Consider the following 514,377-nt stretch of genomic DNA (forward strand, 5'->3'; position numbering starts at 1 on the left):
GGGTAAAGACAAGCTGGGTGCTCCCACCATTGAAGATCCCGGGCTCGGCCCATACGCCCACTCTGCTCAGGTCCAAGAGCATTCAAGTGTGACCATTCAGCCGCATCCCCAGGGTGCATCCAACTGACTACTCTTTCGATCACAAGTTCTGTTGTCTTTGGAAAGTTTTCACTGCAGAATTAACTTCTAGTGTGGATGCTGGACCGTGAGATGGTGAGAGATGCTTTTGTAAGAGATCCCTAATCTCCAGATCCCAAACGGAAACGCTTTGGTCCAGAAGTGAAGGACGTATCTTTCAAATAGATGCAACGCACCATATTAAGAAATGGGTCATCTTGGAAGTTTAACTATTTGCAACCCTGTCACTCCTAAAAACTGTGCTCATTTAGATGGGGGGACCATGTGAAGCTAACCAAAACATATTTCCACTTGCTTACAGGCGTAGCCCTGTTTCGGCATACGTTAGCTGGTTGAAAAGGAAGAACTGAGAGCCTCAAAAGCCATCCCTGACTCTCATTTCCTTGTTGTCCTTCTAGACTTCCAAAGCCTCTGGGGTTATGTGCATTGCCTGAGCACCCAGTGGAACTTGGATTCTTGGGCTGAATTTCTCCATAGCTAGAGCTAGTGGCCCCAGAATTTAAACCTTTGTCACAGATTCTAAGTGGTGGACCAAGCTTAGGCAACTGCCGCTGATCTGTGGGATGCTATACAGAAAAACCAGACAACCTCCTTGTTCTCAAAGACATGTGAATGATGTCTCTTCCGTGGGTCTATGTGGTCACCCCTCTGTTCCCACAGAAGAGTAAAGATAATTTCCAGAAGAGGTCGTGATTTCTGGTCAGCCTGAAAAATAGTTAGACACAAGCTGCTCTCAGGAGAGCTTTGGGATGGAAGATTCATTGGCCAATGTCTTTGCCATGGCCACAGGGCTCACCCACTCACTTGGCTGCTGGTCCTAAGACACACAATGGTGCATTTCACTGCACCGTCTCTGGTTTCCTGAACATGCTGGAATTCTCTGCTCAGCGACTTGTTCACATCAGACCAACACATCGCCCCCTCCAGCCTGACAGCCTCAAGCAAGACAGAAATACAGCAACCTCCACACCACTAGCCTGGCTGTTTCCATCGAATCCTCAGCTGGGTAGAACTGCAAATTCGTCTTAATTTAAACAGTATGAGCAGGAAAGATGCTGAAACATTTAACGTCTTATTTTAAATGGCTCTATGGGTCACCGCTCAGGTGAATAGAACTAGCAGCACATTTGGGGCTAATTCCATCTCCCCAAGATTTATAATCTGGTACAAGTCAGCAGGGCGTGAACAGTCCAAAGAGGGAAAAACCTGCTCTTAGAAAGTTAGCTTCCTTTCCAAACTTTCACCTCTGCCATTTCTTGTTTAATATCTGTCATCTCTGAAGAACAGTAAACTCCAGAAGGTCAGGAACCCTGTCAGTGTCTAATTCACTATTTTATCCCCACTAGTGTTTTGACATGATGTGCTTAGGATATGGTCCTTCGGGCACTTTAGGCTAACTCTGTTTTTTGTTGAGTTGAATTATTGAGCTCTTAGAAAGCCACAGATAGACGTTTTCTTTCCGGGAGTGTACGTGATAGACTGGCATTTGTCACTTGTGTTTGCATGTACCAGTACATCGCCATATGCAAATATTCACAGTGCCCTGTGATTCAGAGGCACCGTGCCCAGCACTGAGCAGCAGGGACACACAGATGAGAGCCCTGCCTTCCCTCATCAGAGAAAGCGACATCAGCTTTCCCCTTCCCGTTTTATTTCTTCCTACTGTTTTCCTCTGATTTCAGTCTGTGGCAAACTGGACGTGTTCTGGGGAGAGGCTGTTAGACCAGGGGATCTGCAAGTGTGGCCCCCATTCTGCAGCAACAGCAGCACTGCAGAACTTGCTAGAAATGCAACTTCTCTGGCCTCAACCCAGACCCACTGAGTCAGACTCTGAGGCTGGGCCCAGCAATCTGTGTTTCAACAAGCCCTTCAGAGGATTCTGATATGACATTAAGAACCACTCATGTAGATGTCTGTCAGAAAGACTAGAGGAGTGAGAATATCAGACTTCTGCCCGAGATGGTCCTTCCCGGGACTGCCATCACTGGGGCTTTAGGGAAATAGCAGGAAAGAATTTCCTTGTTGTCACTGTCTTTCTGAAAGCCCACAGGGGTTACACCTTGAGCATCCACAGCCTCACATCCCTTGTCACATCACCTGGCCTCCTGCTACCTTGGGTGACCTCACAGCTCAGCCTCAGGAATCGGGGCTGCCCGCACAGTGGGAATCGGGACCGTGCCCTTAATCAGAAGCGTGTCAGCCACCCCGGGCTCAGGGCTGCATTTAGGAATGAGGGACAGAACTAGCTGCTTGCCCACCCCACAGATACGAGGCTCTCCTGGGGACTGAGCTCCTGAGAGGTCCCGCCTGGAACCAGCACCCTCTGCTGAGGAAGTGGGAGGTCTCCTGGGCCTCTGTCAGCCCTCCCCAGAGCAGGTCTTCACCTCGAGGCTAGGAGAGCCCCCAGTGTAAGTGCAGGGACACTCCAGAGAGAATGCTCCCGGCCCCGCTGGGGACCTGGGACCTGTCCCCTCATCTCTCGAGTTCACAGCTCTGAAGACAAGAAGGTCTGAGCTCCAGGCTCCATGAAGTTTACTCAGTTGGCTGCAGGCTCTGACCCCCTTCCATACAGCACCAGGTTGTGGTTCCCAATCCTGGCTGCCTATTGGAATCACCTGGGGATCTTTAAAAACTACTGCTGCCCGACTGCCACCCCCAGGTGTTCTGATTTAATTGGTATAGGGTGTAGGAGTGTTAAAATTTCCCCAGGTGATTCTAATGTGCACAAAAGTTTGGGAACCAATGAACAATCTCTCTTGAGGCCAAGACCCAGCTCGTGTCTGATGTTTAGGGAGCAACATAGTTCTAAAGGTGGAAGGTAGAGCGGGGTTCCAAGGACAAGAATAATATGTGTTTGAATCATCAGACAGACTCCAGACTTAGCAAACAGCTGGTGAAGAAAGGAGAGGAGAGAGGTAGGGGTGTGGGCTGGTGAGCATTGGATCCACTGGTGGAGATGATGTCAGACATTCCTCTGTGATGTTAGGACTCGGGAAACACATGAAAATAACCATGGCTGTGAAAATGGAACTTTCTGTGAAATGGCATATTCTTGGAAGGAGAGGGAACAGGGAGGAGAGGGAAGGGGAGGGGGGAAAGGGAAAAAAGGAGAGAGGAGGGGAGAGGGGAGGCCCCAGGCCAGAGAGAACACGGGAGGTTGATTCGCTCCCAGGCTTCTGGAGAACTGGGGAAAGGACAAGAAGACGTGAAAAGATGCACGAAGGAGAGGAGAGGGTGTTTGGGATCGGCATGAGGAATGGCTAAAGAGGGCAACTGCTGACCCAGAAGCTGAAGCAACGAAAGAAAAGAGAAGCCAGGAGAGAGAGAAGGAATCTACTGCTAAGAAAAGAAAAACACAGTGTTTGACCCAAACGCACCCAGCTGCGGGCTGGGGCCAGATGGAGAGCTTCCCAGGAGAAGGCTGAGGGGCAGCTTCTCAGCACACAGCCCCTCAGGGGAAGGAACAAGACAGCCAACTGCCAGTGTGTCCCCTTTCCTTCTTCCTCTGCTCCTGGCTTTGCAGGCCTCCCAGAGGAAGGAGCTCTGGGCCTGACATCGGGAAGCCAGACCCTTCCTCTTGTTTCCCTGAGGGAGAGAGGGCAGTGCCCCTGAGGGACCCGAGCCTGTGGTTCCTGGAGGTCTTGGGGGCATCTCCCCTACCCTAAGCCTGGCACCAGGCCCTGATTCTTAGATCTCACCCTAACGGCTTCCCTCAGGGCGAGCCATCCAAATACTGAGTCACCAAGAGAAGAAAGCCTTGCAGACAAAACCAGGAAAAATGACACAGGCTCTTCAATTCCTGGATGAAAGATTTCACACCTACTTTGTAAAATCAGGAGACTTTCATGACCGGGTGTGACTGTAACCCACCCGCCTATGACGAGCCTCCCGCAAAGTAAATATACCAGCCTTGTCACGTGATGTGGCCCCTGTGGTGCTCAGCACACCCTGGGAGCTGGGCAGGCGGGTCCCATCTGGGCTCCTGAGATGGCGTGGGATGAAGCGGGCACGGAGACCCCCAGCACCCCCTCTCGGGATTAGCAGTCCCTCCCATCGGAGAGTGTCAGATACGTGCCATGGAGGCTCAAGGAGCCGTGTGGGGTTATTGGAAACTAATGCCAACATCAAGTGCTTCAAGATGCTGGCTGTTGTTCACCAGCCTGTGTTACTCCTCCCTGGGCACCGCGGGCCGCGCCGTGCCACGCTGTGCAGTGCCCTCGGTGCCACTGCTCAGGCAGACCCCCCCCCCCCGGAATGCCTCGCTAGCCAGTTTGGAGGGGCTGTGGGAGGGCACTCTGAGCCGTGCAGCTGGGAGCTGCCCTCGAGCACTTCAGCATTTCCAGCCAGCGGTTTCCTGTGGGAGAGCGGTACGGGGCCTCGGCTCTCCACTTCCTGGCAGGCCTCCCTCTCTCTGCTCGGCCTCCCGTCCATCCTGACCACTGGCCTGGCCTTGCAGAGGATCAAAAAGTGGACTGGCTTCCTCAGAGTTAGAAAGACAACAAGCGAGCCTGGGAGCTGAAGCCAGACACTGGCCCTTATTTTTCAGGGCAGAGGAGGGAGGTGGGGGGCACCCAGGGACCCCAGAGTCAGGAGCCTGTCTGTTGAGAGCTGCAGGGGGTAGGGCAGTCTGTCCTGTAAGAATGCAGCAGCCCCAGGGGGCCCCTGTCTGTTCTGAAGATGCGACACGGAGTGCAGTGTCCCCTCCGTAACAGAAGTGGCCACTGTGGGACGAGGAGTCAGAATGGGGCTAGGGTGTTTGTGGAAGGGCGGGTCCACTGCTGGCAGAGAAGGCTGGGAGTGTCAGGGCGACCCAGGGACCCCTGGAGCCTGGTGCATTCCAGGGGCTGTTGGAAGGGTCAGGAGTCCTTCTGTGTGACCGGAGCTGGGCTGCCGGGTGGCAGCACACACGTCAGCACACCAGTCCACCTACTCTGAGCCGGTCCCTGGCCATGCTCTCACAGGGACACAGAGACATCCTCCGGCAACAGTCAGGCTTGGGAGGAAAACACGTGCAGCCGAGAGCAACTCAGAGGCGCCAGATGTGGTGTGTGCTAAGACACAGGTGAAGAGGGGGTGAGGGGAGGGGAGGATAGGCGAGCCAGGGGGGCCCTTCTTGCAGGAGGCGGGCTTGGGGTAGGGCCTAAAGGGAAGGGAGAATTCAGTCAGGTGGTGACTGGGGAGGATCACCTCTCAGGGCATTTCAAGGGGAGGAACAGCCTGAGCAAAAGCAGGGACGGTGCATGTGGGCCAGTGTGGCCTCATGTGTTGAAGGCTTGTTGTGCCCAGGGAGGAGTGAAGCCAGCTTGTAGATAACTTTTGGCATCTCAAAGTACCTCTTTGATGCTGGGATTGGTTTTGAATAACCCCAATTTGTTCCTTGAACTTGGATAGCTCTATCTCAAGAGAGTCATACTCTGAGGAGTTCCCTAGCAGGAAAGAGTTCGGTGTCAACCTGCAAAAAGTGAGTCTGGGGACTTCCCTGGTGGTCCAGTGGTTGGGAGTCCGCCTTCCGATGCGGGGCACGTGGGTTCGATCCCTGGTCGGGGAGCTGGGATCCCACATGCCGTGGAGCAAGTAAGCCCACACACTCTGGAGCCTGCCCGCCACAACTAGAGAGAAGCCCGTGCACTGCAATGAAAGATCCTGCGTGCTGCAACTAAGTCCCGACGCAGCCAAAAATAAAAATGAATAAATAAATATTAAAGAAAACACCTAATATGATTTTTTTTTTAAAAAGTGAGTCTGCATTTCACTGGACGTCATGAGCATTTCTGTCCTTGGGCAACCAGAACACACCTCACGGTCCTCTGAGTCATTGGGCCCAGTAGCCCTGGGGTGCAGGAATTCCTTCCACATCACTCCTGACAAGAGGCCTCCGGACTCTGAAGGCCTGGAGGGTCCTCAGCAGCCCTTCAACTAGGGGAAAAGCCAGTATCAACACCCTCCGTGGAGCTAACAATTACTGAGACCTGTTCCTCCTAGCCATGGCCGGCTGGACAAGGGGTGGACATAGTCAAGCCACGGGCTCAGTATGAACGGATGAGCTGGACCAATCAGGAGGTTTGAAGAAGGAGACCCGGGGACAGCAAACTGTGGATACTCAAGCTTGGAGAGCTAGTTGACGCTGCCACCATGCTGGGCCACGTGCAGGTTGACTGAGCCCAGAGAAGCGGAAGTGAGGGAGCTCTCTGAGGGCCTCCAAGGGACGGAGAGGATTGACAGTTCCTGAATTTTCTGTCCCAGCCCCTGAGAGGGTCGTGATACCTCCCTGAATATCTGCAAGACCGCCCGTTGCATCCGTACAAACAGTTGTCTTCCATGTGAGCTAGCCGGAGTGGGCTTCTGCTCCCTACAACCAAGAGATCCTGAGATGAAAGAACATTACCCTCCTGCCTCTCCTGGCCTCTGGGCTCAGGCAGGAAAATCCAGCTTATCATGGAGGCTGGAGGGTGGAGCTGGGGTTCTTTTGAGGGCAGCAGGCAGACCTCCCATCTTGCCAACTCCAGCTCTGTCTCTCCAGACCCAAACTGAAGCTGCTATGTGACTGGGAATTTCACCAGAGTTTTCTGGCCCATTCCTGGCACCTGCTGCTGTTGGCTGCACTTTAACCCCCCCAGGCACTGCCAAATTTTCCTTGGTGCTCCCAGGCCAGACAATCTCCTCCAGAGAGCGAGCTCAGCTGAGGTCACATGGAAAATAACCCATGAGCAGAGCTCGGCCCCAAGCTGCTTCAGCCAACTTCCCTTTGTTCTCCCCTGCTCTTTCCCTCTCTCTCTTACATGAAACTGGCCTGTTTTACCAGGTCAAATTGCATTCTTCTAAATATAGGAGTGCTGTGCAGTGAAAGTTTGATACAACTTCTTTGCACCTAATCACTCTGGGAAAGCTTTCCAAGTAGAGAACTCCAAGGATACTGTGCCACGATGTCTTTCTAATTGCTGGCTTTTAGATTACAAGCCCTCCCAATGCGAAAAACTCATGATACAGATGAACCTTGCTTTACACCATAACAGATTCCTGAAGAGTCACAGATAAATCTACTCATTTATATTCTGCCTTATTCCAGAAAAAAAAAAAAACAACCCAGAGCATAATTAGAGAGAAAGAAAAAGGAACATCAAAAATGAAAACAAAGAACCAGGAGAGAGGCAAAGACAATATGGTCACCATCAGAATTCTATATGCTTTCTACGGGTAAAACACAATAGGGCTGTACACTTTCCAGCAGCTAATACGGAAAGAGAAATTTGATTAGTTACACAAAGAGTCATGTATAAACTGAATTTTGGCAAACTGAATCACAGTTCAAATACATTAGCAGAAGTCGCTATTGAAGAAACGCTTTTTAAGAGACATCTGGTTTTGGTTTTGGGGTTTTGTTTGTTTGTTTTTGTTTATTCAGCAGCACTTCAACTGCGGAACTGGCCTCTCCTGATGTGGTGTGACTATGGTGAGCTGTCAATCACAGAATCCCACCATGGTTATGGAGGTAGGCTTGGAACCCAAGCTCACTAATCATACCCTCTACTAGAAATTTGCATCTTGAGTGGAGACACCTGGAGACTGTAGATGGTTAAAGCAGAGGCTCCCATGAGGGTATCTTATTCACAACATCCTGCTACCCTGAGCCCCAGAGCTGGACTGGTTCTGTCCTTCCCATTCTGGGTTTTCCTTGAGTATGTGAACTTCCTAGTATCCTTCCAATAAATTCCTTTGAGCTGAAGCTAACAAAAATCTGTTCCTATTGCTTACAACCAAGGACTCCTAAAGATATGATGCTAATAAGTTCATATGGAATATGAGAATATTCTCAAAAAGCAAATGTTAGGGGGATCAAGATGGAAGAATAAGAGGATATGGAGCTCACCGCCTCCAACAAACACGTCAAAAATATATCAACATGTGGAACAATTCTCATGGAAAACTGTAAACCGGCAGAAGAACTATACAACCAAGGCTTCAAGAAATATTCCCATGTAAGCGGGTAGGATGGCATCAGGTCAGGACCTGTGGCCCTGAGAGGGACTAAGAGGAAAAGGGAGATCACACAGGCAGATGCTCACCCTGGGGAGTAAGGTGGTTGAGCCACAGACTGGACATCCCAGTCCTGGGGCCCTATGCATAGGACACAAGCCCCCTCGGCTGCCTGGAGAACCACTGGGAGAGACAGAAAGCCTGGAGAAGCCTATGCTCCACTTGTGAGGAAGGTATGGGTGCTGGCTTATCCCGAGACAGGGCAGAGAGAAGTCTGCCCATTGGCTGCCACCTTGCCATGCTCCCCGGTTCGAGCTGAGCAAACACTCTGGCCCCACTCACTCCACTCCACCGCTTGGCACCGGCTGTAGGGTGGTCAAGATGTAGGAAAAGACTCGATCTAGGGACTCAGAGGTGACCCAGGGGCCTGGAGTGTTTTCTAGGTGGGGCAACAGTGGCCACTGTTGGCACTTACTCAAACAGGACCACAGAAGCAGCCCAGACTTCTGATGGCAGTACAGCCACTTCAATTCCCACAACCACAATGCAGTGATCCCAAGTGTCAGCTAAGCCCAGTGCCAGCCGAGGAAATGCTCTGGCCCTGCTCATTCCATGCCACAAGCTTGCTCTAGATCTGGGACCACCACAACAGGGGGAAGGATGCAACCTTGGGCTGCGTCTGGGCAGAGCCACAGATGCCTACACAGGCAGAGCATCAGATCTCTGTAAGCAACACAAGCCCCACTTGCTTCAGCACTCCCCTCCTTTGGGGCAAAGGCCACAGTACAGGGAGAATGAAAAACACACACTTAAAGGGAACAGAGCCAGCTAGAGCCCAACCCTCAGGGCATTCACTCCAGACTTGAGATCAGATCCCACCCCTGACAGGGTGTCAACTGCCACTGAGCAGAGAGGAAGTCCCACCTCACACCCTGAACAGGTTCTAGCTCCTCCAAAACCAGCCACGTCCCCTACCAATGTAATAGTGGCCATTACACCCTGAGGAAAGACATTACTAGCATCCCTAACAAATCCAGCCTTCCTACCAAAGGCACTGGACACACACAGCCTATGTAAGGATGTTCCTACATAAAACCCCCTCAAGACCACAATAGATAACTATTTCACCTAAATACAGAGAGACAGAGAAAGTGAAGAAAAGTGAAAAGGCAGAGGAACTACTCTCAACTGAAAGAGCAAGAGGAAACCTCTGAAAAAATAAATAACGAAACAGAGACCATCAATCTACCAGACAATGAATTTTAAAAGTTGGTAATAAAAATGCTAACTGAATTAAGAAAGAGAATTAATCTAAGCACAGATTACTTTAACTAGGAACTATAATCTATAAGGAAGACCCAATCAAAAATAGATAATTCAACTGAGATAAAAAACAATCTAGAAGCAATGAATAGCAGACTAGATGACATGGAAAATGTGTAAGTGATCTGCAAGGTAGAATAATGGAAATCACCCAATCAGAGCAGCAGATAGAAAGACAAGTGAAAAACAAACAAACAAACAAAAACACACAAAAGCAACATAAGAGATCTATGAGATAATATAAAATGTGCCAAAATTTGCATTATAGGGGTTCCAGAAGAAGAGAGAGAGAAGGGTGTTAAAAATGTTTTTGAAGAAGTTATGACCGAAAACTTCCCAAACCTGAAGAAAGAATAGGTACCCAGATACAGGAAGCACAGAGGGTAGCAAACAAGATGAACCCAAACAGACCTACACCAAGACATATCAAAATTAAAATAGCAAAAGTTAAAGGGAGAATTTTAAAGGCAGCAAGAGGGACAAAAAGAGTCATTTCCAAGGGAATCTCCATAAAGTTATCAGCTGATTTCTCTGCAGAAATTTTGCAAGCCAGAAGGGATAGCATGATAGATACAAAATCCTGAAGGGGAGAAACCTGCAACCTAGGATACTCTACCCAGAAAGATTATCATTTAGAATAGAAGGAGAGATAAAGACTTTCTCAGATAAGCAAAAACTAAAAGAATTCAGCAATACTAAACCTACCCTAAAAGAAATATTAAAGGGTCTTCTCTGAATAGAAAGGAAGAATCCATTGGAAAGGGAAAATCACAGTAGGAAAGGTAAATATATAAAAGGATGGAAGAACACTTACATAAGCCAGAACAAAAAAATCAAAAAATTGTAAAAGTGATTATAATTACAGGAATGAAGATGTAAAATAAGACATCAAAATCACAAAATTGGGGGAGGGGAGTATAAAAATGTAGATCTTTTAGAATGTGTTTGAACTCGTATGACTATCAGTTTAAAGTAAGTAGATATAGTTATGGGTTAACATACTTGAACTCCATGGTAACCACAAATCAAAAATAAACAATAGATTCACAAAAGCTAAAACAAAAGGAACTTAAGCATACTACAAAACAAAATCATCAAACCGCAACAGGAGAAACGAACAAAGAAGAAACAAACAGAGAAGAACTACAAAACAACTGCAAAACAAGGAATAAAATGACAATAAGTATATCCTATCAATAATTACTTTAAATGTCAATGGACTAAATGCTCCAATCAAAAGATATTGGGTTAAAGAAAAAACAAAAACAAGACCCTTCAATATGCTGCCTACAAGGGACTCACTTCAGGGTGAAAGATACACATAGACTGAAAGTGAGGATATGGAAAATGATATTTCATGCAAATGGAAATGACAATAAAGAAGGGTAGCAATACTCATATCAGACAATGTAGACTTTAAAACAAAGGCTACAGTGAAAGATAAAGAAGGGCATTAAATAATGATAACGGGATAAATGCAAGAAGAGGGTATTACACTCATTAACATATGTGTACCCAATACAGGAGCAACTAAATATATAAAGCAAATACTAACAGACATAAAGGGAGAAACTGACAATAATACAATAATAGTAGGAGACTTAACACCCCACTGACATCAATGGACAGATCATCCAGACAGAAAATCAATAAGGCAACAGAGGTCCTAAATGACACAATAGACCATTTGGACTTAATCAATACCTACAGGACACTACAACCAAAAAAGCAGAGTACACATTCTTTTCAAGTGCACATGGAACATTCTCCAGGATAGATCACATACTAGGTCACAAAACAAGCCTCAAAAAATTTAAAAGGATAGAAATTATATCAAGCATCCTTTCTGACTATATCAGTATAGAACTAGAAATCAACTACAGAAAGAAAAAATGGGAAAAGAACAAACACATGGAGAATAAACAGCATGCTACTAAAAAACCCAATGGCTCAATGATGAAATCAAAGAGGAAATCAGAAAATACCTCGAGACAAATGAAAACAAAAACACAACTTTCTAAAATCTATGGGACTCAACAAAAGCAGTTCTAAGAGGGAAGTTCATAGCAAGACAGACCTCCCTCAAGAAATAAGAAAAATAACAAACAACCTAATCTACCACCAGAAAGAATTAGAAAAAAATGTACAAACAAAGCCCAAAGTCAACAGAAGGAAGGAAATAACAAAGATCAAAAATGAAATAAAACAAAGATTTAAAAAAAAAACAATAGAAAAGATCAATGAAACCAAGAGATTTTTTGAAAAGATAAACAAATTTGATAAACTGTTAGCCAGGCTCACCAAGAAGAAAAGAGAGGGGACCCAAATAAAATAAGAAATGAAAGAGGGGAAATAACAACTGATACCACAGAGATACAGAAAATCATAAGATAAAACTATGAACAGTTATATGCCAACAAATTGGACAACCTAGAATCAATGCACAAATTTCTAGAAACGTACAACCTGCCAAGAATGAGTCAAGAAGAAACAGACAATTTAAACAGACCAATCACTAGAAGTGAAACTGAATCCGTAATTTAAAAAAAAAAAAAAATCCCAGCCAAAAACGTCAAGGACTCGACAGCTTCACCAAACATATAAAGAAGAGCTTAGATTTTGTGAGGCTTCTGGGAAGATGGCGGAAGAGTAGGACTCAGAGATCACCTTCCTCCCCACAGATACACCAGAATTACATCTACACGTGGAACAACTCCTACAGGACACCTACTGAACGCTGGCAGAAGACCTCAGACCTCCCAAAAGACAAGAAACTCCCCACGTACCTGGGTAGGGCAAAAGAAAACAAAATAAACAGAGTCAAAAGAATAGGGACGGGACCTGCACTAGCGGGAAGGAGCTGTGAAGGAGAAAATGTTTCCACACATTAGGAGCCCCTTTGTGGGCGGAGACTGCGGGTGGCGGAGAGGGAAGGCTTCGGAGCCGTGGAGAAGAGCACAGCAACAGGGGTGTGGAGGGCAAAGCAGAGAGATTCCCGCACAGAGGATCAAGGTCGACCGGCACTCACCAGCCCAAGAGGCTTGTCTGCTCACCTGCCAGGGTGGGCGGGGCTGGGAGTTGAGGTTCGGGCTTCGGTCGGAGCGCAGGGAGAGGACTGGGGGTGGCGGCGTGAACACAGCCTGCAGGGGGTTAGTGCACCACGGCTAGCCGGAGGGAGTCCGGGCAAAAGTCTGGACCTGCTGAAGAGGCAAGAGACTTTTTCTTCCCTCTTTGTTTCCTGGTGCGCGAGGAGAGGGGATTAAGAGCGCTGCTTAAAGGAGCTCCAGAGCCGGGCGCGAGCCGCGGCTAACAGCGCAGACCCCAGAGACGGGCATGAGACGCTAAGGCTGCTGCTGCCGCCACCAACAAGCCTGTGTGTGAGCACAGGTCACTATCCACACCCCCCTTCCGGGGAGCCTGTGCAGCCCGCCACTGCCAGGGTCCCGGGATCCAGGGACAACCCCGTGAGAACGTATAGCGCACCTCAGGCTGGTGCAATGTCACGCCAGCCTCTGCCACCGCAGGCTCGCCCCACACTCCATACCCCTCCCTCCCCACCCCGGCCTGAGAGAGCCAGAGCCCCTGAATCAGCGGCTCCTTTAACCCCGTCCTGTCTGAGCAAAGAACAGACGCCCTCCGGTGACCTACGTGCAGAGGCGGGGCCAAATCCAAAGCGGAGCCCCTGGGAGCTGTGAGAACAAAGAAAAGAAAGGGAAATCTCTCCCAGCAGCCTCAGAAGCAGCGGATTAAAGCACCACAATCAACTTGATGTACCCTGCATCTGTGGAATACCTGAATAGACAACGAATCATCCCAAATTGAGGACGTGGATTTTGAGAGCAAGATTTATGATTTTTTCCCCTTTTCCTCTTTTTGTGAGTGTGTATGTGTATGCTTCTGTGTGAGATTTTGTCTGTATAGCTCTGCTTCCACCATTTGTCTGTATAGCTTTGCTTCCACCATTTGTCCTAGGCTTCTATCCGCCCATTTTATTTTTAAAATTTTTGTCTTAATAATTATTTTTTATTTTAATAACTCTATTTTATTTTACTTTATCTTCTTTCTTTCTTTCTTTCTTTCTTTCTTTCTTTCTTTCCTTCTTTCTTCCTTCCTTCCTTCCTTTCTTTCCTTCCTTCCTTCCCTCCTTTAGACAACGAATCAGCCCAAATTGAGGAGGTGGACTTTGAGAGCAAGATTTATGATTTTTTTCCCTTTTCCTCTTTTTGTGAGTGTGTATGTGTATGCTTCTGTGTCAGATTTTGTCTACATAGCTTTGCTTCCACCATTTGTCCTAGGCTTCTTTCCGTCCATTTTTTTTTAAATTTTTTATCCTTTTTTTCTCTTAATTATTTTTTATTTTAATAACTTTATTATATTTTATCTTACTTTATTTTACTTTATCTTCTTTCTTTCTTTTTATCCTTCCTTCCCTCCTTCCTTCCTTCCTCCCTCCCTCCTTTCTTTCTTCCTTTCTTTCTTTCTTTCTTTCTACTTCTACTAATTCTTTCTTTCTACTTTTTCTCCCTTTTATTCTGAGCTGTGTGGATGAAAGGCTCTTGATGCTGCAGCCAGGAGTCGGTGCTGTGCCTCTGAGTGGGAGAGCCAACTTCAGGAAACTGGTCCACAAGAGACCACCCAGCTCCACATAATATCAAACAGCGAAAATCTGCCAGAGATCTCCATCTCAACACCAGCACCCAGCTTCATTCAATGACCAGCAAGCTACAGTGCTGGACACCCTATGCCAAACAACTAGCAAGACAGGAACACAACCCCACCCATTAGCAGAGAGGCTGCCTAAAATCATAATAAGTCCACAGAAACCCCAAAACACACCACCAGACACAGACTTGCCCACCAGAAAGACAAGATCCAGCCTCATCCACCAGAACACAGGCACTAGTCCCCTCCACCAGGAAGCCTACACACCCCCCGAACCAACCTTAGCCACTGGGGACAGACACCAAAAACAACGAGAACTACGAACCTGCAGCCTGCAAAAAGGAGACCCCAAACACAGTAAGATAAGCAAAATGAGAAGACAGAAAAACACACAGCAGATGAAGGAGCAAGATAAAAACCCACCAGACCTAACAAATGAAGAGGAAATAGGCAGTCTACCTGAAAAAGAATTCAGAATAATGATAGTAAAGATGATCCAAAATCTTGGAAACAAAATAGAGAAATGCAAGAAACATTTAACAAGGACCTAAAAGAACTAAAGAAGAAACAAACAACGATGAACAACACAATAAATGAAATTAAAAATACTCTAGATGGGATCAATATAGGATAACTGAGGCAGAAGAACAGATAAGTGACCTGGAAGATAAAATACTGAAAATAACTACTGCAGAGCAGAATAAAGAAAAAAGAATGAAAAGCACTGAGGACAGTCTCAGAGACCTCTGGGACAACATTAAATGCACCAACATTCGAATTATAGGGCTTCTAGAAGAAGAAGAGAAAAAGAAAGGGACTGAGAAAATATTTGAAGAGATTATAGTTGAAAACTTCCCTAATTTGGGAAAGGAAATAGTTAATCAAGTCCAGGAAGCACAGAGAGTCCCATACAGGATAAAGCCAAGGAGAAATATGCCAAGACACATATTAATCAAACTATCAAATATTAAATACAAAGAAAACACATTAAAAGCAGCAAGGGAAAAACAACAAATAACACACAAGGGAATCCCCATAAGGTTAACAGCTGATCTCTCAGCAGAAACTCTACAAGCCAGAAGGGACTGGCAGGACATATTTAAAGTGATGAAGGTGAAAAACCTGCAACCAAGATTACTCTACCCAGCAAGGATCTCATTCAGATTTGATGGAGAAATTAAAACCTTTACAGACAAGCAAAAGCTGAGAGAGATCACCACCACCAAAGCAGCTTTACAACAACTGCTAAAGGAACTTCTCTAGGCAAGAAACACAAGAGAAGGAAAAGACCTACAATAACGAACTCAAAACAATTAAGAAAATGGGAATAGGAACATACATATCGATAATTACCTTAGATGTAAATGGACTAAATGCTCCCCTCAAAAGACACAGATTGGCTGAACGGATTCAAAAACAAAACCCATATATTTGCTGTCTACAAGAGACCCACTTCAGACCTAGAGACACATACAGACTGAAAGTTAAGGGGATGGAAAAAGATATTTCATGCAAATGGAAACCAATAGAAAGCTGGAGTAGCAATGCTCGTATCAGACAAAATAGACTTTAAAATAAAGACTATTAGAAGAGACAAAGAAGGACACTACATAACGATCAAGGGATCAATCCAAGAAGAAGGTATAACAATTGTAAATATTTATGCACCCAACATAGGAGCACCTCAATACATAAGGCAAATACTAACAGCCATAAAACGGGAAATCCACAGTAACACATTCATAGTAGGGGACTTTAACACCTCACTTTCACCCATGGACAGATCATCCAAAATGAAACTAAATAAGGAAACACAAGCTTTAAAAGATACATTAAACAGGATGGACTTAATTGATTTATAGGACATTCTATCCAAAAACAACAGAAAACACATTTTCTCAAGTGCTCATGGAACATTCTCCAGGATAGATCATATCTTGGATCACAAATCAAGCCTTGGTAAATTTAAGAAAATTGAAATTGTATCAAGTATCTTTTCTGACCACAATGCTATGAGACTAGATATCAATTACAGGAAAAGATCTGTAAAAAATACAAACACATGGAGGCTAACCAATACACTACTTAATAACGAAGTGATCACTGAAGAAATCAAAGAGGATATCAAAAAATACCTAGAAACAAATGACAATGGAGACACGATGACCCAAAATCTATGGGATGCAGCAAAAGCAGTTCTAAGAGGGAAGTTTATAGCAATACAATCCTACCTTAAGAAACAGGAAACATCTCGAATAAACAACCTAACCTTGCACCTAAAGCCATTAGAGAAAGAAGAACCAAAAAACCCCAAAGTTAGCAGAAGGAAAGAAATCATAAAAATCAGATCAGAGGGCTTCCCTTGTGGCGCTGTGGTTGAGAGTCCGCCTGCCAATGCAGGGGGCGCGGGTTCGTGCCCCGGTCCGGGAAGATCCCACATGCCACAGAGCGGCTGGGACTGTGAGCCATGGCCACTGAGCTTGTGCGTCCGGAGCCTGTGCTCCACAACGGGAGAGGCCAAGACAGTGAGAGGCCCACTTACCGCAAAAAAAAAAAAAAAAAAAAAAAAAAAATCAGATCAGAAATAAATGAAGGAAATGATAGCAAAGATCAATAAAACTAAAAGCTTGTTCATTGAGAAGATAAACAAAATTGATAAACCATTAGCCAGACTCATCAAGAAAAAAAGGGAGAAGACAAATCAATAGAATTAAAAATAAAAAAGGAGAAGTAACAACTGACACTGCAGAAATACAAAAGATCATGAGAAATTACTACAAGCAACTCTATGCCAATAAAATGGATAACTTGGAAGAAATACACAAATTCTTAGAAATCCACAACCTGCCAAGACTGAATCAGGAAGAAATAGAAAATATGAACACACCAATCACAAGCACTGAAACTGAAACTGTGATTAAAAATCTTCCAACAAACAAAAGCCCAGGACCAGATGGCTTCACAGGTGAATTCTATCAAACATTTAGAGGAGAGCTAACACCTATCCTTCTCAAACTCTTCCAAGATATAGCAGAGGGAGGAACACTCCCAAACTCATTCTACCAGGCCACCATCACCCTGATACCAAAACCAGACAAGGATGTGACAAAGAAAGAAAAATACAGGCCAATATCACTGATGAACATAGATGCAAAAATCCTCAACAAAATACTAGCAAACAGAATCCGACAGCACATTAAACAGATCATACACCATGATCAAGTGGGGTTTATTCCAGGAATGCAAGGATTCTTCAATACACGCAAATCAATCAACATGATACACCATCTTAACAAACTGAAGGAGAGAAACCATATGATCATCTCAATACATGCAGAGAAAGCTTTCGACAAAATTCAACACGAATTTATGATAAAAATCCTGCAGAAAGTAGGCATAGAGGGAACTTTCCTCAACATAATAAAGGCCATATATGACAAAGCCACAGCCAACATCGTCCTCAATGGTGAAAAAATGAAAGCATTTCCACTAAGATCAGGAACAAGACAAGGTTTCCCACTCTCACCAATCTTATTCAACATAGTTTTGGAAGTTTTAGCCACAGCAATCAGAGAAGAAAAGGAAATAAAAGGAATCCAAGTCGGAAAAGAGGAAGTAAAACTGTCACTGTTTGCAGATGACATGATACTATACATAGAGAATCCTAAAGATGCTACCAGAAAACTACTAGAGCTAATCAATGAATTTGGTAAAGTAGCACGAGACAAAATTAATGCAGAGAAATGTCTGGCATTCCTATACACTAATGATGAAAAATCTGAAAATGAAATTAAGAAAACACTCCCATTTACCATTGCAACAAAAAGAATAAAATATCTAGGAATAAACCTACCTAAGGAGACAAAAGACCTGTGTGCAGAAAATTATAAGACACTGATGAAAGAAATTAAAGATGATACAAACAGATCGAGAGATATACCATGTTCTTGGATTGGAAGAATCAACATTGTGAAAATGACTCTACTACCCAAAGCAATCTACAGATTCAATGCAATCCCTATCAAACTACCAATGGCATTTTTCACAGAACTAGAACAAAAACTTTCACAAGTTGTATGGAAACCAAAAGACCCCGAATAGCCAAAGCAATCTTGAGAACGAAAAACGGAGCTGGAGGAATCAGGCTCCCTGACTTCAGACTGCACTACAAAGCTACAGTAATGAAGACAGTATGGTACTGGCACAAAAACAGAAAGAGAGATCAATGAAACAGGATAGAAAGCCCAGAGATAAACCCACGCACATATGGGCACCTTATCTTTGATAAAGGAGGCAGGAATGTACAGTGGAGAAAGGACAGCCTCTTCAATAAGTGGTGCTGGGAAAACTGAACAGGTACATGTAAAAGTATGAGATTAGATCACTCCCTAACACCACACACAAAAATAAGCTCAAAATGGATTAAAGACCTTAATGCAAGGCCAGAAGCTATCAAACTCTTAGAGGAAAACACAGGCAGAACACTCTATGACATAAATCACAGTAAGATCCTTTTTGACCCGCCTCCTACAGAAATGGAAATAAAAAGAAAAATAAACAAATGGGACCTAATGAAACTTCAAAGCTTTTGCACAGCAAAGGAAACCATAAACAAGACCAAAAGACAACCCTCAGAATGGAAGAAAATATTTGCAAATGAAGCAACTGACAAAGGATTAATCTCCAAAATTTATAAGCAGCTCATGCAGCTCAATAACAAAATAACAAACAACCCAATCCAAAAATGGGCAAAAGAACTAAATAGACATTTCTCCAAAGAAGATATACAGACTGCCAACAAACACATGAAAGAATGCTCAACATCATTAATCATTAGAGAAATGCAAATCAAAACTACAATGAGATATCATCTTACACCAGTCAGAATGGACATCATCAAAAAATCTAGAAATAATAAATGCTGGAGAGGGTGTGGAGAAAAGGGACCCCTCTTGCACTGTTGGTGGGAATGTAAATTGATACAGCCACTGTGGAGAACAGTATGGAGGTTCCTTAAAAAACTACAAATAGAACTACCATATGACCCAGCAATCCCGTTACTGGGCATATACCCTGAGAAAACCATAATTCAAAAAGAGTAATGTACCAAAATGTTAATTGCAGCTCTATTTACAGTGGCCCAGAGATGGAAATAACCTAAGTGTCCATCATCAGATGAATGGATAAAGAAGATATGGCACATATATACAATGGAGTATTACTCAGCCATAAAAAGAAACGAAATTGAGCTATTTGTAATGAGGTGGATGGACCTAGAGTCTGTCATACAGAGTGAAGTAAGTTAGAAAGAGAAAGACAAATACCGTATGCTAACACGTATATATGGAATTTAAGGGGGAAAATGTCATGAAGAACCTAGGGGTAAGACAGGAATAAAGACACAGACCTACTAGAGAATGGACTTGAGGATATGGGGAGGGGGAAGGGTAAGCTGTGACAAAGTGAGAGAGAGGCATGGACATATATACACTACCAAACATAAGGTAGATAGTTAGTGGGAAACAGCCGCATAGCACAGGGAGATCAGCTCGGTGCTTTGTGACTGCCTGGAGGGGTGGGATAGGGAGAGTGGGAGGGAGGGAGACGCAAGAGGGAAGAGATATGGGAACATATGTATATGTATAACTGATCCACTTTGTTATAAAGCAGAAACTAACACACCATTGTAAAGCAATTTTCTCCAATAAAGATGTTTAAAAAAAAAAAAGAGCTTATACCTATCCTTCTCAAACTATTACAAAAAACTGAAAGAATGGAAGACTCCCATATTTATTCAGAGGCCACCATTACCCTGGTGGCCAGGGTAAAAACCAGACAAAGACACTACAAAAAAGAAAATTAGAGGCCAATATATTTGATGAATAAAGATCCAAAAATCCTCAACAAAATATTAGCAAACCAAATGCAACAATACATGAAAATGATCATACACCATGATCAAATTAGATTTATTTCAGGGTCACAAGGTTGGTTCAACATTCATAAATCAACCAATGTGATACACCAAATTAACAAAGGGAAAGACAAAAATCACATGATCATCTCAATAGACACAGAAAAAGCATTTGACAAAATTCACATCCATGATAAAGACTTTCATCAAAATGGGTTTAGAGGAGGCCTATCTCAATGTAATAAACGCCATTTACCACAAACCCACAGCAGCATAATACTCAACAGTTAAAAGCTGAAAGCCTTCCTGCTAAATTCAGGAACAAGACAAGGGTGCTCACTCTTGCTGCTTTAACACAGTATTGGAAATCCTAGCCACAGCAATCAGAAAAGAAAAAGAAAAAAGAGGTATTCATATTGGAAGAGAAGAAGTAAAACTGTCACTATTTGCAGATGACATGATACTTTATATAGAGAACCCTAAAGTCTCCACCCCAAAACTATTAGAATAAATGAATTCAGCAAGGTTACAGGATACAAGATTAATATACAGAAATCTGTTGCATATCTATACACTAATAATGAAATACCAGAAAGAGAAAGTAAAAAAGAAATAATTTCATTCAAAATCTCATTAAAAAATACAATACCTATGGGACTTCCCTGGTGGCACAGTGGTAAAGAATCCGCCTGCCAATGCAGAGGACATGGGTTTGATACCTGGTCTGGGAAGATCACACATGCTGTGGAGCAACTAAGCCTGTGGGCCACAACTACTAAGCCTGCGCTCTAGAGCCCACGAGCCACAACTACTGAGCCCACCTGCTGCAACTACTGCAGCCCACATGCCTAGAGCCTGTGTTCTGCAACAAGAGAAGCCACCTCAATGAGAAGAATGCAACGAAGAATAGCCCCTGCTCACTGCAACTAGAGAAAGCATGCACATAGCAATGAAGATGCAATATAGCAAAAAAAAAAAAAAAAAAAAAAAACCAACAAAAAACAATACCTAGGAATAAATTTAACCAAGGAAGTGGAAGTGCTATACTCTGAAAACTATAAAACATTGATGAAGGAAATTGAAAATGATTCAAAGAAATGGAAAGGTATCTCATGCTCTTTTTATTGGAAGAATTAATATTATTAATATGACCATAATACCCAAGTCAATCTGCAGATTTAATGCAATCTCTATCAAAATACACAGGACATTTATCACAGAACTAGAGAAAATAATACTAAAATTTATATGGACCCACATAAGTCCCAGTATGCCAAAGCAATCCTGAGGAAAAAGAACAAAGCTGGAGACATAACCCTCCCATACTTCAGACTATACTACAAAGCTACAGTAATCAAGACTGTGTGGTATTGGCACAAAAACAGACACATAGATCAATGGAACAGAATAGAGAGCCCAGAAATAAACCCACATGCCTTTGGTCAATTAATCTATTACAAAGGAGGCAAGGATATACAGTGGAGAAAAGACTGTCTCTTCAACAAGTGGTGCTGGGAAAACTGGACAGCTATATGTAAAGCAATGCAATTAGAACATTCTTTCACACCATATACAAAAATAAACTCTAAAAGGTTTAAAGACCTAAATGTAAGACTTGAAACCATAAAACTCCTAGAAGAGAACATAGGTGGAATACTCCTTGACATAAATTATAGCAATATTTTCTTGGATCAGTCTTCTAAGGCAAAAGAAATAAAAGCAAAAATAAACAAGTGGTGCCTAATTAAACTTAAAAGCTTTTGCACAGCAAAGGAAACCACTGACAAAATAAAAGACAACCTACAAAATGGGAGAAAATATTTGCAGATGATGTGACTGACAAAGGGTTAATATCTAAAATATACAAACAGCTCATACAACACAATATCAAGAAAACAATTCTATCAAAAAATAGGCAGAACGGGCTTCCCTGGTGGCGCAGTTGTTGAGAGAGTCCGCCTGCCAATGCAGGGGACACGGGTTCGTGACCCGGTCTGGGAGGATCCCACATGCCGCGGAGCAGCTGGGCCCGTGAGCCATGGTCGAGGGGCCTGCACATCTGGAGCCTGTGCTCCGCAATGGGAGAGGCCACAACAGTGAGAGGCCCGCGTACCGCAAAAAAAAAAAAAAAAAAAAAAAGTGGGCAGAAGATTGAATAGACACTTTTCCAAAGAAAACATACAGATGGCTAAGAGGCACATGAAAAGATGCTCAGCATCATTAATTATTAGAGAAATGCAAATCAAAACAACAATGAGATATCACCTCACACTTGTCAGAATGATTATCATCAAAAAGTCTTCAAATAACCAGTGTTGGAGAGGATATGGAGAAAAGGGAACACTTGTACACTGTTGGTGGTAATGTAAATTGGTGTAGCCACTATGGAAAACAGTATGGAGGTTCCTTCAAAAACTAAAAATAGAAGTACCATATATATGATCCAGCAGTTCCACTGCTGTGTATATATCTGGAAAAAATGAAAACACTAATTTGAAAGGTTACCTTCACCCCAATGTTCATAGCAACACTATTTATAATAGTCAATACATGAAAACATGGAAGCAACCCTAAGTGCCCATCAGCAGAAAACTGGATTAAGAAGATATGGTATGTATGTATGCATGTATGTATCTATGTGTATATGAGCACGCACGCACGTAACACACACACACACACACACACACACACACACACACACTGGAATATAACTTAGCCGTAAAAAGAATGAAATATTGTCATTTGCGGCAATGTTGATTGACTTAGAGAATATCATGCTTAGTGAAATAGGTCAGAGAAAGACAAATACTACATGATACCAATTATATGTGGATCAAAAAAGTAATACAAATGAATGTATGTGCAAAACAGAAACAGACTCACAGACACAGAAAACAAACTCATGGTTACCAAAGGGAAGAGAGAAGGGGAACAAATTAGGGTATGGGATTAACAAACTACTATGTATAAAATAGATAAGCAATAGGATATACTGTCTAGCACAGGGAATTTTATCCCTTATCTTGTAACAATCTATAATGGAATATAATCTGCAAAAATACTGAATCACTACGCTGTACACCTGCAATTAACACATTGTAAATCAACTATACTTCAGTTAAAAATAAAAAAGCAAATATATCAAGTTTCCTTCTCTGAAAAGCCAAGACTTTTACTGTTGCCCATTTGTGATTTCACAAGAGTGGGGCAGAGGGGAGACTGAGAAAGTCGGCAGTTAGTGGAGGAGGTGGGGAGGATGTTTCTGAGGCCCTGGGTGTGCGTGGGCAGCCAGGGGAAGCTCTGTGATCAGGAGGGCTGAGGTCCTCACCAACCTACTCGGGATCAAGCCTTCAGAGACTCACCTGTGCTCAGTAAAGACCCAGATCACCATATTTCCTGTTAATTGTATAACTGGTTGAGAAACTGGGCACAATTCTGTGTCTCCTGGTTAAAAGTAAGGAAAGCAACCCATTGTCCTCAATGAGGCCTTGACAATCTGGGATGAGCTGGACACGTCCTGAGCTCAGGGACGACCACTGGGTGAAGACTGGTGGCCGCAGCAGGGATCCTCTCCAAGGGTGTCCAGAAGTCTGCCCTCCTCGAGTCTTAACTTCCCTGAGCTTCAGCACAACCATATTCAGACCACCCGGTCTGCTGAGCATTGCACTAAGAGTCTGCAGGCAGGACAACCTTGAGAAAAATAACTCCCTGAATATATACCGCAGGGAAACCTGTGAATCTGGTCAGGTTCCTGTTTGTGAAGTCACTAATTTGACCTTGGATTTTGTGCAGTACAAATGAATGCCTCATTCATTTACTTACTCATTTGGCAGATCTCTGATGAACAGGCATTATGAGCCAGACTCAGTGCTAAGTGGAGAGTCCCAGATGAATAGGGAACAGCTTCTGCCCTCCAGCAGAGGGACGCCTCATTGAGCAGACAAGACCTGCTGACAGATGAATGCAATAAAAGACAAATGTAGTTGATGCCATGCACGGTATTCAGGGCTACGGTTGCTCTGCCTGGGGAGTTGGACAAGACTTCCCTTACACTGGACACTGAAGAGAGTCTAAGTGACAAGAAGAGAAGGAGGGTGGTGGCTGGGAAGGCATTCGAGGAGAAGGGAACCTGGGAAGTATTATAGGAATTGAAAGTGAGAGCTTTCAGCCGAAGCCCCAGGAGACACTAGATCTCTCATTGCAAAGGAGGGGCAAGACTGCATGACGTATTCACCAAGCAGGTGTCTGGAAACTGGGTAGAGACTTTTAAACTCTTCACCCCATTAAGATTATTCTTTTTTAAAAATTGAGTTGGATATTTTTAAAGAGAATGTTGGAGGAGGATTCCTTTGGAGAGAGCTTTCCAGAGGCCCATCCCTCTCCCCGGGCTTCCCCTCAAGGCTAAGGGAAGAGAGTTTGAAATGGACCAGTTGGGACACTTAATATTTTGTGGGGTCACAGTGGACAAGTGACTGGTTCCCATCTGGGAGACCTAGAGAGGGAAGATGCGCTGCTTAACTACTTTTCAGTAGAGCAAAGATTACTTAGTTGGAGGACAACCTGCACTCCCAGCCTTGGTCAGGATAAATAATGTGTGAAAATTTTCCATGGACCAGATGTTGTCATACGTGGGGTCATCTTCAGTTCGATCAAAGTGGCCATTTTAGAGGGACAGAGATTTTATCAGCATGCTGCTAGAGATATCACTAGAATCCCAGGGGCTGGGGAAGGGGTGGACGACTAGCCAGAATAGAGATGCTTTAGTCCTTGTGAAAATAATAAAGCATCCCTATCAAAAGAGGAAGATGCTCTTCAAAGGACCCACAAAGGTGCCCGAGTGTTTTAAATGCCTCCCAACAGAGCTGGACCACCATGACTTTATCGGTCAAATCATAATTTTCCTGTCCCGATTGTTCCCCTCTCTCCCTCCTATTCAACTCTGGACCAAAGTTAGCCACCTGGGAGAGTCGATGACCCCCCACCATCAGCAGGATTCCTGCCTCCAACAGGCCGAAGCAGGGATGTGGCTGAAGTCAAGTCCAAAATTTTGATTAGTTAAATTGACTGGACGTTTTAATTACTCAGCTGAATCTGTGTTGATTTATTTAAGGTGGCCCTAGGACTTTTTGTTATCTAAGAGTTCCCAGAAACGTCAAAGAGCCTGCCCAGGTTTTCATATGAGAGCAGGAAAAGACAAGGCTCACCAAAAAAAATGTACAGGGATATTGGTAGGAAAAATAAAGGTGCGTGATGATTACAGCCCTGGAGACACTCTTGTTCAATTTGACAGTTACAGGGACATGATCAAAGCAAGATTCATCTGTCAGCAATGGGCTTGACAGATCTGTGGGAGAGGACCCAGGAGGCAGTAGAACTGGTATGGGGTGTTTGCAGTACGCCATCCTGGGGTGGTGAGGCTGAAGAGGGGCCGTGGAAGAAGTAGGGAAAATATGGAAAACACTGAGCACCAAGTTCATAGCATCACCATGCAGTCTTCTTGCCAAAAAAGTTGAACCTGGACCTAATCAAGCCTTCAGATCTAACTGCCAGTTTAAAGGAAAAACAAGGGAGAGAGGAATAAATTAAATGATAGCTGAAGGAAGCAATCAGATAGAAAGTGATATTCTGCAGAAAACCCAACGTGATTTTTTCAGAAAATCAAAGCATGAAAGAAAGGGGGCAGAACAGGAAGAAACTATTCTAGACTAAAAGATCTAACCGGAATTTAGTTAGGAGTAACGTACCAATATTGTTTTCCTAGTTTTGACAAATAAAGGAAACTGGGTGAAGAGTATTTGGGAACTCTGTATAACTTTGCAACTTTTCTGTAAATCTTAAATTATTCCAACATTTAAAATTTATGAGGGGGGTTTCCCTGGTGGCGCAGTGGCTGAGAATCTGCCTGCCAATGCAGGGGACACGGGTTCGAGCCCTGGTCTGGGAAGATCCCACATGCCGCGGAGCAACTAGGCCCGTGAGCCACAACTACTGAGCCTGCCCATCTGGAGCCTGTGCTCTGCAACAAGAGAGGCCGCGATAGTGAGAGGCCCACGCATTGGGATGAAGAGTGGCCCCCGCTTGCCACAACCAGAGAAAGCCCTCGCACAGAAACGAAGACCCAACACAGCCCAAAATAAATAAATAAATTTAAAAATAAATAAATAAATAAACTTTATGAGGGAGAGAAAAGAGAATTAAGATGCAAAACCATAAATTCAATGTGTAGACATTGACTGATCTGATTCAAAGGTCCAAATGTACAAGACACTTTTGAGACAACGGGAAATTGAATGAGAGTTGGGTGTTATCGATTTTAAAGGATCACTGTTAATCTTGTTACATTGAGGTTATGTAGAAAAATGTCCTTCTTTAGAAATATGCCTACTGAAGGAAGTTTGGTTAAAATGTCATGATGTCTTTAAAATGCTTCAGCAAAAATTTTTAAAAAGCTGAAGCAAATGTAATGAAATATTGATAATTATTATATTATTGGTGTTGGCGTTATGGGGGCTCATTATACTTTCCTCTGTATTTCTCTGATTGATTGAAAGTTGTCACAATAAAAACTATTGTGTGCCTATTTTTTGCCTTGTGCTTTAGCTGTTATTTCATTAAGTCCCCAAAGAGCCATATATGACAGATCCATTACTGAGGGCTCAGAGAAGTTCAGTAGTTTTTCCAAGATCACACAGCCAGAACAGGGAAGAGCCAAGATTTGTCCACAAGTACCCACTGCCTCCCATAGTGCCTCGGGTGGAAGGACAGTATCTTGTGGGGTCAGGGGGGGTTAAGAAAGGAGCCTAAAGCTTATATCCCAGAGACCAGGAGACTATCAGGGAAGTCGAGAGGAGGCGCTTGCTTGAGAAATTTAAATAAGGACTTTGGCTAATATTCTTCACGTACTTTTACCTGCATTGCCTTGCTTGAATCTTCCGTGCACCCACCCTCCCTGTAGGCAGTGTGTGCTCCTTTTCTGAGGTCACACGAAGGCCAAGCTGGGGGAGTCAGGACCCAGACCCAGTTTCCTCCAGCAGACATCCCTCTTCACTGGGTGGGAGCAAGTGAGAAAAAGGCCTGCACGCCATCACCCAATTGTGTTCAGGTGAGTTAGCTTATCGAGCGGCTGCAGAATAAACTTGCTCACTGCGCAGGGTGCTGGGTAGGTGGTAGGTGCTTTGGCCAGCCTCACCTTGTGCCTGGAGGGACTCCGGGCTGATAAGGCTGAGTGGGACCGCTGCAGGACTTTTGCTTGGTCCTGTCCCCTGCTGTCAGCCTCCAGAGGTCTGCATGCTCAGCCCTGGCTATATTCTGCTTCTGTCTAAATGTCCCTATATCACACAGGCTTTCTCTCACCTGCCTACACAAAAAGCCACGCCCTCTCTTCCTCCTGTGTTTCTCTATATCCTTTCCCTGCTTTATTTTATTGCCACCTGTCATATCACATATAAATCTATTTCTTTTCTCTCTTCCACTCCAGAATATAAGCTCTCTGAGGTCAGGGACTTTGTCGTGGTCACTCAGGATCCCCAGTGGGGGACTCCATGAATATTTGTTGAATGAATACATGAATAAATGAAGGTAAAAAGAATGTAGGATAAATTGTTAGTCTTATTTCTCTCCACTTTCGAAAATGATACTGTTGGGAAACACTTTAATAGGAAAACAAAAGGAAATCTATTTTCCCATCAGTATCAAGGGATGAAAATGCCTCAGGTTCGGTGCGAGGTTACAAAGCTCGGAGAAGCCTCAGCAAATCTGAGAGCTGGAAAATCCCCCTTCATTTCACAGGTGAGGAGAAGGCCAGGGAGGGTGGGTACATACCTGACTGTTGCTCGGTCTCTTCAACTTTCTGAGAAACTCGTTCTCTAATTCTTCATGTTTCCAAAGTTCAAACCCACGATGAGAAAGCTGCTTGGAGAAGTCCTGGATGTGCTCGGGGAAACTGTTTCCAACCACCCGGCTTCAGGCCCGAGGTCACCCCTTCCACTGCTTCCTCCTTCCAGCGTGTGGGAGGTACCTGGGGAGAGGATCCTCACCTGGCCCGAGTGGGCGGTTCGGCCGTAGGGTAATTAGATCGCCCAGAGAGGCTGCAGCTGGCACCCCCAGAGGCTGTTCATCATGGCCCCCTGGCTCCCCCAGCAGGGGGAGTTTCCTGCCTACCTACAGAGGGAGCCAGGAGGAGGCTCTGAGGGGCTAGGGCAGGAAAACTGTCTCTTGGGTAAGCGGCCATGTGAGTTTCCATGTCGGAGCCTCATCGCAGAGTCCCCGAGGGGTGGAGGGCAGCCCTCCTTACCTGCTGACCACCTGTCCTGGGATCCACGGATCCAGGCCGTGGACGGTTAGGACAGTCACTCCTTTGGCTTAGGCAATACGGCTGCCTGACCCTTGCTCTGCCCCTCCTGCCTTGAGGCTCCTCAGCCTGGGTTCTGGCTTTTCAGGGCACGCGGTCATGGCCTGGGATCCTACTCCCGCACTTTTGAGGCAGGCCTCCCAGAACTAATTCTGCATGACAGCTGGGGCCCTGACCAAGCCCTGACCACTGCCTACTGACCCTGATGGCTTGTTCCTAAGGTCCATTATCGAAGGCCACTCGCCCTGGAAACGTGAAGTCTGAGAACTTCCTTTCTTGACGTGGCAGGGCAGCCCAACTTTTAGGAGGTTCATGCAGAAACCCGAGGAGTAGGCAGGTTGGGAGGCCTTGGTATCATATGGACAGCAGCAAAGAGAGTAAGCTGTGGGTCAGGCACACGTGGGAGAGAGGCACACATCCGGCCCTGGCCTCTGGGCCACCCAGCAGTGAGGTCCCTGGCAGGGTGAGCGTGCCCTGGTCTGGGAATCTGGCAACTGTAAATATATCACTTTACATAGGTGGATGGGTGGGTTGGTGGATGAATGACTGGGTAGATGATAGATGGATGGATAGACAGATAAACATTTCCGTAAGATGTGAGTTCCTCACCAGCAGCTCTCCTGCTGGCTTACCCCATTCCCTCGGAGCAGCCCTACCTTGGGCTCAGGCTGACTTTGCTGTGGTCTCCAACTGGGGCCTGACAGAAGGGCCAGGATCTAGGGAGAAAATGCTTTCTCTCTCCTCTGGTCGGGTAAGGCCTCTGGACATGGGCAGCTTTACCACCAACATCATCCACCAAAGACTTTTTTTTTAAATTTTTATTTTATTTATTTATTTTTTTGCGGTACGCGGGCCTCTCACTGCTGTGGCCTCTCCCGTTGCGGAGCACAGGCTCCGGACGCGCAGGCTCAGCGGCCATGGCTCACGGGCCCAGCCGCTCCGCGGCATGTGGGATCTTCCCGGACCGGGTCACGAACCCGCGTCCCCTGCATCGGCAGGCGGACCCCCCAACCACTGCGCCACCAGGGAAGCCCCACCAAAGCCTTTTTGAACCCTGGACATACCACCTCCCTGCCTCTAAACCCTGCTGCTGCCTTCAAGCCTGACAGTCACTTGCACTTGCTCAGGAGAATCTGACCCAAACAGCCTCAAGACAAAGTGAAGTCATTGGATATTTGTTATTTGAAATAGTCGAAGTGGAGGAAGCTGCTAGCAGGGTGGGCGTGGAAGCCACGCACCGTGTAAGCAGCATAGGGATTGACCGGGGAGCGTGGAGGGGCAGCGTGTCTGTGCAAAAGGACTCACCAGGCAGCAGCTGCTCCCTATACAGGGCTGGGAGCGGAGAGGGTGGGGACAGTGTGGTGACATGATGTGCTTGTCTTCTCATGTCATTCTTGGGTTCTGCCCTCCATCCCTAAACTCAGGAGACGCCCATTAAGGTTTTTTTCCACTTTTCTGTCTCCTGTTCTGTGTAATGTGGAGGAAAGGGCAAGTTGTGGGCAACAGGCACTGCACAGGGCCGGGCCGTGCATGGGGAGGGACAGCGGGTCTTCCCATCCTGCAAACACTTCCCTCAGGGGGCTCGTTTCAGAACCAGGCCCTTCTGGAGGGGAAGCTGGGAAGGAAGGCTGGCTGAAGGTGAACATTCGGGATGAGGCAGAGGAGAGGATTATGGGGAAGGGAGAGATTGATGGATGGATTGTAAGCTTCTTCAGAAGTATAGGGTCAAGGTCACACTCAGTTTCGTATTTTCAACAGGGCCAACCACCAGGCCACACAGAGGAGGACTAAGGAATGAACAGGTTCCCATATCTTGGTTAATGACTAGAAAAAAGCAGAACAGTGCAAGGAAGCTGGTGTGACAGTGGAAGAGACGGGAAGGGATCAATGCCCCCAAATTAAAGCGAGTGTAGGGGTCAGCTCATTACAAATCTCTAACACCCCCTTTCCTGCCGCCACAAGGAAGCCCCTCATTAGGAGGGGAGAGGAGCTGCCTGGGGCAGCTCAGCATGAGGTTATTTCTGTGGAACACAGATCTCATCTCCTTCTGGGGGAGGGATCTAATCCTGCCAGTCATATCAGGGCTAAACAAAAACGCACTGGGGGATGATTTTAAATTTCTCCTTTATTAAAAAAAAAGCATTTATTTCTGGGTTTTTAGAAAAACTTCTCTAACACATAAAACAGTTTTTCCATCCCCTTAGCACTTCTCTCTTGCCTCCTTCACTCCTGCTTCTGGTGCCAGCTGCCTGCAAGACCCAGATGAAGAAACCTTCTCAGATCGAGATGGGGAGCTGGAGGGGGTTGGGGGTTTGAAGGAAGGTGGTTACTGGTCAAAAGGAGAAGTTCATTCGCACAAAAATATAAACCATGGAGGATGAGACCAGCACATACACGTATGGATCGATCTACAATCCGTATAAAAAAAATAGACCCAAATTGTCATTTTACATTGGCAATATTATACAAAATAATATATATTTTTAAAACAACACACACCCACATACACACACACACACACACACACACACACACACACAAGGTGCCAGTAGCCCCTCTGCACTTCTGCTTCTGGGGACAGGAGTGTCAGTAGGCAAAGATGACGTGGTAGGTGACCTGGTGGCCATTGTCCCAGGCGTAGAGCAGGCGGTCCTTGGGGTTGTAGTCTATCTGGGTGGTGTAGGAATACTCATTCTCGAACAGCAGCCTGGGGATGATCTGCGTGTTGGTGTGGGTGTCAAAGGCGTAGGAGATGTTGGCATTGCGCTGGTTGTAGCTGTCCACGGCGTACAGCACCCCACAGATGACGAAGCAGTTGCCGTAGAAGTTCCGCCGGAGCCCCGTGCGCCACGTGGTCTCCTTGTGTGTGCTCAGGTCCACGGCGTTGAGCTTGCTCAGGACGATGACCTCCTGGCTGAAGCCCTCGTCGTCCAGGGCCGGGTAGATGAGCCACAGGCCATTCTCATCCACAGCAAAGTCCACGTCCGAGTGGCCCTGCCACCTCCAGGGCGTGGCCTCCTCATAGGCCACGTCATGGAGCATGGCCCAGGCGGCCACATAGCGCTGCTTCAGGTCATACTTGATGATGTTGCGGGTGAAGGCCCGGTTGTAGTAGAAGGCACCATTGTACACCACGTGGCCCGTGCCGATCCAGCTGTAGGGGAGCTTGTAGGAATTGCTCCAGCGACCTGTGGGCAGTGAGAAGGCAGAAGGCTTGAGGGCAACGGTGCAGAGACAACCTGTCAGGCAGGGAGGGGGCAGCCCAGAGAGATGGGACATGCCATTGGCTTGAGGTCTGGAGCCCACAGTTTGTGTCTTGGTTCTGCCACTTTCTAGTTCTGTAGAGCATCCTCGTCTGTCATTTAGAAATAACGATTTCCACTCCCCTCGCTGAGCTGTTTCAAGGATCCAGAGGGCTAATGTACGTGAGCGTGGTTTGTAAACTGTCAAGGGCCACGGGAAAGGGAGGATGTATCACTACTGTTTTCTGGACCAGACTCCGGGTTGTCCCACGTCCCAGGGACTGGGAAGGAGGGGCAGGGCTGAGAGATGAGAGAGCAGAGAAAGTGAGGGAGTGTGGAAGAGGGACATCCTGCTACCAGAGAAGGAAGGTGTTGCCCTTCTTGTCCACTGTCTCCACCCTAAGAGAGCTGGCCATGATTAAAACAGAGGACAGTGGGGAAGGAGGAGCCTCCCTAAGGTGGACCCATATCCCGTACCTTGTTTGAAGTTCTCCAGGTTCCGGAACTCTACCAGGGTGTTGCCATAGTAATAATTGGTTACATAAATCCGCTCATCTTTGGCCAGGGGGTCCTTCATCCAGGCCCCTTCGTTCCGCCCGTATGTGTTCTGCGTGGTTGGCCCCGTGATTGTGGAGAGGGTGTCCTTGCACCTTCCTGATGGAGGAGAGGTGGATGGAGAGGTTGGGATGATTGAAGAACGCCCCGCCCCTAAAACCCTTGCCGGCTCTGCCGCCTGGAGTCTGAACTCCTCGGCAGGCTCCTACGGCCCTGTATAGCCAACCTGACGCCAGACATTTTCTCAGCATCATCCCCTGCTATTCCTCTCATCTATCCTATATTCTACTCCTATGAAGCCATCTACTGTCACCATCCTGGGCCACTTTCATGCCACCATGCTTTGCTCTGGCTGTCCTCTTACTACAAACTCATCCCTCAAGGAGCTAAGCTCCAATGCCCTTTTCTGACACCACATCCTCCTCTGAAAAACCATCCTAGCCTTTTACTGGATTCCATCCTGCTCCCATAGTACTGTGAATGTACCTCTCTTACAGGACGTGTCATCTTATATCTCAACAGTGTTTGTGCATCTCTCTCCTGATTCAAAGCCACCCCCATCCAGAGCATAAGCCCCACGGAGCAGGGTCTGTGGCTTTCCTCTTTGTGTCCTCAGTCCTCAGAATACACAGTGTCTGGCAGGCCACAGGCACTGAGCAGATGTTCTGAAACTGGGATGAATACACGGCAGCATGAGAAGTGTGACCAGAGGAGAGGACTTTACGGGTATGACCAGGAACGCGGAGCTTCGCCAGCCACTGAGCTACCCCAAGGGGCTTGGCCCAGGCCACCAGCAGAGACCAGCCCTGACTGCGCAGTGCATGTCACGTCCCTGAGGCCCACCTGCTGGGTCCTAGAGAGCTGTCCTCAAGCCTCTGCCTCTGTGGGTAGGATGCCAGGGCCCCCTTCTGGGAAATTGGAGGGGCCGGGGACCAAGTTCCCACATAAGGAGTTTACTCTGGCTGTAGGAGACTCCTTCAAAGGTCAAGTCTGCTTTAAGGGGACAGGAACTCTGCAATGCCATCCTGAGTGACTCTTTGGAGAGACCTGGTGCCCATGAGAGGCCGTAAAAGACCACTAGAACCATGCTGGGTTCTAAATCAAGTTGAAAGCCTGCCTGCATGCTTACTATGCAGTATTATTATTGAACATGGCCCTGAATGATCCTGAAATAACATGTGACTACAGAGAGCACGTGCTCTTTTTGTCTCTGCAATAGTGGGTTATGAAGCAGATGAGAAGAGGACAATGGAGGGGGCAGTGGGAGAAGCAGATTAATCCAGGCTTTACAACTTCCTCCTACTCTTCCTGGCAGCTGGGACCCGCAGAATACCCCCCCCCCCCACTGCCATCAAGACTGGTGCACAGATGGGCGACGGTGATGAGAGTAACTTGTCCCTGACAGTCACGTGGAACCAAAGAGTAAGGGGCTACAATTCGGGTTCAGGGTTCTCTAAACTCCAGGCCACGCCCACTTCCAAATTGTTGCAGTCTGTTCTATCCGTTCTGCTCCCCCATAGCGGTCTGAGCTGGCAGGACAGGGCAGGCGCTGTGCCCTTGGCCCCGGGCCTGGGGCAGCCAGGCGTCTGAAAGTAGGATAAACATTGTTTCTCAGGCAGGGCCCACAGTTGGGTGCAATTGGCAGGGCTCAGGCATCTCCGTGTGGGGTTTATTAGGTCCTGGTCCAACAGAGAGGAGAGGGTTTTGGCCTCTGTAAGACAAACAACAGAGCCTACCAGCCAAAGCCTCATTCCCCCACATCTGAGTTCATCTGCTCGAGACAATAAAGTAGATGGCTCTGGCTGAGGCCAGGCAACAGAGGTCTGATGGAAAATATCTCATTCCCTGGCGCTGAGCAGGGCCCTGGCTTGCCAGTGGAGAAGCTGCGCTTCCTTAGAACTGAGGTGAGCCCTAGCGTGCCATCCCTAGGGAGGGGCATTTTTATGTGCCCCCTTCCCCTGGAAAAGCCCAGTGAGGACATCAACTCTCTGTCTGAGAGGCAGCCCCCCACCCATGCCCAGAGCCCCACAAAGGGTTATGAGAGGCCAGGGGTATCTGTCATGGCTATGCCACCTCCCTACCCAGATATGGAAACTGCAGATGAGCTCCTGGAAGCCAGGACTCATCTACGTTTCGATGTAACGCATTGCCCCAGGCAGCCCCCCCAGATCTCTGCAGGGTCCTGTCTCAGCACTAAGGCTCCGCAATGAGAGGGGCTTAACGTGAGGCTATAGAATGTGCCCCGGGTTTGCAGACAGAGGCCTGACGTTGGTCTTCGCCCTGCTACTGACTCCAAAGTCTGTGTTTCTTTGAAAAGGTCACAGAGCTTTAATTTCTTCCACAGTAAAGCAAGTATAATATATGCCCTACCTACTTGACAAGAGCGCTTGGAGAATGCACTCTGATGATGGTATGGTAGGCTGAATCATGGCTTCCAAAGGTAACCAGGTCCTAATCCCTGGAACCTGTGAAGGTGACCTTATATGGCAAAAGAGACTATACTGCGATAGGGGGACTATCTTGTATTATCCAGGTGGGTCCTAACTGCAATCACAAGTATCCTCATGACAGGGAGGCAGAGGGAGATTTGACTACAGAAGAGGAGGCAACCTGATGATGCAAGTGATGAGGCCACAAGCCAAGGAATGCTGGCAGCCACCTGAAGCTAGAAAAGACCAAGAAATGGACTATCTCTTGGAGCTTCAGGAAGGAACCAGCCTTCTGACACCTTGATTTTAGTCCTATAAGACTCACTTCAGCCTTCAGGCCTCCAGAACTATTAGAGAATAAATTCCTATTGTTTAAGCCATTAAGTTTGTGGTAATTGGTTACAGGAGGCGTAGGAAACTAATACAGATGGAGTCAGCTTCTGGCATCTTTATTTCTGTAGGAAGAGGGGAGTCCCAGCTTACAGCTTCAAAGTCCTGATAACCGGGACCTCAGGCTGTATCTCCACATGCCCTCAGAGCAAATGCCGGCAGCCCACAGGGTGGTCCAGCACAGGCAGGAACAGTGGGACAGACGAGTGTGGTTTGAGAGCATTTGAAGACAGGTTCAAGGGAGATCAGTAAACCATGAGGCCCAGACCCAGGTCTGAGAATCTGGGGCCATTCAGATGCTCCCACCCTTGGCAGCAAACTGTCAGCCTTGGAGAGAAGATGCAGCCTGTCTACTCCTCTTCAAGGGTAATGAGAGAAGGGAGGGAGATAGTTCGAAGGCACTGAAGAGAAAAGAGAGTGCTGCCTGCAACTCATCTTAGAAGCGTTCCCCCGAAGCATGGTGACGGGGAACACCTCCTAAGCCATCTCTACGTATTAACTCATTTAGTCATCGATAGTCCTGGGAGATAGTTGGCCCTGCATCGAAGGTCCCCGGGGTCTGAAAAGTAGGGACTCTTCCTCTCGGCATATAAACCAGCTCAAATCTTGCCATCTAACACAAAGAAATCAGCAAATAAGAGGCTCCCATGCCCTCTGGGGCTTTCCAGTGTTCACGCAGGGGAGCCCACACACTCCTCAACTCCTCCCCTGATGGCCGCCTTAAATGCTTACACCCTGTCCGTCAGGGATGCTCTCTGGTCTTTTTATTCTAGTCAAGCCTGTCTTTTGTCTGAAACCCCCGCCCACCTCCCCCCACCTCCCTCGCTCACTGGGCTTTCACACCCCACTCTCCTGGTCCCCGCTCACCCCCTGGTCATACTGCCTCTGGCTGGTTCTCTTTTCTGCCCACCTTTCAGATGTTATCCCTTAGAGTCCCACTTTTAGCCCCTTATCTTCTTGTTCTTCCTGTGTTCCCTGGGCCCACTCAGCTCTTATACAGCCTGGTATTTGTTTCTGAGCACCAGACATCCAACCCCTACTAGACATTTCTCTCCTGTGTGTCCTCCTGATTCCTCAGACTTAATGGATTAAAAATGGAATTCATCTGGGGGCTTCCCTGGTGGCGCAGTGGTTGAGAGTCCGCCTGCCGATGCAGGGGACACGGGTTCATGCCCCGGTCCGGGAAGATCCCACATGCCGTGCAGCAGCTGGGCCCGTGAGCCATGGCCGCTGAGCCTGCGCGTCCGGAGCCTGTGCTCCGCAACGGAAGAGGCCACAACAGTGAGAGGTCCACGTACCGCAAAAAAAAAAAAAAAAAAAAAAAAAAAAAATGTAATTCATCTGCTTCAATTCACAGCCTGTTCCTCCTGTACTTCCTGTCCTGGAGAAAGGCATGGCACACCGTTAACCAAGCCAGGAGCCTTGTGGTCCTCCCTGATGTCCCCCTCTCCTCCACCGCACACCCATTGATCGCTGTCTCCCACCTCTTCATCTCTCTGCCCTTTCCCTCCACCTCTGCAGCATTTGCTATGCCCAGTGAACACAGGTGGACCCACTGCGTGTGGGAGTCCAGCGAGACTCAAAGTGAAGACAAGGCAGGTGTGTTGTCCCCATGACTGAGCAAGTGGGACCCGACAGCCCCAGAGGCCACAATTTCCATTTGAAACAGAACTTGTTTTGAATGCAGAAAGAAGGCAGTTGTATTCTAAGAAGCATAAATAACCAAATAACCCTATCATATTCTTTCTTACTTGTGTTATTTCCTCATATTAGCCAACAACTCATGCTGAAAATGACATCGAAAAGGGAAAGATAGGGCAACTCATAGTTCCTTTTCTTTTTAGTCTTCCTTACTCAGTAAGGCAAAAGTAGGGAGTGTACAAAAGCTGGTAAAGTGTACTCATATTAAGAAGTGAAACAGAAACAGATGAGTTAAGTTTTGTGTAAGTGTTTCCACTGGTCTGCTAGGCACAAAATGCATACGAATGTAGGAGCCATGAAATACCAACTGTCATTTTGGTGGATTCCACATGAGTTAAATAATCTGACCTTTGCATTGAAAACTGGCAGTGCACAATATGATAAAATTCATGCTATTCAAGTTTTTTTTTTTTTCTTTTTTGTGGTACGTGGGACTCTCACTGCTGCGGCCGTGCAGGCCCAGCGGCCACGGCCCACGGGCCCAGCAGCCCCGCGGCACGTGGGATCCTCCCGGACCGGGGCACGAACCCGCGTCCCCCGCATCGGCAGGCGGACTCCCAGCCACTGCGCCACCAGGGAAGCCCTCAAGTTTTTAATATTCCTTTACTTACAATCGCATGAAATCCAAAGAAAAAAACCAAGTGAGAGAGAGAGAGGCCAGAGAAGAAAGGAAACAGCTTTATACTGACTGAAGCTTTATACCTTCAATGGCACTTTTCTCCTGCTCTTTGAACGACGGGCTCTACGTTTTCATTTTGCCCTGGGCTCTACAAAATGCATATTGGCCCTGACCAAACTGGTTCACTCCTGGGGCTCTTGCGGCTCTGGTCCTTCTCACTGCACTGCTACCTTCCTTCCTGGCTGTTTTTTCCTCATTCCTCAAGACAGCTAGGTCAGCTTCTTTTTTCAGAAGAGAGTGTCTCTGACCCCAAAGCACCCTATGCATTCACTCACCACCCTGAGTTGAAATGGTGTTTATGTGTCTCATACACAAGCTTGTGGCAACTCCAGGTCAGGGATGCTGCCTCATCTGCCTTTGCACGACCAACACCTACAGAACCTGCGCATCATCAGGACCCAGTACTTTCCTTAAATTGACAGATCTGAATGTAGTCCCCCCGCTTAGAACCTTCTGTACCACTTTTAGATATAAGTCCCAACGTCCCACTCCCTTCATCAGCAGCCTCCTCTCCCTTATGTTGCCCTGTGTATGCCAGGGCGATGGGCGTTCTTTAATCCCCCTGACCTCCCACCCCCCCATGCCCGCACAGGCTCAGGCGGTCAGCTCTGCCCTGGGGACCACTCTCGGAAATGGAGCTCCACCCTCAGAACCAAAGACAGTCTCCACTGGACTGCATGCCTTGCCACTTGCCAGCCCTGGCCACTTTAGTCGCCCATATCCCCCTCACGGTGACCCCTCTGCAGATGTAACCAGAGCTCACCCCCTTTCACAGCCAGCACGGCGTGGGGCCGAGTGAATTAGGAGTGGACGCTTCATCCTTGCAGAGAGGCACAGACCTTATTCCTTATCCATTTACAAGGAACGTCTCCACTTTCTCGCCTTGTTTCTAGGGCCAGCGGCCTCTGTGTTCTGACTGAAGGTCCTCGTGGTTTCAGGGGGCTGGTGAGGTGCCCCAGCAAAGAGACTGAGAGCAGACTGTGTCTGTGGAGTTGGGGGTTGGGAAAGCTGCCTGTCAGGTGACTCAGGGCAGCCAACTGGGACACTTCTTGGTCCCGAGGCTGGGTGCCGTGGAGGATCTGGCTAGCCCTGCCCCTGCCCGTGCCAGCACCAGGCTGCCTCGGACCAGGCCCGCTGACATGTGGCAGGCCGGCTGGCCGTCTCGTGCCCACAGCCAGTGGCTGGCCAGGCCTCGAGGATTGTTAAGGTGGTATACTTTGTGAAGGAGATAGTCTTTAGCCAATCATATGGCCTAGGTTTGACCATGAGGCAGGCTCTCTGGTAGTGCTGTCGTCCTGACTGTCCTCTTTGTCTGCTCCTTTCCACTCCCAACCCCCGCCCCAAAGCAGCCTCTTCTAAAACGTGCAGCAGGAGTTGCAGTCCTTAAAGTATGGGACTCTGCAAAGCCTTGGCAACGTGGCACGTGTCCTCTTCCTCTGCGGTAGGCTGAGCAGACCTCTCCCAGACACTGAGGATGGTGACCGCTCCTGTCCCGTCCCTTGCCTTCCCGAGCCCCGGCTCCCATCACTGACGGCATTTTTCCTCTCCTGTCCTAGAGCTACTATGCTTTGGCCAAAAGTTAATTCCAATTTGCTTGTTTTGGGAATTTCTGAGAGTTTGACAATTCCCCTGAGGAAAATGGTGGACCTTTTAGGGTATGACAAAACCAGGTTTAGAAACCATGGGATAGGATATTCCTTTTAAAAGCAGCCCCATTTAAAAGCACTCAGACAGCTCAAAGTCAAAATTGCCAGGCTCAGTAAACAGCAAGCAACCTTTCACAGGCAACAAATCAGTGGTCTGTGTTGGTTTCAGCCAAATGATTTTTATTTAAATGATGACTACATGTAGTCCTACTCGGCCAGGCACAGGCAGGCAGGAAGTCTGCAGAGAAGGTTCCAGAAAAGAACTCCCATCCACACTAACAGCAGCCTGAGAGAAGCACCTGACACTGATACATGATTAAAAGTGATTCCTGAAAAAACTTGCCAAGACTCCACATTGCCTAAACAGCCACCCTTCTCTCTGTGCCACCCCCTCTTTTCATCCCTTGGTATTTGAAGAAGCCCTTATATCTGTGTCCACGTCCCTGTGTTTTTTTTTCTGCAGTAGACATAAAAGGCAAGAACTTCAGCTCTTTTGAAAAATCCTACAGGCCAGTCTTTAAGCAGAAGCTTATGTCCTCTGTGTAAGACAGATGAATGGATAAAGAAGATGTGGTACGTATAGACAATGGAATATTACTCAGCCACTAAAAAGAATGAAATAATGCCATCTGCAGCAACACGGATGAACCTGGAGATTATCATGCTAAGTGAAATAAGTCAGACAGAGAAAGACAAATATCATATGATATCACTTATATGCAGAATCTAAAAAAAAAAGGATACAAATGAACTTATTTACAAAATAGAAACAGACTCACAGAGAATGAACATATGGTTATCAGGGCAGAAGGTTGGGGGGAGGGATAAATTGGGAGTTTGGCATTGACATGTACACACTGCTCTATTTAAAATAGATAACCATATATGACAAACGCACAGCCAACGTCATCCTCAATGGTGAAAAACTGAAAGCATTTCCACTAAGATCAGGAACAAGACAAGGTTTCCCACTCTCACCACTCTTATTCAACATAGTTTTGGAAGTTTTAGCCACAGCAATCAGAGAAGAAAAGGAAATAAAAGGAATCCAAATCGGAAAAGAAGAAGTAAAGCTGTCACTGTTTGCAGATGACATGATACTATACATAGAGAATCCTAAAGATGCTACCAGAAAACTACTAGAGCTAATCAATGAATTTGGTAAAGTAGCAGGATACAAAGTTAATGCACAGAAATCTCTGGCATTCCTATACACTAATGATGAAAAATCTGAAAGTGAAATCAAGAAAACACTCCCATTTACCATTGCAACATAAAGAATAAAATATCTAGGAATAAACCTACCTAAGGAGACAAAAGACCTGTATGCAGAAAATTATAAGACACTGATGAAAGAAATTAAAGATGATACAAATAGGTGGAGAGATATACCATGTTCTTGGATTGGAAGAATCAACATTGTGAAAAGGACTCTACTACCTAAAGCAATCTACAGATTCAATGCAATCCCTATCAAACTACCACTGGCATTTTTCACAGAACTAGAACAAAAAACTTCACAATTTGTATGGAAACACAAAAGACCCTGAATAGCCAAAGCAATCTTGAGAAAGAAAAACAGAGCTGGAGGAATCAGCCTCCTGGACTTCAGACTATACTACAAAGCTACAGTAATGAAGACAGTATGGTACTGGCACAAAAACAGAAATATAGATCAATGGAACAGGATAGAAAGCCCAGAGATAAACCCACGCACATATGGGCACCTTATCTCTGATAAAGGAGGCAGGAATGTACAGTGGAGAAAGGACAGCCTCTTCAATAAGTGGTGCTGGGAAAACTGGACAGGTACATGTAAAAGTATGAGATTAGATCACTCCCTAACACCATACACAATAATAAGCTCAAAATGGATTAAAGACCTAAATGTAAGGCCAGAAACTATCAAACTCTTAGAGGAAAACATAGGCAGAACACTCTATGACATAAATCACAGCAAGATTCTTTTGCACCCACCTCCTAGAGAAATGGAAATAAAAACATAAATAAACAAATGGGACCTAATGAAACTTCAAAGCTTTTGCACAGCAAAGGAAACCATAAACAAGACCAAAAGACAACCCTCAGAATGGGAGAAAATATTTGCAAATGAAGCAACTGACAAAGGATTAATCTCCAAAATTTGTAAGCAGGTCATGCAGCTCAATATCAAAAAAACAAACAACCCAATCCAAAAATGGGCAGAAGACCTAAATAGACATTTCTCCAAAGAAGATATATAGATTACCAACAAACACATGAAAGAATGCTCAACATCATTAATCATTAGAGAAATGCAAATCAAAACTACAATGAGGGCTTCCCTGGTGGCGCAGTGGTTGAGAGTCTGCCTGCTGATGCAGGGGACGTGGGTTCATGCCCCGATCCAGGAAGATCCCAGATGCCACGGAGTGGCTGGGCCCATGAGCCATGGCCACTGAGCCTGCGCGTCCAGAGCCTGTGCTCTGCAACGGGAGAGGCCACAACAGTGAGAGGCCCGTGTACCGCAAAAAAAAACTACAATGAGATATCATCTCACACCAGTCAGAATGGCCATCATCAAAAAATCTAGAAACAATAAATGCTGGAGAGGGTGTGGAGAAAAGGGAACACTCTTGCACTGTTGGTGGGAATGTGAATTGGTACAGCCACTATGGAGAACAGTATGGAGGTTCCTTAAAAAACTACAAATAGAACTACCATATGACCCAGCAATCCCACTACTGAGCATATATCCTGAGAAAACCAGAATTCAAAAAGAGTCATGTACCAAAATGTTCATTGTAGCTCTATTTACAACAGCCAGGAGATGGAAACAACCTAAGTGTCCATCATCAGATGAATGGATACAGAAGATGTGGGACATATATACAATGGAATATTACTCAGCCATAAAAAGAAACGAAATGGAGTTATTTGTAGTGAGGTGGATGGACCTAGAGTCTGTCATACAGAGTGAAGTAAGTTAGAAAGAGAAAGCCAAATACCGTATGCTAACACATATATATGGAATCTAAGAAAACAAAAATGTCATGAAGAACCTAGGGGTAAGACGGGAATAAAGACACAGACCTACTAGAGAATGGACTTGAGGATATGGGGAGGGGGAAGGGTAAGCTGTGACAAAGTGAGAGAGTGGCATGGACATATATACACTACCAAACGTAAAATAGATAGCTAGTGGGAAGCAGCTGCATAGCACAGGGAGATCAGCTCGGTGCTTTGTGACCACCTAGAGGGGTGGGATAGGGAGGGTGGGAGGGAGTGAGATGCCAGAGGGAAGAGATATGGGAACATACGTATATGTATAACTGATTCACTTTGTTATAAAGCAGAAACTAACACACCATTGTAAAGCCATTATACTCCAATAAAGATGTAAAAAATAAATAAATAAATAAAATAGATAACCAACAAGGACCTACAGTATAGCAGAGGGAACTCTGCTCAATATCCTGTAATAACCTAAATGGGAAAAGAATCTGAAAAAGAACAGATACATGTATATGTATAACGAAATCACTTTGCTGTACAGCCGAAACTAACACAACATTGTTAATCAACTATAGTCTAATATAAAATAAAATTTAAAAACAAAAAGAACCCCAGCTCTTCTGAAAAATCTTACAGGCCAGTCTTTAAGCAGAAGCTTACATCCTCTGTGACAATGTTATTCTGGTTGAATAGAATATTGAACAACAAGAGAAAATGTATCCCTGTCTCCCATTCCTACCACCAGGTAAATAGCGGCTAGGACACAGGGTTTCTCCCGTCTGGGCATCAGCATCTCAGTCAGGCTAAGGGAGGGGGTGGCGTCCTAAGAACCCCAGAAAGGTGCATGTCGGGAGTTACACCAGAAAAGCCCACTGGTGGCAACACCCAGGGTAGGCAGGTGGATTGTGGAGACAGTGGAGAATTCCACCCCTGGCTAGGAAGTCGCCAAGGGAAGAGGCTTCCAGGCTGGCAAACACCATCGCTGAGGACATACAAGGCATGCAGATGTACCCGTAGCCTGTCTTCACTGTTAGTATTCTATCCACCTGTGGAGGGATGGTGGCGGGCAGCTAAGTTTCTGGAGGAACCATCCCTCCTACCCAATTGGTGGTGCTATGGGGGCCCCCCGGGGAGCTCATTCCCATGGCAGAAGAGGAGATGGAGTACCTGGCCCATGAGCACGGTCAAGGCTGCCCAGAGCCAGTTTGGAACTGGGAACCTCTGCTCAGACCCTGGGGCATTCTACAGAAATTGAGCAGGACCCGCAGCTTCAGAATTGATTATCCATGCAGTGAGGAATGGACCTTTTCTACTCTATGGTCAGTTTGCTCCCGTCATGGAAGCAAAAGAAAGGAAAAGAAAAACATTCTCTCCTCCCACCCCAACCTCTGTGGCTCAAGAACTGTCTTCTTGCTTAGCTTCCTCCAGGCCAAGGTTCATGCGATTTTGCCCTGGGGTCCATTTGGTTATTTCCTTGCCATTATTCTGGGATTTTTCACCCAATAGGAATCCCTTGCTCTACCATGGCCTGGTAAACTTACTGCAGAAACACAGAATATAATGGAGAAAGCAGTCTTTAGCAAATTTCTAATTTCTGAGACCCAGACGGGCAGAGATGTGGCCAAGGTCACGCAGCTGTCAGCGGCAGAGACCAGGCTATAACAAGGCGTTTGGCTCCTGGCTGGTGCTCCTTCCGCCATCTGTCTGGCACAGCTGACACCTTATTCTGAGGAGGAATTAGGAAAGAGGCTGCCAAGGGAGCAGAAAATGGGAAGAAGGGCAAGACAGGTATAAGGCAAATCACGTCTTCCGTCAAATCAAGTATATTTTTAATGAAATTATTATTCAGTAGTGTTATTTCTCAATCACTATGGATGGTGACGTGATGAATGTGTGGTTTAGTTCTTGTTGGAAGAGACATATGTAGCCAGGTCTCATTTCCTTTTCTAGTTGTTCCTTGCCCCCCCTCCCCGCTGCCCCCCGACATCACACACACACACTCTCACAGTTTACTGTTCTCAGAGTCATCTTGTGGACATGGAGCTCCCAGGCACAGAACAGGGCTGTATTCTCTGTGCTTCTGGAACATACCCTGCTCCTTTAGACCTAATAGTCAGAAGACTTCTCTACTTAGAAAACTCCTGTTTGGGCTTCCCTGGTGGCGCAGTGGTTGAGAATCTGCCTGCCAATGCAGGGGACACGGGTTCGAGCCCTGGTCTGGGAGGATCCCACATGCCGTGGAGCAACTGGGCCCGTGAGCCACAGCTACCGAGCCTGCGCGTCTGGAGCCTGTGCTCCGCAACAAGAGAGGCCGCGACTGTGAGAGGCCCACGCACTGCAATGAAGAGTGGCCCCTGCTCACCACGACTAGAGAAAGCCCTCACACAGAAACGAAGACCCAACACAGCCATAAATAAATAAATAAATAAATAAAAAAGAAAACTCCTATTCATCCTTCCAAACCCAGTTCAAAGGATACTTCCTTAGAAAAGCTTCCCCAGCCTTCTTAGCAGCCAGGCCAAGCTGCTGCTCCCTCTTTCATGTCTCTGTTTCTCCATTCCTCTGTTACAGCATTTATCACATGATGCTACAGTGTTTCCATGCTTTCTAAGGCTGAGAGCTCATGAGATTTTCCCCTGGGGCCCACTGCACTGGTTATTCCCCTGTTCCCATTCTTATTATTCTGGGATCCCTCTGCCCACATAAGAATCTATTGTTAGTTCATGGCCTGGTAAACATACTGCAGAAAACTTAGCCATCATTAAATAACCAAATACCCAATACCCATCACAAAGCCTAGTACACCAGCACTTGACAAATGTTTATAAAATTTATTAATGAAGCTGAGATCTTGGCTCCATTAATTTACTTATATTTAATTTAATTAATTTTTTTTTTTTTTTTTTTGCGGTACGCGGGCCTCTCACTATTGTGGCCTCTCCCGCTGTGGACCACAGGCTCTGGACGCGCAGGCTCAGCGGCCACAGCTCATGGGCCCAGCTGCTCCGCGGCATGTGGGATCTTCCCGGACCGGGACACGAACCCGTGTCCCCTGCATCGGCAGGCGGACTCTCAACCACTGCGCCACCAGGGAAGCCCCAGTTTACTTATATTTTAGAAAGGAGTTTCCCACTCTTATCACCAGCACATTTTGAATACATAGACCCTACATGTTAAAATCGATCATCGGCCAAGGCCTAACTCCACTTGCCTTTCTTTATTAAGCAGCTGGACCATCTGAATCCTCCCTCTCCTTTCAAGCCATTTCCAGGCTCTGCCCTTCACTTGAGCAGGAGACCCAAGCCAGGTAGAATGAACTCACCTATGACATTCCGTATGTCATCTTCTTCCTCGGGGCTCAGGGTGGGGCTAAGGGGGGCTGTGCCCTGCCCAGCAGTGGCATCTTTCCCCAGTGAGTCTGTCCTGACGGGCGGGGGAGGCACCGGGGCTGTGTGCGTAGCCTCTACAAATGCATCCTCGGGAGCCACTGATGGAGGCGCTGAGGCTGGAGGTCGTTGGGTGGCTGTGTGGGCCACGGTCGTGGCTGGTACCTGAGTAAAAGGTTTAAGGAATGCCTCCCCTGTGGGTTCGGGAAACACTGAGGTGGTCTGGAGTGGTGTTGAGAATTTTTCAACTGAGGCAGAGAGAGTAGGGTCAGGGATGCTGGCAGCTGAGGTCGAGGCCTGCGGCTGTGCAGAAAGCAGGGCTGTGGTCTGAGCGCCAGCATCAGTTGTCACAGCAGCATTGTGACGGGTGGCTACTGGCCTCCGGGTGGCACCGGTCAGCAGGTGGTTGTGTCTCAGAAGCTGATCTTCAATCAGCAAATCCATTCCGTGTTCACCGCTGAAAAACTCGTCTTCTGGGAAACAAACACAGGTGCATTTGTGACCGGGGGAGAGGAACTGGGGGCATGTGGTATGTGGCAGATTAATGAGGGTTTCTTTCCTCAACATGATGCCCTGATTTAGAGATAGAGCCCAGGTGAGATTTAGACGAAGCAGGTGAAAAGGAGCACAGATGGAAGCATTTCCTCGAGGGTCTCTCTGAATAGTCTACCGCTATCCTCCACCTGCGACCCACGGGCCACCTAGAGGACGCACAGCCACGGGCTACGAAACCTGGGAGGAAGTTAGTCATTCATTCAGTAGGTATCTATGGAGCATGCCACAAGAACAATGAGCAAGAAAAAGATCCTGCCCTCGCAAAGCTTCTATCTAGTGGCGGAGACACCAAACAATACACAGATTGTACATTTGAAGGTGCTATGAAAAAAAGTCTAGTAGGGTGAGGAGAAGGGAAGGGAAGAGAAACTTGCAGTAATGGATAAAGCAGTCAAGATGGGACTCGGTGGGATGGAGAGATGAGCAGAGGCTTGAAGGAGCGAGGGAGTTAGCCAAGCAGCTATCAGGGGAAGAGTATACTAGGGGGGAATAGCAGCAGTGCAAAGGCCCTGGGGCCAGAACATGTCTGCCGAGGCTGAGGAGCAGTGAGGTGGACAGAGGTCAGAGAGAACACGGGAGCCAAGTCATGTGGCGTTTGGCTGTTGTGTTTGGACTTCAGTTTTTTGTTTGTTTGTTTGTTTGTTTTTGTGGTACGTGGGCCTCTCACTGCCGTGGCCTCTCCCGATGCGGAGCACAGGCTCCGGACGCGCAGGCCCAGCAGCCATGGCTCACGGGCCCAGCTGTTCTGCGGCATGTGGAATCTTCCCGGACCGGGGCACGAACCCGTGTCCCCTGCATCGGCAGGCGGACTCTCAACCTCTGCGCCACCAGGGAAGCCCCTGGACTTCAGTTTTTATTCCAAGTGAAATGGGGCAGTCTGCAGGGTTTGGAGCAGAGAAGGAATATGAGAGGCAGAGATTTCTTAGGAAGGACACAAAGAGGTCTAACCACAAAAGACATAATTGGTCAATTGGATTTTATCTGCTCATCAGAAACACCATTAAGGAACTGAAAATACAAGCCACGGGCAGGAAGAAAATATCTGCAGTATGTATGACTGACAGAGGACCTGTTCCAGAATATGAAAACCCCACAAACCAATTATTTATTTATTTATGTTGGCCATGCTGCACAGCTTGTGGGATCTCAGTTCCCGGACCAGGGACTGAACCCGGGCCATGGCAGTGAAAGCGCCGAATCCTAACCACTAGACCACCAGGGAACTCCCAGAAATTAATAATTTTAAAAGGCTACGAACAGTTAAAAATGGGAAAATGATTATGCCAGCGACTGGGTGAGCAGAAACTGTAAGGAGGGCGAGGCAGAGCAGGTACATGAGTCAGGAGGCCGCTGAGCAGGACCTGATGGGAGGAACTGGCATTCGCTCTGGCAGAGTGGAGACAGAGGAAGAGTGGGGCCTCCTGGGGTGCTGGGCAGGGAGAGACAGAAGAAAAAGGAGGGGCCGGTGGCAGGGAGGAGCACAGGAGAAGGAAGTATTAGGGAAACAAGATAAAGATGAGGTGAAAGGGAATATCTGTTTTCTGTGAAAAAATAAGAGGGACAGAGATAAAAGGGGTCCAGCATGTGCTGGAGTCTCGGTCAGGAAGCCCAGGGTCCCTGGAGAAGGAACAGGTGGGAGAAGCCCACTGTGTGGCTGTGAGTGAGTCATTCGCCTCTATGCCTCAGGGTCCTCATCTGCGAATGGGGAGGGCTGGACTCCAGGGCACTGAAGTCCCTTCTGGCTCAGCCATGTTCTGCCTTGTGGTCCTCTGCAAGCCCAGAGAAGGCAAGTGACTTGCCCCAGGGCGCTCAGCAAGTTGTGAGGAAAGGCCATAAGAATTCTGGATGGTTTGTAACTGCAGGGAATTCTCAGGTAACCGAGCTGGCTCTGCGGGGCCACAGTAGTAATCAAACTGCAAAAAGGGTGTGTGCCTCACGGGAAGTGCACCTCCACAGGGTCCAAGTGGTGACTCTGTCCCTTGCCCTGCCTCTGGGGGGGGGCGGCCCTGGCTGACCCCAACTCACGATGCTCTTCGATGTCATTCTCCTCCTCAGGGTCCTTCGCTTTGTAGTAGGTGATGCCCCGAATGACGGTGGGCTTGGAGGCCGGCCGGCCCCTCAGGTGGACCTGCCTCTGCAGGGGCCGCTGAGGCTTCACCACCTCTGGTGGAGCCAGTGGCCGCGTCTGCAGGAGCTTGATGGAGTTGATCTGCTGGGACACGGTTTCTTCCTGCAGAAACCTCTCTTCATACTGCTCCTCAGAGGGGACACAAAGGAAGGTCAGGTCACTGGTCAGAGGGGCAGTGGTCAGGCAGAGACAATGCTGGAGCCAAGGCCATACTAATAACAACAGCTAATCCTAAAAGCACTTCCTAAGACCCAGGCATTGTTCATCTCCTCATCAGCCCTCTGAGGTAGGAACCAGTTTTAATCATTTCCATTTACAGATTGGGAAATTGAGGCACAGAGAGGTTATGTAAATTGCCCAAGGGGCCACAGCAGGGAAGTGGTAGAGGCAGGATTTGAACCCAGGCAGTCTGGCTCCAGACTCTGTCTCTAACCTCCATGCTATACTTCTCAGAGAGTGCAGTTGTCCTCTCAGCTCTGGTCTGGGGATGCTGGGTGACTTAGATCTGGTATCAGTTGTTCCTAGTGAGGTCCATGTGGCTGGGACATGAAGGCTGAGGACCAAGCTGCATACCTCAGGATGAATCATGACTGCTTTTACTTATGCTGTTAGAACAAACTGCCCCAAGCCCTCCCTAACGAATCCAGAACAAAGTCCGAAGTCCTTGGCCTGGCACTGAGAACTCAAATCGACTTGACCCAGCTCAGCATTCTTCTCTCTTTTGCTCCACCCTCCAGCACCGACACCCCCGGTACTCCAGGCGCTTGGTTGACTCCTGAACTTCTTGGCTCTCCTGAGCTTCTGGGTCTTTGCTCAGACTGTTTTCTCTGTCTGGAAGGCCATTCTCTTCCCCCCACCCCCCACACCCATATAGCTATTTCTTGAAATCAACCCATTTTTCAAGGCCTGGCTAAAATCTCAGGACCCCAAGGAAATACTCCCAGACCTTTTCATTCAGAATTAATCTTTCTTTCCCAATCATCACTTTGCACTTTGTGGCACAGACTTCCAAGTGACTACCCAAATCCCCTGTCTCCTTGCTCCTGACTTAATGAGAAACTGGTTTTGTGGGAGTGGTCATGGGACTAAGTTCTGGTTGGTAGGGTATAAGTAGAAGTTGGTGGGAAGAGCTTTTGGAGAAGTTTCTTAAGACTCGGGGCTGACTCAGCTGGAAGGCATCTTTTGCACTCTTCCTCATTTCTCTGGCCAGGAGAATATGGACAGGATGGCTGGAGCTGAGCAGTCATCTTGTGATCATGAGGGGATTTTGAGCATGGACATCACTAATGACATCTTGCAGCTGACTATATCAGCCCTGGGCCACCTGCCTCCAGAGCTCTTCTACATGAAAGAACAACCAACTGCTCTATTGTTTAATGCACTGTATTTCGGTCTCTTACTCAAAGCCGAACACAACTCCTAATGGATACAAGTCTGTACTTCTATTGTATCACCTTTCTCAGCCTGCCTTCCACAGGCATTATTTAAGGATGTTGCCTCTGTTGACGGAGCAACTGGAAGAGCAGAGACCACCTCTTGTTCATCTTTAATTCCCCTGAGTAAATGCCTGTTAAATTGAATTTCTGAATCATAACAAATCCCAAGCAACCATCTACATTTGTGACTAGCACTGGGATTTTTGTCAAATCAAATGATGCTTTAAAGTAGGTAGCCAATGACCTGGGCATATTGATGGTGCCACAGAAGTCCTCTGTGACGGTTCTGGTCACATTGAAGGACCACCCTGTCCTCCACGGAGCTGCTGCCTGGGGACTGAGTTCTTGTGTCCACAGTGTGGCAGAGTCTCTGGGTCCTTCCTTGGTCCATCTAGTCATGTCCCGTCACCCAAAGGATCACAATCGCCCACCTTTGAAAGCAGAGGGCCTTGGGCACTGGGCCTGTGAGCTAGCTGTGCTGAAAGTCAGAGCCACTGGACAGGGGGTCCAGCTCCTGAGGGGCAGTAAAGCATTAGTAAATTAGTAAAGCACGCAGCGACCTAAGTGGGAGTGGCCCAGCACTGCTCTCAGGAGGTATCCAATGGCTGAATGATGAAGGGCTTGCTCCCTGTAGCCATCTAAGCCATGAAAGCTCCCCCTTTTCACCATGAGGAGGTGGGCGAGCTCCCTTAAATCCTTGGTGAAATCCACCCAGAGAGCAGAGTCCACTTGGAAACAAAACCTCTGTCCCTTGAGGCCCAGGGTCCTGAGGGGCAGAGCAGGACCTTCAGGTTCACTGAACATTAGCTGGCAGGGATCCAGCTATCACGGCCAACTTTCTCACTTTGCACAGGAAGAAGCAAATCAGGCTCTTGTTTTGACCTTTAAAATCTGGCCTGGAGAAAACCTGGAGTCCTCATTGCCAACCACACCCCAAGTCTGTACTGGTTTTCCCGTGACAAGAGAGTTTATCCAGATGGCACGGCAGACACGGAAGTTCCTGAATATGTGTTCCTTGCTCCCCTGAGCTGACCGACTCCTGGAAGACAGGGAACTCTTTCTGCCAGCCTCCCCTGACTGGGGCCAGAGCGCTGCCCAGAAGAAACAGGCAGATTTGTGCCCCGGGCAGCCCCTACTCCTGCTACCTGCCCCTCTCTCACTTCCTGTTCTTTGCTGGTGAGGTGACCTCCATCAGAAGTGCAGGGAATACTCAGCTGGTGCTGATGACGTTTTACAGAGCACCTATTAGGGCCAGACATGTCCCTTTATATTATTTTCAACCCTTAAAATAATGGGGCACGGTAGATATTATCATCCACATTTTACAGATGAGGAAGGAGAGGCTCAGAGTCATTTAGCAACTTGGTTGAAGGTCAGTCGATTAAGTGGCTGAGAGGGGCACTTATGAAGTCATTCGGCTATTAAATAGGCCCAGGGCTGCCTGCTTCAGAGCCTGTGCTCTACCTTACATTAAAGCCACATTGTCCTCAGCTGTGACCACAGGACTAACTCATTGGCCATCCAAAAACTTGTCCACATCCCCAAGTCCTGAGGGCCATGGTCTGGCTAGTGCCCAGCAGACTTGGGGATCCCTCATTTCCCATAGGAAAGAGCTGCCTGGGAGGCTGACGAGAGGCCCCAGCCCTTGACTCAGACGCCGCGGGCCATCTAATTGCTAGACTCTGGTTTCCCTCTGCATTGCAAAAGCAAGCTGTCATTTCTTCGTGGCAAACCCCAGGAACTGTCTTTAATCCAAGCTCTTAGGGACGAGCGGGAACTGCAGTTCCTTCTCCCAGCCAAGAAGATGGTGCAAGACCATGGACAGCCTCTGCCAGAGAACATATAATTTCCCTGGATTCGCTGGCTGCACTGGGAGGCAGTGGCCCCCGCAAGCTTTGCTTTCTTCTCTCTGTTAAACTGTTGTATGACTTCAACTGCTGGTGTCCCAGTTTTCCCAATCCCACCCTGCCCTCTCCACTCCCAACCCACCCCCCAGAGCCCCCTGCCAACCCTCCAGGCAAGGACCTTCCTGGAAAGAGGCCTCCAGCAAGGTGCCGTGCACCGTTCCAAGAAACCCTGACATCATCTGTAAGAACCCTGAAGAGAACAGCCAAACCCAGACACCCCACTCACCCCCTTTTTCAGCACGGGGTTCACTAAAGAGACAGACGGATGCAAAGGGAGAGGCTAGCCTTGCCTCCTTCACCACTTCTCCCTTTCCAGTGCCACCCTGGCCCTGGCTCTGCCCACACCCGCCCTGGTTTGGGTGGACTGTGCTAACTTCCGCAGTGTGTGAATGGGGATCTCGGGAGGCAGACAGTTTTGCTGAGCAAGGAGAAAAAGAGTTTGGTGTGGTTGATTTGCCTTCAGGAAAATCTGAGCTGGGTTCCTGAACATACCACATAACGTGTCATCGAGACAACAGATGGAATTCTCAAGCTCAGCCGCCTGGGAAATTGGAAGCCGGAGAGCACAGGAAGCGCCTAACTCTGCTGGGCTGCTGGGCCAGCAGAGGATGCCACACGGGCTGCGATGGGAGCCGCAGGGCCCCAGGTGTGATGCGAGGGTGCCTCCAATTTCCCTTCCAGCCCAAATGTCTTCTGGCTCTTTGGTTGACAAACTCAGACCTGCTCAGGGATGACCCACCAAGCAGACTAAACACACACTCAGTAGCTGGCACGTCGGGGACACCCAAAAATGAGAATAAAAATAATTTTTGAGGGAATACGATATTTCCCAAAAAACCCTGTCAAAGTAGTCATCATGGGCTAAGCCAGAAAACTGGCCTTCCTTGTACTTATTTTCTGGGTTGGAATTGGTTTTATTTTGAGTTACAAATGGGGCAGGGTGCAGGCACCATACTCTCTTCAGGGCTTCTTGCCTCCAAAGTCCTAATCTGCCTGCTCTCCTGCCTTCGGAACACATGAGCCCAAGGTTCCCCAAAACCAAAGCTGCTGTCTGCTTGGCATCACTTTGGGGAGTTTCTTTGCTCAAGAGTTCCAAGCCCACATGCCTGGTCAGTCTTACTTCCTTTCTTACCCCAATTCTTAATGACCCAGGCAACAGAATCCTTCACAGCAATGGTTCCCAGCCCCTTTCAATGTCACAGCACATACGACAGCTCAGGGGCTCTGACAGTCCGTGTCCCAGGCCCTGCTTCACCCACACCCTGCCCGCCTGCCCCAGGCTGAGGGGATCCCTCAATGGTTCACCTGGAATCCACGCTCTGCCGTCCACCACCAATCCTTGGCCCAGTAAAAGTGAGCAAAACCCCTCTTAACTGCTGCTATCCCGTGGTTGCCAGGGACCCCTCTTACGACGCTTCATCCAGACCTGCCTTGCTAATAGCACCCACACTCTTCAAGTCCTGAGGCCAGAATTTACCCGTTTCCTCTTCCACTTTGGGGGGTTAGCTCCTGTTTTTCAGTCATCAATTTACAAGATAGTCCAATACATTAAATAAAATAACACACGTAACTATTGAATATTAGCACGTACACATCACTTGGTAACTAGAGCCAAAAGAAATAGGTATCAAATGAGGAGGTATTTTTAAGCAAATAGGTCCCTTGGCATCACTCAAGTCACCTTAGATAGTGCTTCATTTCATGGCACAGGTGACTCTGTGTTCCGGACAATACTGAGGGGGAAGAGATAGAGGTGTGAGACCCCCGTCACCACTTCCCAGCTGAGCAGGGGAGACTGTGAGTATTCCTGGATCTGTTTTCTCATCTGCAAAGTGAGGACATGGATCTCTGCCCCAGCCTGCCTTCCAGAGCTGTGGTGAAGACCACATGGTATGATGATGAAAGACATAGTACTCCAAGAGGCAGGATGGAGTATAATAGAAATGGGGCCTGAAACTCGAAAGACCCAGATTTGAGTCCTGGCTTCAGTACTCACTGAACCTCTCTGGGCTTCAACGTTAATTAAGTACAATGGGGTCAACCCCTGCCGCATCAGACTTACAGAACTGTTGTGTAGATGAACCGAGAGCATGCCCGTGGAAGGACTGAAGCCTGCAAGCGCTATGCACGTGGGAGGTGCTGGGAGTATGCTTTCTGGGGGTCTGTGGTCAGAGCCCCTGGAGGCTGGGTTGTACCTCGGGGTGGGTGTAGGCTGCAGCCGTGTCCCTCTGCAGGGCCGAGCGGATGTCCGGCATGCTGTCTAGGACATTACTGGAGCTGTTCTCTTTGCCTCGCTTGTTCATCTCAGCTCGAATTTCTTTCACGTCCTTTTCGATTTGTTCATTTTCCTTGGTGAGGTTTTTAGAAACTTCCTAAGAAGAGAGAAAATTTTAAAAAGAGAGTCCTTTAAAGTGCTTTGAAGACAAACAGGAGGGAGCTGGCAGCCAGCTTCTGCTTAGAGCACAGAGACTCAACAGACAGGCTGAGAAATCAGCCAGAAACAACTGGGGCCCTCGAGTGTGTCCGGCCCTGTGCTGAGGACCGAGCTCAGTCCCAGGCGGCATTTCCAGGGCAGCTTGGCTCCGGTACATCCTCTGCTGGAAATGCTTCCCAATACCACCACAGCTTTCCTAATGATAACACTGCCATGTCCCTGGGCTACTGGGACACCTGTTATTTATCCACCCTTGGTTCACAGTACGCTCTTATCCAGTGACGAGTAACATTACAGAAAAATTCCATCCGCTTGCACCTCTACACACGTGAACCAGTGGCTCAGTTAATGAAAGATTTTCTGAGCAATTTTAAAAGAGGTGGCCAAAGAAATTTACATAGTATGCTCTTCTAATGAGCACAAACTATTCCCCATCACTTTTTTTTTTTTTTTTTTTTTTTTTTTTTTTTTTGCGGTACGTGGGCCTCTCGCTGCTGTGGCCTCTCCCATTGCAGAGCACAGGCTCCGGACGCACAGGCCCAGCGGCCATGGCTCACGAGCCCAGCCGCTCCAGGGCATGTGGGATCTTCCCAGACCGGGGCACAAGCCCACGTCCCCTGCATCGGCAGGCGAACTCTCAACCACTGCGCCACCAGGGAAGCCCTCCCCAGCACTTTTTAGAAGTCTTTTTTTCAATTGAGATATAGTTGATTTACAATATTGTGCTAGTTTCAGGTCTACAGCAAAGTGATTCAGTTATACATATATATATATACACACGTATACTATTGTTTTTGTTTGTTTGTTTGTTTTTGCGGTACGCGGGCCTCTCACTGTTGTGGCCTCTCCCATTGTGGAGCACAGCATCTGGACACGCAGGCCCAGCGGCCATGGCTCACGGGCCCAGCTGCTCTGCGGCATGTGGAATCTTCCCGGACCGGGGCACGAACCCGTGTCCCTGCATCGGCAGGCGGACTCTCAACCACTGCGCCACCAGGGAAGCCCACACGTATACATTTTTCAGATTCTTTTCCATTATAGGTTATTACAAGATATTGAATATAGTTCCCTGTGCTGTACAGTAAATCCTTATTGCTTATCTACCTCATGTATAGTAGTTTGCCTCTGTTAATCCTGTATTCCTAATTTATCCCCCTCCCTTGCCCCTTGGGTAAACGTAAGTTTGTTTACTATGTCTGTGAGTCTGTTTCTGTTTTCTATATAGATTCCTTTGTATTTTTTTTTAGATTATACAGATAAGTGATATGATATCATATGTATCTTTCCCTGTCTGATTTACTTCACTTAGTATGATATTCTCTAGGCCCATCCATGTTGCTGCAAATGGCAATGTTTCACTCTCTTTTTATGGCTCCCCAGCACCTTAAAAGTATCATCTATATAGGAATTTGATAGGCTGGCTTTAAACTTTCCTATTCACACATAAAAAGTTTCCCTAAATGGCTTGGCAAATTAGGCATGTTCCAGACGTAGTTCATACCAGAAAGGACTAAAGCTACATTTCAGTCAACCAACACTGGTGAGTACCTCCTGTGTGTCTAGGGTACAGTATGGCAGAAAGAAAGCCTCTAATTCCCCTGGGGTTCTTGTCCTGGGACGGAGGCAGGTGCGGTGGGAGGACAGCTGTGATGGGGGAGACAGGGTCCACACTGCAGGAAGAAGATGACCAACCATGTCAGGTTCTGTAAGTGCCCAACATGGGTTCAAAGGGACGGAGTGGACTACAGGCATGGGAAGCAGCACCCTGGAGAAGATGAAGCTGACTGGGATTTGAATCTTGGACAGCTGTCAACAGGCTTAGAGGTAGCCTTTCTCCTCTAGTTATTCTTAGAGACGTTTACCGCACTGAGATCTAACATTGTCCAGCGTTGGCCCCCATTCTAAGGGTCCCATGAGCATCTGAATTTTTAAATGTGATGTTCTCCTTTGAGCCCCGTTTATGAGGGTGACAGAGGAAGTAACCGTGGAAGAATAGAAGATGCATTTACTTTTCATCTTTCTTTGACAGACAGACATGAGAAGTGCAAAAGCTCAGACGTTGCCGGGCACGGTCTGCAGCCTGGTAAGATGCTACTCATGTCCCAGAGGGAAGCCACGGTGGCTCAGAGTTAGGGGGTGTGTAGGCAGATGGTGACACCCAGACACTGTGGCTCCAGTGGCCCTACGTGGGCTGCCCAAAGGAGCCCACGACGTGATTGTTATAACTAACCAGGCTCTAGACCACTGGCCATGCTATTCTTACAGCACTTCAGTGCACGCCAGATTTTGAGCACTGGAAAGGCTCAATGTGTCTGTGGGGCTAAGGCCAAGCCAACCTCTCTAAATTGCACAGAATCAACTATGAGAGCTGAAGCCCTTGAGAAGAGGTCTTGTTTCACGAATACCCGGAATAAGTGGTTTTACTGGGGTGCAGTCATTCCTGATAAGTGTTATCAGGGTCAGCCAAATACAGTGGTTAAGAGCGTGGATTCTGGAGGAAACTGTCTGGTTTACATCTCAATGGTGCTACCGCTAGATCTGTTATCTCGGGCAAATTACTTAAGCTCCCTGTGCTTCGTTTTGCCCATGTGTAAAATGGGGTTAATACTAGCACTTGCCCTATGGGTTGTTATGGGGATTAAATGAGTTAAACTATATGTGGAAGTGCATGGGACATACTGAGTGGTTGTTATTTTTCATAGACTGTTACAGCTGGAATGGACCCCAGAACTCAAGCCTAACCCTTCATTTCACAAACGAGGAAACTGAGGCCCGGAGTAAGGATGTGATTTTTCCCATGATCATTTTTAAAAGTGGCAGAACTGAAGCCAGCACCCAGCCTCTCGGCCCCTGCTTCTTCAGTTCACTTGCTGGATCACTAAGAACACCAGGAGAGGTTCCTGGCACTCCGTCAGCTCTCCAGCAGCACTGAGCACATCACAGGGGCCAGTGAACACTGTCAGTTTGGTTTCAGGATATACAATAGGATAGGCCTATACAGAGAAATATAAAAATGTTGGATTCCCATAAATCCTTGCTACTCAAAGAGACCACCAGCACAGGCATCACTCCGTCACTCAGGAGCTTGTTAAAATGCAGAAGCTCCGACCTGACCCAGACCCGCTGAATCAGAATCTGCATTTTAACAAGATGCCCAGGCAATCTGCATACACACTGAAGGTTGGGAAGCACGGTCTTAAATGTAGGAAGCTTGGGATAAAGCTAATGGAAAGGGGGCCCAAATGTGTGAGGAAGACTGTTTTACAGGAACCAGGTTCTTTCTGGGGCCGACAGGAAAAGTTCCTGGTGCCCGAGTGGGATTCAAGCGTTTCTGTACATCTTTAAGCACCTGCTAAGAGGTGCACCTGTGCATCTTCTCCTGTAACTCTCACATCCTGGGACAGGTAATGAAGCCCCAGAAGGTTCAGGGGTTCGATATAGTATTTCTTCATTAATGCACTCATGCGTTCAGCCCTGGGCACTGAGGGTAAGCCAGGCCAGCGAGGATCCTGTTCTGATGAAGACCACCCTCCATGAGGGGAAGTAAACAATAAATAAACAAGAAAACATCAACTAGTGAAAAGTGCAATGAAGGAAAGCAAGTCAGAGGGATGGGACAGATGCAGATGCTAGCTCATCGGCAAGATCGACGACACTTGTCTAAGGTGGAGACTGAGGCATGTCCACAACTACTGCCCAGCCGTGGCCCTAGGACCCCTCTCTGGGTGGACCCAATGGTTTGGCCTAAGTAGCCTAAAACAAGATCCCACCCAATTCCTGAACACCTCAAAAGAGTCAGCACTGGTCCTTGCACTCGCTGTGAGGCAAAGGGGCAACCCCACAGGTTTAGCCCCTGCCCTCCAGAGTTTGGTTTTCCTAGGTCCCTGGAAGGCTCCCCTCTCATCGATTTAGAAATGCCAGTACCCTTTCTGGTTTTAGTGAGGAGCTATTATTCTGAGTTTCCACAGAGGAGGGTTTGAGACAGGCCTGGCCCTGAGACCCCGGAGAAGCAATATTCTTTATTCCCCTCATGGGAACAGCAAAGCCCGCCAGCCACCTGAATAAACACCAGGCTGGTGGTGGCATCACCCCATCGGCCTGCTGGGCCAAGCCAGCCGATGTCCCCCAGGGCGGCAGAGCAGCAACCACCTCTTCCCCAGGCGTGCTGGCCTTGCAGGGCTCCCCACTCCTCCCTGGGGCTCTGCATTCCTCACACCAAGGGCCTTTTATGGGGTACATCTCAGGAGGCACCGGGGATGGTGCCCACACAAGACACTCTCGATCCTGTCCTGGGAGAAGGGTGAACTCCATGACCTCATGCCTCTGGCTCTTCCCCTCTGGGACAGCTGCAACTGTGACATTTACAGTGTGTGCAACTTGGCTTGTGCATGGCACTGGCAACGTGCTGGAGGAAGTGGGAGGGGTGCCTGTCGGCCAGGGGTGAGCACACCACGTGGTCCCTGCCCAGGATCCTGGTGCTATGAGGAGGGAAAGCAGGAGGGAAGAAGCACAGGTAGATAGAGGGCTGGCACAGTTGGCAGGATACGGCCAGTCAGGGCCATTAAAGATCTGGGAACTGTGTCACGGTCCTTGGGGTGGACAGAGCTCAGGAACTGAGAGGTATTCACAGAACAAGTGCCACGTGCTGGGGGCATGTAGTAGGGCATTGGAGGGTACCTACTGAGAGCAAGCCCGCATTGCCAGTTGGGCACAGGTGTCCTGTGCTGACCACAGTCAGATGCACAGGGGCCAGAGGGGAGGCAGTGTGCAAACTCGGCAAGTCCCTGGGAGAAGGGGAACTGGATGTAGGTGGAACTGAGGGTACAGCTGGCAGTCAGCACTGGGCAGCACAGTTGGTCAGAGGACAGCTTCAACGAGCCATATGGAGGGACAACACAAGCAGATGTGCAGACTGGTGCAATGGGCATGTGCAGAAAGGCTGTTCCACGGGCACAGACTGTGTCCTGACCTTGTCCAGCTATTGGACAAGTGTGCGCATGCCTGGGTGAGACCACGGCACAGCTTAAGCCAAAACTGTTGGGACCCGAGGGAAAGACAACCAGAGCGCAAAGCTCTATCAGCTCTCTGTGGTCTTGTCTTCCCAACCAGAACCAGGAACGAGGTGTGGTGGCCAAAGTGCTGGCTCTGGAGACCAGGTATGAAACCTACACCACAGTCACTACCTGGTTTTACGTAACTACGTAAGGCAAGTGATGGGAACACTCCAGGCCCCATCAGTTCGAGGAGGAAGGAATAATGATACCTACCTCACCAGGCTTGGTTTGGAGAACGAATGAAGAGATGTATGTGGCACAGCACACAAAACAGGGCTTGACACGTGTCGCCGAAGGTGGAGTGGGACGGACTCGTGGGATCTCAGTAGCAGATACACAGGTGGAAAAGGGGAGGGGAGCTAAGGTTTGGCGTGGCTGGGACAGGGAAGAAGGCAAGGACCCAGAGCTGGTGTGTGGTAAAGAGACTCCTGTAGAAGGAGACTAAGCAAGATTGCAGCTGAGCCAAACCATGGCCCCAAGTCATGCAGCAGGCATGCGCTCCCACTAGTAGATGGCTGGATGAGCACAAGGCTCAGAGGCAGACGGCAAGCCTGAGGACAGAGGGAGCACGGTTCCTTGTGGGAGTGAAGTGAGATAGTGTGTGAGTAATCGGACCTGGTGGGAGGGCTCGGAGTTCCCATAGTTCGCCCTGCCCTTCCCCCCTCAGAACCCTCCATGACACAACTAGGACCAGGTGGCCTGGGACAGACACCCTAGGCGACAGCTGTCTCCAGCCCCTATAAGACAGCTGGATGGGGAGAGCAGCTAGAAACAGCTGGCGCCGCAGCTGACAGGACAGGCAGGACACAGCACAAACCCTGACCACAGGGCAGGCCCGCCTGGCTGCAGGGGGCGGCCAGCTGACGTGTTCAGTCACTCCCCCAACCTAACAGCTGTTGAGCATCTAGTCCACATCCACGTTGGGCTAAACTTTGGCAAACAAAGATGACTTAGACCCAGGCTGTCCTCAGGAAGTCCAGAGCCTGGAAGATAGTCAAAAAAGTAAAGAGCAAGAAGCCCCCAGGCCTCTGATGATGAACCCCACAGTACAACCACACGCTCCCTCACATCCCGGCAGCTGCAAGCTATTCCCAGGCCAGCGGACGGAGGGCTGAGGCTCACACCTTACATCCCTTTAGCCAAGAAGAAAAGCTTTCACGCCACAGTGACAGATTAGATTTGAAGTACATGTAAAACCCAGGAGAGGTTATATATTGACCTGAACCCATACTAAGATGTAAACCGAATTAAATAACGTTAGAGCTGAAATGTATCTTAGAAATATTATCTCCAACCCTTTCCCTTTTCACAGATGAGGACATTATGGTCAGACAGGGGGAGCGACACTCCTCTCCAAGGCTGCACTTGAGTAAGGAGGAGAGTGAAACGATTGACAGCAAACCCTTCTGTGAGTGCAGATTTGATCAGGAGAGAGAGTAAGCACTTGGGGTGTCTTGATGTGAGTGGAGGGAGGGCAGAGAGGAGAGGCGTGGAAAGAGACAGGTCCCCTAACCCATGGCCAGGCCTGCACAGACAAAAATTACATTTTCCTGTTAGCTGGTAAAAAGATATATCCCCCAGAGTCAGGAATGATCCTTTGATCTTGCCTTCCAGACCAGAAACACAAAGGCCACCAAATCCTTACGTCTGGGGCAGAAGCCCTCAGTAGTGCTTGTGCCAGCACATTCTGGGGAGAGGGCCAGTTCTGGGTCTGGTAAATCCATTGTAGACTTTAAATCCCACTTGGACACAACAGTATCAGAAGAAAAAGCTTCAGATGACACACAAGGTTCCACGATGCCATCTGTACTCATGGATGGGGTTTGCAAACTCCGGCGGGTAGGTGTGAGAGAAAAGGAGTCACACACACACTTGGGCAACAGAAATCACACTTTGGGAAGCTTGTAGGCATGCATCTATTTTAAGAGCCTGGGATATGCACCCACGTGTATACAAAGGCACATGTGTATACAGTCACATCCAAGTAATTATAAATGTTGCCAGTTGTACTGCAGCTAAGTGGAGGTAGGGCATTTCTTCACAAAGATTTGCAATTTTTATGGGCATGACTTAATTCAACTAAAGCCTTGATGCTAGAATAAATTATTTTAACGACCTGGCCCTCTGTCTGTCTTTTTCTTTACTTGGATAATAAATCTACTCCTGGAAGCAGTACGTGGTACTAGGCCTGTACCTCTGCCTCTTGTCCTGCTGTCATCAGAATCCAGTTTTTGGCCTGGGCAGCCTACAAGTCTTTGTGTCTCTGGGTGCATTCAGCGCTCAGAGCAAAAGTCTTCTGAGCTGAATCTGTGCCAACGACAGGTCTACATGTAATGAATAGGGTCTGCCTTTGCCTTTGGAAGCTACAGATTTTCCTTCTAGACTTCTAGTTCCTATCTCTCCTGGCACCTATATTCTGTGCCTACACCCACCCCAGCTCCAATACATACCAGTCCTTCCTGCATCCCTTTTCCTTTCCCAGCCACTTTCAGAAGAGTGTCAGCCTGGATCTACCACATAGAAGGTTCTTGGACCACTGACTACCTTGGATGTTACTTCTACTTGGACAAGTTCTACAGGAATGCCCGTGCAGTTTCAGGACTCCACTAGGGGAACAGGAAAGCGGTTTGGGGGGTTAAGTTTGTGGCACACAGTGAAAGGGTCCCGCTAAGATACGTGCTCCAAATTGATAAAAATTAGAAAGTCTGCCAATACCAAGTTTCGGTAAGAATGTGTGCGGCGCGTTCACACCCTGCTGGAGGCAACATGAACTCGTACTACCACGTGGGAGAACAGCCTGGCAATACAGTCGCCCCTTGGTCTCTGCAGGCGATGAGTTCCAGGACTCCCCACAGATACCAGAACCCACTCAAGTCCTCTATATAGAATGGTGTAGGATTTGCATAAAACCTGAAGACACCCTCCTGTATACTTTAAATCATCTCTAGATGACCTATGATACCTAATACAATGGAAATGTTATGGAAATAGTTGCTGGTGTATAGCAAATTCAAGTTGTGCTTTTTGGTGCTTTCTGGAACTTGGGGGGGAATATTTTCGATCCCCCCAAAATTTCTGTGGTTGAACCAAATTGTAGGCATGCATCTATTTCAAGAGCCTGGGACATACACCCACACATATACAAAGGCACACGTGTACACAGTCACATCCAAGTAATTATAAACGTTGAATTCCATGTGAACTCAAATTGGTTGAATCCACAGATGAGAAAACATGTGGCTGTGCAAGGTCGGCTGTATCCCCTAAAGTTGCCGATAAGCATAACTAACAGCCCAGTAGTTCCATTCCTACTTACACATCACAGAGAAATGTATGCACGTACAGGATGTGCCTATAGAGGGATGCCCCTGGGGCTACTATGAATTACAAAACTAAAAATAACCCCCATATCCGCCATCAGTGGAACAGATCAATAAATTGTGGTATAATCTCACACTAGAATACTACACAGGAATAAAAATGAATGAACTACAAGCCAAAAAATGACATAGGTGAGTATTAAAAACATTAAGTTGAGTGGAAGAAGCCCAACGTGCACACACAGACACACACTTCTGTAGGAGTCTACATATTTAAAGTTCAAAACCAGACAAAACTGTTGTATCTAGGGATGCATCCTTAGGTGATGAAACTGCAAAGAAAAGCAAGAAGATGATTAACATAAAGCCAGGATAGAGGTTCCCTTCAGGGGGGGATGTGAGTGGGAGAAGACATGTGGGGGGCTTTTGGGGTGTTTCTTGAGCTGGGTGCTGGTTACATGGGTATTTGCTTTATGATAACTTGCTAAGCTGTACAGTCATTGTTTATGCACTTTTCTATACATGTGTTATTTTTCACAATTTAAAACAGAAGCTCAACCAAAATCACTCCACCAACAAGAGCTTCCAGAGCTGATTTTACCAAGGGGTGAGATTCTCAACAGTTCAGATTCCATTTCTCTCTCCTTTCTTCCTCTTTCATCTACAAATGGAGTTTCCATTCTTACATCCTCCTACATAGCTGAGGTGAATGTATACACATGTGCGTGCCTACTTCTTCTGCCAAGTACTGATCTTACTCTGGGCAAGATGTCCCTCCAATTTGACCCTTTTGTCTGGTCTGACCTCCAAAGAGCTCTCTTTGGGATTCAAGAATATTCAAAGACCAGGAGCAGAGTTTCACTCCCATTCCTCCTGCAGAGCCAGGCTGGAGAAGGAGTGTTTTTTCCATTTACCCAACATTCTGCCTTTTCACTGCATGCAGACTGCAGACAGAGTCAGCCAGCGAGAGCCAGGAGACGAGTGGCTGGACTGGAAGCTGAGAGACATTGCTCTGGTCTGTGGGCCCAGGGCCCAGACCCATCTGTATCTGTTGTCACACCAAAGCACCCTGTCATCTTGGGGTGCCTGTGTGGGGAAGCTTTCACTGGATGGGACCTTCTCTAAATTAACTTTAATCCTATTAACAGGATTTATGGGGTATGGCCATGGTTCTGCCTAGAAATTCCCTTGGAAGAGCTATTGCTGTAAGTTCTGGTTAGGAAAAACTGATGCTCCCAGGGCGGCCAGCAATGATTTGAAGAAACTTATGAGGTTGATTAGAAAGGGCTCTGAGGAACCAGGAACCAGAAGGCCTGAGCTCCAGCCTATACTTCACTAGCACTCGGACTGAAGGAAAGTCATCTCATTTCCTTGGGTCTCAAATCCTGTCCAGCTCACAGGAAGTAATAAGCGAAATGTATATGGGATGCTTTAAAACCACAAATGCTATACAAATATAAGGGATGATGGTGATGATTATTATAAAGGTCCAGTTTTTGCTACTAATCATTCCACAGTTTTGAAAAAGAGGTAGCTCTCATCGATATAACTAAGGTTGGTTTGGGCAAAAACCCAGTGACTGTATGACTGCACAGAAGATACATCATGCTGGGTAGTGGCACTGCACCAAATTCATCCACACTCCTTCCCTTTGCCAGCAGGGAGGGCTCAGCTGCTAGACGAGGCTGGAAACATTATAGGCCTTGAACAAAGCTCAGCCCACTGGCCTTCTCAGAGGCTGAGTGCCTGACCTTGGCCTCGTGAACACTGTGTTCTACCCCCAGAGCTATGCTTCCCAGGCTGTGTTCTCCAGACAGAATGAAAAACATGTGGCTGCCAAGGTCAGGTAAAGGCAGAAGGGGTGGCTGTCACCCCTGTTCCTGTAGAAAATCAATCTTTTTTTTTTTAAAGGGGCATTGCACATTTGGATGGTTCTAGGGGCCAAGAGAAAGACAGGCACTTTCCAACTTTGAAGGTCCAATGGGATCTTGGTTTAATTCCTTTTGAACCCATCTGAAAGGATCAGAAGGTGGTTTTAAATAGCAGAAAGAATCCCAAGCCCACGTGAAGTCCATTGGTAGTAGGATGGTGTTGACCATTCCAAATCCCATCATTCCAGCTGTCAACGTCAGGAAAGGAGAGACCCGAGATGCCAAGTGGCCTGATTCTCTTAGGGAGCCCCTCCAGGAAGACTGGGGTGATAAGAGTGGACTGCCATGATCCCGTTGGCCACCTTGATCTGCCTACAAGCTTGGGCTCCAATGTCCTGACCCCGCTCATTAGACCTCGTAACTGACATGACTGTGGACCTACCAACCCTCCCAGAGCAAATGGCCATGTTCAGAAAACACTTCATCCCAGCACCGGGGGAGCTAAGGCTAAGGGTGGGTTGAGAAGGATCTGGTGTTCACTTTCTGGGAACATTTTTAGGAGTGTAGGGAGTGTGCTGAAATCAATCCTTGAAACCACAGCGTTTCATCAGCCTTGTCCCAGTTCTCTTGGCATAGCAACAGAGGGACAGTTGCCCGCACTCACTCCTTGGTCATAACCTGAGTGCTTTGTTTTATTTAGCATTTCAAAGTGTTTCCAAAATGAGTAGCTCAACTTTTATCTCCTCAGCAATCGTACAAAGTAGGTAGGGGACCTTTCCCACTTCACAGATGGAGAAAGTGAGATATGGCTGCTTGCAAACAAAGAGTAATTCACTCTGTCTTGACTCCTAGTACAGCGAGTTCCCTTTCTGCCACACTAAAGATCCTTACTTTTTTCTCATCCTACCTACGAATCACCCATCAGGGAACCTCAGCTCCTCCATGAGAGACCCACAAAAGCCCACTTTTTCAGGAGGAATATATTAATATGTTTATTAAATTTACCTCTTTTTTTTTTTTTTTTTTGGCGGTACGCAGGCCTCTCACTGTTGTGGCCTCTCCCCTTGCGGAGCACAGGCTCCAGATGCGCAGGCTCAGTGGCCATGGCTCAGGGGCCCAGCCGCTCCGCGGCATGTGGGATCTTCCCGGACCGGGGCACAAACCCGTGTCCCCTGCATCGGCAGGCAGACTCTCAACCACTGCGCCACCAGGGAAGTCCTAAATTTACCTCTTATATTAACATTCTAACATAGAGAACAAACGTATGGACACCAAGGGGGAAGGGGAGCGGGTGGGATGAATTGGGAGATGGGGATTGACATATATACACTTTTGATACTATGTATAATGTAGGTAACTAATGAGAACCTACTGTATGGCACAGGGAACTCTACTCAGTGCTCTGTGGTGACCTAAATGGGAAGGAAGTCCAAAAAAGAGGGGATGTATGTATACGTATAGCTGATTCACTTTGCTGTACAGTAGGAACTAACACAACATTGTAAGGCAACTATACTCCAATAAAAAATGTTTAAAAAAATTCTAAAAATTAAATAGTTTTCTACTTGAAGCAGCAGCTCTTTGAGTCACTGTTTCAAGTATCCATTCCAGAGCTGGATGCCAGTTGAAGAAACATCCATAAGCTTCTTACCAATCAGGCTGAATGATGATCATTCTTTTTCTGATAACTAAATGGCTTCTTATTTCTATGTGAAAGCATTACAGCAACAGAACAATGTCAACATGATTGTTTATAATGACTTTTATCTCCCATCATCGTATCACACACCAGCTGAAAACCATAGCTCCAGCTATGCATCTCTCTAGAACTCAGTCATACAAATGAGGTACCTCTGTCTATGAAAATTAAATGACTAGTCTATTCTTCCTGTGGCTGAATGTTTTGCAAGAAGGAATATTATTTATTAGTAATCATTTTTATGTCTTCTTTCTCTAGAATGGATTTGAGATGGAGTACCCCCCCAACACACACACACAGAGGCATGTACCAAAACAATTTTTTAAAAGAGAAATTAACAAACATATACCCAGAAGAGACATGACTCCATCTTAAAACTGGAAGTAAGATGCTTACGGCACCTTTACATTTTATTTAACTCTGAGTTCCCTGGAAGTCAAGGGGAAAATAGATATACATTGGTTATATGGGTCTTATCTATGAAAAAGGAAGGTATTTACATTTCACTATTTCTCTTTGTCACCCACAATTTGGCATGATTTTGCATGAGTGTTTTATGTTTTGTGTATATTTTTTTCTTTCCAAAGAATAATGGGTTAAACACAGCCAGGGTACATGCTTTCTGAAGAAAAGTGTATGGTAAGTTTGATGCACTTTGGGGCCTGATCAAGAGAAAGATATGGAAACCCAGACTCTTCCTTACCTCCTCTAGTTTGTCCACTCTCCCCACCAGTTTGGTGGTAACCGAATGCAGTTTCAGGAGATCCAGGCCGTAGAAAGCTCCTTCCAGCATGTCTATGATGGTGGAGAGCTATGAAACAAAGGCAGGCGTTAGTCCAAGGCTGGGGCAGACAGGTCCAGAGGGAGACGTTTCCTTTTAGATCTCCATGTTGGAGGCTGGACAGGGAAGCCACTAGCCAGAAGTTGAGAGGTGGCCCTCAGAAACCAGCACTTGTGTGGGTGGGCACATAAGCAGACCCAATGGTGTAGGTGTACTCTGTCTATTGGAATACGTGGGTAAGAAAATGGGAGAATCCTACAAGAACAAGTCAACTGAGGTCTGGACAGCTTCACCAAACTGTTTATACTTCTTTTACTAAGTCCATCAGTTGCATGCATGTCTGTCTTTCATACTAGACTGTGAGCTCCTTGGAAGTAGTGCGACGTCATCTTCATCTTTGATTACCCATGATACCTAGTACAGTACTTGGCCCACAACAAGTGATCTGAAACACTCACATGCATTGTCTGCTGAAGTCCCTGGAAGACACCAACAAGCTTTTCCTTAGCACTAAAAGCAAAACTGCCCCTGGGGTAAAAGAGACCCAGTGGCCCATCTTTGAGGCGGCAAGTTGTCATAGGGTACCCAGCTCTCTCAGTTTTTTCAACACTGTCCTTCCGGCCAGTACAGAGCCACTGGGAGGAAGGTGGCTGAGGCGCTGGTGACATCCAGGGCATGCAGAGTGCAGGTTAAGGAAGCAGATGAGAGATGCTTAAACTGAGCCTCCCTGCCAAGGACCATCCCTGAAGAGTTTGTTGGACACTATTGTGCAACCTCTGCTCCTCCAATAACAGCTTTTCTATGAGATGAAGAATTCAGCGTATGAAATGCTCATGTTTAGAAGATCTCCTTCCTCCCCCTCAGAGGAAGACAGCTGAATCCTGGGTAAAGGCCAAGGGAGGGTAGCTGATTAATATGTACTGTGATGATTTTCTGATTCCTAAAATTTTGCGTACTGTTGTTTCAGAATCCCCCAAGAATCCAGTCCTATAACTGGGTAACTGTGCCTTTGGTTCAGAGATTGTTTCACGGCAGAGCTGTAGTTCTGAGTGATGTGGCTGAATCCTGGGACACTCATCTTATTGGTAAACCCTACTCTGCTTAAAGGAATATCAATGATGACCAGTTACCGAGTGTGTACCAGCTGCCGGCACAGCAGTAGCACTTTACATGGTCATTCATTAATGGAAATAGTGTCTACTGAGCCTCAACTATATGTCAGGTATTGTGCCAAGTACTCAATAGCTGTCATCTCACCGATTCTCAAAACAACCCCCAAAGGTAGATGTTATTCTTCCTACTTTTTAACTCAAGGAGACTGAGGTCAGATCAGGTGAGTAACTTGAGTAGCATCACAGAGCAAGCAGTAGCAGAGCACTGATTTGAACCCAAGTCTGACTCCAAGCCAAGCTCGTCCCACGACCCCACGCTGCAGATGAAGAGGGGAGGACAGGATGAGATGAAGCCCTCAGCTGACCCACTGGGCCGCCCCAGGTAGGGCCTGAGCTTCCCCATCCTGCGGACCAGAATTACAGGACTGAAGTTTGATGACTGGACCTAGAGCAGGCCCCAGGCCTCTTCTTCTCTGGGTCACCCAGCCCTTGCAATGAGGACTAAAGGCTCACTTCTCTCTGTGTGTCTGGTGTGTCTTTGGGGTGCCTCCTGTGCTGACAGCAAATCGTGGCAGTAACTCTCCTGGAGAAGAATGCTGAGTTCTTTTGGCCGGCTGGGTCTGGCAGCTGCTCCCAGGCCCAGCCTCCTTGGCTCCGTAAGAGAGGCGGGCACGCTTTGCTCTAGGCATCTCCCTCAGACGTTAGAATTGCAAATGACCAGTCTGTCAGATCATCAGCTTTGGGTCCACATGCAACACTCTCAGGCCAGGGTCTGACCTCCTTTAAAGGCTAAAACAGGGCCCACTTACTCAGAGGCCTACAATCCCCAGCAACAGCCTTGCCAGACGCATGGATCCCTAAAGCACCCTCTCACCCAGGCATCAACCCACACCAGGTCCTACCTTCAAGTCCCGGCTGTCTGCCTCCCGAAGCTTCTGGAGCCTGAAGTCTCCCTCACAGGGATTGAGGGCGGATGGCGGTGCAACACAGGCACACTTGCAGGATGAGCCTGAGGTGATGGTTTCCACAGTGTAGAAGTCTTCCTTCCTGGAGGTCCCCTCGTTGACCCTTCGGCAGGCGTCTCGGCCCAGGGGTCGCACTACACACTTGCACTGACAGTCCGAGCCCTCAGACACGGCCTTAACTTTGTCATAGTCTCCGAGCAACTAGACAAAGAGAGAGAGAACAGGTTGAGGGTGTGCAAACACAGGCATCACTTAGGGTCCTGAAGAAGGCTCTCCGTTCACTTTGTCAGGTGTCCTGCTAGCCAGAGACCTCAGACAGCTCTGATGTGGAGTTGAAAAGGTCATCGCAACACAATTTGCTGACTCTAGCATTTCCTGGGAGGCACTCAGAGTTCAGCTCTCTTTGTTTACCTTGGAAAGCTGTGCATTTCTCAGGGGGCCTTAGCCTTTCATCATTTAAAGGAAAAAAACAAATGAGCCCTGTCATCCTTCCGGTAGTCCTTGCCTCAGCTAGAATCCAGATTTAGATTGAAAAAGGAAAGGAGAAGGGATTGATGGAGGGATTGGAAAACTGACATTCCAATTTCAAGACTACTGGCTTCTGTCCTCCTTCATTCATTCACCATTTATTGAGTGCCACCTTGGGACTGAGCTAGGTGCTGTGAGAGGTAAAGCAATGGGCCAGACAGAGAGACTGCTCTCAAGGAGCTTACAGTGCAGGAGATATAGAAATAACAGTCACACCAATTAGGGAGTGTTAAGGCCCCCTGAATTGGGAGTGCAACGGGAGCTCAAACAGAGGGCCACAGAGAGTGTCTCTAGCCGGGCACCAGGGAAGACTTCTTGGAGGAAATGGCATCTGATCTGGTCTCAAAGGATGGGTTAGATTTGGAGAAAAGAAACTGGGAGGAGAGAGACAGATCCAAACGTCAGTAAGGTTTACTCAGCCCAAGGGTTCATACGGATTCTAGAATAGCTTCTGCACCCAAACCCCAAGACAAAGCCAGGAGAGCGAACTGGCAGCACTTGCGGCTTCTACAGCGCTAAACATTTCCTTCTGAGTGCTTGCCCCCGCCGGCCTCCCCAGGCAGGAAAACACATAACAGCAGGCTTTCTGGAACCACGATCCTAGGCACTTGCTGGGGAAAAGGCTCCTCCCCAGCTCCTCTCCAAGACATCCTACATCCCTGAAGTTAGGGCTCCCTTTGTGGGCACAGAGAAGGGTTCCCTTCATTTGACTAATGACCCTGTCAGGCAAGCTTTGAGCTTGTTGGAGTGGATATGTTCCTGGGATGCTGTCGGAGGGGGGAAGAAGTCTCGTTATGTTTTTTTTACAAGGGTTGGGTTTCTGCTAACACTAATATTTGTTTTAGGACTGTTGTCAAATGCAGAATGGACCAGTGGAAGAAGGAGCTGTGTAGTTCAGGGTGACTTAATTGGCCAGTCTTTATGTGCTGAGAGTAAATCGTAGCTGTCTGCTCCCTGAGACTCTGCCTAGATTCCTACATATCCCTGCTCTGAGAGCTTGGGTGGATTCCTTCCTATCAGGAGGCTCCGGTTTCAGGAAGGCTTTTGTTGATGGTCCTCCAGAGCCCCAATGTGAAGGATTTATATGTCTTTTCGCTTTGGGGGTCAGTGTGAGGTTATGGGTGAGTACAGGGCACGTATTAGCATAATTATTAAAGGAAGGGTGAGGAGACTAGTGCTTGATAAATGCCAAGTGTTTCTACAGAAAGGAGCCAAGGATCCCAGTCCCAAGGCTTAGTGGAGGTACGGCAGCACTATAGGAACCCTTTCTCAGCCATGCCTCATCCTTAGGATTATGACGACACCCACCACACAATCATCATGCAGGCTCTGGAAAGCATGAAATAAACACTCTAGAGAGAACTGTCTTTTACAGTCACGAGATCTGGGTTGGGACAACCGTGAGATTGTCAGAAGACCTGGCTCTACCCATCTCTAGGGCCCTTTACTCTTCTAAGCCTTATGGTCCTTAACTATAGAATGGGAATAAGGATTGTGCGGGGATCGAGTCAAATAAACCAAGTGAAAGTACTTCATAAAAGGATACGTTACAGATCCTGTCCCTATCAGCTGTCACTCCCTCCCCTCCCCACTAGCGTCTGCCGGACCTGACTGGATCTGCATTTCCATTTCACCTTCTCAATATGGGGGGGACTTACCATCAGTCCCTCTGTTTGGGGGTCATCTCATATTCCTCACACTTGTTGCTGTTCTGTTCTCTCCCTGGGTGTCTCACTCCGAGCAATGAACTATCTCCCCATGGGTTACGCCATCTGCCTCCTGTCCAGCATGCCTGCCTGTTTTCACATTCCAATTCTGACAACCAGCCACACAGACAAGAGATGGCCACACTTTCTACACCCCTTCAACCAAAAGGTTTTGATTTTTTTTTTTTCTTCTTCTCAGGGAGTTGTGTGGTGTCTTCCCTTCCTTCTCCTCTCCTTTCTCCTGATTCTGTAACTTTGAAAGACCCTATGATTTTGAGAGGAGGACCCATGTCCATTTGCTTAAGAAAATATTCTGATAAAGGAAAAGTGCCCTCCCCTTTGGTAATGGAGGGAGAAAGGCTGCTTCCGAACGCTTCAGCAAGGACCATCTTAAGGCTCTTGCCACTACCCAGGGCAAGAGGGGGGAGCATGGGACTCGCAGCCTACCTGAGATAAAACGTTCTCCTGGTTGTCCGCTTCGTTTTGCAGAGTCTCGTCCTCCGTGGGCGCCACCGTCTGCACATCTGGGGGCTCGGTCGTCCCAGTCGGGGGAGTGCTGTACCCCCAGCCCAGAGCCATAACCAGAGCGAAGCAGAGAGCTAGCCGCAAAGACTTGGCCATGAGGGACGCGACAAGAGGGAGCTCGGCCCCTTCGGAGAATGGCTGGGGTCCGGTGGGGTGGAGGGGGGGGTGTCTCGGCAAGGACTAAGGCGAGAGGGTGTCTGGCTGGAGCCCGAGAGTGGCTGCTCACAGCGCCTTCCAAAGCTGGGTGCGGCTGAGCGGGGCGGGAAGATGCTCCCTAGAGACCCTGGTCATCTCCTTTCCAACGCGATCAGCCCCGACCGTGCGCCCCGCTAGAGAGTGGGGCGCAGGATAGGAGGAGGTGACGGGGAAGGTGGAGGTGGTAAGGCTCGCCGAGCGCGCCGTCCTCTGGAGAGGGCTCAGGTGGAAGGAAGGGGTCCTGGCAGAGGCGGGCGGGGCGGGGCGCGCGGGGGCGGGTGGCTGGGAGCCTGGGGGCGCAAGGGGACCCGGTGGGGGTGTGGGGCGGGCAGCTGCGAGGGCTGCTGGGCGACTGAGCCGCGAAGCGCTGGCGCGGAGGGAGGGCGGAGCCTCTATTGTGCCGGGCAGCGGGGATGCAGCAAGTTACGGCGCGGAGGAGGAGGACCGGGTAGCGCCCGGGGCTCCGGCGGAGGGGTTCCTGGCCGACCCCGCCCCCCCCTCGACCTCAGCTGCTGCGCACGCCCTCCGCGGGGGGGTGATGTCGCCCCTTTCCTTCATCTGACCGAAAATGATAAAGGGAGAGCAATCACCCCGAGCGGGATCCCTGAAATTTGGAGATCTCTTGTGCCCATTCTCGCGGAGAGGAGCGAGTTTCCTCTGGGATGGAAGGTAGGCAGCGAGAACTCTCTCCAAGCACGAGCAAGTATGGATGGATCCTCAGCATCCTCCTTTTATTGCATCTGGAGGAGAGATGGAACATTTACTGTTGGACGTTTCTTTTCCCTGACTTGACTTTGGGAAAGATATTTGGCAGCTTTGAACTTAGCGCCATCGGTAGTTTGCTTGCCTGCGGCAGCTTTAGAACCTGGCAATACCTCCAACCAGAGGATAGCTTTTTTTAACATCTTTATTGGATTATAATTGCTTTACAATGGTGTGTTAGTTTCTGCTTTGTAACAAAGTGAATCAGCTATACATATACATATATACCCATTACTCCTCTCTCTTGCGTCTCCCTCCCACCCTCCCTATCCCACCCCTCTAGGTGGTCACAAAGCTCCAAGCTGATCTTCCTGTGCTATGCAGCTGCGTCCCACTAGCTACCTATTTTACATTTGGTAGTGTATGTAAGTCCATGCCACTCTCTCACTTCGTCCCAGCTTACCCATCCTCCTCCCTGTGTCCACAAGTGCATTCTCTACGTCTGTGTCTTTATTCCTGTCCTGCTCCTAGGTTCTTCAGAACCTTTTTTTCCCCCTAAAGATTCCATATATATGTGTTAGCATACAGTATTTGTTTTTTTCTTTCTGACTTACTTCACTGTGTATGACAGACTCTAGGTCCATCCACCTCACTACAAATAGCTCAATTTCGTTTCTTTTCATGGCTGAGTAACATTCCATTGTATGTATATGCCACATCTTCTTTATCCATTCATCTGTCAGTGGACAGTTAGGTTGCTTCCATGTCCTGGCATTGTAAATAGAGCTGCAATGAACATTGTGGTACATGACTCTTTTTGAATTATGGTTTTCTCAGGGTATATGCCCAGTAGTGGGATTGCTGGGTCGTTTGGTAGTTCTATTTTTAGTTTTTAAAGGAACCTGCAGGGCTTCCTTGGTGGCGCAGTGGTTGAGAGTCCATCTGCCAATGCAGGGGACACGGGTTCATGCCCCGGTCCGGGAAGATCCCACGTGCCGCGGAGCGGCTGGGCCTGTGAGCCATGGCCGCTGAGCCTGCGCGTCTGGAGCCTGTGCTCCGCAACGGGAGAGGCCACAACAGTGAGAGGCCCGCGTACCACAAAAAAAAAAAAAAAAAGGAACCTCCATATTGTTCTCCATAGTGGCTGTATCAATTTACATTCCCACCAACAGTGCAAGAGGGTTCCCTTTTCTTCACACCCTCTCCAGCATTTATTGTTTGTAGATTTTTTGATGATGGCCATTCTGACTGGTGTGAGATGATATCTCATTGTAGTTTTGATTTGCATTTCTCTAATGATTAATGATGTTGAGCATCCTTTCATGTGTTTGTTGGCAAACTGTATATCTTCTTTGGAAAATGTCTATTTAGGTCTTCTGCCCATTTTTGGATTGGGTTGTTTGTTTTTTTGTTATTGAGCTGCATAAGCTGCTTGTAAATTTTGAGGATTAATCCTTTGTCAGTTGCTTCATTTGCAAATATTTTCTCCCATTCTGAGGGTTGTCTTTTGGTCTTGTTTATGGTTTCCTCTGCTGTGCAAAAGCTTTGAAGTTTCATTAGGTCCCACTTGTTTATTTTTGTTTTTATTTCCATTTTTCTAGGAGGTGGGTCAAAAAGGATCTTGCTGTGATTTATGTCATAGAGTGTTCTGCCTATGTTTTCCTCTAAGAGTTTGATAGTGTCTGGCCTTACAGTTAGGTCTTTAATCCATTTTGAGTTTATTTTTGTGTATGGTGTTAGGGAGTGTTCTAATCTCATTCTTTCATATGTAACTGTCCAGTTTTCCCAGTACCACTTATTGAAGAGTCTGTCTTTTCTCCATTGTATATTCTTGCCTCCTTTATCAAAAATAAGGTGACCATATGTGCGTGGGTTTATCTCTGGGCTTTCTATCCTGTTCCATTGATCTATATTTCTGTTTTTGTGCCAGTACCATACTGTCTTGATTACTGTAGCTTTGTAGTATAGTCTGAAGTCAGGGAGCCTGATTCCTCCAGCTCCGTTTTTCTTTCTCAAGGTTGCTTTTGTTACTCGGGGTCTTTTGTGTTTCCATACAAATTGTGAAATTTTTTCTAGTTCTGTGAAAAATGCCATTGGTAGTTTGATAGGGATTGCATTGAATCTGTAGATTGCTTTGGATAGTAGAGTCATTTTCACAATGTTGATTCTTCCAATCCAAGAACATGGTATATCTCTCCATCTGTTTGTGTCATCTTTAATTTCTTTCATCAGTGTCTTATAGTTTTCTGCATACAGGTCTTTTAACGCCTTATGTAGGTTTATTCCTAGGTATTTTTTCTTTTTGTTGCAGTGGTAAATGGGAGTGTTTCCTTAATTTCACTTTCAGATTTTTCATCATTACTGAATAGGAATGCAAGAGATTTCTGTGCATTTATTTTGTCTCCTGCTACTTTACCAAATTCATTGATTAGCTCTAGTAGTTTTCTGGTAGCATCTTTAGGATTCTCTATGTATAGTATCATGTCATCTGCAAACAGTGACAGCTTTACGTCTTCATTTCCGATTTGGATTCCTTTTATTTCTTTTTCTTCCCTGATTGCTGTGGCTAAAACTTCCAAAACTATGTTGAATAAGAGTGGTGAGAGTGGACAACTTTGTGTTGTTCCTGATCTTACAGGAAATGGTTTCAGTTTTTCACCATTGAGAATGATGTTGGCTGTGGGTTTGTCATATATGGCCTTTATTATGTGGAGGTAAGTTCCCTCTATGCCTACTTTTTGGATGGTTTTTTATCATAAATGGGTGTTGAATTTTTTCAAAAGCTTTTTCTGCATCTATTGAAATGATCATATGGTTTTTCTCCTTCAATTTGTTAATATGGTTTATCACATTGATTGATTTGTGTATATTGAAGAATCCTTGCATTCCTGGGATAAACCCCACTTGATCATGGTGTGTGATCCGTTTAATGTGCTGTTGGATTCTGTTTACTAGTATTTTGTTGAGGATTTTTACATCTATGTTCACCAGTGATATTGGCCTGTCGTTTTCTTCCTTTGTGACATCGTTGTCTGATTTTGGTGTCATGGTGATGGTGGCCTCGTAGAATGAGTTTGGAAGTGTTTGAGAAGTATTGGTGTTAGCTCTTCTCTAAATGTTTGAAAGAATTCTCCTGTGAAGCCATCTGGTCCTGGGCTTTTGTTTGTTGGAAGATTTTTAATCACAGTCTCAATTTCAGTGCTTGTGATTGGTCTCTTTATATTTTCTATTTCTTCCTGGTTCAGTCTTGAAATGTTGTGCTTTTCTAAGAATTTTTCCATTCTTCCAGGTTGTCCATTTTATTGGCATATAGTGGCAGGTGGATTCTTAACCACTGTACCACCAGGGAAGTCCCCCACTTTCTTCACCTTTTTTTTTTTAAATTATTTTATTTATTTATTTTGGCTGCATTGGGTCTTCATTGCTGTGTGCGGGCTTTCTCTAGTTGCAGCGAGCGTTGGCTACTCTTCGTTGCGGTGCACAGGCTTCTCATTGTGGTGGCCTCCCTTTGTTGCGGAGCATGGGCTCTAGGCACGTGGGCTTCAGTAGTTGTGGCATGCAGGCTCAGTAGTTGTGGCGCACAGGCTTAGCTGCTCTGTGGCATGTGGGATCCTCCTAGACCAGGGCTCGAACCCATGTCCCCTGCATTGGCAGGCGGATTCTTAACCACTGTGCCACCAGGGAAGTCCCTTCTTCACCTTTTATTTCCTTTTTATTCACCTGTTTCTCAGACCACGTGACCTTCTAGACCTTCTATTATTCTGCTTATTTTTTCTCTAGAAAGGCTCCAGTTTGAGTAGCTGTTAGAGCATATTGAAACTATTTCTTCCCTTTTTCTGGGCACTGTTGTTTTATTAATACAGCCAAAGATTGCCTTTGTTTTTCTTGCAGTTACATCACACCAATGATTCACATTGATTTATTTTTTAAATGTAGTTTTTTCCTCTTCTTTTTTCTTTTACATGAATTTTATACTTGTTTTCTCCATCTTGTGCTCTCCAGCGATGTTGTTGTTTTTGTTTTAACCTAAATTCCAGGCTTTACATTTTTTTCCCATTGAATATTATGATGGTTTTGGCCCATCTTTTCATTCTGTTGAAATCTTGCTGTTTTTGCTTTTGTCCCAGTTTGGGATCATTTCCAAATTCAATAAGCCTAGTTTCTGTCTTAATGCAAATCAGTAATTTTAAAAAGTCATATTCATTCATATTCTAGAGCCCTACCCATAATACGAAAAATCTTTCTTTATTGATATTAACTTTTTTGCTGATTGCTCCGGCAGTCAGAGGCATCGGTGCTTAGGCCACGTGTTTTCATCATGTCTAAAAGCATTTTCCGACAGACTTCTGTCACCTACCTTTTAGAAATCTGGATATACTGTGGCATTCCTCCCACCTGCCAGTCTGATAACTTGATCTGAAGATCCTGAGATGAGCTCGGTTTGGCTTTAGAGCATCCAAGTTGACGTAAGCTCCGTGCAGTCTTTGCTGAGTGCCTACAGATCTCACTTCACCTGATCCTCAGCGTATTCATGCAAAGTAAGTACTGCTCTCCCTGTTTGCAGAGGAAGTCATTGAGGCACCAAGACAATGAGCTGTATGATGACCACTCTGTACTGAGTGCTCACTGTGTGCACGCGTCATTTGATGTTCAAAAAAAAAAAAACCCCTGAGCTAGGTCGTATCATCCCCTTTTACAAATGAGGAAGCAGCCTCAAAGAGGGGCATACTTACTGTGGAAATGTTCAAAGAACAGGGTCCCAGAAAGCCCTGAGCATGCCACTTCAGCAACCTGAGACCTAGGACCTTTATAGGTTTTGGCCAGCTGGCAGGTTGCCGGGCTCTGGGGATTCCTCAGCTGCTGTATCCACCAGGCCTCCCCAGCCAAGTTTCCTTCTGGCAAGAGCATCTGTTTTCCAGTTTACCTGGGAGCCTCCGGACTTTGCTCTGAAATGCCCGTCTGTTGAAAACCAAGGCTTCATTTGCCAGGTGGGGCTGGGGTGGCTAGAAATGACCTGCCACCTTAGTGTGTAATTTAGAAAAGGCACCTGTCCCACAGCCTCAGAATCAAAGAGCAGGGCAGAATCCCACGAGCACCATCATTCTGCCGTCTCCCTTCCCCAGCTCACTGCAGGGTGGGAGCCCTGCCAGGGAACTGTCATAAAATGCTGGAAAGGGATGATGGAAAGCCTGGCCGAGAATGAAGTCTTTTTTCCCCTGTTCACTCTGCTTTGCTGCTTTCTCAGCTTCTTATTTTGCCTTTGATCTTCTAGGTTTTCTCCCTTTTTAAAATTCAGTGTAACTCATTCATTGAATGTATATTATGGGCCGGGTGCTCTATGGCCTGCTGAGCACAAAAGATGAAGAAGACAAAACCTCTGCCTTTATGAGCTCATGTTATAAAGATTACATGTAATCCTGGGGAGGCATACAAAAGGCTTTTTTTCCCTCTGAAGGTATTTTAGTAAAAACAAAGTTGTTCGTAACTGCAAAGAGGTAGGCGGTGAGAAGCCATTAAAAGATTTGGGCTAGGAGAATGGCCATAGTCAGATCTTCAGATTACATGAATCACTCATGTGGTGAAGAGTAGAAAGCAGAGAGAAAGGCAATACAACAACTATACTTCTCTTGTTTGCAGACCACCTGGCCTCCTGGGTTGTCTCTGCCCAAGCCAGAGTCCTGTGCTGGATGGGTCATTGCTCTGACTCAGAGGGAAGCTCCCCTGTCCTCTATGACTTGTGCTGGTCCAAGGAGGGATAGATAGGCAGAGGCCCTTTGCCTTCGCAAGGAATTTTCCATGGCTCCTACATGGCAGAACTCCGAGAGATACAATTCCCATCATAGCTTACGTGAGTGGAGCCCCCTAAAATTCTGCAGGCACAACCGGCAACCACCCAACACTGTCCTGGGGCAGGCCAGGAACACTGCATACAGCCTGTGGCTTCTACACACCATGATCTCTCTCTCTCTCTTCCCTACCCCTCTCTCTTCCTTCACTGCCTCTCCGTCTCTCCTGGTTCCAGGAGACCTCCATGCTTAAAAGCAGAGAGCAGCACACTGGCACAGATTACGTGCTATCCTGTGGTGTGCTTTTTCAGGGCATTCACATGCCTTCCCTGCCTTTTCATAGATGTCTGATGTCCCTTTAATAAGTTCTGCCTTCAGTGATGAGTCTTTACACATGAATACTTCTGGTAGAGGCAATGCATTGCCTTAAATCTATACCAGGGAATAAATAACTGATAACAGATTTTGCTAGGGAAGAAGCCGTGGGAAAACACTGCAAAGTCAAAAGGACGCATTATGGGACAATGCCAGAGAGGAGAATGTGGAGAAAGGAAAGGCCTGGTCCTTGCTTTACCACCTAGCCTAGAAATGAGGTGTAAGGACTCATTCTTGATTATTAAAGATGCACAGAAGCTGGTTCAGTAAAGACTGGGAGACAGCACTCCAGGCAGAAGCCTAGAGATGGTAAAGCTGTGGTGAGTTACTGGGAAATGCAAGCAAAGCTGGAGCACGGGGGTTACAACAGACAGAAGAGAAGGGGACGTAGCATGGAGGTCCAGAGGTGAGAATGGTGGGCAGATCACCCCAGGCCTGTGTACTGTGCTGGGAGTTTGGATTTTGAGCCAAAGGCTGTGGGAGGGAAATCCCAAAATTGCTGTAAGCAAGGGAGTGAAATAATAAAACTGGAGTTCTGGTAGATGGTCCTGGCAGTAGAATGGGTTGGAGGGTCAGACTAAAGTAGGGAGACCTGTTTGGAGGCTGTTGTTGAAATCCAGGTATGAGATGGGAAGGCTCTGATGAAGGTAGTGGCATAGAGAGAAAGGGGTGGCTAGGAGATTCAGAAAGAGGTAGAAATAAGAGGACTCGGTGACTCTCTAGATATGGGGGACAGAGTAGGGTGAAAGTATTAAGAACTCTTGGGTGTAAGTAATAAAGCAATTTTATACAGATTAATCAAAGAAAAAGGGTGAGGAAGGGGACTTTATTATAAGGATATAGGATTGTCTCACAGAACCCAAGGGCTCCAGTGTCACTGGGGTCATTAAGGACCTCTCCACACAAAAGACATAAGGTGTCCAGGTCATAGTTACATGAAGAGAGTGTGAGGCTTTCTCCTTCTCAGGCCCAATTCCAAATGCCCTGGGAAGGGACTCTGGTGCAACATGCATCAGGTGCCCCGTCCTGAACTGATCACCTAAGGTGTGTGTGCAGGGGGTCAGGTCACTGTGTAGAAGTGGGAAGAAGGGCAGGTCCCAGGGAGGGACTAATAGACCAGGCAAATAGACAGGTACCCACTGTATTCTAGCCCATGGCTGGCTGGCTCTCTGTCTCCCCTCTGCTTCCAAGATGCACTTACTTAACATAAATTAATCATCTTAGAGAAAAGAAAAATGTATCCCCAGAAGAGACAAGCCAAAGTAGTATCTAGGAATGACAACTCTTCTATGTGCCCACATCTCCAGGTGATACCTTTTCCAGCATGGCTTGAATCTAGTCCAGATGTGACTTCTCACCATCCTACAGCCCCCAGATTCAATGATAAATTTAAGCTGGTATATGTGTGCACAGTAGCTCTCGGCTCAGTGTAGACATTTCATTTGGTAGATTAGCCACTGAAAATGGTAATCCGTACAGTTGCTTTTGAGGATACTCCCTTCTGTTCACTGGGGTGCATGAACATCATTTAATTTTTTTTTTTTTTTTTTTTTTTGTGGTACGCGGGCCTCTCACTGCTGCGGCCTCTTCCGTTGCGGAGCACAGGCTCTGGACGCGCAGGCCCAGCGGCCATGGCTCACGGACCCAGCCGCTCCGCGGCATGTGGGATCCTCCCGGACCGGGGCACGAACCCGTGTCCCCTGCATCGGCAGGACTCTCAACCACTGCACCACCAGGGAAGCCCGAACGTCATTTAATTTTAGCCATGTCAGGCAGCCTGGAGCCGTGCAGGAGCCTGGGCTTCAGGTCAGACAGACGGTCTGTGGAATCCAGGATTTACCACACTTACTGTGGACTTTGGGAAAGTCACTTCACCTCTGTGAGCCTCGGTCTCCTCATTCTAACCTGGGAGTCACGTAAGCATCCTCTACTGCTTACTATGCACTCACCACGTGTTCCTTGTTTGACCCGGGCAGGAATGAACTCCAGCCCCAATTCTAAGGCTAAAAATCATGGGGACTATCAAGGTCACAGAAGGTTTACTGAAAGGGTAAGTCTTAGATCTGGCATCGAGAGGAAAGCCAGACACTGACACAAAGGTGAAGGTTTGCTTGTAAGCAGGAAAGATGATTCTAGTCTGAGATTTGTCGGGGCTTTAGAACCACAGACCTGGGCTCAAATCTTTTTTTTTTTTTTTGTACAGAATGTTCACAGCAGCTTTATTTACAATAGCTGAAGACTGAAAATGACTCATATTTCATCAACAAGAAACTTCCTGGTGGCGCAGTGGTTAAGAATCTGCCTGCCAATGCAGGGGACAGGGGTTTGAGCCCTGGTCCGGGAAGATCCCACATGCCCCGGAGCAACTAAGCCCGTGCACCACAACTACTGAGCCTGTGCTCTAGAGCCCAAGAGCCGCAACTACTGAACCTGCGTGCCACAACTACTGAAGCCTGCGCACCTAGAGCCTGTGCTCTGCACCAAGAAGCCTGCGCACCACAACAAAGAGTAGCCCTTACTCGCCACAGCTAGAGAAAGCCCACGTGCGGCAATGAAGACTCAGTGCAGCCAAAAATAAATAAATTAATTAAAAAAAATAAAGGATATGGGTTTAAAAAAAGAAAAGAAAAGAAAAGAAAATGGATAGACACACTGTGGTACATCCATACAGCGTAATACCACTCTGCTGAGTAGTATACAAATTCTATGAAACATGCCACCCATCCAGGTACCAACATGGATAAACCTCAAAAACTTTATGCTGAGCTAAAGAAACCAAACACAGCAAACAGTACATGCTGTTGGGTTCCACTCATATAAAGTTCTAAAACGGACCAAAGTAACGTGGTAGAAATCAGAACAGTGGTTGCCCCTGAGGGTGGAAGGTATTGACTAGGAAGGGGCATGAGGGAACTTTCTGAGATGTTGGAAATATTCTGCTGGGCTCAAATCTTAATCCTGCCACCTATCTGGCGGGTGATCTCGGGCAAGTTTTTGTCTTCTGAGCCTTAGTTTTCTAACACTGCTAGATCGTTGTGGAGATTACAGATGTAAAAATAGGTCTGACTCATAGCTTGCCACATTCACAAAGATTTGTTGAATGTCGAATGAATGATAAAATAATAACCATTTATTAAAAGGGGATATTATTACTCCTGTCTCTGACCCACTATGTGAACTTAGAACTCTCTCTGTGCCTCAGTTTACTTCTCTGAAAAAGTAAACTATCGTTTTGGATTCTTTGTTCCTTCCATTTGGTGATTATGACTTACGTAAACAAATTTTTCCCTTTTCTGGGTTTGCTTCATTCCAGGGACTAAACTTTAACAAGGTAACTTTCTGAAGTCTGAGCAATTCCTGAGGTGTTTGGAGCCAGCTGCCAGCCCCTTGCTTTTGTTGGCAGGGCAGCCCAGGCATATTGGCAGCTGTAGCTGCCCAGGGAGATGCTACCTCCAACGGGGAAATAGGGATGGGGGTAGAGGTGGGTAGGGCAGGGGGCTTGTCTGGGGGGACATACAGCATCACCCAGAGCAAGGTGGTGAGCAAAGCAAGACTGTCACAAGCATCCCTGGCCTGACACTGAGTTCTGAGTGAAAACCAAGGGACACCTCACTCCGACCGGAGGAAACCCAGCTATGCACTCTGAAAGCCAACACTCCCACGTAAGGAGAGAGGCACCTAAGATAGCAGCATCACGACTGAGTCAGGGTGGTACCACCCCAGAGCTCCAACTCCTGCCGACATTCTTTCTCCCCCTGCCTCTAAAACACTGCTCTCTTTTGAAAACCCAATCCAAGTTCGTTCCAGTTAATCTTGGGATCTTCCCTCCTGCCCGCCTCATTCTCAACCTTCCTTCATCTCGTTCATACCACTCTGTTTTCCTCTTACTCCTCCTTCCTCCCTTCTTGCAAGGAAAAACCCATTCAGAGCTCTGTTATCGGAAAGTGATAAGAGTGGTTCCTGAACAACCACTGAAGTTTTCCATTCCTTCACAGAAGATTTTCAGTGTCTGAGCTTCACTGCTTTTAGACCTAGAATTATATGTCCAGTAACACACTACCTTTGTGTAACTCCAGGGGAACCATAAAGTGTAAATGGTGTCCTCTGGGGTGAAAGACAGTTTGAGCACCTAATATGGCCAGGTGCAAGCATCTCATCTCATTACCACAATATCCTGCAGTGGAGGTGTTATTACCCGCAGGCTGCAGGTGAGGAAATTGAAGCAGAGAGATTGATTAAACGTGCCAGAGGACAAAAATACACAGCTTATAAGTGGTAAGCTAGCTTTGATCTCAGGTCTGTCTGATTCCAGGCTCATGCTGTTCATCACAGCCCATCCTACAACATTTAACATTTTTTTTTTTTTTTTTGCGGTACGCGGGCCTCTCACTGTTGTGGCCTCTCCCGTTGCGGAGCACAGGCTCGGGACGCGCAGGCTCAGCGGCCATGGCCCACGGGCGCAGCCGCTCCGTGGCATGTGGGATCCTCCTGGACCGGGGCATGAACCCGCGTCCCCTGCATCGGCAGGTGGACTCTCAACCACTGCGCCACCGGGGAAGCCCAACATTTAACTTTTAAAACCCAAATTCATCTCCTCACCCACGTGTCATCTCCCCTTCTAGAATTCCATACTTAAGGTTCTCCAACCTCTTAGGGGCAAAGTGGCGCATCTGTGTAAGAACAACTGACTGCAGAAGCAGTGGGCAGTGAGATGTCCCATCTGGGAGACCTGGCTTCTAGTCCCAATGCTGCCACTCCAGCTGTGTGTGTGAACTTGGGAAGTCATGGGCTTTAGTTTGGTCTATTTTCCAAGAGAATTGGTTGGACGGAGCAATTTCCAAGGTGGTCCCGTTCAGCCCTAACATTCTGAATTCTTTGGTCCAAGCAGCTTGATTTATGGTACTTCTTTACTGTATTCTGAACGGTTGGCTTGAATGTAGCTACCCACAGAAAAATAGTTGTTTTGTATGTTTCTGTAAGGCCATCAGTCACGCTAGAAAGTGTTGAATATTTGAGTTGTGAGAAGGGTAGACATCCCATGTTTTTCATGACACATTCCACAACGTGTGTGCATTCTGGGTTTCCTCAAATTGTAGCACGGTGATTGCATAGTCATGGTGTGCAGTCTGTATCTGAAGACAGGTGGGAGAGGAGGGAGGAACATCAGGGCTGCCCCAGGGTGTGCTGCTGGGAATTTGGCTGGTCTGGTCAGAAGTGGTGGGTCACTCCCTGTGGAGCATGTGTCCTGGCCTGGGCAGCAGGAGAAACAGTCTGGTTCCAGATCGGCTCACTCTGGGATGGGGACAAGCTAAGCGGTGATAGTGATAGCAATCGTGGGCAAAGCCCATTAACAATTCCCAGGAAATAAAAGTAGAATCCGAGTAATAAGATAAAGTCTACCTTTTTTTATCCTTTTCCTTTTCCTTTGTGCTTAGTCTAGTTTCACTTGCTCATAGGGTACCACGTGCAGAGGCCTTGCACCCGGCACTTCAGACCAGAGTTCCTAGTGGGAAATGGCTGCACCCTGCACTTCAGCTCGGGGACCCTGTGCACAACACCTCAGTTCAAGATGGTGATGGCAGGCTGTGTGCAGAGATGCTGTGCCTGACGCCGCGATCTGGAGCTACGAGCAGCGCGGCTGTGCCTGACTGGCGAGAACTCCACCCCTCTCCCCTCCCTACTGATGAGAACCCTACAAAGCAGCCCCGCCAAAGGCCTTCTGGGGAGAGTATGTACTCTAGAGCATGAGCTTGCCCCTCTCCATTCTTTGACCAAAGACTAAAGCTTTCCTTTCCTCCTGAACTGAACTCAATCTCATTCTATTGGCTTGAACGACACAAGGTAGGTACTTGACTGGTGACTTGACCTCTTCCGGTTGGCACTAGTTTCTCTGGGGGGTGCTAGTGGGCTGAGGGGCCCTGTGAGCCGCTGGTGAGAACAGGAAACACCCACTGCCTCTCCAGGAGGACCTCTCCTCCCCCTCTGCTTGTGAGGCGAAACTTGGGTGATTCTTTGCTGACCAAGGTTCCACGGGCTCTCCTCCTGGTATCAGCACAGAATACTAGCTGCCCCAGCGGTCTAGTGAGTACCCTGTGGGAATTCCTATTGCTTTTAGCTCTCACCCAGTGGGAAGGCTAAAAACTCCTTTTCGGCTGAAAGGGAGAAAGAGAAGACCCCTGCCTCAGGCAGCTGTGCTACTCCCTAAGGGACCAAGGTGGTCAGGAACTAACGTGGCTAAACTGCTCTGGCCCAGAGACAGTTCTGTGGGATATTCTGACAGGAGGGACTAACTCTCTCAAGCACACACCCTTATAAATTCAAGGGGGACCCCCAGTTATATCAGAGTCCACACCATTTGGACACTGCCTATTTAGGTCCCTTGAGGAGTCTATTTTTTTTTTTTTTTTTTTTTTTTTTTTTTTTTTTTGCAGTACGAGGGCCTCTCATTGTTGTGGCCTCTCCATTGCGGAGCACAGGCTCTGGACGCGCAGGCTCAGCGGCCATGGCTCACGGGCCCAGCCGCTCCGCGGCATGTGGGATCTTCCCGGACCGGGGCACGAACCTGTGTCCCCTGCATCGGCAGGCGGACTCTCAACCACTGCGCCACCAGGGAAGCCCCGAGGAGTCTATTAACAGTCCAAATTTCCCAAACCAGAAATGCAGATCACTCCAACTGCCTCCTCGGTAGCTGGGAAAAGTCATAGTAAGGGGTTGAGGGAAAATCCAGAGGGGTTCCTGAATCTGATTAGGGAAGCTTTCAGACCCATGACCCCACATGGGCTGACATCCAGCCTCAATGTACTCCTAACCGGGGAAGAAAAGGCCATGGTCTTTTCAAAAGCCCCAAAGGAAGCAGACAAAGAGAACAAAAACAATGCAGGTCATGCAGGGAACCAAAGGGTTCCAGGTAACAAACCTAACTGGGACCACCAATATAATGGAGATGGGGTGGAGGACAGAGGCTGGCTCATTATAAAAATACGGTCCTAAAGGGAACCCAGGCTAAGTGGGCTGGGGAGCCCCATGAGCCGCTCACAAGACTAGGAACCCCATTACTGGGAAGCCCTTGAGCTGCTGGCAAGAAAAGGAAACACCCACTACCCTCACCTACCTGTCAGTTAGATAAAATGAAGGAAATCAATTGGTAGCCATCAGAAAACCCTCCAGCATTCCTAGAGTGCCTCTGAATCTATATCACCACTGACCCTGAGTCACTGGAAGGGAATGCAGTCCAGAGGTCATATTTCATTTCCCAAAGTTCCCCCCAACATTAGGCGTGAACTTTGGAAACTGGAAACAGAGTCAGATACCCCTACCTCTGGCCTGGTCGAGGTTGCCTACTGGGTGCTTAATAACCGAGGTATAGAGGAGGAAAAGCCAGAGGATAAAATGGCCCAGAGGTAAGCCTACCTACTGACTGTTGCCCTCCAATGTCAACGGGTCACGGGAATCTGGACTAAGTGCCCACGGAGACTCTTGATTCTGGTGAGTGACCCCCAGCCTCCAAGGAGGAATAGCAAGCCAAGGAGACTAGGACCCAATCAGTGCACCACATGTAAACAAGAGGGTCACTGCGAGGGAGAATGCCCTCACTGCCCCTGAAAGGGGATGGAAATGGCAGATCCTGGCCTCTCCCCTGGAAGGCAGATGGTCCAAATATATGAAGAATGATGGGCCCAGGGGCCCCTAAGCTGGCACTCCAGTTGTCCCCGAGAAGCCCTGGCTGACATTGGACAAAGGGGGAAAGCCAGTCTAATGCTTGGTCAACACCGGTGCCACTTTCTTGTTTCTGAATGCCAGATCAGGCAAACTTGGTCACAAGCATTATAAAATTATGGGGGTATCAAGGGAAGGTCCAAGAACGGGCATGAAAAGAACCCAACGGTTACCACAAAACCTGTCACACACTAAATCCTGCCCTCTTTCTACCTCAAGAAACACGGCCCTTGAAACATGATTGTACAGAAACAATAGACACAATCTATTCCAGTTGCCCCGACCTAGGAGGTGAGCCTCTCCTGAACGCCGAAGAGGACTGGTTTACAGACAGGAGCTGTTTTATGAGAGAGGGAAAAAACCTGGTGGGGTATGCAGTAACTTCCCAGACCTAAGTGACAGAGGCACAAAGCCTACCTCCAGGGACTTCTGCCCAAAAGGCCGAGCTGATAGCTCTCACCGGAGCCTTAGAGCTCAGAATGGGGACGATCTTAAATGTTTACACAGATTCCCGATACGTGTATGCCATTCTACATGCACACAGCTACTTGAAAGGTAAGAGGTATGCTCACTGCGGAGAAGAAACAGGTAAAACGTGGCTTAAGCATACTGAAGCTCTTAGAAGTGTAAGCAGCTCTTTGCAAGAAACCACCCTCAGCAGGAAGCCCTTTTTCTTGTCGCTTTAGCAAAGCTATATTGTAACCAGCTTTTATACCAGGCACCCCCATGCTCTCTCTACTCATCTCCCACCCAAGCACACCTTTCAAATCTTTCAATCGCACAACACCTTGCCTAACTTGGTTCTTTCTGCAGATCAAAGAAGTAAAAATGAAGAATCAGTAATTAACATATGACCAGAACTCTTCCCTAGTTTCCCCTTCAGTAATCTCCCGAACAAACTGTGTGACCAAACTGTGTGAACAAGATAGCGTCTAGTGGAAGATCACGGGGGGGTCAACGAGCCTGCACGTGGTGGGGGCTGGCATCGACTCTGACCTCCTATCTCCGTGATTAACTCAGATTACTTCCCTCCTTTTCTTTAAAACTTTCATGGCTGAGCAGAATCTTCGGAGGTGTTTTTTTGGGGAACACTGAGTCTACCATCTCCCCAGATTGCCAGCATTCAGATTAAAGGCACCTTTCCCTTCTACCATTTGTGAGTATGTAATTGATTTTGTAAGCAGTGAGCAGCGAGACCTGATTCATTCGGTAACAGAAGCAGTACAGCTTCCAAAAAAGGTGGCAATGATTCATTGCAGGGGGTCACTGAAAGGGGGATGTGGAGGTAATAAAAGGAAACAGGGTGGATGCAACTGCCCTAGAACCAGTAACTAGACAACTACCCCTCACGCCTCAAAGGCCAGATTTATACAATTATTCTGCAATCTACACAAAGGAAGAATTAGACAAAGCCTGAAAATGAGGCTTTAGTAGAGATCTAGGAGGCCACGTGTGGCTAGTTAATAAACATGGGCAGTACTTCTTTCCCCAAACTGTACCTTGGTCAAGCCATCAGGGAGGCTCATCAAAGAACTCAGTATGGGAGGGAAGTCGTATATAACTTGTTAGTTGAGGTGATGGTAACTCCTGGCATGAAAAGTATAATCAGTCAGATAGTTGAGAGCTCCCCCATCTGCACAATGAACAACCCCAGCACCAGACCCCCAAGAGGCCCCCAGGTAAGGTCCATTCAGACCAGAGGGACACATCCTGGGGAAGACTGGCAGATTGATGTCACTGTTCTGGGCGATTTCAGGTATCTCTTGGTGCTAGTAGACACATCTTCTGGTGGATAGAAGCATTACTAAAAGAAGTAACCCCCAGGTTCGGGCTCCTGGGATCCCTACAAAGCAATAGTGGTCCAGCATTTGTGTCTCAAGTAACAAAGGGGATGACGAGTGCCCTGGATATAAAATGGACCTTTCAGTCAGCCTGGAGACCCCAATCGTCAGGGGAAGTAGAGAGATCCAAACAGACCTAGAAATGGGCCTTAGCCAAGCTACGTTAGGAAACTCAAGGAAACTGGATTAAATTGCTTCCAATTGCCCTGCTCCACATGCAGTTAGCCCCAAGGGTTAAGTTCATATATGTAGACCCATTCCCCAAGCCCAAAGAAGGGAACCCTTAACCCTCCTGAAATGGACCAACTCACGTATGCCCTCCAGGTAGGAGAAACCATGAAAGCCCTTACAGAATACGGTGCCAGGTGCTGCCTGCATCCACTGACTTGACCCTCCACTGCTTCCAGTCAGGAGACTGGGTGTATCTGAAAACCTGGAAAACCAGCAGCCTGCAAGATCAGCTCAGTCCTAAGGGGAAGAGACCCCACTTGGTGATCCTAACCACCTACTCTGCCCTGAAGTTACAGGGGTCACTCATGGGGACATCACACTCAAGTGAAGTGGCCCTGGAGCCTCAACCTCGGGAGAGACAACCTGGGGCAATGCACCCTCTTGACTACTCGTGTGAACCTCTCTGACCTGAAGCTTCTCTTCCGAAAAACAACGAAGTGTGACCAGGGATATTCAGGCCACGCAGACCCTCAACATCAGAGCACACTTGTGCCTACAGGTAAAAGACCTAGATACCTGCATTTTTAGGAAAAAATTGACATGTAACCATTATTCTCTTGCTAACATTTGCTCCATGCATCCTAAATTGTCTGGTGTCCTGTGTCTAACAAATGGTTAGACAGATGGTGGTCGCTCAAGGAGATGAACAGTTAGGGCTGAGGCCTGGTGACAGCCAGACACATCTAAAGGCAGCTGGGGAGAAGCTCTGCTCCTCCACCCAGGCACCCAGGGTTATGACCACACACAGATTCAGCAGGAAGCAGTTACAGAAGACAGACCCGTGCCCTTCAAGAATGAGGAGCAGGACAAAAGACAGAGGAGGGATTTGTCACCAGCAAAGCTTATTAACAATTCCTGGAAAATAAAAACAATCTGGGTAATGAAATAAAGTCTAACCTTTTTTTTTTCTTTCCTTTTGTGCTTAGTCTAGTTTCACTTGATCATATGGGTCCAAGTGCAGAGGCCTTGCTCCCGGCACTTCAGACCAGGGTTCTTAGCACCTAATGGCTGTGCCTGGCACCTCAGCTCAGGGACCATGTGCAGAAGCAATGCCCACGACACTGCAATTCGAGATGGCGGTGGTGGTCTGTGTGCAGAGACGCTGCACTCGGCACTGCCATCTAGAGGGTGAGCAGCACGCCTGCACACGCCTGTGCGCCCCGTGAGGACTCCGCCCCTTCCCTCCCGGCAATCCCTATAAAGCAGCCCTGCCCATGGTCTGTCAGCCTGTTGGGTGGACTCTATAGCACGAGCTCACACCACTCCATTCTCTGATCAAAGAGTAAAGCTTTTCTTTGCTTCTCAGCCGAACTCAGTCTCATTCTACTGGCTCAAATGACACCGGCACAAGGACCATTGTTGGGGTCCCAACTTGAGAGAGTCGATAACAATGGCAGCATTCATGATAGTACCAATTCTTCATGGTTTTATGCATACTGTCACTAATTCTCAAAGCATTGCTGGGAGACAGCTGTAGTTTTCTCCACTTTATGGATGAGAAAACAGAAACTCAGAAAGTACAAGTAATACAACCAAAATTACAGACCGTGGATTGGAATTTGGGCTTATTTATTCAGAACCAGTGCTACAATCCTCATCTGTGGACTGAAGGGCTTGAACCACTGCTTCCCGGCATGTGACATGCATACCGCTAGGGGTACTTGAGGTTATTTTAGATGGTACCCAGTTATTCATTAATTCTAACTGTTATTTTTTTAAATTTTCAAGTGTGTTAGAAAAAAAATCACACACATAAAACTTGCTATTTATTAAATATTGCTTAGGAAGAGTCCAAATTAAAAAGTGAGTTGATTTAAGAAAAGGGTTAAGTCAGTCCAGGTGATGTGGCAAAAATTGTGAAGATGGGAACTTCACAAACGCCTGAGGCTTGAGGACTGCTGAATCAGATAATACGCTTCAATGTTCACTGGTTCCATGAGGACAGAGCAAGGCCATGGCCACCCTGAGCCTCTGGCACTGTGTCTCCAACGCTTGGGCATGTGGACCCCTCTGAATGGAGAGAAACAAATTGTGTATACAGAAGACTTAATAGGCCAAAGCTCAACTTATCCCACTTCTAATAGCTAACCTACTCCCACCATCCTGTCTCCTATGCATCTAAAGCTTTGCTGTCGGGGTATCTTGAGTGAGAAGCCTAAGGCATAGGTTGCAAAGGGATTGGCGGCAGATGTATTTAGTTAGGCCAGCACAGAGATTGTTTTTAATATCTGAATTTGAATGTCTTCAGGGAGGACACACTCTAGTTTTCTCAGACTTCACTTCTCCACATAACATCATCCTTCTTAACTCCAGGCCCCTGAAGGCATAAGAGGCTGTGACCCCTGGTTTGAGGTTTTATCTTCCCCAAGGTCAAAATCCTTAAAGGCCCAACGGACTGGTTCTTCAATGGTGGGATTTCAGAGCGTCGTGTTCCCAAGGAGCCGTTGGCGGTGTGATGTTTGTAACACACCGTGAGTCTCTAATGCATGTGGAGTTTCTGTACCGGGCCTGCAGGAGGGGAAGTCAGGACAGGAGCCTGAGCCAGGAGGTGGCAATCGTTACAGCTTTTTAAGGCCCTTTCTTAGCTCCGTGGCCGTTTTGCGATTTTCAGGCTAGGAGTAGAGTGACACCTGGTGTCTGGTGTCATTCTTCAAACCCAGCAAATCCCAGTCTGAGTTCTTCATCTCCACCCCCAAACCATTCCTCCTCCTTCCCTTCAATCCCCTGTTTGGGTGCAGACAGCCTTGGTATCAGGTTGAAAACTTCACAGTCATCACAAGTAATTTCTTCCCTCTCTCCTCCCACATCCTATCCATTGCCAAGGTCTCTCAGTTTGACTTGTGTTGATTTTATGTGTCTTGCCCCTTCTTGTCACTGCCTCTTTTGGGCTCATAAATTCATCTCTCCCAGTGCAATAACTTTCTTAAGAGTTCTCACCTACGCATCACTGCCTGATTAATATTCTTTTAGTTCCATCGGATCACTCCTCTGCCAACCTGCAGGATAAAGCCCAACACCTCAGCCTGTTCATGACTTGGCCCCAGGCTACCCTCTGGCATTTCCCACTATTCCTGTGTTCTTCAGACATGCTCCAGGCTTTCTGCAGCTCAAGTCACTGCTTCCACCTATATGAACCACTCTTTCAAGAGGGCTGGTTATAAAGAGTAGAGAGATAGAGCAAATGGTAAAAGAGATGATCAGAGAGGGAGTTTTATTCTGATGAGCAGCAATGACTTGAACATGATTTAAGGCAGAGATTAAAGAGCTCACTGAGGGGGAGGTTAAAGATAGATATATATTGGCACCCTCTGAACACCTCCTAGGGCCTGAACACCTCTGTTTAATAAAGAATAATTAATTCAGTCTTCTCAGCAACCTTACAAAGTACGTACTATAGCTGTGTGAACTTTCCCACATTACTTTGACTCTTTCGTATGGTCCTTATATTAATACACCTTATATTATAGTTAGATTTGTATATTTCTGTCTTCCTAGAGTGACAGCTCTCTGATGGCAAGGATGATGTCATACCTGTTTTCTTCCCCTCAACAGGTCCAAGTACATTCTATTGCACGATGGTTGCTCATTAAATGCTTGTTCACGTATTGCTTGACTGTTCCTCTCCAGATGGCGCTACCACTTTCCTTTATTTTTCCTCCTTTATTATTTTTCATCTCTTTCTAGCTGTACCCCAGAGCTTTCTTTTAACTGTTTCTTTTTTTTTTCCTCTCCATTTAAACTCTTGGGTGACTAATGGTGGCCGTGAGCACTGCCTGGCTGATCTAGGTTCTCTTGAGGCTAACGGTGTAGAACAATTCTAGAATAAATGAAGATCATGTAACAAGAGGAGATAGTAGTGTCATCTGAACACTCTCTGGGCTATGTCACTGTACTTCTTATAGATGTAGGGGGACCCTGACTAGAGTTGGCCCAAAATGGGTAAAAAGAAAAATCTTTTGTTACTGCGGACAGAAATTTTTTTTTTTTTTTAATTTTTGGCTGCTTTGGGTCTTTGCTGCTGCACGCGGGCTTTCTCTACTTGTGGCGAGCAGGGGCTACTCTTCGTGGTGGTGTGCGGGCTTGTCATTGTGGTGGCTTCTCATTGCAGAGCACGGGCTCTGGGCGCCACAGGCTCAGTAGTTGTGGCACACGGGCTTAGTTGCACCACGGCATGTGGGATCTTCCTGGACCAGGGCTCGAACCTGTGTCCCCTGCATTGGCAGGCGGATTCTTAACCACTGCGCCACCAGGGAAGCCCTCGAAAGGGTATTTAACTTAATGGTGTTACACAGGGACCCCAGAGCAACCCTATTTCTACTCAGTTCATTTTTTCCAGTTTTTTCTTTCTTTAGATGTTGTTCCCAAATTACCACAGCATGGCCAGAAGACTTGTCTCACAGAATTCAACAGCAACTGAGGTAATACACTTAGCCATGAAGCAGAACTCCCCACACGGTAGGCTGAAAACTCCACCCCCACCCACTGCACAAAAAAAGATATCCACATCTTAATCTTTGGAAACTGTAAATGTTTCCTTATTTGAAAAGAGCATCTTTGCAGATGTTATTAAGGATCTTGAGATGGGGAGATTATCCTGGATTATCTGGGTAGGCCCTAAATATCATCCCAAATGTCCTTAAAGGAGAGGGGCAGAGGGAGAGTTGATACATACAGAAGAGAAAGCAATGTGACGAAGTAGCAGAGAGAGATTTGAAGACGCTGGCCTTCAAAATTGGAGTAATGTGGCCCCTAGGCAACGGATACCGGCATCCACTAAAAGTTGAAAGAGAAAAGGAACAGACTCTCTCTTACAGCCTCTGGAAGGAGTACAGCCCTATCAACACCTTGATGTTGATCCAGTGAAACTGATTTCAGGCCTCTGGCCTCCAGAACTATGAGAGAATAAATCTCTATTATTTTAAGCCACTGAGTTTGTGGTAATTTGTTATGGCAGCTACAGGAAAGTAATACACCACACCGCTAAAAAGACAAGCCATTCTCCGATGACAAAAGCCAATGGGGACATTTTGCAGATCACATTGGAAGAAAGAAAAGTCTTCATTATGGTTTTGGTTTTCAAGACCTTGACAATTTTAGGTAGAGACTGAAAAATAGTTGTGCATCTGGCAAGAAAGGCACAGATAAAAAGAACCCTCCTTCCAGCACAGACTCAAATGGAGTAAGAACAGTGTGGGACACTCAGAAGAGGATCAGCTGAGCCTGGGCAATGCTAGAAAGGAGAAATCCAGATTACACCAGGACAGACACAAACCTCTTAGGCATACCTGGCTAAAGATTTTTTCCTACTTTCCTCATAGGAGAAATTTGCAGTTAATATAAAAAAAAATACATCAAAGGTTAAGTGATTATTTTATCCTGAACTAACTGTAACAAATTGTACTTGATTCTCTTTTGTTGATGTGAGTTCAGTGACTTTCAATTAGTCCTCATGCCATTTTCATAATCTCCTAAGGTAAAGAACTCTTCCAATATTGTTATGGATAATTCTGGACCCAAGGGTCCCCACCTGAGTACAGCAGTCAGTCTGTCGCTCAGAGAGTAATAAGCTGGATGAGTGGTGCCTCTTTCAGAATGCTGCCTTCCCAAGGCTTATTCCAAGGTGCATGGACAACCCATTCACTAAAGCAAGGTAGTGTAAAGGAGTATCAAGCTGAAAGTTTCTGTGAAAACAGAAATAAGATAAGCTCCCTTTTTTCATAAAAGGAAAATATGAAATCAGAAATGTAATATCTCCCTATAAGGAATCCGCTTCACTGAAATAGAAGCAGAATGACTCCCTCTTCTGGCTGCAATGGAGTAACTGATAACAGACTTGTATTTCCGCTGTGAACAACTAGAAAATTGGACAAAACGTGTGAAACAACTGCTACAGACATTGTACAACAGGCAGCACAGAACTGTGATCCCTGAGAGAAAGGAAACAAATAAGGGGAAACCTACAATAACAGTTTCCTGCCTAGAGGCACTTTCTGGAATGTGATGCAGAAGTGGGAAACCCAAGAAGATCACAGCAGCCTGCGTTGAGGAGACAGAGTTCAGAGAGGCCAAGGCAGCTTGAATATGCAAGGCAGAGTACCAGAAAGAAGGGAGCTATGTAGAGAAAGAGGTTCAGAAATCTGCATAAGGGCTCCTCTTGAATTCCTGGCTGAACATTAAGATCTACATACACAGAATAAAACTTCATAAAGAGGACTTCCCTGGTGGCGCAGTGGTTATGAATCCGCCTGCCAATGCAGGGGACACAGGTTCGAGCCCTGGTCCGGGAAGATCCCACATGCCACGGAGCAACTAAGCCCATGCGCCACAACTACTGAGCCTGTGCTCTAGAGCCCGTGAGCCACAACTACTGAAGTCTGCTAGCCACAACTACTGAAGCCCTCACGCCTAGAGCTCATGCTCCGCAACCAGAGAAGCCACCGCAATGAGAAGACTGCGCACCACAACAAAGAGTAGGCCCCTGCTCGCCACAACTAGAGAAAGCCCGCGTGCAGCAATGAAGACCCAATGCAGCCAAAAATTAATTAATTAATTAAAAAAAAAAAAAAAAACTTCATGAAGCCTCTCCAGATAAAATTGTGAGAGAAGGAACAATTACTGGAGAGATAAGACGAGTGATTTCCTAGAGCTCACACAGGTTGGGCAGATGTTTAATTTCTGACCATTCAGAGTAGTCCTCTTCCAACACCTATGCATTCAGTAGAGACCCCAAGATAGTTATCCTTTAGTATTAGAGCTAAACTGGACTAAGGCAGTGGTGTGTTGGAGCTGGCTCAAACTAGTTTGTGGAGCCAATTGTTCACATCTCCTCCCAACTCCACCTTCATGACATCATGCTGGTAGGTGGTCATGAGCCATTGTGGAATATTTACATCAGGGAAATCAGCATACACTACAAATCTGGATTGTTATTTTATTTTCCCCTGGAAAACTGGTTGTTAAACATTTACCAGCATATCTGTGGTGCCATAGAAAGACATTTGGTTTTTGTCTCTGGTTCCTAGCCCAGAGCTCCTAAAATCCTTGGAATTTTCTAAGTGTTAAGAATACTAGGAGTGTCTTTTGTTCTAATGAGGCAACTCTTGACAGGCTCCTAGATAGCTTCAGGATGGGAGCTGGTTGCCAGAAAGACCAAGCTTTGATTAGAAGCTTGAAACTTTTAGCTCCCCTACCCAACATCTGGGGAAGTAAGAGGGGCTTGAGATTGAGTTAATCATCAATGGTCAGTGATTTAATCAGTCATGTCTACATAAAAGCCCCAGAAAATGGGGTTTGAAGCACTTTCTGGGTTGGTGAACATATTAATGTGCTAGGGGGTGGTGTGCCCCACACTGGGCCCCACTATCTTTCTCCCATTTGATTGTTCCTCAGTTGTATCATTTATAATAAGCTAGTAATAGTAAGTAAAGTGCTTTCCTACGTTTTGTGAGATGTTCTAGCAAATTATTGAACCAAAGGGAGAGAAGTCATGGGAACCCTCAACTTTGTAGCCAAAATGAACATAAGTGTAGGTAACCTGGGGACCCAATACTTGCAACTGGTGTCTGAAGTGAGAGCAATCTTGTGGGACTAAGCAATGAAACCTGTAGAGTCTGACACAAACTGCAGGTAGTTAGTGTCAGAATTGAATTGCATTGTAGGACACCCAGTTGAAGTCAGAATTGGCTGGTGTCAGGAGAAAAAATGCCTCTCAATACCACTGAGTAAAGTCTATTCAAAGTCTACCCTATGAGTTTTTTTTAAGTCTCAAAGTGGTCTGCAATTAATTTAACTGCCTCTAAAAACAAAATTAAATTTTCTTTAAAGAAAGGCATCAAAATACAATCAACAATGTAATATTTTAAATATCCAGCATCTAATAAAAATGACTAAACACACAAAGATGCAAGAAGGTGTGGTCCATCACCAAGAGAAAAATCAGTCAATAGAAGGAGACCCAGAAGAAATTAGTAGACAAAATTTTAAAACAGGTATTATAAATATGTTCAAGATGTAATGGAAAAAAATATATAGATTTTACCATACAACAAACAAATAAATAAAGCAAGCCTTAAAAAAGATTTACTGTAAAATATGAATATGAGAAGTGAAAGATATGAAAAAAGAAATGGACTCTCAGGCATGGACATATATACACTACCAAACGTAAGGTAGATAGCTAGTGGGAAGCAGCCGCATAGCACAGGGAGATCAGCTCGGTGCTTTGTGACCGCCTGGAGGGGTGGGATAGGGAGGGTGGGAGGGAAGGAGCCGCAAGAGGGAAGAGATATGGGAACATATGTATATGTATAACTGATTCACTTTGTTATGAAGCAGAAACTAACACACCATTGTAAAGCAATTATACCCCAATAAAGATGTTAAAAAAAAAAAAGAAATGGACTCTCTGAAGCTGAAAAATGCAATATCTAAAGTGAAAAATTCACTGGATGAACTTAATAGCATATTAGAAACTATAGAAAAAAAGATTAGTAAACTTGAAGACAGCAGTAGAAACTATCTGAATTGAACCTCAGAGGGGGAAAAAGCTGGAAACAAAACCCCACAACAAGCAGCCACAGTGACCTGTGGGACAATATCAAGCGGCATAATAAATGTGTAATTGGAGTTATAGGGTGGGGAAGAAAAATATTTTAAAATGCAATAACTGAAAAATTTCCATTTTGATGAAAACTAGAAACCTAATTATCTAAGGAGCTAAATGAAACTCAAGCAGAATAAACACACACACCCACAAGCAAAACCCACAAAAGAACATAATAGAAAAATTGTTGGAAACCAGTAGTAAAGAGAAAAATCCTAGAAGCGACCAGAAAAAAAAGACACTATATGCAGGAATACAAAAATAAGAATTTAATGACTTCTTCCCATAAATAATGCAAGCCAGGAGACAATGGAATGACCTATTTTAAGTGTTGAAATTTTTAAAAATAGCCCATCAACCTAGAATTTTATATCTAGCAAAAATATCCTTCAAAGATGAAGGCAAAATCAAGACATCTTTAGAGAGGCAGAAGGTGAGAAAATTTGTCACCAGCAGACCTGTGTTAAAATAAATGCTAAAGAAAGCTCTTCAGAGTGAAGAAAAACAATACCAGATGGAAAGCCAGATATACAAAAAGGAATTAAGAGATATGTGTATATATAGAAGAGACTTTTCCTAATTAAAATATCTTTAAATGTAATTGTTTAAAGCAGATCTTTAAAAAACACAATGTATTCTGAAGTTTATAACGTAAATAGAAATGAAATACAAGAATGGCACAAAGGATGGGAAGGGGAAATTTTAAGTATACTGTTGTTCTTAAATTATAGCTGAGATTGTATAATATTTTGAAAGTAGACTATGATGAATTAACAATATTGGAAACTCTAAAGCAACACCTAAAAAATAAGATCAAGAGGTACATAGCTAACGTATTGGTTTTCTAGGGCTGCCATAGCAAAGTACTACAAGCTGAGTGGCTTAAAATAGCCAAAGTTTATTTTCTCATAGTTCTAAAGGCTAGAAGTCTGAAATCAAGGTGTCAGCAGGGTCAAGGTGACTAAAGACAGTGGGGAAGAATCCTTTTTTGCCTCTTTCTAGCTTCTGGTGGCTGCTGGTAATCTTTGGCATTCCTTGGTTTATAGATGCCATCATTCCAATCTCTGTCTCCATCAGTGGGCATTCTCCTGTGTGTCTCTGTTTTCTTTTTCTTTTCTTATAAGGACACCAGTCATGGTGTGAAGGTCCATCCTAATCTAGTATGACCTAATCATAACTATAATTATATTTGCAAATACTATTTCCAAATAGGGTTTCATTCTGATGTTTCAGGGAACATGAATTCTGGGGAACACTCTTCAACCCAGTACAGCTAAAAAACCAAAAGTGGAGATTGAACAGAAAATAGACCACCTCCCCAGGTGTGAAAAACAGTATAGTTAAATCTCTATACAGATAAACTGGCCAACTACTCTTTTCATGTCCAGTTCAAGCACTTTGGTGAATGGAAGATATGGTTTGTTTGTTAATATATTTGTGCCCCTTTAGTACCAATTTCCTTCCTTTTTCTTGCTCACGGTGATCCATCTTTTACCCAAGTGACTCATCAGAAAGTAATCCCACCCCCTGCTCAGGGTTAAGTCCTGATTAGTTTAAGTCACTCACATTAGTCCCATTTCCCTTGCAAATCTCTTATTTAAGGGTGAGCATGTGACACATTTCTGCCCTTGAAATGTGGTGGGTGCTACTAAGACTTTTCTGGGAAACGTTATTCTCACTCCTAAGGAGGACACACTAGGAGAGACAATCCCTTTTCTATCTCTGAATGTTGTGTTTAACTACCATGTTTAGAACTGTTGCAGCCATCTTGCTACCAGGAGAACCACAAAGAAAAAGAGTTGGAGCCTGCTGAATCATACACAGAATTTCCCAACCACTGAACAGCTTACTATAGGGAAAAGTACAAGTCCTCTTTGTTAAAGTCAAAATGAATGAGGATTTCTATTCCTGCCGCTATAAGCATTCTAACTAATAGAATGGGTCTGCACAAGGCTTAGGTGAATAAGCCCAGATTTTCAGTCGTCACAGCTGTAGAAATGGGACATACTTCCCTTTCTTGGGCTATATTCATGTACCTTTTGAGGGTCAAGAATGAATCAGCAAACTCCTACCAAAATAAAGATTGCCTATTTTAACTGATACTATCTTAAAGATCTGATACCTCACTGTAATTTTCTATATTAATTCATTTTCTTGGTCACATAATTAGCCTGGTGACTGTATCTGTACTGGTGATTGTATCAATCCATATGCTCATATATAAATGTTTTATCAAAACACCCTGTGCATAGATGCTTGTATAAATGTAAGAGTAAGACGAGAGTAAAGCTGACATGATGATGGTCTGATGTCATGATGAGGGAAAACCTGGTGGTACTTAAATCTTCCCATCACAATTTTTTTTTTTTTTCGCATGGCCTGTGGGATCTTAGTTCCCCGACCAGGGATTGAACCCGTGCCCTCAGCAGTGAGAGCACGGAGTCCTAACCACTGGACCGCCAGGGAATTCCCTCCCCATCACAATTTTTAATCTTATATTTTCATTTTGAAAATATTTTAAAAGTCAGATATAAGGATATTCTAGAACAGGGCTCACAATTACACTGGTGTTTATGGTCGTGTTGTCAACTGGTGATCCCCTAAGTGACAGTGCTTGATTTTTAATGTGTTGTAATAAAGTCTGATATGTTCTGATGTCAAAATGATCATTGAGCCATTGTTATTACCATGTTGAATTCTTTTAACAGTTTAAGGACAAAATTTTTCTTCTGCAATGGTAATTCATGCTACAACATCAACTAGCCTACCCTTGCCACGAATGCATTTCATATTTCTAAAGAAGTAAAGCACTTGAGTGTAGTGTTGATGCCTAAAGTGCAGATTATTTTGAGTTCAGCATGCCTGTGCTCTGTGACTCAGTCCTCCCCCCACTTTTCTCTGTTTGAACTATTAGCAAGGTTTTATTCACTGTGACTGCATTGCAGTCCACTTTGTGCAAATGCAAATGCAAACGCAGGCCTTGAAATATGTGGTAGTATTTGGTTATACGATCACATTCCAGATGATCCCCCAGTATACTTTTTATTGCATTTCTTCCTTTTAAAATGACTGAAGCTCAGAAATGTTAAGTGACTCTTAAGTGTTGCAGAACTACTAAGCAAAGGAACCATAATTTGAATGTAAGTATTTTGCCTCTAATTATAGGGCTTTTCTCACTATACCGGTGTTTCCCAAGTTGGTATGCAAACCACTGGTGATATGTCTGGTTATCTTAGGTGATAAATGAGAAAACATTTTTAACAGTTGTATTAGTTAAATGTGTACTTAAAAATATAATTAATTATACATCAAGACTTTGATTTCTCAGGCTTTTGCATAGGACAGGGTTATGGTAGTTAGAACCATGAAATTCTATTTTAGTCAGAACGCATAAAACATAGGATATGCTCAAGCAAGTATATGGATGTTTCCAAATGCCAGTAACCGAATCTTCTGTTACGTAAAATTATTGATGTTAGCAATGATATAGATTACTTATATGGCTTCTCATATATTGAGCTCTTGCATGCTTTGCAGGAAAATAGTGAAGTCTTTCTTCCATAAACTCGCAGTTATTTGCAAAGTCAATAAGAAGACTTGTTTCTCATATATGATCTGTTGCGGCAACAGGAAAATTTTCTTACTGATGTAAACACAGGGAAGTCTTTCCCACCAGAGAACTGCATGAAGATTTAACACAGCTGTTTAAATTGTCAGTCACATTAAGAGCAAGGCATTCTTGACTTTTTTTCTCAGATAGGTGGTGACCATAAGCAACATTTGTTTCATACTGAAGTTCAGTGGCTTTCACGAGAAAAAAAGCCCTCTCTTGTCTATTCAAGTTGCAAGAAGACCTTCAGGACTTCCAGAAGGAACCCATCACTCTGTAAAATTGTGGACATTATTGAGACTGACTTTGCAAACTAGCTTATCTCACAGAAAGATTTGCTCATTCAAAAAGCTTAAATTTTTCCTTTCAAGGCAAGCTTATGAAAATATACCAAGTGTACACAGTTCTCATGAAACTGGGGTGTGGGAAACATGCCATGATTGGGTGGGCCTAGCTTCTTTTTATTGTCTAAACTACCCACCTATTGTTTGTATTTCTGTTTCCCAATAACACTCTCTCCTCCTACATGTTCTCTATGTGACTTGCTTTACCCACTTATTAGTTCCAGTTCATTTTTTTTAACATCTTTATTGGAGTATAATTGCTTTACAATGTTGTGTTAGTCTCTACTGTATAAAAATGAAAAGGGGTCTTTTGAATCAGCTATATGTATACATATACCCCATATCCCCTCCAGCGTGCATCTCCCTCCCACCCTCCTTACCCCACCCTTCTAGGTGGACACAAAGCACCGAGCTGATCTCCCTGTGCTATGCAGCTGCTTCCCACTAGCTATCTATTTTACATTTGGTAGTGTATATATGTCCATGCCACTCTCTCACTTCGTCCCAGCTTACCCTTCCCCCTCCCCGTGTCCTCAACTCCATTCTCTACGTCTGCGTCTTTATTCCTGTCCTGTCCCTAGGTTCCTCAGAACCTTTATTTTTTTAGTTTCCATATATATGTGTTAGCATACAGTATTTGTTCTTCTCTTTCTGACTTACTTCACTCTGTGTGACAGACTCTAGGTCCATCCACTTCACTACAAATAACTCAATTTCGTTTCTTTTTATGGCTGAGTAATATTCCAATGTATATATGTGCCACATCTTCTCTATCCACTCATCTGTCAGTGGACACTTGGTTGCTTCCACGTCCTGGCTATTGTAAATAGAGCTGCAACGAACATTGTGGTACATGATTCTTTTTGAATTATGGTTTTCTCAGGGTATATGCACAGTAGTGGGATTGCTGGGTCGTATGGTAGTTCTATTTTTAGTTTTTTAAGGAACCTCCATACTGTTCTCCAGAGTGGCTGTATCAATTTACATTCCCACCAACGGTGCAGGAGGGTTCCCTTTTCTCCACACCGTCTCCAGTATTTATTGTTTGTAGATTTTTTGATGATAGCCATTCTGACCTGTGTGAGATGATACCTCATTGTAGTTTTGATTTGCATTTCTCTAAAGATTAGTGATGTTGAGCATCCTTTCATGTGTTTGTCGGCAATCTGTATATCTTCTTTGGAGGAATGCCTATTTAGGTCCTCTGCCCATTTTTGGATTGGGTTGTTTTTTGTTTTTTCTTTTTTTTTCAGTACGCGGGCCTCTCGCTGTTGTGGCCTCTCCCACTGCGGAGCACAGGCTCCGGACGCGCAGGCTCAGCGGCCATGGCTCACAGGCCCAGCCGCTCCGTGGCATGTGGGATCTTCCCGGACCGGGGCACGAACCCGTGTCCCCTGCATCGGCAGGCAGACTCTCAACCACTGCGCCACCAGAGAAGCCCAAGCGTTGTTTGTTTTTTTGATATTGAGCTGCACGAGCTACTTGTAAATTTTGGAGATTAATCCTTTGTCAGTTGCTTCATTTGCAAATATTTTCTCCCAATCTGAGGGTTGTCTTTTCGTCTTGTTTATGGTTTCCTTTGCTGTGCAAAAGCTTTTAAGTTTCATTGGGTCCCATTTGTTTATTTTTGTTTTTATTTCCATTTCTCTACGAGGTGGGTGCAAAAGAATCTTGCTGTGATTTATGTCATAGAGTGTTCTGCCCATGTTTTCCTCTAAGAGTTTGATAGTGTCTGGCCTTACATTTAGGTGTTTAATCCATTTTGAGTTTATTTTTGTGTGTGGTGTTAGGGAGTGTTCTAATTTCATTCTTCTACATGTAGCTGTCCAGTTTTCCCAGTGCCAGTTATTGAAGAGTCTTTTTGTTTGTTTGTTTGGTTTTTTGCTGTACGCGGGCCTCTCACTGTTGTGGCCTCTCCCCTCTCCCACTGCAGAGCACAGGCTCCGGACGCGCAGGCCCAGCGGCCATGGCTCACGGGCCCAGCCGCTCCAGGGCATGTGGGATCTTCCCGGACCGGGGCACGAACCCGCATCCCCTGCATCGGCAGGCGGACCCCCGACCACTGTGCCACCAGGGAAGTCCGAAGAGTCTGTCTTTTCTCCATTGTATATTCTTGCCTCCTTTATCAAAAATAAGGTGACCATATGTGCGTGGGTTTACCTCTGGGCTCTCTATCCTGTTCCATTGATCTATATTTCTGTTTTTGTGCTAGTCTTGATTACTGTCAATACTGTCTTGATTACTGTAGCTTTGTAGTATAGTCTGAAGTCAGGGAGCCTGATTCCTCCAGCTCCATTTTTCTTTCTCAAGATTGCTTTGGCTATTCGGGGTCTTTTGTGTTTCCATACAAATTGTAGTTCATTTTTTAAAATAGATTCTTCAGGACTTTCTATGTAGATGATCATATTTCTGAGAATTAAGACAGTATCTCTTCCTTTCCAATCTGTATACCTTTTATTTCTTTCTCTTGCCTTATTTCTAGGACTTCCAGTATGGTGCTGAATAGACGTGAGAGAAGACTTGTTCCCAGTCTTAGGAGGTGTGATAATGCGATTTATCATAAGAAAGATATATTTGGTCTTCATCTCCATTTCTGGCCCCAAACTCCTAAAACCCTTGGAATTTCCTAAGTGATGAACGCATTAAAGGGGTCTTTTGTTATATTAATGAGGTGACTTTTGGACCCTACCTAAGGATGGGGCTGGTTGTCAGTGGAGCCAACCATGAGATTAGAGACTTTGAACTTTTACTCCTACTCTCCTGACCTCTGGGGATGGGGGTAGGGGGGATTGGAGGTTGAATCAATCACCAATGGCCAATTATTTAATTAGTCATGCGTATGTAATGAAGCCTCCATTAAACCCAAAAGCACAGGGTTTGTAGAGCCTCTGGGTTGGTGAATATGTGGAGATTTGAGAGGAGTGGTCCTCTCCGAGAGAGCATGGAAGCTCTATGTTCTGTTCCCATACCTTGTCCTATGCATCTCTTCCAATTAGCTGTTCCTGAGTGATGTCCTTCTATAATGAACTGGTAATCTAGTAAGTAAAGTGTTTCTCTGAGTTCTGTGAGCTGCTCTAGCAAATTAATCAAACCCAAGGAGGGGGTATGGGAACCTCTGATTTACAGCCAGCTGGTCAGAAGCACAAGTGATAACCTGGACTTGTGATCGGTGTCTGAAGTGGGGTAGGGGTTGGGGAGCAGTCCTGTGGGACTTAACCCTTAACCTGTGGAATCTACTGTTATCTCCAGGCAGATTAGTGTCAGAATTGAGTTGACTTTTGGACACTCAGCTAGAGGCCAAGAATTGCTTGGTGTGAGGGGAGAAAATCCCACACATTAGAATTGATGATTATAAAGCTTTAGGAGAAAAAAAAAATCAGACATTCACCATAAGAATAATGTGAGCTGGGCTTCCCTGGTGGCGCAGTGGTTGTGAGTCCGCCTGCCAATGCAGGGGACACGGGTTCATGCCCCGGTCCGGGAGGATCCCACATGCCACGGAGCGGCTGGGCCCGTGAGCCATGGGCGCTGAGCCTGCACGATCGCAAAAAAAAAAAAAGAAGAATGTGAGCTGAAGTTTTTCATAGATTCCCTTTTTTGGTATTATCTATTTTAATTCTCCCATTAAGCTTAGCGTTTGGGAAGAGAATTCTCATCTCATTTACGGATGAGAATATTGAGGCTCAAAGAAGTTGTGTAAATTGCCTACAATTATGCAGCTAGCAAGAGGTGGTCAAGACTCCAATGCCAGTGCTATTTCAACTGTACCAATGATCCAGTTTGTCAAGTGCCTAGTGCTTTATTCAATTTAAATTATTCATGTAGTAAACAATTATTGAGTTCATACTCTGTGCTGTGTTTTGAAAGTGCAAAGCACTGAACTAAAATTATTTATTTGTATTAATAATAGTTTTAAAATTAAGATGATACCCATGTTATCTTTTAAGAAAGGTTTGCAAAAGAATCTTGTGCAGATCACTTAGAAAGGTAAGAGGAAGCCCCTTTACTGATGGGAAATAATGTTCAATCAGGACGGCACATCCCATTACGCATCAAAAAGATGCTGAGTTTTGGTTCTTAAAGCATGGGTTTGTGTCTCCAGAGATAATTTGCGATAACAACGGTGCCACTTGATGGCTCTATCTGTGTTGAAGAATTCCACTTCAAATATAGGCTGTACCTAGGGAGCAGCATCACTGGTTTGGTAATTGCCGCCGTCTACTTTAAGCATCATATTGGAGAATGTTCTTTCTGATTTTACTGGGAGTTAATTTATTCATACTTTAATTGAGGAAATTTTAATTTTAGGTCTAGTTTCTTAGAAAATCTTTGTACATGTTCTAATTCATTCTAAATTGAAGGATAATTTGCAAAGTGAAAAACAGCTCATATTTCTTCTTCAGATTGTGAATAAACATGAAGAGGAAGGTGAAATTGTAGAAGAGAATCACAGAATATTAGGACTGAAAGAGACCGTGGTGGTCAACATGCCATTTTACAGATGGGGAAATTGAGGCCTAGAAAACTTAAGCTACATGTTTAAGATTATACAGCTACTGTCCAAGTGGCAAAGATGATTTCAAACTCAGGTCTCATGTTCCCAAGGCCTGTATTATTTCCATTCCCACAGGCTGATAAGCATCAGACGAGTGGCTGGAACAGTTTACTTTCAAGGTCTTTTACAACTCAGAGAGTCTTTTGTTATTTTATTCTATTATATGTAGAACTTTATTATTCCTACAAAAACTAACATTTGAAGTATTTCATGCTATTCTCCCTGCATAAAGAAACATTTCAAATTAAAAACGAGAGATTTAAAAAAGTTGACTGTAGGCCAATTTAATTAGAATCACTACCACCTTTGAATTTATACACGTTTTAGTTAATCAGAACAATTTTGTATAACTGCGTTTTATAGGATCAGTGGTTGACCTTCTATCACCTGTTTCAAAAAAGGCTCACGATTCCCCTGCCATGTTGGAAACATCCACCTGCAGTGACTCCTGCACCTAAATGAACAACTTGACATTCAGCTTTCTCAAGACACAAAATCAGCCTGAAAAAGTAAAAAATAGATCACTGCTTTAAAATGTAAAGCGTTCACTGTCAATAAATGAAATATGTGTATTCAATTTTTGAAAGCTCTATGATAAGATTGTATCAAGTAACAAGAATGTTTTTCTTCTTCTTCTTCTTTTTTTTTTTTTTTTTTTTGTGGTACGCGGGCCTCTCACTGTTGCGGAGCACAGGCTCCAGATGCACAGGCTCAGTGGCCATGGCTCACGGGCCTAGCCACTCCGCGGCATGTGGGATCTTCCCGGACTGGGGCACGAACCCGTGTCCCCTGCAACGGCAGGCGGACTCTCAACCACTGCGCCACCAGGGAAGCCCAAGAATGTTTTTCTTTTAGAAAAAACAATATTTTAATTTTTCTTGGATGGTGATAGAAATCTTTTCTTTCTGTCAAATCCACTGTAGCCTCTTAGCCAGCAGCTGTTTTCAGCTGTGTCTCAGCACCTGTTTGAGAATCACCTGGTCGTGCTGATTTAAAAATGAGGACTTCTGGTCCCCTCCCAAACCTCTTTTCTAGTTTGCTCCCTGGGACTCTGCATTTTAATACACTCTCCTCCCCACTCCCAGGATGACTCTTTGTGCTCTAAGTTTGCATCACTGTCCTAGAAGACAGTTTAGTAACCTTAGTTTAAACATCACTAACCACACAGGGTTCTTGACACTGCATTCTCTGATGATGATAATGTAATGCTTACTAAGTTCCTGCTCTATACCCTTTATAGCTACAGATTCCCAACTCCTACTTACAGGTCGATCCCCAGGTTCTCGGATCAGTCTTGTACTTGCTCAGTGAGAATTTCAGGATCTACAGGTCAGTGGTCCAGGGTTCAGCACTGAGGGTGATGATGCTGTGGCATCAGTATCTATTTTGGCCCCTCCCTCTTTCTCTCTGTTTGTGGTAGTTCCAGGGAAGGTAGAGGGTGCATACTGTAGGATCCCCCTCACCTCTAGGGTGCTCACTTCTCACTAGTTAGTTGGTTCATCCCACAAAACTTATCATACAGTCTTCAAACTGACCCTTCCCCTGCCCCCTCTCCCCTAGGTCCACACAAAGGGGCTGGTTGGGCAGGATTTGAGACTTGGGGAATATTTATATCTATGTTTTGAGAGGACAGTGAAATAATATTCATGTTTATCCAAAACAGACAGTTTCAGGTCTTCACACAGGTCTTAGGACTATCTCTAAGTTTTAATTACACTCTTCCCTGTAGCCTAAATGCCATTTAATTTAACATGTATCATTGACAAGTCATCACCTCTAAGTTATGCCAAACCTACATCTCAGACCAGAAACCCTTTGATGTTTAGGTCTCACGTTTTAAAGAAAGAGATGTAGACACCAGAGGCCTCAAATCCAGTTCTTCCTGGGCTAGTGAAAGAACCCAGAGAAGGCCAGGCCTTCCTTTTCATCTCTAGCTGATTCTTCAAACTGTTTCTTCCTTTAGTGCCAAAGGTTTCATACAGTCATCTGTCTTTCTCAGCTCAGGATTTCTGGTACAGGGAGCACACTTTTATCTGTGACCTGTCTTTATGCCCTGTTATGCCTAGAAGTGTATAAAGAAACAGAACCATTACCAGAAAGAAGATAATCTTCCCAGAGGATAACACAAAAAAGTTTCTTTGTCTTTTCATCAAGTTCTCTTACAGCCTTGAAAGGCACCTGGGTCTTTCCCCCTCTTCTCTATTTGTACCCTCTGGTTCCAGCTCCAATGGTGGTGATCCAGACGAGTAACTGTGGAGATCTTGGGAGGGCTACAGAGGATCCTTGGGTTTAAAATTGCTCTTTTTTTTTTTTTTTTAACAAATCTTCCCAGGAACAGGTTGTCTTCTAGATTTTTCAGAATAAAGTACTTATAAGTCAAACAATCCTTCTTTTTATTTCTCTGTCTCTCAGAGGATAACTTTAATGCCTAATTATCCTAAAGTGCTGTTTTGGCAGGGATGACTAGCCCAAAAATTCATGCTCACTTCCAAGATGAAGAGTAACTGTTGGCAAGAAGCTGTCCAGCAGAGCCCCCAGGTCTCTGCTTCTAGTGCATGTGGCAGGAACCACGTGACTCTTCTTCTCCAAAAGATCTTGAGCAGAAGTGATGTGTGTCATCTCTGGCAGAGCTGGTTAAGTTCCAGGTACATGGCCTTTCATCTCTCTCTTCCTCATCTGGCTGCATGTAGAGAATCCGATGGAGATGACAAGGTGGACTTAAGACAGAAGGAGCCTGGATCTCAAGTCACCACCTTAAACGACAGCTGCCCAGAAGAGCTGCTTGACTAGGAACATCCACTTCACGTTAGTGTGAGTGAGTGAGGAATAAACTTTTATTGTGTGCTACATTACTGAGATTTGGGATGACTTGTTATAGCAGCTAGCGTCAATTACCCTGACTCATACAACCATCAACCACAAAAGGGGGTGAAGAAGGGGACAAGCCCCCACTGGTCACATTTGTAAGAACAACACACATAGCTAGAAAGCCAGGTACCAAGAATTCCATACTTGACATGGGGAATCCGTCTCTCCAATCATCCTGCCTAAAAAACAGTACGCAAATCTAACACTTACCAAGCTGCACTGCGCTGGCCATGTACGAGGTTCAGAGACGAATCAGAGCTCCTTAAGCCTCTTGTGGCAGCACAGCGCCTGCCAAATAGAAGCACTTGATTAATGTTTGTTGAATTGGATAGTTTGAGAGTCAGAGATGAAACAAGATACAACACAAGATAACGCGCCCAAACAGGGCTATGGGAACAGATGATAGAACAACTAATTTTGCTGACATATAGTCTATGTCAGTGGTTAGTAGAGAAAAGGCCACAGTCTCTGGATGTCTCTCACAGAACAAGCACACACAGAGACAGCACTGGGGTCCCTACAGCTCTTAGAAATGAAGCCCACAGCTTGGGTCTTACCCCCCGTCACTGCTGCTCTGGGAACTCCCAGGACTCCCGACTCTTCCTTTAGTGGTCTTTCCCATCCAGGTCACCGCTTTGCTGGTCCCCTTTCCTCCTTTCTCCTCTCCGTCCACATCCCTGCAGTATCCTCACACTTGCCCTCCCAGCATCTCTGCTCGAGGAGGTCAGGGTTTCTGGCCTCCACCGGGGAGATGTTGTTGCCTGTTTCCCTGCTTGAGGATCAGCGCCCCCTGCTCACCAAGCACTCTGTGCCCCGAACATTCATCTCCTCCTGTCCTTAATGAGAGGGCAGCACTGTGGCTCGGACGACCAAGAGGGAGGAAATGAGCACCTCTTTCTCCAGCTGAGAGTCATCTCATCACTCTTCCCTTATGCTCACACATTTCAAGTTCAGATTCTTTGGGGAGCAGCCATTTGGTATGGCCCTGTGGGCTCCCCAGTTCTCACATGGGGTCAGGGCTGGGTCTGGTCTATGCTTTTGAGAGCACTGGGGGCAGTTTGTGTTTCAAACATATTTTGATATTCTTAAAAGTGTTCCATGGTCTTTAAAATAAAAAGGTGAATCCAGAGTATTCTGTAAAATTGGGGTGGAGGTGAATCAGAGGGTTCATTTCTCAGGCTGCTTGCTGGCTTTGTCCCGTCAGTGGAGAGGTTCGCCACTGCTCAGTTCCGCCCCTTGAGGGCACCAGAGACCGCTTTGCTGTAGAGAACGGGGCCTGGATGGAAACCAGACAGGTTCTTCCAGCTTATTAAAATTGCTCTAAATAATAAGGAACACGGGAAATGATAGAACAGCATAGATTCTTATTTCCTGGAACCTTTAAAGGTGTCCCTGTCCTGGGCATAGACCTTAGCATGGCCAGGAGCAAGTATGGCAAGATGGCTGGGATGGGGGTGATGTCAGAGCTGTGAATGACCAACAGAGGAGAACGAAGCTCAGGAGATTCATTGGAGGTGGAAATCTCACGAGCTCTCCTTAACCCATGATCCTAGACAGCAGTAGGAGCAGTATCTGGAGAAAGATTGGATAACCTTTTTTTGTAACCATCCCAAGCAGTCAAGCTGTGTGTGAAATAACAGCACAGTATAATCCAGACCTACTCAGGAATGTTGAGTACCACTCACGAGCCCCATTGAAACGTGGGCGGTCGTCTCAATAGTGTTCTCAGGCACAGATGCGCTTTCCCTGACAATGCATTTCCACACCCAAGCTGTGCGTGATATTTTGGTTCACAAAAAGTCGCTGGGGTAGGGAGAAGAAATGCGTGCATGTAGCATCGCTCCTGAAGAAATGAATGAACGAGTCAATGACTGAAAGAGAGTGAGCCCTGAGGGGAAGAGTCTTGGCTGTGAGGATAGTGAAGGCAATTCTGATTCAGGCACAATTGTTCAGAGTGTTAGTCTCTGGCTCCCGAGCAGGCAGAGCGTGGCGGCCGGTCAACGGGATCTAGTCCATTGTCCCAATGGTGCTTGTGTGTAGGTTAAACCCAGAGACCAGGGTATCACAAGGACTGTAAAGAGACTGTGTGGTGGATGGGGAAAAGTGGTCTCCTATGTTGTAAACGCCAGAGGTAGAGGTCGAGGCAGCCTGAGATGTTCTGAACGCTGGGAAAACACTATCACTCGGGGGCAGTATCAGACATTTCACTTCTCGGCTTGCAGGGATGTCACGTGGGACTGGGTCAGTAAAGCAAGATAGAAGTGTGGGGAAGGAGACTGCGATTGCTTCGAGAGGGGCATTAGGGCAGGGGGATCCCTGGAAACCTTTCAGGGAGGGCATTGCCCTCCCAGTTTACAGAGTTCCTCAGTCCCCCTGAGGAGCCATAATGAAGGCATAGAACCAAGTCTTCGGTCTTGGCTTTGCAGGAGTGCCTCTTTCCAGAAGCCCCTCCCATCAAAGGAGCCACAGGCAGACAGGTTTACAGTGGAGTGGGGTATGGGAGTCAAGGACTAAAGAGAAGGAATGCACAGAAGGTGTGGAGGAGTGGAGGGCTTGCCTTCTAGACCTGGCTTCTGCCTACCTGCTGTTAGAAAAACCCCATAACCTCCCTGACTGATCCTTGGTTTTCTCATCTGCACAATGGGAACTATACTCACACTTCTCTCAGAAGGTTCTCATGAGGATTCGGTGAGAGAATAAAAACAAGAGGGCTTTGCAAGCTAGACAGACCCAGGTAATACAGACATGCACACGTTTGGACACAGGGTCTGGGAAGAGAAATCCTGTGGGCCAGACAATGCAACATAGTCCCAAAACATGTCTCTAAGAGACTGGATGTGCGTCTGATAATACTAACTAATACTGAGAGTTTACGATGTACCCAAAACTCTAAGTACTTTACAAGCATGATCTCATTGTTTTTTTTTTTTATTGTGGCAAAATATACATAAAACTTACTATCTTAATCATGTTAAGTGTACAATTCAGCGGTATTAAGTACATTCACAATGTTGTGTAACCATCACCATTACCCATCACCAGAAATTTTTCATCATCCCAAACAAAAACTCTGTACCCAGTAACTGTAACTCCCCATTACCTCCCTCTTCCCAGGCTCTGGCAATCTCTATTCTACTTTCTGTCTCTATGAAAATGTCTATCCTAGGTATCTTATATAAGTGGCATCGTACAATATTTGTCCTTTTGTGACTGGCTTATTTCACTTAGCATAATTCTTATAAGTTCACGCACATTGTAGCATGTGTCAGAATTTCATTCTTTTTTTTTTTTTTTTTTTTTTTTTTGACAGGAAAGTAGGATTTATTGGTGAGTGTGAGTAAGGAAGGGACAGTGCCAAGTCTTTCATGAGTGCAGGGCCCGCCATTGGTCCGGGGGCTGTGATGAGGGATGTATTTGACCCCATAGCCGCTTTTCTGCCATCATGTTTTCAAATTCGTCTGCATTAAACTTAGTAAATTCCCACTCCTTGGAGATGTGGATCTTTTGGCGGCTAGGGAACTTGCACTTGGCCCTACGTAGGGCCTCAATCACATGATCCTTGTTCTGCAGCTTGGTGCGGAGGGACATTGTGACTTGGCCAGTGTGAACCCTGGCCACTGTGCCCTGGAGCTTTCCAAAGGCACTGCGCATACCTGTCTGGAGTCTAGATTGGGGACACCATGCCAGTCATGAAGGTCCACTGGAAAGGGCTGTCTCCAAGGTCCCTGAGGGCAACCCGTACAGGCAACAGGCTGCGCACACTACTGAGGAGGCTGCTATTTTCAGCCGTTGCACACTGGGCCCCCAAGGGGAAGAAAGCAGAATTTCATTCTTCGATTTGGCTGCACTGGGTCTTAGTTGTGGCACGCAGGATCATTTTTTAGTTGCGGCCCGCAGGCTCTTAGTTGCAGCACGCGGGATCTAGGGATCGAACCTGGGCCCCCTGCATTGGGAGCACGGAGTCTTAACCACTGGACAACCAGGGAAGTCCCTCATTCCTTTTCAAAGCCAAATGATATTCCATTGTATGTATTATACATATTACAATTTGTTTATCCATTCAACTGTTGATGGACATCTGAGTTGTTTCCACCTTTGGGCTCTTGTGAGTAATACTGCTTAAAACTTTTTTAATGGAAAATTCCAAACATATACAAAAGTAGACCAAAAGAATGTGATAAACCCCCATGTACAATAATTATTAACTCATAGCCAATCTTTTTTTTTTAAGTTTTTAATTTTTTGGTCATGCCACAGGGCATGTGGGATCTTGGCTCCCCGACCAGGGATCAAACCCGTGCCCCCTGCATTGGAAGCGCAGAGCCTTAACCACTGGACCGCTAAGGAACTCCCTTCACAGGCATTCTTGTTTTATCTATATCCATACCTAATTCTCTGTCCCATACTATTTTGAAGAATATCTCAAATATCGTAAATGCCACTCTTGTTCCCATTTTACAGATGGAAAGGCACAGAGAGGTTATCTTACCAAGATTACAGAGTTCCTAAGTGATGGAGTGGGATTTAAACTCAGGCAGCATGATGGCTGAGCCCATACTTGTGTCTTTGCTACACCTGTGTGTGTGTTTGCGTACACACAAACACACACACATCAGGTCAAATTTGGGCAAGCTGGAAAAGTGCATTTGGAAAAGTTTGCCTCTTCCTACATTTTTTCCCACTCTTGGATGCTGCCTGGAATTTAAAACAGATAGGCATGACTTTGAAGCCTTAGTTCTTAGTTGCAGCTGGAGTCAGCGATCCCCAACCTCCAGAGTTGTGAGGATTAAATGAGATAAAGTCAGTGAAAGTGCCAGGCGCCTCCTAGCATGTGGCAGGAGAGCATTATATGTGCTTTCCCCTCCCCTCCTTGGGGGGCCAGGCCCTCCTTCTCTCCACAGAAGCAAATGTCAAGAAAACATGCTCTATCAGAGTATGACTCTCAGAGGTCAATGTGTAATCCCTCTGGGGGATTTGCGTTGTGAAATAAAGGATTTTATCCTTTGGCTTTGTGGTGTGGGCTGTGGGTGAGTGCAGAACAGAGGTGTTGCAATTCCTTCTTGCCCCTGAAATCATGTATGTGTGTGTATGCACGTGCATGTACATGCACAAGTGTGTAAGACTGGCCTGTAGATAAGTTCAGGCTTCATTCTCTGCCCAGAGCATTACATTACTTTCTTTTCTATAAAGAATTGTGTCCTGAAACAAGCAACTACTTGTTCTATCTCCTTTTTCTATCTCCCTTCCCTCTTGGCTAAAACAGGAGGAAAAGCCCTTTGTTGGGACCCTTGTCATTTTCTGGTCCAAGGACACAAAGCCACAGGATGGAGGTCTGAGCTCAGATAGGTCTTGGCAAGTCCTGTTCATCCCCTTTGGAATTTCTGTGGCCGGTCCCCTGGAGTTAATTTGGGAAGGGACTGCAGAGCTCAGTGGACAGTTGAGCAGGACTCACTGGCTGACCACAGAGAAGTCTCAGGTAACCTCAAGATGCATCTGCCGGGGAGACTTGGGAGGTGGGGCGCTGCAGCCTCAGGTATATTAAGCGATGGTTAGCAAGTGTGACTGGCTGTTTCCTCTGCCTGGAATGCCCTTTGCTGATGGTGCCCATGGAAGTAATATAAGCCTTCAATGCCAAGCTCACATCCTGCCGCCTCCACGAAGTTTTCCCTGCGTCACACCCTACCACCCACTACCACCCATCCCTGCCATACAGAGTGATTTCTCGCACTCTGAACCCTTATGACATCACCTGTGTACCTACTTTTGCTGCTTTGTGTCTGTACTATCTGAATACCCATCTTAGCTCTTTGATAGATCAGAGTGAGTTCCTAGAGAATAGGAATCGTTCCATCTATTCTTTTCACTGTTCAGAGCTCTTCACAGGGCACACAACTACCAATAAATATTTGTTGAATAAATGATGTATTTCATGACAATGGCATATAGTAGGCACTCAGCAAATGCATACTGAATGCAATAACATCATCTCCCACGGCTGGGAAATGCAAGAGACTTTTTACACTACCCTTGATGTTTAGGTGGAAACCAGTTACACACAACCCTTTCAGTTCTAAAATCTGTCCAAACTTCCACGGAAATAACCGTAAAGACTACCTTGAGGTAGGGTATGAGATGGTCTCAAGGTCTTTCAAGTATTCTAATATTTCAAAATGTGTCATTTTTTTTGTCTGTTTAATATCCCAACTAGTCTCCAGAAGAACTTGAAGTGTCACAAAGTAGAGTGCATGTGTGAGGATTTAAGATCATCTGAATCAGAACACCTGGTTAATCAGAACTTTTCTGCCCATCAGCAGAATGGTCACTGATACTTGCAGCAGTGACCCTGTAGTCAAGAAACCCAAATACCTCGTTTAAAGATACAATATCTTCAGAAACATGCTTTTAAAAAACCACTTAAACCATTTAAAAATATACAATTCAGCGGCATTAAGTACATTTATATTGTTGTACAACCATCATCACTCTCCATCTCCAGAACCTTTTCATCATTCCAAACAGAAACTCAATACCCACTAAACTATAACTCCCCATTCTCCCCTCCCCTCAGTCCCTGGTAATCTCTATTGTACTTTCTGTCTCCATGAATTTGCCTATTCTAGGCACCCCCTATAATGGAATTATACACTACTTGTCCTTTCGTGACTGGCTCACTTAGTGTTTTGTGCTCAGGTTCACCCATGTTGTAGCATGTCTCAGAATCTCATTCTTTTTAAGGCTGAATAATATTCCATTGTATGTATACACCACATTTTGTTTATCCCTTCATCTTTGATGGACATTTGAGCTGTTTTCACCATTTGGCTATTGTCAATAACGCTGCTATGAACACAGGTGTACAAATATCTGTTCAGAAATATGTCTTTTTTTAAATCATAGACTTATTCTCACTGGTAAACCCTAGATCCATGGTAACTTCCCACTAACCAGAAAATTTGAGTAATCAGAATACCCCATTCCACCATTAGGTTTGCTAAGGACCTTTCTTGGAATATTGGGTGGATGGACACTAGACAGTGATAGGGACGGAGGCCTCTGTCTCAGGAATGGACACGGGGCCACCAGGAGGCAGGTGACTGGGCACAGTACACATTAGTAATGTGCCCAGCACATCCATCCCACCCCAGCCCCACCTCAACCCTGTCACTGCTCTAGATCTTAGAATGGGCTGCTCTTCCAAAAAGGTATGGACTTGAGGCACATTTGTTCTGAGTTAAGCTTGGCTGCAGTTAAAGTGTTATCATGTCTGTGGAGCTCAAATTACAGAGGCTGCCTTTGGCCAGTAAATGGCACAGCCCAGCTGCTCAGAGAGGTGGAAAATTCTGAGGCCCCTCCAGCACTGTTTCAGGAAAAATGCTCTGAGTGGTGTGGAGAGGGGCCAGCTGGTGATGTCAAGGGATTTATAAAAGAGATTACAAGACCTTTTAAGGGAATGAGGCAGTTGCTAATGATGGAAAACTGCTAAAGCTGGATCTGGATAAGGCCTGAACATTTAATTTGCTAGTTATCCTGAAACGCTTGTAATTTGTAAAAAACATATTGTGCCACTCCCTTTGTGTGTACTTTAAAAGACAACATCAGAGTGTGGAGGGAAGAACCTGTTATGCTAATCAAAGTCTAGGGTAACTGAAACTGAGATCTCACACATAAAGCCCCAAGTGGGCGATCCAGGACCTGGGAAGAAGAATTAAATGCCCAAACGCACCTGGGTGCACTGCACATCTGTATTTTTCTTTCTTTCTTTCTTCCTTATTTTTTTTTAAGCACACTAGTGGGGGTCTGGAGGAAGCTTTATTTTTTAAGCAGCTACTAAGCTGCTTACAAGCTTTACACCTCCAAAGAGAGATCTGAAAATAAAATATTTACTTATATTGCATTTCCAACTGTTTCCATAGTCTTTTTACAACCCTTGTGTCATCTTATCTTAAGAATGTGGCTTTTATAAAGAGGAACCAAGATCATTTACAATGACAGGGTAGATTTAGTCGAGCAGACAATCTCTAACTTTAACAGCTGAGCTTACTTGGTGTTTTAAATAGATAACTAACGAAAAGTCGGCCCAGATTTAGGAATAGAGATCTAAGTTTGGAAGGGTGAAAGTGAAGGTCCTAAAATCAATTTCCAGTGGAGCAGCTAAACTAAATTCTCTTTGCCGCTAAAACAAACCAATGAACAAACAAACAAATAATCCAAACAAAACTAATGGCCCACATAAATAATACTCAAATTGTCAGCCAATGAGAAGGCCTAAAGCTAAAGTGGAAGAGAAGCAAGAATTAGAAACTAGCATCTGGAAGTGAGCAGGGTGGAGGTACTTTGGAACCCACGATCCTGAGGCATAATTGGTTGCAGCTTTATCTGTGTCCCTCATCCTTTATTTGTGGGTATAGGAGAATGGCACAAGGACTGTCTGGTCAACTCTCCACATGCTCTTATAATATGGAAAATCCAATCATTTGCTTTAAGTGCCATTTTTCAATTGTAGCTTAAATAAAAGGGTCAGGAAACATATGTTGTTTTCTTTTCTTTTCTTCTTTTTGGTTGGGGGGAGGAGGGTAATCTTGCTGAATTAGCACCCCGGGTCATATCCCAGTTCAAACATTTCCCACAGAGTGCGGTCATCTCAGCCACGTGTCAAGGCCTCCTCTGCTGCCTCCAGATTTGCTGGCTGTCTTATCACCCCTGTGCTCCAGTAGGGACTCCATCCTGCAAGCTTATCTCCTCACTGTTCCCTGAAGACACTTTGCAGACTAATGTCTCTTCACACCCTGCTTCCATGTCTTCTGCTCTCCTCCTGCTCTGCTCTTTATTAACTACTTTCCCTTTTTCAAGCCGGACTCAAGCCTCTCCTCCTCTTCCTCTTCCTCCTCCTTCTTCTTTTCCAATCGGGATGCCTTTCCTTCCTTCCTTCCTTCCTTCCTCCCTCCCTCCCTCTCTCCCTCCTTCTCTCTCTCTTTCATTCTTTCTCTCTTGCTTTCTTTCCTTCCTTCCTTCATTGAAATAGAGTTGGGGCAGCTTCAAGATGGCGGAAGAGTAAGACGCGGAGATCACCTTCCTCCCCACAGATACACCAGAAATACATCCACACGTGGAACAACTCCTACAGAACACCTACTGAACGCTGGCAGAAGACCTCAGACCTCTCAAAAGGTGCGCGAGGAGAGGGGATTCAGAGTGCCGCTTAAAGGAGCTCCAGAGATGGGCGCGAGCCGCGGCTAACAGCACTGACGGCAGAGACGGGCATGAGACACTAAGGCTGCTGCTGCCGCCACCAGGAAGCTCGTGTGCGAGCACAGGTCACTACCCACACCTCCATTCCTGGGAGCCTGTGCAGCCCGCCACTGCCAGGATCCCGGGATCTAGGGACAACTTACCCGGGAGAACGCAGGTCGCGCCTAAGAACAGTGCAACGTCACGCCGGCCTCTGCCGCGGCAGGCCCGCCCCGCACTCCGTACGCCTCCCTCCCCCCGGCCTGAGTGAGCCAGAGCCCGCGAATCAGCGGCTCCTTTAACCCCGTCCTGTCTGAGCGAAGAACAGACGCCCTCTGGCGACCTACACGCAGAGGCGGGGCCAAATCCAAAGCTGAGCCCCTGGGAGCTGTGCGAACAAAGAAGAGAAAGGGAAATGTCTCCCAGCAGCCTCAGGAGCAGTGGATTAAAGCTCCACAGTCAACTTGATGTACCCTGCATCTGTGGAATACATGAATAGACAACAAATCATCCCAAATTGAGGAGGTGGACTTTGGGAGCAAAGATATATTATTTTTTCCCCTTTTTCTCTTTTTGTGAGTGTGTATGTGTATGCTTCTGTGTGTGATTTTGTCTGTATAGCTTTGCTTTCACCATTTGTCCTAGGGGTCTGTCCCTACATATTTTCTTTGTTTTTTTTTTTTACTTTTTAAAATTTGTTTCGTAATAATTATTTTTTATTTTAATAACTTTTTAATTTTACTTTATTTTATTTTATCCTCTTTCTTTCTTTCCATTTTTTCTCCCTTTTATTCTGAGCCGTGGGGATGAAAGGCTCTTGGTGCAGCAGCCAGGAGTCAGTGCTGTGCCTCTGAGGTGGGAGAGCCGAGTTCAGGACACTGGTCCACAAGAGACCTCCCAGCTCCACGTAAAATGAAACGGCAAAAATCTCCTAGAGATCTCCATCTCAACGCCAAGACCCAGCTTCACTCAACGATCAGCAAGCTACAGTGCTGGACACCCTAAGCCACACAACTAGCAAGACAGGAACACAGCCCCATCCATTAGCAGAGAGGCTGCCTAAAATCATAATAAGGCCACAGACACCCCAAAACACACCACCAGATGTGGACCTGCCCACCAGAAAGACAAGATCCAGCCTCATCCACCAGAACACAGGCACTACTCCCCTCCACCAGGAAGCCTACACAACCCTCTGAACCAACCTTAGCCACTGGGGAGAGAAACGAAAAACAACGGGAACTACGAACCTGCAGCCAGTGAAAAGGAGACCCCAAACACAGTAAGATAAGCAAAATGAGAAGACAGAAAAACACACAACACATGAAGGAGCAAGATAAAAACCCACCAGACCTAACAAATGAAGAGGAAATAGGCAGTCTACCTGAAAATGAATTCAGAATAATGATAGTAAAGATGATCCAAAATCTTGGAAATAGAATAGAGAAAATGCAAGAAACATTTAACAAGGACCTAGAAGAACTAAAGATGAAAGAAGCAATGATGAACAACACAATAAATGAAATTAAAATTTCTCTACAAGGGATCAATAGCAGAATAACTGAGACAGAAGAACGGATAAGTGACCTGGAAGATAAAATAGTGGAAATAACTACTGAAGAGTAGAATAAAGAAAAAAGAATGAAAAGAACTGAGGACAGTCTCAGATACCTCTGGGACAACATTAAATGCACCAACATTCGAATTATAGGGGTTCCAGAAGAAGAAGAGCAAAAGAAAGGGACTGAGAAAATATTTGAAGAGATTATAGGTGAAAACTTCCCTAATATGGGAAAGGAAATAGTTAATCAAGTCCAGGAAGTACAGACAGTCCCATACAGGATAAATCCAAGGAGAAACACGCCAAGACACATATTAATCAAACTATCAAAAATTAAATACAAAGAAAACACATTAAAAGCAGCAAGGGGAAGACAACAAATAACACACAAGGGAATCCCCATAAGGTTAACAGCTGATCTTTCAGCAGAAACTCTGCAAGCCAGAAGGGAGTGGCAGGACATATTTAAAGTGATGAAGGAGAAAAACCTACAACCAAGATTACTCTACCCAGCAAGGATCTCATTCAGATTTGATGGAGAAATTAAAACCTTTACAGACAAGCAAAAGCTGAGAGAGTTCAGCACCATCAAACCAGCTTTACAATAAATGCTAAAGGAACTTCTCTAGGCAGGAAACACAAGAGAAGGAAATGATCTACAATAAAAAACCCAAAACAATTAAGAAAATGGGAATAGGAACATTCATATCGATAATTACCTTACATGTAAATGGATTAAATGCTCCCACCAAAAGACACAGACTTGCTGAATGGATACAAAAACAAGACCCATATACATGCTGTCTACAAGAGACCCACTTCAGACCTAGGGACACAAACAGACTGAAAGTGAGGGGATGGAAAAAATATTCCATGCAAATGGAAACCAAAAGAAAGCTGGAGTAGCAATCCTCATATCAGACAAAATAGACTTTAAAATAAAGACTATTACAAAGGAAAAAGAAGGACACTACGTAATGATCAAGGGATCGATTCAAGAAGAAGATATAACAATTGTAAATATTTATGCACCCAACATAGGAGCACCTCAATACATAAGGCAAATACTAACAGCCATAAAAGGGGAAATCGACAGTAACACAATCATAGTAGGGGACTTTAACACCCCACTTTCACCAATGGACAGATCATCCAAAGTGACAATAAATAAGGAAACACAGCTTTAAATGATACATTAAACAAGATGGACTTAATTGATATTTATAGGACATTCCATCCAAAAACAACAGAATAAACATTCTTCTCAGGTGCTCATGGAACACTCTCCAGTATAGGTCATATCTTGGGTCACCAATCAAGCCTTGGTAAATTTAAGAAAATTGAAGTCATGTCAAGTATCTTTTCCGACCACAATGCTATGAGACTACATATCAATTACAGGAAAAGATCTGTAAAAAATACAAACATATGGAGGCTAAACAATACACTACTTAATAACCAAGTGACCATTGAGGAAATCAAAAATTTCCTAAAAACAAATGACAATGGAGCCACGACAACTCAAAACCTATGGGATGCAACAAAAGTAGTTCCAAGAGGGAAGTTTATAGCAATACAACCCTACCTTAAGAAACAGGAAACATCTCAAATAAACAACGTAAACTTGCATCTAAAGCAATTAGAGAAAGAACAAAACCCCCCAAAGTTAGCAGAAGGAAAGAAATCATAAAGATCAGATCAGAAATAAATGAAAAAGAAATGAAGGAAATGATAGCAAAGATCAATAAAACTAAAACCTGGTTCTTTGAGAAGATAAACAAAATTGTTAAACCATTAGCCAGAATCATCAAGAAAAAACGGAAGACTCAAATCAACAGAATTAGAAATGATAAAGGAGAAGTAAAAACTGACACTGCAGAAATGCAAAGGATCATGAGAGATTACCACAAGCAACTCTATGCCAATAACATGGACAACCTGGAAGAAATAGACAAATTCTTAGAAATGCACAACCTACCGAAACTGAACCAGGAAGAAATAGAAAATATGAACAAACCAATCACAGGCACTGAAATTGAAACTGCGATTAAAAATCGTCCAACAAGCAAAAGCCCAGGACCAGATGGCTTCACAGGAGAATTCTGTCAAACATTTAGAGAAGAGCTAACACCAATACTTCTCAAACTCTTCCAAAATATAGCAGAGGGAGGAACACTCCCAAACTCATTCTATGAGGCCACCATCACCCTGATACCAAAACCAGACAAAGATGTCACAAAGAAAGAAAACTACAGGCCAATTTCACTGATGAACATAGTTGCAAAAATCCTCAACAAAATACTAGCAAACAGAATCCGACAGCACATTAAAAGGATCATACACCATGATCAAGTGGGGTTATTCCAGGAATGCAAGGATTCTTCAATATACGCAAATCAATCAACGTGATACACCATCTTAACAAATTGAAGGAGAAACACTATATGATCATCTCAATCAACACAGAGAAACTTTCGACAAAATTCAACACCCATTTATGATAAAAACCCTGCAGAAAGTAGGCATAGAGGGAACTTTCCTCAACATAATAAAGGCCATATATGACAAACCCACAGCCAACATGGTCCTCAATGGCGAAAAACTGAAACCATTTCCATTAAGATCAGGAACAAGACAAGGTTGCCCACTATCACCATTATTTTCAACAAGTTTTGGAAGTTTTAGCCACAGCAATCAGAGAAGAAAAAGAAATAAAAAGAATCCAAATCAGAAAAGAAGAAGTAAAGCTGTCACTGTCTGCAGATGACATGATACTATACATAGAGAATCCTAAAGGTTCTACCAGAAAACTACTAGAGCTAATCAATGAATTTGGTAAAGTAGCAGGATAAAAAAAAAATGCACAGAAATGTCTTGCATTCCTATACACTACTGATGAAAAATCTGAAAGTGAAATTAAGAAAACACTGCCATTTACCATTGCAACAAAAAGAATAAAATATCAAGGTATAAACCTCTCTAAGGAGACAAAAGACCTGTATGCAGGAAATTATAAGACACTGATGAAAGAAATTAAAGATGATACCAATAGATGGAGAGATATACCATGTTCTTGGATTGGAAGAATCAACATTGTGAAAATGACTCTACTACCCAAAGCAATCTACAGATTTAATGCAATCCCTATCAAACTACCACTGGCATTTTTCACAGAACTAGAACAAAAACTTTCACAATTTGTATGGAAACACAAAAGACCCCGAATAGCCAAAGCAATCTTGAGAACGAAAAATGGAGGTGGAGGAATCAGGCTCCCTGACTTCAGAGTATACTACAAAGCTACATAATCAAGACAGTATGCTACTGGCACAAAAACAGAAATATAGATCAATAGAACAGAATAGAAAGCCCGGAGATAAACCCACGCACATATGGTCACCTTATCTTTGATAAAGGAGGCAAGAATATACAGTGGAGAAAAGATAGCCTCTTCAATAAGTGGTGCTGGGAAAACTGGACAGGTACATGTAAAAGTATGAGATTAAAGCACTCCCTAACACCATACACAAAAATAAACTCAAAATGGATTAAAGACCTAAATGTAAGGCCAGACACTATAAAACTCTTAGAGGAAAACATAGGCAGAACACTCCATGAGGTAAATCACAGCAAGATACTTTTTGACACACCTCCTAGAGAAATGGAAATAAAAACAAAAAGGAACAAATGGTACCTAATGAAACTTAAAAGGTTTTGCACATGGGAGAAAATATTTGCAAGTGAAGCAACTGACAAAGGATTAATCTCCAAAATTTACAAGCAGCACATGCAGCTTAATATCAAAAAACCCAATCCAAAAATGGACAGAAGACCTAAATAGACATTCCGCCAAAGAAGATATACAGATTGCCAACAAAGACATGAAAGAATGCTGAACATCATTAATCATTAGAGAAATGCAAATCAAAACTACAATGAGATATCATCTCACACCAGTCAGAATGGCCATCATGAAAAAATCTAGAAATAATAAATGCTGGAGAGGGTGTGGAGAAAAGGGAACACTCTTGCACTGTTGGTGGGAATGTAAATTGATACAGCCAGTATGGAGAACAGTATGGAGGTTCCTTAAAAAACTAAAAACAGAACTACCATACGACCCAGCAATCCCACTACTGGGCATATACCCTGAGAAAACCAGAATTTAAAAAGAGTCATGTACCAAAATGTTCATTGCAGCTCTATTTACAATAGCCAGGACATGGAAGCAACCTAGGTTTCAACAGACGAATGGATAAAGAAGATGTTGCACATATATACAATGGAATATTACTCAGCCATAAAAAGAAACGAAATTGAGTTTTTTGTACTGAGGTGGATGGACCTAGAGTCTGTCATACAGAGTGAAGTAAGTCAGAAAGAGAAAAAGAAATATTGTATGCTAACACGTATATAGGAAATCTAAGAAAAAGAATAAAAAAGGTCATGAAGAACCTAGGGGCAAGATGGGAATAAAGACACAGACCTACTAGAGAATGGACTTGAGGATATGGGGAGTGGGAAGGGTAAGCTGTGACAAAGTGAGAGAGTGGCATGGACATATATACACTACCAAAAGTAAAATAGATAGCTAGTGGGAAGCAGCCACAGAGCACAGGGAGATCAGCTCGGTGCTTTGTGACCACCTAGAGGGGTAGGATAGGGAGGGTGGGTGGGAGGGAGACGCAAGAGGGAAGAGATATGGGAACATATGTATATGTATAACAGATTCACTTTGTTATAAAGCAGAAACTAACACACCAGTGTAAAGCAATTATACTCCAATGAAGATGTAGAAAAAAATAGAGTTGATTTACAATGTTCTGCGAATCTCTGCTGTGTAGCAAAGTGACTCAGTTTTATACATAGAGACATTCTTTTTAAAATATTCTTTTCCATTATGGTTTATCCCAGGAGACTGGATATAATTCTCTGTGCTATACAGTAGGACCTTGTTGTTTATTCATCCTAAATGTAATAGTTTGCATCTACCTGTCCATTCCTCTCCCTCCCCCCTTCCCCTTGGCAACCACAAGTGTGATTTTTGTGTCTGTGAGTCTGTTTCTGTTTTGTAGATAGGTTCATTGGTGTCATATTTTAGATTCCATATATAAGTGATATCATATGGTATTTGTCTTTCTCCTTCTGACTTACTTCACTTAGTATGATAATCTCTAGTTCCATCCATATTGTTTCAAATGGCATTATTTGTTCCTTTTTTATGACTTAGTAGTATTCCATTGTATATGTTTACCACATCTTTATCTGTTCATCTGTTGATGGACACTTAGGTTGTTTCCATGTGTTGGCTATTGTGAACAGTGCTGCTATGAATATAGGGGTGCATGTATCCTTTTGAATTATAGTATTGTCCAGGTATATGCTCAGGATTGGGATTGCTGGACCATATGGTAATTCTATATTTAGTTTTCTGAGGAACCTTCATGCTGTTTTCCATTGTGGTTGCACCAATTTACACTCCCACCAATAGTGTAGGACGTTCTCTTTTCTCCATACCCTCTCCAGCATTTGTTATTTGTAGATATTTTATTATTTTATTTATTTTTTGGCTGTGTGGCTTGTGAGATCTTAGTTCCCTGATCAGGGATTGAACCTGTGCCCTTGGCAGTGAAACTGCGGAGTCCTAACCACCGGACCGCCAAAGAATTCCCGGTAGACTTTTTTTCTTTAGCATCTTTATTGGAGTATAGTTGCTTTAAAGTGTTGTGTTAGTTTCTTCTGTATAACAAAGTGAATCAGCGATATGCATACATATATCCCCATATCCCCTCCCTCTTGAGTCTGCCTCCCACCCTCCTTATCCCACCCATCTAGGTGGTCACAAAGAACCGAGCTAATCTCCCTGTGCTATGCAGCTGCTTCCCACTAGCTATCTATTTTAAATTTGGTAGTGTATATATGTCAGTGCTACTCTCTCACTTCATCCCAGCTTACCCTTCCCCCTCCCCGTGTCTTCAAGTCCATTCTCTACGTCTGTGTCATTATTCCTGTCTGGCCCTTAGGTTCATCAGAACCTTTTTTTTTTTTTAAGATTCCATATATATATGTGATATTTGTTTTTCTCTTTCTGACTTACTTCACTCTGTATGACAGACTCTAGGTCCATCCACCTCACTACAAATAACTCAGTTTCATTTCTTTTTATGGCTGAGTAATATTCTATTGTATATATGTGCCACATCTTCTTTATCCATTCATCTGTTGATGGACACTTAGGTTGCTTCCATGTACTGGCTATTGTACATAGGGCTGCAGTGAACATTGTGGTACATGACTCTTTTTGTTATATTTTTTAAATTTAGTTTTGTCTGTGTTGCTGCACGGGCTTTCTCTAGTTGTGCGGAGTGGGGGCTACTCCTTCTGGCAGTGCACGGGATTCTCACTGAGGTGGCTTCTTTTGTTGCAGAGCATGGGCTCTAGGTGCGTGGGCTTCAGTAGTTGTGGCATGCAGGCTCAGTCATTGTGGCACACGTGCTCTAGAGTGCAGGCTCTGTAGTTGTGGCACAAGGGCTTATTTGCTCCATGGTATGTGGGATCCTTCCAGACCAGGGCTTGAACCTGTGTCCCCGGAATTGGCAGGTGTATTATTAACCACTGTGCCACCGGGGAAGCCCCATGACTCTTTTTGAATTATGGTTTTCTCAGGGTATATGCCCAGTAGTGGGATTGCTAGGTCGTATGGTAGTTCTATTTGCCGTTTTTTAAGGAAACTCCATACTGTTATCCACAGTGGATGTATCAATTTACATTCCCCCCAACAGTGCAAGAGGGTTCCCTTTTCTCCACACCCTCTCCAGCATTTATTGTTTCTAGATTTTTTCATGATGGCCATTCTGACCGGTGTGAGATGATATCTCATTGTAGTTTTGATTTGCATTTCTCTAATGATTAATGATGTTGAGCATTCTTTCATGTGTTTGTTGGCAGTCTCTGTGTATCTTCTTTGCAGAAATGTCTGTTTAGGTCTTCTGCCCATTTTTGGATTTGTTTGTTTGTTTGTTTGATACTGAGCTGCATGAGCTGCTTGTATATTTTGGAGATTAATCTTTTGTCAGTTGCTTTGTTGGCAAATATTTCCTTCCATTCTGAGGGTTATCTTTTCATCTTGTTTGTGTTTCCTTTGCTGTGCAAAAGCTTTTAAGTTTCATTAGGTACCATTTGTTTATTTTTGTTTTTATTTCCATTTCTCTAAGAGGTGGGTCAAAAAGGATCTTGCTGTGATTTATCTCACAGAGTGTTCTGCCTATGTTTTCCTCTAAGAGTTTTATAGTGTCTGGCCTTATATTTAGGTCTTTAATCTATTTTGAGTTTATTTTTGTGTATGGTGTTAGGGAGTGTTCTAATTTCATTCTTTTACATGTAGGTGTCCAGTTTTCCCAGCACCACTTATTGAAGAGTCTGTCTATTCTCCATTGTATATTCTTGCCTCCTTTATCAAAAATAAGGTGACCATATGTGTGTGGGTTTATCTCTGGGCTTTCTATCCTGTTCCATTGATCTATATTTCTGTTTTTCTGCCAGTACCATACTGTCTTGATTACTGTAGCTTTGTAGTATAGTCTGAAGTCAGGGAGCCTGAATCCTCCAGCTCCATTTTTCGTTCTCAAGATTGCTTTGGCTATTTGGGGTCTTTTGTGTTTCCATACAAATTGTGAAATTTTTTGTTCTAGTTCTGTCAAAAAGGCCATTGGTAGTTTGATAGGGATTGCATTGAATCTGTAGATTGCTTTGGGTAGTATAGTCATTTTCACAATGTTGAATCTTCCAAAATAAGAACATGGTGTATCTGTCCATCTCTTTGTATCATCATTAATTTCTTTCATAAGTGTCTTATAATTTTCTGCACACAGGTCTTTTGTCTCCTTGGGTAGGTTTATTCCTAGATATTTTATTCTTTTTGTTGCAGTGGTAAATGGAATTGTTTCCTTAATTTCTCTTTCAGATTTTTCATCAGTAGTGTATAGGAATGCAAGAGATTTCTGTGCATTAATTTTGTATCCTGCTACTCTACCAAATTTGTTGAATAGTTCTAGTAGTTTCCTGGTAGCATCTTTAGGATTCTCTATGTATAGTATCATGTCATCTGTAAACAGTGACAGCTTTACTTCTTCTTTTCCAATTTGGATTCCTTGTATTTCTTTTTCTTCTCTGATTGCTGTGGCTAAAACTTCCAAAACTATGTTGAATAATAGTGGTGAGAGTGGGCAACCTTGTCTTGTTCCTGATCTTAGTGAAAATTGTTTCAGTTTTTCACCATTGAGAACAATGTTGGCTGTGGATTTGTCATATATGGCCTTTATTATATTGTGGTTGGTTCCCTCTATGCCTACTTTCTGGAGGGATTTTATCATAAACAGGTGTTGAATTTTGTCGAAAGCTTTTTCTGCATCTATTGAGATGATCATATGGTTTTTCTCCTTCAATTTGTTAATATGGTTTATCACATTGATTGATTTGCGTATATTGAAGAATCCTTTCATTCCTGGGATAAACCCCACTTGATCATGGTGTATGATCCTTTTAATGTGCTGTTGGATTCTGTTTGTTAGTATTTTGCTGAGGATTTTTTTTTTTTTTTTTTTTTTTTTTTTTTTTGCGGTACGTGGGCCTCTCATTCTTGTGGCCTCTCCCGTTGCGGAGCACAGGCTCCGGACATGCAGGCTCAGCGGCCATGGCTCACGGTCCTAGCCTCTCCGCGGCATGTGCGATCTTCCCGGACTGGGGCACGAACCCGTGTTCCCTGCATTGGCAGGCGGACTCTCAACCACTGCGCCACCAGGGAAGCCCTCAGAACTGTTTTTGATGCATCCCATAGGTTTTGGGTCGTCCTGTTTTCTTTCTTTTTTTTTTTCTTAAATTTATTTATTTTATTTATTTATTTTTGGCTGTATTCGATCTTCGCTGCTGTGCACAGGCTTTCTCTAGTTGTGAGTGGGGGCTACTCTTTGTTGCAGTGCACGGGCTTCTTATTGTGGTGGCTTCTCTTCTTGCGGAACATGGACTTAGGCACATGGGCTTCAGTAGTTGTGGCTCGTGGGCCCTAGATATCATGGTCAGTAGTTGTGGTGCACAGGCTTAGTTGCTCCACAGCCTGTGAGATCATCCTGGACCAGGGCTCGAACCCGTGTCCCCTGCATTGGCAGGCGGATTCTTAACCACTGCGTCACCAGGGAAGCCTCCTGTTGTGTTTTCACTGTCATTTGTTTCTAGACTTTTAAAATTTCCTCTTTGATTTCTGCAGTGATCTCTTGGTTATTTAGTAGTGTACTGTTTAGCCTCCATGTGTTTGTATTTTTTACAGCTTTTTCTCCTGTAATAGATATCTAGTCTCATAGTGTTTTGGTCGGAAAAGACACTTGATACGATTTCAATTTTCTTAAATTTACCAAGGCTTGATTTGTGACCCAAGATATGGTCTATCCTGGAGAATGTTCCATGAGCACCTGAGAAGAATGTGTATACTGTTGTTTTGGATGGAATGTCTGACAAATATCAATTAAGTCCGTCTTGTTTCGTGTGTCATTTAAAACTTGTGTTTCTGCATTTATTTTCATTTTGGATGATCTGTCCAGTGGTGAAAATAGGGTGTTAAGGTTCCCTATTATTTTTGTGTTACTGTCAATTTCCCCTTTTATGGCTGCTAGCATTTGGCTTATGTATTGACGTGCTCTTATATTGGGTGTGTAAATATTTACAATTTTTATACCTTTTTCTTGGATTTATCCTTTGATCATTATGTAGTGTCCTTCTTTTTCTCTTGTAATAGTCTTTATTTTAAAGTCTATTTTGTCTGATATGAGAATTGCTACTCCAGCTTTCATTTGATTTCCATTTGCATGGAATATCTTTTTCCATCCTCTCACTTTCAGTCTGTATGTGTCTCTAGGTCTGAAGTGGGTCTCTTGTAGACAGCAAGAGATGGGTCTTGTTTTGTATCTTATTTTGTACTGGTCTTATTTGGTACGGGTCTTACTTTGTATGGGTCTTGTTTTTGTATCCATTCAGCCAGTCTATAATGTTTGTTTGGAACATTTAATCCATTTATATTTAAGGGAATTATCAATATGTGTGTTTGTATTACCATTTTCTTAATTCTTTTGTGTTTGTTTTTGTAGGTCTTTTCCTTCTCTTGTGTTTCCTGCCTAGAGAAGTTCCTTTAGCGTTTGTTGTAAAGCTGGTTTGGTGGTGCTGAATTCTCTTAACTTTTGCTTATCTGTGAAGGTCTTATTTACTCCATCAAATCTGAATGAGATCCTTGCTCAGTAGAGTAATCTTGTTTGTAGGGTTTTCCCTTTCATCACTTTAAATATGTCCTGCCAGACCCTTCTGGCTTGCAGAGTTTCTGCTGAAAGATCAGCTCTTAACCTTATGGGGATTCCCTTGTGTGTTATTTGTTGCTTTTCCCTTGCTGCTTTTAATATGTTTTCTTTGCATTTAATTTTTGATAGTTTGATTAATATGTGTCTCAGCATGTTTCTCTTTGGCTTTATCCTGTATGGGACTCTCTGTGCTTCCTGGACTTGATTGACTATTTCCTTTCCCATGTTACTGAACTTTTTGACTATAATCTCTTCAAATATTTTCTCAGACACTTTGTTTTTCTCCTCTTCTTCTGGGACCGCTATAATTTGAATGTTGGTGCATTTAATGTTGCCCCAGAGGTCTCTGAGACTGTCCTGAATTCTTCTCATTCTTTTTTCTTTATTCTGCTCCCTGGCAGTTATTTCCACTATTTTATCTTCCAGCTCACTTTTCCATTCTTCTGCCTCAGTTATTCTGTCATTGATTCCTTGTAGAGTAGTTTTCATTTCAGTTATTGTGTTGTTCATCACTGTCTGCTCTTTATTTCTTCTAGACCCTTGTTAAATGTTTCTTGTATTTTCTCCATTCTGTTTTGGAGATTTTGGATCATCTTTACTGTCATTACTCTGAATTCTTTTTCAGGTAGGTTGCGTATTTTGTCTTCATTTATTTGGTCTTGTAGGTTTTTTACCTTGCTCCTTCGTCTGTAACATATTATTCTGTCATTTAATTTTTTGTTTGGATGGGTGGTGTTTTACTGGCTGTTTGGCCCGAGACGTCCAGCAATGGAGTTTGCAGGCAGTTGGATAGAGCTGGGTCTTGGTGCTGAGATGACCTCCGGGAGGCCTCAGTCTGATTGATATTCCGTGGGGTCTGAGGTTCTCTGTTAGTCCAGTGGTTTGGACTTGGAGCTCCCACCACAGGAGCTTGAGACCAACCTCTGGCCTGGGAACCAAGATCCCACAAGCATGTGGCAGGCGAAGTAATGGTCCCCCAAAGACATGGACATCGAAATCCCTCAAACCGCCCAGCTGGTGTGCAGCAATGGGAACCCGGAGCTGCTGGAGGGGCAGGGCGGTGTCCTGAGATGCACAGGGTGGCCTGGTGTCCTCCAGGTCAGAGCCAGGCCATCTGTGCCACCTGCGCCACCCAGTGCACCAGGGACTCTGCCTGGGCTTGACAGGCGTCTACCCTGGTAGACTTTTTAATGATGGCCGTTCTGACCGGTGTGAGGTGGTACCTCATTGATTTGCATTTTTTGCATTTTTCTAAAAATTAGTCTCACCTCTTTCTTTCTTTATTTTTATTTATATATATATTTTTTGTGGTACGCGGGCCTCTCACTGTTGTGGCCTCTCCCGTTGCGGAGCACAGGCTCTGGACGTGCAGGCTCAGCGGCCATGGCTCACAGGCCCAGCCACTGCGCGGCATGTGGGATCTTCCTGGACCGGGTCACGAACCCGTGTCCCCTGCATCGTCAGGCGGACTCTCAACCACTGTGCCAGGGAAGCCCTTCACCTCTTTCTTGAAGTCTTTCCTGACCATGCTGGCCCCAGTGAGTTTTCTCCTTCCCTTTCCTCCCATGACACTTAGAATTGGTGGCTCTCACTTTTTACTTTGATCATACTTAGATTATCTTCTGCACTTAAAAGTGTCTGTTGCATTAAAGGTGTATATACCTCTCTTATAACCCCTGCTACCCCTGGGAAACTATTATAGCAGGAATATTTGTTAAATATTATTTTATTACCTTTGATGGAAAGGCTTTTTGACCAAAAGCCGTCGAATCAATAAATATTTCTTACCTGAAATATTAAGCAGGGCTAAGAAGCCCAGCTATTAACTTTAACTTGAAAAAGAATCTTTTGAATTAGAAGCAGGGAATGGCTACACCATCCAAGAGAGATTCTTAGAAGAATGTATAAGAAAAAGGGAAACCCAGCCTTCTTTCTTCAACTCAAAATTCTTCAGATCTTATTCCTTTCTCTAGATCTCTTAATTCTCCACAAGTGTTCCAAGAGGAAGAAGGCTGTTAAGCAGTCTGCAGGCCCTCTGAAAATAGCCATACCCTTCGATCTGTTTGTTTCATGCCTTTCTGGTCCTGGGGTGTGTGAGGAAAGTGCTACAGAGGGAGGGATCTCCTGCCACTTCCTCCCACTCAACATGCATTCCCTCCTCCTCTAATTTTGCCCGTACTACTGAGCTGTTGAGGAAAGCTTGGAACCCAAAAGTTATACCTGTCTGGGAGTTGATTAGAAAAAGTATTCCATTTATAAAAATATAACTTGCATAATTTTGTAGAAAGATTTACCTTTAAAACAGAAATAAATGACTCAATAGGAAATGTGGCTTGCCCTTATAAAGGGGGTTAAGTGAGGGAGTCAGTTTCAATTAAGGGGAAAAAGATGTAGGCCAGCATCAGAATATGGGATACCTTTAAGAATAATCTTTTTTATGGGGCAAACATCCTAAATTTTTGCTTACATAAGAAAAGATCATAATAAGCCAAACTTGGATCAGAGACTATTAGTGATAGAGGATGTTTGGGGGGTGGCAGAGAAATCATTTAACATCTTTACTGCCACCTGTTAAAATGGGCTAATGATTTCTAAATCTATATGCCTGGGGAAACAGTGTCAGGTAAAAATGGTGCCATGAAAAAATAATTGGAGCTTTTTGGAGTTAACTGTTAGCTAATGGAAAGAAATCATTACATGTTGTTAATATTTAATACTATTATTTATATAAAGATTTTGTGAGTTCTGTGTGTGTATCCGAGCAGTACTGAGCAAGCTGACATACTCTTCATTCTTTGTTGGTTATAGTCATGAAAGGAGTCTTAGGACTTACCGCTCTATGACCTACACAAGCTATTCCCCTTGCCAGCCTCAGTTTCTTCATCTGTAAAATGTGGATACTCATAGTACCTGCTTCTTACGGTCAAGTGAGACAATGCACAGGAAGCGCTCAGCATAGAAAAGCAGGTATTTTATGATCAAAAGCCAATTAATTTTCTCAGTTCCAACTGTGTGCTACAAATAAAGTTTGCTGGTAATTTATTTTTAACCCATATTCGTGTGATGAAACGATTACTGAGTTAGGAGATCTAGTCTATAGTGATGATTAGGCAAATCACTTAACCTCTCTGGGTTTCTATTCCTTTGGCTTTATGAAGGAGCTGGATTAGAGGATCTCTGAGTAGTTTCCAGTTCTAAAGTTCTGTGTTAGGATTTTTTCCAATTCATTTTTAAACAAAGTTTTAATAAAATTTAACATAGGAAGTATTGTATGCTTTAGCAATTTATATTTTAATTAAATGTACTTCAGATTAAAATTGTATTGTGCAAGGTTTAAAATACAGACGGATGTGGAAAGTGATACACGTACCTATCATTCACTTTAAGAAATAAAACTTAAAAAAAATTTGGAAATGCTGTGGGTGAAATTCACTTGTATTTAAAGGTGCAAAAACAAGATTGAAATCACTGCTTAAAAAAAAGGAAATTACTTTGGATGCCCATTGTTTCTGGAAGAAGGGTGTTTTTGTGCCTGTTTGGCTCTGACGTTATAGTAGGTGTAGGCCAAAGCAGAGGACAGTCCTCTTCTTCTGGGAACATTTCACCTAACTGAAGTGGAATAAATATAGTTTAGCAACAAAATACACCTAAATAAAACATGGACCCTGCATTTGATATGCGTGTCGTTTGCAATAAGAAAGAAGATTTTCATGACAATCCAGGCCGATGGAAACACTTCTTGACAAAGAATTGGATTCAAATTCTGGCTTCTTTCTAATTTAAGTGTGTGACCTTGGGTAAGTTATGTAGCCCTCTCTGCCTCAGTTTCTTCATAAAATGGGGCTTACCTAAGGGTTGTTGTGAATAATACATGAGATAATACAGGCAAGGCTCCAAGAACAATGCCTGACACATAGAGAAAGCTCAATGAATATTAGCTATTATTATTATTCAATTCCATAAATAATTATTGGATGTCTACCATGTAGTAGTCTCTATACTAGATCCTGAAATATCTTTGGGGATTTAGCTTTTTGTGTCTGGTCTACAAAGAATGTGTTACAGAGCTAGATATGAAATTCTGATAAATGTAGCAGTCCAGTGGGACCCAAGTTAATCTAGAAAAAAAGGCCATTTGGAGTTCAGAAGACTTTTTAAATTCAGGAGGGAATATGAGATGTAAATGAAGTACTTAAGGTCTTGCCTTTTAGTTGTTGAGTTCCTGTGCCAGGTTTTAGAGAGTGCATTATGATGCATATTAAAACCAGGGTGACATTCAAAGAGTCAAACATGCCTGATTAGACTTTCATGTCCTGTATTTATGAAAAGGTTAGTGGTGCATTTCCTCAGTGCAAATTATTTTTGGTTCTTACTAATATTTATGAATAAAGTCTATACACCATAATATATGTGATTAATTTTAGTCATCAGCTTGATTTTATATAAGGAGATATCCCAGAAGATGCTACATCTTGAGCAGTAATTTCAGCAGATAGGGAGTAGGCAATATATAGGAAAGGGCAATTGTATGTTAGCACTATGGGACAAAACCAGAAATATAATTATGGCAATAATGCATTCTCTTACATAAATTTATCATTGAAGTAGTATAGGAAGACATGCCTTTTGCAAGTAATTTCATTGTGATGCTTTATGGTGACGCCAAACCTTGACTATACAACAAGCAGTCAATGACGTTTAGGTTTCAGGTTGCCCTGGGTGGATGTGTCCATAAGGTATTAAAAGCGGGTTTAAGTTGATGAATTCAACAGAGGAGCTGACCATCTGGTCTCAGTGATCTCAGGTTGGGCTGGCCTTGGCACCGGCCTGTTTGGTTGCTTTTGGTGACTCTGGGGTAACATTAAGCCATGTAAATCATAGTTATCATGTACCTCTACCCATGGGGTTTGATAGATACTAAATAATTGGTCAGTAACTGCCCCTTTGACCTCCTCCTTTGCACATTTTTGCCTGGCAAAAAACTCTTGATGTAAAGGAGAAAAGTGAATGGGCCTCCTTTTAACAATAGGCAAACTGAACTCAAGCACTTACTAAGATAGGAAGAATAATATAAGACAGAAATAACTTGGAAGCTCATTTTGTCCATACCCGGTTATAGGTTGTTCAAGAAAATAAAAAGGTGATGGATTCTTTTGTCCTTAGTACTCTTTTTTGGCCTACTCCATTTCCACAAGGCTGATGGCTTTTAAATACTAACACCATCCCCAAAGGCATCTCCACAACCCCCCAATACACAAGTCACAAATCACGGCTCAAAGGGACGAACACAAAGCACTTGCGATACTCTCCCATTTGGGTGCAGTCTTGATTCTCCAGAGAAAAGGGGACTCTCAGTGCAGATCTGCATATATATATATGGGCCAGGACTTGGGCCTTCCTGGTAAAACATAAAAACAAAACAATCAACACCGCCCCTCCCCCTCCCAAAACAAAAAACAAAAACAGAAAATCCAAGGCGCCGCTGCTGCTATCAGTAGCTTGGCTCAGACTCTGACTGCCAAAAACAAAAACAGGACTGAGCCCGGGTTCCTGAGACCCCGGCTGCCTAGGGCCAGGGCGAAGTTCCCGGGGTCTGGCCGCTGGACGCGGGCAGGGCCGGGCGCGGCGCTCTCGGGGACTTTCACCTGCTCGGCGGGCAGCGCGGGGGCGGACCCTGCGGCGGGCGGGGCCTGGACGCCCCGCGGGAGGAGCCGGCCCGGGCCCACCCCGCAGGAGGAGCCGCTCGCCCGCGGCTGATCCGGCGTCTCCGTGACAGGCACCCCGCTCCGCTGCCGCTGCCGCCTTTTCTTCCTCGTCCCGGGCTGTCCGCGCCACTGCTCCCGGGCCAGTGCCGCGCCCAGTCCCGCCGCGGGCCGCGCGCCCACTGCTCCCCTCCCCCAGCCCGGTCGTCGCGCCGCCAGCTCCCGCCGCCGCCCCCGCCACCCTCCTCGCCGGTAGGAATTGCGCGGCCACAGCGCCGCTCGCGTCGCCCGCATCCGCGCCGCCCGCTGCAGCCCGGCCCTCGGCGTCGCTCCGAGTCCCGGCTTCCACGGCCGCCGCGCCGCCAGGGCGCCCCTCCGCTTGCGCCCCCTCCGCGCGCCGTCGCCCCCAGCTCTCGCCTCCCCTCTCCTGGGTCTCGCCAACCCCTTCCTGCCACCGCCGCCGCCGCCTCTGGAGGAGCCGGTCCACCGCGGGTCACCATGCCCAGCAAAACCAAGTACAACCTTGTGGACGATGGGCACGACCTGCGGATCCCCTTGCACAACGAGGACGCCTTCCAGCACGGCATCTGCTTCGAGGCCAAGGTGAGGGGGCTTCAGGGAGGGGACTGCCCCGGAGGGGCATGTGTGAGTGGACGGGATGCGCAGCCATCCCGGACGCAGAGCTGGTGGGTTAGGCTGATTTGGGGGCCTTTCTGTTAGGGAGGGTGACTCCCCTTCTCTGTATAGTATTCCGCGGGCTCCTGCCCAGAACTGCTAAAGAGCAACTGCAAAGTTTGAGCGGTATTGCTTCACCCCCCTCCTCCCACCTGCAGACTCCCCCATCCTTACCCATCCAGGACTGATTGAGTTACTTCCCGGATCCCTTCTTCTGAGGAGGAGAAGCCAGTGGGTGAGCGCAGCCTGGACGTGGTTCTTTAGAATCGGTTTAGGGAAGCTTTGGTGTTATTTAACCTGTTGGGATCCCTTGGGAGAGGTGCTTTCAGGAAGGTCTTTTAAAGGGGGAATACCCGCTTCCCGATTGAAGAAAATAATACAGGGGTGGTTTTTGTTTTTAGATTCCAGGTAACCCCGGCCAGGTGTCAGAGTCACTTCCTAAACGCCTTATTTGCCACGACTCCTTTGCAAGTGCCAGTCATTGAAGGGGGGAGGTGTGGTGAAAGCTGTCCGGTTACTAGTTCTGTGGCTTAATGTTAAGTTTCAACAGCTAGTAGGGGACCGCTGCTGAAGAATTTATCGGGGGTGACTGGAATTTTCAGCTCAAAGCCCCAGGTCCATCCTTGGGAGAGGGGGCGGGGCGGAAGCCTCTGTACTGCACCATGAGGTGTGAAGAAGGCTGCCCCCCCCCTCCCACCGTGATGCACTTCCCAGAATGAGGAGTTCTGGTTTCTGAGATTACAGCTGGGGTTCCTGCTGCTTATCACAGGGGAAGAGTGTTTCTCCTCTTCCTTCATGCAGCTTGACGCCCTCCCCCCAAGACTCAGGGATGCTCAGCACCTACTGTGTGCCTGTCACTGGTGAGTGACAGAAAATACTACCCCTCCAAGTAGGTTGTGTCTTCTGGTTTTGAAAAGGTAGTACTTTCGATGTGGAGAGAGCCTTCATTCCCTTTTTCTCCTTAATGGCTTTGTAGATGGCAGGCTGTTAGCATCTCAGGCAAGGGTTACTCCATCAGGTAGCTCTTTGCTTCAGTTCTTGAGACATCTTTTTGAGTGTCTGATATGAGTCCAATGTGGTCAGTTACTTTCGATTGTTCTTCCTTCTCATGGAGATGTGTGAGTTGTTAAATCTTACCTTTTCTTTTCTCCCTGAATAACCTTCCCCCAGCCATATTTGCTAGAGCTAGGAGGGCACCCCCTGTTTCCCCAGACATCAAACCCTGCAGTGGAATGCAGAGCTGAATTACTGGGTATGGCTGGGACCAGAGTGGGGCTGTAGCCAAGATCTTATCTTGCTTCTCTCAGAATAGAGCTGGTTGGTCTAATATAGGATGTTTGGGTTAATTTTTGTCCGGGCCTGTTGCTTTGGTGAGCAGGTTTTTAAATTTTAAAGTATGAGTTTTCATCACGTCATGATTTAATTTTCTTGGACACACGTAAACTGGGAAATTGGCTTTTGTCTTGTTTGGTTCATCAGGGCTCTGTTTTGCAAGAATGATCAGAAGAAGAAAGATCAGAATTAAAGTGTTTTTAACCTTTTAATTCTTTTCTCACAGTCTCTGCATTTGATCCTCGCTAGGACTCATAACCTAGGTTGTTAGAGTCGGATTCTTGCCACCTCCAATTCTAGTCTGACACCTCTGGGGAGAGCCCAGGACTGTGCACCTCTAAGGAGCATTCCAGGTGATTTAATGCAGGTGTTTGGGACCAGACTTTGAGAAACAGTGGCTTCAGGCTTGCCTCCAGCTTGCTGGATCTCACCCTCTCTTTCCCAACATGTAGTTTCTTTTCTAAGCAAATGTCTGGGGGTTGTGTGGTGTAGTTCCTATAGTAACTTGCCTGGATTCACACACAGTGGTGCTCCATAAGAGGAAGGGGAACCAGAGTTGGTCCCAGCTGTGTTCCCGATGCAGATGTGGGACATGGTGAACCATGGGTTCTGCTTTGAGAATGGTGAGGTAGGGAAGAAAGGACAGGGCTGACCTTGAGAACTGGGTCCTAACTCCCAGCTCTTGGTAACCGAGGCTGGACACCAGTACATTCAAATCATGTCAGCCAATACCTGAGTAGAGGTGGAAGCAGAAGCTTTTCTGTCTCATGAGCACCTGGGCAAGCACCTCATCTGGCTGGTTTTCCCATCCCTCCCGAGCAGTGTCCGTGGAACTGCACGATCACTGGGTTTTCAGGGTTAAATCCACACCACACTCATTCCTTGTTTTGGAAAAGCACGGGCTGTGAAATGTAAATGTATTAGCGCTGCCTTGTCAGAAACTCCTGGAAAATGAGCCCAGGTCCTTCCCTCCCAAGGGTTGGCAGTTTTTCAGAATCAACACTGGATGGAATGACTTTTTGGATGCATGCCGCTCATTTTCAGGGTGCCGCGGAGATTGAAAAGGTTATGGCCAGGGTTGAAGGGCATCTGGGTGTCAGAGGTTCTGTGCACTTAAAAAACACACGGTGCATTGAACTATCAAGTAGGATCCTAGAGGTTTTTCACCTGGCGGGACTTCACGTAATTCTCACCGCTTCCCCGGAGGTGGGTCTCCTTATACCTTATAAATGAGGATATGTTGCCTGCTTTATTGCACATGGCTGGGTATGGCGGAGACAGGATTTAAACCTGGGAGCTTTGACTTCAGACTCTCAAATGCAATGCTTATTCATTTAATATTTTTTATGGAATGTTGACTCTGTGCTGGGCGGTTGGTCTGATTCACGGTTCACTGGTGGGGCACCCTTAGGTTGTTGGCCTCTCTGACTCTGATGTAGAAAATTATTCAAACTTTTAGTGCTAGGCTCTTTCAAGATTAAAACCTTGGTCTGGGAGCTGCTCTTAGGGGATAGTGCCCTCCGTGTCAGAAAGGGCACCTGGCTCACTGACGGTTGCTGGTGGGTGGGCGGTAAAATCCTTCTCGGCTTGAAAGCTGTGTGGCTCCTTTGTATTTGTCTCTCCCTCTCCCTCTCCCAGTATGCCTTCCTGGTGGCTGGTGCCGTCAACTGGCTGTCTCTGCTTGCTGGGTGAGAAGAAGACTTCTCATGACAGTGGTGCAAAGAATAAGGGTATTAATAACATAGTTATGCCTGACGTTTGTAGGTGATTTTTGATTTGCCTGCGACGTTCACACACACAAAATTTTCCTCATGTGGAAATTGGGACATTAGTGTTATCTCTGTTTTTCAGACGAAAACATTGGGGATCAGAGAGATTAACTTGTCCAGAGTCACAGAACTGATAAGATGAAAGAATAATGATTATAGCCGATACTTAGTGAGCACTTACTATGGACCATGTATTGTCCTAGGTGCTGCCTCATTTAAGCCTCACACTCCAGTCCTTTGGATTCCTCGTCCATGGTTCCTTAGCTTCATCCTGAAGTAGTAGCTCCCTCTGTATTCGTAGCTCTCGTTGCGTAGCCCATTCACTGATCTGGGCATGTGTGGCACAGCCTGTCAGAACTGGGAAGCACCTGAGCTCACCTCGTACAGCCTCCTCATTTTACAGATGAGGAAGTTGAGGTCCAGAGGGGAAGTCGTCGACCCAGGGTCCCATAGCTAGGTGAGAACAGAACCAGAACTCATCCCTAGTTTCCTGGCTTCAAGTTGGTTTCAGTTATCTGTTGCTGCTTAAGAGCCTACCCCAAAACTCAGTGGCATAAAACAATGTCTGTTTAATCTGCTTATGATTCGTGGGTCAGGAGTTCAGGCAGGGCTTGGCTGGGCTGTTCTTCTGTTGCATGTGGTGTGGACTGGATCACTCACTTGGCTTCATTCTGCTGTGGCTGGGCTGGAAGGTCCTAGAAGGCTTCACTCCCATGGCTGTGCTTTGGTAGTCCTCCGTGTGCAGGTTCTCTGCACTGGGTAGCTTGCATTTCCTTACAGCATGGTGGCCCTTTGATCTGGCAGCTGGCTTTCAAGAGGGAGTGTTCCAAGCAGCGAAGGTGGAAGCTCTTAAGGCCTGGCCACCAAAGTTACACAGAGTCACTTCTGCTGCATTCTCTTGGTCAAATCGGGCCATAGGCTGGCTCAGATTCAAGGGGAGGAGAAGTATTCTTCATTTCTTGGTGGGGAGTGTCAAGGTCACAGTGCAGGAGTGCACGTGGGATGAGAGATATTGCCAAAGCCATCCTTGGGTCATGGTCAACCATAAAATTTGGTGTTCTTTCTCCTCTGCATATAGCTTCTCCAGCGATGTCGAGTGTTCTTTGAGTACCTTGTCTCGTGCTTCTGTGTATAGCCCCCTCCCCCAACATCAGGTACATGTATATATAGCCAGCAACATCAAATTATTTATCAAGCGGAAGAAATTTCCAATTGTAGAAAGTCTGAAAGCAGTAAATATATTGTCTTATTGCTGAGTGATTTGGGGGATTTGGGAGTCCTCGGTCAAATCTGAACTGAATTCTCTGGCCATTATTCCCTCCTTGCTAAATGGCTTCACTGGCTGATGGTTTCCATGATGTAGATTTTCGAGGTTACAATAACCCCACACAGCAGGCTACCTGCGGATGCCTCTCGAACACGCTGTCTTGAGGGCTTCCAGGTTAGGACATTACATATGTTGGTTCACCATAAACGGGGTACTCTAACTCAAACCTAACCTGTGGTGTGTGGTAAAAAGCTCTCAGAACCAACTCTGCTATATTCTGGGTGTGCACTCTCCCCTCCCCCGCCCACCCCCCAAAGGGTCCTTTCTTCCAGGATTGTGGACAAGTAGGGATTCAGATAGAGGCCCTGGTGTATTCGCTGATGTCATCATTGAAGTGCAGATTATTTCACCTTATTAGATACTTGTCTGGATGCTTTAATATCCATTGTTATCTTCTGCCTGGACCAGATGAATCTTTGGGGGATGATAAGTCTCAAAGGTACAGCACTTCTCAGAAATAATACCTGTTTTTATTCACCCTTATTTTGCTCTCAGGTGCCCCAGGGTGTTCCTCTGGAGCTGGTGTTTTGGAATTCGATGGGCAAATGTATTTCTACCTTATCTGTACATTTCATGATTTTGCCATGTCTCCTTTGCTCCAAAATGTCCCAGTCCATTTAGTGGTCAGAATCTCACACTCACTCGTCATGCTGACCTTTGCCAATCGTCCGTGTTCAAGACCCTAATCAGACTCATTGTTTATTATCGCTTACTCGTAATGCTGCTATTTCCGGAACTCAAACCTTCAGAATGCTTTCTTTGACCATCATTATCTGCTTCCTCTCACCTCATTGCCTTGAGGCTGCCCTTAGCTCCTCAGTGACCTCCTGCTGCCCTTATCCTGCTCCCCCAGCAGCCTGGAGCCATGCCCACCCCCCTTTCCGTCTTTCCCACTTTCCTGCCCTACACTGCAGACTTGGTCTCTGCTACTTTCTTCCTTCCTCCCTGTTTTTGGAAAAAGAACTTCCTTCTTTCCTCCACTCCCTCTTCCCTAATAGCTTTATTGAGCTGTAACTCACATACCATAGAATTTGCTAATTTAAAATGTACCATTAAGTAGTTTTTAATATATTCATAGTGTTGTGCAATCATCACCACAGTCAATTTTAGAACATTTTCATCACTGTACCCTTTAACTATCATCTCCCCCACCCGCATCCACCCCAGCCCTAAGCAACTACTAATCTACTTTCTGTCTCTAGATTTGCCTATTCTGGACATTTCATATAAATGGAACCATGGTGTATGTGGGTTTTTGTGATTGGCTTCTTTCACTTTGCATGATGTTTTCAGGGTTCTTCCATATTGTAGCATGTATCAGGACTCCATTCCTTTTTATGGCTGAATAATATTCCATTGTATGGGTATACCACATTTTGTTTGTCCATTTATCAGTCGATGGACATTAAGGTTGTTTGTTTTTTGGCTATTATGAATAATGCTGCTGTAAACATTTTGTGCACAAATTTTTGTGTGATATATGCGTAAATTTCTCAGGGGTAGGCAGGTAAGAGTGAAATTGCTGGATCACATGGTAACTATGTTTAACCACTGTGGGACTGCCAGATTGTTTTCCGATGTGGCTGCACCATTTTACTTTTCCACCAGCAGTGTGTTAGGATTCTGATTTCTCTGCATCCTCACCGACACTTTTTATAATCTGGCTTTTTGATTCTAGCCAGCCTAGTGGGTATGGAGTGGTATCTCATTGTGGTTTTGATTTGCATTTCCCTGATGAATAATGATATAGAACATCTTTTCATGTGTTTATTGGCCATTTTCACATCTTTGGAGAAATGTCTATTCAGATCTTTTGCCCATTTTTAAATTGGATTGTCTTTTTTTAAAAAAATTACTGAATTGTAAGAGCTCTTTATATATTCTGTATTCAAATCCATTATATAGCTCTGCAAGTGTTTTCACCTATCCTGTGGGTGGTCTTTTGACTTTCTTGGTATCGTCTTCTGAAACACAAAAGTTTTAAATTATGAAGTCCGATTAGTTTTTTTCTTTTTCCCTCTTTCTCTTTGAGATTCATCTGCCGTCCCTCTGCTGCTAGCCCACCTCTCCTGAGTCTTTGTTCATTACCTCGTCACTCCCTACCCCCACCTTTGCATTGTTCCATCTTTCCCCTTACTGGCTCACTCCTCTGCCCAGGAGTGTGCTGTGACCTTCTCTATGTGAAAACTCTCTTCTCTCCACCTTTTTCTTCATTAACATGTTGTCCTCTTCCTTTTACAGCTAAGCCTCACGACAGAGTGGTCTACTCTCTGCAGTTTCTCAACATTCATCCAGTCCCTGGCCGTGTCCTTCCCACCTCTGTCCTGGCTGCCATGTAGAAATTGTTGTACTGTCACCCTTCTCTGTCCTCATTCTTTTTGAGTTGTCTCCCTGAACAGCCTATCCTTGTCTTTCTTGGGATGCCTCACTCAGCTCTCTGCAGGCTCTCGATTGGCCATGCATAGCCCCCTGTCTGTACCTTCTCTTCTTTGCTGCACATTGACCTCTAAGGTAAGTGCTCAGTTTCATCCTTCCCCCTCCCCCCTCATTATGCATGTTGGCTCCTAGATCTCTAACTCTAGTCCAGACTCCAGATCTTTATTTCTAGCTTCCTGCTGGCTATCTCTACCCCAATGAACGTGTTGCTAACCCTGTTGCTCAACAAGGTTGAATTCAAATCTCTCTGATGACTTCACACTTCTTTAAATGACCCAACCATCTTCTCAGACACCAAGCTTGACACTTCGGAGCAGTGGACTCATTGGCTGTTGATTGAGTACCCATTGTGGCCAGGCTTTCCCCAGATACCCCCCACCCCGTCCCCCCACTTCAAATGAGGTGTGTCCTTGAATTTTCACAGTGATATCCATCCATGCATCCTGTCTGTTCCTCCTTGTCTCACCTCTGGCTGGTTCAGATGCTTATCACCTCTCACCATACTGTTTCAGTTACCTTCTGGAGGCCTCCACTTTACCCTATAAACTTTTGCTCTGTTAATTATCCTGAAATATAATTATGATAGCCTTCTCCTCAAAGACACTAAAAGTCTATAAGCCTACTATATTAGGTCCAAAAATTCTTAGCCTGGCAATTCAGGGCTCTCTGGTTTTGAACAGTTCCCTTTAATCACCCTGTGCTTCAACCCAACTGGGGTACCTACCCTTCCCTCAACCCTCCCTGTGATTCCCCATCCATCTCTTAGGCCCATTCCACTGTCACTCAGTGAAGTGGATGTTACCAGACCCTCCTCTGTGTGGAAGGGACTGAGCAGACCCTGCTATGGATTACAGCTGCTTGCCCTTGTCCGGTTTTCATCCCCCCATTGTCATCATTAGGGTCCCTGTCCCTCTGCCCACTTGTGTCTTCTGCAGTGCTGACTGCAGTGTTTTGCATATAGAAAATGTATTTTGATCAATGAATATAATTTCTAAGATGCTCCCCACAAGGACTGCCAGGACCCTCCTGTATCACCCAAGAGTGGGAGATGCCTCAGCTGGCTCTAGTCTCCTCCCAGCTTTTTCTCTTGCTTCAGGCCTGTACCTCTCAGTCCCTAGTGAGACTAGTCTCTGATCCCAGGAGGTATCCCCATCACCCTTCACCTCACAGAGTGCCACTGCCTTCCAAAGGAAATGCCAGGTAAGCATTTTTCCTGAATTAAATGGAATTCCAGTGACAGATATGCAGTGGAATTAGAATCTTTGATTATAGAACACATGGCCAATTTTAGGAGTAGATAATTGTCATTAGTAAAAAAAAATATTTTCAACCTGTTGTGTTCTTGTTAATGAACTAATACCCTTTACCCCCAATTCTTTATTTCCTCTAATTTTCTATTTTATAGTTTTTATGACATGAATTAGGTTGACAGCATAGCATAAATGGGTTCAGGAGCCAAATTGCGTTTGGGTTCAAATCTTGGCTCCATCCCTCACTTGCTGTGTGAACTTGTGCGAGTTACTTAACATCTCTCCTTTAGTATCCTCATCTGTAAAAAGAGGATACAGGTATCTCATACCTCATAGGGTTAGTGCAAACGAGTTACGCACGCAAACTCCTAGCACAGTGCCTGGAACAGAGTGGGTCGTTATTTTTATTACTGTTGTTGTTTAGTCCTGCAGATTGCGATTTAAATTTCATCTGTGCATGATTTTAATCTAGGAATGATCATACACTCTTTTTAAAAAATTTTTATATATTTAGTTTTTGGCTGCGTTGGGTCTTCGTTGCTGTGCGCGGGCTTTCTCTAATCGCGGTGAGCGGCGGCTACTCTTCGTTGCGGTGCGCGGGCTTCTCATTGCGGTGGCTTCTCTTGTGGAGCACGGGCTCTAGGTGTGTGGGCTTCAGTAGTTGCAGCATGCGGGCTCAGTAGTTGCGGCACGCAGATACTAGAGCGTGCAGACTGCAGTAGTTGTGGCACGTGGGCTCAGTAGTTGTGGCTTGTGGGCTCTAGAGCGCAGGCTCAGTAGCTGTGGTGCATGGGCTTAGTTGCTCTGCGGTATGTGGGATCTTCCTGGACCAGGGATCGAATCCGTGTCTCCTATATTGACAGGTGGATTCTTAACCGCCAGGGAAGTCCCCACTCTGTTTTTTTAATAAGTCAGAGGCCTAGTAGTGTATTATCTTCATTTTACATGCCTGCTTAAAGCACCTAGCCGCCATATTATTCTTAATTCCCAAAGTTGCAAATCAGACAGCGTGACTACTTTGTGGACTTAAAATAGCTGTCAGCCTCCTTGGGAAGGAATAAGGAGGGGTTAATTAGCTTCTGGTACATGCCCTCATCACATTTGTTCCAGTCTTTTAATCCTTGTTCGGATTAAAAATCACAGAATCTTGTTAAGTACTGTATGTTGCCTGTATTCACTACCTTTCTCTGAATTTCTTGGATAAATATGTCTTTAAGCAGAGGTAATCTAAGCAGAAGGAATCTTGCATGATGGGATTAATTAATACCTTGTGATGCTTACAATTCCTTTTTCAATTTTTATATTAAGCATCATGTTTCAAACACTGGAGCAGCTATAGCTTTAAAAGTTACTGAAAATGGCACTTCCAGCAAGTTCTGTGCCCAGAGTGTTGGGACACTTTAGAACCCCTGGTCCCCTACCCACCGCATGTAACACAGTTGGTTTTCTGCAGCACTTCAACGAGACTTGTGTGTCTTACACTTTTATGGCTCCATCCATGAGAACTGAGGACAGTGGTTACTACCCCCATTTATTCTTGAAGCTGCAGTGCTTTCCGGGAGAACTGTTGAAATGATCAGCCTTGAGAGGTGAATGAGACCTGGGAATCCCTACCAAGGGGTAGCCAAGAAGAGGGCATTTGCTCAATGCACCCTGTATTCAGAATGTTCTGAACTCCATTAACCTGTGTGGAAGTGTGTTAGAAACACTGTTTGCATGCTTGCAGAATCATCGCGTGTCCCCTATTGTGTGCTGCTCCTCCTTGCTGGTTCTGTTTGTGCATTTCTTATCTGTTGATCTAGGCTACAAGCTCCTCAAGGATGAAGAGGACTCCCCACATACCTGCCTCATGCTGTTCACATCGTAGAAAGCTAACATAATAATCACTATCATTTACAAAGCACTTACTATGTTCTAGGCACTGTGCCAAGCTCTTTCTAGGAAATGATTAATCTTCCCCAACAGCCCTACGAGTTAAGGTACTCTCATCGTTTGAGTTTTACTGATGGGGAAGCCGAGGCATAGAGAGGCAGAGTAACTTGCTCACAGCCCACATTTAGTAATGGATAGACCCCTGAGTCCAACCCTGGCAGTCTGGCACTATTAACTTCTGTGCTGAATATGCTTCAAGATACCAAGAACTAATGTTTATCCAGTACTCACCACTTTCAACGCATGGTTCTCAGAATTTTACATATGCAAACTAATTTAATCTTTACAGTGGCCCCCTGAGGGTAGGGGTTTTTGCTTCCAGTGAGGAAACTGAGACCATCTTTCTAAGTTGGATTGAATGGGCAAATGGACTATTAAAGGTGGTGGTCTCAGCTCCTCCCATTGGGGTTAAACCTGTGACCAAGGGACTGGTCAGCTGCTGTGTGCCAGTGGGCAACAGGCCACCTTTGGTGGGCCTCTCTGGTGGGTCCTGTTGATGGTCTCCAGATATGAAACTGAGGCATCAATGAGTAAGTGGAAAAGCCGAGACAGGCAGGAGAGGGGCTTTGGGAGGCCCTTCCTTCCTGGGGAGAGTTACTCTTTGCTGGGCTCCTGCCCGTGCACTTCCTGTCTAACGGTGGTGATCCATCCACCCTTACCACACCTCTTCCTCCTGTCAACTTCCATGCCCTCTTCCTTGCATTTCTCAGCTCCGTTTCTGAGGACTGGTTCTCTCCACTCCACTTGGAGCCTCCAGGGTCCCTCTAGGAAAGTATAAATGCCAAAAAACTTCCAGCCCAGGAGATGTTGCCTTTTGGTTGGAAATCTTAGCCCACAGTGCACAATGGAAAAGCTCCTTGGTTGTGTCCTTTTTTTCTATCTTGATTATAAACTCTTCCCTTTTTGTTTTGGTCTCTTTGGATGGGAAGAGGCACTCATGTGGAAGCGTTTTATTTTTCTGCCAAGAAGAAGATTAATGTCTCCCATGGGCCAAGTGACAGCTAACATATTATTTCGCTCCCATGCTATTTCCCATAAACGGATTTAACCTGTACTGTAACTACATTTTCAAACTGGTCCTCAATAAGTGTGGATTGCTTTCTCTTAAATTTGGCGGCCCAGGTTAAACACACTGTATCCTGGGCACGCATATCCAAAGTATGATTGAAACTTTTTTTTTTTTTTTTTGCGGTACACGGGCCTCTCACTGCTGTGGCCTCTCCCGTTGCGGAGCACAGGCTCCGGACGCGCAGGCTCAGCGGCCATGGCTCACGGGCCCAGCCGCTCTGCGGCATGCGGGATCCTCCCGGACCGGGGCACGAACCCGTGTCCCCTGCATCGGCAGGTGGACTCTCAACCACTGCGCCACCAGGGAAGCCCTGAAACTTTTTTTTTTTTTTTCTTTTTTAAGTATGATTGAAACTTTACCTCTTGCTTCAAGGTCACTTAAATGCTGCTCTTTCCTCCTTCAGGTCAAGAATTTTGCAGCCTCAAGTGAGAGGAATCACCTGCAAATTTCTTTGATTAGTTAAGGCATCTGTTCGCAAACTTTGGTGTCTATTAGAATCACGTGGAAACTGATGAAAATATAGAGGCCCAGGCTTGAAGTAGCATAGGGCTTGGATCTCTGTGCCTTGATCATGTTTTCCAGGTGATTCTGATAGATACCTTTGTTTGAGAACCATGAGTTGGAGCACTAGTTCTCAAACTTGGCTGCTCTTTGGAATCTTGGGGGAGTTAAAAAAAAATTGCTGCTGGCTGTGAACGCTCAGCAAATTTAATTCAATTAATATGGGTGTAGCCTGGGTGTTGCAATTAAATCTTTTATTTCTTTGCTGAGACTTTGTTTTTTCATTTGTTTCAAGCATATTCATAATTGTTTGTTGAAGCATTTTTATGAAGACCACTTTAAAGTCCTTGTCAGATAATTCTGTCATCTTTTTTTTTTTAACATTTTTATTGGAGTATAATTGTTTTACAATGTTGTGTTAGTTTCTGCTGTATAATAAAATGAATCAGCTATATGTATACATATACCCCATATCCCCTCCGGCTTGCATCTCCCTCCCCTGCCCCATCCCACCCCTCTAGGTGGTCACAAAGCACCGAGCTGATCTCCCTGTGCTATGCAGCTGCTTCCCACTAGCTATCTATTTTACATTTGGTAGTGTGTATATGTCAGTGCCACTCTCTCACTTCGTCCCAGCTTACCCTTCCTCCTCCCCGTGTCCTCAGGTCCATTCTCTACGTCTGTGTCTTTATTCCTGTCCTGCCCCTAGGTTCATCAGAACCATTTTTTTTTTTTTAGGTTCCATATATATGTGTTAGCATATGGTATTTGTTTTTCTCTTTCTGACTTACTTCACTGTGTATGACAGACTCTAGGTCCATCCACCTCACTACAAATAACTCAGTTTCGTTTCTTTTTATGGCTAATATTAAAGTGTATATATGTGCCACATCTTCTCTATCCATTCATCTGCCGATGGACGCTTAGGTTGCTTCCATGTCCTGGCTATTGTAAATAGAGCTGCACTGGACATTGTGGTACATGACTCTTTGAATTATGGTTTTCTCAGGGTATATGCCCAGTAGTGGGATTGCTGGGTCGTATGGTAGTTCTATTTTTAGTTTTCTAAGGAACCTCCATACTGTTCTCCATAGTGGCTGTATCAATTTACATTCCCACCAACAGTGCAAGAGGGTACCCTTTTCTCCACACCCTCTCCAGCATTTATTGTTTGTAGAATTTTTGATGATGGCCATTCTGACTGGTGTGAGGTGATACCTCATTGTAGTTTTGATTTGCATTTCTCTAATGATTAATGATGTTGAGCATCTTTTCATGTGTTTGTTGGCAATCTGTATATCTTCTTTGGAGAAATGTCTATTTAGATCTTCTGCCCATTTTCAGATTGGGTTGTTTTTTTGATATTGAGCTACATGAACTGCTTCTATATTTTGGAAATTAATCCTTTGTCAGTTGCTTTGTTTGCAAATATTTTCTCCCATTCTGAGGGTTGCCTTTTCGTCTTGTTTATGGTTTCCTTTGCTGTGCAAAAGTTTTTAAGTTTCATTAGGTCCCATTTGTTTATTTTTGTTTTTATTTCCATTTCTCTAGGAGGTGGGTCAAAAAGGATCTTGCTGTGATTTATGCCATAGAGTGTTCTGCCTATGTTTTTCTCTAAGAGTTTTATAGTGTCTGGCCTTACATTTAGGTCTTTAATCCATTTTGAGTTTATTTTTGTGTATGGTGTTAGCAAGTGTTCTAATTTCATTCTTCTACATGTAGCTGTCCAGTTTTCCCAGCACCACTTATTGAAGAGGCTGTCTTTTCTCCATTGTACATTCCTGCCTCCTTTATCAAAGATAAGGTGACCATATGTGCGTGGGTTTGTCTCTGGGCTTTCTATCCTGTTCCATTGATCTATATTTCTGTTTTTGTGCCAGTACTGGCATCTTTTCATTGTCTTTTCTCATTCTTGTTGAGATTTTCTTGGTTCCTGGAATGATAAGTGATTTTTGATTGAAACCTGGATGGTTTGGGTATTACGTTATGACTTTCTGGATCTTAATTACGTCTGTTTTGGCAAGATTTCTCTTCTCTGCTGATGTGCTGGTGGGGGGAGGGGAGCGCTGCCTCCTTACCATTAGGTGTGGGTGGAAGGCTAGATCATTTACTGGCTTCAGCTGATACCACTCTGGTGGGGCAGGAGTGCCTCATTACTGTTGGTCACGTGATCTCCCATGATGCTCTGCCTCCTGACCCTGGGTGGTGGTAAAAGTTATAACTCAGCACTGGGACTCTTCTGAAACCCCAGCGAGGAGAGCAGGAGGCCTTGTTATCACCCATAGGTGGACTTCCTGGCGTCCCAGCTTCCCGTTCAGGCGTCTCTGATACTGACAGGAAGAAGGTAAGGGTGGAGCATCTCCTTACAGCGTGGTGAGGGCAGAAATCTAGTTTCTGACACTGCTGGTGGGATGAGTATGAGGGTGATAGGTTTTTTCTGTGATGTTTGGCTGGAGTAGAGCTGTTATTGTCTGAAAGTTTTCTGTCATGTGCAGCTGCCCATTTCCTGGTCCTCTGGCTAGAGAAAGCGGGCTTCTCTTGGGAGTTTTTTTTTTTTTTGGTCTGTGTTCATCGGCATTTCTGGGTCCCTGGCTTCTCCAGCAACAGGTCTGGGAGATGTGAGGCAACAAGAACCCAGGGAACTCAACTGTTGCGTTCCTTGGGTGCTGAGATCCCTGCCTGGTCTGCCTTCTCTCCATCTTTTGGAGTTATCTTGTACTAGTTTTATATATAATGCCTGGAGTTTTGGAGGTTGTTAGCAGGAGGAATGGGGATAAGTATGTCTACTTCATCTTTCTGGAAATGGGAGTTCTGCACGTTGGGAGACGAAAAAGCCCCCCCCCGCCAGGTGATTCTAATCAAATCCAATCAAGGAGCACAATTGGAGAATCTCAGCATCAGAGTGCTGGAGCAGCCCAGGGTAGTTTCAGTGGAAAGACCAAAAGGACCTGGGGTCTTTCCCAAGTGGAGGTCCTTATGAATCATTGTGTACTGCCTGGTAAATTCTTCTCACTTATCTTCGCTTTCCTTCCATAGATTTATTGAGATTTTTTGCGCCATATAGCTTTTTCTGAATCTGACTCGTGTTCCCTGAATATACATTTCCAAATGCGGGTGTAGGAATAAAACCAATCATACAGGAAGTATTTATTGTGCTTGTACTGTGTTTAGGGCACAGTACTTGGTGTTGAAGGTCAGAGATACATGAGACAAGGTGGTGACTTGAAGGAAATCAGCCCAGCTGGGGAGATATGGAAAGACAGGCACGGTGATAGTATTATGTATTGAGCACATACTATGTGCTGGGCATTCTGCCAGGTTGTTTCATAAACTTTTTAATCCTTCCAACTATGGTGCATGATGTCATTCTCTCCCTTTCATCGTTGTAGTTTCAAAGGCTAAGTATTAAGTGACTTTTTCAAGGTCTTTCCATATCCAATCCTGGGACAAAATTGGACTAAGGCTTTGCTGAAATGAGGCCTTGCTTTTTCCACACAGAGATGTTCTACTGCGCTTTCTTCATGAGCCTGTTCCTGGGGGTCCTGCTGTGATGGGGTAGAGCTCATCCATTTATGTTCTTCCCCGAAACCTAGGACGGTTTTTGGAGGCAGCTGTTGTTAGTGGCTTAGTCTGTGCCTTCGGAAGGGGTCTTGCAGGGGCATGAGATGATGAGTCTTGAGGTTTAACAATATCACTGAAGCAGTTTTGTGGAGAGTGGGCTGGAGGGGGCAATACTAGGCTCAGAGAGACTGTTCCGGAAGCTCATCCAGTATTTCAGGTTAGAGATGGCAGCGGCGGGAACGAGGGACCATGTTCTACTCTGGAGGTTGCCGAGAGGTATAAGGCATCTTTTGGTTTGGAATGACCACATGTATAAGTAAAGAAGTGAATGGGCAGCTTTTAGGTGAGTGAAAAGGAGAGGAAGGGTGGCTCTGTGGTATGACTGGGGGAGAGAATGGTTTATATGTGGAGTTTTAGTACCTTCTTTTTGAGGGGGGAGGAGAGAATAAGAAAACCGTACGTAATGAAGAAATGATAGAGGCAGGAAGACCCATACATCTCCCAGGAGGCTTTAAATACCAGGCTTGAGAGATGTGGCTTCATCTTGTAAGTGATGGGGAACAAAAATGTGTGCCTGTAGGGGATGATACGTATATGTGTGTGTATATATAAAATACATATGTACGCACATATATAAAAAATATATATACATGTATGTGCACATATATGTAGATGTGTGCATGCACGCACAGAGTCATGTATTAGGAAGAGGAAATGGATAAGAGCTGTAAAGACAGAAAAGAGCACTTCTCCACGTGTGAGGACCTGAACCAGGGCGACAGTGGCAGGCATGGAAATGAAGGGGTGGGTGTAAGAGAAATTGCAAAGAACGGTTTGGTACAGCAACACGTATTGTGTTCTTAGGGCCAGGCTGTATTTGGGAAGGAGAGTCAGAAGCAGAAAAGACACAGAATTAAATAGTCTTCACTTCAAAGGGACTTACTCTAAATGAGTCATTACAATTCACATGACAAACCTTTAAACGCTGTCCACTGGGAGGACAGTCTAATATCTGAACTGCAAGAGCTTGAAAGGTGGTTGAACTTGTCTCATTTCTGTATTTGGTCTTCAGCTGTTCTTCGTGGGTTGGGCCCTTAGCTACACTCCGTCCTAATATCCTGTATGGAGTTCTCTTTTTAGCGTAGTCCTGATATCTTATACTATCTCAGAGTTTAGGAAACCTGTTAGGCTGCTGAGATGTGGCAGTTTAAGCCAAAATGATGAGAAGGAGACTGTGTCTGTATGAGCTCCTCTGAGAAATGAGAAAAGGGTTGAGTGGGATGCTAATGAAGGCTGTAAAAACACAGTCCCTAGTTAGTTGACAATCTCAGCAAGTTAGGATTAGGAAGTTTCTTTCTCCCTCCCAGCCTCTTGTTGGAAGTGGAACTTGCTGAACTATAAAAACTTCAGGCAGGGATTCTGTAAGTCACTGGTGACAAATCCATGATGGGTTTCTGAGGCTAATTAAATTGTCTGGGATATTAGATAGCAACTCCCTTCGTGTCCCTAGGCTTTCTGTTAATCCTTACTGCCTATATTGCAATTATTTCTGTCTTCTGCCATCTCCCTCCACTCCCAACTCCCCTCCAGGTGGTACTCCCTGGCCTGTGGATGCTGAAACAAGCACCATGTCTGATTCATTTTGGAATTTCTGGGGTTTGGCACAGCGCCTGACACATGATAGGTGCACCATTGATCCTGAATGAACAAATGAATGAATGAAGTTGGTGTCATTGATCCTCACCACATTTACCTGGGTGCCTTTGCCAGGAGTGGGCTCCCAAACGTGGCTCTTACCCAGTACAGTAATTCTGCTTTTCCTGCCCAGCCCAGTTGTTATCCCAGTCATGTTGGTTGTATTTTTCAAAATATTTTTTTGTGGCAAGAATGCAGTGTTTGGTGACTGTGCCCTCCCAGCCATTCCCTTGGCAAAATGGTAAAGATTTTTATGGTATGGCTCTCACTTTTCTTCTCCAGGAGGTGACCTAGCCTGTGGCCTGAAGCTGGCTTTGTTGTTGTAGATCTGGGGTGAATACATCAACTCCATTCTCATCTTGGGAAGCTTAGCTCATCAGATACTGGTTTCTCCCCACCTCCCAACTCTATGTGCATTCTTCTTCCTTAAATTACTATAGCACCATTTGGTTTATAATCTGTCACTTGTGTACTTGTCTCAGCATAGGCTCCATAAAAGGTGGTTAAACTTCTGTATTTTCTGCAGTACTGTCAGAGGGCCTGGCACATAGTAGCCGTTCAGTGAGCCTATGTGGGGTGCGTGGAATTCGGCAAGGGTTTGTTTTGTCGGAGAGTGAGGCCGACATCCTTTGGGTTTTGTGGATCTCAAGTGCCTGATGACAGTGCTACCCTTTAGTGATTCTTTATTTCCTCTTTCCAGCAGTAGCTTGAAGTTGTTTTTCATTAAAAAGTATGTCTAAAGCACACACTTGAGGCTGCTGACTCACCTCTTCTAAGGGAGAAGCCTTGACGCCTCGGCTATGTCATGTGGGAGGGACGCAGTTCCTCCTCTCACCTCTCCATTCCAACGTACTCTTTTCTCATAATAGTCTATTTATTCAGCAGGCAGGCCAGGATCTGTGAGACTAGAATGAGGCATGGAAGAATTCTGCACTGGTTGCAATGCCAGTCCTACCCTTTGCTGGATCAAACAAGCTTTGAACAAGTCACTTTCATCTCTGTACTCCGGTCCCCTGGTTTGTAAATAACAGAGCTACTTAGAACCTAAATCTTAGATGATCTCTGAGATCCCTTCTAAACTGAACACTCCGTGATTTTCTGTTTTATTCTTCCCATATCTTCTGCAATCCCACCCCACATGACTTAATGCCCACATACTGGTTGACAGATCAATTAGAGCAAACAGCCGGAAGCCAGCAAGACTGCACGTGGGGCTCAACATGCTCCCGGCTGTGGAAGCACCCTCTCTCTCTTTGAGGTGTGCGAGGCAGGAACCTGTGCTCTTTCTTCCCCCAGCTGTTCATCAATACGTTGCTCCAGTGTAACTACACGTAAGCAGAATTTGTTCATCACTCGTCTTCTGTCCTCAAATATTTATACCTTTTGCTGCTCTGCGAAAAGAAATCTTTCAAGTCTTAGTCACCAATTTTTCCCTATTGCAGCCAGAAGAGAAGAATTGTGAAAAACTGCAGAACCCTATGGGGTCACATCCTGCAGAAAGGCAAAGGAGAAAAAAGACTGAGCTGCAATCTTGGATTTTGTAGAAATTCAAGCAGGAAGAGGCCTCTGTGTGCGTCACATGGGCCAGTCTTAGCCTTAAAGAGCAGCCCAATTTTCCAGGGTGAACCCTCAGCCTTGCTGCCTCAGAAACCTAATTTTGTATTTCAGTAGCGCTTTGCAACCCAGCTGCACCTCGGGATCACCTGGAGAACTTACATACAGATGCCCACTACCCTTAGGGCTTCTTATTTCATATATCTGGACTGGGGTCCCACCATCACTGTAACTTCCAAAGCTCCCAGGTGACTGCAGCGTGCAGCCAGGAGAACTGTTGATGTATTCACAGAACAGGGGCATTTATGAGCAGACCTGGATTATGCCGGTCGACAAGCCTGATTTATTAGGCCAGGATATGCCTTTTGATGGATTTACGATGAGATGCGTGATTGAATGAGTGACTGGATATTCTTGTGGGTGCAGAACCAGCACTTATCTCCCTGCAGGTAAGAGGATGGGGGTTGGAGGGGCATAGGTCTCCATCAGAGGGTTGGCTGGGGATGTTTAATGTCAGCAGGCCAGGAGGGTTTGAGGTGTTCTCCCACATGATGGTGATGGTTTCCCTGGTGAAGTTGGAACATTCAAAGTCTGTAGGTCAAAGCTCTCCCCCAGCTACAAAATGTTTGGCTGGATACTGCCAGCAGTTGCCTTTCCGTGTTGTGCTGTCGTGCGTGACCGTGTCCAGGGCCGATCAGTGCCTCCCTCCCCTCCCTGTGATACCGTCTTTCTTTACCTTTGTGAGTACACAGTCTGGTAACTGACACCTCTTTTGGGCTTGGGAGATTCATTCTCTCTGTGTCCTCCTTGCCCTCCTTCTCCTCCACTCCTCATATATTTTCTGCCGCAGTCTCGAATTAGCATTTCTCCAGGAAGACCTGGTATCTTTTCATGCAAAATCTTTTCTCACGACCACCATATGGGCCCTCGGCATGCTGATTTCTTTGTTTTTTTATGGAGTTGGCCATTGTTTCTAGATCTTTTTCAGTGGACACAGTTGGGGAACTATAAAGAGAGAGCATGAGAATGAATGTAATAGATATGAACATAATATCAATACTTGAGAGTTCATACTGATATTTCCGATTAGGATTCAAGACTACAAGGTTTTTACCTTGTCTTTCCTGTATTTCATCTGTCTTTCTTCCACACTGTGAATTCTGATTTTCAAGTACATAGGGAATGACAGAATTGAATACCCCATAATTACTCATTTGCTTTATCCCACAGTATACAATCAGCAGTCTTGGAATAACAATACTAATGCCAGCATCAATTATGATACTGAAAATATCCAAAAACTTTTTTTGCGTATGCCATCCTTATCCTCCATCATTTAAAAAAAAATGTTTGTAGTAGATCATTGTGGTGGACTGAGTAACGGCCCTTCAAAAAATGTCCAGCTCCTAATCTCTAATACCTGTGAGGTTACTTTATACTGCAAAGGCATTGCATATGGGATTAAGGGTCTTAAAATGGGGAGGTTACTGGATTATCTGGGTGGGCCCTAAATACCATCACAAAGAAGGAAGCAGAGAGAGATTATACACAGAAGAGGAGATGGCAGTGTGATCCTCCTGGAGGCAGAGATTGGAGTAATGCAGCCACAAGCCAAGGAAGGCTGGCAACCACCAGAAGCTGGAAGAGCAGGCAACCGATTCTCACCTAGAACCTCTGGAGGGAAGGCAGCCTGCTGGTACCTTGATTTTGGTCCAGTGAAACTGATTTTGGACTTCTGGCCTCCAGAACTGTGAGAGAATAAATTTCTGTTATTTTAAGCCACATTTGTGATAATTTGTAATAGCAGCCATAGGAAACTAATACAGTCATATAGCCATTACACATTGTGTATCTTTTTTTAAGCCTCTCTTAGTATTAGTTCCTTAATAACTACATATTTAATACTTACTACCAGTACTTATTTGCACGCGTCTAGTCATTTTGGTCCTTTGAAATTCATTCTCTAGTATCCTTAGAAAGGACTCATGGGAACAATATTTCCTGATTTTTTTCTTTTTAATGTTGGTAAAATTTTGTCAAAACTGCAGGATACAAAATTCTTGATTCACATTGTCTTTATCTTAAATATTACTCCATTTTCTTCTTCCATAAATCTTGTAAGTCTGACAGTCTTAATTTTCTCTCCCTTATAATTCATGTACTTTTTCTCCTTAGATGCCCAAATGATCTTTAAAGTCCTGTAATTTTACTAGAGTGTAGCTTGATATCAGTTGTTCTGAGTCAGTATTCTCAGGTACATAATCTCTTTAAATATAAGGTTTCAAATATTTTTTGGGAACGTTTTCGTGAATAACTTTTTCAAGAATCTGTTCCCTTGCTTTGGTTTTGTTTTTCAAGAACCCCTCTTAACCATATGTTGGCTCTTCTTTGCCCATCTTCAGTATGTCACTTTCAGACCCCTTTTATCTCTTTGTATGTTTTTTTAAAACACTAAAAACAGTTTTATTGAGCTATAAATCACATACCATAAAACCCACCTGTGTGATGTATACAATTCAGTGGTCTTTAATGTATTCAGGGTTGTACAACTATCACTGTAATCAAATCAATTTTAGAACTTTATTACTTCAAAAATCTCCCATTCATTAGCTGTCACATGGTTACCCCTCATTTCCTCCAAACCAGCCCCCTCCTCCATCCCTGTCTCAGCACCATGCAATCACTAATCTACTTCCTATCTCTGTAAACTTGCCTACTCTGGACCTTTTGTATAAATAGAATTTTACAATATGTGGTCTTTTGTGACTGACTTCTTTCACTTAATGTAATGTTTTCAAGATTCATTCAGTTGTAGTATGTATTAGTACTTAATTCATTTTCATTGCTGAATAATATTCCTTTGTATAGATACACTACATTTTATTTATCTTTTCATCATCTAGTGGATATTTGGGGTGTTTTCCTTTTGTGGTTATTATGAATAATGCTGCTCTGAAACTTTCGTGTACAAATTTTTGTAGATAGATGTGTTTTATTTCTCTCTTAGGTATATTCCTAGAAGTGGAATTGCTAGATCAAATAGAAACTTAATGTTTAACCTTATGAGGACATGCCAGACTATTCCAAGAGCTGCACTATTTTACATTCCCATTAACAATGCATCAGAGTTCCAGTTTCTCCATATTCTTAACATTTCTTCTAATGACTTTTTGATTATAGCCACCCTAAAGTGTGTGAAGTGGTCTCTCATTGTGATTTTGATATCCATTTCCTTAATGACATTCAGTGTCTTTTCATGTGGTTATTATCCATTTGTATATCTTTTGAGGAATGTCTATTAAGATCCCTTGTCCATTTTTAAAATTGAGTTGTCTTTTTGTTATTGAGCTATACATGTTCTTTATTTATGCTGGATAAAGTCGCTTATTGGATATGATTAGTAAATATTTCCTCTTGTTCTGTGGGTTGCTTTTTCACTTTCTTGATGGTGTCTTTGAAGTACAAACGTGCTTTTGATGAAGTACAACTTTTTATTGCTGTTTTTTTTCTTTTTTGGCAATAAAGTTTTGAGAAACAGAAGTATGGAGAAACATAGTGGGCCTTAAGTATGTTAAAAGTTTTCTAAAGTGTTTTTGGATATAAGTGTCCAGATTACACTAAATATCTGGGACTAAAGTGGGAGTCAAACCAGTCAACTCCTATTTCTTCATTTTAAAACTTTCCCAACTTTTCAGGTATTTTAAGGTTATTCTTTCTTAGATTCCTTCTAGTTTAGTTTTCATTTCTAAAATGATTTTCTTTTTTAAATTTCTGATTCTTTCTTGAATTCAGTCACTTCATTTTCTGGATTTTCATAATTCAAATTTATGATGTTCTTTCATGTGTTGCATAATTTAAAATATTTTAAAGCTTATTTTGAAATGTGATATTTTTATCTTTATTTGAATATGTCATTTTGGCATGCTTTTATTGTCACACATCTCCAGAGATAACATTTTGCTGCTTAATCCCTTTTTCTTATAGAAATGTCTATGGAATTGACCTTGGTACTTCTCTGTTAATTATTCTTTGAACTTGTTCTCCTCAATTTCTAGAAGGATGATAAGTTCAGTAGCGTTTCTAACTTCACAATTCCTCTTCCGTTGTTTTCATGTAGATTAGGAAACTCTGGCGGCCCTGTTTCCTCTCCCACTTTTATCTGAACCTTCGCTTTTGCCTTTGTTGCCTGTCCTCCTCAATTTTGACTCTACTCCCAGTGGTTTCTCCTCGGTGTGGGATCCTGCCTGGAGAGTCAGTTTTGAGAGCGCATAGGGGCTGCGTTGCTCCAGCCCTTCAGACCTCACTGTGGGCCCCCTGAGCCCCTTGTTTCAGCTGCAATTCTCCAGTTTTCCCACTGTGCTCTTCAAGAACACCTGTTGGCCCTTTTGGGGTCCTTGTCATTCAGGTTCTTCATGTGCCCCATTGCTTCCCTTTGTTTTCTCCCACATGGACACCAGTATCATGCTGGCTCTTAGTGATTTGTGCCCCACTGCGTGCATTTTGGGGCTTGTGGGGTACCTTGTCACCAAATTTTGTTGGATGTTGTCCATGAGTTTTAAATTTTGCTATTTAATTGCTCTATTTTTGTAAGGAATGCAGAAGAGCCAATAATTGTTCCGCCACCGTTGCTGCCATTTCACTGGAATTGGGATATCAACTTTTTATTTTCACAGCAGTTGGGCAAATTGCTGACTGAGATTTTAAAAGTTTTTCCCCCACCGTGGAGCAGCAGAAGGTGTAAATATTTGAGGATAGAAGACGAGTAATGAATAAATTCTGCTTACGTGTAGTTACACTGGAGCAACGTATTGATGAACAGCTGGGGGGAAGAAAGAGCACAAGTTCCCGCCTCCCACGCCTCAGACAGAGAGAGGGGGCTTCCACAGCCGGGAGCATGTTGGGCCCCACATGCAGTCTTGCTGGCTTCCGGCTGTTTGCTCTAATTGATCTGTCAACCAGTATGTGGGCATTAAGTCATGTGGGGTGGGATTGCAGAAGATATGGGAAGAATAAAACAGAAAATCACGGAGTGTTCAGCTTAGAAGGGATCTCAGAGATCATCTAAGATTTAGGTTCTAAGTAGCTCTGTTATTTTACAAACCAGGGAACTGGAGTACCGAGAGATGCAGGTGACTTGTTCAAAGCTTGTTTGATCCAACCAAGGGTAGGACTGGCATTGCAGCCAGTGCAGAACTCTTCCATGCCTCATTCTAGTCTCGCAGACCCTGGCCTCCCTGTTGAGTAATGAGTAAACAGACTATTATGAAGCGAAGAGGCCTTTTGTAAATTGAAGGGTATTCACCCTTTTGTTTTAAGAAGTTCAGTGTTTCAGTTAGTGGGTTTTCTTAAAATAGAGGCACACATAATTGGTTGTTTGTGTGGAATAAATGAAGGGCGGAGCTGAGGATTTCAACAGTATCACAGCTCTCCCATGGTAGAATCAAGACAGAACCTGAAGGCCTGACTGCCTCAGTCCCACTGAACTTTTCACTCCACGAGGTGATAAATCTGGCCTTGACACTTCCAAGAAAAGGCAGTGTCTGTCTGAAAACTGTATGCTATTCACTGAATGATAGTTTATGACTGATGATTTAATGAGTTGATATTTATTCATCTCAACATATATTTTCCTAATGGTCTTCTTGTTTCTTTGGCCAAGGAGATAGTAATTCATAATCGTGTACCCATCGTCTGGCACATGATTTGTGTTCCATATAATGTGCATTGAATGTTATCTGTTTGGAGAAGTGAGGCTAACGCATGACAAGATGAACACACTCAAATTCCCTTGCATGGCTGAGTACTAAATAATACGCCACAGATCCTGAGAAGAAGGTGTGCCGGATTGGAAGCCTTCCTGGATGAAATGGTAAGGAGGATTTGAGTACTTCCTGTTACTCCTGCAGCGCCATGATAATGACATCAAATGAGGGAAAAGTATATTTGCCATCAGAGAAAAATGGTTTTTTGAAGAGAGAGGTAGGTGTTCAGCTGCTACTTTCTCACCCTTACCCCAGCCTGTTACCTTTTGCAGCTTTTCAAGCATTTTAATTCCTGTGTTTGGTCTTTAGATCTTTCATTTGAGATAGTTATTATAGTTGTCCCCTGATATCCACTGGGGATTGGTTCCAGGACCCCTGCAGATACCAGAATTTGAGGATGCTCAGGTCTCTTATGTGAAATGGCGTAGTATTTGCGTCTAACCTACTCACATCCTACAGTGTACTTTTCATCATCTCTAGATTACTTATAATACCTAATACAATGTAAATGCTTTGTAAATAGTTGTAAATACTGTGAAGGTAGTTGATGGCACGTGGCAAATTCAAGTTTTGCTTTCTGGAACTTTCTGGATTTTTTTCCTGAATATTTTCGTTCCACTGTTGGTTCAGTTCGCACATGAGGAGGGCTGACTGTATTTTCACTTACAGTTTAGGTCCTAGTCTCTGAGTGTCGTAACATCTCTTGGCTAGTGAAAGGCAGTTCCCAGTGGAACTAGGACTGCAGAGCCCTTGCCGTATTGTATGCCACCTCTCAGAACTCCGCTGAGCAGAAGGTCAGTGGGAATGTGCTAAGATAAGAGGATCATGGAAGACAATTTCACGATTAAAGTCAGCAAACATTTCCTGAGTACCATGGCAAGCCAGGTACAGTGCTAGGTTATGGGGTTATGCCCTTGAACAAGAAGACACTGTTGGCTGCAAGGGTCATGTGATGTAGATCACGTGGACTCTTCAGAAACATACAGGCAACAGAACAGAGTGCTTTATCATGCATTTTTTTTTTTTTTTTGATGGTGAGGGCATTAGGTGTGTGGTAGGCATTTTGTCTCTCCCCCAGGTTGCATATAGATTAGTGGAGGAGGTACTGGGGACATCCTTGAAAAACTGCAGCTGTACAAAGCAGTTAGGCCATATGAACAGGGACCACAGTATAATTTTTTGTCCTCTAGGACTTGTGCTTGTGCTGATCGTGGCCAGGAAGGTGGGCTCTAAGATTCCTCTGGCAGCCCGGTTACCTGTGCCTGATTAAGACCTTAGCAGGTGTAAAGTGCTCCTCTATAACCTTTCTAGCCTTCCTCAAAGCCAGTTGTGTGCATAGGTAAGAGAGACCTGTGCTAATGGCAGAGTACATAGCTCTCAGCTGATGGGTGAGACTGAGTTGTTACCCCCTCAGGAGGGGGAGGAGGCCTTGGCCTACTCTTGCCTCACCTGGAAAGTGGACTTAGCCTTCTGATAGAGTGGCCCCGATAGCATCTTACACATAGGTTGGTACCCTGATCCCTCTTCTCTATGCTCATGACTTCATTGACTCTAATCTTCCATTGGGACAGCAGATGGGTTGGTGGGGAGGGTAATCTTAGCTTCTTTGGCAGATTTTGGGATCTCATTGAAATGTTGGTGGCGTGTTCCAGGTCAGACCTGGAACTCCTGCTTGATTTATTCGTCCCCTGGAGCCCACGAAACCTGTAAAACAGAATTAGAGAACCAGTGCCTAATCATGCCGGTTAGGGCTAACCATAAACACAGTCTTGCTGACGGATGGACGGTTTAGTAAACATCTGAGCTGAGTCTGCAGGTATGCCCTGGGCCTGTCCTGGACCTGGCCGGGAGGTGGATGTGGACATGTGTCATTGGACATTTCGAGGTCATCTCTTCCTGTCTTTTGATCTGATACTAGTTGAAGCTCAGGCTGGTATAAATTTGGTGATTTATCCAAGATCACACAGCTAGTTTAGGATTGAGCCTTGACTTCTGTCCTGTCACGGTCCTTCCAGAGTGGTCCAGTTGTCAAGGTGTGGGTGGGCCAGGTGTCACTGGCGGTTCCAGCTCTAAGTTCAGCACCGGTCAGCCACGTGTCATCTTCCACTCCTTATAGTGCTTCTAGGAATGTGGCCTATTTGCCGTAAAGTAGGACCTGTGGTGGTGGTGGTGATGATGACGGTGGTTGTGTGAAGCAGCTCTCCTCGAGTCCATTGGAGGCTCCACTGTGGGATTCTGCAGGGATTTTTATGTCATGAATGTGAGAAACCTAAATTTCTTTTTTTCATAGCTCAGTGTGGATAATCGGTAACAATTCTAGGAACTCTGGAATCATAACTTACTCAAGTTTCTTAGTGGGGATTGATTATTGATTGGCATAGAGACAGGATATGTGGGTACTATATGGCATTAGAAGATAAAGTTGGGAGTCAGGGAGAGAATGTTAAATTGTCTTTTATACTGTCTGTACCTCAAGTTCCATAGGGACCCTTTTAGACCATGAATCCGTCTGTAAATGGAGTTCTCTTATCCTGCGAGCATGGTTACTTGTGCCACTGAAAGGTAGAGGAGCTTAGTGTCTGGAGACCTGTGTTGTAGGACCAGTCTTGACACTAACTGGTCATAAGATTTGGGGCTAGTCCCTTAACCTTTCTCATCTTCAATTTCTTAATTGATAGAATTGAGTTAAACTATCCTCACAGGATTATTGTGAGTATTAAATAACACAAGTAAGCTGTAAAACACTCTTCAAAGGCTAATTATGTAGAATTTATTAGAATCGTTTTCAAATCCACTATAGAGTGTCTCTCTAACTACTATACCTCACATTGCTTTCTCTCTTCTCCAGTCTCCTATCTTATTCATTCTGTTTAATCCTCATTGGTGAATGCAAGTTAATATTCTTAATTGCTACTAGTTTTTAGACTTGTCTTTTGTTCTTTTCCATTTTCATCCCTAGCATTTAAGGAAACTTTCAGGAAATGCTTTTAAAATTTCTTTATTCAACAAATGTTAATCAAGTGTCTTCCAAGCATAGGCTCTGCATGGAGATAGAATGGTAAATAAGATATTCATGGTCCTTTCCTCTGTGCCGTCTTCCACAGGAGGGTATCTGCTTCTGTTTCAGTAGCTCTGGTGATGGGAAATTCACTTTCCAGGTTAGCATATTTTATGTAGAGATGGCTCAGATTTTTAGAAGACTTCCCCTTGTATTGGTATTGAACCAGTGTCTTTCAGTGTAACTTTTCAATTGAACCATAATCAGGCCTCTTCATGTAATTTTTAAAAATTACAAAGTACCTTAGGCATACAAAAATATAGATAATATAAAGATCATAGAGGTATCCACCACCCAGATTTTTTTCCTCCCTTGCCTTTTAAAAAAGTTTAGGTATAATTGACACATAACAGTATTAGTTTCAGGTATACAACATAATGATCCAATATTTGTGTATATTGCAAAGCGATCACCACAATAAGTCTGATTAACGTTTGTCAAGATTTTTTTCATGTGATGAGATCTTTTAAGATTTATTCTCTTAGCAACTTTCAAATATGCAATACAGTATTATTAACTGTAGTCACCATGCTGTATCTTATACCCCCATGACTTATTTATAATTGGAAGTTTGTACCTTTTGACCCTCTTAACCCATCCCCTCCCCCCATCCCTGGCAACCATCAGTCTGTTCTCTGTACTTGTGAGTTTGTTTTTTGTTTGTGTTTTTGTTTTTTAAGTTCCACATATAAGTGAGATCATAAGGTATTTGTCTTTCTCTGCTTACTTCACTTAGTGTAATGCCCTCAGGTTTCATCCATATTGTCAAAAATGGCAAGATTTCATTCTTTTTTACAGCTAACATTCTTGTGTGTGTGTGTGTGTTTGTGTATACACCCCCCCATATTTTCTTTATCCATTCATTTATTGATGGACACTTAGGTTGTAAATAATGATGCAGTGAACATGGGGGTGCGTATATCTTTTCAAATTAGTGTTTTCATTTCTTTAGGATAAATAGCCAGAAGTGAAATTGCTGAATCATATGGTAGTTTTAGTTTTAATTTTTTGGAAGAACCTCCATACTGTTTTCTATAGTGGCTGTACCAATTTACATTCCTGCCAACAGCACAAGGGTTCCCTTTTCCCCACATCCTGGCGAACACTTATTTCTTGTCTTTTTGATAATAGCCATTTTAACAAGTGTGAAGTGATCTCACTATGGTTTTGATTTGCATTTCCCTGATGATTAGAGATATTGAGTATCTGTTGGCCATCTGTATATCTTCTTTGGAAAAATGTCTATTCAGATCTTCTGCCCATTTTTCAATTGGATTAATTTTTTTGCTGTTGAATTGTATGAGTTCTTGTATATATTTTAGATACTAACCCCTTATCAGATATATGATTTGCAAATATTTTCTCCCATTCAGTAGGTTGCCTTTTTAGTTTGTTGGTTTCTTTGCTGTGCAGAAGCTTTTTAGTTTGATGTAGTTGCACTTATTTTTTGCCTTTGTTGCCTTTGCTTTTGGTGTCAGATCCAAAAAATCATAGCCAAGACTGATGTCAAGCAGCTTACTGTCTGTGTCTTCTTCTAGAAGTTTTAGGTCTTATGCTCAAGGCTTTAATCCATTTTGAGTTACTTTTTGTGTATGTTGTAAGATAGTGGTCCAGATTCATTCTTTTGTATGTGGCTGTCCAATTTTTCCAACACCATTTATTGAATAGACTGTCCTTTCCCCATTGTATATTTTTGGCTTTTTTATTGTGAGCTAATTGAACATATATCTATGGTTATACTCCTGGCCTCTCTATTCTATTCTATTGATCTGTGTCTGTTTTATGCCAGTACCATACTGTTGTGATTGCTGTAGCTTTCTAATATAGTTTGAAATCAGGAAGTGTGATGTCTCCAGCTTTGTTCTTTCTCAATATTGCTTTGGCTATTCAGGATCTTTTGTGGTTCCATACAAATTTTAGGATTGTTTGTTCTATTACTGTGAAAAATGCCATTGGAATTTTTTCTTTTTTTTTTTTGCGGTACGCGGGCCTCTCACTGCTGTGGCCTCTCCCGTTGCGGAGCACAGGCTCCGGACGCGCAGGCTCAGCGGCCATGGCTCACGGGCCCAGCTGCTCTGCGGCATGTGGGATCTTGCCGCACCGGGGCACGAACCCACGTCCCCTGCATCAGCAGGCAGACTCTCAACCGCTGCACCACGAGGGAAGCCCGCCATTGGAATTTTGATAGGGATTGCATTGAATCTATGGATTGCTTTGAGTAGTAAGGACATTTTAACAATATTCTTCTGATCTAGGAGCATGGAATATCTTTCCACTTACTTGTGTCATCTTTAATTTCTTTCATCAACATCTTATAGTTTTCAATGTATAGGGCTTTTACCTCTTTGGTTAAATTTATTCCTAGGGTTTTCTTTCTTTCTTTCTTTTTTTGATGCAGTTGTAAATGGGATTTTCTTAATTTCTCTTTCTGATAGTTCATTGTTAGTGTATAGAAATGAAGTACATTTTTGTATATTGGTTTTATATCCTGCAACTTTACTGAATTCATTTATTAGTTCTGACAGGTTTTTGGTGGTGTCTTTAGGGTTTTCTATATACGATATCTTGTCATCTGCAAATAGTGACAGTTTACGTCTTCCTTTTCAAGTGGATGCCTTTATTTCTTTTGCCTGATTGCTCTGGCTAGGACTTCCAATGCTATGCTGAATTAAAGTAGCGAGAGAGGGCATCCTTGCTTATTCTTCTACACTTTGCTTTTTTCCCCCCTCCACTTAACATTATGCTTCTGAGATATAGCCATGTAGCTTTAGTTTATTAAATTTTCACTGCTAAGTAGTAGTATTCCATTTTATGGATATAGCACAATCTATCCATTCTTCTGTTAATTGGTATTTAGGTTAATTCCACGTTTTTGAAATTATAGACAATGTTGTAGTGAACTTTCTTGTACAAATCTCCAAGTCTCCTTGAGCACAGTTGTAAATTTGTTAAGGGTAGACTTGAAGGGCTGAGCATATCCTCCACCTTTTAGATACTGTAAGGTTGCTGGAGGGATGTCAATCGATAAGCAGTGCTTACGTGTTCCTTTGCTCCATACCCAGGCTAATACTTAGTTTCGTTAGCTTTAACTTTTTTTTTTGCCAATATGATGGATGTGAAATATCTTTTTTTTTTTAGAATTTGCATTTCCCTCATTACTACTGAGTTAGAGCATCAGTTCTTTATTTCTTATTAGTTTTTTTTCCTCATATGGGAATTGTTTGTATTTCTTCTCCATTTTTCAATTGAGTCTTTTGTCTTTTCCTTGTTGACTTATAGAAGCTTTATCTGAACGCTGAGTTTGATTATGTGTATTACAACTGTCTTTTTCCACTCTGGGGCCTGTTTTATCACTATCTTTATGGTTTATCTTCTGATATATAAAAGTTTTAGATTTTAACATAAGATGTATCACTCTTTTCCTTTTCCTTGGTGTTCTTGTCTCTTAAAAGTTTTCTGTAATCTGAGAGCACAAAGGGGCTTTTTAAAAAATCTTCTAAAAGTTTTTAAGATTTGCTTTTCACATTTAGCTCTGGAATTTATATTTATGTATGGTCTGAAATAGAAGTCTAGTTTTATTTTTTCCTCTGTGTAGATAAGCAGTTGTCCTGGCACCGTTTTCATCTGTCCATTCACTACTTGCTATGCCACTTAGTCATATATCAAGTTGTCTGTATATGTGGAGGTTTGTTTCAAGGCTTTCTGTTCCATTGGTCTGTTGTCTCTCATTCCTTCAGAGCCTCTATCTTAATTATTATAGTTTGATTGTAAGTCTTGTGATTTAGTAGGACAATTCCCAACCTTATGGTCTTGATTATTCTTGGGCCTTTGATTTTTCATAAATGTTTTAGAAGCAGTTTAGTAAGTTCTTTAAAATAGAGTCCTTTGTGTTTATCAGTTTCTTTACTGATTTGTCTTCTTGGGTTGAAATTTTTAATCAGAATTGCATTGAATTTATAGAATAATTTTGTAGATAATTGACACCTTTATGATATTTAATCTTCCAATCGATGAATATGGTTTGGATCTTTTATTTAGACATTACTAATATCTTTCAATAAAATTTTATAATTTCTGGGCTTCCCTGGTGGTGCAGTGGTTGAGCGTCCGCCTGCCGATGCAGGGGACACGGGTTTGTGCCCTGGTCCGGGAAGATCCCACATGCCGTGGAGTGGCTGGGCCCGTGAGCCATGGCCGCTGGGCCTGCGCGTCCGGAGCCTGTGCTCCGCAACGGGAGAGGCCCGTGTACCGCAAAAAAAAAATAGATATATATATAATTTCTTAAATTTTTATCCACCTTTTATTGGTTTGCAGGTGTCTTATAGTTTTGGTTGCTGCAATAAGTGGTATCTGTTGCAGAGAGACATTTTCTAATGGTTGGGGGCTTGTATTCTTTGCTTGCGTTTCATGGCTCTTTTCCCACTAGGCCATCTTAAGTGTTTCTCATCTTCTCTGTTCCACATGTCTATGGTTTCTCTTGCTTAGGCTGTTCAGCAATAGACCTTTGAACTTATCAGAAATATGAAGAATTATTAATCCAAATGGCTCATAATCATATGAGAGAATGCTCAACTTGACTCATAAGAGTAACGCAGACTATACTGAGATAGCATTTCTCACTGAAAAGATCGGCAAAATTTCAAAAGTTTGACTACAAACTCTGTTGGTAAGGCCATGGAGGAAATATATATTCCCACCTGCTGGCGGAGGAATGCAAAATAATATAATACCCATCTTTGTAAGGGGAATTGGCAGTAGCTAGTACAATTACATAGGCATTTACTCTTTGATCTAGCAATCCCACTTCTATAATTCTATTCCAAAGCCTTACTGGCAAAAATATTTTCTGAAAGTATGCATTTTGCTATTCACTGAAGCATGATCTGGAATAACAAAAAGCTGAACATGACCCACATGTTCTTCACTTGAGCACTGATTGGATAAACTCTGGTGCCTTCACTTGATGGAGAACTATGAGGCTGAAAAAAGGAATGGAGAATATATCTGTAATGGAGATAGCTTGGATATACTAAGTGAAAGGGCAATATAATATTTAAGAAAGGAAAGAATATGTTTTTACATAAAAAAGAATAAGCCATAAAATAATAATTTAGAAAATGGTTATCTTCAGGAGAAGAGAGGTAGTAGGCTGGAGGGAAAAGGAATAAAACTTTATCTTCTCTGAAGATACCTTGTTTTGTTAGTGTGAAGAGGCTTCTGTTGGCCAAAGAGTTGACAATTTGAGCATCATTAAGGATATTACGACAGTGGTTTGAAACATTACACAGGTTTAAATACTTGAGTTCACAATGATATTCAAAAAAAGAAAATCAGTCCCTTTTGTAGGATGAAATTAACTCATTATTTTGAAAACTGGTAAGTAAAGGAAAAGAAACATTTTACAAATGGTACTTTAGGATGATCAAAGAGCCGATAAAGGGAAAAGGGAAGCTTCTCTTTAGAAGTAGTGCAGCCGAGAAATAAAGAGGGAATGATAAAATCGTTACCATTTTGTAATACTTAATAAACTCACGGATCTAGGCAATGAACAAGGACTGCTGACAGCATAAAAGACAACCAGACATGATGTGCCTTCTGATGTAGGCTTGCCCAAAAAATTGAACCCTAATACGATCAAGCCTCTAGATTTAACAAATGTTTTTTAACGATACACAAGGAGCAGAGGGATATATTAAACAGTACCATGGGAATGCAATCAGCAAAATCCAAACTATTGGAAATGCCATAGGAAAATAACCTGGGTTTTAAAATAATTACCAATATTAAGTTATGAAAAAAAAGGTAGGTAAACCTGTCGATTAGAATAGACATATTAACCAGTTGTAGTGTTTAGAACTTGCTTGGATTTTAATTAGAACAAACTTTTCAAACAATTTTTGAGGTAGCCAAGGAAGACTTGAATACTGGCTATTTGATGAAAGAAATGGTTAATTCTTTTCAGGTGAGATAATGTTGCAGTTATGTTTGAAGAAACGTCTTTATCTTTTAAAAATTCATACTGAGTCCACATTAGTGTCTTATGATCAATCCTTTTGTATTTCTGTGGTGTCAGTTGTAACCTTTTTTTTTTCAAAGAAGATGTTGGGGGTAGGAGTTTATTAATTTATTTATATTTATTTTTGCTCTGTTGGGTCTTCGTTTCTGTGCGAGGGCTTTCTCTAGTTGTGGCAAGCGGGGGCCACTCTTTATCGTGGTGCGCGGGCCTCTCACTATCGCGGCCTCTCTTGTTGCGGAGCACAGGCTCCAGATGCGCAGGCTCAGTAGTTGTGGCTCACGGGCCTAGTTGCTCCGCGGCATGTGGGATCCTCCCAGACCAGGGCTTGAACCTGTGTCCCCTGCATTAGCAGGCAGATTCTCAACCACTGCGCCACCAGGGAAGCCCTGTAACTTCTTTTTTATTTCTGATTTTATTGATTTGGGCTCTCTCCCTTTTTTTCTTGAAGAGTCTGGCTAAAGGTTTATCACTTGCTTATCTTTTCCAAGCTTTTAGTTTCATTGATCTTTTCTATTGTATTTTTAGTCTCTATTTCATTTATTTCTGCTCTGATCTTTAGAATTTCTTTCCTTCTACTAACTTTGGATTTTGTTTCTTCTTCTTCCTCAGGTTCCTTTAGGTGTAAGGTTAGGTTGTTTATTTGAGATCTTTCTCGTTTCCTGAGGTAAGCTTGTATCACTATAAACTTCCCCTTTAGAACAGGTTTTGCTGCATCATTTGCTTTCGAAATAATATGGCTGGGATTTGCTTTAAAATAAAAGGCTGACAAGGAAGTGGGTGGGTATGGATGAAACCAGGATGGCCCTGAGTTGGTGGTGATTGAAACTGGGATTCATAGGGGTTCCTTATTGTACTGTTCTGTCTCCTTTTCTGTATGTTTAAGGTTTTCTGTGGTAAAGCCTTACATGAATAGAATTCTTAACATAAATGTGGCTCAGAAGGGGTGAATTTCTGAAAAGTTATGTAAAATGGGACTCTGTGTTAAAGCTCATTTTCATTTTGTCTTTGTACATTAGAAATTCCTCGAGGGAAGCAGAGCACACACTGGGTATCTGGAATTAGTTCTGGTTTTAATTCAGTGATGCTCCTGCTCACCAAGCCCTCTAAGCCCATGATTGCTAAGGGAGACAGCCCACGTTTGCTCCCTTGGAAGACCGTTCGTAAGAAGACTTCTTAGTGTGGATTATGATTCTCCTTTAATCTGGCTCTGTCTTCTCTCATCATCACCTCCAGCCACCTGCAGACTGTACTGTCTCTGTGAATGGAAAAGAATGTTTCCCTAGTCCCAAGTGTTCAAGGGCCCTTTGAAAACGCAGCAACCTAGAGATGGTCTGTGACCTCCCAATGTCACTTGGCCAAATTAGTAGGATAGCTGGGATTCGAACCTGTCTGCGGACTCCCACTGCCCTGTACTCTATTCTTTGCTCTTATTTGGTAGGTTAAATTCTGCATGTTTCCTCGTGTGATGAAGGGTGCCTGTACTCTTCTTTGCTGAACCTCCAATGTGCTGTTTGAGAGCAGTTTTGCCCTGAGTAATTTATAGACCACTGTGCCTTTCTGGGTAACATTCAGTAGCCAAGTAACTTTTAACATGCCCAAGGAAATGAACACAGTCTCCAGGGTCTGAGGAATATTAAACTGGGGACAAGAACATTTTTAATATTGATAGTACTCATAAATATAGTGCTTTAGAGTTTGGAAAGTGTTTCACATAAATACACCATCTCATTTGTTCCTCTTCACCACACCTGCTCTTATCAGTGATGGAAAGGCTTGTCAAGTCAGAGACTGCAGTCAGGGTCTGCTGACTCCAGACTCCATGCTGTCTCTTCTTTGTCACACTGCCCTTTTCATTTGGCAAAAGTTGAAAATAGTAATGTATGATATCGTCAGATGATGCCATTGGCCTGTCATTATTATGGCATAGGTGTTCCTGTCACTGTCACCACCACCACCACCATCATTATTAAATGAGTAATAATTACTGCTACAGTCAATTTGGGACTTACTGTGTGTCAGGCATGGTTGGCAACAGGAGTCCTCATGTTTAAAAACAATAAAATTTAATTCTAATACAAACCCTGTGGCATACATAATAAAATTTTACTAGCTTTGGGATCTTGGATAAGATTAAATACTTTCTGAAGGTCACAGCACTGTTAAAGAGCTGAGCCAGGATTTGAACCCAGGTGTGTCTGATGCCAGGGCCTGCTCTAACTATTGACTCATTCACTGATTTTCATTAACTCATTCAATTAACAGATATTTATTGAGCACCTACTCCATGCCAGGTACTTTTCAGACACCAGGGATACAGTTGTGAACAAGACAGACACACTCTTTTGTTCTTAAACAGCTTAAAGCTAGTGGAGTGAGACAGACCTTAAACAAGATATTTCTAGGCAATGATGAGGAAATAAAACTGGGCAATGTGACACAGAACGTCTTAAGAGTGTGACCTGGGTGCTGTTTTAGGCTGGTCAGGGGGCTTCTCTGAGTTTAGTTAGGACTTGAGTAGACAGAGGGAACAAGTGAAAATTAAGTCCTGTAGTGGGAGCTGGCTTGGTATGTTTGGGGAACAGAAAGAGAATACAGGAGAGGATGTGGAAGCCAACGGAAAGGGCAGGGTTGCCTAGCCAGTGGTGGGCACAGTTTTGCAGTGAGCTCCTCTGTGGTGACCCGGGCGTCGCTAGGGTAAGGAGTTAATGCCTTTGACCGTGGAGTAGAGCTCATTGACCTGTAGGTGGTCTCATTTCTGAGGAACTCCATTCCAGAGAAATGACATATTTCTTCAAGACTGTTGGCTCTTCCAGCTGAAAACTAGTAGGACAAGTAAAAGGGGAGACCTGGCTTGATGGCAAGTGTGAAAACAGTTTTAGGGTCTTTAGTGACATCAAGTGGAAACAATGTCAAAGTATGATGCGGTTGCCAAAAAAGTTGCTGTGGTCAGAGGCTTTACGGATGGATGAAGTATGGAGAGGTGGTGCCTGGCAAGTACAGGGAGGATGTTCCTGCCCAGAAATGGAATTGGCTTCTTTGGCTACTGATACATTCCCTCACAGTTGACGAGAAACTGCACTGCCCCTTGTCAGGAGTGTTGCAGGATAATTTAAGCCTGGACTGGAAGTGGCGGAGGCGTTGGACCGGGTGATCTCTGGGCCTTTTAGCCTGCAGTCCTGAGAGCCTCATTGCTAGGGTGGCCGTCAGTGGTAATGGTGGTTAGTAGCAGTTTATGGGAGACAAAGGATCCCAAACCTGAATTTTGTTCCCGTCTGCCTCACGATTGGGGCTAGTGGTCCCTCACGCCTTGACTTCTTGTTGCACTGCTGCATATGGTCACTGATTTACTCTGGGATCCTGGTTATTTTCAGTGGTGTCTTATTTGATGCAGTTCTAGATTTTCCAGCTTACTGGTGCCATCTGTCTGTAATCACACTTTGCAGAGCTGCCTCCTTGTCATCAGTCTGCCTGCCTCTCTGGTGGCTTGGGAGCTAGATGTGTTCTCAGTGGACTTGCTGTACTTAAAAGTTTTTACTTGGCATGGTCAACAAAGGTACCATGTTAGCATCTGTGGAAGCTAGCCAAAGCCTCGGAACATAGGCTTGAGTTGTCATCTCACGGGAAGAGCATCGTGGCCGCCAGTGTAAGGTGCACGAGAGTTGCCTCTGGGTTCTGATTCCTTTGTCACTGGGCTTTGTTTTCGTAGCCTTGGTCACCTCTTTCAGCATCTTTGGGCCCCAATTCTTTTATGTCTAAACCAGTTGATGGGATTAGACTAGTGGCTCTCTGGAGGGCCCACCCAGCTCTGGGATCATTCAGAAGTGTTCTTTGCCGGTGCTCTGCGCCATCAGGGACATAATTGGCCTTTTAGACGGGCTCCGACTTCTCCGAGTTGCAATCAAAGACTTCCTGACGTGGATGCACGTTTAAAAGACAGACACCCAAGAGATTATTGAACAGTTCTATCCGTAGTGTGACGAAGCTGTCACGTCTGAAAAAGGGATACGTTTTTTCCTTCCACTTTCACTACTTAGGTTAAGTCGTTTGCCCTAAGAACTCCCTCAAGTAGAGGCATGCATATACCACAGACTGAATATATTAGCAATTTAAGCGTGTCAGGGACATAATACAGTTGTCCTTGGTATCCAGAGGTGATTGGCTCCAGGATCCCCCCTCTCCCTCCCCCGTATCAAATCCAAGAATTCTCAAGTCCGCTGTATAAAATGGCATAGCGCTGTGGTTGGCGGAGCCCACAGCTGGCATAGGGCTGACTGTAACAGCGGTACTTTTTACATATATTATTTATATTCTCTGTAACAACTCTATAGGGTGAGTTGCTGTAATTTCCAGTGAAGAGACCTGCGTATCCAGAGAGGTGAAATAGCCTCCCGAAGGTTCTGTGGCTCCTCCGTTTTGTCTGACGTCAGTGTCTCTGCCTTTCTGATATCTGGGCTGCTTCTCAGAATAGGCCTGTCAGTCGGTGGGTGTATAGGGTAGTGGGGTGTGGGGATGGGGTCACTGAGGTAGGCAAGTTGACAGGCTCTGAACTGAGGAATCTTGGTGTCTGGAGATGGGGTGAGGGGAAGCCGGCTCTCCTCCCCACGGCCTTGCCGGGAGGTGGACCTTGAGGCTGGCAGTAAATAGGTGTGGGTGGCCTTGGTTCGTATAGTGACCACAGTTGTTGGAGCAGGACCGGAGGCAGTCCAGGCATGACTTTGTTGGTAGGACATTTACGCATCAAGCCTACAGAGTGTGGGCTTAGGTTGCTGAGGAGAGAGCCTCCGCGCTCCTGTCCATCCTTCACCTCTTAGGAGGGTGCGCAGCCGCAGTAAAGCAACTGCCTCTGGTTGCTCCTGTCTGAGGTGGGAGAATGAATATACGTAATTTTAAAAAATTATTCACAGGATAATGTCATGATAGAGAGTTTGAAAACTCAGAGCTTACAGAAAGAATATTTCAAGTAGTGAGGGGGTATGTGGGGTTACCTTTACTCACAGTCTTAGTTTAAGGTGGCACCGTGTTTCGCACATAAACCGTTACTTAATTTGAATGGAAAGAACTGTGGTGTCATTCATTATAAACACCAGTGTTGGAAGAGGCCACATTGCTCTCTAGCAGGACAAGATCACCCTGCTTAGCTGGAGTGTCAGCCAGCGTTCAACCAGAGAAACAGACCAGTTGGAAAGAGGTAGATGTATGAAGAGATTGATTGCAAGGAACTGGCTTAGGTGATTGGGGACGCTGTTAGGCAAGTCCAGCAGTTTTAGGGCAAGCTCTCAGACTGGAACTCTTGGGCATGGACTGAAACTGAAGCTGCTGTCCACAGGCAGAATTTCTTCTTCAGGGAATTCTCAGCTGTGCTCTTAAGGCCTTTCAACTGATTGAATCAGCCCTATCCAGGTTATCTAGGATAATCGCCTTTACTTAAGGTCAACTGATTTATCGATCTTAATCATATCTACAAAATACGTTTACAGCAACACCTAGATTAGCGTGTGATTGGATGACTGGGTACTGTAGTCTAGCTAGATTGACATATTAAAAAAGCCTATCACATTTGGTAAACTATCCTGTTTGAAAGTTAATCTGAAGAACTGGGTACATCATCTGCCTCGGTAGTCCAACCCCTTCTTCTACAACCCTCCCTGCTAGGATATAATTATCAGGTCTCAAGTAAATCCCACTGGTCTCACCAGGACCTGTCCACCCAGAGCATCATGTTCTTGACCTTTGTTATATTCATTTGTACTTCTGCTTCCGAAGCAGAAGTACAAAGGCTTAAGTGCTTAAGTACAAATGCTATAGTCTTCTTTTGTGTATCCATGACCTTTCCCCATGACTAACTTGAAAGTTCTTGCAGGGGTGGGGTGGTACCTTCTGTTGCATTATCTGTTTCTGGTCTGAATCCATGCTGCAGTGCTCTAAGTGGCTTCTCAGTGAACAGGGACTGCAACCAGTGACTTACCTCTAGGTCCCAGAATGGCCAAGATTCTTGGCATCTCTCCTCATGGAAGAAAAAGCAATTTGTTTTGTTTGTACAGCAGATATTTTCAAGTGCCCAGTATGAGCTGGGGATTTTTCTATGTACTGAAGATGTAGTAGTGAACAAGACGAAACACTATCCCTGCTCCTTTGGAGCTTTACTGACTAACGTGGGTGTTGGGGACGTGGAAAGAGGGAAGGAGAATAACAGTGAGTAACTATACAGATGAAATGAACAAGCTTATTTCAGATAGTGCTAAGTGTGTTGCGGAAAATAAAGCAGGATACTGTGACTCTAAATTTGTCGGTTACACTGAGTTCAAGTAATGACTTCTGAGTTGTGTGATGTTGGGCAAATTCACCTCTTTGAACCTCAGTTGTTCCACCTAGGATAAGAATCTCTGAGATGTTTGGAGTTTGAGCCGCCTGTGCTGAGAGCCATTGTAAGTTTTTGGGAAGGAGGTTCTAGGAAGGTGAGTTGTCTAGAAATGTGTTTTGGGATAGTTAAAGCTTTGCTCCTCAGGGTGTGGTTTGTAGTCCAGCAGCATCAGTATCATTGGAGATCTTGTTAGAAATGCAGACTCTCAAGCCGCCCTGTCTTAGACCCACTGAATCAAATCTGCATTTTACCACGACCCCTAAGTGACTTGTCTGTATACTAAAGTTTGAGAAACACTGCAGTAAAAGAGGCTAAGGGCAATTCAGAAGGCTACTAGAGCAATTTAGGTATAAAGCTTTGGATTCAGAAAAGAAATGGAAGGGAAAGAAGGGAGAGAATGAATTCAGAAGGTCATTTTGACTGGTTTTATCCTGGGTGAAGTCTGTGAAGAAGTGACCTTCAAGAAATGGACTCATTACCAAAATTTCCAGTTTATTAGATTATGATGGGAGGTATGCAGTTTTAAAATACTGAACACTTGAACTGGTCTCTGCATAGGACACTTCCTCCTCGGTCCCAAGTCTCCTCCAGATGTCAAATACACAAGGTAGCAGGTTGTTTGGGGAGTCGAGGATCAAGAAGTCGGAATTGGTCTTTATCATAAAGGATATTGAGCGTTGCTGGGTGTATCAATCTGTTGCTTCAGGAGTGTTGCCTTTAAAGATCTAGGCTCAGCCTTTGGGCAGTTGAGCCCTGGCCTCTGAAGTGTGTGCTCTGCTGTCACAGCCACTATCACCTTCTCCAGAAGCTGGGTGATGGCTCACCTTTGGGTGCAGGTCACTGTCTTCCTTTTTAGTGGTGACTCCTAGGACTGTTGTGTGCTAAGGCCATTGTAGGAATGGAATTAGCTTCTTGACGCCCTGTGGGAGACTCTTTGATCCTATCTCTCCGGTGTTTCCAGAACAGGTTGCTTCCCAGTAAAATTGCACGGACAGCTATCCCATCCATGGGATTGACATTCTGTGTGTTTTATCCCCCAGAGGACTAACCTTTCCTCCTCAGGTTTCTTTTTTGGTCTTTCCCGGAGTCCATCATACTGAGGGTGTTTACTTCATTCAACTCTTACTTTGTGTTGGGTGTCGTGCACGTCCTGTATTCACTCCAGCTACAGCTCAGAAAGATCTTGGCTGATCTGGTAGCTTAATGTGATAGATGTGTAACATGTCACCTGGGAATCAGTCCTAGTTAGGGACAGTGGTGAATGCTGTAAGTTTTCTTTCAAAAATATTGTGAGACACATGGGGAAAAGACAACTGGGCAGGCAGAGGACAGGTATGGTTTCTGATTGAACTTCTTAGCATTCTAATTTATTGACTTTGGTGCTGATTCAGGATGAGCGGTGTCTTAGAAGTGACCATGGGCAATGTAAAGACAGCTCCACTTGCCCCTTTCCTCCGACATCCTCTTTAACAAGTACAGTTTCCTCAGAGACGTTTCCCCCTATATGTTCTGATGCTCCTACGTAGATCTGTGGGCTCTTTTTGGGAGTAAGAATGTATTTCATCAGCTTTGGAGCAAGAGGCAGCCTTTGTTCCGCCTGAATCAAAGTTAAGCCCATTTCATTGTTTAAGTTACTTGAGCTCTCATGAAGCTCCTTGCAGACACATATACCACAGCATCAGGGAGTAAGAACAGAGTTAAAAGTGCCTCTGTGGACAGCATTAATCCATTTTCTAGGGCATAATCTAATTATCAGAAAATGCGGGCTTCAGTTTCCTGGGGACAGGAGCTTATTTTATGCATTTTCTTCTGTTTGCATTGGCTGCCTCTCCAGATACTGCAGGTTTCCGTACATCAGTCCTGCCTTTACCGGATTAATGCCGGGCAGTAGTGACGAGATGCATGTGGATTCATTTGCTGCTGCTTAATGGATTGCAGCCTGTGTCTGACACTTGACTGCTGACTTCTTGGTAGCCTTTTTTTTTTTTTAAACTGAATTCTTACCGGGTAATTTACCATGAATTTTTCTTTCTGTAGACAGGGAGGCATGAACTCATGCACCCTAGTGTTTGTCCTTTTTGTCTGAGAGGAAGGGAGGGAGACATAGGGAAGCCCAGGGACACATCAAGGCCCTGGCTGCTCAGAGCCATGAACCTTGTGGAACCCCAGCTGCCTCTCAGCTAAGACTGCCGACCTCCCTCCTTCTGGCCTTTCGGGCATATTGTTGAGCCCATTGGTGAGCAAATGTGCCATTGTGCTCCTGGAATAAAGAGGGGCCGGTGCCCTGAATGCACCTTGTCTGGCTGCAGCTTGGAGACCTTTTAGTTTTCTTTCTACTTAGGGTCCCACTGCGAGCATTTGTTAGGGCTGTATACTTTGAGCCCCTCCAAGAAGGTCTGTGCAGGAGAAGCTGCCTGGTACAAGTGCACGTGTGTGCGCACAAACACAGAGGGCCTTCCATTCTCTCCTGGGGACCTTAGAGACCCATCACAGCTTCTGGCCATCTGATGATAGACAAGCCCATATATATATATATATATATATATATATTTTTTTTTTTTTTTTTTTTGTCTTCGTAACGCATCAGTCAGTGAATATTTGTTTTAGCTTCTGGGCACCAGGTGCATCTCATTGTTCTTCACAAAGCTGTTGGAGAGATTTAGATAAAAAGATTGTGAGATGTTTCGTCAATACCAGTTGCTTAGCAGGTGCGGTGTGTTTTGTGTGTTGTGATTATACGACTGACTCTTCATTTTTTTTTTTTTTTAAGAAAAACCACTATAGCCTCTACAGTTTTTCTTGCATGATTAATTCGTATTTGGAGAGCCCTTATGTATAACCATCGTTTTTTGAATAGATATGTTAGTTTATAGTTTTCAATTTGCTCCATAGGTCCTGAGCACCCACTGTGTGTCCTGGGCCGTGCGAGAGATTGGGGTCAAAGTGGGGGTGAGTGTGTGTTCACTGGGGATGAGTCAAAACTTTGTTCTGGGCAGACCCTTGTTTCTTTTGAGTCATGGATCCTGTGAAAATCAAATGAGAGTTTTGGCCTCTCTCAGAAAACTGCTCATAAACAGAAACTTTAGCATAGCCCTTCAGGGAACCCATGGAGTCCATGAGCAAGTTCATGAGATTCCTAGGACCCCAACATAAGAGTCACTTGTCTTGATGATATGACAGATCACGTAAGAGATTTGCCATCATCTGCATTTTGGGAGGCAGGAATACTAATTCCTGGACCTTCCTAGTTTGTTTTCCTTTTTAAAGAAACTAGACCATTTCACTGTCATAATAAGCAGAAGAGAGTCTGCTTGGGGGACCATGGATGGAAACTATTCCAGTATCCTGTGAGGGAGAGCAGTGAGAGGTTGAGAGCAGGTCGTCCAGGCATTCCAGAGAGGTCTTTACCTTCCTGCAGTCTGGAAATGGGGTCTGGGAGCTCAGTGTCTGGCACAGGCAATAACAAGCCTGGTTAGTAGGGAAGGATTTACTATGCAGACATAACTATGCAGGCAGTGAGCCTGTGTGTCTGCGTGTCCCTGAGAACTGTATAGGGATGCCCCCGCTTTCGCCTGTTTCACTAAAGCTGAGATCTCTACTGGGTTTACTTCACATTATGCAAAAGCCAAAAAACCAAGATGAGGGCCTCCCTGGTGGCGCAGTGGTTGAGAGTCCGCCTGCCGATGCAGGGGACACGGGTTCGTGCCCGGGTCCGGGAAGATCCCACATGCCTCGAAGCGGCTAGGTCCGTGAGCCATGGCCGCTGAGCCTGCGCGTCCGGAGCCTGTGCTCCGCAATGGGAGAGGCCACAAGAGTGAGAGGCCCGTGTACTGCAGAAAAAGAAAAAAAAATAAAACCAAGATGAAACAGAAAACAGCAAATGACAGAAAGTCAGCAAAGGGGTACTACTGCTGTGCATTTTTCATTTAAAAAGTGCCAACATGGGACGTCCTGGTGGCGCAGTGGTTAAGAATCCACCTGCTAATGCGAGGTCCACGGGTTTGAGCCCTGGTCCAGGAAGATCCCACATATAGCACAGCAACTAAGCTCATGCGCCACAGCTACTGAGCCGGCGTGCTACAACTACTGAAGCCCGTGTGCCTAGAGCCCGTGCTCCTCAACAAAAGAAGCCAGTGCAATGAGAAGCCCGTGCACCTCAACGAAGAGTAGCCCCCGCTCATTGCAACTAGAAAAAGCCCGCGTGCAGCAACAAAGGCCCAATGCAGCCAGCTATAAACAAACAAACAAACAAAGTGCCAACATGATGAGGGTTCAGTCAGTTTAAGAGAAGTAGTAGGAACCTACTTGCGTGACCTTTTTTTCTGCCTTTATTAAAAATTATATGAGAGTCTTCCTATTTCTTTGTGCAGCTGTAGCTTTGTCTTGGGTCCTGGAGCACTTAACAGAGCTAAGGAATCTGTCTGTCGTGAAATACTGAAGGGTAGCAAAAGGTATTCATGTCAGATGAGGGGATTTATAGAGGCACTTGGAATTGCCTAGAGTTGCCCTCTGAGGACTTGAAGAGTGAAACATATTAGGGGTCCTCGGCTTGTTGGAAGGGAAATGGATGGCGTGGGGGAGGCAGAGGGATGGTAATACTGGGTATATGGCCAGAGTGATGAATGTGAACCTATCCCATGAATAATAGGATGTCTCCTGTGCTGCCCGTGGGAGTGTGAACCTCTTAAGAAAGCAGTTTGATTATATATATGTGTATGATACATACACTTATATGTGTTTGTGTATATTATGGTACTTCAGCATTTCATACCCTTTAACCACATAATTCCTGCTTCTGGATATCTGTCCTAAAGAAATAGCCTAAGTATGGTAAAATATTTTGTGTGGTACATCTTTATATTCACAATTTTTTTTTTTTTTTTTTTTTTTTTTTTTTTGCGGTACGCGGGCCTCTCACTGCTGTGGCCTCTCCCGTTGCGGAGCACAGGCTCCGGACGCGCAGGCTCAGCGGCCATGGCTCACGGGCCCAGCTGCTCCGCGGCATGTGGGATCTTCCCAGACTGGGGCACGAACCCGCGTCCCCTGCATCGGCAGGCGGACTCTCAACCACTGCGCCACCAGGGAGACCCTTCAGCACAGTTTTATTTTTAACAGTGACAAGTGGAAAGACAGCTTAAGTGCTCACAATTGAGGAATTGTTAGGCAAGTGACAATTCACTCAAATGATGGAAATTTGTGCAGCCATTAAGCTTGTTTATGAATAAGGAAGCACAGAAAGAATTGGGAATCTGATGCAGGAGACAGGGAGAGAACCCTTTCAGTTTTTTCCTATACCTTTTAACATGTACTTCTTCACATTCTCCATGTATAATTCTCCACAGAATCGTTTCTTTATTTTCCCCACTGCCAGCTGCATTCCCCAGCAATCAGTTGCTACTCACACACTTGCAGAAGGGTTGATGCTTCTGACCTATAATCCTGGTGTTCAACTCTCTTGGATACTGGTTCTGAAAAGGCCCCCTGCACTGTGATTTCCCATTTACCCACATCTCTGTAGAGCAGGATTCCTCATGAGGAGTTCAGCCAGTTGGTCACTGCCAAGCCATGTCCGGGTGTAAGGAGATACATTTCTGCTAAAGAACTTGGAACATTTCGTTTTTCATTTGGAAAATTGCTTCTGAGAGGGGTAGACTTATCAGTTCCGAGTTTGAGAGAATATTTGGTCCCATCTCCTCATTTTGCAGGTGGGAAAACATAGGCCAAGTAAGGTGCCCCAAGTCTTGTAGCTGGTAGTGATAGGTGTGGCATCCCCTTTCACAGAGGAGGACTGTGGAAGACACTGGCTTTGCTCTTGAGTAGCTGTGTGACTTCGGGTGAAAAATCTGAGGCTCAGTGGGTGCGTTTGTAAACTGAGATTGTATGAGGTGTTTAGCACCATGTCTGCCATATACTAAGTGCTCAGTAAGTGTTAACTATTATAAACAATAAAAATACAAATAACAGTGAAAGTTAGTAATCATTACTTTTTATTGTTATTACTTAAGAGAAAGGACTCTTGCTTCCATTATTTGGACCTTCTTAGGAAATAGAACCCTCACCTCCTTGGAGATGTGAGATAATTGTTCAGATAATGTCCCCACATGGGGGACATACAGCAATAATTGAATATTTGCAGTTAGGGTGGAATAACCCATTTCTGAGTCCATTTGAAACGAACACATTACAGTGCAGGTGAACCTCTATTTTAGGACAACCTAGTATTTAAAAGCTGGAATATACCAACAGGTAAATTAGGGTGATTACAGTAATTACAAATGACTCCTTCACTTTACAGAAGAATTAATTTCAAAGTATATTTAAGTAGAGAAGCTCATATTGAGTATTATAAGATTATTCATTGGCAGTTTTCCCTCGTACAATGATAAGCAAAATGAAAACTGTGTAAAGCAAGACATATGCAATCTATTGTTGAGATAAAATTGTCTTCTAATGGTATAAGAAATGTTCAGAAACAGTGCTTTCCAGATGTCATCAGTGTTCAAAAATACTAGTGCTAAGAAGTGCAGTAAACTGGTGGACATATACCAATGAAAATTATTTTAATTTTTATTCCACGCAGAATGTCAATAAATCTTAAATTGAATTAATGGTAATTGTAGAGAACCCTCCAGAAACCAAGGTCACATTGTATTCTGCATGTAGTAGGTCTTTGGGAAATATATTTTAAGAACTTTTTATTATGAGGAAGGTCCCAAATATGTGAAAGTGGGATAATATAATGAATCCCCAAATACTTATTGCCCAGATTCAATCATTTTTAGCATTTTTCCCTATTTGCTTTATCTGTAACCTGCTTCCCTATTTTGAAGTTGTTTAATGGAAATCATGGGATCATGTTGTTTCACCACTACATACTTGAATGTGCATCCATAAAAATATAGACATTTCTTACAAACTCAAGTCAATTAGCAAAAAATCCTTATACCTAGCCCTTTGTTTGCTTTCTCCAGTTGTCTTCAAATATGTCTTTTTACTCTGGGTTTGTTGGAATCAGGATCAAGTGCAGTCCACGTGCTGCAGTGTGTTGTTATGACTCAGGGCTCTTGTCTAGGGTAGTGCCCCTCCTTTGTTCCCCCCTGTGACTTTGAAGAAATTGGCTCGGTTGTCCTGTAGGATGTCGCACACACTGGAATTGTTTTGAGAATCATTATGAGATATTGATACATTCAGTGTGTTAAAAATTTACCGTCTTCATTTTGATGCTCATATTGCGTCATATTTTAATAGGGATGAGCTCTGCAAATTGGCTCCTGTGTCCTTTTGACATGATCCCGTTTTTTTCCATCTTTGCCGCCCCCCCACCCCGCCCCTTTAGCTTTTATGGCCTCCTTGCTTAGTGGTACATCAAGATATCCTAGGCCGATCTATGTATTTCCTAACCCAGACCTGGAATCAGCCCCGCCTTCAAGGGGCCCTGTTCCTTTTAATAGAGGAGGAATTTAGAGATGGTGGTTTGGGTGTTGGGGGTACTTGTTGCTGGCTTTGAGGCCTTTTCTTTGATTTTTATCTATTTATTTATTTTTGGTCTTTTTTTTTTTAACATCTTTATTGGAGTATAATTGCTTTACAATGGTGTGTTAGTTTCTGCTTTATAACAAAGTGAATCAGCTATACATATACATATATCCCCATATCCCCTCCCTCTTGCGTCTCCTTCCCACCCTCCCTATCCCACCCCTCTAGGTGGTCACAAAGCACTGAGCTGATCTCCCTGTGCTGTGCGTCTGCTTCCCACTAGCTATTGGTTTTACATTAGGAAGCATTTATTTTTGAAGAAAGTTCATGCTGCTATTTCCAATGATAATGAACATTACAAGATTTTAACCTCTTTAATTTTATACTCGTATGTTTTTCTTTTCATTGAAAATCTTGGTTCCTCTTTGTCTTTTCTTAGAGTATATATAGAATAGTTTAAAAAATATCAACATTGCTACTGATAATAATACTGAATAATGTTTGATTTCATCACAGTTCTGTTTTCCTTAGAATATATTCCATCAAGTATTTGTCAAAGTACTGTGTTCTAAAGGCCATTGAAATATTGATTTTCTTTGTATGTTTATATTACCATCTTGAGATATTAGGTTCATTTGTTTCAATTTGCTCAAATAAAAAATTATATTTTTTGAGTAGGTAAAACGTTTTACAAATTCAAAGCTATTAACATGGTCTATTCAGAGATATCTACCCTCTACCCTCTCTCCTCCTTCATCCTGTATGTAAACATTTTTATTAGTTTTTGGGTAATGTTTTCAGTGTTTCTCTTTTACAAGTTAGAAGTATTTCCGTCCTTTCCCTGAACCTACACATGAAAGGGGACATACTGTATTCACTGCTTTGCATATTGGTTTTTATTTTGAATTAATGTCAAACAGAACAATTGCAAAAATAAGACAAAGAACTCCAATTTACCCTTCACTTAGCTTCTGCCTCCTTCCCTCTTACCCTCCCATCCATCCATCCATCCATCCATCCATCCATCCATCCATCCACCCACCCACATCCGCACATTATCCTATCTACAGATTTTATTCACATTTTACCACTAATACCCTTTATAGAAAAATGAAAAAAATTTTGCTCTGGTCTAGTATCTAATCTAGGATGGTACAGTATATTTAGTTGTTTTCTCTTTAGTCTTCTTTAATCTGGAATAGCTCCTCAGTTTTTCTTTGTCTTTCATGACCCTGACATTTTTTAAGAATACAGACTAATTTGCAGATGTCCTTTATTTGAGGTTTGCCTGATTGTTTCCTCAAGATGAGATTTAGGCTTAGCATTGGGGACGGGAACACCACAGAAGTGCATCATATCAGGAGACACAGGTGTTGGTTTGTTTCATAACTGGTGATGTTAACCTTTATCACTTGGTTAGGTTCTGCCTTTTTTCTCCATGCTTTTTGTTCACTTAGCAATATATCTTTGAAATCATCCATGCAAGTATGTGGAACACTTTCTTATTCCTTTTTATAGCTGTATAGTTTTCTATCCTCATGAACATTGTTTATTCAACTTGTTCCCTATTGACATTTGGATAATTTTAGTCTTTTGCTATTACAAGTAGTGTCACAATGTGTAACCTTAGGCATAAGTCATTTGATAATTTTGCCAGGTTGTTTTTGGCAGCAGGGCGTGGTGGAGGATGAATTCCTTGAAGTGGGATTTCTGAGTCAAAGGGTAAATGCATATGCATTTTTGATGGGTATTGCCAGACTTCTCTCCATAGAGATTGTACCATTTTACATTCCATCAGCAGTGATTGTTTCTATAGCCTGGTCAACATAATATGTAGTCAAGCTTGGATCTCTGCTAATCTGATAGGTGAGAAGTAGCATCATTGTATAGTTTTAATTTGAATTTTTATTTTATTATGAGTGAGGTTGAGCATCTTTTCATTTGTTTAAGGACCACTGGCATTTTTTTTCCCAATAAACTGTTCTTTTTTTTTTTTTTTTTTAACCATTTTTCTGTCAGGGTTTTGGTCATCTCAAAATTTAGGAACTCACTGTATATTAGGGATATGATCCCTTTGTGATCTGCTGCAAATATATATTTTTCTACTTTGTCATTTGACTTTATGGTGCTCTCCCCCTGCCCCACCTAACCACATACAACTTTTTATGTTTTGAAAAGTTTTTAGAAAGTTGAAAGAATAGTACAACGAACCTCTATACTCTCCACCTAAGTTCATCAATTTTTAATAATTTTGCCATATTTGTTATCTCTTTACACACACAGTTCTGCTATTTCATTTGAAAGTAAGCTGTAGAAATGGACACTTCGTCACTAAATACATAAGATACATGTCCTAAGAATAAGGACAAACATGTACCTAACTGTAACAACATTGTCATGCTGAAAAAAATCAGCAATAATTTTGTTTATGGTAGTTTTTGCTGTGCTTTCGTATAGTTTATTATATAGTTTGTATGCCTTTACATAATTAAATTTATCAATCTTTTATTTTAATGCTTCTGGATTTTGAAGCATAGTAAGATTTTTCTCACTTGAGGGATGTGAAGAAATTTACCCATGTTTTCTTTTAGTACTTACTTGGGTGGTTTTAATTTTCTTAAATTTTAATTCAGATCTCTAATTCATTTGGCATTTATCCTAGTATACAGAATGAAGTACAGATCTAATTTTATATTTTTATAAACATCAAGTGGTTGTCCCAACACTATTAATAAGTAAACATCCCACCTCCCATGGAAATACTGCCTTTCTTCTGCACTTCATTTCTCTGTGCAGTTGGGGTTTTTTGTACTCTGTATTATTTTACATTGTCTGTCTTTGGGGATATTTTGATTTAGTTGAATCGATATTTCAGTTCACTCAATGATCTCTTCTCCTGTGTTTCATTCTAATCACAAAGTATTCATTCCTTGTGCATATTTACAAAAAGTTCAGCATACCAGAATGAAATAGTCAGTGTTATTTTAAATATTGATAATTTTGTTCATCATTATCCAATATCACTGAATGAACATCCTCAACAAATATTTGTATTCCAAACCAAAGTTTCCTTGTAATCTTCTTTCTTTAAAAGGGGTAGGTTTTCCTATTTTTTCATTTCTTTAATGCTTTCTCTTTTCTCCTTATTTACCATATAGATACTTGAGTATCTGCTATTTACAAGGTAATTTAACAGTATAGCATATAAATTATACAAACAGGGAACAATGTATTCCACATCCAACCCCCGCTTTCCTTTATTATTTGAAGGAATCCGTTTAAACTGAGGAATTCCTGAACTACCAGGAATCAGCTGCCGGTCTATGAAGCCAGCCTGGGATTTCCCTGTCACCTGATTAATTTGATGGGTGGCTGTTCAGTCACCTAAGGGTGGGTCCTGATAAAGTCATTGATTCTCTTTCCCAGTCTTAGGAGATTCTTATTTGGCTCTGATAACCCCTGGCTTGATTTTACCGTTTATTCTGCACACAGGGATTCACGAGGATTTGAAGGTGCTAAACGTACTGATTCTTATGAATGTTCTTGCCGTCTCATGCCAAGCTAAAGTTTTGGGTCCCCATCTAAGCTTTTCTCGGTGTTGTCTTTTCCCAAGCATGCATACTTCTTTCAAGCTCAGTTTTAGCTGTAATTTGACCATTCTAGGACTCTGTGCTCTACCTTTCCTCAGAATTCTGTCCTCTCGTTTGGCCCAGGGTCACACATGTCGTGTGTTATCGTATAACTGTTTTCTCTAGGTCTGCTCCCCCTAACTGAATAAGCTGTGCTGTTTGTCATCTGACCTCATTTTTTCTTCCTATCAGCCATTACTGCTCACTAGTTCACAGAGTATACTCCCTACTTTGCTCAAGCAGTCCTGTCACTGCCACAAATATGCTATATGCTTTCCTACCTTTCTGTCCTGTCCCATGTTTCCCCTACCTTAGAACGTCTTCTCTTTCCACTCTATGTATCTGTTTATCCTAATAGGCTCAACTCAGATGCTACATCCTCGTAAGCTATCCTTGATAAGTATTCACCTGCCTGCTCTGTGTCTCAGGCAATATCCATGTGACTTCTGGCATTTGCTGAGAGCCTTGTTCTTGCCAAGGCTAGGAGGAACAGACCAGGGTATTAGGCCATCTCTGCTGTGGTTTACATCAGAGTATGGCATTGTCCAGGGCAGGGAAGAGGTCTTTCCAGACGCTCCCTTTTTGTTGAGCATGAGAGATCATCTATTCCGGAACCTTCAAACCAGTCTCTGTGGTCAGCTTAACGAGGGAGGTACCACGTTGGTTTTATTAGAGTAAACCCAGCACCTTGTCCAGTGCCCAGTAAGTGCCGTAACATTTGTTGGACGAATGGTTGGTTTACTGATCATCAGAGTCACCTAAGGAATTAAAAAAAATGATGTTGATTCTCAGGACCCGCTCTAAGCCTAACAGATAAAAATCTTCTTGATTGGGGTCAAGTAGGGCTGATAGTACAGGTTTGGCATCTAGAAATTTAGCCTGTCTCCATCTTTTAATAAAAGAAAATTAAGACTTAGGGGAATGGATTTGGAAAAGACTTAAGTCATGAGTGAAGCAGAAATGCTTTCCTATTTTCTTACTGTTTTCTGCAACCAGAGGAGTTTCCCCTTCAAATTTCTGTGATGGGGGTCAGGGAATATACTGGGAAGCATGTCCCTTCAGGACTTGTGTGTATTTTGTATTTGGTTGAATGTTGGATGCTTGTAATATGCTAGGTGCCAGGTGTGGGGATTCAAGAGGTCTTTGGCCTTGGGGGCTCTCAGTGCAGTGGGGAAACAAATATATAAGCAAATAACTTTATTAAAATGTTGCTGATTCCCTGACAAGTGACAGGGCACAGTAGGACATAAAAGGGAGCACAGTTAGGAGACATTAGGCTCTTCATTATATCAGCTGTTGAGGTAGATGGGCTAGAAACAGTTAAGTCTGTGATTTCCCATGGAAAGAGGCTTCTAATTTAGATTGTACTTTGGGTCAGCCTGTTTACCAATGTCCTTGCAGGGACATTTCCCTGGGAGATTGGAAAGGATTCAGAGGTGATTTCTTTTAGTTGCTGAAACCGAAACAGCCCTTTTTAGGGGCTTCTTGGACTATTCTGTGGGCTCTAGTATTAGCCAGTGGCATCTTTTCTTGATTGGGATTAAGATAAAGGTGGAAAAAGCACCAGGAAGGGAGTCAGCATCTCTGACTTGTTATTCTTGTACTGCTGTGAAACTTTGAGCAGGTGTCCACATTTCTCCAATCCTCAGGCTTCTCCCCTGTGAAATAGAGGTTACAACGTTGTCTGCTTGTATTGTAGGATTATTGCCGGGATCAAATGACATAATGTGCGAAAATGCTTTGAAAACTGCAAGCTGCACAATGTAGTCCTATGTGACTATTGAGAAATCTAATTTGGTGGCAGTGGCACGTGTGTCTGTCCCGGACACGTTGACCGCAGGGTGTGCATGGAAACGTGGACTGAAACCTTCAGATCATGGTGGAAGATTGTGAGAAGTTTAAAGGTGCCCTGGGAGGAAGAATGTTATGGGACACCTGACTCAGCCAAGTACTGGGTGTACTATGTCAAACACAGTGTTCCCTCCAGAAGGAAGTGATGGCATCCACGAAGTTTTTGGGAAAGTGAAGCATATTAGAGAAAGTGCAAGTCACATATACCTGCCCAAACAAGGGAATCCATGGGAAGCTCGTGATGGGAGATTAGGGTAGATGGATGTCGATTCTGGCAGCCCTGTGGGTTGTGAGTGGCCTCTCCTAGGTTCCAGACCCCTTCAGTTTACCATAGTTACAGTGCTCTGGGTGCCATGACTGGGGAAAGATTTGCTTTCTGAAACCACAGCTTTCTTCTTGTTAAGATTCCCAGCTTTACCTGAATGTGCCCGCGTTCCCTTGTTTGCTCTGGCTGTCCTCTCTGAGCTGTAGGCGTTTTTTTTTTTTGTCTTTTCCTCTGTCGTCTCTTTTGACTTGGCACCTAATTTAAAGTTTGATGTCAACAAGACCCAGTGATAGAGGTTGATGAAATATCACGATGTCACAAGTCGGCTGAGATTTCGGGGTCCATTGCTTCAGTTCCATCTGAGTTCATTCTCTGGTAGCAATTTCCCTAAAATATTCTCCAGATGTGAGCTTATTATGTTAGTCCACTTAATTTGTCGATGTCCTTAATGTTTACGCTTAGACACTTTGAATTAAACTCTGACTGCAAAAGCAAGTCGTTGTTCTATTAGATGCCCTATATTTGGTTTTCACTTGACACAGTAGACCTTTCAGCATCAAACGTTTTGGCATATTTTGGCCTGCAGTTATTCCTTATCTGTCCTATTTTTGATAAAACCAATTCTAGTAGGTTTCATATCCCTCTTGGTTACCATTTTGCCTGAACCCAGAGACCGTTTATAGTTTTCTCTAAATGGGGTCATACTATCTTGCTGTTTTATTGTTCTAAAAGTATGATATTTTATATGAACTGGATTTAGAACAATCTCTCCTTTTTATCATCTGGCAGCAGTATAAATTATTGACGTTTATTCTGTCTCTTACGTGATAGATGAATCTGTTCAGTTTTAGCTATTGGGTGACTCATGTTGTTAGCATTCTGCTGTGGCATTGGGTGGTCTTTAGCATTTCATTGGACTATTATATGAAACACTACCAAAGAAATATGTTGGAGGTATTATTTATTGCCTTACTCTTGTTGTCTGCTTTGAGAAGTTGCTAACTAAATGTTTTCTCCAGCTTTTCCGTAATTGCAGTGTGCTTAATTCCTTTCAACTGCAGGAAGTCAAGGTATTTGTAGATTGTTATTATTTTTGTGGTCAAAGTAACGAGCACTCCCCAAGTGCCAAGAACGTGCTTGGCGTGAAGTAGAACATGGAATCAGACCTGGTTCCTGCCCCACGAACGTCATGTGGAATGAACTGGGCAGGGAGGACGGAAGGAAGAGAAGACATTTTCCCAAAATTGTATCTATTCTGAAGGGGAGGGAAAATGAATTCAGTTCAAAAGGACACCTTTGAAATTCAGTTGAGTGGGAAGAAACACAGGTGACAGCCATCAAGTCAGAATTGCTGCTAAATTACACAAATCTGAGGAATGAGTCATAGCAAGCGCAGGTATAATGGATAACATATTTCAAAGCAAAACTGTAGTGGCGTAAGTGGGGGAGGAAAGGTGGGAGAGTGGGTAAAAAGTAGAGATAGAGTCGGTGAAAGGTTAAAGGAAGGTGAAAGGAATCCTGAAAATCATCCTGGATTCATTTCCCTCCCTCATGGCCACATCTGATTAGTTTCTAAGGTCTGTCCCTAATACTTCTCAGATATTCCCTCATCCTGTCCTCAGTTCTATTGCTCTGGTCCTCCTTATCTCTCACTGGTCTGTCCTCTCACCCCCTCCAATCCACCATCCAAGAAGCTGCCGTACAAATCTGACCAAAGTTTGCTGTGCAAAATCCCTAGGTCTTGGGGCTGGAGGACATGTAGCGTCGAACAGGCCCATGGGCCATGCTGATTTCACTCTGTCTCTGTGCATACTGGTGTTCCTCTCGGGAACAGACCCTCTCCCCAGTTTCATTCTGACAGCATCTACTCATCCCCTGTGTCTCTTCTGTGAACACCTCTGACCTGCATCTGGTCCACTTAGGTGTTTGTCCTTCTGTGCTTCTATTGTGTTTTGTAGATAGAACCTTATTACAGCAGTGACCTTAGCACATTGTCTTGTGAAAGCCATGTCTGTCTTTTGTGTGTACTGTTAGTTTTTAGAAGACAGGCGTCGTGTCTTGGTTTTTGTGTCCTCAGTGGCAACGGCTGCTGGCTGATGGAGGGACTGGCTGGGTCATGTCGGGCTGTGAGTTCCTCAAGGACAGCGTGCATACTGAGTGTCTGCAAAGGCTTTTGACTTCCACATATTGCAAGGGGAAAAGACAGGCTCTTGGAGATGTGGGAAGATGAATTCCTTTCTCATTCTGGAAGATTTCCAGTAGTAGAGGACAGGAACAGTTGGTACAAATGTCCTGAATTTGTTGATATGATCGTGATGGGGAACACCTGTTCTGTCTGCAGAGCTGGCATTTGCTTTGGACCCTGAGAGATGGAAGCCTTCTACATCTCCCAAGGGGGCTGCCAGGTCTGTGTGGGGAGGTGGCAGACCCAGCTTTACTTTGTAACTTGGCAATTACTGTCACCATCTGGGGATCTGCCTTAAAGCATGAAGGTGTCTGGGACACTTCTGACCTCTGTGGAAACTCAGGGAGGGTAGCTGAATTTCAAGACCAACAGTGGCAAACAGGCAGACTTGCTTTTTAGACCACCAAACGCCTCATCCTAAATGAACTTTTTGCATTTAGTGGACTGCATGTCCTTTGATATGTCCGTGTTTCTTAAATTGACTCTATAAATTGACTCTCTTTGGAAGTGGGGACTCTAAACATTTATTCCAAAACTGTTTTGTGTTCACCTCTGTGTGTATATATGACTGTTGTTAAGTGTTTTAGGAGATGTGGTTTAGGTACATAATACAGTCTGGGACCCTGAGATTCTGGGAGTCTAGTGAAAGCTCTGTTCTATGAGCAAGTGAAAAACATTAAAACAACCCAAGTAGTGCTATAAAAATAGTTTCAACAAATGCTACAGATCTTCGGAGGAGGGAGATACTATTATGAGCTGGAGTGGTCAGGGAATACTGCATAGGGAGGAAAATGAGGTTTGAGCTATATCTTGAAGGTGAGTGGAATTTGAAGAGACATAATGGAGAAGAGAGGTGATTCCTGGGTGGGAAAACTGTGCGCAAAGCCAACCGGATGGACATCCTTCATTTAATATCTTTAAGATTTATGGTGTTGATTTGACCAAGTATTAATTATAGAAATCTGGGCTCATGATCTCCCTACCCCCACCCCCTTACTCTTATTTTTATCTAACCTCTTTTTTTTTTTTTTTTTTTGCGGTACGCGGGCCTCTCACTGTTGTGGCCTCTCCCCCTTGTGGAGTACAGGCTCCGGACGCGCAGGCTCAGCGGCCATGGCTCACGGGCCCAGCCGCTCCGCGGCATGTGGGATCTTCCCGGACCGGGGCATGGACCCGTGTTCCCCGCATCGGCAGGCGGACTCTCAACCACTGCGCCACCAGGGAAGCCCTAACCTCTTTTAATTCTTTGAATACCTACCATGTACCCAGACTGGGCTGGATATAAATGCAAGACAGCACCCTTTTCCTTATGGAGCTTCAGTCTTGTAAATTACCCTAACCTACTGAAAAACATAGAACCAACAGCAATTTCTGAAATGAAAATGTCAAATTAGAGCCACAGATTCTGTCTTCCTGGTGTGATGCTCTGGGCTTGCTCTCTCATTCTCCCACTGCTTTCCAGACCTGTTTCTTTTCTTCCATGCTGCAGAGGTCGGTAAACGGCTATTCCTTACCCTTTAGATGGGAAATTTGATGTCAGGTGATTTGCCAAAGTTCAAGGAGACAAGTTGGTTGGAAGAAACACAGTAAGAGGATTGATTGTTTTTGGGTTTTTTTCCCCTTCATTTGCTTCTCAGCTGATGTATCATGAAGGAAGCTGCCTTTGAGCAGATAGAAGAAGTGCTTCTTGGCCTTTCTGGAATGAGTACTGCCCTTCTAGACGTGCCCTGAAACAGGCCAACCAGAGTGCAGGTCATAGTGCAGCAGCTCCGAGTTGCTGTGGAGGAATTGGTGACTCGTGTGAAAGTGCCCTGGGCGTGTCCATAGGGATTCTGAGATTCTTGTTCACTTGGGACTTGATCTCTGAATCTCTGTCTTCACCTTCAGTCCTCACTGGCCTTGGTTTTGGTGATAGAGGTGAAGCTGAAAGCTGGAGTCCATCTTCCTTTGCTTTTTTGACTTTGTCATTGTTGGATGCTCTGCCCCAGATTAGGAGGGAGGGCGTGATTCGCACTTTACTCAGTCTCCGGCAGCGTCTGCCGCTGCCCGGTATTTTCTATCCCTTGGTCCGTATCAGCCCCTCAGACACAGATAAGTACATTCAAATTCTGGGCCACTCCTGCTACCCCCAGAGCCATTTGTCTGTCCCTCTGCGCTTCTGCAATGCTATGGATTTGCCATTTGCAAACAGTTTAACTGAATTTGGGTTGGCGTGTGTTTCTGGATGCTTTTCTATCTATTGACCTGATTTAATGGTACCCATCACCGCGGTTTCTAGGAGTGCTGTCTGGGAGCAACACATGGTGTTCCTAACTGATTTTTGCTTTACAGCCAAAGCTGTCCAGTGACTCAGAGGCACTAGAGGTAAAGCAAATAGCACTGTTTTCTTTTCTTTTTTTTTTTTTTTGCGGTACGCGGGCCTCTCACTGTTGCAGCCTCTCCCTTTGCGGAGCACAGGCTCCGGACGCGCAGGCTCAGTGGCCATGGCTCATGGGCCCAGCCGCTCCGCGGCATATGGGATCATCCCAGACCGGGGCACGAACCCATGTCCCCTGCATCGGCAGGCGGACTCTCAACCACTGCGCCACCAGGGAAGCCCTGTTTTCTTTTTAAAAGTCTGTGTATGAGGACCTTTTCCTGCCCTTTCTCTGCTTTATTTCTAAATCCATTTTTTCCCTTACTCAGTTGCCTGCCCCTCATTCTGCTGTCCCATTAGTCAAAAACCTATGCCTTCTCCCCACTGTGGCTGCTTACCATCTCTCCCATGCCTTAACATATGCGCATGCATACACGTGCACACCTAACTATCTTACTGTGGTGTTACATACACGGACTGCACATTCTCTTAGGGTCCCTCAGGTTCCTCCCCATCTATGAATCCCAGATAGAACACCCTCCTTAATGGAAAGAAAGTTACAACAGCTGTGGATTGGCTCGGAGCGTTTAAGCATGTATAGATCTGTGAGAGAGGGAATATGTAAGAGGGGAGGGCTGGTGTGGTCAGTGGAGCCATTATCTGTTCCTCGCATAAATGTTACACGTAACCCGAGGGAACAGAATGCATTGGACAACTCCTTTGGGATTTCTTTGGGCATGTAATGTATTGACTTGGTAAATAACTCTAGCTAATCGAACATTATACTTTGTTTATTCATAGGCGGTTACCTCAAAATTTAGCAGCTTAAAACAACCATAATCATTAATTATATCATAGTTTCTGGGGGTCAGGTTTTTAGGAGCAGCTTAGCTGGTGGTCCTTGCCCGAAGTCTCTTGGGAGATGCGGTCAAGATGCTGGCTAGGGCTGAGGTCATTTGAAGATGTGACTAGGTTGGAGAGTCCAATCTCAAGATGGCTAACTTGCATGACTGGTCAATTGGAGCTGGTTATTGGCAGGAGACATTAGTTCCTTGCCTCACGGACCTGCCTGTGGAGCTGTTTGGATGCCTTCACAACATGACAGTTGGCTTCTCCCAGAGCAGGTGCACTGAGAGAGAGGTGGAAGCTGTAATGTCTTTAAAACCTAGCTACAGAATTCACACCCAGTCATTTCCATAACATCTTATTGGTTACTTGGGTCAGCCTATTCACACCTGGGGGGAACTGTACAGGGGTGTGAATACCAGGAGACGAGAGTCATGCTGGCTACTACACACCAAAATCTCAATGGGTTATATCAGTATTTCTTTTTTTTGTTTGTTTGACATCTTTATTGGAGTATAATAGCTTTACAATTGTTAGTTTCTGCTTTATAACAAAGTGAATCAGCTATACATATATCCCCATATCTCCTCCCTCTTGCGTCTCCCTCCCACCCTCCCTATGCTACCCCTCTAGGTGGACACAAAGCACCGAGCTGATCTCCCTGTGCTATGCGGCTGCTTCCCACTAGCTATCTATTTTACATTTGGTAGTGTATATATGTCCATGCCACTCTCTGACTTCAACCCAGCATACCCTTCCCCCTCCCCGTGTCCTCAAGTTCATTCTCTACGTCTGTGTCTTTATTCCTGTCCTGCCCCATACGACCCAGCAACCCCACTCCTGCGCATATACCCTGAGAAAACCATAATTCATAGAGTCATGTACCACAATGTTCACTGCAGCTCTATTTACAATAGCCAGGACATGGCAGCAACCTAAGTGTCCATCGACAGATGAATGGATAAAGAAGACGTGCACATATATACAATGGAATATTACTCAGCCATAAAAAGAAACGAAATTGAGCTATTTGTAGTGAGGTGGATGGACCTAGAGTCTATCATACAGAGTGAAGTAAGTCAGAAAGAGAAAAACAAATACCATATGCTAACACATATATATGGAATCTAAAAAAAAAAAAAGGTTTATCAGTATTTCTTACTTCACAGTCCTGTGTGGGAAGGGGGCTAAATTACATGGTCATCTGGGGACCCAGATTCTTTCCATCTTGTTGTTCTACCTTCCTCTAGGGCCTCAGTGTCCTCTATTCATCTGAGAATGAGGAAGACAGCAAGGATTTCCTGGGGAGTTGATTTTAATAATCAGTCTTGGTGGTGGTGAGCATCAATTCTGTTCACCTTTCATTGGCCAGACTCACAGGAGGTTGGAAAATTTTGCCAAGCTGTGTGTTTTCAGTAAGGTGAGGAGAGTGTGGATGTTGGCTTTGTGATTTCTGCAGTATTTCACCAAATTATAAAACCTATGGTGAAGGCTCTGTCATTCAAGAAGGACCAATATCAACCGAGTAGGACTGGTGGTGCCCACGGCAGCCCCAGTCTGCAAATCCTCGTGCATCCTCTGAGGGCATTCTTCATACCCAGCACCACTGGGCTGACTTTGGTGGGGCAGCTGGGCACTAAGTCCGAGGAGGGATCGGGAGCCATGGTGTCTCGAGCATTTCTAAGCTCTTCATAGAAGAGCTTCCACTTAGTGAGGCGCATTCTATGTGCTTTACATATGTTATTTAGTTTTTGCCTCAAACCCTCCACTTAGGTATCATCTCCACTTTACAGATGAGTATACTGAGGTTCAGTGAGGGTAAGTAGCTCTCCTGAGACCCCCTCACAGTCAAGATGTGGTAATGTTGAAATTTAGACCCTTTCTACTTCACCCTGCTGCCTCTGAGCTGTCCCTAAGTGGTAACCAACAGCACTAACAGTCCAGTGATGCTTTACAGTGGCAGTGTGGGGCCGTGGCATCTTGGAAACGGCCTCTTCCTCTCCAGGAGAGAGGTAGTGTCCAAAGACAATCCCCCAACCGGAGCACATGGCTCTGCATCCTGGGAGCAGGTGAGGCTATAGAAAGGTACAGGGGAGTCTGTGGTCCCCAGCCCCGAAAGTCTGGTGCTTTGGCTGGGCGCAGCCCCTCCTCTTCCCTGGGATTGTACCTCTTGCTCCTGTCTTGGCGGGCAGGGACCTGGTGCCACATTACTCCTGTATTGTAACAATGTCACCTCTTGCTCTTGTAAGGCTTCATACTTTTCCAGGCTATGTTCACATTGATCACTCTCTCTGAGCCTCACAGTCACTCTACAGGGTAGGAAGAATGGGTATTCTTACTCATGTTTGCAGAGCTGAAGCCCAGAGACATTAGTGTATCCTTGTGTTGTGCAGTGGGGCAGTGGTCATGATGGGGTATGTGGTTTCCCTTTGGTTTGGTTTTGTAAATGTAGGAAGAGTGGACCCAGATGATAACACTTTGTGGTAATGAGTGTGTGAGGGGTGTTTATAGTTCTTGGAATTTGTACAGAAATACATACATGGATATTAATATGTAGTTATTAATAATTGTTATGCCCTTGAGTAGCATTTTATTTGTCCATTTGCCCCCCACCCCCGAATCCATCTGGGAAGACGACAGAGGAAGCATGGAGGAGCTGGCAGGGCTGAGTGTCACTTTTCAGAGGACATCCTTATAACTCTGGCAAGATGGGGCCTGAGGCTTGGCATCCTGCTTGCCTGGGAGACATCCCAAGGGACTCGTCTTGCTTTCTCAGCACCTGTTTCTTCCTTTTCTATAACTTTACCTAAGTGGAGGCATTAAGAAGGTCCTTCTTTGAGAGATCGTGTGCTTAGCTGGCAAGGCTGCTGGCACCTATAGTGCCCTTGGTAGGTCAGGAGTGTTTCACCATCTTGCTAGTGAAACCAGGGTGAAGGAGAGGGGACACTACAAACAGCTAGGATGGGGGTTTGCCCAGGTTGTGGAACTTTCAGTGCTAAAACCAAGACAGCTCCAGGAAGACCGAGATGGCTGGTCCTCCTGGTTGGCATTCACCCCTACCATCCTCCCCCTTGCTTCTGTACCCAAGGAACCTCGTGGCTCATGACAGGTAAGCACCTGGCAGAAGGCTCCTGTGTGGATGAGGGCCCTGGTTCAGTACTGCCCCAGTGGGTGCCTCTCATCCCATCCTGGCTTTTGGCCTCATCCCCTCCCTAGTTTTCTTCTCTGAACCTCCCGGTGCTCCAAGGGTGGGGTGGGCCTCTCACAGCAACATCTAAACAGTTTCTTTAGCTCCGTGGTATGTAAGGAGATGCTCCACAAAAATCTTTTTTTGAGGAGAAATTTATGTTTTAATAAACTTTTGTCAGATCTGAACCTTTGCTGTGCTTTGTGGGCATCTCAGAATGGGATGCAAGCAGCGTAGTTTGAGGTTAAGCTTTTAGGGCAGGTGTAACAGAGTCTTTTGTTTTCTGAAGCATTTCTCTGTGTCCCAGAGAAGACCTTTGCCCACAGCCTCTTCTGTCCCGACCCTGGACCACTTCCTTTTCCCTAACCCGGCACTCGTATTCATTCAAGGTCCTTCAGACAATTATTTCCAAATCTAGTTCTCTATTAGGACAGAGCTTGGTCATTCCTTGTTATCATTTTTTCCCCCTTACAAGCTCATTTCTTCTTGCCTCCCTGATTTTTGGCAAATAAGTGCTCTGTAATTTTTTCATAAAGAAAGGGATAGAGCTCTGAGATACTACGTGCTTTTCCTATATGGTCTGAATTAATTCCCATGATAACCCTGCAGGTTTCCATTTCACAGATGAAGAAGCGGAGGTGCAGGGAGGTTGACCAGCTGGCTGAAATTCACAGACCTGCTTAAAGGTGGCAGAACTGGGATTGGGACTGCCAAGCCTTTTCATCTGATTCTATCATACTGTTATTTTTAGAACATTGGCTTGGAAGCCAGGACACCTGTGTCATAGTCTCATCTGGACCCTGTAACTGGGTGACTTTGAGCAAACAGTTGATCATTGGACATCACTGTCCTGCCTTATTGGAGTAAAAAGTCGGGACTGAAAGACTTTGGGGGGTACCTTCCCATGCTAATGTCTCTGTCTTCCATCATTTCTTCTCCCTGGGAAACTATCTTCACAGTCCACGTGTACCCCTCATTTCTCTCCCCTCGCACTGGCTACTCTTAAGGACTCTTCTCTTTGATTATCCTTGTGGCTTTTCTTAGCCTCTTTGCCTCCACCTTTTGGCGAGAGGAATTTTGTTGCTGTGACTTTGGATTCCTCAGACTTCCTGCTTCCTATAGTTTACCTAGATTACCATATCCGAAAAATCACTGCAAAAGTATTTGCTGTTTTGTGGTGGTGGTGGTGATGACGATGATGAATTACTCTGCTATGAGAACCGTTGGGTGGATGGTCATGGGAAGTTGGGTAATAATGGAGGCTCAACAGTCTGGGACAGCCTGAAGGTAGGTAAAGAATTAGATAACATCTTAAAGCTTCTTGCTTAACAACAGGAAAAGCTACTAATTGTTCATGTCTGTTTGATGGGCCAGGCTTTGTACTAGATGTTGAGGATACAGTGGTGACAGCTACCTGCTACCTAGTTATTGCAGTCTGGTTAAGGGAGACACAGTTAATATAAGAAGCAAACAATTCTAAACTCACAACTCTGGTAAGTGAAACCAAGGGTAACAGGGAGAGCTAACCTAGACAGGGAGCTGAAAGAAGATGTAAGTGTCGAGCACTTTGTATACATTATCTCATTTAGTCTTTACAGTGGCTCTGTCAGGGGGGCTAGTCTTTGCCCCATTCTGCAGAAGAAGAAACTGAAGCTCAGATTTCAATCCTGACCCGACTCCGTAGCCCAGGTCCTTTATCCTATACCTTGCTACCTCCCTTAAGAGTCTTTAATCCCAGCCTATGTAATTCTCTGTGCAGGGCCATCACTCACCCTTTGGCAGAATAGATGGAAGCTTTTCTGTTGTGATTTGAAGGCTGTAGTTCAAAGGCATCTTTGTCCTCAAATATCCACTCTACTGATCTGATAGTGCTAGAAACTCTGGCCAGTGAATAGCCTTTGAGGATATTTGGTTTCCATGAGATGCTCTTAAGGTGTGAGTGTGTCATCTGCCTGGGGTAGTAAATTAGGACATTTGCCGCTAGTGTTGTCCTAGTTTGTCTAGTTAGCTAGCTGTGTGTGGAATGCACGGAGACTGGCTACTTGGAACCAGGACAGGGAAGTTTTGGTGGGGAAAGAAATTGCCCAGAGGTTTGGTTCTATACTGGGAGGAGGGCTAGAAACGGTACCTGGAAAGAGGAGGAATGGGACCCCCGTGTGAGAGGTGGAAGGTCACTAGAGACAAACTTTGCCTCTGCTGGTCTTGATACCATGTCTGTCTCTCTACATCTTTTCACCCTCCTGAGATACAAAGTGCATCATATTTTTTTCAGCTCTTATGTGAGAAGAAGGAACCGGTATTTATTTTCTCTGTTATACACACAGATCAGAAACAGTGCAGCCGAGTGGCTGAGCCAAGAGTAGGTTGACTCATGTCTTTATCTGGAGTTCTTGAACCTGCTGCTGCTCAGGGTTTAGTTGGCCTCAGGGTGAAAGCTCAGCCCGTTGGGCTTGCCTCTCAGCTGCTGGTCCTCATGAGCACCTCTTGAGCTTTTCTCTCTTGCTGTCTCCCTTCTCCTGCTCATTTACTTGTTTCTTTGAAAATTCCCCTCTTTAAAACTGTCCCCTCCTTAAGCCTTAGCCTGTCAGGGCACTCATGGTAATGTTTGGCAGAGCTGGTAGCACTTGGGACACCTTTTTGAGAATAGTGAAGCCTTATCCATAGTGTCCTTTGAACTCTAAAGATGAGAAGGGCTATAATGTACAGAGGAGAAAGCCCGTGGGTGCCAGGGTGATGAGAAATATCTTTACGTGTTTGAGGAGAGAGTAGAGTCTGAATCTTTATAGAGAGCAGTCTTAGCTTGCCATAGGGGGGAACTTGCCAACAGTTAAAGCTATTGTCTGAGGTAGTAATTTCTTCTTCAGCGGTGGTATTTAAGCATAGGCTGGTTAACACCATGGCAGGGATTTATAGAAGAGAGAAAAATTTCAGGTGCATGTGTGGAGGGGGAGGGCTGTCAGACAATGTGATCTGTGTTTACTGTCCCTTCTAACCCTGAAATTCTACTTCCTTAATCTCACCGTAACACCACTTTTTTGTTTTTTCCTTTTAGTCACAGTCTTTGAATGTTGGAATTTTTAAGTTGGAAAATGTGTAATATATTATTTTACCTTTTTACTTGGTGTGTCTTTAAAAATATATTCGTGGGCTTCCCTGGTGGCCCAGTGGTTGAGAGTCCGCCTGCCGATGCAGGGGACACAGGGTCGTGCCCCAGTCTGGGAGGATCCCACATGCCGCGGAGCGGCTGGGCCCGTAAGCCATGGCCACTGAGCCTGCGCATCCGGAGCCTGTGCTCCGCAACGGGAGAGGCCACAACAGTGAGAGGCCTGCGTAACGCAAAAAAAAAAAAAATATATATATATATATATATATATTCGTGCCTGGAAGTTTGGTACTGTTTGTGTTTTAGGGCCACCTCCGTGAGCCTGGTTTACCCACGCAGTCCCAGAAATGGTATGGTGTTTGGACTCTTTGCTCTGGAAGCTTCAGCATGATACAGAAGTAATCTATCTTGTGAGCGTCTGTTCAGTTTTACTGCACTGGAGAGTAGGAATATGAAATGGGATTGCTGAACTCTTATGAGATAGAAAAAATTCATTTTCTTTGGGAAAGGGAAATGTATCCTCTAGAACTAGAACTAAGTTTCAGTACAGTTATAGCTCATTTTTCCCCCAGGGATTATTTATTTGGTGAACTCAGGTATCTTGATGACAGGCAGCAGTGCAGAAAGGCACAGAAGAGAGATTTGAGCAGCCAAAATGGATGGTGAATCTCATAGCCTTGTGTTGAAGGAGAATCTAATTTGGTTGCACTTGTACTTTGTTTCCACAGCAGACCAAAAGGGGGAGAGTTACTGCATTTTTAAAAAAATTATATTTATTTTTGGCTGTGTTGGGTCTTTGTTGTGTGTGGGCTTTCTCTAGTTGCGGTGAGCGGGGGCTACTCTTTGTTGTGGTGCGCGGGCTTCTCATTGTGGTGGCTTCTCTTGCTGCGGAGCACGGGCTCTAGGTGTGTGGGATTCAGTAGTTGTAGCACGTGGGCTCAGTAGTTGTGGCACACGGGCTCTAGAGCGTGCGAGCCTCAGTAGTTGGCGGCGTGTGGGCTCAGTAGTTGTGGTGCGCGGGCTTAGTTGCTCCACAACATGTGGGATCTCCCCGGACCATGGATCGAACCTGTGTCCTCTGCATGGGTAGGTGGATTCTTAACCACTGCATCACCAGGGATGTCCCCCTTGCATTGTTTTTTAATAACAGATTTATTGAGATATAATTCACATGCCACAAAATTCACCCTAATAAAGCATGTACAATTCAGTGATTTTTAGTATATTCACATAGTTGTGTGAACGGTATCTAGCAGCAGAACATTTTCATCATCGCCAAAGGAAAACATATACCATTAGCAGTCATTTCCCCAGTCCCTGGCAACCACTAATTCACTTCCTGTTTCTGTGGATTTGCCTACTCTGGACATTTCCTATAAGTAGAATAATATAATATGTAGCTTTTTGTGACTAGCTTCTTTTAGTTAAAGTGATGTTTTCAAGGTTCATCCACACTGTAGCATGTATCAGTACTTCATTCCTTGTTATTGCCAAAAGATATTGTATGGATATGCCCCATTTTTTTAATCTGTGTATCCACTGATGTACATTTGTGTTGCTTCCATTTTTTGGCTATTGTACCTAGTGCTGCTACAAACATTCATGCATAAATTGTCACACAGCCATATATCTTCCTTTTTTATTTTTAGTTATTTTTTGGCCATGCCATGTGGCCTGTGGGATCTTATTTCCCTGACCAGGGATCGAACCTGTGCCCCCTGCAGTGGAAGTGTGGAGTCTTAACCACTGGACGGCCAGGGAAGTCCCAGCCATATGTCTTCATTTTTCTTGGGTATAAACCTAGCAGTGGAATTGCTGGCTGATATATTAACTCTGTTTAACTTTTTGAGGAACTGCCAAACTTTTCCAAAGTGGCTGCACTATTTCCTACTGCAATTTCTCCATATCCTTGCCAACGCTTGTTATTGTCTGTCTTTTTAAATTTTATACATCCTAATAGGTAAGAAGTATGTCACTGTGGTCTTGATTTGCATTTCCCTAATGACTAGTGGTTGAACATCTTTTCAAGTTCTTACTGGCCATTTGTTTATCTTCTTTGGAGAAATGTCTATTCATATTCTTTGCCCATTTTTCATTTGGGTTTTTTGTCTTTTATTGTTCTGAGAGTTATATTCTGGATAAAACTCCTTTGTCAGGTATGATTTGTAAATCTTTTTTCCCATTCTGTGAGTTGTATTTTTACTTTCTTGATGATATCCTTTGAAGCACAAGTGCTTTTAATTTTAAGTCCAGTTTATTTTCTTTCTTTTGTTTGTGTCATATCTAAGAAACCATTATCTAATCTAAGGTCATGAAGATACACTCCTTTGTTTTCTTCTAAGAGTTTCATAGTTTTAGCTCTTACATTGAGATGTATGATAAATTTTGAGTTAATTTTCACATATATGTGGTAGGAGTCTCATTTCATTATTTTGCATGTGACTATTCAGTTGTCCCAGCACCATTGTTAGAAAGACCTTTTTCCCCAATGAATTATCATGGCACTCTTGTCAAAAATCAGTTGACTATAAATGTAAGGATTTATTTCTGGACTCTCAATTTTGTTCCATTGATCTGTATGTCCAGCTTTATGCCAGTACCATCCTGTCTTGATTACTGTAGTTATGTAGTAATTTTTGAAATTGGGAAGTCTGAGTCCTACAACTTTGTTTTTCTTTTTTAAGATTGATTTGGTGATTCAGGGTCCCTTGCATTTTCACACAAATTTTAGGATTGACTTGTCAATTTATTGCAAGAAAGGAAGATGGGATTCTGTGATATTGTTGTATAATATATATTTGGTCCCTGGTTTCTGGCACAGAACTCCTAAAACTCTTAGAATTTCCTGAATGTTAGGGGTGAGAGGAGCATCTTTGTCACTCATAAGCAGCCCCTTTCAACCTTACCTGAGTTGATGCTAAAGAGGTGACTCTTGGTGGGACCCTAATAGCTTCGGGATGGGGGCTGGTTGCCAGAGGAACCAACCTTATGATTAGAGAGTTGGGACTTTCAGCCCCACCTCCCAACCTCAGGGGAGGTGAGAGGGGCTGGAGATTAAGTCCAACCTCAATGGCCAGTCTATATAATAGAACCTTCTAAACAGTGGGATTTGGGGAGCTTCCGGGTTGGTGTTGGGAGGGTGGTGTGCCCAGAGAGGCTTACCAGAGCTCTGATCCCCTTCCCACATAATTTGCCCTGTGCATCTCTTCATCTGGCTGTTCATTTGTATCCTTTATAGTAATTCAGTACTAGTAAGTAAAGTGTTTCCCTGAGTTCTGTGAGCTGTTATAGCAAATTATCAAACCTTAGAGGGGTCATAGGAACCCGTAATTTATAGCTGGTTGGTCAGAGGTACACGAGATGGAAGACTTGTGATTGGCATCTGAAGTGGCGGGGCAGTCTTGTGGGACTGAGCTGTTAACTGTGGGGTCTGTGCTAACTCTGGGTAGTTAGTGTCAGGATTGAATTAAATTGTAGGATACCCAGTTGGTGTCTGCAGAGAAGTGGAGAATTACTTGGTGTGAAAAACCCACACATTTGATATCAGAAGCGCTGGTAGTAAAAACAGTTTATAGGTTTTAGTAGAAATTGCACTGAACTTGTAGATCAATTTGGAGAGTATTGCCATCTTTACAGTATTAAGTCTTTTGAACAATGAACATGGGAAGTCTTTCCATTGATTTATGCTGTCTTGACTTTCTTTCAATTATGATGTATAATTTTCATTGTACATCTTATACTTAAATTTATTCCTAAGCATTTTACTCTTTTTGAATATTACAATATACTATTGTGAATAGAATTGTTTTCTTAATTTTTGAACGCATTCATTGGTCTTAATAGGGTTTTCTTATGTGCGTGTGTGTGTGTGTGTGTATCTGTATTAACATGATCTTTATATAGAAAATCTTATCTGTAAATAGTTTTGCTTCTTCTTCCTTCAGTCTGGATGCCTTTTATTTCTTTTCCTGCCTAATTTCCCTGACTAGGACTTCTAGATCATTGTTGAATAGAAGTGATGAGAATGAACATCTTTGACTTGGTCATGATCTTAGAGAAAAAGCATTCAGTCTTTTACCATCAAGTATGATGTTGGCCCTGGGTTTTTTGTAGATGTTCCTTATTAGGTTGAGGAAGTTTCCTTCCATTGATAGCTTGTAGAGTGTTTTCATCATGAAAGGTTATTGGATTTTTGTCAAACACTTTTTGTCTATTGGGAAGATCATTTGGTGTTTGTCCCTTATTCTATTAATATGGTATAGTGCATTAATTAATTTTCATATATTGAACCAACCTTGCATTCTTGGGAAAAATTCCACTTGGTCATTGTATCATCCTTTTTATATGTTGTTGGATTTGTCTTGCTAGTACTTGAGGATTTGGGGACAGTTGTTAAAAGCAGAAGCATATATGGCATATTGTTATCATTCTTGCTGCTAACAGTGTAGGAAGCATTAGAAAAATCCTAAAAATCAGCCTTAAGGGCTCAAAAGACATAGTAGTAATCTGGAGACATTTCTCATGGAGTCATTGCTGATATTAGGTTATATATTAAGTGATGTGTATAATGGTTATTCTGAATCTTGAAGAAATACATTGGATTCTAGTTCAGAGTCTCAATTATTAGGGAAGAGTATAATATATTTTAGGACAATTTCCAGTCAAGAAAGAGAAAAGAGAGAAAAATAGAGAAAAGGTTGGTATTTAAATGGGGTACATGCCAATTATCTGGAAATTTTACTAGTTGTGGGGTTTTGGTCAGTGATAAATGACCGCTGTACTAGAGATCCTGCATCCCCAACTCTTTTCCTGGTCACAGCCTGTTCATCTGGAGGGAAACATGACAAGGTATGTACCTCAAGCTGAGCCTATTCTGTGAGGTTCTGTGAGCAGTGTCATAGTTAGCCACTCCCTACTGGGGGTGGTCCTTGGGAGTCTGTCAGTGTCTGTGTAGCTTGGTCACTGGTGACACTCCCTGCTCATGCTGTTCATCCCTTCCCTTCTGTTTGAGCCTGTTGGGGTTGAATTCTAGATTCCATCCTCCCATTAACTCTGTGGCATTTTGAATCACCTTGTTTTGTGCAGAGTCATTAGTCTGTGAGAATCCAAGACAGGATTATTGTAGAGCTACAAGTTCTGCATCTTCAGGGTCTTTTTGGCCCACAAAGGAAGAGCATAGTGATATAAAGAATATCATCTCTTTATGGTTGTATGATATTTTAAAAACTAGAATACTTTTGTCTGCATTATCTAATTTTGATTCTTATGACAACTTTGGCTTATAGGCGGTACAGATACTAGCTGTATTCTATGGATGAAACAGGCTTGCAGAGTTTAAATACTTAGAATCTAGCAGGTACAGAGTGTTGGTACTGGGAAATCCCGCTCTAGCATCATCCTGGGGTCTCCTCATCTCTGTATTTCTTCAGTTCCCTTGTCCTTTCCAATAGTGGGATTATTTTTTCCTCCTTCAGTGTCATTGCTCCGTTTTCATAATAAACATCTTCAGTTCCATTCCCAATGTCATTCAATGAATCAAATGGTGATCCCTTTTCCTTTTTCTGAAAATCTTCATGCCCTAAAATTTTTCATTGGTTTGTTTTTGAGCTCATGATCATTCTGGTGTCCGTACACAGGCTTACTTGTCCAGCTCAATTTGAGTTTAATGTAGTGAACCAGGCCTTATTGTGGCACACTGGCTTGTGTTCATCTTGAAGGTTTATTTCCTATTGAAGTATGAGTGTTTCAGCGAAGGGTAGGGAGACCCACATTTGTTCTGATTCCGCCACTCACAAACTATATTCTTCTCTTTGAGCCTCAGTTTTCCCTTCTGTAAAATGAAGGGTTCAATCACATGACCTTTAAGGCCACTTAAGCTATTGGGTCTGACTTCCCTATGATTTTCTCATGTTCTTTGTTCATCTCTCCATTCCTGGCTTACTTGGTTGTTCCACAGGTGATTTCATTATCATGGAATGTCAGTGTTTCTCTTTGCCTCTCACTATGCCCTGGGCTTCCCCCTTTTCCTTTTTAATTTTTTTCCCCCATAGGAGAAATAACCAGCGGTCTAAGTAAGCATCCCAAGTGGAAGGGATGGAAAGCACTTCCTGTTTGTGGGAAGATTTTTAATCACAGTTTCAATTTCAGTGCTTGTGATTGGTCTGTTCATATTTTCTATTTCTTCCCAATTCAGTCTTGGCAGGTTGTGCATTTCTAAGAATTTGTCCATTTCTTCCAGATTGTCTATTTTATTGGCATAGAGTTGCTTGTAGTAATCTCATGATCTTTTGTATTTCTGCAGTGTCAGTTGTTACTTCTCCTTTTTCATTTCTAATTCTATTGATTTGAGTTTTCTCCCCTTTTTTCTTGATGAGTCTGGCTAATGGTTTATCAATTTTGTTTATCTTCTCAAAGAACCAGCTTTTAGTTTTATTGATCTTTGCTATCGTTTCCTTCATTTCTTTTTCATTAATTTCTGATCTGATCATTATGACCAGATGGCTTTACAGGCGAATTCTATCAAACATTTAGAGAAGAGCTAACACCTATCCTTCTCAAACTCTTCCAAGATATGGCAGAGGGAGAAGCACTCCCAAACTCACGCTACGAGGCCACCATCACCCTGATACCGAAACCAGACAAGGATGTCACAAAGAAAGAAAAATACAGGCCAATATCACTGATGAACATAGATGCAAAAATCCTCAACAAAATACTAGCAAACAGAATCTGACAGCGCATTAAAAGGATCATCATACACCATGATCAAGTGGGGTTTATTCCAGGAATGCAAGGATTCTTCAATATATGCAAATCAATCAACCTGATACACCATATTAACAAATTGAAAGAGAAAAACCATATGATCATCTCAATAGATGCAGAGAAAGCTTTCGACAAAATTCAACACCCATTTATGATAAAAACCCTGCAGCAAGTAGGCATAGAGGGAACTTTCCTCAACATAATAAAGGCCATATATGACAAACCCACAGCCAACATCATCCTCAATGGTGAAAAACTGAAACCATTTCCTCTAAGATCAGGAACAAGACAAGGTTGCTCACTCTCACCACTCTTATTCAACATAGTTTTGGAAGTTTTAGCCACAGCAGTCAGAGAAGAAAAGGAAATAAAAGGAATCCAAATCGGAAAAGAAGAAGTAAAGCTGTCACTGTTTGCAGATGACATGATACTATACATAGAGAATCCTAAAGATGCTACCAGAAAACTACTAGAGCTAATCAATGAATTTGGTAAAGTAGCAGGATACAAAATTAACACAAAGAAATCTCTGGCATTCCTATACAGTAATGATGAAAAATCTGAAAGTGAAATTAAGAAAACACTCCCATTTACCATTGCAACAAAAAGAATAAAATATCTAGGAATAAACCTACCTAAGGAGACAAAAGACCTATATGCAGAAAACTATAAGGCACTGATGAAAGAAATTAAAGATGATACAAATAGATGGAGAGATATACCATGTTCTTGGATTGGAAGAATCAACATTGTGAAAATGACTCTACTACCCAAAGCAATCTACAGATTCAATGCAATCCCTATCAAACTACCAATGGCATTTTTCACAGAACTAGAACAAAAACTTTCACAATTTGTATGGAAACACAAAAGACCCTGAATAGCCAAAGCAGTCTTGAGAACAAAAAATGGAGGTGGAGGAATCAGGCTCCCTGACTTCAGAGTATACTACAAAGCTACAGTAATCAAGACAGTATGGTACTGGCAGAAAAATAGAAATATAGATCAATGGAACAGGATAGAAAGCCTGGAGATAAACCCACACACATTGGTCACCTTATCTTTGATAAAGGAGGCAGGAATGTACAGTGGAGAAAGGACAGCCTCTTCAATAAGTGGTGCTGGGAAAACTGGACAAGTACATGTAAAAGTATGAGATTAGAACACTCCCTAACACCATACACAAAAATAAGCTCAAAATGGATTAAAGACCTAAATGTAAGGCCAGAAACGATCAAACTCTTAGAGGAAAACATAGGCAGAACACTCTATGACATAAATCACAGCAAGATCCTTTTTGACCCACCTCCTAGGGAAATTGAAATAAAAAGAAAAATAAACAAATGGGACCTAATGAAACTTCAAAGCTTTTGCACAGCAAAGGAAACCATAAACAAGACGAAAAGACAGCCCTCATAATGGGATAAAATATTTGCAAATGAAGCAACTGACAAAGGATTCATCTCCAAAATTTACAAGCAGGTCATGCAGCTCAATAACAAAAAAACAAACAACCCAATGCAAAAATGGGCAGAAGACCTAAATAGAAATTTCTCCAGAGAAGATATACAGATTGCCAACAAACACATGAAAGAATGCTCAACATCATTAATCATTAGAGAAATGCAAATCAAAACTACAATGAGATATCATCTCACACCAGTCAGAATGGCCATCATCAAAAAATCTAGAAACAATAAATGCTGGAGAGAGTGTGGAGAAAAGGGAACACTCTTGCACTGCTGGTGGGAAGGTGAATTGGTACAGCCACTATGGAGAACAGTATGGAGGTTCCTTAAAAAACTAGAAATAGAACTACCATATGACCCAGCAATCCCACTACTGGGCATATACCCTGAGAAAACCAGAATTCAAAAAAGCCATGTACCAAAATGCTCATTGCAGCTCTATTTACAATAGCCCGGAGATGGAAACAACCTAAGTGTCCATCATCAGATGAATGGATAAAGAAGATGTGGCACATATATACGATGGAATATTACCCATCCATAAAAAGAAGCGAAATTGAGTTACTTGTAATGAGGTGGATGGACCTAGAGTCTGTCATACAGAGTGAAGTAAGTCAGAAAGAGAAAGACAAATACCGTATGCTAACACATATATATATGGAATCTAAGAAAAAAACAAAAATGTCATGAAGAACCTAGGGGTAAGATGGGAATAAAGACACAGACCTACCAGAGAATGGACTTGAGGATATGGGGAGGGGGAAGGGTAAGCTGTGACAAAGTGAGAGAGTGGCATGGACATATATACACTACCAAATGTAAAATAGATAGCTAGTGGGGAGCAGCCGCATAGCACAGGGAGATCAGCTCAGTGCTTTGTGACCACCTAGAGGGGTGGGATAGGGAGGGTGTGAGGGAGGGAGGGAGATGCAAGAGGGAAGAGATATGGGAACATATGTGTATGTATAACTGATTCACTTTGTTCTAAAGCAGAAAGTAACACACCGTTGTAAAGCAATCATACTCCAATAAAGATGTAAAAAAAAAAAAAAAATACAAGCAACAGCAGAAAGCACTCTCCCCCACGCCTGCATCTGTTGTGTAAGCGAGAGATCTTAATGGTGAAGCTGAGGCTTTCATTCAAGAGCTAATAGTTGAAAGACTAGAACAGGTTTCTGTCTTGCTGCTTTTTTCTCTCCTCTTTGCTCTATCATTCAGAGTCCTCATAATAGAGAAAAATGATGAAACCAACCCATGTAAGCTTTTGCTAATGGAGACTAAAAGAACCCAAAGAGGCAGCCTCTCCATGGGCACGTTGCACGGTTCAGTCTTACCCTCTGTGCCTTTTAGAGAATTGCAAGGCATTAGCATAAAGACAAGTGACCACAATTATTTATTTTGCACCCAGCCCCTTAATGTTGAAGAGCAGGAAGGATTCTTCTGTGATCTCCGGCACATTCATCGCCCCCCCTGCTGAGCCCCTGATCAATGGTGACACAGTCGCATCAGATGGCCTTCAAATAGTACTTTCTTTTTCACATGGGCTGGGAGAGAGAGGAAGAAATATAAGTGCTTCATTCCTCTTAGACTACAAATAAATAAAGACATGGTGTGCAGCTGCATTTCAAGCATTTTGGAAGCTTTTCTGGTGTGTGGGTGTTGGGGACGGTTAGGGGGAGGAGTGGGGAGAGGGGAACCTGCACTGAGGCTTCTGTCTTGTTGCAGGCGGTGCTAAGAACACTGGTAAATGTCCATATGGGTACTTCTAAGTCCCCACTCCCCCTCCTGCAAAGCTCAGCACCTGGAGAACAGAGCAGGCTGCAGAAGTGGGGTGTGGGGCACCCCGAGGCAACTTTTCTCTTTTTGGTTCCCTCCCCCAGAGCATTTAGTAGAAGGTCATTGGCTGAGCGCGTGCCCTGGAATCTGGGGCCACCGCTGCTGCTGCAGTTAATGCTGCTTTGTTCGATGCTAAATGAGGCGAGAACTTTCACCCAGGTCACATTCATAATCCTGCTCAGCAGGACGCTCAGCTGTGCCCGGAGAGCAGTTTCTGCAGGCAAGGAGGAACTTTCCTGTTGGAGCAGTCGCGCTGGCCTGGAGTGGGGAGAACGGGCTTTTCTATGCCAGTTCCGCCATGAACTGTGTCCTTGGGCAGGTCACTTCTGTGGGCTGCAGTTACCCCGCACTCCTTCAGCAGATACTTGAGTCTTACTCTGCCAGGCCCTGTTCTAAGGGCTGGGAATGCGGGAATATGAGGGCAAGGTCTCAGCCTTCAAGGAGCTTCCATTCTACTGGGCAAGGCAGATAGCGACCATGTAAATGAGGCAAACCCCTAAGTGCAGACCATGTTAAATGCTGGGAAGGATACAGCATATGAAAGAGTAACTTTAGATGGAGTCATAGTGGTGAATATTTATTAAGCCCTGGCAGGATACCCAGCTGTGCTAAATGCTTTTCATATGTTCTTACTTAATCTTTCTTCTGTGACATAACCTTGGACATGATTCCTAAGGTTCCTTTAGGGAAACTGTCTGCACCTATGGTTCCAAGTTTTTAGCAGGTATCAGGACAGAGGATTGGTTAAGGGACTAACTCAGATGGGCCCATCACAGCTGGTGATTTCTAGATACAAGCAGCGTATCAGATTTTCTACTGCTTCTGTGTATTTTTGGAGGGGGAGAACTCAGTGTGGCCAGGAGACCTGAAGGATATGAGAAGGTAGGCAGGGTGATGGAATAAAAACCAGGCCAGGTTTGGGACCCGAAGGGAGAGAGTTAATAAGAATGCAGGCAGTGGGGAGGGTCCTGGACTGGGACCCAGGAGCTGGGGGGAGGACAAGCCCCTTCCCTGCCACCTGCCAACTGCTTTAGGCCTCACTGTCGATCTCTGTAACAGGACGGGTATCCTCCTGAACCTCGCATGGATGTGCTCTGGGCTGAGGCTGTAGCGCTGAGTGGTTCAGAGAGATGCAAGATGGGAACGCAGAGATCCAGGGACCTTTACATTGTGCCCATTTATGGGGGCCTTGTCCTTTTACCCCAGGAGAATGTGGCACTGTGGTCTTTCCCCATGGCCTTGCCTGTATTGGCCAGTCAGTGGGGTTTTTATAGCCCATGACAGAAGATTCTGCTGTCTTCTTCTGAAGAGTGTAGATTTTTGTTCTTCAGGACAGTTACTGTCTTCAATCTGCCTGTGCGGAGGTGAGCAGCTGCCACCTTCTGCTGGACTCTCTGGAGCCTCCTTTGCACACGTGCAGTTGGTGGGGTCATCCAGGACCTGAGTGGGATTTATGCACGATAGGGGCTCCTTTTCTGTCAGAAGTTTCTGCTCACTTTCAGGCTCTAGTGACCAACTGCCCAGGCCGTCTGAGTGAGTCTTTTGGCCTGAGCTCCAGGCAGCCAAGGCAGCACTTGGGGAATTGTGCTCTTGGGCAAAACTGCACAAACCAGGTCTCACCTAGTGTGGTTCCCTCCTTTTAAGGGTTGATTCCTTGCTGGTCTCTGCCTGTTTTTGGTCTCTCTCCAGTGCCTTCAAAGTTACTTTTATTATTTCAATGAACAGACTTAATTCTTTTAGACTGGTTTTACGGTTACAGAAAAATTGGGTAGTGAGGACAGAGTTCCCATATACCCGCTCACCCCGGCCCCCCCGCCCCCAGTTTCCCATTATTAACATCTTGCATCAGTGTGGTGCATTGTTACCATCGATGAGCCAATATTGATAAATTATAATTAACGAATGTCTATAGTTTACATGTATCCATAGTTCACTCTTCGTACATTCTGTGCAATTATTTCTTTGTATCTTGTCCAGAGTTTGTTGGAGGCCTAGTCTGAGGATACCAGTTTCTCCGACATTATCACAAGCAGAATCATCTGATGCATTTATTTTTGATTCATACATAAGCTTTTTCCTGGTCTCTGGAAACACTTGACAGAAACCTTGTGAATAAAGGGAGTTCCTCGACAAGGGCGAGGGCAGAAAGTCTAGCAAGTCGATGGGTGGTGATGATATTTGTGACTGTGTTAAGCTGTTATGTCTTGCTGCTTTTAGTGTGATTCATGTGCCAGGAAACACTACAGTGGAGTTTATCACTGTCTTCAGAAGTTAATCTCCAGAAAATAGGGTGGAACCAAGAAAATGGGGGAAAAAACCCCACAAAAAACAAACCAACAACAACAAAAAACTTCATGAGGTATTAACCTAGCACCAAGGGTGAGGTTTTCCGGGAACTTAACAAAGAATATCCGAAGTCCGTTGGTTAACCTTATTTGCCCTTAACTCCTGCTTTTTCGGTGAGTAGCACCCTGCATGTGAAGGCACTCACGTGCCTTCCTCTTCCATTGGAAGAGGAAGCCACAGATAAAATTGACTTGGATAGGGCTTCCCTGGTGGCACAGTGATTAAGAATCTGCCTGCCAATGCAGGGGTCATGGGTTCGAATCTAGGTCCGGGAAGATCCCACATGCCGCAGAGCACAACTAAGCCTGTGCGCCACAACTACTGAGCCTGTGCTCTAGAGCCCATGAGCCACAACTACTGAAGCCCGTGCGCCTAGAGCCCGTGCTCCTCAACAAAGAGAAGCCACCGCAATGAGAAGCCCGCGCACCGCAATGAAGAGTAGCCCCTGCTTGCTGCAGCTAGAGAAAGCCCATGTGCAGCAATGAAGACCCAATGCAACCAAAAAAAAAAAACTGACTTGGATAAATCTCATATGTTGGTTACTTAGTACAATTTGCATCTTCCTTCTAGTTTTTTTTTTTTTTTCTTTCTAGGTGGTAATGAAAAGGAAGCAGGCCCTGATATTTTTAAACTTGAGTGGTTGTATGAACCACCTTTCAGGTGGGTCTGTCTTACACTGTGCCCAGAATGGAGCCTCAGAGTGGACTGAAGCTAGTTGTGGAGGTGGTAATGTTTAGGTATCGAGATACTTTTTTGGGTTTTTTTTGTTATACATGTACATAACGGCAGTAATCGCTTATCGTACTCTCTGGTTTTGCCCCGAGGAGTGGGATTTCTGACCCCTCCCCCGCTTCCCTGAAATTGTCGCTGTTTTTTGGTTCATGGTTAGTGTGGATATTTGGCTTTTGATCTCTACTTCGTGTTTCCTTTTAATCTCCTCGAATAACCGTAAGGTGCAGCTATGGTAAGGATGGGTTATCTGCTCCAGACTCTCCTCAGAAAGGCAGATTTGTGATTTTCTTCACATGATTGGGAAGAAGGATGAGTGAGTGTGTGGTGTGAATACAAGTGGGATGTGTTAGTGAGTGTGGGATGACCGTGTGCATGCTTTGTGTGGGGGGTGTGTGTGTGTGTGAGAGGTGATCAGTCATGTGTATGCACGTGGCACATGAGATATGTGAACATGTGTGCGCTGATGTGTGTGTGTGAAGGTGTGTGGTGTATGCGCGCACATGTACCAGGTTGGCTGATGACGTCAAGGAGGCACTAATAGCATGAAGATGTTGGGTGTCCTCACCTCACATGCAGGATGCTACTCCCTTGTTAGGAAACCTTGTCCAGAGCTAGAAAGCTGCCTCTCCATTCTGTCTGTGTTGCTTCCATCCTCACTGTACCCCGAATGCTTTGGGATTCTCAGTCCAGCGGTGCCCCTTCTTGAGAAGGGATGGGGATGCGACCCATCTGGGCATCTGCATTCAGGCCCAGTTGTGGACCTCACTGGATAGCAGGCCCTTTCCTGGGGTTTTGCAGGGCTCAGCGTGGGAGGACCGTTCAGTCCTTCAGGTTTACCTGTAATGGGTGACCTTGCTCGATCTTGAGAGCCAGGCTCTCATGTGATGCCAGAGGGAACACAAGCCCTGAAGGTCTGGTTGCCAAGTCAGCCCTGACTGCTCTGAGTTCAGGGCAGGAGCCATCAGGCGTGCAGCGCTCAGGAGAGGGGGCACGGAAACTGCCCCCGACGGGGGGGCGGGGTGCTTTGAAGTTGGGCAGTCACAAACCCGGCCTCACGTCATTCCTGGCTATGTGGGTCACTGACATGCTGACAAACGGTGGGGCCCCAGCAGAGCTCAGAGGGCAGAAACGCCAGCCATGGTTAAAGCTGACAGCGTGCTTAGATCCTTAGATCCAGGGGGCTTTGTGTACCTGCTGTGGTCAGGCTGTCCATCTGGGGCCCAGACTTCGTACAGGCTGCTGGGAATCTTGATCTTCAGTGTGTTAGCACAAACCGGGGATCAGTACTAGGGGAAATCCTTTCCCAGTATTTAGTTTTTGAAACCCTCCTCACTGGGGCCAGCCTTAACTCCAAATTTTAGGAAGAACCTTTTATTCCCGTAACCACAGGAAATATGTTTTCTGTAGAAATGGCTGTCCTGCTCTTATCTTCTATTAATGCAATGTTTGGTTGCGTAGACTTTTAAATTATCCTGGAGCTGTTAATTTCTAGGATATCCTCTGGGCTATTTTATATGTGTGTGTAAAAAGGAAAGACAAATTCCAGTGGGTCAGTGTGGAATGGGATGGTGCTTAATAAATGTTGGGTTGTCCTCTTTTCTTGTTTCATCCTGCTAAGTAATGATGTCTAGAAATAATCTATAATTTTGATCCAGCAATCCCACTTGTAGGAATCCAGCCTGAAGGGCCACTTGGATGAGCTCAAAGGTGTGTAGATAAGGAGGTTTGTGGAAGCAATTTTGTAATAGTGCCCTAGGGTAAGCGTCCATCAGTCATCTATCACATTACATGTGATAGACCTGTATGCATTGGTGGGGCAAGATGTCCAAGTTATAGTTAAAGTTAAAAAATCAACGTGAGTAGTATGAATCTTTTTATATAAAAGAAATTCCTCTGGGTGTCTATGAATATATATATGTATGTCCATTAATATAGAAAAAGAGATGTACATCAGACTGTTGACATTGGGGGACTTTATTCTTTTGTTCTGCATATATCTGCATTATTTGAATAGTGTACAGCAAGAAATTATATTAGACAACCTGTATGTCGTTTGGTTTTAAAATTAACTTAAAAGTTTAATCAAGTTAAATTTTGTAATACATAACTAGTCCATTCTTTTTCTCCATTTAGGAAATTACTCAAATGTGTGAGGTCTCTATAACATCCAGGGCTAACTCAATGAAGTTCCATTAATTAAAAAAAGTAGATATTCATCTTTCTTATTCTTTTGGACGGCTTTAATGCATGCAGACCAGATCTGTGTAAGAGATTTATACCTTAGCTCATTTTATCTTTACTGAAATCCCATTTTACAGATGAGGAAATTGAGACAAAGGTAAAGTAGCCTGCCCCAAAGATAGTGGTGGGAGATTCTTCATACCCAGCTCTTCCTGTTTCAGAAGGCTGCTTGTTTAAACACAGCCCTTGGCTGCATCTCTGATTAAGAACGAGATGAAAAGGAAGCAGTTTCTTGTTTTGCTTTTCATAAAGTTAGAAATAGTCTCAAGACATCCTTTTGGCTCTTAATTTCCTCATTTGTAAAATGGGAAGATGAACTTGATGACTTCCAAAGGTCCTTCCAGCCCTAACATTCTGTCCTTAGGGACACCTGCCATCCCTCTTCTCAGTGAGTGTTTGCTTCTTTCCCCACAGTATGTCGGAAGCCTGGACGTGCCGAGGCCCAACAGCAGAGTGGAGATTGTGGCTGCCATGCGTCGGATCCGGGTGAGTGGCTGGAGGTGGGGCTGTGTGGAGCTGGAACTCAGGCGTCCGCCCTTTTAGAAAGTACCGGAGGTACCAAAATGGATGGCTGCACTCTTTGCGAGACCCCTGTAAGATCCAGGGGAGCTGTTCTGAGTTAGGTGGTTGATCTCGATTAAAGACCAAGGTAAAATGGATATATGATGGCTGGAGTGCTACCACCCTCCCTCTCTTGTGACCTGCTGCTTCTCAAACTGAGACACCTTACCCTTGAGGTTGTGTGGGTTCTGCCAGGGAATGAGAGACTGGTGAAGTATCTTTTTTATTCAAAGATTTTAGTGAAAAGTTTCAGTATTAGTAATTAGCTGATAATTGGCTCAAAGCATTTAAAAAGTGAAGCTTTTCTGTGGTACATAAAGAGGATCTACTTAAATTTTTAAGAACAAATGTGGGATTTCAACAGAATTCCCTTGGTTGGTTTGCTTTAGGCGCTGGACACGTGTGTGGGTTCTCTTCTGCCATTTCCGGTACTCTAGAGTAGAATTTGATCAACTTTCCGACCTGTTGCTTTCGGAGTCTGTGGTACGCGGAGTAGAGATGGAATAAAAATTAAGTTGTCTTCTGATCACTGTGAAGGAATTTGCCCATGTGCTCTGTCATGAAACAGAGGAAATTAGATTTGTGCGTTTCGAAGGTAGGGTTGGGATTGGTCAAGCAAATTGTCATGACTTTTTGGAGAGAATCGGAGTCGGAGGTGGCTGGATTGGTCATCCTGAATGCAGCCTGGTTTGGGCTCTTTGTCTTCTAGAAGAATCTACTCACCTCAGTGGAAAACATATAGATGTTGGGAGCTTCATTTTGCTTTTTGCCAGTTTTACTTTCAGTCAATTCATCTGAGCAACAGAGACCTCAATTCAATGACAGCAATTTTGGGAAGAAAATTAGGGTGTTTGCTTCTGTTTCTCTCAGCAGTTCATCAGCCTACTAAGATAATATTTTCACTGCTTTGGCCCTCCCAGTCCTTCAGCATTTTTTATTGTTAAGTTGAATTTGTTGAAACTACTATTAAATACAGCAATACTGTTTTTCATAGACATAGAAATGAGTCACTTTCACATGAGTTCATTTAATGTTCATAATAAGCTGCGAAGTAGGGGTCACGTTTCCTTCATTTTCTAGATTAAACTGAGGCTCAGAGAGTCATAGAGGTCTAGAAGTGGTGGGCACGTGGCCTGAATGCAGTTCTCCAGTTGGTTTCGTGAGAACATGCAAAACGCATCACACCTTTGGCTTCAGGCCTGGCATTCAGTATCCCCAGGCCTCTTCTCTTCCTTCACCTTCCTGCTCAGGTAGAAAGCACCAAGGCCTCAGCTGAACATATCTGGGGTGTTGCTCTTGTGAGGATAGGTTACTGCTTTCATCATGGTTGTGATCTTGGTGTTTCAACAGAAAAAGTCCCTCTTTTCTTCATATTTGACTAAGAGACAGCACATATGCTGTTGCTAATATCACTATCATTATTAGAGTAATAAATATTAATAGTAGCTATCAATAATAGTAGCTACTATTCAGTACTTACTATGTGATAGGTGCTTTATTAGGCCTTTTTTTTTTTTTTTTTTTTTTTTGGCAGTATGCGGGCCTCTCACTGTTGTGGCCTCTCCCGTTGCGGAGCACAGGCTCCGGACGCGCAGGCTCAGCGGCCATGGCTCACGGGCCCAGCCGCTCCGCGGCACGTGGGACCTTCCCGGACCGGGGCACGAACCCGCGTTCCCTGCATCGGCAGGCGGACTCTCAACCACTGCGCCACCAGGGAAGCCCCCTAGTAGGCCTTTTTTTTTTTTTTTTTTTTTTTTACATCTTTATTGGAGTATAATTGCTTTACAATGGTGTGTTAGTTTCTGCTTTATAACAAAGTGAATCAGTTATACATATACATATGTCCCCATATCTCTTCCCTCTTGTGTCTCCCTCCCTCCCACCCTCCCTATCCCACCCCTCCAGGCGGTCACAAAACACCGAGCTGATCTCCCTGTGCTATGCGGCCTTTTAATATGGAAATAATGTTATTATTTGTAGCTACTCTAGATGAGGTGAGGGTATTATTGTTAAATTTTGTAGATGAGGAAATGGAAGCCTGGGGCATTAAATAATTAATTCTAGATCAAATTGGTGTCAATAGTTGGAGCTGGGATTCCTGCCCAGGACTGTGCTGTTCCCTAATTTGGGTGATGATCCCAGCTGGAGAACCAAAAGGTAGGGACCTGGAGCTTCCCCAGCGAGGGAGTCAGTGGCAGAAATACAACTTTGTAGAAAGAACAGAGGTACAGGAAAACATCCCCTCGAAGCAACGGCGGGTCAGGGTGTGTGGGGGGGCTGGCCATGCATGGCATCTGGAGGCCTTTGGGGCAGGAGTGTGGCCCCTGTGTCCTCTTCCCTCATCACCTGTCAGCCCAACTGGCCAGGTGCCAGTAGCTCGGTTCCCTGTGACCTGCTTCTGGTGCTTAATGTGCAGCTCATTAAATTAGAGGGAGAGATGAAGTGGCCAGAAAGCTGTTTGGTCTGGCTGTCCAGTCCCTTGTTTAGTCTGACCACCACTAAGAACTCTGGGTGTGTGTTTTACCCTGAACCCCCCAATTCACTGCTAGGTCCCTGCTGCTATTTTCTTTTCTTCTCTCCCTTTCAAAAGCTGTCTTGCCTGTAACTACAGTTGTCGAGAACTAGGGCATGTGATTTCTGTGTAAAAGGCCGTGCCTGACTCTGTCCTTTTGTGTTGAATGGTGCCAGGCTGACGTTGGTCAGGACACTGCGGAGTTTGGTTCCTGGATGCTCTTGTGGGTTCCCAAGATGCAGGCCTCCAGCCTGGCCCTGAGCAGTATCTCGTCCTCGGAGGGAAGCGGTTACTATAAGGATCATGGTACCTTACGTCTGTGAAATGGGTCGTGCGTCCGCCAGGCCCTTTAGACGCCAGTCTCCCTGATCCTCTCTGGAGCTCTGCACAGGACAGTGCAGATTGTCTCCATTTCACAGAGAGGGAAGCACCTGGAGTGAAGGGATTGGCCTGAGGTTGGCCAGATTCATCTTCTGAGTTGGGGTTCCAGCAGCTGTATGGATTCCTGTTCCTGCCCCAGTGCCACACCTGCAGTGTTGACTCTGAGCTAAATAAATGGACTGTTGATTTGACTGGTGTTTTTCCTCTCTCTTTTCCCCGTTTCTCATTGGTTCCCTCGCCATATAGATTTTCTTTTAAAATTCATCTGTCTTCGGCATCTTTTTCTTTTCTCATGTGCTTTCAAAGATTTTTTTTTTATGGTGGTTAAAAACACATCACGTATTTAACCGTTTAAAAGTGTATAATTCAATAGTGTTAAGTATATTTACACTGTTGTGTAACAGATCACTCTAAAATTTTATCTTGCAAAACTGAAACTCTCTACCCCTTGAACACTAATTCTTCTTCCCTCTCCCCCCCAGCTCTTGGCCGCCACCTTTACAGTTTCTCTTTCTATGCTTTTGACTACTCAGATACCTCATATATATGGAATCATACTTTGCCAGTCTGTGAATGGCTTATTTCACTTAGCATGATGTTCTCAAGTTTCATCCATATTGTAGCATGTAACAGGATTTCCTTCCTTATCTAAGGCTGCATAGTATTCGGTTGAATGTATGTAACACATTTTCTTTATCCATTTATCTGCTGTACCCTTGGGTTTCTTCCACCTTTTGGCTACTGTGAATAATGATGCAGTGAACGTTATTCACAGGAGCATGTGACGAACGCTCCTGAACAAAACAGGATCTCAGAGAGATATGCACATATCTCTTTGAGATCCCGTTTTGAATTCCTGTGGTTGTATACTCAGATGTGAGATGGCTGGATTATATGGTAGTTCTTTTTCAAAATTCTTTGAGGAACCTCCATACTGTGTTCCATAACGGCTGCACCATTTTTAATTCCTGCAACAGTAGAAAAGGGTTCCAAGATTTTTTTTTTCTTCTCAGTAACGTGTACCTTCTTGGTACACATGAATTTAAATAGATGAATTTTCTTTAACTAGATGAATTGTCTTTTTCTGGTAAGGATTTGTTGGGGTGGGAACCACTCAGCCCGTGGAGTGTTTCTGGGTAGTCTCAGGGAACAGGACATGGGTCCACAATGGATTGCCAGGCTGCTTGCTGTCACAGGGGCCTCCTGCCTGAACTACCCAATGCCAGGGTGTGGGAGTTCCTTATACTGTGCTTCTAAGGACTAGATCTGGGGCTGTGAACGGTTGTAAGTGCAGCGTTAGCACAGTTGGCATAGTATGAGTTGGCACGTAAGTGGAGGAATTCATCAGCACTTCTTAGAAGGCCTCTCCTTAATTTAGCACTTTCACCTTCTGCTTCTCTAACACTCCAGGTAGAACCACGTCTGGCCCGGCCATGCCCTGCCCTGGTCACGCAGTGTCCCTTTGCTTGGACGCACAACTGTTGGTCAGGCTCTGGTGACTAGCGTGGCGTGTTCCCAGGGCAGTGTGTTTGGAGGCTGCTTAGAGTGGAGACCATGCAGGTGAGAGCCTGAGACCTGGCAGACAGAGGGGGGACGAAGAAGGGAGGAGCCGGAGAGCCAGCCCTGCTCGGCTGGGGAAGGGTGTTGAGTGTTTCCTTTTGCCCTGTGGCTGATAGATATTATTCATGTATATTTATAACTCGTACATTTACAACTTTAAACATACTTTCACATACATTATTTCATTTGATTAGCCTGGAGTGTTCCTGTTTGTAACCTCTGTTTGATGAGAGGTGGGAAGACGGGGCATGGAGGGAGGAAGGGGACACCAGGCTCTCCAGCCATGTCAGCCAGCATAATGCGTGTGCGCTCATTCATTTATTCACTCACTCATTCATTAGATATTTATGGAACACTCTATGCTGGGCTAATGTTTCAATATTCTTTTGGGTGCTTATATTTAGTACTGGACAAGCCAGGCACATGAATAACTATATATTATTAGAAAAAGGGTAAGAAGCTGAGGAAGTGTGTAACTGGGAGATGTAACCCAATTTGGGGGAGACAGGGAAAGACCTGTGGGTTACAGAGGGATGGAGTCAATAATCAGTAGATACTGTAGCCAGATGACCCCTGAGATGAGGCTATTGTGGCTCAGGGAGGACTTGCAGCTCCTGGAGGGAGGTGACCACGTCACATCATACTGTCTTTGAACCTCACCTGCCTAACTTAGTGCCTGACCATTAGTACACAGTAGTGTTTCCTGAATGAATGAGGACTTTTCCCCCTGAAAATGTACTTGTTTAAACTCAGTCTTCTGTGTACTTCAAGCACAGAATCGTAGCACATCATTCTTTGTTTGAAGTGACTGTGTAATTGCAGTTTATCCCTAAGATTTTAGAGGCCCAAGGCCACACAGGAGGAAGACCCAGACCTTCTGATGCCCAGCACTGCTGCAGAGTAAGGCCAGTGGAAATTCACTGCACGTTTTTTGCTTCCTTGTTTTCTTCAGACAGCTTCTAGGAACTTCCATGGATTAGTTGGGAGTTGGGATGAATTTTGGGAAGCCCTGACCGTCAAACTGAGTTGGAATGAACTGCAGCTGTGGGTAGCAATAGTTTTTTTGGATCTGCTCTTTTTTTGTTTCCTTATTCAGGATTCGCTACTTTCCCCAAGGTTGAAAGAGGTACCTTTAGCTAGTCCGCTTGACACATGAAGACCCTGGTCTGTTCCCTTGTCTTACTCTTAAGAAATCTTCAGTTTCTCTTATTTTCTGTATTAGTTTACTTTTGCTACTGAAACAAATACCACAGTCTTACTGGTTTAAAACAATGCATGTTTATTATCTTACAGTTCTAGAGGTCAGAAGTTTGAAATGAGTCTTATGGGGCTAAAATAAAAATGGGTCAGCAGGCTGTGTTCCTTCTAGAGGCCCTAGGGGAGAATCTGTTTCTTGCCTTTTCCAGCTTCTAGAGACTGCCTGTGTTCCTTGGCTTGTGGCCTCATCACTCTGAACTCTCTATCACCACATCCGCTTCTTTGACTTTGACCCTCTTGCCTCCCTCTTATAAATAAAGACACTTGTGATTACACTGGGCCCATATGGATAATCCAGGATAATCTTCCCATCTCTCAATTCTTAAATCACATCTTCAAAGTCCTTTTGCCATGTAAGGTAACATAGTCACAGGTTCCAGGCGTTAGGACGTGGACACCTTTGGAGGCCCATCATTCTGCCCACCACACCTACCTTGTTTATTGTCTACCAAATAGGATAAGCTAAGTGGTGGAGGCCAGACCAAATCAGCAGGCCCTCTTAATTCCAGATCACATACTTCCCCCACTCCGTACTAGCTGCCTTGTATTGGGTTGACCCACATGTTCTCCTCTGATCCCTATGATGACCCAGGCAGGAAGGAAGCTTAAGAGATACTCCCCAGAAGCACTGGATGAATATCCTGCTCTTTGTCTACCAAGGATCCAAAGGTCTGAGAAGATGCTAGCTGGATGAAGAAAACAAGAGAAGAGGGGATACGATTTATTTATTATTATTTTTGCGGTACGTGGGCCTCTCACTGCTGTGGCCTCTCCTGTTGCGGAGCACAGGCTCCGGACGCGCAGGCTCAGCGGCCGTGGCTCACGGGCCCAGCTGCTCCGCGGCATGTAGGATCTTCCCGGACTGGGGCACGAATCCACGTCCCCTGCATCCCTCAACCACTGCGCCACCAGGGATTTTTTTTTTTTTTTTTTTAAAGCTGCACAGCTTAGAACAATTCACAAAGTTCAGAGAAGTTCTGCATGAGCCCATAGTTGATCTGACACACTGGGGTTGCTTGCTTGGAAGTTAACTGGTTGAAAGTTGAAGGGTGGCCAGTAATACTGAAATCAGGCTACTGGCTTTGCACCATTGGGCCTGCTGTGTGAATAGGTGAGTTTGGCAGCCAAATATCTGGTATGATTTTCAAGTCCATTGTTCCCAAATATTAATACCATTCCCCCCATTGCACTTTTTAGCTTCCTCAGAAAGCTGTGTAGTCAAAAGAGCTCTCAGTGAAGAATAATGAGAGTTGGACTCGAGTCCGCTTGACTTGCTGTGTAACCTTGGTGAGGTATCTGACTGCCATTAATTTCAGTTTCCTTGTTTATAAAGGGGAAAGGATGATACTTATTCTCTCTGGTGCTCTCGTTGAATCTGGGATAATGCATGAAAAAATACTTTATAAACCGAAAAGGACAATTTATATTCATCGGTATCATTTTTGTACATTCCTCTGGGTTTCAAAGCATTTCATAAATGCAGGTAAATACCCTGAGAGACACTGAGCTGCTTCATCTAGCTCCTTTTAATAGCCAGCGTCTTTTTCCAGATTTCCGTGCAAACATCCTTCGGGAGGCTTCCCCCACTAGGTCATTTTGTCTTCTCACATGATCTTGCGGTACCACACCTCTCTCTCTCGTATAGCACTTGTAGCAACTGTAGTCCCAGTGTCTGGCAGGGTGCCAGCCTTTGCTGAGTAGACTTTTGTTAGTGACTGAGAAAATTCATCTTAGTTGATAACCATGTGAGCATAAAGCAGTGAAACCCAGCGAGGCTCTGCTGAGGGAATGCCAGGGAGGAGGAGGGCTGCAGTGGAGTCAGACCTAACCAACAGGCTGGGCTGCAGAGTGGCAGCTGGTGTTCTGTTACTCTCTCACCTTTGGAACCTGTCGTAGCTGCTGCAAGGGAAGCCTCAGGTGGGGAAGGAGAGAGGCATCTTGCTGGGCCGTCAGGGCTGGAGAGAAGACAGATGTGTGGCTAAAGACCAGATTTATGGCTGTTTAAAAACCCAGGGGACAGATCCCCGCAGTAGAAATGTAGTGTAGCCTCACAGAGGCCATGCAGCTGGACCTGGAGGCGTATGTGCGTGCAGCCAGGTGCACTCAGAGTTGTGTGGTCCCCCATCCTGGCTCCTCTACCTGTGGGATGGGTAAATCCTCGGCCGCCCTGCAAACAGCTTTCACAAGCATGGGATCAGAGTTTGCCGCTGAGCAGTGACTTGATTTCTCAAGGACTGCTCAAGAGTGGTGTGTGATCCGTGGCCTGGAACAGAATGGGCCGGTGACCAGGAAATGGCCAAGCTCTCCCCTTTCCTACAGCTCCCTTCTGGTGGTGCCACCTCTTGCAGACATTTCTCTCACGATAACAAACAAACAAATATAAAAAGGTCCTGGATGGTCTTGGGAGAACAGGAATGAAATGCTCTTGGGAGAAGATCCAGGGACTGGGGGCACCGGTGGCTTTATGGAGCAGTGACTGGAGTTGTGAGTGCCTCACAGCTGCACTTGTGTTTCCCTCCCCACAGGCGTTAAGCCCCTGCACGTGGCCTCTTCATACGTTCAGCCACGAAATCTGTGTTTTACCTGCTTCTGGGAGGCTTTGTCCAGGAATCATTTCATCCCCTTTATGTGACTCTCCCCCTAAGTGGCTACCCTCACTATCATTTGCTCTTTTGTCATGAATTGTTTTCCTTCTCTTCCCAAATTCAGAGTTGGCAAGTCTACCTCCGAGCGGCTTAGATTGTAACACAGACCTAGCATGGCCCTATTAATTTCCTATTGCTGCTGTAACAAATTACTACAAACATAGTGGCTTAAAATAACACAAGTTTATTATCTTACCATTATCCTCCAGTTCTGGAGGTCAAAAGTCTGAAATGAGGCTAAAATCAAGGAGTTGGCAGGGCTGTTTTTCTTCTGAGGCTCTAGGGAGAATCTGTGCCCTTGCTTTTCCAGCTTCTAGAGACTGCCTGAATTCCTTCGTCCTTGGCCCCTTTCCATCTTTAAAGTCAGCAGTCATGTCACTCCAACCCCTGCTCTAACTCCGCTGCCTTCCCCTCACATGTATAAGGACCTTGATCATTACATTGGCTCTTCCTCCTTCCTCTGATGATCCAGGATGATCTCTCCCATCTCAAGGTTCTTTTTTTTTTTTTTTTGCGGTACGCGAGCCTCTCACTGTTGTGGCCTCTCCCGTTGCGGAGCGCAGGCTCAGCGGCCATGGCCCACGGGCCCAGCCGCTGGGCCCTTTCTAATTAGTGTGTATTGGACAGGGATAGTGGGGTCAGAAAACCATACAAGTTGGTTGTCAGACACACTTAAGCATCCAGTAAATGTTAGCTTTTAAAGACATCAGCTTTGCATGCCAATTATTTTTTTCCCTTAGTCTGTAGATGAGTGTTTCTCAAAATGGGTTCTGTGGCTCTCTTGGAATTTAGGGCTGTAGTCTCCAGGGTCTGAGTTCTTTATAAGAATTAAAAAATTTTGTGTTTTCATTTAATCCAGTAGCAAAGTAAAATAAGCCTATTCCAGACTCTAGGAAGGGCCATATTAATGCCTAGTGCTGCCAACTGTTTTACTGTCTACAGTTGTGTTTGTTTCCTTGTGTTGGCACCAGATAGTTCTGTAATTGTCATGCCCTGAAGAAAAAGTTCACAATATGTCTATAATGAATTCTCATAAGGTGAAGGACAAGTGACAGTACGACACCTTGTAGGAATTAAGATTTTGCAGTGGTGGGAACAGAAGAAAGTGGCAGAAAAATGGAGTCTGCGCATGGAGCGCAGGACTGCAGGCAGGGCTGCAATGCGGCCACGCTCCCCGGGGTGGCTCTCTGAGTTGCTCGTGGCTTGTGTGACTGCTGTGTGTTCTGATTAGTTCCAGGATCTTCTGATTTGTTGGCCCCTGTGCCATGCTGGTTGTCAGAATACTGTCATCCGATTTTGTGTGTGCTGAACTCCAAAGAACTTGGGTCAGGTACTCACCACATATCCCGGTTGTGAGAAGGGATATAATTTCAGTTGAATAACAAAATCTTCTCTGACATGAACATCTTTGCTTTGAATTTATTGGTTATACAATTTGTGTTTAATTTATGAAGTTGTAAAAGACCTGTGTGTGTAAGCAGTTTATATCCAGTTTTATGTCTTACATATTTAAGTGGTATACATAATTTGCCAGCACTTGTTTTGGTAACACCTTTATTGAAACATAATTCACACTATCATGCAACTCATCCATTTAAAGTATAGAAGTCAGTGGTTTTTAGTATATTCATAGTGTTGTGAAGAACCATCACCGTCATCAACTTGAGAATATTTTCATCACCCCAAGAAGAAACTCTGCACTTCTTAGCCATCACCTTCCAATCTCCCCCAGATACCCCCCATGCTAGCCTCAGGCAACCACGAGTCTACTTTCTGTCTCTATGGATTGTCTGTTCTGGACATTTCCTATAAATGGCAGTCATACAGTGTGTGGCCTTTTATGTCTGGCTTCCTTCGCTCAGCATAATGTTTTCAAGGTTTATCTGTGTTATGGCACGTATCAGTACTTCATTTCTTTTTTTACTGAATGATATTCCATAGTATGGATATACCATTTATTATTTATTCATTCAAATGCTGAGTGGTTGCAAAACTTGTTTTCTTGAAAAGGGGCCCAGACTTTAAAGTTTTAGAAAACATTTGATGTGGATTGAGCAGGGTGTAAAGGGATGGTGACAGTTGTTGTCTTCTCAGCCAAAGGAAACAAATCATTGCTTTTTTAGGTAATCTTGGGCAAGGCATTCTCATCAGTATAAAGAATGATGTACTGATAGGAGAACTTAATTTTTTGTCCACTCATTTAAAAAAACGTATTGAACATTGGGGTGCATATATGTCTTTGAATTAGTGTTTTCGTTTTCTTTGGATAAATACTCAGGAGTGGAATTGATGAATCGTATGGTGGTTCTGTTTTTGGTTTGCCGCTCCATGGCATGTGGGATCTTCCCGGACCGGGGCACGAACCCATGTCCCCTGCATCGGCAGGCGGACTCTCAACTACTGCGCCACCAGGGAAGCCCTCTGTTTTTGATTTTGTGAGGAACCTCCATACTCTTTTCACAATGGCTGTACCAATATACATTCCCACCAACAGTGCACTAGGGTTCCCTTTTCTCCACATCCTCACAGCATTATTTACAATAGTCAAGATACAGAAGCAGCCTAAGTGCCCACCAACTGATGAATGGTTAAAGATGTGTTTTATATATATTACAATAGAATATTACTCAGACATAAAAAAGAATGAAATCTTGCCATTTGTGACAGCGTGAATGGATCTGGAGTGAAGTAGAGTAAAATAAATAAGTGAAATAAATCAGAGAAAGACAAATGCTGTATGCTTTCACTTATATGTGGAGTCTAAAAAACAAAACAAACATATATAACAAAACAGAAGCAGACTCACAGAGAACAAACAAATGGTTGCTAGAGGGGAGGGGGATGTGAAACAGGTGAAGGGGATTAAGAGGTACAAATTACTGGAATATATTACAGTAAATCACAGGGATATAATGTACAGCAGAGGGAATATAGTCAATAATAGTGTAAGAACTTTGTATAGTGTATAATCTATAAAAATATTGAATCACTAAAAAATGTGTTGACTTCCTTTTATGAGCCAATATTGTTTTAGGCTCTGGGGATATAGCAGTCAACAAAACAAAGTCCTTGTCTGCATGGACAGGACATTATTTTATATTCTGGTGGTTGGGATGGAGGTAAAGGAGGAGACAATATACATATAATATCACACGTAAATTGTCTGCAGAAAAATAAAGCAGGGCATGAGTTTAGACAGTGCCAGGAGGTAGGGAGTGGAAGCTATTTTATGTGAACTGTTGGCAAAGGCCTCTAGTTTATGGTGACCTTTGAATCTCTAGAGATGTGAATGTGAGATAGAGAGTGAGCAAGCAAGCCATGTGAATATCTGGAGGCAGCTACCCAGACAGAAGGAACAGTAAGTGCAAAGGCCCTGGGGTGGAACTGGGCTTTGCAGCTTCAAGGAATAGCCAAGAAGCTCAGTGTGGCTGGAGACTCAAGAGTCCAAGCGCAAATGGTAGATTATTTCCAGGAGTTTATTCCTAGGAATCACATATCATGTGAATCTGGTTCACTTGGTACCTACCAAATGTCTGACCACACATGAGAAAATGCATTTATCTTTCCTCTGAATCTGCACCAGGTTGAAAAGTCACTTTGCATGAGGAGCTTTGGTTCTGCTCCTGAGGTGAACAAGTTTGGGGATGATTTTAAAACTGGGACAGAGCTGCTAGATGCATTATCTGTAAGCAGAGAAGAGGTAGTAAGAATCAGTTGTTATCAGAAGCTAATGCATGCTTGCTTTTAAAGATGATGACTGACTTTATTACAGCCATTTATGCTCAAGAATAAGAAATGATGTAATTGGGCTTCCATGGGAGCATTTGAATATTGCCTGGCGCAGCCCACAGTTTCTTGTGCTGACCTACTTAATGCTCGGAGGTCTTCTTGAAGCCAGTGAAGTTTATCCTTCACATCAGGAGGAGATGAAGAACCTCAGTTCATTACTGCCACCAGCCTCTGGGGACCTATTTGTTCATGTTCCTGCCATTAGTAAAAGGTTGCCCTGAGCATCCACTCCTTGCTTTGATGACTTCTGTGCCTTTTAAAAAAATATATACATAATATCATTTTAACCATTTGTAAGTGTACAGCTCAGTGGCATTAAATAATTCACTGTTCTGTACCTGTTACCACTATCTATACCTAAAACCTTTTCATCATCTCCAACATAAACTCTCTACCCATTAAACAGTAACTCCCTCTTTGCTCTCAGCCTCTGGTAACCTCTGTTCTGCTGTCTTTCTGATTTTTGCCTGTTCTAGAGTCCTCATGTAAGTGGAATCTCAGATAATATTTGTCCTTCTCTGTCTGGCTTATTTCACTAAGAGTGATGTTTTCAAGGACCACCCATGTTGTAGCATAAATCAAAATTTCATTCCTTTTTTATGGCTGAATAGTATTCCCTGCTGTGACTTTTTGCACTCAGCACATCATGCAGGCTTTGGTGTGTGGCTGTTTCCTCTTGGGACCAAAAGCAATGTATTATAGGACAGGGATGCACAGTCATGGAACAGAACATCCACAGCAGCAAATACTGAGGACCTGAGCTGCTGGTGGGAAACCTCTGGTCCCTGCTGAAAGGCCCAATCTTCACTTACGTAGTAGTTTATGGTTGTTAAAGTCATTTTCGTGTCCGTTGTCACCTAATGTCTCCAGTAACTTTTTATAACGTTATAAAGTTAAAGCACATATTATCCCTGTTTTATTACAGATAAAGGTCATCAGAGTGGAATGGCTTGCTCAAACTAATTATCTTATTGTCCTTATCAATGATGACCAGAGTTGATTACAGACTGCCGTGTGCTGTGTTACGTCAGGCTACGTGCAAAGTGCTTCACAAGTATTATATCACTTGATCCTCACCACAGGTGTGAAGGTTATCCCCTCTTATAGATGGGGAAACTGAGGCACAGAGAGGTTAAATAACTTGCCCAAGATCACAGAACTGGTAAGTGGGGAATCTAGGATTCGCTCCAGAGCTTGAATGAGGTACAGCTGAGTCTTGCCATGGTTCTGATACTATCAGTTTGCTTACCTCTGGGTCAGAGATCCTACAAGAACATGCTGACAGTCCCCGCTTTACCAGATATCAGTCCAGGCAGCGTCATCTGTGTCCCTGATTGTGCCTTTCTCCAGTCTGGGAACACTGCCAGACAGTGGGCATTATTTGATTTTTTTTATAAACTTCTTTTTAGATTTTGAGACTCATACATCCTGTGCGACACCCCCATTTGGTTATCCCAAAGGCATCTTGAATTCAACATGTCAAAAATGGAATTCATCATTTCTACAGTCTCTTCTCTTTGCTCGGAACCCTCTCCCCTGCGGTTTTTTTCTGTGATTGTTTCCTTATCTCATCGAAAGGCATCTTATCAATCCAAGAATGTAAGCTGGAAACCTCAGAGTCACCTTAGACTCTTCTCTGACAGCAGCCTTCGTCACCCTTACTGAGTTTGCCCCCTAAATATTTCTCAAATGTGTCTCTCCCTCTTCATCCCTCCCTGGGGGTACCCACGTCATTTTACAGAGATTGCGGTAGCCCTTCTTCGTAAAGGTTTGTCGCTGTGCCCTAGGCTTGTCCCCCTCCTGCCCATCCTCCACACTGCTGCCTGGCTCATCTGTCTAAAGGCACATCTGTAGGAGTTGTCCTGCTTAAAACCACGTGGCAACAGGTCATCACCTACAGGCTGGAGCCTGGACTTGGAGCAATGCACGAGGGGTTCCGCATGGCACGTCAGGCCACAGTGACAGTCCTGCCCTTCTTAGGACCCTGCACGTGTCCTGTTGGGGCCCACGTCCTTCTTGCTCTTCCCTCTGCCTGGGAAGCTCCCCGTTACCAATATGGCCGAAGTCTGTCTCCTCAGGATTCAGCGGAACTTCTGCAAATCCTGCACGAGCCAGTGTGGGCTTTCATCCTTTCTAGGAGCTTCCCCTCTAGAGACCTCTGTCTCTGCACTTAGACCACAAGGTATGTGTCTCCTTCAGGACAGGGACTGGTAATCATCAATGAGAGCCATGGGGTGAATGCTAATTCTTCTTTTGTAAAATAGGAACAAAGTCAACCCTGTCGGACTGAAAGGCAATGATGATGTCAGGTGCTTATTAGCATGTGCCTGGCCTATAACAGATCCTCAGGGGATATTAGCATCTTCTCTCTCCATCCCTGCTGCCTGTGTGACTGGAGAGAAACCTTCCCCAGGCATCCCCACACTAGCTCATTTGCTGGAATGTTTCCTCCCGAGCTGTTCTAGACTTGGGGGCAGAAGCCCTCTGTTGATTTCTCTGTTACACCACCGTGAGCAAGTTAACGTCTCCGAACCTCAGCCTTCCCCTGTGTAAAGCGAGGGTCATTTTGCCCAGTTTCCTCATAGCTCTTTCGTGAGGGTCAAATGAGATACCACATAGAAGGCTACGTAGATTGCCAAGTGCGTACACAGATAGGCGGCGTTTGGGCCCAGAGGCAGTGAGAAGGGTGCCACAAGCCCCTTGGTCCGGGCTCCTTGCTGGTAGAATCTCCCACTTGGCGCTGCTGTTCTTGGTGGACTCTGGTGCCTCCGTCCCCAGGTCTCAGTGGAAAACCTGCCACGTCTGCCTTTCCGGTGGGCATCCGGCCCTTTGGCATTGCATCAGTGTGAGAGAGAACGGGCGGCAGCAGCTGTTCCTGAGTCTTCCGTCTCCCTGGAGAGGCATTTAACCACGTGCGTCAGCTGTGGGAATGACAAATCACTTCTCCACAAGGAGCTCTGTCTAACCAGCCCAGATGGAATCACCCTTGTTCCTGCGATGGTTAGCGATTTACCCTGTTTCCTTAACCACTAACCAATTTGACAAGATTTGGCATTCTCCTTTGCCACTGTTAACAGTCTCATCACCCGAGGGCTTGTTAGATAGGTGGAGTGCACATCCTGGATTTGCCCTGAAAACAGTCATTCTGAGCTGTTCCTCCTCACGTAGCTTCTGTCCTGAGCTGCCAGAGCCCCGGGCCTTTGCTCCTCTCTTTTTAGAGGCCGTGGTCGGGAGAACGTGGACTCTGGGCTGCAGAGTCCCTGGCTTGCGTCTCTGCGTGGCCGGGACTTGTGTCCTGAGTAACTTAATCACCCCTGGCTGCAGGTGGCTGTGAGGCTGAGGGAAGTCAGTATCCCCGCTTTCCGTTCCCTCCAGCCAGCTCAGCCCTTCCTAAGACATCCCAGGCTCTTCTCTCTTCAGCTCCTCACGGAGGTGGGGCTCCTGCCTTTGCTGTGTGCTCGGGCCTCCAGGGCAGCCCTGCCACCTGCAGCCTTTCTGCAAGGGGGCCTCGCTGGAAGGGGCACTCTCCAAGCAGCTTGGACACAGAACTCATCTCATGTCCTTGTTCACAGCCTCTGCTTTATTTTATCATTTGTGGACCCAGGTAGGTCTTTGTTCATCCTGGCCCCAGGAAGAGCTGGAAGAGAAGACAGTTTGAATAGTTCTGGGTATATATGGGTCGTTAATATTTTAAAATTTGACTGGTAGCTCCTCAGTTGTTTGAGCCATTTCCTGGAAGAACCAGGAAAGGACAGGGAGGTAACGGTTTCATTTCATTTAGGTGATACTGATACCCAAACATCAGACACACAAGAATCAACTGTAGAGTTCAAAACTAACAATGACAGTAAGTCTACGGTAAGTGTTAGTTGTTGTGTAACAGGTACTGTTCTAAGCGTTTGGCCTACAGTGACTCACTTAATCGTTGCAATTACTTTATGAAGAGGAGTGTCAGTAACTTGCCCAAGGTCACACAGTCAGTAAACGGCTAGGATTCCAGTTCTGGAACCCAGGCTCTTGCCTGCTACAGTGTCTCAAAGGCAGACAAGTCACCACCAAGTCACCTCAGTTGAGATTATCTGCTAGTTGGACATGTGTTACTGCAGAGTGCAGCCTTGACCTCTCTGTTGGGCTTCTCCGTGCACAGAGTCCACATCGTCTGTATTTGTTCTCCTCTTAAAACTGGTCGCATCCCATCCCCCTTCTCTGAAGCTGCTGGCTGAGCCAGTCTGCTCAGGTCGGAACTTCCAAAGCACGCTGCTCCTCCCCGGTCCTCAGTTAGGCTTTGCGACATCAGTTGGTACAGCTGTGGAAGCAGCTGATAAAACAGGGTCAGGCTGCTTAAGGAGAGAGTGATAGCAGGGTCCCCAAGGGAGGCTGCCTGCTCACTTGAAAGAGCAAAGACCTAGAAGTCCACGTGCATCGTCTGAGGCTTGTGGGCACGTGGGTTGGTTTGTCCCTCCCTCCCTGCATTGAAAGACTAAGAGGCGGTCCTGGTGAAAGCTACTCGACAGAAGAGGGGTTCTGAGCCTACAAAAACTCTGCCTTCTCTGGATGGTGTAAAAGCTGCTTATTGAACAGGAGGCTTAAGGGGCTGAGGCCATGAGGGATCACCGTCGTGTCTGGCTTGGTTCAGGTTTAAGCTCCCAAACCCAGGGCTGCTTCGGATTGGCTAGTGTCCACCTGGTATGCGGCTTACGCCTGAAGTTTCTCTCCCACCTGGGGAGCTGGGTTTGGGCTGTCTTTTAAGCACTGGACTTTGTGGTCGAAATAGAAAGTCTGGCTCCCCCGGCTGGGATTTCTGAAAGAGTGACAGGTTGCTAACAGCCGAGTAGGATGCTAGGCGCCGCTTCCAGATGAGGGCCCTGTTTGGATGGGCTCTAGGGCAGCGCGCTGCCTTTTCTTGCCAGTGACCCTATGGATCCGGAGCCCTGGTTTGACTTCTCTTCTCAGCACGTTCTGTCTTCCGGTCAACGCTACCTCTCCCCCAGTTTTCTCTTTTACAGAAATCCTTTCTTTAAACCCCATTAGATTTCTTGGCTTGCGCATCTGGTCTTCATTTAGCTGGGATGACACTTAATTTAAGTAAGAGTTTGGCTGCCTTTAAACTGAACAACGTCACCCTGTTGAGGGCCCAGTGGGGAGTCAGTAGCCAGATTGTTTATTGAAAGAGATCATATTGATTTATTATTTTAATTTAAATCCATTTCCAGACACCCCTGCATTTAAGTGCATTAAAAGGGCACTCAGACTGCTCCTTTAAGAATCCAGTGCCCTCGTCTCCAGAGGGAGAGAGGAGTACTCATGAGCATATAGGTAGGACCACTGTATATGTGTGGCATATGACCTCATGGAGGAGACTGTGTTGGCAGAGCTGGAGGGCTCTGCCTGTCCACGCAGCACACTGTGTCTGGGCTGGCATGAGACCTGTCGTGTCTCTGCTCAAAAGCCTTCAGTGGCTCCCCACTGCCTATGAATGAATTAGGAGTTGTCAGCTGGTGGTCAGGGGCTTCCCCAGGCTGGCTTCACTGTGGGGGGAATTCCCTGCCGGTCCAGTGGTTAAGACTCTGTGTGCGCTTCCAGTGCAGGGGGCTCGGGTTCGATCCCTGTTCAGCGAACTAAGATCCCACATGCCGTGCGGCCAAACAACAACAATAAAACAAAAACCCCTTTATTTTCCATCATTGCCCAAGTCTCTGGCCGAACTGAGTTTCTTACTAGTCTTCAAACATGCGGTGTCCTTCTGCCTTTACGTTCTTCCCTTTCTCTGGAATTCCCTCCCTTTCTTACCGGGTCTCATTGTTCAAGGCCCATTTCCAATGAATATCTTTGCCATGAAATCTTTTCTGATTTCTTTCAGCTGTAGCACCCCCATTTGAACTGAGCCACCCTCTCTGTATCTCCTCAGGTATTTTGGCCTGCTTTATATTATAATTATTCTTATTAAATTGGACTGCCTGAGAGTAGTGACCCTGTGTTGGTCACATGTGCTCCCGACAGAATGGAACTCGGCAACTGGAGTAGTAACTAACATTTCCTGAGTGCTTTCTCTGTGCCGGTTCTAAGCACTGCACGTACTCAACTCAGTAATCCTCACAAAAGCTTTCGGAGATAGATGCTGTGTTTAGTCCCATTTTACAAATAAGATAACTGGGGTATAGAGAGCCTATGTAATTTGTCTTAGGCCACCTAGCTAGCAAGTGGCAGAGCTGAGGTTCCGTATTAATTGGGGTTCTCCAAAGAAACAGAACCAATAGGATACGTGTGTGTGTGTGTGTGTGTGTGTGTGTGTGTGTATGTATGTATAGAAAGAGACTTATGATGAAGGGTTGGCTTATGCAATTATGGGGACTGAGAAGTCCCATCATCTACCATCTTCAAGCTGGAGGACCAGGAAAGCTGGTGGTATAATTCCAGTCCAAACCTGAAGGCCTGAGAACCCAGGGAGCCCATGGTATAAGTCCAGGTCTGAGTCCAGAGGCCCAAGAGTCAGGAGTGCCGATGTCTGGGGCAGGAGAAGATGGATGTCTCAGCTCAAGGAGAGCAAATTTGCCCTTCCTCCACCTTTTTGTTCTGTTTGGAATCTCAACAGATTGGATGGTGCCGAACCACATTGGTGAGGTGAATCTTCTTTACTCATTCTACCAATTCAAATGCTAACCTCTTCTGGAAACAACCTCACAGACGCACCCAGAAATCATGTTTTTACCAGCTCTCTGGGCTACCCTTAGCCCAGTGCAGTTGACACATAAGATCAACTCTCACAGGTTTCCACTCAGACTGTCTGCCTTCCTGGTCCAGGCTCTCTATGACTTTGCTGCGTGGCCTGTTTCATAGCAGGTACTTGATTAATACATGTTTACTAAGAAAAATTGTACTGAACTTCAGAGACGTAAGTGAGCAGGGATAAATTAGTTTAAAAACAACGAACAGGAAGAAGTAAAATTAGAATCAGCAGGCAGGAAGAGAAGGAGGAGAGCTAAGAAGGAAGGAACAGAAGAGAGAGGAACACAGAAGGTTGAGCTAATCGAAGCTTGGGGCTCATGCTTTTGGAATCAGGTTCAAGGGGTGCGGGGTGACCGCACACTGAGGCAGACACAGGGATTGTCAGTTGCTATGCCTGGACCCTGGCACGCCTGGCACAGTCACCACACATGCTCCAGGTGTGACTTACAGCTTTTACCAAAAGGGATAGATGGGGTGGGGGTGGATGCAGATATCAAGCTCTCCAAGCTTACTGGTGGGGAAACTGAGGCCCAGAAGCATTGTGACTTGCCCTGGATCCCACTGTAGCAGCGGTGCTGACTGGAATTCGGGCCCCTGGTTCTTTCTGCTTTGTTTTCAGGCTTTGTAGAGAGTAACAGATGACTTTCTCTCACCCTTACTATTGTTGGAAAGGGTCGTTTAAGGTGTGTGGGGCTGCTTCTCCCCATCTTTATTCTGTCTGCATCTCTTAGGTGATGCATGTTTCCCTGTCCCTACAACTTCTACTTTGGTCTAGGCCCCAGGTATCTCTTGCCTATTGTGTTGTGGTCTTCTTGCACTGGGCTTCTGTACTTAGTTTTTATTGCAGCCAGAGTTGTGTTCTCTACTCCTCGTCTTAACTGTCCCTACCCCTAAACTCAGAGCCTTCTGGTTCTAAGGATCCTGCAACTGAGCTCTTAGATGATCGCCATTTTAAGGTCTTTCGTCAGAATTCTCCACCCTTTCTCTTTGAACTCATCTCCTTCCACTCACCACTCAATTTGAGCCTCCACTTTTTGGCCCCCAGTCTTCCTCTGAGAGTTCATTCCATCCCGTGGCCTCTCTCCTCTCCTCTCCTGTTGTGCCTCTTCTCGAGGCCTTATCACCATCAGCTGTGCCAGTCTCTTCTCCACGGAGCACTCCCAGTGCAGTGAAGGAAGGTTGATGGCATTCTTCCACGTCACCCTTTTTGGGTGATACATTTCTTCCTTATAACTCCTTAATCCTTTATATAGGAAGATGTCGTTTCCAAGGGGCCCGCTAACCAGCCCTGAGGTGGAGGCTTCAGCCAGTGGGCTGCTTGATAGTGTCACACAGGGAGACACATGCTCAGTGGGAGAAACTTCCTCGGGCCTTACTCAACCTGCTCACTGTCCTTTACCCAGCACAAACAAGACCTCTGTGTAAAGCCAACCAGGAGCTCAAGTTGAGAATGAACCCGCGATAGACAGTGGAGGAGAGGAAACCCAAGTGTCCACCAATAAATGGCAGCTAAAGGTAGACATATGTTGTGCCAGTTCTCAAGAAGGAAGAATAAATCTTAAGTTCTCACATTTCCTGGACAGCAGCGTAGCTGTAGCAATAGAAATATACATCATGAGATCCTGGCTTTGTCTGAATTTAGACAAATGAGTCACGGAGACTGAGACTTCCCTGTGGTAACATATAAACCCTTGAGAGAAGAGATTAACTCTTTATCTCCTTTATTGAAGAATGGTGTTAGAAACCAAGATCTGGGTGCTGGGTGTACGTGTTGCTACTGGGGTATCTTTGCTTGCAGCCCTCTCAGCTGATAGAGCAAGGAAATGTGTGTGTGTGTATGCTAACTCTTGTATATACACATGTTTATCAAGGTTTATGTAACCATCTGTATCTGTATTAAGCTAAACATAAATTCACACCGTGTCTCCAAATCTAATGTGAATCATTCTAGCCTCCTCCCTTTGCTTATCTGTAACTTCCTCTTCCAACAGGCTGAGAGTGAGAAAACCGGCTCCCACCAGCCGTTTACTTAGTTGTTCAATTGCAGCGTAGTGCTTTAAGAATTGTTAACCCACACCCCTGTGGGAAACGATTTTGACAGCTAGTGTACATTAACTGTACTTAACGTACAGTTCCTTTTGTTTTTAGTTTTATAGACATTCCTCGTTTCCAACTATATTACTTTGGTCAGCACCTTAACCCCCACCTCCTTAAGTGAGGTTGCTTCATCCATTTGTAATACATTTAGATTCTTTTGTCACAGTTTGCATTCTATCCCGGAATTTCCCCTTCTCTCTCATCCTAAATGATTTTCAAAAGTTCGTACACATTAAGGTTTCACTCTTGTGCTGTAAAGTTCTCTGGGTTTTTGACAAATGCTTGATGTCTTGTATTTACCTTTACGGTAGCGTACAGAATCATTGCACCACTTTAAGTAATCCTCCCGTGTTTCACCTGTTCAATTCCCTCTACTCCCAAACCCTGGCGACGGCTGATACGGATACTGTCTCTGTAGCCTTGCCTTTTTCGGAATGTCATATGATTGGATTCATACTGGCTCCTTTCATGTAGCAAGAGGCATTTAAGAGTCATCCATGTCTTTTTGAGGATTGATAGATCACTTTTTATTGCTGAATAGTATTCCACAGTCTGGGTGTACATAGTCTGTGCGTCCATTCACCACTCATCCCTTCATCCAATCAGTGTCCTTCATCGAGGGACATCTTGGTTTCTTCCAGAGGCTGGTGATTATGAATAAAGCTACTAGAAACATTAACATGCAGGTTTTTGTATGGACGTAAGTTTCCCATCAGTTGGATAAATACCTAGAGGAATGTGCCTCATTTGAATAGCTTGCTTTCAGCGTCTGCCTCCCCCTAGTTCCACCTGGATGATATCAGCACACTCTGAAAATTGACTAGTTCTCTCGCTGTGCTCTCTGTGTACTGACCAGCTTTTTCCTTTGTCTATAAGTGGTAAGCATTGCCGCCCCTGTTGCTGAGCATTTTTTTTTTAATTGGAAAGTGATATGGGAGAGAAGGGTGATTATGTGATTTGGTGCGGCCCTGGAGTTGGGGTTGGCTGAGCCCTGAGAATTACTCCATTGTGTTGAATAGGAGCTTAACCCTGATCTCTGAAAGCTGCTTTCACTTTACCTGGGTGTGGCAGTAAGCGCCAGTAATGTGGGGACTTTGCTACAGCCAGCGATTCACCCTGTGTGACTTGGGAAGGGGCTGGCCCATGCATGGTCCTTTCAGGTCTTTGGGTCAAGTTGGGGTAGCAAGTCTGTTTTACAGGTAGGTGGGCTGTGCTCCCTGGTTACTCTCTGGTATTCAAGTCACTGGGATGAAGGTGTGGTCAGTGTACGCTGTGTACACTGTGGTCAGTGTAGTCCAGCCTCCCTCCCAGTTTACCCGAACCTCGATTTGCAGGCAGGTTGCTGACCTGTGGAAGTTTTGGGTTTAGACATCCTGAGTTCACCTACTCTTTTTTTTTAAAATTATTTTTATTTATTTATTTAATATTTATTTATTTATTTATTTATGGCTGTGTTGGGTATTCGTTGCTGCGTGCGGGCTTTCTCTTGTGGTGAGCAGGGGCTACTCTTCGTTGTGGTGCACGAGCTTCTCATTGCGGTGGCTTCTCTTGCTGCGGAGCATGGGCTCTAGGCACGGGGGCTTCAGTAGTTGTGGCACGCCAGCACAGTAGTTGTGGTTTGCGGGCTTAGTTGCTCCACAGAATGTGGGATCTTCCCGGGCCAGGGCCCAAACCCGTGTCCCCTGCGTTGGCAGGTGGATTCTTAACCACTGTGTGACCAGGGAAGTCCCCACCTACTCTTTTAATTTAATTTTTAAAAGACATTGGCTGATTACCTGCCACATGGCAGACATTGTGCTATTTTAAAAATATATTATTTAATCCATTTAACAACCATATGAGGTAGGGTTTTCCATTTTTATAGATGAGGAAACTGAGGCTGACGAGGGTTAGCTAACAAGTGACAGAGTTGGCATTTTAACCGAGCTCTCTTGGTGTCGGTAGTTTCTCAGTGCAACACGCCATCTCTGAAGAGAAGCATGGTGGAGAAGATGGCATCCACGCAGCTGGAGAGGGTGGAGCAGAGCATCTTCTCAGGTTCACCAGGGATGCGTGTCAGCTTATGAACAGCAGAAGGAAGGGTAGTTCCTTTACATGTGAGAGGCAAAAGCACCTTGCCCAGGTGCTTTTAGTCTCCCGGGATGCTAGGCCTACTCTGGTCTATTTAGAGTTAAATTGTTTTCATTCTGGAAATCGTCAAACATATAAAAAGTAGAGAGTCTAGTAGAGTTGCTCTTATACTTACCATACTTACTGTGTGTCAGATACTAGGATTATCAGGATTTTGCACTTCTTGCTTTCTCTGTTCTTTTGTAGTTTGCTTTTGTTTTTTATTTGTACCTTTTCTTTTTTGGCTGGAGTATTTCCAAACAATATTGATGATAACAGGTTTACCGTTGGTTCATCTCTCTGATCTGTGTGGCATCTCTCTATCCTTTGGATGAATTTCCTACTATTGTGTATCATGTGGTGGTTGGTTATTTATTTTACTTACAGATTTTTATATTTCCATATCCTAAGCGTATGCCATGCCCTTTCCTAAGTTCTTTACAAATATTAACCTGTTTGCTCTTCATTGCAATCTGAAGTAGATATTTTTTTTTTCTTTTGCAGAGATTTAGAGGTTTTAGAGTTGTTTTTTTTAAAGAGATTTTTTTTTTTATTTGGAGATGATGAAACCGAGGCACAGAAAGGTCGAGTAACCTGCCTGAGTCACGCATGCAGTGGTCTAGCTGGCCTTCACATTCAGATTGTGTGGTTTCTTTGTCTTTTCTTTTTTGTAAAATTTATGTCTTTTATTTCCTGTTTTTACTGAGATGCAATTCACATACAGCTCTGTATAAGTTTGTTATACCACGTAATGACCTGACATACATATACTGTGAAGTGATTGCCACAGTATATTTAGTTAACATTCATTTCCTCGTATAGATTGTGCGGTTTCATAATCTGTGCTCTTCATCGCCATCCTGTACTAGAAATATGATTAATTCAAAAGCCATTACTGTTGTCTGTTCCCTAGTACTGCTAAGATACAGGAAGGAAAAAACTAGCTCCTGGCCTCCAGATGCTCCCAGTGTGGTTGGGAGAAGCACCTGGAGACCAGTAGCTGGAGCACAGAGGGGTAAATGTTGTAATAATTATATGTAAGATTCAGTGGGAGTGTGAAAGATGGATCATGCAGGACCTCCTAGGGAAGTCAAGGTCGGCTTCACAGAGGCTGTGATCCTGAATCTCAGGTCAGAAGGATGGCTAAGGCGGAGGAAATTCGGGCAGAGGGGGTCTCCTGGGCCTCAAGGTGAGAATACAGGGAGGGCTGGAGAGAGATGGATGTGGCATTGGACGTCTCGGGCAATACAGTCGTGAAGGCACTGACCTGCCTGCTGAAAAGCTTTGACTCTATCCTGCTGCTGGTGGGGAGCTACTGACGGATTTCAAGCAGAGAAGAAACATGGTGAGGGTGTGCACGTTAACTAAGCTCTCTCTAGGGGCATTGAAGGGGGTAGATTGGGAGAGAGCACGACTGGATGCCGTTTCAGTAGTGCTGGCAAGAAATGCTGGGCTCTAAACCAGAGTCTTGACTGAGGGAACGGAGAGGATGGATCTGAGAGGTGAGGACTAAGGGATCCTTGTTACGCAAGTGTTCATTATCTGAATTTCTGAATTATGGGGTTGCCTAGGAAATCAACAGTGGTCATAACATTAAATCTTTACTAACAGATTGATCACTTATAAAAATGGTCCAGGTGGTGAATGTACCCTAAAGTGACCCCCAGTGCCTCTTGCCCTCGTATAAACCCCTCCGTGATCGTCACATCATGTTAGACGCTGTTTTAGGAGACTGGAGCAAGATTGTCTCCTGCAGACTTTGAAGACGTGAACTGCCGTGTTTGGGGAGGGGGTGTTTATGTGGAAAGGAAATGTGGGAAGCTTCTAGGAGCTGCAAGTGACACCCAGCTGCTGGCCAGAGAGAAAATGGGGGCCTCAGTCCCGTAACTTCAGGGAACTGAATTCTACCAACTGTGTGAGCTTTGAAGGGGACCCCAAGCTCCAGAATGAAACACAGCCTGGTTGATAGCGTGATGACCTGTGAGACCCTGGGCAGAGGACTCGGGTAAGCAGTGCCTGGACTCCTGACCCAAGGAAACAGTCAGATACTAAATGTGTCTTAAGCTGAGAGTTTTGTGGTAATTTGTTACACAGCAGTAGGACACTAAGAGTTCCCTTTCAGTTATCTTCCATCTAACACTCCCATCTGCTGTTGACCATCCTCGAGGTCTGTCAGCCAGTGTTTGGCTTTCAGATATGGCAGTACCATGCAATTTCCATGCAAATATATTTCAGAGTGAAATTGCAAATCTTTCAAAAGGTGTAGGATTATGGATAGTCAATAAAAGGATTGCTGGAGCACTGCTCAAACCATTCTACAGACAAATGAGGACCAAGCAGGGTTAGACCCGCTCATAATTGGTGAGAAAAACAACCAGCATGCTGACAAGAAACCAGTCTCAAAAGAGAAAGATTTGAATATCTTTGAATATTAAGAGGCTCCTTTGAGAAAATGCAAGCCTTTAAATAATTTTTGCAGAGATTACCGCTTGTATAGTAGTGCTGTGTGAAAGTCAGAGGAGATGTGAAGGATGTCATGTTTTTGTGCAGTTTTGCTGCAGTAAAAGGGGGAAATTACAACAATAAATCAATAATTAATGAACTCTTAGTCCAATCTAAGAATTAATGCAAAATTCAATATAACTTAAATGTTTCACATTTTATATAATGCTTTACATTTTAAATAAGCTTATTTGTATGATTCTTTACTTCATTTGAAAAGATTGTCTTGGTCTGCTCTTTTATTTTTTTCACTATTTGCTGTGAAGGTTGGTTCCCATTTTCAGTACTAGCTGCCCCTGTGATGTTACCCTGCTGTGCACATTGGGACAGGTAGCATAGCCTTCTACCTCTGATTTTCAATAGTAGTGAGCATTTTCCCCTACCTCCCAGGGCTGCTAGGATCACTAGTAAGAGGATTATTGTGTAATTTCTAAAGTAACATTTTTGCTTATGTACACACAATATAAAAGCCAAATATAATAATGAAGAATGTCATGGGATTTGTGATTAAAAAAATACAAAACCTTATGTGTGCACATTCAGGAAAGAATTCATGTGTATCACCCACTTCCCTACTTTGGATTCAGATTTTAATTCTGAACCTTTGGCTGACACCTCCTTTCTCCTCTTCCAGGGGACACTGAGGTTCTGAGGTTACCAAGATGCGCCTGGAGCACATCCTAAAAGGGGCTGAACTTAATGATTAACTGTGGCCTGGGGGGCAGAAAAGCAAATTCTTTACTCCTCCTCTTTCTTTCATAGTTGCCTTTTCTTAACTTTTTGTTTACTTATATATTTATTTGCAAGCTTTAAAATAACACTGGTAATTATGACATCAAGATAGGGTAGTCCTGGTGTGATGGGTCTATATCCAGCCCCATTTGTTCAAGACCTCAAGAAGCACAGTGAAACTGCATTCTGGTTGGCACCATGTTATAATGCACGTCACTGGGCAGAAATCCTAATGCCACTGTGCTTGGTTCTGAGACGTTGTGATTGTCTCCTACAAATGAGTGTTTAAAACCTGTGAGATGTTTCCACAGAGCACTGAGTTATTTTTAAATAATGACTTCTGTGTTTTTGGATGTAAAACCTGATTCACATTTATTATATAAAAGTTTTTAGAAAAATGAGGGGAAAAAGAAAACAATTTGCCAGTAATCCCACTGGCCAGAAATAACCACCGTAAAGCCTGTTGGTGTCTCTCTTCTAGATTGTAATTTTAGCAAAAATGGAATATCTCTAACAATAATGAGATCTTGTAGAAGGTGTATTTTTTTTACTTAATATTTTATAAGATTAATGTCATTGAATAATCCTTTACAGCATCGTTTCTTTTTTAAAAATTTTTATTTTTTTATTTATTAATTTTTGGCTGTGTTGGGTCTTCGTTGCTGTGCGAGGGCTTTCTCCAGTTGTGGCGAGCGGGGGCCACTCTTCATCGCGGTGCGCGGGCCTCTCACTGTCGCAGCCTCTCCCGTCGTGGAGCACAGGCTCCAGACGCGCAGGCTCAATAGTTGTGGCTCACGGGCTTAGTTGCTCCGCGGCATGTGGGATCTTCCCAGACCAGGGCTCGAACCCGTGTCCCCTGCACCGGCAGGTGGATTCTTAACCACTGTGCCACCAGGGAAGCCCTACAGCATCGTTTTTAATGGCTGAATATATTTACATTCTAGTAAATGGATATAGTGTAATTTATTTAACCAGGCCCTCATTGTTTGACATTTAACTTGTTTCTAGCTTCTCACAGGTCACTGTCAGCATCCTTGTAGTTATGTCATTGGATACATTCAGAATTATTCCTTTAGAATAAATTACTAAATGGAATTGCTGCATTTAATGGTATGTAGCTTCTAAGGTTTTGGATACATATATTGCCAGATTGCACCCCTCCTCCCAAATATGGTACCCTTTGAGTATAATAAGAGTGTGCTGGGGCTCTCCACTGCTCTCTTCGGTGTGCAGAAATATGTTATAGACATGTGAAGCTAGTTGAAGAGAGGACGGACGTTGGGGTAGTTCATGGAAATACAGGTCACTGATGGTGAGCTGGAATCTGATTCAGAGTGGCCTTCCAGTTGCAGCAGGCGTCCAGAGCCCATGACCAGTTGCCTGCTGCCCTGATTTAAAATTTCCCGACGTCTGAGATGCCATGTGATGTGTTGGACAGAAGGCAGGCTGTGTATGCTCCTGCCTGATTGAGCTACACTCATGCAGCCATGTAGAGATCAGAAATAAGAAAGCATTGGGAAGAGTTCCCAGGGCCACTTGAATATATGGTAAATGCGGCATAACATCTCTTGTTATCATCCCTGGCTTGCCATTCTTACCTTGAGGAGACCTCTTCCCGGCAGGGGGAACTAGCAGTAGCCCAACATCGTGACCAATTTAATCACCCATTGATTTCCTGTCTGTCTGGTGGAGAAAGGGGCCAGACTCTTGAAAACTGGGACTGATTCTTGCTCATGTTAAGGACCTCAACAGAAATGGCCTCTGGTAATGTCAAAGGCACGCTGGAGTTTTCAGATAAAAGATGCTATTTTGTAAAAGCAAGTGATGCCCTTTGCGATCATTTTGCAAATTACCTGTGGCTTGCTGGGAAACTTGCTCAGGATTCTGTTCCACACACTTCTGCTTGATGAGAGAATTCTTCCTATGTTTCTGTTGCTGGAGTTGGGCCCATATGCAGTCTCTTCATGGGCCATTTTCAAAATGCTTGATTAATGCTCTACTGTTAATGTCCCTTATAAGACCTGGACCACTTGATTTATTGAAATGGAATTTTTAGAATGCAGGGGCAGCACTCATGTTTGTTGCACGTCCTGAGACCCAACTGCAGCAGACGTTGAGAATGGCTAAATTTTGTTTCAACTTTGGCGCAATAGAGCAATCTGGCTGGCAAGTATTAAATTTTTGGAAAGAATGACAGAAGTGGTGTGAACATAGGCTGCATGTGTAGTGGTATTATATGCCATCCTTGAAGTGCAGGAAGTTTTGTTGACCGATACCAGTGTGATAAACATTCCCATTTTTCTTCAAATGTTGAATAGTTGGCTGATACTAACATTATTTGAGTATTTTCCATAAGTTTGTATTTGCATCATAATATATGTGTTGTGATGTTTATAGCACGTCATTTTACCTGACAATAGAATGTCTAAGAATGGTCTTTTACGTATTGATTATTTTAGTTATTAATAACTACCCAGAAATTATCACTTGGAATTGCCATTATAAGAAGCCAAAATATCATCCCTATCTATGCAGACTTCATCTATTTGAAACATGGAAAAAATTTAAGGTGCTCATTAAGGTCTAATGATTTATTACAGAAAAACTGACATATTTTTGTCAGTGCTCTGCTAATTCTTATTTTAAACAAACTAATTTTCTATAATTTAGATGCAAAAGAACATGCCTTTGCATACAGAGCCAGGTTTCTCATACGTAAAGAGTTGGACTGTGCCCGGTGTTTCAACAAATACTCATTTGATCAACAAATATTTGAGTATCACTGTCTGACGGTATTCTAGGAATTGGGAAACAGATGGATGAGGTCTCTCTTCTCATGGAACTTGTGTTCAAGTGAGGAAGACTCATTATAATACAACAGTATGATAAACAAGGTGATATCAGATGGTGGTAAGTCTTGTGAATAAAATAAAAGGGGCGATGTGACCAAGAGCAACCCTGGGGGAGGTTGGGGTGATCATACTTCGGAGGTGACTGGGAAGGCCTTTCCGAAGAGGTGTAATTCAAGTTAAGGCCTGAATGTTGATGAAGAGCTAGCCATGCCAAGATCTGTTTATGGCTGAGGGATCAGCAAGGACAAGATTGAGAGGCAAAAATGGGCTTGGACTCTTCCAAGCAACAGAAGGAAAATTCACGTAGAGCGTGGTGGGTGAGAGTGACCTGACGTGTGATTGGAGAGGTGGGCAGGCCCAGATCATGGAGGGCCTTTCAGGCTGTGGCTAGTAAGGAGTTTCTCAACATTTTATAATCCAGGCCTCTTAGTTGACAGCCAATGAGGTTTTGTGGAGTTTTACTTTTTGTAATTGGTATTACACAAATCATGTGACTTTGACAGTACCTGCCTTACCTTCCCACCCTTCTCACCAATTCCATGTACAACATACTTCATCTCTTTCCTGTGGTAGCCCTGCAGATATCTGGTTCCCCAATCTCTCCAGGCTAAAATCTTTAGTTTTATCAGCCGTCCTTTCCTACTTGGATGGATTCTTCAACCCTAGGGTTTCTCTCTTCTCTGAACACATATTTTCTGAGAACTTCAGAAATTGGTAAAATTTTGGTGGTGTGATGGTCAGAATGGCCATCATCAAAAAACCTACAAACAATAAATGCTGGAGAGGGTGTAGAGAAAAGGGAACCCTCTTGCACTGTTGCAAGAGGAATGTGAATTGGTACAGCCACTATGGAGAACAGTATGGAGGTTCCTTAAAAAATTAAAAATAGAACTACCGTATGACCCAGCAATCCCACTACTGGGCATATACCCTGAGAAAACCATAATTCAAAAAGAGTCATGTACCACAGTGTTCATTGCAGCTCTGTTTACAATAGCCAGGACATGGAAGTAACCTAAGTGTCCACTGACAGATGAATGGATAAAGAAGATGTGGCACATATATACAATGGAATATTACTCAGCCATAAAAGGAAATGAAATTGAGTTATTTGTAGTGAGGTGGGTGGACCTAGAGTCTGTCACACAGAGTGGAGTAAGTCAGAAAGAGAAAAACAAATACTATATGCTAACACATGTATATGGAATCTAAAAAAAAAAAAGGTTCTGAAGAACCTAGGGGCAAGACAGGAATAAAGAAGCAGACGTAGAGAATGGACTTGAGGACACGGGGAGGGGAAAGGGTAAGCTGGGACGAAGTGAGAGAGTGGCATGGACATATATACTACCAAATGTAAAATAGATAGCTAGTGGGAAGCAGCCGCATAGCACAGGGAGATCAGCTCGGTGCTTTGTGACCATCTAGAGGGGTGGGATAGGGAGGGTGGGAGGGAGATGCAAGAGGGAGGAGATATGGGGGTATATGTATATGTATAGCTAACTCACGTTATTATACAGCAGAAGCTAACACACCATTGTAAAGCAATTATACTCCAATAAAGGTGTTAAAAATATAAAAATAAATAATAAATAAAAAATTTGGTGGTGTGAGGAGGGCAGTGGAAGAGTGGTAAGATATTAGGGTACGCAAAGTCAAGGGTTTTGAAAGCAGTGTCTGTTTCCAGAAGTGAGGAATCCCTATTGTGTTGCTTTTCTGGAGTCCTGAATGAGGAGGGGCCCGGCATTGGGACCCCCAATCTGACAAAATGAGACAGTTGTTCCCCTGCCAAGACCATCTACCACCCGTAACTGAGCTTGCTCATATCAGCATTATTTAAATCAGCTTTTCTCTGGGCTTCAGTTTGATGTTCTTTTAGCATTTCAGTGTTCCGTACCACTGACGCTTTCATACGACATTGAGTTTGGGAAGTACCCCTCAGTTTCTTAAGAGACAGGCACTGCTCTGAGAGTCTTTCCGTCCACTGTCCTCTACTTCAGCTTGCTAACTGGCTTCCTCCCTGGGTAGTGTTTTTCACGATTCTCTTCTGAGCATTCTTTTCCTGGGGTCTTTCTTGCTTGAGAGCGTCTTCTGCATAATGCACTGTAGTGTAGAGGTCTGGTGGGGGCAGCCACCTGGCTTTTTCTTTCTGTTTCCTCTCCGCAACTCATAGATCTTGCTATTATGAGGTTCCGTCCACCAGCCGCTTGCTGCTGGCCCAGTGTGGAGGTACAGTGGGAGAAGATTCCTGTGGTCCCCCGGGACTCTTTTTATGTATTCGTTGATTTACTGAGTTGCTTGAGGAGCTGTGTTTAGGCTGGCAGAGGAAGATAAGGAATTCCAGGAATTCTTTGCTGCTTTCTCCCAGATAGCTGGCTAAATTCCCTTCCCCTTCCTCCTCCATTAAAGAGGCCTGGGGGCAAGAGAGTTGAGCTCAGATTGATCCTGTAATTGACCTCTTTATGTTTGTCACTGACTCTTTTTTTTTAAATTCATGCTCATACCTAATTCGAGATTTTCTGCTATTTCTTTCTGTTTTTTTTTTTGAATGTTGGGGGTAGGAGTTTATTAATTAATTTATTTATTTTGGCTGTGTTGGGTCTTTGTTTCTGTGCGAGGGCTTTCTCTAGTTGCGACAAGCGGGGGCCACTTCATCGCGGTGCGCGGGCCTCTCACTATCTCGGCCTCTCTTGTTGCGGAGCACAGGTTCCAGACGCAGGCTCAGTACTTGTGGCTCACGGGCCTAGTTGCTCCGCGGCATGTGGGATCCTCCCAGACCAGGGCTCGAACCTGTGTCCCCTGCATTAGCAGGCAGATTGTCAACCACTGCGCCACCAGGGAAGCCCATCACTGACTCTTGATCCTTCTGATCAAGATGATTTATAGGCCCACTAATTTTAATAATGATAATAATAATTATTGTTGTTGCAATTACACCACTTGTTTAGCCTAGCCATTACCCTGTTCATTTAGAATTAGGTAATGTAGACCAAATTGCTTGCATAGATCCTGGCTTGGTGTTCAACTAACAGGTGTACTGCTACTCATATGGGGGTGATTGTCTCCTTGAAGTTGCAGGGATTATTTGGGGTTTTTAGTCAGTGACAGCTTTTTTGGTCTCCCAACTCTGTATCCTGGATTACTTGAATGGTCTAGGCCAGTGGTTCTCAAAGTGTGGTCCCCAGACTATCAAGCAGCAGACTCCCCTGGGAGCTTGTTAGAAATGCAGAGTCTCAGGCCCTACCTAAGATCTACTGAACCAGAAACTCTGGGGTGGAGGCCCAGCAAGCTCTTATAACAAGCCCTTTAGGTGATTCTGATGTCTGATCAAGTTTAAGAGCTGCTGGTCTGGGCCATCAACTTCACTTCTTTTTTCCAGGGATGTGTCTCAGACTCTGGTGTGAAAAGTTGCTACTCTTCAGATGAGTTGGTTGAACCTGGGCGGAGTCTCAGGAGAGGTTCTGAAAGGAGAATATGTGGTTTTGTTTTGGTGATTAGCTGGTTTAAAGGAAGACCTTTTGAGCATAGCATAAGACCTGGTGGGGCAGGCTTGGAGATGAAGTGGAAAGATTAGCAGAAGGCCATTGGGGATTATGAATTCAGAACAGGGAGCAAGTGACACTTGCGTTAGGGAACCAGGCTGAGAGGCACGATGACTGCCTTCACCCTCACAGAAAGGATGTCTCCCGCCGTGCAGCTGTGGCAGTGTGTCTTTAGGCCAAGGTTGCCTGTCTCTGGTCTGTGCCTCTACGGGCAATGCATGTCTGCTCATCTCAGTTTCTCTGTGCTTTCACTAATGGCCAATCCCCCCACCCCTCCCTTTTTCCAATTTATTTATTTTATTTATTTATTTTTGGCTGTGTTGGGTCTTCGTTGCTGCATATGGGCTTTCTCTAGTTGTGGCGCGCGGGGGCTACTCTTCGTTGCGGTGCGCGGCCTTCACGTTGCGGTGGCTTCGTGGCTTCTCTTGTTGTGGAGCACGGGCTCTAGGCGTGGGCTTCAGTAGTTGCAGCATGTGGGCTCAGTAGTTGTGGCTCGTGGGCTGTAGAGCGCAGGCTCAGTAGTTGTGGCGCATGGGCTTAGTTGCTCTGCGGCATGTGGGATCTTCCTGGACCAGGACGCGAACCCGTGTCCCCTGCATTGACAAGTGGATTCTTAACCACTGCGCTACCAGGGAAGCCCCCAGTTCCCCTTTTGATTTGGGTCTGTGTAAAAATGGAGAGAGATTTTTAAATAATTTAATCTGGTTCTAGTCAGGTTTACTAGCCTTGGCAGCGTTCTGTTTTCCTTAGGTGATTTTGTGTCTTTCTACATGGATCTGATATGTGTTTGACTTTTAAGTTAAATGCTCAGCAGGAGACCGGATGTGCTTATTAACACCTTTTTGCCTGCCTCCCTTATACAGACTAAGGAAGAGACTTGAGAAGGGATCTGGTCCCATCTCCTGATTGCAGCCAGACCCTCTTAATGCCCCACTCTGATCCCTGGTGAGTAACTAGGATGTGCCCATATGCAAGGAACCGACAGCTTCTGCTGAGAAATTCCTGTGATGAGAGAGCTCACCACATCAGGAGATGTTGCAGGAAAGTTCTAACAGTTAAAGGTTTTCCTTATCTGCTACTGAAAAAATGACTATCGGCCTGTAAGGAAATACCGAAATGCCTAAGAAGTCGTCCTGACGTGGCCGGAAAGCAGCTGAAGTTGGGAGCCTGGATTGTCCTATAAGAATGGGCGGCTCTAGATCCCCTGTATTCAATTCCACTTAGCAGTAGGTTGTCTGTTTTGAAATATCATAAGGGTGACACTTCAGGCCTCTCCTATCCTGAAGTGGAGGTAAGCTGGCATGATGGGAGATAAGATTCTGGGCCATTTTGTACTGTAGTATGTCTCAGTGCCCTGGCTTAAAGGGAAGAGCCCAAGCCACTTGTAGCCGATAGGCATGCGGACTTGCTGAAAAGCCCGTAGAAGAGATAAAGTAGGAATGGCCTGAGGGTTAGAAAGGGAACTGGACAAACGATTCAGGCCTGAGCAGAGGGAGGAGGGTGTTCAAGAATTTGTGCCGATGGATAATTGTGTGCTTCCTTTTCTCTTTACCATTTACTAACTGTCTGTTTTGTTGAGTAGCAGCCGGAAGACTCTAAATTCTTTTGTCTGCCATCTGAATAATTTAGTTGGGTTGTCTGTTCCCTTCCCGGACAATTCCCTAAAGAATCTCTCCTGATTTCAGAGGAGCCGGGGAACAGGGACGCTTCTCAGAAATCAAGCCAGATCTTTTCTGTTTCTTCCTGACCCGCTTTCCAAAGCCTGGGACCCTTCTTTTCTCACCACCCCCGCTCCCGACTGTATTAGATTCTGCTACTTTATTTTCCACTTCTAGATGGATGTTTCTTTTCTTTCTTTCTAATTAAGAAATTACCTTGCCATCTGAGCTATTGGCAAGTATTGGCCAGAAGATCCGAGGCAAATCTGCCAACTTACTGGAGCGTGGCACAGCTGCTGGGACCGCCCATCTCACCGAGTCTGCAGAGATGCGGGGCTGTCACTTCAACAAGTGTCAGATATACACACTCTGCACGCAGAGCTTCCCATGCATAGCCTTAAATAAATATCCCAGAAGGATCTGCTCTGTTTCTCATCTCTGACTCCCTTTTCCATCTCCATATGTTTTTGAAACATGATTTCCCAACTTCCCATCACCACCTACCTAGACCTCTATATATTCCCTCTCTTTTCCCTCTCCAATGAAAGAACCAAAGCATCCTTTACTGCTTTAATAGAGCAGATAGTATATTCCCTTGCCCATGACCAGTTTGCAAGACTGTTCTGCCCAGCCTGGCAGAGAGCCTGGTTGGTTCATCTCTGTAGGTCATGGGGTTTGGATTGGTTTGGGAACCCCTCTCTGACTGAGAAGAGGCTCCCCAACATATTGAACTAACTTTCAGTGCTGGCCGTGCCCTTTTTGTTTTGAGACCTTTCTCAAAGGGCACTGTGGTTTCTCCTTCCTTGTTGGAAGTTCTGTATCTGTGGAAAAGTTCTCTGTAACCTTTCAAGGTTTGTACTCTGTTCCAAAGGGGCTCCTGGAAATGAAAGTGGTCTTTTTTAAATTAAATGATCTCACAGATGATCAAAAGGAATACATAAAAACTGTACTGTGGGGTTGGCAAGGTTGTCAGTGTTCTCTTTACCTTTGGTCTGGGCTCATACACTGGTCTGAGACAGTGTCTCACCAACAGCCCTTGGCTCTCGTTGGGGATTGGGGCTGGAGAGACACAGAGGGGAGGCAGTAGGGGGATATTAATGCTTTGAGGAAGTCTAACTTCTTTTTTTTTTTTATCTTAGGAGAGGTATTTGAATTCGAGTTGAGACATTCAGTCCTGAAAAAGTGAGCTTGCAGAAACTGGATTTGATGTCCAGCGTTATCTTGGAGGGTTTGGCCAGTGGGTCGCTTGGGTGTGTGTTACCCGATTGATGCTAGGTGGCTCGTCTGCGTTGGAATTGCTCGTGGCTAGTACTAGAGGGAGTGCCAGAGATGGTATTCTCTGAACACAGGCTGCCACTTAGCAGTTCTGTGATCTTTGTGAAGATTTGCTTCTTCTCTGGTTGAAAAGAGGTGGGAGCAGTGACTAGAGGGTTCTCTGAGGATTAAATGAGTACTAAGTATAGTGCTTGGCATGTGGTAGGTGTTCAGTAAATGGAAGCTTCCATTAAGAATAGCAGTATTGATAATATTAATACCAATATGGCTATTTTTCTTAACAGCATGAAGTTGGTGCCCCATCTTTACTGTCCCATAAGTCCCTTGTTCTCATAGCACTTATCACTCTGTCCTGTAATTGCCAGTGTACTTGCGGTTGCTCTGTGAGGCCATATGCCTAGGTCCTTGAAACTGCTGTCACGTTTACATTGTATCCCAGCATCTCCAGCATGGAGATGTGCTGGCAGCTGTACTGTACCAGTAGACTGCCTGGCACATAGAACGGGCTCACTAGGTACCAAATAAAACATGAAGGAACTCTTCTAATTGACTTTCAAAAATGCATTCCCAGACTTCCCACTCCCCTACTCTGCAGCGTGTCTCCTGTACCTCATGCAGGCTCGGTGCCTATCTGAACTCTTCCTGCTTCCCCAGTGACCATATTAGTCGCCATTTCCTTTATCCACACCTGCCCTCTTGTTGTGAAATACTGTGCATCTTCTCTGTTGCCATTCTGCATGCTTTTTTTCCCTTCCTGTGTTCCTTCTCTTCCATGATACATTCCCACCCGCTCCAGCCCACGTCCATCCCATTCATGCAGTCCTGTTCCCTTTACAGCCTGTAAAGCCTTGTTGTTCTTGAATTTTTGTGTGATAGCTTTATCTTTCCAACTAGATTGTCAGCTTCTTGAGAACAACCGTATGTTTATTGTGTCTGTCTAGTACAGGTTCTAGACCAGGGCCTGCTACATAATTGCTTCTAAATAAAAAGTAAGCCATTGTCAGAATACCTAAATGAATTAGACTGTTGGACCAAAGGGGTAAATGAGATAAGAATGTCTTTGCTGATGGAACACAGTCTTTGTAGTTAGTTGTGCGAATGTGGGGGTTGAGGACGGGTACCAGCACCTAAATTTTGTGTTAAGTTACGGGTTTTCTGTACTCTGTCTTCCCAGTTCCTATTTCTGCATTTTCCAGTCAGTTCTTCTCCTGAATGGGACTTGGGTGTGTCCTCTAAGAATTGTAAACTGTGATATTTAGACCAGTTGTGATGAAACGAAGCCTGGCTCTCATTTGGCAGTGTTCTCGTTCCGGGAATTGTAGAACTGAAGTGCTGAAAGGACCTGAATCTTCTCTTAGGTTTATGATCCTGCTGTCTTCCTCAGGTGCTGGGTCTTCACTGTCTTTCCTCCTGATTATTTTATTTTTACAGAATTTGAAGAGTTCACACTTCTTTAAAGGTACGAAGGAAAATGTAAAATTTAAGCTTGTCTACTGTCTCTGGGGAGGAAGGTAACATGTTTCGGTGGTGATAAAGGAAATGGCAATGGCTAATGGTAACATCGAGGTTTGCCATTTATTTAGTGGGTTTTATTTATCCATGCTGTGTTCATTTCTTCATTAGCTTTATCACCAAGCTGTTTCACTATGGAACTATGATTGGTTGCTTCATGCAATGTTTTTTTGCGGCCAGAGGTCCAGTGGAGAACTCTGTGTCGGGGGGTTTCAGGAGATGTGGTGTGCAGCACATAGTAGGTGCTTTGTCAGTGTTTGGGAATGGATGCATGCAAATGGAAGACATGCCCTGCAGGAATGTGCAGCCTGGGCTGGGACTGCAGTGAAGCAGCGTGTGAGGGTTGGGGAGAGTGAGGGGTAGAGGGCACTAGTTCCCGAGAGGGAGCCAGCCTTTGCGAAAAAAGAACAGGAAGGAGATGCTGGAGGAGCATCCCATCACCACATGGACGGTGGAAGACAACCTATAGTAGAAATAAATGTGTTTTGAAGAAATGCCATATAGTATTCTATTATAGTGGATAAATATTTAAATAATTATAAATTTTACAGACTGACAACAGGGCCGTTTGGAGGGAGCAGACTGCCTGGCATTTAGCAGGCAGTCAGTAAACATTTATTGAGTGAATGGATTCAGGGCAGAGTGGGGCTGGAGGCCCCAGGGTTTTTGTTCCTCTTTTTCTTTTTCACGCCCAACCCACTGCTGGCTCAGGCAGGAGCTTTTCATTTTCCATCTGTAACCAGATGAAAATTGTGAAGAGTGGTTAAAAGAGTTTATTGGTAGTTCCTTTTTTTTCTCATTCCATTGTGAGTAAGGAAGGCCATGTACTGTGTGGACGTTTACTGGCAGGTCCATAAAACACACGTTTTTGAGGGCAGAGTCCATGTCTTTGAGTAATAATTAACTGCTCATGGCATTGTCTTTGGTGCTGTATGGTAAACAATCAAGAAATAGCCTGTCTTCAATGAGAGTTTTCAGGCCAATGCAAAGACCACACACAGACAAACCTGGATAGTGGTATTTTGACTAAATACAAGCAGAAACAAAAGGGAAAAAATACTGCTGGTTTTGTGTTGCCATGTTTAATTGCATGATGGTGTCGGCTTCCCTTGAAATTCCTCATGCCTGGTGGAGGGCACGCAGATAATGGTGAGAAGGGCAGAACAGAGGCTCTTGGCTGCTGGGTTTTCAGCTGTAGCTGAATCTCCCTTGGGAGTTTTCAGGTCTGAGTCTCTGTTAAATGGAGCAAGTGGATTGAGCCTGGTTTGTCCTTAAAAGAAGTCTCTAAGAATTAAGTAAAAGCACTACGTGCTTTTCAGTTGGAAGCCTGCGGAGCAAGAGCCTGGGAACACAGATTTCAGCAGTCATGCAGTTTAGAGTTCCTCTTCCACAGCCCTCCTTCAGGCTCAGGAGAGGGGAAATGTCTTGTTTAGGGTCACTGAGGGCCAGGCCTAAAGACTGGGTCTGCTGTATTTTCCTCCCTGGGCTCCTTCTACCACTAGGTGCCAGCTGTCTGGAATGTCACTTTTCTGAGTGAGGAAGCAGAGATGCCTGGCCTGAGCGTGCATTGCAGGACTGCAGGATTGAGCGCGCTTAACCTTCCTGGTTGTCTCCTGCCTGGGGTCACGCTGGCCTCAGGTTAACTTGTGTTCTGGGGCTGCTTTTCGGGCCTCTGAGGGAGAGAGCTTCACAGCACGGGTGCGAGGAGGACAGGTTGCTCATTAGCCTCACCTAGAATGTGCCCTGAGGCAAGGTGGCTCTACTTGTACCCTCTCCTGCTGGCTGCAGGGCAGGGTGGGGAGGCGTTATGGGACCCCACAGCCTGAGAGCTTTGGTGCTGCCTGCTCTGGGGTCGACCTGGAAGGCATTATAAGGAGATGGTGAGGGAGGGATGAGCGAAGGGATGTAGGAGAGAGTGGGCTGTCCTGATGCTCTTTTAGGGGCTTAGGGAGGGAGCCAGGCAGACAGTGACTTTTTTTTTTTTTTTTTTTTTTGTGGTACGTGGGCCTCTCACTGCTGTGGCCTCTCCCGTTGCGGAGCACAGGCTCCGGACGCGCAGGCTCAGCGGCCATGGCTCACGGGCACAGCAGCTCCGCGGCATGTGGGATCTTCCCGGACCAGGGCATGAACCTGCGTCCCCTGCATCAGCAGGCGGATTCTCAACCACTGCGCCACCAGGGAAGCCCCAGACAGTGACATTTTAAATACAGACTGAGTTGTCAGGCCTATAATCTTCCCAATGGTCCTCCTTATTTTCTAGTATTCTGAGTCATCTGCATATGACTTGGAGGTGCTGAGACTTAAAATTTCTGATCTTTGTCATATCCTGTCAGTCTAACCTTTTGTGATTTTGCCCTGGGGGTGAACAGAGGGCAGGAGCCAGCTCCTTGTCATCACTGAAATGTCCCTGCAGTGGCATGTGAATCAGATTTCAGATCCGTTTTTAAGAAACTTGAAGCCAAAGTCAACCCCAGAAGAGCCCTGAAGGTGCTGCAATGTTCTGGGTGGTCCTTTGCTGACCTGACTGAGAAGATGGACCTCAGGAGGGCCTGGGAACCGCTCGTGTTTCTCCCCGAGGCTCTGGAAGCAGGGACATCAGCCTGATGTTTGTTGGTATCAGCTCGCAGCAAATCTCCAAGTGATTCTGTTGCCTCGGATTCAGATTTAATTCCCTCATTCTTAAGTTGATTTTATTGACCTAATATTTATTGAGAGCCTTCCCTATGCCTTGCTTTTTGCTGGCATTGGAGATAAACTGGCAAGCTGGGCACACTCAGTTCCTGCCTGGGGAGCTTAGTGTGTAGAGGCTGGAGGAGACTGTCTGGACCAACACCCTCACCCACTGTCCCCCCCCCATTTAGATGTGGCCTCTGAGGCCAGAGAGGAAGAAGTGACTTACCCACAGTCTTAGGGTTCGGGGCCTTGTTTTCTCAGCTAAACAGTAAACAGCTGGAGGGCAGGATCAGGTTTTGTTCTTCTGCATGTGATACCCTGCAAGTAATAGCCACTCAGCAAATACAGATTGATGGATTAAATACGGCAGAGATGTTCCTTAGCACTCCCCTTAGTTGTACAGCTTCCTCATCGCCGGGTGAGTTTCAGTCCCATGCCCTACAGGCTGGTGGTTTAGTACACCCTCACTGTGTCTCACCACAAATGCAGCTTTAGGTTACATTTGACCATCAGATCTCCTAGAATCGGCTTCTGAAATTATGTGTTTGAGCCTGAGGCAGGAGGAGACCAGTAGGAGATTTTCCCCTCCTAATGGAGTCTTGCAAAGATATCCCTTAAAGGCTGGGAGAAGGAAACAGCACCATTTATTTTTAGCCTTTCTGCTGCGCTGCTCTATGCTAGTGGCTTCCTCACACTGCGCTTGTTTTATTTAGTCCTTTAAACCTTCGTAAGGATCGATAGGTGGTGTGATCCTGATGTTGCTAAGGATAAAGAAGAGCTAACTGACGGCGGGCTGAAGCCTGTGTCACTGTGCCTTCCAACGTTTTCCCCAGCCCCTCTGGGAAGTGTAGACATGTACACAGGAGCTTTGAGTGGCTTCTGTGCTTGCTTTTCCTGAGAAGTATTTGAGAGACTAGAACTCATGGAAATTCCCGTGATAATCCCTGGAGAGCAGAGCATGGATTGCTTGTCTTGTGTATGTGTATAAATCTTGCAAATTCTCCTGCCCCTAGAGTGAGTGCTGATAGACCGCCAACTTCTACCTCCCTCCACTCCCCAGGTACTCCTGTGCTGGGATACCGTTGAATGGACTGATTTTCAACGTTTAAGTATTTTGTGGCTAGTACACATAATTCTGGGTTCGAGGACAGTTGCAATAGTCTGGCATAACTGATTTACCTCCTTGAAACGAAGAACCGTGAGTTCAGTATGCAAATGCAAATTAAGCCGGATACAAATGATCACTTTGGTCCTAGAATCCAGAGGGCGGTTGGTGCATTCAGGTTTGTAGAAGGAAGCAGTGGCTGGTGGTAGAAGTCAAGTACCTGGAGATGGAAGCTGTTGGCACCGGGGACAGTTTACCACGTGAGATCTTAGGAAACCCATCTCACTTCCTTCGCTTCAGTCTCTCTATCTGTGGTTTAGGAGAAAAAATTACTTGCTGTTTGATATCCCTTTCTCAGTGCTGCCTTATGGAGAAGAAGTTGTGGTGCTGCAGGGGAAAGGAGCGCTGTCGCCCACACAGGGTAGAAGCTTGTGTGTGAGGCCATATGTAGGTACACAGATATTTGCACGTGGATAGTTGGTGGTTTTCACCCTAGTGGTCTTTCTGTGATTTCTCCCATCAGGCCCAGAATTCGGCTTTTTAAATCTTTCCCTGCACTTCACTCAGGATGACACAGAAATAATACCGATGCGTCCCATTTCACCTCCCAAAAGCCTATTCATGTTCTGAGATTGGGAAAGGGGCTCTTTGTGACTCCTTGGGCTTTTTTTAGGCTACGCTCCCTGGGCCCAAGGAAACAGGTTGAACAGAAATCTGGCTCAAGTCCCACGTATTTTGTGAGGCCCTGGCGCCTGGCATTGGGGGCAGAGGATTATCTCCAGAGAGACTTGAAGCTCAGGGCTTCTGCTGCATCTTCCCTGGCACTCCTCCCCTGGGGTTTAGAAAGCTCTAGACTTCATTCTGAGTGGAGCTCAGAGTGACATCACCCCCGAGGAATTCTTTGGGGGATGTGGGAGGATGACTTCTGGAGAATCAGGAGTTCTCCAAAGAGAGAGGAAGTATACATTGCTATGGTGAATTCCATCTTTGTCTTAGGAACCTGAGCTGCTCTGTTCACTCCTATCCTGAGCTAGAAGGAAATGGAAACTTAGGCTGAATTAATAGAGATGCTGTATCCAGAATAAAGGAGGTGAGAATCCCACTCCCTCAGCACCAGTTGTTAGACCCCACCTGGAGCATGGTGATGAATTCAGAAAAGCACATTTTCCAAGGGATATGGGCACACTGGAACATACTTATAGGAGAGCGGAAGAGCCCACTCTGGTCTGTGGGGATGGCTGGGAATACAGTGATTTTTAACCTGGAGAAGGCAAAACTCAGGCTCTGACTGGGTTTTAAATATTTGGAAGGCTGTGCTGGGGATCCATGTGTGGTCACAGAGGTCCTTACATTGGAATCACAGAACTCTTGGGTGGAGGCTTTAAGGGGAGTGATTCTGTTTAATATGAGGAAGAATGAGTTTCGTTTAGAGTGGTATTTTTACTGTTTTTTCCTTGACCAGCAAAGTGATATGTTAATTTTGGAGCATTTAAGAGGAAAGAATAAAAAAAAATTCGTGAAGTATCTGTAATGCCCCTATTGAGAAGCAGCCACTATTAGCGTTTGGCACGTTATCTTCTAGTATTTTTGTGTATTTTATTTTTCTTTACAAAGTTGGAATAATAGTGCATAAACAATTTTGAATCTTAATGTTTTTTCTTTTGGCCACGCCATGCAGCTTGTGGGATCTTAGCTCCCCGACCAGGGATCGAACAGGGGCCCTCAGCAGTGAAAGCTCGGCGTCCTAACCACTGGACTGCCAGGGAATTCCTTGAATCTTAATTTTTAAGAATGATTTCAGGCAAAACATTTAACTTCACATTTAATAATTTGTGGTAAACATAACATTTTAATGGTTTCATAATATGCTATCCTAAAGGTATAATGTAATTTGATCTAACATTTCCTCCAACATGGGCCATGGGCCACTAAATTTATTTTGCAGTTTGCGCTTTGCACTAAACATTATGTATAATAAATCTTTGCATGTGTTTTAGATTATTTGCTCAGGTTAGACTCCTAGAAATGAATTTGTTAGGTCAAAGTGTATGAACAATATAAACTGTTGATATATATTGCTATATGGTTTTCCAGAAATACCATTATACCAATTTATACTCTGTATCAGTTAATACACTTTTGCTCCAAATGATCAGAAAACTTTAACTGCCATGAATAAAAAAGGGATGTATTGGCTTATATTACTGGAAAAAAAGATGTAGGGCTAGAATTTAGCTCCAGGTGTGCATGGATACAGGGACTCAGCTAATGTCTCTAGCAGTTGGTTCTCCCTCCTCCCCCATCAGTAAAAGTCTGTTGGCTACTCAGGGCAACTGTTTGCGGTGGCCTCTGTGTGTGTGTGTGTGTGTGTGTGTGTGTGTGTGTGGTTATAATTGAGCTTTGAACGAGGTATAGTGTTGCCATGACTGGCACAGGCAACCTCAACCCAGGGAGGCTATCAGGGGAATCTGCTTATTTCTTTGGTCCCATTTGGTCTGGTTTGGCTGACATGAAAATTTTTCCGCTGAAGTTTTTTTATTAGACAAAGGAGGTGGATTATAGAGCCTTAAGGGGTTGTCCCTTGGTCCATCTTTCCATCTCTGTGCTTGTCCATATGTCCCTTCATTCATCCAGGTAATGCATGGATGAATAGGAGTTAAAGGATGTGAATTCTCATCCAGGTTCCAGCACTGGTACCCTAGTGCAGTGTGCCCTAATGGCAGTGACCAAAGCACAGCTGGGATCAGGGAGCAGTTTCTCCTCCTGGGGCACATCCTCCAAAGCATCTGCTTTCCAGCAGTTTTTTTTTTTCTTTTTTTTTTTGGCGGTACGCGGGCCTCTCACTGCTGTGCTGTCTCCCCTTGTGGAGCACAGGCTCCAGACGCGCAGGCTCAGCGGCCACGGTTCACGGGCCCAGCCGCTCCGCGGCATGTGGGATCTTCCCGGACCAGGGCATGAACCCGTGTCCCCTGCATTGGCAGGCGGACTCTCAACCGCTGTGCCACCAAGGAAGCCCACCAGCAGTTTTTAAAAGGTAAAATGTATAGTGAAAAGTTGTTAGAGGAAGTAGTGTGGAAGCCAGACATGGAGCCACTCAGGGAATGTAATCAAAGGGTACTGTCTCTCTCTCTTTTTCCAGCTGATTTGCAAAGTCCACCCCCAAAGTCACTCACTAAGACTTTAGAAGCTGATTTTGCATCTGCTTTCTGAACATCTCCTCATTATTTAAAGAGGGCTAATGTACCAGTTCTGCCTCTCTCAGAGGGTTTGGGGGTTGGGGGATAAAATGAAATGAAAACGCACGTGATAGCACCACATAAATGTAAGATGATGTGTTAAGGATCGAGCACCTAGGGCGTCAAAGCAAGTTCCACATCCCTTCTGAAAGGGGTTATTATGTCCCATTCAGTAAGGCCCCAGAGGAATTGGTCTTTTTCCTCTTTGGTAGAGAAGCCCAAAAAAGGAGGTTGGTAGGATATTCAAGAACCACTGAGTCTTTGCACATAAAAATCCGGACCTCAAAAAGCGTGAAATAAATGCGGATTCTTCTTCACATCCATTGCCACCACAGGCCCCCTTCAGCTTGGCTTATGTTACTGCAGCAGCTTCGCCTTGCAGCTCTCCTCTGCATCTTCCATAGACTGCTCTTTCTAAAAGCGCAAGTCCCATCCTGCCACTTGCCCTGCTTCAGCCCTGCTCTTGGGGTGCGGTAAACTCCTTCATGTAACTGAAAAAGGCACATAGGAGTGATCTGGGTCCAGATCTGATTTCGCCACTTTATTTTTTCCCTTCCTTCTTTGTGGCTGTACATTAGAGTGGAACTTCTTTCGGTTACACCATGCCTTCTCCTGCCTTCAGACCTTCCCGGGTGTCGTTTATTTCTTCTTAACCCCCAACCCCCAAACTTTGAGTCATCTTTCAGATTTCAGCGTACATGTCACTTCCTCCAATTTTTGTCCATCTTTTGACTGGGAGACTGAATGGCTAGTCACTAATGGTGGAAAAGGTAAAAACGGCTTATGCGTGTGCTCTGTGTCTGGGCAGGTGGCGGCTGAGTCTGGAACCCAAGTCCAGCAAATGGCCAGTGGGTGTCGGAGTGGTGTGGTCACTCTGAGCACAGTTCACAGTAGGAGCTGGGAGGAAGGCGCTCCATGTCAGCCTGTCCCTTTGGCATTATCCTATGCGTGTCTGCTTTGGGCATGTTCTGTGTTAGTGCTTTTGCCCCAGGGTGTGGAGTGCCAGCTTTTGATCAGTGCAGCGGCCCCCAGCTGTCTGAGTGGTTTTCAGAAGGGAGTGGGATGGAGGAATGTAGGTGTCAAGCTCTCACTTTTCTTAATTCTTAGAAATCATTATGAATCTGAATCACTGGGTTGGTGATGCTGCAGTTCTCTGTGCACACATGAGGCTGTGGGTGCTTGTGTGGGATGTGAGTGGATGGTGATTTGTTTATGGGTAGGACTGGGAAACTTTGAGAGGAAGCTGCTAAAATTTATCTTAGGTTTTTGCTGAAGTGAATAAGAAAATATCTGGGTTCTCTATACAACCAAGCATTCATGAGGCTGAAGGACACAAGTTATCAGAACTGTTTTGATACCTCATTTAGCACAAATATATCGCCAGAAATCAGAGTGCTAATCAGTTGGTTCTGGAGACAAAACAGGACCGATGCCCAGCTTCTTAATGGATTAGAAAGTGAAAAGAAGCCTTGTGAGCCCTGGACAGGAAGCTGGTTCCTGGTGTTTATTTATACTTTCATTGAGCAAACGTTTATTGATTATTGTGTGTTAGTCTCGCTTGTGCTTGAATACACGTATTACCTCATTTCTTCGCACAGTTCCGGGATCAGTTTGAGTTTTATTTTAGGAGTTTTTAAGAAATACTCTTGAATTTGTTTTCGATGGTGTGGCTGTTTATCTAATGGGGAGTGGTGTTGGCTTGTGCTACATGGTTGCAAGACAAAGCATTAGAAAGGAGCTTGGCTCTCTTTTCTACCTGCCATACCACCTTTTCCCCCACTCTTTGGAATGAGAGTCACTGTTACGTGAATGGGGACCAGAGGAAGCACAACTTGTTAACAAGCAAGATACTTCTTGACAATGGGATGCAAAATTAGAGTTTTCCTTGCCTCGCTTTCTGAAAACCACTCTACTGTTGCCACGCTCGTGTTTCCGTTTCTGTTTTTCATCCAGGATGACATCACGTCCTCTCCAGGGAGTATTCTAGTGTCATCACCATTGGATCTTTCTATTAAGAAAGACTTTGGAGGTCTGCAGAAAGGGTGATTGGCACAGAATTATAGGTTGGGGAATTGTAGCTGTCTTGCTGTAGGTCAGCCCGGTTGTAATTGCTAGCTCTGCTGTGAGAACCACCCTGCCAAGTACTGAACTCTATAGACGACCTTGCTCTGTAAGCAAGTAGTGCTTTTGGCGCCTGTTGGTGGCTCTTTATTGCTCTTGTTCAGATGTCTCTTGCAAACTATTCTAAAGGTTCATTTCTCCCTCACTTTAAGAGGATCATTTCAGACTTATTAGACTTGTGGTCGCTCTCCTAAAGTATTAACCAGGAATCTAGATATCAGGAATCAAAGTTGTGCATTTGTTTGATCGCTCTACCTTAGCAGAGCAATTGCTTATACTGCTCAAGTGAAGGCCACTTTGTGAGGGACCTGAGATATTCTGTTTACATGTTGGAAGGCAAAAACAGTGGCATAGAGACTTTCAGGGAATGTTATCTAAGTAACTGGAAAACTCAGAGGAGCAAGGAAGAGAAACAGTGTTGAGCCAAGTGGTTCGAATAGGATAAAGGGATCTTTAACGCAGGGAGCTCTGGAAAGGAAAATGGACTAAGGCATTTTAAACCTATTTCCTTTGAATAAAAATTTCATATTTTTCTGATTCCTGATTTATAGGCAATCTGACTTCTGTGGGTTGATCAGATCTGTAAGAGGATAGTATATTAGTCTTCTTGGGCCGCAGACTCATTTGCCATAACAGAATCCCACAGACTTGGGGGCTTAAACAACAGAAATGTGTTTACTCACAGTTCTGGAGGCTGGAAGTCGAAGGTCAAGGTGCTGTCAGAGTTGGTTTCTGGTGGGGCCTCTTTTCCTGGTTTTTGACGGCCTCCTTCTCGCTCTGTCCTCACATGGCCTTTCCTCTGTGCGCACATACTCTTGGTGTCTCTTCCTCTTCTTATAAGGACGGGAGCCCTATTGGATCGGGCTCTACTCTTAGGACCTCATTTAACCTTAATCAGCTCTCTAAAGGCCCTGTCTCCAAATACAGTCACATTGGAGGTTAGGGCTTCAACACATGAATTCAGTCCACAACAAATGGGAAGACCTTATGATTTAATTCAGGGGTCAGAAAACTAGCCACCCCCCACCCCAACTGTGTTCATAAAGTTTATTGGAACATAGCCACGCGCATTCCTGTTTTGATGATCTGTGACCGCTCTTGCACTACAAGGACAGACTTGAGTAGTTGTGATAGACAGTCTGTCCTACAAAGCCCAAGATATTAGTTATCTGGCCTTGTACAGAAAGTGTGCCAACCCTTGAAATAGGCTGAGCCTGTTCTAATAAGAGAAGGGGATTGTTTTTGTATCAGATTTTGTATCACAGTGATATTTTAAAATTGACATACAAGTAGGCATTATCTGTTTACACATTAAGTAGGAAAGGAACAGAGAGTGAAAATTGCCCTATGGCTAAGGTGCCATGCCAAGTGGTTGGTACCTATCAGGATTACTGGAAAGGGCAGCTGTGGTCAGAAGACCTTGCTGTATGACCATGGGCCATTCACTTCACAGCTCTGAGCCTCAGTTCTTCCACTGTAAAATGGAAATAAGGTGACCTGTCTTACAACATGATTGCTTGGATCCAATGAAATGAAGTCCCTAGAGTGTCCTGTAAATGGTGGGAGGACTGTATAAATAGGAGGGATTATCCAGCACCTATTTGTGCTGTTGCAGCTGCTGCAGATAATGTGCCCAGTAAAACTACCCTATTATTTAGAGACTGAGAGATATTTGGATGGTGGTAATGTGCTGCTCTAGAAAAAGCAGTCGCCAGTGGGATTTTTATCACATAATTAGAGGGTCTGCTGAATGTGCTAGTGAAGAGAAGCCGCTGTGTGCTGTTGCCTTGTGTTAACGTGGACCAGGGATCCTGAACGTTTTCCCTGAGGATGTCCTAGAACAGCATCCTTGCTCTCTTCCCTTTTGTGATGCTGCCTCCGGCCAGCAGAAATTCTGGGAAGTCCTAGACATAGTGCCAGTGCCACAATGGCCTTAGGGGCTGTCACAAAATGACCATCTATCCACGGGACACCAATGCTTTTCACATTAGATTCTGGTCAGCTACCTCGCATGTAAATCTTCTGAAAGGAGGAGCAAGCTGGAAAGCTGGGCAATGGTAGGAATCGAGAAGGTCTGAGGTTAGGATGAGAGAGAAGCAGAGCTGTTCAAGCTGATTCTTGGTCGACTCATTTGTTCATTTATCTTTTCATTCCATCACTCAGTTTCCTCATATTAAGAGTGGTAATACGGGCTTCCCTGGTGGCGCAGTGGTTGAGAGTCTGCCTGCCGATGCAGGGGACACGGGTTCGTGCCCTGGTCTGGGAAGATCCCACATGCTGCGGAGCGGCTGGGCCCGTGAGCCATGGCCACTGGGCCTGCGCGTCCGGGGCCTGTGCTCCGCAATGGGAGAGGCCACAACAGTGAGAGGCCCGCGTACCGCCAAAAAAAAAAAAAAAAAAAGAGTGGTAATACTATGTACTTTCCAGGGTTGTGGTAAGGATTGAATGAGGTACTGCTGATAAAGTGTGAAGCAAACTATCTGGTGTGGAGCAAATGCTCATTAAATGGTAGTTCTTGTTTTTACTGTCATTTTCTAATGATTTCATATTCATTCCTTAACTCCGTATCCTGTTGCAGACATTGATGAACAGAGATAGGAGATAAAGATGCATAGGTTCTGCCCAGCCTTGGCTTCTGTGGCTAGCCGTGGTTCGGGAGAACCAGAGGTGCTCTTTGTGCGTCCATCAGGTGTGCATTTCTCATGGTGAGGCCAGTGCTGCTGCTGCTGTCTCTTAACTCAGCCTGTTCACCTGCCAGAGCACCCCCAGCTTGCCTGTCCAGATCTCATCTTTCCTCCAAGACCAAGCTTGGGGCCCATCTTCTTCCTGATTCATGCTGGCTTACAGGCATCACATCCTTCTCAGCATCCTGAAGCACTTATACACCCAATTTAACTTTGGATTGCATCCCACCTGTATTTTTATCATTGCTTTATGTAGCCTTGAGAGAAGATACATGTCTTACTCATCTTTAATTCTTGAGCGCTTATAACAGTGCCTGACACATGCATATGCTCAATAACTATTGAATTGGATTAATTCTGATTCAATGTAACCATCATTTTTTGAGCATGTACTTCTGGGTTTCTCAACCTCATCCCTACTGTCCTTTTGAACCAGACAGTTCTTTGTTGTGGGGACTATTCTGTGCACTGTAGGACGTTTAGCAGCATCCCTGGCCTTTATCCACTATATGCCAATAGCACCGTCCAGTTGTGACAACCCAGAATGTCCTCAGACATTGCCAGATGTACCCCGAAGGGCAAAAATCACTCCTGGTTGAGAACCACTGATTTACTGTGTTCTAGGCACTGCCCCTCCCCGCCCCCAAATATTTCTTTTGTCAGAAAACTATTTTGATTGGCTTTGTTTTTTGTTTTGTTTTTTATTTATTTATTTTTGGCCTTGCTGCACAGCTTGTGGGATCTTAGTTCCCCAACCAGGGATTGAACCTGGGACCATGGCAGTGAAAGCGCCGAGTCCTAACCACTGGACCGCCAGGGAATTCCCAGCTCTGCCTATCTCTTGTCTTCTCAGTTAGGTTATAAGTTCCGGGGGCAGAATTTTCTTTATCTCCACAATGCCTGTGTACTGGCCATAGAGTACACGTCTAATTAATAGATGTTTGTGCACTCAGTCTGCTCTGCTCATTTTCCTCGTTGCACCGCCTTCAGCTGAGGCCGGGAAGAACAAAAAATTCAAGGCTATCTTCATTATCCTCAGTTAGCATGCATGAAATAGATGCTTAGAATTTCCTGGTTTTCATTTCGCCTTCCTTGCTCTCAGTTCTGGAGTCTCCTGCTTTCTGAATGCCAGTACTGTAAGCAAATGAGCAAATCCCACATCCCTTGTTCAGATTTCCTTTGGAAAAAATTGATTAATATAATAGACTTATGGGTACATTTTTTTCCTCTGGAATCTCATTTATGGCCTTAAAACTCCACAAGGCCTCTGTTTGTTGTTTTTGCACAAGGTGGTGCTGAATTTGCTTAAGAATAGTTTCAAGAAGTATTTGCTCTGCCCTTCCAGGGATGGACACCAATAGGTGGCCCAAGTGTCCCAGGGACTCAGTTTTACATGTACGGTTGTACCAGGGTAAACAAAGGCTAAAGGTCTAAGTTTTTAAGTTGGGAGTGTGTGTGTTTGTGTGAGTGTGTGTGTAGTAAGGTGATAGTGAGGACAGAGCAAGTTTCTGTTGGGGAAAATTAGGAGAAGTGGTGTTCCGGGAGAATTCAGTACAAAGAGCTCTGGAAATGAGAGCTCAGAGCTAAGCTGGGATACACCACTAAGTGGCTATGAGGACCTGGGCAAGGTAGTAACTCCTCTCTGGGCCTGGCTTCACCTGTGAAGGGAGAGAAATGAATTAGATGATCTTTACCATCGCTTCTACCTCTGAACATTTATGACTTGAAAATTTTAGCCTGAAGCGCACTTCTTTCACACTCATGGAAGAAGACTTGATTAGAAGGTTGGGCCAGGGTCTCCCAACACTTTGTGAAGACTACTCTCTTGCTAGCCATCTTCAACTTTTGGAAAGGCTGCCATGAAGCTGAGAGACTGGAGTTGTTCTCTGATATCTTGAGAGTAGAACCAGGTGATAGGAAGGCAGATTCTGGCTCAGTCGAAGACTTTTCTAGCTATCAGAGTTGCTGGAAAGTGAAATAAGCTTTAGAGGGAAGGAGTTTCATCACTGGGGGTATTCTAGCTGAGGGGATCAGCCTTGCTTGGCTGAAACTGAGTTATCAAATGAGTGATCAGACTAGGTGACTTGAAGTCCTTTCTGACCCTGTGAATTTTTTAAAATTCTGTTTTGTTTGGTTTTTTTAAATTATTACTTATATCTTGAGGTCCTTGAAAAGGGAAGGGGAAGAGATTCCTTGGTGGAGATGGATGTTAAAGGGAGCCTCTGAGGCAGAGAGAGCCTTGCTTTTAGTTAATTTTTTTCAGAAACAACTTTCAAGTGGGGTGTGGCCTGAAAGGTAGGCGCTCAGAGATGTGTCAAGAAAATCTTTGTGGTGCACCGGCCGTGGGGCCCCAGCTTGACTTTCATGGGCCAGGGACCGGCCCCCACGCTGAACCCACAGCTCTGCTTGCCTCTCTCGCTGTGAGCTGTCCTGCCTTACTGAGCAGCAAGCAAAAGCCATGCTGTTTCCCCTGCCACCGTCTGTCTGTCTCCTCATGGCTCTGAATCAGCTGTCATGGGAGCTGGCTGTGACTGAGAACCCAAATTAATCCACTTTCTCTGGAACTGATTTCTTCCAGGCCCGTGTCTCTCACGTTGCTGTGCTTTCTGAGGCCAGCATCTTTCTGTGAAGTCCTTGCTTTCCATTTCTGGAGCGTTTTTGTAGGACTCCACAGAGCGCCTGCTCCCCTCTGTAATTGACTGGATATATTTATGCCACTTGTAATTACCTCGAGGTAATTGTCTGCTGAGGCCACGGCAGTGGCTCCTCTTGGGGGCCTTCCCCGGGCATTTGTGCCCGTGCTTCCCTGCCTGTGGAATTGGGAGGTCAGCTTTATTTGGATGGTAGGGCGAGGGTGATATACCCAGATTGTTCCGTGACACTGCTTCCTCTTTCCACTGACTGCCTTTATTTCTTCATCTCTGCTGTTGCAGACAACCAGTGTTGCACAGTGCATGAACCGTCTGTCACGGGCTGCTGAACTAGCTGGGTCCTAAAGCACCAGGTGTCCTACCATTTGAAGGAAGTTGGTCAATCTGCTGCTCCCCTGCCCTTACCCTACCTCTCACTGTTGTGCTCTTACTGTTTTCATCCCTCTTCTCATCCCACCCATAGTTTTACATGGAGATGATGAATCCACTGTGGACCCTTCTGGTTTTGGAAATGAGGGCAAATGGCATCTGACGTTGGGAAGAGCTACTTGGATCTCTTACTTGTCTTAGCTCAGGTTGCCATGACAGTACCGTAAAATACCATAGGCTGGGTGGCTTAAACAACAGACGTTTATTTTCTCACAGTTCTGGAGGCTGGAAGTCCAAGATGATGTATAAGCAGGTTTGGTGTCCAGTGAGAACTCTCTCCTTGGGTCGTAGATAATTGTCCTCTCTCTGTGTCCTCACATGGCCTTTTCCTCAGTAGATGGGCATGGGGAGAGAAAGATCTTTCTTCTCCTTTAAGGCTATCCATCCTACCATCCTATCAGTTAGGACCGTACCCTTAAGACCTCATTTAACAATAATTACCTCCTAAAAGCTCCCTTTCCAAATGCAGTCACTTTGGGGGCTAGGGCTTCAACATATGAATTCAGGGGGACTCAGTTCAGTCTAGCACTTACTTATTGGTGATTTTAGATAGCTCCTGGTTAAAGAACGCTGACGAAGGTCTAGGGTCTCTAGATACTGCGCCACCAAGGGACTGGCATGGTTAAGAGCGCCTGGACTTGAGTCAGATATAGGTTACAAGGAGTGGCTTATGTTTAAATTCAGTACGTGTTGCCCTCCTCTGCCAGAAGATCATTTTACGGAAGACAAAGCAAAGACTGCAAAAGTTCTGATGGTTGGGTATGAGGTCTTAAGACTAGTCAGTGGCAGAGCCAGGAGCATAAGCCTGTTTACAATCCTTCATCGTTATTAGAGCTGGTGAACTTCCTGGGAGAATGTAGAAGGGAATGCTTTGCTCATTTTGTTGAGTAACCTTCCCTAGCCTTGCTCTCTTGGGGGGTGTTCTTCATTTCACACTTGAAGGGGTGGGGAAAGAGTGAGATAGTTCATTGCATGGGCCTCTCTACAAACTGGGAAGGTGTTCTATGACATTTAAAGAACAAGGGACTTAATGGCTAGTGATATGAGCAGGTCTTCTGTAGATTCCACCTGTTGAACTTAAGGCCTCTCGCTTAGAACTGACACGCTGGTTAATCTCACTCTTAATTCAGGTGACACGTAGTAAATATTTAGCACTGTGCTGGATGCTGGAATATAATGGTGAGGAAAGTGGGCTTGCCCTGCCCTCATGGAACAGAGTCTAATTTCTGTTCTCTCTATCCCCACGTCCTCACTGTGCCCTTACCTGAAGCAGGAACAGTTAGGGGTTCTAGCTGCGGGTAAAGGCCTTGGGAGGGAGAGCGGATGGGGTGGGGAATAGCTTAGGGGGTGGCTGTGGAGATTGACCCATACATTCTCCTCCTTCCTGATTGGAGTCCCTTCTATCCTGGCTGCTCCCTGGAACTTTAGCTACTGCAGTCTAGTTTCTTTTTGAAAAACTGTACAACATGATTTGATATACATATATACAGTGAAATGATTACTAGAGACGAGCTAGTTAACATCTCCTCACAGTTACGTTTTTTTTTTTTTTGGTGTGATGAGAACACCTGAAATCTACTCTTTTAGCAATTTTTCAGTATTCCATACAGTATTATTTAACTGTAGTCATCATGCTATACATTAGATCTCTAGACTTATTCATCCTACCTAACTGCCACTTTGCCCAGTGTCTCCCCATTTCCCCCCACCTCCCTGTCCCTGGTAACCAGTCTGCTCTCTGCGTCTATGTATTAGACTTGTTTTAGATTCTACACGTAAGTGAAATCATGCAGTTTTTTTCTTTGTGTATCTGGCTTATTTTACTCAGCATAATGTCCTCCAGGTTCACTCATATTGTTGCAGATACACACACACACACACACACACACACACACACACACACACAATGCTATTTCTTTATCCATTCATTCATTAGGAGACACTTAGGTTTACATACATATATATATATTTTAACATCTTTATTGGGGTATAATTGCTTTACAGTGGTGTGTTAGTTTCTGCTTTATAACAAAGTGAATCAGTTATACATATACATATGTTCCCATATCTCTTCCCTCTTGCGTCTTCCTCCCTCCCACCCTCCCTATTCCACCCCTCCAGGCGGTCACATAGCACCGAGCCGATATCCCTGTGCCATGCGGCTGCTTCCCACTAGCTATCTACCTTACGTTTGTTAGTGTGTATATGTCCATGCCTCTCTCTCGCCCTGTCGCAGCTCACCCTTCCCCCTCCCCAGGTTTACATATATTGTCTATTGTGAACAGTGTGCAGTGAACATGGGAGCACAGATATCTCTTTGAGGTATTGATTTCATTTCCTTTGGATATATACCCAAGAGAGGGATTACTGAATCATATAGTAGTTTTACTGAGGAAGTTCCATATTGCTTTACATAGTGGCCGCACCAATTTACATTCACACCAACAGTGTACAGGGATCCCCTTTTCTCCACATCCTTGCCAACACTTATCTTTTGTCTGTTAGTTTGTTTTTGATAATAGCCATCTGAACAGGTGTGAGATGATATCTCATTGTGGTTTTGATTTCTATTTTCCTGATGATTAGTGATGTTGAGCACCTTTTTAGGTACCTGTTGGCCATTTGTGTGTCATCTCTGAAGAACGTCTATCAGGCCCTTTGCCCATTTTTTAATTGGGTTGTCTCTTTTGCTATTTAGTTGTCAGAGTTCCTTATATATTTTGGATATTAACCCCTTATCAGATGTATGGTTTGCAAATATTTTCTCCAATCCATAGATTACCTTTTCATTTTGTTGATGGTTTCCTTTGCTGTTTATGAGCTTTTTAGTTTGATGTAGTTCCTCTTGTTTATTGTTGCTTTTGTTGGCTAAGCTTTTGGTGTCATATCCAAACATCATTACCAAGGCTAATGTCAAGAATTATTTTCCCTAATGTTTTCTTATAGGAGTTTTATGGTTTCAGGTCTTATGTTTCAGTCTTTAATCCATTTTCAGTTGGTTTTTGTGTATGGGGTAAGATAAGATAAGGGTCCCATTTCATTCTTTGACATGTGGATATCCAGTTTTCCTAGCACCATTTATTGAAGAGACTATCCTTTCCGCATTGTATATTCCTGGTGCCTTGGGTTTATTTCTGGGTTCTCTCTCCTATTCCACTGGTCTGTGTATCTCTTTTTATGCCAGTACCATACTGTTTTTGATTACTATAGTTTTGTAATATAGCTTGAAATCAGCAAGGGTGTTGCCTCTAGCTCTGTTCTTTTTTCTTACGATTGCTTGACTGTTGGGGGTCTTTTGTGGTTAGAATTGTTTTTTCTATTTCTATGAAAGTCTAGCTTCTAAACTCTCCTGGGAGTGCTCTGGCAGTGCAGGGGACAGGGTTGACAAGCTCAGCTGCATGTGGCAATACCAGTTACTGGATGAGTCTAGAGGCTGTCCCTTCAAAGTCTGTTCATGACTACTTTACACGCAAGTGACAGGCTTCTGATTCTTGCTCAGTGTAACCATTTCTGACTCTCTTGAATAATATGGGTGGAACAGGAGTTGTGTGGAGGCAAAGCAGGTTTAGAGGACATCTGGGGGGCATCAGGGCAGGGCTGGCTGCCTACCTCCCCTATCTGGAGGAGTCTAGGTACAGTTAGGGAATCCAGCGTTACCTGAAAACCCTGGCACGTTTCCTTAGGACATGAACTTATGATCATAGCCTCCTTTTGCTTTATTCTCCATACATATTTAAATACCCTGGCAACTCTCATCCTTAGTGCTAGCTGTAATAACCAACAGCACTTCCTCTCTCAGAGCCTTTCTAATAATTAGCTTCTTTGTTCCGCTCTTTTAATCTAGCGGTAGGAGCTGGGAGCTGCCTGCTTAGGAATTTTTGCCTTAAGTGAGGAGCCTTTCCCCCTGATCCTACGCAGGCATTTTTGCTATGGTCGGAGTTGCGGAATCCAAGAAACAGAGACCTTTCACCTCCACCTGGGTCATGTGCTTTTGAAAGAGGGATGTGCTCACTCCTCCTCCCATCCCCTACTTCCTGTGCTCCCTGTTGAATTCATTTGACATGCAGTTGCCCAATGCAGTCATACCTGACTAATTGGATTGTTTTAAAATTCTCCTCTGGATGAATTATGAGCTTTCTTGACTTTGGTCAGGCTGCCTGGAGTCAGTCCTAGCCTGGGCAGGTGCTGTGCCAACTTCCCGGGCATGTGCCTGTGTCGGCGTATTTTACTATTGACCCGTAGCTCTGCCTTGGAAATACCAAGCCTGGAGCTCTGGAGAAGGCACCGCCACTCCTCGTGTAGTTCTGAAAGGCTGCCTTTGTCCTGAGGAATGCCTGTCGCAATGAAGCCTGGTAAATAGACAGCTCCTTTCTCCTATAAATTAAAATGAAAGAACCTTGCCTGCTAGAAGTAACTTTACTTGTCTCTTCTCATCATCTTTATTCAAGCTTATTTAATGAATATCTATTTAAGACCTAAAATCTAGCAGCATGCCAGGCACTACAAAGTGGGGGGGGGGGGGCGTAGAAGTAGAAGTTTGTGGTCCTTGCTCTTTAGGACCTAAGGCTTCTTGATGGACACAGACACATGTCCCTGGAACCATTAAGGAATATATAAAATGGACTTCAACGAAATGCCAAGTGTATGAGTTGCCTTCTCTGGTTGCCTTATGGGACCAGAGCTTCCTTTTCCCCATGTTTTCCATAGATACACTTTTATTTCAGTCCCTTTAACATTTCTTTTTTGGTTCATTTGTTCATTTATTCACTCACTCATTCAGTGAGCACTAATTTAATGCTTACTCTTTGCCAGGCACTGTGCTAGACACTAGAAACAAGGAGGTGACTCTAAGACATGGCTCTCAACCAGCTCACAGTCTAGCTGGAGAGAGAGGGAAGGAAGTGATAGTGCACAGTCGTAAACGCTGTGCTCAAGGCAGGGATAAAATGCCACGTGAAGCAGAAGACGGAAGAGTTAATTAGCTTCTAGGTTTGATTTTTACTGTCATAATTTGTCTTCTGTTAAAAAATAAATCTCAGTGTCCTTATCCTTCCACCATTCAAATGGCTGATTAACCTTTCTTTCTGCCAACCTGCACGTCTTTTTAATTTTTTGAAATATCACTTTCTTCATTAGTCAGCTATGTATTCCTTTGCCTTTCATCTTATATAGTTGCTCCTTTTTTTATTGTGTTCTTGAAGCACTTTGTAGAGCTATAGAGCTGTTTTACTTAATTTTCTGTATGGAATGATCTACTCTAGCCTTCCATAAAGAATGGCTGACAGCATGTGAGAGTTTTATCTATATGCGGAAATGTGTTTATTAGTCATATTTCTCTATTTCTTTGGCCTCTTATAACTGCTTTGAGTTACTGATTCACCGTTGTTATTTCTGAATTCTTAAGTTTTTGGAAGATGTTACTTTTCCCCACTCTAGGCCAAATCGGTGAATAGAGCACCGAAAACAGAAAACTTTAATAACGTAAAACAATATTCCTCTGGCTCTGTCCCTACCCACCACAGTAGAACTTTTATGCTGCTTTCCCTTGAAGCTTCTCCAAGTATTTCTGAGCACCCCTGGGAGGTGCCTCATGGGTCCTGAAGGCCACTTCCTCTTGAGTTCTGTATGTGGTGATGACCATTCCTAGCACTCAGCCTAGCCCTGGGGCCCAGAAAGTGCCCTGCTGGGGCCCTCGGACTGGGTCTCCCTGATGCTTACCAGAGTTGGGCCAGTTGGCACCCTACTGCGGTCATGCCGCTGGGCTACTGAGTGCTGTCTTGTTGTGCCACACTGGTGATGCACTGGCACCTCCGGGTGGCAGCACCGTGCTGTGCCCTCCACCGAAGAGGTGAGACGTTTACTTGCGGCTTTGGGCTAGACCCCTTTCGTGAGCCCTGGGGCTGTGTTGTCTGCTGTGCTCTGAGGTCCTGAAATTTGGTCTTTTCCTAAGATGCAAACATGAGTGTATGAATGCCAGGCCCGAAAACGGAGTGACCAGCACTGTGCTGTGCTCAGAACTGCTCTGCTCCGTGCCCAAGCCCTGTGAACTGGCTCAAGTCTAAGGGCCCCACTCTCTCCCCGAAAGATACATTCACTTCCAGAAGGCCCTTTCGTCCATATTCCAGATGGTCTTCCAGCAGATTGGCCCCTGAGGTCCTTCACCATGCCCAGGTAGGCTTAAATCCTCAGGTGAAGGGACCTTAGGCTCAAACTGGCACCTTTCAATATTTATAAAGCACTATAACCTTCTTACAGAAACACTGGAGAAAAGAGGAAAGGAAAAATGATAACTCATGACTCATGATCTTAGCATCCTTGTTTTGGTAGCACTTTGGAGGGTTTTCATTAGCTCGCTTTCTCAGCATGTATCCTTTGCTTGATTATACTTGCTCTTCTTTTGCCACCCTCTGGTTGGAGTCCAGCTTCTCTGTGTGTTTGCCCCTCTGTGGGACTGTAAGTGGAGGACGGTGCAGAGCCTCAAGTGTACTTCCGTTTCCTGCCCGAGAGCTCCAGCTACACTTTCTTCTTCTCCCTCATTCCTGTCATCACTCTTCAGAGCCCATTGACATGTTTTTTGTTGTTGTTGTTGCGGTACGCGGGCCTCTCACTGTTGTGGCCTCTCCCGCCGCGGAGCACAGGCTCCGGACACGCAGGTTCAGCGGCCATGGCTCACGGGCCCAGCCGCTCCGCGGCATGTGGGATCTTCCCAGACCCGGGCACGAACCCGTGTCCCCTGCATCGGCAGGTGGACTCTCAACCACTGCGCCACCAGGGAAGCCCCCACCCATTGACATTTGGTTACATTCCTTTCCCTTCTCTTCGTGATGCTCATCCCCGCACTGCTTTCTCCAGGTTCTTTCTCATTAGTTGCTCACCACCCTGAGCCACCTGTGTCCCATTTCCACTCTTATCTCTGCTGGTGGCCTCATTGGGCTGATGTGTGGTGGGCCCACCAGCAATAAGGAAAATGCTTCTTTATACAATTGCTGTGAGAGGAGAAAGTCTAGGGTGGGGCTGGAGATTGTATCAGGACCAGTGTGTCCTTACCTCTGCCCTGGCCAAAGCAGGGTGGGGAAGTGCCGCTGATGGGGGCATGTTGATGACACCTAGGAAATTTCTTTTCAGTGCCTAGACAATCACTGGACCATTTACTTCTAGAGTTTGACTCTTGGTCACCTGCCTTTTAATCTCAGCCCTGCCCCTAATTCCCACTCTATACTTTAGGCAGGTCACTTAACCTTTGTGCTTTGATTTATTCATCTGCCAAATGGGAATATTAAAATTTGTCCTATCAACCTCACAAGTGTATTTGCAGATAGCATGACAAGGCTTTTGTAATTCTAGGAGTATAATTGACCCTTGAACGGCACGGCTTCGAACCGTATTGGTCCACTTGTATGTGGATGTTTTCCTGTAGTAAATACTACAGTACTACATAACCTGCGGTTGGTTGACTCTGTAGATGCAGAACGGTGGATACAGAGGAACTACAGATACAGGGGGCTGATTGTAAGTTATATGTGGATTTTCAACTGTGCAGAGGGCTGAGGCCCCTAACCCCTTTGTTTTTCAGGGGTCAGCTGTACTATGGAATGTAAAAGAAAATACTTACATTCAATAAGAGAGGTGTAAGCATTATACTAATAGTATTGTAATATAAGAACTGACTCTGGAACCGGGTAGCCTGGGTTCAAATCTTGATAGTACTGTTACTAGCTGTGTGACCTTGGGCTAGTTTCTTAGCTTCTCTGTGCCTTGGTTTCCTCTGCTATAAATGTTAAAGCAGGGTAACCGTACTTTATGATCCTGTGGTTATGGTAGGATTAAATGAGTTAACATTATGTAGCATTTTTAAAGGAGGGCTTGGCACATTTATGAGTTATTATTGTGGGTACTGTTATCATTTATAGAGACACTCTATCATCAGATCTTTTCCTGCTGGTTAGAGAAGGGGCCCCAAGTGAGTGACTTAGAAGGGAGGAAGGGCATTCATGTTTATCTGGTGCCTGTTGTGTGATGATGGGTACAGCTGGTACTTCTGTGTGTCATCTCCTTAGATGAAGAAGCTGAGCCTCAGAGGACAAATCTAGCAAGATCAAATTTTTTGTCCAACTCCACGTTGGTACTCTTTTCATTGTATTCTACCACTTCCCATTTTGGCCCTGACACGTCTGTTGTTAGTATCTGGGTCAACCAGCAGTGTGTTTGAATGAATATGGATGTCCTAATTATTGTTGGTGCCAAAGATGCAGAGTGAGTGTATGTGGCTGACTCACTGGTGCCAGAGCGAAGGGCACAGCCTCCCTGTTAACTCTATGAATGTAATTAAACGTGCATGTACACTTTTCTCTTTTTCCCTATTATGTATATTTCTCTAATTTGATTGGCATCAGGTTTTAAAATTAACCTTTGGCTTCTCTGCTGGCTGGTTTATGACCATGATTGGAAATGACATTGCACCAGTTTCTGAGTTACAGCAGCTTCCTTCCTACCCGTAGATACAGTGGTAGCAATAATAATAATGGCCTCCATGGATCAAGCATCTGGGAACTTTACATAGTCTCATTTTACTTCTCATAAATAACTGTGAGGGAGGCAATATTATCCCTCTTGTTAGATATGAAGAAAGTGAGTCTTGGAGAGACTAACATCCTCAGGACGTCACAGCTGGAAGTGGCCAAGTTGGGATTTGAACCTGAGCCCTACCACTGCGTCCATCAGATAGATCAGTTCTACTTTTGACTTAGTTTGAGCTTCCAGGGAAGATTCTGTTTGAAACCGTTCGGAGACTTTAAACATTTGAAAACCACTGCTCTAGGAGCAAGAATCTGGCTGGGAGCCTGATGACCGGAGTTCTCGCTTGGGGTTGATGGGAAGTCACTTGTCCTTTACTGAGCCTGTTTGCCTATCTATGAAAGTGTAGCCACACCATCAACCTCAAAAATGTCAGGCTAATAATGAGTGCACTGCCGCGACAGTGTTTTGAGCTTTCTTACCCACTTGAAATCAAGCCTCTCCGGTTGTGCCTTAAGCGATCACCCTAAGAATTTCATAATAATGATGACAGGTGTGACTATTATCCCACTGTTGTTCACACTCCTACCGCCACCCTGGGCCAGGTCCTGTAGGTGTCATTTTCCGGCAGGTCTTGTGAGAACATCTTCAGGATTGATTAGGTGCTCGATGATCTCTGGGGGAGGTGATCACACGTGTGGTTTGCTAGTTAGCAGGAGTACCTATTTAAGACCAGTTTCCCTCACTGAATGGCCTCCTGACTCCAGCCTCCTGCTGTTCCTGGAATCTAGCCTCTCGGGGAGTGGGGCAGGTTGTCAGGAGTGTCCAGGCCAGCCTGCCCCCTCTAGCCCCATCCATTACCATCATGGGGCTGCTGCCACATGCTTCATCTGCTGGAACACAGATGCAGTTCTGAGTACAGTGGCTCCCACTCTGCTTTTGCAGTCACTTTCGAATTTCTCTTCTCTGCCCTACCAGAGCATTTGCTGATGACTTGGCCTAAAACAGTTTTTCAGGTACAGTTTTTGGAGTCTTACGACATACCCAATGAGCCCGGGAGGGAAGACCTCTTTTATAACAGCAGCATAGTATGCAAGTGTGGTGTTGTGTCGTGCTTAACAGCTGGGTGGGGAGCATTCCAGTTACACCGTGTTATGAAGCGTGACTCCAGCATTTACCAGCTGTCTCTCCCTGAGCAAGCTCCTCAGTCTTCCAGGTCCTACGTCTGTACTAGTCAAATGGGGATGAGAACACCCACTTCACTATGTTGTTGTGATAGATGACATAAAGTATGGCCAGTATTCCAGCAGTGCCTGGTGCATGGTAGATGCTTAGTAATATTAGCTGTTAGTAGCTAGCAGTTGTCTCTGGGGTTGGGGGCAGTCAGACGTAAACCCCAGAATTATTTGTTTAAGTGTTAGATAGGCTCCTGTTTTCATTTTCCTTTCATCCCATGGGCCCCAGGAATCTGGTCCTTCTCTCTCTCTCTCTCTCTCTCTCTCTCTCTCTCTCAGCATCCGTCATCTATTACCTGTTCTTCTACCCAGGTGCTAGGGATCAGAGCCGTGGCTCTTCATTTATCCTTCAGTCTCTGTGTCTCCTTCCTTTCTCCTCCTACCAAAAAATCTTTCCCTTTTTAAAGAGTCACTGTTGCTGGCATCATCAAGGAAACAGATGGGGCACAATAACTGTTCTTTCGAATAACACCAGAGATAGTGTTAGATGTTAACCTTCAGAGTGGTGTGTTGCCCCTGGTGGGAAGGACTGAGTTCTAGGGAGAGTAGCCCTGAGAACGTTCAGCCCTCTAGGAAATTTCTTCTCGTAAGAATAACGGGGCGTTAAGTTTTAAGCTTTATTCTGTGATTCACTTGACTTACTCTATAATCATGCTGCTGCTTGAGGGAAAGATCGATGGCTTGGAGAAACGTTGCCTGTATCTTTACCTTTCAGAAGGCAGCTTTTATCTGCTTGTGCCCCTGAGAAAGAGTTAAACATCGACACATGAAGTGAAATAACTTTGGTTTTTACATATGGACATGAGGGGTGAGATACTGCAGGAACTGGGAAGTTTCTTCCTTCTTCGTAACTACCTCCCTCACTTCTGTTCAGCTAGAATTGGAGGATCTGCTGTGTGCTATGCACAGATCAAAGTTGCTGCCACAGAAAGCCGCCATCTTAAGGGGGGTTAGATGGGCAAAGGACCAAGGGCACAGCTGCCCAGAGTGGGCGTTGAACCCACACCTCTAAGTGGTCTGGCCGAACTGATGGGAGTGCAGTTGCTAAAAATTAATTTTCTCATTTGTAAAATGGATACATGGTGACCTGGACTTTGAAGGCACTTGTGGTATCTAGCGTTTCTAGGGCCAGTGTTGATTTGATTCCTGGGTTTTGTTGGATGGACAGAAGCTTCCCAGGTCCTCCTGTGTTGTCCTGGACGTTGATTGCCGTTTTGGCTCTAAATCTCACACTTTGGCAATGTTATCAAGCAAACCTGTTTCCCTGTGGCCTCCTGTCCTTTTATATATGGATAGTTAATTGTTTTGCATATGCTCTCAGAACCATTGGCTCAAATGGAAAAAGAAGTTGATACGATTCACTGTTTATTTAAATACAGATAATATTATTAGATGTCGTTCCTCTGCTTTCAGATATCTTGAGGGGGAAAAACCTCAGAACAGCTTGATAAATCTCAGCCATCTCTGAAAACTAAAATTCCTCTGAATGTTACCTCTACACAACAGCAAACACATCCAAGTTACGGGGAGTTTGCTGTGATTGCAAAGCGGACCAACCCTCTGTGAAGCCAGTTGGTAATGGCTCTCGGATTTTTAAATGTACCTCCCCCATTGGCAGAGTAGCTCTGCTCCCAGGAATTTAGCCCATAGAAACTCACACAAGTACCCAAAATCTATGTGAAAGAAAATGTTTGCTGAAATGTGGTATAAATTGTAATTAGGAACAACCTAATTGAATATCAGTTGTAGATTGAATAAATGGTGGCTTTTAAACTACATTTAAATTAAATGCAGTGGAGGAGCTTCTAAAATGATCAGATAGAACTGACATGAACCAAAGTATGTAATCTGTTGACTGAAGAATCAGTTTGTAGAGCAGCGTGTATATTACAGTCCTACGTGCGTTAGCTTGCATGGATTGGAAGATATAGCTCAGTTTTTTCCAGTTTTACTGAGAAATAAGTGACACACATCACTTATTATGAGTCTTATAATAATGAGTCTAATAATGAGTTTCATTATCACTGTAAGTTTAAGACATAGAGCATGCTGGTTCGATTTACATATATTGTGAAATGATTACCAGAGAAGGTTTGGCTAACCTTCATCTTCTCATAGCTACAATAAAAAGAAAAGAAAGAAGAAAAGAATAAAGGAAAAAAATTTCTCCTTGTTCTGAGAACTCTTAGAATTTACTCTCTGAACAGCTTTCCTACATATCATACAGCAGCGTTAGCTATAGTCGTCATGCTGTACCTCACAGCCCTAGTACTTGTGTATCTTATAACTGGAAGTTTGTACCTTTGAACACCTTCCTCCAAGTCACCACTTTGATATGTTTATGAGATAATGAGTCATCCAGAATTTGTTGATCTGGGCTCAACAAATTGATTCGTGATCAGGGCTCTGTTTAAAAAAAAAAAAAAGTCCCCCCCAAAAGACCAAACCCTTTAAACACTACTTTTAACACATTTCGAGGTGGTGGTTAGGCTTATTGCATGGTGTTACCCTATTTAGGAATTCCCTTTGAAGGCCTGCTGATTTTCTTTCTTTGTTTTGTCCTTCTCCTTTCTCGAGTACAACTAGAATCCCTTGCTGGGGGAAAAAATATCCAAATGGTTTAGAAGAAAATCAAGTCATACTCTCATACTCCCTCTCTAGAGAGTTTACTACTGTTAACCCTTTGGGTAATCTTTCAATTCCTTTTTGTTTTTTAAGCACATTACACGCACACACACACACACACAGGTTAAGAGCACGGTCTCTGGGTTCAAAGCCTGATGCCACAGCTCTCACTGGCTTTTTTTTTTTAAGATGTTGGGTAGGAGTTTATTAATTAATTAATTTATTTTTGCTGTGTTGGGTCTTTGTTTCTGTGCGAGGGCTTTCACTAGTTGTGGCAAGGGGGGCCACTCTTCATCGCAGTGCGCGGGCCTCTCACTATCTCGGCCTCTCTTGTTGCGGAGCACAGGCTGCAGATGCGCAGGCTCAGTAGTTGTGGCTCACGGGCCTACTTGCTCCGCGGCATGTGGGATCCTCCCAGACCAGGGCTCGAACCCGTGTCCCCTGCATTAGCAGGCAGACTCTCAACCACTGCGCCACCAGGGAAGCCGCATTATTTGGTTTTTAAGGTGGTTAAACTTTATAGAAATGGGGCCTGAGAATGGAACCCTGGGAGCCAAGAAAAATGTAAAGTAAAAAAATATGTGTCGTGTTGGATGCATGTAACAACGCTTCTGATAAAGAGCTTTGCTTTAATCGATAAAAAAAATAAAATTAAAATTGAAGAATTGTACTGAACAAGAAGACAGAGGAGATGCTGTGGACCCATTCCTTGAACCTGATTTTAGCTAGAAATACTTCGGCACAAGGTGAGAAAGAGAGAGGGAGGTTAGGACGAGAACCGTCTGTTCTGTTGTTGCCAGGGGACTTGGCTAGAGTCTCCCCATGGTTTTGTCTAACATTGATGGCATTTCCAGGATGGAGCACAAGTCCAGAGTGACACTGCCTTATCAGAGGGAGCCCAGGGGTGGGCGTCGGTGGGGGGGGGTTGGGAGGGGTGTAGGGCTCATGCATAATGAGCAAAACAGGTGGTAAATGCAGGGCCCTGGGCAGTATAGTTAACAGGGAAGAAGTGAGCTTCCGAAAAAGAAGCATCTCAGTAACCATGAGGCTCTGAGTAGTTTTCCTCTTGGAAATGATTCTCTTTCCAATGATAGACCTGAGATCAAGAAGCCTGGAAAATGATGCCTACTACTCTTCCACCACCAGTATTTCAGATACTTCTCACTGCAGTCAAACGATTTAATTCTGGCTTCTTGTGAGCCGGCGGTGATAAATATCAACTCAAATTTCCCTGACCAGGGCCCTCCTGGGTAGGTTAGGAGGTCACTCCCCTGATTTGTTATTCATTAGTTTATGGTAGCTCTGCGCTTCCCTGAAGGCCTGGACCATTGTCATAGCACAAACCGTGGCTAGTCATGGGAAAAGTGTGCCTTCTGAGTCTCTCTTTCTTCCTCACTCTTACGTGCTCCCTGTTGACCAGGGCTCCAGCCACAACAGCAGGTGCTCTGGCCCAGCTGTACCTCTAAGAGCACCACTTACCTTCCCAGCCTGTAAACTGGGTACAGTAGTACCTGCAGTTTCTCCCTCTTACGATAGGTTGTGTAAAGATAAGGTGAGTCAGTGCTTGTGGGAATGCTTTTTATACATTATGGATTGGTTAACTTATGCCCTCCCTTTTCCAGAGAGGATTAAAGTACCTACAGAGGCTTCATTAATCATCAAAGTTGTCACAGGGAGATCAGCTCAGTGCTTTGTGACCACCTAGAGGGGTGGGATAAGGAGGGTGAGAGGGAGATGCAAGAGGGAGGAGATGTGGGGATATATGTATATGTATAGCTGATTCACTTTGTTATAAAGCAGAAACTAACACACCATTGTAAAGCAATTATACCCCAATAAAGATGTTAAAAAATAATCAAAGTTGTCCCACATTCCATTAAGCCAACTAATCTAGGTTAAGGCTGTCAGTTTGCTAACTTCTGCTGTTCTATTTACTTAAAAGGGGTGAACGTTTCAGAACCACATTTCAAGGAAGCTTGTGAATTCCTCCTGTTCTCTGCCTTTTGCTGGCACGATCCTTGGATTACCAATGGTACTCACCAGGACACAATAGATCCAATAGTCATCTCTAATTTAGCCACAGAATACTGACAGCTCAGGTTATTTTTTTCATAAAAATGAAATTATTTAAGTAAACTCAATTTATTTTCTGTTCAGAAACAAGGAATATTATAGAGGAAATGGGGAACTCGAGCTAAAATACTTTTGCTTGTGTTCAACATTCATTTAAGAAAAGTTATCGGGCACCTGCTATAGTGCCAGAGCCTGGGGACTCTGCAGTGAACGAAAGAGACACAGTCCTTGCACTCATGGGCTTGAATTGTGAGTGGGGATCTAAATACCACACTAAATATTATAGCAATAGTGTGAATTTGCAAATTGCGATAAGTGCCATGAAGAAATAGTAAGAGGTGTGAAAGTGTGAGGACATTGAGAAGGCTTTTGTGTGGAAGTTCTGTTGAAGCCATTGCTAACTTTAAATTGTTGTTTTTCTATATATTTACTTTCACCTGTAGGCTGATTCAGCTCACTTTCCCTCCTTTGGGCTATATTTCTTCCTAAGATCTGCTTCTCCTTAGAGAACAAGTGATAAATACGCCCATTAGCACTTTTGTGTCTTTCTAAGCTAGTGTTACCCTCAGGGAGCTCTTAAATTCTCCCCTCTTTAGTAGCCCTTTGATGACAGGCCTTGGACTCCGCTCTTAACTCATCTTTCTGCAGTATGCCAGGAGCTCTTTTCTCCCCAGAGGGCCAACTTGTCTGGGGTGGGGGAGGGGAGGGGCGAGCAGGGCTGAATAAATGGGCCTTGGGCTTCCCTGGTGGCGCAGTGGTTGAGAGTCCGCCTGCTGATGCAGGGGACACGGGTTCGTGCCCAGGTCCGGGAAGATCTCACATGCCGCGGAGCGGCTGGGCCCGTGGGCCATGGCCGCTGAGCCTGCGCGTCCGGAGCCTGTGCTCCGCGACGGGAGAGGCCACAACAGTGAGAGGCCTGCGTACAGCAAAAAAAAAAAAAAAAAAAAAAAAGAGTTTGTAATCTCTTCATCACCCTACTGTTTGAAATTGCACCATTCATTTCCCTTTGGGTTGCGAGCTTAAATAAAGAAAAAGCATCCTGGACAGTAATGAATACATGATTATAGAAAATGTGTTTAAAATTTTTTTTTAGCTTAAATACCATCCGTAATTCCGGCATTCAGAGTTAACACTGTTAACATTCAGGGAGTGTATTCTTCCAGTTTTTTTCCCCTTTGCATTTGTTATTTAATGTATCCATTTCTATATATAAAATATAATCATAACTTACTTTTTTCTGCATTTTATGCATGAGAGCTTTTTAGTATTTAAGAGGGCCATATTAACATTTCTTGGTGAACTTTTTTTTTAATTTATTTTTTATTGAAGTATAGTTGAATTACAGTGTTGTGTTAATTACTGCTGTATAGCAAAGTGACTCCGTTACACACACACACACACACACACACACATATATATATTCTTTTTCATGTTCTTTTCCATTATGGTTTATCATAGGATATTGAATATAGTTCCCTGTGCTATACAGTAGGACCTTGTTGTTTATCCATTCTGTATATACCAGTTTGTATCTGCTGATCCCAGACTCCCACTCCTACGCTCTCCCACCCCACCTCCCCCTTGGCAACCACCAGTCTATTCTCTATGTCCCAGATTCTGTTTCTGCTTCATAGATAGGTTTGTTTGTGTCATATATTAGATTCCACATATAAGTGATGTCATATGGTATTTGTCTTTCTCTTTCTGACTTACTTCAGTTAGTATGATAATCTCTAGTTGTACCCATGTTGCTGCAAATGGCGTTATTTTGTTCTTTTCTATGGCTGAATGGTATTGCATTGTATATATGTACCACCTCTTCTTTATCCATTCATCTGTCAGTGGACAGTTAGGTTGTTTCCATGCCTTGGCTAGTGAACAGTGCTGCTGTGAACACAGGGGTGCATGTATCTTTTTGGATTATAGTTTTGTCTGGATATATGCCCAGCAATGGGATTGTTGAATCATATGGTAATTCTATTTTTAGTTTTCTGAGGAACCTCCATACTGTTTTCCACAATGGCTGCACCAACTTACATTCCCTCTTGGTGAACTTTTTATTCATATTCGAAATTCTCTCTTCCAAACACACAGAAGTAATTTTTAAAAAATCATAAATGAATTCATAATCAGGAGGAAACTTTTTTGGATCAGGAATGGAGAAAAGTGGGGGTCAATGGCTCAGACTTCAAAACCTGCCCTAGAAAAGGGTTTTAGCTACCTTGCACATGGCAGGAGACCAGAACCAGACTCCTGTATGAAGCTGGGGTTAGGGCCATGCTCCTTGCCAGTGGACTAGAGCCTGATCATTCACAGTGGTCCTTAGTGATGGGTAGCTTTCCTTTGGCCCAGGAAGGAAACAGAGGTATGAGAATAGGACCCAGGACTGTGCAGCATACAGATGGTATCCAGCATTTTGTTGTCCCTAAACGGAGAAATCCTAAAAGCCCACCTTCAAACCTTGTTCAGAGTTGCCTATCATTTAGGGCGAGGTTTATCCATGGTATCAACTGCCAGGGAGTGGCCAATAGGAGGAAAAAACTCTGATGCAAGATAACTTTGAAACTTCAAGTCTTGAGAGGCAGGCAGCAGACCCTGCAAACAAGAGATTCCAAACCCAAGAAAGAGGAGCACTGAACAGTCTGAAAAGGTTTTTAATGATGTATGTATTTAGGATCTCAGAGAGAGACCGGAGTAGTAGTGTTTCTAAAATGAAAACAGGGGGTATTAAACAAGGATTCATCAGTATGAAAAAGATCTAAGTGGAAATCTCTGAAATGAAAGATACAGGGCTTGGGGGAAAAATGAAGAAATGGTGTCAACAGTAGATTAGATATAGCTGAAGCGTCTGTGAATTTGGAAACAGCAACGAGGCAGCACAGAACCGTAAAGGGCTGAAAAGTTGGACAGAAAAAAAAAAGGTTAGATTGAGAAGCTCTAACGTACAATTAAGCAGTTTCTTTCCTGGGTTTCTTCAGGTTTTGTCATAGTAGTTTATACCATACTAATTCTTCCCCTGTGGATGCTAGCAAAGCATATATGTGCATACTGTGTATGTGAATGCAAATAATGAAAGATCTGTCTGGAGAATGCTGCAGGAGTGAGACTGAGAGAGGCCAGGATCCTAGCGAGGAGTGACGTGCAGAGAAGTGAGCCTGATATTAGGTGCCACCTTCTCTTCCACGTATTTGCTGGTTTGTAAGTGGCAGCAAAGAGGCTAACTGGGTGCACAGAGCTTTCAGCAGTCTCTCAGATCTGGGGAGACAGAAATTGCCTGCCTAGGAAGAGGGGTCCTAAATACCTTAGGCTTTCAGTTTGCAGCCCTGCAAGGTTGTATCTAGGGAGTGAGGGCAGACTGGAAATACCAGCACTTGCTAGGCTGACACTTAGCTTTTGTCAGCTCAGGTGGATTAAGGTGCTTTTTCTCTGTCCACCTTTTTTGCCTGCCAGAAACAAATGTAAAGCCTCTCTGGAGGAAAATAACATTCAGATCCTCAAATTAACTCAATGCTTTTTCATACGCAGTGTATGACAGCCAATAAAATATTCCCAGATGTTTAAAAGAGTAAAACCAAATGACTGTAAAACAAAATAAAAGCAAAAGACACAGAACCGCACAGGAGCTTCACACATTGCAACTATTACACGTGGACTTTTAAAACAAATGGGATGAGTTCAAGGAATAAGACGATAAGCTGGAGAATTTTGGCAGAGAATGGGAATCTATTAAAAAGAATCACTTAGAAATCCTAGAACGAAAATTTCACAGGGAGCAGGTAATATCTTAGGCTTTTATTAAAGATAAGAGTTGGAGTGAAGCTATAGTCTGGAGCCGTGATCCGGACCCGTGCAATGGAGCTGCTGATGGCTCAGGATTTTCTGAAGTAATGTTCCTGTGCTGTGTAGTTTGCTTGTGGCTTGGGAAGGAAGCGGAGTCAAGTCTGAGAACAGGAACCAGTGCCGACTGAAAGCAGAACCTTTGGTTAATAAGACCCTGGATAGATGCCTAGAAGGGGGAGAGGGGACCCTGGAGTGAGGAGAGACCATTATAAAAAGTTTTTTGTGTTCTTTATATATTTCCCTATGGCCAGTTAGGGTAACCCAGAATGGTATAGCTACAGCTTTTATTTTTAATTATTTTTATTTTATATTGTTTTCTGTTACATTATAGTGAGTTGTGTCATCCTTTATGTTTATATACTATGCTGTTAGGTTCTTCAAGCCAGAGTTTCTGTTTCACCTGTTCATTTCTCTTTGCCGTGTGTGACCTTTCTTTCCATCCCCTCAGCTACCCTCCACCCAACATACAGTACATTACCTTCACATAATAGAAGCTAAGTAAGTATTTGTTGAATGAATAGAAGACATAGCTCTTGATTGACTTCTTTATTAATTCAGGTTCTTAAAGTGCTGCCTGAATGTTCACAGTGTGGTAGAGATGCAATGGAAAACACACATTTCTGCTTTTAGGGAATTGACAACACAGAAGAAGGAAGATAGTACTTGAGAAGGCGAGAATGGCAGGAAATGGAGGATATATGACAACTGCTCAAAGCCTCACTGACAGTCCTTCAGCAACTTATTTTGTCCTCGTTACAAACTATATCCGTAAGGGTCCAGTCAGGGGACAGAAACCACACCAGTAATTTGAACAGGGAAAATTTAATATAAAGAATTGTTAAGTAGTAATTGAAAACTACTGAGAAGGGTAAAGAGAATTTTAAAGACTACAAGAGCAACTTCTATCTCTAGAGCTGAAGGAGAATATCCAAGGAAGGATAAACTAGGAAAGAGAGCCCCCCAAAGTTGAGATTTACATGTCGAAGAGCGAGTGTCTGGGGCCCCATGGGCGGTGGAGAATTCAAGGGGCACCAGCAAGACTCAGGGGCGCGGTTATGCCACTGAGTCTCCCACATACCAGTGGCCAGGAAGTTGCCTGCTGTGTGATAGAAGCAAGAACAAAGGCACTAGAACCAGGAAGAGAAACCCTTCCTCCCGCCGTGTCCTTCCAGCACCCTCTGCTGACAAGACCTAATGCTGTGCCAGCTGGCAAAGGAGAAATGTTTAGAGCAGCTCAGTCCAGTAGAAACATAATGTAAGTCACACATGTAATTTAAAATTTCCAGTAGCCACATTTAAAAAGCAAAAAGAACCAGTTTAATCTTAATTTTAATAATGCATTTAATTTAACCCAATATACCAAAAGTATTATTTCAATATGTAATCAACATAAAATTATTAATGAGATTTGACATATTTTGTACTAAGTCTTCAAAATCTGGCAAGCGTTTTATACTTAACCGCCCATTTCAATCCACACTAGCCGTATTTCAGACGCTGAACCATCTATGGCTAGTTGGCTTACCACATCGGATAGGGCAGTTTACAGGGTCCAGCTCCAGTATCAGAAAGCTGGTCATAGCACATGGATTCGGAGCTGAGAGGCAATAACTCGATAGCTGGTGCACAATTATAATAATGGTGTGGCCATATAATGGAATATTACGTATAGTTAAAAGTGATGTTCTAGAAAGCTGCAGGAATTTTGGGAAAAGGCTCTTCTTATGTTAAGTCAAATAGCATTTAGAATTGTATATAAGTAGAATATCAGTTTTGTAACAACAGCAACAAAACTCTGAAGTGAAAGCTATGTATCAGAAAAGAAAGGACATACACTAAAATACTAACAATGTTTATCTTCGGGAAGTGGTACTGGGCAGTTGCGTTTCTTCTTCCTACATTTATGTATTTTCAAATTCTCTTTAATAAGCACACAGTTACTTCACATAACATCCATACTCTTATAGCACAGAGCTGTCCTTTGACTCTCCAGACATCGGGACTTGGGGGGGGCCCAGTCCCTCGGGCCTCAGTCGGTCACACTTTCAGAGAGAAATGGGTATGCTGGAAATGGGATTGACTCCAATGAGTGTGTGAGCCTACCTTTGTAAGGAGCAAAGCTTTTGCCATTCTGAGTTTGAAAAGTCATGATTGGGAGTCCTCAAGGTAGCAGAACCCTAATCTCTACCAATTTATGGATAAGAGAAGGTAGTTTATGCGGTTTCTGTTAAAAGCTGCTTGGTAATGGCTGGGATTGGAGTGCTTGGCCATTGTTCGTTTCCTTTCTTCCTCTCGGGGATCGGGGGATTAAAGGCTGTTGTTAGAACTGATTTATATATTACATCCTCTATATAGAGCATTTTATCTCCTCTGCTCTGTCCTACAGAGTAGAGTTTCTTTTTTTCTTTTCCGCAGGGAAGCTGAAGATGGGGAATGTTGTGATCTGTTGTGCACTGTGTGTGGGGTCTGCTGACACAGCTGCAAGACCGCTTGCCCATTTTATGGGTCTCTCTTGTGTTTTGATTATTAGCCTGACTCAACTTTATGCCAGCTTGGCCTAGAAAGGCTGAAGGTCCATGAGACCAACCCCAAATCTGACTCTAAAAATTTTAAAGAAGCAAATGTTTATTGACCTTATTATATACCAGATACTGTTAAGTGCTTGCAGGAATTAGCTCATCTAATCCTCGTCTAATCCTATCATAACCCTATGATATATAGGTATGGTTGGTTCTCCCATTTTATGGGAGGGAAACTTACACATAGAGGTTAGGTAACTTGCTTTCAGTCACATAGCTAGTAAAAGGAGGAAGTGGTCTAGTTCCAAAGTCTGTGCACTTAAGAATTAAGCCAGTGCGGTGGTTCTCAAACTTCAGCATGTCTCAGAGTCTGTCTGAGGACCTGTTAAAACACAGCTTGCTGGGCTCTGCCTCCAGTTTCTCATCAGGTAGGTCTGGGGTGGGGCCCAAGAACTAGCATTGCTAATGAGTTTCCAGGTAATACTGATGGTGTTGGTGCAGGGATTACGCTTTGAGAAGCTGACAGGCTCATCTTCACGGCTAAAGCAACTGGTCCTTGCTAGGAAGCTTCTCCCTCACTGCAGTGTCTGCTGCTCTTACATGGTGGTGGTGAGAGGGGGGGCTGTTAGCTGAGGCCCTGACTCTCATAGCAAAGGTCAGACCACCTCTGGCTCTAATCTGGCCATTTCCCAGGCTCCCACAGAGTCAGGTGCTTGTACTTGGTGCACGTCTTTAAAAATAACTTCGTTGAGGTATTAGTCACATGTGATCCAGTTTACCCTTTTAAAGTGTATAATTCAGTGGCTCGTAGTATATTCAGAGTTGTGCTACCACCACCACGATTAAAGAATGTTTCTGTCATTCAGCACACAACCCTGTACCCATTAGCAGTCACTTGCATTTCCCCCAAATAATCTCCGGCTGTAGGCATACTTGATGAACTTTTAGCCCTTTGTGGTCCAATCCCAAAGAATAACACGACTCTCTGGGACCTTTACTTGGAAGATAGAGCTTTGAAGTCCTGCCTCCAAAAGCTTTGCCTGGACCACTTGCTGGTTCCTCTTCTGCCAAGAACTTATACGAGGTATTTAATCACCTTTCCCGACTCCTATATACTCCGGGGTTTGGGATCTGCTGCTGACATTTGGGGCAGTTTAGGAAGGCGCGTGATTAACTTCTGATCTCTTAAACTCAACAGTTAGGGATATGTTCCATATAGGGAAATCACCTTTTTCGAGGAGAGCATCGTGACTGCTGTTGGAAATATATGAAGATGAATAAGACGTGGTCTCTATCCCCAGGGAATTTAAAGTCTAACGGGAAAGACAAACATGCACAGAAACTGCTGCTAACACTAGACAGAATGTGGTCAGGGCTCCAGGATATGTACAGAGTGCTGAGGAAGCCCATTTTGCTCATGGAGAATGATCTGGACCTTGAAAAATGGGTATCGTTTTAGTAGACGAAGGTGGGGGAAAGCTATAGGCTGAGGGAATAGCACCCAGTAGTGGGAAAATGCAGGGCACAGCATCCAGGCAATGAGTTAATATGATGTCCCTGGAGCAAGAGGGGGTTTAGTGGAGTAAGGATAGGAAGCTAAATTAGGCTTATGCTATAGAAGGCGTCGCGTGCCATGGCGAGTGTGTATGGTATCCCACTGACGGTGGGAAGTCAGTAGTTTTGGGACAGGAACATGACAGCGTTAGAGCTGTGCTCTAGGATGTGTCTTCCAATCGAAATGTTTCTCATGTGAAGTAGGCAAGATCATTTTGACATCATTGCTGCCCAAGGTCTCCAGCTCTTAAATCCCTCTGAAGTAGAGCCTGTCTGTTCCTCTGTCTGTGACCTGTATCATTTTATGTCCCCATCCTTCCCCGCTTACTCCCCTCCTTTAAAATGTTGCTGCCCTGAGCTCCATGATTCCATTCTAATCCAAAAGATTCACGTCACGGGAGGAGTGGGTGCTGCTGTAACTCTTGAGCCCATTCCAGAAACTGTAGATATGTGTTGACAGTGCTCTGTGGAAGGGCAGCCCCTGCCCACCACCGCCCCTGGCCTTTGCACTTGGCCACACGGAGTGGTGAATATGTATTCGTGCAGGAGAAGGGGCCATCACTTCTGCTCATAACATTCTCAACCTGTTCATTTAGATGTGGGCTGCTTTTTATTGTTTTAAATCTAGGAATTCCTTCAGTGAATTCTAAATACATGGGGAAGAGATTCAGTACAGAGCCAGAAAATTTTCCTTTTAAACATTTTAAAACCTTCTTTTAAACTTGTCAACCGTCATGACGTTAGGCCCTGAGGACCTGCTTCTGTGAGCCTTCCCCTCTTGGAAAGGTTCACTTAGCTAACCAGAATTTGAACTGAGTCTGAGTCATCTCCCTACAACAGGACATTTTTCTCCCCATCACAGTTTCATTGCCTACGTAGCAACCAGCATGTAACTTACCGGGCACTTGTTTAAGAGCTTCCCTAACCTGAGAAGCCTTCCCTGGTGCTGGTGCTGTCGGCATTTTCGCAACACAAGACCTCGCCACCTTTCTCCACTGCCCTCTCCTCAGCCTTTGCCCCTTTGTGGGCCCTCGCTGTTGCGCCTATCTGCAGAGGGGCCACTGGAAGCCTTGTCAAGGCTGAACTGTCAAAGGCTTTCACTGGTTTATGTTTCAGACTCTGGGAGCATGGTCAGCAGTGCAGAAACGTGCCCCACGGGGAGAGCAAAGCTTTGATGGCTGGACTGATGCAGTCACTGCTCTGACTAATTAAAACCAAGCCTGTGTGCATGGCAGTGTGATTAAAGGCAAAGAGGCAGTTATGAAAAGGTGATGGTGGTTAATTCCTGACGTTCTGTCTGTTGGTCCACTTGGAGCTGGTGTACAAGGAGAACTTGCCCGTCACAGGCACTCCTGACACAAGCATGTCTCCAGGCACACCCTGTGCGCACACGTACGCATACATATGGTCAGGTCGTTTGCCAGCACTTGTCTCATCCGTTGAGTGAATCACAGAAATACAGAATCTGAGAGCAGGACGAGACATGGAGGTCATCTTGTTCCATCCCATAGAGGCGAGAAACTGAGGTCAGAAGGATTCTCAGAGTGGGTCAGGAGCAGAGTCTATATTTCATGTCACTTCCTCAGCCCCAGCTTACTTAGCGTCGTGTTGTAGGTGACAACTGTAACTTAGCTGTTTAGGTTCTCATTCATTCCAAAGATGTTTATTGATCACCTACTGTGTGTCAGGGTCTTTGATTTCATTACTGGTTTCCTACTCAGAGATCTTTGATTTCCCGATGTTCTAGTCATCTAGCTCCTTCCTATCATTAGTGCCAAAGGTCAGTTCAGCTCCACATTCCCTGTGCTAGCAGCTCCCCAGGCTTCTAATGCCAACCAACAGTTTTGAACACCTACCATATCCTATGAAGCGTGCTAACATTTTCCTCAGCTACTAATAACAGAACTACCATCATGTTGAGCCCTTATAAATGCCTGACTCTATGTTAAATGCTTTACAGATGCTATCTCACTTAATCCCCAGGAAAATATTTTTAGCCGCCTTATCCCTCACAACATGCCATTCATATTTCCAGAGCTGAAAGGCTGCAAGCTTGAGCAGTGCGCCCAAGGATACCCAGGGAGTAACTAGTGGGTCTAACTTTTTACTCCCATGGGTCCTTTTGTCTGCTGTCAAAACAGACTTCCCCGGACGCTGCCCTGCTAAGCTATGAGGAGGTGGGGCAAATCTATTCTGACCCTCTGACTCCTTTCTCCACGCTTTGCCTTCTAGAAAAGAATACTCCAGATTTTGGGGGGAGTCCATTGTTTCTCCATTCTCCTTTCTGTTTTCACTGTTTAGAGATACAGTCTTTCTAACCCTAACCCCACAGCTCACGGACTGGTCCTCTGATTGCAGAAGAGGCTGGCTGGTTTCAGGCCTCGTTTCTCCAGCCTCCTCTGCATTTGGGTCCTGCTGCCTCGCTCATCTGTCTTGCCCTCCACCTCCCTTAGGCATCAGGGCAGCCTCATCTAGCTGAATCGCTACTTACTTGAGAGTGGAAGTGGTGTCATTTTGATCGCAGCGTGCCCATCAGAGCCTTGGCTAGCCCCTAGCCCTCGTGGAAATGCAACCTATGTATGTTCTAATGAATTCACCTTGGTGTCTGCTGAGAGGGTGGCGATTTAAACCAGTTTAAACCATTTCCCAGTTACAGCTGAGGCCAGCTCGCCTTTCCTGGAGAGGATTCTTTTTTTTTTTTTTTTTTTTTACATCTTTATTGGAGTATAATTGCTTTACAATGGTGTGTTAGTTTCTGCTTTATAACAAAGTGAATCAGTCATACATATGTTCCCATATCTCTTCCCTCTTCCCTCTTGCGTCTCCCTCCCTCCCTCGCACCCTCCCTATCCCACCCCTCCAGGCGGTCACAAAGCAGCGAGCTGATCTCCCTGTGCTGTGCGGCTGCTTCCCACTAGCTATCTACCTTACGTTTGGTAGTGTATATATGTCCATGCCTCTCCTGGAGAGGATTCTTGACTCTTTCTTTGTAGGAGGAACACCTGAGTTAATGAAATCTTTTCAAGAGCTTCAGGCTGAAAGCTGAGGTCCCTCAGGTAGGACTGATGTTGAAATTTTAATTGGGCAAATTCTCATTAGAGACAAAGGGCCCAGGATTGTGCTGGTAGAACCTAATGTCTTCTAATGTTGACTTCAGAACAGTAAAGCCCTTGCTAAGCCATTTAACTGTAAAACTGGGACCTGGGAAGGCAGTGCGGACTCTGAGATTACAGGTCTAGAGGTTTGGATTTGCCTTCCAGCCCTCTACCAATGTCACTCACTTCCTGTCTCTGTTTCCCTGTTTTGCACAGGGATTTACATGGGCATTAGGGCCCCCTGGGAAACAGTTCCCTTTTTCAGCTGGGCGCCTGGTTTGGTGAAGATGCTGTTCAATCTAGATTTTAAAGCACATATGATTTTGGATTAACCCTACTACGTCTGTCTGAACACGGGCAACTGACAGTTAACAAGAATGAAAATGAGGTCTAAAGAATGAAAGCATAATCAAGTCCTTTATTACTAAAAGAATGCTCAACTCAAATGGACCTGTTCAAACACTTCATCAGCTATCACACTTAAAAGGAGATTTTGCAGGGAAAGTTTTAACTTTGTATTTTGAAAAATTTAAGTGCACTCTCTAAGCAAAACATGTTACGTTGCTGTCATTTTTGGTCTTATACAGAAGGGTGGATCCTTTTCAGTCTCGTCTCCGAGGGCAAAAATAAAGTGAGCGTGAGGCACTTAGCTCATGGCCAGGCACACAGCTAGGCTCTGTGCAGTGTTGCTGTCTGAGTTGGTACTCCTGCCCCATTAGTGGGAGCCAGGCCTGGAAGAATTAATCACGTTTCATATGCAAACATTTCTTTATTTGACTGTGCTGTTGTTTTTAATGAAGACATCATTTCCAATAGGCTTCAGTGCAGTAACCCTATAGTCCTGCCTAATTGTGTTCTGAGTAATGCAGGGGCTTGAGTGAGGAGAACACAGGGTGGGAGGCAGGGTCGGGGCAGGACGAGGGAGAATTGATGTGAGAGTTAGGGAAAGGTGCCTCTTCCTTGGGGTGGGTACAGCACCGTGCTTGGAGAGGGGAGCATGGGTGGGTTTCAGCCCTCACTTACCTCCTCAGTTGGGTGCCTTTGGGCAGGTCACGGCCTGTGCTACTCTACCCATGGCCCTGGTTGGGGATGGCGTCCACAGGCAAGGGTAAGAGACTTGAAGGACTTAAAGAAGAAGCTCTCAGGTGACCTCCATTTAACTTACTTGTTAGTTTTCATTCCTTTTGCAAAACATAGTAACGGCTACTGCTGCTACATGCTCGTGTTCCTATCGTCTTATATGCCACCATGATTCTGCTCCCTCCATTTGGGCTGACTACATGCTAAGAGTCAATCGTGTAAGCTTCCATACCTGTTTGTGCCAACTAAATTGGTTCCTGTGATTGAGTAATGTAATCATTACATAAATGAAATATGAATGGAAAAATAGCTAATATTCAACGAGCACTTACTGTGTACTAGGCACTCTTCTCTGTTTAACATTTTTATAAACTGCTGTGTTTATAAAACTAAGTTGAATGTTTTGAACAAAATGTATAAAAATGAGTTGCTGCAAAAGAAGTTGCCAATGACATGTACACACTACTATATTTAAAACAGATAACCAACAAGGACCTACTGTATAGCACAGGGAACTCTGCTCAATATTCTGTAATAACCTGAATGGGAAAGAATTTGAGAAAGAACAGATACATGTATATGTATAACTGAATCACTTTGCTGTACACCTGAAAGTAACACAACATTGTTAATCAAATATGTTCCAGTATAAAATAAACATTTTTAAAAAATGAAGAAAAAAGTTGCCGATGAATTAGGTATGAAGAAAATAACAGTAAAAAACTTGGAGGGAAACTAAAAACCTTAGCTGGTTTCTGCATCCAGAAACCTTTGCATTTACTTAGCAAATGTCTTTAAGTGCTTAATCCACTTGGAAGAAAGCAAAACTAGAGATCAGTCAATATATTATTTATGCAAGAAAAACTTTGGGAAATCTGTGGACCCATATCTAGAGAGTAAGATCTCCAATCTAAATCAGAATATCCATGAATAAACATGTTTATATGTTTATATTAAAATGAAGTGTTTAAGGTATGCACATTATTTTCTATGATTCTTTGCTTTCTTTTTTAAACAGTACATGTTTATTGTGGAACTTTTTAAAAAATAAGTTTATTCAGTTTTGACTGTGTCGGGTCTTTGATGCACGTGAGCTTTCTCTAGTTGTGAGCATTGGCTACTTTTCGTTGCGGTGTGTGGGCTTCTCCTTGCGGTGGCTTTTCTTGTTGTGGAGCACATGCTCTAGGCTCGTGGGCTTCAGTAGTTGTGGCACACGGGCTCAGTAGTTGTGGCTCGTGGGTTCTAGAGCACAGGCTCAGTAGTTGTGGCGCCCGGGCTTCGTTGCTCCGCGGCATGTGGGATCTTCCTGGACCAGGGCTCGAACCTGTGTACCCTGCCTTGGCAGGCAGATTCTCAACCACTGCGCCACCAGGGAAGTCCCGGTTCTTTGGTTTTAACATCTGTTTTAATTAATAGACCACTTTTTATTGGCCATGATTGTGTTGATAAGAAGTCTTGCTTGTACTGTAAGAAAGTTACTGAAGCCAAATAAGATCTGAGGCCTGGGTGGCCCCTGCTGATGTGGGCGAGTGCTGCGGGTGAGCTGATTAGGCTCCTCTAAGGAATGTGCCTGTGAGGTAACCATAGTGTGACCTATCGATCATATTCTCTTATTGCAAGTTCCTTTTCTTCCTCAGTTATTGGGTTGAATTGGCTTTTAACATGTCAAATATTTCTAAAACTCAGTGGACTGCATCTGCTCTGTTTTCAGTATAATGAAATTTGACATAAAATAACACTGCCCTTTGGTGCTTGTAACCAAAGGGATTTCTTTGCTATTCCAATTGTCAGATCCTCTGAGGATTTGAAGGGTGAACATGTACGTGTATGCATGTATACATACACACACGAGCTTATATCCAATTAAGCAAGTATTCAGTGAGCCTACTATATGTCAAGTGCTGTGCTGTGAGCCATAAGGACCCAAGGTGATCATTGCCCCCAAAGAACCTGGGGATGTACCTGAAGGAGTCACACATCACTGGCTGAGATAAATGGGTACTAGAGAGCATTGTGCAGGACGAGGACAGCAGGAGAGGATTCCAACTGGAAAAACAGTTTAGAATTAGGGTGACATTGCAGAGGAATTATACAACTCAGTGATAAGAAGAACTTTCTGAATTGCTTTTATGTTTATCTGATTTAATTTTCAGAATAATTCCAGGAAGTATAAAGACCACTACATTGCCAACCAACACCTAAGGCCACAGATATAAAGGGAAGGTGACTTGTCCCAGTAAAGTGGAGCCAGAGCTCTGACCAGGCTTCCCGGTGCCTCGACTGATGCTGTTCCTGCCACCAGGCAGCTTTGCATCTTTCTGGCACATTCACTTACCTACCTGCCACCCTAGAGACACTAATTGAAACTCATAACTGCCCAAGTTAAACTGCCTTGTTGTGGCTCCGTTTCAGTAAGCCACGACTACTGCCAGCTTACTAAATGCAGGGCCACGTAACTTCTGGGAATGGCCCAAGTCTGGTTCCTGCCGCACTGCACGACAGGTGTGTGTGTGTCGAGGCACACCTGCTTGTCTGGCAGCAGCCTCAGGATTCCTGCCCTCCAGCCCCGTGGGCAGCGGATGGGGCAGCACCCTCATCCAGTGCCCTCTGAACCATTCAGGGAAATATTGGGCTGGCCAAAAAGTTCGCTTGGGTTTTTTGTAACTTCTTACGGAAAAACCCAAATGAACTTTTTGGCCAACCCAATACTTAAGGTTTACGCATTCTGCCCAAGCCTGGGCAAGCTCAGTTGGGCCCTAGAATAGCTCTTTGCCATTTAATAGGGAGGACTGCATTTGCAGAGGTGCCATGGGCCACCTGCATGAGGACCCTACAGCAGAGCACTCTTAACAGTTGGAGCGTAAATTACACTGTCCCTGGGAAGGAAGGGTCTAGAAGCCTCCCTCTCTCTTCCCCCAACTCAGAACAACAGAAACTACAGACATAAGGGTGATGATAAAGCTTTGCCTGTGTTGAGTGGCTTTGTGCTTACACTGGGATACTGGAAGATATAAACAGCCACCAGGGAAGGATACAAGGCACACGGTCCTTTCTTCATGGTCCATTCAGTTATTCAACAAATATTTGCTGAGCACCTATTAAGTGCTGAGTGGTATACAGATATTGGAGATTTCCGTTGGAGCAATCATGCCCCTGCCAAGTTTATAGTCTGCTGAAAGGATGCAGACACGCCAGGGGCTAATTACAGTGGAGTATGATAAATGCAGCGGGTACACAGTGGAGGCAGGGTGGGGCTGCTCAAGGGCTCTTGACTGGAGGAGTGAGTAGAGGCTGAAATTCAGACCATGCTCCACTCCTCTAGACACATGCTGCCTTGGAGAAGGGGAGTCTTATTGTAGTCCACAGAAAGGTGCATGGGGACCAGCAGTGACCTTGATTGTAAAGATACTTGGCCTAGATTTAGGATGGAAGGGAAGCTTTCTTGGCAGGTAACGTCTGAAAGGAGACTTGAAAGATGACTAGGAATTAGCCAGCCAAGGGGAAGAGAGGAAAGGTGGGAAAAGAGCGTCCCAGGCAGCAGCATAATCACCAACACTGAGATGGTGCTTAGCATGTGTCAGGATGTGCTGCTGTGTGTGCTTTAAGATTAATCCTTTTACGAGAAAGCAACATGTGGAAGGCACAGAAGTGCAAGAAAACACAGCATTTGGGGGAATCTGAAGGGTGTTTATTGTGGGTTCAAAGGAGAGGAAGATTGGTGAAGACCGGAGTGACAATTACGGCTAATTACACTTGCATCGCACTTGTTATATGCTGGGTGACCTGAGCACTCAATGCATAGTGACTCATGTAATCCTCACAACAACTGTATGAGGTAGGTATTATTATTATCCTCATCTTGCAGATGCAGATGAGACAGAGAAAGCCTGAGTAACATGTCCAAGGCTACACTGCAGAACGGGAGAGACAGGATTTGCAGTCAGGCTTCAGGTTCTTAATCCCCACACTGCCTCTCTGGGAAGAACTCGAGATGGAGACCGGCCTCTAAGGATTGAGTGGGCAGAGGAGGGAAGGGGAAGCCCATCGAGAGAGGGTGGCAGATGTTAACCTTGACACGGAGGTGTGCACTGCAGCTCTGTGAACAATGAGAGACTAGTCACGTGGTGCCTTTTCTAGTCTTTTCCAGCAACTCTGGGAAGATGAAAATCCTCCCTCATAAACTATCTCATTTATTAACACGATCCCATGAAAGTTGAATTTGTATCCCTGCTATAGCAGTGGGGGGAAAAAATGAGGCACAGGGGAAGGAAATAACTTTTTCTCTTAATAGATACCCACTCTGGAAGCTGATTTGTTCTTTTGTTCATTCATTCATTCATTCAACATCCATTTATTGAGCATCTATTATCTGCCAGCTACTCTGCTGTGTGTGAGAGATACAGTAGCGAACAAGGCACATTTCCTGACCTCAAGCAGATGGGGATTTTAAAACAGGTCAGTGTGGGGATTTTAAAACATGCCTGAAAATTCTTTGACCCTCATGCCATTGAGAGATGAGAATTATGACGACTTCCCTTGTGTCTGGGCTGACCTTAGGGACTCACTTATAGCTCATAGAATGCAGCGGAAGTATGTGACTTCTGACGTTGTGGGACTTCTGAGGCTAGGTCCCCAAAAGGGCCAGACAGCTATCCCTCACTCTGAGGGAAACCAGCTGCCAACAAGTCCAGCTAGCCTGACGCAGCCACAGTGGAGAGGCCACATGTGGGTACTCTGGTCGACAGCTCCAGCTGAGCTCCCAGTCGACAGCCAGCACCAGCTGCCAGCTTTGTGAGTGAGCCATCTTGGACGCCCAGCCTCATGTGGCCTTCGATGACTGCAGCTCTCGCCAGCTTCTTACTGTAACTGCATGAGAACCCCAAGTGAGAACTGTCCAGCCTCTCCCACGCTTCTGACCCGTAAAAGTGTGAGCAAAATAAAAAAGTGGTTATGTTATAGATGTTGTTAAGTTGTTATATAGAAATAGCCACTGGGATAGTCAGCCTCCAAGAACTGAGAAGAGAGGCACCTCAGGGCACCCAGAGGAGATTGGGCTCAAATCCTGAGAGGAGAAATTGCTTAAAGCTTCTGGTTCAGCACTGAACATGAAACATCCAGCTATCTTTCAGCTTTTATTGCTAACTGGTCCTTGTGAAGGAAGGGATAGGCAAAAGTAGAAGAGAAGAAGTGAAATGAGCAATTTAATAAGGAAGACTTGATTTTACATGCTGCTCTGAGTTTGAGCTGACATTCCCCCATCCATACACACATACACACACCACGCACACAGCAGGCAATGCAGGAGCCTGATGGACTAGAAGTTACCGTCGTCACTAATGGCGCCTACTGCTGTCAGTCTTTAGGCTGGTAACGAATAGTACTCTCTGCTTTAGGTCTGACATCCTGATGAGTTAAACTGTTTGCAAAAGTCTCTGCAGTGGCTTTGCCTCAGGCTTGTCTGTTGAGTGGTTCTGGTGCTAGACAGGGCACTAAAATGAGTAAGGGCTGCAACTGGAAGAGAGAAGCATGCTTCTCATGGTTCCATCACGCTCAGGGTTAGTTGGAAGCAAATGTGGTAGGTGATATTGAGCGGCAACGGGTATGGGCTACGGCCTGAGAACATTTCCTATCAGAGACCAAGGTATTCACTTCTACATGGTGTCTCGCCTTTGCTTTCCCCTTTTCCTGTAGGTATGCATGTAGGAAGCCTTCCTTTCTCTTCACAGAAGAAAAACAGAGAGGAGAGATGACAGTGGTTAATAGTGTGTCCCAACTGCTGACCTTATCCTCTTGGAAAAAGAGCAAGCAGTTCAAAGCTTCCTTTCAATTGCTGGAAGAGCAAAAGCTCTTCCTCGACCAGAATCGACCTTGCTCCTCTTTTTAACCATCAGTTATGGTGGAAATCATGATGCTTTCACCAGGAATATCTGTGGGAAGCTCTTGGGATTTTGAGAGGCAGGTTTTTCCTGGTAAATCTTCTTGCTTAATTAATGTTTATAACTTTTTGTCGGTTTGAAATTAAAGAACTTTACCCCTGGGCTGTCCGAGCTGTTAGCTGTCTGTTTATTCTTGCAGGGACCCTTAGGAGCAATTTGCAAACTCATTTAACCTGCAGAACATCTGTTGTAAGAATTGGTGAAGGATCTTCTTCCCCCCAAAGGGGGCGTGAGTGGCAGAAACTTGACTGGGATTTAGGGTTTGTGTTGTCTGGGCCTGCAGTGAGCCTGTTGTTTCACTGAGGTGAGTCCCAGTGTCCCATTATGAGGTGACTTTCCTCCTGTCAGAGGTCTGTCTGTCAGGATTTTCAGAGACACTGTATCATTGGCACCATCTCACTTTTGAGTTGGAAACTGCATCTGCTAGGCAAATTGGCCCTGGAAGTGTTTTCACCTGCTCTGCTGTGAAAGTCATGTTTGCACCTGAGCTCACGTTTATATCATTGAAGTCCAGTGAGTTGGGGTGGAAGGGAGGATAGAATGATCCAGCTCAGTGGGGTGGGTTCTCTTCTGGGAACATCTGAACTCTGCTGGTAGGTGCTAGAAGCCCATCTCGTCTTCTCATCTCTGAGTGGAGTCCCTGCTGAGGTCTGCAGTTGATACCCATCCTTTGTTGTTGTTGTTGTTCATAAGATTCCTTTATTATCTTTTTAGCGTTTACAGGATCTGAAGTCGGGTTTCTTCTTTCTACATATGGTAATTTGAGTCTTTTTCTTGTTGGCTAGAGGTTTACAATTTTATTGATCACTTCAAATAAACATTTTATCTTACTGATTTTCTTTTTTCCTTTTCTATTTTATTTCGCCTCTTTTCTGCTTACTTTAATTTGCTCATTTTTTTCTAGTTTCTTAAGGCAATAGCGTAGGTCAGAGGTTGGCAAGTTACAGCTCATGGCCTACTTTTATACACCCTCTGAGCGAAGAATGGTTTTTATATTTTAAAAGGTTGTTAAAAAACAAAAAACATTTAACAGAGACCGTGTATGATCCACATAGCCCAAAATGTTTACTATCTGGTCATTTATTTTTAAAGTTTACCAATTCCTGGCTTAGAGCATTGACATGAGGTTTTTTTGGCCTTTTTAAATATGAGCACTTAAAGAAAAAACAATTCCCTTTACTCACTGCTTTAGCGGCATCCCACAACTTCGTTGCATTAAGTTTTCTTCTTCATTCAGACAAGAGTGTTTTCTAATTCCCCTTGTGCTTTCTTCTTTGCCCTATGGATTATTATTTTTTTAACATCTTTATTGGAGTATAATTGCTTTACAATGGTGTGTTAGTTTCTGCTGTATAGCAAAGTGAATCAGCTATACATATATCCCCATATCTCCTCCCTGTTGCATCTTCCTCCCACCCTCTCTATCCCACCCCTCTAGGTGGTCACAAAGCACCGAGTCGATCTCCCTGTGCTATGCGGCTGCTTCCCACTAGCTAGCTGTTTTACATTTGGTAGTATATATAAGTCCATGCCACTCTCTCACTTCGTCCCAGCTTACCCTTCCCCCTCCCCATGCCCTCAAGTCCATTCTCTACATCTGCGTCTTTATTTCTGTCATGCCCCTAGGTTCTTCATAACCATTTTTTTTTAAGATTCCATATATATATGTGATATTTGTTTTTCTCTTTCTGACTTACTTCACTCTGTATGACAGACTCTAGGTCCGTCCACCTCACTACAAATAACTCAATTTCGTTTCTTTTTATGGCTGAGTAATATTCCATTGTATATATGAGCCACATCTTCTTTATCCATTCATCTGTTGACGGACATCTTAGGTTGCTTCCATATCCTGGCTATTGTAAATAGAGCTGAAATGAACACTGGGATACCCGTCCTTTTTAATGAGAAACATTCTCAGGGACTGTTCCCTTAAACAAACCTTTGTCACCATCTTGTTAAATTCCTTAAGTATGGAAAACATAAGGACATTTTCAGGACTGCTCCAAGTTGTGTGTGGTTTTAAATAAATGGTCAGAGGGTTATATTTCTTTGCAACTGGAGAACTTAGAGGTAATTTAGGTCAGCCCTTGCGTTTTACAGATGAGAAATTTGGGCCTTGGAGAGTTTTGGTGCTTTGCCTGAGGTTACACAACTAGTTAGTGACAGAGCTAGGAGAAGAACCTAGATTCCCTGATTCTTAAATCAGTATTTCTATTGCACTGTATTGCGTGGTCTAAAAACAGTACCCTCAAATAGATTTAATGCAGGGTTTCCACAAAAGGGCTGATCTGTGCCTTGTGGGTGTTTACTGGTATATCTGGCCTCTGCCCACTAAATCCCAATAACAACCATTTCCCCACCTAGGTGTGACAAACATAAATGTCTCTGGACATTGCCAAATGTTCGGTGGCGGGGTGGGGGGGGCGGGCACAAAATTGTTCCCTCTTGAGAACTACTGATTAAAGGTAGTGTCTCTTTTAATAAGAAACATTTATGTTAATGCCTTGCAGGAGTGTGTGAGTATAAAATGGACTTAAGTAGCAGTCAGGGGTATGAGAAGACATCCTGCTTCCTGGTCAGCTGTGACCACCCAGGGTCATGGAGGCTAATAAGACCATATTGCCTGTCCCTGCATTTAAATGTTCAGATCGTAATGTTACCATAGCAGGGGAGGAGAGACTGCTGATGGGGTGAGGGAAAGGCTTAAGGAAATCAGTAAGGTATTTTGTCTTTAAGGGAAGCAGTTGCTATAGACTTTATTATCTGAAGGACTTGTATCCAGAATATACAAAGGACTCTCAAAATTCAATGATAAGAACACATACAATCCAATTTTAAAAGTGTGCAAAAGATTTGGACACTTCACCAAAGGAGGTAAGTGGATGACAAATAAGCACATGAAAATATATTCAGTATATTCAATATATTCAATCATTAGTCATTAGGAAAATGCTAATTAGAACCATAATGAGATATCACTACATAACTGTAAGAATGACTAAAATTGAAAAGACTGAGCATATCAAGTATTGACAGGATGTAGGGGAGCTGGAACTCCTGACATACTGCTGGTGGGAATATAAAATGGTACAGCCACTTGGGAAAACAGGTTGGCAGTTTCCTAAACTGTTAAACATACACCTACCATATAATCCAACCTTTCCACTTCTAGGTATTTGTCCAAAAGAAATGAAAGCACGTGTCCATGCACAGACTTGTGCATGAATGTTCATGGTGGCTTTAAACGTAATAGTAACCCAAACTGGAAACAACCAGATGTCTATCAGCGAGTCCTGTTTAGACGTTGCTTTGTGAATGAGACATTTTCAAATCCTGCCAGCTAATCAGGTGTGGTACAGAGACAGGTCAGACTGAGAGCATCTGTTGAGGCTCAAATACTGGCTTTCGATGTACGTTAGTGTGCATAGGGTTAGGATGGTGGTTTAATGGGATAGAAATAATACAGTGATGTTCTGGCCTGGAATCTACACTCTTTGGCTCCTGACGCTGGACAAGTCATTTATTGGGTCTCTCGGCCTTGGTCTTTTCAAATCTAAAATGAAAAGCCTGGATAACGGTGTATGATACGTCAGGTCCGTTCTAACTCTCCCTTTCTGTGCTATGAGTGTGTCCTGAGGAGATCTGAGCCGAGTGAACCTGGCCAGTTTGTCCTCATTGGAGAGATCTGCCTCAATGAAGCACAAAAGCTGTTGAGAAGAAATGCTGTCCAGTATTAAGTTGGGCAAAACGTGGGATTCAGGGATTTTTAAAGCTCTGGAAGTCATTTTGTGGGAATCCTATTGAAAGCTAAGGCCAAGTGTGAATCTTATTTGCCGGCACCAGGGACCTTAGCCCCCTTGGACTCTGTCTTTCAGTGACCCCTTTTTGACTGTGTGGTCTTTGGGTTTGGTGCTGGGTTCCTGATGATTATCAAGAGAGACCTGAACTCAAGAGTGAGAACATCTAGCATGTTTTGTATTGTCCCAGTTACTTTCTTCCTGGCCTGTAGGATTAGCCAATGCCATGATTGTAAAGGCATTTGCTTTCCTTGCCTCTCTCTTTCCTTCCTGTCTGATACCTCAAGAGAAACGCTCCTGATCTAGTAGTATCCCAACAATGCACAGCAGTGTTATTTGAAAGAAAAACATAAATAAGGAACTTCTGCAGAACTAGAGGAACTGAGCTGCATTTTCTTTGCTCCGTCTGTTCGTGCCTGAATGCCTCCTTTGTCTGGCTCCGGGAATGCCCAGGCCTGAGTCACCTTTCCTGGAGCAGATATGGCAGACTGCAGGTCCTCCTACCTGGCAGCTTTGCGAGTGCTTACTTTGTAAGATGGATTACAAACTTTTTGTTTTCTTAATAAAGGGTGTGAAAGATGTGAAGACTTTTTAGATGGGGGTAGCAGCAGTATATAATTTCTGTTCTTGTTTCTATGTCCAGACTCCAGATCTTTCCCAACTCCCATTCTCTACCCTAATTAGATGTTTCAGGTTTGACAATGTACCTGCCAGATTCCTTTTTTTTCTTTTTCCCTCAAACAGCTTCTACTTTCTGTCTACTCCAGAGAGCTCCTCCTATAACTTCAGCATCTTATTCCCAATTGAAATTTAACTTTCCGAGGCTACTTTGGGAAAAAGTTAGGTCTAATTGTCAGACTTGATGCCTGCATTATAGTCTGAGGGCCTAGATAAGAAAATAAGCAGGAGGCCGTGGAGACATATTCCATCTTATCATCCATAATTTTAATGTCATATTAACTGGTTGGGTACCAACTGTTTTCCAAACAGAAAGTTGAATAACACAAAAGGATTTATAACAGTCCTGCCTGGAGTCATTGACGTTAAAGGTCTTTTGCTAATATGGGTATGGCATGTTAGGTAACCAACATCATGGTTCTTGGCACAGATAACATAATTCCTTCATAAGGCTTTGTACCGTAGGAAGTAGACTGGCAGTAACGATTCCCATGAAATAAAAGAGATAATTGAGACTTCAAGCAGTTAAGTGCCTGAGGTCATGCATATAATAAGTGATGAGACTGACCTTTAAATTCTGATCTTCAGACTTGCTGCCAGGTCCAGTATGTCTTTTATTACCTCTGTGCATTTCTGTGTGTTTGTTACTTATGCAACTATTCTACTCTTTCCATAAACTGCTCTCATTAGATTAAAAAAATTAACACTTTATTGGTAGTGGATATTAGGAGATAATAGCAAAAATCAGAGGGACTTCTAATATACTCCTCTTCTGCCTGAAAAAAAAGTTTTCAGCAGGAAAGAAGGGAGGGGACAGCTTACATCAGTTTCCTTATGGTCCTGCAGCTTCAGGGGTTATGGCCTGGACATTGCTGATGACCCTCATACTCGAGTGTTTTCTCTAGGGCTCCTAGGTGACAAGGCCCAGCAAATGGGTAGAGGTCATTCTTATGTGCCACTTCACTCACTCCAACTCTATCAACACAAGTAACAACAAACCATAAACACTCATGTCCCTAATTCATTTCCTTTGGAGATTGGAGGTTTTGTTATATACACCATAGAAGTCTTTAGGGGACCCACCTCAATGGGTTTTTTTATCTTGACTTAAATCCAAGTCTTCTTGTTTCCTTCTCCATCAACAACCACCCCCCAGCTCCGGCTTTCTGTCAAGAGGTGATGGACAATAGATGGTAGCAACAGTTTCTATGGTAACAGCATCTGAGTCATCTCCTTGGAAACCTGCATAAAGACCTTCCATCTTCAGACCAGCTCAGTGCAACTTGGAAGGTCTTTGTTCCTTTGAATGTATCAGCATGGGGGAGCAAGCTCTCCCGGGCCTTGGCCACTGCAGTTTCCTCTGGCTCCTGATGCCCATGGCACTTTGGGTATAGAGTTGGATTCAGGCAAAGGTGGGGGTTGGTGGGACCTGGAGTGCTTTTCTCAGCCTAACCCATGGCCAGAATGCATTGTCTATGGTCCAGCACCAGATACCCAGCAGATTTAGCCAATAGGCCTCTTGCTTTTTAAAAGGCCAGATGACTCAACCAAGGCTCCCACAGTGACCAGCAATGGATCAGAATAAAACAGTACTACATATGAACAGAGATGAGCTGGATATTTTGACGTGGTCATGAACAGAATACTGAAATAGGGCACCGTGGGATAGCTTGTAAGAGTCCCTTTCCTTGTGGTGTCCTTCAAATGCAGCAGTTACGTTACTTAAATGAAAGCAGAATGGTTTCCAGCAGCTAAGAGCATTAATTCTCTTGTCATCAACCACGCCAAGTAACAATCACAAACGTTGCCGTTGTGCTTCATATTTTATAGATCATTTTCACATTCAGGACCTCAGTTAATCGTTTATTCAGTTCAACACGTTAATTTGAAACCTACTATGCGCACATATTGTGTTGGAGTTTGGGGCATAGTAGTGAGAAAAAAATAGACATGGTCTGTGCCCTAATGAGGTTGACAGAAAAGAGAATCACGGGATAATTAGATAATTACACAAGAGCATGAACATTCAACTAAGATCTGCTAAAGGAGAGGGTCCATGGTCTGATTAGTGTGCATGATAAGGGGATTTGACCCATTGCAGACACTTCCCTGAAAGTATTGGTTGTACTGACGCCTGATCAACAGGCACTTTTTTTTTTTTAACATCTTTATTGGAGTATAATGGCTTTACAATGGTGTGTTAGTTTCTGCTTTATAGCAAAGTGAATCAGTTATATGTATACATATGTTCCCATATCTCTTCTCTCTTGCGTCTCCCTCCCTCCCACCCTCCCTATCCCACCCCTCTAGGTGGTCATATATGTGCATGCCACTCTCTCGCTTTGTCACAGCTCACCCTTCCCCCTCCCCATATCCTCAAGTGCATTCTCTAGTAGGTCTGTGTCTTTATTCCTGTCTTATCCCTAGGTTCTTCATGACATTTTTTTTCTTAGATTCCATATATATGTGTTAGCATACAGTATTTGTCTTTCTCTTTCTGATTTACTTCACTCTGTATGACAGGCTCTAGGTCCATCCACCTCATTACAAATAGCTCAATTTCATTTCTTTTTATGGCTGAGTAATATTCCATTGTATATATGTGCCACATCTTCTTTATCCATTAATCTGTCGATGGACATTTGGGTTGTTTCCGTCTCTGGGGTATTGTAAATAGAGCTGCAATGAACATTTTGGTACATTACTCTTTTTGAATTATGGTTTTCTCAGGGTATATGCCCAAGAGTGGGATTGCTGGGTCATATGGTAGTTCTATTTCTAGTTTTTTAAGGAACCTCCATACTGTTCTCCATGGTGGCTGTACCAATTCACCTTCCCACCAGCAGTGCAAGAGTGTTCCTTTTCTCCACACCCTCTCCAGCATTTATTGTTTCTAGATTTTTTGATGATGGCCATTCTGACTGGTGTGAGATGATATCTCATTGTAGTTTTGATTTGCATTTCTCTAATGGTTAATGATGTTGAGCATTCTTTCATGTGTTTGTTGGCAGTCTGTATATCTTCTTTGGAGAAATGTCTGTTTAGGTCTTCTGCCCATTTTTGGATTGGGTTGTTTGTTTTTAAGCTGCATGAGCTGCTTATAAATTTTGGAGATTAATCCTTTGTCAGTTGCTTCATTTGCAAATATATTCTCCCATTCTGAGGGTTGTCTTTTGGTCTTGTTTATGGTTTCCTTTGCTGTGCAAAAGCTTTGAAGTTTCATTAGGTCCCATTTGTTTATTTTTGTTTTTATTTCAATTTCCCTAGGAGGTGGATCAAAAAGGATCTTGCTGTGATTTATGTCATAGAGTGTTCTGCCTATGTTTTCCTCTAAGAGTTTGATCGTTTCTGGCCTTACATTTAGGTCTTTAATCCATTTTGAGCTTATTTTTGTGTATGGTGTTAGGGAGTGATCTAATCTCATACTTTTACATGTACCTGTCCAGTTTTCCCAGCACCACTTATTGAAGAGGCTGTCCTTTCTCCACTGTACATTCCTGCCTCCTTTATCAAAGATAAGGTGACCATATGTGCGTGGGTTTATCTCTGGGCTTTCTATCCTGTTCCATCGATCTATCTTTCTGTTTTTGTGCCAGTACCACACTGTCTTGATTACTGTAGCTTTGTAGTATAGTCTGAAGTCAGGGAGCCTGATTCCTCCAGCTCCATTTTTCGTTCTCAAGATTGCTTTGGCTATTCAGGGTCTTTTGTGTTTCCATACAAATTGTGAAATTTTTTGTTGTAGCTCTGTGAACAATGCCAGTGGTAGTTGGATAGGGATTGCATTGAATCTGTAGACTGCTTTGGGTAGTAGAGTCATTTTCACAATGTTGATTCTTCCAATCCAAGAACATGGTATATCTCTCCATCTGTTTGTATCATCTTTAATTTCTTTCATCAGTGTCTTATAATTTTCTGCATACAGGTCTTTTGTCTCCTTAGGTAGATTTATTCCTAGATATTTTATTCTTTTTGTTTCAATGGTAAATGGGAGTGTTTTCTTGATTTCACTTTCAGATTTTTCATCATTAGTGTATAGGAATGTCAGCAATTTCTGTGCATTAATTTTGTAAACAGGGGCTTTTGCATAGAGAAAGTGAAGACTTGAAGGGCAACTTTACTTACTACCTTGTCCTTATGAGTTAGCTTTTCTTCTGTCCTTGACTTGTTCCTCCAGATGGAACATGATTCTGTATTCAGGGACCATGTTTTCTCATGTCTTGGTATCCCCTGTAGCTGTGCTAATTCAATTCAATAGCCATTGGACACGCGTGAGAATTTAAGCTTAAAGTAGAGTTCAGTTCCTCAGTTGCACTAGCCACATTTCAAGTGCTTAGTAGTCTAGTGTGTAAGCACAGATAAAGAACATTTCCATTATTCTAGAAAGTTCTGATGGACTATTCTATAGCACCCGGTACATATGACACTTAATTGGCCCAAATAAATATGTACTGATAGAGTCCTCAGATTAGCAAAGCCTGTTTCTCATGGGTGAAGCTGAGGGCAGTTACTGATTTGGGAAAAACTGATACTTTGCCCTGTCACCGTTACGAACTATCAGAGAAAAATTAAAGAACACACAACAGCACACAAGGCACTTTGCATTCTTAGAAAACCAAAATTAACAATTACCCTATCAAGTTCTGGTCAATAAGATAAGTGAAAGTTTAGGCATTTCCCATAATCTTGGATTCCCCTGCTTCTCCCTCGACTCTTGAGATGCTGAGATCTGAGGAAATGTTACCACCTTTGTGGATATAATACTGTGAGAAAGTTGCAGTTTTCCCCCCAGAACAGACTCATCGTGTGGGCTTTTTTCTTTTGATTATGTGTTGATTTTCATTTACCAAGCCACTTAAAAAAAAAAAATGTTTTTTGCTGACACAAGTAGTTTGGTTGAAGGTTTATCTTTTTAAGTTCATGAATCCAGAAAATAAGAAGCAGACATATGCTGTACCCAGGAAATGATCATTCCTGTCTTGGGGAGTTAATGTCGGCTCCTGTAGAGGCTCCTTAGTGGTTGAGGTGGAAAGGGGAGATAGGATTCCTAGATTCTGGAGCCGTGTGATTTTGGCCAACTTGGCTAAACCAAGTTAAGAACCATTTATTTTTCTAATAGGGGTTTTTGATGAGATGTTTTGTATCATCGACTCTAATGTTGTTTTACTCTCATTTTTTTTTTTAAGTCAGGACCTCATAGGGCTAGGATTTCTGGAGCCCCAGCACAGATCAGGAGGGTGCCACTGGTTGGGAATTACATGTGTCATCATGTGTAGGAATGGGTGAACATGAAAGTTACCATCACCCCATGTGGCTGACACCTCCCCCTCCCTCACTCCCAACCCCTGCACGCACCATTGCTGACCCTAACAAAGTGTTTCTAATTTTCACTTGAAAATAATCTGAACATGTTTAGGTTGATGGGCCGTCTTCTCATTAAGATTTCATAAAGCTTCCCGGGAGTGTAGAGAAACCTCCCCAGGTCTGCTTGCTTCGAGCCTTTTGTTTGGACCCTGAAGAGGAAGTATGCAGCTTGTTCATGAGAGTCACAGATGAAAATTAAAGTTGAGGGCACTTGGAACCCTAGCAAAGGCCGAAGATTTTGAGGTGAGCTCTAGGGAAGTGAGCATGTAGGAGCAGGCAATAGTGTACAGAGCTGAGAATGCCAGAGGGGAGAGCAGTGGGGCTGGTAGACAAAGAGGACCGTGAGAAACTTGGACTTGGGAGGCAGGGTTGGCAAGCTGGCTCCACCACTGCCTTGCTGACTGACTAGTAATAGGCAAACATGGTGGTCATTTTACAGTAAGGAATATGAGGCCTTGAGAATCTACATGGGTGTGTTTTCTGCAGTGGCTGGCGTGTCATGAGAGGCTGGGATTGGTGAGCGGTGACAGAGGAGAAAGGATGTGAGGATAGTATGTTCTAAATTACAAGTTACTTTTGTTGCAGTACTGTATAGTGTAGCGCTGTTTACGGAAGTTACAACTGTAGACCACTATAAACGGGGCACAGGGCTGGGCTTTTTACCAGCCCAATCCGTAGAGTGGGCGATGTCGTCCTCCTTTTGCAGGTAGAGAGACTGAGGTTTAGAAGGCTTGAGTAACTTCCCTGGCCTCACACAGCTGATAGATGCCAGATCTTTCTCCAAGCCCCTATTTTTGCCACTATTCCTGCTTCCTCTCCAGAGAGGCCCTTTGTGATCCATTTCAATTCGGACATTTTATGATGCTGTCAAAATGCTTTTCTTCAAAAGGCCCTTTAGGAAGCTGTTAGAGCTCCAGGAATAGTACAGATTGAATGTGCTCATCAGTTAAACGTATTTACATCTCCCTTGGGGCTGTGGAATCAGGAGGGTTAATTAGCATCTGTCAGGCTGTTCTAACATACTGGGAAGGATTCAAGATGACCTTGAAGAGCGTTTTATTTTGAGGTGGCTCCCAGAGCTTGTATTATAGATTGGTCAATCTTTTCCCCATCTCCGACCGCTTTTATTTACAACGGCTCTTTCTCCGGAAGCTGGGATCTACATCTTTCCTGTGCTTGTCTGTTCCAGCTGGCCCTGGCCAGACTGAAGTTAGCACCCTAGACCCGTCCCCCAAAAGTTCTTTTTTCTCCCTCAGCTCCTTTTACTGTTTCTTGCTGAGAGACCCGGGTAGCTGGCCCAGGAGAGGGAATTCAGGAGTTATTCAGCAAATAACCCAGGAGTTATTTGCTGATGAAGATTATTTTTTACAGGATAGGCAATGAATTGCTCTGAGCTATCTACATTCTCTGATTTCCTCTCTCATGACCTTCCGTTGCTGTGTGCAAGGTGTTGATCAGGACAGGGGTCCCAGCCAAGGTGAGAGCTGTAATCAGTGGCCATAGAGTGAACAAGGTCAGATGGATGGATCCTTTGGAGAATGACCTCTGGTAGCATTGTAAACTCATTGCGTGAATGGAGTCTCATATACAAGAGAAACATTGAAAAACAAACAATGCAAGTGATTGTTTTCTGTGTGAGCAAGCTAACCCAGATTTTAAGGGTAGGAATCTGGTTAATAAGAATTCAATTAATTGGAATAGAGATAAGGAGACAGGGGCCAGATTAGCAGCAGCCATATACTGAGTCCAACCCATGAGACTATGTCTGCCGTTATGGCAGAGTATCTGAATGATTGTTTTGCTCCACCATCATCTGGTGTGTCAGTAAACATTCCTGCAGCTGTTTTCCTTCCTTTGGCTTCTGGACTGAACTGGATCTTCTTATGGATTTAACTCTCCTTCCAAAAGGCTTTATTACATTTGAACTCCTTGTGAGTCCTTGGGACTTTGAGCTGTTGGTCAGAGCCTGTGCTGATGTGGACAATGTTTAATTTACTGTCTCCTTTCTGACCTGCCTCTGTCAATGAATCGTCTTTGAATGCCAGCATTACTCCTCTTACTCTACCATGTTTGCTTCTCAACTTCTTTGCTTTCCTTCCTCCTCTCTTGGAGGCACACATATACTTACACATGTGGCTGTGCACACACAAATGTGTGCTTATTATATATGAACAGGGTCTCTTTTCTCTTAAGAACAGAGTGGTTGATGATGCGAAAGTCACTTCTCATTGAGGCTTAGGATCCCTCATGTGTTTGGTCTGAGTCAGGGATGTTGATTTTTTTTACCCTGTCGACTAGAGCCAGATACCTAGAGCTGCTTGTGAATGTACCCCCTTATTTAGGAATTAACTTCTTTTAGATTATCTCTTAATGAATCCAGGACCTTCACTCATTTAAACACTTCTTAAGCACCTTCCACTTACAGGGTGTGCCCTTCTTGCTCCAGATTATTCCTAGGGGAAACTGATTTTTGTACAAGTTTTTCCCAAGGATTGGTCAGAAAGCTTGTGTGTTAGAGGTGAGAGGGCCACACTGGAGGGGACATAGATGCACAGAAAGGATAAGTGGGGCATCCAAGATAATAAAAACTTAGCTTATTACACAGCCACCCACATTCAGGCCTTGAATCCATGTCAAATGCTGCAGAACCTTCTGGTTGGAGGAGAATAGAAAGGGAGCTCTGGCTGGAACTTGCCAAAAGCCGGGGAGTTAACACATTGGGAGGACAGTGGAAGCCAGTGGGTTTCTCCGTTCACATCTCTATGTGATTTTTCTAAAAAGTGCTGTCAGAGGTCACATAAGTGGTAAGAAATCCAGGTCCAAATCTGGTACCAACATAAGAATTGTCAAAGGCAACATCGTCTGTAGTGATAGTGGGGCGGGGCGGCGGTAGCGGGAGGTGGCCATCTGCTGCCTGTGTAGGTCTTGAGGTTAGGTTGCCATATTATAGTGCCGTGGATCACCTTGATTGTAACCCCTGGTTGCTGAACCTGACTTAGCCATGCATCTCTTCAGATTTTCTTTAGTGGCCATAGACTTTTCTCTTTTTTTATGCAAATTTCAGGGAGGACATTTTTGCCTTTAAGCAACTCCATTAATCAAATGTATCAGACTTATTGCCTTGTTTTGGTTATTTAAAAAATTGGCCATGAACTGTCCCCTGGCTAAATTTCAAGCCTGATTTCTAACCACTCCCCTGTGCTCATTTCCTCCAAATGCACAGGGCTGTTTGCATTTCCTGAGCACTGAGTTGGTACCTGGAGGCCACAGCTCGTGTTCTTGTTGTTCTCTCCCAGCCATATTTTCCCCTCTTACCTTGTCTCCCCGGGCAACCCCTGGTCATCCTTCCATTTTACTATACAGTGTTTACAACATTGAATCAGAATTATTAGACGTCTGTCTTTTACTCACTTGTTTGTCAGCCCCGTGGGATTAGGAACCACATCCTAATAATTTTTGTGTGACCTGCTTATAGAACAGTCAGTCCTTATCCCTGTATCTTCCAACAGGACAGTGAATGGGATATGGGGGCTGTGATGGTGGTGGGGTTGGGCAGGAGAGAATTGATTAAAAAAAAAACAACCCAGCTGGGTAGGAGGCACAGGTGCAGCTCCCACCATGCATCTTATCTGTAATCTTTTCCTCTCACTTGAATCTACTTCTACTTCCCTGGGTTCTCCTCTCCTACCTTGGTTTGTTTTCAGGTTGACACATAAGTGGTCTCTTGTAGTTGCATGTTATCTTATATCCATGGCTCAACTTTTAGCTGTAGGTGTTTTCGTCTCCCCATTGGTCAAGCCTTTAAGATCTACGGTGGAAATCTTCTGACAACAGTGCCTGTCTCACCTATTGCAGGATTGGTTGATATTCTGGCAGGTACTGGCTGTCATTTTCTGTCCTTGGTATTTCTTTAGGCTACTTCTATATGTGGGTTTTCAGGGAGAGGAAGAGCCCCCACAAACAAGTCTACCACTAGGGTAAATAAATGCGTCTTTGTAGGATTTTTTTTTTTTTTGCATTTACATTTTTTTTAACATCTTTATTGGGGTATAATTGCTTTACGATGGTGTGTTAGTTTCTGCTTTATAACAAAGTGAATCAGTTACACATATACATATGTTCCCATATCTCTTCCCTCTTGTGTCTCCCTCCCTCCCACCCTCCCTATCCCACCCCTCCAGGCGGTCACAAAGCACCGAGCTGATATCCCTGTGCCACGCGGCTGCTTCCCACTAGCTATCTACCTTACGTTTGTTAGTGTGTATATGTCCATGACTCTCTCTCGCCCTGTCACAGCTCACCCTTCCCCCTCCCCATATCCTCAAGTCCGTTCTCCAGTAGGTCTGTGTCTTTATTCCTGTCTTACCTCTAGGTTCTTCATGACATTTTTTTTTCTTCTTAAATTCCATATATATGTGTTAGCTTACGGTATTTGTCTTTTTCTTTCTGACTTACTTCACTCTGTATGACAGACTCTAGGTCTATCCACCTCATTACAATCATCGTTAAATACTAAGGTTTAAATGCTTATATAAGCCTAGGGTATTTGACATAAGGTCAATAACAAAGGAATAGCCCTGGGGTTGGCAGGGTGTGCAGTGGGTATTCACAGTGGCATGTATAGGCTGATGTTTGGTTGATTCCATTAGTACCCTTTCTCTCAGCTTGTAAACTTTGTGGTTTCCATACTCGCTATTGCTCAGGCATCATCATCTTTCCTACTGTTGCTCAGGGACAACCTGTAACCTCTGATACAGTTTGTTTGGTTGTGATTCTCATCTGGGACAGAGTTCACATGTTTGTATACAAGTGGTCTCTCTGGGACCGTACCCCTGTGCGCTCTCCATCTTTTCTGAGTTACATTGCTTTTGGGTGACTGACTTGGGCAACATTTTCAGTCTTTTAAAAGACAGTCCCATGTCCAGAAAGGCATTCCTCAGATGTTTCTGGAGTTGTGAATCAGGCTGTTAATTGTAAACTCTTGAAAGAATGTGCTGGTTTCTCACCATAAGCACAGTGGGCCATTTCTAACAATACCGATATAGTCTCTTATGTTTGCACAGTCAGAGGATGGTACTATTGTCTGATTTTCTTCTCCATGAATTTTTTATTTTTGTGATTGCTTTTGAAAATGTTCTGTTCAAATTTTGTATAATAGTTTGACTTTGCCATTCTTTGTTTCCAATTTCATATAGTTCCATTGTTCAATATTTACATGATTGTGGCTTGGTTCTTACATTTTATTGTGGAATAAGATTGCATATGAGTTTTTTCTTAGTTGAACTGCCAAGAAGTCATTGAAATTTACTCTCAATTATGTTAAGTTCACAGCATATAAACATAAAATCAAAAACCATTTAAAGGTTTTAAATGTTTTTTAAAAGCATTAAAACATTAACATGTGTATGTTATAGGGTTGCAAGTCTTAATTTAAGAAAAGTTAAACTTCTCAAATCTGGCTTGTGCAAAGTAGAGTGGATTACGTTTCAGAAAGAAATTTAGCACTTGTATTTCCTAGTTGCATTTATTCCCCGTTTATTTGTAATTTTAAAAATCTGCACTTTGTGCTTGTGTTTTTCTCCAAAGAAACTAAGGCACCCTTAAAAAACCACTTTAACTAACAGCATGCATATTCTGGTTGCATTGTTTGGGTTTTGTTGTCTTTGAGAGTCCCCTTGTAGTTTCTCCCCCTTGCAGAATGTAGTGATGTTGTTTCTATGGAAACAGTGATGTCATGGATATGAATGGGGCTTAGTGACCACCAGGAGTGCCATATATCAAGGCCAGTGATAGAGCCCAGCTTTACCTATGAAGTTGCTAATGGGGCTCTGTTGTCAGCAACTTGAAATATATATGGGAGGAAAGTGGATTTGTGTAGCAATTCTGGACAGCCCATATGGAGTGTGTGTTTGTGAAGCCATGTGTATGTGATTGTGAAATAAATCCTGCTTCACGGTTTGACTTTAGATCAGCTGGATTCCCAGGTCCATGAGGTGGGAACTTGTAACATATGAAATCAAGTTCCCAGCATCTATGGAAGAAATGAAGGAGAACTATGTCTCCAGGGTTTGGTATCCAGATACATAAGGCTTGCAGTGTCAGCATTAATACAAATCGGAGCTTTGTAATAATGCGTGTAATAAATAGGCATTGATAGACAGTAGGCATATAGTTTCGTTGAACTTGAATGCATTTAAATATTCTCTAAATGTAAATGACTTGATGAATAATACAAATTATGACTAATGGATCAGAGCCAGAGTCTGATTAAGCAGCATACTGTAACTTATATTTCTGAAGAGTGTAGCCCTGTTCAGAGAGGTGGTCTGGAAAGGCTAAGCTCTTGATTCAGTGATTGCGCCCACTTTTGTTTTTGCCTTTCCTCTTTTAGAACTGCATCCAGATCTTGCGGCTCACTCTTTTGACCATTATCAGGATATATGATACTTGATGTTTTTTTAATGGTCCAAATCATTTGGAACCAAGTTTAATGATTGCCCTATCTTGATAACTCAACTTTGGCTATTCCAGTTAAAAATGAAGTATCATTACAAAGTAATGAGACAGATAATGATGTAGTTTATATATTGGTTCTAAAACTTCTTAAAGGGTGATTTCCTTAAACTTTCAAGCAGTTATTTCATTAGAATTTATTATGTTCCCAAGGTGACTTCTTTGAGGGTGAACTTTTTTTTGGGTCTATAAGTTCAAGTATACATGACAGAAATAAATCTCTCTGATAAATACTGCCTTAATCCATTTGGGCTGCTATAACAGGTACCATGGACTTGGTGGCTTACAGATAACAGAAACTTATTTCTCACAGTTCTGGAGGCTGGAAGTTCAAGATCAAGGCACTGAAATGGTCGGGGTCTGGTGAGGGCCCTCGTCCAGGTTGCAGACAGCCATTTTCTCATTGTATCTTCACATGGCGGAGAAGGTGAGAGAGCTCTGTGGGGTCTTCTTTTAAGGGCACTAATCTCATTCATGAGGACTCTACTCTTATGACCTAATTGCCTCCCAAAGGCCTCACCTCCTAGTAGCATCACATTGGGGATTAGAATTTCAACATAGGAATTTTGGGAGGACACAAACATTCAGCCTATAACACATCATAAATCTCATTTCGTATCAGACAATGAGATTTTCCATATAAGTAAAATTTAATCTTCTCCCTCTAAGCATTAGTCCTTTCAGAATTAATAATCATTTAATTGAAATATTTCATGATCTGTCATGCCCTCTTTCTTAAAGGAACTTTACAAAATGAAACTTAACTTTTTTTTCCCCATGGCTCAAAGTCATTATTTTGAATTCTACTAGTAATATTGAACCCAAATAACGAAGTACTGTCCTCAGAGGTCGTGGAGGGAGCATAGTGCTAATTGATTTCCACTTTATAAATGACACAAGTTGCTCCTGCTTTTGTTTGTGCGTTTTTAGTTTTCCTCTACTTTCCATCTTTTTTTTTCTGTTTTATCCCTTGATTTTAGGCTACTGGTGTTTGCTTTTTGAAGTTGTCAGTGTGCCTGACTCTGCTAGGCTGAATAATGGCCCCTAAAAGATGTTTGTGTCCTGGTGCTACTTTACGTGGCAAAAGAGACTGTGCAGGTGTGATTAATCTCCCACGTGGAGATCCTTTACTTACCCTGGTTTTTCCATATGGGCCCAGTAAAATCACAAGGGTCTTTCTGTGGGCAAGGCAGGAGATCAAAGAGATTTGACGATGCTAATAAGCTGCTGGCTGTGACGATAACAAAGGGGCCATGAGCCAAGGAATGCAGATAACCTCTAAAAGCTGGAAAAGTCGAGGAAATGGATTCTCCAGAAGGAATACATCCCCGTGGACTCATTTTAGGCTTCTGACTTCCAGAACAATAAGATGTTAAATTTGTGACATTTTTAAGCCACTAAGTTCATGGTAATTTGTTACAGCAGCCATAGGAAACTAATACACTGACCCTGGCTGTTGCCCTCCTAATTTGAGGCATTCTATCAGATGACTGAATTTATTATACATATACTTTCTGTCCAGCAAACATTTGTTATCAATTTTGTATCAGGTGTTCAGAATGAAATAAGACACAGTGTGTCCCACATTCTCAGTTTTGCTGTGCACCTAGTCCAGTTGGGAGATTGAGCTGGGAAAAGACAGATAAAAGTATCTTTGCAATCTAATCTATTAGGTGCTGAAACTGAATAAAGAATGAATACAGAATAAAGAATGGTAGGAATTCAGAAGAAGAGGCAACTGTCTTATTTTGGGGGATCCAGAATGTTCAGGTCTTACAGAATGAATGTGTATGTGCTTGGTGGGGAGAGGAAGTGTGAAAGGGGAGTCATGCCCGACTGAAAAAGTGGTAGATGGGCAAAGCCCATTGCAGGTAATGCAAAATTCATAAATCACCTTCAGTTGATTTTCTTTTGAGGGAAGTAGATGAAGACCCTGCAGACACTCACACCTGTTTTGGTTTTCCAAGGCCCTCTTTGCCTTTTGGCCTGCATGTTGGCTGGATATTTAGTCCTTCAAGCTGCGAAATTTTACCCATGGGTAAGAGAAGCATCAATTACCTATAAATATAAACCAAATTAACACCTAACTTGTGGCCAGTGTACTCTCTGGAATATTCCTGAAGCCCTCATTCTTTCACTGACTATAGCAAAGAGCAGCTTTTGATCCTAAGATCAGGGTTCTCATAGGTATCCTCATTAAATCTTTTAACAGTTAATAGTGTCATAAAATATAACCAGTTTCACTTTTGGTTCAAATTCCATGTTTTTTGAGGGGGTAACTTCATCATGGTAATAATTCAGTGATATTCTAATGGGAAGATTTTGTTAATTCATGAGGGATTGAAGAACACAATCATATTTAGATTAGCTTGTATTTTAATGAAGGGAAAATAGGGCATCTGGTTCACCAAGACTCTATAGCTACTTTAATTGCAAATTGTGTAGAATGATTTAGCATCCCTTTGTTCCTGCTTAACAGTTATCATCACATCCAAACTATCTACTGAGTACAAGTGCAAAGCATTGTTTAAAGTGCTGTGGGAGGTGTAAAGCTACTAGTAATCTTAATAGTAGCATAAAAAACATTTAATCATTTAACCCATTTATTGAGCCATTTAAATGAGCCTAAGCACTCTTCTAATCTCTTTAGATCTATTATCTTGTTTGATCTTCAGAAGAATTGCTTACTTGCTGCGCTACTCTATTTTTTTCACCTCTCTCTCTCTCTCTCTCTCTCTCTCTCTCTCTCTCTCTCTCTCTCTCTCTCGTGGTAGACTGATTCCAGCCTCATCTTTCTGCAAGAATAATTCTTGTTAAAGAAATCAGTGATCACTCTCTCCAAACCCATTGGATGTTTTCCAGTCATCTTCCTCGGCTTCTCAGGAACATTTGCCACCATTGATCATCACCACTTCCTTTAAGGTTTTTGGCTTTGTCAGTACATCATACCTTCCTGATTTTCCCCCCTCTGGCCATCCTTTCTATTAGATTGAATCGTATAGAAATTGCTGGTAGTCAGCTCTTTGGTCCAAGAAATGGTACTTTTCTGTGGTTTCATAGAGAAGTTGGTCCTATTATAGTCTATAAGGTTTGGAGTTCTCTTATTTTCTCTCTTTACACTGCCATTGGGTAATCTCACGTACGTTTACAACTATACACAGACAATCCAGAATTTGTATGTTTGATTGAGACCTCTTCTCTGACTCCAAATTTTTATTTTTACCACTGATTACTTGACGTCTCTTCGGTATCATCATGGATACTTTGGTATTCTCATGTCCAGAATCAAACTCTTGCTCTTCTTCTGTGAATCTGGTTCTGTTCCAGTTATCCTGGTCCAGTGACTGGCACCACCATGTATACAGTTGCACAAACATTAGTAACCTGTCCCTTGCTCTTTCTGCAGTCCCTGTTACATTTACTTCTGTACTAGGTCTTGAATCCAACAGCTTCTCTTCATCCCCACTACCCTCCTAGTGGTCCTAGTTCAAGTGGACTGTTGCAGTAACATCTGAATGGTCTCCCTACATCTTTGCCAGCCTTGCCCCACCCTTTTGGTCTATTCTTCATACTATGACCAGAGTGAGCTTTTTTTTTTTTTTTTGCGGTACGCGGGCCTCTCACTGCTGTGGCCTCTCCCGTTGCGGAGCACAGGCTCCGGACGCGCAGGCTCAGCGGCCATGGCTCATGGGCCCAGCCGCTCCGCGGCATGTGGGATCTTCCCAGACCGGGGCACGAACCCGTGTTCCCTGCATCGGCAGGCGGACTCTAAACCACTGCGCCACCAGGGAAGCCCCAGAGTGAGCTTTTGAAATCAGAATCTTCAGCCATGTCCCTCCTCATCCTCCCAACTTAAATATATTCTTTGCTTCCTTTTCCTCTTAGGCTAAAGGCCACACTTCTTAACATGGCCTTACTGGTGCAAGGTGGCCCCCTGCCTCTTTCTTTAGCCCCTTCTCCCTTCACTGCTCCCTTCCTGTCTTTTCTGGGGTCACACTGCTCTTCTTTCCATTTCTGTGGCCTCTGTACTCCCTCCAGCCCATGGCCTTTGCCTAGGTGGTGACCTTTGCCTGGAGTATTTTTCCTCCCTTCTTTGCTTTCTTAGCTTCTATTTATGTTCTAAATTTTTACGTGTCAGCTCCCTGAAGAGGCCTTCCTTTTCTTTCCTGACAAGGTCACATCTCCCTAAAATAAGCTCATTTTCTTTATGAAAATCCGCAGTTACAATTTTATGTGGATTTGTGTGATTCTTGGATGTGTACATCCTCATAACCACTCCAAATTAGGCTGATCCCATTTTACAGATGAGAGAACTGGGGCAGGTGATTTGCCTGAGATAATTCAGCTAGAAGGTTGACTGAGCTGGGAGTTGAACCCAAATCTGTGTGATTCTGTATTTATTAACGCTAGGATCAGTTTTGAGGAACAGAAAAACCTGAAGTAACAGAAGTTTATACACAAGGTAGAAGTCTTTCTTGGTCATGTAATACTGTCCCAAGGTGGTTTGGTAGCCTGTGGTGTCAGAGACCTTGGCTACTTACGTGTGTTGCTTCACTTGAACTTAACTTGACCTTGTGGTCCAGCATGACCTTGTCTGAGGCCAGGGAGAAGCACAGAGGGCACATGCAACTACCTCTTCAGGAAGGTTTCCCTAAGCTGCCATGGGGCACTTTTGTTTATGTCCCATTGGCTCGAGCTTAGTCTTATGGCCACATGATCTGCAAGGGAGGCTGGGAAATGAAGTCACTATTCCAGGTGGCTATGTGCCAGCTAAATATTGGGGTTTCTGTTACCCTAGGAGGAGAAGCAGTGTGTATCAGGAGATTACAGGCAGTCTCTGGGTAAGACTGTAAAACCCAAGCTCTTGACCACTGAGCTTGCAAGTTCCTGGTCTCAAGGATTTCTGTTTTACTAGGGAAACAAACGATAAGTTAACAGTAAAAGAGAAATACCAGTGAAGTAATATCAGTAATAGGATGTTACCAAGCATGTGGTATGTGTTCAGAAATACCAGATAATTTTTGGTGGTATCCAGGAAGGCTTCAGGTGTTAAGTGGGCACGGCAGTCTATCACCATGAATCACTTTGTAAGAAAATTCTCCCTTTCTAGTTCCCTTTCATTCTTTCTGATGATATCAACACCTGATATTTATCTCTACCATTCTAATACTGGTTATAAGAGGATTGCTTTTTAATCTCATTGGTGTCAGTGAAGCTTTTGTTTGTCTTCTGGTTCTTGGTATTTTCCTCCCTACCGAGTCTTTAAACATGGTCACTTTTGTTGTTGCTGTCGTCGAAGGCTTTGACCAAAGGGCTGTCTGTTCATCTTCTGAATAGTGCTGTGTGGCATTCTTCTTCTGTTGAATGCTGGGTTTCTAACTAAAGAAGAACCTGTTAATTATGAAACCATTTCACCAGAGTGCTCATAATTCTGCTCTTTTGTCCTTTTCTTCCTAGAGGATACATATTTCAATGGTGAGCCATGGAGTGATAGGCCACAGTGTAACGACTGCACTTCTGTAGTTGTGGAAAAACCAGGAGTAGTAGTAATAGTAGTAGTAGTAGTAGTAGTGGTAGAAGACAAACTAGCAGATGGATCAAAGCGCTGTATCTGCCCTACTGAGGTAATACTACTTCCAAACTAATGTTTGAAGAGAGAAAAATCTGCTTCTGTTAGTTTTAGCACTGCTGCAGTTGGTGTAGAGAATCATACAGAATTTTCCCAGAGGGCCCCACCTGTGTTAGGGAATGGTCATAACACCTGGTGTATTGGCTACATGTATTCATCTCCTCTCCCTCCCAAATCTCACTGAAATACCCATTAGGACAAAGAGAATAGAAGAGGAAATAGGAAAAGACTTCAGTGACTTTTTAAAGGACAGAATGTGTGGTGTGTTGACGGCTTTAGTTGAACGGAGGCAGCGTCAGATGACAGGTAAGTTGATTGATGTGGGAAAGCTCTGGAGAGGCTGAAGACATGGAGGGTACCAGTTGTTGCACAAGGCAGAGATAAAGTGCCAAGATAAAAAAGATTTTAAGTAGAAGTCTTCGTACTGAGCTGGCAGGACCCTAGAGCTCCCTCCCCTGTTTCTGGAATATTGATTGTAAGAAGACTTATCTCTGGAGAAACTGAATGGCCCCAGAGAAATGATCCCTAGGCCTTGACATTTGAAAATTTCTGCAACTAGGCGGCCAGTTTACATCCTGATCACTCTCTAGGGAAGCTCACTTGTCAGTGAGGCCTTCCAGACAACTAGCCCCACCCGCTACACAGAGCATTTCCAGTCAACTTTTGATTTTTTTCTCCTCAAATAGGGGTGGGCAGACCAAAATCATGAAATATTTGGGGAAACCACCCTACACAATAGAGAGACAAAAATAAAATGGAAGGAAGAAGCTGAAGAAAACAGAGATAGCAGAGATCAGAAGAAAACCTAAAAAAACAAAAAACAAACCTGGAATTAAGACACTATGTCCTAAAATAAGAACAAAATGCTATGAAAAAGAAATAGAGAAATCTCCAAAATTAAAAATATGATATTCAAACTAAAAGAGAAATCAATGGGGGGCTTCCCTGGTGGCGCAGTGGTTGAGAATCCGCCTGCCAGTGCAGGGGACACCGGTTTGAGCCCTGGTCCGGGAAGATCCCACATGCCGTGGAGCAGCTAAGCCCGTGCGCCACAACTGCTGAGCCTGTGCTCTAGAGCCCGCGAGCCACAACTACTGAGCCCACGTGCCACAACTGCTGAAGCCCGTGCGCTTGGAGCCCGTGCTTTGCAACAAGAGAAACCACCACAGTTAGAAGCCCATACAACGCAACGAAGAGCAGCCCTCTCTCGCCGCAACTAGAGAAAGCCCGTGTGCAGCAACGAAGACCCAATGCAGCCAAAAATAAATTTATTTAAAAAAAAAATCAATGGAAGTGTTGAAAGGTTAAGAAAGAGAGACAGAAAATCAGCTAAAAATTAGAATAAAAATACAAGGTGGGAGAGAAAAAATTAGTAAATCAGAGAATCAGTCTGGGAAGTCTAACATCTGATAAATACGGGTTTTAAAACAGAACAGAAAAAAACAAGTAGGAAGTTGTCAAAGAAGCAATACAAGAAAAATTTCCAAGTTGATTTAAGTTTTTCAGATTGAAAGGACCCACTGAATAATCAGCACAGTGAAAATGAAAAGGACTCACTGAGTGTTCAAGGCACATCCAGGCAAACTAAGGCACCTCAAGGATCAGTTCCTTCTCCAGAGGTAGCTGTGCTGTAACTCTTCTCTATGGCTGCCCCTTTCCATTTTAGAAGGGGCCATAGCGTATCACTTGAGGAAGACTCATGTTCTGTCTTTTAAGATCATTGAGTTTGGGAACCTTGCAGTCAGTTTCTTATGGCAAAATAGACCTGACAGTTCCTTGGTTATCTTAATTATTCATTATCAAATAAAATGTCCCTGTTTTTAAAGTTGGATTTATTTTTATTCTTTGTAGTGACTGGAGGAGGAGTTAAGGGATACAGAAATATGAAATGAGGAAGCTTTTTTCTACCTTTTTGAGAAATAATTTGAAACATTTTTAAAAAGATAATAGCTGATATTTTGGAAACTAGAATGAATATAAACTCATTCAAGTTTAAAAAATCAGTGTTCATTTTTGAGCAGTGATCTGAATCTAATTGGTTGCAACCAAGTATCATCCTGATTAAAAAAGGGTTGGGAAGAAATAAAAGGAACTCAGCTCCTTTTAGACTGGAGAAAAATAGTTCTTTTGGCGAGGAGGGGCACAATTATTCCAAGGAAAGAAATTGTTTAAATGACATATTATTATGTAACTTAGTCATAGAAGATACTTTGATTTGGGCTCAGAATGTGATGATTGCTACAAAACGAAGACGATTTGAGATAGTTTTCTAAGGGCTATAGATACTGTTGTTTGGGTTTTTTTTTTCCAATTTTCTTTTGAAAAAGTAGGAAAGAGAACAATTTTCTGGTCCACTCAGTAGCCTGATTTCCTAAAAGATGTTAAGCTCTTAGGAAAACTCAACAGACTCAAACAGGCTGAGTCCGTTTCCTAAACTGAAGTAACTTTTCAAAGTGTTGGACTAAGTGTCCGAGGGGGTTTAACCTACAATCCTGAGAGTTTATGATGCCATGACTATCCTTTATCATAGCCATTAAAACAACCATGTATTTTAAAAGGAAAAATAAATCGAAGGAGAACAATGGCCATATTTGGAAGACTGTCTTCCTCCAAAATTAAATGGCAACTAGCCAAAAACCTGTCCATTGGTGGTATTCCTCCTGCCTGGGATCCATTTGCCGCTTTGTATGGGTAGTATTATTTCTTGTCACTTTCTCACTTCACCGGGCATTTAGCCTCCTTTACGAGTTCTGTGCTTCCTCACTTGCTTTCTAATATTCTTGACACAGCAGCCAGAGCGATTGTCGGATCAAGTCCTTATATTTGGCTGGAAATCCAATGATAGTTGCTAAAGAGGATATAAAGCGGAACCTATATAGCTCCTGTTTTCCAAGAACTTACATTTTGGTTGAGAAGATGGAAAAGAACCATGTTCTAAGTTAAGAGTATTAGATGGGTTTTATATATAGCATTATTATAAAATCAGTCCCCTGAGTGCTAATTGCCATAGCAGTTTGGAAGAAATTCCTTTAGTTTATGATTGTCAGGGGAGGTTTTTATGAAGTGATATTTGAAATATAACTTATGGGAATGCTTTGGATAGATGAAGGAAACAAGCAAGGAGTTATAAGGTAATAATTGCATGAGTAACAGTGCAGACGTGAGAAAATCCAAGTATCTTTAGGATGTACAGTGAATAAAGTGCGGTGCAGTTAAACTGTTGCAACATGGTATTTCATAGAGGTCAGTGATTTTCAAATTTTTCTTTTTTAAAGTCAAGACCCCTTTTGTTAAGCAGAATATTATGTGGAACTCCAACATATTAAACATGAGAACTGTAGCTTCTGGATAAAGCCGGATGCAGGTGGAGAGTGCTCGCCCATTTCTGCCTGTGTGATTTCTCAGCTCCACACTGGGGGGTCTTTGAGGCTCTCTCGCCAGACACAGGGCTCTGAGGAATAAAGTTTAGAAACCACGTGTTTCAGGGAGCAGCTTGGTGGGAGAAAGACAACTGACCACTTGGGGTCAGTTGATAAAAAGTGTTGGCTATCCATTTTGAGCTTCTTGTTTAGCCGGTGAGTTGTTATAGAAAATTTTTGATCAGAACCTTTTAACATAGTGTTACAGGAAGATTAGGACGGCGGCAGGGTGCAGCTTTTGTGCCCCCTCACCCCACAGCATGATCCTTAGAACACCCCTCGGTAGTCACTGAGAGTGTTTACTTTTTCTGACGAAGGAGCAAGATATGTGTGGCTGAAATAACTTCAGGGGAGAAAGGAAGAAAAGATAGAAGGGTCGAGTTGGTGAGTGCTGGCCAAGGTTAAATAGGATAATACGTGTAATAGTGCTCTGAAGTTTATCAAAGACTACTGTGTACAAGACTAAATTCTGTGAGTTAGAGTAGTATCCTAGCAGCAGTAATATTATGATAGAGTGGGAGAGAGGAAGCAGCCTTCGGACATACATAGGAGACACCGGCTCAGCCTTGCTGATTCCAAGGGCATGAACTTAGCTCTCAGGTCGGTAGTAATGACCGCCCGCTCCCTGTTTCCCTCTTGTACTGAGGACTTTCTTGATTCCTCGTGACAGTGCCTTTCCCACTTGCAGCATGTGTGCAGAACAGGAAGGGAATTCTGCAGCACGCGTCCCAGCATGGCTGGCCGGAGCCGGGGATGCCGCCAACCACGTAGATTTTCCATGTCCACTCAAGACTCTGTGCAGGGAGGGAAGCACAGACGTCTGATCCTCTGAGAAGGAGAAACAAACTCAGAGAGGTGGCAGCATGACGAGAGACCTTCGATCGGGATGGTGTGAAGAACGGAACACACTGGATTCCGCCTTCCTTTCAAGCTGACTGTCGCAGGATGATTTCATCAGCTGCTCCCCTGCAGGCCTTGCCTCCACGGGGTGCTCAGGGCATGCATTCATTATTATTCAGCTTGTCTTTTGGTCTGAGACGCAGGTTTGTTAGGCTTTGCTTAGCGTGGATTCAGAGACAGGCAGAGGTGTTCAGAAACCAACAGGGTGGTAGGCTCAGTGCTGCTGTGTGACAGTACACCTGAGACTGGGGTGCGATTCCTGCCTAGGAAACTAGGCTGAAAAATGATTTCTGCCCCTGGGAACGTTGTAATTTGATCTTGAATTCTAGGGCCTAAAGAGGCATATCCAGGCCTGGTCACAGCTCTCTGAGGCAATAGGATATCCCCCCAAGTCTGGAATAATGGCCTCCCGTAGGGGCTGAGTTGCCATGGTTGAGCAGGCTTGGAAACAGCCGTCGGATGACCTTAAGGGTGTCCATTGCCCCAGTGCAGTGATTCAGGCAGCACCTGTACTGGCTGTGTATAGGCTGGAAGGAACTCTGTGGCTGGGAAGACTTCCCTCCTCTCCTTAGGCAATATGAGGTTCTCCTGGACGGGCTGGTACTGTAGGCCACCGCTGGAAGCCCCTGCCCTTGGCCTGGGAGGCAGAGGGTCCGAATTGTCTCGTTTGCACTTCGGTGGGGACAGTGCTTCTTACATTCAGTCTGTACCAACCCTGGAGGAGTGGGGGACTCCTGAGGAGGAGGTAGGGATGCATCCCCCATCCTGATGTTTCATCCAGCCCTAACCATTTTAATTTATTGTTTTAAGTTAACAGGGTCAAATAGATTTTAAACTGTAGTTTTATGAATTTTAGTTCATGTATAGATTTGTGTCACCACCACCACAATTAGGATACAGCACTATTCCATCACCCCTAAGATCTCCTTTGCACTATCCCTTTGTGGTCAGTCATGCCCTCTTCCACCCCTACTCCCTGGCAACTACCCTGATTTGCTCTCTGTCACTATAACTATAGCTTTGCCTTTCTGAGAATGTTATATAACTGGACTCATACAATACGTAATCTTTTGAGACTGGCTTCTTTCATTCAGCATTAATGTCTTTGCAGTACTTTCAAGTTTTGTGCATATCAATAGTTGATTCATTTATATATATTCATTTCTTTTACATTCCAACCAATTTACCTGTAATTTTTTAGAGCAACACTACATCACACATGAAGTACCTGTTTTCCTTATTATTATTATTTTTTTTCGGTACGCGGGCCTCTCACTGCCGTGGCCTCTCCCGTTGCGGAGCACAGGCTCTGGATGCGCAGGCTCAGCGGCCATGGCTCACGGGCCCAGCCGCTCCACGGCATGTGGGATCTTCCCAGACCGGGGCACGAACCCGTGTCCCCTGCATCGGCAGGCGGACTCTCAACCACTGCGCCACCAGGGAAGCCCTGTTTTCCTTATATTTTTCAGTAGTATTTCATTATATAGATGTACCACAGTTTATCTGTTCACCTGTTTGAAGGGTATTTGGTTGTTTCTAATTTGGGCAATTATAAATTGAGCTGCTAAACATTCACATACAGGTGTTTGTGTGAACGGAAGTTTTTCTTTCTCTAGGGTAGGTACCTAGCTGAGGTATTGTTGGGCATATGGTAAGTGTATGTTTATGAGAAGCTTCAGAACAGTTTTCCGGAACGGTTGTGCTATTTTACATTCCCGTCGACAGTGTACGAGGGGTCCAGTTGCTCCACATCCTCACCAGTGCTTGGTGGTGGTAGTATTTTCTAATTTAGCTATTCTAATGGGTACACGGTGGAATCCCACTGTGGTTTTAATTTGCACTTGCCTAATGGCTGTTGAACACCTTTGCGCGGCAGGCCATTATTGCAGACTTGGGGGGATATCCTGTTGTCTGCGGGAGCTGTAATGAGGTCTGGACATGTCTCAGTAGGCCCTGAGACTCACGATGCAGACTTCAGGGGTTCCAATGTGCACAAATCATCTTCCAGCCTAGTTTCCTAGGCAGGAGTCTCGCTGCAGCCCCAATTCTTCCTGTCACACAGCAACACTGAACCAACTACCAGACCTCGTTGGCTTCTTCTCATGCGATGATTTGCCTTCCATATAGCCTCTGATGAAGTTCTGTCCAAGTCCTTTGCCCAATTTGTATTTGGGTGGTTTTTTATTGTTGCGTTTTGAGAGTCCTTTGTATGTTCTGGGTTTATTTTTGGTCAGCTGTGTAATTTGCAAATATCTTCTCCCAGTGTTTAGCTTGTCTTTTTACTCACTTCAAATTGGCTTCCACAGAGAAAAAGTTTTACATTTTGATGAAATTTATCAGTTTTCTTTGACCATGCTTTAGGTGTCATGTCTAAGAATTCTCTATAACCCTGGGTCGTGAAAATTTCCTTCTGTTCTAAAAGTTTTATAGGTTCACATTTAAACTTGTGATTTATTTTGCATTAATGTTTGCCTAAGGTGTGAGGTTTATGTCACAGTTCCTCTGCTGGCCTAGTCTGGTCCTAGCTCACTCCCGGTAGTTCATTGTCTTTTCCTGACAAGTTTGACTTTAGATTTCCATTGCAAGTGATGAGAATCAGCCTCAGATTACGGATTGTTGCTTCATGGGAAAAGAATCCCCATGTCAGAAGTCTGGCGGTTTTGCAGTTCTCAGTATAAGGGGTTTCTTCTCCCTCTTTTTGTCCTCATTTTTGAATAGTCAGAATAGGTCCGTGTTTCAAATCTTACCTGCCTCCCAAGGCCCCCTCATATAGTTTCCATTCTCCATGCAGTGGTCTCATTCCTGGACTGTGGGTGTCTCAGTCGTTGTGCTTGGTACCTGAACATGATGTCATAGGGAGGAGACAGAAAATTCAGAAGAAACTCAGGTGGGGTAAAGCAGGGGTTGGCGAACTATGGCTTATAGATCAAATCCAGCCCACTGCCTATAGCCACTGACTTATATATTGCCTATGGATGCTTTTATGCTACAGTGGCAGAGTTGAATAATTGGAACAGAGACTGTTTGGCCCTCAAAGCATAAAATATTTACGCCCTTGCCCTGTACAGAAAAGTGTTGCCAGCTCATGGAGTTGAGGCTGGTACTGGGGATGAGTTTCGGGGTAGGGCACTTTGCTGGGGTTAAAACTGACTCTTGGGGCTTCCCTGGTGGTGCAGTGGTTGAGTCCGCCTGCCGATGCAGGGGACATGGGTTCGTGCCCTGGTCCGGGAAGATCCCACATGCCACGGAGTGGCTGGGCCCGTGAGCCATGGCCGCTGAGCCTGCGCGTCCGGAGCCTGTGCTCCACAGCGGGAGAGGCCACAACAGTGAGAGGCCTGCGTACCGTAAAAAAAAAAAAACCAACTGAATCTTGTAGAAAACAAGCAAGAACAGTGCTTTAACTACATAAACCATCCTAGCATCTTTTGATCCAGTATCATCATAGGAATTTGGAGGAAGTAAAATCTGGTGCAGCCTTGGAATAACCCAGTGGTGATGGGCTTAAAGGAAAGGTGAGACTGAGTGGAGATTATGTGGTGTATCTGAGTCAGTCCTGATGTGGGAGGGGGAGGCTCAGGGACTTAGGGGTGATGTGATGACCAGCATTTACCTCTTACCCCTCCTGGACTCTTTGTTTCTCTGTATCTGCTACACTTGACTTTACTGGTCCTCAGCCTTAGCTGCACCTTTAAGGTCCATAAGAATCACCTGGTCTGGACTCCAGACCAATTAAGCCAATTTCTGGGGTGGGATGGAGATGCCAGGATTTCTTAAGTTTCCCAGGTGTTCCCAGTGTATAGCCACAGTTGAGAACCTTCATTCCACTTTGCAGTTCTTTAGACCCCGAGGAAATATTGCCACCTACCGACAGTAGGAAGTTATTCTGCTAGGAAACAAGTCAGTAACTCTTCAGATTCCATTCCAGTTTGGGATCTTGTGCTCTTCATAATGTTTTTTTTTTTTATCATTTGTATATTAGAGTTTGATTTTGGGCTATCTTAAGGTAGCTCTCAATAAGTAACACCCTGTCTCAGTTTTGATGTAACCCAGAATATTGGCGTATACACTTGGTAGGAATCATGGACTATTAACACTGAAGAAAACCTTAGAGGTCATTAGCTCAAACAGCTAGCATGTCCAAGTATCTTTTGGACTTATATACTCTGGCCCTAGAACCTTGCTACTCAAAGTGTGGTCCATGGATCAAAAGTGTCAGCATCGGGCTTCCCTGGTGGCGCAGTGGTTGGGAGTCCGCCTGCCGATGCAGGGGACGCGGGTTCGTGCCCCGGTCCGGGAGGATCCTACGTGCCGTGTAGCGGCTGGGCCCGTGAGCCGTGGCCGCTGGGCCTGCGCGTCCGGAGCCTGTGCTCCGCAACGGGAGAGGCCGCAACAGTGAGAGGCCCGCGTACTGCAAAAAAAAAAAAAAAAAAGTGTCAGCATCACCTGGGAACTTGTTAGAAAGGCAGGACTTCCCTCCTCCGCCCCCCACCTCTGAACCCACCCCCACCCCCTGACCCACAGAATCTGTAACTTAACAAGATCCTCAGGTGATTCGTATGGACCTTCAAGCTTGAGAAGCACTGCTTTAGAGAATCATAAGTCGAAGCTGCTGTGAGTACATTTCAATTCATAGTAAGAAACTACTTTTCAAACACAGCTGCCAGAATTCTTTTAGCCTGAAGGACCGCTTGACAGGGACAACACTGTTACTTCTAAGAGCCCTCCCAAGTCTGATTTTATTGTTTTTCTTCTCCTCCTCAAATAGTTTCTTCAGTGTCTGCCAAGAATGACTTTCTTTGTACCTTATACCATGAACGTGCATTGCAGCCATCTGTTGTGCTGTGTGCACTGTGGTCTTCCCATTGTTTCCCCGCTTAAACCTGGAAACTCTTATGACCCTAATGGATGCGTGCAAGCACAGGTTATCCAAGTCTTCTCATCTCTTTCTCGTTGTGCTGCTGGATCTAAACTAAGGGAGAGAGGTTGAACGGATCAAAGACTTGGGAGAGGCTAGGAAAGGGGGTCCCATATGAATGCCTACGTAACCTCTAAATTCCCCTCTAATTCCTATGCCCGGATTCTCCAGTACAATGTAGACTTTTCTGATGTATAACACATCTTCTGTGCTCACCTATGCTGTCATTGTTGAGAGCATTGCTACTTTTTCCAGGCATGGGATTTAGAGATGATTTCCTTATCCTGGTTCTCAGTCCATACAGTGATCTCATCTGGACATTTTCTTTATTCTTACAACCCAGTACTTGATATATGTTCCTGGTCTTTCCTAGGTTTCCCATTTCCAGTCTCTCTCCTTTTGGAATCCTCAGTGCTGGTGCCAAGATTATGTTCAACATCTGCCCCTCTGCTTTTCAGTGTTTTCAAAACCCTAAAGAATGTAACTCCCTCCTCCTTTCTATGCAAAACTCTTAATAATTTATTTTCCAGTTGAGAACCCTTCCCCATCTGTGTGCATCCTTTCTCCCTCCCATTCCCTACCTCTGCTTCTGGGATCAGCCTGGCCTGGCCAAACACCCTCAGTTCCTTTTTATTATACCTTCTCCCCTTCCTTCTTCAAGTGGGCCTGCCCATCACACTCTTCCTACAAGGGCTGTGAGCTTTGTGTTAACTTGAATCACATTTAGAACTGGCGAGGTTCTCAGATACAATCTAACCCAGTACCCTTACCTCGCCAAAGAGAATAGTAATACCCAGAGAGGTTAGGTGCCCAAGGTCACACAGCTAAGAGTGCAAATGCTTGATGTGAAGTAGCAGCACTGTCCAGTGTGGCTCCTTCAGGGGACTTCGTAATGCTTGATGTGAACTGTTTCATTTAGCTACAAGGTAAGTGTGGGGATGTGCATGGTGGATGGTGAGGGATGCAGGGAAGTCACAAAACATGATGGATTGCCTTCTTTTAAAGAGAGGTAAATCAAGCCTTAGAAAGACAGAAGGATTCAGTATTTGTCTCATACCATTTTTGGTCTGAGGCAACCTTAAATTCTTCATTCATGACTCTACTAAATACTGGCAGGTGCTTGCTCCTTCTAGGGGACGGTGTGTGTGTGTATGTGTGTGTGTAGATATGAGTTACACTGTTTAAGCATTGTTGTGTCTTTTTATTTTTCTTCCTCTGGAAGATGATTTTAATGTCCCTTATCTTTCTACTTACATGAGATACCGTGTTAACCATTTAGAGGAGGGTCTGGGTTAGATATTAGAGGAGAAGGATAGAATTGGTCACAGTCGGGGTTTGTTTTGTTTTATTTTTTGCTTTTCACCCACCTATGCCTCTATTTTTACTTAAAGGGAGAAGGTTCTAATGCATGTTTTTAATGGGCTGCAAGAACTAGTGGAGGGAAAAGCAACCTGAAAGCAGTGGGTTGTTATTAGTAGTGGTACTTACCTTCATCAGTCACCCCTTTGGGCCCCTTAATCATTTGGTTTGTTGTTCAGCTCCCCGTGACCTGTCAATATGCTCTCAGTCAGAAAAAGTGATGGCTGTATTCCAGGGCCTGTCTCGTCTCCTCTCTATAGGGAGCAACCACCACTCAGAGGCTCCCTTGAGTACACAGCCCGACATTGCCTGCATTTGAGTCTGCCGCTGCGTCATCCAAGGGCCTGTTTAATTTGCCCTCTACCATCATGCCGATCTCTCCACACTGAAAATGCCTCCTTCCCACAGAACATCTGTGTTTGGATGAACCTCTCTCCCTGCGTCTCAGTGTTCCAAACAGCAACGAACTTGGATATTTCCCGCCCTGAAGGCCTCCTTATGTTCAGAGGGCCCCTTTGCCATGTTTTTCTGACCTCACTGGCATTCTGTGCCCTTCCCAGGTCGTTGATATTGTCCTTGGGTGTGGAACAGGGTGGGAAGCAACAAAGGAAATGAGGGCGGCCAGTGCGATTAGTACCAGAAAGAATTTGGGGTGGGAGGAGATTGTATGCTTTCCACTGAGTGGTCTGAGAATATTCCAGATCCTATGAAGTTAATTTCCAGAAAGTTCTTCCTCCTCTTCTTGCTTCCTGTTATAAGATGGAGTTGCCTGCATACCAGAGAGCTCATTACACATGTACTGAATGAAAGGAGGAATGAATGAATAATTGTATTTGCTGGAGCCAGGATTCTGGGCTTGTGGGGTGCTGGGGCTGTAGGGAACAGATGTTGAGAACAGGACTAAGAGTCAGAAGATGTGGGTTCCAGGCTTGGGTTTTCCGCCAATGAACCTGGGGAACTTTTTTACCATCTTCGGGCAGTGGCTTCTTCATCCATAAGATGAAATATCTGATCAACATTTGTGGTCCCAAACATTTCAAACACAACGATTCCTCTAACTTTTTGTTGGAATAGTTCAGAAGCTTTTGCAGAGGGAAGGAAACCAACAAAATTCACCTACTGAATGGGAGAAGATATTTACAAACAATATATTTGATTAGGGGTTGATAGCCAAATTATATTTAAGAAACTCATATAACTCCACATCAAGAAAGCAAACAAGCCGATTAAAAACGGGCAGAGGACTTGAATAAACGTTTTTCCAAAGAAGGCATACAGATGGCCAATGGGCGCATGAAAAAATGCTCCACATCACATCATCAGGGAAATGCAAATCAAAACCACAATGAGATATCACCTCACACCTGTCAGAATGACTGTTATCAAAAAGACAAGAAATAAGTGATGGGGAGGATGTGGAGAAAAGGGAACCCTCATGCAAACCTCATGTTTGTGGAAATGTAAGTTGGTGCAGTCACTATGGAAAACAGTATGGCAGTTCCTCAAAAAACTAAAAATAGAACTACCATATGATCCAGCTATTACACCTCTGGGTATTTATCTGAAGAAAATGAAAACACTAATTCAAGAAGATGTATGTTTTCCTATGTTCATAGTAGCATTATTTACAATAACCAAGATATGGAAACAACCTCAGTGTCCATTGATGAATGGTTAAAGATGTGGCATACCACTCTCACCACTATTATTCAACATAGTTCTGGAAGTTTTAGCCACAGCAATCAGAGAAGAACAAGAAATAAAAGGAATCCAAATCGGAAGAGAAGTAAAACTGTCACTGTTTGCAGATGACATGATACTATATGTAGAGAATTGTAAAGATGCTACCAGAAAACTACTAGAGCTAATCAATGAATTTGCTAAAGTAGCAGGAGACAAAATTAATGCATAGAAATCTCTTGCATTCCTATACACTAATGATGAAAAATCCAAAAGAGAAATTAAGGAAACACTCCCATTTACCATTGCAACAAAAAGAATAAAATACCTAGGAATAAACCTACCTAAGGAGACAAAAGATCTGTATGCAGAAAACTATAAGACACTGATGAAAGAAATTAAAGATGATACAAACAGATGGAGAGATATACCATGTTCTTGGATTGGAAGAATCAACATTGTGAAAATGACTCTACCATCCAAAGCAATCTATAGATTCAATGCAATCCCTATCAAACTACCACTGGCATTTTTCACAGAACTATAACAAAAAATTTCACAATTTGTATGGAAACCCAAAAGACCCCGAATAGCCAAAGCAATCTTGTGAAAGAAAAATGGAGCTGGAGGAGTCAGGCTCCTGGACTTCAGACTATACTACAAAGCTACAGTAATCAAGACAGTACAGTACTGGCACAAAAACAGAAATATAGGTCAATGGAACAGGATAGAAAGCCCAGAGATTAACCCACGCACCTATGGTCACCTTATTTTTGGTAAAGGAGGCAAGAATATACAGTGGAGAAAAGACAGCCTCTTCAATAAGTGGTGCTGGGAAAACTGGGCAGCTACATGTAAAAGAATGAGATTAGAACATTCCCTAACACCATACACAAAAATAAACTCAAAATGGATTAAACACCTAAATGTAAATCCAGACACTATAAAACTCTTAGAGGAAAACATAGGTAGAACACTCTGTGACATAAATCACAGCAAGATCCTTTTTGACCCACCTCCTAGAGAAATGGAAATAAAAACAGAAATAAACAAATGTGACCTAATGAAACTTAAAAACTTTTGCACAGCAAAGGAATCCATAAACAAGAGGAAAAGGCAACCCTCAGAATGGGAGAAAATATTTGCCAACAAAGCAACTGACAAAGGATTAATTTCCAAAATATATAAGCAGTTCATGTAGCTCAATATCAAAAAAACAACCCAATCCGAAAATGGGCAGAAGATCTAAATAGACATTTCTCCAGAGAAGATATACAGATTGCCAACAAACACATGAAAGAATGCTCAACATCATTAATCATTAGAGAAATGCAAATCAAAACTACAATGAGGTATCACCTCATACCAGTCAGAATGGCCATCATCAAAAAAGTCTATAAACAATAAATGCTGGAGAGGGTGTGGAGGAAAGGGAACCCTCTTGCACTGTTGGTGGGAATGTAAATTGATACAGCCACTATGGAGAACGGTATGGAGGTTCCTTAAAAAGCTAAAAATAGAACTACCATATATATGACCCAGCAATCCCACTACTGGGCATATACCCTGAGAGACCATAATTCAAAAAGAGTCATGTACCACAATGTTCATTGCAGCTCTATTTACAATACCCAGGACATGGAAGCAACCCAAATGTCCATCGACAGATTAATGGATAAAGAAGATGTGGCACATATATACAATGGAATATTACTCAGCATAAAAAGAAATGAAATTGAGTTATTTGTAGTGAGGTGGATGGACCTAGAGTCTGTCATACACAGTGAAGTCAGAAAGAGAAAAGCAAATACCGTATGCTAACACATACATATGGAATCTAAAAAAAAAAAGGTTCTGAAGAACATAGGGGCAGGACAGGAATAAAGATGCAGATGTTGAGAATGAACTTGAGGACACAGGGAGGGGGAAGAGTAAGCTGGGACGAAGTAAGAGAGTGGCATGGACTTATATATACTACGAAATGTAAAGTAGATAGCTAGTGGGAAGCAGCCACATGGCACAGGGAGATCAGCTCGGTGCTTTGTGACTACCTAGAGGGGTGGGATATGGAGGGTAGGAGGGAGATGCAAGAGGGAGGGGATATGGGGATATATGTATATGTATAGCTGATTCACTTTGTTATAAAGCAGAAACTAACACACCATTGTAAAGCAGTTATACTCCAATAAAGATGTTAAAACAAACAAAAAAACAAACAAAAACAATGCCAACTTATGGCCCTATCCCAGATCTGCTGAATGAGCATCTCTGAGGCCTGGGTCTGGGATTCTGCCATTTTATCAGGAATCCCGAATGGAATTTAAAACAAGTTTTAGATCCCCTGGTCTACAGAGCTGGGTAAATACTTAAATTCTACATTTATGTTACAATGACAATGAATATTCCTGTTTTTAAAAAAGTAGCTCCTCTGCTTCCTTTTAAGTAGTGTGCAGTTTATGGAGATTTTATTTATGCCCAACTTTCAGTGATACGTCTGTTGCTGAAATAAGTTACGCTGGGCTTGAGGTTGATAGATAGGAACTAAATGTCTCTACCTGGTATTCCCAAGAAGCCTCAGATATTCTAGAATTTGGATTCAGTACCCACTTTGGTCTTTGTCTTGCATTTCTTAGGTTTCATAGGAATGAACAGTACAAGTCACTGAGCCACACAGCAATGTCAGGGACTGCCATGGCTCTTGGGTGCCCCGTCCTTCAGAATCTGGCTCCACAGGCACAGGAGCTGGAACTTAGGGAAGCTGGGTAGCCCGGAGAACAGAGGTTCATGTGCATGACCATCCCCCTGATTTCTTACCTCTAACTGTGCCATGAGATGATTGAGAATAGCCTTGACCAGTGAAGGAAGCTCTAAATTACTTCAGTTAATGAAGTATGGATCAAGCAGAAGATAAGGTACTTATCAGTGTGCTGTGGAGTTTGGAATAATTAAGGTCAGATCTTCTTAAAGTCCTTATGCCCATGAAATGGAATCTAGGTTTTAATAACTTAAGTTGTTAATTAATTAACTTATGGGGGATTTATTTTATTATACCTTTGTGGACAGTGTCATGTTTTCTCAGGCTCTGTGAATAACCACTGTCAATTAATTTATGTAATTGATTTAACCACTGTGTTCATTAATTTATTTGACATTCATTGGTCACCCTCCTGTGTCCTGGTGCTATATTCTTGGGTTACAGATATGTGTAAGTCATCTTTCTTGCTCTCAAGGAGGGCATGGCCTAGTGGGGAAATACACAACCAATCAACGGTGAGTGATAGTGGAGGCTCGTATATTGCTGTAGCAACGAAGTGGGTGGTGCAGTTCCGTGGGAGCATACGGGAAGGGGGCGTTGACCTGCAAGGCTTCTCTGTGGAGAAAGCTAAGTAGATATTTTAAGAATAAGCAGATTGCGGGGGGGGAGAGGGCATTCTGGGCATACACATTAGCAAATGCAATTACATGGAAGTGTGGAAAAGTATGACATGTTTGACTTGCATGTGGGAGAGTAACGGCAATACCCTCTTGCAAGCAGAATTTAAGGGGACTTGCCGTGAGAAGAAATGTGTTTGTTACGGTGTCTTCAGATTTTTATCTTTTATTGTGGTAACATATACATTACATAAAATTTTCCATGTCAGCCATTCTTAAATGTGCAGTTCTGTGACACCTACATACAGCATTTATATTGTTGTGCCGCCACCACCACTGTCCGTCTCCAGATCTTTTCATCTTCCCAAACTGAAAATCTGTACTCATTAAATGCTAACTCCTCACTCTGTCCCCTCCCCGAGCCCCTGAAGACCACCATTCTGCTTTCTGTCTCTGAATCTGACTGTTCTTAGGTACCTCATGTCAGTGGAATCATGTAATATTTGTCTGTTTGTTCCAGCTTAACCTAAACATCACTTAACATAATGTCTTCAAGCTACGTCCATGTTGTAGCACGTGCCAGGATCTCCTTTCTAAGGCTGAGTAAATCCTATTGTATGTCTCTAACACATTTTGTTTATCTGTTCATCCATCAGTGGACACTGGAGTTGCCTCCACCTTTGGGCTGTTGTGGATATGCCCTGAATATGGACCTACTCAGATTTTGTATCTTATTACCTAAGCTGTTAAACTTTCAACTGTTAAGTGCAAAATGATTTCTTACAAACCCTTGATAAGACGGTGCCTTTGGTTGAGGTGCTTACAGTTTTGTTGTGGAGATGTGTTTGCACTCTTGAAAACAAGACTATGGGCAGAATATGATTAAACTACCCAATGGCACTAGTAGAATTCACTTTTAAATTTCCTGTGATCATGAACAGGAAGCAAAGCCTCCAAAGACTTAACTCTGGAAAGGTGGTGAACACAGCTGATTATAAGCCGGGGACTTACCAAGCAAGAGCATCACTAACTGCGTTTGCAAACTAAATCTCCTCTCTTGGTAAAGTAGCCTCTGAGCATCTTGATTCAGAACTAAGCATTGTGGGGACAGTGGGAAGGAGCTAGGCAAAAGAAATTTTATGGAGACGAGTGAGAGGACCAGCTTCCTACGTAGCTGGTGAGAGAGTGCAATCACTCGGTAAGTTGTTTGTAGACAAGGTAATTGAGGAACCAAGGATCCTTATTTTTAAAAAAAACTAGATTCTTCAGGGAGCTAGACATTATTGTGAAAATAGACTGTTAAGAGGGCGTGTGTGTGTGTGTGTGTGTGTGTGTGTGTGCGCACGTACGTGTGTGTATACAGCCCCAACCTTCCTGACTACTAAGAAAGTGATTCTGTTGCTTCTATTTCTGCAGTACAGCCTCAAGCCCAGGGCTGGGCCAGTCCCTTCATTAACTCACTTCCCTGTTACAGACCTCCTGCTTCCCCTTCTTGGACACCCTGTGGCTGAAACTGGAGACACACAAGATTAGGAGGTAGTTCTGGGAGTTGGGGACAGGGAAGCATTGGGGTATCAGAGATATCCTGTACTGTTGGCAGCTCTCTGACTTCCCGCCAGTGTTCTGGTTGAGTGTTTACTCCTGGCTCCTGCTGGATCTGAACCCCTCCCTCTACCCAGTTTCCCCTTCATGGGCCTCATTGGTTGGCACAGCACTCTGAGTTCCAGGGCTGCTATTCCCATGCAGGGTCCCAAGGCTCTGTTTATGAATCCTAGACATTTGGTCTTTCTAGTCAGTGGTTAGTGTTCCAGGGCTTGTATTGTTTTGTTCCCTACAAGGTCAGGTCCTGTAAGGCTTAATCTGTCCTGGCTGGTGGGGCTCTGACTAGCAAAGCAAATATATCAGGTCAGTCTGGCCATGTTGGGGGAAGAGCCAGGCCTGTTGGCACAGACTCCAGAGCTGGCATGGGCTTTGTGGGAGGCGGGCCTGGGCCACAGACGGTGGCATCAGCAGTCCTGTTTGTTCTTCAGCCCCTAGCAAAGCCTGGGCAGACTAGATTCCTATCCTGAGGAACACAGATGCTTCCTCCTGGGCCCGCCTGCCCCTCGGAGCAGCACAGTCTGGTAAAAAGGAGGGCTTGTCTCTGTGAGTCTCTTTTCTCTGTTCTAGTCTCTCCCAACATCTCCTCTGTTCCAAATCCATTTTCCATCCCCACAGTAAGCAAAATAACATGGTTGTCCAAGTAAAATATAACTGCCGTATAAATGAATGGTATTATGATAATAAAGATTTAAACCTTTTCAGACACTTGATTTCATTTCCCTAGTTTTCAACAAAACTACCATTTGAGTACCTGTTCTTCAGTTGGAAAGGGTTTGGGACATCTGACCACCAGACAGGTGGAGTAGGTGCGACGTGTGTCGAACCTAAGAGCCTTCTGAGTAGCAGTCAGGTAGTACATACTGGTAGCTGTAACAGGGGCTAGAAGCCGATTTCATGCCTCTTCTGCCCTCTTCATTTTGAAGCACTCCAAAGAGCCTTCCACCAGCTGTGGTAAGGCGGAGCACCTGTACTGTCACTGTCACTGAGATTATAATGCAATCATTTGGTCATGCTTCTCACAGTAACATGTAGTTACTGTGCCCCACACACCACAGAAGAGACGCCTGGGAGTAGGTGCACAGGGATCGAATTAGAGGCTGTTTTCCAGTTCCAGCTAAAAGAGAACGTTTAGCTGCATTTTGAGTTCTTAAGATCAGGGTATTACAGGCATGGCCATCGCTGTCAAAACACGAACGGTGGAAATAGTTCAGGTTTCAGATACACAAGCAAGGAGCTGGTTGGGCGTCTCTTGCGAGCCTTGGGTCGGGGGATACTGATTTTAAAAAGATCCCAGAGAGAATGAAACCAATAGGGTGATGGACCAAACAAGAAAGAGATATGGCCAGCTACGAGATTTTCCTGGAAATATATGACATTTAAGGGTCTGGTTTAGCAGGCAATATGCTCTCTGAAACCAGGGCTGGGAGGTGACATCCTGCCCTACAGAGGTAGGTACTTAGTATTCACTGCTTTGACTTTTTTGCTGGAAAAAGGGATGAAGGAAGTGCGTGGAGCTTGTGAGAGTGACGTGCTGGAAGAGAGCAAAGACAATAAAACAGGCAAGGATTGACCTGTCTAGGGCAGGTTTTATCCACCTCCGGGTGTTTCCTGGACTCTTAAGCCCTTGTCTCCCCCCTGAGTTCATCAAAACACACCTCTCTGCCCTCCTTCGACCGGCAGGAGCAGCTATGATTTTAGTGATTTGTCCCTAAGGGAGGCACAGCTGAAAGACTGTGTTCATTGAAAGCCTGTGAGCAGAGGTAAATGCAGGTGAGGTCAGGAAATGGAGCTGGTTCACCTCTCCCAGCAGGCACAAGGCCAAAGTCAGCCAACGGACAGATCCTCGTGCTAGCTCTCCCACCCAGAGGTAATTTCAGTTCATCTAGTGATGCACCTGAGCAGAATGCTGCAGTCAGGGGACACACCGCAAATCGTAGCTGTGTCCTGAAGTGCATGCTAGTCACACAACTCGAGCCTTCACCAGCTTACGACCGTTGACCTAGAGAGAAATCTGTTACGTGGCCGAGGCCCTCTTATAAGCCAGACTCCAGCACAGATAGCACTTCTCCCCATCCTGTCAGATACACTTGCTCTCTTTTATTGTATCACTCTTAATTGGCTTTGGGTTCCCAGACTCTGAAGCAGAGTCTGGAGCTGAAGTTTTCTTCTCTTTCTCCTATGTGTCTGCTGCTCCGGTTTGCTCTTCTTTCAGGATCGCTGGTAAAAAGGACAGCTGTTGACAGGATAGAGTGATGGGGAGGCTGGGAGAAGTGACCACCAGACTGGGGAGTGATGTATGTGGCCATCACCTGGAAACTCAGATCAGCAGTAAACCAGAACCTGCCCTGCCGATGTAAAGAAAAATGTTTCACCTCAGTTAGCTAGGTCATGTCCTTGTCTCTAAGAAGCTGACAGCCAGTGGGCATCAGCAGTAACTCTGCAACAGAATAAGAAAATGAGTTGAGACCTCAGTGGAAGGGCTAGAATACAGACACGGTAAGAAGCTCTAATCTGAGTTCTTAAAATCAGAGTATTAAATGGCGTGGCCAAGGGAAAGTTCTGGATTTCTCGTGAGACTTTCAAAATAGGTTATGTTTTCATCTTGTTAGGGTGGATTAGGTTCATATCTGTCAAAATACCAAGTAGAAATAGTTAGGTTTTAGATGTCCAGGCAAGGAGCTGGACGCCTTACTAAATAAGCTTGGGTGGTGGCATGGTGGGAAAGGGTTTTGAGTATAAAAGGTCCCAGAGAAGAGAGCCTGTAGGTTGGAGTAGAGATTTTGGCCCCGGGTCTTGTATTGTTATTTTTTTAATCTGTAGGCCAGATCTTTGATTAGAGAGCTTGGCAGGTAAGTTTGCTAGGTGGTGATACCAAGACGGGAACCAGATGGAAATGGGTAAGCGCTCAGAATGAAGTTCAGTGAGGAAAGTGTAGAATTATTCCACCACTCTGAATATCTGCACAAACCTAAGAAATGGCCGTGAGTGAGCAAATGTGATAGAAAAATATCTGGGATTGAGGATGAGAGCCAGCATCCGTCAGCAGTGTAGTTGTGGTTGAAGCAGGCCTATTCAGGATTGCAAATAGAAATTTAGAATATAGGGTTTGTAAGGTAATGCCCTCCCTTATAACTATCATTAGTCAGATCCTTTCTAGAATACTCTCTAGAATATTTTAGGTTAATGGGGCTAAGGGTGGATTTGGAGACTGACCTACAGATAAAAGAATTTGGGACTTGAACTTGCAGAGAATAACTTAGATATCATAATGATCTTTAAGTATGTAAAATCCCTGATTTGAAGATGGGTGCCAGCTCTTCCTAATCTTCATTGAGGATGGAATAGAGTCCCAGCAGCATTTGGGTAGACACGAGGAAAACTTGCCTGCCAACGAAAGTCATTAAATGTCAGAATGAGTTATCGAGGGAAGGTTCTGGATTTCTCATGAGATTTTCAAAGTAGGCTCTGTTTCCATCTTGATAGAATGGATCAGGTCCATTCCCATGGCCCTACCTGATAGCTGAGTGGTGAAACCAGTGACCATTCAGAGTCCCTGTTCCAACCCCAATATTGCCGAGCCCCTGCCTACAGACATCTGCCTGCTTTTACATCCCCTGAGGTGCTTGATGTCCCCAGAAACTGCATCAGCTCCCTAGACCCATCTGTGGCCCTCTTTTCCAGGTCATGAGCTCTCTGGGGCTGTGCAGATGCAGTGATCTAACTGGACTGTGCCCTTTGTTCTCTTCTCACTTGCAGTATGAGTTTAAAGCCAAAAACATCAAGAAGAAGAAGGTGAGCATTATGGTTTCAGTGGACGGAGTGAAAGTGATTCTGAAGAAGAAGAAGAAGGTAAGTGACTCTGAGCCACAAACTCTGGTGAAGAGGGAAGGAGGGGAGGTAGGCGTGGGATAGCTTTGCTTTCTAGGCTACCTTCTGGACAGACTCCTTCCCTTATCTGGTGAGGTGGTCTGCTTTGACCAGCAACAGTGTTGAGAGGCCACAGCTGGAGCAAAGAGCGAGGCAGGGGCCCAAGGCCTAGTCAGCTGTTCGGCTTGCTCAGTCCTCGTATCCCGTGAGTGACAAGGGTCATCTCCTGTCATCCTGGCGTTCAGATCCCTCCCCCCATTTGATACCCTTGCCTTTGAGTCTTGATCTTGGGAAAGGCTTTAAATTCAAGTGTGGACAAGTAGCAGGGTTCAGTGGGGGAGGGGATAAGAGGCGGTTTCCTCAGAAGTTGTCCCATTCTGTTGCAGGAATAACTCTCAGTTCCAGCCGAGGTGGCATCCGGCCCCGTGGTGTGTCCTTGTGTCCTCTTGTTACAGTTATTGCTGCTTTAGCCCATCTATTTAAATAGTCCCTCAAGACCCAGCCACTGCTGCTATTCAGCCTGCAGGAAGGCTGGAGCGTGGCCAGCATGTTGCTTTTCACTGGGTCAGTGTGGCATGCTGGAAGGAGCCCTCAGCTGAGAGGAGAAGACCTGGGTTGTAGTCCTGGCTCTTCTTTTTCTGACTATGTGGCTCTAAGCAAGTTATTTTGCTTTTTGGAGCTTCAATTGTAAAATGAAGAGTTGGATTAGGTGAGCACTTTACCCTTGTCAGATCAATCACTCTGCACCAGCTCTGGCACCGTGCTTTTCGGTGCTTGCATGTGTTTGTATAGGTCACCTGTGCTTATTCAGGTTTTTGAGAACCTTCTGGGCTATAGAGAAAGCAGACCCTAGAGGCCAAATAGGTTTGTGTGTTTCTGCCCCCTGAACTTCTGAGGCAGGATGGGAACCTCAGAGGTTAAACACTTCCCAAAGCAGCCCCCAAGCCCCCTCTGTTTGCCTAGCCTGTCCGTGACTGTTGAATGGTGGTATGCCTCCGGGCTGTGGGGAGAAGCATGTTTACAGGGACTCCCTGCTCTCCAGAGAATGTTTTAAGGGCAGGGGCCATCTCTGTAAGCTCAGCATTCACTTGGACACCTGGTGTGTTTCCAACGATTTTGGCTGTTGGCTAGCTGGGTAAAGGAACATGTTTTGTGTATCATGGTCATTAAATCAGGAAGAACTAAGTACTCAGCAGTTGGGTCAAATGAAGTCTCATTTGTTACTTTTGGCTATCACATTCTTCTCCCTCTTTCTCGTCTGTCAACCTTCCCATTTAGAAAAAAAAAAACAAGGATGAAAGCCTTCCCAAGCGTAGAAAGCCCTCAGTGGAAATTGCTAACTTTATGAGTAGGACTTCTTCAGTACCTCTGATCTTCAGGTGCTCTATTCTAATGCAGGCAGTAGCTAAATATATTGTGATTATCTCTTACTGAGATGTTAAAAAAAAAAATCTTTTTGGTTATATTAATGTGTCTAAAATGCTGTTATCTTTTTTTTTTTTTTTTTTTTTGCGGTACGCGGGCCTCTCACTGTTGTGGCCTCTCCCGTCGCGGAGCACAGGCTCCGGACGCGCAGGCTCAGCTGCCATGGCTCACGGGCCCAGCCGCTCCGCGGCATGTGGGATCTTCCCGGACCGGGGCGCGAACCCGCGTCCCCTGCATCGGCAGGCGACTCTCAACCACTGCACCACCAGGGACGCCCTAAAATGCTCTTATCTTGAACTGATGCTAACAGATAATGAATCTCAAATTCCCATATGAATCTTAGGTTGTATTTGTGGTGTGAACCCGGCTACTAAGAAAATTGGCTTTGCTTTGTTATTTTCTTCAACTCCCAACTAGGCCCAAGTAATGATCTTTCCTGTGTATATGATAATGATTATTTATTATAGTATTGGAATCACACTCTTGCACCATTTGCTAGGGAGGGGCTTCTGAATAAGGAAGATTAGTCTTGAACTTCATCCAAAGGATTTTTCTACAAAAGGACCCTAAAGGGCCTCTGTTTCTTGTGGTTTCTCATATACACCAGTAACTTTGTTGGAATAGCCTAAAGCCTAAAGCATTGTTCTAGAAAGGCCCTGCTGTTCTCATTAACAAATATTTACTGTGTCAACCATGTTCAAGGAACTGGGTAGGATACATAGGGGTATTAGATATGGACCCTTTCCAGCAAAGTTAGCTATTTTGAATGACACTATATGCATACATAGGTCTATCATAGCTCCGATAGCATTGCATTATAGTTATTTGTCTGTTTACCCCGTAGGCTGCGAGCCTTTAGGGCCAGGGACCATGTCTTCTTTCCAATTCTATTTCATCTGTTTGAGAGGGTAGAAGACCAGTGGGGGCAAGCTGATGAACGTAATTACACACTAAGATGATAATGAGAACGGCTAACAATAATAGCTAACACTGATATTGAGCCCCTGCCATTACCAGGCCTTGTTTCATGCAGTGTATACTTATTAGAGCCACACAACCATCCTGTGAGGTAGGTACCATTTTAGGGCTTGGTTTGCAGAAGAAGATTAAGCAACTTGCCCAAGACCTCAAGTCCCATCAGTGGTGAAGTTGAGGTTTGAACCAGGTCTGTCTTGTTCAGATCCCAAGTGGGTTCTTCCTACTACCATGTGGCTGTGTGTGCACTAATCTCTTCAGAATCCTTTAGAGAAAAACTGCTCTATAGGAAATGCCTAATTAATTAATCCAGTGTCTTTAACGTCTAGCCTTTACCCTGTCACTGGGATATCACATCACAAGGAAACGAGTTTCCTGCTCAAAGAGTACTGTTAGTTCCTATAGAAACACACAACTTAGATCTATTGGGGTAAGAAAAGGAGGCACTTAGAATTATAGAACCAGAATTTGGGAGAAAGAGCTTTAGAAATGCTCTAGTCTGATCCCCTAATTGATTAGATGTGGTAACAGAGGACAAGAGAGGCCCGGTAACGGTCCTGAGGTCACCCAGCTAGTTATGGAGCCAGGACTAAACTGAGTCCAGTCTTCTTTCTACCATGTTTTCTGCTAGTTTTAAAACAGGTATATTAGGAATTTTGTGCGTTGTGTGAGAACTTATTAAGTGCTTCAGTTTTGAAATGCGTTTTCTATATCTATATAGGTTATACCTTAAGATGGGTGGTAGCTGTGTTTTCAGGCTAATCCTATTCTGTCTGGTGGCATGGAGAACTTGCCAAGCTGAGTTAATGTGGCCTTTGCACGGTGATTTAAAAAAATTTTTTTCTTCTTATTTTTTGAGAAGTCACCATTGCTTTCAGGAGCATAAGTAATGATAAAGCGGACAGACTTTGTGATGTGGCTACTGATAGTTTCCAGTAGGGATAGGAAATAAATGGAAATACAAATTCTTCCTCTACTTTTGGGTTCCTAGGGAAGGCCTTCAAAAATGCCATATCCAGTTCTGGGTTCCAAAAGGAGGAAGGAGCTCTGTGATAATTATGCCTGACTCTGTTTTCTGTTCTTGGCCCTGTTCCAGGCAGACCTACCTCTGAACCAGTTCCCATATAATATTCCCTGGCAGGAGATTTTGGAATAACAAAATGGCTGTAACTTTCCACGGGGGACTGGATATTTGCACTCATTAGATAAAGAAAAGAGAAGAATCTAAACTCAAGGATGTGCTTACCTCATTCGGCGGTCTTATAAAAGCATACGCCGAAAGCCTGTTACCCTCTCCCTCTGTTGAAAGTGAAAAGCTTCCTGGCAGCGGAGAGTGAAAACCTTTGAATTCATCACTTAGAGTAGCAAAGAGAACGTGGGGTCCAGAGGTAGACAGGTTGGACTTTAATTACCCCTGGACTAGATGGCCTTGCAGGGGAGTAAGTTCACTTCCGGAGCCTCATTGTTTGTCTGTAAAGTTGAGATGAATTTTGATAGTGTCAAGGAAGCAATATATAAAGTTCTTAAATGGAAGAAAGGACTTTTTTTTTCCCATATCAACTGGGAAATTGCCTGTGAGAACAAAAAGTGAAGCAGCTGAATATGACTTTCCTGTATCTTTCCTTTTTTTTTTACTTTCTCACTTTCTGTGTTATTCTAGGTCCTCCAACAAGTAAATGCCAAGACAGGATTAAATGCCTGTGGGAGGAGGTGGGGAGGCAAGGCTGGGCTAGCTGTCAGATTTCAGTGTGGGTCTGACTCCAAGTGAAGGAGAGAGGAAGGAAGGAAGCAGGTAGGTTGGGTGAAGGTCTCTGAGAGCACAGCACGGTCTGAGGAAGGTTTGGCAGGGCCGTCAGGGAGTTCTGAAGCCAGAGTCATCTGTCAGAGGATCCCGGTGTCTCCTAGGAATGGGCTTCCTCAGGATCTCCGCACACTGGTCATTGTCTGGGGGCAGGGCCCCTGTGCGCACGTAATGATGGATTTCAGAATGCAGCAGCCGGGGGGCCCTTGGTTAGTTAAACTTCCTGTAATTGGAGGTCTGTGGGGCACCTTCTTGTGATAACATCTTCTCTTCTCCAGAAATTTTTTACTAGCCAATATACGAAGCAGAACCTTCTTTCAAGTGAAGCTACTCTCTACATCTCATGACTTTTTAATTACCTTGGAGTAAGGAATTCATTTTTAAAAGAGAAGAAAAAGGGGAGGGAAGGGGAGACTGCTGGGGTAGGGAAAGGCATGGAGAGAGACAGGTTAATAAACTAAGTCAGAGGCCTCTTAAAAGGCTCAACAGTGCCCCGAGTGTCCTTTGTAGGTACGGAGGGGACAAAGAGTAAGAGAAAGAAGTGATACCCCAATTCTGTATATGTATGGCAAAATGCCAGACAGCTGCCCCAAGGGCACCAGTCTGCTCCCCTAGGTGCTCTGCCAGACCCACTCATATTTTTACCCCCGTTTCTTTATATTTATGGAGCTAGTGAGGAGGTAGATCTTGTCTCCCTGAGCCTCACTCATTGGCCTCAATGCTGGTACTGTTTGTGCTCCCAGTGATACCAGTGAGGCCCTGCCTGAGCCTGGGCTTCAGGTGCAAGGAGCCTGAAGACCAGCCTCGATCAGTCCTGCTGGTCCCCCTGGGCTGTTTGCAGTGAGCACGGCTGTGAAGGGTGCTCTTTCCCTCAGAAGCACTCAGAGAGGTGCTGACAGCTTTAAAGATGTATCCCCTCTTCCTTTCCTCTTCTCTTCCCCGCCTCCACCTCCTTTTCCACTCCCACTTGGACTTGAAATGTCTTCATTTCCTGGCATATGTTGGAGACCATAGCTCATTGAGGATAGTGGGTAGCAAAACTGACAATTTCCTCACATAGCTACCAAGACTCCAAGGCTTACTTCCAAGCACTAAAAAAAAAGTGGTTTTCAGGTGTAACTTGGAGTTGTGTGAGTTTTCTGCGGACTATAATTACCATTCAATAATATGTCTCTGTTTTATGGTTGAAGCCAACTTTGATTTATAATCCTATAAAGGTAGATCAGTAGCTTTTCTTCCTGTTTTCTTTCTCTCGTTAACCTTTTTTCTTCTAAAATTTTTTCCTTAGAAGAATGTTTCCATGTAGAAAAGTGAGGAGGGGGTGATCTCTTTGTGCGTGTGTTTTTTTCTCTACAACGTTTGACAAATGGAGGAGACGTGTAAAACAATGTCAGAGCAAAGAGAAGAATCAAATCGTTTTTAAGACACGCATTGCCTCCCTCTGGGTTACGCTATTCAGATAATACCATGTTGACTCTGAATTGTACCAGAGTACCTGTACGGGTCAAAAAGTCAGGAGAACTTGATTCTAGTCTTGACTGGGCTATTAACTAGGGGGACACCTTGCTCAAGAAACTGCACTGCTCTGGGTCTTATTTGAAAGATGGTGGGATAGGAAGGATATTAAGTGTGTGGCAAGGAGGAGTGGAGAGGCTTCAGTTATCAGAGTGTTGGAGCATCATTCAGGCATTGAGGAGATTGGGGTAAAATGCTCCAACCACATTTGCCTTAGGTTCTTGAATAACTGATACATTGTTGAGTCCCGTCTACCCTCCAAACCCTTTGAGTCATTTTGATAATTTCCTTATCCCTGCATAGATTGAATGGACTCCTGCAAGGATTACTGCAAGACCTCTAAAGGGAGATCTAATGGGATTTTATGGATTTTACTTAAATGGATTTTAATGGGGTTTTCAGAAAAGGAAAATTAGTAAGTAAGTAAGTGAAAAGATGTTTACTATTTTTGGCCAGGATATTCTATACCGATGCTGATATCACTTTAAAAAGGAAAGTATTTTCTGCCTGCCGTGGACCCTTCTGAGGTTCCTCAATAAATTAACACAAGGTTCCCTGGGAGTCTGGTCTCCCCATCCTTCTCCTCATGTCTTCCAGAGAAAGAAAAATATTTATTCTGTATTTTTTTTGCCTCATTATTCTTTCTTTTTGATGAATGTATTAGTTGCATTCCTTAGACTTGCAAGGAGGAGTCGTGCCCAGATCAACTTTAACAGAGGCTTATTTCAGGCTAGGCGGAAACATGGGCTGGCACACGATGCTTCCTCTTCCTCAGCGGTGCAGTCTGTTTGAGTGGAAAGTATGCAGCTGGTCACAGAAACCACCTACCGTTCCTGGGGGTTCAGCCTAGGCTCCGTCTAGGACTTGGTAGTCTCCAATGAGAGGATGTGAGTGGGTGGAACTGGATCCTTCTCATCGTGGTGCTCAAGGACTAGGCAGGTCTGGCCAGCCCCTCCGTGACACTTGACCTTCCTCATGTGCAGTCGGCTGCTGATCCTGAGCTCCGTCAGTCATGGCTGGGTTAGCAAGGACGGCTCATCAGATGCTCACAGCATGAGCCAAGTCACCCACACTCAGAAAGAACCCTCTCTGGGGCTGCTTTCCTCCAAGGGGGGCAGTGGGTGTGGGCAGCTTCTCAGAGTTTTATGGACTTTTTGGTGCACTGAGTTATTAACTCTTGTGTTAACTTCGAAAATTACATCAGAGCAGCAAGGACTCTTATGAGCAGACTTTCTTTTTCATTTGTTTGTTTGTTTCTTTGTGGGTTTTTTTGCGGTACATGGGCCTCTCACTGTTGTGGCCTCTCCCGCTGCGGAGCACAGGCTCCGGATGCGCAGGCTCAGCGGCCATGGCTCACGGGCCCAGCCGCTCCGTGGCATGTAGGATCTTCCCGGACCGGGGCACGAACCCGTGTCCCCTGCCTCGGCAGGGGGACTCTCAACCACTGCGCCACCAGGGAAGCTTGAGCAGACTTTCTTGATAGTAAGAACATGAGAAAACTGAGGCTCGATTCCCTCAGAAGCAGAGCAGCCTCTGCTGTTAGTCATCCAGGTGTTTAGTTCACAGTGGCTGTTTATTGAGTAACACCAGGGGTGGGCCTTGGCCAGGGACAGTGCTTAATGGGATCACCACCGGTTGGCTGTCTTTAGTGTCAGGAGACCCTTCCTGTGCCAGGCCTGAGACTCCAGAGGACCATGCTGTACGTGAAAGAGATCCTCCTGGTGGGGATTTCAATGTATACCTTTTCTCTGGTACAGAAGAATGGCTGTCAACCCTAGGGTCACATCCCAGTCACCTGAAATGTTTGTTAAAAGCTACAGATTACTGGGCCTCACGTGAGCTTAGACCCATCATGTGAATGACTCCAAAGAGTTGGAGCCCTGGCATCTGGAGTTTTGTACAGCTGGAAACCCTGGACATTATCTGTAAAACAAACGTAAAGGTGGGGCAAGGCAGACTGCCTGGGGACGCACGGCATCACGCAGCCGTGAGCTCCCTGAGGTTAGTTTTAATCTCATATATCCCAGACTCGGAGCCGAAGAAGCCTGCAACCTGGATATGGCACAGAACCCCAACAAAGCCTGCTCTCTCTCTAGCCAGAGGAGGAGGGAAGGGACGGCATAGCAAGGCAGAAAACTTCCAGCCAGACAACACAGAAAAACGGGCTCCCCACCACCCAGGCCAGCAAAGACTGTGAGTGGGAAGCCTAGACTCCCCCTTTGACAGGAGTAACAAGGGATTCCAGGCTCTCCAGCTAAGAGGAGTGCAGGGACTTTCACCCCTGCCAGCTGGTAATGAGCCCCCTACCCCCTTTCTCTTCCGTGGGGAGCTGAGTGTGTTCTTCCCCAGGTGTCCTGAACAGCATTGCCCCTGTGACAAAGGCCAGTGAAGGTGGAGCAGAATCCTCTGTCCCTGCACCTACGGATGGGACCTGAGGGCATGTGGCGGCCGCTTCTCCAACATGTTGGGGTGCTACTGACCTCATCAAGCATCTGGGCTCTCCAGTACTGCGCCAGAATCCTCTCCCCCCACCTTCCTACATCCTCATTCCTGTCCTCATCCCCAGCTGCTTAGGGATGTCTCCTTTGTGTTCACAGAAAGTTAGGTTCAAAGCCAGATGAGTATCCTCTTATGGGCGGCTGTAGATGTACTAGTTAGCTTGTCAGTCTTGTGTGCAGCCTTTTCTCCCCCTCTTTAAGGGAGGGAGGCTGGGGTCCACACATCATTTGCATTTGATGGCATCATTCAGTCTCTATGACCCCTTCTCCCTTTTGTGCTCCCTGCCTCTCCTGTTCCTCTGGAGTAATGTATGATTTTTTTTTTTTTCCCTTGGTGTCTTCTCCACGAAAGTATGATTTAGATTGCAGTCTCCTGAGACCCCTTGGCCCCTGCCTACCCTCTGCACCCGTGAGAGACACTCTCCTAAAGTGCTTGAAGGAAACTGATCAGACCAGATACGTGACATTTTCCACTTGTTCTTTTGGAGCAGTCGACTCCAGGCCTCTTAGAGGGAACAAGGCCAGAAGCAAATGCATGTGTTTGCATAAGCATTAGTAGCTCAATGTGTGCCCTGGTTCTGTAGCCGAGGACAAGCCTAACTTATTCATTTACAGCTTCTTTTATTGCAGAAAAAGGAGTGGACGTGGGATGAGAGCAAGATGCTGGTGATGCAGGACCCTATCTACAGGTAAGAGCCCAGTCCCCAGGGTACACCTGTCCTCTCTGGGAGCCATCTGTTGGGTTGGTGGGTCCAGACAAATTAAAATAAATTTCTCCTTTTTCCCTCCTGAGACCTGTTATTTCTGTAGATATAAGTACAAGGAGCAAATCTGCTCTATCTTTAAGAAAGAGGGGAAAATTCTTCTAATGCTCAGTAGCACTAAGGGAACTGGGAAGGATTTCTGCTTGATGTGTAATGCAAGTCTTTTAGTTGTCACTTGAGACCTTTTCATTTTGTGCTAGTTTTATTTTGACTGAAATTTGTTTTTCACTATTTTCTTATTTAACTGAAATTTCATAATTGCATATATGTTGATAAAAATGAGAGAACTGGGTTTTCCCGTTACGCTATACTTATAATTCCCCACAGTTATCTGTTCTTCCTTTCTGCCCCTTCAGAAACTGAGCATAGATAAGGGGGTTATGATCATTTGGGACAGCAGAAAGTCGCATATAAAATCCATAGAAATTGCTTTTACAATGAGACTGGTATTCCTATTCAGATTAGATGACTGCCGTTCATGTGTACTCTCTGGGCAGAGGGATACCTGATAGCAATACATACAGAAAGCCAGGGCCCTCCTGGGACCCACGCAGGGCCTTGATTCATCTGTGTCATTCTTCTGTCCTAAATCTCCGCTGACCAAGCCCTACCCCACCTCTTACTCCTTCCTGTTTTCTTCACTGGGGGGAAAGGGGTATTAGCTCTTCTTTTGGGATTTGGGGGTCGAGATTTAAGTTTTGGTGTTGTCTCCTCTCAAATGACTTGCCTCGGTTGCCAAAGTGAATTAAGGTTGGCACTCACCTGAGAAGTTGGCATCGTGGTGGCCCTGCTAAGTCAAAAAGTAGCTGCCTGTGAAATGGAATTTCCATTCATTCAAATATGTATACATATATAGAACACTCATCCCAGGTACTGTGCTAGGTAATTTAGTAGATGGCGAAAATAAGTTATGGTCCCTTGTTCTCAGGAAGCTTTAGTCTAGTAGGCGAAAATAAGTTATGGTCCCTTGTTCTCAGGAAGCTTTAGTCTAGTAGGGAAATGGAGTCCTGAACAAATCATTGTGGTACAAGACAGTGTGTCTGACAAAATGGATTTCTTTCTCTGTGTTTCTGTTGTACTTGTGTTTGTTGAAATACTTGTTATAGTTGCTGCTACTTCAAAATGAATCTGTCTTTTGCCACTGGGCTGTGAGGCTCTTGCCAGTGAAGAACTGTGTTCAACTCACTTTTGTATTTCTAGCACCAAGCCTGTGTCTGTTCTGTATGAGGCATTTAGTAAATGTGTGATGGGTGGATGGATAGATGTATTGAATTAATACCTGAAAATTAACGTTAAGTGGTATGGTGATTCACAGGAGGGAATAATCACTTTCTACTTGAGTGATGACGAAAGGCTTTAAGAAACAAGTTGTGTCGGAACTGGGCTTGAAGGATGTGAATGGACAAACCTCTATCATTTGCGCTTTGTAAAAGGAAGTGTTTCTTGTTTTTTTGTTTGTTTTTATTTTTTTACAGTGGCATCATATCCATACAAAAGCGACCTCTGTGTGGGATGATGGTCATGAACTTTAACCTTGCCTTTTCGTGGTTTGAAAGAGGGAACTTTCCCCAAAGTTTTATATCCCAAATAAGCTGTTGTTTTTATTTTTTATAACAGCTTTATTGAGGTCTAATTGACATATAAAATTGAGCATATTTAAAGTGAATAATTGGGTAAGTTTTGATATATGTGTACACTTCTAGAACCATCACCTCAGTCAAGATACTGAGCATATGTCTCCCCCAGAAGTTTCCTTGTACCCTGTTGTAATCTTTCCCTCTCTCCCTCCCTGCTGCATCTCCCTCCTGGCCCCCAAGTCCCCAGGCAACTACCGATCTCCCTTCTGTTAGTAGAGATGAGTTTGTATTTTCTTGAGTTTTGTATAAACAGAGTCATACAGTGTACAGTATACGTATGTACAGTATACCCCCACTGTTTTTTGGTCTGGCTTCTTTCATTTAGCGTATTTATTTTAAGATGCGTTCCTTGCCATTGCATATATCAGTAGCTTATCCCTTTTTATTACTAAGTTGTATCCCATTGTATGAATATAACACAATTTGCTTAGCCATTCACATGTTGATGGACATTGTGGTGGTCTCCAGTTTTTGACTCTTACAGTGAAAACTTCTGTGACTGTTCATATTACAGTCTTTGTATAGACATATGCTTTTATTTTTCTTGGGTAAATACCCAGGAGTAGAATGAATGATTATTTGTTAGGTGTACGCTGAACTATTTTTTTTAAGTGAATTTTAAGTGATTATCTTTTTGGTTGGTGAATCGCGGAGTGATTTTTAAAGTGCGTCTCTTTATTTTTTAAATATTTATTTGGCCACGCCCTGTGACATGTGGGACCTTAGTTCCCTGACCAGAGATCAAACCTGCTCCCCCGGCAGTGGAAGCGTGGAGTCTTAACCACTGGACCGCCAGGAAAGTCCCTGTCGAACTTTTTATGAGACTGCCAAGCTGTTTTCCAAAGCGGTTGTACCGCTAGCGGTGGTTGAGAGTCCCAGTTCCCTCACATCTTTGCCAACATCTAGTATCATCCGTCTTTTCATTTTTAGCCCTGCAAGTATGTGTGATGTAGTATATCCTTGTGGTTTTAATTTGCGTTTTCCTAGTGAGTAAGGATGTTGAGCATCTGTCCATCGTATGTGCCATTCATATATCTTTTGTGAAACATCTGTTCAAATCTTTTAGCCCATTTTTAATTGGGGTGTTTTGTTTTCCTTTTATTGAATTTTGAGGGTTCCTGATAAATTTTGGATACATGTCCTTTATCAGGTATATGATTTGCAAATATTTTATCCAAGTCTGGCTTGTCTTTATCTTCATAGTGTCCTTTGAAGAAGTTCATATTATCATGTTTTAAAGTGTATGGGTTGTGTTTTGGTGTCATATTTTAAAAATCTTGGCTAACTCAAGGACACAAAGGTTTTCTTTTGTGTTCTCTTCTGGAAGCATTATAGTTTTAGGCTTTATGTTTAGGTGTATGATCTATTTTGATCCAATTTTTTTTATATGGTGTGAGGGATATAGCAAAGTTCTTTCTGGGGGTTTTTGTTTTGTTTCAGTTTTGGGTTTTTTTGGCAAATGAATGTCCAGTTGTTCCAGCCTCATTTGTTGAAAAGACTATTCTTTCTCCACTGCAGTACCTTTGTTAAAAATCAGTTATCCACATCTGTGTGGTTTATTTCAGAACTCTTTATTCTGTTCCATTTATCTAATTGTCCGTCTTGACACCAGTACCACAGTGTCTTGATTGCTGTAGCTTAATAACAGTCATTGAAATCAGGTAGTCTCACTCTTCCAACTTTGTTCTTTTTCAAAGATTTCTTCCAATTAGTATTAGTATGGTGTATCTTTTTCCATTCATTTTTAAGAAGAAAAATGGGTTTTGGTGGGGAGTAGAAAACATCCAAGAAATCTTAAAGTGAATTTTTCTTTGGCCAACCTCCATGCAGCAGACTTTCTGGTTGTAGATTTCTTATGGATATCTTCCTAATCTATCAAAATTTAGCAACCTGTGTTTATGAACAAAGGAATGCTATTCCAGCTTCCTAGATACTTTTTCCCCCTCATGTATTAAATTGTGGGTGTTTTAGTCTCTGTATGTGTGTATTTGTATATCTGTTTGCTATGGGTAGATGAAAGAGGACTTTTTTCTAAACTGTATGTGTCCCATTTTATCATCAATAAGAACATTTATTATCATGATAATATAGTAACATTTACAAATGAGCTTTTTCCTGGGTACAATTATTTTTCTGCCCTTAAGGAACCACTCTAGTTGGATTCAGTAGCACTGCTGAAGAATACATAGTTGCTGTGCCTTTGATGAAACACAGGATTACTGCAGCGTTCACATTAGGAAAACTCCTTCATGGTAAAACATCTTCTTCCTAGTCAAAAGAAGGGACTTTGCCACAGCAGTAATGAAGTTGTTGTTTTTTATTAAGTCAACATTTCGATTTGAGTCTTTTGTATCTCTCACCTAGAATAATAGAATCATGTTTTTTAAATTGTGATGAAATATATATATATAACATAAAATTTGCTATTTTATCCCCTTTTAAGTATACAAATGAGTGGCCTTAATTACAGTGACAGTGTTGTGCAACCGGCAGTACTGTTTCCAAGATGTTTTCATCACTCTAAACTTTGTACCCATTATGTACAAACTCCTTATTCCCCCTCCCTGAACCCCATGTAACTTTTAAAATCATGAACTTTAAGAGGTTAAAGTACTGTGGTGAACATCTAGTCCATTTTCCCCTCCATTACAGGGTGCCTCTATTTCTCTAAAGTATTTGCTATTATGGTCTTCTTTGTTAAGTGAAGGCAAATGTCTTTGTTTATGTAATTTTCGTCCATGTATCCTAGCTCTCTTCTCTGGAGTTACACATACATAGATCTTATTTTGCTAAAGTTTCTGAAGCCATTCTTTATAATATTTTTTCTAGACTTCCTAATTTCAAAACATCATATTTCTTCGTAATATATGTTGGAATTTAATGCAATAGCTCATGCTGTCTTATCAGTGTCAATTATAGAGACACAGTTTTACCCTCATGATATGGAGTTTTGCATTTGTTTTTTAAGAATTAGATCATACTGTATTTTTATTTGTTAAACAGACTGTGTTAGGTCCTAGGTCGTGGTGGATTTATTGTCCAGAATCCTTAGGATATTCACAGTAATTGCTTTCAATCAAGATTTTTTAATCATTCTTTATTTCTGTAGTTTGCTCTGTTTTATTTTTTAGCCTAAATACAGAACTTTACATATACCATTGTTAAATTAGATATATTTCACTTGAACCCATTATTCATAGTTTTCGGATTCTTATGAATCAGAGTGAATCGGGGAAGCAGGCAGCTATGAGTGTTACGGCATAAGGAATTTGTTTATAGGATTTAGACCTACACAGTTGTGATAGGAGCTGGGAAGTAAAAGTCCAAAAACGACCAGAGAGGAGTCATGAGCCAGCCCTGGTATGTGTTAGACGTCAAGAGTGTCCAGGATGCTAGGTGCGCGTGTGTGCTAGAGTGGAATTGTGAAGGGGCACAGGGGCCAATGTCTGTGAAAGGCATTTGATGGCCTGAAGGTCCCTGATGGCTGCTGCATTTGAGTTTGCAGTGAAGCTTCTGCTGGCAGTCCTGGGTTCACTGTTGTTCAGCAGGGCTGACGGTGAGGAAGGACAGCCAGATATGGGGCACAGAAGAGAGAAGGCAAATTGCACCTCACTAGCACCTCCATGTTCATCCTTTCCTGCCTCTAACGAGTGATGACCTTCAGAGCATCATGGCTACTTCATTCTGGCCTCCTAAATCCCCCACACATTTCTCTTGTGAGCAATCCTAAAGTGCAGTTCTACAGGGAAACGAAGATATACAGTTCTAGCTTAGCTGAGTTCCCCCAGTATAAACCATCACAGCAGGTTCTAGTAACAGGCTAACTATATCCCTCTTTGTTTTCTGTTAAGTGAAACTTTAATATTTTCATCCAAGTCACTGATAAGGCTGTTGAATAAGATGGGAAAGCTTGGGAAATGTAGACTTCATGTTTTTATTTTTCTTTATTTTCACTTCCTTAGTTAATATGCTTATTTTATCTTTTCTGGTGTAAAGGCCATGCTTATTTTTTTTAAAAAAAAGTCTAAAAATAGCACTGGAGTGGTTGTACTGTTACAGAAGTCACTGTGCTTTTGAATTTCAGTCTCCCTGCCTTGATGTCTTCTACATTTTAGTCTTATTGGGCACGAATAGAATGAACATATTTGGGTAAAAAAAAGTCTCTAGGACATTTATGTTCTTCATGCTAGGGATCAGATTGTCAAACAAACAAAAATCCTTTTTTTGTGTGTGGGGGGGTGACCAGAGGAAGTAAATTAATCAACCTGAAGTCTTCAGGAGACAGACTGGAAGTAATTCTCCAGTTTTGAGTATAAACGATCAAACCAGGTAGAGCCCCCGTAGGGTTTCCAGCCATTCCCCAGAAACGGCATTCATTAACATACAAGCAGTTGGTGAGATGATTAGAAATCAGAGAAAGTGCATTCTAGTTTGGGCCCTGCACATTGAGCTGTGCTTGGATTTTGAGCAGGTCACCGATTGTTCAAGGCTAACTGGGGAAGGGAGGAAAGAATGCATGGAGAGCGGATGTGCAGTGCTGGTCACTGTGCTAGGCACTGAGGAAAGCAGTAATTTATCAGTCTGGGTCCAGTGGGGGAACAGAACTCACTCAGTGATTTAAATAGGAGAAGGATTATGAAGAATTACTAAGTCGTAACAAAACAGTAACTTCAAGAGGTAAAGAGCAGTCTTGAGAGTCCTCTGGGGCTGAAGGAGAGTACAATAAGGAGCACCAATCTGGGGAGGAAGACCCCTCTCCTGGGCTGGAGCTCAGATTTCATTGTGGAGGATGTGTTGCAGCATCTGGATAGCAGAGAAGCTCACTGGGTTGCCTAGGCCAGAGTGGTCCCCAGTGGCTTGGAAAACAGGAAGCAACCCTCAGGGGATGGGTGCAGGAGAAGTGCAGCTGGTCGGTGGGCGCACAGAGGGAGTAGGGGATGGGAGGCTAGGGATGCTCAGAATCTTTGCGGGGAGGGCTGTAGGTAGGTGGGACTCACCCAGCCACACCGGGAATGTGAGGTCGCTGAGGATCTATATTCTGGGCCACGTGGCTGGGACAGACCACCACCAGATGTCCTGCTGATGGGCTCTACAGCAGCTGCAACCAGCAAGAGAAGCCCTTTCCTCCTGCAGTGTCCTTCCATTGTACAGAGAAATTCGAATAGCCCGCTTACTGTAAAGGGGGGAGTACATAAAAGAATTCTGCCCATTATCACAGAGCATGTATTGAAAGGGCAAGAAATTGATAACTGGTACAAGTGATGAGCAAGACATAGTTCTTACCCTTAAATCTATAGTCAGATGAGATTTGACGTATGTTTTCCTCAATCCTAACAACAACTCCAAGTGGTAGAATCTGTCATTCCCATTCTTAGGATGAAGAAATCAAACTCAGAGACATTAGATAACTTTTCCATGACCGCGTAACTAGTAAATGTTTGGAGAAATGCCTGCCTCCCGAGCTTTCGTCTTTTCTGTTTTACTACTCCACTCAGTGTCGTCCGCCTCTCAAGACAAAGCCACTCATTTATTTGCCTTCATATTATTGTTCTGATCATTTCAAACTGATATATCACAATTCAGGACGTTTTGAAGGACCAAAAAACTAGATTTTAAGGTAAATGAGTTTTCTTTCTTGGGGATTGATAAACCTACTGTGTGATACTTGATGATTTCTTGGGTAGTCAAGCACCCCATGTAGTATGTTTAACTTAATTCACAGTCATGAGTTTAAATGATCAAGCCAGACAAAATTAAGGAAACATGAGTATCCTCAGATGTAGGAAGAGTATCAAATTACAAACAAGGTAAAGAAAAAGAAATTCTTTTTTTTTTTAAGAAATTGATTCTTAAACTCTAGACTCATAGTAATGAAACTACAGAGTGTGGAAGACAATGATTTTAAAAACAATCTGGAGGGGAAAAATATACTGTCTACAAAGGAACACAGGCTGATAGCAAAAATGGAAGACAAAACATAGTGAATTATCTTTAAGAATATGGTGAGTCAAGTTAAGTGCTGAAGCTTAGAAAGTACTCCTTTAATACTTTCTTATTATGACAGTAAGGTAGGAAAAATCCTAGGCAGCATTTCTGAAGACATTTTAAATGGAATTAGTTACTGTCCTAACTTAGGATATATAGATAGAATTACATAATTAGAAGATAGACTATATAGTAATTGGTTACTGTATTGTTCTGTGGAGCCAAAAGACCTCTCTTAGAATTCTTTTTTTTTTTTTTTTTTTTGCGGTACGCGGGCCTCTCACTGCTGTGGCCCCTCCTGTCGCGGAGCACAGGCTCCGGATGCGCAGGCTCAGCGGCCATGGCTCACGGGCGCAGCCGCTCCGCGGCATGTGGGATCTTCCCGGACCGGGGCATGAACCCGTGTCCCCTGCATCGGCAGGCGGACTCTCAACCACTGCGCCACCAGGGAAGCCCTCTCTCAGAATTCTTTAAGATGAGTCTCCAAAATTCATGTTGTCCCTCCGAAATCAGATAGAGACCTCCCAGATACAGACAGTTTTATTTTATGAGCTCCCTTCTTTCAAACCTCCACACACCCAAGTCCCCAACTCAAACCCTGGCATGTGTTCCCTTCACTCCATTGTCACTGGATTATGGAGGGAGGGGCCGAGGTATGAAGGATCAGGGAAGGATGAGCAGACTTGGAGCTGGAGCCAGTTCTTTGCTCTGGTTACATGCATGTCTCATTTGTTCTTTCTGTGATTTACAAGGGACAGGGTGACTGTCTCCATCTTCCCATATTATTTTTCTAAGGATGACTGTCTGCTCCTCCTTCAGCCTCCCATTGTGTGAGTTTCTTGAAGGGCCTCTACTAAGCTGGGAAAACTGATAACCAGGAATCTGGAAGCAGCCCAGCCTATCGACCTCTATCTAACTTCTTTTCATATCATTTCTGGGCCAGCCCATCTGAAGGCTATGAGTGTCCATCACTCTCGTCGTGATGGATGTTTCAGGTAGAGTTGATGTTTTTATTCCCTCTAGCTCCAGAACCTTTCACAGACAGTGTCTTTTTATAGATATGCATGAGTAGGAATTACCCAATTTTATGCATGGAGAAGCTTATGAACTAAGAAGGGGAAGGAAAATCATTCATGCTCTCTGGCTTCACTTAGTTCCCCAGGGCTGCTCTGCAGTCCATTATTTGTCCCTGGTAGAAATTCCACTTGCTAAAGTGCCAAGACCTTTTCCACCTGTCAGCTCTGTTGGTACATCTTCACTCTCTTTAGGTGACCCCCATCTTCTGGGAGGTTCCTCAGGTTTCCTCCTCTTCTTCAAACATCTTTGTGTCACTGCCCTCTGTCGCTCTGTCCCCTCTGCCTCTCTGCGTTTTAGACCCATCTTCGCTTGTTTCTTCAGCACCGTGAGCATTTCTATCCTTCCCCCAACCACTCCACCTCTCACTTTCCCTGGGCTCGCCCTCTCTCCCTAGCAATGTGTTCCGGTCTCTCCTGTCCTGAAGTAATCTCCCTCGGTCCTGATAACCCCATTCAAGGGCACACCTTTTGTTAACTCTGGGCTTCCTCCCCAAGCACTGAGCGTGTCCTCACCAGTGCCCACCATCCTGCGGTTCCTTGTAGTCTGACACTGATTTCCGTCACTTGGTAGAAATTGCTCCCTCCAAGTTTATTGTCTGTGCTCTCCACGTCTCCAGATACAGCAGCATTTCCTAGGTTCTTCTGCAGTGCCACCTCTGCTTCTCCTCTTGAGTCTCCTCTTGTTTCATTTTTCTCTGCCTCCTTCTCTTTTGTTTGCTTTCAAACCTACATAGTTATATGCATTTTTTATCTTTCACCTTTCTTTATCTTTCCTTAAAAGCAAGTTCTGCGCTTTAATCTTTATAGGCTGATAAAGTCCCTTGTTCTTGGGAAGGATCAGTAAACACCTAGGATAGACTGTGAGTCTCCAGCAAGGGATTGCAGACCCATAATTCATTCTCTGGCTCTGTGTCCCATGCTCGTGTTAGCAGGCACATCCAAGACTTTCTTTTCCTCTCTCCTTCCTCCTTGTCTTTGATCTCTTCGACTTCAAGGGCATCATATGCACTGTGTAGAAAGCATCAGGAATGCAGAGACAAGTGAGGCACAGCTCACCTCCTGAGGGCTCACCTCCTCAGGGTCCTCACAGTGACCCCTCCTTTCTGTGACAGTTTTCAGGTAAGGTTCAGGGGAATATGCCTGAGGTGTGAGCTTTAACATGACCAAATAATACATGTTTGTTATTAAAAATAAAGTCGTGACAGAGTTTTATAAAGGAAAGAGTCAAATGCCCTTCCTTCAACATCTGTTCCTTCTAGTACCACTCTGTATGCAAATATAGACACTCAGATGTTTTCTCAAAATCTGATATTCTGTGTATAGTTCTACCAGGAGCCTGTTTTTCTCTCAGTAATGTATCAAGGACCTGCTTCCACATCCATACTTACAGTCTTCCCATGAGGGCTTTGACTCAGAGTTCCAAAGTGAAAGTGATGTTTTAGGGCAACCAGTGTGGCATGGAATGCAGTGCACCCTAGATGTGAAGAGACTCATGTCAGGGAGGTGAACAAGGGAAAGATTGCCCAGTAATCTGAGGATAATGGGAAGAGTGTCCATATCAAGGGATGTCGTATAAAGACAGCATAGAAAGGAGTCAGTCTGTGAGCTATTGTAACCTTGGGTCATTCAGCCTAGTGACAGTCTGAATATAGAGAGTAAATAGGGAGAATCCTCTTTCTTGAGGAGTGGGGGGAGAAAGCAAATCCCAGTGACTTCAGCTTGAATCTTTGGTAGTTTTACATCTGCTCTCTGCCTCTGGTGGATCCTGCTTGATTATTAAATTCAATCATGACAGAAGGGTGGAAATTTTTGTCATGGTAACACTTAAGCCTAAGCTCCACGAAAGCTGAGACCACACCTGTTTTGTGCACTACTGTATCCCTACTGCCTGGAAGGATCCTTACTATATAGTAGGTGCTCAATAAATACTGCATGTCAAAGCTAGGGCAGGCTTGATTCACTTGTTTGCTGCACTAAAACATTCATTTCAAAAAGGCTGTTAAGCCTTCTTATCATCTCGGTGGCCTTATTCTCTGCCCTTCTTGATGGCCGAAAGCACAGCCCAAAGGAGGCATGAAGCCAGCCAGAGAATGAATACGTGTGCACAGCAGAAAACTGAAGACGGCCACCGGCACGATCAAAGTTAAACCTTTGGATCAGTCTCTCTATGCCAGGCCTTAGAGGGCATCTTTTACACTAATAATGATGGAAAATTCAATTAGGCCAAGTTTAGAAAACTTCCCGTAATTAAACACTGTCTAGCAGGGAGGGAATTTCCCTGTGGAGGAAGAACCAGGGGAACAGGGAAACCAGGCCTGGTCCCAGTTCTATTACTAAATGACTGCCTAGTTTCAAATTCCATTACTCTGTGCTTCCTGTTCTCCTTGAATACATACAGAGAATCAATTTAGAGTTTGTGCAAAGCATCGAAGAGTCTCAGATGGGAAAGTATGTGCACAGTATCAATAAAACCAGCACTTCTCCCCTTGACTTCTCTTCTTGCTACCAAGTGGGCACTTGCCTGGGTGTCCATTGAATGGTCTTGACCTTTTATGGAACACAGACACCTTTGAGAATATGGTGAGAACTGGATTCTCTGCCTAGAAAAATTAATTCTTGTATATACTTGCAAAGTTTTGATTTTTCTGTCAATTCATGGACCCCATAGTCCTGAGGTTTATCGATTCCAAGGTAAGACCCCTGGTGCCAATAAGCATTATAAGCCTCTCTGAATATTTTGCATCTCAAGCTAGGAGGGTTTATAATTGGTAGTCCTACTGTGGGAGGAAAAGTAAACAAACCAGTTTAACTTTTTTAGTAACTTAATGCTTGAACGATGGATAGATTTTACTTTAGTTTCCCAGGAGGTACTTGCATGTTGTTAGAGACGTCGTCTTATTCAAAACAAACTAATCTTGTGTTGGTGGGTTTCAGATCACTTAAGGGGAAAGGATTTGTGTAAGAGGAGACCTTATGATGCCCTAAGTGGCCTGGATTTATATGGATATGGAGAAGTTGGCATAGGGTCTGTGATTCACACTAGTGTGTAAGGATTATTATGTTACCAACCTTAGCACCAAAAGCAAGTAAAGAAAGATTGCTCTTGATTCAGAGCTGTAGCCCCTGTCTACTAGTCCTTAATATTAATAGATAGTCTCTAGGATTGTAGCTGTAGGACAGTATCATAGCTCATCCCCACAGTGGCAGCTGGGCATTCTGCACTACATACCAGGCTAGATGCTGTGTGGCAGTGCCCTGTCCGCCAGCCTGGCTGGGAAGCCCTCTGTGGGCCCCTCCTTGTGTCTTGGCACAGTTTGGAGGAAGGGTGGTGGTGTCCCACCTCTAAGAGTATAGCCATCGTGAGCCTGGTCTTCCTTTACTGGCAGCACAGACCTCGAACTGTGGAGGTGAGGCTGACTGGGAGGTCCAGAGGATAATGCATGGAATTCAGGAAATTTGCAATGAGAAAAGCTAAACTGTCTGCAAGTCCCCACATCCTTTATCAGGAGCCTCTGAGAAGCACTTCTGGAGGAGTTACAGCCTTTCCTAGTTGCGGGTGGCAGTCATGATCAAATCATGATTAACTGAGTTCTTTGTGTTTGGTTGAACATTTCTGCCTGTCAGATTCTTATTCATCTTTCAAGGTTTATTTTAAATACACGTCCACCAGGAATTCTTTCCTGATTTCATACTCATTCCCACAGTGGGGATCTAATTTCTGTTTCTCCTTTGGACCCAAAGGCTATATAGCTCATCCTTGTACTGTAGTTATGTGTTTACCTGTCTTGTATTTTTTTTACATCGTATTCATCTTTATGTCTCCTTGACAACTGCCTTGTACATAATTGTGCTCAAATCATATTTGTTAAATCAAATTGATTTCTTAAATCTTTATGAAATTCCCAGGAAGTGGGTACACTCATTCTATAGACCTTTATCCAGGATTGGATGGATGGATGGACGGATGGACGGATGGACAGATGAACCAACCAACCTGCAAGCATTTGTTGAGCCCTGAATGTGACTCATATGTAAAGATATTTGGGGAAGGTGACAAAAAATATTAACATTAGAACTTCAGAACATGTGTTCTAATAGGAGGTAATGAACAGCACACAAATGACTATTGAAAAGGCAGCACTGCAGTTGAGAACACTGAGAAATGAGCAGTCAAGTGGCCTTGTTCAGCTTTGCTCCGGGAGAGAACCCAGCATCTCTTCATGCTGTGGGATTAACCACAAAACAAGGCTGCCTTTGAAAATATACCTGCTCCCACCTCAAGTTGGCCAAGGATGCTGACCCCCATACTCTCTTACTGCTGTGCATTAGCTCTTGGCTTGAGGGGTCGATGGTCTTCTTTTGATTTTCTTGGTCTTTGACTTTATCTCTTGTCCAGTTTGTCTTGTAACTTTCAGAGGGTGGATGGGAGAAATGAAACCATAATAAACAGTAAATGTGTTCATCTTGTTTTTAATAATGGCCCCACTAAAAGGTTTTCTGGAGGGGAAGAGCCTCAGAAGGGCAAACCCTGATGGTCGTGATCTGCACATGGGCTCGTTTTCCCTCATCGTCTCGTATTGGCACATAATCAGTTGTTGAAGATGGTATTTGACGGCTGGAGGTGGTGAGGTATTGCTGGTGCGTTTCCTTCCAAAGTTGGAATGGCCCTGCCAGCAGCAGGCCAGTGGTCAGATCTACCTATCCCTACTCCCAAAACACTAATAACAAAAGAAAAAATATGTATATGTGTGTGTGTGTGTACACACACGTGTATATATACACACATGCGCATAGTACACATGCACACACATCTATTTTTACGTGTGTGTGTGTATGTGTGTTAAAAAGTATTTCTTTTATCAAAAGAGCTAAACCCAAATCCCTCCCAACTGCCTTTGTTCACTGATGGGAAGGACAAAGCCCTAAGGAAACAATTAAGCCTGTCAGATGCCTTAGCTGATGAAGAGGCATTTGACAAGCTAAATGTAAGATTGAAACTGCAAGTGCTCATAAACCAGGTCCCCAGAGAGCTTTTAGTGTCCCTGGCCAGGCCTCCCTCCTCACCTCCCCACCCCGTGTATTTACATGAGCCTCGTCCTTCAGGCCGTCAGAGTCAGGATGAATTCATACATATCTCCCAAGAAGACTGCAGCAAAATATTTCTGATTGCACATGCTTTCCTTTTGATCCATGTCTCTTTCTGGGAGTCATCCTCACCCTGAGGAAAGGGAAGTAAGTAAGGCACGATAAAATGCAGGTCTGTTGCAGGTAAAACAGCCTCTGCTTTTAATCAGAGATCAGTTACGCTGACCTCTTGCCTCAGCCGGTCTCGTTCCTCCTACTTGCACATCAGGCTCAACTCTCTGCCAGGGAAAGGCTTAGCTACTTCAGAAGGGCCACCGTAGTGCTCTCTAGGAAGCGGGGAGGGAGCCAGACCGGGGGTCGACGGCCCCCTGTGCAGCAGGTTCACAGTCGGTGCCCTGTGGACCCAGAGGAAGCACTGCTGCCTCTTTTCCGAGGTGAGCTTCTCCAGTTGGACCCGGTCTTCTGCTGTCTCTGTTTCTTGAGCCATCATTTTCTCTGTATTTCCCCTCAACCTGGAGGCTATCTCTGTTTTGTTCCTTTTTTAGCCTATAAATAGGCTCGGGTTTCACCATCCTAAAAAGAAATTATCCTCCCGCAGCCTACCATGGTATCTTGCTCTTTCAGTGCTAGGCTTTTGGAATGATTGCATTTGCTGTATATATTTCCAAAACCCCCCCACTCGTTTTTCAGCTCATTATAATTGGGCTTCCTGTGCTCCCTATGGAGGCTGCTGTCGCTGAGTTCACCAGGGATGCCTTAGTTACTAAGTCTCTGGCTCACTGTCTGGCCTCATCCCATTCATTCTCTCTGAAGCACTTAGTGCTGTGGACCATGGAATCTCTCTCCTCCCTCAGCTTCCATGGTGGTTTTCTCTTGTTCCTCCTCTGCTCTCCTGGTCTTTTCCTGCTCTATTTTTTTTTTTTTTTTTGGCTGACTCTCCCTGTTAGGTGCTCCATTTAAATGGATACTGTTAATGGGATTCTCTCAGTGACCCCTTCTCTTCTCGTTCTACTTCTTCTCAGGGTATCTCATATTTCCCATGGCTTCAGCCACCCTCTCAGTGCTGATGACTCATAAGTCTTGCCTCTCTCCTCGATCCCTTGTTTCCAGTTGTCTCATAGTCAAGTCCACCTGAGTGCTTTGGTGGCTCCTGAGACTTGACATGTTTAGAACCACATTCCTCTTCTTCCTTCCCTGTCCCCTCAACTTTTTCCTGTTTCTGTGCCCCTTGACCTAGTTAATGTTTAGCCAACTCACCAAGTCACCCAAGTTACACAACTCGGAGCCTTCCCCTTCCTTATTCTCACATCCAGAGAGAAGACTCTCGAATCTATGTGCTACCTGTGATCACTGCCGGTGCCTTAATTAGGCCTTCAGCTCTTCTTGCCTGGACTCAGGTTGACCAGTCTGGCTGCGCAGTCTGTGCACTGCACAACTCCAGGGTGTGTCAGTCACCCTGCCCTGTACTTGGCACCTGGTTTACCCAAACGCTGATTCTCGTGACAGCTCCCGTGTTTGCAGATGGCAAAACTATAACTTGAGGATTAAAAGACTCACCCAGTGTCTCACAGTTGTAAGCAGCAGAGCAGGGATTTGAGTCCAGCTCTTCTGACTGGCAAGCCCTGGGTCCAGATTCTTCCTCTTCCCCCAGACATTCCATATTGTGGTAACCTCTTTATTGGCCTCCCTTCTCCTGCTCCTGTCCTCCTCCAAGATACCCTTCACACCACCATTATTACCAGCTACATCATTCCCCTGCTCAGACCCCCATCAGTACCCTGAGCCCCCAGGTCAGCATGCCCTGACCTCCCTCTGTTCCCATCTCCTGCCAGGCCTTCAGCATGTCCCATGTCCCTGTGCCCAAGCAAACTGCTGTTTTGTCACTCCTTGCCTTTCTATGTGCAGTTTCCCTTGCAAGGAATGTTCTTCCGTCTCCTGTCTCTGTGATGCAGAGCTTTCTTTGTTCCTTCCTCCAGATCTGCTCTCTGCCGTGCTGGGTGCCCAGGGAGGCTGGCCTGTGTGTACTGCATCAGCAGCCTTCTTTACTGTCATGAGAGTTCCTGCCAGGTGGCACACAGTTCTTTCTCTCTCTGGCTTCTGATGACCTCTCACTGCCCTGCCCCCTCAAGCCTTGGGGTGCTGAGAGCTCCCACAGGTACTGTAGTATCCTTTGGGGTTTCCCTGCACTGTGCCCTCATCTTTGTAAACAGTCCCTTATTAAACTCTCCTCAGATGACTCAAATTATCTGTTTCTTGCCAGGACCCGGACTGATCAGTTCCCCACGCCACAGTCCCTGCCACCTCCCACATATTCTTCAAGACATCGCTCAGGCAGCAGCTCCCCTCCCTGTGCCTTTCCTGGCTCACAGGCCATTGGCTGCATGCTCCTCCAGGTCCATATCCATAGTGCTCTGTTCCACTGTCCCACTCTTGTCTCACTCCATCAGCACACTCTCAGCTCTTCAAGGATAGGCTCTGAAACTGCTCAGCTCTGTGTCCCAAGAGAATCTGATGTGGGGTGGGGGAGGGTGTGGATACGGAGCAAGATGTGCATTTCTTAGAATAAAGGTTATGCTGAGCCACCCCACAGACACTGTAATCCCTCAGCAACTGCTCCTGGGTGGTGGGGAGACAGACAGTAAGAGAACTTCTGGCATACAGCAAACACACAAACAAAAACCTGGCTGCCTCAGGCCTCCCAACTCACCCCTTTCCCAAACCTATAAAATAAAACCAGAAGACTGTTAAAGGGCGATTTAAACCTTCCGAGACTGAACCAGGAAGGAATAGAAAATATAAACAGACCAATCGCAAGCACTGAAATTGAGACTGTGATTAAAAATCTTCCAACAAACAAAAGCCCAAGACCAGATGGCTTCACAGGCAAATTGTATGAAACATTAAGAGAAGAGCTAACACCTATCCTTCTCAAACTCTTCCAAAATATAGCAGAAGGAGGAACACTCCCAAACTCATTCTACGAGGCCACCATCACCTTGATACCAAACCAGACAAGGATGTCACAAAGAAAGAAAACTACAGGCCAATATCACTGATGAACATAGGTGCAAAAATCCTCAACAAAATACTAGCAAACAGAATCCGACAGCACATTAAAAGGATCATACACCATGATCAAGTGGGGTTTATCCCAGGAATGCAGGGATTCTTCAATATACGCAAATCAATCAATGTGATACACCACATTAACAAATTGAAGGAGAAAAACCATATGATCATCTCAATAGATGCAGAAAAAGCTTTTGAAAAAATTCAACACCCATTTATGATAAAAACCCTGCAGAAAGTAGGCATAGAGGGAACTTACCTCAACATAATAAAGGCCATATATGACAGACCCACAGCCAACATCGTTCTCAGTGGTGAAAAACTGAAACCATTTCCTCTAAAATCAGGAACAAGACAAGGTTGTCCACCCTCACCACTATTATTCAACATAGTTCTGCAAGTTGTAGCCACAGCAGTCAGAGAAGAAAAAGAAAAGGAATCCAAATCGGGAAAGAAGAAGTAAAGTTGTTACTGTTTGCAGATGACATGATACTATACATAGAGAATCCTAAAGATGCTACCAGAAAACTACTAGAGCTAATCAATGAATTTGGTAAAGTAGCAGGATACAAAACTAATGCACAGAAATCTCTTGCATTCCTATACACTAACAATGAAAGATCAGGAAGAGAAATTAAGGAAACACTCCCATTTATCACTGCAACAAAAAGAATAAAATAACTAAGAATAAACCTACCTAAGGAGACGAAAGACCTGTATACAGAAAACTATAAGACACTGATGAAAGAAATTAAAGATGATGCAAACAGATGGAGAGATATACCATGTTCTTGGATTGGAAGAATCAACATTGTGGAAATGGTGATACTACCCAAAGCAACCTACAGATTCAGTACACTCCTTATCAAATTACCAATGGCATTTTTCACAGAATTAGAACAAAAAATTTCACAATTTGTATGGAAACACAAAAGACCCCGAGTAGCCAAAGCAATCTTGAGAAAGAAAAGCAGAGCTGGAGGAATCAGGCTCCTGGACTACAGGCTATACTACAAAGCTACAGTAATCAATACAGTATGGTACTGGCACAAAAACAGAAATATAGATCAATGGAACAAGATAGAAAGCCCAGAAATAAACCCATGCACATATGGTCACCTTATTTTTGGTAAAGGAGGCAAGAGTATACAATGGAGAAAAGACAGGCTCTTCAGTAAGTGGTGCTGGGAAAATGTACAGCTACATGTAGAAGAATGAAATTAGAACACTCCCTAACACCATGCACAAAAATAAACTCAAAATGGATTAAACACCTAAATGTAACGCCAGACACTATAAAACTCTTAGAGGAAAACATAGGCAGAACACTCTATGACATAAATCACAGCAAGATCCTTTTTGACCCACCTCCTAGAGAAATGGAAATAAAAACAAAAATAAACAAATGGAACCTAATGAAACGTAAAAGCTTTTGCACAGCAAATGAAATCATAAACAAGATGAAAAGACAACCCTCAGAACGGGAGAAAATATTTGCAAACAAAGCAACTGATAAAGGATTAATCTCCAAAATTTACAAGCAGCTCATGCAGCTCAGTATCAAAAAACAACTGAATCCAAAAATGGGCAGAAGACCTAAACAGACATTTCTCCAAAGAAGATATAAAGATTGCCAACAAACACACGAAAGGATGCTCAACATCACTAATCATTAGAGAAATGCAAATCAAAACTACAATGAGGTATCACCTCACACCAGTCAGAATGGCCATCATCAAAAAAATCTACAAACAATAAATGCTGAAGAGCGTGTGGAGAAAAGCAAACCCTCTTGCATTGTTGGTGGGAATGTAAATTGATATAGCCACAATGGAGGTTCCTTAAAAAACTGAAAATAAAGCTACCATATGACCCAGCAATCCCACTACTGGGTATATACCCTGAGTAAATAATAATTCAAAAAGAGTCATGTACCGCAATGTTCATTGCAGCTCTATTTACAATAGCCAATAGCCAGGACATGGAAGCAACCTAAGTGTCAATCAACAGATGAATGGATAAAGAAAATGTGGCACATATATACAATGGAATATTACTCAGCTGTGAAAAGAAACGAAATTGAGTTATTTGTAGTGAGGTGGATGGACCTAGAGTCTGTCATACAGAGTGAAGTCAGAAGGGGAAAAACAAATACCATATGCTAACACCTATAATATGGAATCTAAAAAAAAACAAAAAAAAATGGTTCTGAAGAACCTAAGGGCAGGACACGAATAAGGATGCAGACGTGGAGAATGGACTTGAGGACACGGGGAGGGGGAAGGGTAAGCTGGGATGAAGTGAGAGAGTGTCATGGACTTACATATACTACCAAGTGTGAAATAGATAGCTAGTGGGAAGCAGCTGCATAGCACAGGGAGATCAGCTCGGTGCCTTGTGACCATCTAGAGGGGTGGGATAGGGAGGGTGGTCTGTTTTATAACATAGTGAATCAGCTATACATTTACATATATCCCCATATCTCCTCCCTCTTGCGTTTCCCTACCACCCTCCCTATCCCAACCCCTCTCAGTGGTCACAAAGCACCGAGCTGATCTCCCTTTAACACACCATTGTAAAGCACTTATACTCCAATAAAGATGTTAAAAAAAAAAAAGGCGATTGGAAGTTGAAATGAGATCAAATATGAATCAGTTCATTTTATCATTTTTTTCTAAGATACGTTAGTGGCCTAGAAGTAAAGGTACATGGTCCTTTATAGTTTAAAACAAAAAGGAAAAACTCGATTATGATAGAGAGGGAGTTGTCCTAGGATAAATCAGAATTGTTCAGCCGTTGTCCTGGGGGCATATATGAGAATTAGCGGTGTTGACACTTGGAGTAAATGCCTGCACTGAGCTCCCTGGCTTGTTCTATTAACCTCAGGTCCTGGGAGGAAGTGCCTTCAGGTGAGCTGTGATTCAGACCTCCTCTGATGTAGCATCAGGCAAGCAGGTCAGAGCAATCAGAGAAAGAAAACTACTAGGAAAGAAGAGTACGTGGCCATGCCAGCCAGGCCCAGTCAGGCATGCTCCAGGCCCCGGGGAGGGAGGGGCTGGATGCCCTCTCTTCATTTCCTGTCGTGGCACACAAGGCTCCCCATGTGTTGAGCAAGTGGCCTGAGGGTCACTTAGTCTTTGGAAAGGCTAAGATGTCCTTATGACATTTATCATATTCCTGGGTTGGTTTGTTTGAAGAAACTCAGATGGAAGGTGGGCCGTCGGGGAGAGCAAAGCAATCAAGCACCGCCCACTCAAGTGTCCAGTGAAAATCTTACCCACGTGAGAATGAATTTGTTTTGGCCGTAGAGAGTCTATAAAGGCGTCCAGGGCTTGGAAAAATACCTGGAATAAGGAAATTCAGGGTTCCTAGGTGGCATAAATGTACCATAGCACTGACTTCTAGCTAGATTTAGAGATAACAATAGTAATAATAACAATCTAATATCTGAATGATTTTTGACAGTTATTAATCAGCTAAGCAGATAATGCAGATGTGAAGGACTTGGTTAAGATGGCCAGGGTTCAGATTCTGTCTCAGAGACTGCAGTGGGCCAAACTGTGTCCCTCAAAAAGATATGCTGAAGTCCTAACCCCTGATACCTATGAATGTGACTTTATTTGGCAAAAGGACTTTGCTGATGTAATTGAGTTACGGTGAGGTCATAATTGATTAGAGTGAGCCCGAAGTCTAATGATTGGTGTTCTTATAAGAAGAGGGAAATTTGGAGACAGAAACATGGAGGGGAGACACAAGGAAGAAGGCTGGGTGAAGATGGAGACAGCAGATTGGAGTGATGCAACTAAAAGCCAAAGCATGCCAAGGATTGCCGGCAACCACCAGACGCCAGGAGAGACACGTGGACTGGATTCTCCCTCAGAGCCTCTCAAAGGAACTAACCTTGCCAATATCTTGATTTCTGGCTTCTGGAACTCTGAGAGGTTAAATTTCTGTTGTTTTAAATTATCACTTTGTGATAATTCGTTACAGCAGCCCTGGGAAACTAATACAGATACCTACTAGCTGTGTGACCTTGAGAATGTTGACTAACCCCTCTCAGTTTCCTCATCTATAAAATGGGGATAGTAGTAGTACCCACCTCATAAGGTTGTGAGGATTAAATGAGTTTTTATGTGTAGTGTGACTTGAGCAGTGCCTGGCACATGAGAGGGACCCAAGAGATCAGCAAATATTCTTGCTCACTTCAGTTCAGTAAAGATTTTTTTGAGCACCTACTATGTGCCACGTACTATGTATAAATCACTTCATTTGATTCGCATAACAATCCTGAGACTTCTCATGCCTTTTTGAGGTTGAGAAAACTAAAGCTCAGAGCTTTGAGAAAGTAGAAGAGCTGCCATCTCAGCTGAGGCTTTTGTGGCTCTGTTCTGTCAGTTCTTTTATTCCACAAAACCACAGGGATCTCAAGGGATACAGGGCAGTGGATCAGGAAGGGTGTGAACTTCTGACTATGATTTATTTTGCATTGGGGAGACTTATGCCTGACCCCTTTCTCCACATACCACTTAAAGAAGGGAAGGTTTCCCTGTCGTGAAAGCAAGAAGACAAATTGTTCATGGAGAAAGGAGAGGAAGATGCAGCTTTCTAAGCGAGGCTCCCCCAGCACACACCAGTCAAAGCAGCACCCTTCTGTTTGTGGTGTGCTGGTATTCTCTCCGCTCTCTGGCTCAGGAGGAAAGCTGTGTCTCTGAGCAAGAGTCTTCAGGAAGCCTGAGGATCCTCAGAAGTGTAGGAAGGTTGGCTGACCCCAGAAAACATGAACACACCAAATGTGTGAACCCAGATAACACAGAAGCAGAGGAGAAAGAATTGGCAGCCTGTGTAAAGATTTGGTTTTTGAAAGCCAACAGCAGGCGACAGTTATTTTGGAGAAATTACCAGTGTTGCAGAGAAGTTAAAGCCTTGAAGTATGTGCAAGGATTGTTGGGGTTTTGTGAGGGACACTGGCCTGTTTTTTGCCTGTTTGTCAAGTAGTGAACAAGAGGAAGTTTACTTATCACAGTGCTTGGTATTTAGAAAGTGCTCTGTGGTGGTTTGTGGTTGATTCAAGTAAACCAGGGAAGATTTTGTGGGATATAAGAAAGCACTTCTTAACAGCTGTGAAATTCAAACATGAATTAACTGCTGAGACAGGCCGTGAGGGTGACTTAACTGGACTTTCAAAAGATAAATGTGTATTTGTCTGACTCTCACTAGATTTTAAAATTCAGTTGATTGTTTACTTCTTATTTCAGGTACACAGTAGATAGTTGTCATAATAATTTAGACATTTTTATAATGTTACGCCTTGAAGAAACCTTAGAAATCAGCTATGATACTCGGATTTCTCTGCCTGCAGTTGTGTAGATGGGCTTGACTGTCTCACGAGGTCTCTCCTAGCCCTAAAATCCCAGACTTCTTTCCAGATCACACTGTGGTGAGGCAGGTCTGAAATACGGCCCAGCTATGGCTGCCAGCAGATCTTGGACAATGTATTCCTACACCTCAGACAGCTGTGAAGTAAGGAGACCACGTTCCATGAGGGACTGTGGCACCATTTCATGAGTTGATCACCATTCCTTTATGCCAGATAGCAGCCCTGAAAATGGCTAAATTGAGGGATGAAGAAGATGAAAACTGATCTAACTTCTAATTAAAGAAAACCAGTCAAAGTGATAAAGGGCCCTGAAAATACAGTAGGAGAGAAAGATAATCAGACCAAAGCAGTACTAGGAAGAAATGATCAAGATGAAGGACAATTTGGTCTAAAGATTAGATTAAAATAAGAGACATGGGGAAAAGAATGATGACCAGGGACAGAAGTGTGGAACTGTGTGAATGCTCCAGGACTGGGTGGGAAGAGAAGACACACCAGTGTTCAGGGAGCATGCAGGGGCTGGGGGTAAGGGTCGGGGGGGGGTGCTCGTTGCTGTAGATTTTGGTGTGGTTCTATTAGCAAAGCATTGGGGGCCTCCCTCCACCCACCACCTTTCCTAATATTTTCCCTAGGCCCTCTGAAGATAACACATTCTTTTGGGGGGACCCACAAAAATCACACAGTCTGGGCTGCTTGGGGAATCACTGCTGCCGTGGGCAGAAGTCATGCTGGGTTTTCGCAGAACCATGACTTCATGGCTGTGCCACGCTCAGCTGGTCTCGAGCAGCAGGTTGGTTCTGCTTTCTGTCTTCTGCAGTTTTCACATCATGCTTCTTCTTCTCCCAGAGGTTTTCCCTTAAGATCCCACTGGGTTTTGTCTTTACCATCTGCAAGTTACTTGGTAGCTTATCTTCTCAATCTTGGTTCATTTCCATGTGTCCCTGTGGGTTAGGGATGCCCGTGCCTTCCAGGGCCTTCAGAGAAAAATCTCTTCTTCACATTCAAACTGGAGAACCCCCAGAGAGATGGTGATGTTGGGGGAACAGGGATGATATCTCTTTGTTCTTCCATTTGCCATTTCTAGAGTTATTTCCACAGTTTTAAAGTATTTGTACAATGGGTTATAGAATATTTGTCCATCTCATCCACTTTCAATATTTGCCCATCCCAGAACTTTACAACTGCTCTGAAAGATGTTTTTATTGCCCTTACTTGAAGGATTAGGAAAGAAGGCTGAGAGAAGGAAAAGAGTTTGCCTGGGGCCCCATGGCAGGTCTAGATCCTCTGTCCTGAGGTTCTGTGCTTTCTGCCGTGGCGGGTCCCAGCTGGCTAGGTGAGACCCAGCAGGTTTCGAGCAGAAGACAGCATGGAGACTTTTCTGTGGAACTCTGTGTCTGTGCATCTTGGTGAGACCCAGCAGGTTAGGTGAGTTGGTGAGACCCAGCTCACCTAACTGGCTAGGTGAGACCCAGCAGGTTTTGAGCAGAAGACAGCATGGAGACTTTTCTGTGGAGCTCTGTGTCTGTGGGTCTTGGATAGGGGAGCATGGATGTAGACTCAGGAAACCTTGCAGGAGACTCAAGACCTTTCACATTCTCTGTAGCCAGTGGGTTCCAAGGTCAGCCAGCAGTCCCCATGGAGATAAGGGGCAGTAGGGGCAGGATACCAGTTGCTGGGGGGACATGGCCATGGCATTTTCGAGTGTGTAACATCCAGAGAGAGGGATGGTGACAGAGTAAGGTTGTTGTCTCAGGAAATAAGAGATGAGAACTTGAAGACAGAAGTACAACATAGTTTATTCTAATTGGGTCCAAAAAGGTGAGATCATGAAGAAAAATCACGTGGCTGCCTACATTTTCATAAAATGTCTTTTGAGAAGTACACAGTTTGGAAAGCAGAGCTTAAAATCAAGTATAAGTGCAGAGGAACTGAAACCCTGAATGCATTGGGTTCATGGAAAAGACTGACGATGAGAGAAGAAAAGTATAAAAGAAAAGAGAGTAGCACATGACAAAGAGATATTGTGAAGTCCCATTGTTCTAACCATGTGTCTCCTTTTTTTTTTTTTAACCTCAAGTAGAGAACTGTCGGATCTTCAAACTAGAAACACTAGAACATAGGTGATTTGAAAAATAGAAGTTTGAAAACCACGAGGAGAAAGGCAGGCGTCCTTCACTCCTTTAAATGTGTCCAGGCCTTGGTCACTTAGGACCTGGAGTCCTAAAGAATGTGATTGCAATATGATATTTGATCATCTTTGCAAAATCATGGGGAATGGATGAGATATGAGAAGATTACAAGAAAAAGACATTTCACTTTTTAGAAAGGGGAAAACTCTGGGTCTAGGAATTACAGACTAGTGAACTTGTCATTGCCCCTGGGCAAAATTCTAGAAGAGATCATTAAGCAGATGATCTGTGAGAGCCTGGAAAAGGAAATAGTGATCCCTAGGAGACAGTCCTAAAAACCAATTACCAAGTATGCTTAGGAAGTCTGCCTTAAGAGCAGTTGTGCAAATTAGATTTGACTGTTTGAGTTGACCACAGTGTGAATGAGCAGTGAGATGCTGTAACTGAAGAAAAAAATATGATCAGAGATGCTTTGCTAAAAATTCAGTTCTAGGGCATAGAAAATATCCAAATTCACTCTGTCATGTTCTCATCCCTTTAGGAATATGCATTCAGTTCTGTGTTTTAAGAGTCATTGGTAAATTGGGGTATGTACAGAAAAGGTTAACAAGGAAGATGGAGATCGTATTTACTGAGCAAGCAACTCACCATATGTTGGGCGTTGTGTTAAATACTGGAGGGGAGTGTTTTAATACTTACATACTATGAAGAGATCATTAATCTACCTGTTTTCAGATCAGGAAAGAAAGGGTCATGTCAACTGAGTAGTTTGCATAAGGCTAACAGCTAGGAAGTGGCAAAGCTAAGACTTGAACCTAGATCTCTCTCAACCCAAAGCCCATACTCTTTCCACAGTACAAACCTGCCAGAGTAATAAAAGATCTAGAAAATGGGCTGGTTGAGGAACTCTTGAAGGAAGAGGAAGTGTGTCACTTTAAAGAATGAGAGGAGTAAATATAAATGTGGTGGTTTTCAAAGGGTTGCCATGTAGAAGGATTAGCCTTGTTCTCTAAGGCCCCAAAGGAGAGAACTAGGGCAGTAGTGTGGCAGTACTAATAGCAGTTACCATTTATTAACCATTTGTTATAAGCTGATCCTTCTGCATACATTCATTCTTTAAACCTCATGAGTGAGGTGCAGTACTATGGTTATCCCCATTTCACAGGTGAAGAGCCATGAGTAAATCAAAATAATGCCCAGGATCTAACAGCTAGTAATTAGCAGAGCCTGGGCCTATGATCCAGATCTGTCCCACACCAGGGCCAGCGTTTTCAACCATTTCCTTCCACTGCATTGCTGTTGGTAGATTTCTGATCAATGTAAGGGGAAATTTCCAAGTAATGAGAAGCTCTCCGACAGGAGGAATGGCTACTCTAACTGGAGTGAACTGCTCATCACTGACAAATGCTGAATGACAGGGATGCTGGGTTGGACAGATCTGAGGACTACACAGGTCTCTTTCTACTCTACATTCCGTTTCTTTTTTTCTGTGCTCCTAAAAGAAACACATTGACCTATAGATTAATAGTCAAGGAAGTGAGAAGCGGGGTGCTGGTGGTGGGTCTAGTGGTTCTTTATCAATCTGTCAACTTGAATTCCAGCATAACTATAAAACCCAAATCCAGTTTCTCCAAGTTATTGTTTATATTTCTGTAATTTATGTTACGTTTATGGACATAACAGTGTATAGAAAAGTTTATTGCTGTGGCTTGAATGCATAACAGTTCCATCAGTGAGTAAAAATTATAATTCTATGCATATTTTGAGATAAAACCAAGAAATTTGAAGAAATTTGAAGTGGGAATAAATCTAATAAGATCTTAGTAATCATTATTAACACTATATGAACTGCTTTGGTATCCTACCCTATAATTATACTGAAAGTTATGAAAATTGAGATACTTTTTGGAAGTGGGATCAGAACTGCACTAGACTTAAGGATAAAGATTAAGGAGGGGAAAAGGGAAATCTTTTCTTATTCTCTTGAGTCCTCATATTATTCTTTCTCCCCTCCCCCACCCCCAACACACACACAATCACAGTTCTTAAAACCAAGGTATGAAGAAGTAAGGGTTCTTGGAATATAGTTCTAGATCTGGAAGTTTGGACGTGAGGCCTTAATTTGTTGATTTATTAATTTGTGGGTGAATGAGGTCACATGGAAAAACTTCCTGCTTCTTGATTGTGTTGGCGGATACTTTTCTGAGCTCTAACTTGTTGACTTTATAGTTAGCTAGAGATTATTGACTTTTAATAACTTACACATTAAGTTTCTGAACTCAGACATAACAGAGCAGTCTCCAAAGAGCTCCAGTCCAAAGAGAGTGGCTGCATCCATGCCCAGGTTATCATCATATTTGCCGAAAAGGTGCTTTGTCTACCAAGGTAAAGTTAACCCTAGCTTGCTGCCATCCCTGAGTGCCTTCCATGTCTCTGTGTCTTGTTGGCATGCCAGTCTGCCTTCATATCTGCTCCATCGGTTTTAAATCTAGTTCTCAGTCCTTAGGGTATTACCTAATAATAAATGAAAAACTCAAAAATCAAAGGAGTTTTATGTGTGATGCATCTGAACTAATAGGACCTCACTTCTGTCTGGGGGTGGGGGAAATGAATAGCCAGGCAGAGCACATTATGGGTGCTTATTAAGGACAGCAAGGACTCCTCCCTCCCTCCTAAGCATGCATTCAGAACCTCCTATGTGCCGATTGCAGTGCTGGCGCTGGAATACCAAGATGTGGCCCTGTTGCTTCAAGAAACTTCAGTATAAACATCATAGTGAGTATTGGTTCAAGATGGCGGAGTAGAAGGGTGTGCGCTCACTCCCTCTTGCGAGAGCACCAGAATCACAACTAACTGCTGAACGGTCATCAACAGAAAGACACTGGAAGTCACTAAAAAAGTTACCCCACATCCAAAGACAAAGGAGAAGCTGCAATGAGACGGTAGGAGGGGCGCAACCACAATAAAATCAAATCCCATAACCGCTGGGTGGGTGACTCACAAGCTGGAGAACACTTATAACACAGAAGTCCACCCACTGGAGTGAAGGTTCTGAGACCCACATCAGGCTTCCCAACCTGGGGTTCTGGCAACGGGAGGAGGAATTCCCAGAGAATCATACTTTGAAGGCTAGCAGGATTTGATTGCAGGACTTCGACAGGACTGGGGGAAACAGACTCTACTCTTGGAGGGCACACACAAAGTAGTGTGCGCATCAGGACCCAGGGGGAAGGAGCCGTGACCCCATAGGAGACTGAACCAGACATACCTGCTAGTGGTGGAGGGTCTCCTGCAGAGGCAGGAGGTGGCTGTGGCTCACCGTGGGGACAAGGACACTGGCAGCAGAAGTTCTGGGAAGCACTCCTTAGTGTGAGCCCTCCCAGAGTCCACCATTAACCCCACCAAAGAGCCTGTCGCCTCCAGTGCTGGGTCACCTCAGGCCAAAAATTCATCAGGGAGGGAACTCAGTCCCACACATCAGCTGACAAGTGGATTAAAGTTTTACTGAGCTCTACCCACCAGAGCAACACCCAGCTCTAGCCACCACGAGTCCCTCCCATCAGGAAGCTTGCACAAGCCTCTTAGATAGCCTCATCCACCAGAGGGAAGACAGCAGAAGCAAGAAGAACTACAGTCCTGCAGCCTGTGGAATGAAAACCACATTCATAGAAAGAAAGACAAAATTAAAAAGCAGAGGGCTACGTACCACATGAAGGAACAAGATAAAACCCCAGAAAAACAATTATATGAAGTGGAGATAGGCAACCTTCCAGAAAAAAAAATCAGAATAATGATAGTGAAGATGATCTAGGACCTCGGAAAAAGAATGGAGGCAAGGATCGAGAAGATGCAAGAAACGTTTAGCAAAGACCTAGAAGAACTAAAGGACAAACACCTAGAAGAATTAAAGAACAAACAAACAGAGATGAACAGTACAATAACTGAAATGAAAAATACACTAGAAGGAATCAATAACAGCATAACTGAGGCAGAAGAACGGAGAAGTGACCTGGAAGACAGAATGGTGGAATTCGCTGCCACGGAACAGAATAAAGGAAAAAGAATGAAAAGAAATGAAGACAGCCTAAGAGACCTCTGGGACAAAATAAAACACACCAACTTTCGCATTATAGGGGTCCCAGAAGGAGAAGAGAGAGAGAAAGGACCCGAGAAAATATTTGCAGAGATTATAGTCGAAAACTTCCCTAACATGGGAAAGGAAGTAGCCACCCAAGTCCATGAAGCGCAGAGAGTCCCAGACAGAATAAACACAAGGAGAAACATGCCAAGACATATAGTAATCAAACTGACAAAAATTAAGGACAAAGATAATTATTGAAAGCAATTATTAAAAGTTCCCTTAAGGGAACTCCCATAAGGTTAACAGCTGATTTCTCATCAGAAACTCTACAAGCCAGAAAGGAGTGACACAATATATTTAAAGCAATGAGAGGGAAGAACCTACAACCAAGATTACTCTACAACCAAGATTACTACCTACAACCAAGATTACTCTACCCAGCAAGGATCTCATTCAGATTTGACGGAGAAGTCAAAAGCTTTACAGATAAGCAAAAGCTAAGAGAATTCAGCACCACCAAACCAGCTCTGCAACAAATGCTAAAGGAACTTCTCTAAGTGGGAAACACAAGACAAGAAAAGGACCTACAAAAACAAACCCAAAACAATGAAGAAAATGGTCATAGGAACATACATATCGATAACTACCTTAAATGTGAATGGATTAAATGCTCCAACCAAAAGGCAGAAGCTCGCTGATTGGATACATAAACAAGATCCATCTATATACTATCTACAAGAGACCCACTTCAGACCTAGGGACACATACAGACTGAAAGTGAGGGGATGGAAAAAGATATTCCATGCAAATGGAAATCAAAAGAAAGCTGGAGTAGCGATACTCATATCAGATAAAATAGACTTTAAAATAAAGAATATTATAAGAGACAATCGGCAGGCGGACTCTCAACCACTGTGCCACCAGGGAAGCCCTCCTACAGTGGGGGACTTTAACACTTCACTTACACCAGTGGACAGATCATCCAGACAGAAAATTAATAAGGAAACACAAGCTTCAAATGACACAATAGGGGCTTCCCTGGTGGCCCAGTGATTCAGAGTCCGCCTGCTGATGCAGGGGACACGGGTTCGTGCCCCAGTCTGGGAAGATCCCACATGCCGCAGAGCGGCTGGGCCCGTGAGCCATGGCCGCTGAGCCTGCATGTCCAGAGCCTGTGCTCCGCAATGGGAGAGGCCACAACAGTGAGAGACCTGTGTACCGCCAAAAAAAAAAAGAAAAAAAAAAAGACACAAGAGACCAGATGGATTTAGTTGATACTTATAGGACATTCCATCCGAAAACAGCAGATTGCACTTTCTTCTCAAGTGCACATGGAACATTATCCAGGATAGATCACTTCTTGGGTCACAAATCAAGCCTCAGTAAATTTAAGAAAATTGAAATCACATCAAGCATCTTTTCCAACCACAACACAATGAGATTAGAAATCAATTACAGGAAAAAAAACACAAACACATGGAGGCTAAACAATATGTTACTAAATAACCAAGAGATCACTGAAGAAATCAAAGAGGAAATCAAAAAATACCTAGACACAATTGATAATGAAAACATGATGATCCAAAACCTATGGGATGCAGTAAAAGCAGTTCTAAGAGGGAAGTTTATAGCAGTACAATCCTACCTCAAAAAGCAAGAAAAATCTAAAGTAAACAATCTAACCTTACATCTAAAGGAACTAGAGAAACAAGAACAAACAAAACCTAAAGTTAGTAGAAGGAAAGAATTCATAAAGATCTGAGTAGAAATAAATGAAATAGAAACAGAAAACAGTAGCAAAGATCAATAAAATTAAAAGCTGGTTCTTTGAGAAGATAAAATTCATAAGCCTTTAGCCAGACTCATCAAGAAAAAGAGGGAGAGGACTCAAATCAATAAAATAAGAAATAAAAAGGAGAAGTTACAATGGACACTGCAGAAATAGAAAGCATCATTAGAGACTACTACAAGCAGCTCTGTGCCACTAACATGGACAACCTGGAAGAAATGGACAAATTCTTGAAAAGGTATAACCTTCCAAGACTGAACCAGGAAGAAACAGAAAACATGAACAGACCAATCACAAGTAATGAAGTTGAGAGCATGATTAAAAATCTTCCAACAAACAAAAGTCCAGGACCAGATGGCTTCACAGGTGAATTCTTTCAAACGTTTAGAGAAGAGCTAACACCCATCCTTCTCAAACTCTTCCAAAACATTGCAGAGGAAGGGACACTCCCAAACTCATTCTCCGATGCCACCATTACCCTGATACCAAAACCAGACAAAGATACTACAAAAAAGAAAATTACAGACCAATATCACTGATGAATATAGATGCAAAAATCCTCAACAAAATACTAGCAAACAGAATCCAACAACACATTAAAAGGGTCATGCACCATGATTAAGTGGGATTTATCCCAGGGATGCAAGGATTCTTCACTATATGCAAATCAATCAATGTGATACCCCATATTAACAAATTGAAAAATAAAAACCATATGATCATCCCAGTAGATACAGAAAAAGCTTTTGACAAAATTCACCACCCATTTATGATTAAAAAAAAGTCTCCAGAAAGTGAGCATAGAGGGAAGCTACCTCAACATCATAAAGGCTATATATGACAAACCCACAGCAAACATCATTCTGCATGGTGAAAAACTGAAAGCATTTCCTCTAAGATCAGGAACAAGGGAAGGGTGTCCACTCCTGCCACTGTTATTTAACATAGTTTTGGAAGTCCTAGCCACAGCAGTCAGAGAAGAAAAAGAAATAAAAGGAATACAAATTGGAAAAGAAGAATTAAAATGGTCACTTTTTGCAGATGACATGATACTATACATAGATAATCCTAAAGATGCCACCAGAAAACTACTAGAGCTAATGAATGAATTTGGTAACATTGCAGGATACAAAATTAATGCACAGAAATCTCTTGCATTCCTATACACTGACAACAAAAGATCAGAAAGAGAAATTAAGGAAATAATCCCATTCACCATTGCAACAAAAACAATAAAATACCTACGAATAAACCTACCTAAGGAGGTAAAAGACCTGTACTTAGAAATCTGTAAGACACTGATGAAAGAAATCAAAGATGATACAAAGAGATGGAGAGATATACCATGTTCTTGGATTGGATGAATTAATATTGTGAAAATGACTGTACTACCCAAAGCAGTCTACAGATTCAACGCAATCCCTATCAAACTACCAATGGCATTTTTCACAGAACTAGAACAAAAAATTTCACAATTTGTATGGAAACACAAAAGACCCCGAATAGTCAAAGCAATCTTGAGAAAGAAAAATGGAGCTGGAGGAATCAGGCTCCTGGACTTCAGACTATACTACAAAGCTACAGTAATCAAGACAGTATGTTGCTGGCTCAAAAACAGAAATATATACATCAATGGAACAGGATAGAAAGCCCAGAGATAAACCCATGCAACTATGGTCAACTAATGTATGACAAAGGAGGCAAGGATATATACAATGGAGAAAAGACAGTCTCTTCAATAAGTGGTGCTGGGAACTCTGGACAGCTAAATTTAAAAGAATGAAATTAGAATATTCCCTAACATCATACACAAAAATAAACTCAAATGGATTGAAGACCTAAATGTAAGACCGGACACTATAAAACTCTTAGAGGAAAACAGGAAGAACACTCTGTGACATAAATCACAGCAAGATCTTTTTTGACCCATCTCTTAGAGTAATGGAAATAAAAACAAAAATAAACAAATGGGACCTAATGAAACTTAAAAGCTTTTGCACAGCAAAGGAAACTATAAACAAGACAAAAAGGCAACCCTCAGAATGGGAGAAAATATTTGCAAATGAATCAAAGGACAAAGGATTAATCTCCAAAATATATAAACAGCTCATGTAGCTCAATATTAAAAAACAAAGAACCCTGTCCAAAAATGGGCAGAAAACCTAGATAGACATCTCTCCAAAGAAGACATACAGATGGCCAAGAGGCACATGAAAACCTGCTTAGCATCACTAATTATTAGAGAAATGCAAATCAAAACTACAATGAGGAATCACCTCACACCAGTTAGAATGGGCATCATCAGAAAATCTATAAACAACAGATGCTGGAGAGGCTGTGGAGAAAAGGGAACCCTCTTTCACTGTTGGTGGGAATGTAAATTGACCCAGCCACTATGGAGGACAGTATGGAGGTTCCTTAAAAAACTAAAAATAGAATTACCATATGACCCAGCAATCCCACTACTGGGCATATACCCAGAGAAAACCATAATTCAAAAAGACACACGCACCCCAGTGTTCATTGCAGCACTATTTACAATAGCCAGGTCATGGAAGCAACCTAAATGCCCCTAGACAGATGAATGGATAAAGAAGATTTGGTACATATATAGAATGGAATATTACTCAGCCATAAAAAGGAATGAAATTGGGTCATTTGTAGAGACGTGGATGGACCTAGAGACTATCATACAGAGTGAAGTAAGTCAGAAAGAGGAAAACAAATATCGTATATTAACACATATATGTGGAATCTAGAAAAATGGTACAGATGAACCAGTTTGCAAGGCAGAAATAGAGACACAGATGTAGAGAACACATGTATGGACACCAGCGTGGGAAAGGGGAGGGGTGTGGTGGTGGGATGAATTGGGAGATTGGGATTGACATATATACAGTAATATGTATAAAATAGATAACTAATAAGAACCTGCTGTGTAAAAAAATAAAATTAAATTCCAAAAAAATAAAAACAAATATAAAAATCATAGTGTGAGGTAACGTGTTATGGTAAAGGTGAACCCAGGGGCATTCAGCAACTCAGACTTGGGGGCAGGGTGGGCAGGGAACGCTTCTCTGAATCAAGTCTTCAAGGATGCCGGAGGTGTCACAGCAGTTGCAAAGGTAGACAGATGTATGCACCTGGTTCTGAAGGGCTCTGTAGGTCAGGCTCCTGGAGAGAGATGAAAGCAGAAACATAGATACTCCATGCTGAGGAGTTTGGACTTGGTCTGAGGGCAGTAGGAAACCTTTGAATGGTTTTTAGAAGGAAATACTAGGATGTAGTTTGTGTTTTCAAAAATACTACTTTGCTAGCAATATAGAGAGTGGCTTGGCAGTAGGTGAGGTAGGAAGCAGAGAGACCCTAGGTGAGTTGCAAAATTCCAGGTGAACAGTAGGACCTGTGGACTAAGGCAGTACTGTGGAACTAAAGGAAAAAGTATATTTCAGAGCCACGTCAAGGAGGTGGGCTGCAGAGAACTTGGTCGTGAATGACCGATATTGGAGAACAAGGGAGGAAGGAGTCAGAGGTGTTGCCCAGGTTTCTGGCTTGAGTGGACATGGCGCCCATTATCGAGAGAGGGCTTGGTAGAAGGAAGGCCATGTTTGCCTGAGAATTACAGGGGAGATGATTAATTTAGTTGGGGAATGTGATGAATTTGAAGCTTGAGAGAAGATCAGGAGTGTGTGTCCAGAAAGACGGGCTGGGTGGGCCTGGAGCTCAGGCAGGAGATGCTGAGGTGCAGTTGTTAGCTTGTCCCTTCAGTGTTAGGACACTTTGGCATCATTAGAAGGATCTGGGTACTCTGTGGTGCGGGCCCGATAATGTTAGATTAGCTTTCTTAGAAGCCACGTTAAACAAACACAATAACCTCTATTTCAGCATCGTTCAGAGTTGGTGGACATGTGAGATGAAATGAAATGACTTTTAGCAGAGTTCAGCAGAGAAGCTTTGGTCCCCAAGGTGAACTTGGATTTCTTCCGGGGATTGTCCTCTCTGTATCACTTTTTTGAAAGTCCCTCTCAGACTTCTTGGGGTCCTTGGTAAGAATCTCAGTAAAAAGGCTACTTAGAGGCGATATCGGTAAGGAGAAGTAAAAAGCACTTTACTCATTTCATCTTCCCAGTAACACTGCAAGGTGTTACTATTAAAAGTCCCATTTTACAGATAAGAAAACTGAGCCTCTGAGGGTCCCCTGGCTTACCTTATGGTAAGGGGCACAGTTGTGGATATGACTCTAAATCCTGTTCTCTCTGTGCTGCACAGAAAGACTGACTCAGACATACCAGGTCTGTGAAATCCTGGGGTGGAAAAGTTGTGTTTTCATTAAGGAAAAGATTCTGGGGGGAATGATGTGTCCCCGGGGTGTTTATCAAGAGCAACACTCTCCTCAGTGCTCAAATCAGTTCCTCTGATGTATCCCTGATACTCCCCTCCCCTGCCCCATGTTGACAGCACTCAGACTTGGTGGTTCTGATGGTACCCTGTCCTAGGGCCACCTAAGAGTCAGCCATTAGGGCCTTGCTTATAATTTTTCCCTTTTCCTGGCCTTTCCTCTGCCTCTACCCCCACTGCCCACCCACAGCAGCCAGAGGGATTCTTTCATCTAAAGCATCAGGAAGTCAATCCTCTTCTCAGAAGCCTCTAATGGCTTCTTGTCTCGCTTGGAGTACAACCCCTGACCTTCAAGGTCTCCTGTGTTGTGGCCTTTGATTGCTTCTCTGACCCTGTCACTGACCACACTCCCTTGACTTGAGCCACACTGACCTTCTGGCCATTCCTTGAATGCTTTGAGTGCCTTATAAACACCACCTGGCTTTGAAACTTGCTGTTCCCACTTTCTGCACTGCTTTTGCCCTCGTAGTCCAGTAACAGGCACCCTCCCATCATTAGGTCTTTGCCTCTCTTTGAGGCCTTCCTGCTAAGCACCCTGTCTAATATAGCAGCTCTGTCATGTTCTGTCCCTTATTTTTTCCTTCATGGCACTCATTTTCTGTTTGTTTATTGATGTCTCCTGAACATGAGCTCCATGAGTTCAGGGGCTTTATAGGTTCTGTTTCTTTGTTCCTCTGGCTGCTGGGATAGTGCCTGGCCCATGGTGTGCACTCAGGGGGATTGGGTGACTGATGGAATGAATATATGGAAGCCGTGGACTTGATGGAGTGGGACAGAAAGTGAAGTCACTATCACCGAGGGACCTACAATAATGAAACAGAGTGTCTCCCAATGTGGTTAGCATTGCTGGTTCCCTAAGTCTCCTCATTCGGAGGTAACTGTGAACAGGTATTAGGAAACTTCCCCACGTTTCCCTGGCTTAGATGCAGATTTATCGCTCTGATAAGGATGGGAATGATTTTTTCCTTCTAACGTACAAGTTGCCAGGACAGATTTACTGGTGATCGCGTGGGGTCCATGTCCTACCTGTGTCCACCCTTTCACATCTGGAGGTCAGTCACTGGAATGTCAGTGTTTGTGGAGCCCATGGAAAGTGTCTCCTGCATTGTGGCTTTCATAGGAAGAAAGCTTTCTCTAAGGACTTGGCTTGAGTGAGCTCTGTCCGTAGAGTGTCCTTAAGCAGAGGTTTCCTCATTGGAGATTTGAACCTAATGCCATTTTCAGTGCATTTTTCTGTTGTTCTTCCTGTAGGATCTTCTACGTCTCTCACGACTCCCAAGACTTGAAGATCTTCAGCTATATCGCTCGAGATGGCGCCAGCAATATCTTCAGGTGTAACGTCTTTAAATCCAAGAAGAAGGTAAACGGGCTGTCATCTCTTATTTTCCTCTGATGGAACCAGAGTGCCCCTAACATTGACCCATCTCCCTGTTGATAGAGAGGCAAGATTTGGAGGTGGCTATTTTAGTGCAAGATATAGGGGAACTCTCTCACTAGTCTGTCATTGCTTCTATATAATGCAATTCTCTTTTAGTTTCATTTGAACTTTGTACTTAGTTTTATGCGAACAACTGGAGAGATCTTGGCCGTTGGTTAAGGGCTCTGCAACAGGAGCAGGCAGACAGCTCCAGGAGTGGTGCTCACCTTGATGTGCTGTAGAAAAGAAGATTGCCTCTAGCTAAGGTGACCCTCATCATAATTCTGTATACTGTTCAGTGGCCTACAACCATGACATGTGGGACCTAGTTAGATTTTGTGATGTTGGTTGTCCTGGATGATTATTTTGTAACCATCCTTGATGTATAGTAACCTTGATGCTTGAGTAAATGCAACTTTTGCAATTCTGTAGAGGCATGCTTCCTCTCTATCATTCCTCCAGAAGTCTAACGCACAAAACTGGCGTTTGGAGGCGTGGGCTCTAGCCCCTCTTCTCCCCCGGAACTCTGAATGATGTTATGAGGGTCAGTATCCGCCCATGGGTCTCAGTTTCCTTGTCTATAAAATGAGGAGGAGAGTCAAAACCAGCATTTCTTAAAATGTATCCTGTAAAACATTTATCATCCGAAATGTTTCATGTTAAAATTATTCAATTTAAATGTGCTGGGAAGTCCTAAAGTCAGAGAAATCCCTTTAACGCAGCATTTCTCAAACTGAATTGGCCATGGAATCATATTTTTTCTATGTATAAGTGTTAATATCCTGGGAACTACTTTACTATAGAGGTGACTTTGGAAAATACTATTTGTGTCTGAAAGGTCCCTTACAGGTGTGCAATGGTAAGGTCCCAACCATTCTAGACATAAACCACTAACCCTGGCTTTCTATGAGGACTCCTCCCAAATTCTCTCCTGCTTGTCCCTTCTTTGATGCTATGTGATATCTTAATGCATCTTATGCCATAAGACATCTTTAATAGATTTGTAGGTACCTTGCCAAGTGGGGATAATAAGAATAAAAACGTGACAGGGTCAAGATTTACTATTATATATGTCCTGTTCCCCACCCTAGCTCCATTAAGAGAATTATACTTTGCTGATTTAGCCTCTTCCTGTAAGGAGATTTGTGCCCTTACCCACCTATTCCCAAGCTTTTTAATGCAAATCATGGAGCTGGATGGAAAGAGCTAGAACTGGAAAGGTAGAAGGAAAAAGGGGCAAGTTGCCGGATTTCACTTTTAGATAATAGTACAGTTGAGAGGAAAAAAGTGAAAGTGGGGTGAAGTTGAGCTGCATATTAAAGAACTGATAGAAAGAGTAGGAAGGAGAGGGAGAGAAAGAAAAACCAGAGGGGCTGGAGATGAGAATTCAGGGCTTGGAAGAGTGAAAAACACTTGTGTGGCTTTGAGGTGTAGTGGATCTAGGGAGGAGAGGAAAGGAAATACAAAGCGTTCCTGAGACTTATGGCTTGGATCGTCTGTAATGGTCTTTGACAGATACAACTGAAGACTAGGATTCCCTTTAATTCATTTTGAGTGTTCTACTTTACATCTGACTTTAGTTTTGTCCAGAAACTGGACCCTGTGGACCTTGGAATTTATTAAAGTTACAAATGGCACATTTTAATTTACAAAGTGCTTTAATATTTAATCTTACTTGATCCTTGCAAAAACCTACATGAAGAAGTTAAGACAGGTAATTTTCATGCCCAATTTTACGGATAAGTAGAGTTAAGTTGAGGCTCAGAGAGATTAAGTGACTTGCCCAAGGTCCCATGAATAGGCATTGGCTAGAATCAGGAGACATGCAGAACGAAAGGATTTTGAGCAGGAAACCTAGGTAAAGGAGATGGTTATATTTGCTTTGCCGTCCAATCTAGTGTAGCAATGCAAACTCAGTGGGGTCGTCCAGTTCTTCCGCCAAAACCTGAGTCTAAGAACAATGCCCGTTGGAACTTTGATCTTGAAGCAAAGGACAGAATTAAGTTCTTATTACCCAGTGACAAAGGAGTAGTCATCTGGTTCCCTATCATATCAGTGTTTTCCATGTTTCATAGCTCTCAGAGCTAATCCTGATCTCTGGCTCTTTTATTTTCTATATCCCTTTTACCCTCACCTACTGAGACTGTAACTGGTTCTCAGGCCCTTTGCTGGCCTGTAGCCATGCAGCTGAAGGAATTGTTTCCAGACAGCCTGGGATGTGAGCCCCATTGCCGCTGAACTATAGGTGGAAGGGCTAGTTGCCAAGCCAGGAAAGAGAAGTGAATTAATCGTTCAGCAAAGGAAGCACAGTTGGGGAGGGGTGGGGAACACGTCTGCAAGGTTTTGCACGCTTATCCTGGTTCGTCTCCAGATCTGGTGATTTCCTTTCTTATAAAGCCCTTCTGGTTTGGAGAGGTAATAGTTAGCTTGGGAAGGAGTTTTAATTGGCACATGATAGGAATACTGAAGAGGTGAGGGGGAAAGCGCTAAATACTCTGAGTTTAAGTGTCTTGCAGGGATGTTTCTGGGTTGCTGGAGGTCAGTATGGTGGTCTCGTGACTGGAAGCCAGCGGACCTGGGTGTTCTCCAGAGCCCTCGTGTTGATTATAGTGTAGAAGAACCTTGTATGAGCTCCTTGCTAGGTCAAGGCTTGGTTATTGCTGTTCACGTCACATCATGTCCCGAGTGGGTACTCATGGCACATTTCCCATGACAGGCTTCTCATGTGGGTCATCCTTACCTTACAGTACACCATGGGGAACAGGATTGTCTCTTCTGTTGGGAGAGAACATGGGTCAGGTGTCTCAGCTTGCCTGGTAGAGGACCTCCCTGTGCCTCGCTCCCAGCACCGTTGTTATGCTATACCTACGGATCTTCCTTTAGTTACCTATATAGCCAATGTGGTTCTCATCTTGGGAACTTTAATCTTGAGCTGATTTTTTTTCAGTTGGGCTTTCGTCAGAAGTTAGATAGCAGAATATTGCAGGAAGATAACATACTACCAGCTATTCATCTGTTAGTCTAGATTTTCCAAGTTTTAGCCTTATATTAAGTCAAATGATATCCAATCCGTTTTGGTTACTTGCTAACTTGCTATGGGCTCGTGACTGTTCTAGACTCTTTATATGAATTATCTTACTTCATTCCCTCAGCAGCCCTGTGAGGTGTAGGTACTGTCATGCTCTTCATCTTATGGATGGGAAAATGGAGACTTAAGGGACATAATTCATAATGAGTGGTGGAGTCAGAAATGAACCCAGAAAGTCTGACTCTGGAGCTCATCTTTTTAACCACTGCATTATATTATCTTCATCAGGAAGTTGCATAACTGAGGAGTCGCTTTGTTCTCCAAGACCTACTTGTAACCGGATTCTACTGTAATTGTTACTGGGGTATGAAGAGCTCCTTAACTCTGAACGGCCCAAGTCTCTTTGACATAGATTTTCCTTTTTTTCTCTTAGTATCTTTGTTTGGTCAATATTGATTCTGTTTTACAGTGGGAGAAAGAAAGGACCCAGGGATGAAAGTTACCATTGGTTGCACAGTGAGTCAACATTGCCACTGAGATAAAAACCTAGCTCCCTGCTTCCTAGTCCAGAGCTTTGGCCACTTAACTCTGTTACACAAAGTTCATTAGAGATACATGAGCCTCTCTGGATTTGAGTTTCTCCAGCCACCAAATAAGATGAAAGGCATCTCGGGGATGCTGTTGTTTTGTATGTGGAGTGAGATGGTCTTCAGGAAACAAGTTTTGTCTGACTGGGAAGGATCACCAGGGTTGTGGTGGGGAGATCCCAGCACTATTCAGACTAGTGCCAGAAAGGAAGGGTAGGAGAGGGTCTTTTCCTTGCCCAGAGCATTGGAGACATTTCCTAATAACACGGCTTTCCTGTTTCTCCTCCTTAGGGGATATAATGACAGTATTCGTTTGCAAGGCCTTTTGACTCCTGTGAAGGCTCTGTGTGGTCTCTTGACCTCTCCAGTGGAGTAGCTGTCCCGCTCCTGTCATTTTCTCCCAGCCCCAGGAGGATGTGGCTGTCTGCCCTGATAAAGTGTGACTGTACTTATTAGCGCATCAGTGCGTGAAGCGTTGGTGATTAACAGGAGCCACAGGAATCTCCCCCATTATCTTCATGAAATTGTTCTGCCTGCAATCACAGCTCAGTTGGTTTGGGTTAGGAGAAATCATTTCCTCCATAATGCTGTCACCATCCGATTAGGGGCCACAGTGGAGAAGTTTAGCTGCCCTTAAGAGTTTGCGATGGATTTTGAATGGTGATGTCAGTCATGTGCTAAAGAATAAGTCACTTTCCTGGCCAAGCTCAAGAAATGGAGGAGAGGTAGGTCCTAAATTTAGGGAAGCAACCTCTTTTTTTTGTATCTTAAATGTTGAGGTGGGGTTGGGTGGGGAAGTCAAAAATACAGAAATCCTAAGTCTCAGAACTGATCTAGTCCAAACCTCTCTGTTAATGGAGAGGAAATCAGTACCTGGAAAAGTGAATTAACTTGCCCATGGTCACCTAGCTGGTTACTGACAGTATTAAGGTTATAACTTGACCTTCTTTTCTCTATGGTACTGTGGTTCATGAACTAGCAAGAGTACAAGGGAAAACCCAGCAGTCCATTGGAAACTGTAAGGTCCACTATCTCCTGTCAATGTTGAAAGTCATACCCACTTTGAAACTACACTTTCCCCAGAGTAGCAATATTCTAGTGTCCAAGGCATTGCCTTGATCAAGTTCTATGATCAAGGCCATTAAAGAACCTGTTAGACAGAAACCTAGTCCATCTCCCATTTCAGAGGCGTAGTTTGTTGGATCTTCCTCTATGTAGAATTCCAGATAGATTTTCCTGCTTCAGCATTGCAGAGTCTATAGATTGAGATCATTTGGTAGATATAAGCTTAAATCTTTTACTAAGGTTCAAAAAACACATTAAAGAAACGTGACCTTCAGCTCTATTTTTGTTGAGATTCTGTGCTGGTTAAGGTCAAGAGAGGGGCACTGTACTTTCTTGCTGTGGTAGATGAAAAGAATTACAAACCTGTGAGTTGTCCTAGAACTGACTTACTGGGCTGCAGTTCCTTAGAATTCAGAAGCACTTGGCAGATAAATCTCAAGTTCCCAGGAGATACAGGGTGGCGGAGGAGGGGGATGTACACTGGAGTAGAAAGCTAAGTTTACACTAGGGAAGGCTAAGTAGACTAAGAAAGACACTTACTTGTAAGAAGTGTGCCCCCAGTCTTCTCTTCATTCTCGGTCATTGTCATCATCACCTTCTTCATCATCATGTACACCTTGCATTTTGAGCTTCTTCTATTCACTTTCCTTACTTATCTGATGACTCCCCTGCGCGCCGCAACTGGAGAAAGCCCGCACGCGGCAACGAAGACCCAACGCAGCCATAAATAAGTAAATAGATAGATAGATAGATAGATAGATAAATAAATAATATAAGTAAAAAACCTAGTAAATTCCAGAGAATGCCCATATCCCAGAGCTGGAAAAGGCTGCCTTCCCAACATGCTAATTATTTGCTCTGCTTCATACCTGGCTATCTTCACAACTTTAAAGCCCCAGTTTGATTTGCAAAGGTCAGGAGGTATGAGCACCTGCTTCATGATGACCCGTGGGGCCCGATGGAATGGGTTCTTCTTAAAGCTTTTCCCTCTTGAGTTAGCTATGGTTTATTAAAATAAGTTCCAGCATGTGTGATTCCTGCATTCCGAGGTGCAGCCTTCTTGCTTAGAAGGCCGGAAGGCCCAGTTACCACGTGGGGTAGGCCTGGCAGGCAGGGGCCAGCATGACCATGCAGGGAGAAGGTGGCACCAGTGAGGGGAGGGACAGCCCCTGCCAGGTGCAAGCTGGCCCTCCTAGCCACCTTCAAGTAATATTCTCCAACGAGGTCCTTATATAGAATCTTCTAAAAGTAGTCTTTTTACTGGTCAAGGAAGGGGAGCCTAAAAGGTCAAGGGCCCTCTGAATTCACATAGCCGTTTGGGAGAGAATTAGGAGCCACCCAGCCCCTTCTAACTGCTGGAGTGGTGAGGGGGAGGGGCTGTTCTTTTACGTGTATATAACCATTCTGTAAAGCAGATAGGGTAGCTTGATTGTTTTCAAGTGCGGAGAGCTCTTCATAAAACATGATACTGTGTCGTTTTACTGTGAATGGAAATACAGCCTTCACATTAAACAGGAGTGAAGGATAAATCAAAATGAAATCATTCAGCACTGAATGTGCCAATCTAGAACTCTTACTCAACAGTTTCCTCACAGCAGAAACCTTTATACCAGCTCAGACCAAAGATGATTTGGCCCAGTTCCTCTCTGTTGCTATGGGGACAGAGAGATGATGGCTTTAGCCCTTTTGATGCTAACATACCTACATAAGAGACAGCTCCCTTCATGTCTTCACGTTTCTATTATTGATAAAGTAAGCCTAGCCTTTCCTGAACTACTGTTTGTTTTATGTCTTAATTCCCCTTTGGTGCAGTGAATTCCATATTCAGAATAAAACATTTCTTGAGCACTCGGTACATGCCGAGCACTGTGGGAGGTGCTCTCATATATGTTAGCCATATATTTATTCCTCTGTGTGGCGGAGGAGAGGCTATTAACATCAGTGATTCACTTTTCCATTGAAGTTACAGAGATGTTCTGCAGAGCAGCTCTGGTAGAGGGGGCTAGGAAGGAAAGGGGAGACCAGGGAGGTGGGAGTCATTTCTAACATAGGGAAGTCAGGACCAGTGAACCCTAAGTCTGCATTTTCTCCTTTTTCAGGGGAATCAGATAGAGGTGAGGGTCAATTGCTTGTCCTAGTAAATGTACTAAAATGTGAAAATGACACACGGAGAGTACAAATATTAAGCATTAAGACCAGCCACTTCCTTACGACCGTTTTGGGCTTGTAAATAGTTGGTTGAAACCGGTGCGTGTGTGTCTTACATTTGTCCTTGATGAAGGTGGCAGCATAGAGATTTGAGCTGGGTTCCAGTTCTGCAGATGCTCAGTCCTGAGTGTATCCCATCATCCACTGTCAGTGTGTGATGCATGAGAAATGCAGGTCCTCTGAAGAGTCATTTCCCACCAGCTATATCCTCATACTTCAATCGGAGTGTTTCCTTCCAAAGAGAAGTTTAGAGATCCTGTCCTTTCCGCTGTTAATTCCTTAGACTCAGGGACACTTGAGTCCCTTTCATTTTTTAATATTAAAAGTTAGTTAAGGGCTTCCCTGGTGGCGCAGTGGTTTGGAGTCCACCTGCTGATGTGGGGGACAGGGGTTCGTGCCCCGGTCCGGGAGGATCCCACGTGCCGCGGAGCGGCTGGGCCCATGAGCCGTGGCCGCTGAGCCTGTGCGTCCGGAGCCTGTGCTCCGCAGCAGGAGAGGCCACAACAGTGAGAGGCCCGCGTACAGGAAAAAAAAAAAAAAAAAAGTTAGTTAAGGGAGGTAACTAACCTCTGTGACTCTGTGACTTACAGAGCTGGGGGGATTTGTAACATGTCCTCCTTAGGGGAACCTGAGATTTTGTAGCAACGCATGTGGTAGTAAATTTGGAATTTTCTGTGTGAGTATATATTTTTTATAAATTTATTTATTTATTTTTGGCTGTGTTGGGTCTTCGTTTCTGTGCGAGGGCTTCCTCCAGTTGTGGAGAGCAGGGGCCACTCTTCGTCGCGGTGCGCGGGCCTCTCACTGTCACGGCCTCTCCCATTGCGGAGCACAGGCTCCAGACGCGCAGGCTCAGTAGTTGTGGCTCACAGGCTTAGTTGCTCCGTGGCATGTGGGATCTTCCCAGACCAGGGCTCGAACCCGTGACCCCTGCATTGGCAGGCAGACTCTCAACCACTGCGCCACCAGGGAAGCCCATAAGTATATATTTTTAAGAGGGAAACTGGGTCTGTACTCTGTTAATAATACAATTGGGAAAAGACTAACTCAGCCTTTGCAGATACTTATGCAGTATGATTTATCTGGGTTAATTTATGGAAGATAAGGAAGTAATGGAATTAAATATGGAATCTCTACATATCATTTAGACTTACCATATTTTATTTCTAGACCTCCCAAATTTGTCCTTTTCTGCCTCTTGTAAAGATGTGTAAGAGAGCAAAATTTCTGAAAATCAGAAGAAGGGAAAGGCTCTGTGTAATGGACACTGGCTATATTTGGTAGGTAGAATATAGCATCTCTAAGGTTTGGTAAACTGGTAGTAAGCTTTGCTGTAAAAGATTAACCACAGGCAGTCTGCTCTTATTCTCATAAAGAGAATAAGTAACAACAGATCTAAGGAGGCCTGGGGGAAGAACACTTTTGAGTGGAACAGAATCTTCTTTTTCACCTGAGGGTTGAGCTTCCTGGCTCAGCCTCCTTCTCAGAGCACAGCTTGATTGCCAAAGGACATGTGAAAGATGTGCTTGGCCTGGATTGGTTAGGGACTGTGCCCTCTAAGTGACACTTTTTTTTTTTTTTTTTTTTTTTTGCGGTACGTGGGCCTCTCACTGTTGTGGCTTCTCCTGTTGCGGAGCACAGGCTCCGGACGCACAGGCTCAGCGGCCACGGCTCATGGGCCCAGCCGCTCCGCGGCATGTGGGATCCTCCCGGACCGGGGCACGAACCCGTGTCCCCTGCATCGGCAGGCGGACTCTCAACCACTGCGCCACCAGGGAAGCCCATAAATGACACTTTTTAAATATATTTTGGGAGTGAGAAAGGTGGGGGCTTCTTACTTAAGACCGGTGCCTGCTGTTCCTCAACTTCCAGTGCAGACAGAGCAGGTATCTCTTAGATAGTACAAACTTGTGGTGTGAGAAGGGGCCTAAGCCTGACCTTCGGTAAACAGGAGGAAGTTAAGGTTGGATGTACAGGACAGAGGCTCTGATCCACCACCGGGTGATGGGGCATCCCACAGAAGTTACTCATCTCTTCCTGCCTCACTTAAAGTTCTCATCATCCAGACACGTCAGGATGTTCCAGGTGAGAGATCAGTTAAGAACATCCCTGGAGTTCGCATCCTGGGCGAAGAGAGGTTTGAGCACTAAGGCGGTCACTTCTAGGAAGTGGTTCGAGGAACGTCAGGAGGAGTAGAAGTAGACTGAGATCTGAAGTAGGCCTATGATGACGATTGGCCAAGATGCCTTTTCATCTTAACGTGAATACTGCGGCCTGAAATGCCTTTTCATCTTAACGTGAATACTGCGGCCTGAAATGAAAAGGGAGAACACAGAAGTAATGCCAGGCTTGAGGCAATAGTAAGGGTGGCGACTTGGGGACTTACACCTAGCAGAGAGTGAATTAGAGCAGTAGTTCTGTACATGGGATCCAAGGCCCTTAGGGATTCATGAAGATAGTAATGGAGAAATAGGAGCTAATTTCAATATTATGAATAGTGTAAATGAATCCTACGTTTATCCTCAACAAGGCCTTACAGGCTTATCAAAACATTGGACTCTGCGTTTGTCTATAGTTGCATCGGTTTGCTGATGAGAAGCTCTGCTTGACTGCTGACGTTACCTTGGGGTTTTTTAAATGTGTGGGGTGAACGGATGGTGTCCTTAGGTAGTCACAACTGACCTGACGTCAGATCATCCAAGATGTGATTAATCTTAGACTCAAGGCATAGAGTGACGGCCACAGTTAAATACAGTGCAGTCTGTGGTGGCAGAGTGTTTGGGGACCACTGGTGTAAGAGGAGCAGTGACCTAAGCTTTCCCAGCCTGAGCTCTTAAACTCTGCATAGCTCTCACTGAAGTCATTCAGTGAGTCTTTGAAAGAACGTGAAAACAGACCGATTAGCAAATTACAATCCGTTATCCAGTTAGAAGACCTGCCCTAAAAACCTTGCATGTGGTTTTTCCTCATGGCCTATGTGGGCCACTTGAGACTCCTTCTAGGAACAGGCTCTTTTGTCCTGTCTCCTGCTGTCCTAGTAGTGTACTACTGGGAGCTAGGGTTAAGCTCAGTGCTTGGGCAGTTAGAGGAAGAGGTTAAATAGCAAGAAAAAAGAAAGAAAGAAAGAAAAAAAAAAAGAAAGGAAGTAGCCAAAGAATAGACCCAATGAGAGACATCTTTAGAGCAAGGCTGGGAAGCTCACCTTAGGTACCCTTGGCTGCCAGTCGTGTTCCAGGGAACTTGGACTCCAGGCCTCAGCTGGTTCTGCTGTTTAGACCGTGGCTTCTCAACCCTTGGTCTGCAGGAACACCAGGGAAACCCACCGCTTCCAGCAGAAAAAAAAAACAAAACATGGCTGAGTTACTGTTAGTGTGATGAACCCATAGAACATTTGATAATGGTTGGCAAAGAATTCTGAAGCGTATCAACCACTTTTGTCAAACTTGGGAGTTGGAATTGGGCTAAGTCCAGAATTGGGCTGTTTGCTATCTGTCCATTCAGTTGACTGATTGTTTCAGAACTGTGGTGACAATTTCTTATTTTCTGGAGTATTTCAGGAAGGGAAAATGTCTTTGCATTCTTCTTTGTGAGTATGTGCACATCCAAACAACATGAGGTTTTTCCATCTCTTTCCTTTGCTGGCTGCATGGGTTTCTGTCTGCATGCCTCTTGCACATCCTCTCCCACCTCGGCCCTTCTTGTGTCCTTATAGAGGGTCTCCACATCCTCCCTTCTCTCCTTTCCTTTCTCCTTCCCAGAGCCAAGCTATGCGAATCGTCCGGACGGTGGGGCAGGCCTTCGAGGTCTGCCACAAGTTGAGCCTACAGCACACGCAGCAGAATGCCGACGGCCAGGAAGACGGGGAGAGTGAGAGGAACAGCAACAGCTCAGGGGACCCAGGTAGGTCACTGCCGTGGGTGTGGATGAACAGGCAGGTAGACACACAGCGTGGGGCGGTGGAAGTGAACGGTGGCCCAGGAATGGGGAAGTTCAGGTGGGGAGCGGTCTGGTTTTAATCTTGAGCCAATCCCCAAAAGAAGCCTGTTTCCTCCTGGGTCACAGATTCAGAATGTGGGGCTATTTCACCGGCTGGGTGACTTCCTCCGGAGAGGTGGGGAGAAGACAGGCAAAAAGATTGAGAGAATTGGTCAGAGAATCAAAGATTTCTTTGGGATATTTCAGCCCAGTGAACAGTCCTAAGGATCAGCTTATCCTGGCTAGATTTTTGGACTCTGAAAAATAAATTTCTTCTGAAAACAATTTCCTCCACATTCAAATTCAATTGTCTCCCCTCCTCCATCTTACCAGGACCAAGTCCTTAACTATGAGAGTCCTCTTGGGTGTGTCTGTGTGTGTGTGTGTGTGTGTGTGTGTGCGTGTGTGCGTGTGTGCGTGTGTGCGTGCAGGCAATCAGTTCACTTAAAAAACATTTGATTTTCTCCGTTTCTCTCTGTATTCCAAATTTTCTTTAAGGAATGTGTGTTACTTTTATAACGGAAAATTGAAGATATTTAAACTATCAAACAAAGAAGCATTTAAACTGGATATCAGGAAACACATTTTAAAGGTAGAGCTGTTTATGCTACCAAGTCAGACCCCAAAGAAAATTACCATACAAAAGCACCTTCATAAAACAAATTAGAAAGAAGATAATTACAGTTATCTAAGTAGGTTTTTTGTTTCCTATTTCTAAATTCTATAGTTTTATGAACCCTCAGCGTGGACATTATTCCAATATCTCCAATCTTCAAGTCTCATTAAAAGTCAGGAATAAGACAAAGATGTCTTTTATCATCTCTATAATCTAACAGTAAATGTGGGGGGAAAAGTATGAGTATTAGGCAAAAAGTTAATATGGTTTATACATTTTTATGTGGAAAACCCATGAAAATAAACTGAAAGCTATTAGAAATGAAAGAATTTAGTTAAAGAGGTGAGGTCCAATAGATACATATGGAAAACTGGTTTTCTATTCCAACAACAACCAGTTGGAAGTCATAGTGGAAGAACATATCCACTAAAATAACAATTTAAAAAGATAAAATGCCGATGAATAATCATAATAAAACATATATGTTTTATATGAAGAAAATCATAAACAATTGGAAAGTTCTTGGTTGGGAAATCTCAACATCATAAAAATGTTAATTCTCCTTACATTAATCTATAAATTTAACATTACAATACAAATTTTTAACAGCAAAGTAGGCACCTTGGTCCGCTATCATATTCAAAACTTATGGGATACAGATAAAAGAGTGCTCAGAGGAAAATCAAAGGCTTAATTATTTACATTAATAGATGATCAATCATGAAAATCAAATTAATTAAACATTCAATTCAAGAAGTTAGAAAATAGCAAAAGGAATCTCATACTGCAAAAGGCATTATCACAAAGTGGTGCAGAGTAGAGACTCTTGGTTTACATTCTAGCTGCAGTGGTCACTGGCTGTGTGATTTTGGGCAAGTTCCATAACCTCCCTGTGCCTTAGTTTCCTCTTTTAGAAAAAATAGAAATAACAGTAATGCCTGCCTCATAGAATTTTTGTGTTGATTAGATGAGCAGATACATTTCAAATGCTGAGTCTGGTGCTTGGCACATGGTAAACACCAAATACATGTTAGCTATTATTATTTTAAAATATGGGGAAAAGCAAGAATAGAAAAAGTCCTGGAAGAGATGAGTGATGACAGAGGAGTGGCTTTCCAGGTACAAAAACATATTATAAAGCTATAATAGGTAAAACTGTGCTGATGCATGAATAAGTGCGTGAATGGATCAGAACAGAAAGCTCAGAAATAAACCCAGACACACATGTTGACATAGTGTGTGATAAAGGTAGAATCCCTATGGAGAAAAATGTAGAAATCATTAATTTTGAAAATTCACATGCTTTGACCCCCAAATTACCCTCAAATTCCCTTCAAAGAATTCATGTTAAGGGTAAACCCATACATGTATGAAATAACGCATACATAAAGTTACGTAAGCAAAGAATTTGTTATAAAAAGAAAAAAATCGGAAATAGCAAGAGGGGATTTTAAAATAAATTATGGTTACAAATAATGGGATATTGCACAGTTGGTGTACTCTATGAACTGATAAAAAGTCATCTCCAAGATATTTTGTTGAATTAAAAAAAAATCAAGGTGTAGAACTGTGGATATGACACGCTACCAATTATACTGTAGAAAAATATATACATGTAAATGAAAGTGTGTGTGTATATATATGTATATATACATATACACATGAAACCATATATGTGCCTACTCTGCATAGAACATCTCCAGAATGATACACAAGACACTGGTTACTGTGGTTCATTCTGCAAAAAGGAACTAGGTGGCGATAGTGGGAGAAAGATGTACTTTTCATTATACCAGACCTATAGCTGGCCATGTTGCTCAGAGAACAGAAGCTGGTCTGCTCACTTCTGAACTGGAGGATTTGCCCTCAGAGCTGCTAGCTGGAAAAGATTGATACCTTTACGTTATTAAGTGTTCTTTGGTGATGCCCTGCTCCCTTGTTGGTGGAGAATCATAGCTAAGCCTCAGAGGCTTTCAAACCCACGGTACCACTAGCAGCCAGGATGCACATATACAAAGAAATTCTAATCAGAAAGTAAAGGGCATTGTCTCTGGTGAAGCCATTTATTCCTGGAGTGAAAGAAGTTGGACATAGGGAGGTTACCTAGAGGTTGAGTGTTTGAACTGTGTTCTTATCATGGAACTCCTGTCTGTGGAGCTTGATCTAGCCTCCGAGCACCTAATCAGAACTAACTTCTCAGCCATTTGCTAAAGAGGTCAGGATGGTATGGTTTGGCCTTTTGGAGAGAAGAGCTGGATAACATTTCATGTAGACTATTCTGAGGGGTAGGTCCTCTTTCCCTCCTGCAGCGGGAGCTACTCCTTCCTTCCCCTTCTAGACCCTGCAGGGGTCTTCTGGGTGGGGGTGGGTTGATATGATTTCCTGTGATACTAGGCAGGATTCTCTCTGGGGGTGAGTAGAGATTCCAGTAGGGATCCCTTCCTATCCTTTTCTCCGTCTTGTCTCCCCCCACTCCTCCCCTAGCACCCTGAGTGTATCGTGTACCCTCCAGCCGTTGTCAATGCCGTTCCATCTGCCGGTGGTTCCTGCATTTACCCCAGGCAGCCATTCTACTTATCCTTCACTGTCCTGTCTTCTGGGAAGCCTGCCTTCCAGCTTCCACTGTCCCATTCTCTTCCTCTCCCCTTCCCGAAAAGTTAAACACTTTTTTCCTCCAGGTTCCTATGTTCTTTTCACTCCTGGCTGATGCTGTTAACATCAGCATTTGGCCCACTGTCTACCAGATACATCGTGTCCTCCTGTCTTCAGTAGAGTGCAAGCTCTGGGAGGGTAGGGACTGTTCCTGGCATAATAAATACTTGTTGAATAAACTGGTAAACATGGTCAGTGATTGTGGCAAGGGATGTGTGTCATTTTAGTCATTGTCAACAGCATTTATTCAGTGCTTACTCTGTGCCACAATGAGCATGGAGATTGAGTAGAAATTTCAGCAGGGAGTGACTTCTAAACAGTCCCCTTGATGAAGAACGATGACCTTGGTTTGGGGGGAGTAGGTAGCATTGAGGTGATGTAGCCTAGAGGGTGAGGCTGGAAGGCTGAAGAGAGTACTGATGGTGATGAGTGATGGTGGCTGAGGCTGCAGATGGAGACCAGCGTGGCTACGCTCTTCTGACGAACAGGTGGTCAGCGTCGAGATAATGGGCCCATCAGCGACATGCACCTCTCCTTTTATAACCTTTTTGGTGATCATTTTTTCAAATTCCAGTAATATACGTGAGATTTCATCTATTTGGCACCTTCTGTATACCATTCTCCCTGAGAAGAATGTAACTGATGTTCATTTTAGGGAAATGAAACATCTCGGTTCATTTTAGGGAAATCTGTCAGGCCCAGTGTAGTTGCTTCAGAGTTTAAGATGTCAAAGCACTGAGTATATATCTCTTTAAGGAGGGCAAGCATGGGTTGGATATGCTCTCCATATATCGTGTTGGCGTCTCTGCAGAGTAAAGGGAGTGGTAGGGGCTCTCCCCAACTCATGTAAGGGAGAATCTGGCCTGTGGAGTGATGTAAATTGTATTTTTCAGGGAGATACACACACACACCCCGTTTTAAGGAATTGGCTCACGTCACACACACACACACACACACACACACACACACACACACACACACACCATTTTAAGGAATTGGCTCATGTGATTGTGGAGGTATGGCCAGTCCAAAATCTGCAGGGTGGGCTCCAGGCTGGAAGTCCAGGAAAGAGCTGCAGTTCCAATCTAAAGGTGGTCTGCTGGCACAATTCCCTCTTCTTGCAGGGAGGTCAGTCTTTGTTCTGTTAAGACCTTCAACTGATTGGTTGAAGCCCGCCTACATCATGGAGGGTAACATGCTTGACTCAGAGTCTACTGATTTAAATGTTTACTCTCGTGTGAAAAATACCTGCAGCGCGATATCTAGAATAATGTTTGGTCAAATATCTGGGCACCATGGCCCAGGCACATTGGCACACAAAAGCAACCATCACAGAAATGAAAAGGCAGTGTGGCATTTTGGAGAGAGTGTTGGACCAGCAGACTAGAGAAGCAGCTGAGAGTCTGGGTTCTGGCACCTGAACAGCTGGGCTTGGATCCTAACTCTACCGCTTCTCAGCCGGGTGATCCTCAGCAAACTTTATAGTCTCTCTGGATCATTCTTATCTGCTAGGTATTGGGAGATAATGCATGTCAATCAGCATCGTGCCTAGCCTGTAATACACTCTAAATACACATTAGCTATTAGCCGGTTCTCCAGTTCAGAGTCTCAACTACGTGACCCCATCTATGCAGTGGGGGCAGTGGACAAGAAGATCTCTGAAGTCCCATGATTTCATGACAGATCCACGTTAAATGATTAATCAGGTGCCCTCTGAATGCCGTGTAGTGCCACTGCCGTGAAGTGAAACCTACTTTGAGTATCAGTGCTTGGAATTCTACAGATCTGAGATGGGAAATGTTTTCTTATCAAGCCCCGTAGTCACTTCCCTTTTACAGCCCCACTTGCTTCCATACTGTCTATAAACTGCTAGGAACACGTTGCTTTTTTCCATAAATTCTTCACCCAGAAGACTTTATTGACTCCATTAGGATTTTTCTCTGTAACGGGGCACCTTGAAGCTCCACAGTGGAACTGTCGGTCGGCAGGTTTTCTTTTCCTTTTAACAAGAATCTTGCTTCCACGTTAGGGCGCTTTCATTTAATGCAGTGTTTATCTTTCCAGCGGAGCTGCCCCAGGCAGGCCGTTTGTCATGCAGAGGAAACTTGTTCACTCTGGAGGAATTGGAAAGTGCGGAGGCTTTGCTGTCTTCTTTGATGTCTTGTCTGCCCTTTCCCTTCTGGGTTTCGGGAGTGCTTTTAATGAAGGTCCTCACTTTCATTGTGTGTGCCGCCCCTCTCTCCCTTTCTCTGCCTGCCTTTCTTTCCTCCCTCATTCTTCCCACCATTCCCTACCCTGGGGGAGATTTATCTTTTGTATGTTTTGGCAGCAGCTGTCCTTGGCCAGTACCCGGGGCTCAGAGCCAGGTGGGGCCACTGCCCCTGTTCCTCTTGCCTTGCTTTGCCCTGTGCAGTTTCTTTGACTCCTGGAGTGGGTTTCCTGGGAGAGATCCCGTTCCCCTGGAGGCGTCCCTCTTCCCACGGCAGCAGACAATCCAACGTGGGGAAGGGCTTGGAGCCCTTTGGAGATTAGAGCTTCTTAGAAATAAAACTCTTGCCATCTAGACAGTGAGCAGTGGATTCAGGAGTATTTACTGTGTACCTGTTACATCTGCTGGACCTGGGCATCTGGCTTATTCAAGCAAGCACACCACTGACCTTGTGTCACTTCCACGCTCCCACCACACCTGCTCTTCCATCTCATCAGGCCGCCACTGCCTGATCCTTTGGTTCTCCTGAGTTTCAGTTCCCTTCCTTCATTCAGCATATGTTTATCGAGTTTCCGCATATGCCAGGCTCGATTCTGGGGATACTGTGAACAAGACAAGGTTTCCGCTGGCGAGGAGCTCACACTGAAAGTTGGGGTGGGGGATCAAACAGATGACAAACAAGACCATTTTAGGGGATGTCGATGCAATGAAGAAGATAAAGCAGGGTGGCTGAGACTACAGGTGGAAGCAGTGAGCCTGTTGGGAGACGAGGTGGTGCCATGGTTAAAAGCACCAAGCCTGGAGCCAGACTGGCAGGCTTTGAGCCCCAGCTCCAGCCTTACCAGCTCTGTGCCTCAGTTTCTTTATCTGTCAAATGGGGATAATAATAGTGCTTAACTCTCAGGGTGGTTCTAAGGATAAATGAGTTAAGACATGTAAATCCCTTAAACTAGTGCCTGGAACACAGTAAGCACTATTTGAGTTTAAGCTATTGCTGTTGCAATTTTGAGGCAGAAAGTGCCATTTCAAGTACTTTTGGACTGAGCTGATAATCCTTTTTATTTTAACCATTTTATTTTGAGGTATCATTGACATGTAAAAAGTTCTACATTCATCCAACAGTACCTGTCCATTTTGCCCTGTGACGCTGGTCCATTACACATCTGTGGTCCCCAGACTTGGCCCCAGGCTCCTTTGCCATTCAGCAGTCCTTCTGCCTTTCCCTCATCCCCAGTTTCCGTCTTGGTGGACCATGTTCTTCTCCTGTCTGAGATTAACCTATTCACTGCCTCTGCTTTTCCCCTCATCTCGCCTCTTCCTAAACCCTGAGCCATCAGCTCTCTCCTAAATCATCACCTGAATCTTCTACTGTGCTGACTTCCCCCCCCCCCACTGCAAATAGATAAGGTCAAGTCTTTTCCATCATAAAAAAAAAAACAAAACTCAAACCTTCCTTGTCCCTGCATCTCCCCCAGCCTATCTCTTTCCTCTCCATAGTCAAGCTTCTTGCGAGACACATTTATACTCATTGTCTACCCCACCCTCGCCATTAGCCCTTCAACCTCCAGTGATCTGGTGTCTGCTGCCTGCCAGTGCTTCCTGAAACGACCAGTCCAGGTCACTGAAGGGCCACCTAGTCGGCAAATTGAACCAGCCTTTGTCTGCAGTGTGCACCACTGGGAATGAAGCGCTCCCCTTCCCCAGCTTCTGGGGCCCCCCACCGTCACCCCGCACTCTTTCCTTTTTTCTCCGCTAGCTGCTTTCCGGCATCCTTTGTAGGTTCTCCTTTCCACCTACCCCTCAGGTGTGGGGATTTTCTCCTGGGATCGGTCCCTTTGCTCTTTTTTGACTGCCCATGGTTTTAACTCCAGCCCAGACCTTTTTCTTGAACTCTCCACTTACGGATAGTGGCTATCTCCAGTTAGCTGCTACAGACTCTCCCAATTTCATTCTCTTACCCACAATCCTCCTTCTCCAACATTTTCCCTAAAGGATGCCAGTCTCTACTCAGTCACCTAAATCAGAGTTTTAAAACTCATTCTACATGTATTCCTCTCTCTCTCCCTCCCCATCTCCTCCTCTCTCCCTCTTTCCCTCCCCCTTCCCCGCCCGCAGACAGTTGGTTACCAAGTCCAGTGATTTCTGCACCCCTGAAGGTATTTCAGATTTGTCCCCTCTGTTCTGTCTTATGCCACCTCTTTAGCTTAAGCCCTCATCTTTCTCCCCTAGAGTATTGCTTTCTATCGTGTCCCTTATAGATCTATCCTCCACATCATCCCTAGGTGAAATTTGAAAACATGAAAATCTTTTGGTATTACTTCACCTGCTTGCCTTCCTTCAAGATCAGATCCTGACTCTTCCTGGTCAGGTCCCTCCCGCAGAGTCATTTGCAGTGTCTCCAACCATGCTGTGGACTTCTGTACCTCTGTGTCTTTGCCCCTGCCTTGCCCTCTGCCTAGAGTGCCTTCCATGGCCTCCCCTCCCCTCTGCCTGCTTCTTCACCTGCCTTAGCTGGTACTCCTTCCTCAGGAGGTGTTTCCCCTCTGCACGGCCTTCTCTAACACCCGCCTGACTTAGATGTTCCTCTTCTGTTGTCCTGTACCCTGGATAGCTCCCTCATAGGTGATACAGCCTCATGCTGCATCTGTGGTTTACGTCTGTTTCTTCCATCGGGCTGGGGAAGCATTGAAAGCACAGATTTTGCTTATTCATCTTTATGCCCAGTGGACTTCTTTTGTATACAGGGTTCTTAACAAATACTTACTGAGTAGATGAATGAAATCAGCATATGTCTAGAGACTATTCAGTGTATCCAGTATAGTTTAAATAAACAGTTTAAAAAGCACCATCCCCTACCCCAAGTTCAGTCTTACCTGTCCCTATTACAATTTGAAATCCATAGTGCCCAGTCCTGTAAGTTTCCTGGTTTTACCAGAAGATTTTCGTATCATTTCTTGTCCCTTGGGCTTGTCGATATCAGGAACATTGCAAATACCAGATTTTGTCCCTTGTCTGATAGGACCTGCAGAAGACCGTTTGCTGTGGGTCCCTTTTCGAGATGTTGTGTTATCTGATACACTGACAGGCACACACACAATAATAATATCCCTCCATCTAGCTTGTTCTTTCTCTCTACCCCAGCTTTACCCCCCCGGTTCTAACAGATCTGTTACTATACAGGCATACCTAGGAGATATCGCGAGTTCAGTTTCAGACCACAGCAATAAAATGAATATTGCAATAAAGCGAGTAGCACAAAGTTTTTGGTTTCCCAACGCACATAAAAGTTATCTTTACACTATACTGTAGTCTATTAAGTGTACAATAGTATTATATGTAAAAAACTGTACATACTTTTAAAATACTTCATTGCTAACAAATACTATCATCTGAGCAAACCGTAATCTTTTTGCTAGTGGAGGGTTTTGCCTCAGTGTTGATGGGTGCTGACTGATTAGGGTGGTGGGTGCTAAGGTGCGGGGTGGGGCGGGCTGGGACAGTTTCTTAAAATAAGGCATCAGTGAAGTTGGCCACATTGGTTGACGCTCCTTTCACAAACAATTTCTCTGTAGCAGGCAATGCTGTTTTATAGCATTTTACCCACAGTAAAACTTCTTTCAATATTGGAGTCAATCCTCTCAAACCCTGCCACTGCTTTATCAACTAAGTTTATGTAATATTCTAGATCCTTTATTGGCATTTCAACAGTCTTTACACATCGTTGCCAGAAGTAGATTCCATCTCACGAAACCACTTTCTTTGCTTATCCATACGAAGCAGTTCCTCATCTGTTCAAGTTTTATCATGACATCGCAGCAATTCAGTCACATCTTCAGGCTCCCCTTTTATGCTAGTTCTCTTGCTGTTTGCACCACATCTGCAGTTATTTCCTCCACTGAAGTCTTGAACCCCTCAGAGTCATCCGTGAAGGTTGGGATCAACTTCTTCCAAAATCCTGTTCATGTTGACATTTTGGCCTCTTCCCATGGATCACGGATGTTCTTAATGGTGTCTAGAATGGTGCATCTTTTCCAGAAGATCTTCAAGTTATTTTGCCCAGATCCATCAGGAGAATTGCTATTTATGGCAGCTGTAGCCTTATGAAATGTATTTCCTAAATAATAAGACTTGAAAGTTGAAATTACTCCTTGATCCATGGGCTGCAGAACGGATGCTGTGCTAGCAGGCGTGAAAACAACATTAATCTCATTGTACCTCTCCATCAGAGCTCTTGGGTGACCAGGTGCATTGCCAATGAGCAGTAATAATTTGAAAAGAATCTTTTTCTCTGAGCAGTAGGTCTCAACAGTGGTCTTAAAATATTCAGTAAACCATGTTGTCGACAGATGTGCTGTCATCCAGGCTTTGTTGTTCCATGTGTAGGGCACAGGCAGAGTAGATTTAGCGTAATTCTTAAGGGCCCTAGGATTTTCGGAGTGGTAAATAAACATTGGCTTCAACTTCAAGTTGAAGTCACTGGCTGTATTAGCTCCTAAAGAGCGTCAGCCTGTCCTTCGAAGCTTTGAAGCCAGTCATTGACTTCTCCTCTCTAGCTATGAAAGTCCTGAATGACAGCATCTTCCCAATATGAGGCTGTTTCCTCTACATGGAAAATCTGTTGTTTAGTGTAGACACCTTCATTAATGATCTTACCTAGATCTTCTGGGTAACTTGCCACAGCTTCTACCTCAGCACTTGCAGCTTCACCTTGCACTTTTTCCTTATGGTTATGGCTTCTTTCCTTAAACCTCATGAACCAACCTCTGCTAGCTTCAAACTCTTCTTCTGTAGCTTCCTACCTTCTCTTAGCCTTCATAGAATTTAAGAGAGTTAGGGCCTTGCTCTGGGTTAGGCATTCACAACTTGGCTAACTGTTGCAAGAGGCCTTGCTTTTGACCTATTTTGGCTTTCAACACGCCTTCCTCACTAAGCTTAATCATATCTAGCTTTTGATTTAAGACGAGAGACATGTGACTCTTCCTTTCACTTGAACACTTGAGGCCAGTGTAAGGTTATTAATTGGCCTAATTTCCATATTGTTGTGTCTTAGAGAATAGGGAGGCCCAAGAAAAGGAAGAGAGATGGGCAGGGTGGGGGGGGGGGGTGGGAGTGGCTAGCAAGTGAAGCAGTCAGAGCACATTAAGTTCACTGTCTTATATGAGTACAGTTTATGGTGCCCCCAAATAATTATAAGCAAAGATCACTGATCAGAGATCATCATAACAAATAATGGATAGCACCTAATAACAGATAATGAGAAAGTTTGAAATATTGTGAGAATTACCAAAATGTGACACAGACACACAGTAAGCAAATGCTGTTGGGAAAATGGTGCCAGTAGACTTGCTCAATGCAGGTTTGCCACAAACCTTCAATTTGTAAAAATGAAATATCTGTAAAGTGCAGTAAAATAGGTATGCTTGTACTCTCTACCCGTTAGCTGTACTAAATCTATAAGACTCCAAATGTGATCCTCAAAGAGCCCACTGAGTGGCAGGAAGTCTCTCAAAAAGCAGTCCCATAGTTGGTGACTTCATGTACGTCAGGCTTGGTTTGGGAACTCCACTAGTACAAAGAAAATGGCTGAGAAGTTTGTTTTTTAATGACTCCCCCAGAAGCAGAGCTAGAACCTAAGAGATTTTCCAATCCCTTCTGGGCTCCTGGGCTGGGCATCTCCAGACCCTCTGGAGGGCTGCTTAGTTCTCGTCATTAGGATCTCCAGGGGTGAGGGGCAGCCTCCTCTTATAGCCCACTTCCCTGTTCTGCTACCCTGTCGTGACACTGTTGCCTTTGTTAGTGTCTACTGAACACCTTCTCTGTGCCAGATCCTCGGGAGCCATGAATGAAATACACCCTTGGTCTCAAGACCAGAAGGGCACAGTTGCTATCATGAGCTAATTAAGTGCACTGACAGATGGATGCCCGGTGCTGTAGGAGCCAGTCCCTCCTGATGACTGATGGAGATCTCTCCTCAAACGCAGGCCCAGTTCACCCTGCTCACTCCTCTGCGGGCAAGGAGACTCAGAGGCTCAGTTCCCAACACCATCCACCTACTAAGAAATAGTCACGAGTTATCCATCGGCCTCCCTCTCACAGGATCAACCTCTTCATCATCAGGAAGGTCACTTCTGGGTGCAGGAGATGGTAGGAAGTAGCCCACTCCCTATGTTCCTGCCGGCTGCTTTACAAAGGAGCAGAAGAGCTGCCCTGCCAGGCCATGGTCCAGGGCCCTCCTTTCTGTTACATGCCATTGCAACCCTTAGCAGTCCGTCTCCCAGCTCCCAGAGCAGCCAGGAGGAAAACCAAGCACACCGTTGGCTTTCTAAATACCGCCTTGCTTCCCCCCATGACTCGTATGGGTTTGCATGAGAAGACTTGTTAGGACTATTTGTTCTACAAGGCGGGCCCTCAGATGACCAAAGCCTGGCTCCCTGGGTCGGCCTTAGGGTTAGGGAATCAACTCTTCATACTTGCTACTTACATTAGCCTGTGCAGTTTTACAATTGGTGCTTGGTCTCTGAAGCCTTTTAAGAAGTTTTATTTGAAGACAGTAGTGATGAACCTAATCCCAAATGTAGAGAAAAAAAAAATGTTTCCTGGGAAATGCCTGAGAATTGCCAGGTGTTTTTGTAGAGCCCAGGAAAGAGAGAGGAACAGGGAATGAAGAAAAATAAGAAACAGTAGGAATTTCATACACGTGCTGAGCGTGTGATCAAAGACATGGTCACTGTCTTCGGTAGGAAGGGGCAAGTGGGAAATAGACAAGACAAGGCATGAAAACCAGCCACCTGTCTCTCCTCTGCCACTGCCGCCTTCTCCAGGGCCCTTCCCTAGCTTTTGCTCCTGAGGGACGGTCAGAGGCAGGCTCTGAGGATGGGAGACTGACGTACTGTGTGGGATGGGGCCTCGGATCTCCTTGTCCTTATTTTTCAGGCCTGCAACCCTCCCACGCACCTAACTCAGCCTCCACTATACAGTTGAAGGAACTGGGGCCCAGGGAGTGAGGTGATTTACCCCTTATCTGACAGCCCGTTAGGAGCATGGCCAAGCAGTCATGTGCAGACTTGAAGAAATGGTGTCTTTGTTTCTGGACTTTAAAAGGATATTAAAATGAGAACATCTTACTGGATTGGAAATTTAACAGACTTGAGTGAAAAGATATGTGAAAACATTACAAAGCCAGTGGCGTCCCTAGGTGTGACACAACTGAAAACTAAAGTGTTGGGCAAGTAGGACGTTGTCCTTAGTGTGACTGTACCCCTTCCCTACCCTCTCTGTTGTCCCTGTAGGCCGCCAGCTCACCGGAGCCGAGAGGGCCTCCACGGCCACTGCAGAGGAGACGGACATCGATGCCGTCGAGGCCCCGCTTCCAGGGAATGAGGCCCTGGAGTTCAGCCGAGGTGTGACTGACCTTGACGCGGTAGGGACGGAAGGAGGCTCCCATACAGACTCCAAGGTAAGCCGGAGGTGGCCCACCCAGGTGGTCTGCACGCACACCACCTCCCAGAGCAGTTTGTGTCACAGCCTCAGCCACTGTCGGTCACCTCTTAGCGCCTGCTGGGTCACCTTTAGGGTGAGGCGCTCCCCAGCACCGTGGTGGTTCCAGAGCACGTTTTACTTCCTTTCAGAGGGGCCTGACTTCTAGAGATTCAGTCCCCGTGCGTTGATGCTAGACGCTGCTGCGTGTCAGGATGCCACAGAGCTCATTCCCGATGCGTGCCACCCTCCAGGGTCCCATCAGCACTGGGTCCCCCTTCTTCCCAGTGGAGGCCCCACCTTGAATGGCACCTTGTCGCTGCACAATACCTGTGCATGGCTAATCCTTGCACAATGTGACATGATCCCCGGGGGCTCAGCTGAAGGAGCAGAGTGAGTTAGGTCTGCCTCTGCCTGCAGCTAGGGGTTGTGTGCCTTTGATGCTCCTGGGGAGGCTGGAGATTGGCCTCTTGGAGGTTAGAAACTGCCAGACCACCTCAGGCGTCAATTTCAACCTCGTATCTTATGGGTGAGATGATGGCCGCCCTGAAGGAGTTCCTGATAGGATCCAGGTTAAGAAACTAAGAACCTCCAACCCAAAGACAAAACAACCCCCCCGCACCCCCCTCACCCCTGCCAACAGGAGGAAAATACTGACAAACTCCCCTTCCTGTAGATTCCCTGCCAGTTGCCTGTATCAGGAGTGCCTCTCTTTCCTCACCATGCAATGCCTTTTCTCAAGTGGAAGTCGTTGGGCTAGTTCATCAGAAGGAGAAACCTGTCTCGTTTGAAGGGCAATGCTGTTCCAGATTGTCTGCCTGATATCTTCTTTGGTGCCCAGTTTGTACTCTGCAAGTGGCAAAAGCCCTCTGTCACTGGGTGCTTCCTCTTGCACATCTGAAAAAGGACCAGCAGCAGAGCTGCCAGAAATCAAATTCAACCCTGTGCTTGAATTCTCTGGCTCACAGAAACCATCTTAATGAAAGTGTCCAACTACCAGGAGGGAGACAGGAGGGAAGGGAATAGAAACTGCTTTCCCCTTTCAGAGAGAGGATCTCTCCAGACCATTATCTGTGTCCCGACTTGCTTCCCTGGTGGCTCTCACTGTGAGAGGAGGCCGTGCTGGGCTGGAGCGCCTCCCTCACCTGTGGCCAGCCCAGGAGAACCCTGCAGAGCCTGGAAGAGGGAGCCCTAAGAACACAACAAAGTAAAGGTAGAAGCCGCCCCGTAGTGGGGTGGTAGGTAGCTATCTTTCATAGAGACAGATCCCTCTAAGTCCAGAACCTCAAGTGACTCAACAACATAGTGTAGTTGGAAGCTATGGGCAAGTGATAGGATGATCTCAGCTGCCTGGTCTCCCATCACATGGCATTAGTAACTCAGGTGTCCAGATAGGGTTTTCTGACTCTGTGGTCCCAGCCCAGGCCATCAGATCATCATCTCCTCTGTGGGAGTCTATCCACATTTCCACTGAAGACGTAGCATTGTGGCTTCCCGGGTGGCACAGTGGTTAGGAATCCGCCTGCCAATGCAGGGGACGCAGGTTCCAGCCCTCGTCCGGGAGGATCCCACATGCCGCGGAGCAGCTAAGCCCGTGCGCCACAACAGTAAGCCTGCACTCTAGAGCCTGAGAGCCACAACTTCTGAGTCTGTGTGCCACAACTACTGAGCCCACGTGCCACAACTACTGAAGCCCACGTGCCTAGAGCCCGTGCTCTGGAAGGGAGGCCACTGCAATGAGAAGCCCGCACAATGAAGCGTAGTCCCGCAACTAGAGAAAGCCCACGCACGGCAATGAAGACCCAGTGCAGCCAAAAAAAAAAAAAAAAAAGACGTAGCATTTCCAGCTCTTGGTTAAAAGTGGGCCATTTCACCCCACCCTCCTACACGCTAAAGGTAGAGTGAGGCTCCTACAGGTGGCGCCTGCCCAGGGTCACGCCGTGTCTCCTCTTCTCCACCAGGTCTCAGCCCGCCCCCAGGAGCCCATGCTGACAGCCTCGCCCAGGATGCTTCTTCCCTCTTCTTCCTCGAAGCCCCCGGGCTTGGGCGCGGGCACGCCGCTGTCCACCCAGCACCAGATGCAGCTCCTCCAGCAGCTCCTCCAGCAGCAGCAGCAACAGACACAAGTGGCTGTGGCCCAGGTTCTCCTCAGCCTCCTCCCTACTTCGCAGGCTCCACTCTCATGGGCTTGACGCGCCTTCCTTAGCGAGGGGCACAGGGCAGGTTTACAACCTAGCGAGCTGTGAGGGATGGCTCCCGCTGTTGGGTCGTTGCTTGTTGAGCAGTGGGGGCGGCAGGGAGGGGAGAGATGGGGGACGCGGTAGAAATGGGAAGAAGTGTTTTGGCTTCCCGTGTACCCCCGCTCTGAGTTGGGCTTGGCTGGCTTGGCTGGATGTTGTTGGATAATGATTTGAACTTACTAAGGAATAAGATGCACATAATTTCACCCTTCCTTTCCTACCTTCATTTGCTGGTGTTTGGGGTGGGAAGGGACGCCTCTGGAGTCAGGACAGATGTGACTTTGTGATACCACTCTTAAAAGAGTTTAAAGTGTGAATTTGTCCCAAACACCCTTGCAGAAGCCACCACCCTGGAAACCTCGTCCATAGGGATTTCCATGCCTCTGTTAGTCATCTACGCATTCCAGGAAGGATTTTTTTTTTTTTTTTTAAAGATTTCTCCAAGCAGAATTTGATACCATACTGGCCTGGAGTTCATTATATTGGGATTTAACTGACAGGAACGTAGGCATAGCATTTGAGCCATAATGAGAAGACTTGGCTTAGATTTCAGGAGCCAAGTGCTGTGTGAGCCCTGAAGACGTGTTGCGCTGCTGCTGCCTTAGAAAGGAGGGGTGAGCTGATTTCCCTGCTGCTTTTAGCAGGGATGCCTCTCGCTTGCTTTCTGTGCAGGGCATGGTAGAGTCCACATCTTCCTTGGAACTAGTGAGTCCGAGCTTCATCTTCTCTATGGGCCATCGGGGAAGAGTGAAGACACAATCATTTGTACCGTTTACAGGCTGAATTCTGTGGTAGGAGTCAGACAGGGTGAGGACCTGGGTGGGTAGATGCAGACAGTGAGGAGGAAGGTGGGGTCTTCAGGCTTTGGAGAGTTGGTGAGAGATCGGGAAAGGCAGCTCTATGCATCGACATTCTATGTCTGGTCAACCAGGCTGGCCTTCTGCGTTCTTGAATGAGAACACGAAGACTTCTCTAGGGAGCTCTTATCGATCCTCATCGTTTCTTCTCCTTACTCGTCTCATGACCCTTGGGTGGAGTGAACCACCCAGGCGGAGCCGTCCTTTCCAACACATACCCCTTGAGGAAGCATCCAGCAGCCTACCCAGAACGATGCAATGACTTGGGTCTTGAGAAGACCTTCTTTGTAACAGTCTCACCCTGACCTGGGCCTGAGGCCCAGCCTCATGGGTGCCTTTTGCAGCCAGGTTTCAAGAGAGTAAAATCAGTAGGGCGCTGCTTCCAAGGGATTTGAACCTTTTTAAAAATCCAGACCATGAACCCAAAAGGATGTGTGCTAATTCTAGGAGGATTCGCAGGTGTTCCCAAAACAGCAACAAAGAGGAGGAATGTCATTAATGGCTTCTTATATTTGGGGGAAAAATCATCGCCTTTTGTCAGATAACACAGTTCATCTCCTCTAGTTACTAACGGAGTGGCTGTCCCGAGAATCCTCTCCTCCCAGGTGTGACGGCTGACAGGAGCAGAAAGCCGGCGTGCTGCAGCACGGGGCCGTTCAGCAACTCATGTCATTTCCAGAGTTTCCCGTTAAATATAAATCCATCCTCCAGCCATGATACTTTTCTCCTTCAGCATATCCATTGCCAAGTAATTATTATTTATCTAAGAATGGGCTTGATGCGTATTCATGGTGAATATTACCGGAGAGGCATTTGAATGTGAACTCACTGCTTAATACTAAAGAGAAACTATTTGCACATGTACAGTCTGCACAAGAAGAGTGTTGAGGCAGTTAACGTACTCAGCGAAGCCACAAGACCTGTAAGTCTCCCACAGTCAGGATGAAAGCCTAAGAGCGGGTCTCTGGCCCAGAATCAAGCATCTGTCTCAAGCAGGCGTCACTGCCCTGGCCCTATTTTAATTGCCTCTGTCCTTGAAGACAGTGAAGCTAGGAGAGGGGAAGAGCATGGTTCCAGTTGCAGTTCACTTGATGAGCCTCTCTCAGTTCCAGCCACTTCCACAGGCTGGACACCCTCAGCCTCTCCTGCACTTGGAGTCTGTTGATTATAGTTGGTGGTGTCCTGGTTGAGTCTCAGTTCAGGCAGTGACATGATTGAAAGGCCACCAGAGTGCATCAGTATCCCACATGGATGAAATGACTTGGGGTAGGGTCGTAGACTTCTAAAATCTTCAGGTCAGACAGCACCTTGAGGTCTTCAGAGAGCTTCTGGAGCAGACTCCTCTGCCCTTCTCTACCTTCCTCATAAGCAGTCTCTTCAGTTTGCCCCTTCCTTTGCTGCCCGGGAATGAAGCAGCCGTATTATTGTAACCTCTCAACTGGCTTTCAGCTCCCCTGTCCTCCGGACCAATTCAGTCCTAAACCAGCCTTCAGCGACAGGCTTCTCTGCGTGTTCCTCTCCCACTCTCTTTGTAGCATTTGATCCAAGGGCTTTTTATTAGTATCCATATCTTTGGGTATAAACGATATAAGATACATAGGTGGACTAATAGATAGGTCTTCTTGACATCTTTCATGCATTTAAAACATATCAAATCTGGCATACGTGGTTTCTCTGCACAGTGTCCAGTATGAGGTCAACTTTTACTTGTTCTGTCAGACTCTACTGCCGTCAAACTGCAAGGTTTCTTTCTTCGTTAAACTACCAGCAGTCCTCAGAATTCCAATGGGTAATACTGTGATCTCAGCCCTTCAGTGGGAACATATTTTCCTTTGCTCTGGGGGCATCCAAGTCCTCCTGTGTGGCTCCCGAGAAGAGCTAAGGATAAAGATAGTTTCTTGCAAACAGGTGCACTCTTGGGGTCCCTTGTTGCATGATTTATGCCCCTCTCCCCCATTTATTCTCACAGGCCAGTCTGGTTCTACTGTTATCAATGGGGCTAGGCTTAGATCTCCTTCACAGCATTCTGATTTGGCCTGAGACCTCAAGATCTCTCCCAGCCTCTCCCTAAATTGGTTCAGAGCTGACCTAGAAAGGGCCTGTCCTGGCCTTAAAGGTACCCAGGCGAAGGTGTCGCTCAGCTGCCTCTTAAGCATTTCTAGATTAGATATCAGTGTGTAAATAGTGAACCCCAAGCCCTTTGGACCACTTTCCCGAACCCAGCATGAGGCTTGCCTGGCTGCACTAGCTTCCTGCTTTTAGATGGACCAGAAGTTCAAGGGTGCGAACGAGAGTATAGCCAAGCCTTGAACCAAAGCTGGGATGTAGCTGGCGCCCGCATGGCCACGGGCTGGGCCCACACAGCTCCAGAATTGATCCAGGCACTGTGGCTGACTGGCAACAGTTAAGTAGGCCAGGCTCCTTCACAGTTTGCCAATTCCTGGCCTAGCTCGTGGGGAAAATGTTATACCGCAGCTCAGTGTTGCTATGTAAAGATTTCTCCTCTACCTGTGCCACTTGCACTTGTTCTGAGACAAGTGGTTGGTTACCTGTGCTTCGCAACTGTGTATGCCGTAGTTAGAGGAACAGCGCTAAAACCCCTCCACACCCCGCCGAGGCCCTAGTTTTAGCATCTGGCCTCGTGGCTTCCCCCAGTCCCCAGCGCCCTGGGTGCACTGCCCAGGTCCCCTGCCTTGTGCATGCTGAGACAGCGCTGCCTGCCTCCGCTTGTGTGTCCGGTGTGTGTGTGGGCAAATCGCTCTGGTTCTCCTCACTGCCATTTCCATGTGCCTGCCGCTCCCTAACTTCAGCCTGGGCCTGCCCGCACTTCTCGCGGAGGAGCTGGAGTCCAGGCAAGTAGGCTGGAGAGCCAGTGGGCAGTGGTCTGGTGTTGCTGGGTGGGTTGAGGGTGGGTATCTGAGTTTTGGGAAGTGGCACCCCAGCTGGAGGGCACAGGGTCGAACTTACGCTTGTAGTGCTGTGGCAGGAATGCAGAACTGGACACCGCCCTCCAGGCGTGGCCCTCCTGCGGACTTAGATCGTGACCAGAATAAGTCCTTGCCAAAGACCACACAGCTCTGGAAAGGCCAAGCTAACTCCTACCTTTCCAGAAATTGATATGGCCTACCTTTGCAAAAGGTGTCCGATGCTTTAAGAGTGTGCTGAGTACAAATAAGTCCCGCCTGGTAGGGAAGAGGCGGTGTTACCTGCTCCTGTTGCGCCATGGAGAAAGTGAGCACACAGCTGTAGCTGACTGCCCGAGCCAAGGCTGAAAATAATGCTGCCTCATTTTGGTGCTTCGGGGCCAGGCCCACATATGCAAAACACAGGGACTATTAAATTGCCTCACATTTAAAGGAAGTCTTGGCTGTTTTGTCCCAGCTTGGCCTGGTCTGGGTTCTCCTGTGATGTGCAGACTGCTGCAGCGACAGGTCGGAGCCGTATGCCTGCTGCCACTTTTGATGGCTGCAGGAGCGGAAGGGCTCGTCAGCGCCGGGTTTAGGCGGCGGCGGCAGCGTGTGCGTTCTCATTCCCAGGGTTTGAAAATGCCCGAAATGTTATAACTACGTTTGCAAGACTAAAATTCTTATTTAATCTGGCACGAGGAGGACTCAAACACTGCATTTTTCATGGTGCTGAGTGCCAGTGGATTTGGGATGAAAGCTTTTGATGCAAGGGTCGTCTTTTATGTACTGATGGTACCTCCACCACTAGAATGGTTACCTGCAAAAGAAACTTCCAATTTGTTTTTCCCCTGGCTTCTGCAGGAGGGAATTCCTCTTTTGTTCCCAGTCCTAATTCTCTGACTTCCCAGTGGAAATCTAGAGATGTTCTTCAGTGAGCCTTTAGTGAATGGCCCCTGGTACTGGCCACTCCATACGCCTGGATGTGAAATCACAGACTGTCCGAGCCTCTAGCCAACCCTCTCAGTTGAAAGATGGAGAAAGGGAGGTCCAAGTAGAAGTGAATTACCTGCAGTTGCATAGGGAGTAACCAACAGACTCAAGTGTTCCAGCTTCCGTTGGGATGTTCAGATGTGGGGTTCAGGCACCTGAGTCTGTAGCATGTGTGTGCAGGGAACCCTCCAGAGATGCCAGTTAGTGGTAGGCAGGATTCTCCACGTTTTCTGTTTACATGCATTGAAAGCTTTGTTCCACATTTATGCCTAATGTTTCTGTTTTTGTTCCAAAGAAAATAGAAAATGGATAATTAGCAATTCTGTCTGCTCGGTACATTCCTTTCAATGATACTCTTAGTTGGAATAAGTTACATTACTTGCAGGTAGAAGGTTAAGGTTGGCCTTTCCTCTGGGGGCCCTTCTGGGGGTGGGTTTCCCACAGCAACTGTCCTGTTTCTCAGAAGCAACAGGATCTGGGGCACTCTCGGGTGAACTACCTCCATGCCTCAGTTTCCAGGGAAGATAGAGGCTTAATAGCCATCCACCATCTGATATCCAGATTGAAATATTATTGCCACTCTCTTCTCCGTTCTCACCCTTCTCTAGATCTCTCTTTAGATTATCTGAGGCAACAGATGAGGCTGATTTCTGGACCAAAGTATCAGTTCTGTCCTTAGCAGCACCCGGTGGAGAACAGATTTACTTTAGATTCCTTAGGCATCCTCCCCCCCACCCCCGAGGGAAAGATCGGCCTCATCTTGGGAGCCACTAATGGAAAGTGGCAACTAATCTCATTAGTGGCCCCACTTAGAGGCAGAGCCAACTGTAGGATCAGGTCCTTAAATCCGGGCAGCGGGAGAAGCAGCCGCTGCATGCAAGAGTATGGTCTCCGAGTGCTGGCTGCTGGGAGGGCTGGCAGGACCCTGAGTCAGGCTTGGCCAGACGGTGGGGCGGACATGGTCTTTTACTCCCTGATAGAACGTGAATCTCTTTGGAGCGGATTACGCTTCAGAAATCCAGAGCATTTGTTGTCTGAGCCAGAGAATTGGCTTTTCCAGTTCCTTCCTTCTCTCTCCTCCGCTCCTGGTTGCAGCTCTCCCACCCTGCTCACCCTGACTCTGTGTCTTTATCCACACCATGTTTTCGGTTCAAGAAAATGCTCTTTCCCACACGCCTTGGTCCAGGCCACCAAATTCATCAGCTGTGCTTGTTCAGGGACCTTCAGAAACCCTCCTAGAGACCCCTTTATCCACTTCTTAGCAGAAAAATCACGTATGTGTAAATATTGTCATCGTCTCGTGACTCAGTTTCTTCAAACCAGGGTCCTGACAGAATCACCCCACCTCTCCTCCCACTGAATTGTATCCCCACACCCAGATTGCACACGAAGAGCAGACCCTACTGGGCCCTGAGCATTCGGGGTATGCCATTGCCAGGTGCTCTACCATGAGAAGGCGAGAGGTGATGAGGGTCCCCCTCTTCTCATAGAGGGCGTCTCTGTAAAGCTGTTTACCTCAGCCCTGCCGGGGTTGCTGGATGAGGCCCTGTTATGAGTCAGTCAGCAAACGTTTGACATTTGCCAGGTATGAAGCATGCTCCCGGGTGCCCTGAGAAATAAAAAGGGAACGGAAGGTCAGGGAAGGAAGCTGACACCCACCCACAGATGTGGAAACACAGACCATGACAGCCATTTCACTGACTTAGAAAGGGCATGTGTAGGGCTTCCTATTTCTCACGGTATTTGGATGCGAGGAAGGGAAAAGGGAAGATTGCAGAGGGTTTACTGTGACACTGTTCTCAGCTAGTGGGTCAGTATATCAGTTTTTGGTTTCGTTTTTTAAAAGACAAGATAAGAAAAACGTACCTGCCTCAACACAGCAGTAATGTTAGCTGTCAAAGGAGTTCCGACAGGGATGGAGCAGGGGGCAGGGTCTGGGACCCAACTCTTTCCTACCTTTTGCTCGTGGTGTGGGGCTCTGAGTCGTACACGAGTGACACATCGTGGCCCTCACTCAGGACAGAGAGAGAGCCAGCGAGCAGCTTCTTTCGGCTTCTCCTCTGAATTGCAAGCCCGGGTGCCCATTTTGCCCGGGGCAGGGCTTCTTTGTCTTGAATTGAAGCTGGAAGGTGTCTCTGGTCCTGGCCGTCCACCAGTGACTCGCGTTTGCATTCACGTGCCTCCCTTCTCTCTGTCCTGTCTTCTCGCTGTCTCCTCTGCCTCCTCCTCCCCTGCAGGTTCACTTGCTGAAGGACCAGCTGGCTGCTGAGGCTGCGGCGCGGCTGGAGGCCCAGGCTCGCGTGCACCAGCTCCTGCTGCAGAACAAGGACATGCTTCAGCACATCTCTCTGCTGGTGAAGCAGGTGCAGGAGCTGGAGCTGAAGCTGTCGGGACAGAACGCCAGTAAGCCGGGGCCCTGCCCAGCCTCACCTCCGTGGGGAAGCTCTGGAACCACATGTTCTCTTCCCTAAAGCTTTTTGGTGGTGCTTTATTGGACCCCTGACCTGACCTGGTATCCCAGCAGAAAACAAAGGCAGCTCTGTTTGTCCCATTCGTACATTTCACGGAGTTACAAAAGGGCAGGGCCAGAGAGGGGCTTGGCTGCCTTCTAGCCCAGTGCCCAGACTTGACCTTGAAAGGCCCCGGGAGTCACGACCACATGTTCACCCAGCCTCTCCTCGATGGGGGCCCGGGCTCTTTACACGTAAGCTAGGGCTGCCCGTTTCTTTCTCAGAGGGCTTTTCCCATTGAAACACGCTGAGCACCTATGGTGAATCGTGGTCTCTGTGAGCTCTGCAGGAGACATCGAACTGTTTAGTAGTTTACTCTCCCCGCACTATTTGACAACTCGGCAGCGTAGAAAAGGCTGGCAGCAGTCCGTCTATTTAATGGATAAGGCAGAGGAGTAAACTGTGGCCAGCTAGCTCTGCTGATGAGTGGCAGAGGTTGCCTGGCTCCCAGCCTGCCTCTACTCCCAGCCACCCCCAGGCTGCACTGAGAAGTACTAGAAGACAGCGTGTCTCCACGCCTTCCTCCTGAGCTTGTCCCTGGGTTGTCTGCTGCTCTAAGTGTGCGCTGGCTGTGGACCAATATCCGTTGATCGTATACATAATCTCATTTAATCCCTATAGTGGTAGGTGGTGCTGTGCCCATTTTACAGATGAGGAAACGGACTCAGAGAGGTTAAGTAACCAGCCCACAGTTTCAGGCCTAGCAAAGTGTGGAGCCCAGATTCAGACCCAGGTCTAATGCTTTCCCTGTTATACCAGTAGTTCTCCCAAACGATCCTGTGAGCTTTTTAAAAGATGGATATTCCCAGATCCAACCCACAGAGGTTCTGCATTGGTAGATCTGGGGCAGGGCTGATAACTCTGTGTTTCTAAAGTGGCCCAAAGTTACGGATTGGGAACCACTGTACTTCACCGCTCTGAAAGCCCCTCTGGATTTTTATTTTTGTTTATCAAGGCCCTGTTGTATTCCAATTAATGCCAATTTACAAGGTTGCACCAAGTGTTACTACATGCTTTTAAGGTAGCTCTTCAGTTTGTACCTTCTTCCTACCACACACCCCATTCAAGGCGTCCACGGGCCTCACCAGCTGATCATGGGCTTATCGTTGCCCTGCCCTTACCACCTCCCCTGAGCTCGTCCCCTTCAGCCTGGCGTGTCTGTGCTGTGTGGGGTGGAAGGAAGAGCTGAAGAGCCCCTGTGAGGGTTCGCTCAACTGGCCAGGGACCTGGGTGGGCCAACGGTGGCTTCCAGACCAAGCACCTTGCTAATGTCACCCCCTCCCCCTCTTCTCCCCCCACTCCAGTGGGCTCCCAGGATAGCTTGCTGGAGATCACCTTCCGCTCTGGAGCTCTTCCCGTGCTCTGTGACCCCACGACCCCGAAGCCAGAGGACCTGCACTCGCCACCCCTGGGCGCGGGCTTGGCCGACTTCGCCCACCCAGTGGGCAGCCCCTTAGGTAGGCGCGACTGCTTGGTGAAGCTGGAGTGCTTCCGCTTTCTCCCGCCCGAGGACACCCCGCCCCCTGCTCAGGGTGAGCCGCTGCTGGGCAGCCTGGAGCTCATCAAGTTCCGAGAGTCAGGCATCGCCTCGGAGTACGAATCCAACACGGACGAGAGCGAGGAACGCGACTCGTGGTCCCAGGAGGAGCTGCCCCGCCTGCGGAACGTCCTGCAGAGGCAGGAGCTGGGCGACAGCCTGGACGATGAGATCGCCGTGTAGGTGCTGTGGTGCTAGCAGGCGGAGGCCGTGGCCGAGGTGTGGAGGGGCCAAGTCTGGCGGCTGCCCGGGTAGGGGCTGCCGGCGAATGCGCACTGCTGAGGATACCCGGGGGCCCCGAAGCGTTTACAGTTTCAGAAAAGGATTAGGGTTTTGCTTTGGAGGGTCAAGTGGGGAAGACATTGGATTCCCAGAAGTGAATCAGGTCCTGCCTCCTGCTTGCGACTACTGGGTGGGTGGGGGTTGGGCAAGGGGCCTCTCGGAGCCCATGGCTTTGGGAGAGGGTCCCTCTTGAGGACCACCAGGCTGCTGAAGGACCTGCTCCCTGCCCGCTGCATCATCAGGCTCCCCTGCTCTGTCGTGTGATGCCCCCTCGCCCCCCCCCCCCCACTTCTGTGGTCCCGACTATGAAGGGAAGCCATCGGTACCTTCTCAGGTACTCTGTGTTTGGATATCAGGATGCTACCAGTTGCCTAACTCTCCCCGACCTTCGTGGGAGGAATTCCTTCTCTAGGCCCTTGCAAAGATTGTAGAGGTCGAACGCTCAAGGCTGAAAGACAGGGTAGTCCTTTCAGTGTGAATGTGGAATTGGGGTGTGTCACATCGCGGGGATAAGCTTTCAGATGAATTGGATCCAATCACTTTCTCTAGGTGGGCTTCAGGTGTTGCTCCTGAGGGAGACTGGGAGTTGACTGTCATTCAGGCCCTTGCCGTGAAAGCCCGTGGGGAGGACAACGTCTTGCCTGCCCCAGATCACTTAGGTCTGATTCCTCAGTGTGGATGCCCTGCCCGCCGCCTGCCTGCAAGTCCAGCTCATCCACGTGGAGGCTGGAAAGCTGCCCTGTCTCCCCTGTGTCCTGCCTCAGGGGCTGTGCCAGCTGAAGCCTTTGTAGCACTCTTGCCTCTACAAAAGCCTCAGAGACCCGGAGCCCCCAGCCTTACCTCTCAACCTGTCCCTTCCACTGCGCAGTAGTGATCAAAAAAAAAAAAAAAAAAAAAAGCAGAGACTGGTAGCTGAGACCACTCAAGTCCACTCTTCAGAATCACTGCCACTTAAGTCAGAAACGATAGTCACTTTGCCCTTGACCTGTCTCCCTGTGGATGCATGCCTCAAGCACACCTGTAAAAAGTGCCAGGTGCAATTCTCTTACCATCCAGGCCTAGAGATTACCACCTGGTACAGTGAGCTGATTGGGGCAGGGAAGGCTAGCTTACTTGTCCTTGGTTCCAATAAGGCCCTAAGTGGCTGTTAACAGATTTAAAGGTGCCTGAAGAGAGAGCTGAGACATGCTAGTGCCAAGTGTTGGGGAAATAAGACTTTATCTTGGACAGCAAACCACAGACCCAGACTGCAATATTATTTGGGGATCAGTTGGTAAGGATGTGGTTGCAAAGTTGAGCTCTTCAAGCCTAACTTGGGTTTATAAAATATAGAAGTGAAAGTGCAGATCTTTTCTTATAGCTACAGTTGGATTTCTTCTAGACCAGAAAGTCCAAATTAAGGAAATAAATGTAGCTTTGTGTTAGCCTTCCTTGGTGCACGAGGGTGTCAGTGGAATGGGACGGGTGCGTGTGTGTGTGCATGTGTGTACACGTGTGCTGGCATTGACACACACGTGTGAGGGAAGGTGTATACGTATGCATAGGCTTGTGAGAAGTGACCAGAGAGAAGAGAATGGGAATCTCCAGGGTGTTTGAATCAACAGTAGATTTGTGTTCTTTTCCTAATGTGCATTTGGTTGGAGAGAGGTGGTCCTGTTTTTGTTATACTTCCTGATTAATCATTGGACGTAGGTCCAGATACACAGGGAAGGAAGAACCATGAAATCGAAGGAGAGAGGTTAGGAGTCCGGTTTGCCTGAGCCTCTCTAGCTAGCTTACAAAATCCTACCCAGACTTCCTTGAGTGTGGGACCTCTTAGCTCCTTAGAATTTGGGGTGTTCAGGGGAGTGGAAGGTCTGGCTTCTCCAGGCCCACTGCCTGCAAGCAGGGGCTGAGGACAAAGCCAGAGGCCAGTGGATTAGGTGTGTGGAATGTGGTAGGAGGAGGCTTCTTTGGGATGGAGAGAAGAGTGGGTGGGGGGCATAGTTTCTAAAAGGGTCTTGAAAACCTTGCCAAGGGAAGGAAGAAAGGAGACGGTGGAGAGGTTGAAGAATTGGAGAGACTAGTTCTATGTACCGCTGACTTGGGACCCATTTAAGACCCTTGCCCTCGGGGTGCCCCGCAGTGGTTTCCACCCACCTCGGCCCCATTCTTTCCCCAGTTCAGGCCCTCCTTGGAGCGCTGGTTTGTGTGTTGGCATCCCACACCAGCGCGCACTAGGTGTGTTGGAGGTGAAGGAGACAAAGGACAGATCTAGGGGCCTTGAAGGGTCACCAGCCACTGGGAAGGAAAGGGAATGTTGCAGACCTGATCTCCGAGCAATGTCACCCTGTCCTCCTCTCTCCTTGCTTCTTGCTCTGCTAACTCAACTCCTGCCCCCCTCTTTTTCATCCTTCTACTCTGCCCCGTATGGAGGACAAGTGGACACCAGGGGCGCCTCCCTTACTGTACCTGCCCCAGCCTTTCCTGGGTGCCAGCAGACTCTTGGGTACACGAGGCTCCCACAGTTGCGGAGCCAGGAAAGAACTTCTCTGCACAGGATGGACTGTATATTGGGACTGAAAATCATATTCCTGCTTATACCAATGCTGTCTATAAAGCCTCTTCATAGCCTCACTTCTCTCAACTCTCATTTAGGGGTTGTATTCCTTTTATTTTCTCTCTGCCTGACTGCTTCCTCCCACTCTGCCCCCTCCCCCTGCGCCCTCTACTTCCTAAAACTGTGTGGCATTAACTCTGTTGGATCAACTCTCTGGGAAAAGATTCTGTTCATGTTAAGTGCACTTACTCCCTGGATGTTGTCACTAGTCTAGTGGCTTTTGCTAAATAAACCTTTCTTGTTTCTAAAAGCTTTTCCATTGTCTTTTCTTGCCTTTTCTATTCCACCTGCTCCTTCCCCCACCCGCCTCCCAACTTCCCGAGCCCGGTGGCATCAGCTCTGTGACGCACCATTCCCGAGGGTGTGTGGTGTTTAGAAAGAACTCGTGTGTTCCTTCAAGCAGCGGGGGAAGGTGGTGCCTTCAGGGGCAGTTGATTCAGACCAGCCTTGCAGGATCGGGCTGTACCAACGGTTCTTATCCAAGGGCGAGTTCGCTCCCCCAAGGGCTGGATGTTCGGTGACGTCTGGAGACGTTTTTGGTTGTCACAACTCGGAAGGAGGCTATTGACACATAGTGGTTGGAAGCCAGGGATGTTGCTAAATATTCTACAGTGAACAGAACAACCTCGCCACAAAGAATTATCCAGCCCAAAATGTCAGTAATGCCTAGGCTATACCCGTTTTTTTTTTTTTTGGACTCTCCCAAACCCCAGGTCTTTTCAAACTCCAGACATCACTGGACTATACTGGCGGCAGCAGCAAGTTTTGAGTGCTTGAAAAAGTACATCATAGATATTTTCAGATATAACTAAGATCATCAAGATTATAAAATTTCACTGACTCCCCGACTAAATGTCTGAAATATGTAGTTGGTAGGTTTCTGGATGGGCCCATTCCAGGAATGTCCATAGTGGAGGCAAACAGACTTCTTCCCACACCTGCCTAGAAGGGTTATGGTGTCACTGACACACAGCTCAGCAGAGGAGGCCTGACTCGTTGAGGTGTGGGCTTTCCTGCAGGGAGTAGAAATGAAAGGGGAGGAGGGATGCCGGCAGAGAGGATGTTAGAGAAATACGGAGCTGCAGGATCTCGCAAAACCCACATCGTGAAAACCAGGCTCCCCTGACTGGAACGCATAGCCATTTTGAAGGCAGAGGTCTTGTTAAACCTGATACTTTGGTAGGCCAGGCCTGAAGGAAAGTTGGAGGGTCAGATCAACCAGGGTTACACATATCCTCTGCCCTTTTCTGGCTGAGTGAACTGAACTGAGCCTTATTTTCTTATCTGTAAAATGGGAATGCAACACACCACATAAGGCTATAATGAAGAATAGATGCGATGGTATTTTAGAAGCACCCAACAGAATGCCTGGCAGTGGCCCAGGGCACAGTACAGTTTACCCCCTCATTAACTGGGTGGGGGGGGGGGCGGCGTGTTTGTTCTGCTCGGTGCAGTTGTGCTCTGCGTGCATTTTCTGCTGTGCGGAAACTATTCAGAGCTCTGTACTGAGAAAGCTACTGGGGTCATAATGACCCTACGTTAAATGTGAAAGGTGGAAAGTACCCTGTCCTTAGGGAGAAGACGCTAAATTCTCGCACCTGCCAGGCCATGATTAGCGTGTGCTGTGGCCCTTGGGCTCAGTCCCTGGCCTTTGGGTGGATTTCTCTCTCTCTCTCTCCTTTTTTTTTTTTTTTTTTTTTTTTTTTTTTTAAGCTGTGCTCTGTGCCCATGATGTGGATGCCCTGGAGGAGGGAGTGAGGGCTGGGCAGAGGGAGAGAGACCAGATGAGGAGTGATTCCACGCCTGGTCCTGCCACAGACCATGCTGAGACTGCGACCGGTCTCCTCAAGTCCATTCCGTGTCCCCCTCCTTGTACTCCCTCAGGAGCCCTGTCAAGGGGACACACGTTCATAGCAGCGTCTGTAAGGAGAAGCCTCCGGGGGCTCCGGTGGCCTTTCCATTTAGGAAAGCAGGAGCTCAGAGTGAGGACTAAAGACTTGCCAGAGTCACTCATCTGCTCCCTCCGGGAACCGGGCCCTGGAAGCAATGGAATAATGTCAGGGCTGCCTGAAGACCACCCTGCCCCTCAGTGAGTGGGTGGGACCCTGCATGTCCTGGCTCCCAGGCCAGCTGGAGCCTGCAAATCAAGTAGACTCTGGGACTCTGACTTAGTGGGTAGAGGGTGAGGGAAAGAGTGGGGAACTGGATGCAGGACTGGGAGTGCTCTCACAGCAAGGGACTGGTGTGTGATGGGGGTGTGAGCCAGCCTGTCTCTCACAAAAGAACCACCAATGATATTTTTTTTTTTTTTTGCGGTACGCGGGCCTCTCACTGTTGTGGCCTCTCCCGTTGTGGAGCACAGGCTCTGGACGCACAGGCTCAGCAGCCATGGCTCACGGGCCCAGCCGCTCCACGGCATGTGGAATCTTCCCGGACTGGGGCACGAACCCGCGTCCCCTGCATCGGCAGGCGGACTCTCAACCACTGTGCCACCAGGGAAACCCCCACCAATGATATTTTAGCAGAACAGTGATAAGCAGAAGCAGCTCGGCCAAACTATAAAGTGGGGCTTCGGAAGACTTAAGTATGTGACCCCTGGAAGGGTAAGGGGAGATCCTCCACCCTAACCCATTGGCCAAGCAGTGGGGAAGCAGACACAAGGGGAGGGTTGGTGCCAGGGTCCCAGAAAGGAAATGCCCCCTTGCAGTGAAAGGGCCCACTGAGTCATTAGGGAGATGAAATGACAGGTAAATAAGGCCTAAAAATAAGACCATCAAACATAAGCTCTTTTTTCTGTAACCACATAATGGGCAAAACCGATGTCCTTGCTGCACCCTTGATGCTCATCCGTTTTTCTGGGTCAGAGTTGGCTATGAGGTTTGCTCAGAAATGGAATAAGGGTCAGGGCTGTCTGCTGGGACATTTCTTGGTACTAGGAAGCAGTGTTTTCACATGTTTACCCAGCTTTTCAGACATGACTCAACAGAGCCATGTAAAGATACCCGCCAGGCCAGAAGTGATCTGTTTTGCTTCAGCCAGAGATGTCCCTTCCAAATGAAGGATCATGGTACACGTGGTGGGAATGGGCCCCAGCCCTGTTTGCCTCTTTTCTGTCTTATGCGTGGGGCATGTTGTCCTCCCTCTTCCACCCCTCAGAAGATCTAACACCTAAGAAGCTTTCAAACTGTGCAGAGATTCTGCTGGTGGAACCGACAGAAAAGGGCGTTCAACCCTTCTCCCTCAGTGTGAGTTCTCCCACGGTGCAGGGCAAGGACCCATCACAGGACCAACAGGAAGGCCAGGGTCTTAGAACAGTGGTTCTCATACTTGAGCTGCATCAGAATCACCTAGAGGTCAATTAGAACACAGATTGAGGGGCCCACCCCCCAGAGTTTCTGATTCTGTAGGTCTGAGAATTTCATTTCTAACAGATTCCCCAGGGATGCTCACACTGCTGGTCTGAGCACCTCACTTTGAAAACCACCATTTTAGAAGATAGTCTCAAACTTTGGGTATTGTCTTTCAAAAAACAAAACAAAACAAAAAAAGAGGCAGGGAGATGGGCCTGGTGTTGCAAGGCACCCGGTAGCAGAAGGGGAATGGGATGGGGACCAGGGACTGAGAAGGACAGGTGGTACAGGGTGACCTCAGACTTGACAGAAGGCTGTCACTAACTTTGGTTTATTGGTCTCTCTGTAGAGACATAAATAGGCATCATCTCCTGTTTACCTAAAGCGTTGTCCGCTAACAAGACAGCTGCCGCCACCCAGCAGGCCTACTTGAAGGCCTGGCAGCTGCCTGAGGAAAGCCTGTCTCCCGGCCGGCCCTTCTGCTCCTTGCCCCAGAGGGTTTTGAGCTTGCGATAGTACACCTTGCAGCTGAAACCCTCCTTGTAGCCCCCCTTGATGTGGCTCTTGAGGGAGTGCAGCGTCGGGTACATACGGCAGCAGGCCGCACACTTGTAGCCGTTCTGCTGGGCCGGGTACCACTTGGAGGCCATTAGGATGTCCTGGGATGTGATGTAGTCTGTGGAATCCAGGCCGTGTCTGGATTTCTTGGTGGCCTCTTGGGGGCAGGTGTTCTCTGGGGAGGAGGAGGATGAGCAGATGCTCTCAGCCGTGTCCTCTGGGAGGCAGCTGTCCCCCCTGCCCTCGTCCCGCTGCACCTCTGGGAAGCTGTAGGTCTCCAGGTGGCTCTCTCTGTCCTTGCATACAAAGTAGCTGTAAGGGGAGAACCAGGGCCGGTAGATGGTGCAATTCCTCCTCAGCTTCTCTCTGTTTGGGGGGTCCCCCGAGATGCAGCCTGCAAAGGAAAGGGCTGGGTCTGAGCCTCGAGCCGGGCAGGGAGCAGTGAGACCTGGGGTGGCTGGAGGCCGGGTGGAGAAGCAGAAGGGCAAGAAAGCAGGTAGTCAGGCAGGACCTCAGGTTACCTCTGCCCCTCCTTGAGTGCAGTTCTGAGAGCAGACAGAGGATGGGGTGGGGAGAGCAGGCTAAGGCCTTCCTTCCTGCTGTCCAGAGAAAAGCAGTTTGATCTCTAGGTAGAGACTCCCCTTGCAATGACTAAGCCTTGGCGTTTGTCAGGTGCATCCCTCCCTGCAGGCACCTTTCCTCTGTCTCCTCTGAGGATAGACACAGGTGGCTCAGCAGGCAGCCAGACCTCTGGCCTCCTAGAGCCCCTCTTTCTACCACCACTGGTTGTGGCCGTTTCTCCAGCCTCACTGTCTGCCTGCAACAGCCCAGTCAGGCAGAAAGTGCTGTTCTCCCTCAGCCTGAGAGACAGGAGAGGAGAAGCAGAGGACTTCACAGACCTGCAGGTCTCTGCTAAAGGAAGCACCGGACAGGAGACTGCAGTGGGGACAGGCAGCACGCGGCGATCCCACACACAGGCACCCTGCCCTTAGGGGAGCAGCCCCTGTTCCCCCAGCTTCTCACATGTGCCCACCTGAGTCAGAGAAGGCCTCACCTGCTGAGAGCACCGTGTTGTGCACCCCATGCCGGAGAGCGCCGCTTTGGTACTGGGGTGGCAGGGCCTGAGCTGGGCTGGACGCCTCAGTAGGAGACACAGTCTTTGCAATGCCTGGATTACAGAGGAAACACTCTGGTGAGCTGAGCAAGGTTGGGCGTCCTCTTGTTGGGGCCCCTCCCCCCGAGACATACCTAGAGGTTCAACCTTGGTGCTTTAAGGCACTGCAAAACTGAAGCAAAACAATGACCTTTGTGGCATCCACATAGGCAGAGCTATTCTGGATGACCTCCTGGGGAATTCCAAATGGGGTGCTGGTGTCATTGAGGCCCTGGAAAGGTCCTCTCCAAAGAAGAATATAAGATGTGGACCAGATGACAGCTTTCTGCCTGGCCCTCCCCGCTCTTGACCCTCCTGCAGCTGAGAGAGAGAGAGAGAGAGAGGGGGAGAGGGAGAGGGGGAGGGGGAGAGAGAGAGAGAGAGAGAGAGAGAGAGAGAGAGAGAGAGAGAGTGTGTGTGTGTGTGTGTGTGTGTGTGTGTGTGTGTGTGTGTGTGTGTGTTTTCACTCTGCATTGCAGCCTTTGGGTCCCTGGAGGGCCCAGAGGAGGGAGTCTGGTCGAGGACCGCGTAGCTATGTTACAAGATCCCTTTGAGGACGAGAAGCCCATTTCTCCAATTAAAACGCCTCCCACCCACAGCCAGAGAGTGTTCAGGTGGACCCCAGCTGCCTGATGGTTGCTAATACTTGGATTAAGAAGCTGGCTTGCCTCAAATCGCAGAGCAGTAGCTGTGCTCAGTTTGGGAAACGGATACAAATGTCCCGTGTATAGGCAAACGGATGCTTAGGAGAACCACTTCACAGAACAGCATTTCTCAGACTTTTATGTGCATAGGAATCACCTGGAGATCTTGTTAAAAATGCAGATTCTGATTCAGCGGGTCTGAGGTAGGGCCTGAGATTCTGCCTTTTTCTGACAAGCTCCCAGGTGATGGTGACGTTGCAGGTCCATGGACCATGCTTTGAATAGCAAGTCCTCAGCACATTCAACTTTATTCCAGGATCGGCTCATCAGTTCCCCCCTGCCTTAGGTTCCTTCTGATGGATTGATAAGTCTAGATCTTCTCCAGGTTGTCAAAACAGGGCTGAAACTAGTACATACTCCTTACTTAGACAAACTGTCACTTTGAGGGTTCATGCAGATTCAGAGGGGGAAAAAAGCCTGATAACAAATGTTTCCCCCATCCTTCCCTTGCAAGAAATGAATCAACAGCAGGAACTACTTACCATGTAGGCAATATTTTGAAAAATTATTTTCTCCCCACGTGTAATTTGACTTTCTCACTAAATCGTGGTCCTGTAACATGATCTGGTAGAGTACTCAATTACAAGCTTCAGAAAACCACATTTTTGTGGCCCTAGTGGCACGAGAGTTTACCTGGCAAGCTGGTGGCACGTGAGGGCGTGATATCAGGAAAAGTGCTCAGAGCAGAGGAAGAGATTCGAGGTCCAGAAATGCTGAGGAGTGAGAAGTTCTCCATATTCTGACTACTGAAGTGTATGGAGGTCACACACGCCTGCTTCCAGGAGGCTGGTTGGGTTGTCCAGGCAATAAACATTCTGAGCTCAGCTGACATCACAAAAAGGCCACATGATTCTACTCGCCAGGGAGGTTATCCCTCTCGAAAGATGGATGGGGTCTGTAGCAAGCAAGATAAAAAAATTTTAAAGATGTTTTTCACTTGTCATTCTTCCGTGGCCTGTCTTGATTGGGGATACCCAGAGAGAGGGAGGAATGTAGTAGAGACCTGATAGCGATGTTGTCTATGCGCCCCCTCTGTTCTCTAGTGTCCCTTTTCCATGTCGTTGCTGTCACCACCCCCAGCTCTGGGATCCTCTGTCCTCTCTTAATGACCTCTTTGCTTTTTTCATCTGCCTAACCTCTGTCACCAGATGTTTTTGTTGTTTTACGTTAGTTTCTGTTTTCTTTGGTTTGGGGTATATTTTTTTACATTTCTCTTTGGAAATAATTTCAAACTTATAAAAAGCTGCAAAAATAAAATTTGAACAGAGAACACCCACCTAACCTGTATCTAGATTTTCCTATTGTTAACATGTTACTCCATTTGTCTTATCAATTCCCTCCCTCCCTCTCTGCCTCTCTTGTGTGTCTACATTTTTTTCTGAGATATTTGAAGGTAAATTACAAACATAATGTCCCTTTGTGCCTAAATACTTCAATATGCACGTCCTAAGAATAGGGACCAAATACTGTTTTAAATGGTGCTGTCTGTTTTTAGCAAATGACTAAAACATAAATGGGTGACTTAGCACCATTTTGCTCATTATAAGCAATTTGGTAGTAAGGCTATGTACTCAGAGTGACGAGGTAGCCTCTTCTCTTTGCTTCCCTTCTGTCATGTAACAACCTGGCCAGCCTGCTAGCTAGAGGGTTGAAAGATGAGCTTGAAGGTGCCCCATTCTAGATCATCATGACTAGATGCATACAGGGCTTTAGATCTAAAGGTGGGTATGTTTGTGCTGGGTGGGAAAGGTCTGGCCCAGCCCGTAGTCAGCAGTGGGCTCCCCTCGCAGTGTGTGGAGCAAGTGTGAGTTAGCATGTGCATGTGAGATCCCAGAGTTGTCTTCCCGCCCGTGTTTATCCACAGTACTTAAACATTTGCAGGACAGTGCGGAGAATGAGATCTCATGGACCTCCTTCATAGCCTGGCTTGGAACGTTAGAACGTGTTAGGGTGTAACTTGACGCCGTGTACCTTGGCAACTTTGAGGGTATTGGCAGTCTCACTTGGCCGTCATGGTGTAGAGAAGGATCGTGGGTCTGGGAGTCAGTCTATGTGAGTTCTAACCCCTGCTCTGCCGTTACCTCCCTGTGCGGTATTAGGCAGACCTCTCTGCCACCTGCCTTTCCCATTTTGTTAATTTAGACGGTTGGAGTGGATGAATGAACGTCTTTCCGGTCGAAAATCTAGGGATTCACATGTTGGAAACGAGACAGCAAAAAAACGAGTGACGTACACAGGATCCAAAAGACTTAGAATTTCATGTTGCCTTGGCCCATTGCATTCCTCCCACTGCCAGCTAGGAACTTCAGATATACTTAATGTAAAGGGGCCTCAGAACATTGGGGGAAATACAGGAGGCTGCACCAGCACCTGTTTGTAGAATTTTTAAAATACGGCTCTGTTTTGGTTTATTAAAAAGCATACGGGAACCTGGTCATCCAGGTCTGTTACACTCCTCATAGCAGGACCCCTGTCTTGCATGCTATATCCTCTTGGTGGGCTGTTGCTGGTGACCCAGACGGGAGCTGACACTCCCATAGTGGTCGGTCACTACATAAAATGTGTCTCTCTCTCTCGTTTGTTTCCCGCCTGCTTTCCGAGCCCCTTTCTCGGACAGGTAAGATACTGTCTTTCTTTTGGATGACTTTGGCCCCAGATGCTCCCCTCTGCTTGGCTATGTGCATGCTGGGGGGTGCTGTTAGGAGGGCCACCTGGTTGGGATCCAGTCACCTTTCTTTCTGCCATCACCATTATTTTCTGAACCACCAAGCCTCCCGTCCTGACAGAGTGTGGGGTCATTAGTGCCTCCAGCAGGAAAGGGGCTCGCTGCACATCCCTCAGATGTAAAGATGAAGGGAGCCCCAGCCTGACCTCAAGAGCCCCCGTGGACCGCTCCCGGAGGAGGGGGTTTTGAGTGTCTTTTGTAAATGGAAGAAGGCTTGGGGAATAGCTTTTCTACGATGTTAGCCCATAATGCAGTCAGTTTTAAGTATTCATATCAAAAGTCAATTCAATGAATTTATTAAATGCCTACTGTTGTGCAAGGCCCTATGCTGAGCATTATAGACAAAAAATGTCACTTAAGATGCTTCTTCCCATCAAGGGACTTACTTTATTATTAAAAACAAGATGTATTTACCAGAAGACTTAAGAGAATTATGAAGAGAGTATATGATGAGCTATCTTTAAATTACTTAAGAATTCAGTGTATACATCCTGAAGGGTAGAGAAACAAGAAGTACAGGAAATCTAAAATGGTGCTTAATCCAAAAGTTATTTATGTTTCTTAGAATGTGTTTCTTCAATAATTATAATCAAAGGGGCTCACAATTTACAAGTCACTTTGCCAGGTGTTTCTGGTACTTACACTTTTAGAAGTGAATGTGTCTGCTCTGAACACTCACATTAAACCAGTAAGGAAACAGCCACAGAACTATATGAACCCGAAAGCGGTGGGGATTGGCCCTCTTCCCTGGCATATATCTCTTGAACATTTGCTCTAGTTTCATGGTGGCCCCCATACTTTCTGGTTTGGGGGGGAAAATCATTAAATGCTTTAGTTTCCAAAGGCTTCTCTGCTAGTTTGCAGAGTTCACGATTAAAGAAAAATTGGAAGGATATGGGACATGATAGGTAAATTATGCAAAAGTGGATGACATGGCAAGATTTATACTCTCAGGAGAAGACTCAAGAGTCGATACCCCTGTTGTGGGATGGGCCGGGATCTCCTCCTAGTGTGCTGGGTCTACGTCTGGAGCCCAGCCAGCCTGAACCAGTCGGCTCTGTGCCCCGTGTCCCAGGGATGCTCTAGTCGAGTTCCTAGCATGTCCCCTGCAGTGGTGCTTTTCTTGCACGTGGGTTAGGGGTAGTTACAGAGGTGAAGACTGTGGGGTTCATCACAGGGGGAGATCTCCACTCCTCCCACAGCTTCCTCCTGCTGCCCGAAGACCCTTAGCATATGGCTTATTGAGGTAGTTGGCTCAGAAGGGATATCTCTGCGTAAAACCGCAATAAAGAGAAATGCTCCCCAGTGCCCAGGACTCAGCAGTGCAGAGCAGAGAATTGCTTTATGCAAAAGTTCAACGGAAGAAAACGTATACCCTAACCTCAGTTACTCTTAGGAAGGCTCGGCAGGAGTAGGCACTTAGCAGAGGTATTGACCAGGAGCAGAGCCTATGCCCAAATCGCTCTCCTCCTCTGAGACCGACAAAATATCTGGAGTAGCTGGGAAGGACAGCAACCTCAAGCCTGCTTCCAAGGCCCCAGAGTGGGTCTGGCTGCACTGAGGCCTGAGCTGGATTTCCTGGTGGGGAGAGGCTGCCTCTGTGCAAGTGTGTGGACAGCGTGGCTTAGAGCCCTGAGCTCTAGCCATTCCAACTACAGACCTCGGAGCTACTGTGGTCTCGGTCTCCACGATTCTCTATCTGCATTTCAGGGTATTTATTGAGCACCTACTGTGTGCCGCACCCAGGCTAGCTGTTAAAGACACAAAGATGAATGAGACATGGCTTCTGCCCTGCAAGTGTTTACAACCCAGTGGGTCTCCTCCCAGCCCTTTGAGTTAATCTTTCCAGCCGAACAGAGATCCCTGAGAGGCAGACTGTGCACGAGGCATATTTAGGCATTTATTCCATTGCAAGGCAGGAGAAGTAGTGGCAAGAGCCCTGAGCTTTAGGTGAGAAAACCTGGGTTCTAGTTCCCACTGTGCCAGTAATTGGGCTGTGACCTCGGGCCCAGCAGTTCATTACTCTGAGCCCCGTCTTCTTCCTCTGTAAAGAGAAATCTTACCATGCCCCACCTTACTAGCTTGTGAAGATTAAGTGAGCTGGCGTTTGTCAGCTTCCTCCTGCTTCCTTGGCACCAAGTGCTTTGTCCACTTGGCGTGAACTGGTTCTGAACCACCACTTAGCATCTCTCTGCATGCAGCTGTCCCATTCTCCCAAGTTCCACCTCCAAGAGAAGTGAGCATTTTTCATGGAGAAAACGTGCTACACATGTGACTTTTTAGCAGGGAGCTTCCAACTCCCAGCCTCATACTTGCCATCCCTCCACCAGCTTCTACCCCAGCGCCTGAGTCAGAGAGCTCCATATGTGCTCATGGCAGTGTAAAAATGTCACATCTCATTGCTTCATCCTTGTTTGTCTTTACTTCAAAGGGCCTGGTGACCCCAAGGTAAGGGGTTAAGCCATGAGTCAAGGAGGCATGTTTAAAGGGATACGTTAGCTTTTTTGTGGCTAGAGTTCATCACTGATTAACCTGGGTGAGGCAGAACTAGAATTTCTGGTCCCACATCCCATCAGAACAACTGGATCGGAAGGTTCAAGAGTGTCTTTGCTGCCTCCCTCTTGACTATTTCCAAAACCTCATGAAGTTACAAGTTGTGGGTGTGGTATCAAAAGTGATGGGGTCGAGGCCCCCCTCCCCTCCCCTCACCGGCTCTCTGTCTTTCCCTCTTTGTTTGTAGTCGACCACAGCATGTTTGAGAACTTGAACACGGCCCTCACTCCAAAGCTCCAGCCAAGCCGCTCCTTCCCCCACGTGTCCAGGCCCGCGGCCCCCAGCTCTGCCGCCCTGGGGTCTGTGGAGCCCGGAGGGCCTGGACTCTGGGTGGGCAGCAGCCAGCACCTCAAGAACCTGGGCAAAGCCATGGGGGCCAAAGTTAACGACTTCCTGCGGAGAAAAGAGCCCTCGAGCCTGGGCAGCGTGGGCACGATGGAGGTCAACAAGACTGCAGGGGCCCAGCTGGCCGGCGGGGCTGACGTGGATGACGGAAGGTGAGTGCATCTCTCCCTCCCGCCCTGACATCCTTACGGGTCTGGACCCACTGGAAGAGGCCTGCGACAAACTGTAGTGTCTAGAGGGGAGAATGGCCTTGGGGTAGGGACGGAGGTTTTCACGTAAAGAACAGCTGAAGGATCGGGCCATGTTTGCGGGAGCCGGCTTCAATGCTCCCACCACGGCTGACGTTTACGGCGTGCCCATCATGTCCTAGCACCGTGCTGTGCTTCCGCTGCGTTATTTTACCGAACCCTGAAACAGCCTTCTGAGATGAAGTATATCATTTCCATTTTGCAGGTAAAGCAGGTTCAGAGAGGTAACGTGAGGAGCTTAAGGTTACAAAGTTAGTAACTGGCAGAGCTGGATTCAAACCCAGGCATTGCCGGAAGCTCCCCGGGGGGATTCTGACACCCAGCCACGCCTGAGAAGTGCTGCCCTGACTGTTGGTAGTGGAGAAGCCGGCGTCTGGTGGAACCCACCGGTCAGGGGGGAGGGGAGCCTGCTTTGGCAGCCCTCCCGTATCCAGCCTCGTTTTAGACACCTACACTCCCCAAGTGGTGATGCGCTTTTCAGGGCTATTGTGTAGGTTCTGACGGGACGCGGTTCACCAGTGGTCCCAGTGTTAACACTTCGTGCTGTTGTGAACACCGAGTGAGGAGGTGACAGGCCCAAAGCCATTTGTGCTCCAACTGCCGAGACTCGCACGCTAAAACAAGAACGAGAGCCCGGAGCGAAAAGCCCTTCCCGGGTGGGTGAGTGGAAGGTGCAGCACGGTGTCTCTCCAGCCTTATGTCAGCTCATGTCACCAACCTTATAGGTCATCCCTGCAGGAAGCATTCCCTCGGCTGGATCCCCCGCCTCCTACCACCAGGAAGCGAACCCCTCGGGCCCTGAAGACCACCCAGGACATGCTGATTTCATCGCAGCCAGTCCTAAGCAGTCTGGAGTATGGGACAGAGCTGTCACCTGGGCAGCCCCAGGACTCCCCTCCCACTGCCCAGCCCAGCCCAGCAGATGCTTCACAGCCAGAGGCCATCATGGAAATGGTGGACAGGGGCGAGGCTCTGCCCAATGGAGAGGTTTCCCTGTCGGTACCTGACCTAATCCACAAGGACAACCAGGACGAACCGAAGCTAAAGGTGACTGAGTGCCGAAGGGCCTCCTCCCCTGGCCTCATCGAGAGAAATGGCCTCAAACTCAGCCTGAGCCCCATCAGCCTGGCTGACCCTCTGGAGGACAGCAGCCCGCCTCCTCGGGCACGGACCTCCAGCCTTGACATGGAGGGCCCTCACCCAGACCTGCTGTCCTTTGAGTAGAGCTGCTTCTGCTCCTGCTGAGACCCCCTCCCCTCTGCTCGCTTCTTCACCGCACACCCTGGCCCTTGCCCCGGCTCCACCCTGCTGTGTGTCCTGCTTGCACAAAGCTCAGCAGAGCCAGTCTTCCACACGGGCTGCTGCAGGGCCACAAGTCCATGTGTAGTCCTAGTTCAAGAGTCCGTCCGTGGAATGGCTCCTTGGCGTGCTGGCTGCAGCCCTTGGATACCAGGGCGCCTCTGCTCCGAGTTGCCCTGGCTTCCCACTGACCTGCAAGGCCAGCAGCCCAGGATGAAGGGTATTCTCTCTGCCTGGCTCCCACATGCTTCCTGCTCTTCTCCATCCCATGCCCTCCTGGTTCCTTCCTTCTCCTCCCTGGGGGCCAGAGGCCTCCTGCCTCCGGAGGAATCAGGCTGGATGAGGGATGACGGGTTTGGCTCGATGATGGGCCCAGGCCCAGAAAGCCGCATACCCTGAGCACAGCCCAGCCACAGCTCCTCCTGACCCCAAGACAGCACAGGCCCTTGGGTTGTTACCTCGCCTCTGCCCGTGTGGATGCAAGCCGGGGGCAGTGCTTACCGGACCTGAGACCTCGGGCAGCCGTGTCGACACCCCGGGTTCACAGGGTGTGTCTCGTCTAGCCTGAGGCAGGGCACGGAGCCAGCCACCGAGAGCGCCTGCCCGGCATGGGAGTGTGGAGAGGCACTGGGCAAGATGATGCAGCCAGCTACGCTCGGGCTCCTTGCACAGAAGAGACCCGGGCTTCCCTTGCTGTGCGTGAAGACAGGGCTAGGCAGGCCCTGGCAGAAGCAGCAGAGCACGTTCTGATTTTGTTTGGCGGGGAGGGCCCAGGAACCTGGCGTCCAGGGAGCTGGTCCCGAGAGAACCCAGAGCAGTAGTGGGGGAGGCAGTGAAAACGGGATGGGGAAAGAGTAGTCGTAAGGGCTCAGAGCAGCTTTTCAGGGTTTCCACAGCGTGATGTGATGTAGTTCTAGGGTCTAGGCGTGGTAAGTGCAGGAAGCAAGGTGAGAAGTGTGAGAGGTTGGATTGTGGTAGGAACCGTGGAGCAGGCCACGCTTAAGTAGGAGGCGCTCCACTCTCGTACAGAAGGTGCTGTCTACCTGCCTGCCTCTGGGGTCTCTGTGAAGGACTGACAGTTCACACAGCCCCACTGGTTCTGCCCTCCTGGGTTAACCCACGTCTGTGTTCCTGTCTCCCACCAGGGGTCCTGTCATGCTGTTTTCCTGTGGCCAAGAGACCCTGTCGGGGGGTGATCCCAACCCCGGGGGCCTTTGCAGCAAGAAGAGAACATGCCTTTTTTTGAGCAAGGTGGCTGGGTCCCCGGGAGAAGGCTGGGAGTGGCACATCTGGCCAGAGTGGGCTGTTCAGTTCTCCTTCTGTGACTCCTGCCGCCTCCCCTTTTCTATTCTTTGTTCAGCTTCCCACTCTGGGTGCCCCAGAGCTCACTGCCCACTTCATCTCATCACCCAGTTCCTGCTCCCCAGGAACCACCCCTGCCTTATAAAATGTCCAAGCTAACTCCTGTAGACCTGGGAGCCTCGGGGGACCACCGGGATGCAGGTGCCCTTCCCGCCTCCTTGCTTCTGCAGCCGGGGGCCTTGCCGTAGCTCTCCCTCCGCCTTTTCTCCTACCCTGCGTTCTCAGAATGAAGCTTTGTCTCATCTTCCTCAGGAGGGTCCAGGCACGCCGGGCACCTTGCAGGCCGTGGTGAAGTGAGGAAGGCTGTTACTGAATTGAGTCGATCCTGACTTACTCCAGGAATATCACAAAGATGTTGATCTCTGACCCTGATGCTCAGAAGTTCTCAGGACTAGCATTTGGGGGCCCGTGAGTTTTCCCACAATGGCTTGGGGTTCTGCACAAAACACAGAGCTGGGGGCAGAGAACTAAACCCACGTGCTGGCAGCTAGCCCACTCTCATCTGTGCTTCCATCCCAGAAGCTTGGTTTGCTTCTCTGATGGGAAACTTACCAGGTTCCTGCGCTCTGGGGCTACTCCTCTCCCAAAGGCCAGGGTGGCTCTGGCCGGGTGTTATTGTAGCCATAGGTGCAGAGGTGGCAGGCCCGGGCTGACTTAAGCACCCTGCTCTCTGCTCCACACCCAGCCGCTGCTGAGGTCCTGGCCCTCAGACCCAGGGTTAGCCCAGGGATCCTATCAGGCTGTCCCAGGACCGTGGCCAGGGTGGTCCCAGTGTTCCTTGGACTTGTGTCTAGTACCAAACAAGGAGCTGTGGGACCCTGCTTCAATGTCTGGGTGGCCTCTCTGTGATCTCCATCTCAGCCATCCTTCTACAGGAGGGGTGAGGCTGCTACCGGGGTGGAGGAGCTCTCTGAGGCTAAAATGAGGTCCTAGATGTGACAGAGAGTGCCTGGTGCCAGGGCTAAGTGTAGCCCAGAGGCCAGTAGGAACAGCGACTTCTATCCTGCTGAGGGCCCCGGCTCAGACCAGCTCTCTATGCAAAGCCCCACTTGACTTCCCGTGTCCATGTCAACAGCCTGACCTGCCCGTGACTGCGGCATGGCAGTCACCCCCCTGACACACCCCTCATGGTGAATCCAACTTCTCTGGAAGCTTGGCCCAGTCTGCTCCAGGACAGGGTACTGAGGAGAAATGAAGGGCCTGTCTTCTGTGTCCACAGAAGGAAGCTGGGGCCACAGAGTTTTCTTCTCTCCCTGTTACCCACTGTCCTGTATTCCCATATTCAGCAATAGTTTTACCCTGATAGATGCAAGGTGAGCTTCCAGAACTTGGCAGGAAGGTGGCCTATTCCCCTGCGTGGAGAGAAATGTATCTGTGTTAACGAATGTGGGTGATACGAAGACATTCATGTAGTCCATCAACTTTTAAAGAACAAAGAGGTTGGCCCCCGTTTGGGGAAAGAAGAATATTACAGAGCTATTCCAAGTGTTTTCTACAGATTTTATATTTATATTTTTAGTAATCTTCTGGTAGAAGGAAACCACACAATAAAATGATTTGGTTTGGTTTTGCTGGTTTGGTTTTTTGCTCCTGACTGATGCAGGGTGGTTGGTTTTTCTGAAGGCTGCCTTTTTGAGCGGAGAGCATTGGCCTTTTGCTTTGTGAGCCTGGAAGAGTGAGACGTGAGGATGATGGGCACTGATGACAGATCTCCAGCACGAGACCTTGGGAGGAAATGATCTCTCGGGATGTGCTCTCACACGTTCCTCTAACTGGCTGGCTGCTGTGGAAGTGTCCCTCTTCCAACCAGACCTACGTCTGGTTCAGGGCATCAACGTCACGTGCAAAGGTGCAACCTTCCCCCTCAGAAGGAAGCAGGGAGGAAATGCGAGTGACCACCAGAGCGTCCACCTGGGGTCCACAGCCCTCTCCCATCAAGGAGGGGACAGAGCTAGGTGTGCACACAGGCACTCTTCAGAGAGGGATCAGAGCTGCCATCAGATTCGGAGTCATTAGCAATGTTGGGAAAAAACTCGAAGCTGCTGATGTAGGCACTAACCCCAGACTGGGGCAACCCAGATGCTCCTTACTGAGACAGCATGGCTTGGGGCAGCGGTGGCCAGAAGCCCCTTTAACCCCCTTGCTGCCCCTGGTTGGTGTCAGACCAGGAGACCCAGAGGACCCCCAGCTGAGAGTTGGCCAGACCTTTGACCTCCTCAAAAGGGACAAAGTAAAGAAGAGACAGGAAGGGGAAGGAAAAGAAGCCACACACATTTCTAAAGGGGGAAGGATGGGCCCTTTCTGCCCAGCCCTATCATTCGCCCCCACGATGTGCCAGGGGTTCCTCCCTGGGGACATCAGAAATGTCTCAGGCATGAGGCTGTCTCCAGCCTTTTCTGCATTGAATTCCACTCCTGCACTTCCTTTGTCAGAGGACGAGCACGAAGACCACGGGCACCCACAGTGCTCGCTCGCTCTGGAGTGGGGAGGAGCGTGTTGTTCTGGGAAAGCAGGAGTAACACAAAACCCAATCCAGCATATCCCATGCCTGGGAAAAGGCATTGCAAGTACTTACAATAGCAACTTCTTCCTTTAAGCTAAGTCCAGTGACTATTCTTTGGGTGACCTCTCCCGTTGGATGGCTTCAGGATCAACTTCTGCAGTCATTCAGGTGTGAAATGTGCCTTTCGTATGCTTTTCTTTCCCACTATTATGCAAAGGAGTTATTTTTGGCTGAGATCAAATATGAAAAACTATAATGTAAAAATTAAAAACTTCTGAGGAAATTTTTAAGTGTGAAAAAGGATGTGAATATGTCACGTTTTAATGCTGTGCTCTGAGCCTTTGGTCTAGAAGCTGGGATACAAAGATGCATGTATTCAGACAACATATCCAAGCCTGTCTGTGAGCTGAGTGCTGTCTGGGGCACAGTGGTAACACTGGTGAAGAGACACCTGGTTCTGTCTCTCACTATGCCCACGATGGGTGAGGACACCACGGAACCTGCCTTCCTGTTATGCTAACAGGCTATGTTAGCGTAGCCTGTTATGCAATGAAGTACCAAATTGGGGGGGGAGGGCGAGTAATTTCAACTAAGTGTTTTTCAAACTCTGAGCTTAATCTGCCTATAGTGGTTGCTGAAGGAAACGAACAAATCAGAGGTCATCAGGAAGCCCACTTCATTCCTAAAGTCTGTGCCTGTGCTGGTGAGGAACCCCAGCTGGGATTCAGAATTTATGGAATTAGCTAGTCTGGGACGGCACCTCAGATACTACTCCAAGCTCAGAGAATTCCTTCCTGGTCAGTTTGCTCTCGGACATCTTCCGAATCCCTTTGAAGTCTGTGACTCCTGGGAGTATTCTAGAACCGTCTGTGCTTCAACTCCCTGTCCCCTCTCTACCCACATCTCCACCACCGCAGGGCTCCCCAGATCAGCCTGCCAGCCGCTGGTTACGCCTCCTTGCCTTTGAGACTTTGGCCCTCGGGGTCCCCTGGGCTTCACTCAGCATTGCCCCTGCCAGCCAACCGCTGGGTTTGAGGTGCCCGATCTGGGGCCCCCACTGTGGCTCCCCTCTGAGTGGGAACAAGTAATTAAGTCCACACAAAGAAATGCAGCTCTCCTAGATGAAGCCCCACCTAACCCCGAACAGCTTGCAGACAACATTCAGTGTCTTTCCTCTCTCCCAAGGAAATCCACTCTGGAAACCTTCATTTCAGTTGTCCAGAGAAAGTATCTTCAAGGACTTTGCCCCTCCAGGGTGCCCTCCTCCCTGCCGCTGTTTGCACTGGGTCGCACGATGAAAGCCCGGAGTCCCCTCCATGACTTACCACTAATGAGAAAATTCCTCCACGTTCGTATCTAGGGCCCGACCCGTGGAGACACAAATCCTCTTTGTGTCCAGCTTATCTCCAGCTGCTGCCATGATAAATAGTCCAGCTCGAGGGAGCCCAGGGAAGCTCTACCCCACGGAACGAATCACTTGGTTACTGACCATACAGGGAAGCCAGCTTGAGGAAATATTTAAGGACAAACTCAGACACCAGGCTACTTTCTCCCTCGTGGGAGGTGCCTGAGGAATCTGTCCTTTTCGGAGCAGGAAACGCTGCCAGTTTCTCTCTCTTGGAAAAGACAAAAAAAAAAAAAAAGGAAAAAGAAGAAAATCCCCCAAAGCAAAAGGCAGCCTCCCAACAAACTGCAACTTTTGTTTTGCGTTTTACTGTTTAACAAGTCAGTGGTTTCCAGTGCCATCTGCTTGGCCACCTTCTTCCTTAGAGCAGCAGTCCCCAACCTTTTTGGCACCAGGGACTGGTTTCGTGGAAGACAATTTTTCCACAGACCGGTGGCGGGTGGGGGATGGTTTGGGGATGTTTCAAGCGCATCACGCATGTTTTCTCTTGTCCGCCATCCTACGTGCGGTTGGATTTACTCCTCACCATGTCTTCTCACAAGACTTTCAGGAATAAATGGCCAGAAATAAATAAGACTTGCTGGTAGTAGAAATGGTCCAGGTATATTAGATTTTTAGACTGAGGCGCTTGATAGAAATTTATTAGAAAAATAGGTGCGGGTCAACGATTGTCTAATTGTTTTTAATCTATTTCCTTCTAACACATTCCTCCTATTCAGTGGTTTTTAAACAGCCATGCAGTTTTCATCTAGACGAGCCTGATTTTGATATTCCATTTATCCCAACTGAAGCCTGGCTAAATGGACTAAAGGTTTAAAAGGCCCACATTACCTTTTTACTCTTTCTCTGCTAGAGAAATTTCATCTCTGCTCTGCTCAACAAATCAGTGGTTAAGCAGTTTTTAGTGGTTTGGGGTTTTGTTTCTGTGCATGTGCTGTTTTTTTTTTTTGTTTTTTGTTTTTGGTCTTCTGTAGCATTCAGACTAATGAAGTAAACACTGTCAAGCGACTTTCTTCTGGCCAAGAGAAAAAAGTGCACTTTATTTCTATTATTATTACATTGTAATATATAATGAAATAATTCTACAACTCACCGTAGTGCAGAATCAGTGGGAGCCCTGAGCTTGTTTTCACCTGCCACTCACTGATAGTGTTGTGATATGAGTCTGCAAGCAGTTGGTTCATTATGGTCTCTGTGCAGTCAAACCTCTCTGCTAATGATAATCTATATTTGCAGCCACTCCCCGGTGCTAGCATCACCGCCTCGGCTCCACCTCAGATCATCAGGCATTAGATTCTCATAGGGAGCGCACAACCTAGATCCCTCGCATGCGCAGTTCACAGGAGGGTTCGCGCTCCTATGAGAATCTAATGGCGCGGCTGATCTGACAGGAGGCGGAGCTCAGGCGGGAATGCGAGCCTTGGGGAGCGGCTGTAAATACAGATGAAGCTTCGCGCTGGCTCACCCGCCACTTACCTCCTGCTGTGCGGCCCGGTTCCTAACAGACCAAGGACTGGTACCAAGCTGTGGCCCGGGGGTTGGGGACCTCTGCCATAGAGCACCCTCCGTGTTTGCCACCAGTAGCATCTCTACACTCCTGTTTATTACAAAACTCCCGCCGGTTTGGTCTGGTGTGTAAGCACGGCCAAGTGTCCAGCCTGCTTCGTGGGCTAACTCATGGCAACTTACAGCATCTCCCTATGGCTACCATGGGGTGGCTCTGGTTAGTCCAGGCCACTATGGCAGCAAAGGGGCAGCCCGGCCTTTGAGATGGAGGGACTGGAACTCCATCAGCCCTGCAGCTTCAGCCAGTGGATGTGCTCCCTCTGCATCCTGAGCCCACAATGGATGGTCCCAGGTGCTGGACAGGAAAACCCAGAAAAAGCTTGTACTACCTTCTGGTCAGTCTCTGGGTATCTGGTAAGTTGTGTTTGTCAAACTTCCTTGCTCAGTTTAAGTCCTGGGTCCTCTGAGTCAAGAACTGTCAGAAGGTCTTTGCAGCAGACCTGGTAAATTCCCTGTAGGCTGGGCCAAGGTGTGACATTTCTAGGAACTGAGTCTTCTGCAGAGGTTGCAAAGGCCTTGTGGAAGGTGATCCCACGTGTCATAAAGCTGAAGGAGGAGGCTGTGCCCATGGTCAGCAGCCCTGCCCATGCCTCTCCCCACGTCCCACTCATTCATCCATCAGCAGTTATGTAGGTAGTATAGATTGTCACGAGGCTGGGGACTCTTCTGGGAAGCGCGTGGGGGAGGGGGAGCCGGGCTGTCTGTGCTCAGGACCGTCCACAGTCCTGCCCAGCGGACCTTGCCAGCTTCATCTGCTACCACTGCCTCTATGTCCCAGTACCCCACCACCCCAAACTGCTTAGAATTACCTCCACATCTTTGTTCAAGAATGTCCATCGGCCCCATCACCCCCACCTTCCTTCTCTTTCCTGTGACTCTTCCAGGCTGTCCTGGTTCATCCTTCAGATTTCAGCTCAGGCATCCCTTCCTCTGGGGTCCCTGCTCAGACACCACCCCCAGCCCATCCTCTGCGCCTGGGTGGCACCCTGTGCGTTCCTCCGTGCTGGCACAGGCCATGTGACATAGGAAGTATCAAGAGCTGCCTCCTGTTGTCTCTCCCACAAGTTTCTGAGCTCCTCAAAGGCGGGGGCCTTGTCATCTCCATCTCTGACTCCTCGGTCCCAGGCACAGCACCTGTCACATCGCTTGATAAGGATGTGCTTTGAGCTGAACTAACAGAACGTGTCATCTGTGTACACACAACAATCTAGTGCCAAGTAAACCCCACCCCTTTCAGCCTCCTTCCTCAGGGCCTCCACCTACAGGCAGTCTCTGTACCTGATCACCCACTGCAGAGAAGGATTGAGAAAGGCCATTTTCAAAGTGGAAAGTGATGAATGGGCCAGTGTGTAGCTCATTTCTCTCCAGCCAGAGCCTTCATTAATTCTGCCTCCCGGACGAGTGACACCTTGCCATGGAGCCGGCAGAAGCAGGCACTTGTAAGAAGGGTCGTACTCCCGTGCCAGGCACCTGCCCACCTCTGGTTGCTGCTCCTCCAGCTTCGCTCAGGTCCAGTTCTTAATATTCGTACTTTACTATTTTGGGCTTTGCTATTCATTGATGCTTTATTATATTTCTAAAGCTCCTATACATGCCAGGAATTGTGCTAATCAATTTACGTTCATTATCTCATTTGTTTTTCTCAATAGCCCTGCAAGAGAAGTCCCTTTACGCCCGTTCTTTAGATACAGACAAAACCTTACTGCATTCAAATAATTCACACACATGCTGTCATTAATCCTTTATCTTGTGAGGTAGTTATTTCAGCCCCATTTTATAGATGGGTAAACTGAGATTGAGGTAATGACTAAGCAGATTTGTCTGAGTCTTACAACTGATAAAAAGCAGAGCTAGATGTGTAGGCCTAGGTTTTTAGACCCGAGGAGCAGACAGCTTCCCCACCACCACATGGTTCTTCTCTGTTTCCATCACACCAGTCTGATAAAAATTTCCCAGAGATGTTCATGGCCCAGAAACATCTTGTTGAATTGGACCATCTCCAGGGGTGAATGCAATTTCATTAAACACTGAATATTCATGTGGGATGGGAATTTAGAGACCCATTCACCAATCCCTCATTTTACAGAAGAGGAAACAGCAAAGGCTATAGTTTTTCAGTGTTAACCTGTGCTGGCATGTTTTCTGATTCCTCACAATAACTCTATGCAGTAAGAATCATTAACTCCATTTTCTAGACGAGGCTGGCCAGAGGCTTAGGGAGTTTCAGCAACTTGCCCAAAGTTACTCTACCAGTAAGTGACAGAGCTGACTCTGGTGCCTCTTGAAAACATCCGTTCTGAATGGTTTTGGTGTAAATCTGCTCTATGAATTGCAAGAATTTCAGCTCCAAGCAGGAGTGGCAGAAGTATTTCTATTGCATCTCAAATTGCAAACTCAGGGAAGGCTGGCTCATACACTAATCTTGCTATTGACACTGGAGATTAAGCATTCAAATGAGAGATGAGTATTAGTGAGAGGAATGTTTCCGTTTTTGTAGCTACCATAGTTCCTCAGCAGTGCTAAACAAACAAACAAAAAACTCTCAGCTCAGTACCTGTTTTCTTGGTGGTTGTCTGACCTCTTGTGGCTGACTTTAGGCATTACAGTTTCTGGCAGCTAATTTCTGCCAAGAGGCAGCTTTTAGTGATGAAAATAACGTACATTCATGAGATAAGTACTTACCTCCTTTGGAAAGGCTTGTAATTTTCCTAAGATCATTCAACAAATAATATGGGAAAGGAGAAATAAAACAGATGATACTTCTTTACTAGGAATTCCAGTAGGAGAGAGAAAACAGAAGGGGAGGAAATCTTTGAAAAAAGTGAGAATTCTCCAAAAGTACAGAAAGATTAAAATCTTAAGAATAAAATGACATATAGACCTTCAAACAGGATAGAGGAGGAAAAACTCAGACACATTTACAGGGAAATTTAAGATCATAAAGACAAACCACCTTTCACTTCTTACCTGTCAAAAAAAAAAAAAAAAAAAAAAAAGATACACCATCTTTAAAGTTTCCAGAAAAAGAAGATTGGCTATAAAGGAGAATCAGATTGACATCAGACATCTCAATAGGAATTCTAGATACAAAATAATAATGGCTTAATATTTGATATTGTTGAAAGAAAAAAAAACACTAAACCTATATTTTATATTCAGTTAAACTATCATTTGAATGAGTGTAAAATAATATTATGAAGCATATAAGACTGCAAAAGGTTACTTCTCAAAGACCATCTTTGAAAATATTCTTGGAGGAAATATTGCAATAAGAAAAGAAGTGAACTCAGAGAGTTCTATGTGTTTGTAAATATGTAGGAAGTAAGGATGAGTAATTGATTCACTAAAGCTTACTGTTATTTAAATGGTAAAGGACGCAAAAGGAGTAGATAATAATAATTCAAATTTTAGATCAGAAAATGAGGTGGGATTAATTATGATGACAAAAGGGAAATGAGAGTATTCTTAATTATAACAACATATTTTGAGGTTTTTAGGTAGGGAAAAGCAAAAATACAGGTTTTAATAGGCTATGGATAACCACCATAATTTTTTTTTTAATAGAGGTTTCAAATCAGCAGGGGGAAAGCCAATGAAAAGCAGAAGAGGAGAAAAAAAAAGAAACAAAATGTATAGTAAATGGAAAGAATGGAATAAGATTTCTATCTTCACTCAGGCTTCTGTAACAAAATACCATAGAATGGGCGGGTTAAACAACAGACATTTTCCTCGACTTTCTCGCAGGGAAGTCCAAGGTCAAGGTGCCAACAGATTCTGTGTCTGGTAACGATACTTCCTGAGGTGCAGACAGCCACCTTCTTGCTGTGTTCTCACAAGGCCTTTCCTTGCGCTTGTGGGTGGAGAGAGAGCTCTGGTGTCTCTTCCTCTTCTTATACGGGCCCTGAACCTATTGTGAGAGCACCACCTCATCTAAACCCAATTCCTTCCCAATGGCACCACCTCCAAATACTATCACGTCAGGGCTCAGAGCTTCAACATATGGTTTTCAGAGGGACAAAAACATCTGGCCCATAACAATGGCAGAAATAAATTCAAATAGAACAAATTATAATAAATATAAGTGTATTGAACTCACCAAACCAAACAAGGAAAATGTAAGTTGGAAAAAAAAAAAAAAAGATCCAGCAATACTTTGTCTACAGAACAGGGTTAAAACAAAAGATATGAAAAAACTTAAAAACAAAGGGATGTAAAATTATATAATGAAAAGTATGGATGAAAAAGTCTGGATAGATTTTTTGCCTCGATTGGTTCAAGATGGCAGAGGAGAAGGGTGTGAATGCACTCCCTCTTGTGAGAGCACTGGAATCACAACTAACTGCTGAACAATCATTGACAGGAAGACACTGGAGCTCATCGGAAAAGATACCCCACATCCAAAGACAAAGGAGAAGCTGCAATGACGGTAAGAGAGATGCAATCACAATAAAATCAAATCCCATAACCACTGGGTGGGTGACTCACAAACTGGGGAACAGTTATACCACAGAAGGCCACCTACTGGAGTGAAGGTTCTGAGCCCCACGTCAGGCTTCCCCACCTGAGGATCCGGCAACGGGAGGAGGAATCCCCAGAGAATCAGACTTTGAAAGCTAGTGAGATTTGATTGCAGGACTTCGACAGAACTGGGGGAAACAGAGACTCCATTCTTGGAGGGAACACACAAAGTAGTGTGTGCAGCAGGACACGGGGGGAAGCAGCAGTGACCCCATGGGAGACTGAACCAGACCTACCTGCTAGTGGTGGAGGGTCTCTTGCAGAGGTGGGGGGTGACTGTGGCTCACCATGAGGACAAGGACACTGGCAGCAGAAGCTCTGGGAAGTACTCCTTGGCATGAGCCCTCCTGGAGGCTGCCATTAGCCCCACCATAGAGCCTGTTGCCTCCAGTGCTGAGTCGCCTCAGGCCAAACAACCAACAAGGAGGGAAATCAGCCCCACCCATCAGCTGACAAGTGGATTAAAGTTTTACTGAGCTCTGCCCACCAGAGCAACACCCTGTTATACCAACCACCAGTCCCTCCCATGAGGAAGCTTGCACAAGCCTCTTAGATAGCTTCATCCACCAGAGGGCAGACAGTAGAAGCAAGAAGAACTACAATCCTGCAGCCTGTGGAAGGAAAACCACATTCACAGAAAGACAGACAAAATTAAGAGGCAGAGGACTATGTACCAGATGAAGGAACAAGATAAAACCACAGATAAACAACTAAATGAAGTGGAGAAAGGCAACCTTCCAGAAAAAGAATTCAGAATAATGAAGTGAAGATGATCTAGGACCTCAGAAAAAGAATGGAGGCAAGGATTGAGAAGATGTAAGAAATGTTTAACAAAGACCTACAAGAATTAAAGAACAAACACCTAGAAGAATTAAAGAATGAACAAACAAACAGAGATGAACAATACAATAACTGAAATGAAAAATACACTAGAAGGAATCAATAGCAGCACAACTGAGGAAGAAGAACGGATAAGTGACCTGGAAGACAGAATGATGGAATACACTGCTGTGGAAGAGAATAAAGAAAAAAGAACGAAAAGAAATGAAGATAGCCTAAGAGACCTCTGGTACAATATTAAACGCACCAACATTCACACTATAGGGGTCCCAGAAAGGGAAGAAAGAGAGAAAGGACCCGAGAAAATATCTGAAGAGATTATAGTAAAAAATTTCCCTAACGTGGGAAAGGAGGTAGCCACCCAATTCCAGGAAGCGCAAGAGTCCCAGACGGAATAAACCCAAGGAGAAACATGCCAAGACACATAGTAATCAAATTGACAAAAATTAAGGACAAAGAAAAATTATGAAAAGCAACAAGAGAAAAATGACAAATAACATACAAGGGAACTCCCATAAGGTTAACTGATTTCTCCTGAGAAACTCTACAAGCCAGAAAGGAGTGGCACAATATATTTAAAGTGATGACAGGGAAGAACCTACAACCAAGATTACTCTACCCGGCAAGGATCTCATTCAGATTCAACAGAGAAATCAAAAGCTTTACAGATAAGCGAAAGCTAAGAGAATTCAGCACCACCAAACGGGCTCTACAACAAATGCTAAAGGAACTTCTCTAAGTGGGAAGCACAAGAGAAGAAATGGACCTACAAAAACAAACCCAAAACAATGAAGAAAATGGTAATAGGAACATACATATTGATAACTACCTTAAATGTGAATGGATTAAATGCTCCAACCAAAAGACACAGGCTCACTGAATGGATACAAAAACAAAACCCATCTATATGCTGTTTACAAGAGACCCACTTCAGACCGAGGGGCACATACAGACTGAAAGTGAGGGAATGGAAAAAGATTCCATGTAAAAAATGAAAAGAAAGCTGGAGTAGCAATACACTTATCAGATAAAATAGAATTTAAAATAAAGAATGTTACAAGAGACAAGGAAGGACACTACATAATGATCAAGGGATCAATCCAAGAAGATGATATAATAATTATAAATATATATGCACCAAACATAGGAGCACCTCAATACATAAGGCAAATGCTAGCCACTATAAAAGAGGAAATTGGGGCTTCCCTGGTGGTGCAGTGGTTGAGAGTCCGCCTACCGATGCAGGGGACACAGGCTCGTGCCCCAGTCTAGGAAGATCCCACATGCCGCGGAGTGGCTGGGCCCATGAGCCATAGCCACTGAGCCTGCACGTCCGGAGCCTGTGCTCCCCAAAGGGAGAGGCCACAACAGTGAGAGGCCCGCATACCATAAAAAAAACAAAAACCAAAGAGGAAATTGACAGTAACACAATAACAGTGGATGACTTTAACACTTCACTTACACCAATGGACAGATCATCCAGGCAGAAAATTAGTAAGGAAAACAAGCTTTAAATGACCCAATAGACTAGATAGACTTAATTGATATTTAGAGGACATTCCATCCAAAACCAGCAGATTACACTTTCTTCTCAAGTGCACACGGATCACATCTTGGGTCACAAATCAAGCCTCGGTAAATTTAAGAAAATGGAAATCACATCAAACATCTTTTCCGACAACAATGCTATGAGATTAGAAGTCAATTACAGGGAAAAAAAACGTAAAAAACACAAACACATGGAGGCTAAACAATACGTTACTAAATAACCAAGAGATCACTGAAGAAATCAAAGAGGAAATCAAAAAATATCTAGAGACAAATGACAACGAAACACGATGATCCAAATCTATAGGATGGAGCAAAAGCAGTTCTAAGAGGGAAGTTTATAGCAATACAATCCTACCTCAAGAAACAAGAAAAATCTCAAATAAGCAATCTAACCTTACACCTAAGCAACTAGAGAAAGAAGAATAAACAAAATCTAAAGTTAGTAGAAGGAAAGAAATCATGAAGATCAGAGCAGAAATAAATGAAATAGAAACAAAGAAAACAATAGCAAACATCAATAAAACTAAAAGCTGGTTCTTTGAGAAGATAAACAAAATTGATAAACCTTTAGCCAGACTCATCAAGAAAAAGAGAGAGAGAACTCAAATCAATAAAATCAAAAATGAAAAAGGAGAAGTTACAGTGGACACCACAGAAATACAAAGCATCCTAAGAGACTACTACAAGCAACTCTATGCCAATATAATGGACAATCTGGAAGAAATGGACAAATTCTTAGAAAGGTATAACCTTTCAAGACTGAACCAGGAAGAAATAGAAAATATGAACAGACCAACCACAAGTAATGAAATTGAAACTGTGATTAAAAATCTTCCAACAAACAAAAGTCCAGTACCAGACGGCTTCACAGGTGAATTCTATCAAACATTTTGAGAAGGGCTAACACCCATCCTTCTCAAACTCTTCCCAAAAATTGCACAGTAAGGAACACTCCCAAACTCATTCTATGAGGCCACCATCACCCTGATACCAAAACCAGAAAAAGATACTACCAAAAAAGAAAATTACAGACCAATATCACTGATGAATATAGATACAAAAATCCTCAACAAAATACTAGCAAACAGAATAAAGCAACACATTAAAAGGATCATACATCATGACCAAGTGGGATTTATCCCAGGGATGCAAGGATTCTTCACTGTATGCACATCAGTCAATGTGATACACCATATTAACAAATGAAGAATAAAAACCATATGATCATCTCAATAGATACAGAAAAAGCTTTTGACAAAATTCAACATCTATTTGTGATAAAAACTCTCCAGAAAATGGGCACAGAGGGAACCTACCTCAACATCATAAAGGCATATATGACAAACCCACAAAAAACATCATTCTCAATGGTGAAAAACTGATAGCATTTCCTCTAAGATCAGGAACAAGACAATGATGTCCACTTTCACCACTATTATTCAACATAGTATTGGAAATCCTAGCCACAGCAATCAGAGAAGAAAAAGAAATAAAGGGAATACAAATTGGAAAAGAAGAAGTATATATATTGGGTGGGATAGGGAGGGTGGAAGGGAGACACAAGAGGGAGGAGATAGGGAATATATGTATATGTATAGCTGATTCACTTTGTTATAAAACAGAAACTAACACAATTATAAAGCAATTATACTCCAATAAAGTTATTAAAAATAAATAAAAGGTAATAAAAAAAGTATGTCACACTGTCACTATGTGCAAATGACATGATACTATACATAGATAATCCTAAAGATGTCACCAGAAAACTACTAGAGCTAATCAATAAATTTGGTAAAGTTGCAGGATACAAAATTAATGCACAGCTAATCTCTTGCATTCCTATACACTAACAACCAAAGATCAGAAAGAGAAATTAAGAAAACACTCCCATTCACCATTGCAACAAAAAGAATAAAATACTAGGAATAAACCTACCTAAGGAGGTAAAAGACCTGCACTCAGAAAACTATAAAACACTGATGAAAGAAATCAAAGATGACACAAACAGATGGAGAGATATACCGTGTTCTTGGATTGGAAGAATCAATATTGTGAAAATGACTATACTACCCAAAACAATCTACAGATTCAATGCAATCCCTATCAAATTACCAATGGCATTTTTTACAGAACTAGAACAAAAAAATCTTAAAATTTGTATGGAGACAGAAAAGACCCCAAATAGCCAAAGCAGTCTTGAGGGAAAGAAATGAAGCTGGAGGAATCAGACTCCTTGACTTCAGACTATACTAGAAAGCTACAGTAATCAAGACAATATGGTACTCACACAAAAACAGAAATATAGATCAATGGAACAGGATAGAAAGCCCAGAGATAAAGCCACGCACCTATGGTCAACTAGTCTATGACAAAGGAGGCAAGAATATACAATGGAGAAAAGACAGCCTCTTCAATAAGTGGTGCTTCAATAAGTGGTGCTGGGAAAACTGGACAGTTAAATGTAAAAGAATGAAATTAGAACAGTCCCTAACACCATACACAAAAATAGACTCAAAATGGATTAAAGGCCTAAATGTAAGATCAGACACTATAAAACTCTTAGAGGAAACATAGGAAGAAGACTCTTTGACATAAAGCACAGCAAGATCTTTTTTGACCCACCTCCTAGAGTAATGGAAATAAAATAAAAATAAACAAACGGGACCTAGTGAACCTTAAAAGCTTTTGCACAGCAAAGGAAACTATAAACAAGACGAAAAGACAACCTTCAAAATGGGAGAAAATATTTGCAAATGAATCAATGGACAAAGGATTAATCTCCAAAATATATAAACCGCTCATGCAGCTCAATATTAAAAAAACGAACAACCCAATCAAAAAATGGGCAGAAGAACTAAACAGACATTTCTCCAAAGAAGACATACAGATGGCCAAGAGGCGCATGAAAGCTGCTCAACATCACTAATCATTAGAGAAATGCAAATCAAAAGTACAATGAGGTATCACCTCACACCAGTTAGAATGGGCATCATCAGAAAATCTACAAACAAAAAATGCTGGAGTGGGTGTGGAGAAAAGGGAACCCTCTTGCACTGTTGGTGGGAATGTAAATTGATACAGCCACTATGGAGAACAGTATGAAGGTTCCTTTAAAAACTGGAGATAGAATTACCATATGACTCAGCAATCCCACTACTGGGCATATACCCAGAGAAAACCATAATTCAAAAAGACACATGCACACCAGTGTTCATTGCAGCACTATTTACAATAATCAGGTCATGGAAGCAATGTAAACGCCCATTGACAGACGAATGGATAAAGAAGATTTTGTACATATATACAATGGAATAGTACTCAGCCATAAAAAGGAATGAAATTGGGTCATTTGTAGAGACGTGGATGGACCTAGAGATGTCATACAGAGTGATGTAAGTCAGAAAGAGAAAAACAAATATCATATATTAATACATATATGTGGAATCTAGAAAAATGGTACAGATGAACAAGTTTGCAAGGCAGAAATAGAGACACAGATGTAGAGAACAAACATATGGACACCAAGGTGGGAAAATGGGGTGGGGGGAGGGTGGTGGTGGTGATGGTGGGATGAATTGGGTGATTGGATTGACATATATACACTAATATGTATAAAATCAATAACAAGTAAGAAGCTGCTGTATAAAAAAATAATAAAATTAAAAAAGAAAGTCAGGATATCAATTTTAATATGATAAAATAAAATTAAAGGCATAAATTAATTTTTTAAATTAATTTATTTTATGGCTGCATTGGGTCTTCATTGCTGCACGCAGGCTTTCTCTAGTTGCAGAGAGTGGGGGCTACTCTTCGTTTCGGTAAGCAGGCTTCTCATCACAGTGGCTTCTCTTGTTGTAGAGCATGAGCTGTAGGCATGCGGGCTTCCATAGTTGTGGCTTGCGGGCTATAGAGCGCAGGCTCAGTAGTTGTGGAGCACAGGTTTAGTTGCTCTGTGGGATGTGAGATCTTCCCGGATCAGAGCTTGAACCCGTGTCCCCTGCATCGGCAGGTGGATTCTTAACCACTGCACCACCAGGGAAGTCCCTAAAAGCATAAATTTATGAGACAAAAAGAAACCCTTCATAAAAGAAAGATATTAAGATGATGAAATAATTATAAAAAGATACACACCTAAAAATATAACCTCAAAATAGTTAAAACAAGAATGGCAGAACTATGAAGACAAATCTGTACAACTATTGTAATTAGAAAGCTAAACTCTATTATATATTGGGTTAAAATGAGAGACTTATTTCTCTTTGATAGGTCAAATAAATGAAAAATAAGAAAATATATAAAAGTTTGGTTTATATGATCTATAATCTTGAATACATTGGCGGCAGTGGTGAAGAAAGTGAGCTTTAAAATTGGTAGAAAAATCCATTTCTTCCAAACAAATGTAACGTTCACATATACTAGGTCATCAAGGAAGCCTCATCAAGTCAAACTATCTATCTAACTTTAATGCTGTATAGTTTGGAATCTGTACTAAAGTGAAAACTAAAGTACTGTACATGTTTGAAAAGAATTACAAACTATTACATTCTCTTTGGATTGAAAAGGGCATTTTTACAGGGATTAAAAATACTTTGATCTGAACAGCAATAAATACCATGTTAAAATTTGTGGGGTACAGCTAAAGTAGTACTATGAGATAAATTCATAGCTTTAAGTGTATTAGAAAACAATAAATATTGAAAATAAGCCAAATAAGCTCAAAAATGAGAATAAAAGTCAATGAAATAGAGAATAGCAATCTAAAAACAATAACAAAAAAAAAATAAAGCTAAAAGCTGACTTTGAAAGGACCATTTAAGATGAATAAAATTGATTAGTAAAAAGAGTAAGATGCAAATAAGATACAGAGTGAAGAAGGAGATATGATGACTGTCACAACATATTCTTAAAAATAATAAAATAGTATTATTAACTATATGCTAATACTTTAGAAAACTTAGACAAAATGGATAAATTCTTGGAAAAATAAAGAATACCAAATTTGGCAAAATAATTGAATAAACCAATATGCATTAAAGAGAGTAATAAGCAAGTTCTTTTGCTGAACAAACCAGTCATAATAAAAATTATATGTTTAATTCCCTCTCATCAGACTCTGTTTTAAAAAACATATATTTGTAAATAGATTTCCCCATTAAAGTCTTTATTGTTGTTCTTCTTCCTATGGGACCAACTATAGCTCACATGAGAGCTCTGGGGGAGAAATTCTTAATAAAATAAATTTGGAGTTCAAAATCAAATTTTAACATGTGTGAGATATAATGCATGTGTCTGACACTTAATAAAATTCTCTAAATTTTGTAAAAAAAAAAAAAAAAGATATTTAAATAGTAATAAAAGATACCTTCTCCTTCTTCACCAGAACTTCAAACTCAGTTTTACAAGAGAGTATTAATGAGCTTTCAAGCAACAGATAATCCTTACCTTACAAAGCTGCTGCAAAAAAATAGAAAAAAGAGAAGGACTCCTTAATTCACTTTATATCGATCTGGTTAGTATAACCATGGTTCAGCAAATTATAGTTCTGTTTGGTTTATGAGTTTTAATGCAAAAATCTTAAATGAAATACTAACTTACTGAATCCAACAGTCTATTAAAAATAATGTAACATGATCAAGTTAAGCAATGCAAGGATGGTATAATATTAGAAATTTAATTAATGTAATTTACCTCTATAATGGAATGAAGATTAAAGGAATGTGTCTATCTCAGTAGATACAGAAACAAATCATTTAATAAATTTCAAAACATTTCTGATAAAAACTAAAATAGCCTTCTTAAAGGCTGCAACAAACATTGTGCTTAAATGGGGAAATTTCTAAGCATTTCATATAATATGGGAACAACATAAGAATACCCACCTTCATGGCTAGTATTTAATGTATACCGGAGGTCCTAGCCAACCAATTAAACATAGAAAATAAATAAGATGTATAATTGATGAAAGGGAGGAGAACAAAATTCTATCATTTATAGCTGACAAAATCATTTACATGGAATTTACAATCTAATTTACAATAGAATCAACAGATAAACCAGTAGATCTAATCAGAGCATAAACAGTTTGCTACTGCTGTAGTCTACAGGGAACTCTACTCAATGCTCTGTGGTGACCTAAAGAGGAAGGAAATCCAAAAAAGAGGGGCTATATGTATACATATAGCTGATTTGCTTTGCTGTACAGCTGAAACTAACACAACACTGTAAAACAACTATACCCCAATTTAAAAAAAAATAAAGGGAAACCTCAAATCAAAAGAAAAAAAAGAAATGTAATAAAATATATGACTTAAATTTATAACAACTAAAAATAGTTAGCAATTAAACTAACAGAATATACAAGACTTCTGTAATGAAAACTTATGATTGCATTAAAGACCAAAAAAGATGGCCTGACAAAATAGATGTAGCATGTTTATGCATGGGAAAACATCACAAGAATATCAGTTCTCCCCTAATTACTGTACAAATTCATGGCAACTTTACACAAAATTCCAGGAAGATGTTTTGAGAAACTTATTTATTCTAAAATGTATGTGGAGGAATCAAGGTCCACAAACAGCTAAATTGGTTTTAAAACATAAGAGAGAGTGCTTATCCTACCAGACAATTAAAAGCCAGAGTATTAGAACAGTTGTGATATAAAGGAGATGCCATAAGTCAGAGGGGGGAAAATGAATTATTAAGCGGGTTGAAATCAGAAAACCACTTAAATATATATGGAAAAATACAAAGCTGGATTCTTACCTCTCACTATGAACAAAGGTTAACCCCAGATTAATCATTTATTCAATAAATATTTATTGAGCATCTACTATGGGTGATGGACTTTTCTAGACACTGGATATATGCCAATGAAAAAGGCAAAAGTCCTTGCCATCTTTAAAACCCTAACTGCAGAGTGTAAAAGTATAAAGTCAGTAGAAGAAAATGTAGGATAATTTTTTTTTTCCACGATCTTGGAGTGGGGAAGGGCTTGTAAAACAAGGATCAAAAAGCACAAAGCATAAGGCAAAAAAACCACTTAATGGGCTTGATTACATCATAATTAAATCTGATTACACTTTATGACCCACGCATATAATCCGGGGGAAGTCTCTTACACTTGCATAAAGAGACTTGCTCAAGGTTGCTCATCACAGTGTTGTTCCTGATAGCAGGGAGTTGGAACCAACTTAGATATCTCTATCTCTAGAGGGAAGAAAAATGTGGTGGATGCACGCTGTGGAATACCATGCATCAGTTAGAGGCACTGGGTTGGATGTACACTCAACAATATGGAATAGAACTAAACATACTATTGAGTGAAAAAAAGTAATAACAGAATGGGAGCAATAGCACCATATCATGCAGGTAAATATAAAAGATATATAGAGTCACAACCAATTCTGTATATTCTACAAGGGTGCATACATACCAAGGGCACGTATCAAATAGTACAGAGCTGGTTCCATTGAAATGGGAATTAGGGATGAAGGGAAGAAAAATGAAATAAAACAAGAGTCTTGTATGGTTTGATGGTGGTAATGAGTTATGAACAAAGGAATGTGATTACTCTCCATACCTAAGTCACTTGGACCACAGCAGAGGGAGGACTGTTTGGATGTAGGATAGCTCCAGTGGGTTCAGAGTTCTTTCTTATATTTGGCTAAAACTGCCCTCCTATAAACACCCAGCCATTGGTCTGAGTTCCGCTGTCTGGCATTGTACCCAGTGAATCTTCAGGCTCTTTCACAGAACAGCACTTCAAACACTTGGAACGACTGCTTTAGTTTAAGTTTTCCCTTATCCAGTCCCGCATACTCAGAACTTTCAGCTGTTCTTCATATGACCTGTTCAGGCTCTTCTAAATTTCAGGGAACTATAGCATGACATCCACATTAGCTATGAAATGTGGCTTGCTCGTTTGAAAACTATGCTGAAAACCCACTGGGACCAAGCATCGTGTAAGGTGCTACGCATAGATGCTCAGAAAAAAGGAGATCACTTCCATGAGAGTTATAACTGAAAGGTCTTGAATTAATAGTCATGTTCTACTGGATTTTGAAATGTATAAAGTTCAAACAAATCTCTGCTATCCAGAATAAGTGGCCACATTTTATGTATATTGATTTATTCAGTCATTTATTTAAGAAATAGTCACTGAATATATTTTCTGTGCCAAGTCTTGCTGCAGGCTCTGACAACTGGAACATGCTTCTTTGTACCATGCAGAAAGGATCAAAGACCCAGGACCCTGGAGAGCAGGTTTGCTGTGGTGTCCTTTACCGAACCAACCAGAAGGATTTGGCCCCCTCAGCTCTCTGAATATGGCTACAGTGCACTTCTTCTCTACTATGGTTTGCTGTGACCCAAAAGTCAGAACGGCTCGTGCTTTGGGGTTCCAGCCACAATGTCTGCTCGTGTTTCCTAGAGATCTAAGTTCCTCTCTTTAATAACTTTAAAAGGTAAGGCTAGTGGGGTGAAATGAATCACTACGGTTTGAAGATGGGTGATAGAATGGGCATAGAATTCGGTACATTCCACACTAATCAGGTCTTAACTCTGCTGGGGCATTGTGTACCCTTCTGCTTAGCCACTTGTTTTATAGATGAAGAAACAGAGAAAGAGGAAGAGGTTGGTCTGCAGTCACAGAGCCAGGACTGGAACTCAGGCTCCTAACTAGCAGCCAGCGCTCTCTCTTCGCTCCCCTCTGGTCACGTGGTTGAAAGGGGGACGTCAACTGTGATGTAGTGGTGGCACCTTTAACAAGTCAAGGAGAATAGGTTCAGGCTGTCCTATTGCAAGAAAGAAGAGTGAGAGGGGAAAAGGGGTTTCGAAGCTGCTCAAGGTATATGCACGGGAGGCGGGGCAGGGGGAGTGATTTCTCTGAGACTGGTGGACAGTCACTCACACCAGGAGAGTCTAAATTGTCCGCTAGAGTTTGGCCTTACAGACCTACACCTGCAGGAGAAGCAGGGTCACTGGTGAGAGCTATCAGCCCACCTCTTCTATAAGTGCTTTGTCCAGTCTCCTTATCTTCAAGGCAAGACAGCCACATAATCGCTGTTACTGTTCTCTGGGGAAAAAAAAGCAGAAGACCAGCCATGAGGCTCAACACCCAGGAGTCACACTGACCCACACCAGTCAAGGGAAAGACTTCTCCCCAGGCAGAGGGCGATCTTGATGCCACATCAAAGTGACACCTTCAAGGGCTGGGGTACCACAGGGAGCTCTCCTGGCAAAAGAGGGGGTCTGTTTATAAGTCGAACATCAGAGTTTCCAGGACCAGATGCCTCCACTCACCAGCAGAACACCTGCGCCTTCCTCAGAGTGAGAACACCTAAGGCTTGTTCTAAGGAGGCCAAGGGAAAGGGAGGAAGAAGATGAGCTAATGGGAGGAAGTTCCCACTTCGGGAGCTGAGGATTTGGGAGCTTGCTCTGCCAAGGCTGGCCAAGCATGGACAACTGGTACGGCGAGACTCTCACCCAGTTCTTGGGGACGAACTCTAAAGGGTTCTCCTGTTGGAATTTGTGGTTATTTTATCATCGCTGAGACAAATACTACCGCCACCCCAAGCATCCTGAGCAACCCATCTGGGTTTGCCTGAGGACTGCAGCACAGGTACATCCCTGGGCTTCTACTCTGCCCCGTTTTATTCTTCTACGTGCTGTGGAGGGTTCAGGGAAGACCGAACCATGCTTTAAGACCTAGTTGGGAACAGGAACCACACCTTCAAACTCTATAAGTTATGGTAGAAAATGGCCGTGGGACTACATCTGCAGCTGAACCTATAGGAAGCGGGTGCATGGGTCGCTTCTTCTCTGGGTGCACACTCCTCTATGTGGGGGAAGGGGGACAGAAAATGGTAGAGGAGGGTTTTGGGGTTTTTTTTTCCATAATTAAAAAGCCACACTTAGTCTTGTTGGGGATGTGAGAAGTTTGCTCTGGCAGTCTAAAGGGAAACTTTGCTATAGACAGAGTACAATGGGTGTGGGGTGATTGCAGGCTCCCCAGAACTCTCTGTCCTCCGCCCTTCTCCCTAGCTAGCACTTCTGGTCCCATCCCCATCACCTACCCACTGATGACTGAAATCCCTTTCATGGGGCTATCACCACACATCCCACCTTGAGAAGACAGGGTTAAACTGTAAATGTCTCAGGAAGTCTGAGTTAAATTCGAACTACGTTGTAACTGACAGATGCTAGATTCTCTTCTGAGAGCAGACTTGCAGGGATGTAAGCAAGAGTAGCTGCTTGGGATATGATCTGGATTCTCCTCACTCAGATTTACGGACCATCTCTCCTTTTCCACCATGGCTTAATAACTTTTGGGGTGTATCTGAAATAATTATTCCCCTAACACTATATAAATGAATGCTTAGCAAATATTGAGCAAAATGTAACAGGATGAGGCTTGGGGAGAGGGTTGAAGCAATTTTCTCATTTGAAAATTCTGCTTGTTGGCCATCTATTCCCAAACCTGTGTTGTTTGCACAAGGTCACAGAATGAGTCTGAAGTCAGCTCTTGGAGAATGTTCAGGAGCCACTCTTCCTCCCCGGGCTGTCCAAGCACAGAGAGCTCTATGTGTTTGCCACCTCCAGGAGCTCGAAGTCACCACTTCCCAACAAAATGGAAAGTGCTCTTCATAGGATGAAGCTTTTTAAAGCTAACATCCTAGAAAGGGGCAATTATCTGTATCGGTTCTGCAAAGTAGCCCAGTGGTGGAAATGGGACTAAGGTTCCTGTCTGGCACCCGTGTGAAAGTTTTTTTACCATAAATACCATCCAGCTGTATCTTCGATCTTCTCCATCTCAGGGAGGGACAGGTTCTCTTTATTGGCCTTAAAAGGTGAACCACCAGCCCTTGATCTGGTTTTTCAAACTTGGAGATCAGTTCCTCTAGGTTTGGAAAGGTCTGTCTTTGAGCGCCTTCCACCGTCTGCAAAAATGCAAGATCACTCATCATTGTGCAATTGTGTGTGAAAGATGACACTTCTCAAAACAGTGGTTTTCAGGGCTGCCGCTGAGCGGTGAATTGAAAACAGGTGGCCGACACTTGTGTGGGAGCTCACACCATACGCAATAACCAGAAACCCTCCTTTTTAAAATGGAATTCTGACTTGAGCTACTCTGAATAAAGAAGATGAACAATCAAAGGTCCCCACCTCAGTCTGCAGTATCGAATGAGCCCCCATTCTTGGCAATTTGGGGACAGTTCTTGTAGGTACACTGTGGAGGGTACCCATCTAAGAGCTTATGTCAGAGTGAGGGGGACTAATACGGGAGGACTTCTGATGGGAAATGCAAAATATGCAACTTACATACTTGATGAATTCAGACTCTCCAGGAGAGCAAAACAAGACAAAAAGTCCCGATTTAAATTGAAAATGGGAATGTCAACATGACTCAGGTAAATTGTGAATAGTTGTTTTCTCTTTACCACCTACAAACCAAGTACAATTTTCTAATATAATCTTATAGAAATAATTTTAAAACACAAGAGCTTCCTTGGCTCTTATGTATTTGATTTTCTTAATGATCACTGTGGTTCTCTTAGGGCCACAGTGTTGGTCTACAGAGGAGTGGTGACAGGAAGGCTCTGTGACCTGGGGTGTAGTTAACCTCCATGACAGAGATGCAGGCTGACATGGAAGAGGGCTCTATGAAAGGCTGTCACTTCAGCCCAAGGTAGCATCCAGCACAGGCCCTGATACAGAGCTGCTGTATGAAATGCCCCTCTGTGTCAATGAAATGCCCCTCTGTGTCTGTTATAACCGACTTGGATGCCTCTCTGTTTTGTTCAGACAAGAGACAAAATGGGGTATTAAGGAATTATCCAGAATTTCCCAAAATATGCACAACAAAGAAATAAATGTTTTAAAATAGGTTGCTTTCAAAGCTGCAAAAATATTTTTTAAATTTCCATATATAACCTTCACCCATATCCCAAATGTTAAAATTTTATTTGCCTTTCATTCTCTCTCTTTCTAAATATATATGTGTGTGTATATATGTATACATATATGTATTCTTTTTTAAAAAAAATTATGAGAGTAAGTTGCTGACATGATATCCCTTTGACCCTAAATACTTCATATTTCCTAAAAAGCAAGAACATTACATATCCACACTAAAATGAGGAAATTAATCGTTTGTTTTTTTTTCAGGTACATTTCTAACTAAATGAACAGACCTGACCAAAGACAGTTTAGAATATCAATGGCCATTATAGGGAACTTTTTTTTAAACATCTTTATTGGAGTATAATTGCTTTACAATGGTGTGCTAGTTTCTGCTTTATAACAAAGTGAAGCAACTATACATATACATATATCCCCATATCTCCTCCCTTTTGTGTCTCCCTCCAACCCTCCCTATGAGGAAATTAATCTTGATGCAATACTATTACTAATCTACAGACCTGATGCAGATTTTGTCAATTGCCTCAATAATGTCCTTTGTGGCAAAAGAAAAATTACATATATGTGTGTGTGTGTGTGTGTGTGTCTGGGGATCATTGTATATTCTAATCTCTTTCAGACAGTCACAGTGAACTTTAGCATATTAAAGATTCTGAGAAATCCTGCAGTAAAAAAGTCTGCTTAACATTTATGCAAGTGTTTCAGAAAGATTAGTTCAGGAGTCTATGTTAGTAATTAAAGATTCAATGACATTTATTATACTCTATTTCCTACCAGAGAAGTAACTTCAAAAAAAAAAAAAAAAAAAGGTTTTTCTGCTTAGCTCTCAGTAAACCAGAAGCATTAAAGAAATCCCTGAATTGCCAGTTGACTGATGCTCCCCTTTGCATTTTCATACAGCTATGGTGTCCCCGAATGTCGACTTCTTAAACATTCGGACCTCTCCCCACCTTCCCTTTCCACTCATCCTGTTCGTTGTTTAGTCTTATAATTTGACGGTAGTCTTATATGGAGTTCAGGTTGGTATATTTGACCCCTGGAGGAACTTTGTGCCTCTACACTTTTGAACAACAGCCTTGTTTTTCTTGAAAATGGAACCCAACTCTAGTGCATTCCTATTTCTCTGAAAGAAAGACAAGGTAAACTACTGATCTGATTCTAACTCTCCGCAGTGCTTCCCTGTTTAGAATGCCTCTTCATGGCATCTCAGGTTCGAGAGATGTTCTCAGGTTTTACTCCCCCCAGCTTGTGTTGTTTTTGTTATAGGAGTTCTTGTATGTTCTTACCTGTATATTGTAATACCCATGTTTCTCTTTGAAGATTCGGTATGTGTAGACCAACTTTTTAAACCTGTGGAAAGATGACTGTGTGAATCACAATGTTCTTATATGCAAATCCAGGTAATATCTACCACTGTATTTTGTGTGCAATGGCTTTGTCAATCTTGGATCCCAAAAAGAAACTGATCATTTTCAGACCTTCTCATCTGTGGGAATTTGAAAGAGAGGTTTTAAAATGGAGACCTTTATTCTATGGTGGAAGTCTGGGCTGTAGCAAAGAGAATAAGGAGAGAAATTTTACAGTTTCCATTGTCTTGGTATTTCTCTCTAGTTTTTTCACTTAGCCCTAAGTTGATACAACATACAAAACACCATCAAGCCATTCCTGTGTTGTTTATTAAGTGACAGGTCATTGACCTCATTAGAGATAGTTAATGTAACTAAAATAGAGAAGGTTGGGAATTTTGTGCAAGGAAGTGATGTATTGTGCTCTTTTTCCTCACTGGAACAGGAGCCACTGGGTAAGTAATCTAACTAGAATTTAGATAACAGACTCAATTGAGCAATTTCCAAAACAGGAAATAGCATACATTACCATATTTCCTCAATTCCAAGATGTCATCAATTGTAGGATACAGTCAATTTAGTAGTAGCTTTTGAGGAGAAAAATGCATACATTAAATGTCTCTATCAACTGTTAACTATGTTCTGATTCCAAAGAAATATTAAAATGTAAAAAATGAGGATAAAAAACATTGACATGAAGTTCAAATTATCTGACTGATCACTCCTCACCCCTTCACTTGCACCCATGCCAAAGAATCAGATGACCCATCTTTTGACTGAATTGGGAAGGCAGATAGCTATAGCTTTAAGGTACAGGAGACGTCATTGCTGATCGTCTGGTGGCTTTGACAATGGACTTCAAATCCCAATCCTTTTTGTGGGGTTTCCTGAGGCCAGAAGAAGCTAGTGGGTGTCTTTAAATCACATGACAAGCAACAAAAAGTTTTCACATGAATCCTTGTCTATATGTGACAAATTAAAGTATTCCACAGTCTGGGAAGAGGTCTCACAAGTGTCTTTTCACAGAAGTATTATTCAAATCGGGATCCAAACAAGGTCCATACATTGCTTTTGGCTGCTCACATGGTTTCTTGAAACTCAACTATCATATAGCCTAAGTTAAATTCTTAAATAAATGACTTTATGTTTAATTACATTGTTGTATTATCAGCCTAAGAAAATCTTTACTAGAGGAGTTTGAAAGAATAAAACAAATGGAGGTTCTATATTAATTAATCCAAAAGCCATATACCTCAAGTTAGAAAGACTGACATTGCTCAAATATAGTCTTATTCTTTGCAAAGTATTTTTAATGAAATAAGCCACATTGCAGTGATGCTTTACAAGAAATTGATTTACTGAACTTGTGATACCTATATGCATTTATTTTGGAATGTTTACCCCCAAAAATGCTGTAAGAGATTACAGAGCAGTGAGATTAGTATCCACTTTATACAATTGCAATATTATTGGGTCGACATAAAGACTTATTGTAATGCCTCCTATTCTAATTATTATTTTATAGATGCCACTTATAAAACTTTTAAAAGATACATGATTTTTCAGTGTGCATTTACACTCAAGGCAGTTATAAAGACCATGTTTCCCCTGGGCCTTCGGCCCCTGTCACCACGGTGACGAAGGAGCCCCTCTTTATCCCCCAACACTCACAGTCTTGTCTCTACCCTCTGCCTGGAATCCACTGGGCTAATCTCATCATGCCCTTTATCCCTGTTTGTTAGTCATTGCAAAAAGCCCAGTCTCTCAGGATATCTTTTCTCCTGTTTTCTAATCCTACAAGGCTCTGTACAGCCTGTATTGTGTCCTCTCCCCAGCTCCTGAAATCCTTCCTTGTGTTCTCTAGCACTCAAGGTCTGCCATCATCAAAGTCTCCTATGTCTTCAACCTATTCTCTAATCATCCCTGTCACCTTCTCACTCTGAGGGAAACCTGCCTCTGTCTCACGGACACTGCTTCCCCGGGACCCCACTAAAAGGCTGCTGCTCTCTCCTCACTGCGGGCCTGGAGGGGAGGCCCGTGTTCCTGTTTTTGCAGCTCTTCAATGTTGTCTCCTGTCTCCAAACCCTCAGCTTTGAGCTTCATGTAGATTATATCACCTCCTACCCAATCAAGATGTCACTATGCTGACAGCTCCTCAGCTCTGTGTTACTGCGACTCGTTTCTCCAGGATTTAGCTCCTAGCTCACTGTCACTGTCTTCAGTACTATTCCTGACTAAATTGTTGGCAATTTCAATTCACATGTAGATTATCCTTTAACATACCAATTTCTCAGTTCCTCTAATTCCTCTCCTTCAATAATCTTGTCTTCCACCTACATCGCCTTCTCACTCCCATGTTCATAACCGGGACTGGCTACATAATTTGTGGGGCCCATAGAAAAAATGAAAATTTAACACCCCTCTTAAAAAATTACTAGGAATTTTGAGATGGTGACAGCAGAACAGTAAACCAAGTGCAGGGCCCTCTGAGTGTAGGGCCTTTGGTGGCTGCATAAGGTTGCATGCCACGAAGCCAGCCCCACTCATAACTTTGACCTTGTAATTGCCAATATGGGCAACCCTCTCATAATGTGAATTTCGTGCATCCCACTCTCTTTCTCCTGCTTCCCGTCTTTCCAGATCCCTTCCCCAACATTCCCTTGACCCCATAGACTTTCCAATCCATTGATCCTACCACTTTTCAGTGTTCTCACTCATGTGTCTTCACTCCCTTCTTTACCCAGTTTAGATTGCTTGTCAACCATTACAATCACTCCCTTCAACTCCTTTATCATCGTTCACTTTATTTCCTTAATTAGCAGAATCCTGATTAAGCCCAAATCTCTACAGCTGTATGTGGCTGGGAGACACAGCCGTGTTCACTGTTCTCTCTTTAAATGACCACAAACCTCAAGTAGGCTCTTAATGCCTCCAGGTGACCATTGATTTTCCTATTCTCCTCAACAATGATTCTACACCATTTCCTTTCTTCTTAAACCTTCAACGTCTCATTCTTAACTGATGATTTCACCAAAAAGATTAAAACAATCAGAAGAGAATCTCCAGATTCCCATCACCATAATAGCATAATAGCATCTACACGCATAGACTCTGCCTTTATTACCGTGGTTGAACTTTGCATGCTGCTCTGCAAAGCTAATCCCTCTTATTTCCACTGGTTGCCATCTGCTTTCATCTATTCAAGGACATAATTCTAGCAATTTTTCCTCTCTCTCTGATGTCATTATTATTCTTTACAAAACAGCCAGGGTGCTCCTTTTAAAAACTGTGAGTCAGATCATGTCACTCCTCTGCATAAATATCTGGTCTAGTCAATTTTGAAAAAGAAAAACCTGGTGTGTGTGTGTGTGTGTGTGTGTGTGTGTGTGTGTGTGTGTGTGTGTGTGCGCGCGCGCACTCAGTGCGGTGCTTCTGTCTTAACAAGTCTTATGTCTTCTTATAAAGCTATAATTAAGATAGTGAGAGTGAAGTAAGTCAGAAAGAGAAAAACAAGTACTGTATGCTAACTCATGTATATGGAATCTAAAAAAAAACAGTACTGATGAACCTAGTGGCAGGGCAGGAATAAAGATGCAGACATAGAGAATGGACTTGAGGACGCGGGGAGCGGGGAAGGGAAGTTGGGGCGAAGTGAGAGTAGCATTGACATATATACACTACCAAATGTAAAATAGATAGCCAGGGGACCTTCAAGATGGCGGAGGAGTAAGATGTGGATATCACCTTCCTCCCCACAAATATAACAAAAATACATCTACATGTGGAACAGCTCCTACAGAACACCTACTGAACGCTGGCAGAAGACCTCCGACTTCCCAAAAGGCAAGAAAATCCCCACATACTTGGGTAGGGCAAAAGAAAAAAGAAAAAACAGAGATAAAGGAATAAGGATGGGAGGGAGCTGTGAAGTAGGAAAAGTTTCCACATAATAGGAAGCCCCTTCACTGGTGGAGACAGGGGATGGGCGGCGGGGGGAAGCTTCAGAGCCACAGAGGAGAGCAAAGCAACAGGAGTGCAGAGGGCAAAGCGGAGAGCTTCCCTCACAGAGGATCAGAGCCAACCAGCACTCACCAGCCTGAGAGGCTTTTCTGCTTACCTGCTGGGGTGGGCGGGGGCTGCGAGCTGAGGCTCAGGCTTCAGAGGTGAGATCCCAGGGAGAGGGCTGGGGTTGGCTGCATGAACACAGCCTGAAGGGGGCTAGTGTGCCACAGCTAGCCAGGAGAGAGTCTGGGAAAAAGTGTGGACCTACCTAAGAGCCAAGAGACCATTGTTTCGGGGTGCATGAGGAGAGGGGATGCAGAGCACCACCTAAACGAGCTCCAGAGACGGGCGTGAGCTGAAGCTATCAGCTCGGACCCCAGAGACAGGAATGAAATGCTAAGGCTGCTGCTGCAGCCACCAAGAAGCCTGTGTGCAAGCACAGGTCACTATCCATACCCCCCCAGGAGCCTGAGCAACAAACCACTGCCAGAGTTCTGTGATCCAGGGACTGGTTCCCCGGGAGAACACATGGTGTGCCTCAGGCTGTTGCAATGTCACACCAGCCTCTGCCACCGCAGGCTCGCCCCACATTCCAATAATAACTACCGTACCCCTCCCTCCCCCCAGCCTGAGTGAGCAAGAGCCCCCTAATCAGCCTCTGCTTTAACCCTGTACTCTCTGGGTGGGAACAGATGCCTGAGGGTAACCTACATGCGGAGGTGGGGCTAAAACCAAAGCTGAACCCCAGGAGCTATGCGAACAAAGATGAGAAAGGGAAATTTTTCCATGCAGCCTCTGGAGCAGCGGATTAAATCCCCACAATCAATTTGATGTACCTGGTATCTGTGGAATACATGAATAGACAATGAATCGTCCCAAAATTGAGGCGGTGGACTTTGGAAGAAAGTGTGGGGTTTGGGGTTTGCTGTCTGCAACTGATTTGTTTCTGATCTTTATGTTTATCTTAGTATAGTTTTTAGCGCTTGTTATTGTTGGTGGATTTGTTTATTGGTTTGGTTGCTCTTTTCTTTTTTAAAAATTATTATTTAAAAAAATTTTTATTTTAATAATTTTTAAATTTATTATTAATTTTCCTTCTTTTTTTCTCTCTCTTCTGAGCCATGTGGCTGACAGGGTCTTGGTGCTCTGGCCTGGTGTCAGGCCTGAGCCTCTGAGGTGGGAGAGCCAAGTTCAGGACACTGGGCCACCAGAGACCTCCTGCCCATCGGCGAGAGCTGTCCCAGAAATCTCCGTCTCAATGTTAACACCCAGCTCCACCTAATGGCCAGCAAGCTCCAGTGCTGGACTTCCCATGCCAAACAACTAGCAGGACAGGAACGCAGCCCCACCCATTGGCAGAGAGGCTGCCTAAAATCATACTAACTTTACAGACAACCCAAAACACACCACTGGATGTGGCCCTGCCCACCAGAAAGACAAGATCCAGCCCCACCCACCAGAACACAGGTACCAGTCCCCTCCACCAGGAAGCCTACACAACCCACTGAACCAACCTCACCCACTGGGGGCAGACACCAAAACAACAGGAATTACGAACATGCAGCCTGAGAAATGGAGACCCTAAACACAGTAAGTTAAACAAAATGAGAAGACAGAGAAATATGCAGCAGATGAAGGAGCAAGGTAAAAACCCACCAGACCAAACAAATGAAGAGGAAATAGGCAGTCTACCTGAAAAAGAATTCAGAGTAATGATAATAAAGATGATCCAAAATCTTGGAAATAGAATAGACAAAATGCAAGAAACGTTTAACAAGGACATGGCAGAACTAAAGATCAAACAAACAGTGATGAACAACACAACAAATGAAATTAAAAATTCTCTAGAAGGAACGAATAACAGAATAACTGAGGAAGAAGAACAGATAAGTGACCTGGAAGATAAAATACTGAAAATAACTACCACAAGGCAGAATAAAGAAAAAAAAGAATGAAAAGAATTGAGGACAGTCTCAGAGACCTCTTGGACTGCATTAAATGTACAAACATTCAAATTACAGGGGTCTCAGAAGAAGAAGAGAGAAGGAAAGCATCTGAGAAAATATTTAAAGAGATTATAGTTGAAACCTCCCTAACATGGGACAGGAAATAGTCAATCAAGTACAGGAAGCGCAGAGAGTCCCATACAGGATAAATCCAAGGAGAAAAACGCCAAGACACATATTAATCAAACTATCAAAAATTAAATACAAAGAAAACATATTAAAAGCAGCAAGGGAAAAGCAACAAATAACATACAAGGGAATCCCCATAAAGTTAACAGCTGATCTTTCAGCAGAAACTGCAAGCCAGAAGGGAGTGGCAGGACATATTTAAAGTGATGAAGGAGAAAAACCTACAACCAAGATTACTCTACCCAGCAGGATCTCATTCAGATTCAACAGAGAAACTAAAACCTTTACTAACAAGCAAAAGTTAAGAGAATCCAGCACCACCAGACCAGGTTGCATCAAATGTTAGAGGAATTTCTCTAGGCAGGAAACACAAGAGAAGGAAAAGACCTATGAAAACAAACCTAAAACAATTATGAAAATGGTAATAGGAATGTACATATCGATAATTACCTAAATGTGAATGGATTAAATGCTCCAACCAAAAGACATAGACTGGCTGAAAGGATACAGAAACAAGCCCCATATATATGCTGTCTACAAGAGACCCACTTCAGACTTAGGGACACATACAGACTGAAAATGAGGGGATGAAAAAAGATATTCCATGCCATTGGAAATCAAAAGAAAGCTGGAGTAGCAATTCTCATATCAGACAAAATAGACTTTAAATAAAGATTACTACAAGAGACAAAGAAGGACACTACATAATGATCAAGGGATCAATTCAAGAAGAATATATAACAATTGTAAATATTTATGCACTCAGCATAGGGGTGCCTCAGTACATAAGGCAAATGCTAACAGCCATAAAAGGGGAAATCAACAGTAATACAGTTAGTGGGGGACTTTAACACCCCAATTTCACCAATGGACAAATCATCCAAAATGAAAATAAATACGGAAACACAAACTTTAAATGACACATTGAACAAGATATACTTAATTGATATTTATAGGACATTCCATCCAAAACAACAGAATACACTTTCTTCTCAAGTGCTCATGGAACATTCTCCAGGATAGATCATATCTTGGGTCACAAATCAAGCCTTGGTAAATTTAAGAAAATTGAAATCGTATCAAGTATCTTTTCCGACCACAACACTATGAGACTAGATATCAATTACAGGTAAAAAACTGTAAAAAATACAAACATACGGAGGCTAAACAGTACGCTACTAAATAAGAGCATATTTTTATCAAGAGATCACTGAAGAAATCAAAGAGAAAATTTAAAAAATACCTAGAAACAGACAATGAAAACACAATGACCCAAAACCTATGGGATGCAGCAAAAGCAGTTCTAAGAGGGAAGTTTATAGCAATACAATCGTAACTTAAGAAACAAGAAAAATCTCAAATAAACAACCTAACCTTACACCTAAAGCAATTAGAGAAAGAACAACAACAAAAAAACCCCCAAAGTTAGCAGAAGGAAAGAAATCATAAAGATCAGATCAGAAATAAATGAAAAAGGAATGAAGGGCACAATAGCAAAGATCAATAAAACTAAAAGCTGGTTCTCTGAGAAGATAAACAAAATTGATAATCCATTAGTCAGACTCATCAAGAAGAAAAGGGAGAAGACTCATCAACAGAATTAGAAATGAAAAAGAAGTAACAACTGACACTGCAGAAATACAAAGGATCATGAGAGATTACTACAAGCAACTCTATGCCAATAAAATGGGCAACCTGGAAGAAATGGACAAATTCTTAGAAAAGCACAATGTTCTGAGACTGAACCAGGAAGAAATAGAAAATATCAACAGACCAATCACAAGCACTGAAATTGAAACTGTGATTAAAAATCTTCAAACAAACAAAAGCCCAGGACCAGATAACTTCACAGGTGAATTCTATCAAACATATAGAGAAGAGCTAACACCTATCCTTCTCAAACTCTTCCAATTTATAGCAGAGGGAGGAACACTCCCAAACTCATTCTATGAGGCCACCATCACCCTGATACCAAAACCAGACAAAGATGTCACAAAAAAAGAAAACTATCAGCATTGATGAAAATAGATGCAAAAATCCTCAACAAAATAATAGCAAGCAGAAGCCAACAGCACATTAAAAGGATTATATACCATGATCAAGTGGGATTTATCTCAGGGATGCAAGGATTCTTCAATATACGCAAATCAATCAATATGATACACCATATCAACAAATTGAAGGATAAAAAGCATATGATCATCTCAATAGATGCAGAAAAAGCTTTTGACAAATTTCAACACCAATTTATAGTAAACACTCTCCAGAAAATGGGCATAAAGGGAACCTACCTCAACATCATAAAGGCCATATATGACAGACCCACAGCCAACATTGTTCTCAATGGTGAAAAAGAGAAATCATTTCCTCTAAGATCAAGAACAAGACAAGGTTGCTCACTCTCACTGCTGTTATTCAACATAGTTTTGGAAGTTTTAGCCACAGCAATCAGAGAAGAAAAAGAAGTAAAAGGAATCCAAATCAGAAAAGAAGAAGTAAAACTGTCACTGTTTGCAGATGGCATGATACTATACATAGAGAATCCTAAAGATGCTACCAGAAAACTACTAGAGCTAATCAATGAATTTGGTGAAGTAGCAGGAGACAAAATTAATGCACAGAAATCTCTTGCATTCCTATACATTAACAACAAAATACCAGAAAGAGAAATTAAGGAAACAATCCCATTTACTACTGCAACAAAAAGAATAAAATACCTAGGAATAAACCTACCTAAGGAGACAAAAACCCTGTATGCAGAAAACTATGAGACACTGATGAAAGAAATTAAAGATAATACAAATGGAGAGATATACCATGTTCTTGGATTGGAAGAATCAACATTGTGAAAATGACTCTACTACCCAATGCAATCTACAGATTCAATGCAATCCCTATCAAACTACCAATGGCATTTTTCACAGAACTAGAACAAAAAATTTCACAATTTGTATGGAAACACAAAAGACCCTGAATAGCGAAAGCAATCTAGAGAAAGAAAAATGGAGCTGGAGGAATCGGACTCCGTGACTTCAGACTATACTACAAAGCTACAGTAATCAAGGCAGTATGGTACTGGCACAAAAATACAAATATAGATCAATGGAACAGGCTAGAAAACCCAGAGATAAAACTACACACATATGGTCACCTTTTCTTTGATAAAGGGGGCAAGAATATACAATGGAGAAAAGACAGCCTCTTCAGTAATTTGTGCTGGGAAAACTGGACAGCTACATGTAAAAGAATGAAATTAGAACATTCCCTAACATTGTATACAAAAACAGACTCCAGGGCTTCCCTGGTGGCACAGTGGTTGAGAGTCCGCCTGCCGATGCAGGGGAAATGGGTTCGTGCCCCGGTCCAGGAGGATCCCACATGCCACGGAGTGGCTGGGTCCATGAGCCATGGCCCCTGAGCCTGCATGTCCGGAGCTTGTGCTCCACAATGGGAGAGGCCACAACAGTGAGAGGCCTGTGTATGGCAAAAAAAAGAAAAAAAAAAGAAAAAAAAATAGACTCCAAATGGATTAAAGACCTAAATGTAAGGCCAGACACTATCAAACTCTTAGAGGAAAACATAGGCAGAACACTCTATGACATAAATCACAGCAAGATCCTTTTTGACCCACCTCCTAGAGAAATGGAAATAAAAACGAAAACTAACAAATGTGACCTAGTGAAACTTAAAAGTTTTGCATAGCAAAGGAAACCATAAACAAGATGAAAAGACATCCCTCAGAATGGGAGAAAATATTTGCAAATGAAACAACTGACAAAGGATTAATCTCCAAAATACTCAAGCAGCTCATGCAGCTCAATATGAAAAAAACAAACAACCCAATCCAAAAATGGGCAGAAGACCTAAATAAACATTTTTTCAAAGAAGATATACAGATTGCCAACAAACACATGAAAGGATGCTCAACATCACTAATCTTTAGAGAAATGCAAATCAAAACTAATGAGGTATCACCCTCACACAGGTCAGAATGGCCATCATCAAAAAATCTTCAAACAATAAATGCTGGAGAGGGTGTGGAGAAAAGGGAAACTTCTTACACTATTGATGGGAATGTAAATTGATATAGCCACTATGGGGAACAGTATGGAGATTCCTTAAAAAACTAAAAATAGAACTAGCATATGACCCAGCAATCCCACTACTGGGCATATACCCTGAGAAGACCATAATTCAAAAAGAGTCATGTAACAAAATGTTCACTGAAGCACTATTTACAATAGCCAGGACATGGAAGCAACCTAAGTGTCCATTGACAGATGAATGGATAAAGAAGATGTGGCACATATATACAATGGAATATTACTCAGCCATAAAAAGAAACCAAATTGAGTTATTTGTAGTGAGGTGGATGGACCTAGAGTCTGTCATACAGAGTGAATTATGTCAGAAAGAGAAAAACAAATACCGTATGCTAACACATTTATATGGAATCTAAAAAACAAGACAGCTCTGACGAACATTGGGGCAGGACAGGAATAAAGATGCTTACGTAGAGAATGGACTTGAGGACACGAAGAAGGGGAAAGGTAAGGTGGAACGAAGTGAGAGAGTAGCATTTACATATATACATTACCAAATGTAAAATAGATAGCTAGTGGGAAGCAGTTGTATCCCACAGGGAGATCAGCTTGGTGCTTTGTGACCACCTAGAGGGGTGGGATAGGGTGGATGGGAGGGAGTCTCAAGAGGGAGGGGATATGGGGATATATGTATGCATATGGCTGATTCACTTTGTTGTACAGCAGAAACTAACACAGCATTATGAAGCAATTATACTCCAATAAATATGTATTAAAAAAAAAGATAGGAACTGGCTCTCGAGTCAAGAAGACATTAATGGACTAAAATAGCCCAGAAACAGACCCATATATGTATAAAAACTTGATATAGGACAGAGCTGGCATAGCAGATGAATGAGAAAGGGATAGACTGTTTTTTAAATGATAATGGTAATGTTTTTATGTGTAAACAAATAAAATTGGATTCCTGCTTCGCACTCTAATTGAAGATCCAATTATGAAAAAACAAAACACTAAGCTTGGGAGAAATGTAAGTGACCGACTTAATGACCCTGAGTTAAGGAAGGAGTTCTTAAATCACAAAAAGTACAAGCCAAAAGATAAGATTAATAAACTCACTATATTAAAATTAAAACTTCTATTTATCAAAATATACTATTAACAAAGTGAAGAAGTCTGCAAGTTGGGAGAAGATAATTGCAACCCTAATATATTGATAAAATGGGAACATTAATGTACAATAAGAAAAAGACAAGTACAATGGCCAGTAAACATATGAAAAGGTGCTTCACTTCACTAACAATCAGGGAAATAGAAATGAAACCACATTAGATATAATTTCATACCAGATTGGCAACGATGTAAGAGTTAACTAATTCAAAATATTGGCTGTGATTTGGAGCTATACAAGGTTTTATATACTATTAATTGGGGTATAATTAGATACGAATATCTTGGAGAACAATTTGGCAAAATTTAGTAAAGTTGAAATGTGTATAATCCATGAGCCCAAGTGTCTACTCTTTCGGATTGGCACTATTGAAACAAAACTGACAATGGCCAGTATTTTATTACTTATTACAAAACAAAGATCAGTGAAACTATGTATTTATTACATTTAAATATATTTTAAAAATAAGTATATTATAAAGTACAAATAAAAGTGTAAATGAAAAATACATATTTTCTAATATGAACTATTATTAGATTAACTTAATCAAAATACAGTATTCAAAAATAACACATACTCTCTAAAACTTACTAAATTATAATTAATAATGAAAGTTTAAAGTAAAATAGCTTTTTTAGTGCAATTTTGAGATTAAAGATAAAAGAACAAGGGAGGGAGGGAGAGGGAGGAAGGCGGGGAGGAAGGGGTATCAGTGGAGTCATCACTGAGTTCTGAGGGGTTTTGGTGCAAATTTTTCCATCTGTTGGAAAAGTTCTATCTGTTTACACTAGTTGGGAAATGCTAAAGATGTAAGAATAGGCTAAGTAAATCTTTTCCTATGATTTGTTGATCTTCAACAAACATCTCTTGTTCTGCAACTTTGAAAAAAATCTATTATGAACATTTTGGTTCTTTGTGGGAGCTGATATCTCTTTACTGACAACAAGCTACAGAGTTTGTTATTTAAGCCTTTAGTAATCACAGTGGTTAACTTTCTAGATTCCAGATGCTTACTGACTGCTCTGAAACAGCCTTTATCCAAACACAAAAGCAAAACAATTAAACAGATAAAAAGTGCCCACCACTAAGTATTTGTTATTTTTGCCAACAACCTCACTTCTTTTGAAGTACACTATTTTGTGGTAAAGGCTATGTTTTAATTCTCTAATAATTCTCTTTTAGAGTGGTTTTACTTTTTTCAATATTCAAGAAAATTTTTATGTTTTTCAAAAAACAGACCTAAAATGAATATAGTCTTAAAATTTGTATCCCTGATTTTCCCCCTGTGTTTTTAAGAGTATGGAATGGGGGATGGGGTGACTTCAGGCTGATTCTCATGGGGAGAGAAGAGGAATGTTGGGTAGATGGGGTTTAATCGGTGCATGTATTCCTGTCTTAACAGGTCTCAAGTGATAATCAATATCACAAGAACCTCACTATGTACATACTACATACCTCGATAACCAGCCACATGCCACCTCTGCCACCCAGGCTTTGCTCAAATACTTGGAAGAGAAAGGCAGCTGAATTGATTCAAGGCACCTAGTGCATCAGGTAAGGCACCCTGGGGTGGGGCATTCCATCAGGGGGAAAGGAGGGGAACCTTTGGAAAAAGTAGTCCATTACTATCGAAACATACTTATCATACCGAATTTTAATTATCCATTTCCTCATCTGTATTTCATACTCGGGCCAGAATCATGTCTGTTTTGTTCACTCTAACTCCACTGTCAATCTTACAATACATTCTCAATAACTGTTTGCTGAGTTGCATTGAATTATCTTAATAAGAAATGTGCCAAGTGTGTATGAAAAATCTTACCAAGAGACATAAATGAACAAAATAAAAGGAGGTGGAATGTTTTTGAATGGAAAGACTGACTATTGTGAAAATATGAACACTTACCAAATTATATTTTAATTTGTATTTCTACCTCCAACCTGGCCCTGAACTCCAGACTCATTTTTTCTACCTAACATTAACTACTTAACATTAACTACTTAACATCTCCTCTTGGATGTTAGATATTTCAAACTTAACGTGGCCAGAACAGTGTCTCTTACATACGAACAAGTTCTGTACTGAGAGCACGTTCATAAGTCCAATTTGTTTGTAAGTCCAATTTGTTCGTAAGTCCAACAAAGTTAGCCTAGGTACCCAACTAACAGAATTGGCTATACAGTACTGTACTGTAATAAGTTTATAATACTTTTCACACAAATAATACATAACAAGCAAACAAACAAAACTTTTTAATCTTACAGTACAGTACCTTGAAAAGTACAGTAGTACAGTACAATTGCTGGCTTCCAGGGGCTGGCATCGAGTGAACAGGCAAGAAGAGTTACTGACTGGAGGAGGGAGAGGGGGTGGGAGATGGTAGAGCTGAAGGATCGTCAGCAGTAGGAGACAGAGGACAAGCTGCAGTTTCACTCATGCCTGACGTTGATGGCACAGGTTCTGGTTCCTTGCTGGATTCAATTCTATCTACCCTCTTGGAAAAAACGATCCAGTGATGTCTGGGTAGCTCTTTTTTTCTCACCATAGATGACACGGTGGCACTGGATTGCATTCTGAATGGCTGCTGCAACCTTCGTGTACCATTCTACGTTCAGGTCCTATGCCTCAAAAACTAACAGTGCCTCCTCAAATAAAGAAAATCCCCTTGCCATTTTCTGTGTCGTGAATCTCTCCTTAGCAGTACCACCTACATCACCGCTGCTTTTATGCTTGCTACCAGACATCCTGGGCTTGAAATAAAGATACTGTACTACTGTACTCTATATAGTACTGTACAGTAAAGTACACAAAAGCACAACCACTTGTAGAGGATGCACACACGTGGCAAGGTACGCCAGACATGTGAACTAACTTACAAGATTGGACATGCCAACGCATGTTTGCATCTTTGAAAGTTCACAACTTGAAGGTTCTTATGTAGGGGACTTACTGTACTAGTATATACATGTGCCGGATATTTTCTGTATCTCCAGATCCTCTTTCTAACTTTCCCCACTCTGCTCTGTGCTCTGACCTCTATGGGCTCCCTTGCTCTCAGGCCTCTGATTGGGTTCAGTCAGTGGGAGACACATATATAAAGAGTATACACAGAAATGGATATTAGGATGTTAAACCAAGAAGGATAAAGTAGCTGATTTACTTTGTTATACAGCAGAAATTAACACACCATTGTAAAGCAATTATACTCCAATAAAGATGTTTAAAAAAAAAGAGTATATACAGAAATGGATATTAGGATGTTAAACCAAGACGGATAAAATAGAAGATTTGTTGGCTGAATTCATAAATAAAGGCACACTCACCCAGGATTCGGAATTAATGTGCTAGCTCACGCACTGGGGAGTGACATAAACATTCTGCTAGACTGGTTAATTGAAACATGGATTTAATGGTGGCTCACATTCAATGGAGATCAAAATGCCAAAACTTCCCTGGAATTCTATAGAGAAAGGAATCTGAAAACTCAGGGAGATGGGAATATTATAATAAATCTATTAATGCAAACCGTCTAGTTATACCTCACCCCCCTTCAAGGTGTCTGAAGGTCAGCACCTTCATGATGAACTAAAAAATAAATTATGAGGAGAGAACCCTGCTGTACAGGGATCTGTGGTGATGTCTAATTGATTCACTGGATTCCAAAGCGTAGAATGATGGACAGCCTAAAGTTCTGTTGGTTATAAAGTAAGCAGAGAACTTCTAGGTCTTGTGGCACAACACTGACTTGAGTCACAGAGTAGGGATTCTTGGATGTCTTACCCAATCTACAGATTTAATCCAGTTGACAGACTCAGATCCCTTTTATTGAGAGTGGTGTTGGGTTTCTGGATTGCTTTAAGGAAGGAATGTGACCACACTTCCCCAAACCTTTTCCAGAAGAACGTACAACATTTACTAGGGGCACTGTGTACTGGGAAAAGGAAAAATACCCAATATTTTTTAGAGTTGTTTGATACTGGCTCTGAACTGACACTAATTTTTGGAGACTCAAATGTTCCCATGATCCAGCAGTCAGAGGTAGAACTCATGGGAGTCAGGTGATAGAAGAAATCTTGGCCCGAGTCTACTTCAAGTGGATCCAGTGGGACCACGGGACCATCCTATGGTTATTTCCCCAGTTCCAGAATGCACTTACAGACTTAGGAATTGTCAAAATCTTTTCATCTGTTCTTTGAATCATAGAATGAGGACTATTGTAGTGGGAAGGACAAAGCAGAAGCTCCTATAACTGGTTTCATCTGCCAAGACAGTAAACTAAAGCAATTTCACATCCCTGGAAGAGATTTCTATACTAAGGGCACCATCAAATCATGAAATGTACGGTGTGTTGATTCCTACCACATTCTCATTTGACTGACCTATTGGCCAGTGCAAACACCAGATATATCTTGAAGAATGACTATGGATTATTACAACCTTAATCAAAGGTTATTGTATTTTCAACTGCAGTTCCAGATGTGCGTATTTTTGTGGATAAAATAATCATAGATCTGGCATCTAGATCTAGGAAAAGCTTTGCTGTAGATCAAACAAAAGCAATTTATCTAACTATCTAGCTAAAATTCCTAATAGCAAAGTAGTCAGAACCAGTTGCCTTCATTTGATAAGAATAAGAGTACACAGTCATGGCCTTATCACACAGATGTGTCAGTTCTCTTTCTGTGGCATAATATAACACAGAAGGACATTGATTATATTAATATCCTATAAAATATGATGTTGGTTCATTTCTGGGTCTGGTTCTATTGATTAACATTTCTCCTCTTTATGGATTGTAATTCCTGCCTCTATTCATACTTGGCAAATTTTGTTTTTGTTGTTTTTAGGCCGCACCATGCAACATGTGGGATCTTAGTTCCCCAACCAGGGATCGAACCCTTGCCCCCTGCATTGGGAGCATGCAGTCTTAACCACTGGACCATGAGGAAAGTCCCCATACCTGGTAAATTTTGATTTGATGCCAGAAGTAGCAAATTTTATCTTTATGGTGCTGGATATTCTCATTTTCCTATAAAGATTCTTGAACATTTTTCTAGGGTGCAGTTAAGCTACTTGGAAATAGTTCAATCTTTTGGAGACTTGTTTTAAATATTTTTTAGGTGATACAAGAGCAGCCTTTAGTTCAGAGCTAATTCTATCCCACTACTGAATCAGTATGCTTCTGATTATTCTAACTGAGGTCCATGGATTATAAAATTTTCTACTCTGGTGAGAATACAAACTATTTCCAGACCAGCGTGAGCTCCAGAGATTGTTCCTTTGGCTTTTAGGGTGATTTTTTTTACCCAGCCTGGTTATTTACCTCATGCACATGAGCTATTCAACACTAAGCTGAAGATTCAAGGAACCCCTCTGCAGATCCCAGGAGCTCTTTCTTAGTGTATCTTTTCTTCTATGTTCTCACCCCCATAAACTCTAGGCACCTTGGCCTTCCTGGACTCCTAGCTCTATTTCGTCAACTTAGGGAGACATAAGGCTCTACCTTGGTAGACAAGGACATTAATACAGTTGTTGTTATTATCTCAGATGTTCAAGAATCTAGAGAAAAGGAGCTTGCTAAGTAGAAACATGGATGATATTAAAGAAACACCCAAATTAAACTTCTAGAGATAAAAACTACATTGTGTAAAACGAAGAATTCACTGGATGGGATTAGCAGCAAATTTCACATTACAGCAGACAGAAATTAGTGAACTTGAAGACAAAGCAATAGAAACTATACAAAATGAAAATCAGAGAGAAAAAAAGACTGAAAAAAATAAACAGAGAACCTGTAAAATGTGGAACAACTTTGGGTAGCCTAATATACCTGTAATTAAATTCCCTGAGTGGGAACAAAACTATTTAAAGAAACAGCAGACAAAAATTTTCTAAGTTTGATGAAAATTATAAACCCACATGTACAAAAAATTAAATGCACCCCAAACTCAAGAAACACAAAGAAAATTACACAAAGGTACATCACAATCAAATTGCCTAAAACCAATGATAAAGAGAAAATCTCAAAAGCAATTGAAGAAAAAAAATACATACCTACAGAAGAACAAATATAAGGACAGCAAACTTCTTATCAGAAACGCTGCAAGTCAGGAGACAGTGGAACAAAATCTTAAGCGTATTGAAAGAAAAAATTAACCTAGAAATCTATATCCAGGGAAAATCTTTCAAAAACTGAAGGTGAAAAGAAGACATTTTCAAATACACAAAAGCTGAAATAATTTACACCAGTATATATGCACTACAGGAAATGTTATAGGAAGTCCTTTAGACAGACAGAAAATGGTACCAGGTGAAAATCTGAAACAATACTAATATTTCTCAACTAGGAGTGACTTTTGGCAATGTCTTGAGATATGTTTAGTCATCACAAGTTGCACAGGGCATTCCCCTCAACAAAGAATTAGCTGGCCCCAAATTTCAATAATGCCAAGGTTGAGAAACCCTGGTACATACAAAGGAAAGAAGAGTACCAGAAATAGTAATTATGTGGGTAAATAAAAAAATATTTTTCTTATATTTAAAATCACTTTAAAAGATAATTGATTGCTAAAAGTAAAAGTAATAACAATCTACTGTAGGGGTAATAAAATATATAGAAATAAAATGGATGACAATAAGAGCACAAAAGCTTAATTAGAGTGTGGGAGAAATGAAAGTATATTATTGTAAGGTTCTTGTATTATAGGTGAAGTGGTATAATATTACTCAAATATAGGTTATAATAAGTGAAACATGAATACTATAAATACTAAATAAACTACCAAAAAACAAAGAATTTTAGGTAGCAAGCCTGCAAAAGAGATAATTTGGAAATAATTTAAATATTCAATCAATTCCAAAGTAGGCAGAAAGGGGAAAAGAAGAACAGACAGGACAAATAGAAAACAAATACCAAGATAGTAGATTTAAACCAGTCATATTAATGATCACATTAAATACAAATGGCCTAATCATCCCTATTAAAGGGAAGTTATTGTCAGATTGGATAAAAAAGCAAGACTCAGGGGTATGATTCTTACAAAAGACCTGATATAAAAATGAAAACACAACTAGATTAAAAGTCAATTGATGGGAAAAGTATATACTATTAACACTAATAAAAAGAAAGCTAGCAATATCAGCTCAGAGCAATGACTAACCAGGAATAAAGAAGCGGGGTTTTCAAAAAGATAAAGGGGTCAATTGATCGAGAGGATATAACAATTCTAAATGTTTATGCACCTAAATGTTTGTTTCAAAATACATAAAGCATACATGTTTTTCCCAAAAAGATATACAAATGGCCAACAGGTACTTTAAAAGGAACTCAGTATCTCTAATCATCAGGGAAATTGAAATCAGAATCACAATGAGATGTCACCTCACATGTGTTAGAATGGCTATCATCAAAAAGACAAGAGATATCAAATATAGGTGAGGATGTGGAGAGAAGGGAATACTTGTGCACTGTTGGTGGGAATGTAAATTGGTGCAACCACTATGGAAAACAGTATGGAGGTTCCTCAAAAAAGTAAAAATTATGATCCAGTAATCCCACTTCTGAGTATACAGTCAAAGGGAATGAAAACAAGATATCAAAGAGATATCTGTACTCCATGTTCATTGCAACATTACTCACATAAGCCAAGATAAGGAAACAACCCAAGTGTCCATCAACTGAGGAATGGATAAAGAAGATGCAGAATATATAAACAATAGAATATTATTCAACCATGCTAGACAGAGAAAGATAAATGCTGCATGGTATCACTTACATGTGGAATCTAGAAAATTTAATCTGTTGATTAACAGACAAGAAACAAAAATTCATACTACCATTTCAGTTGATGCAGAAAAAAACTCTCAGCCCTACTAGGAAGTGGAGGGCTAAAGATGTAGTTAGTGGGAAAAGATTGAATACTTTTACCCCAAGATCAGAAAATGACAAGGATTTTTTGCACTCATCACTTCTATTATACATTGTTTTGGAAGTCTTAGCTAGTGCAATAAGGCAAGAAAAAAATGGAACAGAAAAATTGGCATGGAAGAAATAAAATCATCTTTAATTGCAGATGGCATGTAGAAAATCATACAGAGATTCTACAAAAAAAGCCACTGGGCCAATAAGTGAGTTTAGCAAGGTTGCAGGATACAAGTTCAGTATATGAAAATCAACTGTGTTTTCATTCACTTGCATTGAACAAGTGGAAAGTGAAAATAAAATAATTAAAAATTTTAAATCATTAAAATCTGATATCATTTAAAATAACATCAAGTGTGTGAAATCTTCGGGATAAATTTGACAAAAGATGTACAAGACCTGTTACAAAACATTTCTGAGAGAAATTTTAAAAGATATGAATGAATGAAAAGATTAAACTATGTTCATGGATCAGAAGAATTAATATTACCATGTTAGTTCTCCCCAAATTGATCTCTAGATTCATGCAATCTCAATCTAAATGTCATCAGTCTGTGTGTGTGTTGGTGGGGGGGAGTAGATGAAAAGCCGAATCTAAAATATGTATGGAAATGCAAAGGGACTAACATAGCTAAAATAACCCTGAAAAAGTTGGGTGATTTAAACCATCTTATTTCAAGATTTATTATAAAGTGATAGTAATCAACACAATACAGAAGTTTCATAAAGACAAAAAAAAAAAAAAAGATCCATGGTGAGAGCTTAGAAATAGATCCAAACTTATATAGTCAATAGTTTTTGTTTTTTACAAAGGCACAAAAGCAATTTCTTGGTATAAAGGATAGTCTGTTCAACAATGAGCTGGAACAAATAGGTGACCATATTTAATAAAACACCAACCACAACCTTACCCCAGATTGCAAAAATTAAATCAGAATAGGCTACACTAAATGTGAAAGTTAAAAGTATACAACTCTAGAAGAAAACAAGGAGAAAATCTTTATGAATTGCATTAAGCAAGGGTTTATTATATACAACACTGAAATCACAATTCATGAAAGAAAAACATGATAAATTTGACTTCATCAAAATCAAGAACTTCTGTTCTTTGAAATATACTGCTAAGACGATGAATAAAACAGTTACAAGTCAATACAGAATGTTTTAAGACTTTTAACTTCTGGCTCTCTCACTGGTCTTGATTGGAGTGTGCATCCATACAACCTTTTGTTGTACTAATTTGTCAATGTGTGTAAAAATGTTAAAATGTTTAGGATATTATCCTGAGGAGAGAGTTGGGCAAACTCTCAAAGATGTAAGCACAAAAATGTTAATCTTCTCAAATTACATTGGGTCCATTGGACCAAACTGGAAATAACCTAAATATATAGTTATATATAAATTATGATATATGCAATCAAAATAGTAAGCAATCATGAAAGGCTGATGTGTATTGGCTTTCTTTGAAGTGGAAAGATACCCATTATACACTGAAAAAAAGGGTTTCAGATGATCATATATATAATGAATCATTTATGTACATATATAATATTTGCTTATACATGCATATGAATAGAGAACAGTCTGGAGAGATTAGAAAAGGTGATTTCTGAGTGGTGAGACTGAGATAATTTCTGCTCTCTTTTTTATACCTTTCTCAACATTTGATTTTTCTAAAACAACAAAAAAGTTTGAATTTTTTTTTTCTTTCTGAACTCAAGTCTTTCCAAAGATCTCAGAACCTGAGAGCTGGAAATGACTCTTGGGTTCTCTCTCATTCACTCTTTCTGTTGTTTCCTCCTCAGTGAGGACTTGCCCTAAGTCAGGGCTTGGGTTCTTCTCATCTGCAGCCTTCCTATATATGACTACAGAAAGTCCCTCCTTTGCCTTCATAACTGCAGGTGAATTCCTTGCATCTCCGAATATCTATTCCATTTTGACTCTGCTGATTATAAAGCCAGACCCAGTTCCAACTTCTAACACTCACAATGTCGCCTACACAGTGTTTTGCACATTGGTGTTTTCATGCTCTATCAGGCTGTGAGATCAAGTAACATTTCCTGTCCATGGTTACCACATACATAACTTTCTGGTCAGTGCTATATGCTGCTGGGCCAACTCTCCTCTGTGACTTCCTTCCTTTATTTCTAACCTTCTCCATAATATCTTCATTTAGATCTGTGAAATCATGAAATTTGGCATATTGGCATTCTAACACAACAAAGAAGAGAGGGTAGCTCATTTCTAGGAAGCAGAATGCAAATTCTACATATTAGGATCTACTGCCAAGCCCTCAAGTCCCCCATCTGGGCACTTTATAACACAGTTCCAAGGGGACCACATTGAACACATTTCAGTGGAACTGGGGACATTGATAAGAGAGGGGACATAACAACATATTAACAGTTTGACCTTGGACACTTTAGTTAATAAGAAGCTCCATTTCTTTTCCCACAAAACAGAGATATATCACCTATGGAAGACGGTTTTGCAAAAGATAAATGAGGTAATTGATGTAACATGCTTAGCACAATTTTTGACTCATAGAAAGCACCTTCATAGTGGCTCTTGCTGCACAGATGTAGAAAAACAGTCTAGTGCTTGTGTTGTAGATAGTTTTGGCTTTGCTTACTTAGGGTTGTATACTGGAATATGAATTGCTTTATGTGACCTTCTCAGAGGACTCTTTCCTGTACCCAACCTAAAGAAGACTATTTGTCCCTCCCTGTAATACCCCTCTGTTTTGTTTTCACTGTATTGTCTCCTCTCACTGGAACGTCATTTCATGAAGGCAGGACTAGTGCCTGTACTGTTTATCACTGTCTCACCAACGCATAGGAACATGCCTGGAACCTAATAGGTGCTCAGTGTGTGCTTGTTGAATGAGTGAATGAAGCTTCTAGTCATCCTCCAAGTCCCAGCTCCCATGTAGGCTCTCTACTCCTTGATGAATGAATCACTCCTTGCTCTCAGTCATCAGTTATCACACACGTCACAGTGTCCTTTTACTTCTTTATTTTCCCCACTAGACTCTGAGCTGTGTTGAAGGCATCAACTGAGTGTCTACCATAGTGCTTGACATGGGAGACTTTAAATAACTGTTGAACAATAACAACTGAATGGTCTGTCTGATCTTTGTGATAACAAAATTTCACAAGAATTATGAAGAAGGCCGTTTTGATGGGGACCATTTGATCTGAGCCTTAAGCCTGAGGGTGCCTGAAATTTTGTTTGCCTTTAAGTGACGTGGGCAGGGAAGAGGGTGAGCCCCGATCAAGTGCAGGTGTTTAACAAATATTTATTTCTGCCTCTCCATTTGATTAGTTATTATTATTTGTATTACATTTCTCCATGAATTTTGCTTTGAATGAATATATAAGCTAGCATGATGTATCACAGAGCAGTTGAGCATAAATGTCAATTTTTAAAGAGAATCCCAGTGTTGACTATGTACCCTGAAATCTTGACCAAGGTCTCTCCTGTCTCTATCACATCTCTTGCAACTTCTTCTAATCTCCATTCGCACTGCTTGCCCCACCGTAGCTAGTCCCTCACCATCTCCCATCTGGTTTGCCATCATCATCTGCCAGCTTCAGTACACTCTCCTTATTAGACTGGAGTTCCTAAAACTCAGCACTAATCTTGTCATTTCCCTGCTTAGAAACCATCCGTGTTTCCCCATTAGCTACAGAATCATTCTTTTAAGACCCCATAATATTACCCCAAACTGACTTTTCCAAAAGTTGGTTTCCAAACTACCTTTCCAGAACCCTGTATGATTCTTATGTGTTTTAAAATATCCTATTTCTAGACCTATGTTCCTGCCTTTTCCCCAACCTACAATGCCTTCCATCCCATTTCTGTGTAACCAAATCTTATCCACTCTTTTAAATCCCAGCTCAAATACCACCTCCTCTAAGAAAACTTTCCTGCTCATCTCCTCTGTCCTTGAATTTGTATAATATTGTCTTACCCTCATTTTATTTATTTACATGTTGAAAAAAATTGCAAGTCCCTTATTGGAATCTCCTTAGAATCTCCCCAGGCCTTAGCACAGTGTTTGAATAGGTAGTAGGGATTCACTACATTTTTATAAACATTTTTTTAAATTACCAAAGTAATGCATGCACGTAAGCACTTAAAGTGTGAAAAAGTTATCAAATAAAAAGAATGAATCCACAACATTTTTTTCCCTATTTACTCCTCCTAAATTCCCCAGCTGTAACCACTATTATAAATTTCTTATATAACTTTCAAAACTTGTTTATGAATATACAAAGATATAGGCGTACTTTTTTTTTTTTTTTACACAGATGGGATCATACTTTGCATCTTGCCTTTTTCACACAACAATAGATCTTGGAGTATTTTTCATACCATATATGGATTTACTCAATCTTGTTAATGTCAATTTGCATATACTTATGCAGTAATAACTATAAGATACATTTTTATTAATGAAATTTTGAGTCAAAGGTTATACTTGTGCATTTTATGTTTTGACCACATTTCTATCCAAAGAGGCTGTATTTAGCATGTGCAAGCACTTCTGCTTCCCAGCAGTTGAATTTCCTCTGGGTATTTTCATAGTTTTAATTCTAAACCCTTGAAGAGGTAAAAATGGTATCACATTATTCTTTTTTTTAATATAAATAAATGTATTTATTTATTTATGGCTCTGTTAGGTCTTCGTTGCTGTGCGCAGGCTTTCTCTAGTTGTGATGAGCGGGGGTTACTTTTTATCACTGTGCGCAGGCTTCTCATTGTCGTGGCTTCTCTTGTTGCGGAGCACGGGGTCTAGGCGCACAGGCTTCAGCATTTGTGGCACTTGGGCTCTGTAGTTGTGGCTCGTGGGCTCTAGGAGCACAGGCTCAGTAGTTAATATAGTTGCTCCGCGGCATGTGGGATCTTCCCGGACCAGAGCTCGAACCCCGGTCTCCTGCGTTGGCAGGCGGATTCTTAACCACTGCGCCACCAGGGAAGCCCACATTATTCTTTTAATTTGTGTTTCTTTAGTTATGAGTGAGATCTAGCATTTTTTTATCTTTCTTTTTCACATTCCATTTCAGAGAATCTCCTCCTCTTGCATTTTACCTAGTTTTCTATTGTTTTTTAAAAGCTTCGTTATATGTTAATGAAGTTTTGAATTTTTCTGTTGGTTTGTCAATAAGTTTTTTTTAACAACAGTTTTTTGTTATAATGGTCATATTTAGCAATCTTTTCTTGGTTTCTGTGTTTTATATCTTGTTAGGAAGTCTTTCTCAATTCCAGGAATATTTTTTAATAGTTCACGTTTTCTTCTAGTACACACAGTTTCATTTAGAAAAATAAGTTCTGTATTAGAACCAATTTGAATTAATTTTACTTCAAGAAGTAAGAAAGGGATTCAGGTTTATTTTTTTCTAAGTGACCAGCCAAGTGTCCCAACACAATTATCACTCATCTTTTCCTCATTGATTTGAAATGCTTTTACGTATATGCTAAATTCCATACATATTTGGATTCATTTCTACCGGATTCTATATTTGATTCCATTGATCTCTCAGTACGAAACTCTTAATTACTGTAGTAGTTACTGTAGTTTTATAATGTATTTTAATATTTGGTATTAGTCCCCCCCTTTTTTTTTGGCGGTACGCGGGCCTCTCACTGCTGTGGCCTCTCCCGTTGCGGAGCACAGCCTCCGGACGCGCAGGCTCAGCGACCATGGCTCACGGGCCCAGCCGCTCCATGGCATGTGGGATCTTCCTGGACCGGGGCACGAGCCTGTGTCCCCTGCATCGGCAGGCGAACGCTCAACGCTCAACCACTGCGCCACCAGGGAAGCCTCCCCTTTTTTTAATTAAATATTTTCTGGCTCTCTGGCAGGTTCCTTGTGTTTCATTTCCCACCTGGATAAACTTTACTATCTTTGAAGAAAAAATTTTAAATTCTGTTGATTTTTCACTGGAAATATACTGAATTTATGATTAATTATGGTGAACTGATATGCTTTCAAACTGAATCCTTCCCTTCACTGAAGTCTTCTAGTAAGCTCCCCAGTAGCTGTTTAATTTTGTACATTTCATATTACATTTATTCCTGGGTATTATTAATTTTGTGCTGATGTAAATGAGATGTGTTATTATATTTACTTACTGGTTATTGTTTCTGTATGAAAAAGCTATTGATTTTTTAGATTTCAATAATATAAGCAGATATCCTTATTGGATTTTCTTAGTTTTTAGTAGTTTTTCTTTTCAGTTAAATCTGTATTTCACAGGTATAAAGTCATGTCAACGGCAAATAATAATAATTTTGCACCTTTGTTTTCAATTTTTACATGTATTTCCTTTGACTAATTACACTTGCTAACATATCCTGGAAAATGTTACATAGTAGTGCTTATAATGAACATCTCTGGCTCATTCATGATTTGGGGGGTAATTCTTCTAGTGCTTCATCTGGCCTTTGTTTAAGGAAGCACCTCTCTAGCTCTACATGGTTAAGAGTATGTAAGTGTGTGTATGCATATGCACACATGACTGTGTGTTTAATTGAGGGGTTGATGCTGAATTTTATCTAATACCTTTTAAGCAAATTTGAATCAGCTATGCAGTTTGTAACCTCTGACTTATTAATATGTAATTAAACTAATAATTTTCCTATCAGGGAACCATCCTTGATTTCTTGGATTGGACCATACTTGAGCATAGTGTATTTTCTCCATTAATGTTTTACTGGCTTCCATTTTGTTAGTAGTTTATTGAAAATTGATAGTAAATGAAATTGAAATTGGTCTGTAGTTTTCTTGTGTCTGTGTGTGTCTTTTTTCTAGAAAAAAAAAGTTTTACCTTCATACATAGAAATTGAAAAAAATCAGTAAGAAGACGAACAACTCAAGCTAAAAAATGGGTAAAGGATATGATTATGCAATTCTCAAAAGAGGAATTAACAATGGCTAAAAAAATATGAAAACACCCTCAACATCACCTGTGACTTGAAAATTCAAACTGCTAACACCTTAAGGCTGCCTTTCTTATATCTGTATTCCCGGTATCATATAGAGAAAGAAATATATCCCTGCCTATTCTGTTAGTAATGACAATCTCTTTTGTCCTTATAGCTCCCGAATTCTAAGAAGCCCTGAAGCGCATCCATGGAGACACTTGGATTTTAATTTCTATAACAGGTAAAGAAAAATTTCAGTGGTCTCCACAAAGACAAGAATCTTTAAAGACAGTAGATTTCCCCTGATACCTGTTCAGGATTGCTTTCTAAACTGGGCTAAACAAGTTCCTTCAGCAGTGTAGCTCTGATGCTCTGGCTTGGACCTGCATACTGAACTCAGCCCCTTTGGAACCACCAGATGAATTGTTGCACAACCAAGTTGTTTGAGAAATCCCAGGTCTCTGTTTCTTCATCTATAAAATGGTGGTTTGTCTTGATAGACTAAAAGCAGGATGAAAGGAGATGATGTACGCTGAAGCCTTTTACAAATCCAATGAAATTTGAAATATTATGAGTATTTTAAGAATCACAAGTGGAGCCAGCAGAATCCATGTAAAAAGTTGGCCTCTCAGATAAAAATTTTATAAAGGGCACCTAGTCTTTTCCATACCAAATAAATCAACCTCTATAGGAGAGGACCTTTCTCACATGGCTACCTTCTCTGCCTCCCCGCTCTGCTCCCATGCTGCCTGCACTCTTCTCCTCACCAGCCCCATTTCTGCTGCTTCACAGAGTCTGCTCATTGCTTGTATGGCATTTGCACCAGGGAGAGAAGGGCAGGTGGAGGAGCTTGGACAGACACGTTCCTTCCATCCCCTCCTGGCAGTCTAACTATTTCTCATTCTGCTCATTGGGGCTGCGAAGTCAGTGAAGTAGAATTTCTTTTCTACTTGGTTATCAGTCCTACATTTAGCATAAGGTTTCAAATGTGTGGAAGATGAGGCTACTCACGAGACACAGAGGCACAGGACTCCGGGCATAGACTCACTGTCTCTTAACAGAAAGTTGCCGTCCACCCCTTCCTTGAGCAGCAAGGTCTCACAGTCTCGCTTGGACAGAGGGCCGTGGTAATAAGGCAGATCCATGGTGAGTCCTCTCATATCCCAAGTTCAGGGACAACTCTGAGGAGAGAAGAGGAAGCAGTTGGCCTAATAGAGCCTGTAGAAATACCTCTTCCTTCTCTGACTTGTGGGAGTGAGATGAGGTTACTTGTGGGACTCAGATAGTTTCACAAGATTCAGGAAATGTGAGAGGTGGGGTAGTGAAGTGACCAAGACTTTTCAGCCTGTAAATAGACCAAGTATGACTCATAGAAGTGGGTTACCCAAAGTGCATTTGGGTACACGCCGGAATCAACGATATTTATGGCTCGAGCTCAATGCCAAAGACAAGCCCCCCAGAACTGGGTCGCAGCCTTGTATATCACCCTAAATCACCAGTTTTTACCTTCTCTGGCTCATGGCATCCCTTCCAGGGATCACATCACTGATTTTGGCTGAAATGGATGCCCATTTTCTGCTGAAGCTGCCTATGGTTATGCTATGCTTAGCTCAGAACAGGTGCTCACAAACCGTTCAGATGCTGAATGAATCCAAATATGTCCAGACTCAATGGAACAATTGAGAAGGTAAGATGCGTCTATGGGTCAAATGACATGAGAAATGTAAGACAGTAATGGGAATAGAAAGCAACTGGATGCTGTGGGGGGAGGATGGCTGGGGGGGAATATCCCCTGGCTAAGGCTCCTTGCCACTGGTGAACAAAGGCTATTTTTTACATCCTCAAGCATCGTGCCTTTTGGGGAAGGAGCTGGTCCATGTGCGAGGGATATCTGGATATGCAAAATTAGTGCAGGGATACTTCTCCAGGTGGAAGAAAAGAATATATTAGGCTTGGGTTTGAAGAGTCTCAGGTCCTTTGAAGTTTCCATCCTGCAGGACAGTAGTGATGACCAAGGAAAGTCTATCTAGCCAGGGACACTTAGCCCCCTTTAGACAACGTGGTGTTGATGAGAAAAATCTCTCTTTTTCTGCTGAGCCTTTTCTACCTTGGTCAACTGATATGCTTGGAAAAGATGGTTTCTGTTATCTGAGAATCAGAATTAGTCTTAAGAGTAATTTCTGCTGCCTTTTTTTCCCCAGCTTTGTTGAGATACAATTGACATATAATATTGTGTAAGTTTAAGGTGTGCAACGTGTTAATTTGGTACATTGCAAATGATAACTACCATAGCATTAGCTAATACTGCCATCTTGTCACATGCTTACCATTTCTTTACTGTTGTGAGGACATATAAGATCTACTCTTGTATCAACTTTCAAGTATATAATACAGTATTATCAATATTAATTGTAATCACCATGCTGTACATCAGATTCCCAAAACTTATTCATCATATAACTGGAAGTTTGTACCCTTTGACCAATATCTCCCCATTTCCTCCAAGGCTTTTTGAGCAACTAAACCATCCTACATAGTGTTGTTTTATGTTCAAATAAATCTTTATTTACAAAAAAAGACACTGGCATGATTTGGTCGCCAGCTATAGTTTGTCAATCCTTGATTTAGAATAGTAAAATTTTTAACTGAGTACATGACTGCCTAGCTAAAGGCTATTTTTCCTAGCCTGCCTTGTAGCTATCTGTGATGATGTGACTAAATTTAGTGTCAATATAGATTAGCATCCTACATAGTATTACTTAATTAGCTATTAATTAATTAATTTCAGATAGAAGCCATGTAAACATATCTATAATCCAACGTTTTAAATTGAATTACGTTTACTTAACTTTAACAATTACCATCACACAATGTCAATTAGTATGAACTATATGTAAATTTCTCTCCCTATTCACCTGCCTTATCCAAATATCTATAGGAATTTGTACATATCTCAAGTACCTATCTATAAAAATAGAACCGTGTGCTCAGAACACATCCTTACTTCTCTTAATTCCTTCTTAACTCAGATGATTATTTTATCTTACTGCTTTGCTTACCAGCTGTCTACCCAGTCTTGGGGATTTGTCTTACATTGAACTTTCCTGTAGCAGATTTTTGTTCTTCCTTGGAAGTCCCACTGCTCTGCTCTTGGTTTAATGTAGTGTAATGGAGTGACGCTAACTGAGGAGCTTGTATCAGAGAGATATGCTTTCAAACTCCAGTTTCTCTTGTGTGAACTCAGGCCATTTGGTGTATAATTTTTTTGAGAATTATGGCAGTTGAGGAGAGAACTTTTACTCATGAAAAAGGAAATTGGGTACTAAGCTTGGTGTGAGGATATTTTGGGGCATAACAGAGGAAATAATTGGATATACACTCAAGGTCTTTATCATCACAGGGGCTTTCATGCCTTTTTTTCCTGTTTCAAAACCCAGTCCCTTCATCCTCACTCGTCATAAGAGAAATGAAAATTAAATCCATACTGAGGTAACATCTTTAAGCAATCATTTTTCCAAAGAAGATATACTAATGGACAACAAGTACATGAACAGGTTCTCACAATCATTAATTACTAGGGTAATGGAAATCAAAATCACAATGAGAAGTCATCTCACATATGTTAGAATGTCCATGATCAAAAAAACAAGAGATAGCAAGTGTTGGTGAGGATGTGGAGAGAAGTGAACACTTGTGCACTGTTGGTGGGAATGCAAATTGGTACTAGCACTGTGGAAAACAGTATGGAAGTTCCTCAAAAAATTAAAAATAGAACTACCATATGATCCAGTAATTCCACTTCTGGGCATATATCTGAAGGAAACTAAATCACTATGTTGAAGAGACATTTGCACCCCCATGTTCAATGCAGCATTATTTACAATAGCCTAGACATGAAAACAACGTAAGTGCCCATCAACGTAATAATGGATAAAGAAGATGTGGTAAATATACATACAATGGAATACTATTCAGTCATTAAAAAAGAAGGAAATCCTGCCATTTACAACAACAAGGATGGGCCTTGGAAGCATTATAGTAAGTGAAATAAGTCAGACAAAGACAAATACTATATGTAGTAATCTGTTACAGCAGCAATAGAAAACTAATACACCTAACAAATCTGGTTCCCTCAGGAAGAAAATCCAGATTTCTCTCATGGAGGATGAAGCAACTTCCCTTAACTTTTCTCTCCTCACTCATCTGTAGTTACATTGAAGAGTAGGATCCTATTTACTATGAATTAGCCCAGCAACCAAGCCTTGTTGCAGGAAAAGCATTTTAACTTCCTTTTCTCTCATACTGCTCCACGAACAGTCAAGCCTGTTCATCTAAATCAAACTGCACGAAAAAAAAGTTACCTAATGTTCACTTGCCAAATGAACAAATTCCTAATCACATCTTCTCCTAAAATTCATACTTACCAAGTTTACCTTTTATATGTGATTGGAGTGTCTCAGCCGCTTTTGAGGTTTTTGTTTGCATTCTTCAGGGTTTTCTTTTTTCATTCATGCTGGACATGAATTTTCAGAGGACACTATCCAACCCAGTGTACTTTCCTACTCCCCTCTTCTTCCACCTCCTCTTCCTCTTCTAAACTTCAGAGTGGTTTATGAGATGAGCACCATCTAAATACGAACTGTAGAAATGAGCTCTAAGGCCCTCAGAGAAACTATAGAGCAGAGAAAGGATTTATCTCAGTGATAAAACTCACCTACAGATTCTGGCTGAAGATTAAATAACCTCAGATGAATTATTTGGTTTTTTCTTTTGTTACTTCTGAGTATTTCAATTTTTAAATAAAGTGATGCATGTAAAACTATTTTCCATTATACAAAATAGTTGAAGCAGTAAGACAGATACATTATCTGTTTTCACCTCTTAGATGTCATGGATATGTTCATATTAATTTAACACCAAGTTATTATTTTCAATATTCAATACAATTATAACACAGCTTTTAAAATTTTATTTGATGAATCATAAGGAGAAAAAGTCAATCTGAGGTAGAGGGACTTTAGGAAAGCTGATAGTTCAAGATATGAGGAAATCAGAAAATAGGGGGAATTCAACATTGTAGTGACATCTACACACTGTTAGTAGATGAGTAACATCTACCACATTAAAAAAAAAACAGATCAATTAAGATAGTATCTAAACTAATTTAACAATTCAATGCCCTGTGTCAGTGTATCTCTTAGGATCCTTTTTGTTGCAAAAATAAGCCCCAACTCAAATAGCTTAAACAGTGATGAAATTCATCTTCCATCCCACTGGAAGTCCAGAGGAGGCATGGGTTCCTAGGCCAGTTGGTAAAGCAGCTCAGTGCCACTGTTGAGGACCCAGATTGTTTCTCTCTTTCCAGTTTGGCCTTCTCATCAGGCAGCCTGGCTCTTGTGGTCCCAGGATGATTGTCAAAGGTCCAAGTATTCCATCCACACACCTTGTGCAGGTAATTGATCCTTCTGGCATCCCCAGGACCCCTGGGAAATGCTCTGAGAAGGTCAGGGAGTGCTGAGAAAAGGACACACCCATTCCTAGCACACATATACACACACACACACACACACACGCCCCACTGTCCACATAGGTGCTCTGGCCTCTCTCACTTCTTTTTCAGGTCAGGGCAGTGGCAGGTACTTACTGCCCAGTGATGTAAATTCTCCTGGGACAAGTGCCCCTTCTCCCTGTGATCCTGTACATCTTAGGAACTTGGCACATCCAGGTACTGTGCTATTCTAAAATATAGTGACTACAGAGAAAATTTGAAGATCAGTAAGGCCTACAGATCAGGAGACCATTGCCATGGAAAAAACACCTTTTTTCTCACAGTTCCCAAGAGGAGGGGGCACATGGGAAAACATAGGTCACAGGCACAAGAGCAGAGAGGGTGGGGGGGGAACTGAAGTCATAGCCTCTATTGTGGTTTCCCTGGGGAGGAATAGGTGAGGCAGGGTAAGCAGGTCTAGAATTGGCTAGTTTGTTTGTTTGTTTGTTTCTTCTAAGAAGTCTCTATTACTTGTCAGGTGCAAGTCCCACAATCCTTCATTCCAAATAAAACTAATTTTATCTGCATCTCCTCTAACTTACATTCCTTAGATCACAGGTCTTTTTTTCCTACACAGTATACAGAGAAGAGAAAGTGCATGTGTGCGTGTGTGTGTGTGTGTGGGGGGGGGGTGTATGTTGGTGCTTTCTAACCGAGAGGTAGTTTATTATCTAGTTGAATAACTGTTAGGTGAGAAATAGAATCTCAAACAGTAACCATGGATTACACTTGATATTAAAAACAAATGTCTTGGCAGTTTTAGGAACTGCTTTATGATTTAACTATCTCCGTTAGTAGTTAGACCATAGTTCTAAAGAGTTGAAAAGGATGAGCTAATTTTCTATCTATGCTCTTCTTTGGCCACATAACTTGAATTCAGTGAAATGTTTTGCTGGTCCATTTCTTTACTGGTATAGAGAATGTCAACTGAAAAAAAAAAAACCACAGTGTAAGAGCAGTGAGTTTCAGTTTTATACGAGGACTTACTGAGGACTAGAACCTGGGAGGCAGCCTCTCAGATAGCTATGAGGAACTGCTCTGAAGAGGTGGGAGAGGAGCCAGGATATATATGATTTTTTGGGGAGTGTGGTGGGGTCTGGGAAATACATGTAGTCAAGCATAAAACTATTAATGCTAATCATAAAGAACAGATATCTCAACTTAATGATTTTAGTGCTTTTTTATGTATAGGAAGATGCAAGAATCTGGGGTCATTGAAATTTTCCGCTAAACATGCATCTTAACTATCTAGGGGCCCTTGTATCCAAAAGCACAGAATGCTTCCTGTTTCTAGAATTGGCTAGTTTGAATCATTTCAGTGGACTCTGGAGCATAGGGGTTGTTCCTAGTTGCCTGGTACCTCGCCCTGGATGGTTAGGGCTGGTGGATAGTGGCTGGGAGTGTGAGATAATGGAGGTGGTTAGGAGTATGGGCTCTGGATTGGTTGTCTTTGCATTTGAAAAGTGATGCGAGCTGTTTAGTATCTCTAGGAATTGGCTAGCTCTGGTCAGGGCAGTCCCTCCAGAGGCTCAGCAAACCAGTGTGACTAACTCGAGGCAGTGAGCGCTCAGCATGGTTAGTCCTGAGAGGTTTTCTGGACACAAGACCATTGGTTCAATAAATTTAATTAATTAATGTCCACCCAAAGGCACTAATGGCAGAGGTCTAAGGGGTTTCTCCCAAGTGTAAAATGTTTTTCTTGGGGACTTCAGAGACGATGCAGCTGCCTGATTGGCTAACGTAGGAATAACTCCAGTGGTGTACAACACAGCTTGCAGTGGACCCCTCCCCAGCACTCGAAATTTAGGTAGAATTACCTCAATTCCCCAAGTCCGTGCCCTGGGGAAATTTCTCCAGCGTTTCTGTAAATTCCTAGGGACTTACTTTTTTTTTTTTTTTTGGTACACGGGCCTCTTACTGTTGTGGCCTCTCCCGTTGCGGAGCACAGGCTCCGGACGCGCAGGCTCAGCGGCCGTGGCTCACGCACGGGCCCAGCCGCTCCGCGGCATGTGGGATCTTCCCGGACCGGGGCACGAACCCGTGTCCCCTGCATCGGCAGGATGTACTCTCAACCACTGCGCCACCAGGGAAGCCCGGGACTTACTTTTTTATGATCTCCTCTGCCTCCAAGTTCCTGTGCCTCACATTCTCTCCTAACACTGCCATGTGGGCCCATAGAGCAATACTGCAACACTTTTTCTAATGCCTTTCCCTGCCAAAATCAAAATTCACTCATAAGAAGGGATTGGTGAGCAAAGTAGAATTTACTGAAGATTTGCAGAGGAGGTAGGGGAGGAGAGGTTTGCCTCGCACACTCCACGACAAAATAACTTAGAAATATATTTAGACATTCTGATTCCACAGAGTGACTTTTCAGCCAACTGATACCCCAAAGAACTCTCTTTGACACCCTTGTCCCTTTCCCATAAGCAGAGTCTTGTCATATCTCCCTTCTTTGTACACAGTGATATGCAAATTAGTCAATCAAACAAACAAGCAAATAAAAACACAAGATAAAAGGAGACCAAAAAACTCAAAAAAGATTACATTGTTGAACTATATATCAAATATAGTGACAGGTTATATTTAATAAGATTTTGAATAGTGCAGATCAAAAAGTGTGACATGAATTACTAAATATTCTCCAAATCCTCCTAAATCAGAAAAAAATCAAAAACTGAATAATTACAAGGTTGGTGAATGATATGAATCATAAACTCAAGTATATTAGTAATTATATTTAATGTAAATGGACTAAGTGCTCCAGGTTAAACATAAAAATTGATGGATAGGATTAAAATAAACAAAATCTAACTTTGTAATGTTTACTAAAGAGACATATAAAACATATAAACAGAAATTCTGAATGTAAAAGCATAGAGAAAGATTATAACGTGTAAATATGAACCAAAAGAAAATTGGAGTAGTTATATTAATATCAGACAAAATAGAGCTTATGACAAAAGTATTAATGAACAGGTTCACCTTGTAATGAGACAGGTTTAATATATAACAATTTATAATATATCATATAATTATGAGTAATACATAACATTTAAAAATTGCATGCACGTAGTAAGACAATCTTAAAATATAACTATATATATAACAATTTAAAATTTCCATGCACCTAGTAGGATAATCTTAAGCTATATAATACACAATTGATAGACCTATAAGGAGAAATACACGAATCCACAAAGTGAAATATTTTGACATACTCTCTCTATAATGTTCTCTTATGATAATGAATATAGGCTATGAATAATTATCAGAAGTTTTTTAAATCTTATAATATTTTGAAACAAGAAATACAGTGTTAAATAATCTATGTATCAAAGAAGAAATAATAATGGAAAAAGGAAAATATTTAATATTGTACTAGAGGTTCTAGCCAGAGTGGTAAGACGGGGTGGGGGAAGATTAAAAAGGAAATATAAACACCATCCATCTTCACAGACAATATTGTTTGGACAACAAAGTCCAAAGAATCTACAGATAATTTGTTAAAATCAATAAGTGAGTTTAGAAAAGCACAAGATACAAAGTCTATGTAAAAATTGATTGTATTTGCATATAACAATAACATTTAGAAAAGTAAACTTGAAAATATTTATGACACCATTTATGATATCAAAACACTTCAAGGACCTAAGAGTAAATCTAGGAAAAGATGTGTAAGGTTTCCAGAATCAAATTATAAAGCATTATTTGGAGATATAAAGGAAGACCCAAATGAATGCATGGATAGGTATACAATTTGGAAGAATCAATATTGTAAAGATGTAAATAGCTCCAGATTAATATATATAGACAATCCCAGACAGTAACACAGCAGGTTTTTTTTTAGTGTGGAAAATGACAAATGTTTCTGAAATTTATATGAAAATGAAAGGAATTACTACCAGCCAAGACACTGTTGAGGAAGAGGAAAGAGGTCAGAACTAATTCTACCAGATATTGAAATCTATTTATAAAGCTACTCCAATTAAGACAGTGTGGTTGAAGCAAAAGGCCAAATAGAACCATGGAACAGAATAAAAGCTCCAGAAACACACCCAGATGTACATAAACACTTATATATGACAAAAAGTATTGCAGAGCTATGGAGAAATGACAGTTTTTCAGCAAATAGTGCTGGATCAATTGGCTATCCATGTGGGAAAGAAATGAAAAAATTCCAAGTGTATTGTAGACCCTCATATGAAGTGTAAAACAACAAATCTAAAAGATACTGTATTTATAGAAGAATATCTGTACTCTGTATGACTTTGTGGTAGGGAAAGAAATTTTAAACCAAACCTAAAAGAAAGAACCCTAAAAGAAATGGTAAGATGTACTAATGTGAAATTAGTACTAATTAGTACTAAACGTACTAATGTGAAATTCCACTCATCAAAACACCTTTAAGAGAGTAAAGAAACAAAGCACAGAATAGGAGAGAATCTTTGCAAAACATTTAACAAAAAGCTCTTACCTGGACTATATAAAGAATTTATACAAATAAAAAGGAAATGACAGACAATTCAATAGAGAAATGAGCAAAGGAGTTGAAAAATATGTAACAATGTAACTAACAAACATTTGTGAAGGTTTCAATTTCACTAGTAATCAGGCAAATAAAAATTAAAACTAAAATAAGATACCAAGATACACCCACAAGGAGCAGTTACAATAAAAAGACTAATCACACTAGGTGTTATCAGTGGAGCAATGTTGCGTGGAACAATGGGAACCCACATATACTGCAGATGGATGGATAAATTGTGCAACCTCTTTGGAACATGGTTTTTTATTATCTATTAAAGTTTAAATATAGACATACTCTAGGAACCAGTAATATTCTACTCCTAGGTATATACCTTAAATAAATGAGAGCATGCAAGTGCAAATAAATAAATAAAAAGCTAGATAAATAAATAAATGTACATGGTGTTGATAGAAGTATTATTTACAATAGACCCAAGCTGAAAAAACAAATGTTCATCACGAGTAGAATGTATTAATAAAGTGTGGTGTACACATACAGAAGGATACCATATAGCAATGAAGATGAAGAAACTTCAGCTAGCCTCCACAACATGAATGATTGTTACAAGCATAATGTTAACCAAAAGAAGTCAGATGGAAAAAAGACATATGCTGTATGACCCCATTTGTATAAAGTTTGGTTATAGGCAAAACTAACCTATGGTATTAGAAATCAGAATATCTGGTACCTTTCAGGAGAGATTGCATGTTGATATTGGGACAGGGCAATAGATGAGGCTTAAGGACTGCTGGTAATTTTTAATTTCTTGGTGTCAATAGTGGTAACACTAATAGGCTCACTGTCTGGTAGTTTACTGAACTCTTCATTTATCACACGCACACTTTCCTGTGTTACAGTTCAGTAAACATATGATTAGAAAAATAATTCCCACTAAGAAAACTTCAAACCCAAATGGCTTCATTGAAAGGTTCTACTTTTTAAAATTTTTTTAAAATTGAGGTAAGACTGACATATACCATTATATTAGTTTCAGGTGTACAACATAATGATTCAGTATTTGTATACATTGTGAAATTATCACCACAGTAAGTCTCATTAACATCTGTCACCACACACAGTTACATTTTTTTTCTTGTGATGAGAACTTTCAAGATTTACTCTCTTAGCAACTTTCAAGCATCACAATTTAGTATTATTAACTATAGTCGCCATGCTGTGTACTGCATCCCCATGACTTCATTTTATAACCAGAAGTTTGTGCTTTTTGACTTTCTGCCCCCATTTCTTCCACCTCCCTCACTCCCCACCTGTGGCAACCACCAACCTGTTCTTTTTATCTATGAGCCTGATGTTTTTTCAAAATTCCACAGATAACTTTTTTATAGGATTCCACATATAAGTTGTTTTTCTCTGAGTTATTTCACTTAGCATAATACCATCAGGTTTCATCTATGTTATCGAAAATGGCAAGATTTCATTCTTTTTATGACTGAGTAATATATACATATATATAATATAATATATATATTATATTATATATATATATATATATATATATGAATGGTTCCCGACTTACGATGGTTTAACTTACGATTTTTTGACTTCACGATGGTGCAAAAGTGATACACACTCAGTGGAAACCATACTTCAAGTTTTGAATTTTGATCTTTTCCTGGGCTAGTAATATGCCTTCCGGTGCTGTCCCCTGATGCTGGGCAGTGGCAGCAGCCGTAGCTCCCAGTCAGTCCACAATCACAATGATACAGTGAAATGGTCAATACACTTAAAACCATTCTGTACCCATACAACCAATATGTTTTTCACTTTCAGTACAGAATTCAATAAATTACATGATATATTCAACACTTTATTCTAAAGTAGGCTTTGTGTTAAGTGATTTTGCCCAACACAAGTGTTCTGAGCATGTTTGAGGTAGATTAGGATAAACTAGGATGTTCAGTGGATTAGGTGTATGAAATGCATTTTCGTCTTACAGTATTTTCAACTTGTAATGGGTTTATCCGGATGTAATTCTATCGTAAGTCAAGGAAGATCTGTACCACACTTTCTTTATCCATTCATCCTTCAGTGGCTACTTAGGTTGTTTCCATATCTTGGCTATTGTAAATAATGTGCAATAAACATGGGGTGTCTGGCACAAAGTAAGTGTTCAATAAACGTAATACATTATTATTAATATTATTAGTTAAATAACGTAATACATTATTATTAATATTATTAGTTAAATTATTAGTTAGTTAATATTATTAGTTAAATTAGTTAATATTATTAGTTAAATTAGTTAAAAGTAAGTGTTCAATAAACGTAATACATTATTATTAATATTATTAGTTAAATATTATTAGTTAAATTTATATTATTAGTTAAATTTATTAATATTATTAGTTAAATTTATTAGTTAAATTAGTTAAATTAATATTATTAGTTAAATTTATGAAAGCAGTGAGTGTTTATTCTTTACAGTGATTTGTTAATACACGAATTTAACTAATAAATAAATTTAAGTGTTCAATAAACGTAATACATTATTATTAATATTATTAGTTAAATTTATATTAAAATTATGAATGGAACATTTAAAATTCCTTGTTATAATATAAAACAATTTGAGTTGATTTGACAAATGTGGACCTTGATGTTTTCTAGGTGGATATTTAGCTTTATATAGAAAAAAGGTTTCCTATATTTGATATAGGTTTTCAATATATAGATGCTGGCTGGACCTCAGTGGATGACCACTCTAGATATAACAAGAAGGATGAAATCCTCTCTAATATTTGCAACCCTTAGGCTAGTGAAGTGCCTCCTTTATCAGTTCTGCAGTGGGAACTTTTATTCTCATTTAAGAGATTACAACCCCATAGGTCTTTTACAGTCCATTTGTCAATCTTTGGCTTGATGTTTTCAGTTGAGGTTTAAAGAAGACTATAGACTTTCTACATTTCTGCTCTTCAGGAAACTGCTAAGCTCTTTTTGACAAAGTTTTGGCCTTGTAAATGCAGTAAGAATCTGACATTATATTTTTGATGTTTGACTGCTGACAGTTTTTAAGCCTCACCTCATCCTTTTCCTTTCTGCCCCACAACTGGGCAAGTTGATCAAGCTGATAAGAAAGGCTGGGTATTCCTTCCTTTGTCACAAGCAAGAAGTTCAAAACACACAAGCCTCTGACCAAATGCAGGAACACTCATACCAGCCCCACTCTGATGTATTATGAAAACCCCAAGCCAGACTCCTTTGTCAAAGTTCATTAAAAAATATAAATAGAATCAATGAATCACGTAAGTAGTGATTAGTACAAGTTTATTGTGCACACCAAAAAGACAGTTTGCAAACTGGGAGCATTCAAACCAAAACATGGAATGAGGCTCAGAGGTATATTTCTATAAAGCAGCTTATATAACATGAAAGCAGTGAGTGTTTATTCTTTACAGTGATTTGTTAATACACGAATTTTCTTAAATGAACGGGAATTGGTTAGTGGTTACCTAATATCAATTTTGGGGAACTTAAGTTTCATTTATGATTCTCAAGAGGCATAAGCAAGAAGTGACGCAAGTTAACCTCATTTGTCGTGCAGAATAAGCCAGATTAAGCTTTGCTTGTTTGACTAAACTGGCTTTGCTTGTTCAGGGTTTTTTTTTTTTTTTTTTTTTTTTTGCGGTACGCGGGCCTCTCCCGTTGCGGAGCACAGGCTCCGGACGCGCAGGCTCAGCGGCCATGACTCACGGGCCCAGCCGCTCCGCGGCATGTGGGATCTTCCCAGACCAGGGCACGAACCCGTGTCCCTTGCATCGGCAGGCGGACTCTCAACCACTGCGCCACCAGGGAAGCCTTGCTCAGGGAATTTTTAAGTCTGGTCTCTGTGTTTCATTTTAACACTTTTAATTGCTCTCTCCACTTTTTCAGACCAGTTCTGGAAGACTGTGCTCCTCTAGCCAGAGAGTCTCATTATAGAAGTAATAAGCCTTTCAGACCCTCTTGGTATATGTGTGTGGCACCATTAGTCTGACATTTGAACCACATTTGGGGTGGAAGTCCATCCTGTTTCTATAGAGTAAATGTAGGAGCTGTACATGTACACAGACCTCTGAGTCTGTGCTTAGTTCCTCAACAGCTGCAGAGGACCAGTATCTCAGGGGAAACCTGCTCACATTCTGTTCTGACGTTCATGCTTGAGTTTTCATTTTTGTTCTAAACAACTTGGAAAGTCACTTGGAGGAAATAAAATTGAATGCGTGTGTGTGTGATGTTATTTATGTGGCCTTCATTTTTCCATGACATGACCCATGCAGGGGAATCCAAGTCAATAAAAATACTTTAAGAATTTTCCATCTGGTAAATTGGTACAATATTTGGGCAGCAGGATAATTTTGTAAATGCATATCGAAGTTTTAAATGTACAGGTGTTTGACCAAACAATAAGATTTCTAGGAATTTAACGTCAAGAGAGAGCTAGGTAGACTTTTAAAAATGTTAGTATGAAAATTTTTACTGTCACACTGTTGAGAAAAACTTCTAGCATGATTTTATGTAAATCAATACATGCACTCAATAGAATACTAGGCAATTATAGAAGTATTATGAGTATATGCTTTCATGGATGTAGAAAGGTGCCCATGATATATCTTTTGAGTTACAAAAATGTTGCAGTTCAGAAAATCAGATGATTCCACGTAAGCACATATGTGTGTCGTTTTGTGTGTGTGTGTGTGCGCGCATGCTTATGTGTATGTGTATATGTATATGCACGGAGAGAAGTCTAGAAGGAATTTTGCCAAAATATTGATAAGGATCATTTATAAATGGTAAGGTTTTCTGCTTTCTTCTTTATGCCTTTGTATTTTGTTTGATTTTTCTACTATGAACGTCTATAAAATGTCTTTTTTCTAAAACATAGAGACTTCCCAAAGGCCTTTCTTCCCAATTTCTTTAATTGCCGTCCTCCTCCTCAGTGAGGACATGCCCTGAGTCAGGGTTTAGGTTCTTCTTACCTGCAGCCTTCCTACGACTACAGAAAGTCACTCCTTTCCCTTCATACCCGTAGGTGAATTCCTTGCATCTCCGAATAACTATTCCATTTTGACTCTGCTGATTATAAAGCCAGACCCAGTTCCAACTTCTAACACTCACAACGTCACCTACACAGACAGCATTTTGCAGATTGGTGCTTTCTGCACGCTCTATCGGGCGGTGAGATCAAGTAACGCTTCCTGTCCATGGTTACCACATACATAGCTTTCTGGTGGGTGCTATACGCTGCTGGGCCAACTCTCCTCTGTGACTTCCTTCCTTTATTTCTAAACTTCTCCATAATATCTTCACTTAGATCTGAGAAAGCATGGAAGTTAGTATATTGCCATTCTAATACAGCAAAGAAGAAAGGGTAGCTCATTTCTAGAAGCAGAATGCAAGATTCCACATATCAGGATCTACTGCCAAGCCCTCAAGTCCCCCATCTGGGCACTTTATAACACAGTTCTAAGGGGACCACCTTGAACATATTTCAGTGGAACTGGGGACATTGATAAGAGAGGGAACGTAACAACATATTAACAGTTTGACCTTGGATGTTTTAGTTAATAAGCTCCAGTTTCTTTCCCCACAAAACAGGGCTATGTCACCTACTGAAGATGGCTTTGCAAAGGATAGATGAGATAATGCATGTAACTTACCTGGACATCACATAGGTGTTACAGAATTAATATACTCCAAACAGAATTCATAATCTTTCCTCTCTGTCTGTCTGTGCCTCCTCTCACTGAAATCTGTTCTATTTTTTGGTTGTCACTACTGGTTTATAGCACTGCTATCATCTCATTTCCCAAGTCAAAAACTTTGGAGTCATTTGAAACTTCTTCCTCTCCCACACCTCCCACAATTAGCCTGTAACTAAGTTCAGTCACTTCAGCCTATCACTCATATCCATCCCATCTTCATCTTCTTCACCACCATCACCATGGCTCATGTCCTTTTCTTTTTCCAGGATGGTTTCAAGTAACTTCTCACAGATCACTCTATATTCCTTTCAAGCCATTCTCCATCCACTGTCTAAACAGATGATTCAAATAATTTAATAGGTTCTTCCCTGCTTACAATCATTCAAGGTAATTAATGCAAAGCCCTTTACAACCTGGTCTTTCTCTCCCTTTATATTGTCATCTCCTTCTTCTTCTAAATATACATATTCTATTTGTCAGCCTTGCCCAGACACATTGGGACACCCTAAATCTGAGATATTTGTGCCTGGCACGCACTGAAGCTATTGCTGTGCCCTCATTCCCTTGTTTGTCTGACATCTCCTACTCTTCATTCAAGTTCATTTGAAAGGACACCTCCTCCCTGAGTCCTTTTTTTACTGCTCCTAGGCAGTTTGTTCTACCTCTTCTATGTTTCCATAATAGTTGAACAGGCTATATGATGGTACCCATCCATCCATCCGTTCATAAAGTGAGCTATTCATGCAGCAAATACTCATTGATCCAGTCATCTTGCTAGGTTCAAGAATTCAGATAAGTAAGAAGCAATCTCTGCTCTCAAGGAATTCATTGGCCCAGTGAAAAAAGAAAACATATACAAATATTATTTCAATACTAGGTACTAAGTGCAATGATAAATATATGCATAGGATAATATGGGAACCTGTTTGGTGGGTGGGATCCTCCTGGAGAAAGGGGTCCAGTGCTTTTTTCTTTTTTTGACATCTTTATTGGAGTATAATTGCTTTACAATGTTGTGTTAGTTTCTGCTGTATAACAAAGTGAAAAAGTTATATGTATACGTACATCCCCATATCCCCTCCCTCTTGTACCTCCCTCCCACCGTCCCTATCCCACCCCTCTAGGTGGTAACAGAGCACCAAGCTGATCGCCCTGTGCTATGCAGCACCTTCCCACTACCTATCTGTTTTACATTTGGTAGTGTATATATGTCAATGCTACTCTCTCACTTCGTCCCAGCTTCCCCTTCCCCTTCCCCGTGTCCTCAAGTCTATTCTCTACCAAAGTGTCCATCAACAGATGAATGGATAAAGAAGATGTGGCACATATATACAATGGAATATTACTCAGCCATAAAAAGAAACAAAATTGAGTTATTTGTAGTGAGGTGGATGGACCTAGAGTCTGTCATACAGAGTGAAGTCAGAAAGAGAAAAACAAATACCATATGCTAACATATATATGGAATCTAAAAAAAAAAAAAAAGGTTCTGATGAACCTAGGGGCAGGATAAGTCCCAGTACTCTTAAAGCCTTACTTTCCTCATTTAGAAAATGAGAAAAATAATAAAACCTACCACATTTGAGTGCTGAAAGGATTTGAGGAGAACATTCATGTGCTTGACACTTAGTAAGCCCTCAATAAATGTTAGCTGCTATTTTAATTATTTTTAGCTAATCCCTAAAGAATGATTAAGAGTTACCCTATGTAGGGGAAGGAGAAATAAGGGGTGGGAGGAAGAACATTCCAGACAGATAGCATAGCAGGAGCCAGGAATGTAGATGAGAGAATACAGCACAGGGAAAGATGTAGGCATTTTAAGCTTGTTGGGGCGTTAGCTGCAAGGCAAAGAGGTGTAAGAATGAGGCTCAAGAGACAAATCAGACAATGGCAGGTCGTCATAAGACCTGCTGAGGATCTTCGATTGCTCCACGTTTTATGGAATGCCCCAGAAGCAGATGAGAGTGATGTTGATAGCCAGCCTGATTCCAGTTATGGATAACTAATAAAGTGAACATCCTGCCATTAGATGAAAAATATATGGAAATTTGTTGACTATGAAATAAGGGACCCAGAAGGCTCAGTGGAAAGGTATATAAGAAAAGGGAAGGACTTCCCTGGTGGCGCAGTGGTTAAGAATACACCTGCCCATGCAGGGGACACGGGTTCGAGCTCTGGTCCAGGAAGATCCCACATGCCATGGAGCAACTAAGCCCTTGGGCCACAACTACTGAAGACCGGGCGCCTGGAGCCCGTGCTCTGCAACAAAGAGAAGCCACCACAATAAGAAGCCCGCGCACCACAATGGAGAGGAGCCCCGCTCGCCACAACCAGAGAAAGCCCACAGCAATGAAGACTCAACGCAGCCAAAAATAAACAAATAAATTTTAAAAAAAAGAAAAGGGAAGAAGAACTGGGTCACAGAAGAAAAATAAAGAATAGGAACTCCCAAATAATAAAATTGCTTCAATGCAGAACCAGGCTGGGACCCTAGATAGTAATAGAAGTAGAGGCTTGGTGAAGGTGGTAATTCATTGCCTGGCCTGGTATATATGTGGTGGTCCAGGTAAGAACTGGTCGCAGAAGGCCAGAGGTTTCAAGGTTGGCACAGGAAGATGGGCAAGAGTTGGAAATTCTAAGTCTACGATAAGATACAATATTATAAATATTTGCTTAAACTCACTTTCCTCCAATAGACCCAGAACAAATTAGGGCTACCTGTCTCATCGCTGTATCCCCAGAGAGAAATATATATCTTCTCCTTATGTTTGACTGACTTGATTTTAATTCTATAGTAGGTAAAATGTGAAAATTTTCAGTGGTCCATACTTTATTGGGAGACTAAAGTGATTATTCACTCAGCATTGCTTTCTATACTAGTCTTTAAGTAATCACTTTGGTAGGATAGTTCTGGCATTTTGGCCTGATATCAGATGACTTTTATTTATTTTTTTTTTATTTTTTATTTTTCAGATGACTTTTAGCAAGAGCAAGTCATTTGAGGAATTTGGGCCTTGCTTATTCATCTAAATAATAGCGATTATTTATACTTACCTTAGTGGACCCAGAGAGAGACAAGAGCAAATGATAAATGTTAAAGCCTTTTATAAATCTAAATAAAATGTGAAATATTATTAGTGTTTTAAATCTTGCAAGCAGAGGTGGCAGAATGCATGTAATAATTGGTCTTTCAGGTTGAAATTTCATAAAGGGTCTCCAGCCTTTTCCATAATAAATAAATAGACATCTGGAGAAAAGGACCTTTCTCACGTGGTTACCTTCTCTGCCTCCCCGCTCTGCTCCCATGCTGCCTGCACTCTTCTCCTCACCAGCCCCATTTCTGCTGCTTCACAGAGTCTGCTCATTGCTTGTATGGCATTTGCACCAGGGAGAGAAGGGCAGGTGGAGGAGCTTGGACAGACACGTTCCTTCCATCCCCTCCTGGCAGTCTAACTATTTCTCATTCTGCTCATTGGGGCTGCGAAGTCAGTGAAGTAGAATTTCTTTTCTACTTGGTTATCAGTCCTACATTTAGCATAAGGTTCCAAATGTGTGGAAGATGAGGCTACTCACGAGACACAGAGGCACAGGACTCCGGGCGTAGACTCACTGTCTCTTAACAGAAAGTTGCCGTCCACCCCTTCCTTGAGCAACAAGGTCTCACAGTCTCGCTTGGACAGAGGGCCGTGGTAATAAGGCAGATCCATGGGGCCTCCTCTTGTATCCCAAGCTGATTTGATTGCAGAAAGCCGGCCCTCATATTTTCATTGTACATTCTGTGCGGAAGATATCTAAGGATTGTTGCCGACCCTTGGCCTCTGTTCACCGGTGCCAAATAGAAACGTGGAGATGTGGAGTTTGGGGTGAAGTAGAAAAGAGTAGCTTTTATTGCTTTGCCAGGCAAAGGGGGCCACAGTGAGCTAATGCCCTCAAGACTGTGTGACCCACACTAGAGGGGGTAAGGAGTCTTCAAGGAGCAGGGCGTGATTAGCTCACGGACATTCTTCTGATTGGTTGGTGGTGAGGTAATCGGGAGTCAGCATCATCAACGTCTGGTTCCAACCAGTCTGGGGTCTATGTGCTTGTGGGCAGCATCCAGTTAACTTCTTCCACCTGATGGGGATTTCAGTATCTGCAACACAGCTCAGAGGGCATGGCTCAGAATATTACCTATAGTTCTTGAGGAAGAACTAAAGGTCCTTGACTTTATTTAATGGCTAGAGTATTATTATTTTGTCTTGCTTGACTGTTTTTCTTTCTTTCTGTGTTTTCTCACTTTTCTGATGAAATTTGTTCTTTAACTAAAGTTTTACTACAGACAAAAGGCAGGCAGAGGACATGGGTGGGGGTCTAGTCTGAGAAGGCCTGCTTGGTTACAGGATGAATAAACCTACAAAGAAATGTTAAACTCATTCAGTGTTTATTGTTGCTATTAACAATTCTGATATTATTACTATCTTAAAACTGTATATATTTTTTCCAGGATAAAACAAACACATTTTTACATTAGTGCTGTTAGGAACCAAGACATTTTCTTGTGAAAGAAAGAGATATGTGTAAAATCAAAGAATTTAAATAGAAAATGGAAGAATACAAATTTTTGTTCCATTTTTTCTTTAAAGAATATTTCCTAATTCCGTCCACTGAAAATGTCTGTAAGCAATGACAATCCAATACCAATGAGTATGCTTAGAGACAAAATTGTGGTGTCTAAGTAGCATTCCCCCATTAAAGGAATAAGGGATCTTTTGAGGAATGGCTGCTTTTATGTCTGTGGAAGTTCATGAACAAGTTGAACCTGGAATACCTTCTTGTGTAAGAATTCAAAGAAATTATAAAAGCCTAATGCAGACTTCCCTGGTGGCGCGGTGGTTAGGAATCCGCCTGCCAATGCACTGGGGGACACCAGTTTGAGCCCTGGTCCGGGAAGATCCCACATGCCTCGGAGAAACTATGCCCGAGAGCCACAACTACTGAGCCCACGTGCCACAACAACTGAAGCCCATGTGCCTAGAGCCTGTGCTCTGCAACAAGAGAAGCCACCGCAATGAGAAGCCTGTGCACCACAACAAAGAGTGGCCCCTGCTTGCCACAACTAGAGAAAGCCCGCACGCAGCAATGAAGACTCAACGCAGCCAAAAATAAATAAATAAATAAAATATTTTTTTTAAAAAAGCAATGTTTAAAAAAAAAAGAATTAAAAAAAAAAAAGCCTAAAGCAGCCATGTAGAAAGAACAAAGGAACCAACAAGCAGGGTCTCACATTGACCTAAGATGAGAAAATTTAAGCATCAAAGTAATAATTGCAGTTGACACACATTGCATATACAAAAATTCATGAGTTTATAACGGTACTTAGAAAGAGTGAAAGATAGAAACCTCCCTCAAAAAAAAAAAAATAAAGGAGGAGGTGAGGGGCACTGACTTCTGTAGATTAGAAGATATTTATGAGGTCCAATAACAAAATGCAACACAAGGATCTTGTTTAGATTCCGATTAAAGCAAAACCAACTACAAATAGTTTCCTGCCATTGGGAGAACTCGGAATACAGACTAGATATTATATAATACCAATGAATTATTTTCATTTTTTTAGTTGTGATAATGGCATGGAGATTATGTAAGAAATGTATGTATATTTTAAAACATACGTTGAAATACGAAGATGATGGCATGATATCTAGGACTGTCTCTAAAATGGGGGTAAGAGGAGAACTTAACTTTCAAAATAGCTTAACAATCCCATCAAAACCATTTGTTAAAGCATATCAGGTTCTCTAAAGTGCCATCTTCATGTCTGTGAACTCTTCCTGACTTTAAGGACAGAATCTGAGGCAGATGTCAGGGCCAATCAAGGGATGTGCTAG

The 514,377-nt window shown here is 44.0% G+C and overlaps 4 protein-coding genes, 1 long non-coding RNA gene and 1 other non-coding gene across 12 annotated transcripts; 2 read left to right on the forward strand and 4 right to left on the reverse strand.

Annotated features, from left to right (window-relative positions):
• Positions 1-30,487: 30,487 nt before the first annotated feature.
• Positions 30,488-71,735, reverse strand: OLFML2B (olfactomedin like 2B). Of its 2 annotated transcripts, none has more exons than XM_060033192.1 (8): positions 71,327-71,735; positions 68,583-68,846; positions 66,491-66,598; positions 53,605-53,781; positions 47,964-48,189; positions 45,320-45,856; positions 32,081-32,257; positions 30,488-31,549 (listed from the first exon to the last, which is right to left on the reverse strand). In XM_060033192.1, the coding sequence occupies exons 1-8, from the start codon at positions 71,498-71,500 to the stop codon at positions 30,948-30,950; spliced, it is 2,265 nt and encodes a 754-aa protein (XP_059889175.1). In that variant the 5' UTR covers positions 71,501-71,735; the 3' UTR covers positions 30,488-30,947. The 2 variants fall into 2 exon arrangements, with proteins under 2 accessions (XP_059889175.1, XP_059889166.1); XM_060033183.1 differs by having other exon boundaries at positions 47,964-48,195.
• A 462-nt stretch (positions 71,736-72,197) lies between these two features.
• Positions 72,198-83,946, forward strand: LOC132438897 (uncharacterized). Its single transcript, XR_009522239.1, has 3 exons — positions 72,198-72,268; positions 76,666-76,839; positions 83,919-83,946. It is a non-coding gene; the product is annotated as an uncharacterized lncRNA (long non-coding RNA).
• A 27,991-nt stretch (positions 83,947-111,937) lies between these two features.
• LOC132416384 (small nucleolar RNA SNORA70) lies at positions 111,938-112,077 on the reverse strand. Its single transcript, XR_009517579.1, has one exon. It is a non-coding gene; the product is annotated as a small nucleolar RNA SNORA70 (small nucleolar RNA).
• Positions 112,078-135,368: 23,291 nt separating this feature from the next.
• Positions 135,369-439,951, forward strand: LOC132438904 (carboxyl-terminal PDZ ligand of neuronal nitric oxide synthase protein). 4 transcript variants are annotated; one of them, XM_060033208.1, is made up of 12 exons: positions 135,369-135,663; positions 216,060-216,131; positions 343,710-343,802; positions 352,650-352,723; positions 388,676-388,784; positions 399,488-399,629; positions 412,471-412,637; positions 414,619-414,798; positions 421,888-422,053; positions 423,465-423,617; positions 437,809-438,118; positions 438,940-439,951. In XM_060033208.1, the coding sequence occupies exons 1-12, from the start codon at positions 135,559-135,561 to the stop codon at positions 439,436-439,438; spliced, it is 2,070 nt and encodes a 689-aa protein (XP_059889191.1). In that variant the 5' UTR covers positions 135,369-135,558; the 3' UTR covers positions 439,439-439,951. The 4 variants fall into 4 exon arrangements, with proteins under 4 accessions (XP_059889191.1, XP_059889198.1, XP_059889213.2 ...); XM_060033215.1 differs by having other exon boundaries at positions 352,665-352,723; XM_060033224.1 differs by lacking the exons at positions 135,369-135,663; positions 216,060-216,131 and adding an exon at positions 272,387-272,603.
• SPATA46 (spermatogenesis associated 46) lies at positions 430,052-444,859 on the reverse strand. 2 transcript variants are annotated; one of them, XM_060033243.1, is made up of 4 exons: positions 444,704-444,859; positions 432,977-433,238; positions 431,541-431,654; positions 430,052-430,880 (listed from the first exon to the last, which is right to left on the reverse strand). In XM_060033243.1, the coding sequence occupies exons 2-4, from the start codon at positions 433,173-433,175 to the stop codon at positions 430,354-430,356; spliced, it is 840 nt and encodes a 279-aa protein (XP_059889226.1). In that variant the 5' UTR covers positions 433,176-433,238; positions 444,704-444,859; the 3' UTR covers positions 430,052-430,353. The 2 variants fall into 2 exon arrangements, with proteins under 2 accessions (XP_059889226.1, XP_059889234.1); XM_060033251.1 differs by lacking the exon at positions 444,704-444,859 and having other exon boundaries at positions 432,977-433,530.
• Positions 444,860-456,898: 12,039 nt separating this feature from the next.
• On the reverse strand, positions 456,899-493,889 carry SH2D1B (SH2 domain containing 1B). Of its 2 annotated transcripts, XM_060008990.1 has the most exons (5): positions 493,741-493,889; positions 466,467-466,530; positions 464,033-464,198; positions 462,262-462,334; positions 456,899-457,302 (listed from the first exon to the last, which is right to left on the reverse strand). In XM_060008990.1, exons 1-4 carry the CDS (start codon positions 493,887-493,889, stop codon positions 462,297-462,299), a joined length of 417 nt encoding a protein of 138 aa, XP_059864973.1. In that variant the 3' UTR covers positions 456,899-457,302; positions 462,262-462,296. The 2 variants fall into 2 exon arrangements, with proteins under 2 accessions (XP_059864973.1, XP_059864981.1); XM_060008998.1 differs by lacking the exon at positions 456,899-457,302 and having other exon boundaries at positions 462,197-462,334; positions 464,042-464,198; positions 493,741-493,874.
• Positions 493,890-514,377: the final 20,488 nt, after the last annotated feature.

The sequence above is a fragment of the Delphinus delphis genome, chromosome 1 (genome assembly GCF_949987515.2).
Source record: "Delphinus delphis chromosome 1, mDelDel1.2, whole genome shotgun sequence".
In the NCBI taxonomy this organism is placed as follows: domain Eukaryota; kingdom Metazoa; phylum Chordata; class Mammalia; order Artiodactyla; family Delphinidae; genus Delphinus; species Delphinus delphis.

Excerpts from the sequence above, each read along its gene's own strand:
- SH2D1B (XM_060008990.1), bottom strand. The coding sequence starts at position 493,889 with ATGAGAGGACTCACCATGGATCTGCCTTATTACCACGGCCCTCTGTCC. Across the intron at positions 466,531-493,740 it reads GTCCTGTGCCTCTGTGTCTC|GTTTAAAAAGTTGGTCTACA; the intron begins GTGAGTAGCCTC and ends ATCTTTCCACAG. Across the intron at positions 462,335-464,032 it reads ACAGCTGGATGGTATTTATG|AGAACAGTAACAGCGATTAT; the intron begins GTAAAAAAACTT and ends TTTTTTCCCCAG.
- OLFML2B (XM_060033183.1), bottom strand. The coding sequence starts at position 71,500 with ATGGCCAAGTCTTTGCGGCTAGCTCTCTGCTTCGCTCTGGTTATGGCT. Across the intron at positions 53,782-66,490 it reads GAGTGGACAAACTAGAGGAG|GAAGTTTCTAAAAACCTCAC; the intron begins GTAAGGAAGAGT and ends CTCTCTTCTTAG. Across the intron at positions 45,857-47,963 it reads GAATGACATCGAAGAGCATC|AAGACGAGTTTTTCAGCGGT; the intron begins GTGAGTTGGGGT and ends TTTGTTTCCCAG.
- LOC132438904 (XM_060033208.1), top strand. The coding sequence starts at position 135,559 with ATGCCCAGCAAAACCAAGTACAACCTTGTGGACGATGGGCACGACCTG. Across the intron at positions 414,799-421,887 it reads CACAAGTGGCTGTGGCCCAG|GTTCACTTGCTGAAGGACCA; the intron begins GTTCTCCTCAGC and ends CCTCCCCTGCAG. Across the intron at positions 422,054-423,464 it reads GCTGTCGGGACAGAACGCCA|TGGGCTCCCAGGATAGCTTG; the intron begins GTAAGCCGGGGC and ends CCCCCACTCCAG.
- SPATA46 (XM_060033243.1), bottom strand. The coding sequence starts at position 433,175 with ATGTCAGCTGAGCTCAGAATGTTTATTGCCTGGACAACCCAACCAGCC. Across the intron at positions 431,655-432,976 it reads ACGTGCCACCAGCTTGCCAG|GCATTGCAAAGACTGTGTCT; the intron begins GTAAACTCTCGT and ends TCTGTAATCCAG. Across the intron at positions 430,881-431,540 it reads CAACACGGTGCTCTCAGCAG|GCTGCATCTCGGGGGACCCC; the intron begins GTGAGGCCTTCT and ends TTTCCTTTGCAG.